We start from the raw sequence: 576,716 nt of genomic DNA, 5'->3' as shown, positions 1-576,716 counted from the left end.
TCTCGCCCCGGCTCTCTGCAGGCCCCGCCCCCCTCACGCAATCCACGCTCGCTCTGGCCCAACTGACACGGAGCTCCGATTCCCAGGTGAGTACACACACACATCACACTCACTCTCACACTCACTCTCACACACACCTCACACATCACAACATGCTGGGATATCGCTTGCTTCTACACCGGCTCCGTCAGGATCCCGGCAGCGCCACACATAACCTTGCGATGCTGGGATCTTCACGGAGGCCGTGAAAGCTGGTAACCATTATACACATCGGGTAACTAAGGTCCCTTAGTTACCCGATGTGTATCATAGTTACCAGTGTACACCGGCTCACACTCACTCTCACACACACCTCACACACACATCACATCGCATCCACACATCAAGGTCCTGCAGCTGCGGAACATACAGACACATAACAGCACACACACACACACATACACACACAAATCAGATCACACTCACACACACCTCACACATCACATCGCATCCAAATACTCACAACATCCTGGGATATCGCTTGCTTCTCGGCCTCGATACTGTGCTGTTGTGATCTTCCAGGACCTGCCGGAGGATCACATGGCCAGAAGCATGTGATATCCCCGGATGTTGTGAGTATAAGCGCGTATGTGCGATATCGTCAGTGTCTGTGTGTGTGAGTGGATGCGATCGGGTGTGTGTGAGTGGATGCGATCGGGTGTGTGTGAGTGGATGCGATCGGGTGTGTGTGAGTGGATGCGATCGGGTGTGTGTGAGTGGATGCGATCGGGTGTGTGAGTGTCGGCAGAGGAGCACGGCGTGCTGGAGGAGGCTGGGAGGCTGATCATGGGGAAGGCTGGGAGGAGAGAGGCTGATGCTGGGGGAGGCTGGGAGGGGGAGGCTGGGACGAGGGAGGCTGATGCTGGTGGAGGCTGATGCTTGGGGAGGCTGATGCTGGGGGAGGCTGGAAGGAGAGAGGCTAATGCTGGTGGAGGCTGATGCTTGGGGAGGCTGATGCTGGGGAAGACTGGGAGAGGAAGGCTGATGCTGAGGGAGGCTGGGAGGAAGGAGGCTGGGAGGAGAGAGGCTGATCCTGAGGAAGGCTGGGAACGGGAGGCTGATGCTGAGGGAGGCTGATGCTGAGGGAGGCTGGGAGGGGAAAGCTGATGCTGGAGAAGGCTGGGAGGACGGAGGCTGGGAGGAGAGAGGCTGATCCTGGGGAAGGCTGGGAACGGGAGGCTGATGCTGGGGAAGGCTGATGCTGAGGGAGGCTGGGAGGGGAAAGCTAATGCTGGGGAAGGCTGGGAGGACGGAGGCTGGGAGGAGAGAGGCTGATCCTGGGGAAGGCTGGGAGAGGGAGGCTGATTCTGGAGGAGGCTGGAAGGAGAGAGGCTGATGCTGGCGGAGGCTGATGCTGGGGAGGCTGGGAGAGGGAGGCTGATGCTGAGGGAGGCTGGGAGGAGGGAGGCTGGGAGAGGTAGGCTGAGAGAAGAGAGGCTGATGCACACACACACACACACACACACACACACGCGCGCGCGCACTGCACAACACACCACACACACACACACACACTGGGAACCACAAACAACTGCCCTGCACAGACACCAACACACACAGACAACGCTGCACACACACAACACCCAACACACAAACACCGCGGCACACACAAATATACGCACATACCGCACAACACACACATTACACAAAACATACCTCCCCCCAAAACACACCACACACACACAAACTGCGCAACACACACACAACGCTACAGACACACAGCGCTCCACAAACAACGCAACACACGCAACACACATACAACACCGCTCTCACCCCCCGTCACACCCACAGACAACACCCAGAACATGTACAGCGCCCTACACAAACACTTGGTAACTACAGACAACAACATCTCTCTCTCTCTATATATATATATATATAGAACAACAATCATACATGAACTACACAATACGTAAATTCTAGAATACCCGATGCGTAGAATCGGGCCACCTTCTAGTTAATTATATTTCAGCCCAATCTAAATTACAAGGAAATAATTGTGCGACTATTGTTCTTTGTATGTGACCACGTCCTCAGCTCAAGTAATTTCTGACAATAGATAACAGAGTGGAGAACAAGTACAGCATCTTCGCACGGTACGGGATCCAGCCTGCGCCATATTCCTGTGTACGATTTGCTTCCAAACATATTGTTCCCTTCTGAAACCCCCGTAAAGCATTCACACATAATCAGTTGAACCCAGACCTCAATTTGTACACTGACGTTTCATTTTTCAAGTACTTTGAAGAAGGAAAGTAAACGATAAGAACGTGTTTTCTTTGTGGCTGGTTAATTAAATCTGTATCGTACATCAAAATAAACATTTCCGCTGCTGATTTCTAACCTTTTATATTTTTCTTCCCCAATCTATTTTACATAATGAGCCGATAGATGTATAGAATCATTTGCATCCCGCTGAAATGTTGACATTCCGAAGCTGTTGTTGCTATGGCAACCTAAATGCGCTCTCTATATTTTGTATCATGCAATGACCGGATTTACCCAATGAATAGACATTTAGTCCTACAGACACTTTTCCGTTGTCCAATTATGGCTACTAAAAACCTTATGGTGACTTGTGTGGCGTGAGTCGCTGTAATAGTCGGATCCACTTTTGAAGTTATGTTAGGTCAACTTTTTTCTCATTTTTCCTTATTCCTTTGGAAAGAAAGAAAATGGAGAGTAAGATATCCATTATATGATATCAATAGTACTGTACTATACACCTTAATGATAGTACCATAACATTGCCACATGATACTTCTAGTAAACACATAGTAGTGCCAAACAGCGCCAAAATACAAGTGCTATATGACACACTTAAGTAATGCCTCTATACATTGTCTAAATAGCAGTTTATATAGTACTCAAATAATACCTCTACAAATGGTCTAAATAGCAGATCCATATAGTACTCAAATAACACCTTTATACATTGCCTTTATAACAGTTTATAGTACTCAATTAATACCACTATACAATGCCTAAATAGTAGTGCTAACAACTATTGCAATATAACCTTTTTACAAGTCCTCAATAGCAGCACTATACAGTCATGGCCAAAAGTTTTGAGAATGACACCAAAATTATATTTTCACATGATCTGTTGCCCTCTGGTTTTTATTTGTGTTTGTCTGATGTTTACATCACATACAGAAATATAATTGCAATCATATTATGAGACCAAAAGGTTATATTGACAGTTAGAATGAGTTAATGCAGCAAGTCAATATTTGCAGTGTTAACAATAACGAATAACGTTTGGAACACCATTCTAAGTCTGAACTGGGTGCAAAAAACCTAAAAAAACATCACTATGGGGAGATAAGGTATGCACACCAGTGACTATGTAAGGGGAATACATGGAATAGCAGAAACTGCTGTGTGAATACTGACTTGAAAAATCCAATAGCTATATGTAAGGGTGAAAATGTGAAAAATGGAATCTGCATTACTGCCATGAACATATGAATCAAGAGAAATTTAGCTACTGAATTGATCAATGCAATAGAGCCCCAACACTACGCCAAAGTATTTCTCTACGTTGGGGTCCCTAGCTTGTGTGTGTCCTCTCATGCAGTTAAAAAACTTACCGTGTATGGGAAGCTGAGACCCAGGCTATTTATGCGTATTATATGGATTGGCAATAGGTGTGGTGGGGAGGGTTCACAAACGAAAAACTACTGATTAATCATTGATCAATTCAGTAGCTAAATTTCTCTTGATTCATATGTTCATGGCAGTAATGCAGATTCCATTTTTCACATTTTCACCCTTACATATAGCTATTGGATTTTTCAAGTCAGTATTCACACAGCAGTTTCTGCTATTCCATGTATTCCCCTTCCATAGTCACTGGTGTGCATACCTTATCTCCCCATAGTGATGTTTTTTTAGGTTTTTTGCACCCAGTTCAGACTTAGAATGGTGTTCCAAACGTTATTCGTTATTGTTAGTAGTTTTTCGTTTGTGAACCCTCCCCACCACACCTATTGCCAATCCATATAATACGCATATATAGCCTGGGTCTCAGCTTCCCATACACGGTAAGTTTTTTAACTGCATGAGAGGACACACACAAGCTAGGGACCCCAACGTAGAGAAATACTTTGGCGTAGTGTTGGGGCTCTATTGCATTGATCAATTCAGTAGCTAAATTTCTCTTGATTCATATGTTCATGGCAGTAATGCAGATTCCATTTTTCACATTTTCACCCTTACATATAGCTATTGGATTTTTCAAGTCAGTATTCACACAGCAGTTTCTGCTATTCCAAATATTTGCAGTGTTGACCCTTCTTCAGGACATCTGCAATTCTCCCTGGCATGCTCTCAATCATCTTCTGGAGCAAATCCTGACTGGTAGCTGTCCATTCTTGCATAAGCAATGCTTGGATTTTGCCAGAATTTGTTGGTTTTGTTTGTCCACCCGTCTCTTGATGATTGCCCACAAGTTCTCAATGGGATTAAGATCTGGGGAGTTTCCAGGCCATGGACCCAAAATCTCTATGTTTTGTTCCATGAGCCATTTAGTGATCACCTTTGCTTTATGGCTGTGTGCTCCATCATGCTGTAAAAGGCATTGTTGGGCGCCAAACTGCTCTTGGACAGTTGGGAGAAGTTGCTCTTGGAGGACATTCTGGTACCATTCTTTATTCATGGCTGTGTTTTTAGGCAAGACTGTGAGTGAGCCGATTCCCTTGGCTGAGAAGCAACCCCACACAAGAATGGTTTCAGGATGCTTAACAGTTGGCATGAGACAAGACTGGTACTAGCGCTCACCTCTTCTCCTAATAAGCTGTTTTCCAGATTTCCCAAACAATCGAAAAGGGGATTCATCTGAGAAAATGACTTTACCCCAGTCCTCAGCAGTCCACTCCCTGTACCTTTTGCAGAATATCAGTCGGTCCCTGATGTTTTTTCTGGAGAGAAGTGGCTTCTTTGCTGCCCTCCTTGAAACCAGGCCTTGCTCAAGCAGTCTCCGCCTCACAGTGCATGCAGAAGCACTCACACCAGCCTGCTGCCATTGCTGAGCTAGCTCGCCACTGCTGGTAGTCCGATCCCGCAGCTGAAACAGTTTTAAGATACGGTCCTGGCGTTTGCTGGTCCTTCTTGGGGTGCCCTGGAGCCTTTTTGGCAACAATGGAAGCTCTCTCCTTGAAGTTCTTGATGATGCGATAGATTGTTGACTGAGGTGCAATCTTTGTAGCTGCGATACTCTTCCCTGTTAGGCCATTTTTGTGCAGAGCAATGATGGCTGCACGTGTTTCTTTAGAGATAACCATGGTTAACTGAAGAGAAACAATGATACCAAGCACCAGCCTCCTTTTAAAGTGTCCAGTGGTGTCATTCTTTCTTAATCATGACTGATTGATCGCCAGCCCTGTCCTCATCAACACCCACACCTGTGTTAATGGAACAATCACTAAAACAATGTTAGCTGCTCCTTTTAAGGCAGGAATGCAATGGTGTTGAAATGTGTTTTGGGGGTTAAAGTTCATTTTCTTAGCCAATATTGACTTTGCAAGTAATTGCTGTTAAGCGGATCACTCTTTATGACATTCTGGAGTATATGCAAATTGCCATTAGAAAAACTTAAGCAGTAGACTTTGTAAAAATTAATATTTGTATCATTCTCAAAACTTTTGGCCATGACTGTACAGTACTCAGATAGCACCTCTGTATAATACCTAAAGAGCACTATTATATATTAATCATATATCACTGCTATATAGCACCTGAATAGTAGTGCTATATTGTGCTCAAATAATACACTTACTACTTTACATTGTATCAAAGTGTCATATCTCCTATAATGTCCCATGAAAAGATATATTTACAAAAATGTGAGGGGTGTACTAATTTTTGTGATTTACTGTATATAAGGCCTAAATAAAGATGCTATATAGTACTCAAATAATATTTCCATACAGTACCGAATTAACAGTACTATATAGTACTCAAATAATACCTCTATATAGTGCCTGACTAGTAAAGCTATATAGTAGTCAATTAATACCTCCATATAGTGCCTAAATAGCAGTGCTATATAGTATTCAAATATTATCTTTATATACTGCCTAAATAGTAGTGCTATATAGTACCAAATAATACCTCTATATAATGAATGACTGAATAGTAAGGCTATATAGTACTGAAATACCGTAATACCTTTATACTGTATAGTGTTTGACTAGTAGTTCAGTGTTTGACTAGTAGTTCAATGTTTGACTAGTAGTTGAATATAATACTCCGATAATACCTCCATATAGTGCCTAAATAGCAGCGCTATATAGTACTCAAATAATACATCTATATAGTGCCTGACTAGTAGTGCTATATAGTACTCAAATAATACATCTATATAGTATTTGACTAGTAGTTCCATATAGTACTCAGATAATATCTCTATATAGTGCCTAAATAGAAGTGCTATATAGTGCTCAAATAATACATCTATATAGTGCCATGCTAGTAGTGCTATATAGTACTCAGATAATACCTCCATATAGTGCCTTAGTAGCAGTGCTATATTGTACTCAAATAATACATCTATTTAGTAGCAGTGCTATATTGTACTCAAATAATACATCTATATAGTGCCTGACTAGTAGTGCTATATAGTATTCAACTAATACCTCCATATAGTGCCTAAAATGCAGTGCTATATAGTAACATAATACCTGTATACTGTATAGTGCCTGACTAGTAATGCTATATAGTACTTAAATAATACTTCTATATAGTGCTTGACTAGTAGTTCTGTATAGTACTCAAATAATACCTCCATATAATGCTAAAATAGCAGTGCTACACAATGCTTAAATAATATCTATTCTCTATACGGTGTAAAAATAACAGCGCTATATAGTACTTAAACCTATATACCATGCAAAAAGAATATCATGAGCTGTGCCGGCTGCAAGCTACCAGGAAATCGAGTGCAAGACACACATAGTAGGGAATCACCGTAAAGAAACATAAAAACTAATACAAAAAAATGGTACCAATAAAAACTACAGCTCACTACATAAGAAAATAAGCCCTAGAACAGCTCCATCAATAGAGAAACAAAAAAAAGTCGCATGTTGCAGAAACAGGTGACACAAACCAAGTTTTTATTATAAAGTTCCAATTTTTGACGCAAAAAAAAGCCTCAATAAAAACTTATGGCTCTTTAGAACAAAGTAAAGGAAAAAAACTAAAGCACAAAAAAAAAAGGAAAAATCAATAACAGTAAAAAAAAAAGTCTCAGTCATGAAAGGGTTAAAATATTCTTCCTGCATGTAAAGCGATCGGTGATGGCCTTCGTAATAAGACGGGCGCTTTTCAGAACAGATTAGAGATTAATAGGAGCTTCACTGAAGGGCGCACGAGTGAGACACGAGTACGATGGTACTGCGCACACTGACATACATTGCCTTTGTCCTCGTTTGCCCCCCCCACATTCCGCGCTGAGTTACACGTCGTTCTCTATTTTTATAAATAAAGTTGACATCTTTATTTTTCATCTCAGTTCAGAATATAAATGCATAAAGCAGAGCCGAAAATGACCGAATGCGAAGGACACATTTATCTTTCATGGTGCGGTCTGCGGGGTATTGATTTCAGGTCAATTATTTATCACACGTGGTCCTTAGCTGTGTTTGAAGATAATCATCGGCCTGTACAATGTATGGCAGAGTAACGGAGCCCAGGTCTGCAACAAAAATTCAGATGATATACGCACACATACACACACATAGGCACACACACATGTAGCGCCCCTGAGACCCTCAGGGGACTACAGGGAACTGCATCCTCTTGAGGATGCAGGACCTACCCCCTGGGATCTGGAGTATTAGTGCAAATACCACCAAAGCACTACCAAAATCCTAGTTCTCCACTCCACACCGGGCATAGAGGGTTAACCATGTAAGGGGATGGTCGCCATGGAAAGGAATAAGTCCCTGGGATTAGCCAGTCTGGTGCGAGGGGTCAGCAGTCAGTCAGTAGAAAGTCTAGAGAGAGTGTGGCGCCCCTGACATGGTCAGGCACCACTGAGTACTGCACCCATGCTGGGTGAGTACAAACAGGTAATCCCAAAGGCTGAGTAGGGTGGGTACGCACAGGCACATTGTAACCAGGTCTCACACACACATTAGAGGGGACCCCTGGGCAGACCCAGGAGGGGGCATGGCCTCCACATCTCAGCTAGTGGTGCTGTGGAGAAGCTGGAAACGAGAGTTACAGTGGCAGTCGAAGGAGTAGGTGTGGAGCAGCCGAGTCTGAAGTGTAGACGCAGAAGAGCGGGAACACTAGTCAGATCCTGCACGTGTAGTGGCTGCTGGCGAGGGAGTATATTGCCACACAGTCAGTCTGAAAGACACCTGAAGAGAGAGAGAGCAGTAAGGAGTTGAGAACGAGGACTCCTGGTAATGATGCACGTACGGGGCACAGGTCCCTAGAGCCAGACATCCATTTAGTGGTCTGCTAAATCCTGCAGGTGGTGGGATTAGAGGTTCCACACCAACCATCACAGAGCCCGAGCATCAGCAGCAACGAGGGGGCCCAAAAGGAGGATCGAGCCTGGAGCCATCTTTTCCTTGGTCCACGCTGCCAGCAAACGGGCTAGAAAGGGGAGAAAAGGCAGATGCGACTTCCCTGGATGAATCCCACTGTACTTTGTCAGGGGTTGTCCGAAACAAGAAGTGCTAGGAAGGTGAGTCAGCAGTCACCCCTATACCAGCCTGAAGGATACCTGGTTCTCTCTGGTCTATCTCAGTATCGCTCGGGTTACCTCACAAAACAAGCTGAACGTGAGTAAACAAGTTAAAAGACTTTCTGGACTGTGACTGAGTTATTCTGCGACCTGTGGTTCCACAAACATATACCCGAGCCCCTGGGGCTAGCCTCACTCTCGGGAGGCCATACCACCAGACTGCAGACACCATCAGCCCCAGATGCTCGTTAAACTGCAGTGGCGGTCCCCCATCACCGTGACTGCAAAACCGAGAGTGGCGTCACGACTCCTATGAAATTGAACCTGACATACCTGTTGCCAGAAGGGTCCCTACAGAGAAGTCCCTGCAGTGTCCCGCAGGCGACCGCTGCAGCGCTGTGGTGGGCGACTCATCTGGCGCCACAAACAGGATAAGGACTATACCTGTTAAGACAGGTGACCGTGCGCCTTTGGAGGTCCGATTGAAAATTTTGAAACACCGCCATATTGCCACCGCAGAAAGCGTGCCAAAGAAACAACAGCAGCCCGCGCAAAAAGAAGTAACCGCCTACGAAGAGGTGTGGCTATCCTAGAACCTCTGGAGCGCTCTGGCCCCGTGAGAGAGGAAGATGGGGGCGGATCTGACCCTGAACGCCAGGAATCTCGCAATCGGGTGCAGGAAACGAAACTGAGCGGAGTGTGTAAGGAGAACCTGGTGAACAGCGAGCAAGACAAGATGGAGTCTGCAAGTGGAGACCAGGAAAGGCCGGGATGGTCCAGGCCGATGACCGACGCTGAGCTGGAGGCTGAAGTCGGGAGAATGGCCGACAGGATGAAGGAGCAGAGCAGGCGGGAGATCACAGTGTGGAGGAAGGAGATGGTACTGGCCATAAGGAATCTGCAGATGCTGCTGCAGCGAGGCCCGCGTGGAGGTGCCGCCCACGCCCACGCCCATCCGGAGTCCACACCAGCAATGGCGACCCTGCTGCAGGGCATCTCCGGCCTAGCCCTGGATGAGTCCCACACTGCCCCATCGGGTGTGCTGACTCCGCCGGCGTTACTACCAGAGGCCGTTGCGACGCCCGCTGCGATGCCTGCTGCGATCCCAGGTGCGATCCAAGCTGCGATTCCTGCTGTGACCCCTGCTGCGACGTCAAGAACTGTGCCGACGGCCAGACCCAACCAGGCCGCAACGCCTTCTGCCCCTACCTGCAGACCAGAAGAGGTCACAGTGCCCAGTCTTTGACTGGGGATGCCGCCCTTGCGTTCCTGCAGGAAGCGGTCGAAGAAGCGGCTCGACTAGAAAGAGACTTAAAAACTCGGTTTCCGGCGCACCTGGTGGACAAGTACCTGGTCCCCAGGCTGCCATCCAGACCTGCAGTGGTCCCAGCACCCTCCATGTCAGAGAGGGGTCCACCACCCTGGCCAGCTGATGAAAGCTCATCCCTGGAGCAGCTGGAGGAGGACGCGGCACCCTTTGCATGTAAGGGAGGCCCTGAGGTCGTGCTGTCATCCCCCTAACGCTGGGAGGAGGTTACAACACCCCCTGCCGAGGAAGAGTTAACAGCCTACATGCCTAGTATGTACGTGACCTGGGAGCCGGCTGAAGACCAAGTGATGGTGATGAGGCGGCCAGCCCGCAGAGGACAGCAGTGTGTGAGGGCAAGAAACCCCCTTATGCAGCCTACCCCTGAGAAGGAGCGAGTGGAGGCCAGGGATTTGCAAGAGAAGAAGTCCGTACAGCAGACCGGGTTCCATGCCTGAGGTCCCCTCCACCGTGGGGTAGTAGAAGAGTTCAACCTGCACACAGGTTATGGCTTTATTGTTCAGGTCGGAGTTAAAAAAGGCATCTTTGTCTCCAGGAGAGATGTGCAGTCGCACCTGCCAAGAGGTCACCCTGGTCGTGACTTACACATAGGGGATGTGGTCGAATTCACCAGGCACAAAGGTGAAAGATTTTGGTTTGCCCTAGATGTGGTGCCCTGCCCAAAGAGCTCAAGCCACAGCCCTGCAGCTTCCACCAGGTCCCCAATGTCACCACCACCAGATGACACACAAGATAAAACTCAAGATGACACACAAGATGAAACCCAAAATGACACACAAGATGACACACAAGATGAAACCCAAGATGACACACAAGCTGACACTCAAGATATAGCACAAAGCACTCAAGACACCACTTCCCAGGAGCAGAGCACTGCAGTGCCAAGCACCAGTGAGAGAAGGAAGTCCGTCTAAGTTCTTCAGTAAAAAGAGTTTCCAGAAAATGTTTTGAAGTTAAGCAATGTTTACCTGTTTAAGAATGCGCCCACAAAGACTTTTGTGAGAACTGTTTTTGATACCCACCTGTTTACGCACCTGGTTTTTGTGCACTTTAGACAAAACGGACCATAAGGTTATGAACTGGCTATAACCACAAACTCTCGCAGTGTATAAAGTTACCCCAGTGGTACCAACAACAGAGCATGCCTGTTTTTGGGGCCTGGCTCTGCACCAACAGGAAGCACACCTGTTGATGGCGCCTGCTGTCCAAAAGCCAAGAACACGCTTGTTTATGGGGCCTGGCTCGCCACAATGCGGAAGCGGGTACGCCTGTTTATGGGGCCTACATTTAATCACCATCCTCAGGAAAGGAAGATTGGAGGAACGGTCTGGGATAGAGCTGCCCAGACCTTGTTATCAAAAGGACCGGTGACCTGCCTCCTGAAAGGTTTTTGGGTGGGTTACGGACTTGTGGGTGGTGGGTGGTGAAGAATGGTACCTGGTATAATGTTTTAAATGTTTTTATGTGACTGCCTTCCCTATGTGGGAACTGTTGTATTAAAAAGTAAATTTTTCATTGTCTTTGCAGCCCGAGGAGGTGCTGTTGATAACTAAGGGGGAATGTGGCGCTCCTGACATGGTCAAGCACCACTGAGTACTGCACCCATGCTGGGTGAGTAAAAACAGATAATCCCAAAGGCTGAGTAGGGTGTATACGCACATGCCCATTGTAACCAGGTCTCACACACACATTAGAGGGGACCCCTGGGCAGACCAAGGAGGGGGCGTGGCCTCCACATCTCAGCTAGTGGTGCGGTGGAGAAGCTGGAAACAAGAGTTGCAGTGGCAGTTGAAGGAGTAGGAGTGGAGCAGCCGAGTCTGAAGTGTAGACGCAGAAGAGTGGGAACACTAGTTAGACCCTGCACGTGTAGTGGCTGCTGGCGGGGGAGTACATTGCCACACAGTCAGTCTGAAAGACACCTGAAGAGAGAGAGCATTAAGGAGTCGAGTACGAGGACTCCTGGTAATGATGCACGCACGGGGCACAGGTCCCTAGAGCCAGACATCCATTTAGTGGTCTGCTAAATCCTGCAGGTGGTGGGACTAGAGGTTCCACACCAACCATCACAGAGCCCGAGCATCAGCAGCAGCGAGGGGGCCCAAAAGGAGGATCGAGCCTGGAGCCATCTTTTCCTTGGTCCACGCTGCCAGCAAACGGGCCAGGAAGGGGAGAAAAGGCAGATGCGACTTCCCTGGATGAATCCCACGGTACTTTAAGTCAGGGGTTGTCCGAAACAAGAAGTGCTAGGAAGGCGAGTCAGCAGTCACCCCTATACCAGCCTGAAGGATACCTGGTTCTCTCTGGTCTATCTCAGTATCGCCCGAGTTACCTCACAAAACCAGCTGAACGTGAGTAAACAAGTTAAAAGACTTTCTGGACTGCGACTGAGTTATTCTGCGACCTGTGGTTCCACAAACATATACCCGAGCCCCTGGGGCTAGCCTCACTCTCGGGAGGCCATACCACCAGACTGCAGACACCATCAGACCCAGACGCTCGTTAAACTGCAGAGGCGGTCCCCCATCACCGTGACCGCAAAACCGAGAGTGGCGTCATGACTCCTATGAAAGTGAACCTGACATACCTGTTGCCAGAAGGGTCCCTACAGAGAAGTCCCCGCAGTGTCCCGCAGGCGACCGCTGCAGCGCTGTGGTGGGCAACTCAAGTGCAGCACACAGGGGAGGTGTGTGGATGTGCCTGAGCTGGATCCGTGCAGCGGTGACCCAGGGGCACAGGAGAGAGGTCGCCAGGTCGTGTACCAGAGATACTGCTTGGACCGGAGCACGCACAGGGTATAGGGCCCTAGAACAGGCGCCAGTTCTACACGGCTTGATAAATATCTGCCAGGTGAGAAAATTTACACAGAGTTCACCGAACCAAAAAATCCGTGGGCATCCGCAGTAAACTAGGATCGGGGTTTGGACACTTACCTCCCCACAGAGTCTGCACTGCCCGCCGTACAGAGGAGACTGTACCCTAAAAGGGACAGTCGGGCCCCAAACGCTCCACGCTACGGGGACCCAACCAACAGAGAGTGCCGAGGACAGAGCAACCTGGGTCACTACATTGGCACTGATACTCCAAGGAACCTGGACCAGTCATCCAAGAGCCTGAGTGAGTAGAGACTGTTAAAGATAACCTGGTGTGGTCTCCGTTATATTACCCCTCATTATCTCCCAGGCATGGCCATACCTGCGGAGGGCCTAACACCATTGCTGCAATCACCACCAGCTTTGGGAGTACCCACATTTAGCAGCGGCGGTTCTCCATACTTAACCACAACCCGCAGGTGGCGTCACATGACATTAACTATTATCTCCCCTGTAAATACTTCCCCCTTAAAAAAGGGGCCCCAGGGCACGGAACCGGGCAACGGCCATCAAAGTGACATCCCTAACGGTATACTCTGCCCAGGACAGAGTACCCCATTCCCTGGGTGCTACACACACACACACACACACACACACATCGAATATATAAAGCTAAGTGTATGTGTGTGTGTATGTATGTGTGTATGTGTGTGTGTGTGTATATCCGCTAAAGGAATCCGCACCGTCACATTTACAATCACGAACTTTTGCACAGACACTCCATGTGACTCAGGGAATGTCACAGACTATGTTTGGACGGAAAAATGTAACCCCGCGCTTTACAGTTACTCTACAAAAATCCTGCCTCCGTTAAAGTCAATGGAGCTGCAAGCTATTAGGTTATTAATAGGCTAGGAGCTGTGAGTGGTTACTATAGGAACAAAATAAATTATTAGTATAAGAAGCTTATGTGTGAGGTAATAAAATGTTGGTGGGGAGACGGATAGAGACAGAAAGAGACAGAGACATACAGTCAAAAAGACAGACAGAGGCAGACAGACACAGACAGACAGAGGCAGAAAGACACAGACAGACAGAGGCAGAAAGACACAGACAGACAGGGAAAGACAGATGCAGACAGGGAAAGAGAGACAGAGAGATACAGAGACAGAGAGATACAGAGACAGACAGGGAAAGAGACAGACAGGGAAAGAGACAGACAGGGAAAGAGACAGACAGGGAAAGAGACAGACAGGGAAAGAGACAGCCAGACAGGGAAAGATAGAGCCAGAGAGACAGACAGAGAAAGAGACAGACAGAGAGACAGACAAAGACAGACAGAGAGACAGACAGAGACAGACAGGGAAAGAGACAGGCAGACAGGGAAAGAGACAGAGAGACAGACAGAGACAGACAGGGAAAGAGACAGCCAGACAGGGAAAGACACAGGCAGAGAGACAGACAGACAGACAGGGAAAGACACAGGGAGACAGGGAAAGAGACAGACGGAGAGACAGACAGAAACAATGAAAGAGACAGGGAAAGAGAGACTTGGAAAGAGACAGACGGGGAAAGAGACAGAGACAATGAAAGAGACAGTGACAGATGGGGAACGAGACAGACCTGGAACGAGACAGACCTGGAACGAGACAGACCTGGAACGAGACAGACCTGGAACGAGACAGACCTGGAACGAGACAGACCTGGAACGAGACAGACCTGGAGCGAGACAGACCTGGAGCGAGACAGACCTGGAGCGAGACTGACAAGACAGATAGCGAGAGACAGACAGAGACAGAGATAGAGAGAGAGACACAGACATAGGGAGAGACTGATACAGAGACAGAGAGACTGATACAGACAGACAGACCGAGATAGACAGAAACTCGAACAGAGACAGAGAGACAGTTACTACCTCACCAGCAGGGGCACCCATCTTTTTCGTGAAAAAGAAAGAGGGGACTCTGAGACCCTGTATTGACTACCGGGAACTGAATAAAATAACTATCCGGAACCGGTATCCGTTACCGTTGATTCCTGAGCTATTGGAGAGGGTCCAACAGGCAAAAATATTCACCAAATTGGATCTCCGTGGGGCATACAATCTACTCCGTATACGTCCCGGAGACGAGTGGAAGACCGCGTTCCGATGTCGGTATGGACATTTTGAGTACCTAGTGATGCCTTTTGGACTTTGTAACGCTCCCGCGACTTTCCAACATCTAGTTAACGATATTTTTAGGGATATCATGGACCAATTCATGGTGATTTATCTGGACGATATCCTAATCTTTTCTGATTCCCTACAGGAACACCAGGAACACGTCAAGACCGTACTTACCCGGCTGAGGGAAAACCACCTGTACATCAAACTGGAGAAATGCGAATTCCATTGCTCACAAATACAATTCTTAGGTTATGTCATCTCTCCTCAGGGACTGAACATGGAGTCTGGCAAGATACAAGCAATTCTAGACTGGCCGGAACCGGGGAACATCAAAGAAGTACAACGCTTTGTCGGTTTTGCCAACTTTTACCGACGTTTTATCCGTAATTTTTCAGAGATCGTTCGTCCCATCACTCTGTTAACCAAGAAAGGACAGAAGTTTGTGTGGTCCGCCCAGGCCCAGGAAGCTTTCCATCGTCTCAAGGTTTGTTTTACCTCAGCGCCTATATTGGTACATCCGAATCCCGCACTTCCCTTTATCGTGGAAGTCGACGCTTCCGACTACGCATTAGGGGCCATCCTTTCTCAAAGGACTGGGGACAAGAGTCTCTTACATCCGTGTGCTTTCTTTTCCCGCCGGTTGTCCCCTGCAGAAAGGAACTATGACATTGCGGACAAGGAATTGTTAGCGATTATTTCCGCTTTCAAGGAATGGAGACACCACTTACAGGGAGCCGCGCAGCAAGTGATAGTACTCACAGATCATCGTAATCTGGAATTTCTTAAATCTGCCAGGTGCCTGTCTCCACGGCAAGCCCGTTGGAGCCTATTCCTTAACCAGTTCAATTTTGTCGTTACATACCGTCCAGGTTCACGTAATGGGAAAGCCGATGCCTTGTCCCGAATCCACGCCGTGGACTCCGTGCCTGGAACCCCGTCTCAGACCGTGTTATCGGATGCCAATTTCGTTGGAGTAATCCAGGACCAGGACTTGTGGAAGGACATCAAGCTGGCCTATGATGGTGACGTATTTCTTGCTGCCCCCCGAATGGTGTAACTCTTGTTCTTCGGAATGGTGTGTGGTTGAGAGAGCGACGCATTTATGTCCCGGAGGCCGTAAGACTTCGGGTTCTCAAGTTGGTCCATGACTCCGTGTTGGCTGGTCATAGGGGGGTACAGAAGACGCAGGAATTTCTGAACCGTTTTTTCTGGTGGCCTACCTGTTTAAAGGACGTAAAGGACTATGTCCACTCATGTGTGGTTTGTGCCCGGTGCAAGGTCCCTCGTGTGGCTCCTACAGGACTCCTCCAACCGTTACCCGTGCCATCTCGCCCTTGGGGGTCTATCTCAATGGATTTTATTGTGGAGTTGCCCGTCTCAGACGGTCACAATACCATTTTAGTGGTGGTGGATCGGTTGACTAAAGCTGCTCACTTTATTCCGTGTGCCGGTCTTCCCTCAGCCGCAGAGACAGTGGATCTGGTTATCCAGAACGTATTCCGATTGCATGGGGTACCAGACGAGATCATCTCTGACCGGGGCGTGCAGTTCACGTCTAGGTTCTGGAAGGGGTTTTGTACGGCACTCCAGATTGATGTCTGTTTGTCTTCTGCATACCATCCTCAGACAAATGGGCAAACCGAACGGACCAATCAAACCCTGGAACAATACCTTCGCTGTTATGTCAGCCATCTGCAGGACGATTGGTTGAAGATGCTTCCGTTGGCGGAGTTCTCGTATAACAACACTCAGAGCAGCTCCACTAAGGTAACGCCCTTCTTTGCTAACTTGGGTTACCATCCGACTATTTTGCCTAGGTCACCGGTTGCGGTCTCAGTGCCTGCGGTGGAGGACAGATTGACAGAGCTACGACAAAATCTGGAGGTTCTGAAGGACACTGTGGCTACAGCTCAGGAGCGTTACAAGAGGTCGGCAGACGTTCACCGGAAACCGGCACCCATGTATAAGGTAGGGGACTCTGTATGGTTGTCCACCAAGAACCTGAGATTGGGTGTCCCTTCGCAGAAGCTGGGACAAAAATTCATCGGTCCGTTCAAGATCACCGGGATCGTGAGCCCTGTGGCCTGTCGGCTGCGGTTACCGCACCATCTAAAGGTACACCCGGTCTTTCATGTTTCTCTCCTCAAATCCGTCTCTCCCAATACGTTTCATGGTCGTGTCGTGCCTCCTCCTCCGCCTGTGATGGTCGACGGCGAGGAGCAGTTCGTGGTTGAGGACATTATTGACTCCTGGCTCCATCGTCGTCGGCTTCAGTATCTGGTACGTTGGCAGGGGTACGCCCCCGAGGACGATTCCTGGGAACCGGTGGGTAACATTCGAGCACCCCGGAAGATCGCTCAGTTTCATCGACGGTACCCGGACAAGCCGGGCCCTGACCCGTCCTGAGGCCGTTTCTGGGGGGGGGGAGTAATGTCAGGTTTCCGGGTTTTCCAGTCCTCTTTGGAAAGAGCTTGCCCTCGGTTAACATGGAGTTTTATGTTCTGTTGCCCTACTTCCTGTCCAGCTGCTTAAAAGGCCGCCTCTAAGCCTAGTCCAGTGCCTGAGTATACTGCTTGCTGTGTGCTCCTGCTTTGCTGCTGCTGCTACTTGATTACCTTTGGATCCTCCTGAAAATCTACCGACCGACTCTGGACCATACCCGGTTTCTTCAAACTGTGCCCAGACTCCGTCTGCCGTCTTTGGTCAGTACGTCTGCCCGGTTTCTTCCGGTTCATAACCATTCTGGACTTTCATCCCGTACGGACACTTCTGGACTTTACCGCTTGCCCCTTGTGTCCCGGCTGCGGCGCATTTAGGCCTTCCGGGGTTGATTGCCGGACAGTCCCTGTATAGGGGTTCGCTCTGGTGGTCTCCCTGGGGGAGTCCGGTGCGTGGCCCCGGGAATTCCCTTCGCTCCGTTTCGGAAAGGTATTTTCATGTGTTTGTTATACTGTGTATTTCCGTTGTGTATTTACCGTGGTTACATATCATAAACATCTTGTACCACAAACTCGTCTCTGGCTGTCATTGCCCTAACGCTATCGAAATCCTCAAAACATACAATAGTATTACAGGTTCCAGGAGTGAGGGGTCCGCCTGTCAGTGCTCAGACCATATACCGCACATTGCAGAGGTTACAGGGGTGGGGGGTCCGTCTGTCAGTGCTCAGACCATACACCGCACAGTGCAGAGGTTACAGGGGTGGAGGATCTGCCTGTCAGTGCTCAGACCATACGCAACATACTGCAGAGGCTACAGGGGTGGGGGTTTCCGCCTGTCAGTGTTCAGACCATACTCCACACACTGCATCACAGTGCTCTGCATGGCTGTTGTCCCAGAAGGAAGCCTCTTCTAAAGATGATGCACAAGAAAGCCGCAGTTTGTTGAAGACAAGCAGACTAAGGACATGGATTACAGGAACCACGTTCTGAGATCTGATGAGACTAAGATACATTTATTTGGTTCAGATGGTGTCAAGCGTGTGTGGCGGCTCTAGGTGAGGAGGACAAAGACAAGTGTGTCCTGCCTACAGTCAGATATGGTGGAGGGTCATGGTTTGGGGCTGTGGGGGCTACAAATTATTGAGGGAACCATGAATGCCAACATGTACTGTGACAAACTGAAGCAGAGAATGATCCCCCCCCTCCAGAAACTGGGCTGCAGGATATTTTGAAATTGCTACATGAATTTGGGCCATCATGAAAGCTTATTCTGAACAGTCTCCAGAAACGACAGGTATACTATACGTTAAACATACCACAGTGGCATGAAAGGTTGGCACTTTGTAGGTCAGGTATAGGGGACCACAAAACCTTAGGTACTGGGTGTCCAGAACCTACATAGGCACTCTTTTCAAAAAGGTTCTCAATTGTTACTAATATGGCGGGGAATTGACCAGGGATCATAAAAAGAGGGCGTAGAAGGGGAAACAAATAACAAGTATCCCTAATTTTACAATGGGTCATATAATCACACATATGGATGCCCACCAATAGCACAGTTGGGCTAGTAGGCACCAGGGCCATATGGTTTGGTTATTTTGGCTGATTACCCCACCTATTATGCCAGTAGTAGGCGTCTCTTTCATCCTTTTCCAGTTTGGAGGAATTACAGTGGAATCCATCCTTCACACTGAGGTCCATATCACTCAGCAGTACACAATATAAAATGTAATTGGAAAATAAAAGAGCAAAACTGAAAAATATCAGCATGAATGTATTTTTAGTGATTTCTTTCTAGCACCAGTACTTGCCACCATTCATTTCTAAAAACCGTGGGAAGTAAAAGTCGTTCTGACTGCTAACGAAAATGCAATCCAGCTCCCTCCCAATGGCTGGATGTAGCGGGAATTATTTTTCATGCTGAAGATGACAGTTCTCCTTCTGTTTTAATATTCCGTGGGCCAGTCACACGGAGTAGAACTATGAAACCTAGTAATAACAATATGCTAGTCTATGGTGGACAGAGGCAACTGCAGAAGTATTCTGATAATTGAAAGGGGTATTCTGACCATAGGCATTTAACATAAATAATAATTGTCTGATAGGTGGTGCTCTCACCTATGCAGGCTGCAGCGGAAATCCGACATCCTCCACTGGGTCAAGCAATATGGCCGACGATGGATAAGAAAGGAAGGTGATGACGGAGAGATCTATGTGGAAAATTTATATAAGAAAAAATTAGGATCATGGCTGACTGGTCCTGTGGTCTTTAGCACTTTGGGGCAGTCCCAAAAAATTGAACTATTTATATAAATATCCTGTTTGCTGTGGTCTCCAGGAAAGTACACAGTGCAATAATAAGTATTAGGAGATGTAAGGAGGTGGACTCTTTGTCATGTTCCCCCATGAAAACACTGATCACATTATTGTCATGTGAAGTATAATGTGTATTATGTCCTGTGTATTGTTGGTGCCCCCTGGGGATGTTGGTTTTCTCACCTGCCTGGCCGTCTTGCTTTGGCTGGCCCATCCGCGGTCCATGCTGCTGTCTGCCAGAGCCTGTGTACACCTCACAGGCTTCCTAGTACTGCCTAAAGGGTGGATGTGGCCACTGACATTTTCTTAAAGAGCCAGCGCACTCTGACTTGGAAGTGCATCTCAGGTCAGCTGAGGGGTTTCAGGTATTTAAGGCATCTTCCCCTTAAGAGAGGTGCCTGGGCAATGAGTTCCTAATGTTGCTAGTTCTCAGGTCCCATTGTGCTGCTGCTGTCATTGTGTAGAGTTCTGCTGCTGACTCGTATCTGTATTTCAGTGCTTTACCAGTTTGCTAACCTGCAGCTGCTGCTGCCATCCATACCAGCCAGCTACCACGATACCCGCCACTGCAAGTATCCACGTCATTCACTGCTCCATCCATCTATCCATCCGGAATTGATCCACAACTCCTCCTGCTGTTGCGGTCATTACTACCAGAGAATGTATTGTATTAGTAGCGCCAGCTGCCAAGGTACCGCAGATCCCCTAGTTTGCTCTTCCAGGCAAGTGAACGTTCTTTCAGTCCAGTGGACCCACTAATACCGTGCTCACACCATGAGCATAACAATTGTGAAGGTAATGTAATGTGAATTGTGATGTATTGGAATGTTTACCTGTATAATGTTTTCACTGTACTGTGAGGAAGAGGAGTTCTGCCCAGCAGCAGACAGTGAGCAGGGTCAGAGATAGTTAACAGTTGGGATTAGCACATAGTGGGATGGGTTAGCATATAAGGAAAGACACAGGTTCCTCCTAGAAAGACGACAGATAAGACTCAGCCTATGGCAGTAGCAAATCTAAGATCTGGTCAGTGGTGAGACACCATGCAGTGGGTGACCTGTGGCAGATAGGAGTAAGGAGACTGCAAAAAGGATAGCGTGATCCAAAGGTACTGACCAAGATACAAGAAAGGGATTTGTCAGGTCCAGGGACCAAACTTCGAATCAAAGTGACCTAATTAGAAAATTCTGGATAGAAAGACATCTAGCAGTGAGGCCTCAAATGGCTTATAGCTTGTAATGTTAACAAGACAAACTGACCGGCTGGGGTGAGAGTTCCCTAAGCATTTGAAAGCTTGAAACTTGACTCTGGCCATATTGACCAATCTGCTCCTCTAGGAGGAGAATCAGTTGCGGAACCCCAGGGAAGAAAGAATGGTTTCCACAGACTTAACTGTGGAGCTAAGGAAGGTTGTGCTGAAATTATCCATCCCTATGAGAGCAGGAACCTCCCAAATGTGATTGAAAATGGTGTGTTTAAGGATACTCTCTATTACTGAAACATATGAGAAGTTTTATACCTACTACCTGGTGTTTATATCTGTCATCAAAGACTGTTAGGTAAAATTATGTTGGTTTTAAAAAACTGATGGTCTCCTTTTCTGAATAAATCATCATATGGTCCTGTCCAGGCTAAGCCATCAGCATCATGCGGCCTACACGGTCATACCCCCCCTATGACACACCCATCCAGGATTTCAACTTTCATGTGCCAGGGCGTCAGAAAGCAACATCTTGTCATCGACTACCGTCCCGTGCCATGTTGCACAGACACACACGACTGACAAGCTGGTCAATTTGTCCTGAACCAGCCAGGAGGTCGGAATGACCTGGGGGCTGTGGCTAAGCAATGGGTGCCAATCTGAGAAAGCAGGAATATGTCTAAGGAGGGGAATGAGAAACTGACAAGCACTGGGACTGTGGATTAACAGTCCAGGAGGAACCACATAGAGAGGTGGGTGAACGAGCAATATAGCAGCATATTCTAGAAAGACTTTATACCTAACCCTTGCTTTGTAAAGTGAAGAGGTGCCACTGAACAACATGAAAATTATTCTTTGCTTGCCAAAGTTGCTTGCTCTTTGATTAACTACAACTAATACTTCAAAAAAAGAGCCAAGACAAATGATATGTGCACACACAGAATGTGGTGAGCCTTCCTCATAAAGATGGCTGCAGCCGAGGTGCAAGATGCTGATGTCACAGCCACTCAACCTCTACACTAGAGGGGAGGGGCGGCTGCTTAGCATAAGACATGCACACTAATAAGGCTTGCACTGGGAGCCCATCATATAATGAGTGGAATGCAGTGTCTGAACTGTGACCTATAAATGACGCCAGAAACCCAGGTCAGGCGGGCTTAACAGCACTATATAGGTGCATCTCGCACGGATACACGAGACGCACAGTGTCTGAATAATGGCCTATAAATGACGCACAACACCAGGTCCAGGCGGGTCAGTTAGCACTATGAGTACATAACACATGACAGGCTCACCATTTAATCACCTGAATTCAAAAGGTCCACACACATCCTGCAAAAATGGATAAAAATGTGCCATACCTCAAATAGTGAGATATTAGTTTATATTTTGGCCCAAAATATGTAAGCTCGCAATCCGTTCGTCAAGGATTCTCACACTTGCGAGTCCCTACACTGAATTAGTTAGAAAAACCACAAAGAACTATATCAAAAAAACACCACAAAAAAAGAGCCAAGATAAATGATATGTGCACACACAGAATGTGGTGAGCCTTCCTCATAAAGATGGCTGCAGCCGAGGTGCAAGATGCTGATGTCACAGCCACTCAACCTCTACACTAGAGGGGAGGGGCGGCTGCTTAGCATAAGACATGCACACTAATAAGGCTTGCACTAGGAGCCCATCATATAATGAGTGAAATGCACAGTGTCTGAACTGTGACCTATAAATGACGCCAGAAACCCAGGTCAGGCGGGCTTAATAGCACTATATAGGTGCATCTCGCACGGATACACGAGACGCACAGTGTCTGAATTAAGGCCTATAAATGACGCACAACACCAGGTCCAGGCAGGTTAGTTAGCACTATGAGTACATAACACATGACAGGCTCACCATTTAACCACCTGAATTCAAAAGGTTGTGTGTGGACCTTTTGAATTGAATTCAGGTGGTTAAATGGTGAGCCTGTCATGTGTTATGTACTCATAGTGCTAACTAACCCGCCTGGACCTGGTGTTGTGCGTCATTTATAGGCCTTAATTCAGACACTGTGCGTCTCGTGTATCCGTGCGAGATGCACCTATATAGTGCTGTTAAGCCCGCCTGACCTGGGTTTCTGGCGTCATTTATAGGTCACAGTTCAGACACTGCATTCCACTCATTATATGATGGGCTCCCAGTGCAAGCCTTATTAGTGTGCATGTCTTATGCTAAGCAGCCGCCCCTCCCCTCTAGTGTGGAGGTTGAGTGGCTGTGACATCAGCATCTTGCACCTCGGCTGCAGCCATCTTTATGAGGAAGGCTCACCACATTCTGTGTGTGCACATATCATTTATCTTGGCTCTTTTTTTGTGGTGTTTTTTTGATATAGTTCTTTGTGGTTTTTTTACAACTAATACTTGCCAACTTTTTGAGCTTTCCAGGGTAATAAGTGAACACCTCCTCTTTAAAATATTTTGCCTCCTTAAAGAGGACCTTTCATGAAATATTTTAATTTAGCTTGGGTATCTCCTCCATGTTGTTACTGCTACCCGGAGTCTGGGACTTTTTTTCTTTTTCTTCTGTGCCCCTCTATTTAAAAGTAATAAAGGTGCAAAGTTTTCTGTCAAACAACTAAGCATACACTACAAAACCTCTCTGTGGGTGTGGTCAGATTTTGATTGGCCAGCGCCAGAATAGAAAACGCAAACACCCACATATAAGTTCTATGGTTTGTTGAAGGGACAATTTGCACCAGTAATACTGTGCGGCATAACTTTGGTACAAAAGGTCACAGAAGAAAAAGAAAACCGGTTCCAGAATCAGTGAAGAAGCATCAACTGGATCGGGTAGTCAGATTAAATAGAAAAAAAAATCCAATGAAAAGCCATTTTTAAAACACAGTCTTGCCATATCCTCTTTTGGTCTAGAACTACTTTTAATCAGGAAGCTTTTTGACTGTTGGTGCCTCTCCCATTTCTACTTACTAGCAGGGGCGGAATGATAGCGGTCGCAGGGAATGTGACATCGGCCGGGCCCAGGGGTGCAGCCCCTGCTTCAGCTGGATGTGCATCCGAGGCTGCACATTCAGCTGAAATGCATCAGGGTGCAGAGACCTGTCGGGTCCCTGCATTGCGATACATGCTGCTGGCCAAACAGTGGCTGGCTGGCAGCTAATATCGTCGTCCCTGAGGCAGTGTATGACAATGACGTCATGCGTTGCCATAGCATGGATGAAAGCTACCAGCCACTGGCTGAAGAGGAGGATGTTGCGCGACGTGGGAGCTGTAAAGGGTGAGTATAGTCTATACCAGGAGTGTGACAGTAAATACCGGGGGGGCCCAGGAGGGGGACAGTATATAGCAGGAAGGGTCCAGGAGCATAACATATATACCAGGAAGGGTGCAGGAGAGGAACATATGTCGCAGGAAGGCAGCCCGAGGCGCTCGGATTCGGGATCGTGGCTGGGGCTCGAGTGGCAGCCGGATTCGGGGCTCGTGCAGCGGCGCATCGCCCACAATAAAAAAGGTTCTTTACAGGGGAAGAGTTTGTCAGTGACGCCACCCGTGGGTTGTGGTGAGGGTTGGTGACTCCACTGCTGCCTTGATAGGGGACGCCCGGGGCTGATGGAGCTGGGCAGCAAAGTGGAATCCCCTCCACGGGTAGGGGAGGTGTAGTCCCGGGGCCCTCAGTATGGTGCGGGATTGCAGTGAGCAGTCTTTACAAATGGACCGGATGGTACCGGTGTACTCACTGGGGTAATAAATCACACAAAGTCCATGTGGTAAACCAAGGCCGGATGCTGGGAGCCTCTGGAGGGGTGTTCTTGGTCCTGCACATGGGCTGACAGGACAGGGGCCCTTCCTCCTGCAATTGTAGTTTCTTGTGTGTTGACTTAACCCACATAAAACGGGAGAAATCTGCTCCCCAGTGTTTTGTGTACTGTGAAAGTCGTTGCCCGCAAAATCTGACCCTTGGGATCTCTGTAGGTTCTGGCGGACACCCTATCCCCTGCGTTGGGCTTCCGTTTCGCTCTCTGGGCTACTTGTGGGACAAAGTCTGGAACCTTGTCCCCTGCTGGCTAATCGACAAGGGGCTTGAAGCTGTCCTCGCCCTGGGGTCCAGGCACCCCGACTGTGCACGGCCTCCAGACCGGATTCCCGCTGTCGGCACCGGTGGGCTACAACCCTGCCCCGGTCCACTTTAGGTCTCCCGCAACCGGATCTCCGTCGCCTGTGGCCCTGCTCTGCCGTCTGCCACCTAGTCAGCTCAGGTAGTCCGGTAGTCCAGGGGCTCCAACCCCTGATCACCACTTCACACTCCACTCCACTGCACTGTCTCAGCTTAACTGACGTGTTCCCTCCCCTGACACCTCAGGACCCCTAGGTGGGCGCTCCCATCTGCCTGGTCCCGCCCACTGGTGTGTCTTTATTGTCCCGCGGGGGTGACTAGGCTTTTGTGGCTGGTGTTACCTTTGTGTGGGGTGGTGGTGGAATCCCAAGGAGAAGGTTATTCCTGCACCCAGGAGGGGGTACAGTCATCTGTGACTACCTGGTTTTGCCAGGGCGTCACACATATATACCAGGTGGGAGACAGTATATACCAGGAAAGGGACAGTATATACCGGGAGGGGCCCAAGAAAAGAACATATATACTAGGAGGGGTCAGTATATACCAGGAGGGGCCTAGAAGGGGGATAGTATATACAAAGAGGGGGACATATGTACTAGGATGGGGGAAATATCAGGATTGGGGGCATATACCCCAGGATGGGGTAACATATTTACCATGAAAGAGCACGGGATGGAGTACATTACTACATAATGGGGGGAGGACATCTTGTATGTCTTTATAGGATTTAGAACGCTAAATGTATAAATACATCTGACCAATATTCAGGGATGGGGGGGCCAAGTCTAAATTTTGCAGCGGGGCCCATCTAACAGTAGTTACACCACTGCTTCCAGTTTAGTAAAAGTTGTTGAATTTCACTTCCGAGTTTTACCCCCCCGTATTGACCTCATCCTGTGGATCCGTTTTGCATTTTACAGGTGTAATACCCCTTTAATGATATAAGCCAAGCATTTGAAGTAGTATGGTAATTACTAAGACAATTTCGGAAGCATTTTTTCGCACTTTCACTATAGATCATATTTCCATTTGCAGAGAGCCTATTAGAAGTGAGATCAATTTCCTAATTTACACATGCTACTAAAGATAAAGTTTCGTGGCAATTTCCTTGCAAAGTCTATTAAAACTACTGATGGATCACTTAAGTGCTGCAAAAAAAAAAAGATTTTTCCTATGTCGTTTTCTGCAACTATAGAGACGGGTTACCATGACAAAACACTGGAAGAAAAAGCGAATAAAACTAATATTAGTGCAGTGAGTGATTCAATGTCCTCTAATCCGGTGTATTAGGTGAGTAGTATCTTAGCGTGATAATTCCTTGTACCGCCATGATCAAGATATGCGAGAGGTCAGATCTCTCTTGAAATGTTCGCGACTCGCACCGTTCATAGAGTTTATATTATCTCCCGAGCACACAACATTCGGGAATTAATATTTATGGCTGGATCTCCCGTTAACGCAGCTTTGGCAGTGACTAATTTTTCTAGTGGGCTAAATTTCAACGTAAAACCAATTTCCCTAATAGGCTCTTGTTTGAGACTCATGGTCAAAGTTTGTCAAAGAGAGTAATGACTTAGTGGTCAGCTGTGTATTGCTCTTAAGAACATTTATTTCGTGCACAATATTGGTAGACAATAGAAAAATGGCTTCAATTTTCCCTCCAGAGCTGGAATCAAACATTGCCGCCAACCCATATGTATCTTTGTCAAGTGTTCCTTTATTCTCTGGTACAGAGAAGTTGCCAAAAAGCAAAATGAAAGCTCTGCCAGTGTCCCCTTGAAATCTTTCCATTGTTTCTCGAATACATTTGCACAGCATCCAAAAGCAAATGTGAGCATCAAGCACTCGAATGCAGTTTAATTACCGTGGATGAGCACATGAGTTTAGAATTTCTAATTGCTCGTCGTAATTAGTATTTATCCTGTACGGAGTTCTGTTTTCATGTGGGTCCTTCAAAATATTTTGGAAATAAAATGAAAAAGCTGGAGAGATATTTAAAGCCATGATGAAATGAGCATCTTAAGCTCATTGTGGTGCTCTGAAGTCTAACAGTGAAGGGAATGATCAAGTGTAATGTAGACAAGGCGTTAACAAACAGGCCAATAAGGATCAAGGCGTCAAAATTGATAATGTCACGGTGAGTGGGGAGAAATCAGGGGACAGGGGCTCCTAGACTGGCCCTCAGGCTAGGAACCATAGCTATCCTTGATTACAGAATTACCTCTGAAGGTGAGGATGTCTGAGCTGCCTTCCTGGCCCTGCTATTGAGCAGCCCTGATCTTATACCCCCTCCCCTGAACCCCAGGGGAGGGTCGGGGCAGGAGTGATAAAGCCAACAGAAATAGACAAACAAGGGAAACCAAAACTCTATCTCATGGAGAAAACATTGATAATGTCACAGTGAGTGTGGAGAAAGCAGAGGACAGGGGTTCCTAGACTGGTCCTCAGGCTAGTAACCATAGCTATCCCTGATTACAGAGTTACCTCTGAAGGTGAGGATGTCTGAGCCACCTTCCTGGCCCTGATCCTGACCAGCCATGATCTTATACCCCTCCCCTGAACCCCAGGGAAGGGGTCGGGGCAGGAGTGATAAAGCCAACAGAAACAGACAAACAAGGGGAACCAAAACTCTACGTCATGGAGTAAACATTGATAATGTCACGGTGAGTGTGGAGAAAGCAGAGGAACAGGGGTTCCTAGACTGGCCCTCAGGCTAGGAACCATAGCTATACCTGATTACAGAATTACCTCTGAAGGTGAGCATGTCTGAGCTGCCTTCCTTGCCCTGATCCTGACCAGCCCTGATCTTATACCCCCTCCCCTGAAACCCAGGGGAGGGTCGGGGCAGGAGTGATAAAGCCAACAGAAATAGACAAACAAGGGAAACCAAAACTCTATCTGATGGAGTAAACATTGATAATGTCACGGTGAGTGTGGAGAAAGCAGAGGACAGGGGTTCCTAGACTGGCCCTCAGGCTAGTAACCATAGCTATACCTGATTACAGAGTTACCTCTGAAGGTGAGGATGTCTGAGCTGCCTTCCTGGCCCTGATCTTGACCACACATCTCTTGGCACACACACAGAGGTATAAGACAATGAGAGCTCAGGACGAAAATAAGAGCAGGGAGGAAACAACTCCTCAGCAACTCCAAGCTCAAAGAAATACAATCACCAGTAGAGAGATGAGCGGATCCATTGAGGCTCGGTTTGCTGGCAGCAAATAAGCCTAGCTCCACAGGCTCAATCGTGACCCGATTCCTGGATCCAGTCACTGATTGGCAGTTTGAGTCCCCACCCACATACAGCCAGGCATAAGCAGATCGCTTCCGGGGGAGGGTGGCCAGGCTTTTTCAAACTTTTTTTGGGTTGCATACTAAATCTAAGCACGCTATTGTTACTCCCAGTGTGCGCCATTCAAACACTGCAAGCGACTTGCAGAGGGCGGAGCACCGAGCGTACCTGAGCACTGCGTTGCTCGCACAAGCTTTGTTCGCACAGAAAGCATCCGATCCCCAAACCTGAACCTTGATTTTTAAATTTGGAGTTCAATTTGAAAAACAAACCTCAGGTTCGCTCATCTCTAATCACCATCAGGACTGGGACAACAACACGCAGACCAACACAGCAATAAACTATAGTCGGCATGAGAGGACAGATTCCACCATCTTAAATAGGAAGGGAGCAAATCAGATAGGCTTCCAACAACATGTAATCCAAAAAGTAACAAACAGGCTAGTAAAGGTTAACTCATGCTTGACTGATCATGAATGAGCCCACAGCTGGTCGACCTCCGAGCCTGCCTATGTGGATCAGAAGCACCAGAGAAACCACAGGATGAAGTGTCAGGATCTTTAATGTAAACAGCGTATTATGCTGCTATGACAATCGTTGAGTTTTTGGCAAAACTCTGAGTGACAGACAATAAGCAATGAAAAAAGGGACTAGAGCTACTGGGGATCCTAAAAACCTAGCGTTCTCAAGGTGAGACTGAAGAGACTACTTACTTTTCCATTGACAAATATTGAGAGATATATGTCACTACATTGTCATAATGATGTCACTAAGCCAAACCTAGTTGTCCATAGACCTCAGCCTACTACTATCGGACTTATAGTCATGCATACTAAAGAATGTGCTCCACCAAGGTAAGAGGTTTATTATTTATTTTTATAATGTCATAGAAGGCTTCTTCACTGGTCCCTGTACATTCAGACAACTTCATCTCATTTACTAGATATGGTGATAAATGGAAACTATTGATATCACTTTAATAATTATGTTTTTTTTATTTTTTAAAAAGTCACTGCAGAGTGCTGCCCACTAGGTGTCGCATTTCCTTCTAATTTGCAGTCAATAGACAAGATAAGTTGCAGGAAGTGGAAATGAGTTTTTGTCACTCTACAGGAAGTGGGATGGGGCTTTGACAGACCCACAGGAAACGTAGGCAAGTCCTTTACAAGGTACAGGAAGTGGCAACAGGTCTGTGGCATTCTAAAGAATGTGGAGATAGGTCTTTGATAATTTACAAGAAGTGGTGAAAGGTCTTTGACACTTTACAGTAAGTGGAAGGGTCTTTGACACTCTACAAAAAGTGGGGCGGAGCTTTGACAGCCCATAGGAAATGTAGGTTGATCTTTTACAATCTACAGAGAGTGGCAATCGGTCTTTGGCACTTTACAGAAAGTGGTGAAAAGTCTTTGACACTCTGCAGCAAGTGGCAATGGGTCTTTGATACTCTTTAGGAAGTGGCAACAGGTCTTTGACACTCTACAGAGAGTGAACACAGGTTTTTGACAGTCTACAGGAAGAGGCAAATACTCCTTGACACTCTACAGGAAGTGGCAGCAGGTTTTTGACACACTACAGGTAATGGCAATGGGTCTTAGACAGTCTACAGAAAGTGGAAACAAGTCTTTGACAGTCTACAGGAAGTGACAACGAGTCTTTGGCACCCTACAGGAAGTGGCAACAGGTTTCTGACAGTCTTTAGGAAGTGGCAACGAATCTTTGACAGTCCACAAAAAGTGACAATGAGTCTTTGATAGTCTTCACCCTGTGCAGAATTATTAGGCAAGTTGTATTTTAGATGATTTTTTTTATTATTGATCAACAACTATGTTCTCAATCAACCCAAAAGACTCATAAATATCAAAGCTTAATATTTTTGCAAGTTGGAGTGTTTTTTTTTTTAAGATTTGGCTATCTTAGGAGGATATTTGTTTGTGCAGATAACTATTACTGTGCAGAATTATTAGACAACTTAATAAAAACCAAATATATTCCCATCTCACTTGTTTATTTTCACCAGGTAAACCAATATAACTGCACAAAATTTAGAAATAAAGATTTCTGACGTGCAAAAACAAAACCCCAAAAAATTAGTGAACAATATAGCCACCTTTCTTTATGATGACACTCAACAGCCGACCATCCATAGATTCTGTCATTGCTTGATCTGTTTACGATCAACATTTCGTGCAGCAGCCACCACAGCCTCCAGACACTGTTCCCAGAGGTGCACTGTTTTCCCTCCCTGTAGATCTCACATTTTATGAGGGACCACAGGTTCTCTATGGGGTTCAGATCAGGTGAACAAGGGGGCCATGTCATTATTTTTTCATCTTTTAGATCTTTACTGGCCAGCCACGCTGTGGAGTAATTGGATGCATGTGATGGAGCATTGTCCTGCATGAAAATCATGTTTTTCATGAATGATACTGACTTCTTCCTGTACCACTGCTTCAAGAAGTTGTCTTCCAGAAACTGGCAGTAGGTCTGGGAGTTGAGCTTCACTCCACCCTCAACCCGAAAAGGTCCCATCAGTTCATCTTTGATGATACCAGCCCATACCAGTGCCCACCTCCACCTTGCTGGCGTCTGAGTCGGAGTGGAGCTCTCTGCCCTTTACTGATCCAGCCTCTGGCCCATCCATCTGGCCCATCAAGAGTCAGTCTCATTTCATCAGTCCATAAATCCTTTGAAAAAAAAATCTTAAGATATTTCTTGGCCCCGTCTTGACGTTTTATCTTATGTTTCTTGTTCAGAGGTGGTGGTTTTTCAGCCTTCCTTACCTTGGCCAAGTCCCTGAGTATGGCAAACCTTGTGCTTTTTGATACTTCAGTAACGTTGCAGCTCTGAAATATGGCCAAACTAGTGGCAAATGGCATTTTGGCAGCTTCACGCTTGATTTTCCTCAATTCATGAGCAGTTATTTTGTGCCTTTTTTGCTCAACACGTTTCTTGCGACCCTGTTGGCTATTTGCCATGAAACGCTTGATTGTTCAGTGATCACGCTTCATAAGTTTGACAATTTCAAGTCTGCTGCATCCTTCTGCAAGACATGTCACAATTTTGGATTTTTCAGAGCCCGTCAAATCTCTCTTCTGACCCATTTTGCCAAAGGAAAGGAAGATGTCTAATAATTAAGCACACCTTATATAGGGTGTTGATGTCATTACACCACACCCCTCCTCATTACAGAGATGCACATCACCTGATTTACTTAATTGGCAGATGGCTCTCAGCCTATACAGCTTGGAGTAGGACAACATGTATAAAAAGCATCATGTGATCAAAATACTCATTTGCTTAATAATTCTGCACGCAGTGTACAGGAAGTGATAATGAGTCTTTGGCACTCTACAGGAAGTGACCAGTCTTTGACATTCAACAGTAAGGGCCAATTGGTCTTTCATACTCTTTAGGAAGTGGCAACGGGGCTTTGACACTCTACAGAGTGTGGCAATGGGTTTTAGATACTCTACAAAAAGTGTCAACGGGTTTTTGACACTATACAGGAAGTGGATTTCTATCTTTGACTCTCTACAGAAAGTTTTTCTCTCTGCTCCTTCTCTTCTGTCTAAAATTAACAAAACGTAAAAGGCAAGCTTTCAGTTTGGGACACGCAAACCATATGACAGCGCAACGCATGCTGAGAAGTGCAGGAAATAAAGTTCCTGCACCTATAATGCTGGCAGAATTCTAATTAAGGGAAAACACCGATACAAAAAGAGTGAATGGAAAATTACAGAGCATGACAGTTCCTTGGCATATTAGAGTAGCAACATTTGATAGCCTTCACAATATTAATACCATTGAATAACAATATAATCATTCTCTCCTTAAGAAAACAGATGAGAAAACAGCTTTAAAGTGACATTAAACATTATTTTGCTTTAGAAAATCCTATTAAAATGAAATTATAACAAAAACTAGTACTGTGAAGCCCCACAGGTGTTGTGTCGGTGCATTACCTTCAGGGACTCCACTCAGCTGGATCTGGTCACAGGTAGGAGATCTTCTTCTTGTCGTGACGCCACTCTCAGTATTGCGGCCAGTAGGGACCGCCACTGCAGGTTGAGGGACGCCTGGGGCTGATGGTGTGTGCAGTTAGTTGGAATAGCCTCCTGAGAGTGAGGCAAGCCCCAGGGCCCGGTGTAGATGCGTAGTACCACAAGGCGCAGAATGACTCAACACAGGCAGGATGTCTTTCAGGGTTTTTACTCACAGTTGATGGCAGGGTGAGTGACCCGGGCGTAGCTGGGATGAACCAAGTGGGAACCAGGTGTCCTTCAGGCTGACTTGTGAGGGTGACTACTAACTCGCCTTCCTTAGCCCTTGGTGGTTTGGGGTAACCCCGACTTTGAGTCCCTATGGGGGTCACCCAGGGAAGATGCTGCAGCCTCTCTCCCCTTCGTTTGCCGTTTGCTTGTCGCCTGGACCAGGCCACTCCAGCTGCTTGCCTCCTGTGACCTATGGGCCCTAACTGTGGCTACGTGGCTGCGGCTTTTGTGGTGTTGTGGCATGGGCTTGGAGAGCCCCACACCGGCAGGTTTAGCAAAAGAAAGCTGGATCTATCTCCGCTTCGGGATCTGCCGCCCGTTTGGGCCTGGTTCTCCCTAGCAGTCTCCTTACTTCCCACTCTGTGCTCTCTCTCTAGCTGGAGATGGGTTTCGGGTAGCCCTCCTAGGTGACCGTTCTCCCCCGTCGGTAGCCACTGCGCGGACGCTGTCAGACTACAGCAGCCCAGGGGAAGGGGTCAGCTCTCCTCGGAGCTCCCTGGACTCTGCTCTGAACCGGCTCACATCTGGGACCTTCACTGCTGCTCCTGTCTGAGCTTCACTTTCCTGCTCCTCACTCCTCCACACTCTGCTTCAGACTCTAGACTGTTTACTCCTCCTTCTCTTTTCACTTTTGTGCCTGCCTACGCCACCTAGCAACCAGACTCTCTTACCACACCCCTTGAGAGGAGATGGAGGCTTTTGGCCCCCTCCACTATTCCAGTGAAGGTGAAGGCTTTTCCCCCTCCTGGGATCCCCAGGGGTCCTCTCATGGGTACATGTGTGAGGCCTGATCACTATGCGCCTGTGTTCCACACCCCGGTCAGCCTTCTGGATTACCTGTATTGTACTGCCCCCAGCATGGGTGCAGTACTCAGTGGTGCCTGACCAGGTCAGGGGCGCCACATTCCCCCTTAGTTATCACCAGCACGTCCTCGGGCTGCAAGACAACATTTTAAAATGCATAAAACATTAAAACATGTAAAACATTTAAAAGCACCAGGTACCATACATCACCACCCTCCACCCACAAGTCCGTTAACCCACCCAAAACCCTTTCACGTTGGCCGCGACTTCAGCCACTTCTGGCAGGATGTAGAGGCGGCTTTCATGGTCTGGTGGTCTCAGGGTATACCTGGCCTGGTGGATCCGCGCCTTCAGCCTCTTCTGGCAGGATGTAGAGGCGGCCTCCACAGTTGGTGCTGACCAGGTACCCTCTTTGTGGTGGAGAGCCAGGCCCCATAAACAGGCATGCTCTCTGGTCGCAGGCGAGCCAAGGCCCTATATACGGACGGGCTCCTCCTGGTTGCAGACGAGCCAAGCCCCTAAACAGGCTGACTCTGGTGGTGGTGGTGCCCTTTTGGTGTAACTATTTACACTGCGAGAGTTTGTGGCTATAGCCAGTTCATAGCCTTAAGGTTTATTTCTCACAATAGTTTATGTGGGCACATTGCTTAAACTTGTAAAACGTTGCAAAACAAACTTTTTCAAACTGGTAACTTGCTTTACTTTTACATGAACTTTATGCAGATTCCTCCTCACCAGGGCTTGGGCCTGTAGGGCTGCGGCACCTGTTGCTTTCTTGACCTTTTTCCTCATCTGTAGTTGTCTCATCATTAGGTTCTTTGTCTTTTCTTTCCTTATGGCTGTCTTTCCTTTCTTCTTTGGGACATGGTACTACATCTAGCGCGTACCAGCCTCTTTCGCCTTGATGCAGGGTAAACTGTACGGAGTCTCCCATTTTTAAGTTTCTGCCAGGGTGTCCTCTGGGCAGATGAGCTCTCACATCTCTTCTATTGACGAAGATACCTTCTTTGATACCAGGTGCAACAATGAACCCGTATCCTGACTTTAGGCTGAAGTCCTCCACTACTCCTTTACAAAGGGGTCCTCTGACCTGGGCTTTGGCTCTTCTCAGGAACCTTTTCTCCTGTAGGTCTCTGGCTGTGACTTCTCTCTGCTCTGGAGACTGTGGTGCAGGGGACAGCGTTGTTCTGTTGCGACGCCTGGTCTTGCGGGCTGGGTTCTGCTGGGCTGTTACCTCAATGCCTGCAGGGCCCCAGGTGAGGTTTCTGGGCTGGTCTTCATCAGCAGACAGTGTCAAGTCCTCCTCATCCCAACGGGAATAGGGTAACATCTCCGGCTCTGAGTATTGCTCCACTGCCGGTGGCTCCGGAGTCAGCTCCTCAGCTTCCTGGCCTCCTCTCCCCCTTAGTTCTTCTTGGCACTCCTTTGGTGGCAGTGCTGGGGATGGGCTTTCTTCAGCAGGCTCAGGCAGGGGACTCTTTGGCGTGGTTGCTGCAGGGATTGCTGGAATCCTCTTGGGGGTGTGCGGAGGGAGCATGTACCGGTCCACCAACCATTGTGGAAACTTGGCCTCCATGTCAGCCTTCAGCCGCCAGTATTCGGGGTCCTCCCCCAGCGTGGGCTTTCCAGCAGGGACCTCTTTGGACTGGGGAGCGGTGTCTGCTCTGGCCTTGCAGGCCGGGGTAAATGGTGATGCAATCTCTTGGCGGGCCGCGCCTGGCATGGTGGCGGCCTGGTCTTGGCGGGCCGCGCCCTGTATGGCGGCGGCCTGGTCTTGGCGGGCCGCGCCCGGCATGGCGGCGGCCTGGTCTTGGCGGGCCGCGCTCGGCATGGCGGCGGCCTGGTCTTGGCGGGCCGCGCCCTGTATGGCGGCGGCCTGGATCTGCGTCGCTGTTGCGGCCAGTTCTTGGCGGGCCGCGCCCTGTATGGCGGCGGCCTGGATCGGCGTCGCAGCTGCGATGGGATCTGTGCAGGCTGGGCTGGGCGTCGCTGCAGGGACCGGGTCTTGGTGGGCCGAGCAGGGCATCGCTGCGGCGGCCGGGGCTTGGCGGGCCGAGCAGGGCATCGCTGCGGCGGCCTGGGCTTGGCGGGCCGCACCTGGCGTGGCTGCGGCCTGGCTTAGCGTCGCCGCGCCGGGCGCCTCTTCTGGGACCGCGGTCGTAGCAGCAGGGGTTGGAGCACTTGCGCTGGCCGGGGCAACTCTGGACTCACCCATCAGTGGCACCATCGGGATCTGAGTCGTCGCCGCTCGATCTGGCAGGCGTCGCGCGGCTCCCTCCTCGTAGGTCCGAACCGCCGCAGCCATCTCCAGAAGCTCCATGCGTTCCTCTCTGAGCTGTCGCATAATCCTGGCCTCCAGCTGATCGCAGAAGATAGCAAGCTCCCGGCACCACCAGGCAGCAGAGCCTGGTTCTGGGTATCCACGTCCGGACTCCATCTCTTCTCTCTGCAGCAGCAGGCTTGTGGCTCTCTTTCCTTCCCGCCGTCTCTGGACGCTTCCGCTCTCTTCACTGGCGAGGTCAGAACTCTGCAGGGGATCTCTGGGTAGCCACACCTCTTCGTGGGCGGTAACTTCTTCCAGCGCGGGCTGCTGTTGTTTTTCAGCGCGCTTTTCATGGTGGCAATATGGCGGCGCTTCCAATTTTTCAAGCGGACCGCCCAGGCACATGGTCACCTGTCTGAACAGGTCTAGTCCTTATCCTGTTCGTGACGCCAGATGTGAAGCCCCACAGGTGTTGTGTCGGTGCATTACCTTCAGGGACTCCACTCAGCTGGATCTGGTCACAGGTAGGAGATCTTCTTCTTGTCGTGACGCCACTCTCAGTATTGCGGCCAGTAGGGACCGCCACTGCAGGTTGAGGGACGCCTGGGGCTGATGGTGTGTGCAGTTAGTTGGAATAGCCTCCTGAGAGTGAGGCAAGCCCCAGGGCCCGGTGTAGATGCGTAGTACCACAAGGCGCAGAATGACTCAACACAGGCAGGATGTCTTTCAGGGTTTTTACTCACAGTTGATGGCAGGGTGAGTGACCCGGGCGTAGCTGGGATGAACCAAGTGGGAACCAGGTGTCCTTCAGGCTGACTTGTGAGGGTGACTACTAACTCGCCTTCCTTAGCCCTTGGTGGTTTGGGGTAACCCCGACTTTGAGTCCCTATGGGGGTCACCCAGGGAAGATGCTGCAGCCTCTCTCCCCTTCGTTTGCCGTTTGCTTGTCGCCTGGACCAGGCCACTCCAGCTGCTTGCCTCCTGTGACCTATGGGCCCTAACTGTGGCTACGTGGCTGCGGCTTTTGTGGTGTTGTGGCGTGGGCTTGGAGAGCCCCACACCGGCAGGTTTAGCAAAAGAAAGCTGGATCTATCTCCGCTTCGGGATCTGCCGCCCGTTTGGGCCTGGTTCTCCCTAGCAGTCTCCTTACTTCCCACTCTGTGCTCTCTCTCTAGCTGGAGATGGGTTTCGGGTAGCCCTCCTAGGTGACCGTTCTCCCCCGTCGGTAGCCACTGCGCGGACGCTGTCAGACTACAGCAGCCCAGGGGAAGGGGTCAGCTCTCCTCGGAGCTCCCTGGACTCTGCTCTGAACCGGCTCACATCTGGGACCTTCACTGCTGCTCCTGTCTGAGCTTCACTTTCCTGCTCCTCACTCCTCCACACTCTGCTTCAGACTCTAGACTGTTTACTCCTCCTTCTCTTTTCACTTTTGTGCCTGCCTACGCCACCTAGCAACCAGACTCTCTTACCACACCCCTTGAGAGGAGATGGAGGCTTTTGGCCCCCTCCACTATTCCAGTGAAGGTGAAGGCTTTTCCCCCTCCTGGGATCCCCAGGGGTCCTCTCATGGGTACATGTGTGAGGCCTGATCACTATGCGCCTGTGTTCCACACCCCGGTCAGCCTTCTGGATTACCTGTATTGTACTGCCCCCAGCATGGGTGCAGTACTCAGTGGTGCCTGACCAGGTCAGGGGCGCCACATTCCCCCTTAGTTATCACCAGCACGTCCTCGGGCTGCAAGACAACATTTTAAAATGCATAAAACATTAAAACATGTAAAACATTTAAAAGCACCAGGTACCATACATCACCACCCTCCACCCACAAGTCCGTTAACCCACCCAAAACCCTTTCACGTTGGCCGCGACTTCAGCCACTTCTGGCAGGATGTAGAGGCGGCTTTCATGGTCTGGTGGTCTCAGGGTATACCTGGCCTGGTGGATCCGCGCCTTCAGCCTCTTCTGGCAGGATGTAGAGGCGGCCTCCACAGTTGGTGCTGACCAGGTACCCTCTTTGTGGTGGAGAGCCAGGCCCCATAAACAGGCATGCTCTCTGGTCGCAGGCGAGCCAAGGCCCTATATACGGACGGGCTCCTCCTGGTTGCAGACGAGCCAAGCCCCTAAACAGGCTGACTCTGGTGGTGGTGGTGCCCTTTTGGTGTAACTATTTACACTGCGAGAGTTTGTGGCTATAGCCAGTTCATAGCCTTAAGGTTTATTTCTCACAATAGTTTATGTGGGCACATTGCTTAAACTTGTAAAACGTTGCAAAACAAACTTTTTCAAACTGGTAACTTGCTTTACTTTTACATGAACTTTATGCAGATTCCTCCTCACCAGGGCTTGGGCCTGTAGGGCTGCGGCACCTGTTGCTTTCTTGACCTTTTTCCTCATCTGTAGTTGTCTCATCATTAGGTTCTTTGTCTTTTCTTTCCTTATGGCTGTCTTTCCTTTCTTCTTTGGGACATGGTACTACATCTAGCGCGTACCAGCCTCTTTCGCCTTGATGCAGGGTAAACTGTACGGAGTCTCCCATTTTTAAGTTTCTGCCAGGGTGTCCTCTGGGCAGATGAGCTCTCACATCTCTTCTATTGACGAAGATACCTTCTTTGATACCAGGTGCAACAATGAACCCGTATCCTGACTTTAGGCTGAAGTCCTCCACTACTCCTTTACAAAGGGGTCCTCTGACCTGGGCTTTGGCTCTTCTCAGGAACCTTTTCTCCTGTAGGTCTCTGGCTGTGACTTCTCTCTGCTCTGGAGACTGTGGTGCAGGGGACAGCGTTGTTCTGTTGCGACGCCTGGTCTTGCGGGCTGGGTTCTGCTGGGCTGTTACCTCAATGCCTGCAGGGCCCCAGGTGAGGTTTCTGGGCTGGTCTTCATCAGCAGACGGTGTCAAGTCCTCCTCATCCCAACGGGAATAGGGTAACATCTCCGGCTCTGAGTATTGCTCCACTGCCGGTGGCTCCGGAGTCAGCTCCTCAGCTTCCTGGCCTCCTCTCCCCCTTAGTTCTTCTTGGCACTCCTTTGGTGGCAGTGCTGGGGATGGGCTTTCTTCAGCAGGCTCAGGCAGGGGACTCTTTGGCGTGGTTGCTGCAGGGATTGCTGGAATCCTCTTGGGGGTGTGCGGAGGGAGCATGTACCGGTCCACCAACCATTGTGGAAACTTGGCCTCCATGTCAGCCTTCAGCCGCCAGTATTCGGGGTCCTCCCCCAGCGTGGGCTTTCCAGCAGGGACCTCTTTGGACTGGGGAGCGGTGTCTGCTCTGGCCTTGCAGGCCGGGGTAAATGGTGATGCAATCTCTTGGCGGGCCGCGCCTGGCATGGTGGCGGCCTGGTCTTGGCGGGCCGCGCCCTGTATGGCGGCGGCCTGGTCTTGGCGGGCCGCGCCCGGCATGGCGGCGGCCTGGTCTTGGCGGGCCGCGCTCGGCATGGCGGCGGCCTGGTCTTGGCGGGCCGCGCCCTGTATGGCGGCGGCCTGGATCTGCGTCGCTGTTGCGGCCAGTTCTTGGCGGGCCGCGCCCTGTATGGCGGCGGCCTGGATCGGCGTCGCAGCTGCGATGGGATCTGTGCAGGCTGGGCTGGGCGTCGCTGCAGGGACCGGGTCTTGGTGGGCCGAGCAGGGCATCGCTGCGGCGGCCGGGGCTTGGCGGGCCGAGCAGGGCATCGCTGCGGCGGCCTGGGCTTGGCGGGCCGCACCTGGCGTGGCTGCGGCCTGGCTTAGCGTCGCCGCGCCGGGCGCCTCTTCTGGGACCGCGGTCGTAGCAGCAGGGGTTGGAGCACTTGCGCTGGCCGGGGCAACTCTGGACTCACCCATCAGTGGCACCATCGGGATCTGAGTCGTCGCCGCTCGATCTGGCAGGCGTCGCGCGGCTCCCTCCTCGTAGGTCCGAACCGCCGCAGCCATCTCCAGAAGCTCCATGCGTTCCTCTCTGAGCTGTCGCATAATCCTGGCCTCCAGCTGATCGCAGAAGATAGCAAGCTCCCGGCACCACCAGGCAGCAGAGCCTGGTTCTGGGTATCCACGTCCGGACTCCATCTCTTCTCTCTGCAGCAGCAGGCTTGTGGCTCTCTTTCCTTCCCGCCGTCTCTGGACGCTTCCGCTCTCTTCACTGGCGAGGTCAGAACTCTGCAGGGGATCTCTGGGTAGCCACACCTCTTCGTGGGCGGTAACTTCTTCCAGCGCGGGCTGCTGTTGTTTTTCAGCGCGCTTTTCATGGTGGCAATATGGCGGCGCTTCCAATTTTTCAAGCGGACCGCCCAGGCACATGGTCACCTGTCTGAACAGGTCTAGTCCTTATCCTGTTCGTGACGCCAGATGTGAAGCCCCACAGGTGTTGTGTCGGTGCATTACCTTCAGGGACTCCACTCAGCTGGATCTGGTCACAGGTAGGAGATCTTCTTCTTGTCGTGACGCCACTCTCAGTATTGCGGCCAGTAGGGACCGCCACTGCAGGTTGAGGGACGCCTGGGGCTGATGGTGTGTGCAGTTAGTTGGAATAGCCTCCTGAGAGTGAGGCAAGCCCCAGGGCCCGGTGTAGATGCGTAGTACCACAAGGCGCAGAATGACTCAACACAGGCAGGATGTCTTTCAGGGTTTTTACTCACAGTTGATGGCAGGGTGAGTGACCCGGGCGTAGCTGGGATGAACCAAGTGGGAACCAGGTGTCCTTCAGGCTGACTTGTGAGGGTGACTACTAACTCGCCTTCCTTAGCCCTTGGTGGTTTGGGGTAACCCCGACTTTGAGTCCCTATGGGGGTCACCCAGGGAAGATGCTGCAGCCTCTCTCCCCTTCGTTTGCCGTTTGCTTGTCGCCTGGACCAGGCCACTCCAGCTGCTTGCCTCCTGTGACCTATGGGCCCTAACTGTGGCTACGTGGCTGCGGCTTTTGTGGTGTTGTGGCGTGGGCTTGGAGAGCCCCACACCGGCAGGTTTAGCAAAAGAAAGCTGGATCTATCTCCGCTTCGGGATCTGCCGCCCGTTTGGGCCTGGTTCTCCCTAGCAGTCTCCTTACTTCCCACTCTGTGCTCTCTCTCTAGCTGGAGATGGGTTTCGGGTAGCCCTCCTAGGTGACCGTTCTCCCCCGTCGGTAGCCACTGCGCGGACGCTGTCAGACTACAGCAGCCCAGGGGAAGGGGTCAGCTCTCCTCGGAGCTCCCTGGACTCTGCTCTGAACCGGCTCACATCTGGGACCTTCACTGCTGCTCCTGTCTGAGCTTCACTTTCCTGCTCCTCACTCCTCCACACTCTGCTTCAGACTCTAGACTGTTTACTCCTCCTTCTCTTTTCCCTTTTGTGCCTGCCTACGCCACCTAGCAACCAGACTCTCTTACCACACCCCTTGAGAGGAGATGGAGGCTTTTGGCCCCCTCCACTATTCCAGTGAAGGTGAAGGCTTTTCCCCCTCCTGGGATCCCCAGGGGTCCTCTCATGGGTACATGTGTGAGGCCTGATCACTATGCGCCTGTGTTCCACACCCCGGTCAGCCTTCTGGATTACCTGTATTGTACTGCCCCCAGCATGGGTGCAGTACTCAGTGGTGCCTGACCAGGTCAGGGGCGCCACAGTACAAATAAGCATAACGCGAACAACACAAGAGAGGAGATGGGTAGATAAATAGCCAAGGTTAAAATGACAACTACTATCCTAATTGCTACCATGTGTGCGACGTGTGTGGATGAACTTCTGAGACCTTGTGATTATCTGATCTTGGACATTATACTTTATAAGGGATGATAAAACAGCATTAGATGGGTTTGATGACTCCCGGAAGAGGACGTGGTCCAGACCTTCGCACACCAGGTTGGTGGACGGACACTATGCTTGACATCTGTGCCTAGGACGCATGATTAACTTACAGCTGGCACAAAATAGCTCAGCATAAAAGAAAAGTTTTCAGATTCGAGATCTCGGAAGAGTGCGAGTGGACTAAGTGCAAGATATTCCCATTATTGTAAAATTCATTAATATTTATTTTAAACAAAATTTTTTTATAAAAAAAAATCTAAAAACAATTGTGCCTATTTGTTGCCAAATGAGATGCGTGATTGTGCCTATCTCCTGTTTAACCTCAGACAACTCTAAAGGCCCCGTCACACTAAGCAACATCGCTAGCAACATCGCTGCTAACGAACAACTTTTGTGACGTTGCTAGCGATGTTGCTGTGTGTGACATCCAGCAACAACCTGGCCCCTGCTGTGAGGTCATTGGTTGTTGCTGAATGTCCTGGGCCATTTTTTAGTTGTTGCTGTCCCGCTGTGAAGCACAGATCGCTGTGTGTGACAGCGACAGAGCAACAACTGAATGTGCAGGCAGCAGGAGCCGGCTTCTGCGGAGGCTGGTAACCAATGTAAATATCGGGTAACCAAGAAGCCCTGTCCTTGGTTACCCGATATTTACCTTTGTTACTAGCCTCCGCCGCTCTCACTGTCAGTGCCGGCTCCTGCTCTGTGCACATGTAGCTGCAGGACACATCGGGTTAATTAACCCGATGTGTGCTGTAACTAGGAGAGCAGGGAGCCAGCGCTAAGCAGTGTGCGCTGCTCCCTGCTCTGTGCACATTTAGCTGCAGCACACATCGGGTAATTAACCCGATGTGTGCTGTAACTATGAGAGCAGGGAGCCAGCGCTAAGCGGTGTGCGCTGCTCCCTGCTCTCTGCACGTGTAGCTGCGTGCGCTGGTAACCAAGGTAAATATCGGGTTGGTTACCCGATATTTACCTTAGTTACCAAGCTCAGCATCTTCCACGCGGCGCTGGGGGCTGGTCACTGGTTGCTGGTGAGCTCACCAGCAACTCGTGTAGCGACGCTCCAGCGATCCCTGCCAGGTCAGGTTGCTGGTGGGATCACTGGAGCGTCGCAGTGTGACATCTCACCAGCAACCTCCTAGCAACTTACCAGCGATCCCTATCGTTGTTGGGATCGCTGGTAAGTTGTTTAGTGTGACTGGACCTTAAGTAAATAGTCATTTATCAGTCTATTCCTTTACTCACAGGGTTTTCTAAAGACCCTAAATGGGTAAAATTGCTTTTTTTTTTTTTTTTTTTATGTACCATGTCCACTATATGGTAAAACAGATCTGGCATTATGATTCCCCAGGTTGGTCCGAGTTTGTAGATACCAAACATGTATAGTTTGCTTTTATTTAAGTGGTGAAAAAAAATTACGAAATTTGTAAAAAAAAAAAAAAGAATTGCGCTTTTGTCACTATTTTCCAAGACCCGTAGCGTTCTCATTTTTGGGATCTGGGGCTCAGTGATGGATTATTTTTTTAATCCTGAGCTGACGTTTTCAATTTTATCATTTTTGGTTAGATGTGATGATTTGATCGCCAGTTATTGTATTTTATTGCAATGTTGCGGCGACCAAAAAAAACTAATTCTGCGTTTCAATTTCTTTCTCGTTACACCCTTTACCGATCAGATTAATTTATTTTATATTTTGATAGAATGGGCATTTTTAAACTCGGCGATTCCAAAAATGTGTATTTTTATTTTTTCAATTGTTTTATTTTCAATGCGCAAAAGGGGAGTGATTTGAACTTGTGTTTTATTCATATTTTTTTAAAACCTTTTTATACTTTTTATTGTTTTTAGTAGTTCCGTTAGGGGACTTGACGTTCATGTATTGCGATCACTTCTACTGTACAGAGCCGTGCTTTATCCCCGCCCTGTACAGCAGAAATGCTGATCTCCTGTGAATGCTGGCACTCTGCATTCACAGGAACTACATCTTGACAGTGACAGGGTCATCAACTGCCCCCCGGCTGTCAGGACAACCCACTAGCACACCGTGATGACGTCATGGGGCAGAGAATGGTAGCGGTAAATGTCAGAGATTGACAGCGTGATTTAACTAGTTAACAGGCGAAGGTGGATCCCCGATCCACCTGCACATGTTACCTGCACATGTCGGCTGATCAGATCAACCAACATATGTGGGGAAACATACAGTCTCACGGTGCAAGCCTGCATTAAATGGACAGACACGTCCTATGACATACTAGTATGTCATAAGTCATGAAGAGTTTAAAAAACACACTGCGTTTCGGCGGCATTCAGCCTTCCTCATGTGGAGGTGTTCCTTAATAAAAAAGCATTTTATTTTCTATATACATTTTTGATTTTTTCTTAATTCTATTGGTTTTATTCATCCTCTTATGCCAACACAGGAGCGCCCATCACCTTTCTTTTCTACTTTTCCAAGCCCTGCTGAAACTCCCTATGCAGGGAATTCCTATAGTACACCAGTTTGGCTGCATGTTACAGAGTGTGAAGGGATAATCCGGGACAGGACTCCTAAACTAGTCCTCAGGCTTGGGAGCCCCCAGCTGTCATTGATTCCAGAAATGCGCCTGATGATGACAATGTCTAGGCCGCCTTCCTAGCCCTGCTCCTGTACAGCCCTGATCTAATATCCCCCTCTCCCTCTCACCCCAGGAGAGGGCTGGGACAGGAGTTGTAAAACTCACAGATATGGACAAACGGGGAAGCCAAAACTCGTTCACTTAGGACACTCACTCAGAGGTATTAGACAACAAGTGATAAGGAGGAAAATAAGAGCAGGGAAGAAATAACTAGAGAACTCCACTCACAAAGCACTACAATGACTAGCAGGTCTGGGATACAACAGCACACAGACTGGTGTGGCAAAAGCAATCGGCGGCATGGGAAGACAGATTGTTCCATCTTAAAATGGCGGGGAATAGCGGTAATAGCTCTTCCCACAACATGTGATAACAGAGGCCAGCAGCAGGCCAGTAGAAATTATTTCCTGCCGGCCTGATCACAAATGAACACACAGCTGGTTGACGCCCGAGCCTGCCTGTGTAACTCAGACAAACCACAGTGTGGAGTGTTAGTCTGTCGTGTGAACAGCATCTGATCTCACTGTCGCGGGTGGAGGAGGGGACGCCGCGCTCTCCCACTGCTCGGGTCCGGCTGCCGCTGCGGCTGCTGCGGCCTGCTGCTGCTGCTCGGTGGCTCGAGCGACGGGCCGGATCCCGGGGATTCGAGCGGCGCTCCTCGCCCGTGAGTGAAAAGGGGAATTGGTGTTTTGGGATAGTTTATTGTCCGTGACGCCACCCACGGTTGTGGTGATTGTGTGGACACCACCGCTGCTCTGTATGGGGATCCTGGGAGCGGTGACAGGGAGCAGCAAAGTTCTCAGTTCTCCCCTCCGTGGGTAGGGGGTGGTTGTCCCGGGGCCCAGTGATGGCGTGGGTGATGCAGGGCTTGGTGGGGTGCAGGGACGCGAGGGCAGCTCTGTGCCTTGCGGCACTGTGGTACTCACTCAGCCTGAGACGATGACACAGATCTCGGTAAAACACACGGCTGGAAAGACGGTTCCCACGGACGGCTGCACTTGCTTTCCCCAGTAGTTGACGGTGACGGTCCCTTTTTCCTGCACCTAAGATGATGATGGTTGCGATGGGTTCCCACTGGTAACCCGCTCCCTGGCTTGGATATGGGCCGGAGGAGCCCTACTTTGCCCGCAGGCGCTGTCCCTGAGAAACTGGTGCCCTGGCGGTGGCGGTGTCTCTCTGTTACGGTTGGACTGTTGCCTTCAATCGGGACTTGGTTGTTGGGAGACAGTCGTCCCCTTCACTGACGGATTTGGCAAATTATGGCGACTCCTAGCCTTGCCGGGATCCGAAAGGCCCCTGCCCTGGTGCTGACTGCTCTTCGTATACCGCTCCAAATCGCCGGGCCACCACCCGTCTGCGGTCCTTCCAGCAACCTCCAAGCAGTCACCCCTGCGGACTATCACCGCCGTCTGCTGACCTTGCTGTCTCTCAGTCCGGGGCACACACCCGGACCAGCTTCAGGCTTTCTTAACTGTCACCTTTACTCCCTCACTCAAGCTCTGCCTGAGCTCACTTCACCTCCTTCTACTTCCTCCTCCTAAACTCATCTTCTCCTCTCCCTTTCACTTCCCTCACTTCACTCTGTTCTTCTTCCTGTCCAAACTCTATCTGCCTGGTTCTCCCGCCTCCAGGTCTATGAACTCCTCAGTGGGCGGAGCTAACCGCTTGGCCCACCCCCTGGTGTGGACATCAGCCCCTGGAGGAAGGCAACAAGGATTTTTGGTTAGCCTAGGTGTTCCTAACTGGGGTGTAGGGTGTGGTGGTGTTATGACCTGTGACCCCTGGCTTGCCCAGGGCGTCACATTCCCCCTTAGCAAAATGCAGACCGTCCGCGGGCTGCCCGTCCAACACCGGTTTTATTTTCTGAAGCTGGGGGCTGTAGTGCTTTAATGGCCCGTTCCTTTAACACAGCAAAGTCCACATCAGGGTGTTCTAGGGCCCACAGCCGGAGTTGTTTGCGATCCTCAGAGGATCTCATCCCTTGCACAAATTGCTCTACTAACATCTTGTTGCTGTCCGCCTCATTGATAGGATTCACCCGCTTTAGCGTGCGGAGGGCGGTTTGCAGACGTAAAGCATAGTCCCGAATGCTATCCACAGCCCGTTGCCAGCACTGGTAAAACTGCATCCTCAGCTCAGCTTCAGTCCGGGTCTCAAAGGCAGTCTGTAGCTTCTCAAAGATGGTGGCTACAGAGAGCCGGTCCCCCTCGGCCCAGGTCTCCGCCTCCTGCTCAGCCGCACCGGTTAACTGGCCCAGCACTATCGCCGCACGTTGCTTATCGGTCAGGGGGTACAGTTCTAGCAACGGGTTAAGCTTTTTCCGGAAGACCTGTAAAGCACCAGGTTTCCCGTCATACTGCGGTAGCCAGGTAGCTCCGGGCGCATAGGGCAAGGAGAACGGCATCACCTGAGCAAGCGCGGGGGCCGCGGCACCTCCCGCCAGCGCGGCCGTGACCTGGGCAGGCCCATTCCCATCCGTGGGTGCCACTGCGGCTGCGACCACTGCTCCTCCAGCGGCTCCGTCGGGCGCAGACATCTTGTTTCCGTCCCCCTTAGCCTCTTTTCGGCCCCTCCTCTATCGGGGCGGGGTTTTGGCCTTCGCGCCTCTGCTACTCGAGAAGACGCTCGAGCGGGAACTTTTCGCGCCAAAGATGGCGACTTCTGAAATTTTCCGGCCGGATACCTCTGGCGGTCACAAGGCGCACCTCTACCCAACGGCAGAGCGGTAAGATCCTGTTCGTGACGCCAAATTGTCGCGGGCGGAGGAGGGGACGCCGCGCTCTCCCACTGCTCGGGTCCGGTTGCCGCTGCGGCTGCTGCGGCCTGCTGCTGCTGCTCGGTGGCTCGAGCGATGGGCCGGATCCCGGGGACTCGAGCGGCGCTCCTCGCCCGTGAGTGAAAAGGGGAATTGGTGTTTTGGGATAGTTTATTGTCCGTGACGCCACCCACGGTTGTGGTGATTGTGTGGACACCACCGCTGCTCTGTATGGGGATCCCGGGAGCGGTGACAGGGAGCAGCAAAGTTGTCAGTTCTCCCCTCCGTGGGTAGGGGGTGGTTGTCCCGGGGCCCAGTGATGGCGTGGGTGATGCAGGGCTTGGTGGGGTGCAGGGACGTGAGGGCAGCTCTGTGCCTTGCGGCACTGTGGTACTCACTCAGCCTGAGACGATGACACAGATCTCGGTAAAACACACGGCTGGAAAGACGGTTCCCACGGACGGCTGCACTTGCTTTCCCCAGTAGTTGACGGTGACGGTCCCTTTTTCCTGCACCTAAGATGATGATGGTTGCGATGGGTTCCCACCGGTAACCCACTCCCCGGCTTGGATATGGGCCGGAGGAGCCCTACTTTGCCCGCAGGCGCTGGCCCTGAGAAACTGGTGCCCTGGCGGTGGCGGTGTCTCTCTGTTACGGTTGGACTGTTGCCTTCAATCGGGACTTGGTTGTTGGGAGACAGTCGTCCCCTTCACTGACGGATTTGGCAAATTATGGCGACTCCTAGCCTTGCCGGGATCCGAAAGGCCCCTGCCCTGGTGCTGACTGCTCTTCGTATACCGCTCCAAACCGCCGGGCCACCACCCGTCCGCGGTCCTTCCAGCAACCTCCAAGCAGTCACCCCTGCAGACTATCACCGCCGTCTGCTGACCTTGCTGTCTCTCAGTCCGGGGCACACACCCGGACCAGCTTCAGGCTTTCTTAACTGTCACCTTTACTTCCTCACTCAAGCTCTGCCTGAGCTCACTTCACCTCCTTCTACTTCCTCCTCCTAAACTCATCTTCTCCTCTCACTTTCACTTCCCTCACTTCACTCTGTTCTTCTTCCTGTCCAAACTCTATCTGCCTGGTTCTCCCGCCTCCAGGGCTGTGAACTCCTCGGTGGGCGGAGCCAACCGCCTGGCCCACCCCCTGGTGTGGACATCAGCCCCTGGAGGAAGGCAACAAGGATTTTTGGTTAGCCTAGGTGTTCCTAACTGGGGTGTAGGGTGTGGTGGTGTTATGACCTGTGACCCCTGGCTTGCCCAGGGCGTCACACCACCATGACAGCCGGTGAGTTATGAACCAAGTCCTGTTTGACACTGCATCAGTTGGATTTCGTTATCCTTTACTTTGGACTTCTGCCTCTTGCCAGGTGAGAATATTCTCTTCATTTGGTTTTGATCTTCCCACTACCTTCTCTCCTTTTTGGTATATCGAGCCATAACGGTAATGAATTACTGATTACCGACCCCTACGAATCAATGAATGTAGCTCTGAAATACCCAATTGGAATGAGAAAATGATGTCACATAGGCACCATTAGTCCATCCATATTTCCATATCTCTAGGGTCGCCCAACTGTTGTCCTGTCTGTGGTCAATGGACAATGGATACGTGGCCGGGTCACATGCACAGCCTCATCTGGTCCTTTGGTGCTGATCGATGCTAAAGGTCCTATTGCCGCACACGACTATCCCAATATCATAAATGGTACTTGGTAGGAGGGGACCCAACAGCTTCAGCCCTGCTCCGGACACCTTGAGACAATAATTCATTCTTGTCCTTGAACTCCAAATCAAACTCATTCTTGACAACCAAAATATTACATTAGGTTTCTTGAAAAGGCCATGGCTTCCTAAGCGATAAACCAGCTATTAGCCAGTAAAAATTAATTAGGTGGTGAGAACTGTGGCTACATATGTAATATTCATCAGCCGACACATATCTATTTATTAAGCAAATCTTAACTTTAGGTATCTCCAGTTCATATTTAATTGCATTTTCCATCTTTAAGGTTTGCGTTAAATTAGCTAGAAAGAAATATCGCACACTTCACAGGCGAGATTATTTTATTGGAGATCACGTAATAAAAAAATGTATCTTACAGACATTTGAACTAATTGGACCTGACCGGAGAAGAGTTCATTTTCTTTTCGGTGGCAGACAAGATCATTAAATACAATTTTACAGCGGATCAAAGTACCGATTCTAGGAGAAGACAAGTAGGATATTATAATAATTAGAATTCATTGTTAGGGTGAATATATTTTTTTGTACGCTTAATGTCTAGCTCTAAAAAAAAAGAAAAAAGTTACGAATTTGACATTTTTTAGATTTTTATTCATTTTTTTTTTTTTTAAATTGGAAATAATAAAATACAAGTTTTTTTGTAAAAAAAAAAATGGAAGAGCAAAAAAAATATGGGATTCATTTTATAATCTGGTGGTGTCTTACCAGGGAGGTGGGGCGGCAGTGGTGGTGGGCTGGGGTCACAGGAGGCAGGGTTGGTGCTGGAGTACTGTGATGCTGTGAGTGGTGCAGAGCAGGGCCGCCTGCCGCACAGAGCCACACAGAGCTGGGCCGCCGCCACACAGAGCAGCACCAAAGAGAGCACACAGCGCACAGCATTACCCTACCTCCTGTGACCCCTCTCCACCAGCCCCCGGTAAGCTACATTCGGATTTTAAGACGCACCCCTCCTTTTCCTCTCACATTTTTGGGACGAAAAGTGCGCCTTATAATCCAAAAAATGTGGTATATAATAGTATACTAGTTGCATTGTCTCATCAAAAGGTTTTTTATTATTTTTTTATGGAAGCCTGCCCATCTATTGACAACGTTGAGATAAAATGGTACTAAATTACAACACCGCACACAACCTGTGGACAGAAATAGTGCCATTTTTAAAAAAATAAAATAAAAATCAGACATATTTATTGTAATTCTGAGCAACCCTCTTAATATTCAGAAAAACTGTCAAAATTGACTTTTGTCTTAATGAAAATGACAGAGAAGTTGCAAAGAGTGTCCTGTTTTTGTGCATAATGTTGCTCTTTTACTTTATCTAGGTCCCAAGCAGTACAATAGAGCTTTTTCCTCCTAAAATCTAATGATAGAGACGAGATGACTCTGTCGACCCTGTCAAAGTTAACACAGTAAAGCTGAATGTAATCTCTTCTACCATCTAATGATAGAGACAAGATGACTCTGTTGACCCTGTCAAAGTTAACACAGTAAACTTGAAAGTAATTTCTCCTAACATCTAATGATATCTAATGATAGGGTGATGACTCTGTTGACCCATCCAAAGTTAACACAGTAAAGCTGAAAGTGAGCTTCAGAAAGCAGGAGATAGCAGTATCATTTACTTTAGTGATAACTGTAAACGTTGAGCATTTTTGTATATGGGTGGGGTTATAAGTCCATCAAGTGAGGTGACCTCTCAAATTTGCAGGTGAAGATGAACAACACGGACTAAAGGTGATAACAAAGCGGGCAGGGCTTGCCTTATGGCACATGGAACAGCAAGGACCAGGACAGGAGGCACACAAATGGAGCAGAAAACACCAAAAAACACCGAACCAGGAATATAAACATACACAGGAATTGAAGATGTACAGACTGTTTAGGAGTTGCAGCAGTGTTCATAATGTGAACAACACCAGTGAAGAGTTTGATATTCTTACAGCAGATGAAGAGTTAATCAGCAAACAAATGGATAGCTCCTAGAAGCAGTAAAGAACAGGCTAACATGTTTGTAGCAAAGATGCAGCCTGTTGTGGTAGCAATTGTAGTGTGAACAAGTCAAGAGAAGAGATTGCTATGCTAACAGCAGACGAAGGGTTAGTTGCAAGTCTGAGCCAGTAAGTAAATGCAGATTGCAAAAACAAAACAGGAGTTTTCTGAGAAGATTGCAAGCTCGGAGATCTGGCGAGACGTACCCCAAAGCATAAGGTAACTGAACACAAAGCTCACTTAGTACTCAGATACACATGGGTGTCAGAGGCTCCCTTCAAAGGCTTTGGGTGATGATGTCACTGGAGTTTACCGGGCAACTTGGAAAACCTGGCATGGACTATAGAAAAGGGCAGAGTCCATGGAAAGAAAAAGCGGGGCTGGAGCGGAGACTGGCGAGTAACAGTTTAAAATGAGCCACCACCAAAAAACAAATATTAATAAAATGTCTTATTTTGTTGGTGAAACATTATCTTTGACCCCTTAAGGACCAGGCAATTTTTTGTTTCTGCATTTTATTTTTTTCCTCCGCTCATCCCAAGAGCCATAGCTTTCTTATTTTCCCATTGATGTACCCATGTGAGGTCTTGTATTTTGCAGGATAGGTTGTACTTTTGAATGACACCATTCATTTTATTATACATGAATAAGTGGGGAAAACATTTAAAAAACTGAAATTTTGCAATTGATTTTTGTTTTGTGTTTATTTACAGAGTTCATTTTATCATAACATTGACCTGGCATTATGATTCTCCAGGTCAGTACGATTACATAGATACCAAACATGTCTAGTTTTTGTTTTATTTAAGTGATAAATAAAAATCAGAAATTTTGAAAAAAAAAATCTTGCTTGTGTCAAGACTTTCCAAGAACTGTGGGGAGATAAGGTATGCACACCAGTGACTATGGAAGGGGAATACATGGAACAGCAGAAACTGCTGTGTGAATACTGACATGAAAAATTCAATAGCTATTTGTAAGAATGAAATGTGAAAAATGGAACCTGCATTACTGCCATGAATATATGAATAACGAGAAATTTAGCTACTGAATTGATCAATGCAGAAGAGCCCCAACACTACGCCAAAGTATTTCTCTACGTTGGGGTCCCTAGCTTGTGTGTGTCCTCTCATGCAGTTAAAAAACTTACCGTGTATGGGACGCTGAGACCCAGGCTATATATGCGTATAATGTGGATTGGCAATAGGTGTGTATGGGGAGGGTTCACAAACGAAAAAACTACTAACATTAAGGAATAACGTTTGGAACTCCATTCTATGTCTGAACTGGGTGCAAAAAACCTAAAAAACATCACTATGGGGAGATAAGGTATGCACACCAGTGACTATGGAAGGGGAATACATGGAACAGCAGAAACTGCTGTGTGAATACTGACATGAAAAATTCAATAGCTATTTGTAAGAATGAAATGTGAAAAATGGAACCTGCATTACTGCCATGAATATATGAATAAAGAGAAATTTAGCTACTGAATTGATCAATGCAGAAGAGCCCCAACACTACGCCAAAGTATTTCTCTACGTTGGGGTCCCTAGCTTGTGTGTGTCCTCTCATGCAGTTAAAAAACTTACCGTGTATGGGACGCTGAGACCCAGGCTATATATGCGTATAATGTGTATTGGCAATAGGTGTGTATGGGGAGGGTTCACAAACGAAAAACTACTAACATTAAGGAATAACGTTTGGAACTCCATTCTATGTCTGAACTGGGTGCAAAAAACCTAAAAAACATCACTATGGGGAGATAAGGTATGCACACCAGTGACTATGGAAGGGGAATACATGGAACAGCAGAAACTGCTGTGTGAATACTGACATGAAAAATTCAATAGCTATTTGTAAGAATGAAATGTGAAAAATGGAACCTGCATTACTGCCATGAATATATGAATAAAGAGAAATTTAGCTACTGAATTGATCAATGCAGAAGAGCCCCAACACTACGCCAAAGTATTTCTCTACGTTGGGGTCCCTAGCTTGTGTGTGTCCTCTCATGCAGTTAAAAAACTTACCGTGTATGGGACGCTGAGACCCAGGCTATATATGCGTATAATGTGGATTGGCAATAGGTGTGTATGGGGAGGGTTCACAAACGAAAAACTACTAACATTAAGGAATAACGTTTGGAACTCCATTCTATGTCTGAACTGGGTGCAAAAAACCTAAAAAACATCACTATGGGGAGATAAGGTATGCACACCAGTGACTATGGAAGGGGAATACATGGAACAGCAGAAACTGCTGTGTGAATACTGACATGAAAAATTCAATAGCTATTTGTAAGAATGAAATGTGAAAAATGGAACCTGCATTACTGCCATGAATATATGAATAAAGAGAAATTTAGCTACTGAATTGATCAATGCAGAAGAGCCCCAACACTACGCCAAAGTATTTCTCTACGTTGGGGTCCCTAGCTTGTGTGTGTCCTCTCATGCAGTTAAAAAACTTACCGTGTATGGGACGCTGAGACCCAGGCTATTTGCACCCAGTTCAGACATAGAATGGAGTTCCAAACGTTATTCCTTAATGTTAGTAGTTTTTTCGTTTGTGAACCCTCCCCATACACACCTATTGCCAATCCACATTATACGCATATATAGCCTGGGTCTCAGCGTCCCATACACGGTAAGTTTTTTAACTGCATGAGAGGACACACACAAGCTAGGGACCCCAACGTAGAGAAATACTTTGGCGTAGTGTTGGGGCTCTTCTGCATTGATCAATTCAGTAGCTAAATTTCTCTTTATTCATATATTCATGGCAGTAATGCAGGTTCCATTTTTCACATTTCATTCTTACAAATAGCTATTGAATTTTTCATGTCAGTATTCACACAGCAGTTTCTGCTGTTCCATGTATTCCCCTTCCATAGTCACTGGTGTGCATACCTTATCTCCCCATAGTGATGTTTTTTAGGTTTTTTGCACCCAGTTCAGACATAGAATGGAGTTCCAAACGTTATTCCTTAATGTTAGTAGTTTTTTCGTTTGTGAACCCTCCCCATACACACCTATTGCCAATCCACATTATACGCATATATAGCCTGGGTCTCAGCGTCCCATACACGGTAAGTTTTTTAACTGCATGAGAGGACACACACAAGCTAGGGACCCCAACGTAGAGAAATACTTTGGCGTAGTGTTGGGGCTCTTCTGCATTGATCAATTCAGTAGCTAAATTTCTCTTTATTCATATATTCATGGCAGTAATGCAGGTTCCATTTTTCACATTTCATTCTTACAAATAGCTATTGAATTTTTCATGTCAGTATTCACACAGCAGTTTCTACTGTTCCATGTATTCCCCTTCCATAGTCACTGGTGTGCATACCTTATCTCCCCATAGTGATGTTTTTTAGGTTTTTTGCACCCAGTTCAGACATAGAATGGAGTTCCAAACGTTATTCCTTAATGTTTCCAAGAACTGTGACGCTCTAAATTTTTGGGATATGGAGCTGTATGAGGGTTTTTGTTTGTGCCCGAAGCTGATGTTTTTATTGATATCATTTTGGAAGATATACAATGTTTTGATTGCCTGTTATTATATTTTTTTTTCTTGTGGAGGACAAAAACTGCATTTCTGGATGCTTGATATTTTTATTTGTTACGCTGTTTACTGATCAGATTAATTTATTTTATATTTTGTTAGATCGGACTTTTATAAACGCAGCGACACCAAATATGTGTATTTTTATTTTTTAATTTTTAATGTGGTAAAAGGGGGTTGATTTGACCTTTTTATTTTTTCATCATTTTTTTCTACTTTATACTGTATTTAATAGTCCATTTAGGGACTGGAACCTGCAATAGTTTGATCATATATTCTATATACAGCAATGCCAAAGTGCATTGCTGTATATAGAAGAAATATATTCTTCTATATACAGCAATTCCAAAATGCATTGCTGTATATAGAAGAAATCACAGTCTCTTATGAACGCCGGCTGGTTTTCACAGGACTACTGACACGAAAGATTAGCTGACCCCTGGCTCTCATTAAAACACATGAGCGTCCAGGCACGGGTCAGAACAGTGCACCCCCCAGGGCATATTAAATGCTGCTGTCAGTGATTGACAGCAGAATTTAACAGGTTGTCAGCCTGCGGCTGATAGAGGCAGATGAAGGCTGATTAAATCAGCCTTCATCTGCATTGAAAGATGTGGGCTCAGTGTGTGTTACGGGGGGCTGTCTGATAACCTAAAGGAGTATCAGACAGTCAGGGTCCACCGTGCAAAGACTCTGCTGCAGACTATGGCAGAGTGCAATACCTCTGTTAACTCACAGAAGGATATAATAAGTAAGTAAAGCAATTCCTCCCTTACTTGGAGGGTGTGTGGAATGATCTCTGTTAATAATCAGAGAGACAAAGGCAATGTGTGCGAAATGGCACCTACCTAGGTCCGCTCTTCTAGTGGTGCAAAAGAGACGAACAGCAGCGTAAGCCGCACAAAGCTCCTACCTGCGTTCGCTCCACTAGTGTGCGAGGACACGAACCACTAGATATGGCACCTGCCTAGGTCCGCTCTTCTAGTGGTGCAAAAGAGACGAACAGCAGCATAAGCCGCACAAAGCTCCTACCTCTGTTCGCTCCCCTAGTGTGCGAGGATACGAACAACTGCCAGACGCAGTATAAGGAACGTTACCCTAGCGGCAACGTCCACCTACGAGTCGAACCACAAGGCCCAGCCAGACCATGTGCCTCAGGCACCTGCCTATGTCCGCTCCCCTAAGAGGTAAGGATACGGACAGCAGCCGAAGCTGTAAGGTATAAGAACGCTACCCTGCCGGTAGCGCTCACCTAGCATAGACAGAGGAATGCCTAGAGGAACGCGCACAGAGCGTCTACTCTTATGCATGAACCAAGAGGACTGAGTGCCATGCGGCGTGTGTCAGGGTCTTATATAGACTCTGTGCCTCATCCAAGATGGAGGACACCAGAGCCAATCCGCTGCCAGAACGACAGGAGTGACGTCATGCTGGCCTATCACCGAGCAAGGCATCACAAGCACATGACCAGCGACCAATCGGCATAGAAGGTGTCAGAGACATGTGACCTCGTGTCAGCGATGATGTCACCCGCACATGTGCAATGGCTCCAAGATAGGACTTAGTCTCCGGCGCTCGCACATGTGCAGTAGCAAGAAATCTGGACTTAGTCTCCAGTGCTCGCAGCAACCGTAACAGTGTGTGAGCCTGCACCAAAGGCAGGGAGATGCCTCATGACTTGCTAGCATGCCATTAGTCGTAAAGGGGTTAAAGAAGAATTTTATTCTAATTCACAAAATTAATGAAACAGTTCATGTGGTCTGATTTTTTATTTCAGAGGATTCAAGACCTAAAATTACAGACCTGGACATGACATGTTTTTAGGTTGGACTTAATCGACTTATCTTGTCTACAGCCTGCACAATTGGTTTTGAAGCCATTGTTATTGTGTTTCAGTTATTATCCCATCTGACTTTTCTACGCTTGAGACGACTGCAGCAGGATTTTGACTGAATTTTAGCTATAATACTCAACAGCCGTGATTTTCTCACTGCCTTTTTTATTTGTTTTGTAGACAACTGACCATTCCATACATTTTGAATTCTGCTAAAAATTTCTTAAAGGGATCCTGTCAGCTGATACATGCTACCTAAATGGTGATCAGCATGTATTATCCAATGGCTGTATGATCACAGCCAGGTATTTTGACTCTGAAGCATTGCGGCGTTTTAGAGAAGAAACTACTCTTAATACTCTTCATACAGGTGCATCACCGGTAGCTTCTCCCTACCCACTCATACAGGTGGATCACCGGGGGCTTCTCCCCACCCACTGGTACAGGTGGATCACTGGTAGCTTCTCCCTACCCACTCGTACAGGTGGATCACCGGTGGCTTCTCCCCACCCACTCGTACAGATGGATCACCGATGGCTTTTCCCCACCCACTCGTACAGGTGGATCATCGGAGGCTTCTCCCAAGCCACCACGGAATGCACTAGAGAAGAAGGAAAAACGGTCAATCGCTTGCTCTCCCTAACCTATGGATACTTTAACAATAAAACAGATTAGATACACTATTAGGGTAGGGTGAAATCTGTTCCACACTGTTCTATCTACTTGGGATTTGCTGCCAAAAATAGCAAATCGACTCGTTTTGAAAAATTCACAACAGTTCGATCATCTTTATTACGCTCCGGTCCTAGGTCTGCCCCTCACCTGTTTTGCTGCTGTACCTCACCACTCGGTCCTCTGCTCACTTCAGATCAGTCTTCTGAATGGCCTTTGGTCTTGATCTTCTACCGCTGAACAAGCCTCACATAGTCACAAATGGCGCAACAGACTTCAGTGCCATAAAGCTTACTCATTGTTGGAAGATCCATACCAAAGAGCGAAAAGTGAAGGCCAAGACTGATGTGAAGCTAGTGGAGGATCGAGCTGGAGCTGTGGCAGCAGGACAGGTGAAAGGTATCCTAGGACAAATGGATAAAATATTCTTGGCCCTATGATTATTATGCTTTGGAGTCTACAGAGACCTCAGAGTATAATAAATTTCTCTTTGGAGAAAATTCAGTTTGGACTGGATTTTCTCCCCAACTGAATCCAATTGGCGCATCGACTCCATCTCATGACCATGTGAGGTCAAATTAGCTCCTGAAATTCCAGACCAAAAAGTAAACGCTAAAGACTTTGTTAGAGGAGGACTGGATGAAAGGTTGCGGTGGCAAGACTGGTGATGGATGTGCCTAGGACGGGCGAGGATAACGTTTAGCATTTTAACCCCTTTGTTTATTATGCTTTGGAGTCTGAAGAGACCATAGTACATAATAAACATCTTTTCAAGAAAGTGTAATTTCAGCTAAATTTTACAATTTTTATCGTATTTGCCGGTGAATTTGGATAAATCTGCCCAATACTCTATAGCCAATCATAATAGATAACTTTTTAATGGGGCTAAATACTTTTTATTTGAAATAACAGGGATATAATTTTGCTTAATATATTTAATGTCTTTTACTTCCCACTTCTTATAGTCATTCCCACTGACACTGTTTTACTAGAAATCACAAGAATCGATTCAGGAAAAATTTCGATTCAGCCGAATCCAAATTTTTGGGGAAATTTTTAGTTAATTTGATTTGTTAGGTTTATAATCGCTCATCTTTAGTGATGACTTACTATTTGCTAGGTGTCCATCCATTTAGCCCACCAATAATCTGGAGGACATGGTTCAGCAGAGCCCCATCTTAATGTAGCAGAGGCCCAGCAGGCGAATCAGTGCTTCACTCAGTGTTAGAGATAGCTAAGTAGAGCTCCATGTTAATGTAGTTTAAGGTCAAGCATGTGCACCAACGCTCCATTCACTTTGATTTGTTACTTTTATAATCCCTCATCTTTGTGATTACTTATTAATTGCTGGGTGTCCGTCCATTGAGCCCACCAACAATCTGAAGGGCAGGTCTCTGCAGAGCCCCATCTTAATGTAGCATCTTAAGGTCAAGCATGCGCATTAGCGTTCCACTCACTGTTAGAGATAACTAAGTCAAGCATTGGGATTTGTCAGTGGAAGACTCACTGTTATTAATTACCAACTATGTGTCACAGACATTGCAGGAGAATGGGGACCGGGGCTTCTAGACTTGCCCTCAGACTGGGGGGGACCCTGGCAAGCCCTTATCTCAGAATTACCTCTAATGGTAAGGATGTCTGAGCTACCAGCCTGACCCTACTCTAGACCAGCCCTGATCTAATACCCACTCCCTCCCTATCCCATGTAAGGGGCCCAGACAGTGATAGACCAACAGGGGAAAAGCAAATTATATCACACAGAACGCTCACACAGTGTAATCAAACAACAAATTATAAGGAGAAAAACAAAGAGCAGGGAGGAAATAACCACATGATAGGAAAAATTCCATAGCACACCAAGCAACATGCAGTAAATCACCACTTACTATAACACAACAGCACACGAACTGGTTTAGCAAAAAAGCTTTAGTCGGCATGAGGAGACAATACCTCCAACTTAAAAAGTAACTGTGATAGGTATCCCACAATATGTAATCCTAAAGGTAATCAGCAGGGTAGCAGAAATTAACTTTTGCTAGCCTGACCATAAATGAGCGCACAGCAGGTCGACGCCCGAGCCTGCCTGTGCAACTCAGTAGCACCAGAGAAAGTACAGTGAGGAGTGTCAGTCTGAAGAGCGTCTGATGCCGACATGACACTCGGCGAGTTTAGAGCCAAACACCGTGTGACACTATGCATACATAACACCTTCTACTACTTATGTGTTTTTAACCAGCTTAGTAATTATGTTCTTTCACAATCATAAAAAATTTGTAAATTGCCCTTTTAACCCCTGACCATGTAGCGTTATTAAAAGTAAAGCTACGAAGTCAAAAACTAGAAGAAAATGTAATACTAAAATTGTCAGAAGTAGTGGAGTCTTACCGCTCAGATCCTGGGTTCATCTTTTAATCATAAGGAGGAGAGCTATCACGTAAGTCATCTGGCAGAAAACTTCTCAAAAAGTGATGTTTTCCTTTAAAAAATTGATGCCATCAGTTTCATTCCAGAGTTCTGCATCTAGGACAAATCTTGCAAAAACCGTGCCAACGACTCTGGGATAGTTTGGATGGAACGAGCCGTTGTAATATTCTACCATTTGGTCCACGCATGCTTCACTAGCTTTACTGTTTATCCATGAAACCTTTATCATAAGTGTCATTTGGCTTTAACATCGCAATAAGGTAATTATTGAGCTACGCTCATTAAAAGCAATCTCCGTTGCCGAAGACAGTGACGGATGACACTCGCGGATACGACGACAGCCGAGTTTCATAAAATGCGCTAAGGAAGTTATATAAAGATTGTTGTTTATTCCTTGTCAGCTACAAAGAGCACGGCAAATACCACATTATAAAAGATGTCCAAAAATAACATAGAACCGAAATGGACCTATCAATTATTTTCCTCGATCGTGCTGCATTACGGTTTACTGGGGCTTCCAGAATATTTGCTAACATTTCCTTGCTTGGTGTAATAATGATGTTTATTAATGACTCAAAAAGGCGTGAGGACATAAATGAGGGTAATAAACGCTTAAATATAGATCATGCAATGTCTTCCAAGATATTACTTTACTGTATTATGAGTTTATTTTTATTTATTGTATTTTATACCATTTTTCCATATTGTTATTTGATAAATTTCCTGGGACACTAATCCCTTCCTGTAATGTATGTATATATATATATATATATATATATATATATATATATATATATATATATATATATATATATACACAAAGTACAGACTAAAAGTTTGGACACACCTTCTCATTCAAAGAGTTTTATTTATTTTCATGACTGAAAATTGTAGGTTCACATTGAAGGCATCAAAACTATGAATTAACACATGCGGAATGAAATACTTAAAAAAGTGTGAAACAGCTGAAAATATGTCTTATATTCTAGGTTCTTCAAAGTAGCCACCTTTTGCTTTGATTACTGCTTTGCACACTCTTGGCATTCTCTTGAGCTTCAAGAGGTAGTCACCGGAAATGGTTTTCACGTTACAGGTGTGCCCTGTCAAGTTTTATAAGGGGATTTCTTGCCTTATAAGTGGGGTTGGGACCATCAGTCGTGTAGTGCAGAAGTCTGGTGGATACACAGCTGATAGTCCTACTGAATAGACTGTTAGAATTTGTATTATGGCAAGAAAAAAGCAGCTAAGTAAAGGAAAACAAGTGGCCATCATTACTTTAAGAAATGAAGGTCACTCAGTCCGAAAAATTGGGAAAACTTTGAAAGTGTCCCCAAGTGCAGTGGCAAAAACCATCAAACATTACAAAGAAACTGGCTCACATGAGGACTGCCGCAGGAAAGGAAGACCAAGAGTCACCTCTGCTGCGGAGGATAAGTTTATCCGAGTCACCAGCCTCAGAAATCGCAGGTTAACAGCAGCTCAGATTAAAGTCCAGTTCAATGCCACACAGAGTTCTAGCAGCAGACACATCTCTAGAACAGCTGTTAAGAGGAGACTTTGTGCAGTAGGCCTTCATGGTAAAATAGCTGCTAGGAAACCACTGCTAAGGACAGGCAACAAGCAGAAGAGACTTGTTTGGGCTAAAGAACACAAGGAATGGACATTAGACCAGTGGAAATCTGTGCTTTGATTGTACTGATGAGTGTAAATTTGAGAACTTTGGATCCAATTACCGAGTCGTTGTGCGTTGCAGAAAAGGTGACCAGATGGACTCTACATGCCTGGTTCCCACCTTGAAGCATGGAGGAGGTGAGATGGTGTGGGGGTGCTTTGCTGGTGACACTGTTGGGGATTTATTCAAAATTGAATTGAAGGTATACTGAACCAGCATGGCTACCACAGCATCTTGCAGCAGCATGCTATTCCATCCGGTTTGCATTTAGTTGGACCATCATTTATTTTTCAACAGGACAATGACCCCAAACACACCTCCAGGCTGTGTAGGGCTATTTGACTAGGTAGGAGAGTGATGGGGTGCTACGCCCAGATGATCTAACCTCCACAGTCACCAGATCTGAACCCAATCGAGATGGTTTGGGGTGAGCTGGATCGCAGAGTGAAGGCAAAAGGGCCAACAAGTGCTAAGCATGTCTGGAAACTCATTCAAGACTGTTGGAAGACCATTTCCGGTGACTACCTCTTGAAGCTCATCAAGAGAATACCAAGAGTGTGCAAAGCAGTAATCAAAGCAAAAGGTGGCTACTTTGAAGAACCTAGAATATAAGACATTTTCAGTTGTTTCACACTTTTTAGTTAAGTATTTCATTCCACATGTGTTAATTCAGAGTTTTGATGCCTTCAATGTGAATCTACAATTTTCAGCGTCATGAAAGTAAAGAAAACTTTTTGAATGAGAAGGTGTGTCCAAACATTTGGTCTGTACTGTGTGTGTATATATAAAGAAAGAGAGACACTACAGAGTGTGTGCTTTATGCTTTATGGCAGCTGCAATGAACTGGAGTTAATGATTTAAAAAAAGTCTATAGATTAAAATAATTTCAGGGAAGAAATTAACTACAGCCCCTCACCCAGAGACGAGGGAACAGTTAGAAAGCTAGTATCGGCATATATATAGTGTATCAGGTTACTGAGTCTGTCATTAAATCACTGTCATGATAATAATGAAGTGACTGAGAATCGGAACTCCTAGATTGTCCCTTATCCCAGAGGTAAACCTGATGGTGGTGAGGTCTGGACCGCCAACGTAACCCTAACTCCTGAGAAGCCCTGATCTTATACTCCCTCAACCCCACCATGGCAGTAGTCAGGACTGGAGTGATAAATCCCCACACAAATAGACAGACAGGTAGGAACTAAAACTCACACTCACAGCAGTCACACACAGAAGTAAAGAAAATATATGCACGGGGGGAAATAAAGAAAAGGAGAGAAATACACATTTAGAAGGAAATCTACACAACTGAGATCTACCCCTCTGGTCCAGATGTCACATCTCTGCTGTCCAGAATCACAGAGTGTCTATCGGCCATATGCTCCTCCTCCTCCTCTAGCTTCCTAAAGCTCAATGTGGCCAAAACTGAACTAATCATATTTCCTCCATCTCACCTACACTCTCTACCTGATCTATCTATTACAATAAATAACATCACGCTCTCCCCAGTATCCAACATTCGGAGTGACCCTCAACTCTGCCTTGTCCTTCATACCACACATCCAATCCCTCACCACCTCCTGCCGTCTTCAACTCAAAAACATTTCCAGAATCCGTCCCTTCCTCAATTCGCAATCTACAAAAATGCTAAGGCATGCCCTCATAATCTCCCGCCTGGATTACTTCAACATCCTCCTTTGTGGCCTCCCTGCTAACACGCTTGCCCCTCTCCAGTCCATCCTTAACTCTGCTGCCCGACTGATCCATCTCTCTCCTCAATACCAACCCACTTCTCCCCTCTGCAAATTCCTTCATTGGCTCCCAATCTTCCACCTTATCCAATTCAAACTACTAACACTGACCTACAAAGCCATCCATAATCTGTCTCCTCTGTATATCTCAACTAATTTCCCGCTACACTCCAAAACGTAATCTCCGGTCCTCTCAAAATCTCTCCTTCTCTCCTCCACTCTCATTCGCTCCTCATGCAACCGCCTCCAAGACTTCCCCCGAGCATCCCCTGTTTTCTGGAATTTGCTGCCTCACTACATCAGATTATCTGCTACACTTGCAAGCTTCAAACAGAACTTGAAAACTCATGTGTTCAGGAATGCCTATAATCTTCAATGACCCCACTTCTTCACCACCCCCACAGCTACTGCCCCACCACCGTGCGGAGCCGCCGCCACCTCACCACCGTGCGGAGTTGCTGCCCAACCAACACCCCACCTACTGTCTCCTCCCCAAAATCCTATAGAATGTAAGCTTGCAAGGGCAGGGTCCTCTTCCTTCTGTACCAGTCTGTCTGTTGTAACTTGGATATGTATTCTGTATGTAACCCCTTTTCATGTACAGCACTATGGAATTAATGGTACTCTATAAATTAATAATAATAATAATTATAATAATAACATACCAAGATAGCATAAAACAGTGTTTCGTAAGTTGAATCACCATGCACCAAGACCGGTATCGCTTCCACTATATTCGTCATAGGGGGACAGGTTCCACCATCTTTTAAAGGGTGGTCATAGGTCTTCAGTAACCTGTGATCCCAGCAGCAACTCACAGGCTAGCAGCAATTAACTCCTACCAAACCGGTCACCAGTGAGTGCAAAACTGGCCAAGGCACGTCTCTGAATAAGAAACACAGAAGCACCAGGTGGCATGTCAGACTCTGTAGTGTGAGCAGCACACCGCATGACAATCACCTGACATTTTGCCAAATTAAAATGAGATAAATCTGCTGACTCAGTCCAAGTCTGTTCTGCAAAGCTGAACAATGAGCTGCTGAAAACAGCAAATGCCACGCAAGTGAAACTTTTTTGGCCAGTGTGCGTTCTAGAACATGTTACAAAAAAACACCAAAACGCTGATACAAATGGAAACAATGTTTACGATTACAAGCATCATTCAAATAATATTTAGTTTTACAGCTTTGTTGTGTAGACTTGGACAGAGTCTACTGTATATTAATCGATTTAATTTTTTTCTACATTAAAGAGGACCTGTGTTACGGGGGGCTGTCTGATAATAACCGAAAGGAGTATCAGACAGTCAGGGTCCACCGTGCAAAGACTTTGCTGCAGACTATGGCAGAGTGCAATACCTCTGTTAACTCACAGAAGGATATAATAAGTAAGTAAAGCAATTCCTCCCTTACTTGGAGGGTGTGTGGAATGATCTCTGTTAATAATCACAGAGACAAAGGCAATGTGTGCGAAATGGCACCTACCTAGGTCCGCTCTTCTAGTGGTGCAAAAGAGACGAACAGCAGCGTAAGCCGCACAAAGTTCCTACCTGCGTTCGCTCCACTAGTGTGCGAGGACACGAACCACTAGATATGGCACCTGCCTAGGTCCGCTCTTCTAGTGGTGCAAAAGAGACGAACAGCAGCGTAAGCCGCACAAAGCTCCTACCTCTGTTCGCTCCCCTAGTGTGCGAGGATACGAACAACTGCCAGACGCAGTATAAGGAACGTTACCCTAGCGGCAACGTCCACCTACGAGTAGAATCACAAGGCCCAGCCAGACCATGTGCCTCAGGCACCTGCCTATGTCCGCTCCCCTAAGAGGTAAGGATACGGACAGCAGCCGAAGCTGTAAGGTATTAGAACGCTACCCTGCCGGTAGCGCTCACCTAGCATAGACAGAGGAATGCCTAGAGGAACGCGCACAGAGCGTCTACTCATATGCATGAACCAAGAGGACTTAGCACCATGCGGCGTGTGTCAGGGTCTTATATAGACTCTGTGCCTCATCCAAGATGGAGGACACCAGAGCCAATCCGCTGCCAGAATGACAGGAGTGACGTCATGCTGGCCTATCACCGAGCAAGACGTCACAAGCACATGACCAGCGACCAATCGGCATAGAAGGTGTCAGAGACATGTGACCTCGTGTCAGCGATGATGTCACCCGCACATGTGCAATGGCTCCAAGATTGGACTTAGTCTCCAGCGCTCGCACATGTGCAGTAGCAAGAAATCTGGACTTAGTCTCCAGCGCTCGCACATGTGCAGTAGCAAGAAATCTGGACTTAGTCTCCAGCGCTCGCACATGTGCAGTAGCAAGAAATCTGGACATAGTCTCCAGTGCTCGCAGCAACCGTAACAGTACCTCCCCCTCAAGGGCCCCCCTCCCGGCGACGCAGGTAATCGGCAACTAAGTCGGGAGCATGGACAGCCTCCTCAGGCTCCCAAGAGCGATGTTCCAGGCCATAGCCCTCCCAATCTATCAAGAAGAACCTGCGCCCTCTAACCATCTTAGAACCAACTATGGCTCGTACCTCATAGCTAGAGCGAGAGGAATCAGAGGCAGGAGAGTGCACTTCACAAGCGTGAGGTAAAATAGCCGGCTTTAGCAGTGAGACATGGAATTTGTCATGAATCCTAAGATGGACAGGTAACTTCAATTGATAGACTACAGGATTTACCTGTCGAAGAACCTCATAAGGACCCAGGAAGCGAGGAGCAAATTTGACAGAGCTCACTCTAAGTCTCACGTGTTTTGCAGAGAGCCACACAAAGTCCCCTGGAGAAAAGACAGGAGCCGGGCGACGAAACCGATCGGACACCGTCTTCATACGGTCCTTAGCTGCTTGGATCGACTCTTGAGTCCGATCCCAAACCTCTCTGGCATTAGTTGCCCAGTCGGCCACAAGAGGAGGAGGTGCAGCAGTGGGAAATGGTACCGGTACCCTAGGGTGTTGCCCATTATTGAGTACGAACGGTGTCTGCCCAGTGGCCTCAGCCAGCGAATTGTTAAGGGCAAATTCTGCCCAGGGTAGGAGGGAGGACCAGTTATCATGGTTCTCAGCAACAAAGTGTCGAAGGTATATAATCATAGATTGATTGGTACGTTCAACCAAACCATTAGTCTCCGGATGGTATGCCGAAGAGAGATTCAACTCAATTTGCAGAAGGCTACAAAGATCTCGCCAGAAACGGGAAGCAAATTGCGGGCCTCTATCACAAATGATACGATCTGGCATCCCGTGAAGCCTAAAGACATGCTTGAGGAATAGTTTGGCTAGTACCCTGGAAGATGGGATTCTCGATAACGGTACGAGATGAACCATCCGGGAGAAATGGTCCGTAATGACCCACACAAATCTATGTCCCTGTGAACATGGAAGATCACCTACAAAGTCCATGCCTACCACCTCCCATGGTCTATCTGGCACTGGTAAAGGATGCAAGAGCCCAGCCGGTCTCTGCCGTAATGGACGGTTGCGAGCACACGAGTAGCAGGAACCGACATATCTCTTGACGTGGCTGGCTAAGTGTGGCCACCAATACCACCTCTCCAGTAACTCTCGTGTCCGCCTAATACCAAAATGCCCACCCACCTTTGAGGTGTGGGCCCATGACAGTATATCATTCTGTCGATCAGGCGGAACAAAGGTCTTGCCCGGTGGGATTTGGTCTAACGTCACAGGGGAGAGTGTATGAAAAACCCTGGAGGGAAGGATAAGACGAGGTTCGTCAATCTCTTCCTGGGTAGAAAGCATAGAGCGAGACAGGGCGTCTGCCTTGTTATTCTTACTCCCAGACAGATAGTTGATGGAGAAGTGAAAGCGGGAGAAAAACAAGGACCAGCGGGCTTGGCGAGGATTCAGACGCTGAGCGGTTTGTAAGTACGTCAGATTCTTATGGTCTGTATAGACCTGGAAAGGATGTTTCGCTCCTTCCAGCAAGTGACGCCACTCCTCCAAGGCTAATCTCAAGGCGAGCAGTTCCCTATCCCCAATGGTATAGTTTCTCTCTGCCGGTGAAAAGGTTTTAGCAAAGAAGAAACACGGCCTTTTTCTACCTGCACCGTTCTTTTGATACAAGACCGCACCAGCACCCACTGAAGAGGCATCAACCTCTAAGAGGAAGGGCTTATTCTCATCGGGTCTTTGAAGAACGGGAGCAGTTGAAAAGTGTCTTTTTACTGCCTCAAAAGCCTGAGATGTCTCAGTAGACCAGGCTTTGGGATTAGCACCTTTCTTAGTCAAGGCCACCAAAGGGGCCACCAAAGTAGAAAAATGGGGTATGAACTGCCTGTAATAATTTATGAATCCTAAGAAGCGTTGCACCGCCTTCAAGGAATGAGGTTCGGACCATTGCAGGACAGCAGAGAGCTTCGCAGGATCCATAGCCAGACCCTCTTGTGAGATAATGTAACCCAAAAAAGGCAATGAGGACTGCTCGAATACACATTTCTCGAGTTTAGCAAACAATGAGTGCTCCCTTAAACGGGAAAGGACACGAACGACATCCTGACGATGAGTCTCCAGATCAGGAGAAAAAATCAGGATGTCGTCCAGATACACCACTACTGAGAATAACAGTAAATCCCTGAACACATCGTTTACGAAGTCCTGAAATACTGCGGGTGCATTACATAACCCAAAAGGCATGACGAGGTATTCATAGTGACCGTCTCGGGTGTTAAAAGCGGTCTTCCATTCGTCACCCTTTCGAATTCGTACCAAGTTATATGCACCCCGCAGATCCAACTTCGTAAAAACTTGAGCTCCTCTCAGTCTGTCAAAGAGCTCCGAAATTAAAGGTAATGGGTATTTGTTCTTTATTGTGATTGCGTTGAGACCCCTGTAATCTATGCAGGGACGCAAATAAGCCTCTTTCTTCCGAACAAAGAAAAACCCAGCTCCCGCGGGAGAGACAGACTTACGAATGAACCCCTTCTCTAAACTCTCTCTTATATAGGTCGACATGACCTCCGACTCAGGTATTGACAGAGGGTAAACCCTGCCCTTAGGTGGAACCGAACCTGGGATAAGGTCTATGGCGCAGTCATACGGCCTATGGGGTGGAAGAACCTCAGCACCCTGTTTGGAGAACACGTCAGCGAAATCCAAATAGGGTGTAGGTATGGGAGAGAGATCAGTTGATGCAACCGCAACGACCTTAGGTGGTAAGGGAAGACATCGGGACTGACATTTCGAACCCCAACTAATAATGCTGTCAGACTCCCAGTCAATGTGAGGAGCATGAGTCCGAAGCCATGGAAGACCCAGAAGGACGTCGTCTATACCCTCAGGCAAAACAAGAAAAGAAATCTCCTCTATGTGACCCTGAGACAGGGAAAGGCGCAAGAGAACTGTCCTCAATGTAATGGAGTCAGACAACATAGTTCCATTAACAACACGGACAGGAATAGGCGCCTCTAACATGATAGAGGGAATATTGTGTCCCTTTACAAATCCTGAGGACACAAAAATCCCGTCAGCTCCGGAATCCACAAAAGCCATAATAGGCCATGTATTCTCAGATAACGAGAGCTGACCTGGGATACAACACTTAGAGGGTGCAGAAGACGTCTCTAGTAACCCCCCTCTAATGGTTACTAGGCCAGGGAGTTTCCCTGACGACTAGTACACTTGTTGGCATAGTGCCCAGCCTGACGACATACGTAACATATAGGAGGACCAGACTTGCGTAGTCTGGAGAACGTATGACCTAACTCCATAGGAGTGGGAGATGTTTCAGATGCTGAGGAAGATGGTAGTGGACCCTCAACAACTGGAATAGCCCGATGCTTAGGGCGTGAGGAAGAGACCTCGAGTCTACGTTCCTTATGGCGTACATCGATCCTCGTTGCTACTGTGATCAAGTCCTCCAGAGAAGCAGGGACCTCACGAGTAGCAAGGGCATCCTTGACATAGCCTGCCAACCCTCTCCAGAAGATAGGAATCAACACCTTCTCTGGCCAATCTAGTTCTGCCACCAGAGTTCTAAAAGCAATGGCATAAGAACTAGTGGATAACGAACCCTGAGATAGATCTAACAGTCTCAGGGCCGCATCATGGGTAACCTGCGGACCCATGAATACTGCCTTAAGAGCATCAAGAAAGTCTTGATGTCTCAGAGTAACCACATCAGAGCGCTCCCATAGGGGAGTCGCCCATTCTAAGGCTTTGTCCTGAAGTAAGGAGATGATAAAGCCTACTCTGGACCTCTCCGTAGAGAAGCGAGAAGAGTTGACCTCTAGGTGTATCTGACACTGACTAATGAAACCACGACATGATCTGGCATCGCCAGAATATCTGTTTGGCAGAGCAAGTCGAGGATCATGTGCAGATGTCACCATGGTCTGAGGTTTATCCTCTATACTCTTGAGCCGTGACTCAAGTACTTGTATGTAACGGTGTAACTGCTGATATTCTGCCATAACTGCCAGACCCTTGGCTCAGTCCTAATGTTACGAGGGGCTGTCTGATAATAACCGAAAGGAGTATCAGACAGTCAGGGTCCACCGTGCAAAGACTTTGCTGCAGACTATGGCAGAGTGCAATACCTCTGTTAACTCACAGAAGGATATAATAAGTAAGTAAAGCAATTCCTCCCTTACTTGGAGGGTGTGTGGAATGATCTCTGTTAATAATCACAGAGACAAAGGCAATGTGTGCGAAATGGCACCTACCTAGGTCCGCTCTTCTAGTGGTGCAAAAGAGACGAACAGCAGCGTAAGCCGCACAAAGCTCCTACCTGCGTTCGCTCCACTAGTGTGCGAGGACACGAACCACTAGATATGGCACCTGCCTAGGTCCGCTCTTCTAGTGGTGCAAAAGAGACGAACAGCAGCGTAAGCCGCACAAAGCTCCTACCTCTGTTCGCTCCCCTAGTGTGCGAGGATACGAACAACTGCCAGACGCAGTATAAGGAACGTTACCCTAGCGGCAACGTCCACCTACGAGTAGAATCACAAGGCCCAGCCAGACCATGTGCCTCAGGCACCTGCCTATGTCCGCTCCCCTAAGAGGTAAGGATACGGACAGCAGCCGAAGCTGTAAGGTATAAGAACGCTACCCTGCCGGTAGCGCTCACCTAGAATAGACAGAGGAATGCCTAGAGGAACGCGCACAGAGCGTCTACTCATATGCATGAACCAAGAGGACTTAGCACCATGCGGCGTGTGTCAGGGTCTTATATAGACTCTGTGCCTCATCCAAGATGGAGGACACCAGAGCCAATCCGCTGCCAGAACGACAGGAGTGACGTCATGCTGGCCTATCACCGAGCAAGACGTCACAAGCACATGACCAGCGACCAATCGGCATAGAAGGTGTCAGAGACATGTGACCTCGTGTCAGCGATGATGTCACCCGCACATGTGCAATGGCTCCAAGATTGGACTTAGTCTCCAGCGCTCGCACATGTGCAGTAGCAAGAAATCTGGACTTAGTCTCCAGCGCTCGCACATGTGCAGTAGCAAGAAATCTGGACTTAGTCTCCAGCGCTCGCACATGTGCAGTAGCAAGAAATCTGGACATAGTCTCCAGTGCTCGCAGCAACCGTAACAACCTGTCACTAAGTCAAATGTGGAGAATTTTTGCACTTGTTTTATTACCTTTGCTTTTTTTTCAAATCCCCCATACAGTTCCCAAGATATGGGTTATTTAATTTGGTGCTAATTAATGTGGTCTTTACTACTAGGACATGACTCCCGGGATCCTCTGGGGCGTGTCTTTAAGTGGCATTGTTTACTGTGTCTAACGCCTCCTTTGGTAAACACTATAAAAATGAATGCTAAATACAAAGACGCATATCTCTGAAGGTGAATGGTGGATTTAAAAACAATTAAACAAAAAAATAAAAACAGAATAATCAGGGGAGCAATGAGAATAAAGTAAAACTTGTCACTTTTGACCTCATGAGAGGTCTTCTTTAAATCTTATTGACCAAAATTACCATAAAGTATGAATTCTACTTCAGAAAAGTCGTACAAACTAATAAAAAGTAATAGAAAGGGTATAAATCGACAATATTTAAACGATGTACAGAATGAACTAATTTTTTCCTGAAAATCAAAAAATAATAAAACTAAATACATTGATGACTGCAAAGAGGTTACAAACTTTCTAGTGAAATATGTATTCCAATCCTGCCATTGTAATTAAAGATACATGGCGGCTGTCTTTAAAAAATTAGCGCCACACAGGTTATTTGTGGCAGGGGCAGAATAATCAGGATCACAGGGATCGCAAACACGACTGGGCCCGGGAGTGCAGGGGGCAAGCCAGCCCAGCCCCTGCTTCTGCTGGATGTGCGTCCAAGGCTGCACATCCAGCTGAAATGCATTGTGGCGCAAAGGCCCGTCGGGTCCCTGTACTGCGATACACGCTATCGGCCAAACAGAATCCGACAGCTTTCATCTCCATGCCAGTGACTGAGGGTGTCATGCGTTGTGATGTCATGCATTGCCATAGCACAGACATCAATGAAAGCTGCCGGCCACTGTGGGCTGACTACACAGAAGGACACTGCGCGACATGGGAGCCAGGGAGGGTGAGTACAATGTTTTTGTTCTTTGCATTAAACAGAATGAAAACATATTTACCAGGATGGGAACATATATAACAGAACGGGGACAGTAGATACCAGGAGGGGATAGTATATACCAGGAGGAGCCCAGCATTTGCACAGTATATGTGACGCCCTGGACTAGCCAGGTAGTCACAGACATAACATCACACACACCCCCTCCCCTGGATAGTTTACACCAGTCAAACAAAACCCTTGTTGCCTCCCTCCAGGGTCTGATGTCCACACCAGGTGGGGCGGAGCTAGGCAATTGGCCCCACCCACCCAGGAGTTCACAGGCCTGGAGGCGGGAAAAAGCAGACAGTTCAGTTTGGAGTTCAGTGGAAGTGGAGTGAGGAGTTAAGTTTGGAGTGGAGGAACTGCTAGTGTCTGGGTAGGAGCCCAGGCACTGTCAGCAAGGTCGGCAGACGGTGGTGGCCGTCTGCAGGAGATGGTGCAAGTCAGTGGAACCGTAGGACCGGGGACGGGTGGTGGCCCGCCGGTACCGAACAGATTTGTACCAAGCACAAAGGCAGGGCCATCGGACCCCGACTAGGCTATGAGCCGCCGACAACGGTCAAATCCGAGAGTGACCGGAACCCCAGGGGTTTCCTAACACCCAAGACCCGACAGAAGGCAACAGTCCACACAGTGAGGATAGAAAGCCACCGCCATAGGCTAGAGATCCAAGGGCCAGCGACTGCGGGCAAAACGGGCTCCTTCGGTACATACACGCCAGGGAGCGGACTACCGTTGGGCAACCATCGGAGTCAACACATTCTACAAAGGTGCAGGGAAAGACAGCCACCAACCTGTCCGGGGAGAGCAAAGACACTGCAGCCGGCTGCGGGACCCGTCCATCCAGCCGTTTGGTTTACCAGAGACTCTGTGAATCTGTGCCTGAGTGAGTACAACAGTGCCACCCGAGCGTAGCGAGCGCGGCCCCTCCGCCCGCAACATATACACCAGAAAGGCTGCAGGAGGGGGACAGTTGTAGCGCTCCTGAAGCCCTCAGGGTGCTACAAGGTTCTGCATCCTCACCAGGATGCAGGGCCTACCCCCTTAGGGACCCAGAACCCCACTGTCGGTAACACCAAAAACTCAGGTAATCCCAGTTTTCCCCAACAATCCCCCATACAATGGTAACCAGCTAGGGTAGGGCCATGGATGGCCGCCTAGTGGTGGAGCCACTCCAATCCACTAGTTGACCAGGTGGGAGGGGCAGACTGTGGAGAGTAGTCGGTAACACAGAAAGTGAGAAGGAAGTCTTCAGTGAAATGGAGCAGATACAGAGAGTTCAAAGTTGACTGTGGAAGTGTAAAGGTGGAAGTGAAGTGACTTCCTGACTCGGGTTGACGGTGACCTTGTACCCAGGAGAGTTGGTTGCCGGTGGAGTACGGTGGTGTACTCCCAGAACTACGCACCGATGGGGTACAGGACCCTAGGACAGGAAAGAGCTTAAAGCCGACCTGTTAACACCTGCACAGCAAAGAGGACCATCAAGGACCTTGCTGACCCTAAAGAATCCGATGACTGAGTAGCAAAGAGAGGGCCGGGGACAGGAAGAGCCGGGGACAGGACCAGAGACTCCATCCCCATAGGGTTCACGCTACTGTCAGTCGGACAGAGGTGGACAAACCACAAATTGGGGACCCCCAGTGTTCCATACCACGGGGACCCACTTACCAGAGACAGGTGCAGGGGAAGAAGGTACCAGGGAACCAGGCTGGCACTGGGATGAAGGGGACCTGTAGGCGAAACCAGCCGGCCTCGGGCAACCAGTTAACACCCGAAAAGTGAGTAAACCAGTTGCAATGAATACCTGTCTGGACTCCTCCTTCCGACGCCCACCGCACCATACACCCGCTGAGGCAATACCCTACTTGTGGAGGAACTACCATACAAGCTGCAATACCATCAGCTCCAGTAGAGACACTACAGCGGCGGCTCCCTACCTTTAGCCACAACACCGCAAGTGGCATCACGAATAACTTTATTCACAAATCCCCTGTAAATATCTCCATTACAAAAAGGACCAAGGTTACGGAACCGGGTAATGGCCACCATCGTGACATTCCCAATAGAGTCACTGCCCAGAACAGAGTACCCCATATACCTGGGTGCTACACAGTATATACCAGGAGGGCCCCAGGTAGGGACAGTATATACCAGGAGAGCCTCTGGGGGGGACAGTATATACCAGGAGGGGCCCAGGATGGGGATATATATACCAGGATGAGGGACATTTTTTACCAGAATGGGGTTATATATATACCAAGATGTGAGCTAGAATGGGGAATATATATACTCGGATGGGGGACATCTATCAAGATGGGGGACCTACAGTCATATAAAAAAGTTTGGGCACCCCTATTAATGTTAACCTTTTTTCTTTATAACAATTTTGGTTTTTGCAACAGCTATTTCAGTTTCATATATCTAATAACTGATAGACTGAGTAATATTTCTGGATTGAAATGAGGTTTATTGTACTAACAGAAAATGTGCAATCCGCATTTAAACAAAATTTGACCGATGCAAAAGTATGGGCACCTCAACATAAAAGTGACATTAATATTTTTTAGATCCTCCTTTTGCAAAAATAACAGCCTCTAGTCGCTTCCTGTAGCTTTTAATGATTTTTTGGATGCTGGATGAAGGTATATTTGACCATTCCTGTTTACAAAACAATTCCAGTTCAGTTAAGTTTGATGGTCGCCGAGCATGGACAGCCCGCTTCAAATCATCCCACAGATTTTCAATGATATTCAGGTCTGGGGACTGGGATGGCCATTCCAGGACATTGTAATTGTTCCTCTGCATGAACGCCTGATTAGATTTGGAGCGGTGTTTTGGATCATTGTCTTGCTGAAATATCCATCCCCTGCGTAACTTCAACTTCGTCACTGATTCTTGCACATTATTGTCAAGAATCTGCTGATACTCAGTTGAATCCATGCGACCCTCAACTTTAACAAGATTCCCAGTGCCGGCATTGGCCACACAGCCCCAAAGCATGATGGAATCTCCACCAAATTTTACTGTGGGTAGCAAGTGCTTTTCTTGGAATGCCGTGTTTTTTTGCCTCCATGCATAACACCTTTTTGTATGACCAAACAACTCAATCTGTGTTTCATCAGTCCACAGGACCTTCTTCCAAAATGTAACTGGCTTGTCCAAATGTGCTTTTGCATACCTCAGGCGACTCTGATCGTGGCGTGCTTGCAGAAACGGCTTCTTTCACATCACTCTCCCATACAGCTTCTCCTTGTGCAACGTGCGCTGTATTGTTGACCGATGCACATTGACACCATCTGCAGCAAGATGAAGCTGCAGGTCTTTGGAGGTGGTCTGTGGATTGTCCTTGACTGTTCTCACCATTCTTCTTCTCTGCCTTTCTGATATTTTTCTTGGCCTGCCACTTCTGGGCTTAACAAGAACTGTACCTGTGTTCTTCCATTTCCTTACTATGTTCCTCACAGTGGAAACTAACAGTTTAAATCTCTGAGACAACTTTTTGTAACCTTCACCTGAACAACTATGTTGAATAATTATTGTTTTCAGATAATTTGAGAGTTGTTTTGAGGAGCCCATGATGCCACTCTTCATAGGAGATTCAAATAGGAGAACAACTTGCAAGTGGCCACCTTAAATACCTTTTCTCATGATTGGATACACCTGCCTATGAAGTTCAAAGCTCAATGAGGTTACAAAACCAATTTAGTGCTTTAGTATGTCAGTAAAAAGTAGTTAGGAGTGTTCAAATCAAGAAATTGATAAGGGTGCCCATACTTTTGCACCGGTCAAATTTTGTTTAAATGCGGATTGCACATTTTCTGTTAGTACAATAAACCTCATTTCAATCCAGAAATATTACTCAGTCCATCAGTTATTACATATATGAAACAGAAATAGCTGTTGCAAAAACCCAGATTGTTATAAAGAAAAAAGGTTAACATTAATAGGGGTGCCCAAACTTTTTCATATGACTGTATATACCAGAATAGGGGGCGTATATACCAGGAAGGAGCTCAGGATGTGGGTCATTAGAACAGGTGGTGACATTACTATGTAATGGGCGGGAACTTGTATGTCTTTATAGGATTTAGAATGCTAAATGTATACATACATGTACATATGTCTGACCAACATAAGGGGGAGGCGGGGCAGGTTCAAATTTTGCACCAGGGCCCATCAAACTCTAGTTACGCCCTGATTTCTGGTATTGGAACTCAAGTACGATCAAATGACCTAAGATGTAACATCAAACAGAAACCGTGAACAGGTGAAGCACTGATCTGGAAAAAAAAGGCAGCCATGTTTTCCTAATCCATAACATCCTCTGCCACTGACTAGTACCATTGAAATAAAAAAGAATCTCTTTAGAGTCAAATTGATCACTCTGAACATGAGGGTCTTGGTCTTTATCAATCAATTGGTTATAAGATAAGCTGAAGTTGTAGTAAAAATGAACCCTAGAAGATGATTGGCTGTGTTGTTTGAGGGTAAAGGGTTAGGCTCTTGTCATACGGTGTTCAGAGTTGCACTCGTTGGGTGTCACGGCAGCGTCGGACCCTGTTCACACTGCAGAGTCTGACAGCCTGTCATGGGAGTCGGCTGGTTCTCTTTTTAATGCTCTCCAGTACAGCAGGAGTTAATTCCTGCTGGCTTGTGATCATCTGCTGGGAGCTCAGGCTGCTGATCTCCACCAGCTGCCCTCACCCTTTATAAGCTTCCAGACTCTGGGGCTGAGTGCCGGATATATCTTCTGCTTCATCGGTTCCTGTGGTTGTCCAGTTGTATGGTGATATTCTAGCTGTGGTTCAGAATGGTGTGTGAGTTCTCCAGTTGTGTATTTATCTCCTACCTCTTTTGTGTTACTCCCCAGTTCACATACTGTCCCTCTATTGTGTTTGAGTGTAGTGTGCATTCATTTTTGTTTACCCTTGTCTGTGATTATTTGTTGGGTTTTAGTAACTGGGTTTCCGGTCTGCTCACTGGGTGAGGGGAAGTAGTATCAGGGCTTGGACAGGAGACAGGGCCATGTTTGAGGCTAAAACCTGGATACCATCAAGTCTACCTTCGAGATAAGGGACAGTGCAGAGGCCCCAGTTTTATGGTCAGCCTAGGACCCCCTGTTCCACCCGTACACCCCCAAGACACCTCTATGGAACCTTTTAGATGCCGAATTGACCAATTTCCGGTCTTATTTGCAAATGTATATGTAGCACCCAGAGGGTAGTCAGGCACGGGTCTCGTACCTGCTTTACTCGTCACTGAGCCGGTGTGGTGGTATGGGATGTCGCGGTGGCCTGCCTGGCTTCATGCCCCAAGGTGTACACCAATAAGGAGGGAGGATGATGGGAGTTGTAGTAAGATGATTGTCGTGATGCCACCTGTGGTACGTGGCCAGAGAGTAGCCACCGCTGCTGTCGCTGTCCTCCGGGGCAGATGGTAATAGCAGCTGAAGATGGTATCGCTCCCAACAGGTGGAGCGGGCACAGGGAGAGATGATGAGGGGAGTAGTGATTGTGAAGGCCTTTGCTGCAGAGGCGCGGGGCGGCGGCGCTGGTAATAAGAGTCTCAGTCAGATGCTGCAGTTTCAGGTGTCTTTACTCACTCTTTGTGCCGCTCGCCCGGGTGGTACTGGTCACTCGCTCTGATGTGCCCCGTCGACCTCGGATAAGTTAGAAGAAATCACCGGTATTTGAAAGAAGAAAGTCCATTTTCAGAGTTGCCCTTCCAGCCGTGAGGTACCTGGGCTGAGCGCTCCGCTCCAAGCCGCAGGCCCTGTGAAGAGAAGAGAAGAAAGTGGTGAGGGTGTCGTGTCCAAGAACTGGTGTCCTGGGTAGACTGACTGAAGATTGTATGAGTTGCTCCTACTTCTACCCCAAGTGAAACCCGCCTCCCAGGTGCCTGGCTTCAGTGACTGGGGAAGTCCCATGCCTCGTGATGGCCACCCCCCCCTGCCTACCCTGCTCCATATCCCCCTGTGAGATGGCTCCTGAGCTATATATAAAGTGTGAATGTGGAACACTGGTGATTAACCCCCTTCTTACCCGAGGTGCAATACTCTGTGTCGACTGGAGCCTCAGGGGTGCCACATACACTGTGTGCAGAATTATTAGGCAAGTTGTATTTTAGATTTTTTTTATTATTGATCAACAATTATGTTCTCAATCAACCCAAAAGACTCATAAATATCAAAGCTTAATATTTTTGTAAGTTGGAATGGGGTATTTTTAGATTTGGCTATCTTAGAAGGATATCTGTTTGTGGAGGTAACTAGTACTGTGCAGAATTATTAGGCAACTTAATAAAAAACAAATATATTCCCATCCCACTTGTTTATTTTCACCAGGTAAAGCAATATAGCTGCACAAAATTTAGAAATAAACATTTCTGACATGCAAAAACAAAACCCCCAAAAATTAGTGACCAATATAGCCCCTTTTCTTTATGATGACACTCAACAGCCTACATCCATAGATTCTGTCAGTTGCTTGATCTGTTTACAATCAACATTGCGTGCAGCAGCCACCACAACCTCCAGACACTGTTCCGAGAGGTGCACTGTTTTCCCTCCCTGTAGATCTTACATTTTATGAGGGACCACAGGTTCTCTATGGGGTTCATATCAGGTGAACAAGGGGGCCATTTCATTATTTATTCATCTTTTAGACCTTTACTGGCCAGCCACGCTGTGGAGTAGTTGGATGCATGTGATGGAGCATTGTCCTGCATGAAAATCATACTTTTCTTGAACGATACCGACTTCTTCCTGTACCACTGCCTGAAGAAGTTGTCTTCAAGAAACTGGCAGTAGGTCTAGGAGTTGAGCTTCACTCCATCCTGAACCCAAAAAGGTCCCGCAAGTTCATCTTTGATGATACCAGCCCATACCAGTACCCCACCTCCACCTCGCTGCCGTCTGAGTTGGAGTGGAGCTCTCTGCCCTTTACTGATCCAGCCTCTGGCCCATCCATCTGGCCCATCAAGAGTCACTCTCATTTCATCAGTCCATAAAACCTTTGAAAAATCAGTCTTAAGATATTTCTTGGCCCAGTCTTGACGTTTTATCTTATATTTCTTGTTCAGAGGTGGTGGTTTTTCAGCCTTCCTTACCTTGGCCATGTCCCTGAGTATGGCACACCTTGTGCTTTTTGATACTCCAGTAACATTGCATCTATGAAATATGGCCAAACTGGTGGCAAATGGCATCTTCACGCTTGATTTTCCTCAATTCATGGGCAGTTATTTTGCACCTTTTTTTGCTCAACACGCTTCTTGCGACCCTGTTGGCTATTTGCCATGAAACGCTTGATTGTTCGGTGATCACGCTTCAAAAGTTTGGCAATTTCAAGACTGCTGCATCCCTCTGAAAGACAACTCACAATTTTGGACTTTTCAGAGCCCTTCAAATCCCCCTTTTGACCCATTTTGCCAAAAGAAAGGAAGTTGCCTAACAATTAAGCACACCTTATATAGGGTGTTGATGTCATTACACCGCACTCCTCCTCATTACAGAGATGCACATCACCTGATTTACTTCTTAATTGGTAGTTGGCTCTCAGCCTATACAGCTTGGAGTAGGACGACATGTATAAAAAGTATCATGTGATCAAAATACTCATTTGCCTAATAATTCTGCACACAGTGCATACACCATAGGAATAGGCACAGTTAGTACCAGTTCTTCATGAACTTTTCCTTATGAGAAAGATATCTTAATGACTTGTAGACATCTTCAAACACTTTTAGGACTTGATCATTTTTCCAAGGTTTGCCCTATACCGCGATCCATCCAGAAGAGCTTCAGTGACAACTACTCGCTAATTGACCCGGCATCTTCCACACAATACAGACAACTTTGTTTCATCAATGTGATTTGCTGACATGCTGCCAGATAATCATTGACTAAGACTAGGAACAAGTCAAATCGCTAAATGATGTCATAGGAAGTGGATGAGAAGGATATTGGGTGTTCTTGTCCCGGAATGTCAAGCCTGAGAAACCTTTTTATTTAAAATGTAGTTATACTTCTCGAATATTCCGCTGCTCTCTTGTCCCTCTACTATGAATTAAGCATGAATGACAGCCAATCTTTCTTAGCGCATCAGTAATTGGGGCACACAGTGTTCAACGTGGAAGTTTCGCAAGTCCTACTGTCATTTAGAATTTTTTTTCCAGGCAACTTGTGGTGCGTAACACTTGAATTATTATAACTGTAGTCTCAAAATATGACCCATTCAGCCACAAGCCCGCATCACAGTGAATATTTTTTATACCATAATTCTCAATGGTCATTAATAGCCTTTTAATGGTAGCAATCAAGAAAGCCATAGAAAATGTACAAGTTGCAGTTACCGGCCCGGTGAGTTTTACATTTATGTTTAAATGGAAAATACTTGAGATGAGAAGGCTCCTAGGGAAACTGATTGCAGAGTGTTGCTCTATGGCCAGTACAGGTCAATGGTACCCACAGCAAGCACTGCCAAACAAAGCACAAGACATAAGGCACAGAGATCTACTGCCATGGGTTTCTTATACATAAAATATTACCGATATGTTTTTAGTTAAAGAATTGTCCAGAATAAGAAAAAAAAAATATTTTTCCCAAAAAACAATGCCAATCTCATCCATAAACTATTTCTGGGATTGCCTCCAAGTACTATTTACTTGAATAGGCTTGCTAGTTCATATTATAATTGCAACGTTTCGCTCTCCTATTAGTATACGGCTAGTCATTGAACCTAGGTTTCAGTAATTGCAAGACATTATTACAGTGTCCAGGCTGCTGTAATTAGAGGACTTTATGAAAGTGACCAGGCTGCTGTAATTACAGGACTCTATGATTGTGCCTAGTCTGCTCTAATTACAGGACTTTATAACAGTGCCTAGTCTGCTGTAATCACAGGAATTTGACAGTATCCAGGCTGCTGTAATCAGGGGACCTTTTGACAGTGCCTAGTCTGCTCTAATTACAGGACTCTATGACAGTGCCTGGTCTGCTCTAATTACAGGACTCTATGACAGTGCCTAGTCTGCTCTAATTACAGGACTCTATGACAGTGCCTGGTCTGCTCTAATTACAGGACTCTATGACAGTGCCTAGTCTGCTCTAATTACAGGACTCTATGACTGTGCCTAGTCTGCTGTAATCACAGGACTTTATAACAATGCCTAGTCTGCTGTAATCAGGGGACCTTTTGACAGTGCCTAGTCTGCTCTAATTACAGGACTCTATGACAGTGCCTAGTCTGCTCTAATTACAGGACTCTATGACAGTGCCTAGTCTGCTCTAATTACAGGACTCTATGACAGTGCCTAGTCTGCTCTAATTACAGGACTCTATGACAGTGCCTAGTCTGCTGTAATCACAGGACTTTATGACAGTATCCAGGCTGCTATAATCACAGGACTTTATGACAGTATCCAGGCTGTTGTAATCAAAAAAACTTTATGACACTGCCTAGCCTGCTGTAATTACATTACTTTATGACAGTATCCAGGCTGCTGTAATCAAAGGACTTTATGACAGTACCAAGTCTGCTGTAATTACATTACTTTATGACTAGAGATGAGCGAACCGGTCCCGGTTCGGCTCGAGGTCGATTCGCCGAACGGAGGTCCCGTTCGAGTTCGGCTCGTCGAACGTTCGACGAACCGAACTCGAACTGCATAGGAAACAATGGCAGGCAATCACAAACACATAAAAACACCTAGAAAACACCCTCAAAGGTGTCCAAAAGGTGACAAACAACTCACAACACAAACACATGGGAAAGTGACAAGGACATATACTCATGCGAAAACAAAAGAGCAGGACAAGGAAAAATAGGAGGAGACACAGATATAGGCATGGCACGCCCTTCTAAAATCATGTAAAACACCGCAAGGTGACTCCAAGCGGAGTCTCCCTTTTTTCCTAAAATTGGGCCACACAGACACCCACCCCTTCAGTGGCAGCACTTGTGCCCCAGTTGTACACTTCACAGCTAAATTTGCATCAAGCACAATCAAAAATACGCCATACTTAACCGTTCCCAGGATGACCCCGGGTTAGGTAGCAAAGTCTTTGCTGAACCATGACTTGTTCATCTTGGCTCCTTTTAAAAAACACAGCAAGCAAGGGTTACTCCAAGCGGAGTCTCCCTTTTTTTCAAAAAATTGGGCCCCACACACACCCACCCATTCAGTGGCAGCAGTTGTGCCCCATTTGTACACTTCACAGCTAGATTTGCATCAAGCACATTCAAAAATGCGCCATTCTTATCCGTCCCCAGAATGACACCGGGGTAGGTAGCTAAGTCTTTCCTGATCCCAGCTCTGTTCATCTTGGCTTCTTTTAAAAACACATCAAGCAAGGGTTACTCCAAGCGGAGCCTCCCTTTTTTCCAAAAATTGTGCCCCACACACACCCACCCATTCAGTGGCAGTACTTGTGCCCTAGTTGTACACTTCACAGCTAGATTTGCATCAAGCACATTCCAAAATACGCCATTCTTATCCGTCCCCAGGATGACACCGGGATAGGTAGCAAAGTCTTTGCTGATCCCAGCTCTGTTCATCTTGGATCATTTTTAAAAAACACAGCAAGCAAGGGTTACTCCAAGCGGAGTCTCCCTTTTTTCCAAAAATTGGGCACACAGACACCCCATCAGTGGCAGCACTTGTGCCCTAATTGCAAACAGGATGTTTTGATTTGCATCAAGCACATTCAAAAATACACCATAATTAACCGTCCCCAGCATGACACCGGGGTAGGTAGATAAAGTCTTTGCTGAACCATGACTTGTTCATCTTGGCTCCTTTTAAAAACAATGTAAGCAAGGGTTACTCCAAGCGGAGCCTCCCTTTTTTCCAAAAATTGTGCCCCACACACACCCACCCATTCAGTGGCAGCAGTTGTGCCCTAGTTGTACACTTCACAGCTAGATTTGCATCAAGCACATTCCAAATCCACAAGCATTTACTCTCCCCAGGATGACACAGGGGTTGTAAATTCCTTCTGGATCCATGACTTGTTCATTTTAATGAACGTCAGTCTGTCCACATTGTCACTGGACAGACGCGTGCGCTTATCTGTCAGCACACACCCAGCAGCACTGAAGACACGTTCAGAGACAACGCTGGCAGCTGGACACGACAAAATCTCCAAGGCGTAACTGGAGAGCTCTGGCCATTTTTCTAGATTTGAAGCCCAAAATGAGCAAGGCTCCATTTGCAAAGTCATGGCATCGATGTTCATTTGGAGATACTCCTGTATCATCCTCTCCAGCCGTTGACTATGTGTCAGACTTGTTGTCTCTGGTGGCCTTGCAAAGGAGGGTCTAAAAAAATTATGAAAAGATTCCATAAAATTGCTGTTACCAGCACCAGATACGGTCCTACTGGTACGTGTAGACTGTTGAAGATGACGAGACCGTCCCATGTTTGTCAAGTTACAACTGGGAGATTCACTCCCTGCACCTGCACGGTTGTTTGGTGGAAAAGCGGATCTAAGATCGAGTAACAGCTTCTGCTGATACTCCTGCATACGTGCGTCCCTTTCTATGGCTGGAATTATGTCACAAAATTTGGACTTGTACCGGGGATCTAATAGTGTGGCAAGCCAGTAGTCATCATCACTTCTAATTTTGACAATACGAGGGTCATGTTGGAGGTAGTGCAACAAGAAGGCACTCATGTGTCTTGCGCAGCCATGCGGACCAAGTCCACGCTGTGTTTGTGGCATAGAGGTGCTAACCGTTCTTTCTTCCTCTGACATCTCCCCCCAACCTCTTTCAACTGAAATTTGACCAAGGTCTCCCTCATCTGCTGAGTCTTCCATGTCCATGGACAGTTCGTCCTCCATTTCTTTATGTCCTCCTGCACCTTCCTCAACATCTCGCCTGCTACCATGCGCCCTTGTTGATCCCTGTCCCCCATGGTCCCATGCCTGGCGCCTTGGTGATGATGAACGTCTGGACCTTGGTGATGTTGTTGTGTCTTGCGCATATGAATCCTCCTGTAGTTCATCCCCTTCCTGTTGTCCCACCCCCTGACTCCGAATAGTGTTTAGCGTGTGCTCCAGCATGTAAATGACTGGAATCGTCATGCTGATAATGGCATTGTCAGCGCTAAACATATTCGTCGCCATGTCGAAACTGTGCAGAAGGGTGCATAGGTCCTTGATCTGAGACCACTCCATCAGGGTGATCTGCCCCACCTCTGCATCTCGTTGGCCCAGGCTATACGTCATGACGTATTGCACCAGGGCACGGCGGTGCTGCCACAGTCGCTGTAACATGTGGAGAGTTGAATTCCAGCGTGTCGCCACATCGCATTTCAGGCGATGAACCGGCAGGCCGAAAGACTTCTGGAGCGATGCAAGTCGCTCAGCTGCGGCGCTTGAACGGCGGAAGTGAGCAGACAGTTTTCGTGCCCTGTTCAGAAGGCCATCTAGGCCGGGATAGTGTGTTAAAAATTGCTGCACGACAAGGTTCAACACGTGAGCCATACAAGGTACGTGTGTCACCTTGCCCAGGCGAAGGGCCGCACCCAGGTTTGCAGCATTGTCGCACACGGCCTTACCAGGCTGCAGGTTGAGTGGAGACAACCATTTATTAAACTCGGACCGCAGAGCTGACCAGAACTCCTCAGCTGTGTGACTCTTATTCCCAAGACATGTCAAGCTAAAGACCGCCTGATGCCGTTGTGCTCTGCTGCCAGCATAGTAATGAGGGGTGCGTGATTCCTTCTGCGCAGTGAGAACGCTGGTGGCCTGACCAGGCAGGCTTGGGGCGGAGGTGGAGGACCCAGATGAGGTGGAGGATGCAGAAGCAGTGGTGGAACTTGGACAGACAGAGGATTGACACACAAGTCGTGGGGACGGCAAGACTTGTGCAGCAGACCCTTCACCATCTATCACCATAGTTACCCAGTGCCCAGTGAGCGACATGTAACGTCCCTGTCCATGCTTACTGGTCCAAGTATCGGTGGTGAAATGCACCCGTTCACACACAGAGTTTCTCAATGAAGCGGTGATGTTGTGTGCGACATGCTGGTGTAGCGCGGGCACACCTTTCTTAGAGAAGTAGTGGCGACTAGGCATCTGGTACTGGGGCACAGCGACAGACATAAGGTCTCTAAAATCCTGTGTGTCCACTAGGCGGAAAGGCAGCATTTCGGTAGCCAACAGCTTACAGAGGGATAGAGTCAACCTCTTAGCTTTGTCATGGGTCGCAGGAAGTGGCCTTTTATTTGACCACATCTGAGGGACAGAGATCTGGCTGCTGTGTGTAGACGGTGTTGAGTAGGGTGTCCCTGGAAAAATGCAGGTTTGTGAGGAAAGTGCAGGCGGAGACATGATGTTGCCTTCATCCAACGTTGGTGCTATCGATGTCTGAGAGAGCTGTACACACTCACTTGTTTCCCCTTCCAAACCAACTGACGACCTACCAAGCAAACTGCCTGTTGCGGTTACAGTGGTAGAAGTTGTGGGTGGAAAAACAGGTGTGACAGCTGTTCCCACAGTCCTAGAAGATGACGAGCGCGCGGATGCACTGGAAGGGGCAGGCGGTGGATGGTTCGCTCCGCTAGGCCGCATTGCAGCACGGTGAGCTTCCCACCGGGCCATATGATATTTATTCATGTGACGATTCATGGAAGAAGTTGTCAAACTGCTGAGGTTTTGACCTCTACTAAGAGAACCATGACAAATTTTACAGATCACATAATTTGGGCGATCTTTTTCTATGTCAAAAAAGGACCAGGCTAGGCAAGGCTTAGAGGCCATGCGACCTTTTGATCCACCCCGAATAATGCTCAGAGGCAGAGTGGTGGCTGAGGATGCAGTTGTAGACGTGCTACCAGTACTCCGACTCTGTCCAGGAAGGCGCAAGGTAACTTCGACTTCGTCATCAGTTGCATCCTCCTCCACCACCTCTGTTGACCTCCTCGAGTGCCTGACTGTGGGTTGACAGTAGGTGGGATCTAGAACTTCATCATCAATTGTTGTGTTTGCACTCCCCTCCCCCTCAGACCGAGCCTCTTCTTGCCCTGACCGAACATTTAAGTTGTCATCCCAATCGGGTATCTGCGTCTCATCTTCATCAGTATGTTCCTCATTGTCTATAACCACAGGTGTTACAGTTTGTGACAAAGGGTCAACATTATGCTCAGAAACTTGGTCCTCACGGCCTGAATCAGAGTCACAAAGGTTCTGGGCATCACTGCAGACCATTTCCTGTTCTGTACTCACTGTAGCTTGGGAGCAGACCTCTGATTCCCAGGCTATAGTGTGACTGAACAGCTCTGCAGACTCAGCCATCTCAGTTCCACCATACTGTGCAGGGCTGATGGAGACTTCAGAGCTGGGAGAAAGCAAGTTTGATTGGGATGACAACTCAGAGGACTGGTGTTTTTTGGATGCGGTACTTGAAGTGGCTGAGAGGGCACTTGTTGGACCACTTGAGATCCATTCAAGAATTTTCCTTTTTTGGCCATCATCTACCTTTGTTCCTGTTGTTCGTGTCCGTAAAAAAGGGAGCACATCGGATTGTCCACGGTAAGTAGTAGACATCTTACTTTTGCTGGTAGATGGTCTATCTTCAGCAGATGATAATGGAGCTTTGCCACCTTCCCCACGGACAAAACCTTTTTTGCCTTTTCCACCACGCCTCTTCCCCTTTCCACCAGCATCTGTCATTTTGCCATTCATGTTGATTGCGACAAGATTGTGCACTGAAAATGTGGTAGTAAAAATTGAGAGGTGGTGTAGATTGCAGTGGTGGTCTAGCTTTATTAACAGCAGAATAATAAAGAATAAATATCCATGACAATGCAACTACGGCCCTTAAACTGGCAGCAAAAATTGCTAGTATAATGGCTTAGTTATAATGAGTTGGAGTGTGCAATGCAGGCAGAGGTGCTGCAAATGTCTTTGCACTAGTGTGACTAGACAAATGTCCAATAGCCACGTTTAGGATGCCACTAGGTACACTGAGTGTTTGCTAGTATAATGGCTTAGTTATAATGAGTTGGAGTGTGCAATGCAGGCAGAGGTGCTGCAAATGTCTTTGCACTAGTGGGACTATAGCAAAGTCCAATTGCCACGTTTAGGATGCCACTAGGTACACTGAGTGTTTGCTAGTATAATGGCTTAGTTATAATGAATTGGAGTGTGCAATGCAGGCAGACGTGCTGCAAATGTCTTTGCACTAGTGTGACTAGACAAATGTCCAATAGCCACGTTTAGGATGCCACTAGGTACACTGAGTGTTTGCTAGTATAATGGCTTAGTTATAATGAGTTGGAGTGTGCAGAGGACAGGAGGGTACAGTGCCAGGATTGTGGGGCTCTGGGTAGAGGAAAGGAAGCCTGCCTTTCTATTCCCTCCTAATAGGGAAATGCAGGGAGGAAATCCCTGACCTTGGCTACACAGACGCTGTCGCTGTTTTCAGGACCTGTCACCTATGGCTCTGACCCTGCCGGTTTGAGCCCTTAAAAGGACTGATAGAAAGTGCTCTCCCTAAGCTGTCCAGCGCTGTGTATGGAGCGCATACAGCTGTATCGGCGATAGGACTCAGGACGGAGCTGCGACAGTGATGTCTGACACCAAAGACGCAGAAGAGATAATGGCGTCCTGGAGGAAAATGTCCGGTTTTATAATGCAGGGACATGTGACATGGACATCCTATCACACATGCCGTTGCTTCTCTGGCTAAAAGTCCACTTAGCTGTGTGTGTGTCTGGGATTGGCTGACATGCTGGCCCGCCCCACAAGACGCGCGCGCTTAGGGAAGGAAGACAAGGAAAAAAAAAAAAATGGCGATCGCCATTATACAAACAGCAGTGATCTGAAGGCGCTGTTCACGCACACTATACACTGAAATGTCATAATAGTGTGAGTCACAGAGTGACTTACACTATTACAGCGGAAAGCCAGCTAGGAATTAGCTGTTTTTTTGCTGCTAGAACCGTTCTCGAACGTTTCTAGAACTATCGAGCTTTTGCAAAAAGCTCGAGTTCTAGTTCGATCTAGAACCGGCCCCAAAATCACTCAAGCCTAGAACTGGAGAACCTCGAACCGCGAACCGCGCTCAACTCTATTTATGACAGTGTCTAGTCTGCTCTAATTACAGGACTCTATGACAGTAACACACTGGGAGCTGGTGTAGGTGAGTTAGGGTACCTTCACACTTAGCGATGCAGCAGCGATCCGACCAGCGATCTGACCTGGTCAGGATCGCTGCTGCATCGATACATGGTCGCTGGTGAGCTGTCAAACAGGCAGATCTCACCAGCGACCAGTGAACAGCCCCCAGCCAGCAGCGACGTGCAAGCGACGCTGCGCTTGCACGGAGCCGCCGTCTGGAAGCTGCGGAGACTGGTAACTAAAGTAAACATCGGGTATGGTTACCCGATGTTTACATTAGTTACCAGCGCACACCGCTTAGCTGTGTGTGCAGGGAGCCGCGCACACTGAGCGCTGGCTCCTTGCTCTCCTAGCTACAGTACACATCGGGTTAATTAACCCGATGTGTAATGCAGCTGCATGTGCAGAGAGCAGGGAGCCGCGCACACTGCTTAGCGCTGGCTCCTTGCTCTCCTAGCTGCTGTACACATCGGGTTAATTAACCCGATGTGTACAGCAGCTACATGTGCAGAGAGCCAGAGCCGGCAGCACAGGCAGCGTGAGAGCGGCGGAGGCTGGTAACTAAGGTAAATATCAGGTAACCACCTTGGTTACCCGATGTTTATCTTGGTTACAGCTTACCGCAGCTGCCAGACGCCGGCTCCTGCTCCCTGCTTGCTTCATTCGTCGCTCTCTCGCTGTCACACACAGCGATCTGTGTGTCACAGTGGGAGAGTGCCTTTGAAGAAAACGAACCAGGGCTGTGTGTAACGAGCAGCGATCTCGCAGCAGGGGCCAGATCGCTGCTCAGTGTCACACACAGCGAGATCGCTAATGAGGTCACTGCTGCGTCACAAAAAGCGTGACTCAGCAGCGATCTCGGCAGCGAGCTCGCTGTGTGTGAAGCACCCCTTAATCTGCTCCCTTTACAGGGTGTTTGTGCAGTGTGGTGGCCATTGTTGCAGGGATTTTGTGTCTGTGGGGCGGTGTAACCTGGAGTCATGGGGACTCAGCCTTGCTGGGTGCTGTGAGACATCAGGTCACCTGCCCTACTGGTGCATTGTCGCTGTGGGGATGGTTGGCAAACGGTTCTGCACTATTAAGAGTTAGAGACCCACTCGGAGGTTTGCAGTGACATGGCAGCGGCTTCATACAGTCTGATCAGAATGTTAAACCAAGAACCTCATGTTCAGGTATTTAGTTTTTTGCCTAGTGGAATTAGATCAACTTATGGATTTTGGATGTGCGGCCATTCTTTTTTTCTACTACATTGGACTCCATTACAGTGTTTAGTCTGCTGTAATCACAGAACTTTATGACAGTGTCCAGGCTGCTGTATTCACAGCACTTTATAATAGTTCCCAGGCTGCTGTAATCACAGGACTTTATAATAGTTCCCAGGCTGCTGTAATCACAGGACTTTATGACAGTGTTCAGGCTCCTGTAATCACAGGACTTTATGACAGTGTCCAGTGTTGTGAATGTCATCTTAGTGTGTGCTGGTGTGGAGCTCCCTCTGGTGGCCAGGAATGGTAATGAAGTTGAGTCTGAATCTGTGATTCAGACAGGTGATGGAATTAATTGGGAATCCAGGAAATCCTATTGCAGATCAGCCTAGTTTATTTAGGAGAACATTTTGTGCCTGACGGTCGCTGGTGATAAATGTTCCTGCCTGCTTCTGAAGATGGCTGGGAGTTTTCCCTTCTGTTTTTCCCATTTATCTGGTGCCTGAATATACTCCAGATAAGTTTACTGTTTCTGTGCTTAATTGCTGGATTTGCACTTGAGTGTTTCTGCATATTCCATTTGGTTCTGTGTTTGGTTTCTTGTATGTGAGGATCTGTCCTTCTGCTTTTGTGAGCAGGGCAGTTCCTCCAGCAAGAAAGGGAGCTTGCTCTCTGTTCATGTTTGGATTATTTGCACTTTAGAATATTATTTGTTCTGTGATTTTGTTTCTTCCCATTATATCTGCAGTTCTGTTTAAAGTGTCTAGCACAAGAGTACCTGATATAGTGGGGGTGAGTCTGTGTGGTCTCAGTATTTTTTATTATCAGGAGATTGGTATTTTTTGCAGGTTTTTTTGCTGGCCGCAATCAGTTATCTGTCCTGTCCTGTTCTATCTAGTAAGTCAGGCCTCACCTTTGTGGATCTATATTTTCTGTGTATTGTGTTTTCTTACATCACCATTGTTGCATGTTGGGGGCTTGCTATTTCTTTGGGGACTGCTCCAAGGCAAGTTAGGACTCCTCATTTCTATCTTTGAGGTGTAGCAAGTTTCTCAGACAGTGACGAGGTGTCTAGGTGTGTTAGGAACATCCCACTGCTACTTCTAGTGTTGTCTGATAGATAGGGGATTGCGGTCAGCTCAGTTTCCAACTACTCTTGTGGTTTTGTTTTTTCCTTATTAATGGGATTTTTCATGATCGTCCACGGTTACCAGATCATAACAGTCCAGGCTGCTGTAATCACAGGACTTTATGACCGTGCCAAGGCTGCTGTAATTACAGGACTTTATGACAGTGCCCAGGCTGCTGTAATTACAGGACTTTATGACAGTGCCCAGGCTGCTGTAATCACGGGAGTATGACAGTGCCCAGGCTGCTGTAATCACAGGACTTTATAACAGTGTCCAGGTTGCTGTAATCACAGGACTTTATAACAGTGCCCAGGCTGCTGTAATTACAGGACTTTATGACAGTGCCCAGGCTGCTGTAATTACAGGACTTTATGACAGTGCCCAGGCTGCTGTAATCACAGGAGTTTGACAGTGGCCAGGCTGCTGTAATCACAGGACTTTATGACCGTGCCAAGGCTGCTGTAATCACAGGACTTTATGACCGTGCCCAGGCTGCTGTAATCACAGGACTTTATGACAGTGCCCAGGCTGCTGTAAAAACAGGACTTTATGACAGTGCCCAGGCTGCTGTAATCATAGGACTTTACAATAGTTCCCAGGCTTCATTAGTTACAGAATTCTAAAGGAATTAATTGTAATTAAAGAAGTTTGCTTGAAATTTAAACATAATAGATGGCAAACTAGTAAATGAAGATAATAAACCTTTTACAAAATTAGAAACATTAATTTTTTTAGGCTATCAGAGATTGTTATCCCAGACCTGACGCAATATTGGACCTATGTCCAGTAGCCAATGACCTAAGTCCTTGTGATTAAGGACTGTGACCTATGTTGTCGTATTTTAGCTGCTCCTTATTAATAATTCCATTATGTTCAAAATCAGTAATTTCCTTTAAAAGATAAGCAAAAAAATAATGTCTTACAACACATCAGAAAGAAGCTCAAGAGCCACAAGAATAAATAAGAATAGTTTGTTGGTTTTTTTTTTATCAGGAATGGGAATATAAACACTTGATAATAAAGAAAAATAAGGAACATTGGGTCCCAAGTCATTAGCTGAACAATAACAGAACTTGTTGAGTCGGATCATCCATTCCTCTGACACTTGGCCGACAGGAATATCAATTTACCACCTACATGAGCAACCACACAGTCTCTGCACCAAGTGTCCTCAGAATACAAAATCCTCTTACTGTAGCAATAATGTTGTAATAACTAGAATCGCCGAGACTCATAAATGACAAAATCCACGTAAAAAGAATATATATTGGACTTAATGGTTATATTAAATTATCATCATTAATTTCAATAGTATTATTCACACTCAATTCATTAAATTCAAATTATCAAGGTCTTAAGTAGTATACAATGACGACACTGTTAATTGACTCCATTATGTTACTGGTAGTATAATAGTATAAATGACCAGGAGGAATTTGGACCTCATCATATGTGTTGTCATTCGCTGTCAATGGTCGCCTGACAGCTTACAATGGCAATGAAAGAGCACAAGTATCTCTGTTTACCAGATTCCAGGGGTTCCTCTGGCCTTCACCCCTTAACCGATGCACAGGGATCTTGATTTGTACAGGGACCCTTAGTTGGGACCACGGAGTCAGCTGTTGGCTGATGGTGCAGGATCAGAACTAGGAGGGCAGTCAAGGTACAAAATTACAAAGGAAAGGAATGGTCAGGAAACGAGCAGTGATCAGAAATACGTCACGGATGTGTCACAGGTGACAGAGAGTCATGTGGTGTCTGCCCATAGAAGATCACAGCGTTTGGCTGCGCAGAATGCTTCCTGACTTTCCATTGTTCCTGCTGTCGGTCTCTATTTACTGATATAGGTAGTTTTCCTGCTGGATTCATCTCTCTCTGTTTTGTACCCAGCAGGAGCTCGGCTTCCACCCAGCTGCTGATCATCAGCATTCTCTTGGTGTTTAAATACCCCTTCCTTCCTTTGGACTGGTACTATTAACATTTTTCAGTTCATTTAAGCCCTGGGTTCAAGCAGGTGGCTTGTACTCCTCTGTGGTATTATTGCTGAAAACGTTGCTGAACTTTTACCTGAGTCATCTGTAGATAAGTAGTTCATGCATTTATCCCTGTGTATCCTCCTTGTGTTGTCTAGAGTGTTTATTTGGATTGACTAGGGAGCTCATCCCATCCGTTCCCTATTTAGGGTCCAGCACTAGGGATACTTGGGTCAGGTACCCTACTCGGCGCATAGGTGAGGAACCTATCTAGGGTGATGAAGTTATTGGTTTACTTTCCCCCTGTTTGTGCTCCCTGTGTCTTTTTTGGAGCTTAGTGGGGTTGACTAAGTGCTCATCCCATCCGCTCCTTACCTAGGGCCTACTTCAGGGTCACCTAGGGTCAGATATCCGTCTCGGCACATAGGTGTCAAACCTATCTAGGGTGATGAGGGACCCCAGGGACCAGCAGTAGGTGTGGTCAGGGGTCACCTTCTTCCCTTTCTCTATACACAGGGTTTCCCTTGTCTTTCGCTGTTCACTTGATACTTTCCCATACCCAACATGACAATACCAGTAAGCGAAGCAGAAGCTGAAAGCACAAGATGGAACCAGAAAAGATAAACCTTTAACTGTCAGTGGGAGTCACAAATTCAGGAGCTTAAATAGAAGACAGCCCCTCCCAGGACTCACAGAAAGGAGAAATCTAAACAGCCATGAATTAACCCCATAGATCCCTGACTGAGCAGCAAAAAAATTCCCAGGAATTAAGCAGGATGGCTATATTGCTGCTCTACAGCCAAAGTGGAAACAAAGGGGATTGGCACTGGCCTGGATGTTACAATACGTTTGGGTCGTCCTGCTACACCTGTGCTCCCCTTTGTTCCACTACTGAACATCCTGTCAAATAACATTGTATTGGTGTCCGTAAAATAAAATATGCCACACTTATTGTTCAATGAGAAATTCTACTTTTACTTATTTGACACATACAGATTTGAGTTAAATTATCTTCCTATTTCGGTGCCCTTTGTCTTATTGTCAAAGGTATCATTGAATAATGTAATTTGATGGTGACCTCCTTTAGATCCAGGTCTTGTCCTCCATCATCACTCATGGTCATGGCTCTCATGGAGAGTGCTTTCATGATTCTTATAGCACCTGATATCACACTTAGTTTTAGTCAGTGATTCTACTGTCTGGTTGTCAGACATCTTCTTCTTCTGATATATGGTGATATCTCCTTGGTTTACTTCCTATTTTTATACTTCCCCATTTGTGTTTGTGGCTCCTTTGACACCATATTTTATCCATCCATTGAAGGTATACCTCAGGTGGCTACCAGGTGAGAAATTTTGGGTGTCTGAAGGGTAAAGTTTCTTCTTGTGGAGAGTGCAAAGTTGGTGTAGGCCTTGTAATGTTCCCCTGAGAAATTAAAAATTTGTAACGCTTGCGGGTGCAAGTGGGGAGTGGACTCATGGGACCACAGCACCAATCTTTGACCTGGAGGAGCGTACTTGAATGGCCACCAAGATTTCACCAAACCACAGGAGGTGGGGATAGGCAAGGCAGGGTCAGCGTGAAAGACCAACTGGGGACTCTGCCGAGGCTGGGGGTAGTAGTGGTCGTGGTACCCCCGACCGGCTTGCTTCATGAAAAAGGGAAGAGTGTTGCAGGGGTGGCAAAAGAATGTCAGCCCCCAGGGGTGCTGAGGAGTTTACCTCTGGGTTTGTATACAGTTCTGATAAAGGAGAGGCAGACTCTGGATTCTCATTCAACATCTTCGCTTTATTTAGTTGATAGACATCTTCTTCCTCTGAGATAATCCGCTTCTTCTTTCCCAGACACATCCATTTTCTTGCTATTCTCACTATCCTGGCTGTCAGAGTTTTCCATCGGCCTCTTGGTTTACCGATCCCTTTCCCTGCGAATACGGGTGCTCTGGTCATGCTGACCCCCCTCTAACCGGGGAAACTCAGCAATATTCTTTCCTGCCAGTCCTCAAACAACAAGGCGACCTTCTATCTTCAGGATCCAACTCACTTCCACTTCGTGTTAAGGGGGCTTTACACGCTGCAACATCGCTAATGCGGAGTCGTTGGGGTCACGGAATTGGTGACGCACATCCGGCCGCATTAGCGATGCCGTTGCGTGTGACACCGATAAGCGATTTTGCATCGTTGCAAAAACGTGCAAAATCGCTAATCGGCGACATGGGGGTCCATTCTTAAAAATCGTTACTACAGCAGTAACGAAGTTGTTCCTCGTTCCTGCGGCAGCACACATCGCTGCGTGTGACGCCGCAGGAACAAGGAAGCTCCCCTTACCTGCCTCCCGGCTGCTATGCAGAAGGAAGGAGGTGGGCGGGATGTTACGTCCCGCTCAGCTCCGCCCCTCCGCTGCTATTGGGCGGCGGTTCAGTGACGCTTCAGTGACGTCGCTGTGACGCCGCACGGACCGCCCCCTTAGAAAGGAGGCGGTTCGCCGGTCACATCGACGTCGCCGGACAGGTAAGTATGTGACGGCTCTGGGCGATGTTGTGCGGCACGGGCAGCGATTTGCCCGTGTCGCGCAACAGATGGGGGCGGGTACCCACACTAGCGATATCGGGACCGATATCGCAGTGTGTAAAGTAGCCTTTACTCTGCAGCCTCCTTCTTCCTACTCTGCTTCACTCTTCCTGATCTCCTTCCTACCCCCTCTCCCCTGTGCTTTCCCCTAACGTTTCTAAACTCTCTCCTGCAACAAACTATGGGGACCCTGTGCCCTCTAGTGGTGGTAAACTGAGTACTCCACTCCAACCCACCTTTCAATCTGGCTCCTGTCACCCCCTTACAAGAGCTAGGGGGTCTCAGGACCTCGGCAGCTGGTGCCTGAAAAACGAACAGTGATAGTCTCTGTAATTGCAGATGCACCGGGAAGGCTGATGCAGCAGGCACAGCCGATATGGAGGAGTACAGCAATGGGTTCAGCAGATACAGCTGGTATGGCTAGTTGCAGCAGTGGGGTTGGCAGTTGGTAAGGATAGAGAAAAAGGTGTTCCCAAAGGAAAAAAATATGAGAATATTACCAAATAAAATATTTCTTTTTATTCAGACATGGTTAAAACCAGCCATCTCGGCTTGTGAAAGCCATTCCTCTGACATGTTTCTGGTGCCTCTTGCACCCTTAATTATAGATAGCTGGTATGGATAGTTGCAGCTGGAGATTCGGCAGATACTGAAACACAGCAATACAGCAGCATTGGCAGCACAAGGGACTTGACAACTAGCAATGTATAGAACACATTGTCCAGGTACCTCCCTTAAGAGAAGGGTGTCTTAAATACCTAGTGCCTCTCAGCCATAGGTAGAAAGACACTTTTGGGTTACGGTGTACTGGCCCTTTAAGAAAAAATGCGCGTACACTTGTGCACCCTAGAAGAGTTCCCGGGAGGTCTGTGTGGTGTGTGTAGGCTCTGGGAGTTGGCAACAGGGGCCATGGACAGAGCAGTCACCGCTAAGCGGCCGGGTAGGTAAGAATGTCAGCAAACCCACCCAGAGAGGGGTCACGACAAAGCGGGGACGACTGTGTCTTTTTTACAAAATGTCCATATCATCATTACAAAGGAAAGGGACAGAAACTCTACAGCACAAAGAGTAGAAGGAAAAACTTTACACCTTAGACCCCTCTGTCAAAGCTTATTACCCAGTCAACCATTCCTCCTGCTTTGCACTTGTGCCACCCCCACGCCTGTAGCAGCCGGGCTGCTCGGATCCGGATCAGCTGTGTGGCTCAAGGGATCCTCCGGACCCGGGGATCACGCGGACACGCCAAATGAAAAGGGGGACATAGTTGTACGGCCTTGGCCGTATTCAGTTCGTTATGCCACCCACGGTGTGTGGTGAAGTGGGACACCACCGCTGCTGTTGTGGGTTGCCCCGGGACCCAGTGTCTCTGTGCAGGGTATGGCGATGCCAGGGGCTTGCACGCCCGGACGTACCAGGGGATGTTTGGTAACTCACAATTAAATGAATCACACAAGTCTTTTGGTAAACCAAGGTGGCCGGTTGTACTCTGGTCCCCCACCCGGGCTGGTGGTCGCCGTCTTTTCCCTCTGCACTGTGTTTGCTTGTGTTGGACTTCCCGGTATGGAACACGGGAGTCCGCTCCTGGCTTCTTGTGTACCTGAGAAGCCGTGCCCGCTGACGCTGACCCGTGGGGTCTATGGGCCCTGGCGGTTGCCCTATCCCTCTCTGTGGGTTGTTGTCTGCTTTTGGGACTTTGGTTGGGACAGGACCTATAATCCTGCCCTCAATCGGTTGATTAGCTAGGCCATTGGTTCCGATCCTGGCTTCAGGGTCCCTCTGTGCACGGTTTCTGGGTCGGGTCTCTGGTGTCGGTACCGTTGGGCTCCAACCCTGTCCCTGTCCACCTCGGATCTCCGGCTGCCGTCTTCCCGTCTCTTGCTGACGGAGACCACCGTCTGCCACCTAGCCAAGGTACCAGGGCTCCAACCCTGGCACCGTTGAACTTGAGCTACACCTCTGCTGGAGCTACACTTAGCTCCAGCCTCCACTCATCTCAACTTGAACTACAAACTCAATCTCGACTGCTTGTTTTCCTGCCCCAGGCTGTCTAGACCCCTAGGTGGGCATTCCTAACCACCTGGTCCCGCCCACTGGTGTGCCTGTCTAGCCCTGAAGGTGGGTAACTAGGGTTTCAGATCAGCTGTATGTAACCCTGTGGGGGATGGTGTTATGCAAGGGCCTATTGTGTGACTACCTAGTTTTGCCAGGGCGTCACACACTGATAAGGAGCAAAACCTCCAAACACAAGTCTACAAATGAATGCTCTGTTTTGACTGTATATTCCAAGTCAGGTGGCAAGATTATTTAAAGTGGCAATATTAACTTTTAGAATTGATATTTCCAACAAGTGGAAACAGAGTCCCTACTCTCCTCCTCTGTAAGAGGCTATTTGCATGTTAGAAAATATACGTCATCCTTATGGGATTGAAATGCGTAATGGACTGTGTTTTTCAATACAGTTTTATAAAAGAATTTAAAAATGTTCACCGATGTTTACCCCCTGGCAGATGCCACTCTTTTGGCATTTATTGGGCACAATGGGGCCTATGGATAGACTAATAAATGTAGAGTATAAATGCAATGCCAATAAAGCCTTATGTGCACACCTCTTATACGCTTTTGCAGGTAGATTTTTCTCGGAAGCTCCTTGGGTTTCTTGCACTAGCATGACCATTTATAATCATGGAGACGTCTGTGAGTCACAACCTTGAAACAAATATCCACCAAAGCTATTTCCTCTTCTCTCGTTAGGACTGCGGAGACCCCGGGTTCAACAGACTCCTCTCATCAGTTCAGCACATATCAATGTAATTACCGTGCAGAATCCACCAATCTAGTATTGTAGCATTATCTCTTGAGTGGTAGATGAGAATGTGGAGATTGTCAATGATTTGATATTTTTTCTTCCTAATTAGAATTCTTTTTAGCTCCTCGCAGAGCTTTATATTTAGAATTTATATTTCAATTTCTACAAATATGCTGATTTTTCCGTAGTCCCATGAATAGCATTCTGGTAAGTAGATTTCTATGTCTTGACCCCTAAGGTTATTTTTTTCCAGTAACATTCCCCTACCTCTCTAACTCACTATGGTTTCAATGATTTCCATAAAATAAATGAAGAATATATTGATTTAACCCATATATATGTCTATGGCCAATTAAAGGGAACCTGTCAGGTCCAATATGCACCCAGAACCACGAGCATTTCTGGGTGCATACTGCTAATCCCTGCCTAACCGTCCCTGTATACACTAGCATAGATAAAGGGATCTTTAGAAAAAGTATTTCTAAAGATACTTTATGATATGCTAATGAGGCTAGCGACTAGTCACAAGGGCGTTGTTTCCCTTGGTAGTCGGCCCCATTAGCATGTTAGCATGTCCCTGTGGACATGCTATCATGCTAATGAATGCGCAGTGTCAGAAGATGACCTCACTCACCTCTCTGCTGCCCTCGCCGCCCGACACTGGATTTCGGCTCAGTGCACCTAGGTATCCCTAGTGCTGGGCCCTAAATAGGGAATGGGTGGGATAAGCTCTTTGTCAACCTCACTAAATGCCTAAGGAAGACACAAGGGAACAATACAGGGGAAACATGGCTGCAGTCACCAGAGCCCTAGAAAATAGCAAAAGACAAACGCTTATCTGAGCAGCAGCAAACACAGAAGTCTCAGAAGCACCAGAAGATGACATCTCTACAGCTCAGCCAAAAAGAAACTATAAACAACACCCAAACCACCCCAGGGTGAGGTTAATAAAGGAAGTCAGAGGTTATCAAATGCTATGAAGGACTGACAGTTTCTCAGGGTCCTAGAGTCCACTGGCTTCGGAAACAGACAACTGTCAGATGACAACACATACCGCTAATCTCTGTGATCTTCTAGCACTCGCTGCCACTGGATTGTCAGCCGACAGTGACACATCAGTGACACCTACTCTTGAGATGTACTGTATGTGTCTACTGTATAGCCTTCATGACCAAACATTAGACTATGGTTCCAAATAATTATCTTACCCAATAATGAGGAAGGAAGGCTAATGTGATAAATGGAGGACTAAAACCCTCAACTGTTTGCATGCGTGACTTATCACCCAAGCTTGTCTAGTTGGGTCATGCAAGTGTAATCGTAATATGAAATTAAAGGGGTTATCCTAATATCTCAACCAAGGCCTATTGCATTGAGTGTTAAAAGTAATCAATATTTTTCATTACAATTGTTTTTCAAAAATGAAGAAGGAAAAAGACTTTACTCCGTTGCATCATTGTCCAGTTCAGTTGCTTTTACGCTCTATGTACGTGAACACATGTATCAAGTGCCCAAGAGAGAATAAGCTGCACATTTGAAAACTAGTGTACTACAGTGCATAAGTGCTCTAAGATGCAGTACTGCTCTTTAGCGCCTGTGACTAATAGCAAATATGGTGCTATCTACAACCCCTCTAAATTGGGCAGTATCCTTTCATTTGACTGAGACGAGATTTTCACTAGACTGTGGAGGTCACAATTATGACTTTAAGAAATGTAATGGTGACAATAACTATGTGGCACGAGGCCTGGATTGGCAATCTGCAACACTGGGCAGATTTCTGGTGGGCTGCAGTGCTAAAACAAATATTGGGCTGCTGGCTATGTTTTCTCAACTACCAACTGTCACGCTAGGTACAAGGAAGTACCAAGCAAATGGTGAAAGGAAGGGGAAGGAAGACCCTAGGGAAGGAGGAGATGGTGACCTCTGTCCAAACCTACTGCTGGGCCCTGGCTTCCGTCACAACCCTAGATAGGTTCTACACCTATGCACCGAGTCGGATACCTCACCATGTAATAGGCCCTAGGTAGAGAACGGATGGGTTGTGTGCTTAGTCAACCCCATTAAGCGCTAAAGAAGATACAGGGAGCACACACGGGGAGAGAATGAATAACATCTCCAGATGACTCAAGGAGAGGAACTGCAACAAATACAAAGTTTCTCCAGATGAATCCAAGCCAACTGCTTGAACTGAAGACTTGTCAAGGATATTAGACCTATCACCAACACAGACCAAAAGGGAATGAGGGTTTTTAAGGACACAAAGGGAAGTGCTGATGAAAACAGCTGACAGGGTGAGGAACTACGCAGGGTTCTAAAGGGAAATGAATAAACCCCAAGCAGAGGAGATACATAAGATACTACATACACCAAGCAGGAATAAGGTCAGGGACCAGTTTGCGCAGCCAAACGTTGCTACCTTCTATAGCCGCATACCACAGGACTGTTTGTCACCAGTGACGTACCTGCGACACCAACCCTTTAATTATTCTTGTCAGTTACAGTGAACGCGAGTGCAGACTACCATTAGGAGGCCACAGAGTGTGAGAGAGCACTCACACTACCATAGAATGCAAGTGCACACACATGCAACAATCAAGACAACAGGCAGGCAACATCTCAGGGAGAGTTGGATTGGGTTATATCCAGCATAGAGGATCACTGTTCTCAAATCCCAGCAACTAGGTTTTGTGCTTTTAGAGCTTTTCAATAGACCTGGATAGCGAGGAAGGGAAAGCCCATGGATTTTGGCAATACATAGCAAATGTGAAAAACATTTATACAGTTGGGATGTTTTATTAGGATTAACATGTTTCAAATACCCTATCATGTATTGAAGACTGACTTTGGAGGACTCAACACATTCATTATTTGAATATTATTTTGAAGATTCATGTAATTCCTAATTTCTCCTCTGGAGGCGCTGCAGGAAAAAGATGTGAGAGAATACAAGACATTTTGCATTGTATAGAAACCATCTTGTCTTATAACTGAATAATGTCATAGGGCTCAGATAACACTGATGGGCGGGGAAGTTTCACATTTCTGCACACATCCCTGTGGCTTTTATTGGTGCAAGGTAATTTCTTTGTGTGAGGTACTATATAAGCTGGTTACATGATGTAATAAAGCAGAAACTCTCAGTACACCATAGATGGTGTGTGCTGCATTGATTTCTCCAAGCGCTTGTAAAACAAACCTTATTAATTTGGAGTTCCAAGGGCATAAAAGCAGAGTATTTAACTTGCTGCTGGGTTTTCCCATAGATTACAGGGATTTCATCAGCGGGACACCCAATGATCAGCTTACCTTATTATCAAATATTAAAAAGAGATTGTGAAATGTAGACAAAGCTTCTTTAGAGGATACCTTTCCATTGCAAAGTACTGCAAAACTGGTCCTCAGATTACTTGACTTTTCACATTTCCTGGTAATTTAACAATATGCAAATTCTCCAAGAACGATTTGGGAATATTGGCTAAACAAAGCGCAATACGAGTCCGCGAATCATTTGCAACCATTTTAATCATTCAATTAATCGCGGGTGTCAGACAAAATAAAGCTCTCAATGCAGAGCTACATTAATCAACTCTATATTGAGAAAAATAGATATTCTGGGTAAACAAAGTGATAAAGCAGGAAGCACTTAGTTCTGTAAAGCGCTTTTTTTTTTGTTGGCTCAACACACAAGTTCAAAGATAAAGTTAAACTTCTTTTTTTTTATCATAAATTGACTATAAAATACCAAGAGGAACAAGTGTATTTGTGCTCTATTACCATGGCTGCCGGGTTACCTGCGCGCCAAGTACCTTGAAGCTATCAAATGTAAGCAATTTACAAGAATAATTGTCGCCTATTGTTCCATATCATCAAAAGGATGGGAAAATGAGAATTAATTATAACATTTATGTTCTAAACTTTTTCTTTACATTCGAAGAAAACATTTTGTATGATTTATTTGAAATAAAAACTAACGTAATAGATCATTCTATTAATTCAAGGGTATCGAGCAAAAGGAAAAATAAACAATAAAAAGGGAAACAATACAAACAACAATGGTAGAGCAGAAGTAGCAACAACCCTGGCCACAAGAGTCTATAATCCAGGCACGAAGAAGACAGTAGCTTTGGTTAGAAGCTTGTCATATAGCAGTGTGGGTTACTGTATGTCATACGTTGTCCGGATCCACACACGCACATTACAACTATGGCATCGGATTCTGTCCACATTGCAGAGTCCGACAAGCAACCTGGTCTCTCTTAAGCGCTCTGTTTTGATGGGCTTCGGCTGAGTTATTTCTCTGCTCCCAGCCGTGCAGGAGTTAATCCTTTTTGGAGAAGTGTGCAACTCTTCTGAGAGTCAGGTCACTGATTACCTTCCACAGCTGGTCTTTTCCTATTTAAGGCTGGGGAGCGTGGGAGGAGATTGCCAAATATAGCTTCAGCGTAGCTCCAGCGATCCCAGTCTCAGTGGTTATCCAGTTCATGGTGAACTACAGTTGCTTTTCTGCATGGTGTGAAAGTTTCCCTATTGTTTTTTTATTTCCTACCCTTTTCTTTATTCACTTGTGCACATATGGTCTCTCCTTTGTGTTTAAGTGCAGTTTGTACGAGTTTTCGTTCTCCCTTGTCCATATCATTTCTGTGGGGTTTTGTTATTGAGTTTCCGGCCCATCCTCAGAGTGGATGAAGCATGATCAGAGGTCGAACAGGAGTCAGGGTCATGTTGGGGGCTCGGACCTGGATACCATCAAGCTTACCTCTGAGATAAGGGACAGCGCAGGTTCACGAGTCTGAGGGCTAGCTTAGGAGCCCCTGTTCAGTCAGTTTATGCCCTGTGACAGTAGGTTTTAGACTTTTTTGAAGGAGTGAATTTTCAGGTTGCTCTTGAAGGTGGGACAATCTAATTTTTTGAAGAAGTTTCAGACTATGGGGGGAGGCTCATAAAACTTCTTGGAGATGGTGACCTAAGAAGCAGAGTAATGAAGAAAGAGTTCTCATAAGGACCGGAGACTACTTGTCAGGATTTTTCAGTAAAGTAGATCAGAAATTTATGGAGCTGAAAGGATATGGACTGGAAATTATATGTAAGGAAATATTGGAAAATTAGGTCAAAACTAAATGTAAAGGATAGTTCATGGACCAGAGATTAATTTGTGAAGAGATATCGAGAGATTAGATCAGTGATGTCTGAAGGGGATAGGATGTACTGTGGAGATTATAGGGCAGGCAATATTGGGAAGTTGTGTAAGGATGATTGGAGGTATCTAGAGTTTCAGATGAACTGTAAATTATAAGTGGGGAGGTATCGAGAAATTCTCTCAGAGATGTATGGAAGGGATAGGTTTTGGACTGGAGATTATGTGTAGGGGGGAATCGGTAGATAACGTCAGGATGTTTGGAAGGGATCAAGAATGAACTGGAAATCTTGTGTTGGGAGAAGAGGTCATAAATGTATGAAGGGGACAAAATCAAGATATGGTTTGGACATTACATGTGAGAAGCTATAAGTAGGTAAGTTATTTTTCGTGATTTTCTGGCTCAATTTTGGGCAGGAGAGTGACTTATAGTGACTTTTGTTAATAGAGGATCTTTAAAAAATCACCAATCTGGAACTGCCCACTCTTATTAACTAAAAAGGGCAGGCCTAAATTGGACTTTTTCAATTTAAAGAATACAGAAAATATTTGTAGAGCCTCAATGCTTAAAGGGGTTGTGCACTACTAGGACAAACCCTTCAGATACCACATGTTTCCCTCAGGTATGATAAAAAAAAAGCCTATATTCACCTCCACATTCAGTGTGTTTGCCATGGTGTTGGTAATTGCGTTCCCGTTCTCACCTGACATTGTGACGTCATGCGAGTCTGGCGTCCAGTCAGCACCAGCTTTTGTCTACCCACCTTCGAATACAGGAGCAATCAACAGGAAGTGAGTGGCAGCCATAACATTGGAACAACAATTGATACAAATGGCACCAGGGTTCAGGATAATAAATAATAACTTGGCATGGACCTTGATTGATGCGAATAATATAAATTTTATTATACATGGGGTGAAAAAACACTCACATTTAAAATCATTTAAAAACAAACATAGAAAATACTGTTTCCTGCATGGTTCAAAACTGGCACATATTCAATAATTCTGGGAAAACACACAATCCAAGATCAAGAGTAGACTCTGTCCCCCAAGGGAACTCTAAATACTCTATACATGCATCCCATATACATTCAAGTGTGCCTGCATTGCACCTACTGGTTAAGGGAAGCCCTAAGACTACCACCGGAGCAATCAACAGGAAGTGAGTGGTAACCGTAACACTCACTTCCTGTTGCTTAACTCAGTTGTCCAAAGGTGGGGAGACAGAAGCCAGTGCTGTTTAGATGCGGGGCTCGCATGACTTCACAATGTCAGGTGAGAACTGGGAATGCAATTACCAACACCACGGAAACCGCATCAGTTGCAGAGGTGAATTTAGGCTTTTTTTTTTATTATACCTGGGGAAACAGGTGGAATCAGAATGGTTTGCCCAAATTGTAGTATCTCATTCTGTTTTGTAGTGTTGTAGCTCTTTGTAGGGAGCATTTAGCTGGCAATTGAATGTTAATTGGAATACAGTTATGTAAATTAGCTTCTTCCAAGAAAAGGTTAAATATTTCTCTAGAGCAACTTATCGGAAGTAGCTACCTTAAAAGTCAGTGTAAACCCCATGAAAAGCCTTGGCTCATGATTTGGGATTTTCAGTCAAACTAGCGTTATCTTGAAAAGCAAAAGACCTCAATCTATTGACAGTTGTTTTGGGGTTCTTAACCTTCGTCAGTGCAGAGTTGGGTGGCTTAAGAAGTTTTTGCTTGATCTCTTGGATAAAACTTTGCTCTTTGTGCAAAGTGCCAAAACTGCCATTGGAAGACTTAAAGGCCAGATATTGCTTCTGTCACGCTAGGAGCGGGGAAGTATCAAGTGAACAGTGAAAGCGAAGGGAAGGCAAACCCTGTGTCTAGGGAAGGAGCAGGTGGTGGCCCCTGACCAAGCCTACCACTGGGCCCTGGCTTCCCTCACCCCCCTAGATAGGTTCGACACCTATGCACCGAGCTGGATATCTGACGCTGATGTAGGCCCTAGATAGGGAATGGATGGGATGAGCACTTAGTCAACCCCACTAAGCGCTAAAGAAGACACAGGGAGCACAAACAGGGGGCAAGTAAACCAATAACTTTTCTTAAGATGACTCATTGAGAGGAACTGCAACAACATCAAAGTTTCTCCAGATGAATACAAGCCAACTGCTTGCACTGAAGACTTGATAATGGTATTAGACCCATCACCAGCCCAGAGTAAGGGGAAATTAGGGTAAATGAAGACACCAAGGGAAGTGCTGATGAAAAACAGCTGAAAGGATGAGGCACTCCACAGTGTGCTAAAGTGAAAGGGGTGAAAACCAAGCAGAAGAGATACAGAGGACACCAAGCAGGAATAATAGAAGGTCAGGGAGGAGTTTGGACATCCAAACACTGTGACCTTCTATAGCCAGACACCACAGTCACTATAGCCAGACACCACAGTCACTTCTATAGCCAGACATCACAGTCAAGTCTGTCACCCATGACACCTACTCTCCAAACAAGCAAAAAAAAAATAAAAGCCTCTAAGAAGCAAAAATCTACTCTCTAGTGCTATCTATAAAGTAGGAAGCTGGTGAAAAAAGGGAACCAGGCAACAGAAGATAGTACCAAAGGGCAAAGGAAGTTAGATGTCGAAACAACAGATCAAAGTGGAACCTGAGTGTCAAGCTAGGTATGGGTAAGTACCAAGTGCATGTTGAAAGGGAAGGGAAACCCTGTGTCTAGGGAAAGGAAAGATGATTACCGCTGACCAAACCTACTGCTGGTCGCTGGGGTCCCTCACCACCCTAGATAGATTCCACACCTATGCGCTGAGCAGGATACCTGACCCTAGGTATCCCTAGTGCTGGGTCCTAAGTAGGGAACAGATGGGATGAGCTCTTCATCAACCCCAATAAATAACTATAGAAGACACAAGGGGGAAAAGCATGAACTACTTATCATTAGATGACTCAGGTAGAAGTTCAGCAGTTCTTTTAGCAAAGATACCACGGAGGAGTACAAGCCACCTGCTTGGAACCTTGGCTTGAAGCAACTGAAAATATCAACAGCACCAGTCTAAGAAAGAAAGGAGTATTTAACAAGGGAATACTGACAATAAACAGCTGGGTGGAAGGCGAGAGACATTAATCCAGCAGCAAAGCTACCTATACCAATGAATACTGACAGCAGGAACAATGGAACAATGGAAAGTCAGGGAGCAGTCTGTGCAGCCAAACTCTGTGACCTTCTATGGCCAGAAACCACATGACTGTCTGTCACATGTGACACACCCGTGACACAGAACCAGACAACCTGGCGTGTAGACCCCACAGACCAGGCTGGAGACATTCAGAAGACTAGACGCTCGGGCAGTCAGTAACTCGCCAACCACCTTTCAGTTTTGAGCAGGTTGTTAATATTTAGTAAAACTACAATAATATAAATCTAATCTTGTAAGTTGGTAATTGAAACGTTCTCGAACACCTTCAGAAAACCTCTGCTAATCACAAGAATGATGGCTCGTTGTAAATTACCTCTGACATATTAAAAAGCGTTACTTTCTAATTTATAAAATGTTCGAAAACCGGCAAGACACACAAGGCGTATGCATTTACATGAAATATTGTTCTTTTTGGGCAGGGATTTTTATTGCTTAATTAATATGAAAATTATTCTCCGTTCTTTCTCAGCAATGTGTCCCCATAAAAATGAAAAACGACTTGTTGGGATTATTAGGCTGTACAAGTGCAATCATCACAGAAAGGAGCGCGCTTACATATTAAGAAGGGGAACAGGGAATCTAATGTGTCGGTCTCGTAATTTAGGGATGTATTTGTTTTTCTAATATTACATGTGATTATGGTTAGTACGTTGAATGAGACATCATTTGTAAAACTTTCCGATTTGTAATAAGAATCTGTTTGTTGTGTTTCATGTTCATTATTCCTGTAATCCATGTTTGTGCGTCTTATTGGTATTTTCTGAATTTCAAGATACTTATGGTTTATATTAATAAGTCTGGATATAAATAGTCCTGAGCAATTCCAGGCTTTCAGTTTTCGGCAGGCAATACATTGGAAAGCTGCAGGAGCAATGCATATTGAGAAGTGAGAGAAAGGAAGTACTTGCGCCTATAGTGCTGGTAGAATGCTAATGGGGAGGAAATGCTCACTGAAAAAAGTATGTGGAATCATGGAGGGTTTTTTATGCAAAGAGAGGCATTATAGTAGGCAGGGACGAAACAATAAGAGGTCGCCTTGGCTGTTGGTGTCACATAAAACCGGCCATTTTTGTGTGCCAGGTATCTTATGTTTTACACATTTTACACAGCAGTAATGCATGTCTATATTCCTATATACATTGTTCCACATATCTGAGCGCTACAAAGTGTAACTGTCTCCTTTTTGTTACTATGTTTCACGCTCAGTATGCTCCTGTTCACATTAGGAAGTGCCATCAGTCTTTTTCTTAGATTAAAGAATGGATGGGAGCAGTTAAGTTGACCATAAGGTCTTCCACTATTTGGCATAAACTAATGGTGTCTGGTGTCAGATGGAGTTTTGCACAAAACTCACTGACTCTCATGATGGCATTAGGCTCTGTTCACATTGCAGATTCTGACACTCCACCCAGTGGTTTCTCTGGTGTCTCTGATCAACTCAGGCAGACCCGGGCGTCAACCTGCTGTCTGCTTATAGACAGGCTAGCAAGAGGTAACCTCTTGTAGCTTGCTTGTTAGGCTTCTTTGATCACATTTTGTAAGGAAGCCTATCACATCTGCTCATCTCATATTTATGCTGGAGGAAATCATCTATCTATGCCAACTATAGTTTATGCTGTGTCGGTCTGTGTGTTGTGGTATCCCAAACTTGCTCGAGAAAGAGTTCCTTTGTGCTTGGAGTTGTTGTGGCGTTTATCGTCGTCTTGTTATTTCCACCCTGCTCTTGTTTTCCTCCTAATCTCTTATTGTGTGTGCTTGCTGTGTGACAGAGTTTTGGTTCCATGTCTGTCTATTTCTGTGGGTTAAATCACACTTCTAAAGCCAGCAAATAGAAAAACAACGGCACATACCAACGAAGATCCAGATATTAACGTTCTTTATTTCATCCAACGGTGCAGGTAAAAAGCGGGAGGAGAGCTGGGTGCGGGTCCCAAATCACACTTCTGTCTCTGCCCCCTGGGCAAGGAGGAGGAGATACTGTTATGAACTGGTAACCGTGGATGATCACAAAAAATCCCATTAATCAGGCAGAAACAAATCACAAGAGTAGTTGAAAACTAAGCTGACCGCAATCCTCTATCTATTGGACAACACTAGAAGTAGCAGTGGGATGTTCCTAACACACCTAGACACCTCGTCACTGTCTGAGAAACTTGCTACACCTCAAAGATAGAAATGAGGAATCTTAACTTGCCTTGGAGCAGTCCCCAAAGAAATAGCAATCCCCCAATATGCAACAACGGTGATTTAAGAAATCAATATACACAGATAAAAAATATAGATTAGCAAAGGTGAGGCCCAACTTACTAGATACAACAGGACAGGACAGGTAACTGATTGTGGCCAGCAAAAAATACCAAACTCCTGATAGAAAAAAGTTCTAAGACCACATGGTCTCTCCCCCACTATATCAGGTACTCTTGTGCCAGACACTTTAAACAGAACTGCAGATATAATGGGAAGAAACAAAATCAGAGAACAAATAATATTCTAAAGTGCAAATAATCCAACATGAAAAGGGAGCAAGCTCCCTTTCTTGCTGGAGGAACTGCCCTGCTTACAGAAGCAGAAAGACAGATTGTCACAAACAAAAAAACAAAACACAGAACAAAATGAAATAAGCAGAAACAACCTTAAGTGCAATTCCAGCAATTAAGCAGAGAAACTAGTAAACTTATCTGAAGTAGATTCAGGCACAGAATAAATGGGAGAAACTGAAAGGAAAACTCCCAGCCATCTTCAGAAGCAGCAGGAAACATCCATCACCGGCCGCCAGGCAGAAACTGCTCTCCAAAACACATTAGGATGACCTGCAATAGGACTTCCTGGATTCCTAATTAATTCCATCACCTGTTTGAGTCACAGATTCAGACTCAGCTTCATTACCATTCCTGGCCACCAGAGGGAGCTCCCCACCAGCACCCACTCGGATGACATTCACAACAGGATATAATATCAGGGCTGGTCAGGAGCAGGGCAAGGGAGGAGACTCAGGCATCCCCACCTTTAGGAGTATTCCTGAGATCAGGGATAGCTTAGGAGCCCCAGTTTACTTAGACCTGGTACGTGTAAGTTCAAAAGTGAACCCAACCCAACTGGCATCACAATTGGCCAACAGCTGTAACCTGCTTGTGTTTTGCAATGTACAATACCTTTTATTATTGAGCTTATGGGTTTTTTTTAAAGCCATTTTTGAGCACGTTGCTTTCAAATTCTCATTCCCTTCATTTTACATATGACCATTTAATTAAACATATTTTGTCGCCCTGAGCTGTAGATTCTGTGCTGTTGTTTAATGACCTCCATAAAAAGAAATCCTTTATGTAAGCAGCTAATTTGCTCTTTCCTTAGTGAGACTGACTGTCGAAACAGATGGCATCACAACGCATTTTGGCTTCAAATACTCGGCCATCTTTTATTGTTCTTTGCGAACTTCTGTCGCCGGGCATGAGCATCAGTAGGAACACATACCCCGTCATCACATACTAAATCCTCCGCTCTCAGCCGCTGCCATGCATTAAAAACTTAGCAAATAAGTTATTAAATTTTTACAGAGCAAATATTAATCAGTTAACAGCAAGGGTGAATGCAAAATCATAAAATAAATATTAGCACCATTACTGATTTTAATCAGCGCTGATAGTAAATACAAGGGACCTTAATTTTTAATAACTTACAAATGGGAAAGTAGAATGTCGTTTAGCAATGCTAAGATGACCCGCAGTGCTTAGCGAGTTATCTATCAAATAACATTTGCTTGATTAGGGCTAAATGAAATACTCCATGAATAACTTGATTGTTAAGAGACTGGAATGGCTCAGAATAACTTCATCTGTGGAACGGAGAGATGAAAGGCATACACGCGGAGAGGCAGTCATCGGAGATGGGGTCCCTGATTGCATTTTGTTTGTTGTACACAAGGGTAAAAAACGTTTTTAAGGAATTCCCTTGGCATAGTGCAGGGGCGTGCATAGAAATCATGGGGATAGCAGAAGTTCTAATTGGGTTCCCCCCTCCAAAAGAAAAAAAAAAATCTGCAGGATCACAGAAGAGTATATCTTTACAGCCCTTGCAAGGTAATTTTCCACGTATTCAAGCTCCTAGATTTCCCTTTCATTGCACCTATAAAGTATGATGCCAACTGTAGTGCCTATAGCTGAGCGGTACTATGTATTTAAGGCACCCTCCCATTAGGGGAGGTGCCTGAGCAATAACTTTAGTTAGTCACTATACCAATTATGAGAAAAATTCTCAAATACAAGTGTAGCACCCAGTGGGGCAGGGGGATTCAGGCACGGGGTGTCTCGTACCTGAGTTACTCGGCACTGGGCTGGTGTGATGATCTGAGATGTCACGGTGGCCTGCCCGACTTTGTGCCCCGAGGTGTACACCAATAAGGAGGCACGATGATGGGGGTAGTATGTTGTGATGCCACCTGTGTACGTGGCCAGGGATTAGTCGCCACTGCTGTCGCTGTCCTCCGGGGTGGATGGTAATAGCAGCAGAGATGGTATAGCTCCCCACAGGTGGTGTGGGCCTCGGGGAGGATGATGAGGGGAGTAGTGATGGCGATGGCCTTTGGCGCCGAGGCACAGGGTGGCACCGGTAATAAGAGTCCGAGTCAGATGCTGCGGTTCCAGATGTCTTTACTCACTCTTTGTGCTGCTCGCCCAGATAGTATCAGTGACCCACTGTGAAGTGCCCTGTTGACCTTAGATAAGTTAGAAGCAGTTACCGATGTTTGAAAGAACTAAGTCCTTTGTCAGAGTTAACCTTCCAGCCGTGGGGAATTCGTCTGTGCGCTCCGCTCCAAGCTGCAGGCCCCGTGAAGAGAAGAGAAGTGGTGATGGTGTTGTGTCCCAGAACTGGCGTCATGGGTAGACTGACTGAAGATTGTGTATTTGCTCCTACTTCTACCCCAAGTGGAACCCGCCCCCCAGGTGGTTGGCTTCAGTGACCGGGGAAGTTCCATGCCTCGTGATGGCCACCCCCCACCCCCCTGCCTACCCTGAGCCATACGCCCCGTGGGAAGGCTCCAAAGCTATATATAAGGTGTGATTGTGGAACACCGGTGATTAACCCCCTCCTTACCAGAGGTGGATATCGCACCTAAAATAAGGTGCAATACTCTGTGGCGAACAATATTTATTAATTTAATTGGATCACAAACAGATTACACATAAAATAACCGCATCTTAAAAACAAGAATGAAATGGGGATAGGATGGTAGATGAGTAACAAGTAAGTGTACCTGACACATGGGTATATATTGATTGCACAAAAGGGAACTAATGCAAATTTTAAAAAATGGAGGCACAAGTGGAGCAGAGACACGTGTTATCAACCCCCCCGAGTTCCTCTGTCTCTTATTAATAAGGAGAGAGGATGGAACATATAAAAAATAAGAAAATGTAACACTAATATATGCCCAAAAATATATTATAGCAAATCTTACAGTTATTAATACAAATCCCTCAAAGTGCAAGTAATTATGAAAGAGCAAAGGGACAGGATCCACATTACCTAAAGTGCTGAATCCAGGGTAAATCCTGCACCATCACATACCCCCAGGAACAGACCTAGAGACCCCAACGCACGTTTCGCTAGGGTGTTCTTGCTTCATTAGGGAGGAATTTAAGGCACCCTCCTATTAGGGGAGGTGCCTGAGCAATGGCTTTAATTAGTCACTATACCAGTCTGCTAGCTAATTGTCAGGTTTTTGTGCTCCTGTCCCGTTATTCCTGTGTCCATCACCTGTACCTGCTTTACCATACCTTTCTGTCCCTGCCGTGTCCATCATATCTATCCGTATCCACCTGCCTGTCTGCCTTGGTCATCCTGACTGTACATGCCCATACCAGTGTCTGTCACCTGCTCTGGGGGTCAGCTTTCACAGTCACAGTCTCGGTCACTGCCCTGGTGCCCTGGGAGTGGCACCTGGCATTCACCTGAACAGGGCAGATCAAAGTACTGTAGTGCACCTGTGCGGTACCTCAATGATAACTAGAGTGGATGATGTAGGATGTGTCATGCACCCCGGCTTCAGAAGAAGGAGGACAAAGATGGCCGAAAGAGGAGGCGCCGGTACCAGAGAATGGAGACACCGATCCGAGCTGTCTGCACTGCACTGGCCCTTAGGTGAGTATTATAAAGTGATTTTTAAGTTCTACACAGCGGCCTAGGCTCTTATATACAGCATTCTAACATGCTGTATATAAGAGCCCACTGGTGGTGGCCGCAGCTTATAGTCACCAAATCTGGTGACAGGTTTCTTTTAAAGTGCAGACTCTCAGCTTCAATTTGAGGGTGGTCACATCCTAACTAGAGGACGGGTTTAGAAATTACAGCTCTTAAAAAAATTTAACTACTAGGGATGAGCAAATCCGAACTGTAAGGTTCGGGGTCCAGTGCTTGGAACCGAACATGGACTTTTCACGGAATTTCGTGGTCGAGTTTGGATGCTGTTTGTATGGTGAATAAAGATTGATTTATTCCCCCCCTACATATAGCACATTTGCACCCTTTTGTGCCTTTAGCCTTGTTTAACTAATTAATAAACCTTTTTTTTTAAAATGGCATGGCCCCCCCACCCTCTCAATTTTTGATAACCAGCCAAGGTAAAGCAGACAGCTGTAGGTTGGTATTAACAGGCTGGGAAGGCCTATGGTTATTTGGCCCCTCCCAGCATACAAATAGCAGCACGCAGCTGCCCCAGAAATACTATTCACTCTGAAATACCATTAAAATTTGTCCTTTTTCAAGATAAATCAGGATGCCAGCTCACTGAATGATTAGATTACCGCAGCATGTGAAAGTGAATTAGAACAAAGACAGTCAAAAATGGACAAGACTCTATTGCTGCTTTCTAGTAAGTGTTTTTATCTCACTCCAGAGCCAAAATCCCAGCTACACATCTCATTACTGCAACATAACATCCTTAATGTTCCTGCTGATTCAAATAATGGGCTACATAAAGACAGGAGAACAGGAATCCTTCAGCTCTGTGTGTGCTGTGAATAGGAGACATCATAGCAGCTAGTCTCTACCCACCAGCTCAGAGACAACTGAAAAATAGAGATAGAGGCTGCAAAGGGGAAAACTGGTGAAAAATGCAGGTTAGAAATCATGTAATGGTCAGAAATAGTGTTATTCCGCACGCACACAGTCACTTGACTATTTTTTTGCAAGACATTTTATGAAGACTTAGTAAGAAGATTTGTTTTATGCATTTGTTCCTAGGTATCTTTTCGCTTTAAAGCCTTCTCAGTCCACATTATGCTAAATAGGTTTCCGGGGGTCAGGAGTATAGATCTGGCGTGCTGCCATCATGAATTGAGTTTGGAATCACTTGAGAAGGTAGGGTCCTTTGTATACACGTTAATGCACACCCAGTCACTCTCCTGATTACTGATATTGATCTCCTATTTCCTTAATACAGTTTGCCTGTAATGAAGGTTGTAGGATAGCCAATTTGTTTCTCCTCTGTTTAAAATGAGGAGACATGTGGCATTAATCATGGTTTACATCCTAACTAGAGCACCAGACTCTGGGAATGACTGATAACTTTGATGAGCGCAGTTCATTATTTTCTCATTTTAGTCGCACAATAAATAAAGTAGAAAATGAGAATAGCTAAAGAGGAACCTTGGGACCAGTATAAAACCAGAGATTTTATAATTGCTGTCTGCGAGAAGGGATGGGGTTGAGAACATTAAGTAATGTTTTTACAGATATCTTGTGTCTCTGCTTTACAATAAAGTCTTACAAACTTGCCATTCGAATGCATAAATTGCTGTATCCTATTATGGCGCTTATTTTAAGGTTGTGCACTAAAATAGTAAAATTATTTTTGCCTCCACTAGGCACTAGGTGGAGCTATATCTAACTTTACTATAGAATTAATGGTAGGAAAAACATGACTAAGAACCAATGTTCCTGTCTTGGATGTGTCATGGCCTGTCACGGAGGTGTTACAGCCAGCTGGCAATTCAGTGGCAGCAAGTGCTGCAAAATCTCAGAGATAGGCAGCACGTGTTGTTATCTGACAGTTCCCTGTTTCTGCAGCAGCGGACTCTATGACCCTTGCAAACAGTCAGTTTTTCCTCTCAGTTGCCAGCCTCTGACTTCCTTTATAAATCTCACCCGGGGGTGGTTTGGGTGCAATTTATATTTGTTCCTGGCTTTTTTTGCAGAGTTTGTCTTCTGTTGCTTCAAAGACTTCTGCGGTAGCTGCTCCTAAAATAAGTGTTTACTTTTGCTATCAACCTGGGCTCAGGTGGTAGCATTTGTGTTTCTCCTGTATTATTTCCTTTTGCCTCCCTTAGCGTTAGTGGTGTTGACAAGCGCTCATATCCACCATCCTTACTTAGGGCCCAGATCAGGGTTTGCTTAGGGTGAGGTATCCAGCATGGCGACAGGTGCGGAGGCTGTATAGGGTTGGTGAGGGCAGTGAGGGTGAGCTGCAGGTTGTTTTTAGGGGTCACCACTTCCCCTTTCCCTAGCAATAGGGCATGCCTTTCCCCTTCCCTTTGTATTTTACTATATGGCCAGTATAAGCTTCTATCCCCAGCTGTGACAGTTTCACTATTCAGTACTCTTGTGCTCTGATGGTTCCTCTAATGTCTACTTAACTGCAGCAATCCTGTGCATCATGTGAAAGTTGCAATAATTTTCTCTGCTTATGGCATGCATGCAAAAATGATGACTTTGACAAGATACTGATTGCAGTGGTTTCGTGATGTTATAGCATGTGATCACTGCAATGACATATGTAAAGATCATCAATGAACATTTTAAAATTGGTGCTGGAGCAGTTGGAGATTGAACCAGTCAGTATTGTGTTTCTTATTATGTTAACATATTTACTATTCTTAGCCCATTTTGTATGAATCCTGGACAATCCTTCAAATAGGACCTATATAAGTCTAAATGCTGTGTGCCCTCTTAGTGGTGGCTAAATACATCTCAATGCAGTAATCTCCCTCTAAAGCTGGCTGTATAAATCTGTATTTAGTGAGCTCCCTCTACTGGTGGCTGTATAAATCCCAATGCACCAAGCTCCCTTTAGTAGTGGCTGTATAAACTGAATGTATTGAGCTCTATCCAGTGGTGGCTGTATAAATCTGTAGATAATGAGTTCCCCCTAGTGGTCTGCATAAATTTGTATGTAATGAACTCCCTCTAGTGGTGAGTGTATAATTCTGTGTGTAGGGAGCTCCCTCTAGTGGTGGCTACAAAAATCTCAATGCACTGAACTCCCTCTAGAGGTGGCTACATAAATCTCAATGCACTGAACTCCCTCTAGAAGTGACTGTATAAATTTCTATGTAGTGAGCTCCCTCTAGTGGTGGATACATAAATCCCAATGGACTGAGCTCCCTCTAGCGGTGCATGAATAAATCTGTATGCACTAAGCTCCCTCTACTGCTAACTGTATAACGATGTATGTAGTGAGATTCCTCTGGTGGCGGCGTATAAATCTATGTGTAGGGAGCACCCTCTAGAGGTGGTTACATAAATCCCAATGCACTGAGCGTCTGCTGGTGGGAACTGTAGAAATCTATATATAGTGAGTTCATTCTAAGTGGGACTGTATAAATCTGTATGTAGTGAGCTCCCTCTAGTGGTGACTCTACCAATCTGTATTATGTAGGGAGCTCCCTCTAGTGGTGGCTACATAAATCCCATAAAACTGAGCTCCCTCTAGTCGTGGCTGTATAAACCTGTGTGCACTGAGCTCCCTCTAGTGGTGGCTGTATAAATCTGTATGGAGTGAGCTCCCCCCCAAGATGGCTATATGAAGCCCATTGTACTGAGCTCTCTCTAGTAGTGATTGCGTAAATCCTAATGAACTGAGCCCTTCCTGATCCCTCTAGTAGCAGCTGTATAAATCCCAAGCAGTAGAATTTTCCTAGTAGTAGCTGTAAAAATCCCAATGCAGTAAGCTATCTCTAGTGGCATTTGTATAAATCCCATACAGTGAGCTCCTCCTAGTGGTGACTGATGGGTAACATAATTTTCTCAATGGTTATATGAAAGGAAACCGTTTTAGATCTCCGTATCAGAAAATGTAGCCTTCGCCTCCAGATAAGATTTCCAATCTATTTAGATTACATAGAATTACATTCTACATATAATTCCTTCACTAAACTGCCTCCTTTAATATTAAACCACTATGAATAAAAGTAACAATAATTTCTAAAAAAAATCTGTAACAAGGGAGAACAAGATTTTGCCATTTGCATTAAAATCCTGTTTGCTTTTTTTTTTTTTTTTACCACAGTCTAATTGTCACAATTGTGTCACGGGTGACAGACACCCGTCATGTGGTTTCTGGCAATAGAAGGTCACAGCATTTGGCTACGCAAAATGCTCCCTGACTTTCTATTGTTCCTGCTGTTAGTTTTCATTCTACTAGGTGGCTTTCTTGCTGGATTTTCATATATTCATCTTTAGGACCCAGCGGAGCCCTACTTCCATCCAGCTGTTAATCACCAGTATTCCCCTTGTGCTTAAATATTCCTATCTTCTGTGGACTGGTGATATTATTCAGTTCATCCAAGCTCTGGTTGCAAGCAGGTGGCTTGGACTCCTCTGTGGTATTGTTGCTGAAACTTTGCTGAACTTCTACCTGAGTAATCTGTGAATAAATATTTATGTATTTTTCCCTGTGTGTCCCCCTTGTGTCTTCTTTAGTGTTTAGTGGGTTCAACGAAGAGCTCATCCCACCACTATTTAGGGTCCAGCACTAGGGATACATAGGGTCAGATATCCGGCTTAGAGCATAGGTCCAGAACCTATCTAGGGTGGTGAGGGATCTCGGGGACCAAAGGTAGGTTTGGTCATGGGTCACATCTCCTCCTTCCCTAGATGCAAGGTTCCCCTTCTCTTTTGCCATTCACTTGGTACTTCCCCGTATCTAGCATGACTCTGCCTCATCATACCTAGAATACATTGTGGTCCTTCCTGATCCCACTGGTGTAGAATTTTAGCTATGGCCAGGGTTAGATCCAGATGCTTCCAGTGGAGATGGATGACCCAATGAGAAACCTAAGGGTGTTGGGAGCTACATCGCTTACAGTCAACAAGCAGATGGTGGAGTAGTCAGGATGTCCAATGTGACATTGAGGTCCAAGTTCCCACAAATGCATTGAACTTGTACTGAAAACTCTCCTGGAATCTCTGGGAACCTTTCCAACTTAAGAAGAACCCCCATGGACTTTCACAAGAGTCAACAAATGTTCTATTCCTGCCACATCTGCCCAAAACCTGAGAAGAAGAGGAGCACAAGGCATGGAGAATGGATGTGTTGAGTGGCATGGCCTAAGGAACAGGGAATTATGATGGACCAATTTGGGCTTTACATGCTCCAATAGTCATTCTTCCAGCATGCTTGCCTTCAAAACATGGCATGGATCTGATAATTAAAAAACTTGTCCTGTTAATAGAAGTATTTTTTTCTATGATTATTCCAGATTTTGGAGTGAGTTCTGTTTTTTCCCCGATTCCTTAGAAAAACTCTGTCGTCTCAACTCTACGAAACTCAGTTTGAAAACAAGTAAATGTTTCATCTTCAGTCAGGACAGACACTAAATTTAGCCTAATTTCTTTCTACAGGGGAACCTAAGTAGAGATTTTGCACCGCGTGTCAACACCGAATGAAAATTCTAGCAGATTCCCGGAGATGTCACCTGTCCAGCTGTGGCGCACATATCATTCCCATGCTTACATCGAGAACATTTGTTCCACCCCCCGAGACACCAATTTGCAAGAATATTCACAGATTCCCGGCGAACGCTTTTCAACTGATGAACGAGCCATGGGGTCACTGGAGAAGAGATCAAAAATTGAAATGAAATTTTTTTTCCCCACGTAGACAACATGTAACTTGAATTTCTTGAAAGGTCTTTTAAATCAAAGGGAAAGTCCGTGATATTCACTCAGCGGCACAGAATATATTGTTTTATAGGCTGTGATTTACTACCGGGAGGTGATATGATACCTATACCGAATAATGTGCTTTGTGTGTGCAAGTAGAAGTGCCAATAATGCTCGTAAGACAGCGAGGATCGGATATTTTGGGGGCCCTATTTACACCTGATTGTCAAAGGAAACATGGAAATGTGTCACTGCACTGAGGTCAATGGGGTGTCATCAGTTTTTTCATAGAAACAAAACAGATTTGTAACATTGCCTGGTAGGACAATCCTGGTTGTAACTTTGTAGGACGATGCCGGTTGTAACACTGTAGGACGATGCCGGTTGAAACACTTGTAGGACGATGCCGGTTGTAACACTTGTAGGACGATGCCGGTTGTAACACTGTAGGACGATGCCGATTGTAACATTGTAGGATGATGCCGGTTGTAACATTGTAAGACGATGCCGGTTGTAACACTGTAGGACGATGCCGGTTGTAACACTCTAGGACGATGCCGGTTGTAACACTGCAGGACGATGTTGGTTGTAACATTGTAAGACGATGCTGGTTGTAACACTGCAGGACGATGTTCGTTGTAACATTGTAAGACGATGCCGGTTGTAACATTGTAGGATGATGCCGATTGTAACATTGTAGGACGATGTCGGTTGTAACATTGTAGGACGATGCCGGTTGTAACATTGTAGGACGATGCTGGTTGTAACACTGTAGGACGATGCCGGTTGTAACACTCTAGGACGATGCCGGTTGTAACACTGCAGGACGATGCCGGTTGTAACATTGTAGGACGATGCTGGTTGTAACATTGTAGGACGATGCCGGTTGTAACATTGTAGGACGATGCCAGTTGCAACATTGTGGGACGATGCCGGTTGTTTTTTGGATAGTTCAGTAACTAAGCTGGTGGAAACAGGGTAAAAATGGCTGAAATGAAAACTTTGAGTTTCTGAAAAGAAAGCATGGCGGAGACAAGTGATGGAGACAAATTACATATTTATAGGCTACGATGCTTTACCGTTCTAAAGGGAATGTCCATTGTTTTCAATATCATTGTTTACGGGAGGACTACCCAGTTTCCACATCACCAAAGTTGTAGGAGCCTGGTTCGGTCTCCAGGTTAATACTACATGGCAGCTGGAACAGGGTACTGCTAATTTCCTCAGCCATCACTCAAATGCTGGGAGCCAGGACAAGCATCTTTGTAATATATCTCCTCAGAGAAATCTGTTTCTTTCTCCTCCTGGACTGATGTTTCACTCTCAATTCAGGGATTAAAATCTATAAAATCCATATTCAGTGACAACAGATTTCCCTATTAATGAGATACTCAGTGCTTAAAAATTATATGGAGAGGGGAAGAGCTAGAGGCAAAACCAGACATTTTGCTGCAAGTTCTCCTAAAATGACAGTAACAGTTCTTCATCTTCCATCTCAGTAATAGGAAAGCTTGAAAATCACTCAAGGCAAATTTTATTTTTATTAAGATAGGAGATGACAATCAGTGCTTTAAAAATTCTATGGATAGGGGAAGAGCTAGGGGCAAAACCAGAAAGTCTGCTGCAAGTTCTCCTAAAATGACATTCAAAGTTCTTCATCTTTTATCTCAGTAATAAAAAAGCTTGAAAATCATTGAAGGAAAATTTTCTCGTTACTGAGATAGAAGATGGCATTTGGTGCTTATAAAAATCTACATATGGGGAAGGGAGGATCTATATGGAGACATGGAAGTTTTGCTGCAAGTTCTCCTGAAATTACAGGTATAGTTTTCTATGGTACTTTGTGAGCACCAAATATCATCTCCCATCTTATTAATTGGAATCTTTTATTAACTATAGACACATTTTAACATAGTGACATAAGAGATGACAGTTGGTGCTTTAAAAATTCAATGGAAAGGTGAGGAGCTTTGAGGCAAAACCAGACATTCTGCTGGAAGTTCTCCTAAAACAACAGTCACAGTTCTTTATCTTCCATCTCAGTAATTGCAAAGCTTGTAAATCACTGAAGGCAAGTTTCTCATTACTGAAATAGGAGAAAACAGTTGGTGCTTTTAAAAATCTATGGATATGGAAAGGAAGATCTATATGCAGACACAGACATTCTGCTGCAAGTTCTCCTGAAACGACAGTTATAGTTTTCCATCGTGCTTTATGAGAACCAAATATAATCTCTTATCTCAGTTATGGGAAAACCTTTATTAACCAAAGACACATATTCCCATTAGTGAGATAAAAGATGAAAGTTGGTGTTTTAAAAATACCATGGAAGGAGGAGGGGTAGAAGCAGACACAGACATTCTGCTGCAAGTTCTCCTGAAACAACAGTCATAGCTTTTCGAGGTACTTTATGAGCACCAACTATCATTTCCTAACTCAGTAATAGCAAAACCTTTATTAACTAAAGACACATGTTCCCATTACTGAGATAAAAGATGACAGTTAGTAAATTATGATACTATGGAGGGAGGAGGGGCTAGAAGCAGATGCAGACATTCTGCTGCAAGTTCTCCTGAAACAACAGATAGTTAATGCTCATAAAGTACCTTGAAAAACTATCGTTTCCTATCTTAGTAATGGGAAAACCTTTATTAACTAAAGACACATGTTCCCATTACTGAGATAAAAGATGATAGTAAATTAGGATACTATGGACGGAGGAGGGGCTAGAACAAGACAGAAATATTCTGCTGCAAGTTCTCCTGAAACAATAGATAGTTTTTCGAGGTACTTTATGAGCATAAACTATCATTTCCTATCTCAGTAAGGGGAAAAACCTTTACTAACTAAAGACACATTTTTCGTTACTGAGTTAAGAGATGACAGTTGGTACTTTTACGATTCTATGGAGGGAGGTGGGGCTAGAAGCAGATGAAGAAATTCTGCTGCAAGTTCTCCTTTAAAGACCGTTACAGTTCTAATTATAATCTACAATCTCAGTTATAGGAAAGTGTGCTCATTGAATACACATTTTTTCCCTTGCATTGATAATTTTGAGTAGGAATAATAACACTACTATATAGTACCAATATGTATAAATCAGTATGGACTACTCAATCGGTTTTATATACATAAAACAACAAACAAAGTAGATTCTCCCCCTCCCTGGGTTCAATGTCTGTAATCTGCCACTGCTCCGGTTTCTGTGTTTCGACTGTCACATTGGCAGTACACATCACCACTGAGCTTGGCAATTTGAAGTGCTGAGCTCAGTGATTGGCTGCAGCGCTAATTTGCATTGTAGTTTGGATGTCACCGCCAAAGCCAAAACACACGGACCCCTTTATTCCTCCAGCACACTACTAATCCAAGACTCGAAACGTACGGTTCACCCAGACATTAAATAAGGAGAAGTAAAACATATCGGTGAATCTTTTCTACCAAAATGAAGGAGACTGAAAGGACGCGAGCTGCTGACATTTCAGCTCCTTCCTAACGATTGATTGACGGGACGCATCTAATACATTTCCATGTCAATAGGACTTCTCGCTCGCAACGATCCGCACGGAAGCGAATGAGACAAGGCGGGATCGGAAACAGATTGTACACTCTGAAGAGCACACATATTCTGTTCTGCTCTGATTACCATTCTTATTAATTCCATTAAGTTTGTATCAGGTGGCGACAATATTCCTTTGTCTCGTTCCTTTATTCGTTGCGCACAAAGTGCCTTTCAGAAGTATTAACCACTTTATACGGGGCTGGGTTTTTTGGGATGCCAAAAAAAAAAGAAAAGAAATCACGTCTTGTAATTATCCTACTGGAAATATTTTAATTAACCAGATCAGCATGACTTGATAAATGAAGGGTAATTTTAGATTCTTTGGCTTCTGCCGAGGAGCGTTGGGTATTTTATTGCCTTTTTCCCCCATTTACTTGAGTATTTTTTCCTAATAGAAGCTTTTTATGTGCGAGCAATAAATGAATGTGAGTCGGATACAGTATTTTGGTGTATGCTTATCCCTGTAACGAGCTAACACGGTGTATCAATCAGGCTTACTAAATTAACATTTCACTCATACTGATGCACAAAGCCTTTTAATAAGGACTTTCAAGCCTCCAGCTCCGGATTTCTGGCTGCCTGTTTCTAGGCAACTGAGGAATTGGCATAAAACATTTTAATGCACTTTTTTAAAGAACTGTCGGTGGCATGGAGAAAAGGTGGAAAAAGTTGGTAGAGAGTCCAAAAATATACATCCCATTGTTGGACCTTAAGGTAAATGTCTGTTTTTGAAAGCTATTTTGGTTTTCTAGTCTATTTATAATGCTTGTCCTAAAGAGGACCGGTCAATGTCATGCTAGGTATGGGGAAACACCAAGTGAAGGGCCAAAATGAAGGGAAGGGAATAGAGAAACCCTGTGTCTATGGAAGGGGAAGATGGTGACCCTGGCTTCCCTGACCACCCTAGATAGGTTCCGAACCTATGCGCTGAGCAGGATACATGGCCCTGGCTGACTCTGAACTATACCTTAGCTAAGGAATGGATGAGATGAGCGCTTAGTCAACCCCACTAAGTTCTAAAGAAGATACAGGGAACACACACAGGGGAAGTAAACAAACAACTTGTCTCTGTAATCATACCTCCCAACCGTCCCGGATACAGCGGGACTCTCACGCTTTTGAGCCTTTGATCCCGAGTCCCGCCCGTGGGCCTGAGTATCCCGTGGCTCCACCCACCCACTGTAGCCCCGCCTCGCTGTTTCTCCCTTCTATTCATTACAGAGTCGAGCGCGCACCTTGAAACTCCTGTGACTGCTGCTGAGGTATGAATCACCCCCTGCAGCAGAGCCGACATCCCCAGCCCCGGAGCGGATCCCCTGCACCAGAGCCGACCCCCCCAGCACCAGAGCGGACATCTCCAGCCCCGGAGCCTGCGCTTTTCTGCAGCTGTTCTCTCTGATTCCCCGTATGTGGCTTCTCACTGCTGCAGACACACGGGGATCAGGAAGCTGAGGAGAAAGTGCGACCAACACTTCTCTCTCCTGCAGATAGCACTGGCAATAGCAATAACCTATGCAGAGTTACATCTGCAGACTTCTATTAGCTTACCGATCAGTGGTCTCCTGCCTGTGGAGCTGCTGGGTCCTAGCTGTCCAACAGGTTCAGCTCTGCTTTATCCTGGCTCCCCTACCAGTTAAAGGGAACCTGTCAGCAGAAATTTCGCAATAAAACTAAAAGATTCCCCCTCTGCAGCTCCTGGGCTGCATTCTAGAAAAGTTCCTGTTGCTATTGTGCCCCCTTTGAAACCTAAAAAAGTACTTTATAAAGCCCTACCTTTTTGTATGCAAATTTTTTTTATGGTCACGGGGGCGGGCTGTCTGGCATCCGTTATTCCCCCTCCTGCCGCTTTACGCAGTCCCTCATTGCTCATTTCCATACATGAGGACGCCTCCCTCATGTAACTGTCCTCCCGAAGTTTTGCGCATGCCCAGTGGCACTCTCACGGGACTGAGCACTGTGCAAAGTGTGAACGCTTTTGAGGTGATTGCGCAGGCGCGAGATTATGGGCGGCACTGTGATTGTCATCAGCAGCGTTATCCAAGTATCCGCCCATAATCTCGCGCCCGCACTTTTCCCTCTGACTCCACTGTTATGCGCAAGCGCTGGTTATATGAACCATGTTACCTATTACCACTTGCACGAGATTATGGGCGGGTACTTGGATGACTTTGCTGATGACAATCACAGCGCCGCCCATAATCTCGTGCCCACGGTAATAGGTAACATGGTTCATATGGCCAGTGCTTGCGCATAACGGTGGAGGCAGAGTGAGAAGCGCGGGCACGAGATTATGGGTGGGTACTTGGATGACGCTGCTGATGACAATCACAGCGCCGCCCATAATCTGGCGCCTGCGCAATCACCTCAAAAGCGTTCACACTTTTAACAGTGCTCAGTCCCGCGGGAGTGGCACTGGGCATGCACAAAACTTCGGGAGGACAGTTACATGAGGAAGGCGTCCTCATGTATGGAAATGAGCAATGGGGGACGGCGTACAACGGCAGGAGGGGGAATAACGGACGCCACGCAGCCCGCCCCCATGACCATAAAAACAGATTTGCATACAAAAAGGTAAGACTTCATAAAGTATTTTTTTAGGTCTCAAAGGGGGCACAATAGCAACAGGAACCTTTCCAGAATGCAGCCCAGGAGCTGCAGAGGGGGAATCTTTTATTTTTTTTTTGCTAAATTTCTGCTGACAGGTTCCCTTTAAAGGGAACCTGTCAGGTGCAATATGCACTCAGAGCCAGGAGCAGTTCTGGGTGTATATTGCTATTCCCTGCCTAACTGTCCCTGTATACACTAGCATAGATAAAGAGATCCATAGAAAAAGTATTTTTAAAGAGCTTATATCTTATGCTAATTAGCTCGGGGACTAGTCCCAAGGGCGTTACTTCACTTGGCTAGTCAGCTCACATAGCGTGTTAGTACTCACACAGGGGCGTAATAACATGCTAACATGCTATGCGAGCCGACTAGCCAAGTGAAGTAACGCCCTTGTGACTAGTCCCCCGCTCATTAGCATAAGATATAAGATCTTTAAAAATATTTGTTCTAATGATCTCTTTATCTATGCTAGTGTATACAGGGACAGTTAGGCAGGGATTAGCAATATGTACCCAGAACTGCTCCTGGCTCTGAGTGCATATTGCACCTCACAGGTTCACTTTAAAGGGAACCTGTCACCAGATTTGGGGCCTATAAGCTGCGGCCACCACCAGTGGACTCTTATATACACATTCTAACATGCTGTATACATAGCTCCCAACCGTCCCGGATACAGCGGGACTGTACCGGATTTCAGCGGGTGTCCCGGTGTCACGATCGCGAGGCTTTTGTCCCGTGGCTCCGCCCACCCGCTCTCTCCCCATCTGACTTTCTCCCCCTCCTAATGCACATGAGCAGAGCCGAGCGCTGCTTCACTGCTCTGTCTCTGTGGTGCCGCTATTATGAGTGGGCGGCAGCAGCAGCATTTCCCTGGCTGCCGGCGCTTTAAATCGGCACCTGCAGCTCAGCGTGCACTCACTGCTCTCAGTTGAGCTGCTTGTCTACGGACATTCCTCTGTGGGTGGAGCTACCGAGCAACATGCTGAGCTCTTTCCATAGATGAAGAGACTGGAGGAAGAGGAGCTGCAATACCAAGAAACGCTGTATGTGACCCCCCCCTCACCAGATCTGTATGCCCCTTAGCCCCCACACCAGATTTGTATGCCCCCCAGCCCCCCCACCAGATCTATATGCCCCCCAGCTCTGTATGCCTCCAGGCCCCTCCCACCAGATATGTATCCCAGCCCCCCCTCACCAGATCTGTATGCCCCAGCAGCCCCCTCCTCACCAGAGCTATATGCCTCCAGCCACCCCCCCCACCAGATCTGTGTGCCCCCCAGCCCCCACACCAAATTTGTATGCCCCCATCCCCCCCATCGGAGCTGTATGTGCCCCCAGAGCTGTATAAGCCCCAACACCAGAGCTATATGCCCCTTAGTAATATCTATGCTACCAGTAATTTGTATGCCCCACAGTAAAGTTTATTTCCCCCAGTAATGTGTATACCCCTTAGTAACATGTATGCCCCTCAGTGAAAAACACAGACGCTCTTCACTGACGTGTTAAACACGCATATAGTCCTTCATACTCCGTGATTCACGGTACACAGTGGTTGTCCATGTGCAATCCGTGATATGTGATCCATACGCCGTGATTGCACATGGACATATACTCACCTGCCCCCGCTCTCTCACCTCTGCAGCTACTTCCGGGCCAGCTCTGGCTGCATAAATGAATATGCATGCTATAATGAACCGGCCAGGAAGAAGCAGAGAGCAGCTGCCGAACTCAGCATCGCTGGAGAAGGTGAGTTGAAAAAGCTTTTTATTTTAAATGTCCATGTTTTTCTGGTACGTGTTTCACGGATCACACCATAGTGTGGTCTGTGGGACATCAGTGATGCCAGAAAAAAACTGGACATGTTTCTGTGCGGCATTCACGGATATGCATGTACGCCGCACGGAGACACGGTCAGTGAAAAATCACTGATGTGTGTGCAGACCCATTGATTATGATGGGTCTGCATAGGTCAGTGATTCTCGTACGTATAAAAACTAGCACATACCAGAATCACTGACATCTGAAACAGGCCTAATATGGATGCCCCTCAAGTACTGTCTATGCCCCCAGCCCCTCCTGTGCTGTATATACTGTAGCCCCCAGCCCCTCCTGTGCTGTATATACTGTAGCCCCAGCCCCTCCTGTGCTGTATATACTGTAGCCCCCAGCCCCTCCTGTGCTGTATATACTGTATCCCCCAGCCCCTCCTGTGCTGTATATACTGTAGCCTCCAGCCCCTCCTGTGCTGTATATACTGTATAGATATACAGTGTATATATATATGCTATGTATGTATCACAAGAGCGGATGGGGGTTTTATATATTAGTATATAAACCCCCATCCTCCCTTGTGATACATACACTGTGCGTGGCTAGGTCTGTTAAAGTGATGCCAAGTGATCACATGCCGAGGAGGAGCTGGATAGAGACAAGCGGGGTAGGTGAGTGCGGCTGCTGCCGTCTTCCCCATATTATTACCTCCAATGTGTGTATATGTATGATGTATATATCTGTGTATGTCAGTGTAGATGACTGTGTATAGATTTGTCTGTTTATATGTATTTTATGGAATTTGTCTTCAAATATGTACCGTATATGTGCGTATGCCTGTGCCCACGATCAGGACTCACTGTGTCCTGGAGGCAGCAGGTCCTGACCTGCGGGGCTGCACGTCTCCTCCGCAGGACACCACAGCTGCCTGTGCCCACGATCAGGGTTCAGTGCGCTGTGGTCTCCTGCTGTGTTCTCCCTACGGAGGACGCATGCAACTGCAGCAAACAATTGATATGCTGCAGTCTGGAAAGACGCTCCGCAGGTCAGTGTCTGCTGCAGAAAAAACAAGCACAGTTGGCACGAGATTTCTAGAAACCCTCAACGGTGCTTGTACTTTCCAATGCAGCGTTTTAAACACAGCAAAAACACGCTACATCCAAAATGCTGCAAACACTGATCGTGGGCACGCAGCCTTAAACAATGTGATCAGCAGTGCTGAAAAGGATTGGATGTGGGCGTGACAGATTGCAAAATGGGTGTGGTTAGGGGGCGTGGCTTACGCGCGCCGCATACTTTGTCCCTCTTTCTCATCTTTAAATGTTGGGAGGTATGCTGTAATGCTTGTAACTACCTTATGGGGTCGCATGAACAGAAGGGTATTCAGGAGAGCCGGGGTCTGGTAACAGGAGGTCACGTAGAATCATAAGGGGTAAACAGAGACATAGTCAGGGCACAATCTGGGGATCACAATACCAGAAGAGCACGCAGTAATAAAAGGGAGCAAGGAAATATTTAGTCAGATAACGGTCCGGGTTCCAACATGGGAATGCACGTCAGAAATAGGGAGCGGGCAGAAGGGAGTCCAATAACAGTCCAGGGTCAGAATACCAAAATCAGAAAACTAGTAGACACACAAACAATGGCAACTCAGCAAAGCCTGAGAATACAACTGGCAGAGTTCTCGAGGTGCATGCTCAGTAAAGAAGCCTGAGCAGTTGACCGGAAGATGGAACAGATGAGTAACTAGCTCCTTCCAGAACCAACCTGGACTCCAGTATAGTAACCAAGCTACTAATTCATTAACAAGGACAGTGCTGCAGAGCATCTCCAAAGGCAAGATGCTCTGCACAAAGGAATAGGGACACTGCCAGATCTGTAAGTGTCGCACAGCATCTCGAGGTCCATGAGATGCTCTACACAGGGAATCGTGACAATCTCCACGATATCTCAGGGAGAGGTACAGCAACATACAATAATGTTTCTCCAGGTCATTACATGCTGGCTTGCTCTCAACACTGTATAGTAATGCAACTTTATCACCAGCAAACACCAAGGAGAGATGGAAGTATTTAAGGAGATAAGGGGCAGTGATGAGAAATAACAGCAGAGTGGATATCTGCAGGCTCCTAAAAGGAAAATAATTAACCCCAAACAGAGAAGATACATAGGTTTTTATTTACACCACAGCAGGAAGAATAGAAAGCCAGGGAGCAGTTTGTATAGCCAAATGCAGTGACCTTCTATAGCCGGACACCACAGAACTGTCTGTCAACCGTGATACACCTGTGACAGTCATTCACCATTAATATATAGTTTTTACTGTCTGTAAACTCTGCTGTTCTCTTGAATCTGGCGCTGTTTTTCTTTTGTTCCAGTGCCTCTCTTTTCCTGAGATATAGCCCCCTCTTCTTGAGATATAGCCCCCTCTTCCCTGTATGTAATTCTAGTCTTGTAAGCCAAAAAAGCATGCTCCTCAGAATCCATGCCCTAAGAAGAGTTCAGGTCCACGCCCACTTGGCTAACAATGCTGGATTCAGGAGAAAAGTGGCAATTATACCAGGTAAAAATGTAGATATAGCAGGTGACAGGTACCCTTTAATATAGATGAATGGGAATCAGTTCTCCATTTTTCCCGTACAATGCTCCATATTCCCGGTTGCAGCTTAGTAGATTATTGCATACTTTTATACATTGAACTCATTAACGCTAGTAATGACTTATACTAGACCACAGTCTCTTTATGATGGCCTATTCTACCCCATTCCCATGAAAGCATTTATATACCACTGTCACATTCACAATAGTTACATAGGGAGGGGCCCCCTTATAAAAGCTTACATGGGCCCCCATGATGTGATCACATTATGCAATGGGTTTCCATGACAGCTGCCATTTTGCAAATAATTTAATACCCAGCTAGAGGCCCTCTTGCTCGCTGATAGTTTTACACCGATACGTAGAGCAGTGTTTTATGCCTGAAGAGTCATCCCGTATGAATGATAAATGTCATAAAAAATTCCCAATTTAAGGAGATTCACTTTATGGAAAAAAGTCTAAAAAAGTCCAAGAAAGAAAGAAATGTTACACTGGAAGACCCAAACTATAGAAAAGAAAGAAAGAGAAAAAGGAGGAGAAAAAAAAGGAGGAGAAGAAAAAGGAGGAGAAAGAAAAGGAGGAGAAAAAAAAAAGAGATGAAGAAAGAAAGAACAAATAAAGAAATACAAAAAGAAAGAAATTAAGTGGTTTGGGATTAGATGGTGGGGTTTATAGATAATTCTGAATGCATACAAGTGCATCTCAATAAAATTAGAATACCATAAAAAGTTAATTTATGTAAGTAATTCCGTAGAAAAAGTGAAACACATTATATAGAGTCATTACACAGAGAGGGATCTATTTCTACAGTTAGGTCCAGAAATATTTGGACAGTGACACAATTTTCGCGAGTTGGGCTCTGCATGCCACCACATTGGATTTGAAATGAAACCTCTACAACAGAATTCAAGTGCAGATTGTAACGTTTAATTTGAAGGTTTGAACAAAAATATCTGATAGAAATTGTAGGAATTGTACACATTTCTTTACAAACACTCCACATTTTAGGAGGTCAAAAGTAATTGGACAAATAAACCAAACCCAAACAAAATATTTTTATTTTCAATATTTTGTTGCGAATCCTTTGGAGGCAATCACTGCCTTAAGTCTGGAACCCATGGACATCACCAAACGCTGGGTTTCCTCCTTCTTAATGCTTTGCCAGGCCTTTACAGCCGCAGCCTTCAGGTCTTGCTTGTTTGTGGGTCTTTCCGTCTTAAGTCTGGATTTGAGCAAGTGAAATGCATGCTCAATTGGGTTAAGATCTGGTGATTGACTTGGCCATTGCAGAATGTTCCACTTTTTTGCACTCATGAACTCCTGGGTAGCTTTGGCTGTATGCTTGGGGTCATTGTCCATCTGTACTATGAAGCGCCGTCCGATCAGCTTTGCGGCATTTGGCTGAATCTGGGCTGAAAGTATATCCCGGTACACTTCAGAATTCATCTGGCTACTCTTGTCTGCTGTTATGTCATCAATAAACACAAGTGACCCAGTGCCATTGAAAGCCATGCATGCCCATGCCATCAGGTTGCCTCCACCATGTTTTACAGAGGATGTGGTGTGCCTTGGATCATGTGCCGTTCCCTTTCTTCTCCAAACTTTTTTCTTCCCATCATTCTGGTACAGGTTGATCTTGGTCTTATCTGTCCATAGAATACTTTTCCAGAACTGAGCTGGCTTCATGAGGTGTTTTTCAGCAAATTTAACTCTGGCCTGTATATTTTTGGAATTGATGAATGGTTTGCATCTAGATGTGAACCCTTTGTATTTACTTTCATGGAGTCTTCTCTTTACTGTTGACTTAGAGACAGATACACCTACTTCACTGAGAGTGTTCTGGACTTCAGTTGATGTTGTGAACGGGTTCTTCTTCACCAAAGAAAGTATGCGGCGATCATCCACCACTGTTGTCATCCGTGGACGCCCAGGCCTTTTTGAGTTCCCAAGCTCACCAATCAATTCCTTTTTTCTCAGAATGTACCCGACTGTTGATTTTGCTACTCCAAGCATGTCTGCTATCTCTCTGATGGATTTTTTCTTTTTTTTCAGCCTCAGGATGTTCTGCTTCACCTCAATTGAGAGTTCCTTAGACTGCATGTTGTCTGGTCACAGCAACAGCTTCCAAATGCAAAACCACACACCTGTAATCAACCCCAGACCTTTTAACTACTTCATTGATTACAGGTTAACGAGGGAGACGCCTTCAGAGTTAATTGCAGCCCTTAGAGTCCCTTGTCCAATTACTTTTGGTCCCTTGAAAAAGAGGAGGCTATGCATTACAGAGCTATGATTCCTAAACCCTTTCTCCGATTTGGATGTGAAAACTCTCATATTGCAGCTGGGAGTGTGCACTTTCAGCCCATATTATATATATAATTGTATTTCTGAACATGTTTTTGTAAACAGCTAAAATAACAAAACTTGTGTCACTGTCCAAATATTTCTGGCCCTGACTGTATATATTATATAGAGTCATTACACACAGAGGGATCTATTCCTATATATTATATACAGTCATTACACACAGAGGAATCTATTCCTATAGATTATATAGAGTCATTACACACAGAGGGATCTATTCCTATATATTATGTAGAGTCATTACACACAGAGGGATCTATTCCTATATATTATGTAGAGTCATTACACACAGAGGGATCTATTCCTAGAAATTAATTTAGAGTCGATACACACAGAGGGATCTATTCCTATATATTATATAGAGTCACTACACACAGAGGGATCTATTTCCATATATTATATAGAGTCATTACACACAGGGGGATCTATTCCAAGTGTTTATTTCTGTTAATGTTCATGATTATTGCTTACAGCCAATGAAAACCCAAAAGTCATTATCTCAGAAAATTAGAATATTATATAAGACCAACTGAAATAATGATTTTACACTCAGAAATGTTGGTGCTTACTGAAAAGCCTGTACAGTAAATGCCTCAATACTTGGTCGGGGCTCCTTTGGCATGAATTACTGCATCAATCCGGTGAGGCATGGAGGCGATCAGCCTGTGGCACTGCTGAGGTGTTATGGAAGCCCAGGTTGCTTTGATAGCCGCCTTCAGCTCATCTGCATTGTTGGCTCTGGTGTCTCTCATAGATTCTCTATGAGGTTTAGGTCAGGCGAGTTTGCTGGCTAATCAAGCACAGTGATACTGTGGTTATTAAACCAGGTATTGATACTTTTGCAGTGTGGACAGGTGCCAAGTCCTGCTGGAAAATGACATTTCCATCTCCAAAAGCTAATCGGCAGAGGGAAGCATGAAGTGCTGTAAAATGTCCTGGTAGACGGCTGCGCTGACTTTGGTCTTGATAAAACACAGTGGACCTTACACCAGCAGATGACATGGCTCCCCAAACCATCACTGATTGTGGAAACCTCACACTAGACCTCAGCAGCTTGGATTGTGGCCTCTCCACTCTTCCTCCAGACTCTGGGACCGCGATTTCCAAATGAAATGCAAAATTTACTTTAACCCCTTCAGCCCCCGGGCACTTTCCGTTTTTGCGTTTTTGTTTTTTGCTCCTTTTCTTCCAAGAGCTGTAACTTTTTTATTATTCCGTCAATCTTGCCATATGAGGGCTTGTTTTTTGCGGGACGAGTTGTACTTTTAAATGAAATCATAAGTTTTACCATATAGTGTACTGGAAAACGGCAAAAAAATTCCAAGTGCGGAAAAATTGCAAAAAAAGTGGGATTGTACAATAGTTTTTGGGATATTTTATTCACGGTGTTCACTATATGGTAAAACTGATGTCTGGGTGTGATGCCTCAGGTCGGTGCGAGTTTGTAGACACCAAACATGTATAGGTTTACTTGTATCTAAGGGGTTAAAAAAAATTCACAAGTTTGTCCAATAAAAGTGGCGCACGTTTTGCGCCATTTTCCGAAACACGTAGAGTTCTTATTTTTTGGGATCAATGGCTCAGTGATGGCTTATTTTTTGCGTCTCGAGCTGACGTTTATAATGGTACCATTTTTGCGCAGATGCTACGTTTTGATCGCCTGTTATTGCATTTTGCGCAAAACTTGCGGCGACCAAAAAACGTAATTTTGGCGTTTGGATTTTTTTTGCCGCTACGCCGTTTACCAATCAGAATAATTGATTTTATATTTTGATAGATCGGGCATTTCTGAACGCGGCGATACCAAATATGTGTATATTTATTTATTTTTTAACCCTTTAATTTTCAATGGGGGGAAAGGGGGGTGATTTGAACTTTTAGGTTTTTTTTTTTTTTTTTTATTTTTTAAAACTTTTTTTTTTACTTTTTTTTTTTATTTTACTAGTCCCCCTAGGGGGCTATAGCAATCAGCAATCCGATCGCTGATCGCTATCTGCTGATCACAGCAATACCGCTGTAATCAGCAGATTCAGTCACTTTGGTTTTCCCTCTGCTCTCGGCCGAGGGAAAATGAAAGTGAAAGATCATAGCAGCAGGCGTCATCACATGACCCTGTGCTACGATGGCAACCACCGATAGTCACGTGATAACACACGTGACTTCCGGTGGGGGCGGCGGTGAGTAACAAACATGGCCGCGCGCATTTAAATCTTGCTGCCAGACTTTGGCAGCAAGATTTAAGGGGTTAATGGCCGCGGGTGGAAGCGATTCCACCCGCGGCTAGCAGGCACACATGTCAGCTGTTGAAAACAGCTGATATGTGTGCCGATCCACGCCGCCTGCCCGCGGCAGGGGGCGGGGCTTAACGGGACACGATCTATGACGGATAGATCCGTCCAAGGTCGTGAAGGGGTTAATCTGAAAACAACACCTTGGACACTGAGCAACAGTCCATTTCTTTTTCTCCTTGGCCCAGGTAAGACGCTTCTAGCGTTGTCTATTAGTCATGAGTGGCTTGACACAAGGAAATGTGACACTTGTAGCCCATGTCCTGGACATGTCTGTGTGTGGTGGATCTTGAAGCGTCCACTCCTTGTGAATCTACCCCAAATTTTGAATGGCCTTTTCTTAACGATCCTATCCACTTACTTTTTTTCTTGAAAAATCATTGAAATCTGGTCAATTTGCATTTCAGTTTATCTCTAATAAATATATAACAAATAAATATTTGTGTGCATCATGTCATGGATAAAAAAAAAGTAAAAGTGAAAGAAAAAAAAGAAAAGAAGGAAAGAAAGAATGAATAAAAGTAAGAAGGAGAGAGACAAGTGAAGAAACAGAGGTATGAGCTAGCTAACTAGTCAGAATGACAGATGATTGATAGATTAATAGATCCACAGATATATTAGTTAAGAGGGGCTGGCCAGTGAAAACAAGTTATCACTAATACTATGTTTCTCGGAAAATAAGCCCTACCCTGAAAATAAGCCCTACCCTGAAAATAAGCCCTACCCTGAAAATAAACCCCACTCTGAAAATAAACCCTACCTTGAAAATAAGCCCTACCCTGAAAATAAGCCATATCCTGAAAATAAGCCCCACCCTGAAAATCAGCCCTACCTTGAAAATAAGCCCTACTCTGAAAATAAGCCCTACCTTGCAAATAAGCCCTACCCTGAAAATAAGCCCTATCTAGAAAATAAGCCCTACCCTGAAAATAAGCCCTACCCTGAAAATAAGCCCCACCCTGAAAATAAGCCCTACCTTGAAAATAAGCCCTACCCTGAAAATAAGCCCTACCTTGAAAATAAGCCCTACCCTGAAAATAAGCCCTATCTAGAAAATAAGCCCTACCCTGAAAATAAGCCCTACCCTGAAAATAAGCCCAACCCTGAAAATAAGCCCTACCTTGAAAATAAGCCCTATCCTGAAAATAAGCCCTACCCTGAAAATATGCCCCACCCTGAAAATAAGCCCCACCTTGAAAATAAGCCCTACCCTGAAAATAAGCCCTGCCTTGAAAATAATCCCTATCCTGAAAATAAGCCCTACCCTGAAAATAATCCCCACCCTGAAAATAAGCCCTACCCTGAAAATAAGCCCTATCAGGCATTTTCAGCCTCTTTGAAGTATGGCCCCTTCACCCCCGGGCGATTTTCCATTTTTTTTTTTGTTTTTGCTTTCTGTTCCCCTTCTTGCGAGAGCCGCACCTTTTTTTTATTTTTCTGTCAATCTTGCCACCATATGAGGGCTTGTTTTTTGCGGGATGAGTTGTATTTTTAAATTAAATCAAATGTTTTATCATATAGTGTGCTAGAAAACAGCAAAAAAATTCCAAATCCCGAAAATTAAAAAAACAAATTTCCATTACATGATTATTTTGGGCATATTTTATTCACTGTGTTCACTGTATGGTAAAAGTGATGTGTGGGTGTGATGCCTCAGGTCGGTACAAGTTCGTAGACACCAAACATGTATAGGTTTACTTTTATCTCAGGGGCTAAAAAAATTCAGAAGTTTGTCCAAAAAAATGTGCGCCATTATCTGCGAGCTTTAGAGCTCTCATTTTTCAGGATATGGGGCTCAGTGATTGCTTATATTTTGTGTCTTTAGCTTTTGTTTTTAATTATACAATTTTTTGCGCAGATGCTACGTCTTGATCGCCTGTTATTGCATTTTACCAAAAAATGTAATTTTGGAGTTTGGAATTTTTTTGCTGCTATGCCGTTTACCCATCAGGTTAATTGATTTTATATTTTGATACATCGAACATTTCTTATCTCGGCGATACCAAATGTGTGTATATTTTTTTAACACTTTAATTGTCAATGGGGCGAATCAGGGGTGATTTAAACTTTTAGGTTTTTTTAATTTTTTTATTTTTTTAAAACTTTTATTTTTACTTTTTTCTTTTATTTTACTAGTTCCTCTAGGGGGCTATAAGGATCAGCAGTCTGATCACGAGTGCATTTCTGTTGATCAGAGCTACATAGCTCAGAACAGGAGAATTGCTGCGTTCCTGTTACAGCCGTTTCTCTGCCAGCTGTAACAGGAACTATGTCATGATAGCGACAGGAGTCATCACATGACCCATAGCTACCATGCCAACCATTGGCTCCCTGTGATTGTTTCATGGGGCCTCCGATGTCGGCGTAAAAGGCGATTTCCTTGCTGTAGCTATTTAAATTGTGCTGTCACATTTTGACAGCGCGATCTAAGGAGTTAACAGGCGCAGTTGGATCTCAGATTCACCTGCACCTGATAGCCACACATGTCTGCTATTCAAATCAACAGACATGTGCAGGGATCAGCACCGGCTCACCACAGCAGCCGGCAGTGATCACCCCTTCATAATTTTTGACATACAGGTACGTCCTCGGTCGTAAAGGGGTTAATTGAAATATAAGCCCAACTCCAAAAATATGCCTTAGTTGCAGTTTACTAATGAAGTTAAAGAATACAGCAGGACTTTTCATTAAAGAAAGCAAACAACCCAAAAAGAAAAAAGACACCCAAAAGAAAGAAGACAGCCCTCCCAAAAAAAAATCGCACTCATCCAACCCTGAACAACTACAGCTGACAAGTGGCAGTGGTGGATGGGCTCTCCCACAGAGATCTGTGCCGCTGTCAGGTCCCTCGCTGTTCTGCTCAGACACACATCGGGTCATAGTATCACTTTGCTCTCACTAATTCTGTGAGAGTAATACTGCTTTTGACCAGTAGGGGTAACAACCACTGTGGAAGGCAGGGTGGCCTGACAATGATGCAGACCTGTATATGAGAGCCCATTCACTTGCCAACTCTACAGGTTTGGGGTCTGGTAAGGGCAATTTTACTCGGGGATGTCGGCCTTCTTTTGGGGGAAACTGAACAGTACATAGGGAATAATGTTTACCTGAAAATAAGCTCTAGAGCATTTTTCATAGCAAAAAATAATATAAGCCCCTGTCTTATTTTCGGGTTAGCACAGCAGGGTAGATGGTAACTTGTTAATTGGAGATGGTCTGACTGCCGGGACCGGCACCAATCAGCTGTACGAGAAACGTTAATCCACTTTAGAAAGTATCACCAGTGCACATGATCGATCGTCGCTCCATTCATTTCCTATGGGGCTGCTGAGTGTTGCTCTTGGCATTTTCCAGCAGAACCATAGAGAATGATCGGAGCAGCAGTAGGACATCCAATCGGCCCTTCCACTTATCTACGAAGAAGGATTAAAGTGCCGTTGGAGATAACAATTCCTCGTTCTGCCGATCGGGGCAGGTCCCAATGTTCGGACCCCAATGGCTGAGCAAGTTATCGCAAATCCTCCGGATAGGAAATATATTGTTTTCACCGGAGAACCCATTTAATCTCATTATATATGAGACGCATTTACTGATGATTACTGTAATTTCGTTCTACGACTGCTAAATACACAAACTGCATAAAGAAGCAAATCTAGCACAATTATACAATTTACATTTACAGCCTACTATCTAGTAATGTTTTTCACTTATTTTTAAGTGTAATATATTCTAGAAAATCAGTTTAATGGCGACAATGATGATATCTGTAAAACAAGATAATTTATACAATTGCAAATTGTAAAATTTAATTTAGGTTATTTTGGTTTATGTCAGTGATGTACGAATGAGTGTGTGATAGATGAAGGGGAAGGAAATATGTACCGCCCCGTGCTCAGCAGCCGAGCCGCTCAGATCCGGACCTTCAGTGGGTGGCTCGAGGGTCACCGGACCTGGGGGTCTCGCGGTCACTTCAACTGAAAGGGGGGTTGTGGTTTGGGGACGTAGGTGTACGGCCGGAGCCGTGGTAAGTTTGTGACGCCACCCACGGAATGTGGTGAAGGTGGACACCACCGCTGCAGTTACGGGGCACCCGGGGGAGATGTTTGGCAGCAAGTTGTTAATCCCTCCGTGGGCCGGGATGGTGGCCCCGGGACCCGTTGGGAGTGTTTTGCGGTGCACGGAGATGGGCGACCGGAGGGTGCTGTTGTACTCACTATTAGTAAACACACGAGTCTCTGGTAAAGCAAGGTGATGGTGGTCGGTGCCCGCAGCCGGCTGCAGTCTGGTCCCCCACCCGGCTGGTGGTCTCTGTCTTTCTCCTGCACCTGTGTTGGATGGTGGACTGCCTGTGCTTGCAACTTCAGGTGTCCGCTCCCGGCTTGTGGTCGCCTAAGGAGCCCCTTGCCCACAGACGCTGGCCCGTGGGATCTCTGAGCCGTGGCAGTGGGTACTTATCCCCCTCGTTGGGCTGTTGCCTTCAGTCGGGACCTTGAGTGGGACAGGACCTTTAGTCCTGGCCACAATCAGTTAATTAGCTAGCCCACAGTAGCTTCTGGACCTACCTTCAGGGTCTGAGTAACCCCCTTTGTGTTCCGGTTTCTGAGTCGGTTCCCCGGGTCGGTACCAGTGGGCCACTATCCTGTCCCGGTCCACCTCGGTTCCACCGAGCCGTCTTCCCGGCTCCTGCAGACGGAGACTGCCGTCTGCCTCCTAGCCAAAGGCACCAGGGCTCCTACCCTGGCACCTGTTCAAATTGGTTTCTCTCCTCTGCTGGAGCTTCACACAGCTCCAGCCCACAGAACTCTCTAACTTGAACTCTAGACTTGTTCTCCTTACTTTCCCGCCTCAGGCTGTCTGAGACTCCTTGGTGGGCGTCTTCCAACCGCCTGGTTCCATCCCCTGGTGTGTCCATCAAGCCCTGAGGGGGGTGACTAGGGTTTAAAGTGTTTGGCTGTATGTTACCTATGAGGGACAGGTGTAATGCGGGGCCCTATTTGTGACTACCTGGCCCGGCCAGGGCGTCACAAATACAAAACGTTATTCCCAAAAAAACAAAGTGTATTATAATGATCCAGTCTTGAGTCCCCTATAACAGCAGTCTGGATGTGTAGTCTGGAGCCCCCCTATAACAGCAGTCTGGATGTGTAGTCTGGAGCCTCCCTATAACAGCAGTCTGGATGTGTAGTCTGGAGCCCCCCTATAACAGCAGTCTGGATGTGTAGTCTGGAGCCCCCCTATAACAGCAGTCTGGATGTGTAGTCTGGAGCCTCCCTATAACAACAGTCTGGATGTGTAGTCTGGAGCCCCCTATAACAACAGTCTGGATGTGTAGTCTGGAGCCCCCCTATAACAACAGTCTGGATGTGTAGTCTGGAGCCCCCCTATAATAGCAGTCTGGATGTGTAGTCTGGAGCCTCCCTATAACAGCAGTCTGGATGTGTAGTCTGGAGCCCCCCTATAACAGCAGTCTGGATGTGTAGTCTGGAGCCTACCTATAACAGCAGTCTGGATGTGTAGTCTGGGGCCCCCCTATAACAGCAGTCTGGATGTGTAGTCTGGGGTGCCCCTATAACAACAGTCTGGATGTGTAGTCTGGAGCCCCCCTATAACAGCAGTCTGGATGTGTAGTCTGGAGCCCCCCTATAACAGCAGTCTGGATGTGTAGTCTGGAGCCCCCCTATAACAGCAGTCTGGATGTGTAGTCTGGAGCCCCCATATAACAGCAGTCCTGATGTGTAGTCTGGAGCCCCCCTATAACAGCAGTCTGGATGTGTAGTCTGGAGCCCCCCTATAACAGCAGTCTGGATGTGTAGTCTGGAGCCCCCCTATAACAGCAGTCTGGATGTGTAGTCTGGGGCCCCCCTATAACAACAGTCTGGATGTGTAGTCTGGAGCCCCCCTATAACAACAGTCTGGATGTGTAGTCTGGAGCCCCCCTATAACAATAGTCTGGATGTGTAGTCTGGAGCCCCCTATAACAACAGTCTGGATGTGTAGTCTGGAGCCCCCCTATAACAACAGTCTGGATGTGTAGTCTGGAGCCCCCCTATAACAGCAGTCTGGATGTGTAGTCGAGTCCTTAATAACAGCAGTCTGCATGTGTAGTCTGGACCCCCCCTAAAACAGCAGTCTGCATGTGTAGTCTGGAGACCCCTATAACAGCAGTCTGGATGTGTACTCTGGAGACCCCTATAACAGCACTCTAGGTATGTAAGATACCCGGCGGCATACAGAGACAAGCGTCACTCCTGCATATGATGTAGCAGGTCTCTGCCCTCCATTGGGTATTCTGACACCGCTCAGTTAGCAGCTTTTTACTGCTGATCTGAGCCAACAATACAGAGTGCACTGCCATTGTGCACATCACACAGAGCACAGCATGCTGGGACCAGTCCAGCCCTTGAGATGAGCATCCTTGATGATGCTTTGTTTTAGTTAGGGGACGGCGGCTGTGACAGTGACCGTTGCCTCCTGATGACGCTTTGTTTGAGTATCCCAGCATGCAAGGGGATTCTCAAATGAAGCATCATCAAAAAGGAAGTAGGCAAAAAATATACAATAGCAGTTAGTGGAGTTAGGAAACAGTAGAGAATTTTTAATTCAAGCATATAAGAAAATTTGGTTTATGGCAGTAAATAGATAGGAATTTAAAGGGAAATTTGCTTCGGCCTTTGGATCACTCCTTTAATTTCTATTTGATAACACCAGATCATAAAAGATCAGTCTACTTATATAATATATAATGTGTTTATTTCTTCCATTGCTGCCTGGGTTAAATGGAATATACCATCCTAAAGGCGATAATTTATTTTTTTAATAGATGTCACACTTTTTTATCGTTCTCCATGTTAACGTTCTATCAACCGCAGCCTGAGATTTGCCTCTGTCATTTTAATCTCTGGAACCGGTACGTTCCCATGAGTGCGGAATATTGCCTGGAAAGTATCTAGGTCAGATAGGAGGCCGAGCATATCCCTTATCCTACAATAATATTCAGGCAGCATACATGAGCGTAGCCAGAGAAATGATTGAGGTGTGCTGGCCTGAATCTAAAGCAATGTGCTATGAATTACTGATAACATGCAGATCCTTTCAAGCTGCAAAAGTTGGGCTCGACGGAAAGTCTGGAGCATTGTGCAATGGAGGATGCGGTAATTGTAGAGGATTTGCCCATAGTATTCTGAGTGATATTCAGCGTAATCACTCGGGTGGATAAGATACTGTACAAGTATCCGGTGAAGTGCAGCTTTAAAAATTACTAATGTTTCTCTTTATATAAATGCCACTGAGCATTTCATGCTGTAAATTAATGTCACCAGGGGGGGAAGAAATAAATACTCGAAGTGTAGAATTATTAGGCAAGTGAGTATTTTGAGCCACGGTTGAGTTTTGGATTTCCCCGTCTGTTTATTTGAGTGGGATTAATCACTCCTGTCCCGGCCCTCTCCTGGGTGGGAGGTAGGGGGACCATTAGACCAAGGTTATTCAGTATCTAGGGTAAGGAAGGTGGCCCAAACATCATCACTTTCAAGCGTATCTTTGGGATCAGGGTCATCGAGGGTTCCTCCTAGCCTGAGAGCCAGTTCTGGCTCCCCTTTTACTGGTGATCCCATCATACTTTGTGACATTATGATCATTTTTATGCAGATTTGCCAATTCCAAGGTATATAAACTTGATGCTTATTGGATGACGCAGATCAGGTGATGTATATTTGTGTAATGAGGGGGTGTGACCTAAGGATAGAACGCTCTTCTCAAGGTGTGCAGAATTATTAGGCAGCTTGGTTTTCTCAAGCAAAATAGCCTAAAAAGAGATTTAACTGACTCTGAAAAGTCATAATTTATTACAAGCGCAGCTGTAAGCAAGTGGAAGCGCTGCCCACACCCCCTTGAAGACAGTGTGATAGTAATTCCCTGTTTTAAATGTGTTTGATGGTTGATATGTATTTAGTCCAGCAAGGATAGAGTTAATCGTGATAAGAGACTATGTTAGATAGTAAAATCTGAAAACTGGGGAGAGAAAGGTGAAAGATTACAGAGAAAGATAGAAGGTTCGAAAGACTAGAACTCGAACCTGGAAGGCCAAGTGAACAAAATTGAGGGAGACCAAGGGGGAGCACAGAAACCAAAGAGCCCCAGAGCAGAACTTCTAATGGTTCCCCTCCCAAAAAAAATAAATTTGGCTGCGTCACATATTAGCATATGTCAGCTTTTCATCCCTTTCAAAATAATTATCCTATTGAAGCCCCTAGAGTTCCCTTTCATTGCACCCATAAAGTATGATGCCAACAAAAGTGCCCCTTAAGCTCTGTATAATACCCACACAGTGAATTCCTCCATAATACACTTCACGTGATCTCCTTCATCCAATAAGCAATCAAGAATATACAGCTCGGATGCTGAAAATCTGCATACAAATTATGATATGGTCAAAATACCGATTTACCTAATAATTTTGCACATAGTGTGGATACATGATGGACACAAGCCCTGTGCAATGTACGATAACAGCTCCACCCCTGCTTAGAAGAGAAGGTTTATGAGAGAAGAGCCATTCCACCTTTATCTGAAGATATAGAAAAGCCACTTTCGACCTGGCTATTATGTGAGGTCTCCAACTCCATTACATCAACATGGATTCTTACTGATGCACCTCATCCTAAAAGGGGTCTGGATTTATAGCAACCTCGCCTGATATTAAGGGGTCAAAATTGATGATTCTTCTCAACTATCAAAACATAACCTAATAAATTATAAACCTTATTGTAGCGCTGATGTCCCTGTAGGGACGCCAACTTATTCACCACCCCGGCTGAGTCCCTTTCTCTCCTGCTGCCGTGCGGCCTTACATGTGTTCTCCTGCCTTCCTCACCTCCCGGGCCCTGTACATGGTGGACAGGATACTCAGGAGTGCTCCCAAGATGTGCGCACGCATACTGGCCCTCCCCATTAGGGGAGGTGCCTCTGCAACGTTCCCAGTTAGTCAGTGTTCTGTTTGGTCCCATTATCCCTCTGTCAGTAACCCTGTATCTGCCTTCCCATACTAATCTGTCCTTGCAATGCACACTATATCTGTCTGTACCCGCATGCCTGTCTCCTTCAAACATCCTGCCTGTACCTGTGTGCACCTGTGCCTATACCAAAGTCCGCCATCCGTCCTGGAGGTCAGCTGCCACAGTCCCGGTGCTGTGGGAGTGATACCTGGCGTCCGGTTTGCGGTGGGTGCTTAGTTAAGCACATCCCATTAAAAGGTAACCAGAGTCACCATTGTAGTCCAGCTGGTCCACTAATTCCGCTCGATGCCCCTACACCGGCCGCGAGCGTACACTTATCTGTAACCTCAACCTGACCTATTAGAGAATCAATTAATGGAGCTCCTCCATAGACTGAACCTCAACTAAGAGGGTCCCAATTGATGGATCTTAACAGTAGGTTCCAATCAACGTACTTAATCCATAACCTGAACCTGACTCAAGAGGGTCCCAATAAATGCATCACCTCTTGACCTAAAAGATGGCTCCAACTGATCACCACTACTTTAACCTCAAAATGACCAATTAATGGACCTCTATAACCTCAAACGTACCAAACTGAGGAATCTAATTAATGGTTTTATTCTCTAACCTCAACCTGGCTTAATAGAGTGTCCCAATTGATAGACATCATCTGTGACCTCAACTTGACTTAATAGATGGTTCTAAGTGAAGGACATCCTCAGCCTGACTTAAGAGGGAGCCTCAATTGATGAAGCTTCAATCTGACCAAACTTAGGATCCAACTTAATAAACTCAAGTATACCTAATAAAGTGTCCAATTTATTGGACCTCCTGTGTAACCTCAACCTGATTTAAGAAAAATTGCCAATTGTTCGACGTCCGACAATATGACCTAATAGGGACAACAACTCTTTTCAGTGGAGCTCATGTAATTGACTACAGATAGGAAAGTTGATGTTGAACCACCAGAGATATCAATAGCGCATGATGTTACGTGACTAGATAAGTATTTTTAACAAGATTGAAACAAGAACCTAAACAGATGAATTTTTGATCATGTTGGCTGATAAAATGGATAGAACACAGCTCCATTTCCAGACGTAAGTGCTTTTCCTATTAATATCCCCAGACAGCTCGCTATCGGCAGATGTGTTCCAGTAAATGTAATAGGATAAAAACAAAAAAATATGGTTCGTACAATTTAAAGGATTTGGAAAAAGTGAAATACGCCTGGAGGTGTAAGGTTCCGCCATATTTAAATGTGACTTAAAGATTCCACTGAACACAATGAGAGATCAGCCGATTATAGTGACACAAGTCAAGAGTATAGGGATTAGATAGATACCTTATATATCTCTACTCGGGACCGCGAGGACATAATGATAGCTAATCCAGCAGGTTATTATTGGTCTGTTTGTGGAATGAAGCTATTAAGGATTATCATGATCCAATATAGGCTTCAGCTCCATAGAATTCTTTATGACGACATCTATAGGTAACGTCTGCGGCTGCGGGATCAGCAATATAGGCTTGGAATAGTTATATATCACGCCTTGTATATGTGACAGGGTAGCACACCACGCAAGATCTTTATAAGCATGTATTTAGGAAATGAAATTCATTGATCTGGAAATCCCTTTTGAAAGAACTCAACGCAATTGATTTCTTGGTCTTCCGTATGGGAACATGCTAGGTGATGACGAGATATGGAAGTCATTATGGTGACCATTGGAATTTCTTCATTTTCAATTTACAGACCCTGATTGGCATGCCTGCCTGTGGGACATCAATCACTCCAATTCACAAGTTCTACTTTTTAACTAGTTGAATCAGAATAAACAGTGATTTACTGTAAGTTCTACCGGTCTATGGATAGTTCTAATTGTCCTATTTATTGGCGCATAGTACTAAATGCACAATAATGATACAGATCCTACCATTGCTGGAAGATAGGGCTTGAGATCCCATCCACTGTAATTGAAAATGGATACAGGTTTCACCTATTGTTGGATCATAGTGCTAAAGGGGCAATAGCATCCATGGTTGGAGATATTGCTGTAGTTTATAATTATTTATTTCTTTATTTTACTTACTGATATTACTCCATTAATTTCACAGAACGTCAGATAACATTACCATAATTACAATCTGCTTTCATGGAACATTGCTACAGGTTTTACCCAGAAGAGAGTCTAATGCATCCTGACTCCTAATGCAAATTTTGGTAATCTTCAGATTTGATGATGCCTTGAACATAATCAAGGCACCAAAACAACGCCAAAACATCTTTGAGCCTCCACCATCTCTGACTGTAGGTCTTATGTTCTTTTCTTTGTAAGCCTCATTCCATTTTTGGTAAACAGTAGAATGATGTGCTTTGGCAAACTGTAGTCTAGATTTTTATGTCTCTGTGTCAGCAGTGGTCTCCTCCATTGCATTTAATTTAATTCAGATGTGGATGGATAGTTTATGCTGAGACTTATGCGCCCAAGTCTGCAGGACAGCTTGAATTTATTTGCTGGTGAATCTTTGCCCAGCTCCTCAATGATCCTACCCCCATACTATGGGGGAAGCTCTGCCCACCAAGCCTGATTGACAGCTCCTCAGTGTCTCTCCTCTCCTGCTTCTCCTTAATCTCACCCTGCTCAGTACAAGCTGCAGCTGCCAATCAGGCAAGGTGAGTGGAGACTGAATACATTGGACTCATGAGCTGTCTTACTCTTTAGCTGGACTCCTAAAAAGCTCATTTAAATATCATAATTATAGGACAATTTTAACACGGATTGTCAAAGTAAGTAAACCAGCTTCATCAGATCCAAATATCTATTAATGTATGCAGCTTGTATTGTGAAATCTGGCAACAGATCCGTCTTGAAGGATTTAATGAATGATAAAGGGGCACAAGTTCTGTAAATCTCACCATATGTTCTATTAAAGAACAGTTTGTTTTGGGAGTCATTGAGAAAAACAGGCTGAAAAAGCAAATGTGATAAATTTTGAGCAAAAGAAGAGTAATATCCACTTACTTTAAGAGATCATTTCTTGTTGTTTTTTTTGGGGGGCTTCATTGATATTATTTTTGCATTGTCTGAAGGACTCACCAGCTGGCGCTTTCTCACGCTCATCCATCTTCACACACGAGTAGATAAATACAGTGGGATAAGTGATCTGTAAGTAGATTATCTTGTCTTAAATAACCACAAAAATACAAATATTAGGCCATACAATACATGGACTTGCATTAGCACAATTTTCTCATTAAGTTCCAATTTAGAAATGCAAATGTACTTAAACTGCTGCCTTGGTAATGGGGCAGCCGTCTCCTTGGATGATATATCTTTACTTTGTGCCTCTAGAATGTATAATATGATTACTACTGATTTCCAGACAAAAGACAAGAAGTGAGAAGCTCTGAATGAAGGAAATTTCATTATCTCGTCAACTAGAGGATTAGAGTTATTTTGGCTGTGACCTCTGTAGATGCCTTTTTCAAAAAGTATATCTAAACGCAACAGTAGAAGCAGCAGTCCGGACAGAACATGGTGACACGGCACGGTTCAAAGTAGAGCGAGGCGTCAGACAAGGCGGCATCCGGTCACCATTTCTCTTCAATTTATATGCATGAAGTATTTTCAGGAAGGATGAACATGCCAAAAAAGAAAAATGAATCAAAATTGCGGGATGAATCATCAACATCTTCAAAAATTGTTTAAAAGAACTGAGAGTCCTCAGTGGTTGATACCTTTTAATGGCCAACATCTTCAATACGCAGATGATACAACATCAATAGCAACAAGCGTAGATGGAATGAAGGACTTATTGCGGAGAGTCAAGATGGAAAGCTCAAACATGGGATGCCATTGCCTACTCAACACAAAGAAGATAAAGATATTGACAACTGACAGGTACCACCAGGACACATTTGAGGTGGACGGCGACAAACTGGAAGTTGTAAAGGACTTCAGCCTATTTGGATCAATGATCACTCAAGATGCAGCGATGACACCAGACGTCAATGGGACAATAGCTATGGGCAAATCAAGATTGAAGTCACAGCACAAGATCCTCAAATTGAGGAACATCACTGGAGATGAAGACACGGCTCGTACATAGTCTGGTGTTTTCTGTAGTCACATATAGATGCAAAACAAAGAAACAAATGAGAAGAATCAACGCCTTTGAAATGTGGAGCTGGAGAAGGAAGTTTTTCAATACCATGGATGGCAAGAAGAGCAAACAAGTCAAGCCAGACATATCACTCGAAGCAAGGATCACCGAGCTACAACTTGCCTACTTTGGACACATCATACGAAGAGAAAAATCACCGGAGAAGGACATCATGGTCAGTAGAATAGAAGGAACAGGGCGAAAAGGAAGATCAGTAACCCGATGGCTTGATACAATCAAGATAAAAGGTGGAGAAAACTCTGGTGGACTTATCTAGGCTGAAAAAGATCCATCTTCCTACAAAGCGTTCATCCATCAAGTCGTCATGGCTTGATATCGAGCTGAAGGCCATTAAAAGTAGAAAGAATATCTAGTAGGATAATACTGATTTTAAGGGTCATGCTGCTAAACTTGAGGAATTCCTAGCTGAATGCTACTTTTCTTTATTGATTATATGGCTAGCATTAAAACTAACGAGTGTCCATTGATTTCAATAGATTCTTCCTATATGGAGCACATTGAATTTCAGTGACCAGTCTTTTCTTCTCATGAGTTATAAGTCTTTTGTCTATGTCTGAGAGCATTTTATACCTGTTTTTATTCAGTACTCACGCATATTCAGCTGAAACCTAGGAGCTTACTTGTGTATTGGAGGTCAGATAGACAACCATTAATCTACATCAATGGTTGAAAGTTCCAGATATCCTTATAAAAGAGCTATGAAGGGATTTGGCACTATGTATCTAAAGTTTCAATTACAATTATCCACCCCCCCTGCAAAGTAGGCTTATTAACAGGATTTACAAACTTTTGCACTATGTATAAAGCTCAGCAAAACTAGCAATCCAAGTGGCTTCTCCAAAATCATTAAAAAACAACATCATCTTTGTGAGAGAATACAATCCATTTTGTTCTTACAGAAACCACCTTGCCTTATAACTAAATTATGTCATAGGGCTCAGTTAACACTGATTTGCAGGGACATTTCACATTTCTATACACACCCCTGCGGCCCTTATTGGTACATAGTTATGAAGAATTATTTCTTTGTTTGAGGTACTATAGAAACTGGTCACATGATGTAATAAAGCGGAAACTTTCAGTCTATCACAAAGCGTGTTTGAAGCAATGATTTTCCGAGAGCTCATAAAACAAATCTTACTAATTTGGAGTTCCAATGGAAGAGAAGGAGTGTATTTTTCTCACACCTTTTTACTGACTACTGCAGTTTCAGAATGAATCTCCCTCTCTGTGACAATTGTATAAAAATCTTAGAGGAACCCCTCTCAATGTAAACATGATGCATGGCCAGACACCAGCTTCTGGCAGCTTTCCTTGGGAATTTTAGCTCATTCCTCATGTACAAGCACCTTCAGGTTACTCATATTCTTGGGTTTGAGTGTTGCACCCGCCTTATACATGTACTACGAAATATTCTCTATGGGTTTCAAGTCAAGCCACTGTGATGGCCACTCCAGAATATTCCAGAACTACTTCTGAACTCTTGGTAAAAATTCAGGCTTGGTATCATTGTCCTGTTCAAAGGTTCAGAGATACCCAAACTTCAATTTCCTCATGGAAGGCATAACAATTTCTCCTAAAACTTGATTAACTCTTTAATGCCATCCACACACTGAAGGTTTCCAGTGCTTCACTGTAGGCATTATTGACCTCCTGCAATGCTTCATTGTAGGCATCACCAAACCACCGCCATGCTTAATTATCAGCATCTTTGAGCCTCTCCCATACTTCACTGTAGACATCACCAAGCTCCATCATGCTTTACTGTAGCATCACTGAGACCCTCCATACTTCACTGTAGTATAATAATCAATGAGCTACTGCCATGCTTCACTATAAGCATCACCAAGATTTTCACTGTGGTCATCACTGATCCCTCTATGCTTCACTGTGGTCATCAACAAGCTACCACCATGCTTTACTGTAATCATCACAGAAGCCCTTCATTCTTCACTGTATTCATCAATGAACCATGCTTCAGTGTACTCAATGAGATCCTGCCATACTTCTCTGTAGTCATCATCATCAAGCCACCACCATGCTTCACTGTAGGCAGAGTGTTCTTTTCAGCATATACTACATTCTTACTCATCAAGACATACTGCTGATCTGAAGGCCCAAAAAGTTCCAGTTTTGTTTCATCACAGAATAGATTCCCAATATTTCTGTAACTTTTTGTGTTATTTTGAGTATACTAGAGCACATGTTTCTTGTGCTTATAGGTCAGCAGACATCTTGAAATTCGGCATGGAAACCTTAATCATTTAGTATGCACCATACTGTACAAACTGGAACCTCAGTGCCCATTGTGCTTAATGTAGGTCTTTGGAAGTAACTCGAGGGTTTTGGAACATCCGTATTTTCTGGTGACAGCTTCCTCTTTCTGCCACATCAGGGATTGTAGCCAGTGTTCCTATATATGTGAATTTGAGAACTCTAATTCCAACTGTGTCTCTAGGAACAGTCAATGACTTTGTATCTTTTGTATTCTTTTCCTTGTTGATGCATCTCTTTTCTAAAGTTTTTGAGTCACTCTCTTGACTTAGTGGCCTTTACACAAATGCATTCTCCCATTTGTGCAGTGGTAACATCAGGCTTACATCTGAACCCCCGCAAACAGGATTTGGACATATGCATGGACGGGACCATTGACAATAATGGTGCAGATAGAGTCACCATGTGCTCTTTTGTACATAATTTTTGGCCTTATACACCTACTGGTGGCTGACACTCAGATGTCGGATGTAAGTCCCGATGTGACCACTGAACATGATGAAGAACACATTGTGAAAAAGGGCCCTTAGTGATACATGTTTTAATGAGATGTGACGAGATCACTAGGAACAGGGGAGCCCAAACTGGCCTTCAGGCTAGGGGAACCCTTGCTGACCCAGACTCCAAGGATACGTCTGAAGGTGATGATGTTTAAGCCGCCTTCCTTGCTCTAACTCCTGAACAACCTTGGTCTAGTGACTCCCCCTCCCTCTACCCAGGAGAGGGCCAGGACAGGAGTAATTAATCCCACACAAATAAACAGATAGGGGAAAACCAAAACTCAAACTCACAAAGGTATAGACAATTCATGATCTCGAGTAAACTAAAAGAAGGGGGAAATAATCATACAAGAGTATTTCCACAATACTCCAAACAGCACATAGACGTTCATGAGCGAGTGTGTAAGAAAGCACAAAGGCTGGGATCTCATTAGCTATCATCGGCATGGGAGACCAGGCTCCACCATCTTACAAAGGGCAGAGGCGACTGTGATAGGTCTCCTGCAATATGTGACTCAAGCTGTAATCCACAGGCTAGCAGAAATTAATTATTAACAAGAGCACTAGTGATGAGCGAGCATGCTTGTAACTACTCGGTACTCGCACGAGTATCGCTGTACTCGGGCTGCTCGGCGGGGACCGAGTAATCTCGCGATACTCGTGCTGTACTCGTGGTCTTCATTTCTGCATGTTGGCGCTCTTTTGAGAGCCAGCCCTCATGCAGGGATTGGCTGGCAGACCACTGCAATGCCACAGCCCTGTTAGTTGTGGAATTGCAGTGATTGGCCAGCCTGCACAGCGTGACCGAGCCTTTATACCGGCCGGCGCGCTGTGCTCTGCTCACAGCTATCCAGACAGTCAGTGCAGGGAGAGTGTCGCTGATTCAGGGAAAGCTTTGCGGCCCTTTATAGCTTTTTCAGTTGCAGGGCTGCAAACAGTGTGACCAAAAGTCCTTCTCAGGACTATTCTAGTTGTATACAGGCAGGCAGGGTATGGCCAGGTCGGAGTACAGTAGCAGAGTCCTTCTCAGGACTATTGTTGCTATATACAGGCAGGGTATAGCCAGGTCTGAATACAGGCTAGTGACCAGAAGAGTCCTTGTCAGGACTATTGTACCAGTATACAGGCAGGCAGGCAGGCAGGGTAGTGGTGACCGTATACCAGCCTTCATCATATCTGGGGCTGGTGTACACAGTGTAAAACAGTCCAGATAGTGTCTGACTTGTCTGTTATTGTCGCTCCCCAGAAAAACCTGTTAGGTTCTTAGTGCGTCCGTGCTTGGTTTTTAAAACCGCACGTGTGTGCCTGTCGGTGGCAGCGTACAGGTGCACTTGTGTGCAATTTCCACAAACTTTGATATAACGCACAAGTAGTGAATATACACGTCAGCAGTGCACAGCATTGCAAAATGCGCAAGGGCATTGGCAAGGAACAAGGAAGTGGACGTGATGGTGGTGCAGGCAGAGGCCGAGGTCGTGGGCAAGCTCTAATTTCGCCACAACAAAGGGCCACATCTAGTCGCTCGCACGTCCTGTCCCAAATTCTTGGGGACCGCAGCAGTACACCGCTCTTGAACCAAGACCAGTGTCAACAGGTTGTTAGTTGGATAGCAGATAATGCTTCCAGTCAGATTGGCACCACCACAAACACTCTGTCTTCCACACGGTCAAGTGTCAGTAGCCGTGATACTGCACCGCACATTTCTGAACCTGATCCTCCTTCCTACCACCAGGCTGAGTACACGTCCTCCTCGGACATTAATGATCCCACACTTGGACACTCGGAAGAGCTGTTGACGTTTCCATTCACACATTCTGGCCTCTCGCCAGCTCATATTGAAGTGGGTCATGAGGAGATCGTCTGTACAGATGGCCAAATATTTGAGCAGCCACGTTCTCACGAAGTTGGCAACGTGTCTCAACAAGTGGTGGACGATGATGAGACACAATTGTCAGGAAGTCAGGAGGAGGAGCAGGGTGCGGAAGAGGAAGACGACGTGGTGGATGATCCAGTAACTGACCCAACCTGGCAGGAGGATATGCAGAGCGAGGACAGCAGTGCACAGGGGGAGGGAGGCGTAGCATCACAACAGGCAGTAAGAAGCAGGGTGGGTGGTGGCCCCAGGCAGAAGTCAGGCAACCGTTCCCCGGAACAACACGACGACACAAGGTGCCTGTACAAATGTTAGGTCTTCCCGAGTCTGGCAGTTTTTTAAGTTGGATCCAGATGATTCAAAAAAGGCCATTTGCAACACCTGCCGTGCCAGCATCAGCAGGGGTACCAAAACTAGCAGCCTGACCACCACCAGCATGATCAGGCACATGTCAGCCAAGCACCTGACTTTGTGGGAAGTACAACAGAGTCGAGGAGCAGTGCTTGCTGATGTCACTGCTACGTCTTCGCTGGTTGTGCATGCGAGCCAATCCCCTGTCCATGCTGCCTGCGAACAAGCCTCCTCCACTCCTGCACCTGCAGTTGCCTACGCAGAAAGAACACCATCATCAAGCACGTCCTTGTCCCAGCGCAGCGTTCAGTTATCCATTCAGCAAACCTTTGAACGCAGGCGCAAATACACTGCCAACACCCCACATGCCACAGTTCTAAATGCTAACATTTCGCGACTGCTTGCGCTGGAAATGTTGCCTTTTAGGCTGGTGGAGACAGAAGCATTCCGCGACCTGATGGCGGCAGCTGTCCCACGTTACTCGGTCCCCAGCCGCCACTATTTCTCCCGGTGTGCCGTCCCCGCGTTGCATAACCACGTGTCACAAAACATCACACGTGCCCTGAACAACGCTGTTTCACCCAAGGTCCACCTAACCACAGACACGTGGACAAGTGCTTGTGGGCAAGGCCGCTACATCTCGTTGACGGCACACTGGGTTAATATTGTGGAAGCTGGGACCCAGTCTGAGCGAGGGACGGAACACGTCCTTCCCACACCAAGGTTTGCAGGCCCTACCTCAGTCAGTGTTTCACCCACACTCTACAGCTCCGGAATGTCATGCTCTTCAGCCTCCTCCTCTTCCTGCGCATCCTCATCCACTGTACCCTCCACACCAGTCACAAGCTGGAAGCACTGCAGCACTGCCTCGGCGAAGCGGCAACAGGCTGTGCTGAAGCTAATCTGCATAGGTGACAAACCCCACAATGCAGAAGAGCTGTGGACAGCTCTGAAACAGCAGGCAGATCACTGACTCACACCTCTGAACCTAAAGCCAGGAAAGGTCGTGTGTGACAATGGCCGGAACCTGGTGGCGGCTTTGAGGCGAGGCCAGCTGACACATGTTCCATGCGTGGCCCATGTGCTCAACCTCGTGGTTCAGCGGTTTCTAAAGTCATACCCAGAGCTGTCTGATCTGCTGGTAAAAGTTCGCCGCCTGTCTGCACATTTTCGAAAGTCACCTACTGCTTCAGCCGGCCTTGCCGGCTTTCAGCGCAGTTTGCATCTTCCGGCTCACAGACTGGTGTGTGATGTCCCCACGCGTTGGAATTCAACTCTGCACATGTTGGTCAGGATATGTGAGCAAAAGAGGGCAGTTGTTGAGTACCTGCATCACCTAAGCCGTCGGGAAATGGGTCAAACTCCACACATAACACCTGAGGAGTGGAGATGGATGTCAGACCTATGTACCATCCTCCAAAACTTTGAGGACTCCACCAAGATGGTGAGTGGTGATGACGCCATTATTAGCGTCACCATACCGCTACTCTGCCTTCTAAAACGGTCTCTGCTGAAAAACAAACATGATGCATTGCAGGCGGAGCGCGATGAGTTGCAGCAAGAAACAGTAGTGGGTGTGGGTGATGATAACACACAGCCCAGCCTCGTCTCATCACAACGTGCAGTGGAGGACTATGACGAGGAGGAGGATGAAGACATGGAGCAACTCTCCGGCCAAATTGAGGATATGACATGCACACCAGTCATATCCTCGGTTCAGCGTGGCTGGCCAGAGGACAGGGTAGATGAGGAGGAGGAGGAGGAGGAGAACAGCATGTTCAGTCATCTTGTTGGTCAGGCTACTGAAGTCCTGGCTGTTAAGAGTCTGGCGCACATGGCTGACTTTATGGTAAGCTGCCTGTCTCGTGACCCTCGCGTTAAGAACATCTTGGCCGACAATCATTACTGGTTGGTAACACTGTTAGACCCACGCTACAAGGAGAACTTTTTGTCTCTTATTCCCGTGGAGGAGAGGTCAACCAAAATGCAGCAGTTCCGGAAGGCCATAGTCACGGAAGTAGGCAAAGCATTCCCCTCACAAAACGCTAGCGGCATAGGTCAGGAATCAGTGGACAACCGAGGTGTACAGCCGAGAGAGGCACAAGTCCAATCCGCCAGAGGTAGGGGAACAGTCTTTAAGATGTGGGACAGTTTTCTCAGCCCCTCACGTACCACAGCCCCTGAGGTGCGGGGTAGTGCCACAAGAAATCCTAAGTTTGCCCAGATGCTGAAGGAGTACCTTGCAGATCGAACAACTGTACTCCGACATTCCTCTGTGCCTTACAATTATTGGGTATCCAAGCTGGACACGTGGCATGAATTGGCTCTCTACGCCTTGGAAGTCCTGGCCTGCCCTGCCGCTAGCGTTTTGTCAGAGCGTGTTTTTAGTGCCGCAGGTGGAATCATTACAGATAAACGCACCCGCCTGTCAACTGAAAATGCTGACAGGCTGACTCTGATCAAGATGAACAAGGGTTGGATTGGGCCAGACTTCACCACACCACCAGCAAATGAGAGCGGAATTTAAAGTTTGCCATGTACCTCCACTCACCCATGGGTACACACTTCTGGACTTTGGATAATCGCTGGACTGCTCCTCCTTCTCCTCATGCGCCACCATGATGATGACCATTACAAATTGCAATACTTAGGCCTTTGTTTCAGGTATACCCCCAGTGGTAAATTTTTTCGCCCATTCTTTGCAGAATGGACATTACAACGACAGGAGACCCGCTCCTTTGCAATGGGAACAATGTTTTGAGGCCCTCATGCACGTCTCTACCCAGGGACAACGTGGAGCCTCCCAATTTTTGGCTGCCCTGCCAAAGGGCTATACTATAATACACCCACTTCCTGACAATGGACACTTAATGTTTTGAGGCCCTCATGCACGTCTCTACCCAGGGACAACGTGGAGCCTCCCAATTTTTGGCTGCCCTGCCAAAGGGCTATACTATAATACACCCACTTCCTTCCAATGGGCACTTCAGGTTTACAGGCCCTCATGCACGTCTCTACCCAGGGACAACGTGGAGCCTCCCAATTTTTGGCTGCCCTGCCAAAGGGCTATACTATAATACACCCACTTCCTTCCAATGGGCACTTCAGGTTTACAGGCCCTCATGCACGTCTCTATGCAGGGGCATTGGTGAACCTCACAATTTTGGACTGCCCTGGCAAAGGAAAATACTACAAAGACTCACTTCCTCAAAATGGGCACATTAGACTCAAGAGGCCTTCATGTACGTCTCTTCTCAGGGACATCGGAGTGCCACACAATTATTTCACGTAAAATCTTTCATGTATTAATCTCAAAAAGTAACATACACCAGCTCTATCTCACTATTGGGTATGTGCCCTTAACATTTCTGCCATGAAAAATCATTTTGGGGTCATTTTGGAAGGTTTTCTGGTGAGTCCGTAAAAATGGCGTGAAACGCGGACAAAATTGTTCACAGCTGTGACTTTTGAGTGATAAATGCTTCAAGGGGTCTTCCCCATGCTGTTGCCATGTCATTTGAGCACTCTTCTGAGACTTTTGTGACATTTTTAGGGTTTCTCCATGCTGCCGGGGGGTCATTTCACAAAAATACTCGGGTCTCCCATAGGATAACATTGGGCTCGTTGCTCGGGCCGAGTACACGAGTATCTTGGGAGGCTCGGCCCGAGCTTCGAGCACCCGAGCTTTTTAGTACTCGCTCATCACTAAAGAGCACAACTTGTTGACACCAGCGCCTGTCTGTGCTACTCAGAAGCACCATCGTGTGAAGTGTGTGTGTGTGAACAGGGTCAGAAGTAGTCCTGACACTTGGCGAGTTTTGAGGCAGACACTGTGTGACAACATGTCTATCCATCCTGTAATTTCCATAATTTCATAACTTTTTCTCCTTGGAGTTGCACAAAAGCACAAGGACTTTGTATAAAGGTATCATTGGCATAGGAGAAAAGGCTCAACCTTCTTAAAAAGGGTGGAGGTGACTGTGATAGGTTGCCTGCAACATGTGACTTAAGCAGTAATCCACAGGCTAGCAGAAATGAACTCTTGCAAGCCTGATTACTAACAAGAACACAGTTGTTTGATGCATGAGCCTGACTGTGCAACTCAAAAGCAGTATCATGTGGTGTGTCTAACTCTGCTGTGTGTACAGTGTCAGATGTAGTCCTGACACTCGGCTAGTTTTGAGTCAAGCACTGTGTGATATATATATACATGCAAAGATCATAGTCAAACGCCCTAGCCAGTCTAGGTATTTGATGTTTTTTTTGTTTTTTTTTTAATTAAATACAACAGCAGAAAGTTTGCAAATTAGTTTGCAAATTTTGCTAATGAGCATAATTTACTATGGAGGGTGGAATAATTTTGATAACTACCAAATTGTCAAATGATTTGGAATTGATCATAGTCTATCCTATTAAAGCCGGCTTATCGTAATAACATGATATTTATTTCTTTTCTTTCTGAAATTTTATTTTGTCCAACAATTAATAAAAAAATATTTTCCCTAGACTAAATGTTTGTGTAGTTTGCAAAACTTTTTGCTTACTTGGTAGAAATTAAATCAGAAAAAAAAGTTGAGCAGAGTATAGACGATAATTTATTAAGCACCAGCTCCTTGTTAATAACATATTAAAATGCTCGGGGAGAAGCAGTCATCCATTTTTCATTATTCTCTAAGGCAGGCATTACAAAACCCCTGTGTACAGTCAAGAAAAGGTCTTTCAGTGATCCTGCCAAAATGTTGCTTCTAATGCTTGCTCTTGCCAGCCAAACCTGGCTTGGCAAGCAATACATTATTGCACCAATGTATGCTTAATATGATTTATCACTATTGGCTGACCCGTGGATGATACATTAATACATCAACAGATCAACAGCTATCCGCTCACGAGTGTCCCGTGATGTGATGTATTTGTTTATATGAACTGAGAAGGTCGTTCGGCTGATGAGTTTATAACTCATCATTGTCGTCTCCCAAAACTATCTCCGAAATCAAAATGCAAAGTGTACATGGAACCAAATGCAATGAGATATTTGTGTGATTTGCTAATTTTTTTTTAAAAAAGTTTCCAGTTGATATAGGACACTGACCCAAATCTCTGTCAGATGTGTACATGAAAAGTAACCCTATTTCTGACCATGATATGACTTGTATTCTGCATTTTCTACCAGTTTTACCATCTAATTTTTGGATGTCTCTGAGTCAATGGGTTAAGCCTAGTGTCACAGGGTATGTAATGACGGAACAGGGGCACCTAGGCTGGCCCTCAGACTCGAGACCCTGTGCTGTCCCTTATCTCAGAGGTAGGCTTGATGGTAGCCAGGTCCGAGCCCCCAGTGTGACCCTGACTCCTGTCTGAGCTTTGATCTTACTCCCCCTCCCCCATACCCTCGGGGAGAGCCGGAAAACACAATAACAAAACCCCACAAATTAACATGGACAAGGGAGAACGGAAACTTGGACACACTGCACTGAAAACACACAGGAGACTCAATATGTGTACAGGAAAAAAAACAAAAAAGGAAAAAAGTAATACATCACTCAAAATCGCAAAACAGATCACCATAAACAGGATAACCACCAAGACCGGAATCGCTGGAGCTAAGCTGAAGCTATCATCGGCACATACTGGAAGAAAGCCATGCCTTAAATAGGGAGGAGTCAGCTGCATGTGGTTATAGCAAACTGTGATCTTAGGTTCTGTTCACCAGTCTGCAGGAATTAACTCCTGCAGAGCTGAAGACCAGTGAACCTGAATCAGCCGATGCTCTGGCTGAAGAATCCAGAAGCCTCAGGCTGCTTGTCAGGTTTTGTGGTGTGAACAGAGTCTGACAATGCTGAACATCGAATGACACCTAGCTGCTATGATGTCTCCCATACACAGCACACACAGAGAAATGGATTTCTGCTTTTTTTTCTCTGTAGCACCCAGACAAAAGCAATAGCATGAAATATATGATAAGTAGGGAGCACTGTTGCTGTGAATCCAGCACTGAAGTGAATAAAGTACATTTGCTGAAACTTGCAATGCATGAAACTTCCAGCATGCATCTCACTGTACTGAGTGCTCCTCGCTCCTCATTCCCCTTCTCCATACAGCTTAGTAAGAGCGTTATCCTGACACCTTATTGCTCTGGCAGTCTATGTACAGTTTCCCTACAGCAACTCTTCAGGAAAAGTAAAGTATTACACAGTGCCAATCAGTGTCAATATCAATGAAATGCCTATTTAATGCAGAACAGGAAAGTAGAGATGAGCAATTCAATTTGCCGTAACATTGTAAAGCATAAAAAGCACCAGTGGCATCCAGGATAGTGGGCTGCATTGATATAAAACTGTACATTTTTGGAGTACAGATGATGGCAGTGAAAGGGTTTGCATCTGTCTCCTCTTCTGAGTTTTGTGCTTATCAGAATAATCTCTTGCATTAGTTTATCCCCAAAACATTAGTGAGACACAAGAGCTGAGATGACCTATCACTGCTATCATCTGTACTCCATTTGAGCAAGGCCTAATATCAATGCAGCTGAAGGCCGGCAAAAAGATAAGGGAAAAATGAGGGTATGGAAGTCACTTTATTCACTTTATTCCTGGAATGAAGACAACTCTCTTAATAAGGTAATTTATACATTTTTATAACTTTCCAAAATTATGCAAAAAAATGAAAGTTTAGAACCTGTCACTATCTCCTAAATATTAAATCTTTGCAAAAAAAAATCCCTGATTCTCCTGCTCTTTTCCACTTTGTGCTAACTTGCTAAACTGCAAAGATATTCGAATTTGAAGCGCAGCATGTGAAATCTCTGCTTGTAGTGCAACTGGATGTTTCTCCATAGCATTCTGTATGGGCGTGCCTCTAGACCCCTTCCTCCTAGACACTGCCAATCATAGTTCGGCAATTGATCTACAGGGTTTCTCCGAAAATAAGCCCTAGTAGGAATTTTCAGCCTTTTCAGAGTAAGGCTTAAATATAAGATCTACCCCAAAAATAAGCCCTAGTTGCGGTTTAATGATTAAGTGTCCTTGCAGCTAACAAAGTTAAAGAATACTGCAGGATCCTTCATTATAGAAAGAAGACACCTCCAAAAGAGAGAAGACAGACCCAACAATCATACTTACCAGACTATGAACGGGAGGCTGTGGAATATGAGGACCTGTGGTGGAATGCCTCCAGGACCTGTGATAGAATGCATCGAGGACCTGTGGTGGAACACATTGAGGACCTGTGCTGGAATATATACACACCCGATGATACCATCCTGCTTTGGGAGCCTGGGACTCAGTGGCTCATGAGGACCTGTGGTGGGAAGCATCGAGGACCTGTGGTGGAACACACACACCTGATGATACCATACTGCTCCGGGAACCTGGGACTCAGTGCCCGTGAGGACATGTGGTGGAGCACATAGTTGTGTTCCACTCAAGGTCCTCTATGCGTTCCACTGCAGGTCCTCCCGTTCCACGGCTCTGTCGGCTGGAAGCAGTATGGTACCACTTGATGTTTCTCTGCTTGTCTGTATGGGTATTATGTTCCTGCCATCTGATGTGTGTGTGTGTGTGTGTGCGTTCTGTGGCGCCCTGGACTAGCCAGGTCGTCACAGGTACTGCAAAAACACACCCCACACCCCAAGATAGGCACATCAGCCAGACACCAAATCCTTGTTGCCTCCCTCCAGGGGCTGATGTCCACACCAAGCGGGGTGGAGCCAGGCGGTTGGCCCCACCCATTGAGGAGTTCACAGTCCTGGAGGCGGGAAAGGAAGTCAGTGGAGTTAGGGAAGTAGTAGTGAAGGAGCAAGAACTGACCGTGTCCGGGTACGTGGCCCGGGCACCAAGAGCAAGGTTGGCAGACGGTGGTGGCCATCTGCAGGAGAGGCAGATCGACATGGAATCGTAGGACTGGGAACGGGCAGTGGCCCGCCGGTACCGAACCGGGGAGCGAAGAGAAGCCAGCACAAACCGGCAGGGCCTGCGGACCCCGACCAGGCTTGGAGTCGCCCTTAAACAGGTCAAATCCGTTAGTGACCGGAACCCCAGGGGTTTCCAAATAGCCAAGACCCGACTGAAGGCAACCGTCCAAACAGCAACAGGGAAATACAGCTACCGCCACAGCTAGAATTCCCAGGGCCAGAGCCTGCGGGCAAAAGGGCTCCTCTGGCTTATATCCACGCTGGGGAGCGGGTTACCGGTGGGAAGCCATCGGGACCGAAGTTACACAAAAGGTGCAGGGAAAGGCAGCCACCACCAACCGTCTGGGAGAAACCACAGCAGCCGGCTGCGGGACCCGTCCATCCAGCCGTTTGTTTTACCGGAGACTCTGCATCTGTTCTTGGCTGAGTGAGTACCACCGTGCCAATCGGCACCGCGCTGCCCCCGCGACCCTGCACCTCACCAAACGTATCTCCCCGTCACACCTTACCGGGCCCCGGGACAACCAACTCCTGCCCACAGAGGAGGAAACAACATCCCAGCTGATCCCTGCCATCGCTCCCGGGATCCCCGTCACCAGCAGCGGTGGTGCCCCAACCTCACCACAAACCGTGGGTGGCGTCACGGACCAAATCCCCAAACCACACAACCCCCCTTTTCACTCACGGGCGAGGAGCGCCGCTCGAGTCCCCGAATCCGGCCCACCGCTCGAACCACTGAGCAGCAGCAGCGCCGGACCCAAGCGTGGTGAGCGCAGCGCGCCCTCCCCGCCCGCGACAAATTTGCGTCACGAACAGGATCTTACCGTTCTGCTGGCTGGTAGAAGTGCACCTTGTGTCCCGCCGGCGGCGTCCGGACTAAAAATTTCAGAAGCCGCCATCTTGGGCGCGAAGACTTTCCCGCTCGAGCGTCTTCCCGAGCAGTGGAGGCGCGAAAGCCGAAGCTCCGCCCCTGAAGAGGAGGTGCTGAGAAAAGAACCAAGGGGGGCGGAAACAAGATGTCCACGCCCGACGAGGCCGCTGGAGGAGCCGCGGTCACAGCCATAGCGGCGCCCGCGAATGAGAATGGGCCAGGCCGTGCTCCGGACGCACGAGCAAGGGAGGCCACGGCCCCCGCCATTGCCCAGGTGATGCCGTTCTCCTTGCCCTATGTGCCCGGAGCTATCTGGCTTCCGCAGTACGACGGGAAACCTGACGCTTTGCAGGTCTTCCGGAAGAAGCTTAACCCGGTCCTAGAACTGTATCCCCTGACCGTTAAGCAACGTGCAGCGGTAGTGCTGGGGCAGCTAACCGGCGCGGCTGAGCAGGAGACGGAGACCTGGACCGAGGGGGACCAGTCCTCTGTGGCCACCATCTTTGAAAAGCTACAGATTGCCTTCGAGACCCGCACCGAAGCCGAGCTGCGGATGCAGTTTTACCAATGCCGACAGCGACCTGCAGATAGTATTAGAGACTATGATTTGCGCCTGCAAACTTCCCTCCGCACACTGAAGCAGGTGGATGCCATTAATGATGCAGACAGCAACAAAATGTTGGTCGAGCAGTTCGTGCAGGGGATGGGATCCCCGGATGACCGCAAGCAGCTCTGGCTGTGGGCCCTAGAACACCCTAATGTGGACTTTGCCGTGCTGAAAGAACGGGCCATCAAAGCTCTGCAACCCCCAGCATCCGACGTCCCAGAGGCGGCACCATGGCCAGCTGAGACGGCCCCCATCGTGGTAGCCCCTTCTCTCCCAGCTCCCTCGGCGCCTGCAGCCCCTGGAGGAATGATGGAGGAGCTGGCTGCCCAGTTCCGTCGCATGGATGGAGACCTCGCCAAGATCTTCGCCGCACTCCAGCCTCCGACGAGACCCAAGCCCTCGGGAAGGATGTGTGACGCCCTGGGCAAGCCAGGGGTCACAGGTCACAACACCAACATGCACCCCACATTCCCTGCAGATACGCCAAGGTCAGAACACAAATCCTTGTTGCCTTCCTCCAGGGGCTGATGTCCACACCAGGGGGTGGGCCAGGCGGTTGGCTCCACCCACCGAGGAGTTCACAGCCCTGGAGGCGGGAAAACCAGGCAGATTAAGTGGAGAGTTCAAAGTGAGAGGAAGGAGAAGGAGGACAGTGAGAGTAGTGACAGAGAAAGTGACAGTTGAAAAGCCTGAAGTTAGTCCGGGTGTGTGCCCCGGACTGAGACAGCAAGGTTGGCAGACGGCGGTGACCGTCTGCAGGAGAGGCTGATCGGAGGTTGCCGAAAGGACCGTGGACGGGTGGTGGCATGGCGGTACCGGAGCGGTATACGAAGAGAAGCCAGCGCCATTGGCAGGGGCCTTTCGGATCCCGGCAAGGCTAGGAGTCGCCATAAATTTGCCAAATCCGTCAGTGAAGGGGACCTCTGGGTCTCCCAACAACCAAGTCCCGATTGAAGGCAACAGTCCGACCGTTAGAGAGAGACACCGCCACCGCCAGGGCACAGGTTTCTCAGGGCCAGCGCCTGCGGGCAAGAGAGGGGCTCCTCCGGCTCATATCCAAGCTGGGGAGCGGGTTACCGGTGGGAATCCATCGCTACCAAAGAACCATACTTAGGTGCAGGGAATTGACCGTCACCGCTAACTGCAGGGAACATCAGCACCGTAGCCGTCCGAGGGACCCGTCCAACCAGCCGTTTGTTTACCGTGAACTGTGTCATCATCCTTGGGCTGCACAGCGCTACCCCTGCGTCCCTGCACCTCCACAGGCCCCATAACCCGCCTGTCCACCATCCCAACCCCATCACTGGGCCCCGGGACCACCAAACCCCCTACCCACGGAGGGGCCAATCAACAACTAGCTACTCCATACCACCACTCCCGGGATCCCCAGACAGAGCAGCGGTGGTGTCCACACAATCACCACAACCGTGGGTGGCGTCACGGACAATTAATTATCCCAAAAACCAAACCCCTTTCACTCACGGGCGAGGAGCGCCGCTCGAGTCCCCGGGATCCGGCCCATCGCTCGAGCCACCGAGCAGCAGCAGGCCGCAGCAGCAGCGGCAGCCGGACCCGAGCAGTGGGAGAGCGCAGCGTCCCCTCCTCCACCCACGACAGATGCAGCTCGCCGACAGCCCAGAGGACGTCCCCTGGATGCAACGGAGAAGGGCCAATGACTCACGGTATGGACCTCCAATTTGTTACAGGTGCAGCAAGCCCGGCCACTACTCCCGACGGTGTCCGTTAAACGAACAACCCCCTGGCCAGGGGCCAATCCTCAGGAGTAGAACCCCGTGGCCCCCCCAACTGGCAGGACCGGTACATTGGAGCCCGGCCCATCATCCCTCTGGCAGTGGACGGCATCCCGCTGATGGCACTCCTGGACACTGGATCCCAGGTAAGCACGATACCTTACACACTGTATCAGCGGTATTGGGGAAATGATGAACTTGCCCCTCCAGACGGTAGCATGACACTGGTCGCAGCCGATGGACTCCCCTTGACCCAAGTGGGGTACAAACAAGTAGCCATGACCGTGGGATGGGCTGAACTGCAGCACCTGGGAATGAGTGTGATAATGAATGAACCCAGTGACCATAACCCGAAGGTAGTTCTAGGGACTAATGTGATGGAGCACTGCATGAGTGAGGTGTTGACCCTACTGCGGCAGTTAGCCACCACAGCAGCGGGAGGCCGACAGAGGGCTGTGCAGCGTGAGATCCGGGCCTTGATGTATCGGCAACAAGTGAACTCCACAGGAGGAGAGATTGGGGGAGTGAGAGTGATGGATGCGGCCCCGTTGATTGTGCCTTCCAGGAGTGAGATGATGATCTGGTGCAGGGCAGCGGTAGGTCCCCAGGGACGGGATTACTCAGCCATGGTAGAGCCTATACCCTCCGAGCACTGGCCCACAGTAATGGCCGCCCGAGGGGTGGTAGACGTCAAGAAAGGTAGAGTGCCCGTAAGGGTGTTAAACTGCGGGGAGGAGGAGGTTAGGCTTCCCTGGTACGCTACCCTCGCCAAGCTGCTTACTCTAGACCCCCACACTATCCAAGAGGCCGTTCCCCCCGACCGCACTGCCTCCTGCCAGTCACCACCCATCCCCGGTGCGGTTAGATGAGTGGTGTCAAGAATTACACGTAGGCACTGATGATACCCCCCACACATCCCAAAGAAGGGGTATACAGGGTGGTACAGGAGTACAAGCAGGTTTTCAGCAAGCATTCATTAGATTTTGGGCGGATTAAAGGGGTCCAACACCATATCCCCACCGGTGAGCATCCTCCCATTAAAGAGAGATACAGACCTATTCCCCCTGCACACTACCAATGCGCCAAAGACATGTTGAGGAACATGAAGGAGGCGGGGGTTATTCGGAACAGTTGCAGTCCCTGGGCCGCCCCGCTGGTGCTGGTAAAAAAGAAGGATGGCACCATGAGGATGTGTGTGGATTACTGGAAGATCAACCAGATAGATAACGCATAAAGATGCCTATCCTCTGCCCTGTATAGAAGAGTCCCTGGCCGCGCTGAGAACCGCTAATTATTTCTCTACCCTTGACCTCACCAGTGGGTACTGGCAGCTGGACGTTGTGTCCGAAGACCGTGAGAAGACCGCCTTCGCTACCCCCATGGGACTCTGTGAGTTCAACAGCATACCGTTTGGGCTGTGCAACGCCCCTGGAACCTTCCAACGGCTAATGGAATGCTGTCTGGTGCATGTGAATTTTGAGACCGTCTTGTTGTACCTGGACGATGTAATTGTATACTCACAGACGTATGAAGCCCACCTGGAGCACCTAGCTGAGGTGTTCGCGTCCCTTGCCAAGTATGGGATGAAATTGAAGCCCTCCAAGTGTCATCTGTTGAAGCCCAGGGTGCAGTACCTCGGACATGTGGTGGGCACGGAAGGCGTCGCCCCGGATCCCGAGAAGATCACTGCCATTCAAGACTGGCCGAGGCCGACCACGGTGAGAGAGGTGAGACAGTTCCTGGGTCTGGTGGGCTACTATCGCCGCTTCATTAAGGGGTACACGAAAATGGCTGCCCCCATGCAAGACCTCCTCGTGGGACAGACCAAGGGTGGTAGACCCCTTGGAACCCAGTTGGCGTGGGAAGAAAAGCATGAAGAATCCTTCCGACAGCTGAAGACGGCCTTGACCGGGGAAGAAATCCTAGCGTACCCCGACTACAGCCTCACATTCATCCTCTACACCGATGCCAGCAATGTGGGCTTGGGGGCAGTCTTATCCCAGGTCCAAGACGGAAGGGAGAAGTCGATCGCTTACGCTAGCCGAAAACTCCGACCTACGGAAAGGAACCCTGAGAACTACAGCTCTTTCAAGCTCGAGCTCTTAGCACTGGTGTGGGCTATCACCGAGCGATTCCGCCATTACCTAGCGGCAGCCAAGTTCACCGCTTATACGGACAATAACCCGCTAACCCATCTGGATACAGCTAAGCTGGGTGCATTGGAGCAGCGGTGGCTGGCCAGGCTAGCCAATTACGACATCACCAACAAGTACCGGGCCGGCCGTACAAATGCTAATGCCGATGCACTCTCCCGGATGCCCCACCTGTCGGAAGAGGGGATGGATGATGATGACCTCGAAGAAATCGAGTTGCCTGCGTTTCACCGGCCGCTGGCTGAGAAGTTGCATGTCCATCAACAACAGGTGAACCTAGATCCGCTGCCCAGTCAGGGGTAGCAAAAAGCCCAGGACCAGGCCCCTGCTGTCCGCTTGGTCAAGACCCTGGTGGAACAAGGCTCTGCTGGGATAGACCCTGCCGCCCCTGCCGAGGCCCAACGCCTGTGGTGGGAACGAACCCGGCTGTACCTGCACCAAGGAAAGCTGTATCGGGAATTGATCAACCCAAAGACCCACGAGAAGGTCCGCCAGCTGGTGATTCCCCAGGCTAATGTGCCCACTGTCCTACAGGCATACCATGACGGTGCCGGGCACTTTGGGTGGAAGAAGCTGGAGATGCTGTTGAGGGAGCAGTTCTATTGGAGTGGGATGCGGGAGTCTGTGGAGGCCTGGGGCCGAGAATGCGGTCCCTGTGCACTGAGAAGGAGGGACGAGGCTAGCCAGAAGGCCCCTCTACGCCCAATCATTACGCATCAGCCGCTGGAGCTGGTCGCCCTCGACCACGTGAAGCTCACCCCTAGCCGAAGTGGGTATACCTACGCTCTGACCATTGTAGACCACTATTCAAGATTCATGGTGGTTGTCCCAGTCAAGGACCTGACCGGCCGTACCGCCGCTAGAGCATTCCAGGCCTATTTCTGTCGACCACACGGGTACCCGGAGAGGGTGCTTACCGACCGAGGCCTGGCCTTTGAAGCGGAGGTGTTCCAAGAATTCTGCCAGTTGTATGGCTGCAAGAAAATTCGGACCATGCCTTACCATGCCCAGACCAATGGCATGTGTGAAAAGATGAACCACCTGGTCCTGGGCCTCCTCAAGACGTTACCGCTGGAAGAGTGGAACCTGTGGCCGAAAAAGCTACCTGACCTGGTCGATATGTACAACATCCCTTCCAGCTCTACGAAATGCACACCGGCGTACCTGATGAGAGCTTGGCCTGGTCGGCTGCCAGTGGACCTGGAAATGGGTTTGGAAGCCCCAGAAGCACTCCCTTCGACTGCTGGATGGGACACTCGGCAAAGGGCGCAGTACCGGCAGGTCCAAGAGTACGTAGAAAAGAACTTGTGCCAGAGTCGGGGACAGCAGGAGCAGTGCTTCAACAGGAAGGCGCCTGCAGGTCCCTTCCAGCCTGGGGATGTAGTACTGAAGCGAAACAGAAGAACCCATAAGCTGGATGATCAATGGGAGAAGACCCCGTATGTTATACAACCCACCAAATGGGAGGATGGGAAGGCCTACCAGGTCAGTCGTGACCAGGGGAAGACTTTGGCCACGGTTTCCAGGGACCACCTGAAGAGGTGCCCACCACCATTGCGGGTGGCAACTGAAGCTCCGGTTCCCAGACCGGTTGGGGAGAAGGAAAAGGGGGTAATCCACACCATGATGGGCGATTTCCCGGCAGATTGGCCTACGCAGAACGGCGCAGTGATTCTTCCAGTGATACTGTTCCCACAACCCGTGGATGAGAAAGTGATGGAAGTAGTCGACGATGAGCCAGTGCCCGGGGATGCACCTGTACCCAGCTCCCTTATGCTTCTGCCTGCCCCACATAATAGACGGGAAGAGGAACCAGTTGTTCCCTCTGTCCCACTGCCTGTCACCACTGACATTGGGCCCCGAAGGTCCACACGTCCCAACCTAGGTCGACCCCCGCTTAGGTACAGGGAAACTACCATCTAGGGGTGTGATACGTTGAGTGTGTGAATAAGTAGATGAATGAAAGTAATCAACCGAAGATGTTACCTGATTGTCGACTGTGATTGATCCGGCCGTTGCCGGCAAGTAGTCCCCGTAGGGACCCTTTGCACCGTGCATAAGAAACTGCTTATGGACATGCCTGAGAACTAGCAGGGCAACCACAAACTTGTGGAAATGTAAATATGTTGGCATGATTCCGTTACCGCCTCCGGAGAGGCTGATTTGGAGGAAGGGCCTGGAGGAAAGAGATGGCCCAGGCCCGCCACTACCGTAACCGGTGGCAATCCTCCGGGGGTCAGGGGTCCCCCATGGACGTGGTGTCCCCTGAAGTGACCATAGGGTGCGAAACACCGTACCCATTCCCGCTCGGGCAGCCTGGATCTGGACTGGGGTCAAGGGGTGCTGCCCACTTGTTAGGGGCAGTATCAGGGCCAGGTTGTTTGGGTGGGAGAGCGGAAGCCGTCTGTTTAATAAAAAAAATTGACTACCGTTAGTAACGTTAAAGTACCGTGCCTCCCGTTAAGGGAAGATTAAAAAAAAAAATGCTTGTTGTATGTTTTTATAACTTTTTCAGTTGTGAAAATACAACCGGTGATGGACGGGCAGCCCGCGGACGGTCTGCATTTAACCAAGGGGGAATGTGGCGCCCTGGACTAGCCAGGTCGTCACAGGTACTGCAACAACACACCCCACACCCCGAGATAGGCACATCAGCCAGACACCAAATCCTTGTTGCCTCCCTCCAGGGGCTGATGTCCACACCAGGTGGGGTGGAGCCAGGCGGTTGGCCCCACCCACTGAGGAGTTCACAGTCCTGGGGGCGGGAAAGGAAGTCAGTGGAGTTAGGGAAGTAGTAGTGAAGGAGCAAGAACTGACCGTGTCCGGGTACGTGGCCCGGGCACCAAGAGCAAGGTTGGCAGACGGTGGTGGCCGTCTGCAGGAGAGGCAGATCGACGCGGAACCGTAGGACCGGGGACGGGCGGTGGCCCGCCGGTACCGAACCGGGGAGCGAAGAGAAGCCAGCAGAAACCGACAGGGCCTGCGGACCCCGACCAGGCTTGGAGTCGCCGTTAAACAGGTCAAATCCGTTAGTGACCGGAACCCCAGGGGTTTCCAAACAGCCAAGACCCGACTGAAGGCAACCGTCCAAACAGCAACAGGGAAATACAGCTACCACCACAGCTAGAATTCCCAGGGCCAGAGCCTGCGGGCAAAAGGGCTCCTCCAGCTTATATCCACGCTGGGGAGCGGGTTACCGGTGGGAAGCCATCGGGACCGAAGTTACACAAAAGGTGCAGGGAAAGGCAGCCACCACCAACCGTTCGGGAGAAACCACAGTAGCCGGCTGCGGGACCCGTCCATCCAACCGTTTGTTTTACCGGAGACTCTGCATCTGTTCTTTGCTGAGTGAGTACCACCGTGCCATCCTCCGGCACTGCGCTGCCCCCGCGACCCTGCACCTCACCAAACGTACCTCCCAGTCACACCTTACCAGGCCCCGGGACAACCATCCCCTGCCCACAGAGGGGGAAATAACATCCCAGCTGCTCCCTGCCATCGCTCCCGGGATCCCCGTCACCAGCGGCGGTGGTGCCCCAACCTCACCACAAACCGTGGGTGGCGTCACGGACCAAATCCCCAAACCACACAACCCCCCTTTTCACTCACGGGAGTCCCCGAATCCAGCCCACTGCTCGAGCCACCGAGCAGCAGCAGCGCCGGACCCGAGCGTGGTGAGTGCATCGCGCCCTCCCCGCCCGCGACAAAACCACCGCAGGTCCTCGATGAATGCTGGCCGGAAACAAGGGAGGACAGCTGTGGAGCACACAAGGACCTACTGGGAGCAGCCTCTGGTGAGCGCAGGAGGATCATAGGAGGATCGCAAGATGTCCAGGGTCTGGTAAGTATGATTCTCCTGGGGGGTGTCTGCCTTTTTTGGGAGGTAAACTTAACCCCAATCCCTGTTTCCCCAGAAATAAGCCCTACCCTGAAAATAAGCCCTAGCACATTTTTGGGGGTCAAAAAAATAATATAAGAACCTGTCTTATTTTTGAGGAAATGTGGTAGCAGTTACACAAGGTGTGATTGGCAGCCTTTGGGTGGCAGGGGTGAAAGTGCCCTCCCCCGGTAAAGAAAGGGCAAGTTGGTTTACAAGCAGAGATTTCACAAATGGTGCCCCAAAGTTCACAAATGTGACTATCTCTGCAACAGAATCAGGAGGGCTTAGGGATTAGGAACTAGGCATTTATCTCAGTTTTTGAGCAAGTAACAGGTGCTCATTAAGGAATACAAAAATGGAATAAAAAGTTAAAATTCTCAAAATTCGGAATCCATTATTGACTTGAAATACACGTCTTTGTATAAGAAGTCATGCACGCAGTAAGACGGTGTGTATTACTGCAGCTAAGTACATCCTCGGCATTCCTTGGCCGGGTCTCTTTCTCTAGGAAGTGTCTTGAACTCTGAAGCGGATGAGATCAAGCGGACGGCAGCAAAGCCATTCCCCCCCGAGGACTCCTGACAGCTAGATCGCATCCCTCATGGAAGATCAGCGCTCACATCCACTTTGCCTTCTATAAATGGATCTGTCTGTTATGTAATGTGCGGCTAATAAACAGATAATCGGCTTCTGCATACACCGCATCCAAGTTGTCCTTTCAAATTCATTTCTATTTGCACCGGCGAATTGCGCAGTAATTGTGATTATGGGATTATTGAATTGTATCATCACAATTAAAGGGCTCTCATATATTTTTTTCTATTGTTATTTTATTGTGCCCCTCCAGGAATGTGAGACACCCCCTTCACTGTGTCCATATATTTAATTGTTTCCAGACACAGACCCTAATATTAGCATTTATTTATGTTAAAGGGAATCAGACAGCAGGTTTTTGCTATATAATCTGAGAACAGCATGATATAGGGGAGAGTTGCTGATTCTAGCGATCTGTCACTTAAAATCAGTGTTTTATCAGTAGGAGATTATCAGTACAGGACTAGGTGTTTCGTGCCTCCTAGTCCTGCTCTTCTGTGTAGCCCCGCCTCTAGCAATGAGTAGCAGTTTTCTGTCCATATACAGTGTACACAGGAAGCTATCAATCAGTGGTGTGGGAGCATTTGAGCTCCTCTAGATCTGTAGCAGAGAAAACTATGATTCTATCACATCCGCTGAAACCACTAAACTAGGTGATACATCATTGGAGTCAGTGTCTCTGTCCCAACATCATGCTGCTGTCAGATTACATAACAAAAACCTACTTCTTATGCTTACTAATAAATGCAAGTGAAAAGACTGATGGCACTTACTAAAATGCAAGTGTAAACAGGTGCATACTGAACGTGAGATATATTATAACAAACAAAGAGACAGTTGCACTCTGAACTGAAAAGATATGATAAAAATGAATACAGGAATATGAACATGGATTACTGCTAAATATACTGATAAATAGAGATATTTAGCCTATAAGAATCCAGTTTTATGTGAGCCCAACAGCCGTTGTTAAGGCGTATCTCTTCATGTTGGGTGATAGGAAGTGCCATCAGTCTTTTCCCTTACATTATGGAGTCATGCCTTCTGATTGAGCATTCCTTCATATTAGCCTTAGGCAATTTTAATTGTTTATTAGCAGGTTCCTATCCGCCCATAAATTAGAGTTTTAACCCAAAGAGAGGCATTAGATTAGATAGGGACCATACATTAAGAGATACGTCTTGATGTTAGCTGGTGGGCTCACATTGAACTGGCCTTTTTTATATGCCAGGTGTCTCAATTTTTATATGTATTTTCTTAGCAGTGATGCACATTCATATTTCTATATTCAGTCTTAACATATATTAGCATTTCAGACTGTAACGCTCTCTATTTGTTATAATATGGCAAGTGGACACGTTTCTAAGTCAGGAGCTACTGTCCCTTTCTGTACCCAGGACTGTGAGTCTAGTTCAATTGTCTTTATTTATTTTGTATTTATTTATTTCGTTATACTCACTTGTATAGTATACGGGGGGACTGGCAGATTAGGATAAAGGTGGTGTATATCCCAGTCGCCATTCGGGGTCCACCGTGCTCCAAGGGGTCCTGGGGTACACTGTCTGTGTGCGTAGGGGGCACACCGGGACAGTCTGGCACAGCAGCCGCAGTCCAGATAACTCCACTTGGCTGCTACAACAGGACTGGAGTGATAGGAGGGGAAGAGCGGCGTCTGACCCTAACATGCAGAGCCACGAATCTTAGCATGACAGGCACCGGACGCCTAACCCTACCTACCGCTTCCAGAACTAGTGGGTGTAGCTCGCAATGTGGCTCTAACCATGCGTATGTGCATCTGAAGACTGTGCACCATGGTGCGGTCTCCAGGCCCTTTTAACACCTAGGGTCTGCCTCAAACCCAGTGTGAGCCACAATGGCGCCTCCAGGGGCCAATAGTGGAGTGCCACATCATCAGTGACATCACCAGTGGCCTATCTGGAACTGCCATGTCACTGATGACACAATGGCAGCACCGCCCAAAACACCCTACCAGTCATCGTCTGATGACCAATGGTGAGGTGCCAGGTCATAGGGGCGGGCCTCCGTAAGCCAGTCCAGAGTGGCCACATCATCAGGACACCTGCCTCTGACCAGCCTATCAGGGCAGGCCACCTCACGGACATGCCCAGTGAGGTCCTTACCGGACCTAGCCTTTGATGCACTAAGTGCCTGAGCATGCTCAGTAGCCTGAACAAGTCTCAGAAATCAGACTATCTGCCTGAGCATGCTCAGTAGGCACAACACAGGACAGACACAGAGCGGAGTTCAAGTGTCTGAGCAAAGAGGCTTTTCGCACTAAGTGTAGGAGCATGATCAGTAGCATGAACCGAGGACAGCCTCAGAAATGGCACTATCAGGCTGAGCATGCTCACCAGGCAAAACACTGGACTTAGACTCTGGCTGGGGAAAATCGGCGCTTGCATGCGCAATAGTTGCTTCTCCACACTTAAGACGTGGAGGAAGAAGCAGCCAGCTGGACAACCCAAGGCGCCAAAAATGGCAGCCGGTGCCTGGGCATAGCAGGAACCGCAGCAGGCTGCTTGCGGCTACAGTTGCGCTGATTTGCAACATATAGCGCCATTAACTCCACAGCACGTTAGAAACATAATCATCACTGTCTCCATCGGGGCTCACAATCTATATTCCCTAAGAGTCTGTCTTTAGAGTGTGGGAGTAAACCGGAGAACAAAGAGGAAACCCACGCAAACACGGGGAGAACATAAACTTCTGTGAGATGTTGTCCTTGGTGGGATTTGAATCCAGGACCTGTTACAGGGTGACTGGTGGATTAGGATAAGGTGGTGTATTCCCAGTCGCCAGTCAGGGTCCACTGTTCTCCCAGTTGGAAAAGGAGCTGCTGGCAACACGAAGGTTAGGCGGAGAATACAGAACCACGAAGTACAGGGGTGTAGGCTAGACCCCTAACCGTGAGGCACCCCTGTTAACTGCACAGGAGACCTGGGAACCAGTCATGTGTGTAGGGACACGTCAGGCGACAACCCAGTTAGCGTTTCGGTCTACCTGTGGCGCTACACCAACCACGTGTGCAGGGAACACGTCAGGCCGGGTGGTGACCAGGTAGCATTGACCGGAAGACTGCCGCGAAGCGCCCTGTCGGCCACGTGTGTAGGACACGTCAGACCGAGCAGTCCCCCGATTAGCGTTTCTGGACACCAGGGCTCTCAACTGGCCACATGTGTACAGGACACGTGAGGCCAGGTGGTCACACTGGTCGCGTTGACTGGGAAGGCAATACGAAGAGGACAGGTTTCGCAGCAGCCACAGCCCAGTTAACTCCACTGGGCTGCACTAGCAGGACTGGACAGTAGGAGGGAAGCGCGACGCCTGACCCTATCGTGCCCAGCACCGGGTGTCTTGACATGGCTGGCACCAGACACCTTTCCCTACCTACCACTTCCAATCTAAAGGCTTATGCTGCAATGAGGCTCTAAACATGGAGGTGTGCTGTGTCAGAGCACATGCAAAGACTGCGCACCTCCATGTTGTCACCAGCCCCTTTTATAACCTAGGTCCGCCCAAAACCCAGGGTGGACCACAATGGAATCTCCAGAAGCCAATAGTAGAGTGCCATGTCATCAGTGACATCACCAGGGGCCTATCCGGAACCGCCACGTCACTGATGACCTCATGGCAGCCACGCCCCAAACACCAATGATGAGGTGACGACCAATGATGAGGTGCCAAGTCATAGGGGCATGCCTCTACAAGCCATTCCGGAGTGAACACATCATTAGGACACCTGACGCGTGCCGGCCTATCAGGGTCTGCCACCTCACAGACATGCCCAGTGAAGTCCTTACTGGGACCTAGCCTCTGATGCACTAAGCGCCTGAGCATGCTCAGTAGCCTGAACAACAGTCTCAGAAATCAGACTGAGCCTGAGCATGCTCAGTAGGCACAACACAGGACAGAGTCCAAGTGTCTGAGCAAAGAGGCTTTTTGCACTAAGTGTAGGAGCATGCTCAGCAGCCTGAACTGAGGACTTAGCCTCAGAAATGGCACTATCAGGCTGAGCATGTTCACCAGGCAAAACACTGGACTTAGGGGCACTTTGCACACTGCGACATCGCAGGTGCGATGTCGGTGGGATCAAATTGAAAGTGACGCACATCCGGCATCGCATGCGATATCGTACTGTGTAAAGCCTAGATGATACGATTAACGAGCGCAAAAGCGTCGTAATCGTATCATCGGTACAGCGTCGGCGTAATCCATAATTACGCTGACGCAATGGTCCGATGTTGTTCCTCGCTCCTGCGGCAGCACACATCGCTGTGTGTGAAGTCGCAGGAGCGAGGAACATCTCCTACCGGCCTCACTGCGGCTTCCGTAGGATATGCGGAAGGAAGGAGGTGGGCAGGATGTTTACATCCTGCTCATCTCCGCCCCTCCGCTCTGATTGGCCGCCTACCGTGTGACGTCGCAGTGACGCCACACGACCCGCCCCCTTAACAAGGAGGCGGGTCGCCGGCCACAGGGACGTCGCACGGCAGGTGAGTGTGTGTGTGAAGCTGGCGTAGCGATAACTTTCGCTACGCCAGCTATCACCACATATCGCTGCTGCGACGGGGGCGGGGACTATCGCACTCGACATCGCAGCATCGGCCTGCGATGTCGTAGTGTGCAAAGCCCGCCTTAGACTCTGGCTGGGGAAAATCGGCGCTCGCATGCGCCCTAGTCGCTTCTCCACACTTAAGACGTGGAAGAAGAAGCAGCCAGCTGGACAACCCAAGGCGCCAAAAATGGCGGCCGGTGCTTGGGCATAGCAGGAACCGCATGCTTGCGGCTACAGCTGCGCTGATTTGCAACATATAGTGCCATTAACTCCACAGCATGTTCCAAACATAATCATCACTGTCTCCATCGAGGCTCACAATCTATATTCCCTAACAGTATGTCTTTAGAGTGTGGGAGTAAACCGGAGAACAAAGAGGAAACCCACAAAACACGAGGAGAACAGATAAACGTCCAAATACCTGAGCAAAGAGGCTTTTCGCACTAAGTGTAGGAGCATGCTCAGAAGCCCGAACTGAGGACTTAGTCTCAGAAATAACACAATCAGGCTGAGCATGCTCACTAGGCGAAACACTGGACATAGGCTCTGGCTGGGTTAAATCGGCACGCGCATGCGCCCTAGCCGCCTCTCCACACTTAAACGTGGAGGAGGAAGCAGCCAGCTGGATGACCCGAGGCACGGACAAAAACGGCAGCCGGCGCCTGGGCGCAACTGGAACCACAGCAGGCTGCTTGCAGCCATGGCGGCGCAAATTCGTAAGAGGACCCCAGTGCTGCAAGACTACAATGCAAATCACCGAGCCACCGTACAGAGCTAACCACTGAGCCACCGTGCATAGGAGAAGAAAATGCCTAGACAAGGAAAGCTGTAACCAAGAGGAAGACACCAAAGACTACAGAGGATCATATGAGCCTCAATACTCCAACATCATGTCCTCCCTCTATCTTAAATGAAACCTGTCAATAACTGAACTTTTCCCGTTTCCTCCCTCTCCTAACTTTCCTAAATCCAACAATACCATTTCTGTGTGTGGCTCTACCATTACACCCCAGCAGCACACCCGCTGTCTTGGGGCTATATTTGACTCCGATCTCTCCTTCGCGCCCCACATTCGTTCACTTGCTTGCTCAAGTCATCTCCACCTCAAAAATATCTCTAGAATTTGACCTTTTCTTATCGTTGACTCTGCAAAAACTATTACTATGGCTGTAATTCAATCTTGTCTGGACTGTTGCAATTCTATAGTAATTGGTCTGCCTTTTACTAAACTCTCCGCTCTCCAATTCATCCTGAATGCCGCAGCCAGGAAAATTTTCCTCTCCAACCCCTACACTGATGTCTCCACACTGTGCCAGTCCTTGCACTGGTTGCCCATCTGCTACAGAGTACAATATAAAGTTATCACTCTTACAAAGCGCTCCACAGTCCTGCACCATCCTACATCACCCCACCGGTGCCCTCCGTTCCATTAGTGATCTAAGGCGGGCTTTGCACGTTGCAACATCGGTAACAATGTGTTACCGATGCTGCAGCGATAGTCCCGCCCCCGTCGCACGTTCGATATCTAGTGAAAGCTGCCGTAGCGATTATTATCGCTACGGCAGCTTTACACGCACATACCTGCCGTGCGACGTCCCTCTGGCCGGCGACCCGCCTCCTTCCTTAGGGGGCGGGTCGTGCGGCGTCACAGTGACGTCACACGGCAGGCGGCCAATTGAAGCGGAGGGGCGGAGATGAGCAGGATGTAAACATCCCGCCCACCTCCGTCCTTCTCATTGCAGCCGGCGGCAGGTAAGGTGAAGTTCCTTGCTCCTGCGGCTTCACACACAGCGATGTATGCTGCCGCAGGAACGAGGAACAACATCGCACCTGTCGCTGCACCGGCATTATGGAAATGTCGGAGGCTGCAGCGATGATACGATAACGACGCTTTTGCGCTCGTTCATCGTATCAAAAAGGTTTTACACGTTGCGATATCGACTGCGACGCCGGATGTGCGTCACTTTCGATTTGACCCCACCGACATCGCACGTGCAATATCGCAACGTGCAAAGCCGCCCTAAGACTGACATCCTCTATCCGAACCTCCCACTCCTCCCACCAGCCGCTGTGTATACTGAACAGGTACAGAGGGCTATTAATTGCATAGATGGTGTAAACAGATGATAGGACCAGATTTGGAAGAAAATATTGTAAGGGCAAAACAGGAATAGTTAGATAAGGGAGGTGAGGTGATAGGCCAGTCTAAAGAAATGCGTTTTTAGGGCACGCTAAAAACTGTGAATTAAGCAAATTGTCCTGGGTAATTCATTTCAGAGAATTGGTGCAGCTCGTGAGAAGTCTTGGAGACGGCTCCAAGACTTCTCACGAGCTGCACCAATTCTCTGAAATGAATTACCCAGGACAATTTGCTTAATTCACAGTTTTTAGCGTGCCCTAAAAACGCATTTCTTTAGACTGGCCTATCACCTCACCTCCCTTATCTAACTATTCCTGTTTTGCCCTTACAATATTTTCTTCCAAATCTGGTCCTATCATCTGTTTACACCATCTATGCAATTAATAGCCCTCTGTACCTGTACAGTACACACAGCGGCTGGTGATCGATTCATGCAGCGATATATTAATCCCCTATTTATTATATTGATGGTTGGACCAGACAATACAAGCACTTTTACCATTTACCGTTTGTGCCCCCTATTCCCTCATAGACTGTAATCTTATAAGCAGGGTCCTCACTCCTCTTGGTTTCTGTTGAATTGTGTTATTCTGTAATGTCTCATATTGTCTGTACATGTCCCCTCTGAATTGTAAAGTGATGCAGAATATGTTGGCATTATATAAATAAAAATGCACTAAGTGCAATACTAATAACGGCCACTACACAGTGTATTGAATTCTGCTGTTCCAGCTTGATACACTATTTACATCTGGATGCTGTGAGATTTGCAAATTGTCGCAATCTGTTAATGATTATGTCACATGGAGATTTTCAAAAACTTTGCCGACTCTCATGGTAGAGTCAGGTTCTGTTCAGATTGCAGGTTCTGACACTCTGCCTGAGAAATTCTCTGTTGTCTGGCATCAAAGCAGACAGATTTGGACGTTGACCTGCTGTGTGCTGATTCATCGGCAGGCTAAGAAGAGTTAATCTGTGCTAGTCTGCTTGTTAGTCTCCTTTGATCACATGTTGTGGGGAAGCTAATCACATCTGCTCCCTTCCTATTTATGTTGGTGGAATTCTTCCACCTATGCCACCTATAGTTTATCTTACTTGGACCGGTGCCTTGATGTGATCCAGACTATCTGGTGGTTGTTGTGCTTACTGGTTTGTGCAGTTGTGGAGTTTACCCTTTTTGTCTTTTATAGTTTCCGTCCTGCTCTTGTTTTCCTCCTGAATCTCTTCTTCTTGAATCCTGTGACAGAGTTTTGGTTTTCCCTTGTCTGTCTTTATCTGTGATTAACATCACACTCATGCCCCATCCTTCCATGGTGGGAGGGGGGTATCAGATTAGGGCCGGGAATGGGACTTAGGCGTCTCCACTATTAGGAGTATCCCTCAGGTTAGGATAGTTTAGGGTCCCCTAGTGTGAGGGACAGCATAGGAGCTCCTGTCCCTTGTTATCCAGCAGTCATATCGTTACTAGTGATGGGCGAACGCAGACTGTAAAAGTCCAGATCTGCGTGATTTCAAAAGTATCCAGGTGCTGGAGGGATCTCCGGCTAATGATCCGGCTCCGGCACTCAGATAATACAAAAAAATAAAGGAAAAATAATAAAACAAGCAGCGCTATACTTTTTGAACCTCTGGCACGGCTGTAACTGCTCCCGTGGACACCAATTCACTTCCGGGGCCGTGCATTAAGGCCACTTTACACGCTACGATATATCAAACGATATGTCGTCGGGGTCACGTCGTAAGTGACGCACATCCGGCATCGTTTGACATATCGTAGCGTGTGACAGCTATGAGCGAGTGTGAACGAGCAAAAATACTCACCTTATCGTTTCTCGTTGACACGTCACTCATTTTCAAAAATATCCTTCTGCGTGCCGGTTGTTCATTGTTCCCAAGGCAGCACACATCACTCCATGTGACACCCCGGGAGCGATGAACTGCAGCTTACCTGCGTCCCGCCGGCAATGCGGAAGGAAGGAGGTGGGCGGGATGTTTACGTCCCGCTCATCTCAGCCGATCCGCTTCTATTGGTCGGCCGCTGTGTGACGTCGCTGTGACGCCGAACGTCCCTCCTCCTTCAGGAAGTGGATGTTCGCCGCCCACAGCGAGGTCATTCAGGAGGTATGTGCGTGTGACGGGGGTTACTGACTTTGGGCGACACGGGCAACAAATTGCCTGTGCCGCACAAACGATGTGGGCGGGTGCGATCGCACGAGATATCGACACGTGTAAAGCAGGCTTTAGGCTCATGCACAGTCATTGTTTTCCCCACCCATCGGCGTCTGTGATTGGTTGCACTCCCCGCGAATGAGCGGCCTCAAAAGTGAATGGGCGGCCATGAGAGCAGTTACAGCCGCGCGGTAAGTACAGTGTGCCTGCTCCTATCCCTCTATCCTGTCTACCACCATTTTTAATCACTGGATTCTGGTCTGCATAGACTTATATTGGGACTGGCGTTCGGCCAGATATCCAGGATCAATTCCGGGAAGGATCAGATTTTTTTTTTTTTTAAAGTCCTGTTAGTCCTGCCGATTCCAGATGTCTGTGAATTCGCCCATCACTAATCATGACAGATTACATTGATGGCTCAAGAATAGGGATAATCGAATACTTCGATTATTCGGCTTCTCGAATATTTTCCGAATACCTCACCGCTTTTCAACGTACAATGTAAGTTTATGGGAAGCCCGAATAGTTCCGAATAGTTGTTATTCGGGTTTCCCATAGACTTACATTGCGCATCGAATATTCGCGAATAGTCGAATAACGGCGAGGTATTCGGAAAATATTCGCGAAGCCAAATAATCGAAGCATTCGATCATCCCTAATCAAGAACACTAAAGTAACACCCATGAGACATTTCCTTTAAGAGACCGAAAAAAAAATGCCATCACTAACGGAGGTCCCCGGCATTTTGCAAAACCAGCCTTTATTACAGTTTCTGATAAACGTACAGTACAGGGCACTAATGCAAATGCATAATCGCTGGCTTTTTATTCTCCATGGCTGTGCAGAAGTTCATTAGCCTAAATGGTGTCAGTGAATTAGCTGTCTGGTTATCACCGACTCATTGATAAAAGAGTTAACGTGAGTGACACTGATGACTCTGTTCAGTTAAGGGTTCACATTCACATTTTCCAGAACAGGTTGACAGCCAATTAATGCATCGGCAAGACCGGTGCCCATAGAGTCCTAATACCAAACTGCAATGTAATTAAGATTTTTAGACACTAGATGGCAAAGTTGCAATAGTAACTCTGTATGAAGCTCTGGAAACCAAAAAAAAAAGTTTTTTGGGTAGTGGTGGGCATCTCAGCCTTGAGGGGTCAAGCGATATAGATGACTGGCAGCAGCTAGGCGTGGACACCCAGCCAAGCTCATATAATTGCTAGAATAATCTGTACGTGACAACTAGACTCATTCCGTATCTGCAGCGGCCTCTTCCCCGGGAGTGCGGTGTGTGTTGTGTCTGAAGTCAGCACAATTTGCAGAGACGCAACGAGCAAAAAGAGCAGAAAGCACAAAAAACCGGCCTCCCTGATCAAAGTATATTAGCAGCTAGCAAGGATTTCAAAGCAATGGGGGATAAGTGTCGAAAACATTAAAGGACTACGCAATTGTCTAAATGAGGTGAGGTCTTGGAGGGTTTTCTCTACTTGGAAATGGAAAGGTAATTTTGTTTTTTCGTCTTCTCTCCTCGGAATGCAGCACATTTCAGTATTTTCTGTATAACTATGGCAATGCCGCAAATACAAAGAAGGTACAAAGTACAGGACCAAATCTGTATGAGTAGGAAAAATGTTCAAAACACCTAAAGCCTGCTTTACACGAGACGATAGATTGTGCGATAGCACAATCGATCGTACCCGCCCCCGTCGTTTTTGCGTCACGAGCAATTCGTTGCCCATGGCGCACAAACTTGTTTACCCCCCGTCACACGTACTTACCTTCCGGACGACCTCGCTGTAGGCGAAGAACGTCCACTTCCTGGAGTGGGCGGGACGTTCGGCGTCACAGCGACGTCACATGGCAGGCGGCCAATAGAAGCGGAGGGGCGGAGATGAGTGGGATGTAAACATCCCGCCCACCTCCTTCCTTCCATTAAGCCGTCGGGTGCCGCGGGAGGCAGGTAAAGCTGCTGTTCATCGTTCCCGTGGTGTCACACGGAGCAACGTGTGATGCCACGTCAACGATGAACAACCTCCGCCATTTTAATTAAACAATTTTATGAAACCTAGCGACAAGTACACGACTCACGATTTGTGAGCGTTACTGCGTCGCTAGGAGGTGTCACACGAGACGACGTTGTGCAGTATGCCGGATGTGCGTCACGAAAACCGTGACCCCCGACGACATATCATACAATCTATCGCCTCGTGTAAAGCCCACTTTAGAGGATAGCTGCTACACATACATTGTATGTACTACACTAATACACTGTATAACAGTATAGCTCCATGTGTCAATATTATTTTACCTTTTATAGAATTCAGGTTTTATATTTTTGGTGTCTTCATGTGAGTTGTGAGTTATTCTAGAATATTTCAGTTTTTCACATTGGAAATAAGCTGACATTGCCTTTTTTCTGGAGATCACTTTTTAGCTTTGCAGTGTAGACTGGGGCATAGTCATCAGAGTCTTCTCATTATCATTGGATAGTGATGGATTTAAAGGGTTGATCTCAGTCATTCATGAATAAACCACCAACAACATATGCATATAACAAAAGATTTTTATTGAATAAAATGTTTTTTTTTAAATAACAAATATAACGGGACCCCCACAAAAAGGGTAGATGTAAAATTATGTTAGGAACACCAAGTCAAAAAGACCCCCTATATCGTATTGATCACAACAAACAAAATTAATAATGGGAATAATATGATACAATAATACCTGATATAACGATCAAATAAGATATATAAACACAAGTGTGTTATTAAAGTAATAAAGAAAACCAGGTAAACATAAAATATCCCATAGTCACATATAGTATACCTATAAAGAGGTCAGTAGACAAAGCGTAATGGCGTCCCACACACCCCACGCACGTTTCACACTTGTGGTGCTTCTTCCATGAGTCACTTATGGCTAGAGTGGGAATTCTGCTAACTTTTCAATAAGCTCTTTCTGAGAGGATAGCGCATTGTACTGTCACAACCAATTTTTTAATATATATACAGTATATATATATACAGTGCCTACAAGTAGTATTCAACCCCCTGCAGATTTAGCAGGTTTACACATTCGGAATTAACTTGGCATTGTGACATTTGGACTGTAGATCAGCCTGGAAGTGTGAAATACACTGCAGCAAAAAAGAATGTTATTTCTTTTTTTATTTTTTTTTTAAATTGTGAAAAGTTTATTCAGAGGGTCATTTATTATTCAACCCCTCAAACCACAAGAATTCTGTTTGGTTCCCCTAAAGTATTAAGAAGTATTTCAGGCACAAAGAACAATGAGCTTCACATGTTTGGATTAATTATCTCTTTTTCCAGCCTTTTCTGACTAATTAAGACCCTCCCCAAACTTGTGAACAGCACTAATACTTGGTCAACATGGGAAAGACAAAGGAGCATTCCAAGACCATCAGAGACAAGATCGTGGAGGGTCACAAGGCTGGCAAGGGGTACAAAACCCTTTCCAAGGAGTTGGGCCTACCTGTCTCCACTGTTGGGAGCATCATCCGGAAGTGGAAGGCTTATGGAACTACTGTTAGCCTTCCACGGCCTGGACAGCCTTTGAAAGTTTCCACCCGTGCCAAGGCCAGGCTTGTCCGAAGAGTCAAGGCTAACCCAAGGACAACAAGGAAGGAGCTCCGGGAAGATCTCATGGCAGTGGGGACATTGGTTTCAGTCAGTACCATAAGTAACGTACTCCACCGCAATGGTCTCCGTTCCAGACGAGCCCGTAAGGTACCTTTACTTTCAAAGCGTAATGTCAAGGCTCGTCTACAGTTTGCTCATGATCACTTGGAGGACTCTGAGACAGACTGGTTCAAGGTTCTCTGGTCTGATGAGACCAAGATCGAGATCTTTGGTGCCAACCACACACGTGACACTTGGAGACTGGATGGCACTGCATACGACCCCAAGAATACCATCCCTACAGTCAAGCATGGTGGTGGCAGCATCATGCTGTGGGGCTGTTTCTCAGCCAAGGGGCCTGGCCATCTGGTCCGCATCCATGGGAAGATGGATAGCACGGCCTACCTGGAGATTTTGGCCAAGAACCTCCACTCCTCCATCAAGGATCTTAAGATGGGTCGTCATTTCATCTTCCAACAAGACAACGACCCAAAGTACACAGCCAAGAAAACCAAGGCCTGGTTCAAGAGGGAAAAAATCAAGGTGTTGCAGTGGCCTAGTCAGTCTCCTGACCTTAACCCAATTGAAAACTTGTGGAAGGAGCTCAAGATTAAAGTCCACATGAGACACCCAAGGAACTTAGATAACTTGGAGAAGATCTGCATGGAGGAGTGAGCCAAGATAACTCCAGAGACCTGTGCCGGCCTGATCAGGTCTTATAAAAGACGATTATTAGCTGTAATTACAAACAAGGGTTATTCCACAAAATATTAAACCTAGGGGTTGAATAATAATTGACCCACACTTTTATGTTGAAAATTTATTAGAATTTAACTGAGCAACATAACTTGTTGGTTTGTAAGATTTATGCATCTGTTAATAAATCCTGCTCTTGTTTGAAGTTTGCAGGCTCTAACTTATTTGCATCTTATCAAACCTGCTAAATCTGCAGGAGCTTGAATACTACTTGTAGGCACTGTATATACTGTATATAAAAAAAAGTATATATATATATATTAGTTTATTATATGTATATATATATATACAGTTAGGTCCAGAAATATTTGGACAGTGACACAATTTTCGCGAGTTGGGCTCTGCATGCCACCACATTGGATTTGAAATGAAATCTCTACAACAGAATTCAAGTGCAGATTGTAACGTTTAATTTGAAGGTTTGAACAAAAATATCTGATAGAAATTGTAGGAACTGTACACATTTTTTTACAAACACTCCACATTTTAGGAGGTCAAAAGTAATTGGACAAATAAACCAAACCCAAACAAAATATTTTTATTTTCAATATTTTATTGCGAATCCTTTGGAGGCAATCACTGCCTTAAGTCTGGAACCCATGGACATCACCAAACGCAGGGTTTCCTCCTTCTTAATGCTTTGCCAGGCCTTTACAGCCGCAGCCTTCAAATCTTGCTTGTTTGTGGGTCTTTCCGTCTTAAGTCTGGATTTGAGCAAGTGAAATTCATGCTCAATTGGGTTAAGATCTGGTGATTGACTTGGCCATTGCAGAATGTTCCACTTTTTTGCACTCATGAACTCCTGGGTAGCTTTGGCTGTATGCTTGGGGTCATTGTCCATCTGTACTATGAAGCGCCGTCCGATCAACTTTGCGGCATTTGGCTGAATCTGGGCTGAAAGTATATCCCGGTACACTTCAGAATTCATCCGGCTACTCTTGTCTGCTGTTATGTCATCAATAAACACAAGTGACCCAGTGCCATTGAAAGCCATGCATGCCCATGCCATCACGTTGCCTCCACCATGTTTTACAGAGGATGTGGTGTGCCTTGGATCATGTGCCGTTCCCTTTCTCCTCCAAACTTTTTTCTTCCCATCATTCTGGTACAGGTTGATCTTGATCTCATCTGTCCATAGAATACTTTTCCAGAACTGAGCTGGCTTCATGAGGTGTTTTTCAGCAAATTTAACTCTGGCCTGTCTATTTTTGGAATTGATGAATGGTTTGCATCTAGATGTGAACCCTTTGTATTTACTTTCATGGAGTCTTCTCTTTACTGTTGACTTAGAGACAGATACACCTACTTCACTGAGAGTGTTCTGGACTTCAGTTGATGTTGTGAATGGGTTCTTCTTCACCAAAGAAAGTATGCGGCGATCATCCACCACTGTTGTCATCCGTGGACGCCCAGGCCTTTTTGAGTTCACAAGCTCACCAGTCAATTCCTTTTTTCTCAGAATGTACCCGACTGTTGATTTTGCTACTCCAAGCATGTCTGCTATCTCTCTGATGGATTTTTTCTTTTTTTTCAGCCTCAGGATGTTCTGCTTCACCTCAATTGAGAGTTCCTTAGACCGCATGTTGTCTGGTCACAGCAACAGCTTCCAAATGCAAAACCACACACCTGTAATCAACCCCAGACCTTTTAACTACTTCATTGATTACAGGTTAACGAGGGAGATGCCTTCAGAGTTAATTGCAGCCCTTAGAGTCCCTTGTCCAATTACTTTTGGTCCCTTGAAAAAGAGGAGGCCATGCATTACAGAGCTATGATTCCTAAACCCTTTCTCCGATTTGGATGTGAAAACTCTCATATTGCAGCTGGGAGTGTGCACTTTCAGCCCATATTATATATATAATTGTATTTCTGAACATGTTTTTGTAAACAGCTAAAATAACAAAACTTGTGTCACAGTCCAAATATTTCTGGACCTAACTGTATATATATATATATATATATATATATATATATATATATTGGGTTTTTTTTTCTTTTCTTCCAGGCTTTATATTTTTTAGTAAGACATATTACACAATATTCTAGATGCTAAAGAACAAATAATAAGCTGAAATTTCCAATTCTCTGTAGTTCCATCATTTTTTTTTTTTTTAGCTTTGCTGTGTAGACTGGGGTAGAGTCCTCGGACTTATCAAGCCAACATTAGGGGTGGAATAGGAGGTTGACAGATTAAAAAGGGGTATTGCCATGTCAGCAAATAAGGCTAATTTGGGAATACCTGTCTAGATATATCCCCAAGAGTTGGCCACAATTACAGTAATGCAGTGAGAGACTACAGAAACAGAGAGTCAAAGTCTGTTTAGCTGTTTTCCAAATTCTGAGATAAGATAGGAAAACCCCTTTAATGTTGATGAGATGATAAAGTGTTTGGATAAGTATTGTTCATACAATAAGGCTATGTATGTGCTTCCTAGTGATGTTTCGGTCGCAAACGATCCGACACACAGATTCACAGATTCAGCTCCCTGCTGTGACTGACAGGAGCCGGTTTCCCAGTGACAGCCACTAAAATCTCTTAAAGGCTCTCACTGAGTGTAACATTTTTGTGTGTGGTGGACGACACCCCACCCACCTGAACAAAACCACGCCCACTCAGCAATTTAATGGGCCCATTGTGAGCGGGTGGGGTTTAGCTACGGGTGGGCGTGATTTAGGCGGTGTTAACACAAGCTTACCTTGCGGTGAATACAAATTTAATAGAGAGCCATGAACGATCTGAAAGAGCTGGCTTTTCCCAATGTGACCACTGAACATGGGGAAGAACACAGTGTGAAAGAGCCCATAGTTATATATGTTGTCATGAGGTGTGATGGGATCACTAGGAACATGGGAGCTTAAACTGGCCCTCAGGCTAGGGGAACCCTCGCTGACCCTGGTCCCAAAGATATGCCTGAAGGTGATGATGCTTGGGTTGCCTTCTTTGCCCTCGCTCCTGAACAGCCCTGGTCTAGTGGTCCCCTCCCTCCACCCAAGAGAGGACCGGGACAGGAGTGCTTAATCCCACACAAATAAACAGATAGGGGAAAACCAAAGCTCAAACTCACAGCAATCACTCACAGAGGTATAGACAATATGTGATCAGGAGTAAACTAAAGGAAAGGAAGAAATAAACAGACAACAACAGTATTTCCACAACACATCAAACAGCCCACAGACGTTCACCAGCAACTGGATCACAAAGCACAAGGACCGGGATCACATAAAGCTATCATCGGCATTGGACAACAGGCTCCACCATCTTAAAAAGGGTGGAGGTGACCGTGATTGGTTTCCTGTAACATGTGATTTAAGTAGTAATCCACAGGCTAGCACAAATGAATTACTAACAGAGCACAAGTGGTCAATCCCTGAGCCTATCTGTGCAACTCAGAAGCAGCATCGTGTGAAGTGTGTGTGAGAACAGGGTCAGAAGTAGTCCTAACACTCAGCGAGTTTTGAGCCAGACACGATGTGACAACATGTTTATCCATCCTGTGATTTCCATAATTCCATTACTTTTTCTTCTTGGTGTTGCAATTTCACTATTGAGGACTATATATAAATGTGAGATATATAGTTAGGTATATAAATAGATAGCATTCACTTACTTAATGGAGCCATGAACCGTACGCCTTTGATCCCCTGGCTTGTAGAGATGTTCTATAGTCACCTATGAGTCAGAGATAAAGTTTTATAGCTATTAATAAAGTGTCGGAGCGCTCCATGCTGTGATCCCCCATCATCTCCATGACACGTCAAAAACTCTTCATCCTGAAACACTTCTAATACATAAAGGAGAAGATGGTGTCACCGTTTATGGAAATCATACCGAACATTGTACCTGCTAGCTCGCTGCCTCCTGGCTGGATTATATGACTTTAATCCCCCCCTCCCCGGCATGGAGCCGGTCTTACTCAATGTAGATAGCATGCTGTGCATGGAGATTATGCATGAATCATCCGTGATGTCGAGAATTAAAGCCATGTTGCTCGATCTAATAAAGTGTAATGAAATATGATTGGATCAAGCAGTGTTAATTATGCGCGGTTTGTGTTTACACGTTGGTGACTGGTGCCGGGGTCTGCCAGGACGGCGTGCCACTGAATATTACTGTGGGGAAACTGGCTCCGTTTCATTTCATTATAAATGGATCATGCATTTTAAAAAGAATTAGCATAGACTTAGGAAGATCTACACGATCTGGCAGCGCTCGACTTTAGGATGACTTTGCCAAAAACAACTCAAGTAAAAAAAAATAATTCTAAATATAACAACAATGGAGCATGCAGCCTCCATAGAGAGAAGTGATAAGGATATATTGTATTCAGCATTAAATCCTCCTGAAAATGTACTTATTGTTTTAGGTGACTTTTCAGAATAAGCTTTCACGCATAATACAGGAGGAATAAAACTATTTCTGGTGATTATATACATTTTTCATCAGGTTTCACCTCTGCAAACTATCTGAAATTTTCAGTTGTCTCTGAGCTAGTGGGTGTAAACTATATGCTATAATTGATGTCTTCAAGCATGAGAAATTCCTTGTTTCCTGTCTCTATGCAGCACATGTTTAGGAGCAGCAGCATAGAGAACATTGTATAGTAGTACTGAACAGTGTATCTATGAATCCAGATAAAAACTGTCTAGAAAGTAGCAGGATGGAGGGCATTATACAACAGTACTGAGCAGTGTAGCTGTGAATCCAGCACTGGAGTAAGATAAACAAACACTGTATAGAAAGCAGCAGCATGGAGGACATTATACAGTAGTACTGAACAGTGTATCTATGACTCCAGCACTGGAGTAAGATAAAGAAACACTGTCTAGAAAGCAGCAGCATGGAGGACATTATACAACAATACTGAACACAGTGTAGCTGTGAATCCAGCACTGGAGTAAGATAAACAAACACTGTATAGAAAGCAGCAGCATGGAGGACATTATACAGTAGTACTGAACAGTGTATCTATGACTCCAGCACTGGAGTAAGATAAAGAAACACTGTCTAGAAAGCAGCAGCATGGAGGACATTATACAACAATACTGAACACAGTGTAGCTGTGAATCCAGCACTGGAGTAAGATAAACAAACACTGTATAGAAAGCAGCAGCATGGAGGACATTAGACAGTAGTACTGAACAGTGTATCTATGACTCCAGCACTGGAGTAAGATAAAGAAACACTGTCTAGAAAGCAGCAGCATGGAGGACATTATACAACAATACTGAACACAGTGTAGCTGTGAATCCAGCACTGGAGTTAGATAAAGAAACACTGTCTAGAAAGCAGAAGCATGGAGGTCCTTATACAACAGTACTGAACAGTGTATCTATGAAGCCAGCAATGGAGTAAGATATAGAAACACTGTCTAGAATACAGAAGCATCGAGGACATTATACAACAGTACTGAACAGTGTATCTATGAATCCAGCACTGGAGTAAGATAAAGAAACACTGTGTAGAAAGCAGAGGCATGGAGGACATTATACAACAGTACTGAACAGTGTATCTATGAATCCAGCACTGGAGTAAGATAAAGAAACACTGTCTAGAAAGCAGAAGCATGGAAGACATTATACAACAGTACTGATCGGTGTATCTATGCATCCAGCACTGGAGTAAGATAAAGAAACACTGTCTAGAAAGTAGCAGCATGGAGGACATTATACAACAATAGTGAACACTGTGTAGCAGTGAATCCTGCACTGGAGTAAGATAAACAATCACTGTATAGAAAGCAGCAGCATGTAGGACATTATACAGTAGTACTGAACATTGTAGCTGTGAATTCTGCTCTAGGGTGAGATAAACACTGTCTAGAAGGCAGCAGCATGGAGGACATTATACAGCATTATTGAACGTTGTAGCTGTGAATCCTGCACTAGGGTGAGATAAACACTGTAAACAAAGCAGCAACATGGAGGCTCTTATAAAGTAGTAATGAACAGTGTAGCTGTGGAATCCAGCACTGGGGGAGATAAACAAACACTATATAAAACAAAGCAGCTTGGAGGACATTACAGTCCCTGACAGAAGTTCTGTCGCTTATCCATGTTATGTAAATAAAAGCTTATAACCTGACTTTAAATTCATCCATTGGTTTTATAAATTACTCTTTTGAAAGCTGAAACTCTCCCAAATTTGGTTTAGGTTATGAAAATAAAGTTGCTGCAAAGCTGAAACATTGATTATTTAATGAACACAGAAAAGTCAGATATTGGCAAGACAAAAGTTTTGTCGCCCACAGAAAGTAATGTGAAATTCAAACAAATAATTAACTTTTAAAAGAAAGATATGTTGCATAACATTGGTGAATGAAGTTGTGGTGCTATTAGAGCCATATTTAATATTTTGTGTGACTTCCATGAGCTTGAAGGACTGCATCCATGCAGTTCAACAATGATTCATACAATTTATTGATAAGTCATCAGGAATAGCAAAGAATGCAGTCTTACATGCCTCCCAGAGTTCATCTAGATTATTTGGTTTTGTCTTCCAAGCTTCCTCTTTCATCCTACCCCAAACATGCTCAATGATGTTCATGTCTGGTGACTGGGCTGGCCAGTCCTTGAGCACCTTGATCTTCTTTGCCAGGAGGAACCTTGTTGTAGAGATGGATGTATGAGATGAAGCACCATCCTGCTGCAGAATTTGACACCTTTTATGATTGGGAATGTAAGAGGTAGCTAATATGTCTTGATATTTTAGGCTATTGATATTGCCTTCCACCTTGCAAATGTTTCACACACCTCATACTGAATGTAAACCCAGACCATGATCTTTCCACCACCAAACTTAACTGTTTTCTGGATCCATATGGGCTCCAGTAGGTCTCCTGCAGTATTTGCGGTCTCTGTGGTGTAATTCACCTTCTGCCACTTTTCCAGCGTCCATCTCTTTAGCAGGCTGTGGGACTTGGCAAATGCCACACGTTTTTTTAATTGCCTTTTGTTTAGTTCTGGCTTCTGGGCACTGATTCGACCATGGAGACCATTTTGAGACAGAATCCTACAAACTGTTCTAGTTGACACATGGGCTTGAGGTGAACAGGCCTGTTGGAGCTCTGCTGCAGTGGAAGAAGGGCTGTCTTTGGATTTTCTAACCAACAAACGTTGTTCCTGAGCAGTTGTCTTGCGGGGTCTGCCGGACCTGGGCTTGTCAAAAACATCTCCAGTCTCTTCAAATCTTTTTTTAATTCTTTATACTTGACGATGAGACACATTAAAGGTGCCAGCCACCTCTGCAGTGGATCTGGTCTTCAGCCTCTTGATAATCAAGGCTTTGGTTGCAGGGTGGATTTTTGGCATGTTGTCAGAGGTCAAGTTGCAGTTCAACTGAAGGTCTGGGATGCTGGGTTTCTTTTTATACACACCCACTAATTACAGTAACCGATCATTTAGTGAGCACAGGTGAGGATGTAAACTAGGATTGGGTGCATTATACTGTATGACAAGGTGACAAAACCTTTGTCTTGCCAAAATCTGACCTTTCTGTGTTCATTAAATGATCAATATTTCAGCTTTGCAGCAACTTTATTCTCGAGTCATAACCTAACCCAAATTTGGGAGGGTTTCAGCTTTCAAAAGAGTAATTTATGAAACCAATGGATGAATTTAAAGTCAGGTTATAAGCTTTTATTTACATAACATGGATAAGCGACAGAACTTCTGTCAGGGACTGTAGACAGTAGTACTGATCAGTGTTGATGTAAATTCAGCACTGGGGAAGATAAATATACGCTGTCTGGAAAGCAGCAGCAAGGAGGACATTATACAGTAGTGGTGAACAGTATAGTTGTGAATCCAGCACTGGGGTGAGATAAACACTATAGAAAGCAGCAGCATGGAGGCTATCATACAGCAGTAATGAACAGTATAGCTGTGAATTCAGCACTGGGGAAGATAAGCAAATGTCGCGGGCGGAGGAGGGGACGCCGCGCTCTCCGACTGCTCGGGTCCGGCTGCCACTGCGGCTGCTGCGGCCTGCTGCTGCTGCTCGGTGGCTCGAGCGATGGGCCGGATCCCGGGGACCCGAGCGGCGCTCCTCGCCCGTGAGTGAAAGGGGATTGGTTTTGGGATAGTTTATTGTCCGTGACGCCACCCACGGTTGTGGTGATTTGTTGACACCACCGCTGCTCTGTATGGGAATCCCGAGAGTGATGGTATGGAGCAGCTAGATGTTAGTCCTCCCCTCCGTGGGTAGGGGGTTGGTTGTCCCGGGGCCCAGTGATGAAGTGGGTGATGCAGGGCTTGGTGGGGTGCAGGGACGCGGGGGCAGCGCTGTGCCTTGCGGCACTGTGGTACTCACTCAGCCTGAGACGGTGACACAGTTCTCGGTAAAACACACGGCTAGAAAGACGGTTCTCACGGACGGCTGCACTTGCTTTCCCCAGTAGTTGACGGTGACGGTCCCTTTTTCCTGCACCTAAGATGATGATGGTTTCGATGGGTTCCCACCGGTAACCCGCACCCCGGCTTGGATATGGGCCGGAGGAGCCCTACTTTGCCCGCAGGCGCTGGCCCTGAGAAACTGGTGCCCTGGCGGTGGCGGTTTCTCTCTGTAACGGTTGGACTGTTGCCTTCAATCGGGACTTGCTTTTTGGGAGACCCAGAGGTCCCCTTCACTAACGGATTTGGCAAATTCACGGCGACTCCTTGCCTTGCCGGGATCCGAAAGGCCCCTGCTACTGGTGCTGACTGCTCTTCGTATACCGCTCCGGTACCGCCGAGCCACCACCCGTCCGCGGTCCTTCCAGCAACCTCCAAGCAGTCACCCCTGCAGACAGTCACCGCCGTCTGCTGACCTTGCTGTCTCTGTCCGGGGCACACACCCGGACCAGCTTCAGGCTTTACAAACTGTTCCTTTGCACTGTCTCTACTCTTACTGTCCTCCTTTTCCACTTCCTTCTACTTCACTCCCCTAAACTGTTCTGCCTGGTTCTCCCGCCTCCAGGGCTGTGAACTCCTCGGTGGGCGGAGCCAACCGCCTGGCCCACCCCCTGGTGTGGACATCAGCCCTTGGAGGAAGGCAACAAGGATTTTTGGTTAGCCTTGGTGTTCCTAACTGGGGTGTAGGGTGTGGTGGTGTCATGACCCGTGACCCCTGGCTTGCCCAGGGCGTCACATTCCCCCTTAGCAAAATGCAGACCGTCCGCGGGCTGCCCGTCCAACACCGGTTTTATTTTCTGTAAATATATAAAAGGGTAAAACGGTAAACATAACAATTTATGACATCATCCCACATCGGGAGGTTCGGTACTTAAACGTTGCATAACATTAAAACGGTTGCGGCTGCCGCTCTCTCCCACCCAAGTAACCTGGCCCTGATGCTGCCCCTAAAACCCAGGCAGCACCCCTTGACCCCAGTCCAGCACAAGTTACCCGAGCGGGATCTGTCCTTCCCCTCCAGAGGGTAGCCACCGGTCCCTGTGGTGGCTGGGCCCCAGCCTGCTCCACTGCGGGCCCTCCCTCCAACCTGCCTCTCCGGAGGCGGTAACGGTAGCTGCACAACATCATTTTTATTTACAACCCACTTAACGTTTGTGGTTGCCCTGCAAGTTCACAGGCTTGTCCATAGGAGTTCCTATGCAAATTTTTCAAACGGTCCCCACGGGGACAACGGTGCCGGCAACGGTCGGTTTCCAAATCACGGTGCAATCAGGTGACTGTTCGGTAATCAAGTCTTCATTTTTGCAACTTTTTCAACTTGTAAACATACTCAGACTGGTGGTCCCAACGGGGACGGTGCAACGGTGCTCCGCTGCCTTACTCAGATTCTTCTGCTGAGGCGGACCCATCCTCCGCCACCAGCATATCAAACATGCACTGACATGCCTGCTGTGACAGGGGTACCCGGTACCCATTTCCACCGGTACGCGGGGTACGGAAAACCACGGGGTCTCCTACATATCGGGAACACTCACTTGCCTCTTCAAACTCAGCAGCGGACCCGGGGCCTGGGCCGGAGTCATCATCTCTTGTTCCTGCATCAGGCGGGTTACCTCCAGCTGCCGCAGCCTCCTGGCCTCCAGCATCTAGCACTTCAGACCCTTCTGCGGTAGCACGGAGCAACAGATTAGGCGAGTTCACACTGAGGCGCCCCATAAGTAATGGCAAGGGTGATGCATAGGCCGAGACTAGGCCAGGCCCCTCAGCCGCAGCGGCCGGTCCTGGTAGGACATAGGGACGTGGGTCACCAGTCGACTCGGTTACATCTATTCCCCCCCCGTACATTGGGGCAGTTGCAATCAGCATCTCCACCTCGTTGGTCCACTGCTCCATCATCCTGAAGATCTGATCCTGCTGACGTTGGTGGAATTGAATCACCCGGGCTTTCATCCATGCCACGGTCCCGGGCTCGGGGTCTGGCACAATCACTGCCATAGCTTCTGGCACATTTTCTTTACAGGGCCGCGGTTCCAGCGGTTCCCCCGGGAACGATTCGGGAACGTCCTGCGTGTCTGCAGCCGGTTGGTCCGCCGGGGCGGATTGGCAGGGTATCGCTACCGGTTGGGCAGGTAGCGGGCCTAGTGGTGGGGCGGCAGCAGCTAACGCGGGTAGCGGGGCGAGAGGCAGGGTGAGCGGAGGCAGGCCGGGCCCCTCAGCTTCAATGGCCGATCCCTCGGGAATACAGGGGCGTGGGTCTCTTACCCGCTCCTCCAAATCCTCTTCCACCTCACGTCTCCGCATAGCAGCCACCACGTCCGCCATGTCGGTCTCCCACTCCTCCAGGAGGAGTTGCATGTGGGCCTGCAGACGGTTACTCAGCGGAACGGTCCGGTCCCTCAACCACTTCGCCGTGCCGGGCACGGGGGCCTCCTCGTTGGGAGTTGGGTTGTACATCTTGGCAATCGTGCCTTCTAGGAACCCAGTATTGCTGCAGAGTCCTGGCGTCTCTGCTTTTATAGCCGCGGCTACATGCGGCCAGCCGCCATTCTGTCTCCCTTAGCCTCTTTTCGGCCCCTCCTCTATCGGGGCGGGGTTTTGGCCTTCGCGCCTCTACTACTCGAGAAGACGCTCGAGCGGGAACTTTTCGCGCCAAAGATGGCGACTTCTGAAATTTTCCGGCCGGATACCTCCGGCGGTCACAAGGCGCACCTCTACCCAACGGCAGAGTGGTAAGATCCTGTTCGTGACGCCAAGTTGTCACGGGCGGAGGAGGGGACGCCGCGCTCTCCCACTGCTCGGGTCCGGCTGCCGCTGCGGCTGCTGTGGCCTGCTGCTGCTGCTCGGTGGCTCGAGCGATGGGCCAGATCCCGGGGACCCGAGCGGCGCTCCTCGCCCGTGAGTGAAAGGGGATTGGTTTTTGGGATAGTTTATTGTCCGTGACGCCACCCACGGTTGTGGTGATTTGTTGACACCACCGCTGCTCTGTATGGGAATCCTGGGAGTGATGGTATGGAGCAGCTAGATGTTAGTCCTCCCCTCCGTGGGTAGGGGGTTGGTTGTCCCGGGGCCCAGTGATGAAGTGGGTGATGCAGGGCTTCGTGGGGTGCAGGGACACGGGGGCAGCGCTGTGCCTTGCGGCACTGTGGTACTCACTCAGCCTGAGACGGTGACACAGTTCTCGGTAAAACACACGGCTAGAAAGACGGTTCCCACGGACGGCTGCACTTGCTTTCTCCAGTAGTTGACGGTGACGGTCCCTTTTTCCTGCACCTAAGTTGATGATGGTTTTGATGGGTTCCCACCGGTAACCCGCTCCCCGGCTTGGATATGGGCCGGAGGAGCCCTACTTTGCCCGCAGGCGCTGGCCCTGAGAAACTGGTGCCCTGGCAGTGGCGGTGTCTCTCTGTAACGGTTAGACTGTTGCCTTCAATCGGAACTTGCTTGTTGGGAGACCCAGAGGTCCCCTTCACTAACGGATTTGGCAAATTCACGGCGACTCCTAGCCTTGCCGGGATCCGAAAGGCCCCTGCCACTGGTGCTGACTGCTCTTCGTATACCGCTCCGGTACCGCCGGGCCACCACCCGTCCGCGGTCCTTCCAGCAACCTCCAAGCAGTCACCCCTGCAGACAACTGAATAGGATAACTGAAGTGAGCACTAATATATATATATGAGTGCAAGCCAAAAATACATACTATATATAAGAATAAGGCTGCACATCAAACTTAGATAATGGTATAATGCCTCAAGCATATGGAAAAATATTGGAATATACAATGAAAAATGCTACTTGCTAATTTGAACATGTGAATAATGAATTGCATACCTGCTATGAATATTAGGAAAAAGGAGATATTTAGCAATCGCATTGATCAATGTAACTGAGCTCCAAAACCTCGTCAAGGTATATCTCTATATTGGGGTCCCTAGCTCTGTGACCCTAACTGTGTGTCATCTCATTGCAATTAAAAACTGCTATGGGTGGAGAGGGGTAACTAAGGACTTTCTTATATAGGAGATGGAAAAAACATGGCCGAAAGGGGCGGAGCTGTGTTCACATTCAGAAAAAAAACTACATATAACTGAATAGGATAACTGAAGTGAGCACTAATATATATATATGAGTGCAAGCCAAAAATACATACTATATATAAGAATAAGGCTGCACATCAAACTTAGATAATGGTATAATGCCTCAAGCATATGGAAAAATATTGGAATATACAATGAAAAATGCTACTTGCTAATTTGAACATGTGAATAATGAATTGCATACCTGCTATGAATATTAGGAAAAAGGAGATATTTAGCAATCGCATTGATCAATGTAACTGAGCCCCAAAACCTCGTCAAGGTATATCTCTATATTGGGGTCCCTAGCTCTGTGACCCTAACTGTGTGTCATCTCATTGCAATTAAAAACTGCTATGGGTGGAGAGGGGTAACTAAGGACTTTCTTATATAGGAGATGGAAAAAACATGGCCGAAAGGGGCGGAGCTGTGTTCACATTCAGAAAAAAAACTACATATAACTGAATAGGATAACTGAAGTGAGCACTAATATATATATATGAGTGCAAGCCAAAAATACATACTATATATAAGAATAAGGCTGCACATCAAACTTAGATAATGGTATAATGCCTCAAGCATATGGAAAAATATTGGAATATACAATGAAAAATGCTACTTGCTAATTTGAACATGTGAATAATGAATTGCATACCTGCTATGAATATTAGGAAAAAGGAGATATTTAGCAATCGCATTGATCAATGTAACTGAGCCCCAAAACCTCGTCAAGGTATATCTCTATATTGGGGTCCCTAGCTCTGTGACCCTGTGTGTCATCTCATTGCAATTAAAAACTGCTATGGGTGGAGAGGGGTAACTAAGGACTTTCTTATATAGGAGATGGAAAAAACATGGCCGAAAGGGGCGGAGCTGTGTTCACATTCAGAAAAAAAACTACATATAACTGAATAGGATAACTGAAGTGAGCACTAATATATATATATGAGTGCAAGCCAAAAATACATACTATATATAAGAATAAGGCTGCACATCAAACTTAGATAATGGTATAATGCCTCAAGCATATGGAAAAATATTGGAATATACAATGAAAAATGCTACTTGCTAATTTGAACATGTGAATAATGAATTGCATACCTGCTATGAATATTAGGAAAAAGGAGATATTTAGCAATCGCATTGATCAATGTAACTGAGCCCCAAAACCTCGTCAAGGTATATCTCTATATTGGGGTCCCTAGCTCTGTGACCCTAACTGTGTGTCATCTCATTGCAATTAAAAACTGCTATGGGTGGAGAGGGGTAACTAAGGACTTTCTTATATAGGAGATGGAAAAAACATGGCCGAAAGGGGCGGAGCTGTGTTCACATTCAGAAAAAAAAACTACATATAACTGAATAGGATAACTGAAGTGAGCACTAATATATATATATGAGTGCAAGCCAAAAATACATACTATATATAAGAATAAGGCTGCACATCAAACTTAGATAATGGTATAATGCCTCAAGCATATGGAAAAATATTGGAATATACAATGAAAAATGCTACTTGCTAATTTGAACATGTGAATAATGAATTGCATACCTGCTATGAATATTAGGAAAAAGGAGATATTTAGCAATCGCATTGATCAATGTAACTGAGCCCCAAAACCTCGTCAAGGTATATCTCTATATTGGGGTCCCTAGCTCTGTGACCCTAACTGTGTGTCATCTCATTGCAATTAAAAACTGCTATGGGTGGAGAGGGGTAACTAAGGACTTTCTTATATAGGAGATGGAAAAAACATGGCCGAAAGGGGCGGAGCTGTGTTCACATTCAGAAAAAAAACTACATATAACTGAATAGGATAACTGAAGTGAGCACTAATATATATATATGAGTGCAAGCCAAAAATACATACTATATATAAGAATAAGGCTGCACATCAAACTTAGATAATGGTATAATGCCTCAAGCATATGGAAAAATATTGGAATATACAATGAAAAATGCTACTTGCTAATTTGAACATGTGAATAATGAATTGCATACCTGCTATGAATATTAGGAAAAAGGAGATATTTAGCAATCGCATTGATCAATGTAACTGAGCCCCAAAACCTCGTCAAGGTATATCTCTATATTGGGGTCCCTAGCTCTGTGACCCTAACTGTGTGTCATCTCATTGCAATTAAAAACTGCTATGGGTGGAGAGGGGTAACTAAGGACTTTCTTATATAGGAGATGGAAAAAACATGGCCAAAAGGGGCGGAGCTGTGTTCACATTCAGAAAAAAAACTACATATAACTGAATAGGATAACTGAAGTGAGCACTAATATATATATATATATATGAGTGCAAGCCAAAAATACATACTATATACATACTATATATAAGAGTATATATAGCATTTTTCATTGTATATTCCAATATTTTTCCATATGCTTGAGGCATTATACCATTATCTAAGTTTGATGTGCAGCCTTATTCTTATATACCCCTGCAGACAGTCACCGCCATCTGCTGACCTTGCTGTCTCTGTCCGGGGCACACACCCGGACCAGCTTCAGGCTTTACAAACTGTTCCTTTGCACTGTCTCTACTCTTACTGTCCTCCTTTTCCACTTCCTTCTACTTCACTCCCCTAAACTGTTCTGCCTGGTTCTCTCGCCTCCAGGGCTGTGAACTCCTCGGTGGGCGGAGCCAACTGCCTGGCCCACCCCCTGGTGTGGACATCAGCCCTTGGAGGAAGGCAACAAGGATTTTTGGTTAGCCTTGGTGTTCCTAACTGGGGTATAGGGTGTGGTGGTGTCATGACCCGTGACCCCTGGCTTGCCCAGGGCGTCACATTCCCCCTTAGCAAAATGCAGACCGTCCGCACGCTGCCCGTCCAACACCGGTTTTATTTTCTGTAAATATATAAAAGGGTAAAACGGTAAACATAACAATTTATGACATCATGCCACATCGGGAGGTTCGGTACTTAAACGTTGCATAACATTAAAACGGTTGCAGCTGCCGCTCTCTCCCACCCAAGTAACCTGGCCCTGATGCTGCCCCTAAAACCCAGGCAGCACCCCTTGACCCCAGTCCAGCACAAGTTACCCGAGCGGGTTCTGTCCTTCCCCTCCAGAGGGTAGCCACCGGTCCCTGTGGTGGCTGGGCCCCAGCCTGCTCCACTGCGGGCCCTCCCTCCAACCTGCCTCTCCGGAGGCGGTAACGGTAGCTGCACAACATCATTTTTATTTACAACCCACTTAACGTTTGTGGTTGGACCACACCCGGACCAGCTTCAGGCTTTACAAACTGTTCCTTTGCACTGTCTCTACTCTTACTGTCCTCCTTTTCCACTTCCTTCTACTTCACTCCCCTAAACTGTTCTGCCTGGTTCTCCCTCCTCCAGGGCTGTGAACTCCTCGGTGGGCGGAGCCAACCACCTGGCCCACCCCCTGGTGTGGACATCAGCCCTTGGAGGAAGGCAACAAGGATTTTTGGTTAGCCTTGGTGTTCCTAACTGGGGTGTAGGGTGTGGTGGTGTCATGACCCGTGACCCCTGGCTTGCCCAGGGCGTTACACAAACATCATTTAGAAAGCAGCAGCATGGAGTTCATTATACAGTAGTGCTGAACAGTGTAGCTGTGAATTCAGCACTGGGGGAGATTAACAAACACTATACAGAAAGCACATGTAATGCTATAAAAAATATTTCAGAATTGCTGTTTTTGTTCATGAACCAAACAATGCAAAATTTTTAAGGAAACCTATTGACAAAAATATTTTTTTCACTCCAGGGGCAGGTCAAGCGAGTGCCTAGACAAGTGACGGCGTGCAGGGGAAGGACCAGTCTACGGAAGTTAGGGGGTTCAGGGATTAGACTTAGCACTAGAAGTCCCAGAAATGTCGAGCTCCCCCCTAAGTCCCGAAAGAGGGTCAAATGAACTGAATAGAACTGAATAGAACTAACTAGAAAGTAAATGGTAAACTCAATGGAAAACAACAACCTCCTGTGGTGCGACAGTAATGGCCTTAGTTACAGAACAAAAGACGATGATTATAGGATGTTAGCTAAAATCCTTCAGGTCATTCCACCCGTCTCTGGGTTCCAAAGGTAGAAATGTTAAATGACCCCTCTCTGGGACTTCTAGTGTTAGGTGATGTCACCGGGTATGTACCGAAGGAACAGGAGCTCCTAGGCTGACCCTAAGACTGGCACCCCTGCGCTGTCCCTTATTTAGAAGGTAGGCACCTTATCTAGGTTCGAGGTCCCAGCCTGACCCTGTCTCCTATCCGAGCTTTGATACTACTCCCTCCCCGCCCAGGGAGAAGGCCGGAAATCCAGAAATAAAACCCCCACAAATAAGCACAGACAGGGATAAAAGAAAAACTTGTGCACACTGCACTCAAACACAAAAGAGGGACTGTATGTGACCTGGGGAGTAACGCAAAAGGGGTAGGAAATAAATGCACAACTGGAGAACTCACACACCACACAGAACTGCAACTTGTAGATCACCATATAACAGGATAACCACAAGAACCGAGGAAGCAGAAACTATATCCGGCACTCAGCCCCAGAGTCCAGAACCTTGTAAAGGGTGAAAGCAGCTGATAATGGTAATCAGCAGCCTGAGATCCCAGCAAATGATCACAAGCCAGCAGAAATTAACTCCTGCAGTACTGGGGAGCAGTGAAACCAGAACCAGACGACGCTCATGACAGGCTATGCAACTAAGAGAACACAGGCTATTTGTCGGACTCTACAGTGTGGACAGAGTCTGACGCCGCCATAACACACAGCGACTGCAACGCACGGGAGGTGAGTGTTAGAAGGTGACTCGCTCCCCTCTCCTTAGCGCCAGGGCCTTCCGTTGTATTGCTACCCTGGTGTTCCCTCCGTGTTTCTCTGCTCACCGGCAGTACCTGCGTGACCCCTAGAGTCACATTGTTACATATTTTAAGAGAACATTATTTTAGAGTTTAAAGGTGTTTAGATGTGTAAATGAAGATGGGATAATCGCCATTGGTGGAAAGCAAATAAATCTTATGCTAAAAAAAGACTAAAGTACTGTGAAAATTGAACTTTTAGAGTGTTGCCTGCTAATGAGGCTGAACGATGCAGGAATGGAGGAACGAGCATTTTGGTTACCAACTTTGTGCCTTTCTTTGTGAGTTTCTAAACAGGTTTTTCCTCTCATGTTCACCTTTCATTGAAGAACATGTAATGCCAGCTCCATGCATGCAGATAACACTTTCCTTATTACATAGATACCGCGTATTATTACTTCTGCAAAAACAATGCAAGAAAACTATTCCCCGGTGGAGCCGCGTTTCTATCAGCACATCAGTCACTTGGCGGGGACAGCACCTTCTCTGAATTCAAAAACAAGTCTGACTAGTAGAAAGCGCCAGTCACATCAGTGCCGCGCGCTCCGTGTAGGTCTCGCGAGGATACTGATATCATATGTTCTACTGAAGTTTTCTCTTGACTCCATTATTTTTATACCAAGTGTTCCCTTTGGTGTCAGCCTTGGTTTTGGAAAACCCACTATTGTAATTTTCATGAATCAATTTTTGGAAGAAAATTTGGCAAATTTGAATTTCAAATGTTCGTCTCGACCCATGATCAAATAACTATTAGTTAATAGAGGGAGAACCCAATCTACTAGAGAAGAAAAACCACTATCTATTTCAAGGACAGCCCTTTTCTTTCAATTTTTGCAAGGAAAGTAACATGTCATCAGTAAATGATCTATGTTTGCATCAGATTGTTTAGTATTAAATTGATTTATTTTTATTTTTCTTGGCAATATTATTTCCATATCAGTATTTTTATTAAAAATCTAAGTGAGATGTCTTGCAATTTTCACATTGGCCACTGGGGCTTGAAATGATGGCCTCCATTTTTCTGTATAGTTGTCACAAAGTGACTACCAGAGTCCCACCAGGTATAAGGGAACTCTCAGTAACTGCCGCAACACACAAGCTACACAGGGAACACAATACAACAGTGAACCCTGGTACTAGGGAGAGGGGAGTGCGGTCACCTTCACCACTCACCTTAGGCTGGTTCCTGCACATCCTAATGTCCCTATAAAAGGTTCTTCCCCCTGTCATCAATCACGTGCCTAGTTCTTCACTTGCCCTGAACTCACCCTGGCTAATGAGAAGGCTGGCAAGAGCAATAGTCTCCCCACTGCAATAATACAGCACAAAGGAAGGGAGACAGACAGGGGAAAATAGACACAAAAGGAAAACACTCCAAGGTTCTCCAATGCAGCTAAACACCACAGCTGCAACTGTCATGACTCCTCAGCTTCTTCCAGAGACTGGCTCCTTACAAAGTGATCAGTATAAGAATGAAGATTTTATCACCGATATCAGATGTCAACAAACGTGACTTTTTATTGTGAAGGGGAATGGTCACAAAAGAGCTGCACCAGGGATTTAAGCTACAAAGGACAGCCAGATAGGATTGAGTCCTTAACTCCTACAGCACTAACAGCAAGTAGATTTCACACAAATACAAGCAGTGGATCTGTGAGAAATGAGGCAATGTGATCTTCTGATTTCAGACTTGCCAGAGGTCTTCCCGGAGTGGTTCACACTCATGACAAACGTGTTCTAAACACACAATGATTTTGTGTTTGAATTTCTAAAAGGTACATTTCCTGCACACACTGACCTTCAAGCTATCTCTGATGGAACATAGTCTCCAAGACTCTTGTCTATGGCCTTGAAGCTTCCTGCTGAGAAAGCATATACTGTCCAGTTCTCATAGGTAAGGTTTGTGGTACACAAGATATTAATTTAAAACTAATGTGTTTATAGGATACATCTCAAGCCTTTGATTAACATAGTGGGGGCATACTGCCATGGGGTTAGCAGTATGCCCATACTATGTTAATCAAAGGCTTGAGATGTAACCTATAAACACAATAGTTTTAAATTAATATCCAATTATGTACAAAATTGAAATATGACCAATCAGTAGTAAGATGCTAATGGAACCAATAAGATGCTAAGATGCTTACGTTTTCTCCCCAAAAAAGATACTGTATAAATATGTATTAACTTCCTCTAATAAACAGGAAATTTTGTTGTACTTAGAACTCTACTGGTGTGTGTGTGACCTTATTCCCTCCGTTGACAGTATTGAACTGTGACATGAGGCTGATTCTTGTATGGTGCTGTTCCCCATAGCAGACCGTGACACGCTATTTTAGACTATACCTTCCTATTGTTTCAGGAAATGCACACCCACATTAGCAGTAATGAGCAGAATATGACCCTATCACTTGTATTATAGCATTGTAACACCTGCCTTGATCCACAGACTCAGACGGGCTGTAATGGACAGGCTATAGGGAAGCCACTAACCAAGCAGGACTCCTAGTACCCTGAAACCCTTTAACCCCTATACAGGGATTTGGAATTACACAGGGCCCTGGAGATCACTACCTGTGGTAGGCTGCAGTCCGATGAGAGTAGTAGTCAAGCAGGGTTGAATCGGGAAATGCAAAACAGGGACATAATAGTCAGGCAAGGACGTAATCAGAAAACAAAGCAGAGGTCAAATCTGGATCGGGCAGTGAGGTACATAAACAGCAGGCAGGAGGGTAGTCAGGAAATAAGCAGAGGTCAGAATACCATGGAACCAGGAACCAGGAATACAGAACTATCTCTGGCAGAGGTCATCAGACAGGGAAATAAGAAGGGTGTGGTGTCGTCTCATTGGTTGTAGCTGAATGATGGTAACTTCAGCTGGAAGACACCTACAGTCAGCCAGTGGTACTGCAGATCCCAACGAAACCCAGCTCAGTGGATGAGCAGAGCCTGCACCCACCAGAGCCGCTGGTATCGACTCCTCTCTCATCACCAGCACTATTAACAGCAGGAACACGGAGTCGCCTGGTGATCAAAGTAGAAGTCGTTGCAGCGGACTCCGGTGGGGACGTAACAAGCATCTAATGAGCATATGCAAAGGTTATTGTGAAGGAGGAAGTGTCACAGTTCCGATGTGCGGAGCATCTTGTGCTCTGCTATGGTCTGCCATGCTCTCCTGCAGAGCCGGTACTTGCCTTTCCGTCGCGCAAAGCGTTTTTCAGGTTTAGATGCTCTGTTGTTTGTCTTGAGCTCCTGTGGATGGGTTGTTTCTCAGCACTGGGTCCTACGCTGGTGCTGGGAGGGGCTTTCTCAGATGCTCCTCATTCCAGGTGATTGCTCTGCTTCATTAGGGAGCGTGCTCACCTGGAATGTCACCAGTCGTATTTCCTGGTTCCGCAGTAAGAGCTCTTGTCTTCTGTTGTGTACAGTTATCTGATCTTGGCTTATCGAACCTGGACTATAGTTGATTCTGCTCTGCCTGCCCCCTGACTTTGTCGTTACCTCCTGGTTTCTGACCTCGGACCTCCTCCTGACCACGTCTCCTCCTGCTCCCTGTATCCTATTCATACTCTCCTGGTATCCTGACTCTCGGCCTGTACCTTGATCTTATCTCTGCCTGCTCCCTGTGTCCTCTCGTGTCCTCCTGGTTCCTGATCCCGGCTTGTTTGACTACTTCTACATTCACACTGCACGCAAGTAGTATCTAGTGCCACCTAGTGACTAGCATCATACTACACCACATAGTATTGAGTATCACAGGAGGGGGCAGAGTGAGGTGTGACATCGCCTGTTGTAATTGGTGGATTCTATCCCCTACCCTTGCAAACTTCAAACGGAACCTGAAAACTCATCTGTTCAGAAATGCCTACAATCTACAATGAACTCGCTGCCGCCCGACCACCGTGCGGAGCTGCCGCCCGACCACCGTGCGGAGCTGCCGCCCGACCACCGTGCGGAGCTGCCGCCCGACCACCGTGCGGAGCTGCCGCCCGACCACCGTGCGGAGCCGCCGCCTGACCTACACCCCACCTATTGTCTCCTCCCCATAATCCTATAGAATGTAAGCCCGCAAGGGTAGGGCCCTCTTCCCTCTGTACTAGTCTGTCTACTGTAACTTGTATACGTATTTTGTATGTAACCCCCTTCTCATGTACAGCACCATGGAATTAATGGTGCTCTATAAATAAATAATAATAATAATAATAATTCTGAGTTACCAGCTGTGCACATACTTACTCATGGATTATCTGTTACTCATTCGGCAGCCAGCGATATTCAGAAATGCAAAAAGTCTGTAAAAGCTAAATGGTGTAAAATTTATAATGAAATCCAATTGCAAAAGTTATTTTAAGCCCAAAATACAAGCAATTATGTAAAAAAAATATGGCATTTAATGTGTCCATATTTTTAAACGATCCTTCAGCAGGTCAATGCATTACATCTAAATAAAGTATATGTTATAAATAACAAAAATAATGTATTAGCATTATTTATACAATGCATATTTCAAAAGAATAATTTTTTTTTTTTAATGCATGATATGAAAATTATTGAAATTGCTGATCAAAATTCCTTTTTATTCAGCCGTCAGCGAGCTTAGTACGAACGGCTAAGCCTGAATGAACTTGTTACGCCAGCCTTATAAAGATCATTACAGCGAGAAGGCTCTTAAGTACGGGAAATGGTCATGATTCATTAGCCGAGTCAAATATATTTTATTTTATGAAAAAAAAAATATAACGAAGGAACAGAGGAGAGCGTTTGTCAGGGGAAGGTTGTCTTTCATTACAAAATTCATTAGATTTACAAATAAACTGAGCTGCGAAGAAAAAAAAAAGAATACGGTACACGCGCTACGGAGAATTCTCTGCATAAATGATTACTGTGTTCAATGCAATTCTCCAAAGAAATTCTCCATGGCATCCCTAGGATATTATATTTTGCTGCTGGTTTGTTTATTTGTAAAGCAAAATATTATTAGAATTGTGTTACATTTCTTTTTTTAATTGGATGTGTCAACATTGGACAGTTCCTTTTTGATAAATCTTCTGACTGTAATACCGTAGCCCATACACTGGCCTGCCTCCTCCGACCTGCGGGGATGCCTGCGCACTCACCTTCATAGCCGCTCTTTGGTCCCTGTCACTGCCTCCTGCTCCCAGGGCTTTTGCACACAATGCAGGTCTCCCAGGAGACCAAATACCCCGAAACAGCTGTCTGTGGATGGATACCATGTTTTGGCATAGGTGGTTTCCTTGCCTGGAGACTGCCCTTCCTGTGGTTTTTCCTTCCCGGTGAAAGACCTGGCTAGTTTCCTGCCAGCGTTGAGAAACATGTGATGGAGTCTCCGCGGCTTCCTTGTTTTGCATATTTCCCAGGGGGCATTGCTCTAGAATCACTGCGTTGAGAAAACACGTGATGGTGCTCCGCGGTGCTGGATGTTGATCTCCCTAAGGTCAATCATCCTTACTTATATAGTCTTCTACTAGGCATTGCTCCCACTAGCCAGTTTCCTACTCCACACTGATGAGGGGCAAATACCCCGAAACAGCTGTCTGTGGATGGATACCATGTTTTGGCATAGGCGGTTTCCTTGCCTGGAGACTGCCCTTCCCGTGGTTTTTCCTTTCCGGTGAAAGACCTGGCTAGTTTCCTGCCAGCGTTGAGAAACATGTGATGGTGTCTCCGCGGCTTCCTTGTTTTGCATAATTGATATACAAGCAAATTACCTCTCATGAAAATATTCTGTCGTAACTGATAAACATGGATATGACCACTCATGAGAACCTTTTGCCATAATTGACAGACATGGACATGACCACTGATGAGAACCTTCTCTCTTAATTGACAGACATGGAGATTACCACTCATGAGAACCTTCTGTCATAATTGACAACTAAATGTGGGGCTGCAGCAGCTATGTTGCATGCCAGTATAGTGGTTGTGAATGTCACAATGAGTCAAGGTGATCCTCTCTCAGCGTTTTAACCACTCTCTCTCACCCAGATAAGACCCTCTTTACGCCTCTTTGTCTTCCAGCCTTTTTAACAGATAATTGACAACCAAGCAGATGACCACTCATGAGAACCTTCTGCCATTATTGATAATTGACAAATATGGAAATGACAACTTATGAGAGCCTTCTGCCATAATTGGATAATTGGTAGAGATGGAGATGACCACGCATGATAACCTTCTGCAATAAATGATAGACATGGAGAAGACCACTCATGAGAACCTTCTCTTTTATTTGATAGACATGGAGATGACCACTCATAATCACTTTTTTCCACAATTGATTACCAAGGAGATGAATACTCATGAGACCCTACTGCCGTATTACATTGACATAGTGATGACCACTCATGAGACCCTTCAACCATATTTGAATGAGAGGGATGATGACCACTCAAAAAGATCCATCTAGTATTTCTGACATATCAGACTGCCTTGTGGATTTGACCAGCTACGTAACCCTTCCTACATTTCTGACTGCTTTAGAGTCATTATCCCCCATGCAATTCTTCTGATATATCTGAATGAGATGCAGATGTGATCATTCGTGTGACCGTTTGACAGTTCATGAGACTCTGATTGACGTGGAGAGTAGACCACTCAAGTCATCCTTCTGAGATATATCGGAAACAATGTATTTCTAGCTGCTACTATTTTATCACAGGAAGATACAAACCATTTGACATCACATTGAGCTGTTTCTTCTTTTAATACAAATCGACAACTTAAAAAATCATCTTTTCACTGCAAATAATAAAAATCATCTTCCGCTTCGCAGTCATGATTACCATCATATGGTGCCTCATTTGGAGATACTCCAGAAATTCTTCAGTTGGATGATAACAGAAGATCTTATGTAAGTGCTTATGATGAAACCTCTCACTGTTTCTATCACTGATGACACAAGATACTTATTCTACACACTTGCACCTTCAAGACTGGAGGCCACTTGACCATCATGGCCCCATTCTGACCCCATTCTCCATAGACTCAATTTCCACCAAAAAAATTTGTGAATGCTAATATTATTTTTCATTTTTCTTTGCTGTTCACCTCTCCTGCTATTAGATCTATTTTCCTCCTGTAAGCCAATGAAAGCTACACTGCGAGCACAATTATTAGGCAAGTGCTTATTTTGACCGTATCATCATTTTTATACATATTTTCCAACTCCAAGCTTTATAAAGTTGAATACCTTTTAGCTTGGGCTGGTATTATTAAAGATGAGGTAGTTGGACCTTTTCATGTTGAAGATGGACTCAAAATCAGCTCTCAGACCTACTGACAACTTTTAGAAAACCCTTTCTTCAAAAAGTTGGGAAGAAAAAAGTCAGCATCTTTCAAGGAACCAATAATTTTTATGCAATACTGCCAGTAAAGACCTTAAAGGTGAAAGAATTATTACATGGCGCCTTCCTCACCAATCTCGATGTGTGTTTCAAGTTGTTGTGCTGCTATGTTGTCCTTTTCATACTCATAGTACTTGAGAGTACGAAGTAACGTGTCTTGTCAGATCCTCACATATAGCTCAGCATTGAGACCACCATCCATCCTGGTCAAGTATCCAACGCCTTTGGCTGTGAAACACCCCCATATCATCAGGCTTCATCCATCGAACTTGACAGTTCCTTCAGTTTCTCGATCCATTAGACCCTTTTTCCCTTCTTTCTTCCAGACCCATTTGCATCCCTCAGAGACGTCTATTGACTTTTGTCTCATCTATCCAAATCACGCGTTCCCAATCTTCCATTTTTCGTACTTTTTTGCAAATTCGAGACAACACTTATTATGATGATATTGAAGTTGAGGCTTCTTCACCTTTTTTCGGGCCACCATTCCAGACTTGTGTAATGTGCATCGCTTGGTTCTTGCATGGACATCTGTGATCTCACTATTATGGAGCAGACGAGCCGCCTTCATTGCCGGGTTTGTCGCCCCAGAACTGATAGACCTTGTGGTGAACCGACTTGTTGATATATTGCCTGGACGTCACCTCTTGGCTTTTGAATGGATAGACTTCATTTCATATTCTTCAAACCGTCATGGTCTCACAGGATGCAGTTTGGCATCTTTTTTGGCCGAGAGACCGCTATCGATGAGCTGGATGATGCGGTTTCTCTTTTCTTGGTGGCTCTTTGATTTGAAACAGTGACCTCTTTCTTGGGAATCAACCTAGTAACACACTGAACTGTTAGCGAATGTGATAAAATGTTATAATTTGTAGTATATAGGAAGAAAAAGATTTTTCCACCACCAGGAGCAAAACAGTAACAATGCAGTGACATGACGAGAATCTGCATGACTAATCATATGCTTGTAAGGGCCCAGATGTTCCCTGCTATCCACCCCCACACAGTATCCACAGCTGATGGACAGTCCACAGACACGGTCTTGGGGATAACAGTTGCTTTAATATAGCAGGAACAAAGCAAATCAATACGGAATATATGTTTCACAGTCTCTCGTGGGTAGGCCACGGCAAATACAGCTTGGAGTTGAATGCTGAAGTGCAATTAGGGTACTGGAGCTTTAAGTGCATGATTTGTTTCAGAATTAATACTGGTATGCTTTAGGTTCAGAGTCTCTTGAGTTTATAGGGTAGATATGATAAGATTGTACAGACCTGGAGTCCTGGGGTTAATTTCACTGCTAGTTCAGACACGTGCAGTACTTGTAAGCAAATGAAGACAGTTGCCCAGCATGCTACGGGGAGCGGACGGCTGGTGCGTGGACAATGGCATGAAAGCTACTAATATTGCAGTGGGGCGGGAGACCCTCAAACTTCCCCAATCTGCGCGCAGTAGGGTCTGGTATATAGTCAGTATGCCCTACTGTCTGAAGAGATGCACAATGTCAGGATAGGAAGCCTTCAGCATATTGGCTGTAAAAATCAGGAAATGATGAAATTCTAGGCCTCGGGCCTAGGAGGAGTCTTGTGGTGAAGAGATTCTCCACATAATGTCTTCCCTCAGAGGAGACTCAGCCAGAACCAGCTCATTCCAGTTGTTTCTAGACAGAGGCTGGAGAATAGCTCCACCTATTGAGCCATGTGACCAAGAACTAGCCAATAGGATAACACCCAATGAACACTTCAGATTCTTGCAGTTTTCACCAGTAGATGGTGCTAGAACACAACAAATGAAAAATGCTTTACTTATAACATATAGCATAATATTACATATAAGTAAATGTACTTAAAGAAACAGACACAATCTGGACCGGGCCACTACATGCTGAATAGCAAGTGAGATTTATGTATGAGATAGCCAAAATGATTGTCTATAAAATGAAGGACAGCTCTCTCTCAAAGCTGTAGTGGATGTTGAGATATGGAGCAGGAAAGGCAAAAGTTGAAAATATTGTTACAATTTTGCTCGTCAGTGTATGTTGAGGTCACTTTGGCATTTCTAAAGCTTTGTTTGTGTTAAACAGCATGAAAGTATTTGGATTCAGACCTAGGAGACCTCAAAGTGCTACCCGTTGTCATGATTCTGATTACAAAATGGTGCTCTGCTCTCCTGCAGAGCCTATACAGGGCCTCATATCTTCCTCCGGTGAACTCTTTATTCCCGGTGGTATGGGAGGGGTCTTTTCTTCTGAGCCTCTTTCTGGATGATTGCTTTGCTTTATCTGGGAGCTATTTCACAGAGAACGCCACCAGTGATAGTTCCCGTTTAGCAGTGTACATCTCTGGTTCCCGTAAGTGACTGACCTGATCTTGTCCCGCTACCTCCCCTGCTCTCATTCCCCGTCCAGTCTCTTCCCCTACTCTGACTTGACTCCCTGCCTCCCTGACCTTCATCTTGTTTCCTGACCCCGGCTCCGCTCTCCCATATACCCGATGTGTCCCCTTGGCCACCGACCTCGGCTCGTACCCCGACCCCAGCTCTACTCTCTTCCTGGTACTTCATGCGATTTCCTGGTTAACAGACACTTGGCTTGCACATTGACTTCAGCTTTTCTCTTTCCCTCTGATACTGACGTGATCTCCCGACTCCTGACCCTTGGCTTGTTCAACTACCCCGCAGATCTCCTCCACTAGGGTATCTAGTGACTCCTAGTGGTTTAGCGTCTCAATACACCTACCATCACACCCATCTTTTCAGGGCAATTGGAGGCTTTGCAGCCCTTTAGCTTCATGGTGAATAACGTTTTTTGGGAAAATTTGTTGACACTGTCGAATTCAACAATCAAAGAATTCTCTCATCTCTATTATACATACTATTATTTTTTATAATGCAAATACATTAAGCATTACGGATAATAAAGCGGATGATAATGGGTATTCAGGGGTGAAGAGGACCCCCCGGGAATAAGTTGTATCAAAGTCCAGTGGTCTCTTCCTCCAATTAAAATTGCTCCATCTAGAATATTACTCTGCATTACGGTCCATCCATTGTTAATGACTCCTATAATGACCTTTTTATGACACGCTCTTCAGCTGAGCCAGAATTAAAATTGAGGAATTAGTGCATCAGCATGTGATTGTTTATCACCTAATTGAACTTCTCCGTAATTACAGGTAAAACACAGTCATCCATTTCTATGTACACTGGGGACGCGGAGCCTTAGCCGAGGCTGCCTTGAGCTTCGCGCAAACAGCAGACACAGCAAAGCAAATTAACTATACTATGATTGATCAGATCCGTACGGATCGATGTCCCTCACCTGATTACATTCCTTACTGCGTGTAATTAGGAAATGGTGAGAATGAAGAAAGACTAGCCAATTAGATCTAAACGCAACCAATTAACCTTACATATGATCAAGAATGAACCGCCGTCTTCCTCATCCATATTGTGGAGTGACACTTTAACAGTAAACTTTGTCCGCAACCAATTGCTCAAGACGAACTTTATGCCACGATCGTTTAATAAGCCTTGATTGCATGCGGTTCCCGTCGTGTCTCGTTTAATAGGCACTCCTTCATTCATAATGTACGCTAGTCGTAGAAATATGAAGCGCAGTCATAATAATGGTAGCTGGAAATCAGGACAGGATGTTTTTGGCGTGGTCTATATAATCAGTGGCCGTCACACTAGGTCCGGGGAAGTACTAAGTGCATGAGAAAAGGGGAGGGAAGATGATGACCCCTAACTGAACCTACTGCTTGTCTCTGGGGATCCTCACCACCCTAGATAGGTTCCGTACCTATGCATTGAGCAGGATACCTGACCCTAGGTATCCCTAGTGCTGGACGCTAAATAGGGAATGGGTGGAATGAGCCCTTCGCCAATCTCTCTAAACAACTATAGAAGACACAAGGGGGAAAAGCATGAACTACTTATCATTAGATGACTCAGGTATACGTTTGGCAGAGCTTTCTGCAATGATATCACAGAGGAGTACAAGCCACCTGTTTGCAACCATGGCTTGCATGAACTGAATAATATTACCAGCACCAGTTCAAGGAAGGAAAGGGCATTTAAGCACCACCTATTACAATGAAGACAAACAGCAGGAATAATGGAAAGTCAGGGAGCATTCTGCGCTGCTAAACGCTGTTACCTTCTGTAGCCAGAAACCACATGACTATCTGCTACCCATGATACTGATTGGCCGGAAAGCAGAAGTTATATCACAAGGTCTCAATGCATCTCAAGTGGGCTTGGTCATCATCAAGACACCCATAGAAAATATTTGAGTACCATGCCCACTTGACTAAATTGATTACCATTAGGTACAGGGAAGAAGGCTGGCTGCATGTGGGTGGAGACACAACACTTCTATTGAGGTTTAGCTCAAGTCTGGCTCCCAAATCGAACCTTATCAAAAGTACGGCTGAAGCCGCCGAACCGAACTTCCACGGGTCCGCTCATCTCTACTCCATCCTGATGAACGCTGATCTACGAAATAAAGGGTGAAACGTGTCCCAAAGTCAGAGCTGAGGAATCAGCAGCAACATTATGCCTGCATTATCATTGAACAAGCTACGTGCTATAAAGGCTCAGATCAGCCGACAAAGGGATAGACACGACCTTGGATGTACCGGTACGTCATAGGTCGTGATGGAGGTTAATGGCTGTGTGGAGTTATTTAAAGGGCACCAAATTTACCCTGTTATACAAGCTGCACACTGACACTGTACATTGTATCACAGGGTCAGATCTGCAGTGTTTGTTCCATGAAAAGATATAAAAAAAATTGTCATGTCCCCACCGGAGTCGACTCCTGTGATATCTGCTTCGGTCACCAGGTGCCGTCGGATTCATGCCGTGGGCATAGCTGGTGATAGGAGAGGAGTCTGTACCAGTGGCTCTGTTGGGTGCAGGCTCCTCTCATCCACTAAGCTGGGTTTCCCTGGCACCTGCAGTACCACTGGCTGACTGTAGGTGGCATGTGTCTTCCAGCTGAAGTTACCAACTTTCAGCTACGGCCAATGGGAAGACACCACACCCTTCTAATTCCCCCTCATGTCTGCTGGTGACTGCAAGATATAGCTTTGTATTCCTGCTTTCTGGTTCCTGCTCTGTATATTGATTCCTGAGTTTTGACCCCTGCCTGTTCTCTGACTACTCTCCTACCTGCCGTGTTCTGTACTTCGCTGCCATCTCCGGCTTGACCTCTGCCTGATTTCCTGACTACGTCCTTTTCTAACGATTTTGCCCCTTTGTATCTCCTGGTTTGGACCCTGCCTGAAGACTACTCTCCTCTGCATTGCAGCCTTCCACAGATAGTGATCTCCGGGGGCCCTGTTGTAATTTCAAATCCCTTTATAGGGGGTTAAAGGGTTTCAGGGTTCTTGGGATCCGGCTGAGTGGGCGGCTTGCCTCTAGTCTGTCCGTGACACTCATCCTGAGTCTGTGGTTCTAGGCAGACATTACAAAAATTTACAAAATGTCAGGGGTGTATAGGGGTATACACCATCTATACGTTTTCCAGTCAATTAGATAGATATTAGATACATAGATTGATGCATAATATATAGCTATATATAACATATTTGTATAACATTAGATTATTCCAATCACTAAATAGTTAACCATTGAGCCGCGATGAAATGAGAAGCAATCTATTACCAGTATCTCATTCCATTTCATGCTGTGATCCCTTTCATTGCTGGAATCAGCGATTTACCATGCGAATCAACAATCAGAAAGTTTTCTTCTACAACTGCAAAATGAGAAAAAAAACTTGGGCGACTTATTATTATTTTTTTTTTCTTTTTTTCCTTCCGATTGATATCTCATTGTAAACCACCGAGGCAGACCCCAATCACTTCACACACATCAATCCTCGGCAAGACGCTCGTGTGGCCCCAGAACAAGCCCGAGTTTAAGTTATTCATGGCCAAATTAATAATTTCTCAAAATAACGTTTTCTGAGCCACTGGAAATATTGAATATTCAGCTATACAGAGATGGGAAGAAATCAACGGGGCCTTTATATTCAATTTTTAGGGAATATATGAATGATTCCGGATATGGGAGCACCTTTTTAATGTATCTATACAGAACTGTGCCTTCTTCTTTATACAATACAGATGATTGGGACGATTCTGCATTATGCTGCATTGAATATCTGAGAAAAGATGATCCTTGGTTAGTTGTGAGTTAGAAATCCAGTCTCGTTCTTTACGCCTTTTTTCTTCACCCTGCTAAAAAATATACTCTATTCCTTATTTAAAAAAACATTTTTTTTTCCCTAAAACTCAGCTTTATTATATACTTCTGTTATTCTTCCTGGAAATGAATAAATATAATGACAATGACAAGAGTATTCTGAACAGGAGAAATAACAGAAGGATACTACATATTTTTGAACACAGTACCAGGAGAAATAACAGAAGGATGACACATTTGGTGAAGTTTTAAAAAAAGTTTGATTCAAAAATATAATTTGATAAATATGTATTAATGAAATCAAATATATCTGACACATGTTATTTCTCACATATGGAGACTCCAGACATCATAGATATTCAAGAAAAATTGAGTCATATTCCAAAAATACATATAAATTTTATTAGACATAGTTAATATTTCATACATTAAATAATCAAGAACAGGGGAAGGCAAAAGGGGGGAAGGAGAAGAATAAAGTGCAAGGGTAGGGCAGCAATCACCACAGATCAAGGTTCATGGCAAGCACTATGTCAAATTTCATTGTGGACAACAGCATGCATACAGAATAACAGCGTTTAAGCAGACCGCACGGGGTACAAAACCGCAGCTAGTGTAAATCGCGGGCACGGGAGACAACCCAGCAGGAGTGATGTAAATTAAAGGCCCATGGGAACTATGGTCAAGATGCACAAGCAGTTGGGAGCACTCACTGTGTTATCACATGTAATTTAAAGTGCCACATATACATGGTGCTCACAATCATAGCGTGTGCTGCATACCATTATAGGGAAACGTATTCCCATTCCCTTCAAGGGCTAACAGGACGTATAAAAATGTGAGGAGCTACTCCAAATTGCGGGTTAGCTCCCGTCCCAGCGGTGAGAATCCAGCATTACGGTTATAACAAGGCCCACTGTACAATCAAGACCATGCTGTGGTCCTACATAGAAAAAGATAGAGGGTTAATTGTGCTTACCCATATATGACTTAGTAGTGAGAGCTGTCCAGGGGGCCCCGACGCAGCATTTCGCATCGGGCTTCCTCGGGGGGAAGGAAGAGGAAGGAGGAAGCCCAATGCGAAACGCTGCGTCGGGGCCCCCTGGACAGCTCTCACTACTAAGTCATATATGGGTAAGCACAATTAACCCTCTATCTTTTTCTATGTAGGACCACAGCATGGTCTTGATTGTACAGCGGGCCTTGTTATAACCGTAATGCTGGATTCTCACCGCTGGGACGGGAGCTAACCCGCAATTTGGAGTAGCTCCTCACATTTTTATACGTCCTGTTAGCCCTTGAAGGGAATGGGAATACGTTTCCCTATAATGGTATGCAGCACACGCTATGATTGTGAGCACCATTTATATGTGGCACTTTAAATTACATGTGATAACACAGTGAGTGCTCCCAACTGCCTGTGCATCTTGACCATAGTTCCCATGGGCCTTTAATTTACATCACTCCTGCTGGGTTGTCTCCCGTGCCCGCGATTTACACTAGCTGCGGTTTTGTACCTCGTGCGGTCTGCTTAAACGCTGTCGTTCTGTGTGCATGCTGTTGTCCACAATGAAATTTGACATAGTCCTTGCCATGAACCTTGATCTGTGGTGATTGCAGCCCTACCCTTGCACTTTATTCTTCTCCCCCCCCCTTTTGCCTTCCCCTGTTCTTGATTATTTAATGTATGAAATATTAACTATGTCTAATAAAATTTATATGTATTTTTGGAATATGACTCAATTTTTCTTGAATTTCTAAATATGTATTAAATAGTGGCAAACCTGGACTGTAAAAGTCCGGATCCGTGCAGGTTACCTATTACCAGTGCACCGACCCTAGGCCCAAAGTTCTCAGGGAATTCAGGGTAATTACCTAGATCCGGCCATCTGAATAATTAAAAAAAAAAGAAAAAAAGAATACAGCAGAAGCATTATACTTACGAGTCTCCCGCGCAACTGTAATGCCAAGGTCACTCACTATCCTCATGCACTGTTTCCTCTGCCCACCGACAGTCCCTGCGCCTGTGATTGCTTGCACTCAGACCTTGCCTCCACCCTGTGTGACAGCGAGTCTAACTGCTTGGAATCACACGCAGACTGCATATCTATAGTGTTAAAATAAATAAAAAAAAATGGCATGGAGCCCCCCATATTATGATATAGTGAAAATAAAGCATATGGCTACAGGCTGCAGCCCCCAGCCATGTGATTATCTTGGCTATGTATTAAAATAAGAGGAAACACATGCGGCTTTTTAAAATTATTTAAATAAATAATTTAAAAAAATGGTGTGTGGTCACCCTCAATTTTGATACCAAGCCATAATAAAGCCATCAGCTTGGGGCTGGTATTCTCAGGCTGGGGAGACCCACGTTATTGGAAGCCCCCAGTTGAAAAATAACCTGCAGTTGCTAAGAATTGTCACAGCCATTGAATGTGACAATCCTGGCACTTTACTCAGCTCATCACGATTGCTCTGGTGCGGTGGCAATAAGGGTAATAAAGGGTTAATGCCACAGCCCACAGCTGCCACTAAGCCTTAGATTAGATTTATTCGATGTTTGTGTTTATTTCTTTTCACTTACAGATTAGTAAAGGGGGGGGGTCTCATAGACGCTTTCCATTACTAATATAGGGCTTAGTGACATCTGTGAGCTGTCATAAACTCCTTATTACCCCAATTGCCACCGCACCAGGGCAATTAGGATGAGCCGTGTAAAGTGCCGGTATTCTGTGTGGCTGCAGGCTGCCATTGTTAGGCTGTAGGGGTGCAATAACCATGGACTTCCCCAGCCTGTGAATATCAGCCCCCTGATGTCAGCTTTATCATGATTGGGTATCAAAATTGAGAGGGGTCACAATCCGTTTTTTAAAATTATTTATTTAAATAATTTTAAAAAGCAGCACACAGTTCCTCTTATTTTGATAGACAGCCAAGGTAAGCATACGGCTGGGCGCTGCAGCCTGTTATGATCCGGTAACAGTAGAAGATAAAAAAAAAAAGACTCCCATTAGTGAAAAAAACACCAAGAAACAGGAGTAGTTGGAACCTAGGCTGACCTCAATCCCCTAACTATCAGACCACACTAGAAGTAGCCGTGGAGCGTTCCTAAAAACCTAGACGCCACGTCACAGCCTGAGAAACTAGCTACGCCTCACAGAATGAAATGAGGAAATCTACCTTGCCTCAGAGTAGTCCCCAAAGGAGTAGGTAGCCCCCCACATACAAAGATTATGGTGATATAGGAAAACACAATACTCAGATAGGAAAAATAGAATTAGCAAAGGCGAGGCCCAACTAACTTGATACAAAGAACAGGAAAGGAACTGATTGTGGTCAGTACAAAATCCCTGTAGAAAAATACCAAGCTCATGACAGTAAAAATGGTCTTGGAGGTCATACGACCTCACTCCCACTATATCAGGTACTTCTGTAAATAATGGGAGAACAAAATACCAAAAAAGAGCACAAAATTACAGAAAAACAAATAATCAAATCAGACAGGGATAAAATCCCTTTTCCTGCAGGAGAGATAGCACAGGGGAAACCCCCATGCTCACAACACAAGAGAAACAGAACTTCACCTGCAAGAAAACAGACACAAATCAAAACAAGGAAAAACAACACCCTAAGGCAGTGATGGCGAACCTATGGCACGCGTACCACCAGGGGCACGCTGAGCCCATTCTGCTGGCACGCGTGCTGTCGCCCGATCCTGCAGCTTTGGTCTGCCAGTGCAGTCGCGCTGGCAGATCAAATCTGTGTTGGAGCAGAGGAGACATTTCTCCTCCACTCTGACACTCCTCCTCCCCAGGCTGCAGGTGTGTTGCCTAGGAGACGGAGGAGCGGCGCCGGTGCCGTCTGCTGGCCGCGTGGGAACTGAGGACCCAGCAGCGTGCAGCGGGGGAGCGTGTGCAGGTAAGTTGTGTGTTGCTTTTTTTTTTTAATAACTCGTGTGCGGCTGTGCCAAGGTGGGGATGGGGAGGCAGCGCCAGCATGGGGTGGGGGAATGCACTTGGCAGCGTGGGAAGGCGGTGGGGGAATGCACATGCCAGCTTGGGGTGGGGGAGGGGGAACGCACATGGCAGCGTGGGGTGGGGGGAATGCACATGGCAGCGTGGGGTGGGGGGAATGCACTTGGCAGCGTGGGGTGGAGGTGGGGGAACGCACATGCCAGCTTGGGGTGGGGGAGGGGGAACGCACATGGCAGCGTGGGGTGGGGGTGAACGCACATGGCAGCGTCGGGTGGGGGTGAACGCACATGGCAGCGTGGGGTGGGGGGGAACGCACTTGGCAGCATGGGGTGGTGGTGGGGGAACGCACATGCCAGCATGGGGTGGGGGAGGGGGAACGCACATGCCAGCATGGGGTGGGGGAGGGGGAACGCACATGCCAGCATGGGGTGGGGACATGCATGCCAGGATGGGGAACAATGCATGCCAGGATGGAGGAAACATACATGCCAGGATGGAGGAAACATACATGCCAGGATGGAGGAAACATGCATGCCAGGATGGAGGAAACATGCATGCCAGGATGGAGGAAACATGCATGCCAGGATGCAGGAAACATGCATGCCAGGATGGAGGAAACATGCATGCCAGGATGGAGGAAACATGCATGCCAGGATGGAGGAAACATGCATGCCAGGATGGGGAAAACATGCATGCCAGGATGGGGAAAACATGCATGGCAGGATGGAGGAAACATGCATGGCAGGATGGAGGAAACATGCATGGCAGGATGGAGGAGACATGCATGCCAAGATGGAGGAAACATACATGCCAGGATGGAGGAAACATGCATACCAGGATGGAGGAAACATACATGGCAGGATGGAGGAGACATGCATGCCAGGATGGAGGAAACATGCCACGATAGGGTACATTTACCAGGAAGGGGTACATTTACCTGGATGGGGGTAAATTAACCAGGATTGGGAACATTTACCAGGATGGAGGACATTTACCAGGAATGGGGTACATGCCGGGATGGGGGAACATTTACAAGGATGGGCAATATGTCAGGATGAGGTACATTTACCAGGATAGAGGACATTTACCAGGATGGGGCCGTGATGGGGACAAATATACCAGAATGTAGGAAATATATATCAGGATGGAGGACATCTTTACCAGGAAGTGGCCGAGGAAGGGGACAGAACTACACAATGATGGGGAGGGGAGCCACTCGTACGTCTTTATGGGATTTCAAGATGTTCAGACTTTGAAATGTAGATGTGGATTACAGGGTGACCTCTGATTGCATTCCAGGCTAAAATCTCTGTCTAATATGCTGCAATTTTTTTCCAGAAAGATCAATCCAACTGCTGTGTCTGGAAAGGGCAGGGGCTCAGCTTCAATGTGTGGTAAGCATGCATGAGCGTGATGCCCCCTGCTGAAGAGAAGACGGCAAAGGTAAGGTTACAATCAACTATTTACATAATAGGATTGGTTGGCACTTCGGAAAAAAAATTGGGTTTAGGGCTAGAGTTTGGGCACTCGGCCTGTAAAAGGTTCGCCATGACTGCCCTAAGGTATAAACCAGGAAGCAAGGAAAAAACTGAAAACTTATCTGCAGAGGTCTTGCTCAGGGATACAGGGAAGGACAAAGCTCCAGGCCAGGAACAGAGACTGAGAAAAATACAATTATAATCGGCGCCCACAGGGCACAATGTGCTCTCCTACATAGATCAGACATGTCTGAAATAGGACTTCCCCAATTAACACCGACACCTGTCTGAGTCACAGGCTCAGATTCAGCTCCACTACAATTCCTGGCCACCAAAGGGAGCTTCAGAACAGCACCCACGCAGACGACGTTCACAACAGCAGCATGTAGCTGTAGGCTTTATCTGTGCTTGGTATCATAATATGGGGGACTCTACACCAATTTATTTATTTTATTTTTACACTACAAATTTGCAGACAACGTTTGATTCCAAGCAGTCAAACGCTGTCACACAGGGTGGGGGCGCGGTCTGCCTGCAACCAATCACAGGCAACAGGATAGCCGGTGGGCGGGGGCAGTAGTGCATATGCATGAGGGTAATGAGCATCCCCGGAAGTATAATGTGCCTGCTCTACTCCACCTAGCCCTACCATCATTTTAAAGTGCATGATTCGGGTCTCCATAGACTTATATGGGGATCGGCATTCAGGCAGATTTCCGGAATCAATTCCAAGCCTGAACCCGGGTTTGTTTTTTTAATCCGGTTTGACCCGCTGATCCCGGATATTTGCGAGTTCGCCCATCATTAGTAGTAAATTATTCTCTTTAACTGCAGGAAGATCAGGATGTTAGGAAACTGGAAGGGACGTACTGTTCTCCTAACAAACTTTTTTTATGCAAACTTTAATATTAGGCATAAAGTGAAAAGAATTAAAAACTTATTTTTTATATTTTTTCCCTATCCATACCATCAAGAAAATCTGAAGATGCTCGGAAGCTCGGGATGAAAATTATGTACAAGGATTCCTATTTCTCGTTGGAAAAAAAAGAATGTTTCTTCCCAATGTTGGTGATGCCGTTGGCACAGTGGGGGCAGAAGAGTGGGATGGAAATGACGAGATTTCTACCCGCCACAACCTCCGGAGCTGCAGGTGTCACTACCTTGCTTGGAGCAAACAAGTCCATCCAAGTATCATGCAGTAATTGCCTATTTTATGTGAATTGCATTCCTGGGGATAAGACAAACTCCGAGCGGCTTTAAAAAGTGTAAGCGCCTCTGTTATTTTATATTGATGTTGGAACTTTGGCGCAGACACATCTGACATGTATTCGCTTTATAGTAGTTTGGCACTTAGATAGGATTTTGAAGGTCCGAGGCCTTTGTACTTGGGCTCAAACTGTGGAAAAAGAAGTCTTGGAGTATTTGAAGTCTCTCTGTGCTGTTTTAAAAGGTGCAGGTTCTGGATTTCACCGCGTGACAATTGCAGACTATTCCATCAACTTACAATTATTGTCCTCTCTGTGTATTGTCTTACAACAGGAAAAAATACAAGATGCATGGAGTAGCATATAATTAAGAGGAGCGATAAGAAAAGGGCAGGGAAGGCTCTCATTTCTGAATAAGGCTATGTGTGCACGATGCGGATTTTACCGCGGATTTGCCGCGGATTTGCTGCAGAAAATATTTCTGACATTTCTGCCGTCATTCTACAGCAAACCCTATGGGTATAAAAATTGCTGTTCACACACTGCGTTTTTTTATCCCTGCGGATTTACCCGTGGAATTTCCTCTGCGGAATTAATGTGCGTGTCATTTCTTTTCCGCAGATACCTGCGTTTTTTACCATAGACAACCTGCAGGAAAAAACGCAGCAAATCCACACCAAAACCACACTAAACTGCGGCAAAACCGCATGCGGATTTCGTTGCGTTTTTTACCGCAGGTGGGGGATTCTTTCAGAGGGCCCAGATTTTCCCTAAGAAAAAGTCAATTTCTAGTGCGCACATGGCTTAATATTTTTTTATTAATAATGATAATTATTACTTTGCTATTGGTCTTGCTAATATATTTATACTATAGCTATAATAATGGCAATAATAATAACTATTCTATTATTACTCTATGTTAATGTATTTTATATATATATATATATATATATATATATATATATATACACATATATACGGTATATATATACAGTTAGGTCCAGAAATATTTGGACAGTGACACAATTTTTGCGAGTTGGGCTCTGCATGCCACCACATTAGATTTGAAATGAAACCTCTACAACAGAATTCAAGTGCAGATTGTAACGATTAATTTGAAGGTTTGAACAAAAATATCTGATAGAAATTGTAGGAATTGTACACATTTCTTTACAAACACTCCACATTTTAGGAGGTCAAAAGTAATTGGACAAATAAACCAAACCCAAACAAAATATTTTTATTTTCAATATTTTGTTGCGAATCCTTTGGAGGCAATCACTGCCTTAAGTCTGGAACCCATGGACATCACCAAACACTGGGTTTCCTCCTTCTTAATGCTTTGCCAGGCCTTTACAGCCGCAGCCTTCAGGTCTTGCTTGTTTGTGGGTCTTTCCGTCTTAAGTCTGGATTTGAGCAAGTGAAATGCATGCTCAATTGGGTTAAGATCTGGTGATTGACTTGGCCATTGCAGAATGTTCCACTTTTTTGCACTCATGAACTCCTGGGTAGCTTTGGCTGTATGCTTGGGGTCATTGTCCATCTGTACTATGAAGCGCCGTCCGATCAACTTTGCGGTATTTGCCTGAATCTGGGCTGAAAGTATATCCCGGTACACTTCAGAATTCATCCGGCTACTCTTGTCTGCTGTTATGTCATCAATAAACACAAGTGACCCAGTGCCATTGAAAGCCATGCATGCCCATGCCATCACGTTGCCTCCACCATGTTTTACAGAGGATGTGGTGTGCCTTGGATCATGTGCCGTTCCCTTTCTTCTCCAAACTTTTTTCTTCCCATCATTCTGGTACAGGTTGATTTTTGTCTCATCTGTCCATAGAATACTTTTCCAGAACTGAGCTGGCTTCATGAGGTGTTTTTCAGCAAATTTAACTCTGGCCTGTCTATTTTTGGAATTGATGAATGGTTTGCATCTAGATGTGAACCCTTTGTATTTACTTTCATGGAGTCTTCTCTTTACAGTTGACTTAAGGCTACTTTACACACTGCGATATCGGTCCCGATATCGCTAGTGTGGGTACCCGCCCCCATCTGTTGCGCGACACGGGCATATCGCTGCCCGTGCCGCACAACATCGCCCAGAGCCGTCACACATACTCACCTGTCCGGCAACGTCGCTGTGACCGGCGAACCGCCTCCTTTCTAAGGGGGCGGTCCGTGCGGTGTCACAGCGACGTCACTGAAACGTCACTGAACCGCCGCCCAATAGCAGCGGAGGGGCGGAGATGAGCGGGACGTAACATCCCGCCCACCTCCTTCCTTCCGCATAGCGGCCGGGAGGCAGGTAAGGGGAGCTTCCTCGTTCCTGCGGCGTCACACGCAGCGATGTGTGCTGCCGCAGGAACGAGGAACAACCTCGTTACTGCTGCAGTAACGAGATTTGAGAATGGACCCCCGTGTCGCCGATTAGCGATTTTGCATGTTTTTGCAACGATGCAAAATCGCTTATCGGTGTCACACGCAACGGCATCGCTAATGCGGCCGGATGTGCGTCACGAATTCCGTGACCCCAACGACTCCGCATTAGCGATGTCGTAGCGTGTAAAGCCCGCTTTAGAGACAGATACACCTACTTCACTGAGAGTGTTCTGGACTTCAGTTGATGTTGTGAACGGGTTCTTCTTCACCAAAGAAAGTATGCGGCGATCATCCACCACTGTTGTCATCCGTGGACGCCCAGGCCTTTTTCAGTTCCCAAGCTCACCAGTCAATTCCTTTTTTTTCAGAATGTACCCGACTGTTGATTTTGCTACTCCAAGCATGTCTGCTATCTCTCTGATGGATTTTTTCTTTTTTTTCAGCCTCAGGATGTTCTGCTTCACCTCAATTGAGAGTTCCTTAGACCGCATGTTGTCTGGTCACAGCAACAGCTTCCAAATGCAAAACCACACACCTGTAATCAACCCCAGACCTTTTAACTACTTCATTGATTACAGGTTAACGAGGGAGACGCCTTCAGAGTTAATTGCAGCCCTTAGAGTCCCTTGTCCAATTACTTTTGGTCCCTTGAAAAAGAGGAGGCTATGCATTACAGAGCTATGATTCCTAAACCCTTTCTCCGATTTGGATGGGAAAACTCTCATATTGCAGCTGGGAGTGTGCACTTTCAGCCCATATTATATATATAATTGTATTTCTGAACATGTTTTTGTAAACAGCTAAAATAACAAAACTTGTGTCACTGTCCAAATATTTCTGGCCCTGACTGTATATATATATATATATATATATATATATATATATATATTATATATATATATATATATATATATATATATATATATATATATATATATATATATATACATATATATATATAATATGAGACATTTTCAGTTTCAGATGTATTGTTGTTAGATATATATATATATCTATATATATACTGTATATACTATATATATATGTATATATATATATATATATATATATATATATATATATATATATATATATATATATATATGTATATATATATATACATATATATATATATATATATATATATATATATATTTATACAGTACAGACCAAACGTTTGGACACACCTTCTCATTCAGAGAGTTTTCTTTATTTTCCGGACTCTGAAAATTGTAGATTCACATTTAAGGCATTAAAACTATGAATTAAAACATGTGGAATGAAATACTTAAAGTGTGAAACAACTGAAAATATGTCTTATATTCTAGGTTCTTCAAAGTAGCCACCTTTTGCTTTCATTACTGCTTTGCACACTCTTGGCATTCTCTTGATGAGCCTCAAGGGGTAGTCACCGGAAATGGTCTTCTAACAGTCTTGAAGGAGTTCCTGGAGAAGCTTAGCACTTGTTGGCCCTTTTGCCTTCACTCTACGGTCCAGCTCACCCCAAACCATCTCGATTGGGTTCAGGTCTGGTGACTGTGGAGGCCAGGTCATCTGGCGTAGCACCCCATCACTCTCCTTCTTAGTCAAATAGCCCTTACACAGCCTGGAGGTGTTTGGGGTCATTGTCGTGTTGAAAAATAAATGATGGTCCAACTAAACGCCAACTGGATGGAATAGCATGCCGCTGTGGTAGCCATGCTGGTTCAGTATGCCTTCAATTTTGAATAAATCTCCAACAGTGTCACCAGCAAAGCACCCCCACACCATCACACCTCCTCCTCCATGCTTCACGGTGGGAACCAGGCATGTAGAGTCCATCCGTTCACCTTTTCTGCATCGCACAAAGACACGGTGGATGGATCCAAAGATCTCAAATTTGGAATCATCAGAACAAAGCACAGATTTCCACTGGTCTAATGTCCATTCCTGATGTTACCAGCGTACGCCAGCTCAAGCACACATGTGCCGGGAGCCACGGGTAAGGTGGTAACTATGGTACACATTGGGTAACTAACGAAAGTGCTTTCCATAGTTACAGGATTGTGTACCATTTGTTACCACCGTACGTCGGTAAGCTGATAACCATGGTACACATTGGGTAACTATGCAAAGCAACAGTGCTGGTTTATTTTTTGCTTGTTGGTCTCCTGCTGTGCAGCACTCATCGGCATGTTTGACAGTGGGAGACAAACGATCTGAATGGGCAGGGAGCCGGGGTAAGCAAGTAACCATGGTACACATCGGGTAACTATGCAAAGTGGTTTCCATAGTTACCCAATGTGTACACTGGTTAATAGCGTACGCCGGCTCCGGCACACGTGTGCCGAGAGTCAAGGTAAGCTAGTAACCATGTTACACATTGGGTAACTAAGCAAAGCGGTTTCTATAGTTACCCGATGTGTACCATGGTTACCAGCGTACGCCGGAGCCGGGGTTAGCTAGTGGTTTCACACATCCGGCTTTTCTCGACTTTGTCGGATCCTGCGCGCTCCTGTAGGCTGGTTTCAGACGTCCGTGTTTTAGGTACGTGTGACATGCGTTTTGTAATACGGATGTCACACGTACCCATGTTATTCTATGATGTGCCTCACACGTCCATGTTTGCACACGGACCGTGTGACTTTTCATGACCCCGCACGCACACACGCAGGTATCTTCGGCAGCACGGATGTCACACAGATCGCACACTGATGTGATTCGTGCGACATCAGTGTAAAACATACCAGAGAAAATATGGGTCTTTTTAATAAAAATATTTTCTATATTTACTTCTACAGCGATGTTGTCTCCGGCTCTGCTGCCTCCCGCTCCTTATCGCCGCTCATTATACTCACTGAATATTCAGTGCCCTGAGGAGCTAGAAGCAGGAAAAGCGCTGGGGACTTCAGTGCCGGGGACTGCATCGCTGGGTGTACAGCAGAGTATGTGTGTGTGTACATGCATGTGCGCTATGTGTGTATGCGCTCGGTGTATCTATGTGTGTCTGCTATGTGTGTATATGTGCTCAGTGTTTTTGTGTGTATATACATGCATGTGCGCTGTGTGTATGCGCCCGGTGTATCCATATGTGTCTGCTATGTGTGTATATACATGCATGTGTGCTATGTGTGTATGCTTCGGTGTATCCATGTGTGTCTGCTATGTGTGTGTGTGTATATATATACAGTACAGACCAAAAGTTTGGACACACCTTCTCATCTCTAGAACAACTGTTAAGAGGAGACTTTGTGCAGCAGGCCTTCATGGTAAAATAGCTGCTAGGAAACCACTGCTAACGACAGGCAACAAGCAAAAGAGACTTGTTTGGGCTAAAGAACACAAGGAATGGACATTAGACCAGTGGAAATCTGTGTTTTGGTCTGATAAGTCCAAATTTGAGATCTTTGGATCCAACCACCGTGTCTTTGTAGAAAAGGTGAACGGATGGACTCTACATGGCTGGTTCCCACCGTGAAGCATGGAGGAGGAGGTGTGATTGTGTGGGGGGGCTTTGTTGGTGACACTGTTGGGGATTTATTCAAAATTGAAGGCATACTGAACCAGCATGGCTACCACAGCATCTTGCAGCGGCATGCTATTCCATCCGGTTTGCGTTTAGTTGGACCATCATTTATTTTTCAACAGGACAATGACCCCAAACACACCTCCAGGCTGTTTAAGGGCTATTGACTAAGAAGGAGAGTGATAGGGTGCTACGCCAGATGACCTGGTCTCCACAGTCACCAGACCTGAACCCAATCGAGATGGTTTGGGGTTAGCTGGACCGCAGAGTGAAGGCAAAAGGGCCAACAAGTGCTAAGCATCTCTGGGAACTCCTTCAAGACTGTTGGAAAACCATTTCCGGTGACTACCTCTTGAAGCTCATCAAGAGAATGCCAAGAGTGTGCAAAGTAGTAATGAAAGCAAAAGGTGGCTACTTTGAAGAACCTAGAAAATAACACATATTTTCAGCTGTTTCACACTTTTTTAAGTATTTCATTCCACATGTTTTAATTCATAGTTTTGATGCCTTCAATGGGAATCTACAATTTTCAGAGTCCTGAAAATAAAGAAAACTCTTTGAATGAGAAGGTGTGTCCAAACTTTTGGTCTGTACTGTACATGCATGTGTGCTATGTGTGACACTGACGTCTGAAGGCAGCCGTACACTGTGTACAGGACATTGGCTGCGCCGCAACTTCCTGGTCACATGACAACACGTGATCGGAGCTTGACGCGCGGCAACTGTAGTGTACACAGGCAATACCGGATTACCTGAGGCCCAGATTGGTAGAGACCAGCCGGGTTGTAGCTACTCCAAGCCAGTGAGTAAAGCACAAGTTAAACCGCAGCCCCTGTGTTGTCTGAATTCTTCCTGTACGTCTGCATCACCGCACTATAACCATCATCATCCTCCCCTGGGGCCTAGCTCTACTTGCGGAGAGTCATAACATCCAGGCTGCCCAATACAATCAGTCCCAGCAGTGAGAGACTTCGCAGCGGCGGCTTTCCCCACATAGCCGCATGCTGCAAGTGGTGTCACGAAAAACACTTTATTTCTATTTTCCCCTTTTATTTTCCCCTTTTTAAGCAACCCCCAGGGTCACGGAACCGGGCGATGGCCACCTGTGATACGTCCCTATGAAACAAGGCCCAGGACCGAGTACCCCAAGGCCCTGGGGTGCGTCATATACATATATACTGTATTTGCACATTATTATTATATTATTATTATTACTAATATTAATCAAATTTTAATATTATGTAATATCATTTTATATATATATATATATATATATATATGCACATTATTATTATTTTTATTATTATTGCAACGTATTCAAATTATATTAATTATATTACTGATATTAATCAAATTATATACTGTATATGTATATATATCACCCTCCAAAGTGGTCAATTTAGAATGAATCTATAACTGGCATCATATGATGGAACATGTGACTATTTAAAAAGGAAGGGAATGGTCTCAAACTGGCTGCATCTGATAAGACTAACCAGGAACTACCGGCAAAGAAAGAATCCTTAACCCTTGTGGCACCAAAAGAAAGCAAATACGTCAAATATCCAAAGTCTCACAAGGCAATGTAAGACTTAGATCCCAAACCTGTCACTCATCTCCCAAGGATCGGAGACCCTTGTGACACCTCTCCAGTGGTGTTCGGCGCATCTGCAATGAGAAGATACAGTTGATTTCAGTTCACCTTCCTTCCTCGTAAAGGAGGCGACTGCATTAGCGGTTTTATGTCGACATATTGATTCTAGAGGAGACTAGGACAAACCCTTCAACTCTTTCCAGGTAGCTCTATACTTTATACAGTATATATATATTTTTTTTAATTTTATGTTTTAAGGCTCATTTCATAAGGAGTCCTCTTTAGTGATCTATCCTGTATAACGCTCTTGACAGTGCTTTATCTTGGAATATTTGATGTAAAATTTCCTTTACATATTAATATTTTAAAGTTTGCTTTGAAATAAAGTTTTTCTTTCTACATAAAAGTAATTTGGAGCTAAAAAGTTTTTCAATTAATTTTTTTAAATCTTACAAGTTTACAATTATTGAGCAGAACACTTGACCAGCAATTAGAAACCTAAAAGGTAAAGTAAAAGTAGTTTTCTCTAAATCTTTTACCCCCTTTTAAATTGTCTATTAATCTCCGCTTCACTGTCATGCGCTATTGAAGTGCAGAATAAGCAGAAGCAATATTAACACGAATCAGCCATTAATCAGGTCACTCTCTGATTGTACTACACATGGCTCTCGCTTTAAGGCTACTAATTACTAATGTTTGAAGACTTCATGAAAGCAGAATACTAATTAAGACTGAAAAGATCCAAGCTCCAGAGATTCTCATCTACAAACAACATTCAGGATCCGGTATGAAGACGGTGGCTATTTTCATTCAGTAACTTTTACATAAAGTATCAACACCGGATCGGGCATGATGTATAGAGCCGTCCTTACCATCATATCTTGGACGAGGACTCTCAAGATTTTTAGATCTCCCATCTTTTTTTTTCTTGAACTGTAGGTAAGAAGAATAGATTCATTAACAATAAACTCAACTCTAATCTTATCTCACCATCCAATACACCTTCAGCTTTTAACGCAAGACGATCTTCATTTTATAGACAATCATCTCGGCTATCTCATACATAAATTTGACTTGCAGCTATTTAGCATATGATTAGTTATGCAGATTCTTGTCGTCAAGTCACTGCATTGTTACTGTTTTGCTTCTTTTGATAGAAAAATCTTTTTCTTCCTGTATACTACAAATTACAACTTGTTATTACATTTTGCAATAGCTCAGTGTGTTATTAGGTTGATTTCCAAGTGAAAGGTCACTGGTTCCAATCGAAAAGCAGCCAAGAAGATTTAGTATGAAAAGAGGAACAGCATCATCCAGCTCATCGATTGTGGTCTCTCTTCTCAAAAACTTGCCAAAATGCATCAAGTGAGGCCAAGATCGTAGCAATAATATGAAATGAAGTCCATTCATCCATTCAAAAGCCAAGAGGTGACGTCCAGGCAAAATATTGGAGTCAACAAGTCTGCTCATCACAAGGTCTATCAATTCTGGTGACACCCGGCAGTGGAAGCGGCTCATATGCTTCATAATAGTGAGATCACAGACAGCCATGCAGGCACTGAGTGACGCATGTTACATAAGTCTGGAATGGTGGCCCGAAAAAGGTGAAGAAGCCTCAACTGCAATATCGTCATAAGACATGTCGGCTCGAGTTTGCAAAAAAGTACAAAATAATCTAAAGTAGAAAATTGGAAACGGGTGATTTGGAGCGATGAGACGAAAGGCAATAGACGGCTCTGATGAGGGCAAATGAGTCTGGAAGAAACAAGGGAAAAAGGGGCCAACGGATCAAGAAATTGGAGGAACTGTCAAGTTCTGTGGAAGAAGCCTGATGATTCGGGGGTGTTTCACAGTCAAAGGCGTTAGATACTTGACCAGGATGGATGGTGGTCTCAATGCTGAGCTATATGTGAGTGTCCTACAAGATGAGTTCCTTTAAACACTCGAGTACTATGGGTCTGAAAAGGACGACATAGTGTTCCAGCAGGAGAACGACCAGAAGCATATGGCGAGATTGGAGAAGAAATGGCTCAGTGACAATAAAGTAGAGGAGCTGGATTGTCCCCACAGTCCCCAGACCCCAACCCAATACAACACTTGTGGGTGAAGAAAAAGCTGTATACATCCCCATGAAAGCGACCAATATACACCAACACTGGGAACGTGTAGAAGAGACCTGGGATCAGATTTTGGTCCAGAAATGCTTAATCCTTACCATGAGCCCAGAAGTTAGATTTACAAAATACTAACAAAATATTAAAAATTAAAATTTAGATTTTCAGGAGCAAAACAGTAACAATGCAGTGACATGACAAGAGTCTCCATAACTAATCAAATGCTAAATAGTTACAAGTCACATTTATGTATGAGATAGCCAAGATGATTGTCTATAAAATGAAGGTCGTCTCACGCTCATTTGCAAACTTCAAAACTTTTTTTTAACATTCTAACACAATGGAAAGCAGGGCGTTTCAAAATATCAGTCTATCGATCACTCTATCCATCCATCCATCTATCTATCACTCTATCCATCCATCTATCTATCAATCTATCTATCCCTCTATCTATCTATCTATCTATCTATCTATCCATCTATCTATCTATCCCTCTATCTATCTATCCCTCTATCTATCTATCCCTCTATCTATCTATCTATCCCTCTATCTATCTATCTATCTATCCATCCATCTATCTATCAATCTATCTATCCCTCTATCTATCTATCTATCTATCTATCCCTCTATCTATCTATCTATCTATCTATCTATCTATCTATCTATCTATCCCTCTATCTATCTATCTATCTATCTATCACTCTATCCATCTATCTATGTATCTATTACAACGAAATATGGGATATACATCAGGGTGCTGCAGGGAACTGCGTCCTCCCTAACAAGGGTGCAGGGCCCACCCCCTGTGGTTCCAGGAACTAGAAACAGGTGTCATTCCATCTGCACTACAAATCCCAATATGCACCTCACACTAGTACTGTCAGGCACGTCAGTGGGATGGTCTAGTGGGAAAGGGCCACCCACCTAGGAGTCAGGCAGACTGGTGGGAGGGAGGAAGTGGAGAGCAGAGCTTAGAGTCAGTGTAGAGAGAGCTCCCAAAGTGAGAGGAGGGTGGGAGTTGTAGCTCCCGGGGAGCCAGACAGAGTTGGGTCACAAGCGATGACCCAGGGCCAGAGGAGTCGGTGACCGGGCTCAGAAAGTGACCAGATTGACCAATACTGAGCACGGCAGGGTGCCAGGACCCTAGATTGGTGAGAAGCTTTAAGCCACCCAATAATTGACCTGCAGTGCGAGGGGGCCTTCAGGGACCTTCCCATGCGCTCAGAGGTTGAGAGCACCAGCATACCGAGGGGGACAGGGTTTCCCAAATACACAACTCACGGAGGTCCCAAATGCCCGCTCCCAGGAGCCAAAGACTTCACTAAAGAAAGGCTGAGACAGTTCCTGACAGTTTCACACTCCAGGAACACCAACAGACAACACTGTGCACGGAGGCAGGCTTTGGATCACCAATGACACCTGGAGCACGGAACCTGGACGTGCTCCCTGCTGTTGCAGACACTCACAGAGACTTGGTTAAGCACCTTGTGTGTTTCCTTTACTCCGCCATATCGTGCAACGGACACCGCAGTGAGTAAACCTGCCCCTGCACCCAGCCTGTCATCCTAGCCACTCCATCCGAGTACCGGGGCCTCCCTACCTGCAGAGGGACTTGCCATCCAGCTGCTCCACACCATCTGCCCCGGTCCTCCATCCAGCAGCGGCGGTACTCTCCTTTACCGCAACCCGCAGGTGGCGTCACAAACTCTCCTTGTAAATATCCCCTTTACATCAAAGTGGCAGCTGAGCCCCAGGTCTGGGGACCCTCGAGCCACAGCAAAACCCCCGCATCCGAGCAGTCCGACTGCTGCAGGGGCGGCACATACATACATGTGCAGCATAAAATCATCATTATTAAATCATATATTATAAGCCATCGATAACAGACAATGAATGAGATAATGTGCAATGGGGATAAATTAATCAAACCTGCTCTATGTTTATGTATCGATGAAAATAAAGTGCAAATAGACAAACAAAAGAAATCTTGAAGTTGATAAAGCGCCAATCCCTGCTGGGAAATGTAACATAGAGCCGTAGAAATACAATGTGCATGAGCACTGAACACCCCAGATCCTGCACGCTTTCCTTACAAGTTATATGAAGACATAAGAAAAAAAAAACAAGATCCAGTTTTGATTATTTTCATCTTAAACTCCGGCGACTCATCTAGACCGGGCAATCAAAGACGAAAATTGAAAATGTCTGAAGTTTAGATTAAAAAGCAATGATGCAAAAAAAGTCACAGAACAAAAATGTTTTTGTCTTTTCTATACCTTCAGTTTATCACTGATCACCGGTTTATACATTTCCATTCCTTCTAGATATCTTGACGGGTAACACACAACACATTATCTCATTTCATGGTTTATCCAACAGATCAGTGTGACAAATTAGTACTACAAGGATTCCCCGTCCCCACCATAGAAAATAATGCGCTCCATCTATATGCACAAATCACGGTGTGTAAATGTAATATATATTTGTAATCTAGATTTAAAAACTATTGTTCCTAGTATCAATTTTTAGTTCAGATATTTCAATATAGGGTTGAGCATAAGTGGATTTGAATTACTGCAGTACTTTACTCTATGTCCATGTCATTGGCAGGAGCAGATTGATAAAGTAGTAAAGAGCCCTTAAGCCCTTAGTAGGAAACAACCACTTCCCAGTTAGTAGGTTTCCCTCTTCACTTATACTCACTTCCGGTACTGACACTGTTCCAGTGGTATCGACACTGGCTCTCTCGTGACCACTTTGCTGCCCCCTCATTTGACATTATTGACATCCAGAGGAAGCTGCCGCTCTTCTCTTAATTCCTCTGGATGTCTGTCACAAGGAGGTTTTTTGAAATCAACGGAGACTGTCATGGCGGTATCATTATTTCTGGAAACTACAGATTCTGGCACTCTGCCTATTGGATTCTCTGATGACTGTGATCAGCAAAGAGAGACACAAGCATTGTCCCACAGACTTGTAGGTCATAGCCAGGCTAATAAGAGTTAATCTCTCGGGGCGGCACGGTGGCTCAGTGGTTAGCACTGCAGCCTTGCAGCGCTGGGGTCCTGGGTTCAAATCCCACCAAGGACACCATCTGCAAGGAGTTTGTATGTTCTCCCCGTGTTTGCGTGGGTTTCCTCCGGGTACTCCGGTTTCCTCCCACACTCCAAAGACATACAGATAGGGACTCTAGATTGTGAGCCCCAATGGGGACAGTGTTGCAAATGTATGTAAAGCGCTGTGGAATTAATAGCGCTATATAAATGAATAAAATTATTATTATTATTATTATTATTATCTCTGCTGCTCTGCTTGCTAGTCTCCTTTGATCACATGCTATGGGAGAGACAGTCATATTCTCTCCCCTCCTATAAATACTAGCTTTCACTTTAATAAGTGCCAGCTATAGTTTATCTATACTGGTCTGGAGAAATAGTTTGATCCAGACCTACTGGTGGTTGTTGTGCATTATTGCTTTGAGGTATTGTGTTGTTAACCATTGTTGTTGTTTTGCTTCTGCCTTACTTGTTTTGCTTATCTCCTTACTTTCTTATTGTTTGTTCCTGGGAGTTTATAGTGTGCCTGAGCTTCTGTTTTCCCATCTGTGTACATATGTGTTTCCATCACACTCCTGCCCCTTCCTTCCCTGGTGGGGGACAGATTAGCTCTGGTCAGGAGAATAGCAAGGCACGAGACTCAGGCCTCTTCGCCATTAGGGGTAATCTGAGGAGAGGGATAGCCTAGGGTCCCCCAGCGTTAGGAACAGTATAGGAGTCCCTTGTCACTCATTATCCTGAAGTCACTGCCTGACAATTTGTCCAAAGAAGAGGGCAGAGAAGCCAGCTCTAATTGGTCGCAGGGATTGCGTGTCATGACAATGTGACGTGAGCCCCTGGAGAGCAGGTGCCAACACCAATGGAACGGCGCTGTCACCGGAGTTGAGTATAGGTGCTATCATTTGACAAGGAGAATACATGCTGATTGAGAAGGGGTTGTCCGAGTAGTGGACACCCCTTTAACTAGTAGACTTCTATGGATAATGACTGTGACCGGGTTGCAGCTCTGATATTCTTGAATCATAGTAGTCTATGATAGCCAATTTTGTTAGTGAATTTGGTAAGGAGTGAAAGACAAGAGGGTGAAGTGTAATGGGAAATGTTCCAAACAAGCTTCCCTTCAGAAGGATTACTTGACAATATACTTTTTAGTAGTAGTTCCCCCCCCCCACCTGATGCTTTGGAGACACAGCTTATACTTCTTCTTACCATACATTTTTTTGATTTTTGAGACCCAAATCATTTTCTTTCCTCCCTTCACAGTACAGTGATGATCCTTTTTATTTCATAAATATTTTTTTCATCTATCGCCCCCTAGGTGCTTTTAAAATCATGTTTAATCTTTATGAACATAAAAACAAGGCAGTACAGAAAAAAAAATAATTTATTCTGCCTCCCTTGGATGTGCTTCTTGGGGAGCGCAATTTAATGAGTCAGTTTTGCTACTGGGTTATATTACCGTCATGGAAATGTGGTTTTATAACTGCTTGGGTGAAGCAGATGGATCATTCCAAAATAAATGTGGTTTGTGAAAGTCATTTCCACTCTTAATATCATAAGTGCGCCCCTTCCTACAGGTTGTGGGTTTAGGACGTGGCCATATTTAAATTGCCACTGGTCTCTTCTGGGATCTCTACCTTTACACATTGCTTTTTCTACATATTAGGCTGAATTTTCATCCTGGTAGCAATATTTTATAATTATTTGTAATAGAAGAAATGCAATAATAATGCCTCCTTTGTTCTCTATTTTTTATGCCAGGCAACGAACAGCCACAGGACATTTTCTAAACCTACTTCTCACAACTGCTTTTTCAGGTTTGTGTCAGTCTGGAGCGCAGTCAACTCTTTGTGATAATATGTTTTTTAAATCATATACATCAAATAGGAGATACTGCGACAACTATATATACCTGACAGGACGGTCTGGGGGCATATATATCACACAAGGTGGTGGGGCATATATATATATATCACATGAGGGTCTGGGCGCACACACATCACAGGAGGGGCTGGGGGCATACACATCACAGGAGAGATGGGGGATATATATCACAGGAGGGCCTGAGGCATATATATCACAGGAGGGGGTAGAGACATATACATTACAGATGGTGCTGGGGACATACTGTATACATCACAGAAAGGGCTGGGAGCATACACATCACAGGAGGGACTAGGAGCATACATATCACAGGATGGGCTGGGGGCATACACATCACAGGATGGGCTGGGGGCATACACATCACAGGATGGGCTGGGGGCATACACATCACAGGATGGGCTGGGGGCATACACATCACAGGATGGGCTGGGGGCCTACACATCACAGGATGGGCTGGGGGCATACACATCACAGGAGGGGCTGGGTGTTACGGGGGCTGTCTGATTATAAAAACCAAAGGGATATCAGACAGTCAGGGTCCACCATGCAAAGTCTCTGCTGCAGACTATGGCAGAGGATAAGGGGTATCCTGTACTACGGAAGCAGTACTGACACTGATACGTCTAAGTGACACTAGAGCCAATCACGGCGTGTACTGTTAAATTCACAGCGACTACCGTATTTAGCATTAACGTAAAAGGGATAGGTTAATGAGTGAGGAAGAGTATATAAGTGTGCCGCTGTAAATAGTAGTAGCACAAGTGCAGAGTGCAATACCTCTGTTAAACTCACAGAGGCATATAGTTAGAAAATAAAGCAATTCCTCCCTTACTCGGAGGGTGTGTGGTATGGTCTCTGTTAATGATCACAGAGACAAAAGCAGTGAGTGTGAAATGGCACCTACCTAGGTCCGTTCCTCTAGTGATGCCAGGAGACGGACAGCAGCGTAAGCCGCACAAAGCTCCTACCTGCGTTCGCTCCACTAGTGTGCGAGAACACGAACCACTAGATATGGCACCTGCCTAGGTCCGCTCCACTAGTGTGCGAGGACACGAACCACTAGATATGGCACCTGCCTAGGTCCGCTCTTCTAGTGGTGCAAAAGAGACGGACAGCAGCACAAGCCGCACAAAGCTCCTACCCATGTTCGCTCCCCTAGTGTGCGAGGATACGAACAACTGCCAGACGCAGTATAAGGAACGTTACCCTAGCGGCAATGTCCACCTACGAGTAGAATCACAAGGCCCAGCCAGACCATGTGCCTCAGGCACCTGCCTATGTCCGCTCCACTAAGGATACGGACTGCAGCCGAAGCTGTAAGGTACAAGAACGCTACCCTGCTGGTAGCACTCACCTAGCATAGACAGAGAGATACCTAGAGGGACGTGCACAGAGCATCTACTCTCATGCATGAACCAAGAGGACTGAGCGCCGGGCGGCATGCATCAGGGTCTTATATAGACTCTGTGCCTCATCCAAGATGGAGGACACCAGAGCCAATCCGCTGCAAGAACGACAGCAATGACGTCACGCTGGCCTATCACCGAGCAAAGCGTCACAAGCACATGACCAGCGACCAATCGGCATAGAAGGTGTCAGAGACATGTAACCACGTGTCACAAGCACATGACCAGCGGCCAATCAGCTTAGAAGGTGTCAGAGACATGTGACCTCGTGTCAGCGATGATGTTGTCGCGGGCGGGGAGGAGGGTGTCGGCACACCGCGCTCACCCCTTCTGCTCGGGTCCGGCAGCTGCTCAGTGGTGGCTCGAGCTGTGGGCCGGATCCCAGGGTTTTTCTCGAGCGACACTCCTCGCCCGTGAGTGAAAGGGGGGTTTTGTGGTTGGGTGTGGGGGATTGTTATAGTTCGTGACGCCACCCACGGTTGTGGTGATTTCACCACCGCTGCTCAATTCGGGGGTCCCGGGGATGGTGATGCGGAGCAGCCAGGTGTTGTGTTGCCCCTCCGTGGGTAGGGGTTGGTGATCCCGGGGCCCGGTGGTGGAGAAGGAGGTGCGGGGCCTGGTGGGCGCAGGGACGCGGGGGCAGCACTGTGCCTTGCGGCACTGTGGTACTCACTCAGCCTGAGACGTGGACACAGTTTGTACGGTAAACCAACGGCTGGTAGGACGGTCCCACAGACGGCTGCACCTGCACTCCCGGTAGGTGACGGTGATGTCCCTCTTCCTTGCACCTATGTTTGACTGATGGTAGCGGTGGATTCCCTCCGGTTACCCGCTCCCCGACTGCAATCTGGGCCGGAGGAGCTCTACACTTTGCCCGCAGGCGCTGGCCCTGGGGAAACTGGTGCCCTGGCGGTGGCGGTGTCTCCCCTGTAATGGTTGAGCTGTTGCCTTCAATCGGGACTTGGTTGTTGGGAGATCTACGTCCCCTTCACTGACGGATTCGGCAAATTTGGCGACTCCTAGCCTTGCCGGGGTCCGAGAGGCCCCTGCCCTGGTGCTGACTGTCCTTCGGAACACTGCTCCAGACCACCGGGCACACAGCCAACGGGGTCCTTCCAGGAACTTCCAAACGGTCCCCCTCCAGACAGTCACCGCCGTCGCTGACCTTGCTGATCTGGCCCTCCACAAAGCTGGACCCTTCAGGCTTTCTTTCTTTACTCTCACTTCACTTGTTTTCCTCCTTTACTACCTTCTTACTTTCTCTTAGCTGTTTACTTTCTCACTAGCTCCTCACACTTGCCCTGCCTGGGCTAATCTGCCTGGTTTCTCCCGACTCCAGAGCTGTGACCTCCTTGGTGGGCGGAGCCAACCGCCTGGCCCACCCCCTGGTGTGCATCATCAGACTCTGGAGGAAGGCAACAAGGATTTCTGGTTAGCATAGGTGTGCCTACCTGGAGTGTGGGGGTGTGGTGGTGTTGTGACCTGTGTCCCCTGGCTTGCCCAGGGCGACACATTCCCCCTTAGCAAAATGCAGACCGTCCGCGGGCTGCCGTCCTACACCGGTTTTATTTTTCTGTAAAAAGGGGATAACAGGGTTAAGCAAAACATGAATACATTTTTAATCAAAACTCTTCCCAAAACGGGAGGCACATTTTCTTAGACGTTGCAACGGTTTACGGCTACGGTTTCCGCTCTCTCCCACACAAGCAACCTGCCTGGCCCTGATGCTGCCCCTAAAGCCCAGGCAGCACCCCTTGACCCACAGTCCAGCACAAGTTACCCGAGCGGGATCTGTCCTTCCCCTCCAGAGGGTAGCCACCGGTTCCTTTGGTGGCTGGGCCCCAGCCTGCTCTGCTCAGGGCCCTCCCTCCAACCTGCCTCTCCGGAGGCGCCATTGCGGAAACGGTAACGGTAACCAACATATTTACAAGCCACTTAACGTTTGTGGTGCCCTGCAAGTTCACGGGCTTGTCCATGGATAGTTCCCATGCAAAACTTTAAACGGTCCCCACGGGGACAACAGTGCCGGCTCCTGCCGGTTGCAAATCACAAGCAAATCAGGTGAAAAACTCGGTATAATCATTTTCTTCTTATCATTTCAAACTTTTCAAACTTTTAAACAAACAAACAACTAACAACCACTCCTGCACTTTACGGACCCCTTTTACTCATAGAACGGTCTCCCTGTACCTAAGCGGGGGTCTACCTAGGTTGGAACGGGTGGACCTTCGGGGCCCAGTGTCAGTGTTGCTAGACAGTGGGGTAGAGGGAACAATCGGTTCCTCCTCCCTGCTATAGTGTGGAGCAGGCGGAGGTGTAGGGGGACTGGGTACAGGTTCGTCCCTGGGCACTGGCACTGGTTCTGGCTCACGGTTAACCGCTTCCACTACTTCTTCATCCACGGGTTGTGGGAACAGTATCACTGGAAGTATCACCGCGCCGTTCTGTGTAGGCCAGTTTGCTGGGAAGTCACCCATCACAGTGTGGATTACCTCTGCTGCCTTTTCCACTGGTGGAGGAACCGGTACTTCAGCCTCTGTCTTCAACGCTGGGGGGCATTTTTTTAGATGGTCCCGAGAAACTGTGGCCAGGGTGCCCCCTTGGTCACGACTGATCTGGTAGGTCTTCCCATCGTCCCACTCTGTGGGTTGTACGACGTAAGGGACTTGCTCCCACTGGTCATCCAGTTTGTGGGCTTTTCTCTTCCGTTTCAGCACCACATCTCCTGGCTGGAAAGGACCCGCGGGCGCCTTCTGATTGAACCGGTGCTCTTGCTGTTCTCGACTCCGACTGAGGTTTTTCTCCACATACTCCTGGATTTGCCGGTACTGGGCCCTCCTCCGACTTTCCCACCCTGCCGTTGAAGGGAGTGCCTCCGGGGCCTCCAACCCCATCTCCAGATCTACCGGCAGGCGGCCAGGACGAGCCCTCATCAGATACGCTGGGGTGCACTTCGTCGAGCTGGACGGGATATTATTGTACATGTCGACCAAGTCGGGTAACTTTTCCGGCCACATGTTCCGTTCTTCCAGCGGTAGCGTCTTGAGGAGCCCCAGGACCAAGTGGTTCATTTTCTCGCACATGCCGTTGGTTTGGGCGTGGTACGGAGTGGTCCGGATCTTCTTGCAGCCGTACAACTGGCAGAATTCGTGAAACACTTCTGCTTCAAAAGCCGGGCCTTGGTCAGTCAGCACCTTCTCGGGGTACCCATGGGGCCGGCAAAATAGGCCTGGAACGCTCGAGCAGCGGTTCGACCAGTCAGGTCCTTAACGGGGACTACCACCATAAATCTTGAGTAGTGGTCTACCATGGTCAATGCGTAGGTGTACCCACTTCGGCTAGGGGTGAGCTTGACATGGTCTAGGGCGACCAGCTCCAGCGGCTGATGGGTGACTATGGGATGTAACGGTGCCCTCTGGCTAGTCTCGTCCTTTCTTCTCAGCGTACAAGGACCGCACTCTCGGCACCAGGCTTCCACCGATTCACGCATCCCACTCCAATAGAACCGCTCCCTCAACAGCATCTCCAGCTTCTTCCACCCGAAGTGGCCAGCACCATCATGGTATGCCTGTAGTACAGTAGCGACATCAGCTTGAGGAACGATTAACTGGCATATTTTCTCATGGGTCTTCGGGTTGATCAGCTCACGGTACAGCCTCCCTTGGTGTAGGTAAAGCCGTTTCCGTTCTTTCCACAAGCGTTGGGCTTCGGCTGGAGCGGCAGGGTCTATTCCCATAGCACCTTGTTCCACCAGGGTCTTGACAAGGCGGACAGCCGGCGCTTGGTCCTGGGCGTCCTGCCACTCTTGACTGGGCCGCGGGTCCAAATCCACCCTTTGCTGACATACTTGTACCCTCTCAGTAGGCGGCTGGTGAAACGCAGGCAACTCAATCTCCTCGAGGTAGTCATCCTCGCACCCCTCTTCTGACAAATGGAGCATCCGGGAGAGTGCATCTGCATTGATGTTGACACGACCAGCTCGGTACTTTATGGTGAAATCATAGTTGGCTAACCGGGCTACCCACCGCTGCTCCAGCGCGCCCAACTTGGCCGTGTTCAGGTGAGTCAGCGGATTGTTGTCCGTGAATGCGGTGAATTTTGCTGCCGCCAAATAGTGACGGAACCGCTCCGTGATAGCCCACACCAACGCCAGTAGCTCGAGCTTGAAGGAGCTATAGTTCTCAGGGTTCCTTTCGGTTGGCCGGAGTTTTCGGCTGGCGTAGGCAATCACCTTCTCCTTTCCATCCTGGACCTGGGATAGGACTGCTCCTAGCCCCACGTTACTGGCGTCCGTGTGGAGGATGAATGGGCGCCCATAGTCAGGGTACGCCAGGACCTCTTCTCCGGTCAGGGCCGCCTTCAACTGGCCAAAGGACTCCTCATGCTTGTCCTCCCACGACAGTGGGGCTCCAATGGGTCTACCACCTTTGGTCTGTCCCACGAGGAGATCTTGCATGGGGGCAGCCATCTTCGTGTATCCCTTTATAAAGCGCCGATAGTACCCCACCAGACCCAGAAACTGCCTTACCTCCCTCACTGTAGTTGGTCTCGGCCAGCTCTGGATGGCAGTGATCTTCTCAGGGTCAGGGGCGACACCATCCGCACTCACCACATGCCCTAGATACTGCACCCTGGGTTTCAGCAGGTGGCATTTTGAGGGCTTCAGCTTCATCCCGTACTTGGCAAGGGACGCGAACACCTCGGCCAGGTGCTCCAGATGGACTTCATACGTCTGGGAATAAACAATCACATCATCCAAATACAGCAGGACGGTCTCGAAGTTTAAATGTCCCAGACAGCACTCCATCAACCGTTGGAAGGTCCCAGGGGCATTGCACAGCCCAAACGGCATGCTATTGAATTCGCAGAGCCCCATCGGGGTGGTGAAGGCGGTCTTCTCCCGGTCCTCTGGAGCCACGGCCACTTGCCAGTACCCGCTGGTGAGGTCAAGGGTCGAGAAGTAGTTTGCCGTCCTCAGTGCGGCCAAGGACTCTTCAATACGAGGTAATGGATAGGCATCTTTATGGGTTATCTGGTTGATCTTCCGGTAGTCCACACACATCCGCATGGTACCATCCTTCTTCTTAACCAGTACCAACGGAGCGGCCCAGGGACTACAGCTGTCCCGAATAACCCCCGCCTCCTTCATATTCCTCAACATATCCTTGGCACACTGGTAATGTGCAGGGGGAATAGGTCTGTACCTCTCTTTGACAGGGGGATGTTCACCTGTGGGAATGTGGTGTTGGACCCCCTTGATCCGCCCGAAGTCTAGGGGGTGCTTACTGAAAACCTGTTCGTACTCCTGCACCACCCTGTGTACCCCTGCCCTGTAATGTGTAGGGGTATCATCAGTGCCTAAATGTAGCTGTTGGTGCCACTCTTTTATGTCCCCCTGGGGTGGGGGAGTGTTGGTGGCAGGGTGGAGTGTGGATGGACTGGCTTCATGTATAGTGTGAGGGTCCAGGGTAAGCAGCTTGGCAATGGTGGCATACCGGGGAAGCCTGACTTCTTCCTCCCCACAGTTTAACACTCTCACAGGCACTCTCCCTTTCTTCACATCCACCACCCCTCGGGCGGCCATTACGGTGGGCCAGTGCTCGGAAGGCATGGGCTCCATCATCGCGGGGTAGTCACGCCCCTGAGGCCCTACTGCTGCCCTACACCAGATCATCATCTCACTCCTAGGGGGCACAGTCAATGGAGCAACATCCATCACTCTCACTCCACCAATCTCCCCTCCTGTTGAGCTTACATGCTGGCGGTACATCAGGGCACAGATTTCACGCTGCACAGCCCTCTGCCGGCTCCCCGCCGCTGTGGCGGCCAGCTGTTGCAATAGGGTCAACACATCAGCCATGCAGTGTTCCATCACATTGGTTCCCAGCACTATCTTCGGGTTATGATCACTGGGTTCATTCATGATCACAATCATACCCTGGTGTTGTAGTTCAGCTTGCCCCACTGTCATAGCCACTTGTTTATACCCCACCTGGGTCAATGGAAGTCCATTAGCGGCTATCAACGTTATGCTATTGTCTGGGGGCGCCAGCTCGTCTACGGCCCAATACCGCTGGTACAACTTGTACGGTATAGTAGTTACCTGTGATCCAGTGTCCAAGAGAGCCATCACTGGTATGCCGTCCACAGCCACGGGGATGATAGGGCGGGCCCCGATATATCGGTCTCGCCAGTCCGGGGGGCCACGATGTTCTACTCCTGAGGATTGGCCCGGGGCCACAGGGGTTGCTCGTTTAACGGGCACTGTCGGTAGTAATGGCCCGGCTTACGGCACTTGTAGCAGATTGGAGGTCTGCTCCGCGGGTTGTTAGCACTTCTCTGCTGCATCCAGGGGATATCCTCGGGGCTGTCAGCAAGCTGTATCTGCGCTGGAGGCTGAGATCTGGTCAAAGGTTGCAGTGCAGCCAGGATTTTGGCAAGGTCTCCATCCATGCGACGGACCTGGGCTGCCAACTCTTCGACTGTGCTGCTTGGGGCTGCAGGCATTACAGAGGTTGGTTTGGCTGAGGCCGCCACAACAGGAGCTGTCTCGACGGGCCACGGGACGGGTTCCAGAACTTCAGCAGCTGGGGGCTGGAGTGCTTTGATAGCCCGCTCTTTTAACACAGCAAAGTCCACATCAGGGTGTTCCAGGGCCCACAGCCGGAGTTGTTTACGATCCTCAGGGGACCTCATCCCCTGCGCAAATTGCTCCACTAACATCTTGTTGCTATCCGCCTCATTAATAGGGTTCACACGCTTCAGCGTGCGGAGGGCGGTCTGCAGACGTAGAGCATAGTCCCGAATGCTATCCCCAGCTCGTTGCCGGCACTGGTAAAACTGCATCCTCAGCTCAGCTTCAGTCCGGGTCTCGAAGGCAGTCTGTAGCTTCTCAAAGATGGTGGCTACAGAGAGCCGGTCCCCCTCGGCCCAGGTCTCCGCTTCCTGCTCCGCCGCACCGGTTAGCTGGCCTAGCACTATCGCCGCTCGTTGCTTATCAGTCAGGGGGTACAGCTCCAGCAACGGGTTAAGCTTTTTCCGGAAGGCCTGTAGGGCATCCGGTTTCCCATCATACTGCGGTAGCCAGGCAGCTCCGGGCGCATAGGGCAAGGAGAACGGCATGACCTGAGCGAGCGCGGGGGCCGCGGCACCTCCCGCTGGTACAACCGGGACTTGGGCAGGCCCATTCCCATCCGCGGGTGCCGCTGCGGCTGCGACCACCGCTCCTCCAGCGGCTCCGGGCGCAGACATCTTGTTTTCGTCCCCCTTAGCTCTTTCCGGCCCCTCCTCTCTCGGGGCGGGGTTTTGGCCTTCGCGCCTCTACTGCTCGAGAAGACGCTCGAGCGGGAACTCTTCGCGCCAAAGATGGCGGCTTCTGAAATTTTTCTGCCGGATACCTCCGGCGGTAACAAGGCGCACCTCTACCAGACGGCAGAGCGGTAAGATCCTGTTCGTGACGCCAAGTTGTCGCGGGCGGGGAGGAGGGTGTCGGCACACCGCGCTCACCCCTTCTGCTCAGGTCCGGCAGCTGCTCAGTGGTGGCTCGAGCTGTGGGCCGGATCCCGGGGTTTTTCTCGAGCGACACTCCTCGCCCGTGAGTGAAAGGGGGGTTTTGTGGTTGGGTGTGGGGGATTGTTATAGTTCGTGACGCCACCCACGGTTGTGGTGATTTCACCACCGCTGCTCAATTCGGGGGTCCCGGGGATGGTGATGCGGAGCAGCCAGGTGTTGTGTTGCCCCTCCGTGGGTAGGGGTTGGTGATCCCGGGGCCCGGTGGTGGAGAAGGAGGTGCGGGGCCTGGTGGGCGCAGGGACGCGGGGGCAGCGCTGTGCCTTGCGGCACTGTGGTACTCACTCAGCCTGAGACGTGGACACAGTTTGTACGGTAAACCAACGGCTGGTAGGTCGGTCCCACAGACGGCTGCACCTGCACTCCCGGTAGGTGACGGTGATGTCCCTCTTCCTTGCACCTATGTTTGACTGATGGTAGCGGTGGATTCCCTCCGGTTACCCGCTCCCCGACTGCAATCTGGGCCGGAGGAGCTCTACACTTTGCCCGCAGGCGCTGGCCCTGGGGAAACTGGTGCCCTGGCGGTGGCGGTGTCTCCCCTGTAATGGTTGAGCTGTTGCCTTCAATCGGGACTTAGTTGTTGGGGGATCTACGTCCCCTTCACTGACGGATTCGGCAAATTTGGCGACTCCTAGCCTTTCCGGGGTCCGAGAGGCCCCTGCCCTGGTGCTGACTGTCCTTCGGAACACTGCTCCAGACCACCAGGCACACAGCCAACGGGGTCCTTCCAGGAACTTCCAAACGGTCCCCCTTCAGACAGTCACCGCCGTCGCTGACCTTGCTGATCTGGCCCTCCACAAAGCTGGACCCTTCAGGCTTTCTTTCTTTACTCTCACTTCACTTGTTTTCCTTCTTTACTACCTTCTTACTTTCTCTTAGCTGTTTACTTTCTCACTAGCTCCTCACACTTGCCCTGCCTGGGCTAATCTGCCTGGTTTCTCCCGCCTCCAGAGCTGTGACCTCCTTGGTGGGCGGAGCCAACCGCCTGGCCCACCCCCTGGTGTGCATCATCAGACTCTGGAGGAAGGCAACAAGGATTTCTGGTTAGCATAAATGTGCCTACCTGGAGTGTGGGGGTGTGGTGGTGTTGTGACCTGTGTCCCCTGGCTTGCCCAGGGCGACACAATGTCACCCGCACATGTGCAATGGCTCCAAGATAGGACTTAGTCTCCAGCGCTTGCACATGTGCAGTAGCAAGAAATCCAAACATAGTCTCCAGTTCTCGCACATGTGCAGTAGCAAGAAATCCGAACATAGTCTCCAGTGCCACAGCAACCGTAACAGTACCTCCCCCTCAAGGGCCCCCCTCCCGGTGACGCAGGTAATCGGCAACTAAGTCGGGAGCATGGACAGCCTCCTCAGGCTCCCAAGAGCGATGTTCCGGGCAGTAGCCCTCCCAATGTATCTAGAAGAACCTGCACCCTCGAACCATCTTAGAACCAACTATGGCTCGTACGTCATAGCTAGAGCGAGAGGAATCAGAGGCAGGAGAGTGCACTTCATGAGCGTGAGGTAAAATAGCCGGCTTTAACAGTGAGACATGGAATTTGACATGGATCCTAAGATGGACGGGTAACTTCAATTGGTAGACTACAGGATTTACCTGTCGAAGAACCTCATAAGGACCCAGGAAGCGAGGAGCAAATTTGACAGAGCTCACTCTAAGTTTCACGTGTTTTGCAGAGAGCCACACAAAGTCCCCCGGAGAAAAGACAGGAGCCGGGCGACGAAACCGATCGGACACCGCCTTCATACGGTCCTTAGCTGCTTGGATCGACTCTTGAGTCCGATCCCAAACCTCTCTGGCATTAGTTGCCCAGTCGGCCACAAGAGGAGGAGGTGCAACAGTGGGAAACGGTACCGGTACCCTAGGGTGTTGCCCATTATTGAGTATGAACGGTGTCTGCCCAGTGGCCTCAGCCAGCAAATTGTTAAGGGCAAATTCTGCCCAGGGTAGGAGGGAGGACCAGTTATCGTGGTTCTCAGAAACAAAGTGTCGAAGGTATATAATCATGGATTGATTGGTACGCTCAACCAAACCATTGGTCTCCGGATGGTATGCCGAAGAGAGATTCAACTCAATTTGCAGAAGGCTACAAAGATCTCGCCAGAAACGGGAAGCAAATTGAGGGCCTCTATCACAAATGATACGATCTGGCATCCCGTGAAGCCTAAAGACATGCTTGAGGAATAGTTTGGCTAGTACCCTGGAAGATGGGATTCTGGATAACGGTACGAGATGAACCATCTGGGAGAAATGGTCCGTAATGAGCCACACAAATCTATGTCCCTTTGAACACGGAAGATCACCCACAAAGTCCATGCCTACCACTTCCCATGGTCGATCTGGCACTGGTAAAGGATGCAAGAGCCCAGCCGGTCTCTGCCGTAATGGATGGTTGCGAGCACACGAGTAGCAGGAACCGACATATCTCTTGACGTGGTGTTACGGGGGGCTGTCTGATAATAAAACCTAAAGGAATGTCAGACAGTCAGGGTCCACCGTGCAAAGACTCTGCTGCAGACTATGGCAGAGGATAAGGGGTATATAAGTGTGCCACTGTAAAAAATAATAGCACAAGTGCAGAGTGCAATACCTCTGTTAAACTCACAGAGGAATATAATTAGAAAATAAAGCAATTCCTCCCTTACTTGGAGGGTGTGTGGAATGGTCTCTGTTAAAGATCACAGAGACAAAAGCAGTGAGTGGGAAATGGCACCTACCTAGGTCCGTTCCTCTAGTGGTGCCAGGAGACGGACAGCAGCGTAAGCCGCACAAAGCTCCTACCTGCGTTCGCTCCACTAGTGTGCGAGGACACGAACCACTAGATATGGCACCTGCCTAGGTCCGCTCTTCTAGTGGTGCAAAAGAGACGGACAGCAGCGTAAGCCGCACAAAGCTCCTACCTCTGTTCGCTCCCCTAGTGTGCGAGAATACGAACAACTGCCAGACGCAGTATAAGGAACGTTACCATAGCGGCAACGTCCACCTACGAGTAGAATCACAAGGCCCAGCCGGACCATGTGCCTCAGGCACCTGCCTATGTCCGCTCCACTAAGAGGTAAGGATACGGACTGCAGCCGAAGCTGTAAGGTATAAGAACTGAGCGCCGGGCGGCGTGCGTCAGGGTCTTATATAGACTTTGTGCCTCATCCAAGATGGAGGACACCAGAGCCAATCCGCTGCCAGAATGACAGCAATGACGTCACGCTGGCCTATCACCGAGCAAAGCGTCACAAGCACATGACCAGCGACTAATCAGCATAGAAGGTGTCAGAGACATGTGACCACGTGTCACAAGCACATGACCAGTGGCCAATCAGCTTAGAAGGTGTCAGAGACATGTGACCTCGTGTCAGCGATGATGTCACCTGCACATGTGCAATGGTTCCAAGATAGGACTTAGGGCGGCTTTGCACACTACGACATCGCAGGTGCGATGTCGGTGGGCTCAAATTGAAAGTGACGCACATCCGGCATCGCATGCGATATCGTAGTGTGTAAAGCCTTGATGATCCGATTAACGAACGCAAAATCGTCGTAATCGTATCATCGTTGCAGCGTCGGCGTAATTCATAATTACGCTGACGCGACGGTCCGATGTTGTTCCTCGTTCCTGCGGTAGCACACATCGCTGTGTGTGAAGCCGCAGGAGCGAGGAACATCTCCTACCGGCGTCACTGCGGCTTCCGTAGGATATGCGGAAGGAAGGAGATGGGCAGGATGTTTACATCCTGCTCATCTCCGCCCCTCCGCTCCTATTGGCCGCCTGCCATGTGACGTCACTGTGACGCCGCACGACCCGCCCCCTTAGGAAGGAGGCAGGTCGCTGGCCAGAGCGACGGTCGCAGGGCAGGTGAGTGCGTGTGAAGCTGGCGTAGCGATAGTTTTCGCTACGCCAGCTATCACACAATATCGTACCTGCGACGGGGGCGGGCACAATCGCGTGCGACATCGCAGCATCGGCTGGCGATGTCGCAACATTCAAAGCCCGCCTTAGTCTCCAGCGCTTGCACATATGCAGTAGCAAGAAATCCGGACATAGTCTCCAGAGCCACAGCAACCGTAACAGTACCTCCCCCTCAAGGGCCCCCCTCCCGGCGACGCAGGTAATCGGCAACTAAGTCGGGAGCATGGACAGCCTCCTCAGGCTCCCAAGAGCGATGTTCCCGGCCATAGCCCTCCCACTCTATCAAGAAGAACCTGTGCCCTCTAACCATCTTAGAACCAACTATGTCTCGTACCTCATAGCTAGAGCGAGAGGAATCAGAGGCAGGAGAGTGCACTTCACGAGCGTGAGGTAAAATAGCCGGCTTTAGTAGTGAAACATGGAATTTGTCATGGATCCTAAGATGGACGGGTAACTTCAATTGGTAGACTACAGGATTTACCTGTCGAAGAACCTCATAAGGACCCAGGAAGCGAGGAGCAAATTTGACAGAGCTCACTCTAAGTCTCACGTGTTTTGCAGAGAGCCACACAAAATCCCCTGGAGAAAAGACAGGAGCCAGGCGATGAAACTGATCGGACACCGTCTTCATACGGTCCTTAGCTGCTTGGATCGACTCTTGAGTCCGATCCCAAACCTCTCTGGCATTAGTTGCCCAGTCGGCCACAAGAGGAGAAAGTGCAGCAGCGGGAAACGGTACCGGTACCCTAGGGTGTTGCCCATTATTGAGTACGAACGGTGTCTGCCCAGTGGCCTCAGCCAGCGAATTGTTAAGGGCAAATTCTGCCCAGGGTAGGAGGGAGGACCAGTTATCGTGGTTCTCAGCAACAAAGTGTCGAAGGTATATAATCATGGATTGATTGGTACGCTCAACCAAACCATTGGTCTCCGGATGGTATGCCGAAGAGAGATTCAACTCAATTTGCAGAAGGCTACAAAGATCTCGCCAGAAACGGGAAGCAAATTGCGGGCCTCTATCACAAATGATACGATCTGGCATCCTGTGAAGCCTAAAGACATGCTTGAGGAATAGTTTGGCTAGTACCCTGGAAGACGGGATTCTCGATAACGGTACGAGATGAACCATCCGGGAGAAATGGTCCGTAATGACCCACACAAATCTATGTCCCTATGAACATGGAAGATCACCCACAAAGTCCATTCCTACCACCTCCCATGGTCTATCTGGCACTGGTAAAGGATGCAAGAGCCTAGCCGGTCTCTGCCGTAATGGACGGTTGCGAGCACACGAGTAGAAGGAACCGACATATCTCTTGACGTGGCTGGCTAAGTGTGGCCACCAATACCACCTCTCCAGTAACTCTCGTGTCCGCCTAATACCAAAATGCCCACCCACCTTTGAGGTGTGGGCCCACGACAGTATATCATTCTGTCGATCAGGCGGCACATAGGTCTTGCCCGGTGGGATTTGGTCTAACGTCACAGGGGAGAGCGTATGAAAAACCCTGGAGGGAAGGATAAGACGAGGTTCGTCAATCTCTTCCTGGGTAGAAACCATAGAGCGAGACAGGGCGTCTGCCTTGTTATTCTTACTCCCAGACAGATAGTTGATGGAGAAGTGAAAGCGAAAGAAAAACAAGGACCAGCGGGCTTGGCGAGGATTCAGACGCTGAGCGGTTTGTAAGTACGTCAGATTCTTATGGTCTGTATAGACCTGGAAAGGATGTTTCGCTCCTTCCAGCAAGTGACGCCACTCCTCCAAGGCTAATCTCAGGGCGAGCAGTTCCCTATCCCCAATGGTATAGTTTCTCTCTGCCGGTGAAAAGGTTTTAGCAAAGAAGAAACACGGCCTTTTTCTACCTGCACCGTTCTTTTGATACAAGACAGCACCAGCACCCACTGAAGAGGCATCAACCTCCAAGAGGAAGGGCTTATTCTCATCGGGTCTTTGAAGAACGGGAGCAGTTGAAAAGTGTCTTTTTACTGCCTCAAAAGCCTGGGATGTCTCAGTAGACCAGACTTTTGGATTAGCACCTTTCTTAGTCAAGGCCACCAAAGGGGCCACCAAAGTAGAGAAATGGGGTATGAACTGCCTGTAATAGTTTATGAATCCTAAGAAGCATTGCACCGCCTTCAAGGAATGAGGTTCGGACCATTCCAGGACAGCAGAGAGCTTCGCAGGATCCATAGCCAGACCCTCTTGTGAGATAATGTAGCCCAAAAAAGGCAAGGATGACTGCTCGAATACACATTTTTCGAGTTTAGCAAACAAAGAGTGCTCCCTTAAACGGGAAAGGACACGAACGACATCCTGACGATGAGTCTCCAGATCAGGAGAAAAAATCAGGATGTCGTCCAGATACACCACGATGGAGGATAACAGTAAATCCCTGAACACATCGTTTACGAAGTCCTGAAATACTGCGGGTGCATTACATAAACCAAAAGGCATGACGAGGTATTCATAGTGACCGTCTCGGGTGTTAAAAGCGGTCTTCCATTCGTCACCCTCTCGAATTCGTACCAAGTTATACGCACCCCGCAGATCCAACTTCGTAAAAACCTGAGCTCCCCTCAGTCTGTCAAAGAGCTCCGAAATTAAATGTAATGGGTATTTGTTCTTTATTGTGATTGCGTTGAGACCCCTGTAATCTATGCAGGGACGCAAATCACCCTCTTTCTTCCGAACAAAGAAAAACCCAGCTCCCACGGGAGAGACAGACTTACGAATGAACCCCTTCTCTAAACTCTCTCTTATATAGGTCGACATGGGCTCCGACTCAGGTATCGACAGGGGGTAAACCATGCCCTTAGGTGGAACCGAACCTGGGATAAGGTCTATGGCACAGTCATACGGCCTATGGGGTGGAAGAACCTCAGCACCCTGTTTGGAGAACACGTCAGCGAAATCCAAATAGGGTGTAGGTATGGGAGAGAGATCAGTTGATGCAACCGCAATGACCTTAGATGGTAAGGGAAGACATCGGGACTCACATTTGAAACCCCAACTAATAATGCTGTCGGACTCCCAGTCAATGTGAGGAGCATGAGTCCGAAGCCATGGGAGACCCAGAAGGACGTCGTCTATACCCTCAGGCAAAACAAGAAAAGAAATCTCCTCTATGTGACCCTGAGGCAGGGAAAGGTGCAAGGGAACTGTCCTCAATGTAATGGAGTCAGACAACATAGTCCCATTAACAACACGGACAGGAATAGGCGCCTCTAACATGATAGAGGGAATATTGTGTCTCTTTACAAATCCTGAGGACACAAAAGTCCCATCAGCTCCGTAATCCACAAAAGCCATAATAGGCCATGTATTCTCAGAGAATGAGAGCTGACCTGGGATACTACACTTAGAGGGTGCAGAAAACGTCTCTACTAACCCCCCTCTAATGGTTACTAGGCCTGGGAGTTTCCCTGACGACTAGAACACTTGTTGGCATAGTGCCCAGCCTGACGACATACGTAACATATAGGAGGACCAGACTTGCGTAGTCTGGAGGACGTATGACCTAACTCCATAGGAGTGGGAGATGTTTCAGATGCTGAGGAAGATGGTAGTGGACCCTCAACAACTGGAATAGCCCGATGCTTAGGGCGTGAGGAAGAGACCTCGAGTCTACGTTCCCTATGGCGTACGTCGATCCTCGTTGCTACTGTGATCAAGCCTTCCAGAGAAGCAGGGACCTCACGAGTAGCAAGAGCATCCTTGACATAGCCTGCCAACCCTCTCCAGAAGATAGGAATCAACACCTTCTCTGGCCAATCTAGTTCTGCCACCAGAGTTCTAAAAGCAATGGCATAAGAACTAGTGGATAACGAACCCTGAGATAGATCTAAGAGTCTCAGGGCCGCATCATGGGTAACCTGCGGACCCATGAATACCGCTTTAAGAGCATCAATAAAGTCTTGATGTCTCAGAGTAACCACATCAGAGCACTCCCATAAGGGAGTCGCCCATTCTAAGGCTTTGTCCTGAAATAAGGAGATGATAAAGCCTACTCTGGACCTCTCCGTAGAGAAGCGAGAAGAGTTGACCTCTAGGTGTATCTGACACTGACTAATGAAACCACGATATGATCTGGCATCGCCAGAATATGTTTGGCAGAGCAAGTCGAGGATCATGTGCAGATGTCACCATGGTCTGAGGTTTATCCTCTATACTCTTCAGCCGCGACTCAAGTACTTGTATGTAATGGTGTAACTGCTGATATTCTGCCATAACTGCCAGACCCTTGGCTCAGTCCTAATGTTACGGGGGGCTGTCTGATAATAAAACCTAAAGGAATGTCAGACAGTCAGGGTCCACCGTGCAAAGACTCTGCTGCAGACTATGGCAGAGGATAAGGGGTATATAAGTGTGCCACTGTAAAAAATAATAGCACAAGTTCAGAGTGCAATACCTCTGTTAAACTCACAGAGGAATATAATTAGAAAATAAAGCAATTCCTCCCTTACTTGGAGGGTGTGTGGAATGGTCTCTGTTAAAGATCACAGAGACAAAAGCAGTGAGTGGGAAATGGCACCTACCTAGGTCCGTTCCTCTAGTGGTGCCAGGAGACGGACAGCAGCGTAAGCCGCACAAAGCTCCTACCTGCGTTCGCTCCACTAGTGTGCGAGGACACGAACCACTAGATATGGCACCTGCCTAGGTCCGCTCTTCTAGTGGTGCAAAAGAGACGGACAGCAGCGTAAGCCGCACAAAGCTCCTACCTGCGTTCGCTCCACTAGTGTGCGAGGACACGAACCACTAGATATGGCACCTGCCTAGGTCCGCTCTTCTAGTGATGCAAAAGAGACGGACAGCAGCATAAGCCGCACAAAGCTCCTACCTCTGTTCGCTCCCCTAGTGTGCGAGGATATGAACAACTGCCAGACGCAGTATAAGGAACGTTACCCTAGCGGCAACGTCCACCTACGAGTAGAATCACAAGGCCCAGCCGGACCATGTGCCTCAGGCACCTGCCTATGTCCGCTCCACTAAGAGGTAAGGATACGGACTGCAGCCGAAGCTGTAAGGTAGAAGAACGCTACCCTGCCGGTAGCGCTCACCTAACATAGACAGAGAGATGCCTAGAGGCACGTGCACAGGGCGTCTACCCTCATGCATGAACCAAGAGGACTGAGCGCCGGGCGGCGTGCGTCAGGGTCTTATATAGACTCTGTGCCTCATCCAAGATGGAGGACACCAGAGCCAATCCGCTGCCAGAATGACAGCAATGACGTCACGCTGGCCTATCACCGAGCAAAGCATCACAAGCACATGACCAGCGACCAATCGGCATAGAAGGTGTCAGAGACATGTGACCACGTGTCACAAGCACATGACCAGTGGCCAATCAGCTTAGAAGGTGTCAGAGACATGTGACCTCGTGTCAGCGATGATGTCACCCGCACATGTGCAATGGCTCCAAGATAGGACTTAGTCTCCAGCGCTTGCACATGTGCAGTAGCAAGAAATCCGGACATAGTCTCCAGAGCCACAGCAACCGTAACACGTGGCTGGTTAAGTGTGGCCACCAATACTACCTCTCGAGTAACTCTCGTATCCGTCTAATACCAAAATGCCCACCCACCTTTGAGGTGTGGGCCCACGACAGTATATCATTCTGTCGATCAGGCGGAACAAAGGTCTTGCTCGGTGGGATTTGGTCTAACGTCACAGGGGAGAGCGTATGAAAAACCCTGGAAGGAAGAGGGTTCGTCAATCTCTTCCTGGGTAGAAACCATAGAGCGAGACAGGGCGTCTGCCTTGTTATTCTTACTCCCAGACAGATAGTTGATGGAGAAGTGAAAGCGGGAGTAAAACAAGGACCAGCGGGCTTGGCGAGGATTCAGACACTGAGCGGTTTGTAAGTACGTCAGATTCTTATGGTCTGTATAGACCTGGAAAGGATGTTTCACTCCTTCTAGCAAGTGACGCCACTCCTCCAAGGCTAATCTCAGGGCGAGCAGTTCCCTATCCCCAATGGTATAGTTTCTCTCAGCCGGTGAAAAGGTTTTAGCAAAGAAGAAACACGGCCTTTTTCTACCTACACCGTTCTTTTGATACATGACCACACCAGCACCCACTGAAGAGGCATCAACCTCCAAGAGGAAGGGCTTATTCTCATCGGGTCTATGAAGAACGGGAGCAGTTGAAAAGTGTCTTTTTACTGCCTCAAAAGCCTGGGATGTCTCAGTAGACCAGACTTTTGGATTAGCACCTTTCTTAGTCAAGGCCACCAAAGGGGCCACCAAAGTAGAGAAATGGGGTATGAACTGCCTGTAATAATTTATGAATCCTAAGAAGCGTTGCACCGCCTTCAAGGAATGAGGTTCGGACCATTCCAGGACAGCAGAGAGCTTCGCAGGATCCATAGCCAGACCCTCTTGTGAGATAATGTAACCCAAAAAAGGCAAGGATGACTGCTCGAATTCACACTTTTCGAGTTTAGCAAACAATGAGTGCTCCCTTAAATGGGAAAGGACACGAACGACATCCTGACGATGAGTCTCCAGATCAGGAGAAAAAATCAGGATGTCGTCCATGTTACGGGTGAACCGGCAGATTAGTACCAGGGGGTATATATCCCAATCGACAGTCGGGACCCACCGTGCTCCAGATGGCAATGGAGCTGCTGGCACCCTGTGGGTTAGGCGGAGACTATAGAGCTGGACGGCTCTGAGATAACCCAGGGACACGGTCACGTGTTTTGGGGCACGTCAGACCGGACGACAACCCAGTTAACGTTTCGGTGGAGCAGACTAATCTGACCACGTGTGTAGGGAACATGTCAGGCCGGATGGTGACCAGTTAGCGTTGACCGAGAAGACCGCTGCGACAGCGCCCTGTCGGCCACATGTGTAAGACACGTCAGGCCAAGCGGTCTTCCGATTAGCGTTTCTGCCCACCAATCGACTGGCCACGTGTGTAAAGGACACGTCAGACCAGGTAGTCACACCAGTAGCATTTGACTGGGAAGCCGAGGAGGATAATAGGGTTCACACACCCAATCCAGGAACACCCTGTTAACTTCACAGGGGTTCTGGGGTGCGCTGTCCGTGCGTGTAGGGGGCACAACCGGACAGGTGGCGCAACAGGTGCGTTGTCCGTGTGCGTAGAGGGCACTCTCGGACAGGTGACACAGCAGGTATGCTGTCCGTGTGCGTAGGAGGCACAACCGGACAGATGACACAGCAGCCGCAGCCCAATTAACGCCACTGGACTGCTATAGCACAACAGGAACGGTAGCAAGGAAGCACGGCGCCTGACCCTCATAAGCTGAGCCACGAATCTTGGCGTGACAGGCACCGTTCGCCTAGCCCTACCTACCGTTTCCAACAAGACTTATGCCACCATGAACACTAAATGAAGACTGCGCACCTCCATGTTGTGTCCATCCCCTTTTATAACCTGGGTCCGCCCCAAACCCAGGGTGGAACCACCAAGGTCCAATAGCAGAGTGCCATGTCATCAGTGACGTCACATGCGACATCTGGAACCGCCACGTCATTGATGACCTCATGGCAGCCACGCCCCAAACACTTCACCAGTCATCGTCTGACGACCAATGGTGAGGTGCCAGATCATAGGGGCGGGCCTCTGCGAGCCAGTCCGGAGTTGCCACATCATCAGGACACCTGACACCCTCTGCCCTATCAGGGCCTGCCACCTCACGGACATGCTCAGTGAGATCCTTACCGGACCTAGCCTCTGATGCACTAAGTGCCTGAGCATGCTCAGTAGCCTGAGCAACAGGCTCAGAAAGCAGACTATCAGTTTGAGCATGCTCAGTAGGCACATCCTAGAACTTAGACACAGCACGAAGTCCAAGTACCTGTGCAAAGAGGCTGTTAGGGTTAATTGTGGGAGCATGCTCAGTAGCCTGAACTGAGGACTTAGTCTCAGACATAACACAATCAGGCTGAGTATGCTCACTAGGCAAAACACCGGGCTTAGACTCTGGCTGGGGTAAATCGGCGCACGCATGCGCACTAGCCGCCTCTCCACACTTAGACGTGGTGGAAGGAGCAGCCAACTAGACGACCCGAGGCACGGCCAAGAACGGCAGCCGGCGCCTGGGCGCAACAGGAACCGCAGCAGGCTGCTTGCGGCTATGGCGGCGCCGGTTCGTAACAGTCCAGATACACCACGACGGAGGATAACAGTAAATCCTTGAACACATCGTTTACGAAGTCCTGAAATACTGCGGGTGCATTATATAAACCAAAAAGGCATGACGAGGTATTCATAGTGACCGTCTCGGGTGTTAAAAGCGGTCTTCCATTCGTCACCCTCTCGAATTTGTACCAAGTTATACGCACCCCGCAGATCCAACTTCGTAAAAACCTGAGCTCCCCTCAGTCTGTCAAAGAGCTCCGAAATTAAAGGTAACGGGTATTTGTTCTTTATTGTGATTTCGTTGAGACCCCTGTAATATTTGCAAATCACCCTCTTTCTTCCGAACAAAGAAAAACCCAGCTCCCGCGGGAGAGATAGACTTACGAATGAACCCCTTCTCTAAACTTTCTCTTATATAGGTCGACATGGCCTCCGACTCAGGCATTGACAGGAGGGTAAACCCTGCCCTTAGGTGGAACTGAACCTGGGATAAGGTCTATGGCGCAGTCATACGGCCTATGGGGTGGAAGAACCTCAGCACCCTGTTTGGATAACATGTCAGCGAAATCCAAATAGGGTGTAGGTATGGGAGAGAGATCAGTTGATGCAACCGCAATGACCTTAGATGGTAAGGGAAGGCATCGGGACTGACATTTCGAACCCCAACTAATAATGCTGTCGGACTCCCAGTCAATTAGAGGAGCATGAGTCCGAAGCCATGGGAGACCCAGAAGGACATCGTCTATACCCTCAGGCAAAACAAGAAAAGAAATCTCCTCTATGTGACCCTGAGACAGGGAAACGCGCAAGGGAACTGTCCTCAATGTAATGGAGTCAGACAACATAGTCCCATTAACAACACGGACAGGAATAGGCGCCTCTAACATGATAGAAGGAATATTGTGTCTCTTTACAAATCCTGAGGACACAAAAGTCCCGTCAGCTCCGGAATCCACAAAAGCCATAAAAGGCCATGTATTCTCAGAGAATGAGAGCTGACCTGGGATACTACACTTAGAGGGTGCAGAAGACGTCTCTAGTAACCCCCCTCTAATGGTTACTAGGCCTGGGAGTTTCCCTGATGGCTAGGACACTTGTTGGCATAGTGCCCAGCCTGACGACATACGTAACATATAGGAGGACCAGACTTGCGTAGTCTGGAGGACGTATGACCTAACTCCATAGGAGTGGGAGATGTTTCAGATGCTGAGGAAGATGGTGGTGGACCCTCAACAACTGGAATAGCCCGATGCTTAGGGCGTGAGGAAGAGACCTCGAGTCTACGTTCCCTATGGCGTACGTCGATCCTCGTTGCTACTGTGATCAAGTTCTCCAGAGAAGCAGGGACCTCACGAGTAGCAAGGGCATCCTTGACATAGCCTGCCAACCCTCTCCAGAAGATAGGAATCAACACCTTTTCTGGCCAGTCTAGTTCTGCCACCAGAGTTCTAAAAGCAATGGCATAAGAACTAGTGGATAACGAACCTTGATATAGATCTAACAGTCTCAGGGCCGCATTGTGGGTAACCTGCGGACCCATGAATACCGCTTTAAGAGCATCAAGAAAGTCTTGATGTCTCAGAGTAACCACATCAGAGAGCTTCCATAGGGGAGTCGCCCATTCTAAGGCTTTATCCTGAAGTAAGGAGATGATAAAGCCTACTCTGGACCTCTCTGTAGAGAAGCGAGAAGAGTTGACCTCTAGGTGTATCTGACACTGACTAATGAAACCACGACATGATCTGGCATCGCCAAAATATCTGTTTGGCAGAGCAAGTCGAGGATCATGTGCAGATGTCACCATGGTCTGAGGTTTATCCTCTATACTCTTGAGCCGCAACTCAAGTACTTGTATGTAATGGTGTAACTGCTGATATTCTGCCATAACTGCCAGACCCTTGGCACAGTCCTAATGTTACGGGGGCTGTCTGATTATAAAAACCAAAGGGATATCAGACAGTCAGGGTCCACCATGCAAAGTCTCTGCTGCAGACTATAGCAGAGGATAAGGGGTATCTTGTACCACGGAAGCAGTACTGACACTGATACGTCTCAGTGACACTAGAGCCAATCACGGCGTGTACTGTTAAAGTCACAGCGACTACCGTATTTAGCATTAACGTAAAAGGGATAGGTTAATGAGTGAGGAAGAGTATATAAGTGTGCCGCTGTAAATAGTAGTAGCACAAGTGCAGAGTGCAATACCTCTGTTAAACTCACAGAGGAATATAATTAGAAAATAAAGCAATTCCTCCCTTACTTGGAGGGTGTGTGGAATGGTCTCTTTTAATGGTCACAGAGACAAAAGCAGTGAGTGTGAAATGGCACCTACCTAGGTCCGTTCCTCTAGTGGTGCCAGGAGACGGACAGCAGCGTAAGCCGCACAAAGCTCCTACCTGCGTTCGCTCCACTAGTGTGCGAGGACACGAACCACTAGATATGGCACCTACCTAGGTCCACTCCACTAGTGGTGCAAAAGAGACGGACAGCAGCACAAGCCGCACAAAGCTCCTACCTATGTTCGCTCCCCTAGTGATCGAGGATATGAACAACTACCAGACGCAGTATAAGGAACGTTACCCTAGCGGTAACGTTCACCTACGAGTAGAATCACAAGGCCTAGCCGGACCATGTGCCTCAGGCACCTGCCTATGTCCGCTCCACTAAGAGATAAGGATACAGACTGCAGCCGAAGCTGTAAGGTATAAGAACGCTACCCTGCCGGTAGCGCTCACCTAACATAGACAGAGAGATGCCTAGAGGGACGTGCACAGAGCATCTACTCTCATGCATGAACCAAGAGGACTGAGCGCCGGGCGGCGTGCGTCAGGGTCTTATATAGACTCTGTGCCTCATCCAAGATGGAGGACACCAGAGCCAATCCACTGCCAGAACGACAGCAATGACTTCACGCTGGCCTATCACCGAGCAAAGCGTCACAAGCACATGACCAGCGACCAATCGGCATAGAAGGTGTCAGAGACATGTGACCACGTGTCACAAAGCACTTGACCAGCGGCCAATCAGCTTAGAAGGTGTCAGAGACATGTGACCTCGTGTCAGCGATGATGTCACCCGCACATGTGCAATGGCTCCAAGATAGGACTAAAGGGGGCTTTACACGCTACGATATCGTTAATGTTTGGTCGTCGGGGTCCAGTTGTTAGTGACGCACATCCGGCGTCATTAACGATATCGCAGCGTGTGACACTGACCAGCAACCTTAAGCGACCTCAAAAATGGTGAAAATCGTTCACCATGGAGAGGTCGTCCCAAACTCAAAAATCGGTAAGGGTTGTTTATCCAGGTGGTTCATCGCTCATGCGGCAGCACACATCGCTATGTGTGACACCGCATGAGCGAGGAACGTCTCCTTACCTGCCGCCGGCCACAATGCGGAAGGAAGGAGGTGGGCGGGATGTTACGTCCTGCTCATCTCCGCCCCTCCGCTTTGATTGGCCGGCCGCTTAGTGACGTTGCGGTGACGTCGCTGTGATGCCGAACGTCCCTCCCCCTTGAAGGAGGGATTGTTCGGCAGTCACAGCGACGACGCCGACCAGGTAAGTATGTGTGACGCTGCCGTAGCGATAATGTTCGCTACGGCAGCGATCACAAACAATTGCATGCACGACGGGGGCGGGTACTTACATGCTCGCTATCGCTACAAATTGCTAGCGATATCGCTACCGTGCAAAGCCCCCTTTAGTCTCTAGCGCTTGCACATGTGCAGTAGCAAGAAATCCGAACATAGTCTCCAGTGCCACAGCAACCGTAACACTGGGGATATACATATCGCAGGAGAAGCTGGGAACATACACATCACAGGAGGTGTGGGTGGCATATACATCACAAGAGATGCTGGGTCATATATATATATATATATATATATATATATATATATATATATATATATATATATAGTACAGACCAAAAGTTTGGACACACCTTCTCATCTCTAGAACAACTGTTAAGAGGAGACTTTGTGCCGCAGGCCTTCATGGTAAAATAGCTGCTAGGAAACCACTGCTAAGGACAGGCAACAAGCAGAAGAGGCTTGTTTTGGCTAAAGAACACAAGGAATGGACATTAGACCCGTGGAAATCTGTGCTTTGGTCTGATGAGTCCAAATTTGAGATCTTTGGATCCAACCACCGTGTCTTTGTAGAAAAGGTGAACGGATGGACTCTACATGGCTGGTTCCCACCCGGAAGCATGGAAGAGGTGTGATGGTGTGGGAATGCTTTGCTTGTGACACTGTTGGAGATTTATTCAAAATTGAAGGCATACAGAACCAGCATGGCTACCACAGCATCTTGCAGCGGCATGCTATTCCATCCAATTTGCGTTTAGTTGGACCATCATTTATTTTTCAACAAGACAATGACCCCAAACACACCTCCAGGATGTGTAAGGGCTATTTGACTAAGAAGGAGAGTGATGGGGTGCTATGCCAGATGACCTGGCCTCCACAGTCACCAGACCTGAACCCAATCGAGATGGCTTGGGGTGAGCTGGACCGCAGAGTGAAGGCAAAAGGGAAAAACAAGTGCTAAGCATCTCTGGGAACTCCTTCAAGACTGTTGGAAAACCATTTCCGGTGACTACCTCTTGTAGCTCATCAAGAGAATGCCAAGAGCGTTCAAAGCAGTAATCAATGCAAAAGGTGGCTACTTTGAAGAACCTAGAATATAAGACATATTTTCAGTTGTGTCACACTTTTTTGTTAAGTATTGCATTCCACATGTGTTAATCCATAGTTTTGATGTCTTCAATGTGAATCTACAATTTTCAGAGTCATAAAAATAAAGAAAACACATTGAATGAGAGGGTGTGGTCTGTAATATATTATATATATATATATATATATATATATATATATATATATATATATATATATATATATATATATATATATATATATATATATATATAAACAAGCAGCCAAACACAGATTAACTCTTGATAACCTGCCTATGAACTACACGTCTGTGGGTCGCCACCCGAATCTCCATGCGTTGATCGCAGACATCAGAGAAGTTATCAGGCAGAGTGCAGGAGTCTGTAGTCTCCACAGATCCTGACTCCACCAAATTGCCTTAAATCCATGAATTTTGGGAAATACTAAACAGATTATTTTAGACTTGAATTGCTCCTCTGTAATAGATAGGAAGATGTCTAATAGTTGAATACAGATTGTCATGGCTTTATTAATTCTCCATGTCCCGAGTTTGTTTGTGAGATGCGTGTATCTTATTTCAGAGGTGGTGCAGTGAACACCGTGACATTACAATCCAGCAGCACAGAAGACATCTAAATTAGAAGTGATCTGCAGCCTCCTTTCAGCATCTGTTCTTGCTGCAGAGTCCGTGTCTGCAGGGGAGCCTGAAGCAAAGTTGACTCAAATTGCAGAGCTGTCATAGAAAATTTAACAAGTGCACTTTTTTCCCCAACTCTAATGTTAGTATAAATGATGAATATTCTGACTTTTTTTAGAGGTTATTTAATTTAATGTGAGCAATGTTGGTCCTCTCTCATTATCCTGTGCAATTAGCTCTGCAAAACTTTTATACAATTAACTCGAATATTAAAGAGAACATCACATATTTGGAAAGTTACAAAGAGGAACATGAAAAATATCCTCATCTACAAAGTGTCGCCAATAAAATCTTGTATCCGAATACTCTACCAGCATGGAGAAAGAAAGGATAGGTGGCTCGCTGCTCACTTATGTGATAGTTATAGGCGTCTTGTACATAGTCGTGTTGCCCACATATCATGGGTGTGTCACAGGTGAGAAACAGTCATGTGGTTTCTGGCCATAGAAGGTCACAGCGTTTGGCTGCGCAGAAAACTCCCTGACTTTCCATTGTTCCTGCTGTCAGTATTCATTGGTATAGGTAGCTTTCCTGTTGGATTTTCATCTATCCCCTTTTGGACCCAGCAGGAGCTCGCCTTCCACCCAGCTGCTGATCATCAGTATTTCCTTGGTGCTTAAATACGCCTTCCTTCCTTTGGACGGTGCTGGTGATATTTTCAGTTTCTTCAAGCCTTGGTTAGAAGCAAGCGGCTTGTACTCCTCTGTGGTGTTGTTGCTGAAAGTTCTGCTGAACTTCTACCTGAGTCATCTGTGGATAGGTAGTTCATGCTGTCCCCCCATGTGTCCTCCTTGTGTCTTCTATAGTTGTTTAGTTGGGTTGACAAAGAGCTCATTCCATCCATTCCCTATTTATGGTCCAGCACTAGGGATACATAGGGTCAGGCATCCGGTTCGACGTATAGATGCAGAAACTATCTAGGGTGGTGAAGGACCAGCATTAGGTTCGGTCAGGAATGATTCTCTTCTCTCTCTCTAGACGTAGGGGTCCCTTCCGTTTCGCCGTTTGCTTGGTACTTCCTGTACCTAGTGTTGCGGGCGGGGGAAAGACCATGGCAGGGGGGCTGCTCGAGACGCTCGGATCCGGGGTCGTAGCAGTGGCTTGAGGGGAAGTCAGACCCGGGCCTGAGCACCCGTCTGTCGCCTGCAAGTGAAAAGGGGGATTAATTACAGGGGAAAGTTTGTCAGTGACGCCACCCGTGGGTTGCGGTGATTGTTGGTGACACCTCCGCTGCCTTGGTTTTGGGTGCCCGGGGCTGATGGAGCGGGGCAGCAGGATGGTATCCCCTCCATGGGTAGGGGAGGTGTTGTCCCGGGGCCCAGGTGTCGGTGTGATAGAGTGATCGGGTGCAGTCTGCGGGGATGGACCGGATGGTACCGGTGTACTCTCTGTTTTGAATAAAGTCACACAGAGTCCAGATAGTAAACCAACTGCTGGTAACAGGTAGCCTCCGGAGGGGTGTGCTCGGGTCCCGCACACCGGTGGACAGAACAGGGTCCCTTCCTCCTGCACTTTAGGTTGCTGTCTTGTGTGTTGACTAGTCCGCATGAAACAGGGAAGTCCACTCCTGGTGACTTTTCTGTAGGAGCTGTGGCCCGCGAGAACTGACTCGTGGGATTTTAGCAGGCACTTGCAGACACCCTATCCCCCTCGTTGGGCTTCCGTCTCGCTCTATCTGGGCTGTTGGTATGACAAGACTTGGAATCTTGTCCCCTGCTGGTTAATTGGAAAGGTGCTTGCAGCTGTCCTCGCCCTAGGGTCCAGGTACCCCGACTGTGCACGGCCTCCAGACCGGATTCTCGCTGTCGGCACCGGTGGGCTAGAACCCTGCCTCGGTCCACTTAAGGTCTCCCGCAACAGGATCTCCGTCGCATGTGGCCCTGCTCTGCCGTCTGCCACCTAGTCAGCTCAAGTGGTCCAGTAGTCTGAGAGCTACAACCCCCGACTACCACTTCACTCCTCTCGCTTCCACTGTCTCCTCTCAACTCCTCTTCTCGACTCTCTTGTTCCCTCCCCTTGACACCTCAGAACCCCTAGGTTGGCGTCACCATCTGCCTGGCCCTGCCCACTGGTGTGTCCCTATTGTCCTGGGGGGGTGACTAGGCTTTTGTGGCTGGTGTTATGTACCTGTGTGGGGTTGTATTGGAAGGCCAAGGAGGAAAGAATCCTGCACCTGGAAGATGGATGCAGTTTTCTGTGACAACCTGATATTGTCAGGGCGTCACACTAGCGTGACACCACAAGCCTAGACTGTGATACACAACTTCCTCCAATAGCAACAATCATAAAATATCATACACATTACTAGATTCTTAAACAATAATGAGCAAATGCCCTCAAACATATGTTTTGCCCCTCCAGTTGTCCAATTACATGTTTTATCTTCTCTTATCCGGTTCAGACCATCATGACAACTTCTGCATCATCTATGACTTTCTCTGCACAAAAACCTCTGTGGCTACCCAAAAAAAGTGACCCCCTTTATGACTCACTCATTACCAGTGGCCACTTTTGTGCCGCACAGTGTTACATCTCTACCTCTCTTTACTCCAGAAATATCTGCTTTTGTCAGCGGCGTACCGTGAGTGCTGCAGACATTAACAGATACCGGGAGAAGAAGCGGAGACTCAACGTTGGATCCAGGGAGTATTAGTTAGGAACTTTAAAAAAAACAAACAAACAAAAAAAAACCCTGTAGGCAGGAGACTGGTATTTTCCATAATTAGAACCCTTTGGGAATGGCCAGACTAGGGAGAGAACATTAATAATTTTTATGACTATGTTGTATGAAGCTAAAACATTTAAAGATTAACATTAGGGTTAGGATATAAGGGGTAGCGCTTCTCCTTGTGGAGAGTGAAATGCTTGGGTGAGGAGGCTTATAAGCCGCGCAAAGCTCCACTGTGAAATTAAATATGCACATTTTCTCCTAAGAAAGGAAGAGGGCTTGAAATGGTAAGTCGAGGCTCATGGCAAGGTTCGTTAAAGGGTCGATATTGAGTCTTAGGATTGCTACTTACTACAGGTGCCACTAGAGTTCAAGTCCTCTTCCTCTCCTGCGACATCTGCTTCTATCATCAGGCGCCACCATATTCACTCTGTAGGTGGTGCTGGTGATAGAGGACAAATCAGAGCCAGAGCCTCTGCACAGAATAGGCTCTGCCCATCCACTAAGGTTAGAGTGGCTGGGACCTGTAGTACTTTCCAGTTTGACAAAGTGGGTGTGTGTGCTGTCCAGCTGAAGTAGTCAGTTCCTTGCTTCTGCCTATTAGAAGGCACCACACCCTATTTAAGCTTCCAGCTTTCTGCCGGAAGCTGCCAGATATAGTTGTGCTTCCCTGGTTAGATCTAGTAGTTCTGCTCTGTTTGGAATTTTCCTGTTGGACCACAGTCTGTTTTTAGACTCTTCTTCTGCCTGTTGATTTTGTTTGTTGCTGTCATCCTTGCTCCCTGACTTCTATAATGGATCCTAATTTTGTTCTTTTTGAGACTCCCTGGCTTTGACCCTGCTTGGAGGCCATTCCTGCCTCTGATTCACACCTCTTTATGGCAGCCCATCTGTAAGCAACAATCTCTTAAACACTGTTATAAATCCAGGACCCTGTAGAAAAGTTTTTAAGGTGTTAGGGTTTCTCGGAATTCTGCCAATTGGAATGGCTTGTGCCTAGTCTGTCCGAGATAGCCATATTGAGCCAGTGACCTCAGACAGACGACACAACAGGCTAATATATGTATACATATTGTCTCTCTTTTGTTTGAGTGCAGTACATACGAGTTTTCATTCCCCCTTGTCCGTGTCATTTCTGTGGGGTTTTATTACTGAGTTTCTGGCCCGCTTCCAGGGTGGGTGGCGTAAAATCAAGGCTCAGACAGGAGTCAGGGTCATGCTGGGGGCTCGGACAGGAGTCAGGGTCACGCTGGGGGCTCGGACAGGAGTCAGGGTCACGCTGGGGGCTCGGACAGGAGTCAGGGTCATGCTGGGAGCTCAGATCTGGCTACCATCAAACCTACCTCCGAGATAAGGGACAGCGCAGGGTCTCGAGTCTGAGGGCCAGCCTTGGATCCTCTGTTCAGTCAGTACATGCCCCATGACAATGGCCTGATGCATGCACAGGAACCTCCCTTCTCTGGGAAAAGGCATTAATGATGTTTTGAGCATGTGCCATCCATATGTTCACGCATGTGCAAATTTCATGGACAGTACCCTCAACTTATCAGACATGCCAAGTAAGGCAAGAAATATATGCTGAAACTTGTCTTTTCATAGCAATGTTACCTACTTTTTTAACCCTATACATATTGCCTTTAATCCAATAACCTTAAAGAATAGCTGTTGATTCTTCTTCAATACCATCCTATACTTTTGGTCATTGTCTATACGCCCACTCCATGCGCTTCCTTCGCTATTTACAATATATTTTCCCAAAGAAAGACATAGGACTAGAACATCAGCTACTATAGAAAAAAATAGCATAAATACATAAAATCTAATACAAGGTTAGCTGTACGTTTAGTACTTTTATTTTACATTCTCCTGACCATTTTGTATCATCTGCGGCAGCTTTAAAGCTTCGAGCTCCCACACAGCGAAACCTGAATGCGGTTTGTACGGCTTCACATAGGAGTCCATTGTTAAACTACTTAGAAAGGGTGATAAAAGGGGATGAGACAGCCATTTTTATTATTTAATTTCAATCATTCTGCTTTCCCTGTTAGCAAAAGAATTTTCATTACTTTGAAGAGCCATTTTCCTCAGGAATTTTGCACAATACCAAAGCTGCCATTGTTTGTAAAGGACGGAGTAGATAAAACATGGCAGAACATGCATTATCGGAAGACTTCAGCGCATCGCAGATAACATGGACGTGAATGAAAGCTTACCAATGAGTCGGATTATTCACTGGAATATCAATAAACAGATGAGAACCTATAGGATTTTATGTAGAAAGTACGAGTGAATAGCGGTCGAGAGAGTGAAGCAAAATGGGCTTGAAGAGCATGCTTTTCTGCCATATGTGATCGTATAGAGGAGGTAAGCACAGATGTTTGTGCACTTAACAGCTTCCAACGCCAACAATGCTACCTCTTATGGGGCTGTTTAGTCCGAACTAGGTCACTTGGTTGACTTTAGCTACCTGTCACGGGATGTGAGGGGCTACCAGGGGACTAGGGCTCCTGGACTAGCCCTCAGGCTAGGGGGCCCTAGCTGTCCCTAATATCAGAGATACCTTTAATGGTGAAGATGTTTGGGCCGTTTTCCTTGCCCTGCTCCTGGTAAGATGTGATCTTATACCCCCACTCCCCCGCCCCAGAAAAGAGTCTGGACAGAAGTGGCTGAACTCATACATATAGACAAATGGGAAACCCAAAAACCGTATTAACGGAGGCTATAGTCAGCATGAGAAGGCAAATTCCTCCATCTTAAAAAGCCTTGGTGTACCAGTGATAGGTCTCCCACAACATGTGATCCATAAGGTAATCAGCAGGCTTACAGAAATTAACTCCTATTAGTGCATCACTAATGTTCGCTCAGCTGGTCAACACAAGAGTCTGCCTGTGCCACTCAGAAGCACCTGAGAAGAATATATGTGATAAGGGGGAAATAAAGAACAGGGAGAAAATAACCAGATGACGAGAGGATTACCACAGCACACCGAGTAGCATGCAATAAATCACTAGCAACTGAAACACAACAGCACATTGACCGGTTTAGCTAAAGCTATAATCAGCATAGGAAGACAGCCTCCACCATCTTAAAAAAGCGGGAAGTAACTGTGATAGGTCTTCCACAATATGTAATCCAAGAGGCAGCCAGCAGGCCAGCAGAAATTAACTCCTGCAAGGCTGGTCGCTAATGAGCACACAGCTGGTTGACGCCCGAGCCTGTCTGTGCAACTCAGAAACACCAGAGGAAGCATAGTGGGTAGTGTCAGATTCTGCAGTGTTAACATCATCAGATGCCGCCATGATACTCGGCAAATTTAGAGCCAAACACCGTGCGACACTTCCTCAAAGGGCAGCAGAGTTAAGAGTGGATTAGAAGGACCAAAAAGAATTAGGGTAGGTCACAGAGAAATATATGGCAGAAATCTAGGTGAGCAATGATGTCTTATGGATAAGTAAGAACCAGAACAGCACGGTATGTAGGACGGCAGAGCAGGCAGCACAGATGAAGCAGAGCCATCTGTGTGATTACACACTGGGCCAGTAGCAAAATATAAAACTGGTAGTTTCCAGAAGGGAAGCAGTTAAAAACAGGAACATAGTCATATTGTTTGGTAGGGCAATAGTTAAATGCAGGAGTAGCCAAGTAGAAAATGTAGTCTGGTATCTTACAGTAGTCAGTGGTTAATAGCAACGATGTAATAGATAAATTAATGCAGTGTAGTATATGGCAACAAAGAAAAACCAAAAACGTGAGCCAGAGTATAAGTTGTTATACATGCATTTCAAAGGAGCATGTTCACACTCTGTCCATTTAACAGGCACAACCTAAGATAGAAACAAAATGAGCACATACCCTGCTGTAAAAAAAAAAGTAAAAGCAATCTAACATATCAATACTTCTCTGCCCCATCTAAATTGATGTAATTTGGTGCAAGGTGAGGTTTTAATATTAGATTAGGGACGGTCCCGTCTTGTGGACACCTGGTCGTGGTGGGATGGCTTTATGCCGTTTTTTATTATAAGAAACAGTGTATACAAAATACATTATTTATAGGATACCTCATGTGCAGGGCGTTGCAGCTTAGACATCCATGGTTACATCCACAAATATAGTCACATTTAGTTACTTGTGGTCGTAATCATGGATACCTAAGCTGCAATGCCCTGCACATGAGGTAAGAGACATCGCTATATCAAGAAAACTATACTACAGTTCTAATTGAGGATATTTGCTATTATTATTACACCTACTACATATTGGGATAGGATCTTGGAGATGAGAGTTGTCCTTTAAGTTAGTAAAAACAGAAAATTTCACATGGTGTTTGGCTCTAAACTGGCCGAGTGTCATGCTGCCATCAGACACTGTTCAGACTCCACACAATGCTTTCTTCTGAGTTGCACAGGCAGGTTCGGGCGTCAACCAGCTGTATGTTCATTAGTGATAGGGCTAGCAGGAGTTAATTTTTGCAAGCCTGCTGGTTACCTTTTGGATCACATATTGTGGGAGACCTATCACAGTTACGCCACACTTTTTAAAGATGGAGGAATTTGCCTTTCTGTGCCGACTATAGCATTCACTAACTTGGTCTGTGTGCTGTTGAGTTCCTGTTGCTGGTTATTTACCGTGTGCTACTTGTTGTGCTGTGGAAATCGTCTCATTGTCTGGTTATTTCCTCCCTGCTCTTTATTTCCCCCTGACCGCGTATTGTCTTATATCTCCATGTGTGTTAGCTTTGTGATAGAGTTTTGGTTTCCCTGTTTGTCCATATATCTGGGTTCACAACTCCTGTCCTGGTCCTTCCCTGAGATGGAGGGGGAGGAGGTATTAGATCAGGGCTGGCCATGAGCAGGGTAAGGAAGGCGGCTCAGACATCATCACCACTAGATGTATCTCTAGGAGTAGGGACAGCTAAGGTCCCCGTAGCCTGAGGGCCAGTCTAAGAGTCCCCTGTTATCCTCTGTCACCCGATGAAAGAAAATCCCTTTAAAATGGTTGGTTCCATGAAGACAACCACTATTTATGTGCATTTTTAGGGAATATGGAAATCGTAAAGGAGTTCCCCATTCTAGGCAAAGTAGTCTATTGGTGAAAGATTATGGCCAGCCACAGTTTCCATCATTGATAGTGTGACGCCCTGGCAAAACCAGGTTGTCACAAAAGTGTCTACCCTCCTTGATACCACCAAAAACCCACACCCAGGTACAACACACAGCCATTAAAGCCTAGCCACCCCCTCATGATAATAAGGACACACCAGTGGGCAGGATCAGGCGGATGAGAACACCCACCTAGGGGTCCTGAGGTGTCAGGGGCGGGAACCAGACAAACAAGTTGGAGAGTTTAAGTTGAGTAGTCAAATGCTGACTGCAGTGGAGTCAGAGGTAGGGGCCCCTGGACTACCCGGCTAGGTGGCAGACAGTGAACAGGGCCACAGGCGACGGAGATCTGGTTCGCGGGAGACCTGAAGTGGACCGGGGCAGGGTTGTAGCCCACCGATGCCGACAGCGGTAATCCAGTCCGGAGGACGTGCACAGACGGGGTGCCTGGACCCTAGGACGAGGAAGGTTGCATGCCCCTTGTTAATCAACCAGCAGAGGACGAGGTTTCAGGCCTTGTTCTCCAGAAGCCAGAGAGCGAAATGGAAGCCCAACACGGGGGATAGGGTGTCCGTCAGAACCCACAGAAATCCCAAGGGTCAGATTTGCGAGCCATAGCTCCCAAACATACACAGTACCGGGAGTGGACTTCCCCGTTCCATGCGGAGTTGTCCCACAGAAGAGACAAATACAGAGTGCAGGAGGAAGTGACACCTGTTTGCTACACCCGGGTGTGGGACCCGAATACACCCCCCAACGTCGACCGGTCACTGGCAACTTGGTTTACCACTGGACTTCTGTGTGATTACTGAACTGTGAGTACACCATTGATCCCCGGGTCCAACCTGGCACGCCACCTCCAGAAACCATTACTCCCGTGTACCGACAACGGGCCACGAGACTACACCTCCCCTACCCGTGGAGGGGATCCCATCTTGCTGCCCCCGCACCATCAGCCCCGGGCGCCCCCATCACCAGTATATATTAACCGAAAACGAGTTCTGCAAGTATAACCAATTCAATAATTTGTCAAACACTAATGTGGTAAACAAAATTCCTCATATTTTATTACATCACATATTAATCACAGTTTTTTATAGTGCTGGTACTCACAAATTTAAAAAAAGCTCCGGGCGCCCCCATCACCAAGCAGCGGCTGTGTCACCATCCCTCACTGCAACCCACTGGTGGTGTCACCGACACAACAAATCCCCTGTAAATATCCCCACTTCCCACGGTTGTGAGGATGGACGGCGGTGCAAGCCCGGGTCCAGTCACCACTCGAGCCACAGCAGCAAACCCCGTATCCGAGCGGCCCCAGAAGCGTCAGCGGCCCCCGCCCGCAACAATAGCAGCTGATCTCCAGAGGTTTCTCAAATGGATCCCGTAATGATCACTCCAAGGATCAAGGTATTATCAAGATGAAATAACACCATTTCGAAAAAAGTGATTTCATGTATTATTTTGCTTCATTTTACCCTTCGCCTTGAATATTTTGTTCTTGCAGTCGCCTACTGTGCCTTTATTGACTCTTCACTGCTTCTAATGGGTTTATTTTCCCAGCTTGGCGTATTCTTTCTTACGCTAATCATACCACTGCAATTCTCCTTTTTAATTCATGGGTGAAGTGCCAGGATATTAGGTGGCTGGATGCCGTCACCGAGAATGAACAGGTGTAATTGCAAACAGTGAGGACCAGTTGGCTTCTACCTGGTTGACTGCAAGTGAAACATTTGTCAAGGCTGTCACCTCTCCCTAATGCCTAGTTTCTGCTTTGTTTATTTACTGAGTGGAAACCCTTCCAAGATACCGTGAGTAAAGGAACAATACATCACTCTGTTCATCCGAGAGCCCTTCCATTGACTCTCTCGGTTCTGTGTCCTGCGGATGGAAATAGCGAGTGATTTTGCTGACGCTGCCGGAGACAAAGTTTAATTAAATGCTCTCCGGATAAATAATCATCTCTTTCTAAGCTGGAATCCTGTGAAAACCGTCCATATTTTCATCTCCTCTATTTGATTCTATGGATGAATTGTATCAGGTTATTGTAAACATGATTAGAATTATAAAGCCGGGTTTGTCGCGGAATGAATGGGATCTTTGGGGACATGGCTGTTCTTTTATGGGTCTAGATTGTCATTCTTGGAATAATGAGTTTTTATCAGACATGTAAAATGATACGGTGTATTTCTCCACAATGCTTTAATGTCCATAAAAAATTCAAAGCTTTTTTTATGATGCTTTTTTTTTTTTGGATTACGCTTTACAGTAATAAAATAACATCAATGCCACTGTTCTCGCTGAAGATCTCCGCAGAGAAGAAGTTTCGTGAAGCTATAAAGTCATAGAACAATGGGTCAATTGGTTATCTAGGGTAGAAAACTAATAAATTAGTTAGGCAAGATAAGGTATTGAAGAAGGCCTTTAATTCTGCTGACCAAAATTAATGAACTGTTCCCATTTTACAGATTTGTCATTGCAATAAGCTCAATCTTTACGACTGCTATCGATTAAGACGACAAAGGCAAATCACAGCAGCCTTCGAGTTCTATCCCTTCCTTCGTTTTCACTGTACAGTTGTGTCACGGGTGATAGACAGTCATGTGGTTTCTGGTAATAGAAGGTCACAGCGTCTGGCTGCACAGAATGCTCCCTGACTTTACATTGTTCCTGCTGTCAGTATTCATTGGTATTGGTAGCTTTCCTGCTGGATTTTCATGTCTCCCCGTTTTTGACCCATCAAGAGCTCTCCTTCTGTTCACTTGCTGATTATCAGTATTCCTTTGGTGCTTAAATACTCCCTTCTTCCCTAGATAGGTGCTGGTGATATTATTCAGTTCATCCTGGCTCTGGTTGTAAGCAGGTGGCTTGCTCTCATCTGTAGTATCGTTGTTGAAACTTGTTGAACTCATGCCTGATCATCTGAGGATAAGTAGTTCATGCTTATCCCCCATGTGTCCTCCTTGTGACTTCCTTTAGTGTTTAGTGGGTGTGATGGGGTCTTTCACCGATATCACAGAATCAACAGAGCGAGAGATGAGTAAAAAATCCAAAGAATATTTATTCTATACAATCCAGAATGTCCATCAAATAATCCACCACACCAAGGGTAAAAAAGTCCAGTAATGGCATAAAAGTCCATAGGATGAGTCACAAACCTCCAGCAGTCCTTCTTCAGGAAATTCAAGGTTTCTCACAGTCTCTCTGGGGTGTCAACTTTTCCCTTAGTGGATCAATCTTGCTATTTCTCTCTTGTCTTTCTCACCCAGAATGAATGACTAATCCCTCAGGTAAGCAGAGAGTTTAGGTGGATTCTAGGCCCCCTCTCTCACACCTAGGGACAGAAGCACTGCAAGGAGTTATAACCCTGCAGACAGGATAAACAATACATCGAATAGACAGACCACCATACCCATAACATGAACCCACACAAAATGGTACATAACCCACAAAATCATACCATCAAAGTGGGGTTTACAAAGAGTTCATCCCATCCGTTCCCTATTTAGGATCCAGCATTAGGAATTCCTAGGATCAAATATCCGGCTCAGTGCATAAGTGTGAAACCTATCTAAGGTGGTGAGGAACCCCAGGGACCAGCTGTAGATTTGGTCAGGTGTCACCATCTCCCCCTTCCCTAGCCACAGAGGTCCCTTTTCCTTTTGCCACTCACTTGGTACTTACCCGTACCTAGCATGACAACAGGATCCTCATACAAAGGTTGTCTGAGATTTGAGTTCCCAATTTATAAGATTTGCTACTCGTGAGTGAGCCTGTCCACTCCCGTGTTAGGTTGGGACTATAGATAATAGAGTCACCAGCATTGAGTTAAATCATTTTGAAATTTACCTTAGAAGTCATATATATTGGTATATTGTAAATGTTTGTTGGGCTGTCCACTTTTGGCAAATCCTTTTTTAGAAGTGATTTAACCAACCCAATGCCAGTGACTCTACGTATAATCAAAAGCAATGAATTCTGACAGCAGGAACAACAGAAGGTCAGGGAGCATTTTGTGCAGCCAAACCCGGTGACCTTCTATGGCCAGAAACCACATGACTGTCTGTCACCAGTGACACCTGTATAGGGTCAAACCAGGGGAAGAAATTTAGTCTAAACTGGTCCTTCTCTTCTTAATGGCCCAATAGCGGAGACATTCATGTCTCTACTCACATCCAATAGAAGACTAACAGATGTTGATGAGAGGAAATTAGTTTTTTCCCCGTGTAGTAAAGGAAATATCCTATTACGAGGCTGTGATACGTTCAGACTATAAAATTACAGGACAATAATAACACATTACCCTTGGATGGTTTGTGTTGTGTTGGGCAATTTTGATAAACCTCAACAATCATTTTTGAGCCAAAACAACGTAAACAGCATCGGGTAATATTCGCCAGAAGCTGAAAAATCAAGTAAAGTTGAGTTTAAAGGTCAACCTAATGAGAAGGAACCCTGAAGGCCTTCATGTACAATCTCATATATTTCCAGGGAATATGTAATCTCAGGTTCTATTTCTAATTTCCACAGAATAAAAGCAAGAGCGGTGGCAGGTAATGTCTACTTGAAGATAGTGTGACATATTTTAGATTTAGAATGTCAACTCTTCAGACATTCCGAACATAATGACATGACTACAATGTTAACAACGTCCACCCTTCACACTTTATAGTAATATATCGGCTGAGAGCTGGTATAACATGGGTATCTTGTTATCGGATGTTGCTCATGCAGAAGTCTCGTAATTACTTTCTTAAGCCAAATCACATGCTGGCTGCCTTTATAGGCTCATTACTTTGTGAAAGTTCCATCTTTTCTAATGGAAACCTTTACAGGTTGACAAGGAAGGGTCCACTAACTCGGTTGACTTTATTAGAAGATTATAGCTTTCTGAAGGTGTCACTATCTTTCAGCGAAATGTATTGCCTTTCCCTCCAAGAATCAGCAGGGCCTCTATTTTGTACTTACAACATCATTATAGATTTCGACAGAAAAACAATGGTTGGGGATTAAAAACCTCCCCTGAATTCCTTGAAAAATTCTATCAATTGTAAGGCGTAGTGATGAGCAGGAAAGCCGACAGTGGGGACTTCATTTTTGAGTCATTAAAGTCTTCTTACTTCTTAATCTGATCTACAAACCATTCATATTTTTGACCGATAGGATGATTTGAAGCTATTTTTCTTCTTCTCCACATTGAGTTAATACTTGCTATTTCTTCACTTTATGAAGAGGAGTCAAATGGGCTCTATTGCCAAAAATGAAAAATTCTGGGATATGCCCTAAGTATTGTTGGGACAACTTCATTCACAAGACCTGATGGGGAAATCAGCTTATTGAGGCTTATCTTTCGGCAATTGACTCTTATCTTTTGGCATCCACAGCTTCTCTTTTGGTTAGGCGGCCTGCCGTGATGTTATGTGCCACCCTCGTGCCAGCAGCCGGCACTGCTCGGATCCGGATCCACGGTACAGCTCGAGGGATCCTGCCGGACCCGGGGGTTGCGCGGACACTCCAACTAAAAGGTGACGTATTTGTACGAGGATGGTAGTAAACTGTCTGTGACTCCACCCACGGTGTGTGGTGAGGTGTGGCACCACCGCTGCTGTTGTGGGACACCCAGGGCGATGGGATGGCAGCTTGTTGTTAACCCCTCCGTGGGTAGGGATGGTGGCCCTGGGACCCGGTGACTTGGTGCAGGGGATGGTGATGGCAGGGGCCGGTGCGGCTGCTCAGACCAGGGAGTCTCAGATTACTCACGATGAAAGAAGTCATACAAGTCCTTTGGTTAATCAAGGTGATGGTGGCCGGCCACCACGGCCGGATGTATTCTGGTCCCTCACCCGGGCTGGTGGTCCGTCTCTCTTCCCTCTGCACTGTTCTTTAGTGTTGTGGACTTCCCAGTCTGGAACTCGGGAGTCTGCTCCCGGTAATACTGTTGGGAGCCATGCCCGTTGATGCTGACCCGTGGGATCTACAGGCTCTGACGGATGCCCTATCCCTCTCTGTGGTTGGTTGTCTCTTTTTGGGACTTAGGTTGGGACAGGACCTATAATCCTGCCCTCAATCGGTTAATTAGCTAGGCCATTGGTTTCAGTCCTGGCTTCAGGGTCCGAGTACCCACTCTGTGCACGGTTTCCGGTCGGGTCTCTGGTGTCGGTACTGGCGGGCTCCAACCATGCCCTGGTCCACCTCGGATCTGCCGAGCCGTCTTCCCGTCTCCTGCTAGCTACGGGCCCACCGTCTGCCACCTAGCCAATGTGTCCAGGCTCCGACCCTGACGCCTGTCAGTTCAGCCTCAGGCCTATAGCAGAGGCCTGGACTTCACCCCTTACTCCTCTTGGGAACACTCTCTACTTTTTCCTGTCCCGGGCTCTCCAAACCCCTAGGTGGGCGTTTCCTTCTGTCTGGTCCCGCCCACTGGTGTGCCTGTCTTTCCCTGGGGGAGGTGACTAGGGTTTTCTGGTTGGCTGTGTGTTACCTAGGTGAGGGAAGGTATTATACGGGGGGCTTATGTGTGACTACCTGACCTGTCAGGGCGTCACAGTTACATGTGTGTCTATTACAATGATGACATTGTGCCATGCCAACCAAAAGAACAGACAGCTAGACTACTACAAGGTATGAAGGCCTCCCATATGATGAGAGGAATAGAGGCCGCCCGTATGATGAGAGGAATGGAGGCCGCCCGTATGATGACAGGTTGAAAAAGTTAGACATGTTTAGCTTAGAAAAAAGACGTCTCAGAGGAGATCTCATTTCTATGTATAAATACATGTGTGGTCAATATAAAGGACTGGCACATGACTTATTTCTTCCAAAGACAATACTAAGGACCAGGGGGCACTCACTGCGAGTGGAAGAAAAGAGATTCCGACAGCTAAATAGGAAAGGGTTCTTTACAGTTAGAGCAGTCAGACTGTGGAATGCTGACCACAAGAGGTAGTAATGGCAGATACTATAACAGCTTTTATATCAGGGCTGGATGATTTCCTCAGTACACAAAACATTGTTGGTTATAAATGACTTAGTGACCAAATGTAGAACTGGTGGAGGAAGGTTGAACTAGATGGACCTAGGTCTTTTTTCAACCTTAGTAACTATGTAACTATGTAACTATGTAACAGGCAGGAGATGGTCAGGTAATCACGCTAAGGTCAAACCGGAGATGGTAGCGTAGTACAAAATCGGAGAGTGGTCAGAGAACAGACGGAGGTCAAAACTCGGGAATCAATAGTGCAAAGCAGGATGTCACACAGGGAGCAGCAGTAACAACAAGACTAAATCTGGCAGCTACCATCAGACTAGGAGGAATAAAAGGGTGTGGTGTCTTTCCATTGGCCCTGGTTGAAAGGTGGTTACTTCAGCTGAAGGCCAAACACCACCACAGTCAGCCAGTGATACTACAGGTCCTAGTGAAACCCAACTTAGTGGATGAGTGGAGCCTGCACCCACCAGAGTCACTGGCACGGGCTCCTCTCCTATCATCACTACTGTCCACAGAGGGAATACGGCGCCGTCTGGTGATCGAAGCAGAAGTCAAAGGAGTGAACTTTAGTGGAGACGTGACAAGTCAGTTCTCATGGCTCCCGTTCAGCATCCACACAATAATTACCTGGCCACTGAAATCCATTGGCACCAACTCAAGCCCTAAGGGAACAAAAACACCCACCTGCCCAAAAAGGTGAAACAGGGAAAAGGAAAAAAATCAAAACTAGAAAAATCCAGCATCTGCAAATTGAATGAAGTAGTTAAAACTTGACTGTAATGAAATTTCATAAAACTAGGGGTGATAGAAATGTTATAAAAACATGGAACAGTAGACAACGGTTTCAAGCAGACAATCCTGCTCTTAATCATGACCAATAGATATATGATACCAAAATGACTAATACATTTCAATATGAGACCTACCACCACCCATCCAAAATCAGTCAATATCCTTACTGAGGTCTGTTCCCAAGACATGTGAGAACTCTGTCACAATTAATTTTTTAAATTAAAGAGGTACCATATTAAAATGCCATATTTTCAGGTGCGCATACACATCAGATCCATTTTAGCCAAACTCAACAATTTTGGGATGGGCGGCCTATCATTTATTATATCTGATGGCCTCCTCACACTCCTCCAACAGATGATGTAGAGGAAAGAATAAGACGTTGCAGAATTCTAAAGCCTAATTGATTTGTTCCCCTGGGAGATATACACAATAGCGTGTCTTCAATGGAGGTAAACCACTCAGTAAAAATGGGGTCCATCAGTTGGAAAAAGAGTCAAGGCTCCCCTGACTTCTTCCTAGCATCCATCCATATCTATAAGCCTGGTCCTCACTCCTGTTCAGTTACTCGTCCAAACTCTCTGATGTGGGGGAAACAATAAAAAGTGTTGTTATGAGGCCCCATGATTTCTATGTACCCCCTTTTTTCCACTACTGGTGCCTGACACTGACTTACTCCACCCTCACTTTAGAAAATGTGTATCCCTGGATCAACTGCATATGTATGAGGAGTTGTTTCAAAAAAACTGAAGGTTAAAAAAGAGACTCTAATTGAAAGTTTATGGCCATAAAAAATATATATAAAGCCATGTGCTTATTGAATTGATCAGCTTTAAAGAAAATCTGTCAGTAGTATCAACCTTCCTACGCTGTATATGTGGGCATAAAAGACATAAAAAGTTGGATATCTGTGATCTAATGCCTTATTGCAAAAAATCCACATTTCTCTTAATAACTGAGCTTTTAAGATCTATGGGAAGGTCACAGAGCTGCCTCCAGAGCGTATTGTAAATGAAAGATGGAGTTACCAGCGTGAGACATGTAATGACTGACAGTCTGCTCTCCTGATTTACATGTCTCACACTGGTAACACCTCCTTTCACTTAAAATAAAGCTCTGTAGGCAGATTTAGGGAGATCTATATGTCCAGCCCATAGATCTTAAGACCTTTTTTTTTAGATATTAACCCTTTCACGACCGGCCGATTTTTCACTTTCCGTTTTTTTTTTTCGCCATTCTTTTTCTGAGAGACGTAACTTTTTTATTTTTCAGTCAATATGGTCATGTGAGGGCTCATTTTTTGCGGAACGAGCTGTACTTTTAAATGAAACCATCAGTTTTACCATATTGTGTACTAGAAAATGGCAAAAAAATTCCAAATGCTGAAAAATTGCAAAAAAAGTGCGATAGCACTATGGTTTTTGAGATATTTTATTCACTGTGTTCACTATATGGTAAAACTGATGTGTGGGTGTGATGCCTCAGGTCAGTGCGAGTTCGTAGACACCAAACATGTATAGGTTTACTTTTATATAAGGGGTTAAAAAAAAATCGGAAGTTTGTCCGAAAAAAGTGGCGCACGTTTTACGCCATATTCCGTGACCCGTAGCGTTCTCATTTTTCGGGATCTTAGGCTCAATGACGGCTTATTTTTTGCGTCTCGAGCTGACGTTTTTAACGGTACCATTTTTGCGCAGATGCTACGTTTTGATCGCCTCTTATTGCATTTTGCGCAAAAGTTGTGGCGACAAAAAAACGTCGTTTTGGCGTTTGGAATTTTTTTGCCGCTACGCCGTTTACTGATCAGATTAATTGATTTTATATTTTGATAGATCGGGCGTTTCTGAACGCGGCGATACCAAATGTGTGTATATTTTTTATTTTTTTAACCCTTTAATTTTCAATGGGGCGAATGGGGGGTGATTTGAACTTTTAGGTTTTTTTGTTTTTTTTTAATTTTTTAAAACTTATTTTTTTACTTTTTTTTTTTATTTTACTAGTCCCCCTAGGGGGCTATTGCGATCAGCAATCCGATCGCTCTGCAGTATCTGCTGATCACAGCTGGAAGGCTGTAAACAGCAGATACGCTGTCTTTCTCTTTTGCTGTGCCCCGGGCACAGCGAAAGTGAAACCAATTCATGTGTAGTACAGGAGTCATCACATGACCCTGTACTACCATGACAACTATCGGGAGTCACGTGATCGCGTCACGTGACTTCCGGTTTCGGCGGTAAGTAAAAACTTTACCGCGATTGCGCTTATAATGGCGCTGTCATGTATTGACAGCGCCATATAAGGGGTTAATCGGCACGAGCAGATAACGATTCTGCTCGTGCCTAGCAGGCACACATCTCAGCTGTGAAAATCAGCTGAGATGTGTGCCGATCGCAGCATGCTGCCGCCGGAGGACCGCGGGCAGTAACATTATGTCATTTAGGACGTAATTTTACTGCCCGCGGTCGTTAAGGGGTTAAGTAAAACAGGATTTCTCTGGACTAAGACACCAGATAACAAGGTATCATTTTGTTCAACTTTCTATGATCTACATGCCCACATAGATGGCTAAGGAGGGTTAAGCCTACTAACAAATTTCCTTTAAGCATTACATAGTGCTCATTCATATTATTGGGATGGACAAGACAAGTGTCGCTCTAGGTATGGGGAAGTACAAAGTGCATGGCAAAAGGGAATGTCTAGGGAAAGGGAAAACAGTGAACCCTGACCAAACCTAGAGCTGGCCTTTGGTGTCCCTCACCACCCTAGATAGGTTTTGCATTTATGTGGCAACCTGGATACCTAGCTATCCCTAGTGCTGGGCACTAAATAGGGAACAGATGGGATGAGCTCTTTGTCAAGTCAAGTAAACAACTCTAGAAGACACCAGGATGACAAACGGGGGAAACGGATGAACTATTTATCCACAGATGACTCAGGTAGAGGTTCAGCAAAGCCTTCCGCAATGATACCAAAGACGAGTACAAGCCTCCTGCTTGCAACCTCGTCTTGAAGGAACAGAAAATATCACCAGCACCAGTCCCAGGAAGGACGTGGTATTTAAGCACCAAGATAATGCTGATGATCAGCAACTGGATGGAAGGCGAGCTCCTGATAGGCCCAAAGGGGAGAGAGATGAATCCAGCGGAAAGCTACCTATACCAATGAACACTGACAGCAGGAACGTCAGGGAGCATTCTGTGCAGCCAAATGCTGTGACCTTCTATGGCCAGAAACCATATATGACTGTCTATCACCCGTGACAACAAGTCCTCTAAAGTGTGAAAAGCGCTTTGTAACCAAGAGAGGTGGATCTTGAACAGAGGACTCAAAATTCTAAAACAAGGTAAGTGAAAGTGGGTTTTCTAATTTAGATAAACTGTTTAATTAACAAAAAAGCACTATGGACCCCCAGGACTCAGATGCATTTGCAACCCCTACGGTGGCGCCAGTGATCCCTCCGGCATTTCTTACAGACTAGATCAAAGTAAGGCATTAGCCGCTGACATATACCAGGTGGTTGGGACCATAGTGTCATTTTCCGCTTACTGACTTTTAAAGAAAAATAAATCTGTCACGCCAGCCGCTGCAAGAAGACATGTCAAAAAGATGAAATTCTACTTTTTCATGCTGGATTGCTCACAAGACCCAAGAAAGACATTGTTTGATTATTGTTTTGTAGCAAGTAGATGTAGAAGGTAATGTTAGGTCTCCAACACTTGCAATCAGGAAAAGACGTGTCCCTCACTGTCAGATGCCGGGAACAACCTCTCATTATACAGTGTCACAACTGCCCTTGGTCGACTACTCTATTTATAAGAGATGTGACAGGCAGGCTTACCTGTTTAGGAGAAAAACGAAAACACGTCGACCATTCTCCGCTCTTACACTGCAGTCATTTTATAGGTTTTCAGTTTTTACAAGAACAGCAAAATTCTAAAAGCCGCGGGATCGATAATAATGGCTTAGAGTGTAATAGAAACATATTATCGACTGCAGTAAGTGAGCAATAATTGGAGCGAAAATTGTTAAGGTTCACATGTCATGGGATGCTTAGCGTGTTAGGATCCATATTTATTGGCAAAATCTGAGACCAAGCTATTTTTGCTGAGGCAAACTATATACATGTTACAATTTGTTCCAACATTTATACTAGGGAAGAAAATACTAGGGCAGGCAGCTTTATTTTCCAAGCTAGACTACTTGTATAATACTTTCTTTTTAAAAGATTGGCACCAGTTTATGCTGTAAAACATATTTAGCTCTCCCCTCTGTACCCCTAATACCAAATGTTAGGGCCACCGTTTGAGATGGATTCACTAAACTGCAGATCAGGGTGAACACACAAACCAAGGGTAATGGCATAGTGGACTGCCCCTGCCGGATGACAAGTGGTAAAGCAAAGACCTGGACAACTGGACAAAGACCTGGACAGTAGGACACATTGAAAGCCAAAGAACCAGGTTTCCAGACAAATAGAAGCTGAAGATGTAAACTAGACAAGAAATTGCTGTAGCTAATGTGAACAAGTCAAGGAATAGATCATTATACTTATAGTAGATGAATAGTTAAACAACAGGTCTGAACCAGAATATAGATGCAGGTTGTAGAAATGACAGGAATTAATTGCAACACGATGTGAACAGTCTTGAGACAACAGTTTGCAATGATGATAGTTTAATCAGCTGGTCTGAGGGTACAGGCTGAAGAATCCACAGGAGTTTGCAGAGATGATTGCAGCTGAAAAAATTGGTTGGTTACAAACTCCAAAACAAAGACCTGAAGAAGAGGACACACTAGAAGCCGAAGAACCAGGATTACAGACAAATAGAAGCTGAAGATGTAAACTAGACCATAAATTGCTGCAGTACAATATGAACAAGTCCAGGTAACACTTCGTTATACTTGCAGCAGATGAATAGTAAACAACAGGTCTGAACCAGAATATAGATGCAGGTTGTAGAAGTGACAGGAGTTTATTGTGGCATGATGTGAACAGTTTCGAGACAACAGTTCACATTGATGATTGTTTAATCAGCAGGTCTGAGGGTGCAGGCTGAAGAAAAACAGCAGTTTGCAGAGATTATTGCAGCTGAAAAAAACTGGTCGGAAGACCTGAAGAAGATGACACACTAGAAGCCGAAGAACCAGGATTACAGAAAAATAGAAGCTGAAGATGTAAACTAGACCAGAAATTAGTGCAGCATAATGTAAACAGGTCCAGGAATAGTTCATTATACTTACAGTAGAAGAATGGTTAAACAGCAGGTCTGAACCAGAATATAGATGCAGGTTGTAGAAATGACAGGAATTAATTGCAACACGATGTGAACAGTCTCGAGACAATGGTTCACATTGATGATAGAAGAAGCATGATTACAGACAAAATAGAAGCTGAAGATGTAAACTAGACCAAGAATTGCTGCAGCATGGTGTGAAAATTTCCAGGTAACCGTTCACTATACTTATGTGGCGCCCTGGACAAGCCAGGTCGTCACAGGTACTATACCAACACACCCCACACCCCGGTTAGGCACACCAAAGCTAAACACAAATCCTTGTTGCCTTCATCCAGGGGCTGATGTCCACACCAGGGGGTGGGCCAGGCAGTTGGTCCCGCCCACCGAGGAGTTCACAGTTCTGGAGGCGGGAAAAGCAGTTAGAGATTAGTTGAGGAGTGAAGAGTGAAGTGGAGTAGAGGAGACTGACGGCGTCCGGGTGTGTGGCCCGGACGGTACAGCAAGGTTGGCAAACGGTGGTGACCATCTGCAGGAGAGGCCTATTGGAGCAAACCGTAAGGACCGTGGACAGGCGGTGTGGCCCGGCGGTACTGGACCGGTAAACAAAGAGAAGCCAGCACCATCCGGCAGGGCTTACGGACCCCGACCAGGCTAGGAGTCGCCGTAAAACTGGTCAAATCCGTTAGCGAAGGGAACCTCCGGGGTTTCCCAGCAGTCAAGACCCGATTGAAGGCAACAGCTCAAACCATACAGGGGAAACACAGTCACCGCCAAGGCTACAGTTCCCAAGGCCAGAGCCTGCGGGCAAAAGGGGCTCCTTCAGCACCCATCCAAGCTGGGGAGCGGGTTACCGGTAGGAACCCATTGGAACCGTACACACTACACAGGTGCAGGGAAAGGCAGTCACCATCAACCTGCCGGGAGGAGAAACACCGCAGCCGTCTGTGGGACCCGTCCATCCAGCCGTTTGTTTCACCGGAGACTTTGCATTCGTCATTGGCTGAGTGAGTACCACCGTGCCGTGCGGCACAGCGCTGCCCCCGCGACCCTGCACCTCACCAGGCCCCGTAGCCCGCCTGCCCTACATGCATATCATTCACCGGGCCCCGGGACAACCAAACCCCTACCCACGGAGGGAAGAACCAACATCCAAGCTGCTCCCCGTCATCGCTCCTGGAATCCCCGTCCAGAGCAGCGGTGGTGTCACAACCTCACCACAACCGTGGGTGGCGTCACGAACAATATCCCTAAACCACACCAAACCACCCCCCTTTCACTCATGGGCGAGGAACGCCGCTCGAGTCCCTGGGATCCGGCCCACCGCTCGAGCCACCACCGAGCAGCAGCAGCCGGACCCGAGCAGTAGGTGAGCGCAGCGTCCCCTACTCCGCCCGTGACAACTTGGCGTCACGAACAGGATCTTACCGCTCTGCCGTCTGGTAGAGGTGCGCCTTGTGACCGCCGGAGGTGTCCGGCCGAAAATTTTGAGAAGCCGCCATTTTGGGCGCAAAAAGTCCCCGCTCGAGCGTCTTCCCGAGCAGTGGAGGCGCGAAAATCAAAGCCCCGCCCCTGTAGAGGAGGAGCCGGAAAAAGACTAAGGGGGACGGATGGCGTCTGGGCGCATGTAGCCCGCAGCTATAAAAGCAGGGACGCCAGGACCCTGCGGCCATCTTTTTGTTGATTCCTGGAAGAGGCCGCCGCAGCAATGTACCAGCCGTCCCGCAGCACCGTAGCCCCCGCGCCTGGAACCGCGGCGTGGGTGGAGGTCCGGACCGCCCAGCTCCAACAGCGGCTGCAGATCAAGATGCAACTCCTCTTGGAGGAGTGGGAGGCCGACATGGCGGAAGTGGTGGCGGCCGTACGGAGACGCGAGGTGGAGGGAGTCTTGGAAGGGAGGGTAAGTGACCCATGCCCCTGTACCCCTAGTGGGTCGGTCATCGCGGCCGAGGGACCCGGTCCATACCCGCTTGCCCTGCTACCTTCCCCGCTACCCGTGTTGGCTGCTGCTGCCCCGCCACTAGGCCCGCTACCACCACCACTGGTAGCGGTACCCCACCAATCCGCCCAGGCGGACCGACCTGCAGCCGGGGCCCGTGACCGCCCGGAGATGCTCCCGTGGAAGGTGCCGAAGTCCGAGGCCGTCGGAAGAGAGATACCGGAGGCACCTGTGGAGACTTCCCCCGAACCGGTGCCGACAGACCGCTCCATGCAGGAGGTCCAGCGGGAGACGACCACTGTGCCCATCCCCCACGCATCGGCTGAGGCCGCGCCGGGTTGTCGCTGCAGGGCAACACCCAAGGCCATGACACCGCGGGACCTTCCCCCCAGAATGCCAGTCCTGGGCAGCGTGAAGGAGGTCTCGCGGGGCCCGACCCGTGCGCCGGAGCTTGCAATGGCCCCTTACTGGGACAGAGGACAGACCCCGCTGGGCCAGGAAATTGCGAGGGAGCGAAGGAAGGCGGAGATGGTGGCCCGTACGATCCGGGAGAAGGAAAGCCTCCGCCAAGCAACCTTCCATGTCCGGGGCCCGCTCTATGAAGGGCAAGTAAGGAGGTTTGACGTCCGTCGGGGCTATGGGTCTATATACAGTTAGGTCCAGAAATATTTGGACAGTGACACAATTTTCGCGAGTTGGGCTCTGCATGCCACCACATTGGATTTGAAATGAAATCTCTACAACAGAATTCAAGTGCAGATTGTAACGTTTAATTTGAAGGTTTGAACAAAAATATCTGATAGAAATTGTAGGAATTGTACACATTTCTTTACAAACACTCCACATTTTAGGAGGTCAAAAGTAATTGGACAAATAAACCAAACCCAAACAAAATATTTTTATTTTCAATATTTTGTTGCGAATCCTTTGGAGGCAATCACTGCCTTAAGTCTGGAACCCATGGACATCACCAAACGCTGGGTTTCCTCCTTCTTAATGCTTTGCCAGGCCTTTACAGCCGCAGCCTTCAGGTCTTGCTTGTTTGTGGGTCTTTCCGTCTTAAGTCTGGATTTAAGCAAGTGAAATGCATGCTCAATTGGGTTAAGATCTGGTGATTGACTTGGCCATTGCAGAATGTTCCACTTTTTTGCACTCATGAACTCCTGGGTAGCTTTGGCTGTATGCTTGGGGTCATTGTCCATCTGTACTATGAAGCGCCGTCCGATCAACTTTGCGGCATTTGGCTGAATCTGGGCTGAAAGTATATCCCGGTACACTTCAGAATTCATCCGGCTACTCTTGTCTGCTGTTATGTCATCAATAAACACAAGTGACCCAGTGCCATTGAAAGCCATGCATGCCCATGCCATCACGTTGCCTCCACCATGTTTTACAGAGGATGTGGTGTGCCTTGGATCATGTGCCGTTCCCTTTCTTCTCCAAACTTTTTTCTTCCCATCATTCTGGTACAGGTTGATCTTTGTCTCATCTGTCCATAGAATACTTTTCCAGAACTGAGCTGGCTTCATGAGGTGTTTTTCAGCAAATTTAACTCTGGCCTGTCTATTTTTGGAATTGATGAATGGTTTGCATCTAGATGTGAACCCTTTGTATTTACTTTCATGGAGTCTTCTCTTTACTGTTGACTTAGAGACAGATACACCTACTTCACTGAGAGTGTTCTGGACTTCAGTTGATGTTGTGAACGGGTTCTTCTTCACCAAAGAAAGTATGCGGCGATCATCCACCACTGTTGTCATCCGTGGACGCCGAGGCCTTTTTGAGTTCCCAAGCTCACCAGTCAATTCCTTTTTTCTCAGTATGTACCCGACTGTTGATTTTGCTACTCCAAGCATGTCTGCTATCTCTCTGATGGATTTTTTTTTTTTCAGCCTCAAGATGTTCTGCTTCACCTCAATTGAGAGTTCCTTAGACCGCATGTTGTCTGGTCACAGCAACAACTTCCAAATGCAAAACCACACACCTGTAATCAACCCCAGACCTTTTAACTACTTCATTGATTACAGGTTAACGAGGGAGACGCCTTCAGAGTTAATTGCAGCCCTTAGAGTCCCTTGTCCAATTACTTTTGGTCCCTTGAAAAAGAGGAGGCTATGCATTACAGAGCTATGATTCCTAAACCCTTTCTCCGATTTGGATGTGAAAACTCTCATATTGCAGCTGGGAGTGTGCACTTTCAGCCCATATTATATATATAATTGTATTTCTGAACATGTTTTTGTAAACAGCTAAAATAACAAAACTTGTGTCACTGTCCAAATATTTCTGGCCCTGACTGTATGAACCGGGCCTGGAGGCCGAAGTCTTTGTGGCCCGATGGGATGTCAATGCTCACCTACCGGAAGACCACCCGGGCTGCAACCTGATGCCGGGAGACTTGGTACAGTACACCAGGCACTGCGGGGAGAGGGGTTGGTTTGCGCTGGATGCGAAGCTGAGGGGCAGTCAAGAGGCCCGAGTATCCGCCCAGCCCCCTCCCCTGGCCGACACCGTGGATCCGGAGTAAGTTGGTGGTCCCCCGCCAAAAAGTTGTCCCCGTTGGGACCACCAGTACAGTTTGAAAGTTTTGTGAATGATAAGTGATCAACCGAAGATGTGATCTGATTTACAACCGTGAATGAACCGGCCGTTGCCGTCAGCTGTTGTCCCCGTGGGGACTGTTTGTAACCCTTGCGTAAGGGACTCCTTACGGGAAAGCCCGAGAACTTGCAGGGCAACCACGAACTTGTGGTATGTAAATAAAAATGTTTTTAGGGCTTAAAACAGTTACCGCCTCCGGAGAGGCTGATTTGGAGGATGGGCCTGGAGGAAAGGGATGGCCCAGGCCCGCCACTACCGAAACCGGTGGCGATCCTCCGGGGGTTCAGGGGTTCCCCATGGACGTGGGTCCCCTGAAAGAGACAGAACCCGCTCGGCCAACTTGGTGCTGGACTGGGGTCAAGGGGTGCTGCCCAGTTGCTTAGGGGCAGCATCAGCGCCAGGTAGCTTGGGACAACCAAACCCCTACCCACGGAGGGAAGAACCAACATCCAAGCTGCTCCCCGTCATCGCTCATCGTCATCCCCGTCCAGAGCAGCGGTGGTGTCACAACCTCACCACAACCGTGGGTGGCATCACGAACAATATCCCTAAACCACACCAAACCACCCCCCTTTCACTCATGGGCGAGGAACGCCGCTCGAGTCCCCGGGATCCGGCCCACCGCTCGAGCCACCACCGAGCAGCAGCAGCAGCCGGACCCGAGCAGTGGGTGAGCGCAGCGTCCCCTCCTCCGCCCGCGAAACTTACAGCAGATGAAGCGTTAAACAACAGGTCTGAACCAGAATATAGATGCAGGTGTAGAAATGACAGGAATTAAATGCAACATGATGTGAACAGTCTCGAGACAACAGTTTGCATTGATGACAGTTTAATCAGCAGGTCTGAGGGTGCAGGCTATAGAAACACAGGAGTTTGCAGAAATGATTGCAGCTGAATAAAACTTGTTAGTTCCAAACTCCAAAACAAAGACCTGAAGAGCAGGACACACTAGAAGCCGAAGAACCAGGATTACGACAAAAAAGAAGCTGAAGATGTAAACTAGACCAGCAATTGCTGCAGCTTTGTAATGCCTGATAGGAGCCACAGATTCAGACTGGCTGTAAGGGGAATCTAGTGAAAAGCCGCTCACAAAGCAGGACCCTAAGAACTCTGCAACCCTTTAACCCCTGTACAGGGATTTAGAATTACACAGAGCCTCAGAGATCGCTACCTGTGGTAGACTGTTGTCCGTGGTCGTCAGGCAGGGTCAAAATCCAAAAGATGCAAAACAGGAACAGAATCGGCAGGCAAGGGCATAGTAAGGAGACAAAGCAGGGGTCAAATCCGGAACTGGCAGCAAGGTACAAAAACGACAGGCAGGAGGGTAGTCAAACACAAACAAGGTCAGCGCACAGGACTCACAATACAAACAGCACATGAGACAGGAGAACAGAACTATCACTGGCAGTGATCATGTGACAGGAGAGGGAATAAGAAGGATGTGGTGTCTTCCCATAGGCTGCAGGTGAATGTCGGCAACTTCAGCCGGGAGACACACGCCACCAAAAGTCAGCCAGTGGTACTGCAGGTTCCAGGGAAACCCAGCCTTGTGGATGAGCGGAGCCTGTGCTCCGCAGAGCCACGGGCACCGACTCCTCTCCCATCACCAGCACTATCCATGGTGGGAACATGGCGTCGTCTGGCGATCAGAGCAGAAGTCGCAGGACTGGACTCCGGTGGGGACGTGACACTGTGCTCCGCAGAACCACGGGCACTGACTCCTCCCCCATCACCAGCACTATCCATGGTGGGAACATGGCGTCGTCTGGCGATCGGAGCAGAAGTCGCAAGAGCGGACTCCGATGGGGACGTGACAGTACCCCCCCTCCACGAGGGGCCACCGGACCCTCAAAACCTGGCTTGTCAGGGAACTGGAGGTGAAATCGCCTGACAAGACCGTTAGCGTGGACCTCACTTGCTGGGACCCATGATCGCTCCTCTGGGCCATACCCCTTCCAATGTACAAGATACTGCACCGCCCCTCTAACAATATGGGAGTCAAGGATCCTCTGTACTTCATACTCCAGGTTACCCTTAACCAAAACAGAAGGAGGGCCCGACTGGGTGAATGGGAACACGATACAACTTGAGAATGGATTTATGGAACACGTTCGATATTTTGAAGGACTGAGGGAGGTTCAGGTGGAAAGCTGTTGGATTGATGACCTCAACTATATCGTAAGGTCCAATAAATCTGGGACCCAGCTTAGCAGAAGGGACCTTGAATTTAATATGACGGGTGGACAACCATACCTTATCCCCAACTCCAAGGCTTGGGCCCTTGGAACGCCTCTTACTAGCAGCTGAGGCTTGACCACCCTGTGCCCTCTTCAAGTTTTCTTTCACCTCAGACCAGATAGCCTTCAGTTTGTTCACAGTGCTTTCAGCCTCAGGAGTATCCACCATAGCGGAAGAAAAGGAGCCAAAACGTGGATGCAACCCGAAATTGCAGAAAAAAGGGGTAGTCTGAATAGACTCCTGATACTGGTTATTAATGGCAAACTCAGCTAGTGGTAGATATTCCACCCAGTTAGACTGATGATCAGACACATAACACCGGAGATATTGTTCTAAGATTTGATTAGAACGTTCAGTCTGACCATTGGTCTCTGGATGATAGGCGGAAGAAAAAGATAACTCTATATTAATCTTTTTACAAAAAGCCCTCCAGAATTTCGAGACGAACTGCGTTCCTCTGTCAGAAACAATATTTTCAGGAACTCCGTGTAACCACACAATATGCCTAATGAACAACCTGCTAAGCGTTTCAGAATTAGGTAAACCAGACAACGGAACAAAATGGCACTGTTTACTAAATCTATCCACTACTACCCAGATACAAGTCTTCCCTTCTGAGGGTGGAAGGTCAGTGATGAAGTCCATGGAGAGGTGGGTCCAAGGACTTTCTGGAATAGGTAGGGACTGGAGAAATCCAGCGGGACGGGTACGGGGTGTCTTGGCTCGAGCACAAGTTTCACAGGCGAGGACGTATTTCTTACAGTCCTTTGCTATGGTTGGCCACCAAAAGCTCCTAGTTACAAGTCGGAGGGTATTGCCTATACCAGGGTGACCTGCAAGGACTGAATTATGGGACTCCTGAAGTACCCGTAGACGAAGTGGGGGAGCGACAAACAGTTTACGGTCAGGAGTGGTTTCAGGGGCCTGGTCTTGGGCATCACGGATTTGTGCTATCAAATCTATGGATACCGATGATACCACAATGCCCTTACCTAAAATAGGGACTGGTTCGATGTTGTCTGACTGAGAGGGACAGAAGCTACGGGAAAGTGCATCAGGTCTTGTGTTCTTGGTACCGGGCCGAAACGTCACCACGAAATCAAATCTGGAGAAGAACAATGCCCACCTAGCTTGCCTAGGATTGAGTCTCTTAGCGGATTCCAGTTAGGTGAGGTTCTTGTGGTCTGTGAGAACTGTGACCTTATGTTTGGCACCCTCGAGGAAGTGGCACCATTCCTCGAAGGCCCATTTAATGGCCAACAGCTCATGATTACCAATATCATAGTTTGTCTCGGTGGGGGAAATTTTGCGGGAAAAGAAGGCACAAGGACGAAGTTGAGTAAGAGACGGAGTACCTCGTGATAGCACCGCCCACACTCCAACTTCGGATGCATCAATTTCTACAATAAATGGAAGGATGAGGTCAGGCTGAACTAGAATCGGGTCTGAGGAAAAACATTCTTTTAATGTAGAGATGGCATGGATCGCCTCTGGCTTCCAATTTACCACATCAGCCCACTTTTTAGTCAAATCAGTGAGGGGTTTGGCAATCTTGGAAAAATCCCTAATAAATTTGCGATAGTAATTTGCAAACCCAAGGAAACGCTGTAAGGCTTTCAGAGACTTGGGTTGCACCCACTCCCTAATCGACTGTAGCTTAGAGGGATCCATGCGGAAGCTTCCTGCAGACAATATATAACCCAGGAAATTAACCTTATCAACAAAAAAAACAAACAAACACATTTTTCATACTTAGCAAATAGGGAGTTCTCCCTGAGTCTCTGGAGTACAGTGCGGACATGTTTGACATGTGACTTAGCATCAGGAGAATAAATCAGGATGTCATCCAGATAGACCACCACATATTGACCACAGATATCCCTGAAAATGTCATTGACAAAGGCCTGAAAGACCGCTGGCGCATTACTTAACCCAAACGGCATTACCAAGTATTCATAGTGTCCCTCTGGAGTGTTAAATGCAGTTTTCCATTCATCCCCTTCTCTGATGCGGATTAGGTTATATGCACCCCTGAGATCCAGCTTAGTGAAGTATTGGGCTCCTGTGAGCTGGTTAAAGAGATCGGGGATCAGTGGCAGAGGGTACTGATTCTTTACGGTAATGGCATTAAGTTCACGGTAGTCAATACACGGTCTGAGGCCACCATCTTTTATCTCCACAAAAAAGAATCCAGCGCCGACTGGTGACCTGGATGGTCTAATAAACCCTCTCTGCAGACTGTCTGCTATATAATCTTTCATGGCCTGTTGTTCTGGACCAGAAAGATTATAAATCCTACCCTTGGGGAGTCGGGAATTGGGGACCAAATCTATGGGGCAGTCACATTCTCTGTGTGGAGGAAATTTTTCAGAGTCAGAAACAGAGAACACGTCAGCAAAATCTCTGAATGCATGAGGTATAAGGACAGATTAAGCTTTAGTCAGGTTAACAGATAAAGACATACACGTCTCCTGACACTCAGGGCTCCAGCGCACAATCTCACCCTGGTGCCAGTCTATGACAGGGTTATGCTTGCGCAGCCAAGGCATACCCAATACCACTGCTGACATCAGATTCTCAAGAACAAAAAATGACACTGATTCTACATGCAGAGCCCCCACAAGCATGGAGATCTCTGGAGTTACAAAAGTAACCCCACCCTGAGTGAGAGGGGTATTATCAATTGCAGAGATTTTAATGGGAGAGTTCAGTCTCAGCAAAGGCATACCCAGCTCTCTTACTACATCACAGTTTATGAAATTAGCCGCAGACCCACAATCAATAAAAGCCTGTAGCCACACAGCTTTTCCCTGGTGAGACAATGAGACAGGTAACATTAACTTCATAGGGTCTGCAGGGAGTACCTGGGCACCTGATTGAGTATCCTGGGGCTCAATCAGGTGCGGTTGCTGCTCTGGAGGTGATTGTCTCTGAAATCCAGGCTTTCCATGATGGTCTCCCCAACGTGATCTGCTCCCTTGATGTCGACGGGACTCTGGACATGATGAGGAACGTGCTGCAGAAGCTTGGACTTGGGCAGACTGGAGCTCTTGCACCTGCTGTGCAAGTCCTTGCACCAAGCCAGACAGGGTCAGCACCTGGTCCATCACAGCTTGGAGAGGTTCCATTTTTTTTGTCTGTTAGTGGGCCAGTGATAATGTAATGCCTGATTGGAGCCACAGACTCATACTGGCTGTAAGGGGAATCTAGTGAAAAGCCGCTCACAAATCAGGACCCCAAGAACTCTGCAACCCTTTAACCCCTGTACAGGGATTTGGAATTACACAGAGCCTCAGAGATCGCTACCTGTGGTAGACTGTAGTCCGTGGTCGTCAGGCATGGTCAAAATCCAGGAGATGCAAAACAGGAACAGAATCGGCAGGCAAGGGCGTAGTAAGGAGACAAAGCAGGGGTCAAATCCGGAACTGGCAGCAAGGTACAAAAACGACAGGCAGGAGGGTAGTCAAACACAAGCAAGGTCAGCGCACAGGACTCACAATACAAACAGCACATGAGCCAGGAGAACAGAACTATCACTGGCAGTAATCATGTGACAGGAGAGGGAATAAGAAGGGTGTGGTGTCTTCCCATAGGCTGCAGGTGAATGGTGGCCACTTCAGCCGGGAGACACACGCCACCTACAGCCAGCCAGTGGTACTGCAGGTTCCAGGGAAACCCAGCCTAGTGGATGAGCGGAGCCTGTGCTCCGCAGAGCCACGGGCACCGACTTCTCTCCCATCACCAGCACTATCCATGGTGGGAACATGGCGTCGTCTGGCGATCGGAGCAGAAGTCACAGGAGCGGACTCCGGTGGGGACGTGACACTGTGCTCCGCAGAACCACGGGCACCGACTCCTCTACCATCTCCAGCACTATCCATGGTGGGAACATGGCGTCGTCTGGCGATCGGAGCAGAAGTCGCAGGAGCGGACTCCGATGGGGACGTGACAAGTATGATGTGAACATTTCCAGGTAACAGTTTGTTATACTTGCAGCAGATGAATAGTAAACAACAGGTCTGAACCAGAATATAGATGCAGGTTGTAGAACAACAGGAGTTTATTGCAGCACAATCTGAACAGTCTCGAGACAACAGTTTGCATTGATTATAGTTTAATCAGCAGGTCTAGGGGTGCAGGCTGTAGAAACCACAGGAGTTTGCAGAGATGATTGCAGCTGAAAAATCTGGTTGGTTACAAACTCCAAAACAAAGACCTGAAGAAGAGGACACACTAGAAGCCGAAGAACCAGGATTATGGACAAAATAGAAGCTGAAGATGTAAAATAGGTCAGGAATTGCTGCAGCATAATGTGAACAAGTCCAGGTAACAGTTCATTATACTTACAGCAGATGAAGGGTTAAACAGCAGGTCTGAACCAAAATATAGATGCAGGATGCAGAAACGACAGGAGATTATTGTGGCATGATGTGAGGTGTGTCTTGAGACAACAGTTCGTATTGATGATAGTTTAATCAGCAGGTCTGAGGGTGCAGGCTGAAGAAACACATGAGTTTCCAGAGATGATCGCAGCTGAAAAAACTGCTGGTTGCAAACTCCAACTCAAATGGCAACTGAACATAACATTTACTGAATACTCATATATTCGATCTTAGAAAGCCTTGAGTGATAAATATATCAGAGAAGAGACGTCCATCCATGAGCAGAGAGGAAGGGGAGGGAAATGGACCCAAGCCCGGAATCAAGAATGGTAGGTAACACCATACTTACCAAGACTGTAAATGTTATATTCAAGTAAAACGCCTAAGACCAGTGACTCGCCCACCCCAGGGCTATGGGACACCCGGTGCCGGGCCGGACTAGTCCGAGGGTCGTCAGTGCTGGCGGGGCCCGGCTCCGTGGCCCTGGTGGGTGTCAGTTAAATATGGCTAGTGAATAAAGTTTGTGTTCGTGACGCCACCTGTGGTATGCGGCTATAAAGCCGCCGCTGCTGTATGAGGCCTCCGGGGTGATGATATGGCAGCAATGGTGGTACTGCTCCCCACAGGTGGAGCGGTGCCCCGGGGCACAGTTGGTGCTCGGGAGAGTCTATGGTGTAGTGGAAGTCTAAGCAGACGGAATAACAGAGGCAACTCCAAGGGTGCAGTTTCAAGTTCTTTACTCACACGTCCTGGTAGGAGCTCACTGGTGCCCTCAGACGACTGGAACCCACTGTCAGGGACCTCCGCCATTTCTGGGTGATTCCTGGAGTGAAAACCGGTACCCTTCTCTCTAAGGTGTCTCTGTCTTCCGCTGTCTTCCTAAGCCTAGCTCTTTTAGGATGAACCTGCTCGGCCTCCACTACAGCCTCCAGGCTGGGGGGTCACCTGTCGGATGATTGTCCCCTTTCTAGAGGTTCTGCGGTGGGCTGTGGCCCGGGGAGTTTGCAACTTTCCCTGGGCCTCGGTTTTTACTGTTTGGAGATGATTTTGCACTCCTCCGGTTTCTAGGGACCGTCCCCTGTTGCAGCTTGATCCCTCCACCGATGTTCCTGTGGAACAGGCCACCACAGCTCAACAGCTATCCGTGGCCCTGGAATCCCTTCTTCTCTCTGCTTGGTGTCACCTGGACCCTCTGAGTCCCAGGATCTTCACCAGGAAGCGTCTCTTTCTGTCCTCAGCTCCTGACTGACTAGAGCCTTTCCTTCTTCTTCTCCTTCTCGTCTGCCTCACGCAGACTTCCTCCTCCTCCTTCCCTCTCTCTCAGACTACTCAAACTTGACCTTCCTTTCTCTGACTGCTCTCTGGTGGCTCCTCCCACCTCCCCAGTTGCTCTGATCTACCCTATAGGAGCAGGGATGGGTCTTACGGCCCCTCCCAGCATGCAGCATGAGAGGGTAGCTGCCACTATCCCTGGTCCCAGTGTGTTCCTAACAATGGGTGTAGTGTAGATTTGCCAGGGGACCGGCGTTCACTCCTTTCCTCACCCAGAATGGGGCATCACACCGCTGGATGGGGTGCAATGTCCTGTGGCGACGGAAGCCTCAGGGGCGCCACACCAGTATGGACACTCCTTTTAAAGCTGAGATTTTGGTATTCTCCTCTCAAAATATCCACTAGGTTGGTAGGTATGTGCCCACCACCCAAGTCAATTTATCCACTGATTGTTCATTACATATATATAAAAAATCAAATTCAAAATCCTCATTCTAACCTGCAAAATTGAATATAGTTTTCCCTTGTCCATTGTTTCTCTCAATTTCAGTCACCAATCCTGCATGCAACGTCAATACCATCAATAATAACTTCTTCTCTACCACTAGAAGCACTTCTTCACATGTTCACCTTCATTACTTTTCTTGTGCTTTCTTCTCTTTTCCGGAACTTTGTTGGGTGTGCAGGTGCAGTCACATCTGAACCCTTGTGGCTTCAAAGGTTGAAAGGATTATTACTCAAAAAAATCAAGTAAAGGGTACTTTACACACTACAACATCGCTAGCGATCTCATTAGCGATGTGAAATTCTAGAGCGCAAGTGCGACCTTTTGAGATCACACACATAGGTCATTTTACGCATGTGCGATCTCAAAAGATCGCACTTGCGATCTAGAATTTCACATCGCTAATGAGACCGCTAGCGATGTCGCAGTGTGTAAAGTACCCTTTACCCCTTATCAATAAAATAGTTGATAAGTTACCGATCACTGGAGGTCTTATTTCTGAGGGCTCTGAAACCACATTGCACAGGATTCTACATAACCATCTTTCATGGGAAGAGGTGTCCATACTCAGCCTCCACTCGATTCATCATCTCTTGGACTGCAAGTACAGTATTCAGCTTTGTCGGTCAATGAAAAGAGTGGAGGTCAAGCATGGACACCTCTATCAATTCATGATAATGCAGCAGAGCCCCGTTCTTGGAGTTCCAGGTCCCTGATCTCAGAATCACTGGGGCTCCTAGTGGTTAATCCTCAAGCAATCCGCAAATTATTCCATAACTTGATTTTTTGGAAATAACTCTTTAAAGGTTCCTGTTACATAATGGGGGTCTGGTTACAAATTTTTCATTGAAACCCAAGAGATTCTAGTTACTTATTTGAGCAATTACCTCATCTGATAAGAACACAACTTGACCTTAAGAGACACTTACCATTGCTAGTGGTGTCAGTGCAGATTTTACAATCACGCCAAAGTCCCAAAGCCCCAATGGTGTCTAAGGTCCCCTTCAACACAGCAGTAGTTGCCAACATTTTAAATAACCATGGTAGGTGGGGAAAAGTGGGACATCGGTGCAGATATTGTACTAAAGGGTACTTTACATGCTACGACATCGCTAGCGATCTCATTAGCGATGTGAAATTCCAGATTGCAAATGCGATCTTTCGAGATCGCACATAGATTAATTTACGCATGTGCAATCTCGAAAGATCGCACTTGCGATCTAAAATTTCACATCGCTAATGAGATCGCTAGCGATGTCGCAGCATGTAAAGTAGCCTTAAGGCCCAAGAGATACACCTTTTTCTACTACTAGCGGATTAAAAGAATGTCACATTTTTGGGTTTGCATACGCACAATATACTGTCTTCTTCTTTGTATAACCAGTCATAATTTATCATCATTCAGAAACCCAATGTTCTCATGACAAATTCAATAAAATCTCATGTGAGAGAGACGTGTGTAAAGGATACACAGGAGAATTATATTCACGTACGGCTGGCTCTTCCTTTTCTTCCAAGCTGTGATGGCGCTGTTTGATATTAGCACTGTATAGACAGCTTTACTCCAATAGGCTAGAATATTCGTAAGAAAATATTACAAGGATTCATCTTTGTAATCACATCCAGCCACATGCAGAGCCGAATCGTTGGGGGAGAGAAAAACAGTGAAAATCCCTTTCGGTTCTTAAGTGGGAGAAGAATGTTCTTTCATTTGATCGTCCAATCCTACATATCAGCAAAATTGCCTTAATAATTGAAAAAAGAACCAAAATTTCAAAATATTTTATCGCTTTCCCAAGTGATCAGAGATTGATTTTACAAGATGCCCATGAGGAGAGCTTTTGCATCTTTGTTCTTGCTTCTGCTGTGGAGACTCAATTTTACTTTTGGGTCAATTAATACTATTGTAAAGGGGTGGACAAGTTGTCACCTTCCCCTGAAGACACCAATCGTGTATGTTCTGTGTACTGTGAAGGTAATGTAAAGTGAATTGTGATGTAATGTGTAATGTGTAACAATGTGGTGTGTGGTTATGTTTGCATTAGGGCAAGAAATAGTTAACAGTTGGGACTATCCCATAGTGGGAGGGGTTAGTATTAGGGATGATGGAATACCTCAAATATACGGTTTCGCGAATATCCGACGAATAGGTCGCCGCTATGCGAATATTCGATGCACAATGTAAGTCTATAGGAAGGCAAAATACTTCCGAATAGTTGTTATTCGGGTTTCCCATAGACTTACATTGCGCATTTGTGACGCCCTGGGCAAGCCAGGGGTCACAGGTCACAACACTACACGCACCCCACATTCCCTGCAGGTACACACTAGGTCAAAACTTAAATCCTTGTTGCCTTCCTCCAGGAGCTGGTGTCCACACCAGGGGGTGGGCCAGGCGGTTGGCTCCACCCACCGAGGAGTTCACAGCTCTGGAGGCGGGAAAACCAGGCAGTTAGCTCAGGGAAGAGCTTGAGTGAGGAGATCAGTTAGGGAAGTGAAGGAGTAAACAGTGAAGTGGAAGGAAGTGGTAAAGGAGCAAGAGAAAGTGACAGCAAGAAGCCTGAAGTTAGTCCGGGTGTGTGCTCCGGACTGAGACAGCAAGGTTGGCAGACGGCAGTGACTGTCTGCAGGCGAGACTGATTGGAGGTTGCCGAAAGGACCGTGGACGGGTGGTGACCCGGCGGAACCGGAGCGGTATACGAAGATTAGTCAGCACCAGGGCAGGGGCTTTTCGGATCCCGGCAAGGCTAGGAGTCGCCATAATTTGCCAAATCCGTCAGTGAAGGGGACGACTGTCTCCCAACAACCAAGTCCCGTTTGAAGGCAACAGTCCAACTGTTAAGGGGAGACATCGCCACCGCCAAGGCACCAGTTTCCGAGGGCCAGCGCCTGCGGGCAAGAGTGGAGCTCCTCCGGCTCATATCCAAGTCGGGGAGCGGGTTACCGGTGGGAACCCATCGCAACCAAACAACAACACATAGGTGCAGGGAAGAGACCGTCACCGTCAACTGCAGGGGATATCAGCAGCGCAACCGTCTGAGGGACCCGTCCAACCAGCCGTTTGTTTACCGAGAACTGTGTCGTGTTTACTGGCTGAGTGAGTACCTCCGTGCCGTGCGGCACAGCGCTGCCCCTGCGCCCCAGCACCTCCACAGGCCCCCTAGCCCGCCTGTCCACCATCCCAACTCCATCACTGGGCCCCGGGATCACCAACCCCTACCCACGGAGGGGCAACACAACAACTGGCTGCTCCATACCATCACTCCCGGGATCCCCAGCCAGAGCAGCGGTGGTGTACACTCAATCACCACAACCGTGGATGGCGTCACGGACAATAAACAATCCCCACACTCAACAACCCCCTTTCACTCACGGGCGAGGAGCGCCGCTAGAGTCCCCGGGATCCGGCCCATCGCTCGAGCCACCGAGCAGCAGCAGGCCGCGGCAGCCGCGGCAGCCGGACCCGAGCAGTGGGAGAGCGCGGCGTCCCCTCCTCCGCCCGCGACAACTTGGCGTCACGAACAGGATCTTACCGCTCTGCCGTCTGGTAGAGGTGCGCCTTGTTACCGCCGGAGGTGTCCGGCCAGAAAATTTCAGAAGCCGCCATCTTTGGCGCGAAAAGTCCCCGCTCGAGCGTCTTCTCGAGTAGTGGAGGCGCGAAGGCCAAAACCCCGCCCCGATAGAGGAGGGGCCGAAAAGAAGCTAAGGGGGACGCGATGGCGGCTGGCTGCATATGAGCGCAGCTATAAAAGCAGGGACGCCAGGACTCTGCAGTCACCCTGTTCCTGGAAGAAGTCGCCAGCAGCATGTGGATGCCGTCCCAAAGCACCGTAGCCCCCGCGCCGGGAACCGCGGCGTGGGTGGAGATTCGGACCGCGCAGCTCTATCAAAGGCTGCAGGTCAAGATGCAGCTCCTCATGGAGGAGTGGGAGGCCGACATGGCGGACGTGATAGCAACCGTGCGGAGACGCGAGGAGGAAGCCGAGGAAGGGAGGGTGAGTGACCCACGCCCCGATGCCCTTGAAGAGCCGGTCATCGCGGCTGCGGGACCCGGTCCAAGCCCTCTCGCTCTGTTATCTCCCTTGCCACCCGTCTCGGAAGCTGTGACCCCGCCACTAGGCCCGCTGCCACCGCAACCGGTAGCGATACCCAGCATGCCCGCCCCGGCGGGCCGACCTGTAGCCGGAGCCCGTAGCAAGTCGGAGGTGCTGCCATGGAAGGCCCCGAAGTCTGCACCGGAGGCAGCCCCTGAGGAGTTCCCCGAGCCGAAGCTGATAACCCGTTCCGAGCCTAAGGCCCAGCAGCGGAAAGCCCCTGTGCCCATCCCCCACACCTCGGCTGAGGTTGCGCCGGGTTGTCGCTGCAAGGCGGCGCCCAAGGCCAAGACACCGCAGGACCTGCCGCCCAGATCCCTGACAGTGGGTAGCGTCCAGAATGTCCCGCGGGGCCTGACCCGTGCGCCGGAGCTCGCAGCAGCGCCGTATTGGGACAGGGAGCCGGTACCGTTGGGCCCGGAGATCGGTGAAAGGGAGAAGAAGAAAGCAGAATTGGTGGCACGGGCAATCCGGGAGAAGGAGAACCTCCGCCAGGCGACGTTCCGTGTCCGGGGACCGCTGTATGAAGGACAGGTGAGGCGGTTTGATGTCCGCCGGGGCTATGGGTTTATCTATGAACCGGGCCTGGAGGCCGAAGTGTTTATAGCCCGGCGGGACGTGAATGCCCACCTGCCCGAGGAGCACCCCAGCCGTAACCTGATGCCAGGTGACATCGTACAGTATACCCGGCACTGTGGAGAGAGGGGGTAGTTCGCCCTAGATGCGAAACTGAGGGGCAGCCAGGAGAGCCGAGTGAGTTCTGCACCCCCTCCCTCAGATGAAGCCGAATACTCAGAGTAATGGCAGCGGAGCACCGTTGTCCAGTCCCCGTTGGGACCACCACTGAGTTTTGTTTGCAAGTTTTTGAAAAGTTTTGAAAAAGATGATGATAAGCAAAAATGATTACAGAAAAGTAACCAGATTGTAACCGTGATTGAGAAAACCGGCCGTTGCCGGCACCGTTGTCCCCGTGGGGACCATTTAAAAAGTTTGCATGGAGAACTTTCCATGGACAAGCCCGTGAACTTGCAGGGCAACCACAAACTTTAAGTGGCATGTAAATAAGTTGTTTTACCGTTACCGTTTCCGCAGTTGCCACCTCCGGAGAGGCAGGTTGGAGGGAGGGCCCGCAGTAGAGCCGGCTGGGGCCCAGCCACCACAGGAACCGGTGGCTACCCTCTGGAGGGGAAGGACAGATCCCGCTCGGGTGACTTGGTGCAGGACTTGGGTCAAGGGGTGCTGCCTGGGTTTTAGGGGCAGCATCAGGGCCAGGTTACTTGGGTGGGAGAGCGCGGAGACCGTAAACCGTTTGCAACGTTTAAGTACAGAACCTCCCGATGTGGGATGATGCCATAAATTGTAAATATGTTACCGTTTTTCTACTTTTTCACAGAAAACAAAAAGGAAAATAAAACCGGTGTTGGACGGGCAGCCCGAGGACGGTCTGCGTTTTGCTAAGGGGGAATGTGACGCCCTGGGCAAGCCAGGGGTCACAGGTCACAACACCACACGCACCCCACATTCCCTGCAGGTGCACACTAGGTCAAAACTTAAATCCTTGTTGCCTTCCTCCAGGAGCTGGTGTCCACACCAGGGGGTGGGCCAGGCAGTTGGCTCCACCCACCGAGGAGTTCACAGCTCTGGAGGCGGGAAAACCAGGCGGTTAGCTCAGGGAAGAGCTTGAGTGAGGAGATCAGTTAGGGAAGTGAAGGAGTAAACAGTGAAGTGGAAGGAAGTGGTAAAGGAGCAAGAGAAAGTGACAGCAAGAAGCCTGAAGTTAGTCCGGGTGTGTGCTCCGGACTGAGACAGCAAGGTTGGCAGACGGCGGTGACCGTCTGCAGGCGAGACTGATTGGAGGTTGCCGAAAGGACCGTGGACGGGTGGTGACCCGGCGGTACCGGAGCGGTATACGAAGATTAGTCAGCACCAGGGCAGGGGCTTTTCGGATCCCGGCAAGGCTAGGAGTCGCCATAATTTGCCAAATCCGTCAGTGAAGGGGACGACTGTCTCCCAACAACCAAGTCCCGTTTGAAGGCAACAGTCCAACCGTTAAGGGGAGACATCGCCACCGCCAAGGCACCAGTTTCCCAGGGCCAGCGCCTGTGGGCAAGAGTGGAGCTCCTCCGGCTCATATCCAAGTCGGGGAGCGGGTTACCGGTGGGAACCCATCGCAACCAAACAACAACACATAGGTGCAGGGAAGAGACCGTCACCGTCAACTGCAGGGGATATCAGCAGCGCAACCGTCTGAGGGACCCGTCCAACCAGCCGTTTGTTTACCGAGAACTGTGTCGTGTTTACTGGCTGAGTGAGTACCTCCGTGCCGTGCGGCACAGCGCTGCCCCTGCGCCCCAGCACCTCCACAGGCCCCCTAGCCCGCCTGTCCACCATCCCAACCCCATCACTGGGCCCCGGGATCACCAACTCCTACCCACGGAGGGGCAACACAACAACTGGCTGCTCCATACATCACTCCCGGGATCCCCAGCCAGAGCAGCGGTGGTGTACACTCAATCACCACAACCGTGGGTGGCGTCACGGACAATAAACAATCCCCACACCCAAACCCCCTTTCACTCACGGGCGAGGAGCGCCTCTAGAGTCCCCGGGATCCGGCCCATCGCTCGAGCCACCGAGCAGCAGCAGGCCGCAGCAGCCGCGGCAGCCGGACCCGAGCAGTGGGAGAGCGCGGCGTCCCCTCCTCCGCCCGCGACACACTGAATATTCACGAATAGTCGAATAGTGGCGACCTATTCGGCAAATATTCGCGAAGCCGAATATTTGAGGTATTCGATCATCCCTAGTTAGTATGTAGGGAAAAAGACAGTTTCCTTCCAGAGAGTAAGTCAGAGCCCAGCGTGTGACTTTAGCAGACCTATGGTCTAAATGGTCATCAAGGCCGCATACAGTGGGCGAACTTTGGCAGACAGGAGTGATAAGTCTGGAACCAGGATAGCGTGATCTCAAGTAATCAACTGAGATACAGAGTATGGGACTGCATCAGGTCCAGGGACCAATGTTCAAATCAGAGTGACATAATTAGAAGGGTCTTGATATGGCCTGAAACAGCTTCTAAAGGTATTGGGTCAAAATGAAAAAACACGTGAAACAAGACTGTGCTGAGGGAGAGTTTCCTAAGCTTCTGAAAGCTTGAAGCTTGAATCTCGCCATATTGGGTTGAGGTGGAGAGTGAAAGTCCGAACTTTGCAGAGTGGCAGCAGAAAATGCGTGGAGACCTGGAAGAAACAGGATGGTGAGCCGGAAGAGACCCCACCCAATGCAAGGTGGAGCTTTGACGCAATACGCCCAAGGATGAGGGGAACAGCACCATTTTGTGAATGCAATTGAAAAAAATGTGCAGCTGTAGGATGGCAGAGTGGAAGTTGCCGGTGGCCAGCGGAGACCGGGTGGTCAACAAGTCGTTCTGTGGGACCATAGGATGCGTGCAGTTATGGCGATTGATGATGAAAGAACCGGTAAGGCTAGGTGGCTTGGTAAAGTCACATGGTCCCCCAAAAGAGAGCATGATCCTGCTGCCCAAAGAATGGAGGGTGATGTAGAAGATCCAGAACTGACTAGTCCTATGGAAGAAGCATGGTCTTACTCCTGTGGTACCGTATGAGACATTCCCACCCACGTATAAGGTTGTAAAAGAGCATGGTTCCACCCTGTGGGCTTCCTAAGGATCGAGAGCCAGAATCTGTCAGTTCTTTAGTGATCCAAGATTTCAGGGTTGGACGGTTCCGAAAAGAAGGCAGGCTAATGCTCGAGCAAGTAAGATGTTAGTGGGCCCCATTGAAAGGAAAATGGAATTGGATGCCTGAGATCCAATTGTGATAATTACATCTGATCAGCAGGATAGTTCAAGATCCGGGAGAACCATGAATTTATGAGTCTATTATGCAAATATCCAAGACTCCCTGTGATTGACAGTGGCAATTAACTGGTTAACAGCTGCGGATGAATCTTGTTTGAATCTGCAACCGTTAGAAGCACTTGATGGCCGATTAAATCAGTCATCAAATGCAGGGAAAGATGCAGACTCAGCGTGTCAGCCCGCATCAAAGGCAAGGACTCGGCTGATGACATAAATATGCCTCATCCATCCTGAAAGGTTTAAGATATTTCTATTCCAATTTATTTGTTTTTGACAACCTAAAACGGATCCAATAACGGAGAGAACTACGGTATTGAACATGTGAACAGAGCCTCATGATGTTGCCAACTAATATCTTCTCTGACCATCTGTTCGTTTTCTAAAAAAGGATATCTGAAGTCACTAGTCACTAAGCTGTAATAGCACAACAACTGTATCCTATATCTTAAATCTCAAATTACATAAGATGGGGATAAGTTAAAAATATATTTTGTCATGAGTGTATCTGGGGAATCTGGTGTCAGAAGGTCACAGCGCCTCGCTGCTGGCAGGTTCACTACTGTTGTTTGATAACATCTCCTTCCATGTAATGCTGTAAGGGTTAAACCTTTCCTGCCTGGCTGCTGGCTGTAGCTTCCAATCTCAGGTGTAGCTCTTTGGGATCACTTCCCTTCCCTATTTAAGTCATGTGATCTAAACACATAATGCCAGTGATAGAAACTGAATCCTCACTTCTATGTTGTGGTCCACTCTGGAAGGAGCCTGCTCTGGAAGAAGTTTGTTGTGTTGTGTGCAGCAGTGGTGTTTACTGCACCGAAGCTGCCCGGAGTGTTTATCCTTTGCATGTTAATTTCCTCTGTTTGTATTCCTTCCCTTGTGTTTCTGCATTGTAGTGGCAAGACTAGCGATCCCATCGGCCTGCTCACTAGCCAGGGTGAGTGGAGGGCTAGCTGAGGGCCTAAGGTATCCGGCTTGGCGACAGGTTGCAAGAACCTGTATGGGGATGCTAGGGAGCTCAGGTAACAGCTTGAGGTGAGTTTAGAAGGTGTCCCCTCATCCCTCTCCCTAGTGGCAGGGTCCTCCATTGTATCGTGACCCCTTTGTGTTGTAAACATCTTCTAGAGTTTACCTGGAACCAGGTAAACCCTGCTAGTCATGTGCGTGACATATTTTTTATCTTTTTAAATCACAAAAAACAGCATCGACGTAACATAAGAAAAGACTGCGTGATGTGAACCCAGTGGATTTTCCATCCTGGATGGTCAGGAGAGTGTTGATGTCAAGCAGCTCATGAAAGGGGACCCAGATTTTGTTTTTGCCGTGGGACCTCCTGCCCTCCAAATAATCCCCTTTCATCCTAAATTGGTATTGTTGTATTTTCTTCAAATTTTCCTTGAACACTTTCCTTTTATCTCTCCAGATATACCTAGTTAACTACGATCTTTGTTTCCAAACTCTCTGGAGGAGAAACTACAACATGAATTAATCATGACTTAATTGACTGAGCTAATTCAAGTTCTCTTCATCCCGATGCACAGCAATATTCTGGCTTTCCCCGTGCTGCAGATAAATGGTACAGTGCATTGGACTCAGAACGGTTATTTTCTTTAAAAACCACAGAAAAAGAATTATTCCTCTAAGTTTCAATTTGCCTTAAGTTAAACTTGCAAAATACTTTCTCCTTTTCGATTCTGCTCGCTCCTCGCCAGTTTTGTGCCGAGTCCGTCTTCTCGAGCTCGCCATACATAATTCACAATTTTTATTTGGTGTAGAATGAAATGCAAAGTAAACGGTTTAAAAGCAATAAAAAGGTGTTTTATTTTTTACTTGGAGCAACACTATGATTCTATGTATACTGGAGACAGAGATGAGACGCTGGCCAATGATTCCTGAGAACAGCAAAATGTGACAAGGAAAAACTAGACGAGATGGTCTTCAGATAGTAGGCAAGCAAGACTCACACAAATGTACAAGCTGTGACACGCACCCAAATATCAAGTCTGATATATACACAAATTGTAATAAACAAGCACAAAACACTTATACGAGCTGTAATACACATACACAAGCTATTACACACATACTCGCTGTTACACACATACCCAAGCTGTAATACACTTACACAAGCTATTACACATATACTGAAGCTGTTACATACATACCCAAGCTGTGATACATATACACAAGATATTATACATACACACGGTGTTACACACATACTCAAGCTGCAATACACATATACAAGCTATTACACACATACTCACTGTTACACACATACCCAAGCTGTAATACACATACACAAGCTGTTACACACATACCCAAGCTGTAATACACATACACAAGCTGCTACACACATACCCAAGATGTAATACACATACACAAGATATTACACATACACACGGTGTTACACACATACTCAAGCTGTGATACACATACACAAGATATTACACACAGTGTTACACACATACTCAAGCTGTAATACACATACACAAGATATTACACATATACTCAAGCTGTTACACACATACCCAGTGAAAAATCTGTATATATGTATATACATATATGAGAAACGGGTTTTTAGCCGCGCTAAAAACCACTGTTACCACGGTGTTGATTAAAGATCTCTTTTTTATTACAGTATTCCAACGCGTTTCAGAGACATAAGCCGTCTCCTTCCTCAGGGAAAAAGAGGAAAAAAAAAAAAAAAAACTTCTCCAGCAGTTTTCTACACACATACCCAAGCTGTAATACACATACACAAGATATTACACATACACACGGTGTTACACACATACTCAAACTGTAATACACATACACAAGCTATTACACATATACTCAAGCTGTTACATACATACGCAAGCTGTAAAACACATACACAAGATATTACACATACAGTTAGGTCCAGAAATATTTGGACAGTGACACAAGTTTTGTTATTTTAGCTGTTTACAAAAACATGTTCAGAAATACAATTATATATATAATATGGGCTGAAAGTGCACACTCCCAGCTGCAATATGAGAGTTTTCACATCCAAATCGGAGAAAGGGTTTAGGAATCATAGCTCTGTAATGCATAGCCTCCTCTTTTTCAAGGGACCAAAAGTAATTGGACAAGGGACTCTAAGGGCTGCAATTAACTCTGAAGGCGTCTCCCTCGTTAACCTGCAATCAATGAAGTAGTTAAAAGGTCTGGGGTTGATTACAGGTGTGTGGTTTTGCATTTGGAAGCTGTTGCTGTGACCAGACAACATGCGGTCTAAGGGACTCTCAATTGAGGTGAAGCAGAACATCCTGAGGCTGAAAAAAAAGAAAAAATCCATCAGAGAGATAGCAGACATGCTTGGAGTAGCAAAATCAACAGTCGGGTACATTCTGAGAAAAAAGGAATTGACTGGTGAGCTTGGGAACTCAAAAAGGCCTGGGCGTCCACGGATGACAACAGTGGTGGATGATCGCCGCATACTTTCTTTGGTGAAGAAGAACCCGTTCACAACATCAACTGAAGTCCAGAACACTCTCAGTGAAGTAGGTGTATCTGTCTCTAAGTCAACAGTAAAGAGAAGACTCCATGAAAGTAAATACAAAGGGTTCACATCTAGATGCAAACCATTCATCAATTCCAAAAATAGACAGGCCAGAGTTAAATTTGCTGAAAAACACCTCATGACGCCAGCTCAGTTCCGGAAAAGTATTCTATGGACAGATGAGACAAAGATCAACCTGTACCAGAATGATGGGAAGAAAAAAGTTTGGAGAAGAAAGGGAACGGCACATGATCCAAGGCACACCACATCCTCTGTAAAACATGGTGGAGGCAACGTGAGGGCATGGGCATGCATGGCTTTCAATGGCACTGGGTCACTTGTGTTTATTGATGACATAACAGCAGACAAGAGTAGCCGGATGAATTCTGAAGTGTACAGGGATATACTTTCAGCCCAGATTCAGCCAAATGCCGCAAAGTTGATCGGACGGCGCTTCATAGTACAGATGGACAATGACCCCAAGCATACAGCCAAAGCTACCCAGGAGTTCATGAGTGCAAAAAAGTGGAACATTCTGCAATGGCCAAGTCAATCACCAGATCTTAACCCAATTGATCATGCATTTCACTTGCCCAAATCCAGACTTAAGACGTCAAGACCCACAAACAAGCAAGACCTGAAGGCTGCGGCTGTAAAGGCCTGGCAAAGCATTAAGAAGGAGGAAACCCAGCGTTTGGTGATGTCCATGGGTTCCAGACTTAAGGCAGTGATTGCCTCCAAAGGATTCGCAACAAAATATTGAAAATAAAAATATTTTGTTTGGGTTTGGTTTATTTGTCCAATTACTTTTGACCTCCTAAAATGTGGAGTGTTTGTAAAGAAATGTGTACAATTCCTACAATTTCTATCAGATATTTTTTTTCAAACCTTCAAATTAAACGTTACAATCTGCACTTGAATTCTGTTGTAGAGGTTTCATTTCAAATCCAATGTGGTGGCATGCAGAGCCCAACTCGCGAAAATTGTGTCACTGTCCAAAGATTTCTGGACCTAACTGTACACACAGTGTTACACACATACTCAAGCTGTTACACACATATGCACAATATAATACACATACACAAGCTGTAATACACATACACAAGATATTACACATACACACGGTGTTACACACATAATCAAGCTGTGATACACATAGACAAGATATTACACATACACACGGTGTTACACATATACTCAAGCTGTGATACACATACACAAGATATTACACATACACACAGTGTTACACACATACTCAAGCTGTAATACACATGCACAAGATATTACACATACACACGCTGTTATACAAATACTCAAGCTGTAATACACATACACAAACTATTACACACATACTCACTGTTACACACATACCCAAGCTGTAATACACATACACAAGCTGTACTACACATACACAAGCTATTACACATACACACGGTGTTACACACATACTCAAACTGTAATACACATACACAAGCTATTACACATATACTCAAGCTGTTACATACATACGCAAGCTGTAACACACATACACAAGATATTACACATACACACAGTGTTACACACATACTCAAGCTGTTACACACATATGCACGATATAATACACATACACAAGCTGTTACACACATACCCAAGCTGTAATACACATACACAAGCTATTACACATATACTCAAGCTGTTACACACATACCCAAGCTGTAATACACATACACAAGATATTACACATACACACGGTGTTACACACATAATCAAGCTGTGATACACATAGACAAGATATTACACATACACACGGTGTTACACACATACTCAAGCTGTGATACACATACACAAGATATTACACATACACACGCTGTTATACAAATACTCAAGCTGTAATACACATACACAAGCTATTACACACATACTCGCTGTTACACACATACCCAAGCTGTAATACACATACACAAGCTATTACACATATACTCAAGCTGTTACACACATACCCAAGCTGTAATACACATACACAAGCTATTACACATATACTCAAGCTGTTACACACATACCCAAGCTGTAATACACATACACAAGATATTACACATACACACGGTGTTACACACATACTCAAACTGTAATACACATACACAAGCTATTACACATATACTCAAGCTGTTACATACATACGCAAGCTGTAAAACACATACACAAGATATTACACATACACACAGTGTTACACACATACTCAAGCTGTTACACACATATGCAAGATATAATACACATACACAAGCTGTTACACAGATACCCAAGCTGTAATACACATACACAAGCTGTAATACACATACACAAGTTATTACACAGATACTCTCTGTTACACACATACCCAAGATGTAATACACATACCCAAGATGTAATACACATACCCAAGATGTAATACACATACACAAGTTAAGTTATTACACACATACTCGCTGTTACACACATACACAAGTTGTAATACACATACACAAGCTATTAAACATACAAAAGGTGTTATACACAAGCTGTTACACACATACAAAAGCTGTTACACACATACAAACTATAACATATATACACATATACAAATTGTGACATACATACACACAAACATATACAAGCTGTGACACACATATACAAGCTACAATACGTACATAAATATACAGTACAAACTATGACACATACACACATATATACAAGCTATAACACACACATATACAATCTATAACACATATATACATATATACAAGTTGTGACATACACACAAACATATACAAGCTGTGATACACATGTACAAGCTGTGACATACATACACAAATATATAAGCTGTGACACATGCACACATATACAAACACTGACCCACATATACATAAAAAAGCTATGACACACATGCACACATATACAAACGGTGACACATATACACACACATATAGACAAGTTATGACACACAAATACCTAAAAACACAAAGAATATGTCACACAAACATACACACTGTCACAGGGTGTGAGGGAATAACAAGTGACCGGGGCTCCTATACCGGCCCCCAGGCTAGGGAACCCTAGCTGTCCCTAATCCCCTAGATACTTCTAGTGGCTGAGCTGCCTTCCTTACTCTGTTCCTTGCCAGCCCTGATCTAATACCCCTCTCCCCCACCCCAGGGGAGGACTGTGGCAGGAGTGGTTGAACCACAGATACAGACAAATGGGGAAAACAAAAACTCTATAACACAGCTAACACACATGGAGATATAAGACAATATGTGATAATGAGGAAATAAAGAGCAGGGAGGAAATAATCAGACGATGGGAGGATTTCCACAGCACACCAAGCAATATGCAATAAATCATTAGCAACTGGAATAAAACAGCACATGGCCTGGATTAGCACAATATATAATTGGCATGAGAAGACAGGATCCACCATCTTAAAAAGGTGGTAAGTAACTGTGATAGGTCTCCCACAACATGTGATCCAAGAGGTGCCTAGCAGGCTAGCAGAGGTTAACTCATGCAAGCCCGATCACTAATGAGCACTCAGCAGGTCAATGCCCGAGCCTACCTGTGCAGCTCAGAAGCCCCAGAGAAGGCAAAGAGTGGAGTTAATTCCTGTTGATTAACTCATTTAGTCTGAATGCAGGGAGTCAGTAGTGGACAACCCCTTCAATTATACAGCAATATTGCTATGATTATTGCCAGGTCATTGAAAAGGGTTGTTTTGGCTTGGGAAAAAATCATTTTTAGATGCCTTAATAGGGTATACAGAGTTCATAGAGGGATCCTCAATCTAGAAACCTCATCGGGCAGTCAGTGAGGACTGTGGCAACTGAGGAAGACCAAGGCTATGACCATCATGTGATTATATTTTACCTTTTCTTTTTCCCTATAGTGTTGTTTCTGGTAATTGAAACCCTTGCTGCTATGGTAGTGTCACGCTAGATATGGGAAAGTATCAAGTGCATAGCGAAAGGAAAGGCAAACTATGTGTCTATAGAGATGGTGACCCCCCGACCAAACCTAGTGCTGGTCTCGGGGTTCCCTCATCACCCTAGGTAGGTTTCTCAACTATGCGCCAAGCAGGATACCTGGCCTTAAGTATCCCTAGTGCTGGGCCCTAAATAGGGAACGGATGGGATAAGCTCTTGGTCAGCTCTACTAAACACTAGTGAAGACACAAGGAGGACACACAGGGGGGAAAAAAATGAACTACTTATCATTAGATGACTCAGGTAGAAGTTCAGCAGAACTTTCAGGAACGATACCACAGAGGAGTACAAGCCACCTGCTTGCAACCAGAGCTTGAAGGAACCAAAGGATCTCACCAGCACAAGTTCATGGAAGGGGTAGTTAAACACCAAGAGAATACTGAGGATCAAAAGCTGGGTAGAAGGCGAGCTCCTGCTGGGTCCAAAAGGGGGAGAGATGAATCCAACAGGAAAGCTACCTATACCAGTGAATACTGATCCCCACACCCACTAAACACTAAAGGAAGTCACAAGGAGGACACAGGGGGAAAGGCATGAACTACTTATCCTCAGATGATCAGGCATGAGTTCAACAAGTTTCAGCAACGATACTACAAATGAGAGCAAGCCACCTGCTTACAACCAGAGCCAGAATGAACTGAATAATATCACTAGCACCAGTCCAGGGAAGAAGGGAGTATTTAAACACCAAAGGAATACTGATAATCAGCAAGTGAACAGAAGGAGAGCTCCTGCTGGGTCAAAAAGGGGGAAACAGGAAAGCTACCTATACCAATGAATACTGATAGCAGGAACAAGGGAAAGTCAGGGAGCATTCTGCGCAGCCAAACACTGTGACCTTCTATGGCCAGAAACCACTTGACTGTCTTTCACACCCGTGACATGTTGATTCCCAAAAGCTGGATTATGGGAAATTCCAGCAGTGAGAGACCATTGTATAACCTAATAATCAGGCTACCCTTCTAATAAATAAGACTTTAAAAGGCTGATAACCCTTTCATTAATCCACATTCTAGCTCCATCTATCCTCTCATCATTGTTCCACGATATTTGACTTTTTGCTAATTTTTCCGCTATAAAGTAAAAAATTTCTTGAAAGCTCTACAGCGCCACCCTTGTCCGCAGGCCACATTTGGTATTACATGTAGCTGATATTGAATGTCTGAGGTGCAATTCCGCGCATTACCTATCAACAAGAGTTGATGCTTATCCCATAAATCATATGTAACGGTAGCTTAATGGCTTGTCCATATTTACAAAATACACGGCTTCTTTGTTCCACAATATTGAGGCTGACCTGTCTGCATTACCATATCCAACCTATGGAGAAGGGTGGCGCTGTTTTCAGAAAAAAAACTCAAAAAACATTAGTTCTCATCTTCATTACTCCAAACACATGTATCAATTACCGGACGTTGCGATTTCTTTGCAGACTCTATAATCCTGTGCTATATACTGTAGATCATCATTCACTGGATACGTTTGCAAACAACTGACCCCCAAATTCTAAATTGCTATTTTCTTTAGGAGCTAATATACATATTTGTATAAAATCCTGGCTAGTCTATCATGTGTAACTAATTTTGCATTATATATTGCTGCATTTCATTGCAATAATGGCTGGCTTAAATATGATAATACAATTATGCAAATGTATCCAATGTGCCATTAGTTCAGATATGAAATCCTTTTCTCCCTCAGAAACTACAATAATTAGTTTCATTAGTTTCCATCATTTTCATGCTTTGTAGAATCCCCCTTTTTCCCCAGCTTTTCCATTTAGCGACTCTTTATAGCGATGCTAGTGGCCAATTAGCTTTTTGGATCCTACGAGTTTTAATGTTTTCTACTTTTACGTTCCGATTTGTCTTCCGAGAACGAATAGATACAATTACACGACCGTTGGCTTGTGTTCAGACCGCTTTATACCATTCGGGCTAAAGGATTTTTTAAAAGATTTTTTAAAAGATTGAGAATAGTGTTGGTGTATATACAAATCAGCTTAAATGGTGGAAAAAGTGTCAACTTTTTTCTGATCTAAAATTATACTCAGTGGTTGTCACTTCTATCTATCTCGCCAAGGCAATAAAACAACATGAGGAAGGTAGACAAATGGGTGAGGAAATGTATAACAAAAAGCACTCCTAAGTTTCTTTGGTAGAAATCTTTCCAGCTGCAATAGCAATGACACCACAGCTATGCAGTGATGAGCAACTATAACATGGACAGCATAGGTATGAGCTATAGCCGGCATAGGGAAGAGTGAGCAGAGGATATTTATAGCAGAAGGGAGTTTACCTCTGGTAGGAGCTTGTCCAGCTCCATAATCTCCGCTAGGAGGAGCTCATAGATTTCAATATTACTTGTATATATCTAAATGCAGTTATCACCCCCTTATTGGTGACTACATACTCGCCAGAGTAAGTTGTCATGCCCCCCCCGAAAGCGACATGCCACAAAGGTTACACAGAGAAAACTGTACAGCAGTAGGCACTGGCGTTAGGGAGAGGGTAGCGAGGTCACCTCATCACATAACTTAACATCCCTAGATAGGTCCTTCCCCCGTGCGCCGTCACGTGTCTATGCCCTTGTTGACCCTAAACTCACACTGACTAATGAAGGCCATAAAACAACACGAGGAAGGTAAGATAAAAGGGTGGGGAAATACAGAATAAAAAGCACTCGGGTTTCTTCAGTAGAAAACTTTGCAGCTGCAATAGCAACGACACCACAGCTATGCAGTGACGAGCTACTATAACATGGACAGCATAGATATGAGCTATAGCCGACATAGGGAAGAGGGAGGAGAGGATATTTATAGAAAAAGGGAGTTTACCTCTGGTAGGAGCTTGTCCGGCTCCATATTCTGCACTAGGAGGAGTTCATAGTATTCAATATTACTTTTATATATCTAAATGCAGTTAGCACTCCCTTATTGGTGGCTACATACTCCCAAAAGTAAGTTGTCACGCCCCCGGCAAGCGACATACCACAAAAGGTACACCGAGAAAACTGTACAACGGTAGGCCCTGGCGTTAGGGAGAGGGGGGCGAGGTCACCTCATCACACTCCTTAACATCCCTAGATAGGTCTTTCCCCCCGTGCGCCGATACGTGCCTAGGCCCTCGTTAACCCTAAACTCACACTGACTAATGAAGGCCAGTGAGATGCTAGTCTCGCTAAGGCAATAAAACAACACAAGGAAGGTAGACAAATGGGTGAGGAAAGATATAACAAAAAGCACTCCTAAGTTTCTTTGGTAGATAACTTTGCAACTGCAATAGCACCGACACCACAGCTATACAGCGAAGAGCTACTTCAACATGGACAGCATAGGTATGATCTATAGCCGGCATAGGGAAGAGTGAGCAGAGGATATTTATAGCAGAATGGAGTTTACCTCTGGTAGGAGCTTGTCCAGCGCCATAATCTCCACTAGGAGGAGCTCATAGATTTCAATATTACTTGTATATATCTAAATACAGTTATCACCCCCTTATTGGTGGCTACATACTCCCCAAAGTAAGTTGTCACGCCCCCGGCAATCGACATATCACAAAGGGTACGCCGAGAAAACTGTACAACGGTAGGCCCTGGCGTTAGGGAGAGGGGAGCAAGGTCACCTCATCACACTCCCTAACATCCCTAGATAGGTCCTTCCCCCGTGCACCGTCACGTGCCTAGGCCCTCGTTGACCCTAAACTCACAGTGACTAATGAAGGCCAGTGAGATGCTAGTCTCACCAAGGCAATGAAGCAACACGAGGAAGGTAAGACAAAAGGGTGGGGAAATACAGAATAAAAACCACTCCTGGGTTTCTTCAGTAGAAAACTTTGCAGCTGCAATAGCAATGGCACCACAGATATACAGCGACGAGCTACATCAACATGGACAGCATAGGTATGAGCTATAGCCGGCATAGGGAAGAGTGAGGAGAGGATATTTATAGAAAAAGGGAGTTTACCTCTGGTAGAAGCTTGTCCAGCTCCATAATCTGCACTAGGAGGAGTTCATAGTAGTCAATATTACTTGTATATATCTAAATGCAGTTAGCACCCCCTTATTGGTGGCTACATACTCCCCAAAGTAAGTTGTCACGCCCCCGGCAAGCGATATACCACAAAGGGTACACCGAGAAAACTGTACAATGGTAGGCCCTGGTGTTAAGGAGAGGGGAGCGAGGTCACCTCATCACACTCCATAACATCCCTCGATAGGTCCTTCCCCTGTGCGCCTTCTCGTGCCTATGCCCTCGTTGACCCTAAACTGACACTAACTAATGAAGGCAATAAAACAATACGAGGAAGGTAAGACCCATATGATGACAGGTTGAAAAAGTTAGATATGTTTAGCTTAGAAAAAAGACGTCTCAGAGGAGATCTCATTTATATGTATAAATACATGTGTGGTCAATATAAAGGACTGGCACATGACTTATTTCTTCCAAAGATAATACTAAGGACCAGGGGGCATTCACTGCGAGTGGAAGAAAAGCGATTCCGACAGCTAAATAGGAAAGGGGTCTTTACAGTTAGAGCGGTCAGACTGTGGAATGCCGACCACAAGAGGTAGTAATGGCAGATACTATATGTCACGAACCACCGGGGGGGTCACTCAGAAATCCCCCGCGCTGGCTACCAGTACGTCACAATCGGGGGGTAACAAGTGGGGGTCACCCCTCCTTTATACCTCCCGACCGACAGACAGAGCACGTGACGCGCTCTCTAGCGCCCCTCTTATAGTCAGGCCAATTATGGAATTGCCCGACAATAAGCAAGGAGGCCGCTATACTACTTATGCCGATTATTGAAGGGTCCCCGGTGAGAGTAGGGTATATATTCCCCCGACCTCCGCGGGCGGAATATATAAAACCTCCCCGAATCTCACTGGCCTCCCCACAATAATCCTTGGCACAACTCGCTGCCACCAACCGCTTCACGGTAACTATTAGCCGAACACACAGACGTGGGATTCAAGATCGAGATAACAGAACAGCCCAAGATTAATTATATAATTTAATCGGCCTAAAGCCACACTAGAAACTACAATATATACAATAGGAGATCTACAGAATATACATATGTCAGAGTACAGTTACAATCAAAGCATGGGTTACAAACAGGCATACACAGTTCCAGCAGTTACCTTGTGCGTCTGGCCACAGGGGGGCGCTGTAGACCAGGTTTCCAGGAACTCCCTCACAGGTCTTTCCCAACCAGGCCCCCGAGCAAAAGAACACTGGAAAATGGCCGAAGTAGGGTTATCAACCTGGGCAAATCCAGGTCCCCTCCTACCTTAGTGACCTCAGAGGGAGCACTGCTCCACCCCTGGCTGGAGTTATGGACAAAATCCACAACATGGAATATGGCCATAACTTGGCCTGGGAGCGTCGTAGGCGGACGCCGACGCTCTCATTGTGACAGCTATGAATTTAGCTACAGAACGAGAGGACTCATGACTTGTCTACTAGTTCCCCATTGGCTGATATCACGCCTGGGGTATTTCCCCAGGTCCTGCTCCCATAAAAAGGGTGTGCCAGCATCGTCCGCAGGCGGAGACACCATTTTTATGGTTGCCATATTTATCGGAAATATGGCTTGCGAGATATGAACCATTTTTTACTGGAGTCGTCCTGTCTGGATACTTCCAAGCTTGCTAACTAGATAGCAGCCCCTACTACAGGGTCACGGCAGGGAGTCATCCTGTGTCCATTGTTCCCACATCACCTAATCTCCATATCACAGGAGATGGCCATGGGATGTGTTGCTAGGATGTGACACCTTCACAGATGCTGGACATCTGAGAACAAGAAGGGAGGGGGCACTGCCATGGAGTGATGAGAGCGATTATGACTGGAAGTCATAATTCATCTTCATATCCCAGGGTTTGCCTCACACCTCCCCCCTTTTGAGGGCGCTAGGGTGCAGCACACTCCGGTGTTCCCCCGTGCGCCCGTCCGCGACCTCTCCTTGTCGGGACAGCCCGTCTGCGTTACCGTGGTCCCGGCCCCTTTTGTGGCGAATGGTGAAGTTGTATTGCTGGAGCGCAAGGCTCCATCGCAACAATCGCCCATTCGTCCCAGAGACAGTGTGTAACCAGCTGAGGGGATTGTGGTCCATCTCCCCGATGAAGTGGCGCCCGTATAGATAGGGTTGCAGACGCTGCAGGGCCCACACTATGGCCAGGCACTCCTTTTCCATCGTGGAATAGGCCACTTCCCGTGGTAACAGCTTCCTGCTCAGGTACAAGACTGGGTGCTCTTGGCTCGCAGAGTCCACCTGGCTGAGCACCGCACCGAGGCCGAAGTCACTGGCGTCGGTCTGTACTACAAACGGCCGCGTGAAGTCGGCTGCCTGTAGCACGGGCGGGCTGGACAGGGCGTCCTTTAGGGCCCGGAAGGCTGTCTCGCAGTCCATTGTCCAATCGACTGCAGAGGGCAGCTTCTTCTTGGTGAGGTCCGTCAAGGGCTTTGCCAGGCTACTATAGCATGGAACAAACCTCCTATAGTACCCAGCGGTCCCCAAGAAGGACATCACCTGCTTCTTGGTCCTGGGGGTGGGCCAGGATGCGATGGCCTCCACTTTCTCAGGCTCGGGCTTCAGTGTTCTCCCGCCTACCCGGTGACCGAGGTACTGGACCTCGCTCATGGCCAGCTGACACTTTCCCGGCTTGATGGTCAAACCTGCCTGGTGGATCCGCCTGAGCACCTGTGCTAGATGCTCTAGGTGATCTTCCCAGGTGGGACTGAAGACGGCAATGTCATCCAGGTACGCGGCCGCGTACCCTTCAAGTCCCTTGAGCAGGGTGTTGACCATCCGCTGGAAAGTGGCAGGGGCATTCCTCATCCCGAATGGCATCACCGTGGACTCGTACAGTCCAAATGGGGTAATAAAGGCAGAGCGTTCCCTGGCCTTGCGAGTCAGGGGGATCTGCCAATATCCCCGGCTCAGATCCATGATGGTCAGGTACTGAGCCCCGGCCAACTGATCGAGCAGGTCATCGATGCGTGGCATTGGGTACGCATCGGCGACCGTGACAGCATTGAGCCCCCTGTAGTCCACGCAGAACCGAGTGGTTCGGTCCTTCTTAGGGACGAGGACTACAGGCGAGGCCCAAGCGCTGTTGGATGCCTGGATCACCCCCAGCTTCAGCATCTCGTCAATCTCCTGGCGCATGTGTTGCTGCACCTCCAGGGAGACCCGATATGCTGAACGCCGGATCGGGGGATGATCCCCAGTGTCCACGTGATGGACAGCCAAGTTAGTCCTTCCAGGCTGGTTGGTAAACAACCCCCGGAAGGGGTGTAGGGTGGCCCACAGCTGGGACCGTTGGTCCTCCAAGAGCTGGTGGCCAACCTCCACATCCTCAATGGATCCGCCTGCCCTAACCTGGGCTAGCATATCCAAGAGGGTTTCCGCTTCTCCCTCCTCGGGCAGGTTGCACACGGGGAGCGCACATGCCTCCCGCTCATGATGTGCCTTCATCATGTTCACATGGAAGGGCTTCCGCCTTCCACGGGCAGGGTCCAGGGTGACCAGGTACGTCACAGGGTTGAGCTGCTGGTACACGAGGTATGGGCCTTCCCAGGCTGCCTGAAGCTTGTCCTGTGGTACGGGGACCAGTACCCACACCTTTTGACCCACTTGGTAGGTCCTCTCACAAGCGTTCTGGTCGTACCAACGCTTCTGATCGGCCTGGGCTTGAGCCATATTGTCGTGTACCAGTTGCGTCAAGGCCTGCATTTTGTCCCGGAAGCGCATGACATACTCGATAACCGACACTCCAGGGGTGGCCAAATCCCCTTCCCAAGCCTCTTTCACCAGAGCCAGGGGGCCCCGCACACGTCGCCCGTACAGGAGCTCAAACGGTGAGAATCCTGTTGAGGCCTGTGGAACCTCCCGGTAAGCAAATAACAGGTGTGGGAGATACCGCTCCCAGTCACGCCCATGGGAGTCGACCAACATCTTAAGCATCTGCTTTAAGGTGCCATTAAACCGCTCGCACAGGCCATTAGTCTGTGGATGGTACGGGCTGGCCACCAGATGTCGCACCTGGACTTGCTTACAGAGGGCCTCCATCAGCTGGGACATGAATTGGGTCCCCCGGTCAGTGAGCATTTCCTGGGGAAAACCCACTCGGGAGAAAATCTCCAGCAATGCGGTGGCCACCTTGTCAGCCCGAATGGACGACAAGGCCACTGCTTCTGGGTACCGGGTGGCATAGTCCACTACCGTCAGTATGAAGCGTTTCCCGGAGCTGCTGGGGATAGCCAGCGGGCCGACCAGATCCACAGCCACCCTCCTGAAAGGCTCATCGATGATTGGCAGAGATACTAGTGGGGCTTTGGGGTGTGGCCCCGCCTTCCCCACTCTCTGACAGGTTTCACACGAACGGCAGTAGGCAGCCACATCGGCCCCCATTTTTGGCCAGTAGAAATGCTGGTTTAACCTGGCCTTGGTCTTAGCGATCCCTAGGTGTCCGGCCATCGGAATCTCATGTGCGATCCGCAACAACTCCGTCCGGAACGGATAGGGTACCACCAACTGTCGGTCCCTGGGCCACGCCTCCGGTGAACCCTGCTGGACCGTGGCCCGGTACAGCCGTCCTTGGTCCCAGACCACTCGCTCCGGGTCCGAGTCCGAGGGAGGCTGTGCCGCCTGCTCCTTAAGAGCTTTCAGGCTGTCGTCAGCTTCTAACGCTGCCTGAAACCCCTGACTAGATGTGGCCAGAATCGACGAGACTGTCACATCTTCAGTCAGTACCCCGGGACCTGTGTCCTGGCCTCCGCCTGACTCGGCTGCCACTTGGTCAGAAGGGGAAGAGCTATCGGACCTCCGGGAGGCCCCTTGGCTTCCAGCACTCCCACTGCGGGTGACAGCGGCCACAGCCGCTGCGACCGTGGGTCATGCCTGCTCCTCCTCCGTTCCTGACCAAGTCGCCGGTTCAGGCAGACCTACCTGGCTTCCTGACACCCCGGTTGTGGGGGAACCATGCACCGAGATCTTACCTGGGAGCACTTCCGCTCCTGGACCGGCCCCAATCTCACCTGCCTGTTCCCCTCCTGCAGCAACAGAACCCCGCTGTGAAATCTCTGGGGACCCCACATTTGCTGTGGTAGCCCCCACCCCACACACTGGTCCTCCCCCTGCAGCACCCTGCTCTCTGCTTATCCCTGCAGAGGTAGTCATAGAAAAATCCCCAATTGTGAAAATATTAAATTTTATTCAAATAGAAAATTACCACCAATATGTGCACTTAGATATACAACTCAATTGTCTTACGCCAATTAGATGGCAACCCCTGATCTTGAATATCAAGACCAGGGTTTACAAATAACCAAAAAAGACAAATTGATACAATTTAAAATGCATAACCATGATGTTGGTTCACAGCAGGACACATTGCAATAACCAAACTTAACTTGGTGTCTCCTAATGGAACTATGTTGGCACAGCGTGCTTATCTGTAGTCCCAATCAAAGATTTTCATCCAGGAGTATCCATATGACGTTTGGAAAGTTAGTCCTTAAGCAGGTACAGTGAACCGCCAGCTATATAATAATCAAGACGTCTCCACCTCGACGCGTTTCCCCACGCTAGGACACGTGGTTCATCAGGAGGCTGGGAAAATAGGTACGATCTTATCAGCTTTATGACAAACATACATAGACCACCAAACATAGATTTAACAGCACATGTACAAGGTAAAAGATGACAACAGCAATAGATAAATAACTCACTTGTCAGATAATATAGTTTCAGGTATGCAGGTCCATGGCGCCAGATAGCAGATCAGCAGCATAGCAGTAAACACTGTCTTGATAGCATGCTCCCGTCCTCCAGGCGTCATGGAGCTGCATACAATCCACCACCTTAAATAGCCCTCTCCTGATTTAGACAGCTGTGGGGAATCCCTGACTTCCCCCACACAGCGTCACTGCAGCAGCAACTGCGCAGGCGCTGGCCCATATCACCACTGCGCATGTCCGGGCAGTATGACACGGAGGAAGAAAGCCTCCTCTCCTCGCATCGAGCAGGGCCCTCCTCCCCATGAGCTCACGCGGTCACATGATCGGAGGTAAATACCCGCCCAGCAAGGAAGCTCTCACACTGCCCGGTAACGCCCATCTCATGACTCATAAGGTCACATGATCGGAGATAAGTGCCCGCCCAGCAAGGAAGCTCTTACACTGCACGGAAACGCCCATTCTCATGACTCATAAGGTCACATGATCGGAGATATCGGACGTCACCGCAATAAGAGATTCAATCTGCCATTACTTTAGAAATAATAAAAGCAATTGTACAGCAGTCATAATCGCCCCCAATTAGGTGCACAGCAGCCACAATAGATTCAGTGAGACCATAGCATCCAAGATGACATAAGGGCCTTAAAAAGGCAGCATAAAACAGGGCAATTTGATCATATGGCAAAGTTCATTACACAATACATATATCTGACCATTATACTATGTCATTCGCATATAGTCGGTCCCGGTCCATACTGACAGAGTACACACCATAGGAATATAGTTAATAGGTCCAATATTGGCAGAAAGCCATATACCATAGTATTTTAAACCAGATCAATTCATTGACTCAGATTATCAGAAACTACACGACACTTGAGAAAAGATACTTCAGATAGTTCCATAAATATGGATAGTCCCCAAAAGGGGATACAGGCTCCCAGAAACATGGCACCTATTGTCTAAACTACAGGGACCTCTCAAGCTTTTTGCACATTATGTGGGGAGGAAACAATTAAAGGAGAGCTGCTCATTGAGCCCCCCCGGAGTAAGTGATCCTAGTCTGAAAATCCAAGCCGATTCCCTTTGTAACAGCACTCTGTCGAAATCACCACCCCTCGGACTATGTTTGACGAGCTCCAATGCTGAGAAACACACAAGTTTTGTGTCACCTTGGTGCACACCATTCATGTGTCGAGCAATCGGTGTATCGCGTTTATTTCGTATGTCCGACAGGTGCTCTCCCACACGTCTCCGAAGCTCCCGCACGGTTTTCCCCACGTAGTCAAAAGGACACGTGCAGGTGGCCCTATACACAACACCCGTTGTCTTACAGTTAAAGAAATCCCGTAAATAGAAAACCTTCCCATTAGCTGAGCTTTTCACAATCTTGCAGCGTTCCATCGATTCGCAGAAACTGCAGTTCCCGCATCGATACATACCTACCACCTGTCTATCTAGCCAGGTGCCTTCTGGGCGTGGCCCCTGATACATACTGTGTACAAGTTTATCCCCTATAGACCGACCTCTCCTATAGGTGATACATGGGGTCTTGGGGATAAACTTGGCCAGACCAGGGTCCGCCCTTAGCACCCCCCAGTGTTTTTTGATTACTCCAAAGACACGTTCGGCCTGAAGATCGTAAGTACCGATAATGCGTAAGATGTTCTCATCCTCTTTTCTATTTCGTGGTCTCATCAAAGAGTGTCTATTAGTGTTTTTAGCAAAGGCATAGGATTGCTGCAACACCTGTCTAGGGTATCCTCTATCCAGAAACCTCCCAAACATGTCCGACGCCTGCACCCTAAAATCAGATTCCCTAGAGCAGTTCCTGCGAATACGCAGAAACTGCCCTTTGGGAATCCCTCTCCTAAGGGGAAGGGGATGGTGACTCTCCCATTTTAGCAGGGAATTAGTTGCCGTCGGTTTCCTATAGGCAGCAGTCTGTATCTTGCCATTTTCATCCTTCGATATAGTCAGATCAAGGAAGGTGATACAGTTCTGATCACAGGTATAGGTAAACCTTAACCCCAAAGCATTCTTATTAAGAGACCCAACAAAAAGCTCAAAATCATAAGCTGATCCAGTCCAGAGGATGAGGATATCATCAATGTACCGGACCCATAGTCCGATACATTGATGAAATTCCCCATCCTCCCCCCCAAAAACCACCGTTTCCTCCCACCAGCCCAGGAATAAATTTGCATAACTGGGGGCACAAGGGCTCCCCATTGCAGTACCCCTGAGCTGGTGGAAGTACTTGGTGTTAAACAAAAAATAATTATGGCGGAGGGTGAAAGACAACAGCTCTATAATAAGAGCATTGTGCCTCATACACTCAATGGATCTTGTCTTCAAAAAGAAATTAACTGCCTGGATCCCTAAATCATGGGGAATAGAACTGTACAACGCCTCGACATCAATGGAGGCCAGAATTGTATCTGGCCCCACACTGATGTCCTCCAAGATCTGAAGTAGGTGCGGGGTATCTCGTACATACGAGGGTAAAGATGTAACAAAGGGCCTAAGTACCCTATCAATATATATACCGACATTCTGAGACAATGAATCAATGCCTGCTACAATTGGTCTGCCTTTTAAAGGGTCTAGGCCCTTATGCACCTTTGGTAGGGCGTAAAAAACAGGTATAACAGGAAATTGAGGAGTCAAAAATTCCAGTTCATTGGATGATATCAAATTATTTTGCTTAGCACACTCCAAAATAGACACAAGAATATCAGTAAATATTTTGGTTGGATCAGAGGGAATCTGTTCATAAGTGTTCCGATCACAGAGAAGGGCCTGGCACATACTCAAATATCTAGAATGGTTCAGAATAACAAGGTTCCCCCCCTTGTCGGATTTTTTGATAACCAAATTGGTATTTTTAGATAGAGAATCCAAGGCCTTCAATTCTTCTTTAGTCAGATTATGATTATAATCATAATGGCCTTGAAATCCTTGCGGAATCTTTACAAGATCGTCTTGCACCAATTTCAAAAAGATATCTACACTAGTACAACTCTGTATTGGGGGGGATCTTTTACTCGGTCTTTTTAAAGTAGTAAAAGGTCCCTCCCCTCTCTTTTTTGAGCTATCCTTCAACAAATCCGTCAAGGTTTGGAAACATTCATAATCCTCCTCTGCAATACCAAGAGCCCTACGTTGTTCCTGGCTATTGTGTTCAAAGAACAATTTCCATCTCAATCTTCTCCCAAACAATTCAAGATCTCTGATCCAACCAAAACAATCAAAATGATTCGAGGGTATGAAATTAAGTCCCTTAGACAGAACCGCATAGTCAAGGTCAGTAAGTGCATAGTCAGATAAATTCAAAATCCTCCCCTGGCCTGATGTGCCCTCGTATGTGGATACACTCCCCCTGTTTGTCTCTGCTCCAAAAAAGACCCAGAGGGACCAGAAGATGAAAAAAGCGATGATCCCTGATGCCCAAAGTGTCCCCCTCTCCTCTTTCGCTGTTTTTTTGGGGGGATCCATGTATGTGGTACACGCCCAGTGGCCTCTGTAGGAATACTACCAGTTGTTCTAGGTCTTTCTGAGTCGGAGGTGTCTATATCTGATGAAGATACCGCAGATTGTTGTCTATTAGTATATTGGGGTAGATAAGCCTTATCTTCCTTAAATTCTGCAAGATCTCGTACAAACTGTGAGTGCTTTCTTTCTTTTAAATTACTCTGAAAGCGCTCAACAGACGTCTGTAACAGATTTTCGCGTCTAGCAAAGTCGGGGTCGCTTTTGAGACGCAAAATATTATCTATTCCCGTATTCAACACCCCTGTAGACTCTGCAAAGATTTTTTTCTCTTCTTCAAGTAACAAATTCATCAACCTCAAGGAGGAAGCAATAGACTCCTTCCGCCAGAGACCAAGAAATTGTTCAGACGATGTTCTTGGAGATGGAACGATATTAATTCTCAAGCCTCTTGGCACTATTTGATGCTTGATATAATTTTCGAGTCCCTTTATTTCCCACCAGGACCGAATATTATTTTTATAATTGGCCAACAGTTCCTTAAAAGATTCTTTTAGGTTAATTCCACTACTCCCTATATAAGGTTCATTAGTGGAAAACACCTGATTTGCCTCCTCCACCCAACCTGAGGTATTAATGGGCCCCGTAAGAAAACCCGCCATGCCAGGGAATTACGTATTAGGTTTAAATATTACCTCTAAAGGTCCAGGGGATATTACTCTGATTTAGTCATAGAAAAATCCCCAATTGTGAAAATATTAAATTTTATTCAAATAGAAAATTACCACCAATATGTGCACTTAGATATACAACTCAATTGTCTTACGCCAATTAGATGGCAACCCCTGATCTTGAATATCAAGACCAGGGTTTACAAATAACCAAAAAAGACAAATTGATACAATTTAAAATGCATAACCATGATGTTGGTTCACAGCAGGACACATTGCAATAACCAAACTTAACTTGGTGTCTCCTAATGGAACTATGTTGGCACAGCGTGCTTATCTGTAGTCCCAATCAAAGATTTTCATCCAGGAGTATCCATATGACGTTTGGAAAGTTAGTCCTTAAGCAGGTATAGTGAACCGCCAGCTATATAATAATCAAGACGTCTCCACCTCGACGCGTTTCCCCACGCTAGGACACGTGGTTCATCAGGAGGCTGGGAAAATAGGTACGATCTTATCAGCTTTATGACAAACATACATAGACCACCAAACATAGATTTAACAGCACATGTACAAGGTAAAAGATGACAACAGCAATAGATAAATAACTCACTTGTCAGATAATATAGTTTCAGGTATGCAGGTCCATGGCGCCAGATAGCAGATCAGCAGCATAGCAGTAAACACTGTCTTGATAGCATGCTCCCGTCCTCCAGGCGTCATGGAGCTGCATACAATCCACCACCTTAAATAGCCCTCTCCTGATTTAGACAGCTGTGGGGAATCCCTGACTTCCCCCACACAGCGTCACTGCAGCAGCAACTGCGCAGGCGCTGGCCCATATCACCACTGCGCATGTCCGGGCAGTATGACACGGAGGAAGAAAGCCTCCTCTCCTCGCATCGAGCAGGGCCCTCCTCCCCATGAGCTCACGCGGTCACATGATCGGAGGTAAATACCCGCCCAGCAAGGAAGCTCTCACACTGCCCGGTAACGCCCATCTCATGACTCATAAGGTCACATGATCGGAGATAAGTGCCCGCCCAGCAAGGAAGCTCTTACACTGCACGGAAACGCCCATTCTCATGACTCATAAGGTCACATGATCGGAGATATCGGACGTCACCGCAATAAGAGATTCAATCTGCCATTACTTTAGAAATAATAAAAGCAATTGTACAGCAGTCATAATCGCCCCCAATTAGGTGCACAGCAGCCACAATAGATTCAGTGAGACCATAGCATCCAAGATGACATAAGGGCCTTAAAAAGGCAGCATAAAACAGGGCAATTTGATCATATGGCAAAGTTCATTACACAATACATATATCTGACCATTATACTATGTCATTCGCATATAGTCGGTCCCGGTCCATACTGACAGAGTACACACCATAGGAATATAGTTAATAGGTCCAATATTGGCAGAAAGCCATATACCATAGTATTTTAAACCAGATCAATTCATTGACTCAGATTATCAGAAACTACACGACACTTGAGAAAAGATACTTCAGATAGTTCCATAAATATGGATAGTCCCCAAAAGGGGATACAGGCTCCCAGAAACATGGCACCTATTGTCTAAACTACAGGGACCTCTCAAGCTTTTTGCACATTATGTTATGAGTCATGAGATGGGCGTTACCGGGCAGTGTGAGAGCTTCCTTGCTGGGCGGGTATTTACCTCCGATCATGTGACCGCGTGAGCTCATGGGGAGGAGGGCCCTGCTCGATGCGAGGAGAGGAGGCTTTCTTCCTCCGTGTCATACTGCCCGGACATGCGCAGTGGTGATATGGGCCAGCGCCTGCGCAGTTGCTGCTGCAGTGACGCTGTGTGGGGGAAGTCAGGGATTCCCCACAGCTGTCTAAATCAGGAGAGGGCTATTTAAGGTGGTGGATTGTATGCAGCTCCATGACGCCTGGAGGACGGGAGCATGCTATCAAGACAGTGTTTACTGCTATGCTGCTGATCTGCTATCTGGCGCCATGGACCTGCATACCTGAAACTATATTATCTGACAAGTGAGTTATTTATCTATTGCTGTTGTCATCTTTTACCTTGTACATGTGCTGTTAAATCTATGTTTGGTGGTCTATGTATGTTTGTCATAAAGCTGATAAGATCGTACCTATTTTCCCAGCCTCCTGATGAACCACGTGTCCTAGCGTGGGGAAACGCGTCGAGGTGGAGACGTCTTGATTATTATATAGCTGGCGGTTCACTATACCTGCTTAAGGACTAACTTTCCAAACGTCATATGGATACTCCTGGATGAAAATCTTTGATTGGGACTACAGATAAGCACGCTGTGCCAACATAGTTCCATTAGGAGACACCAAGTTAAGTTTGGTTATTGCAATGTGTCCTGCTGTGAACCAACATCATGGTTATGCATTTTAAATTGTATCAATTTGTCTTTTTTGGTTATTTGTAAACCCTGGTCTTGATATTCAAGATCAGGGGTTGCCATCTAATTGGCGTAAGACAATTGAGTTGTATATCTAAGTGCACATATTGGTGGTAATTTTCTATTTGAATAAAATTTAATATTTTCACAATTGGGGATTTTTCTATGACTAAATCAGAGTAATATCCCCTGGACCTTTAGAGGTAATATTTAAACCTAATACGTAATTCCCTGGCATGGCGGGTTTTCTTACGGGGCCCATTAATACCTCAGGTTGGGTGGAGGAGGCAAATCAGGTGTTTTCCACTAATGAACCTTATATAGGGAGTAGTGGAATTAACCTAAAAGAATCTTTTAAGGAACTGTTGGCCAATTATAAAAATAATATTCGGTCCTGGTGGGAAATAAAGGGACTCGAAAATTATATCAAGCATCAAATAGTGCCAAGAGGCTTGAGAATTAATATCGTTCCATCTCCAAGAACATCGTCTGAACAATTTCTTGGTCTCTGGCGGAAGGAGTCTATTGCTTCCTCCTTGAGGTTGATGAATTTGTTACTTGAAGAAGAGAAAAAAATCTTTGCAGAGTCTACAGGGGTGTTGAATACGGGAATAGATAATATTTTGCGTCTCAAAAGCGACCCCGACTTTGCTAGACGCGAAAATCTGTTACAGACGTCTGTTGAGCGCTTTCAGAGTAATTTAAAAGAAAGAAAGCACTCACAGTTTGTACGAGATCTTGCAGAATTTAAGGAAGATAAGGCTTATCTACCCCAATATACTAATAGACAACAATCTGCGGTATCTTCATCAGATATAGACACCTCCGACTCAGAAAGACCTAGAACAACTGGTAGTATTCCTACAGAGGCCACTGGGCGTGTACCACATACATGGATCCCCCCAAAAAAACAGCGAAAGAGGAGAGGGGGACACTTTGGGCATCAGGGATCATCGCTTTTTTCATCTTCTGGTCCCTCTGGGTCTTTTTTGGAGCAGAGACAAACAGGGGGAGTGTATCCACATACGAGGGCACATCAGGCCAGGGGAGGATTTTGAATTTATCTGACTATGCACTTACTGACCTTGACTATGCGGTTCTGTCTAAGGGACTTAATTTCATACCCTCGAATCATTTTGATTGTTTTGGTTGGATCAGAGATCTTGAATTGTTTGGGAGAAGATTGAGATGGAAATTGTTCTTTGAACACAATAGCCAGGAACAACGTAGGGCTCTTGGTATTGCAGAGGAGGATTATGAATGTTTCCAAACCTTGACGGATTTGTTGAAGGATAGCTCAAAAAAGAGAGGGGAGGGACCTTTTACTACTTTAAAAAGACCGAGTAAAAGATCCCCCCCAATACAGAGTTGTACTAGTGTAGATATCTTTTTGAAATTGGTGCAAGACGATCTTGTAAAGATTCCGCAAGGATTTCAAGGCCATTATGATTATAATCATAATCTGACTAAAGAAGAATTGAAGGCCTTGGATTCTCTATCTAAAAATACCAATTTGGTTATCAAAAAATCCGACAAGGGGGGGAACCTTGTTATTCTGAACCATTCTAGATATTTGAGAATGTGCCAGGCCCTTCTCTGTGATCGGAACACTTATGAACAGATTCCCTCTGATCCAACCAAAATATTTACTGATATTCTTGTGTCTATTTTGGAGTGTGCTAAGCAAAATAATTTGATATCATCCAATGAACTGGAATTTTTGACTCCTCAATTTCCTGTTATACCTGTTTTTTACGCCCTACCAAAGGTGCATAAGGGCCTAGACCCTTTAAAAGGCAGACCAATTGTAGCAGGCATTGATTCATTGTCTCAGAATGTCGGTATATATATTGATAGGGTACTTAGGCCCTTTGTTACATCTTTACCCTCGTATGTACGAGATACCCCGCACCTACTTCAGATCTTGGAGGACATCAGTGTGGGGCCAGATACAATTCTGGCCTCCATTGATGTCGAGGCGTTGTACAGTTCTATTCCCCATGATTTAGGGATCCAGGCAGTTAATTTCTTTTTGAAGACAAGATCCATTGAGTGTATGAGGCACAATGCTCTTATTATAGAGCTGTTGTCTTTCACCCTCCGCCATAATTATTTTTTGTTTAACACCAAGTACTTCCACCAGCTCAGGGGTACTGCAATGGGGAGCCCTTGTGCCCCCAGTTATGCAAATTTATTCCTGGGCTGGTGGGAGGAAACGGTGGTTTTTGGGGGGGAGGATGGGGAATTTCATCAATGTATCGGACTATGGGTCCGGTACATTGATGATATCCTCATCCTCTGGACTGGATCAGCTTATGATTTTGAGCTTTTTGTTGGGTCTCTTAATAAGAATGCTTTGGGGTTAAGGTTTACCTATACCTGTGATCAGAACTGTATCACCTTCCTTGATCTGACTATATCGAAGGATGAAAATGGCAAGATACAGACTGCTGCCTATAGGAAACCGACGGCAACTAATTCCCTGCTAAAATGGGAGAGTCACCATCCCCTTCCCCTTAGGAGAGGGATTCCCAAAGGGCAGTTTCTGCGTATTCGCAGGAACTGCTCTAGGGAATCTGATTTTAGGGTGCAGGCGTCGGACATGTTTGGGAGGTTTCTGGATAGAGGATACCCTAGACAGGTGTTGCAGCAATCCTATGCCTTTGCTAAAAACACTAATAGACACTCTTTGATGAGACCACGAAATAGAAAAGAGGATGAGAACATCTTACGCATTATCGGTACTTACGATCTTCAGGCCGAACGTGTCTTTGGAGTAATCAAAAAACACTGGGGGGTGCTAAGGGCGGACCCTGGTCTGGCCAAGTTTATCCCCAAGACCCCATGTATCACCTATAGGAGAGGTCGGTCTATAGGGGATAAACTTGTACACAGTATGTATCAGGGGCCACGCCCAGAAGGCACCTGGCTAGATAGACAGGTGGTAGGTATGTATCGATGCGGGAACTGCAGTTTCTGCGAATCGATGGAACGCTGCAAGATTGTGAAAAGCTCAGCTAATGGGAAGGTTTTCTATTTACGGGATTTCTTTAACTGTAAGACAACGGGTGTTGTGTATAGGGCCACCTGCACGTGTCCTTTTGACTACGTGGGGAAAACCGTGCGGGAGCTTCGGAGACGTGTGGGAGAGCACCTGTCGGACATACGAAATAAACGCGATACACCGATTGCTCGACACATGAATGGTGTGCACCAAGGTGACACAAAACTTGTGTGTTTCTCAGCATTGGAGCTCGTCAAACATAGTCCGAGGGGTGGTGATTTCGACAGAGTGCTGTTACAAAGGGAATCGGCTTGGATTTTCAGACTAGGATCACTTACTCCGGGGGGGCTCAATGAGCAGCTCTCCTTTAATTGTTTCCTCCCCACATAATGTGCAAAAAGCTTGAGAGGTCCCTGTAGTTTAGACAATAGGTGCCATGTTTCTGGGAGCCTGTATCCCCTTTTGGGGACTATCCATATTTATGGAACTATCTGAAGTATCTTTTCTCAAGTGTCGTGTAGTTTCTGATAATCTGAGTCAATGAATTGATCTGGTTTAAAATACTATGGTATATGGCTTTCTGCCAATATTGGACCTATTAACTATATTCCTATGGTGTGTACTCTGTCAGTATGGACCGGGACCGACTATATGCGAATGACATAGTATAATGGTCAGATATATGTATTGTGTAATGAACTTTGCCATATGATCAAATTGCCCTGTTTTATGCTGCCTTTTTAAGGCCCTTATGTCATCTTGGATGCTATGGTCTCACTGAATCTATTGTGGCTGCTGTGCACCTAATTGGGGGCGATTATGACTGCTGTACAATTGCTTTTATTATTTCTAAAGTAATGGCAGATTGAATCTCTTATTGCGGTGACGTCCGATATCTCCGATCATGTGACCTTATGAGTCATGAGAATGGGCGTTTCCGTGCAGTGTAAGAGCTTCCTTGCTGGGCGGGCACTTATCTCCGATCATGTGACCTTATGAGTCATGAGATGGGCGTTACCGGGCAGTGTGAGAGCTTCCTTGCTGGGCGGGTATTTACCTCCGATCATGTGACCGCGTGAGCTCATGGGGAGGAGGGCCCTGCTCGATGCGAGGAGAGGAGGCTTTCTTCCTCCGTGTCATACTGCCCGGACATGCGCAGTGGTGATATGGGCCAGCGCCTGCGCAGTTGCTGCTGCAGTGACGCTGTGTGGGGGAAGTCAGGGATTCCCCACAGCTGTCTAAATCAGGAGAGGGCTATTTAAGGTGGTGGATTGTATGCAGCTCCATGACGCCTGGAGGACGGGAGCATGCTATCAAGACAGTGTTTACTGCTATGCTGCTGATCTGCTATCTGGCGCCATGGACCTGCATACCTGAAACTATATTATCTGACAAGTGAGTTATTTATCTATTGCTGTTGTCATCTTTTACCTTGTACATGTGCTGTTAAATCTATGTTTGGTGGTCTATGTATGTTTGTCATAAAGCTGATAAGATCGTACCTATTTTCCCAGCCTCCTGATGAACCACGTGTCCTAGCGTGGGGAAACGCGTCGAGGTGGAGACGTCTTGATTATTATATAGCTGGCGGTTCACTGTACCTGCTTAAGGACTAACTTTCCAAACGTCATATGGATACTCCTGGATGAAAATCTTTGATTGGGACTACAGATAAGCACGCTGTGCCAACATAGTTCCATTAGGAGACACCAAGTTAAGTTTGGTTATTGCAATGTGTCCTGCTGTGAACCAACATCATGGTTATGCATTTTAAATTGTATCAATTTGTCTTTTTTGGTTATTTGTAAACCCTGGTCTTGATATTCAAGATCAGGGGTTGCCATCTAATTGGCGTAAGACAATTGAGTTGTATATCTAAGTGCACATATTGGTGGTAATTTTCTATTTGAATAAAATTTAATATTTTCACAATTGGGGATTTTTCTATGACTAAATCAGAGTAATATCCCCTGGACCTTTAGAGGTAATATTTAAACCTTATCCCTGCAGAGGGCAACAGATCCCAGCTCACTGGCTGGTTACTTGTAGAGGCATTGTCACACCTTTCTCTGACCCCCTACCCTGTCACAGCTGCAGCTGAGTGTGTGTCTATGGTGTCTATGCAAGCAGAAATATCAGAGTTCACTCCCTCCTCCCTTACATCATTCATAGATAACACATTAACATTGTTAGGAGTCATGTCAGTACGGGCTGAAGGTTCAGCCCTTGGGGGGGGCCCAAACTGGGAGGTTATCTGCCCCAAATCTGTCCCAAGTAGCACGTTTGCAGGGATCCGATCAGTTACCCCCACCTCCCTCACCCCTCGCCCTGCGCCCCAGTCCACATAAATGTCAGCAACAGGCAGCGCCGGGTCAATGCCTCCAATCCCGGAGACAGCGAGGGTTTTTCCCGGGATCAAGTCTTGGGGGGACACCATGTCAGGCCGCACCAGAGTCACCTCCGAGGCGCTGTCTCGCAGTCCTATGGTCACAGACCGGCCGACGGTGACAGGTTGGAAGCTGTCCAGGGACCTACCACCACCCCCACCCACACAATACACCTTGGGCGGCCCTTGGGACGGAGCCGGGGCCTTGGGACGCTGAGGGCACATGGCCTTGAAGTGTCCAGGTAGGTTGCACTGGTGGCACCGTCTTGGTTCTGCCACGGGCCTGGAGAGGGGAGTTGAGGGGGACACCCCCTGCAGTCTAGGGGCAGGTGGGGCAGTCGTAGAATTCATCTTACCCCCTCTCCAGGTGCTGCTGGTGGCTGCTCTCCTGGCCTCAGGAGCCCGATTGTTGGTGTAGTCATCGGCCAGGGCAGCTGTAGCCGTGGACCCCTTTGGCTTCTGGTCTCGGATGAACTGGCGGAGATCCTCAGGGCAGTTCCACAAGAGTTGCTCCGTGATGAACAAGTCCAGGATCTCCGGTCCGGTGGAAAGCTGCAGGCCTTGGGTCCAGTGGTCGGCAGCTCGGGCAAGTGCCCGCCGGTGGTCAGCCCAGGAGTCCTTTGGTCCCTTCTGTAGGCTCCGGAACTTCTTGCGGTAGGACTCTGGAGTGAGGTTGTACTGTTGGATCAGGGCCCGCTTGATGGTGTCGTAGCCCTGATCTGCCTCAGCAGGCAAGTCCCCAAGGATATCCAGGGCCTTACCCCTTAAACGGGGGGTCAGGTATTTGGCCCACTGGTCCTTGTCCAGATGGTGCTGCAGGCAAGTCCGTTCAAAAGCAGTCAAGAAAGAGTCCAAGTCTCCATCCTTCTCCAGCACTGGGAAGTCCTCAACACGGACCTTTGGAAGTTTGGTGTCTTGAAGGTCACGTGTGGCTGATGAGGGTCGGAGCTGAGCTAGCTGCAGCTGGTGGTCACGGTCTGCCTGTTGCCGTCGCTCCGCAGCCTCACGCTCTGCCTGGCGCTCTTCACGCGCTGCCTGCCGCTCTGCCCTGCGCTCTGCCAGGAGTTCCTTGTAGCCCTCCTGGTCTCCAGCCTGGAGAAGGGCCATAGCCATTTGAAGAAGGCTATCCGAGCCTCCCAGGCTCGGTGGAATGGCACGTGGTGATCTGCGGCCCGCTGCGGAGCCTGGTGATTCACTGTCCATTGCAGAGCGGAGGGCTGGCATCTGGCTCGTTGAGGACCCTTGGGTGAGCTGCTCCTCATCTTGTCCATAATTGCCAGGTTGTGCGCTGTCCTCTGCAGAACGGTTTTCTGGCGTCGAGCTCCTGGAGGACTCGTGGGCAACCTCCTCATTACTGTCCACAGCACCGTCCTCCCTCTCTTCGGCTCCTGCTTTAGCATTGGCCAGTTGCATAGCTCTGCTCCTGGTGCCATCAGCCATTCTTGCAGACTTTTGGTCACTGACACAGAACTGACACCTGATGCACCCACACACCTTACAGTATCTGCACTCTGACACTCTAGTGTTGAGCTAGTCTGAAGACCCCAGCAGCCACAGCTGCTGCAGGCAGTCTTTAGTGTCTGGGAGTATGGGTCTCACACTCACACACACTATTATCTCGATCCCACCGCTTGCCACCAATATGTCACGAACCACCGGGGGGGTCACTCAGAAATCCCCCGCGCTGGCTACCAGTACGTCACAATCGGGGGGTAACAAGTGGGGGTCACCCCTCCTTTATACCTCCCGACCGACAGACAGAGCACGTGACGCGCTCTCTAGCGCCCCTCTTATAGTCAGGCCAATTATGGAATTGCCCGACAATAAGCAAGGAGGCCGCTATACTACTTATGCCGATTATTGAAGGGTCCCCGGTGAGAGTAGGGTATATATTCCCCCGACCTCCGCGGGCGGAATATATAAAACCTCCCCGAATCTCACTGGCCTCCCCACAATAATCCTTGGCACAACTCGCTGCCACCAACCGCTTCACGGTAACTATTAGCCGAACACACAGACGTGGGATTCAAGATCGAGATAACAGAACAGCCCAAGATTAATTATATAATTTAATCGGCCTAAAGCCACACTAGAAACTACAATATATACAATAGGAGATCTACAGAATATACATATGTCAGAGTACAGTTACAATCAAAGCATGGGTTACAAACAGGCATACACAGTTCCAGCAGTTACCTTGTGCGTCTGGCCACAGGGGGGCGCTGTAGACCAGGTTTCCAGGAACTCCCTCACAGGTCTTTCCCAACCAGGCCCCCGAGCAAAAGAACACTGGAAAATGGCCGAAGTAGGGTTATCAACCTGGGCAAATCCAGGTCCCCTCCTACCTTAGTGACCTCAGAGGGAGCACTGCTCCACCCCTGGCTGGAGTTATGGACAAAATCCACAACATGGAATATGGCCATAACTTGGCCTGGGAGCGTCGTAGGCGGACGCCGACGCTCTCATTGTGACAGCTATGAATTTAGCTACAGAACGAGAGGACTCATGACTTGTCTACTAGTTCCCCATTGGCTGATATCACGCCTGGGGTATTTACCCAGGTCCTGCTCCCATAAAAAGGGTGTGCCAGCATCGTCCGCAGGCGGAGACACCATTTTTATGGTTGCCATATTTATCGGAAATATGGCTTGCGAGATATGAACCATTTTTTACTGGAGTCGTCCTGTCTGGATACTTCCAAGCTTGCTAACTAGATAGCAGCCCCTACTACAGGGTCACGGCAGGGAGTCATCCTGTGTCCATTGTTCCCACATCACCTAATCTCCATATCACAGGAGATGGCCATGGGATGTGTTGCTAGGATGTGACACCTTCACAGATGCTGGACATCTGAGAACAAGAAGGGAGGGGGCACTGCCATGGAGTGATGAGAGCGATTATGACTGGAAGTCATAATTCATCTTCATATCCCAGGGTTTGCCTCACACTATAACAGCTTTTATATCAGGGCTGGATGATTTCCTCAGTACACAAAACATTGTTGGTTATAAATGACTTAGTGACTAAATGTAGAACTGGTGGAGGAAGGTTGAACTAGATGGACCTAGGTCTTTTTTCAACCTAAGTAACTATGTAACTATGTAACAAAAGGGTGGGGAAATACAGAATAAAAAGCACTCGGGTTTCTTCAGTAGAAAACTTTGCAGCTGCAATAGCAATGGCACCACAGCTATACAGCGATGAGCTGCTTCAACATGGACAGCATAGGTATGAGCTATAGCCGGCATAGGGAAGATCGAAGAGAGGATATTTATAACCAAAGGAAGTTTACCTCTGGTAGGAACTTGTCCAGCGCCTTAATCTCCACTAGGAGGAGTTCATAGAATTCAATATTATTTGTACATATCTAAATGCAGTTAGCGCCCCCCATTGGTGGCTACATACTCCCAAAAGTAAGTTGTCACGCCCCGGCGAGCGACGCAGCACAAAGGGTACACCGAGAAAACTATACAACGGTAGGATCTGGCACTAGGGAGAGGGGAGCGAGGTCACCTCCTAACACTTCCTAACATCCCTGCATGGGTCCATCCCCTGTGCGCCGTGTTATGCCTAGTCCCTCACTGACCATAAACTTACCCTGACTAGTGAAGGTCAGCGAGATTCTAGTCTTGCCACTGCAATAAGACAACACAAGGAGGGTAAGACAAACGGGTGAAGATAGACAACAAAAAGCCCTTCTAGGTTTCTTCAGTACAAAACTTTGCAGCTGCAATAGAAACGACACCACAGCTACTTCAATATGGACAGCATAGGTATGAGCTATAGCCAGCATAGGTAGGAGTGAGGAACGGATACCATTACTTATTAGATCACTGCAGGACAGAAATAAACCTTAACCACTTCAGTCCTGTATGGAACTAAATACTCTCCAACTCAGGGTAGATAATAAGTGGGCAATAAAGCAGATCTGTGATCAACAATATGCTGTAACTTTCTGATCCTAGATCCTCCAAGATCACATCAGACCGTGACACACTCGTGACATAAGTATACTTTTTTAAATGGATTATGTAATTTATTAACAACTAGCAGAATGCCCATAGGCTTTAAAATTCTATACAATCCGCGTTCTCCTCTTCAGTGACATATGCAAAACATCACTGTACAGTAGAGCAGCTGTAGGAGTGGGGATCCAGCTTTCAGACACAGCCAGACTCCCTATAAAGAAGGCAGGAACAGTTTATTACCGTCTCTGCCTTCTCGATGTAGAAGCACTGTGCATGCAGTAAAAGGAAGCAATAATGAATCATTCTTCTCTGAACCCGGCAATCATGGGATCATTGCATGTAGAGGACTTTCTGGGTTTTAGGCGGGCTTTGCACACTACGACATCGCAGGTGCGATGTCGGTAAGGTCAAATTGAAAGTGACACACATCCGGCATCGCATGCGACATCGTAGTGTGTAAAGCCTAGATGATACGATTAACGAGCGCAAAATCGTCATAATCGTATCATCGGTGCAGCGTCAACGTAATCCATAATTACGCCGACGCGACAGTCCGATGTTGTTCCTCGCTCCTGCAGCAGCACACATCGCTGTGTGTGAAGTCGCAGGAGCGAGGAACATCTCCTACCGGCGTCACCACGGCTTCCGTAGGATATGCGGAAGGAAGGAGGTGGGCGGGATGTTTACATCCTGCTCATCTCCGCCCCTCTGCCGCTATTGGCCGCTTGCCGTGTGACGTCGCTATGATGCCGCATGACCCGCCCCCTTAGGAAGAAGGCGGGTCGCCGGCCAGAGCGACGGTCGCAGGGCAGGTGAGTGCATGTGAAGCTGGCGTGGAGATAATTTTCGCTACACCAGCTATCACACGATATCGTACCTGCGACGGGGACTATCGCGTGCGACATCGCAGCATCGGCCGGCGATGTCGCAACATGCAAAGCCTGCCTTAGGATACTCCGTCAGCTTTACTATGCAACCAGGAGTCTCCATTTCTACTTTAACTGGGGCTAATATAACAATCCCAGTTACAGGTGGAATTAAATTATACCAAAGTAGTTAAATATTTAAATTTTCCCATAAATCTTTTATGAACTTATGGGGAGCACAATATGTGAAATAAATTAAACATAAATGCATAAATAATAAAAATAATAATAATAATAATACAAACAGGTAAAATATTGAATAAATAAAAAGACTCAATATAAAAAGGTGTTACTGGCTTTGCCTTTTTAGAAAAAAAAAAATGTCTTATACAATATATAAAAATAATTGTTGCAGAATGGGGAACACATTTTATAATTATTTTAATGGTCCTTCATGGTCATAAAAAAATAAAAATAATATGAAAAAAAGAAACATTTTCTTCATTTCCCCATCAGTATAACCTGATATTGGCAAAAAAAGATAAAAAAATAGGCCTCAAGTATGAGGAAAAGAAAAAAAGATGCAAAAATCATTTGAATATCCAAACAAGAAAATTTTGCACAGCTTTTTAAACACCCATGTATGAAAAACCCCAAAATGTGCCTGGTCAGGGGTAAACGCCGCATTCTGAACTGGTCGAAAAAGAGACCTAAAAGAAACGTTTCCATAGATCGTATTAGAGGAATTTGGGCTCATTGAGGAGGTCCCAATTCTGGGCGCTCACACCTTAGAGAACAGGTACAAAGAGCGTCGTCTCTCAGTCTGGAGGACTTGTCCTTCATTACCCAGACTACACAATGATTTCAATGGACAGTGTAATGCCTAATTTCTCCTTTGGTGGCGCTATAGGGAAATGGACACTTACGGGGTGATTTCACCAACAATAACACCTGATTAACAAAGGTCCCAGCATCCTGATGTTATATGATTATAACATAATCTAATATAATAATATAAGGTGAGTGTCCCTAGTGATCCTCAGAAAAAAGAGGAACTGAAAACTTGAGAAGGTGAGCTGTGACATCAACTATTGTGATTGGTAGATCGATCTTCTGTCATCTATTGTATATAGAGGTGTTATCAGTCACTGTACAGGAGGAGGAGGAGGTGAGCTGTGACATTAACTATTGTGAATGGTAGATCAATCCTCATTATCTATTGTATATAGAGGTGTTATCAGTTACTGTATAGGAGGAGGAGGTGAGCTGTGACATCACCTATTGTTAATGATAGATCAATCCTCTGTTATCTATTGTATATGGAGGTGTTATCAGTCACTGTATAGGAGGAGGAGGGAAACTGTGACATTAGCTATTGTGAATGGTGTATCCTGTGTTATCTACTATACATAGAGGTGTTATAAGACATTGTACAGGAGGGGGAGAAGGTTGTTATGTACTCTATATAGAGGTGTTATCAGTTATTTTACAGGATGTGGAGGAGGTGAGCTGTTACATAGTCTATTGTGAATGGTAGATCTCATGTTATCTGCTGTATATAGAGGTGTTATCAGTCATTGAACAGGAGGAGGAAGAGGTGACCTGTGATGTTATTTATTGCAAATGATGGATCCTGTGTTATCTACTGTATATACAGGGGATATCAGTCATTGTACAGGAGGAGGAGGTGAGCTGTGACATCTATTGTGAATTGTGTATTCTGTTTTATCAGTCATTGTGCTGGAGGAGGAGGTGAGCTGTAACATCAACTATTGTGAATGGTGGATCATGTGTTATCTACTGTATATAAAGGTGTTATCAGTTATTGTACAGAAGAGGGATGAGGTGAGCTGTGCCATCACCTATTGTGAATGGTGGATCCTATGTTATCAGTTATTGTACAGGAGGAGGGGGTGAGCTGGGACATCAACTATTGTGAATGGTGGATCATGTGTTATCTACTGTATACAGTATAGAGGTGTTTCCAGTCATATTACAGGAGGAGGTGAGCTGTGATATTATCTATTGTGAATAGTGGATCCTGTGTTATCTACTATATATATGTATATAGAGGTGTTATTAGTCATTGTACAGAAAGATGAGGAGGTGAGCTGTGACATCACCTATTGTGAATGGTGGATCCTGTGTTATCTGCTCTATATAGATGTGTTATCAGTCATTGCACAGGAGGGGGAGGAGGTGAGCTGTGACATCACCTGAATGGTAGATCCTGTCTTATCAGTTATTGTAATACTCATTGTAATAAGATGTGATATCTGTAGATAATGCTTTGTGGTCAATTTAAAAATTGCAAGATTTTGGACTTTTTTTTCTTTTTAATTTATTTTTTAATTTATAGTTCTATTGAATATTGAAAACTGTCACAGTTTCGCCTCCCTGTCCACATGGCTAGGGGGCGGAGCCTTCTCCCTGGCCTCACTTTCGAAGCTTGGATGCTTTAAAAACTGACATCTCCAGTGATCCAGCGCCGGCTATAAGCTTAGCACTGCTTTGCCTGTGATTGCTGGTCCTGTAAGTGTTATCCTGATCCGTCTGTGCCTGTGCCCCCGTGCCCTGTCTGTGTTCCATCCCCTAGTCGTCCCTCCATTCCTCTCTCTCCTCTCCTACCTCCCCACTCGGTTGCTTCCTCTGGTACTGACCTCGACTCCGCTTCTGCCCGTTTCTCCGGTCCTCCTTCTGCCCGTACTGTGCTTGACCCGGCCTGTCTGACCATTCCTCGCACGCCTTGCAGCTCTGCTCCCCTGCTGTGCTGTGAGGCAGTGCACGAGAACACATTGTTTATCTACTTTCTGGTTCTTGTTACTCTGTGTAGTGTCTTCTGCTTCAGAACTCCGGCTCCCCCTGGTGGCAGCTTGACAAAAAACCCTTAAACAACTATTTTAAACAACAGATCATGCACTGATAGAAGCCTGTTAAGAATATGTACAGCAGCATTGAAGTTGCTCTCCAGCGGGACTGACATTACTGTCTACCTGACAATAGTCGCTGATGAATGCCGCAATGACATTTTATGAATAACTGCACGGAAGAGACGCTTCGCTTTCCGTAACGCCATAAATATCCATTCAGCATATGTAGATGACAAATAAAAACCCCCTTAGTACAAATAATATTTTCCTCCCATCTGTTTGTGGATTGCAGTGGATGTAGCTTTAGTTTGTGACCCCCTGGCTATAATTTGAAGTAACAGAAACAAATAAATAAGAGACATAAAAGGGATTTTGTGAAGCCTTGAGATGCAGCAGGTAATTTACAGGCTGGAAATTCTGGTTGTCCCATTCTTCTAGGGGAATAGCAGCCCGGCATATGGCGAGCCCTCGCAATAATATATTGTCTGACATCGAGAATAAATCTCGTTACAGCACCATTGCCCATTGTCTGGAATAAGAAAGGAACATAAACCCATGTATTGAAGGTTTCTATTCAGAGCGTCCATATAGAGCCTGGCTCCTATAAATCCTGACCCAAGATATGTAACGCAAGAGAAATATGGATCCATCAGTAGGATTTCATTCACTCTAGGAAAAGATTTAGTATTTCCCCCAATGATATATCTTAAAAAAAATACCATGACTGAAGTAGAGAGGTTTTCTGATGCCCCATTCTGGCTGTCAACACTAAAGTCACATTCAGAGCCCACCTTCTCCGTCTAGATCATAGTATTAAACCTGTCACTTTCCATAAATATGTATTTTTTTTTTACCTGGTGTAATTGCTGCTTTTCTCCTGAATTCAGCGATATTTTTATTTTATTCCTGCGCCTTTCTGTTACTGAGACATGGCCCCCTCTTCCCTGCACATAAGACTAGCCTTTTTAGCCAACTGGGTGTGGTCATCAAGAACAAGCCCACATAGAAGAGTTGAAGATTATTCCCACTTGGCAAAAAAAGACTAAATTGCCATGCAATGTTTAAAAATTAGATATGTAGCTTATATATTGGACAATCCATGTCAGCCCGACAGCCAATAACAAGGCGTATGTCTTTACCATTACCCTATGCTAATTTGCCTTTATCCGGTTTAAAAACCAATATACAAACATTGAATATATTAATTTTGGTACTGCATTACTGCTATTAGCACTATGTTTAGAAAAAAGAGATACTTAGCTTATAAATTGGCCAATGTATGTGAGCCCAACAGCCAATAACAAGGCGTATCTCTTTACCATTACCCTATCCTAATTTGTCTTTATCCGGGTAAAGCCCAACTACCAATATCTCTTTGCCGTTCCCCTATCCTAATATGCCTTTATCTGGGTTAAAATACAATATACAAACATTGAATAAATTAAGTTTGCTACTGCATTACTGCTATTAGAACTATATTTAAAAAATGAGATACTTAGCTTATAAATTGGCCAATCCATGTGAGCCCGACAGCCAACAACAAGGCGTATCTCTTTGCCATTACCCTATCCTAATTTGCATTTATCTGGGTTAAAAACCCTATATATATAGTACAAACATTGAATATATTAATTTTAGTAGTACATTACTGCTATTAGAACTATATTTAAAAATTGAGATATGTAGCTTATAAATTGGCTAATCTATGTGAGCCCCACAGCCAACAACAAGGCGTATCTCTTTGTCGTTACCCTATCTTAATTTGCCTTTACCCACGTTAATACACCTACAAGTTATGGGCAGGTAGGATCTAGCTAAAATGAAAATGGAAACACCCTGGCTGAAGGGCGGAGTGCTCAGTCAGACAGGAGTGGAATATAAATATAAAAGACTGACCAGCAAATCCAATAGGTGTGAATAGATGCAAGCTGAAATTTCAAATATAGTTACAAAAGTATACAGCTTCACTCTGAAAAGCTAAAATATGCAAACAATGACTATAGGAATTTTGGTTCTGTATTACTCGTATTGGAACTATGTTTAAAAATGAGATACTTAGCTAATAAATTGGAAAATCCATGTGAGCCTGACAACCAACAGCAAGGCATATCTCTTTGCCAGCACCCTATCCTAATATGCCTCTATCCGGGTTAAAATACCTACAAGTTATGGGTAGGTAGGATCCATCTAAAATTAAAATGGAAACGCCCTGGCTGAAGGGCAGAGTGCTCAGTCAGAAAGGAATGGAGTACAAATATATAGGATGATGAAAACATTCAATAGGTGTGAACAGGTGCAAGCTGAAATTTAAAAATAATTATAAAAGTATACAGCAGAACTCTGAAAAGCTAAAATACTCAAACATTGAATGTAGGGATTTTGGTACTGCATTACTGCTATTAGAACTGTGTTTAAAAATGAGATACTTAGCTTAAAAATTGGCCAATCCATGTGAGCCTGACAGCCAATGATAAAGGCTAACATGGATTTACCAATTTATGCATATTTTAGCTTTTCAGAGTTTGGCTGTTAACCAAGAAATAGTGATTTTATGTTTTTACAGCATATTTTGGATGATCCTGAAATTGTTAGGGCAGGTTTACACTACTCGACTTGGGACAAAAAATGATCATCGATCAATCGGAAGGCAATTAATAGCCTATTTAGACAGGTAGACAGTATTTCCTATGCACACAGAATGCACAGTAAGTAGGGGGAAGGAGCAGCATAGCTAATTGCCTAAAGCACAAAGATTTTTTAGATTTAATTGTAATAAGAGATAAAATATTGTCAAAGAAAATAAGATTAAAATTAATCTGTCAGGTCTTTCTAGTACAAAAATAATGGTGTCCTGGAAGAGGGCTTCCTCAGCCCTTTCAGGATCAGTAAGTTTTATTGCTTTATCATATCCTGTTATCTTGCTGAAAGCCCTGGAGAATTCAGTGTTGCATGCCAGCTAATCAAATCCAAACTGCTCCCCAAGCCCACTCCTTGGCTGTGATAGTAAATGACAGTGAAAAGTTTTACTATCACTGATGTCAGCATAGGAGAGGTGGGCATGGGGAGCAGTGCATAATCAGTTTGGATTTACATATGCTCCACTAGCTGGCCTGTGACACTGATTTCTCCTGGCTTACAGCAAGATACTAGGATATGGTAGAGCAATAAAAGTTACTCATCCAGAAAAAACTGCCAAAGCCTTATTCCAGGATATCATTGGATTTACATACTCAATTTGGATTTACATATGCTTGACTAGCTAGTGCCCAACACTTACTTCTTTAGGGCTAACAGCAAGATAACAGAATAAGGTAGAGCAATAAAATTACTGATCCTGAAAGGACTGCCGAAGCCCTATACCAGGATACCATTGGATTTACATTATCAATTTGGATTTACATTTGCTTGACTAGCTGGCGCACAACACTTAATTCTTTGAGGCTTTACAGCAAGATAACAGGATAATGTAGAGCAATAAAACTTACTGATCCATATAGGGCTCACCAAGCCCTATTCCAGAATACCATTAGTTTTGTACTTGAAAATCCCCTGACAGATTCCCTTTAAGAAAGACTTGTGTGGCGCCCTGGACAAGCCAGGGGCCACAGGAAACAACACCCCCCCACCCCCACCCCCAGCAGTTCACAGCAGTCATCCCCAGTGAGACCTGATTTTTTCCCTCGGGTTCAGACAGACACACCAGGTGGGCAGAGTCAAGCAGATAGGCACGCCCACCGAGGAGTCTAGCTGGCCTGAGGCAAAACCCAGCTCAGACAAGTTCAGGCAGAAGAAGAGAGAGGAGGTCTGCAGAGAGGCAGACGCAGACTGGGGCCTAGGTTGGAGCCTAGGTCCCTCGTGTAGCCAGTGAGGCAGACGGTAGTGGCCGTCTGCAGGAGCCGGGAAGACAGTCTTGGTGGAATCGTAGGTAGCCGGGACAGGGTAGTGGCCCGTCCGGTACCGAACCAGGGAGCCAGCTGGAAACCGGAGCACAGGAGGAGCGTACACGAAGGTGAAGGAAAGGACTTACACTACCAACCTGGGGTCAGGGAAAAAACACCGCAGCCGCCTGTGGGACCCGTCCATCCAGCCGTTTGTTTGACCAGAGACTCCGTGTAAATTACTGGCTGAGTGAGTACCACCGTGCCGTGCGGCACCGCGCTGCCCCCGCACCTCACCAGGCGCTGTAACCCGCCTGCCATCCATCCCTACCCCTCACCGGGCCCCGAGACAACCAACCCCCCTACCCACGGAGGGGAGAAAACAACATCCAAGCTGCTCCCTGTCACCGCTCCCGGGATCCCCGTCCAGAGCAGCGGTGGTGTCACAACCTCACCACAACCGTGGGTGGTGTCACGGACAATATCCCTAAACCCAACCACCCCTTTTCACTCACGGGCGAGGAACGCCACTCGAGTCCCCGGGACCCGGCCCACCGCTCGAGCTACCACCGAGCAGCAGCAGCAGCAGTAGCCGGACCCGAGCAGTGGGTGAGCGCAGCGTCCCCTCCTCCGTCCGTGACACTTGTCACCAAGTCAAAAGTGGTCATTTTATCTGCAATATGCTTCCACAAATATGGGCCTTTTTGTTTTTTTACTATTTTTTATGATATTTAGCAAGAAGGCAGTTCTCGTAGTGTAATAAGGTAAAGCAGCCTAAATACATGCCCCCAGGGAATCCTGTAAGCTACATCCCCTTGGTTAAGACCGTCAAAATTTGCGCTAAATCAAAAATCCCATATATCTGGAACCATATGGCAGATTAAAAAACAAAAAACAAAACAAAACGAGAGCACTGGGAATAAAAAAGGAGAAGGAAATGGTCACTTTTTACATGGTGACAGATTATATATATATATATATATATATATATATATATATATACAGTGCCTACAAGTAGTATTCAACCCCCTGCAGATTTAGCAGGTTTGATAAGATGCAAATAAGTTAGAGCCTGCAAACTTCAAACAAGAGCAGGATTTATTAACAGATGCATAAATCTTACAAACCAACAAGTTATGTTGCTCAGTTAAATTTTAATAAATTTTCAACATAAAAGTGTGGGTCAATTATTATTCAACCCCTAGGTTTAATATTTTGTGGAATAACCCTTGTTTGCAATTACAGCTAATAATCGTCTTTTATAAGACCTGATCAGGCCGGCACAGGTCTCTGGAGTTATCTTGGCCCACTCCTCCATGCAGATCTTCACCAAGTTATCTAGGTTCTTTGGGTGTCTCATGTGGACTTTAATCTTGAGCTCCTTCCACAAGTTTTCAATTGGGTTAAGGTCAGGAGACTGACTAGGCCACTGCAACACCTTGATTTTTTCCCTCTTGAACCAGGTCTTGGTTTTCTTGGCTGTGTGCTTTGGGTCGTTGTCTTGTTGGAAGATGAAATGACGACCCATCTTAAGATCCTTGATGGAGGAACGGAGGTTCTTGGCCAAAATCTCCAGGTAGGCCGTGCTATCCATCTTCCCATGGATGCGGACCAGATGGCCAGGCCCCTTGGCTGAGAAACAGCCCCACAGCATGATGCTGCCACCACCATGCTTGACTGTAGGGATGGTATTCTTGGGGTCGTATGCAGTGCCATCCAGTCTACAAACGTCACGTGTGTGGTTGGCACCAAAGATCTCGATCTTGGTCTCATCAGACCAGAGAACCTTGAACCAGTTTGTCTCAGAGTCCTCCAAGTGATCATGAGCAAACTGTAGACGAGCCTTGACATGACGCTTTGAAAGTAAAGGTACCTTACGGGCTCGTCTGGAATGGAGACCATTGCGGTGGAGTACGTTACTTATGGTATTGACTGAAACCAATGTCCCCACTGCCATGAGATCTTCCCGGAGCTCCTTCCTTGTTGTCCTTGGGTTAGCCTTGACTCTTCGGACAAGCCTGGCCTCGGCACGGGTGGAAACTTTCAAAGGCTGTCCAGGCCATGGAAGGCTAACAGTAGTTCCATAAGCCTTCCACTTCCGGATGATGCTCCCAACAGTGGAGACAGGTAGGCCCAACTCCTTGGAAAGGGTTTTGTACCCCTTGCCAGCCTTGTGACCCTCCACAATCTTGTCTCTGATGGCCTTGGAATGCTCCTTTGTCTTTCCCATATTGACCAAGTATGAGTGCTGTTCACAAGTTTGGGGAGGGTCTTAATTAGTCAGAAAAGGCTGGAAAAAGAGATAATTAATCCAAACATGTGAAGCTCATTGTTCTTTGTGCCTGAAATACTTCTTAATACTTTAGGGGAACCAAACAGAATTCTGGTGGTTTGAGGGGTTGAATAATAAATGACCCTCTGAATAAACTTTTCACAATTTAAAAAAAAAAAAAAAGAAATAACATTCTTTTTTGCTGCAGTGCATTTCACACTTCCAGGCTGATCTACAGTCCAAATGTCACAATGCCAAGTTAATTCCGAATGTGTAAACCTGCTAAATCTGCAGGGGGTTGAATACTACCTGTAGGCAATGTACATATATAAATATAAATAAATATATATATATATATATAAATATATATATAAATATTAAATGCATATATATATATATATATATATATATATATACATACACAGTATATATATATATATATATATATATATATATATATATATATATATATATATAAAAGCTCACAAAATAAAATACACTCGCCTCTCCATACACATTATACCTCTTTTGAAACTGTGGTTTTATGAAAGACCTGAGAATGACTGAAGTTAAGTTAGTTACTCACTAATCTTCTCTGCAGGGTAAAATAGCCTCATTCACTTCTCAACAACAGAAGAACGCAAGCTGTGTCTAGCCATTTTAATAAGTTCCTACATCAAAGTCTAGTCAGTAAGAGTTTGGATTCACTGGAATAAAGAAGGATAAAATGTCTTCATCTTAAAAAAGTCTCAAGGATTACAATTAGATAAGCACAAACCAACAGAAGGGGACCTCCAGGACAAAAAGAAGCCTTACCAAGATGATCGCAAATCAATAATATTTTGATAAACTTTTCTAATAGCTGAATAGTATATCTACAAAGTTTAATCTCCTTCACCTATTTAAATAATCATGTGCTATAATGATTGGGTGAAATAAGTAGTACAGAGAAACATGAAAACTTAAGTGCAAAATAGATAAGGTCCTCGGGGGTGGAGCATGATAAAGATCACCAATGAGAGAATGCCTGTGTAATGCTGCACCCCCACAAGCACTGTAATAGAAATAACCCAGTGTATTAGTTTTTTTTCAACTGTTCCTCTAAGTAAATTGGTGTTTTTTCATGGACATATTAATTCTTGTTACTTGAGCACAAATTATATGATCTAACAGGAAATAAGTTAATCCAAATATACACATTGCGAATCTAAGATACTATACTACTGATAAATTACTATACCTTTGAGGATATGGCTTATTGAAAGAGTAGCGGGACCACTAGGGGGATGATAAGTGCTGACTTTATGAATTTAATATATAGTTTGCACTAAGCTTTTTAGTTGCCTCTAGTGATCGTGACAGACATCTAGAATTTTATCATTGAACTTTTTGTCTATGCAGAGATCAGTCTCACACAGAGTTTTGCACAAACTTCATCGACTGTTATGGCAGCCTTGGGCTTTGTTTAAATTGCAGAGTCTGACACTCCTCCCAATGATTTCTTTGGTGTCTGGGATCAACATGGGCTGATTCATAGGCAGGCTAGCAAGAGGTAATCTCTACTGATCTGCTTGCTCCTATGATCATATTTTATGGTGAGGCTTATCACATCTGCTCCCCTCCTATTTATGCTGGTTGAAACATTCCACCCTTGCTAGCTTTAGTTTGTATTTGATGGTCTGTGAGGTGTGGTGTCCCAGACTTTCTGGTGAAAGTTGTGCTCTTTGCTTGGTGCGGTTGTGGAGTTTACCCCTGTTGTTTTGTAGCTTCCTTCTTGCTCTTCTTTTTTCCACCTGAATCTCTTATTATCTTAACCTTTGTGTGTGCTCTTTGACAGAATTTTGGTTTTCCCTAGTCTGTCTTTATCTGTGGGTTTCATCACACTCCTATCCCGTTCCTCCCTATGGGGAGGGGGAATCGGATCAGGACTGATCAGGAACAGGGCCAGTAAGTAGACTCAGGCATCTCCACCATCAGGAGTATCCCTGAGTTTAGGGATAACATAAGGCCCCCTAGCTTGAGGGGCAGGTTAGGAGCCCTGTTTCTCCATTATCCCATAGTCATCATAACAATCTGGAGTTCGAGAAATAATATGGAACTATTCGGCACATACTGTAGTTTTATGAATGTGTGTCTAAAACAAATAGTAATAAAAAATAGTTACACATAGTAGTATAGAAAATAATTATTCTGTTTAATGGCTACCACATGTTTTAGAGCATTATTATTATTTTTATTATTTATTATTATAGTGCCATTTATTCCATGATGATTTACAAGTGAAAAGGGGCATACATAGACAAGTACAACAATCATGAACATTACAAAAACAGACAGGTACAAGAGGAGAGAGAACCCTGCCTGCGAGGGCTCACAGTCTACAAGGGATGGGTGAAGATACAGTAGGTGAAAGTAGAGCTGGTTGCGCAGTGGTGTGCTGGTTGTAGGCTTGTCGGAGGAGGTGGTTCTTCAGGTTCCTCTTGAAGCTTTCCACAGTAGGCGAGAGTCTGATATATGGAGTAGAGCAATCCACAGTATGGGGGAGGCTCGGGAGAAATCTTGTATACGATTGTGGGAAGAGGAGATAAGAAAGGAGTAGAGAAGGAGATCTTGTGAGGATCTGAGGTTGCGTGCAGGTAGGTACCAGGAGACTAGGTCATATATGTAAGGAGGAGACAGGTTGGGGATGGCTCTGCATGTGATGGTTAGTGTTCTGAACTGGAGTCTTTGGGCAATGGGAAGCCAGTAAAGGGATTTGCAGAGTGGTGAGGCCAGGGATTAACGAGGGGAAAGGTGGATTATTCGGGCTGAAGAGTTTGGGATAGATTGGAGGGGTGCAAAGGTGCTGGAAGGGAGGTGTGCCGCCCCTTGCTCGGCTGCAACTGAGCCGCTCGGGTCCGGACCTTCAGTGGGTGGCTCGAGGGTCTCCGGACATGTGGGTCCTGCGGTCACTCCGACCAAAAAGGAGTTGGCAGTTTGGGGGACGTAGGTGTACGACCAGAGCCGTGTTTTAAGTTCGTGACGCCACCCACGGGATGTGGTGAAGGTGGACACCACCGCTGCAGTTACAGGGCACCCAGGGGAGATGGTATGCAGCAAGTTGTTAACCCCTCCGTGGGCAGTGATGGTGGCCCCGGGACCCGTTGGGGGTGTTTTGGCGGTGCAGGGAGATGGGCGGCCGGAGGTCACTGGTGTACTCACTATTAGAATGAAACACTCTAGTCTCTGGTAAACCAAGATGATGGTGGTCGGTGCCCGCAGCCGGCTGCAGTCGGATTCCCCCACCCGGTTGGTGGTCTCTGCCTTTCTCCTACACCTGTTTGAGTTGTTGGACTACCTGCGCTTGCAGGGTCAGGAGTCCGCTCCCCGGCTTGTGGATGTCGGAAGAGCCCGTTTGCCCACAGACGCTGGCCCGTGGGATCCCTGAGCCTTGGCGTTGGCTTTCTATCCCCCTCGTTGGGCTGTTGTCTTCTATGAGGGACTTTGGGTGGGAAAGTACCTAAAGTCCAGACCGCAATCAGTTAATAAACTCAGTCCAGTAGTTTCTAGACCTCGTTTCAGGGTCTGAGTACCCCCTCTTGTGCTCCGGTTTCCGAGTCTGTTCCCCGGGTCGGTACCGGCGGGCCACTACCCTGTCCCGGTCCACCACGGTTCCACCGAGCCGTCTTCCTGGCTCCTGCAGACAGAGGCCTCCGTATGCCTCCTAGCCAAAGGTGCCCGGGCTCCAACCCTGGCACCTGTCACTCTGTCACAGGCCTGTCTCACAGGCCTGACCTCCTCCATTCAACTCTTTCTGAACTGACTGCCCTGTGTTTTCCTGCCTCAGGCTCTCTGAACTCCTCGGTGGGCGTGCCAACTGCCTGGCTCCACCCCCTGGTGTGTCCATCCAGCCCTGAGGGAGGTGACTAGGGTGTTATGTGGTTGGCTGGTGTTACCTAGTGAGGGGACTGGTGTTGTGCGGGGCCTATCTGTGACTACCTGGCTTGTCCAGGGTGTCACAGAGGCCACAGAGCAGGAGGTTGCAATAGTCGAGGCAGGAGATGATGAGGGCATGCACTAGTGTTTTTGCTGATTCTTGGTTAAGGAAAGCACAAATCCGGGAGATATTTTTGAGATGTAGTTGGCATGAGGTGAAAAGGGCTTGGATGTGTGGCTTGAAGGATAGAGCAGAGTCGAGGGTTATTCTGAGACAACGAGCTTGTGAGACTGGGGAGAGGGAGCAACCATCAACTTTGATGCATCTGTGTCGCCCAGGGTTATGGGGTACTCGGTCCCAGGCGGTGTATAACTGGGGAATGTCTCTTTGGTGGCCGTTGCCAGGTCTCGTGCCCTGGGTGCTTTTTGAAAAGGGGATTAAAATAGTGTTCACACGTGACGCCACTTGCAGTGTTGCAGCTATGGAGATGGAGCCACCGCTGCACAATGTTCACTACTGGGGCTGGTGTTAATGGCAGCCTGGATGTTAGGCCCTCCGCAAGGAGGTCCAGGCCCCAGAGGATAGATGATGTGACAGGTGTCGGAAGAAGGTAAGGCCACAGAAGAGGGTTTCAGTGAAACTGGTTGTTTACTCACTTTCTGGTGGTAACTGGTCACCCGAGGCCAGCTGGTTTCACCTGCAGGTCCCCTTAGTCCTAGTGCCAGTTTAGTAATCTGGTGTTTTCTTCCCCTGCACCTGTCTCTGGTTGGTGGGTCCCTGTGGCATAGAGCAGCTGGGGGTTCCCTCCTGGTGGTTTTCCACTGCAATCCGTATGACGGTAGCGTGAACTCTGTGGGGTTGGAGTCTCTGGTCCTGTCCCCAGTTCTCCCTTTGCTACTGAGTCCCGAACTTCAAGGTCAGTAAGGTCCTTGATGGTCCCCTCATTGCACAGGTGTTATCAGGCCTGCCTGGAGCTTCTGCCTGACCTAGGGTCCTGTACCCCATTGGTGCGTAGTTCCAGGAGTACTCCACCGGCAACTAACTGCCTGGGCACTCAGGTTACTGTTCACTCCTGGTCAGTGCATCTGCTCACTTCCACTACCTCCTCACACTGTCTGACTGTCCACTGTCTGCCCCCCCACCTGGTCAACTAGTGAACTGGAGTGGCTCCACCTCTAGGCCGCCATCCATTTGTCCAACCGTAGCCTTATACCATTCTCTGGGGGATTGTTGGGGAAAACTGGGATTATCTGGAGTGTTTGGTTGTTACCGGCACTGGTCTTCTGGGTCCCTAGGGGGTAGGCCCTACATCCCGGTGGGAATGCAGTACCTTGTAGCTCCCCGATGGCTTCAGGGGCGCTACAAATCCATTGCTTTAACTAAGAATTAACCAAGATTCCACTTATGGCTGGTGAAAAAAATGAAATGACAGCTTGTTATTTCCATCAATCTCCAAGGCTTGTTGGAGTGTTCATTTATTTTATACCCGTCATGAATACATAAATGTTGGCAATTCATGCATCATAGCAAATAACAGAATTTATAGCATCATAATAAGTAAAAAAAATCACTCCCTATGCTGACCCTGCTTAGAAAATATTAACTCCTTCCTACCTCTAAAAGCATGTCTAAGGCAGCCTCGGATATGATGGCTTCTTTCTTCTTCCCGGCCTTGTTTCTCGGGCATGCCGTAATGATACATTACTTGTAAATGAAATACTTAACAGCTTCTTCCTAGCATCTTATTAACTGAGATTAGGATAAAAAATATTTCCCCGAAGCACAATAGAAAAAATGATTACTTTCGAATTTAGTACCTTAGCAAATGAATAGTTATAATACTGATCTAATCATATAATCCCTTTAAGACAAACTAAAAATTGATTGTCTGGAAAAAAAAAGGAAAAAAAGACTAGCGAAGACCTAGAAAAAGTCCTCTTTAAGTAACGTATCAAAGCGGGCCCTCCAGTCATAATTTGTTTCCAATACAGCTGCTTGCTAGAACAAAATAAATTGATTTGTAAGCTGACTTTCTCAAACTTTTAGACGGATAACACAAAACCGAAAACTTGAAAAGGATGTCTTGTTATTTCTGAACAAGCCGGAAAAAGCTGAGGATTTGGACAAAATTGATAGATTTCTTGATGTGTTTTTTGGACAATGTAGTAACCCATGGTCAGTAAGTCAAGGGAACTATGGAGTATCAAAGGGGGTGTCTTATAGAGAAATCTCCTATCTACACTGTGTGCAGAATTATTAGGCAAATGAGTATTTGATCACATGATACTTTTTATACATGTTGTCCTACTCCAAGCTGTATAGACTTGAGAGCCAACTACCAATTAAGTAAATCAGGTGATGCATCTGTCGCGGGCGGGGAGGAGGGTGTCAGCACACCGCGCTCACCCCTTCTGCTCGGGTCCGGCAGTTGCTCCTGGTGGCTCGAGCCGTGGGCCGGATCCCGGGGTGTCTCGAGCGACACTCCTCGCCCGTGAGTGAAAGGGGGTGTTTGTTGGGTGTGGGGATTGTTATAGTTCGTGACGCCACCCACGGTTGTGGTGATTGCACCACCGCTGCTCAGTGTGGGGGTCCCGGGGATGGTGATGCGGAGCAGCCAGGTGTTGTGTTGCCCCTCCGTGGGTAGGGGTTGGTGATCCCGGGGCCCGGTGATGAGATGTGAAGTGTAGGGCCTGGAGGGCGCAGGGGCGCGGGGGCAGCGCTGTGCCTTGCGGCACTATGGTACTCACTCAGCCTGACACACGGACACAGTTTGTACGGTAAACCAACGGCTGGTAGGACGGTCCCACAGACGGCTGCACCTGCACTCCCGGTAGGTAACGGTGACGTTTCTCTTCCTTGCACCTATGTTGTCTGATGGTAGCGGTGGATTCCCTCCGGTTACCCGCTCCCCGACTGCAATCTGGGCCGGAGGAGCTCTACACTTTGCCCGCAGGCGCTGGCCCTGGGGAAACTTGTGCCTTGGCGGTGGCGGTGTCTCCCCGGTAATGGTCGGGCTGTTGCCGTCAATCGGGACTTGGTTGCTGGGGGATCTGCGTCCCCGTCACTGACGGATTTGGCAAATCTGGCGACTCCTAGCCTTGCCGGGGTCCGAGAGGCCCCTGCCCTGGTGCTGACTGTCCTTCGGAACACTGCTCCAGACCACCGGGCACACAGCCAACGGGGTCCTTCCAGGAACTTCCAAACGGTCCCCCTCCAAACAGTCACCGCCGTCGCTGACCTTGCTGTTCTAGCCCTACACACAGCTGGGCTCTCAGGCTTTGCACACTCTCTGCGCTGTCACCACTTCTTGCTTTCCTCCTTTACTCCTTTTCTTTCCTCCACTTTCACTTCTTGGTTGTTTACTCTAGCCCCTGCCTGGGCTACTCCTCACTCCTTCCACTTCCTCCTCCCTGACAGTTCTGCCTGAAACTTCCTGCCTCCAGTGTTGTGAGCTCCTCGGTGGGCGGAGCCAACCGCCTGGCCCACCCCCTGGTGTGCATCATCAACCTCTGGAGGAAGGCAACAAGGATTTCTGGTTAGCAGGTGTGCCTACCTGGAGTGTGGGGTGTGGTGGTGTTGTGACCTGTGTCCCCTGGCTTGCCCAGGGCGACACATTCCCCCTTAGCAAAATGCAGACCGTCCGCGGGCTGCCGTCCTACACCGGTTTTATTTTTCTGTAAAAGGGGATAACAAGGGTTAATCAAACATCAACAACATTTTTAATCAAAACTCTTCCCAAGACGGGAGGCACATTTACTTAAACGTTGCAACGGTATACGGTCACGGTTTCCGCTCTCTCCCACCCAAGCAACCTGGCCCTGATGCTGCCCCTAAAGCCCAGGCAGCACCCCTTGACCCACAGTCCAGCACAAGTTACCCGAGCGGGATCTGTCCTCCCCCTCCAGAGGGTAGCCACCGGTTCCTTTGGTGGCTGGGCGCTGGCCTGCTCTGCTCAGGGCCCTCCCTCCAACCTGCCTCTCCGGAGGCGGTATTGCGGAAACGGTAACGGTACCCAACATATTTACAAGCCACTTAACGTTTGTGGTGCCCTGCAGAGTTCACGGGCTTGTCCATGGATAGTTCCCATGCAAATAAACTTAAACGGTCCCTACGGGGACAACGGTGCCGGCTCCAGCCGGTTGCAAATCACACGGTGAATCAGGTGAAGTACTCGGTCATTTTCATTTTCATCATTTAGAACTTTCAAACTTAACAAACAAACAGCAAACTTCTGGTGGTCCCCACGGGGACGGTGCAACGGGCATCCGCTGCCCTACTCCGGTCCGTCTGCGGCTTCTTCCGAGGGAGGGGGTGCAGAGCTCACCTTGCTCTCCGGGCTGCCCCTCAGCTTCACATCCAGGGCAAACCACCCCCTCTCTCCGCAGTGCCGAGTATACCGCACCATGTCTCCCGGTATCAAATTGCGGCCAGGATGCTCTTCGGGCAGGTGAGCATGTACATCCCGCCGGGCTACAAACACCTCGGCCTCCAGGCCCGGTTCGTATATGAACCCGTAGCCCCGGCGGATATCGAATCGCCTCACCTGCCCCTCGTAGAACGGGCCCCGGACACGGAAGGTCGCTTGCCGCAGGTTTTCCTTCTCCCTTATGGCTCGGGCCACCAGCTCGGCTTTCCTTCGCTCCCTCTCCGCGATCTCCAGGCCCAGCTTGGTCGGCTCCCTGTCCCAGTATGGCTCCGGCGCACGGGTTGAGCCCCGCGGGACATCCAGCACGTTACCCACTGTCAGGAAGGTGGGTAGCGTATCCCGCGGTGTCATGGCCTTGGGCGCTGCCTTGCAGCGACAACCCGGCGCCACCTCAGCCGAGGTGTGGGGGATGGGCACAGGGGCTTTCCGCAGTTGGGCCCTCGGCTCGGAGCGGGTCATCGGCTCCGGCTCGGGAAGCTGCTCGGGGACTGTCTCTGGCACAATCTTTGGGGCCTTCCAAGGCAATACCTCCGGTTTGCTACGGGCTCCGGCTACAGGTCGGTCCGCTAGGGCGGACGGGCTGGGTATCGCTACCGGTTGCGGTGGTAGCGGGCCTAGTGGTGGGGTCACGGCCTCCGAGACGGGTGGCGAGGGAGGCAACGGGGGGAGAGGGCTTGGACCGGGTCCCTCAGCCGCAGCGACCGGTCCCTCCGGGACATAGGGGCGTGGGTCACTCACCCTCCCTTCCTCCGCTTCCTCCTCGCGTCTCCGCACGGCTGCCAAAACGTCCGCCATGTCGGTCTCCCACTCCTCCAGGAGGAGCTGCATTTTGACCTGCAGCCTTAGATGGAGCTGCGCGGTCCGGATCTCCACCCACGCTGCGGTTCCCGGCGCGGGGGCCACGGTGTTTCGGGACGGCATCCACATGGCGTCTTTGCTGTTTGCTTCCAGGAACGGTTTTTTGGCAAGGTCCTGGCGTCCTTGCTTTTATAGCCGCGGCTACATGCGGCCAGCCGCCATCGCGTCCCCCTCAGCTCTTTCCGGCCCCTCCTCTCTCGGGGCGGGGTTTTGGCCTTCGCGCTTCTACTGCTCGAGAAGACGCTCGAGCGGGAACTTTTCGCGCCAAAGATGGCGGCTTCCGAAATTTTTCTGCCGGATGCCTCCGGCGGTAACAAGGCGCACCTCTACCTGACGGCAGAGTGGTAAGATCCTGTTCGTGACGCCAAGTTGTCGCGGGCGGGGAGGAGGGTGTCAGCACACCGCGCTCACCCCTTCTGCTCGGGTCCGGCAGTTGCTCCTGGTGGCTCGAGCCGTGGGCCGGATCCCGGGGTGTCTCGAGCGACACTCCTCGCCCGTGAGTGAAAGGGGGTGTTTGTTGGGTGTGGGGATTGTTATAGTTCGTGACGCCACCCACGGTTGTGGTGATTGCACCACCGCTGCTCAGTGTGGGGGTCCCGGGGATGGTGATGCGGAGCAGCCAGGTGTTGTGTTGCCCCTCCGTGGGTAGGGGTTGGTGATCCCGGGGCCCGGTGATGAGATGTGAAGTGTAGGGCCTGGAGGGCGCAGGGGCGCGGGGGCAGCGCTGTGCCTTGCGGCACTATGGTACTCACTCAGCCTGACACACGGACACAGTTTGTACGGTAAACCAACGGCTGGTAGGACGGTCCCACAGACGGCTGCACCTGCACTCCCGGTAGGTAACGGTGACGTTTCTCTTCCTTGCACCTATGTTGTCTGATGGTAGCGGTGGATTCCCTCCGGTTACCCGCTCACCCAACTGCAATCTGGGCCGGAGGAGCTCTACACTTTGCCCGCAGGCGCTGGCCCTGGGGAAACTTGTGCCTTGGCGGTGGCGGTGTCTCCCCGGTAATGGTCGGGCTGTTGCCGTCAATCGGGACTTGGTTGCTGGGGGATCTGCGTCCCCGTCACTGACGGATTTGGCAAATCTGGCGACTCCTAGCCTTGCCGGGGTCCGAGAGGCCCCTGCCCTGGTGCTGACTGTCCTTCGGAACACTGCTCCAGACCACCGGGCACACAGCCAACGGGGTCCTTCCAGGAACTTCCAAACGGTCCCCCTCCAAACAGTCACCGCCGTCGCTGACCTTGCTGTTCTAGCCCTACACACAGCTGGGCTCTCAGGCTTTGCACACTCTCTGCGCTGTCACCACTTCTTGCTTTCCTCCTTTACTCCTTTTCTTTCCTCCACTTTCACTTCTTGGTTGTTTACTCTAGCCCCTGCCTGGGCTACTCCTCACTCCTTCCACTTCCTCCTCCCTGACAGTTCTGCCTGAAACTTCCTGCCTCCAGTGTTGTGAGCTCCTCGGTGGGCGGAGCCAACCGCCTGGCCCACCCCCTGGTGTGCATCATCAACCTCTGGAGGAAGGCAACAAGGATTTCTGGTTAGCAGGGGTGCCTACCTGGAGTGTGGGGTGTGGTGGTGTTGTGACCTGTGTCCCCTGGCTTGCCCAGGGCGACACACATCTCTGTAATGAGGAGGGGTGTGGTGTAATGACATCAACACCCTATATAAGGTGTGCTTAATTATTAGGCAGCTTCCTTTTCCTTTGGCAAAATGGGTCAGAAGAGAGATTTGACGGGCTCTGAAAAGTCCAAAATTTGTGAAATGTCTTGCAGAGGGATGCAGCAGACTTGAAATTGCTAAACTTTTGAAGCCTGATCACCGAACAATCAAACGTTTCATGGCAAATAGCCAGCAGGGTCGCAAAAAGCATATTGGGCAAAAAAGGCGCAAAATAACTGTCCATAAATTTCAGGAAAATCAATCGTAAAGCTGCCAAAATGCCATTTGCCACCAGTTTGGCCACATTTCAGAGCTGCAACGTTACTGGAGTATCAAAAAGCACAAGGTGTGCCATACTCAGGGACATGGCCAAGGTAAGGAAGGCTGAAAAACTACCACCTCTGAACAAGAAACATAAGATAAAACGTCAAGACTGGGCCAAGAAATATCTTAAGACTGATTTTTCAAAGGTTTTATGGACTGATGAAATGAGAGTGACTCTTGATGGGCCAGATGGATGGGCCAGAGGCTGGATCAGTAAAGGGCAGAGAGCTCCACTCCGACTCAGACGCCAGCAAGGTGGAGGTGGGGTACTGGTATGGGCTGGTATCATCAAAGATGAACTTGTGGGACCTTTTCGGATTGAGGATGGAGTGAAGCTCAATTCCCAGACCTACTGCCAGTTTCTGGAAGACAACTTCTTCAGGCAGTGGTACAGGAAGAAGTCGGTATCGTTCAATAAAAACATGATTTTCATGCAGGACAATGCTCCATCAGATGCATCTAACTACTCCACAGCGTGGCTGGCCAGTAAGGGTCTAAAAGATGAAAAAATAATGACATGACCCCCTTGTTCACCTGATCTGAACCCATAGAGAACCTGTGGTCCCTCATAAAATATGAGATCTACAGGGAGGGAAAACAGTACACCTCTCGGAACAGTGTCTGGAGGCTGTGGTGGCTGCTGCTTGCAATGTTGATCGTAAATAGATCAAGCAACTGACAGAATCTATGGATGGTAGGCTGTTGAGTGTCATCATAAAGAAAGGTGGCTATATTGGTCACTAATTTTTTGGGGTTTTGTTTTTGCATGTCAGAAATGTTTATTTCTAAATTTTGTGCAGTTATATTGGTTTACCTGGGGAAAATAAACAAGTGAGAGGGGAATATATTTAGTTTTTAAGTTGCCTAATAATTCTGCACAGTAATAGTTACCTGCACAAACAGATATCCTCCTAAAATAGCCAAATCTAAAAAAAAACCACTCCAACTTCCAAAAATAATAAGCTTTGATATTTATGAGTCTTTTGGGTTCATTGAGAACATAGTTGTTGATCAATAATAAAAAAAATCCTCTAAAATACAATTTGCCTAATAATTCCGCACGTGGTGTATATGAGTGGCTCCGATTGTGCCACACAGTCACAAGAAGATTTTTACAGGCATCACCAACTGTCATAGCGGCATCAGGATCTGTGGACTCTGACTGCTAACTTCTCTAATGTCTGTGTTCAGCGCAGGCAGACTTAGGCATCGATCCACAGACATAGGCAGGCTAACGAGTTAATCTCTGCTGGGCTGCTTGTTAATCTCCTTTGATCACATGCTGTGGGGGAGTCAGTAACATTCGCTCCCCTCCTATATATGCTGGCTGGACTGTTCAATTAATACCAGCTATAGTTTATCTATACTGGTCTGGTGAAGTGTTGTGATGCAGACTTACCAGTAGAGATGAGCAGTTCGGTCGAGACTCGGTTCGCCGACAATAAACGAGGCTAGCACCACAGGCTTTAGCTTGACCTAAACCCCGGAACAAGTCACTGATTTACAGTTTGAGACTCCGCCCACATACAGCCAGCTATAAGCAGATTACTTTTGGGGGATGGTAAGCGGACTTTTTCAAACTTTTTGTTTGCACTCTATATGTCATCACACTGTTGTTACCTCCAGTGAGTACTGTTCAAACACTGTAAGCGGCTCACACAGGGCTGAGCACCAAGCGTACCTGAGCACAGCTTTGCTTGTGTGAGCTTTGCTTGCACATAAAGCATCCGAACCCCAAACCCGAACCTTGATTTTTAAATTTGGCATTCGGTTTGAAAACCGAACCTCAGGTTCGCTAATCTATAGCTACTAGTAGTTGTTGTGCATTATTGCTGTGAGTGGTTATGGTCTTAACCCTTGTTGTCTTTTTATTGCTGCCTTCCTGCTCTTGCTTTTCTCCTTAGTCTCTTACTGTTTGTTCCTATGAGTTTGCAGTGTGTCTGAGTTTTGGTTTTCACCTGTCCATCTTAATCTGTGTTGCCATCACACTCCTGCCTCTTTCTTCCTGAGTTGGACAACAGATTAGATCTGGTCAGGAGAATTACTAGGCACGGGACTCCGGCATCTCTACCATTCGGGGTAACCCTGAGGTTAGGGATAGCTTAGGGTCCTCTAGAACGAGGGACAGTACAGTAGCCCGCTGTCCCTTGCTATCCTGCAGTCACATCTTGACACAAACTGGAGTTTTCCATAAATTCCATCCACTTTTATGAATTACTACACTGCCAAAGTGGCAGCTCATATTTTAAGGCACTTTGGTAAATTAGGCAATCCTGTTACACCCCTTTTTTAAACTTTTTAAAGTTTCATAAGAAAAAAATTACCACCTATGAAAATTGATGAAAGACTTTTAACATGTGTCTTCAGGATTGATTGTCCTTTTCTCTAATCAGGAGATATTAAAGGGGCTCATCAACTAGTATCAAATTCCTAGTTTTATACAAATAATATTAAAAGTTGTTAAAACTTGATCTTACAGTTTGGTTGATATGTAAGCCCTTGTGTTGAGCCATGAAGCTGTGCCACATTTACTCACGGCTAAGTTTTAATGATGGACCACATGACTTTTTTAGGAGACACCGGAGTTCATCGAGCTTCACGTATTTTTAGATGGCCATCGAAAATATTGGAAATTATAAGAGAATCCCAAAAGAGACTTCTAAACGTCTGGTCTTCGCAGTCAGCCAACAATCAACTATCTTCTTTAAGCACCATGTGTAAATGCTGTGGCATCCAAGAAAGTAGAGGTAGTCGAGAAGAGTTGTCAAAAAGTAGTCAACCCCTAAATACACCGTGTCAATTAATTCTGGTTTAGACATGCTGTATTTCTTGTAGCATTGAAAATATTTTTCTGTAAATGTTTATCCAGTTATCCATGGCCAATTTCGATGAGCTCGTTGATGGGAACACTGAAGGATAGGCTTCATTGTTTGAATAGTTATCCCATCAAAAACCTGATCTATTCAACCTATTGTAAAATTCCAATCAACCTGAAAACCGACGTAATTACAGACTCAGGGGGAAGACAAAGAGGAAAAAAGAAATAGCATTCTCGAGGTGCACCGCCCCGTGCTCGGCAGCCGAGCCGCTCGGATCCGTTCCTTCAGTGGGTGCCTCGAGGGTCTCCGGACCCGGGGGTCCTGCGGTCACGTCAATCAAAAAGGGGTTTGCGGTTTGGGGACGTATGTGTACGGCCGGAGCCGTGTTTAAGTTCATGACGCCACCCACGGGATGTGGTGAAGATGGACACCACAGCTGCAGTTACGGGGCACCCGGGGGAGATGTTAACCCCTCTGTGGGCAGGGATGGGGGCCCCGGGACCCATTGGGGGTATTTGGCGGTGCAGGGAGATGGGCGGCCGGAGGGCACTGATGTACTCACGATTAGTAAACACACGAGTCTCTGATAAACCAAGGTGATGGTGGTCGGTTCCCGCAGCCAGCTGCAGTCTGGTCCCCCACCCGGTTGGTGGTCTCTGTCTTTCTCCTGCACCTGTTTGTGATGGTGGACTACCTGCTCTTGCAACTTTAGGAGTCTGCTCCCAGCTTTTGGTTGCCTGAAGAGCCCTTTGCCCGCAGACACTGGCCCATGGGATCTCTGTGCCGTGGCGGTGCCTTTCTATCCCCCTCATTGGGCTGTTGCCTTCAGTCGGCACTTTGGGTGGGACAGGACCTCTAGTCCTGGCCTCAATCAGTTAATTAGCTAGCCCCCAGTAGCTTCTGGATCTAGCTTCAGGGTCTGAGTACCCCCCTTTGTGCTCCGGTTTCCGAGTTGGTTCCCCGGGTTGGTACTGGCGGACCACAACCCTGTCCCGGTCCACCTCGGTTCCACCGAGCCATCTTCCCGGCTCCTGCAGACGGAGACCGCCGTCTGCCTCCTAGCCAGCAGTACCAGGGCTCCTACTTTGTCACTGGTTCAGTTTGGGTCTTTCCTTTGCTGGAGCTGCACACAGCTCCAGCCACACACCTCTCCTCTTGACCTCTAGCCTTGAACTTCTCGACTAGACTAAAATTTCCTGCCCCGGGCTGTCTGAGACTTCTTGGTGGGTGTCTTCCAACCACCTGGTTCCGCCCCCTGGTGTGTCCATCAAGCACTGAGGGGGGTGACTAGGGTTTTATATGTTTGGCTGCTGTCACCTTGTTAGGGAACGATGTAATGCGGGGACCTATCTGTGACTACCTGGCTGGACTGGGCATCACATAAGCATATTAAATTAGCGAAACAGCACCGGTTGTAAAATAAGAATAATGGCGAATGTCTCACCTTGAGGTGTGATGCAAATCATGGGCACAACGTCATATAGTGCATTGGGAACAAAAAATGGAAACTTCAAACCTTGCCGGATGATAAGGACTATCTGCCATGCTAGGTATGGGAAAGTACCAAGTGAGCGTCAAAAGGGAAGGGAAAACCTGTGTCTAGGGAAGCAGGAGATGACTCTTGACCAAGCCTACCGCTGGGCCCTGGCTTCCCTCACCACCCTAGATAGTTCTGCATCTATGCGCCGAGCTGGATACCTGGCCCTGGCTGACCCAGAAGTAGGCTGCGGATGGGATCAGAATTTAGTCAATCCCACTAAGCTCTAAAGAAGGCACAGGGAGCACAAACAGGGGAAAGTATACAAATTTCTTATCTCCTGACAGTTTCTCCAGATTAATACAAGCCAATTGCTTGTGCTGAAGACTTGTTAAGGTACCTTCACACATAGCGAGCTCGCTAGCGAGATCGCTGCTGAGTCACAGATTATGTGATGCAACAACTACCTCGCCAGCGATCTCGCTACGTTTGACACATAGCAGCGACCAGGCCCCTGCTGTAAGATCGCTGGTCGTGTCGGAATGGCCTGGACCATTTTTTGATCGTCGAGGTCCTGCTGGGCAGGATGCATCGGTGTGTTTGACACCTTACCAATGACCTCGTTGATGACTCAGAGCTCAGACACGTACCACCGAGATCGTTATACAGGTCGTTACGGTTGCTGTATCGTTGCTGCGTAATTGGGAAGATCTGACTGTCTCACCAGCGACCACGTAGCGACTTACCAACGATCCTTAACAGGTCGTATCGTTGTCGGGATCGCTGGAAAGTCTTTAAATGTGATGGGGGCTTTAAAATCATTAGACCTATCATCAGCACAGAGTAAGGGGAAATGAGGTATATAAAGATACCAAGGGAAGTGCTGATGAAAAACAGATGAAAGGGTGAGGAAGTCAGCAAGGTCCTAAGGGGAAAGGGATGAAAACTAAGCAGAGGAAATACATAGGATACCAAATACACCAAGCAGGAATAATAAAAGGTCAGGGATCAATTTGTGCAGCCAAACGGACTTTCTAAAGGTTCACAACATAGAACTGTCTGTCACCCATGACACACCCGTGACACTATCCTCAAAGTGCATCATGAATTTCTTATAGTACAGAAATTATTATATCAGTAATTGTTTAACCAGTTAATAGGGATGAGATAATTTATTCAAAGTGAAATTGAATTCTACAAAAATCTCCAGAATATGGATTTTACATAATTCGCTTCTCGAGAATTCAGTAAAATGGTGGCCAGCTCTGCGGCCATTAATTTCTTAAATTTTAGAGGGCCAGGTTAACGATTAAATAAAAAAATAATATTCACTTACCTCTTCCCTGTCTAGACAACCATGAGTACATAGTGCTATCCATTCTCCCACACCTCTTCTTTTCTCATTTGTCCATTTTCCCAGTGTCTTCACTTCAGTATGGGTTTTTTGGGTCAGCTAGACCACGGTGGCTACTGAGAGCCATGACGCAAGTCATGAAGTCACAATATTACAACAGATGGAGCCATAGTGACAGCACTGCACACAGTGACCTCTGAGACTTGGTCAACCCTGAAGACAAAACACCAGAAAAAATAGGTTACACAGCCAAACGGGAAGATAAGATGTCAAGGGTGACAGACAGTCATATGGTTTCTGGCAATAGAAGGTCACAGCGTTTGGCTGCGCAAAATGCTCCATGACTTTCTATTGTTCCTGCTGTCAGTATTCTTTGCAATAGGTAGCTTTCCTGTTGGGTTTTCATCTCTCCCCCTTTAGGACCCAGTGTAACTCTCCTTCCACCCAGCTGCTGATTATCAGTATTCTCCATGTGCTTAAATTCTCCCTTCTTCCCTGGACTTGTGCTGGTGATATTACTCAGTTCTTTTGAACCCTGATTGTAACCAGGTGGTTTGTTGTCACCTGTAGTGTCGTTGCTTATACTTCGCTGAACTTCTGCCTGAGTCATCTGTGGATAAGTACTGAGTCATCTGTGGATAAGTAGTTCATGCTTTCCCCCTGTGTGTCCTCCTTGTGTCTTCTCTAGTGTTTAGTGGGGTAGATGAAGAACTCATCAGACCTATTCCCTATTTAGGGCCCAGCACTAGGGTCAGGTATCCGGCTCGGTGAATTGGTGAGGAAACTATCTAGGGTGGTGAGGGACCCCAGGGACCAGCTGTAAATTTGGTCAGGGGTCACCATCTCCCCCTTCCCTAGACACAGGGTTTCCCTTCCCTTTCACCATTCGCTTGGTACTTCCCCATACCTAGCGTGACATAAGAGGTGCGGAGAACTGGATGGCGGGATGGAGGGATGGTGGGACAGGAGAGCAGTGAAGTGAATATTATCAACATTATTATTAATTTTATTTGTTTAACATCTTACATTTATTATGCTCTTCTTCAGTATAATAGACCCCAGGCCATAATACGGAACATTCAACTTGGAGGAATAACTTTTTGGTGAATCGCAATTCCCGGTAAAATTTGGCAACTTTGAATTTTGTCAGACCAGTCATCTCTACCGTTTATCAATGACCAATTCCAATGAGCATGCAGATGGATGGGCTTCAAAGAGGCCCATCCAAAATCGGAAGGATTTATACTTATACGGTTATAAAATTTTACATTTTGGCGTGAATAACCGCACAGTAGTAATGTCGCCCTCGGCACTCGCGTACATGCATCTTGTAGTTCGGCACAATATCTCTCCTTTTTGTATTTCACACCCTTCTTTTTATTGCTCTCTTGCTCTAAATACAGTCTTGCTGTTTTGTCTTGTTGATCTACTAGGCATTGCTCCCACCTAGACAGAATCCTACTTCACACTGATGAGGGACAACACCCCGAAACAGTTGTCTGTGGATGGATACCTGGCCTTGGTATTTCCCTTGTCATATCTTTAAACTCGTCAAAGAGTTGGATATTGACTAAATGGGCCACTTAATATGGTGGTTATGGTGGTCTCTTAAAAAGAGCCACTCCTTGGCTAGGTCCTTCACGGAAGGATATCTGGCTATTTTCTGTGCCGAGTCTCCTAACAGAGGCTCCACTGACCTTTTTTTTTTTTATTTGCTCTAAATACGGTCCATTAATGAATCGCGATGATTCAGAATGAAACGCAACAATCCAATACATATAATCGCCCAAGTAATGGATTCCGTTTTCCAGTCCTATATGAATATGGATGAGTTTGACTATGCGTCTGTAGCATTAGCGCAAGACGCCGTTATCCCCCCTTCCCGCTCTTCATCCTTATTTATACAGCGAGCCGCGGTTACTCAGCAGCTCCAGCCGTGGAATTTCTTGCTCTCGGAATCTGTGATGTTCTTTGGCAGAAACTACATCATAGCAAAATTTTCTTTGGGGACAGCTGTGAAAATGCAAGAGACGTTTTCAATCCAACGGAGATTTAATGAAATGCAAATCACTCAACGGAAAATACAGACAAGATGAAAAAAAAAAGTTTTTTTCTTTTGTGACTTTTTTTTGTACTGTTTATCTATAGAAATAGCCACATTTATCTCGGGTTTATGTAAGTTACTTGATACGGCTTTTGAAGATGGAAAATTAGAGGTTTCTTTGAAAGGCCACAACATCTGAATGTTTTATTTGCATAATCTAATGCAGTTCTTAGATACTGTTGCATTAAGGCATCCGAGAGCCAATTTAATTAACAAGCCTATTTTGAAGACAAGCGGTTTTAATATAAATTTAACAGTATAATACATTACATGCAGCAATCTCAATTTTAATAAAACTGTGTTAGGGAAAGTGAGCGGAGAAGTTCCCCGCGCCTGATTTATGAGCCGTTCTCGGTACAGAGGTAATGAGGTATAATCAATAACATTTATGAAGCGAAATTCTCCGATTCTCCTGCAGTGCTGACTAAACAAGTTGGATTTTTTCCGAATGCAAATAAAGTGCATCTTTTTTCATCTGTCATCCCTGATGGATTTTAATAAATTTCCTATGTAGGAGATTAAAGTATTAAGGTGTATATGTCAGATTTTTTTTTTCCCAGTCAATTAAACAGATCATATTGAATGCATAAGTAAATTTCTTGACATTTAAAATTAATCTCAATAAAGTTAACGGGTTGATGGGGATATAATTTGTATCGAGATGGCAGAAGAGGATCTGGAGCCAATTGGGAATATAACTTCAATAAGAAGTCTGAATACTGTGTATATAACTGGAAAGATTCTAGAGATATATGATGGCTAGCTAGCTAGATTCTACAGCTATTAGTCAATAATTAAATAAAGAAAAAAAAATGACCTGGGGTCCCCCATATTTTTGGGAAGCAGGCATCTGGGGGCTGATATTATCAGGCTGGGAAGATCCATCGTTATTGGGGCCTTCCCAGCCTAAAAATAGCAGCCTGCAGCTTCCCCAGAGGTGGTGCATTCATTATGCTCTGATTCTTGTGCTTTTCCCTGCTCTTTCCAATTGCCCTGTTGCTGTCATTCAGTGGGTGGTCCTCTATCTGTCTTGCAGGTATATATATACCGTATTTTTCGATTTATAAGACGCACCTGATTATAAGACACACCCCCAAATTTGGTGAAGGAAAAGAGAATTTTTATTTTAATGTTAAATGGGGTTCATCTTATAATGCCAGTGTCCGTCTAACAAATCATATAGGGTATATGTCCCTCATAGCCTCCCATCCTAAAATTGGCCCCCTTATATTGAATATAGCCCCCTTGTGCTGGCACACGTTCCCCTGTGCTGCCTATGATCCCCTATGGATTGCATACGGTCCCCTGTGCTGCCTATGGTCCCCTATGGATAGCATACATTCCCCTGTGCTGCCTATGGTCCCCTATGGATTGCATACATTCCCATGTGCTGCCTATGGTCCCCTATGGATTGCATATGTTCCCCTGTGCTGCCTATGGCCCCCTATGGATTGCACACGTTTCCCTGTGTTAGATATCGCCCCCAGGCTGCTGCCCATAGTAAAATAAAACACTCTTTCCTTACCTCCTCCAGCGCTGATCTCCCTCCTGTCTCCCTCCGTGCTTCTGTTCCTCCACTTCTTGGTGCCGGTCATGTGATCGGCACAGTAAAGTGACTTCATCTCTGCGTGCCTGATCACAGTGGAAGCAGGGACACCGGGAGACACGCTGGAGGGGGTAAGTAAAGCTTTTTTATTTCAGAATGAGCAGCAGCCTGGGGGCCATATCTAACACAGGGAGAGCATGTGCGATCACAGTGGGACGCAGGCTCATATAATATGCACCGCTGCCCCAGCCCGTCACTGCGCTGGACTTCAGCACCATGGTGGTGGACAGCGGCTGTGCATATTATATGAGCAGGAGCATGAGATCAAAGGCTGCAGCCCGCAGCTTCACCTGCCCCCAGCAGCGCTCCAGAGTGGACCCTGCAGTGTATATATATATATATACCCCCTCCCACCCCGTATATTCGGCTTATAAGATGCACCCCCTACTTTCCCCCAAAATTTGGGGGAACAAAAGTGCGTCTTATAAAGCGAAAAATACGGTATCTGTATTCATGGACACTCTTTGTTGATTTTCTTGGTCCTGAGGTAGGGCACTTGATCCCAGAAATGCGTTAACCTAAAGAATAAAAGTATTACAATTAATCAACAATTCTTTTCATTGGCGGTAGCGTGGCATGATAACCTATCTTCTCTCCAGCACCTAACATTTAACCTACGTGGGGCTGCAGCAGCCGCCATCATTTCTTATGTGTTTTATAGGGGTTGTGCCTTCCACAACCCTGCCAGGTGAGTGACACTCCTAACATATTTTAATTGTTATCCTGGTAAAACCCTATTGTGCTCTCTAATTTTACAGTTTACTCAGTGACTACCATGAATAAGGAAACCCCTAGCAAGTGCAGCAACAAACAGGGAACACTGGGAAGACAATGTAATGGTGGGCACTGGCGCTAGGGAAAGGGGAGCGGGGTCACCTCCTACCCTCACCTGAAGCTGATTCCTGAACTCCCTAATGTCCCCATATGAATCCTTCCCATCGTCGCCGATCACGTGCCTAGGCCCTGACTTGTCATAAACTCTTCCTGGCTAGTGAGAAGGACGGCGAGAGCACTAGTCTCACCACTAGAATAATCCATCACAAGTGTAGAAAGACAGACGGGGAAATAGACACAAAACGGAAAACACTCCAAGTAACTCCAATACAGCTAACACCACAGTTGTATTTGTCATTCAACTTCAGCTTCTTACAAAGACAGGCTCCTTCCAAAGTGGTCAGCATGTAAAGGATGAGATTCTATAACAGGGAATAGATGTTACAATTAATCTGTCAATGGGCTTTTGCCACCTAATTTGAGAACATCATAATGTAGGGGCAGACATTCTGATTCCAGCAGTGTTTTCTTACTGGGCTGACTAGTGTAGTTTTGATTAAATCACTGTTTAATCAGCAAGTGATTATAGTTAAAGGACTACTTGGCCAGCTGCCAGGTAGTCCAGCATATGCATGAGCTCTGTATATCTGCTAGATCTGCAGCTGAGAAAACATTGATTTGACCAAAATGACTGCAAACAGCTCAGTAAGTGACACATCTAAGGAATCAGGGTCTCTGCTCCTATGTTATGCTGCTTTCAGATGGTGACAAATTCCCTTTAATACACCTGACTCTGTGTAGCGAAGAGGAGCTGTCACAAAGAGCAGCACCTGAGATTAAGGCTCCAAAGGACAGCCAGATAGGAAAGAGTTCTTAACCCATAAATCACCTAAAAAACAAAGTAAATACATACTGCTTATTACTGTGAAGAGCAGTAACGTTACTGACATCACCGCTTATCACAACCATGGAGTAGCCGCTGCTCAAAGCATATTGAGCCTCATTTCGAGGCCTTAATGTGAAGCTCCATAATCTTTGATCGTCGCAAGCGAGGAACGTTGTGGGAACCGCTGGACTACATCAGAGCTGGGAATTTTGCTTTCTAATAAATTTGTCAACAAGGGACAGTCTTTTGCTTTTATTTCTCGTTTTTCAGGTTTCCATTTGTGGACTACATTTGACTCCCTGCGCCAAATCTGATTCTCTGGCCTACAGCGCACTTGCTTGTTTTTTTTTCTTTTTTTTTTATAAACTAGTGAATGAGGATAGTGTCTTAATTATAATGAAAACTACTTTTAGACACCTCTCCATTACTAACACCAGGGGTTGATGCCAGCTGACATTACACATCTGACATCAACCCCAACATTATACTCCAATTGCCAATGCATCAGGGCAATCGGAAAGAGCTTAGAAGAAGCTCTCCCCATCTCCCCATAGTGATGTTTTTTTAGGTTTTTGCACCCAGTTCAGACTTAGAATGGAGTTCCAAACGTTATTCCTTATTGTTAGTAGTTTTTCGTTTGTGAACCCTCCCCAACCACACCTATTGCCAATCCATATCATACGCATATATAGCCTGGGTCTCAGCGTCCCATACACGGTAAGTTTTTTAACTGCATGAGAGGACACACACAAGCTAGGGACCCCAACGTAGAGAAATACTTTGGCGTAGTGTTGGGGCTCTATTGCATTGATCAATTCAGTAGCTAAATTTCTCTTGATTCATATGTTCATGGCAGTAATGCAGATTCCATTTTTCACATTTTCACTCTTACAAATAGCTATTGAATTTTTCAAGTCAGTATTCACACAGCAGTTTCTGCTATTTCATGTATTCCCCTTACATAGTCACTGGTGTGCATACCTTATCTCCCCATAGTGATGTTTTTTTAGGTTTTTGCACCCAGTTCAGACTTAGAATGGTGTTCCAAACGTTATTCCTTATTGTTAGTAGTTTTTCGTTTGTGAACCCTCCCCAACCACACCTATTGCCAATCCATATCATACGCATAAATAGCCTGGGTCTCAGCTTCCCATACACGGTAAGTTTTTTAACTGCATGAGAGGACACACACAAGCTAGGGACCCCAACGTAGAGAAATACTTTGGCGTAGTGTTGGGGCTCTATTGCATTGATCAATTCAGTAGCTAAATTTCTCTTGATTCATATGTTCATGGCAGTAATGCAGATTCCATTTTTCATATTTTCACTCTTACATATAGCTATTGGATTTTTCAAGTCAGTATTCACACAGCAGTTTCTGCTATTTCATGTATTCCCCTTACATAGTCACTGGTGTGCATACCTTATCTCCCCATAGTGATGTTTTTTTTAGGTTTTTGCACCCAGTTCAGACTTAGAATGGTGTTCCAAACGTTATTCCTTATTATTCTTTCCCTATCTGTCTCTGACTGTCTCTTTCTCCGTCTGTCTCAATCTCTTTCCCTGTCTGTCTATCTATCTCTTTCCCTGTCTGTCACTTTCCCTGTCTGTCACTTTCCCTGTCTGTCACTTTCCCTGTCTGTCACTTTCCCTGTCTGTCTCTTTCCCTGTCTGTCTCTTTCCCTGTCTATGTCTGTTTCTTTCCCTGTCTGTGTCTGTCTCTTTCCCTGGCTGCATTGTGACACGCCAACATTCCATATAAGGGTGTGGCTGCGCATTCTTCTGAAGTTCTGGCTGCACTGTGGCTCCCAGCTCCATTCGCTTTAATGGAGGCAGGTTTTTTGGCGAATAACTGTAAAGAGCGGGGTTAAAATTTCCCCTCGAAACATAGCCTATGACGCTCTCGGGGTCCAGAAGTGTGAGTGTGCAAAATTTTATGGCTGTAGCTGCGACGGTGCCGATGCCAATCCCGGACATACACACATACACACACACACACATTCAGCTTTATATATTAGATATATACATATAATCTACCGGACTGTATACGGCCTGACTGTATTTATTCACCTGACTGTACACAACCAGACTGTATATATACACCTGACTGCATATATATATATATATATATACCTGACTGTATGATTACACTAACAGGACATCGATCTGCCATACTTAAAGTCCCTGACAGATGTTCTGTCGCTTATCCATGTTATGTAAATAAAAGCTTATAACCTGACTTTAAATTCATCCATTGGTTTTATAAATTACTCTTTTGAAAGCTGAAACCCTCCCAAATTTGGTTTAGGTTATGAAAATAAAGTTGCTGCAAAGCTGAAATATTGATCATTTAATGAACACAGAAAAATCAGATTTCGGCAAGACAAAAGTTTTGTCGACTTGTCATATAATGCACCCAATCCTAGTTTCCATGCTCACCTGTGCTCACTAAATGATTGGTTACTGTAATTAGTGGGTGTATAAAAAGAAACCCAGCGCCCCAGACCTTCAGCTGAACTGAAACTTGACCTCTGACAAAATGCCAAAAATCCACCCTGTGGCCAAAGCCTTGATTATCAAGAGGCTGAAGACCAGATCCACTGCAGAGGTGGCTGGCACCTTTAATGTGTCTCAGCATCAAGTAAAAAGAATTAAAAAAAGATTTGAAGAGACTTGAGATGTTTTTGACAAGCCCAGGTCCGGCAGACCCCACAAGACAACTGCTCAGGAGCAACGTTTGTTGGGTAGAAAATCCAAAGCCAGCCCCTCTTCCACTGCAGCAGAGCTCCAACAGGCCTGGTCACCTCAAGTCCCTGTGTCAACTAGAACAGTTTATAGGATTCTGTCTTCAAATGGCCTCCATGGTCGAATCAGTGCCCAGAAGCCAGCACTAAACAAAAGGCAATTAAAAAAACGTGTGGCATTTGCCAAGTCCCACAGCCTGCTAAAAAGATGGACGCTAGAAAAGTGGCAGAGGGTGGATTTCTCTGATGAATCTTCAGTTGAATTACACCACAGCCGCCGCAAATACTGCAGGAGACCTACTGGAGCCTGTATGGATCCAGAAAACAGTTAAGTTTGGTGGTGGAAAGATCATGGTCTGGGGTTACATTCAGTATGGGGTGTGCGAAACATTTGCAAGGTGGAAGGCAATATCAATAACCTAAAATATCAAGAAGTATTAGCTACCTCTTACATTCCCAATCATAAAAGGGGTCAAATTCTGCAGCAGGATGGTGCTTCATCTCATACATCCATCTCCACAACAAAGCTCCTCCTGGCAAAGAAGATCAAGGTGCTCAAGGACTGGCCAGCCCAGTCACCAGACATGAACATCATTGAGCATGTTTGGGGTAGGATGAAAGAAGAGGCTTGGAAGACAAAACCAAAGAATCTAGATGAACTCTGGGAGGCATGTAAGACTGCATTCTTTGCTATTCCTGATGACTTCATCAATAAATTGTATGAATCATTTTTGAACCACATGGATGCAGTCCTTCAAGCTCATGGAAGTCACACAAAATATTAAATATGGCTCTAATAGCACCACAACTTCATTAACCAATCTTATGCAACATATCTTTTTATTAGAAGTTAATTACTTGTTTGAATTTCACATTACTTTCTGTAGGCGACAAAACTTTTGTCTTGTCAAAATCTGACCTTTCTGTGTTCATTAAATGATCCATATTTCAGCTTTGAAGCAACTTTATTTTCATAACCTAAACCAAATTTGGGTGGGTTTCAGCTTTCAAAAGAGTAATTTATGAAACCAATGGATGAATTCAAAGTCAGGTTATAAGCTTTTATTTACATAACATGGATAAGCGACAGAACTTTTGTCAGGGACTGTACTTTTGAACAAAAGATTAAGAACAAGGAGAATCAGGAAGGAAAGAAGATTTGGGGTGAAGAAATAATTCAGACCACAGCGGCACAACATTTATTTGTAGCAGGTGATGCTGTATGTGATGTTAGGTGGATGATAGCTGAGGACGTGTGTGGTAGATACCCAGCAGATTGGAGCCCATTTATTACATCAGGAATCGAGTTGGATATTTAACCCCTTCAGCCCCCAGCCTGTTTTCACCTTAAAGACCCGGCCATTTTTTGCAATTTTGACCAGTGTCACTTTGACGGGTTATAACTCTGGAACACTTCAACGGATCCTGGCGATTCTGAGATTGTTTTTTCGTGACATATTGTACTTCATGTCAGTGGTAAATTTAGGCAGATATGTTTTGCGTTTATTTGTGAAAATTTCGGAAATTTGGCGAAAATTTTGAAAATTTTGCAATTTTCAAAATTTGAAATTTTATGCCCATAAATCTGAGAGATATGTCACACAAAAAAGTTACTAAATAACATTTCCCACTTGTCTACTTTACATCAGCGCAATTTTTGAAAAAAAAAAAATTCCGTTAGGAAGTTAGAAGGGTTCAAAGTTCATCACCAATTTCTCATTTTTCCAACAAAATTTACAAAAAAAAATTTTTTAGGTACCACATCACATTTGGAGTGATTTGAGAAACCTAGGCGACAGAAAATACCCAAAAGTGACCCAATTCTAAAATCTGCACCCCTCACTCTGCTCAAAACCACATCCAAGAAGTTTATTAACCCTTTAGGAGCTTCACAGCAACCAAAGCAATGTAGACGAAAAAATGAAAATTTTACTTTTTTAACACAAAAATGTTACTTTAGCCATAAAAATTAGTATTTTCACAAGGGTATCAGGAAAAATGCATCATAAAATGTATCGTGCATTTTCTCCTGAGTACGCAGATACCCCATATGTGGTGGAAATCAAATGTTTGGGCACACAGCAGGACTCAGAAGGCAAGGAGCGCCATTTGAATTTTTGAGTGCAAAATTAGCTGCACTCATTAGCGGACGCCATGTCGGGTTTGAAGACTCCCCGAGGTGCCTAAACAATGGAGCTCCCCCATAAGTGACCCCATTTTGGAAACTAGAGCCCTCAAATATTTTTTCTAGATGTTTTATGTGCACTTTGAACCCCTGGGGGCTTCACAGAAGTTTATAACGTTGAGCCGTGAAAAGAAAAAAAATTTTTTTTACCACAAAACTGTTGCTTCAACCAGGTAGCTTTTTTTATCACAAGGGTATCAGGAAAAAATGCACCATAAAATGTATTGTGCATTTTCTCCTGAGTACGCAGATACCCCATATGTGGTGGAAATCAAATGTTTGGGCGCACGGCAGGACTCGGAAGGCAAGGAGCGCCATTTCACAGCAAAATTGGTTGGAATTATTAGCGGACGCTATGTTGCGTTTGGAGACCCCCTGAAGTGCCTAAACAATGGAGCTCCCCCACAATTGACCCCATTTTGGAAACTAGACCCCTCATGGAATTTATCTAGCTGTTTAGGGAGCACTTTGAACCCCTGGAGGCTTCACAAACGTTTGTAATGTTGAGCCGTGAAAATATTTTATTTTTTTTACCACAAAATTGTTTTTTCAAACAGGTAGCTTTTTTTCCACAAGGGTATCAGGAAAAAATGCACCATAAAATGTATTGTGCAATTTCTCCTGAGTACGACGATACCTCATATGTGGTGGAAATCAATTGTTTGGGCGTACGGCGGGGCTCAGAAGAGAAGGAGCGCCATTTCACAGAAAAATTGATTGGAATTATTAGCAGACGCCATGTTTCATTTGGAGACCCCCTGAGGTGCCTAAACAATGGAGCTCCCCCACATGTGATCCCATTTTGGAAACTAGACCCCCCCCCCATACAAAAAAAATTAGTTTGGCGAAATAAAAAATACAGACATCAGTAGAAACAAAAAAAAAAATGAGCGCCTGCCAAGACCAGTGCCAAACGTGAGAGCAATGCACGAGTCTCGCATCGCATCATCCACTGCAGTCTGGAAGCGAGCAACTGCGCTGGATAATGCGATGCGAGAGGGCGGGGCGGCAGATGAGAAAGGGCGCAGCGGATGGAAGATGGGAAAGGGCGCAGCGGATGGAGGAGCGGCAGAGGATGGGAAAGGGCGCAGCGGATGGATGATGGGAAATGGCGCAGCGGATGGAGGAGCGGCAGAGGATGGGGGGGGGGTGAGATGGGGATACCTACCTTACAGGATGGATCTAGGCAGCAGGATCACAGCAGACAGAAGAGGCAGCAGATGAAGGAGGCAACAGATCGAGGAGGGTGAGAGGGGGCAGTAGATGGAAAATGGGAGAGAGCAGGCAGCAGATCGGGGAGGGGGGCAGAGTCTGATGGGAGAGAGAGATGGCACATGTAGGGGAAGGGAGGGGGGCTTGCAGCACATGTAGGGGGAGGGAGGGGGGCTTGCAGCACATGTAGGGGGAGGGAGGGGGGCTTGCAGCACATGTAGGGGGAGGGAGGGGGGCTTGCAGCACATGTAGGGGAAGGGAGGGGGGCTTGCAGCACATGTAGGGGGAGGGAGGGGGGCTTGCAGCACATGTAGGGGGAGGGAGGGGGGCTTGCAGCACATGTAGGGGGAGGGAGGGGGGCTTGCAGCACATGTGGGGGGAGGGAGGGGGGCTTGCAGCACATGTAGGGGGAGGGAGGGGGGCTTGCAGCACATGTAGGGGGAGGGGGGAGGGAGGGGGGCTTGCAGCACATGTAGGGGGAGGGAGGGGGGCTTGCAGCACATGTAGGGGGAGGGAGGGGGGCTTGCAGCACATGTAGGGGGAGGGTGGCTGGCTTGCAGCACATGTAGGGGGAGGGTGGCTTGCAGCACATGTAGGGGGAGGGTGGCTTGCAGCACATGTGCTGCAAGCCAGCCATCCTCCCCCCACATGTGCTGCAAGCCAGCCAGCCACCCTCCCCCCACATGTGCTGCAAGCCAGCCAGCCACCCTCCCCCCACATGTGCTGCAAGCCAGCCACCCTCCCCCCACATGTGCTGCAAGCCAGCCACCCTCCCCCCACATGTGCTGCAAGCCAGCCACCCTCCCCCCACGTGGGGGGAGGGTGGCTTGCAGCACATGGAGGGATAGGTGGTGTGGTGATGGAGAAGGGGCAGCCGATGAAGGAGGCGGCGGCCGCCGCCGATCGGGGGCAGCAGCGGCTGAAAAAGGTGGGTGCGACGGCGGCGGGGACAGTGGCAAGCATGGCGGCGGGGACGGCGGTGGATCGGGAGCGGCGGCGGGGACGGCGGTGGATCGGGAGTATGGCGGCGGGGACGGCGGTGGATCGGGAGCGGCGGCGGAGACAGCGGTGCAGCGGGAGCATGGCGGCGGGGACGGCGGTGGATCGGGAGCGGCGGCGGAGACAGCGGTGCAGCGGGAGCATGGCGGCGGGGACGGCGGTGGATCGGGAGCGGCGGCGGAGACAGCGGTGCAGCGGGAGCATGGCGGCGGGGACGGCGGTGCAGCAGGAGCATGGCGGCGGGGACGGCGGTGCAGCGGGAGCATGGCGGCGGGGACGGCGGTGGATCGGGAGCGGCGGCGGAGACAGCGGTGCAGCGGGAGCATGGCGGCGGGGACGGCGGTGGATCGGGAGCGGCGGTGGAGACAGCGGTGCAGCGGGAGCATGGCGGCGGGGACGGCGGTGCAGCGGGAGCATGGCGGCGGGGACGGCGGTGCAGCGGGAGCATGGCGGCGGGGACGGCGGAGCAGCGGGAGCATGGCGGCGGGGACGGCGGTGGATCGGGAGCGGCGGCGGAGACAGCGGTGCAGCGGGAGCATGGCGGCGGGGACGGCGGTGGATCGGGAGCTGCGGCGGAGACAGCGGTGCAGCGGGAGCATGGCGGCGGAGACAGCGGTGGAGCGGGAGCATGGCGGCGGAGACAGCGGTGCATCGGGAGCATGGCGGCGGGGACAGCGGTGAAGCGGCAGCAGCGGCGGGGCGATCGGAGACAGCGGCAGCAGCGGCGGGGCGATCGGAGACAGCGGCGGGGACAGCGGTGAAGCGGGAGCAGCGGCGGGGCGATCGGAGACAGCGGCGGTGAAGCGGGAGCAGCGGCGGGGCGATCGGAGACAGCGGCGGTGAAGCGGGAGCAGCGGCGGGGACAGCGGTGAAGCGGGAGCAGCGGCGGGGCGATCGGGGACAGGGGCGGGCGGCGGGGCGATCGGGGACAGGGGCGGGCGGCGGGGACAACAACTTACCGCTCTCCTCGGCTTCCAGGGACGATCACAGGCCGCAGATCCACATTGATTGGAGAGAGCGGTCACAAGACCGGTCTCTCCAATCAGAGCTGGGGGCGGGTGAAGCATCGATCACCCAGCTCCAGCCAATGGCCAGTGCTACAGCAGCACTGATCAGGGCTGAATTTCAATGTTCCAGCCATTTTCAATGGCTGGAACATTACAGTGGCTGTAATTGGCTGAGCGGCGTTCGTCAGCCAATCACAGCCTCTGTAGGTTCGGGGAGGAGGCACCACCCCTCCTGAGGTCAGGCAGAGGTCCCCTCCTTCCCGAATCCACCGTTTAAGTAAATAAATTTCACTCCCCGGGGCTCCGGGACCGCGATTTCGCCAGGACGTACTGAGTACGTCATGGGTCCTTTAGCACCATGTCACCATGACGTACTCAGTACGTCCAAGGTCGTTAAGGGGTTAAGCTGAATATTCTGAATCCAAAAAGTGTAAGTGGTGTGAATGCAGATATTTTTATATAGAGGGCATTTTACTAACACTCTTATTTTTAAGGGTTCCGTGTCGGGATGTGCTGCAGAAGACGGGAGAAGATGGAAATCTGCAGAGACAAGCTGTGGATGTGAAAAGACATCATGGTGTGTGGACAAAAAGGAGGTGAAATGAAAGAGAACGACTCCAATCAGAAAAAACATCAACTACAAAGTAACTGGATGTAAATCTTTATTTTTCATAGTACATCTCATCATCAGGGGTATACATAGAAATCATGAGTGTGGTAGATCCACTCACTCAGCTGCAGTATGAGGTAGACACAGGAATGCTTCTTGGTTTAAATTTCAGCTGCTTTATTAGCTCCATAAACCAGCCTAAACAAAATAAAACAAAACAGCCTTACCGGCATAAAAGAAAACAAAACCTCATGTATTAAGTCCATACACTGCGAGTTCAGCCCACTAAAGTTTGGGGTTCCACACCGTTCACAGAGAGGAGGAACTGCTTCCTCCAACACAGAACACACAGTACAGTGATTGTGTCCAGAGGCCTGGCTGTTACTTCTTGGACCACACCCCGAGGTGGAGGTATGGTGAACAGCCGTCCCACCCATCTTTTTAGCTGTTCACAAAAACCCGGCCCAGTTAAATGCAATTTAACCCTCTCAGCACCTAGTATGCTGGAGCATTACATCCAGGTTCACATCACTGATTTTAATAGTCTCAGTGACACATACCTCCCCCTCTTGCACTTTACCAACGATCATATCACATGGGGATGGGGGTCATCCTCATATGGATACAATGAGATCGTCGTACAAGCCAAGGTCAGAGCCAGGAGGTAACGTAGTACAAGGGAGCAGATGGAATCAGAGTCAAGTGAGAGCCGAAGGTCAGAAGCCAGGAGGTGTCGTCAGAAGCCAGAGGAGAACAGAGCCGATGTCAAATAACAAGCCGAAGACAGATACCGGGAGAGCAAGTCAGTAGGGGGAGGGTATGGAGACAAAACAACAAATCAGGGAGCAGGAGAGGGAGACAGGGAGGTCGGACAAAAGGGAGAGGATGAGGACTGGGTAGCAGTTCATCTGCTCAATAGTATACAAGGGTTCGCCATTCGCCATGGTCATATACACGTACCGGAGGATAAAAGCGCATGTTGGGGTCATCCGTTAGCACTTCAATATCACCAATGCCTTCTAAATATGCAGAGACCAGATATTTAGCCGTGGTGTTCATGTGCCTGCACCAAGGACATGTGATGTTGTACTGAAGCCATTGTCCTATGCATGGTAGTTGAAAAAAGTGGCCGCACTCCATATAGCTGATGGCATCTCCAGTGACAAGGTCTTCCAAGCAGATGTGGAAGGATTCCAGGGGATCCTCCGCCGATCGTATGGCTGTAGGCAGTGTGAGTCTTGACGGATTGATGACTTCAGGATAGGTGTTATTTTGGAATGGGTTCCACAGCCGATACCTCTCCGGTGATGGTGGTGGTGAAGGTGGTGGTGGAGGGGATGGTGGTGGTGGAGGTGATGGTGGTGGTGGTTGTGGGAGCCTCCTATTTCTCCGCCTCCTAGGTGTAATTGGGGCAATATCCACTCTTCTTTGTCTTGCAAACCTGACTCTCGTCCTGTGCGCAATCGGGGAGTCCTCCCTGCTGCGCTGCGATGTTCCTGTGTGAAAAAGAGAAACAGCACACATATAAACACTTTAATCTGGCGAATATTATACTCTATGAGGAACACATATTTTACACACCTGTACATAGACATATTAGGGGCTTTTTATGCCCTTCCTCGTCTTACCTGATATAGAAGAACGAGCAGGTCCATGTGATGATGGTTCATCTCGAACATGGTAATGATGATAATTGCCCTGAGAATCTATATTGGGCCAAGATGAAGGAGATCCTTCGGCCTCGAGAAAACTTCAGGACTTCAAGCTAAGGTTCTGGTCAATATAAATACTCTGATTTTGTCAAATAAACAACTAAATCAAAGATAGCACTCACTAAAGAAAATTCTCCTACGTGAGTGCACCGATCAACGGAACAGCAGCCCCTATAATAATGGAGGCCATTATGATGTTATAACATCACATTACATCACAGTCCATGCTCCGTGCTCCATCATGTGTCCTAATGTCACTACCTCACTGCCGACCTTATAATGCAGCGCCGGACCACAGACTGTAGCTATATATAATGCTGTGTATTTATGGGATATATGAAATTATTAATAATTTCTACAAAACAAAAAAATAAATATTTTAATATCAACCCCTTTAGGATCTGGTGTTTGTCCTGAGATCCATAACTTCTTTTATTTTTCGTTCATATAGCCACATGAGGGTTTGTCCTTTGTGGGACAAGTTATAGGTTTGGCCGACACCAGCGCTTTGTATAGTAAAAAGTATGGAAAGCGAGAAAAAATAGTGTGATAAAATTGTAAAACCCCCCACACACAATTCCACCACCATTTCTTAGCATTCATTATTTGGAAAAATTGACCGGGCAACACGATTCTCCAGCTTCCAAACTTGTCCTGTTTTATTTATATTTTTTTTTTTAATTTTTATTTTTGTTGAAAAAAAATCAGAAATTAAAAAAAAAAGTTTGTGGCGCCATTTTCTGAGCCCTGTAACTTATCGAGCTGCGTGAGGGTTTGTTTTTGTTTTGTTTTTTTGCAATCTGAGTAGCGGGAATTTATCGACACCATTCACATTTTGATATGTCATTTTTCATTAAAGAGCAGCGGCTAAGCATTGCTAATTCTAGTGTTATAATTGTTTTTTTCTTTTCGAAGTTAAAAGTATGGGGTAAATATATTTATTTTTTAATACATCAGACTTTTTCAGATACAATAAATAAATAGATACACTTTTATACAATTTAGATACAATAAATTAAAAAAAAAGTATATATTTTTTTTATTTATGAATGGGAAATGGCAGATGATTTAAGCTTTTATTTATTGTTTATTTTTTTATATAAATTTTTCTTTGTATTTTTCCTTTAATTTTTAATCTACCGAAGGACATAAGTCTCTTAACTTCTTTTCAGCATCAAGGAAAACACATTTGATGAATACTGCCCCATATAAAGGTGGTGTCACCATTCCTCTGTGCAGAGCATCTTGTACACTAGAAGCTGCTCTCCTGTGTTTTCCTGGGCTTCTGGCTGGCAGGTTGATTGACAGCGCTGGCTTCCAGGCTGGTTCTGGGAGGTGATGATTGCTCAGGTGTTTCGTCTTCTGGGTAATGGCTCTATTTCTTTAGTGAGCATGCTCTTCCAGAACCTTGCCAGTCATCCATTCTGGTCCAATTGTTGTGCTGTTGGCCTGAGTGCCTGCCTATGTTCTAATCTTGGTTTCCTGGCCACAAACTCTTGTTTGACTCCTGTAATCTCACTCCCTGTTCCTGTTAGCAAAAACTGTGGAAAGAAAGCGCACATAGGGTTTTAACCGATAGATATAGGTGCAGGGAATAGGACAGGTACTCACCTGCTTCAGTTGTGACAGGCACAACTCCTTGTCAGCATGGAATAAATGAATACAAAAGTGGTCAGCTGCAGCCCCGATATTGCAACAGGATGGGGGATGATCAAAAGAAATCGGGTTAAATGCTGCGCTAAAAACCACAATCCAAAGATATATCGTGAATTCCTTTTCTTTATTTTCACAGGTCAACGCGTTTCAAAGGCATCTCCACCTTCTTCATCAGGACAAAAGTCAGAAAGGAACAGCATAACACATGCTGCATGCAGAGGATATATATATATATACAACTGAAGTAGTCACGTTTACAGAGATGACGTCAGCTGGCTGATGACTAAGAGTCACATTGGCCTTCCCCATGCGACTCTTAGTCATCAGCCAGCTGACGTCATCTCTGTAAACGTGGCTACTTCAGTTGTATATATATATATATATCCTCTGCATGCAGCATGTGTTATGCTGTTCCTTTCTGACTTTTGTCCTGATGAAGAAGGTGGAGATGCCTTTGAAACGCGTTGACCTGTGAAAATAAAGAAAAGGAATTCACGATATATCTTTGGATTGTGGTTTTTAGCGCAGCATTTAACCCGATTTCTTTTGATCATCCCCCCTCCCTGTTCCTGTTGTGACCTCCCGGCTTTTGACCTCGGACCGTTACCTGATCACGTCTCAGTTTACTCCCTGAATCCATTACGTGTCTTCTTGGAATTCTGAGCCTCAGATAGTGACCTTACTATGCCTCTGTGTCCATACGTGTCCTCTTGGTACCAGACCCCGACTTTTCCTGACTACCTACCATTTGTACTACTCGTAAGTAGTGAGTAGCATCACAGGTGGATCATCTAATGATAACCTGTTTCCCCGAAAATAAGCCCTAGTGTGATTTGGGTGGCTTTTTTGAGTATATTTAAAATATAAGTCCTACTCCAAAAATAAGCCCTAGTTGCAGTTCCATAATGAAGTGTCCAAGCAGCTAAAAAAGTTAAAGAATACGGCAGGACTCTTCATTGAAGAAAACAGACAATCCCAAAAGAAAGCAGACACCCCTCCCACCCACCCCACCCCAAAAAAAATCACACTCACCAGATCCCAACCAGTTACATTTGTCAAGTGCCAGTGGTGGATGAACTCTCACACATAGCTCTGCATCACTCTCAGGTCCCTCGCTGTTCCAGCTCCATTGCACTGCAGCTTTCACAAACAAATTGGGTACCAGTATCAGTGATACTGCTTCCAGTCACCAGGGGGAGGCAACTACTGTAGAACTCAAGGGGAACTGCCAGATCTGCATGTGAGAGCCTATTCACTTGCCAACAACAATTGTTTGCGGTGTGGTAAGTGGGATTCTTTTAGGGGTGTCTGCTTTCTTTTGGAGGTAAACTTATCAGTACATAGAGAATAATATAATAATAATAATAATAATATAAATAATAAAGACCCTGTTTTATTGTCGGGGGAGAACGGTAATTGATCTGATAGCAAACAGAGAGGAAACCATTGAAAGGAAGAATAATATAAAACAAATATTACAGTGCATATAGGAAACACAAGCTGTAGGGAGAGGTGAGGGTGATAAATAGGTAATGGTGTTGTAGCGATTATGTCAAGAATGGGTTAAATGTTTATTAAGAGGATAATATACCAGACATAGAAGTCACTGACAATACATTTCAGCACAGTTCTCGAGGTCCTAATAGTTATCCATTGTCCCTATTTCTGTTCCTATACCCCGGGCCACTGCCTTTTAAAATAATAAAGCCTCTTCTGCTGATTATTATCTTGATTATTTGCTGAATTTGATCTACTTGATGTGATCCCTATTTAAGACCTATCTGACCATCTCATCACTAGATCCCTGAGGAAGCCAGAAGTGTGGCGATACGCGTGGGGTGATATTGCCCCTCTCCTTCTGCCTGTTCATCTTTAGACCAGGTTATGTGCACGCAGCGCTCATCTTTTGCCTTTATCAGTGGTTGATTCCCACTTATTTCATCTGCTTATTGTTTCCTTCATTAATTCGGATATGCTTTTGGTCAGTTTTGTTTAGGTGTAGCACTTGCATTTTATTATATAACTTTTCATCATGACACATTTATGACTTACTGTATGTTTTATTTCATAAAAGCATCAAATTATAAGATGCACCCTAAATTTAGAGATAAAAAGGGGTCCATTTTACAATCTGGTGATCTCTTACCGGGAGGATATGGCAGCGGTGGTGGTTCGGGGTCACAGGAGGCAGGGGTGGTGGAGCAGGTAGGCAACTTCCAGAAACTGTTGGTGGTGCGGGCTTCAAAGAAACGGGACCTGGAGTCGGCGCGTGGGGAGATTGTGCTATCGGCTCACTGACAAGCTAAGATCTCATCTGCGCATGCACCACCTCCAGGCGCCATTTTCCTTAAGTCCACTGCTGGAAGATCAATGGGCTGGAGGCGGCGTGTGCGCAGATGAGACCTTGAGCTGAGATCTCCATCTGCGTACGCACCGACTCCGGGCGCCATTATTTGAAGTCCGCACCGCCAACATTTTCAGGATGAATTGGTGAAAATTCCTACACATACCTCCAAAATCTTGTAGAAATCTTTCACAGATGAGAGGAAGCCTTTATAGCTTCAAAGAGAGACCAACTCCATATTAATGTCTATGGCTGTAGAATGGGAGATCATAAATGCCCTTGTAGGTGGAATGTGGATGTGTCCTAATAGTTCAGTTCATATACAGTTATGGCTGAAAGTGTTGACACCCTTGAAATTGTCCCAGAAAATGAAGTATTTCTGCCAGAAAATTATTGCAATTACATGTTTTGTTATGTACATGTATATTTCCTTTGTGTGTATTGGAACAACACAAAAAGACGGAGGGAAAAACAAGGGCAAATTTAACCTAATTTCACCCAAAACCCCCAAAATGGACCAGACAAAATTGTTGGTACCTTTCCAAAATTGTGGATAAACAACTTTGTTTCAAGCCTGTGATGCTCAATCATACTCAACTGTGTCAAGTAACAGGTGTGGGCAATATCAAAATCACACCTGAAACCAGATAAATAATGGAGAAGTTGACTCAATCTTTGCATTGTGTGTCTGTGGGTGCCACACTAAGCATGGAGAACAGAAAGAGGAGAGGAGAACGGTTTGAGTAAAATATCAACAATCTCAAGGTTACAGAATAATCTCCAGAGATCATGATGCTCCTTTGTCCACAATCTGCAACATACTCAAGAGGTTTACAACCCCTGCCACTGTACTATATACAGTATCTATCTATATATATATATATATATATATATATATATATATATATATATATATATACACATACATACATTTATACATTATACCTGCAGTGGAAAGCAGCTTAGAGAACAGGTCTTGGGGATCCTGCTATCAGTCATGGTAAGAGCTCCAGTAGACATGAGACATATGTATATATATATATATACTAGAAGGTGGCCCGATTCTACGCATCGGGTATTCTAGAATTTACGTATTGTGTAGTTCATGTATGATTTTTGTTATATATATATATATATATATATATATATATATATATAGATGTTGTTGTGTGTAGTTACCAAGTGTTTGTGTAGGGCGCTGTACATGTTCTGAGTGTCGCGGGGGGTGAGAGCGGTGTTGTATGTGTGTTGCGTGTGTTGCGTTGTTTGTGGAGCGCTGTGTGTCTGTAGCGTTGTGTGTGTGTGTGTGTTGTGCGGTTTGTGTGTGTGTGGTGTGTTTTGGTGGGAGGTATGTTTTGAGCAATGTGTGTGTTGTGCAGCATGTGCGTATATTTGTGTGTGCAGCGTTGTCTGTGTGTGTGGGTGTCTGTGTAGGGCGTTGTTTGTGATTCCTAGTGTGTGTGTGTTGTGCAGTGCGCGTGTGTGTGTGTGTTGGGGGGAGGTGTGCACCTCCCATCGTGCTCCATCCCCCATGCTGCGCACCCCCCATCGTGCTGCATCCCCCATGCTGCGCACTCCCAAACGTGCTCCATCCGCCATGCTGCGCACTCCCAAACGTGGTCCATCCGCCATGCTGCGCACTCCCAAACGTGCTCCATCCGCCATGCTGCGCACTCCCAAACGTGCTCCATCCGCCATGCTGCGCACTCCCAAACGTGCTCCATCCGCCATGCTGCGCACTCCCAAACGTGGTCCATCCGCCATGCTGCGCACTCCCAAACGTGCTCCATCCGCCATGCTGCGCACTCCCAAACGTGCTCCATCCGCCATACTGCGCACTCCCAAACGTGCTCCATCCGCCATACTGCGCACTCCCCATCGTGCACCATCCGGCATGCTGCGCACTCCCAAACGTGCTCCATCCGTCATGCTGCGCACTCCCAAACGTGCTCCATCCGTCATGCTGCGCACTCCCAAACGTGCTCCATCCGCCATGCTGCGCACTCCCAAACGTGGTCCATCCGCCATGCTGCGCACTCCCAAACGTGCTCCATCCGGCATGCTGCGCACTCCCAAACGTGCTCCATCCGCCATGCTGCGCACTCCCAAACGTGCTCCATCCGCCATGCTGCGCACTCCCAAACGTGCTCCATCCGCCATGCTGCGCACTCCCAAACGTGCTCCATCCGCCATGCTGCGCACTCCCAAACGTGGTCCATCCGCCATGCTGCGCACTCCCAAACGTGCTCCATCCGCCATGCTGCGCACTCCCAAACGTGCTCCATCCGCCATACTGCGCACTCCCAAACGTGCTCCATCCGCCATACTGCGCACTCCCCATCGTGCACCATCCGGCATGCTGCGCACTCCCAAACGTGCTCCATCCGTCATGCTGCGCACTCCCAAACGTGCTCCATCCGTCATGCTGCGCACTCCCAAACGTGCTCCATCCGCCATGCTGCGCACTCCCAAACGTGCTCCATCCGCCATGCTGCGCACCCCCCATCATGCTCCATCCGCTTGGGAGTGCGCAGCATGCCGGATGGTGCACGATGGGGAGTGCGCAGTATGGCGGATGGAGCACGTTTGGGAGTGCGCAGTATGGCGGATGGAGCACGTTTGGGAGTGCGCAGCATGGCGGATGGACCACGTTTGGGAGTGCGCAGCATGGCGGATGGACCACGTTTGGGAGTGCGCAGCATGGCGGATGGACCACGTTTGGGAGTGCGCAGCATGGCGGATGGAGCACGTTTGGGAGTGCGCAGCATGGCGGATGGAGCACGTTTGGGAGTGCGCAGCATGGCGGATGGAGCATGATGGGGGGTGCGCAGCATGGCGGATGGAGCACGTTTGGGAGTGCGCAGCATGGCGGATGGAGCACTTTTGGGAGTGTGCAGCATGGCGGATAGAGCACGATGGGGAGTGCGCAGCATGGCGGATGGAGCACGTTTGGGAGTGCGCAGCATGGGGGATGGAGCACGTTTGGGAGTGTGCAGCATGGCGGATAGAGCACGATGGGGAGTGCGCAGTATGGCGGATGGAGCACGTTTGGGAGTGCGCAGCATGGCGGATGGAGCACGTTTGGGAGTGTGCAGCATGGCGGATAGAGCACGATGGGGAGTGCGCAGCATGGCGGATGGAGCACGTTTGGGAGTGCGCAGCATGGGGGATGCAGCACGATGGGGAGTGCGCAGTATGGCGGATGGAGCACGTTTGCTCAGCCTCTCTCCTTCCAGCCTCCCTCAGCATCAGCCTCCCCCTCCCAGCCTTCCCCAAGATCAGCCTCTCTGCTCCCAGCCTCCTCCAGCACGCCGTGCTCCTCTGCCGACACTCACCCACACAACCGATCGCATCCACTCACCCACACAACCGATCGCATCCACTCACCCACACAACCGATCGCATCCACTCACACACACAACCGATCGCATCCACTCACACACACAACCGATTGCATGCACTCACACACACAACCGATCGCATCCACTCACACACACAACCGATCGCATCCACTCACACACACAACCGATCGCATCCACTCACACACACCCGATCGCATACACTCACACACACAGACACTGACGATATTGCACATACGCGCTGATACTCACAACATCCGGGGATATCACATGCTTCTGGCCATGTGATCCTCCGTCAGGTCCTGGAAGCTCACAGCACAATATCGCCGCCGAGAAGCAAGCGATATCCCAGGATGTTGTGAGTATTTGGATGCGATGTGATGTGTGAGGTATGTGTGAGTGTGATCTGATTTGTGTGTGTGTGTGTGCTGTTATGTGTGTGCTGTTATGTGTCTGTATTTTCCGCAGCTGCAGGACCTTGATGTGTGGATGCGATGTGATGTGTGTGTGAGGTGTGTATGAGAGTGAGTGTGAGCCGGTGTACACTGGTAACTATGATACACATCGGGTAACTAAGGGACCTTAGTTACCCGATGTGTATAATGGTTACCAGCTTTCACGGCCTCCGTTAAGATCCCAGCATCGCAAGGTTATGTCTGGCGCTGCCGGGATCCTGACGGAGCCGGTGTAGAAGCAAGCGATATCCCAGCATGTTGTGATGTGTGGATGTGATGTGTGAGGTGAGTGTGAGAGTGAGTGTGATCTGATGTGTGTGTGTACTCACCTGGGAATCGGAGCCCCGTGTCAGTTAGGCCAGAGCGAGCGTGCATTGCGTGAGGGGGGCGGGGCCTGCAGAGAGCCGGGGCGAGAGGCCAATCCGTGTGGGGGGGCGGGGCCATGGCGAGCCCAGCGGCCAATCAGCTTTGTGTCACCGTAAGGACACAATTTCGGAGCATGACAGACAGACAGATAGACAGACAGATAGACAGACAGACAGACAGACAGACAGACAGACAGAATAAGGCAATTATATATATAGATGTTGTTGTGTGTAGTTACCAAGTGTTTGTGTAGGGCGCTGTACATGTTCTGAGTGTCGCGGGGGGTGAGAGCGGTGTTGTATGTGTGTTGCGTGTGTTGCGTTGTTTGTGGAGCGCTGTGTGTCTGTAGCGTTGTGTGTGTGTGTGTGTGTGTGTTGTGCGGTTTGTGTGTGTGTGGTGTGTTTTGGGGGGAGGTATGTTTTGAGCAATGTGTGTGTTGTGCAGCATGTGCGTATATTTGTGTGTGCAGCGTTGTCTGTGTGTGGGTGTCTGTGTAGGGCGTTGTTTGTGATTCCTAGTGTGTGTGTGTTGTGCAGTGCACGTGTGTGTGTGTGTTGGGGGGAGGTGTGCACCTCCCATCGTGCTCCATCCCCCATGCTGCGCACCCCCCATCGTGCTGCATCCCCCATGCTGCGCACTCCCAAACGTGCTCCATCCGCCATGCTGCGCACTCCCAAACGTGGTCCATCCGCCATGCTGCGCACTCCCAAACGTGCTCCATCCGCCATGCTGCGCACTCCCAAACGTGCTCCATCTGCCATGCTGCGCACTCCCAAACGTGCTCCATCCGCCATGCTGCGCACTCCCAAACGTGGTCCATCCGCCATGCTGCGCACTCCCAAACGTGCTCCATCCGCCATGCTGCGCACTCCCAAACGTGCTCCATCCGCCATACTGCGCACTCCCAAACGTGCTCCATCCGCCATACTGCGCACTCCCCATCGTGCACCATCCGGCATGCTGCGCACTCCCAAACGTGCTCCATCCGTCATGCTGCGCACTCCCAAACGTGCTCCATCCGTCATGCTGCGCACTCCCAAACGTGCTCCATCCGCCATGCTGCGCACTCCCAAACGTGCTCCATCCGCCATGCTGCGCACCCCCCATCATGCTCCATCCGCTTGGGAGTGCGCAGCATGCCGGATGGTGCACGATGGGGAGTGCGCAGTATGGCGGATGGAGCACGTTTGGGAGTGCGCAGTATGGCGGATGGAGCACGTTTGGGAGTGCGCAGCATGGCGGATGGACCACGTTTGGGAGTGCGCAGCATGGCGGATGGACCACGTTTGGGAGTGCGCAGCATGGCGGATGGACCACGTTTGGGAGTGCGCAGCATGGCGGATGGAGCACGTTTGGGAGTGCGCAGCATGGCGGATGGAGCACGTTTGGGAGTGCGCAGCATGGCGGATGGAGCATGATGGGGGGTGCGCAGCATGGCGGATGGAGCACGTTTGGGAGTGCGCAGCATGGCGGATGGAGCACTTTTGGGAGTGTGCAGCATGGCGGATAGAGCACGATGGGGAGTGCGCAGCATGGCGGATGGAGCACGTTTGGGAGTGCGCAGCATGGGGGATGGAGCACGTTTGGGAGTGTGCAGCATGGCGGATAGAGCACGATGGGGAGTGCGCAGTATGGCGGATGGAGCACGTTTGGGAGTGCGCAGCATGGCGGATGGAGCACGTTTGGGAGTGTGCAGCATGGCGGATAGAGCACGATGGGGAGTGCGCAGCATGGCGGATGGAGCACGTTTGGGAGTGCGCAGCATGGGGGATGCAGCACGATGGGGAGTGCGCAGTATGGCGGATGGAGCACGTTTGCTCAGCCTCTCTCCTTCCAGCCTCCCTCAGCATCAGCCTCCCCCTCCCAGCCTTCCCCAAGATCAGCCTCTCTGCTCCCAGCCTCCTCCAGCACGCCGTGCTCCTCTGCCGACACTCACCCACACAACCGATCGCATCCACTCACCCACACAACCGATCGCATCCACTCACCCACACAACCGATCGCATCCACTCACACACACAACCGATCGCATCCACTCACACACACAACCGATCGCATGCACTCACACACACAACCGATCGCATCCACTCACACACACAACCGATCGCATCCACTCACACACACAACCGATCGCATCCACTCACACACACCCGATCGCATACACTCACACACACAGACACTGACGATATTGCACATACGCGCTGATACTCACAACATCCGGGGATATCACATGCTTCTGGCCATGTGATCCTCCGTCAGGTCCTGGAAGCTCACAGCACAATATCGCCGCCGAGAAGCAAGCGATATCCCAGGATGTTGTGAGTATTTGGATGCGATGTGATGTGTGAGGTATGTGTGAGTGTGATCTGATTTGTGTGTGTGTGTGTGCTGTTATGTGTGTGCTGTTATGTGTCTGTATTTTCCGCAGCTGCAGGACCTTGATGTGTGGATGCGATGTGATGTGTGTGTGAGGTGTGTATGAGAGTGAGTGTGAGCCGGTGTACACTGGTAACTATGATACACATCGGGTAACTAAGGGACCTTAGTTACCCGATGTGTATAATGGTTACCAGCTTTCACGGCCTCCGTTAAGATCCCAGCATCGCAAGGTTATGTCTGGCGCTGCCGGGATCCTGACGGAGCCGGTGTAGAAGCAAGCGATATCCCAGCATGTTGTGATGTGTGGATGTGATGTGTGAGGTGAGTGTGAGAGTGAGTGTGATCTGATGTGTGTGTGTACTCACCTGGGAATCGGAGCCCCGTGTCAGTTAGGCCAGAGCGAGCGTGCATTGCGTGAGGGGGGCGGGGCCTGCAGAGAGCCGGGGCGAGAGGCCAATCCGTGTGGGGGGGCGGGGCCATGGCGAGCCCAGCGGCCAATCAGCTTTGTGTCACCGTAAGGACACAATTTCGGAGCATGACAGACAGACAGATAGACAGACAGATAGACAGACAGACAGACAGACAGACAGACAGACAGAATAAGGCAATTATATATATAGATATATATATATATATATACTGTATATACAATATGTTACCATTTTGCAAATGCTACCATTGCAACTAGACTCCATCCATGAGGATATTGTGTATTTTACGCCATTTCCACCCAATAATGTTGCTATAAAATGGACATTAAAACATTGGATCTTCACATCACATGCATTATGCACAGATGGGATGTTTTAATGTTTAATGGAAAACAAGACGGACTCTTCGTCGCATCGTTGTGCGTATGTAATCACGTCCTTCACGCGGTGTATATGTATATGTATATATTGTGATGTTCACATGTGTGTTGCCCAGGGATAGGGGGTACTCAGAGCCGGGCCAATGGGGTCGCTTCTAGAGGTATCACAGTGGCGTGACCCGGTCTGTGATCCCAGGCTCCACAACAAAAAAAAAGGGGAATATGTACAGGGGAGATTGTCTGTGACGCCACCCGTGGGTTGCGGTGATGAGATGGTGGCACCGCCGCTGCCTCTGTGGACCGTGCCCGGGACTGATGGTGCGGGGCAGCAAGGTGGAATCCCCTCCACGGGTAGGGGAGTTGTAGTCCCGGGGCCCAATTGGGAGTTGTGGTGGTGGCAGGGATTGCAGGGATCAGGAAACTCACAGTTCGGTTGTCCTGGTGTTGGATGAGGCTGCTTTCATGTGTAGGGTCAGGAAGCACAGAGTCCAGTACTTAACCAGAAATTGCTGGTGTCCGTAGGCCTTTGGTACTCGAGTGTTCGGATCCCACACCCGGTACACGAAGCAGGGTCCTCTCTCCTCTGCACTCCAGCTAAGAGTCACCTTCTCTGTTTCGGACGGGGAAAGTCACCTCTTTGCACAAGTCCGGGGTCCCGTGCACACTACTGGCGGGCCACTACCCTGCCCCGGTGCGTACAGACTGGATGTGTGGGGTGCCATCTTCTGGATTTTTTCCTTCGATTCTGTATAAGCTCTAATAAAAGATCCATCCTCGTTGAAGTGAATGTTTTCCATCGCTGTACTGGACGAGGCTATCCACACTGTCCAAGGTTTTAATATCTAGGCTTAGTGAGTCCATGCTGCCACTTGCTGCCTTCTTATCACTGGAACTAAGGGAAAACAATGAGATTAAAGGCTGAAGTTGGTATAACAAGAGGCATAATACATTTACTAAAAATTATCTCCATGGGAGAGCTGATAAACTCTACAATAGTGTGGATCGGACCGCGGAGATCCCTATAGAGCGCCATCAAGCTGCTCCATTACTGGTGTTGCAGTACTCAGCAGTCTGATACCTTCCTATCTACCGTAGTAGTTGTCATGTTTACTCGGATGGGTGCTTTCTTGGAGAAAGCCATGGCAAAACGTGTAAGGGTGTTTCATTGGTAAGGATTTTCAGCATTTGCATCGGTTTCCTATCAGTTACAATGTATGTGGTAGATTTATTTCTGTACATTTTTTTCTTGATATATTTATCATCTCTTCCTTTTTCAGTCACCGTTATATTATCTGGTTACTCTTGTGGGTACTATTTATCACTAAGGTTGATTGTTATATCATACTAGCTCTAGTACCCGGCGTTACCTGGGATAGTAACTGTCTCTCTCAGTCTCTGTCTGTCTGTGTTTTTCTGTCTGTGTCTGTCTGTCTCTGTCTGTCTCTTTCTGCCTGTCTCTTTCTGTCTGAGTCTGTTTGTCTGTCTGTCTGTCTGTCTCTGTCAGTGTGTCTGTCCCTGTCAGTCTGTTTCTGTCTGTCTGTCTCTCTCTATCTCTGTGTCTGTCTGTGTCTTTCTGTCTCTATCTTGTGTCTTTCTATCTCTGTGTCTGTCTGTCACTCTATCTGTGTCTGTCTGTCTGTCTCTTTCCCCGTCTGTCTCTTTCCCCGTCTATCTCTTTCCCCGTCTATCTCTGTCTCTCTCTTTCCCCGTCTTTCTCTTTCCCTGTCTCTGGCTCTTTTCCTGTCTCTGGCTCTTTCCCTGTCTGTCTCTCTCTCTGTCTGTCTCTTTCCCTGTCTGTATCTCTCTGTCTGTCTGTCTCTTTCCCTGTTTGTCTGCCTCTCTCTGTCTCTTTGACTGTCTGTCTCTCTCTGTCTCTTTCCCTGTCTGCCTCTTACTCTGTCTGTGCCTATGTCTGCCTGTCTCTGTCTGTCTCTGTCTGTGCCTATGTCTGTCTGTCTCTTTCGGTCTCTCTCTATCCATCTCCCCACCAACCTCTTATTGCCTTACACATAAGCTGCTTATACTAACAATTTATTTTGTTCCTATAGCAACCAATCACAGCTGCTATTGTTGAGGATAAGAATTAAATAACCAAATATACTTAATTCAGCCATTTCATAGACTCAGGGATATAGCTTAATAGATGTAAACTAACACACATAGTTCTGAATGCTTTTGTTCCTTACTAACACAATATATATATATATATATATATATATATACTGCATATTTAGTGATTTTCCTTACTACAGTATATACCAGCATATGTAACAAAGATGGCTGCTGCATCCTGGACAACTCCCAAAGAAGATGATGAGCAAAGGAATTTCTAAAGTTTGGACTGACCAATCCAGCAGAGACTATGCAAATTCCTTTATGTCCTGAGCCCCGACCTGCGATACTTGATTGGACTATACTTTGTCTACACCCTTTACTTCTCCTGAACTGTAAAAAGCTTTGGGAACAATAAACGGGCAGTAGCTCTAGCGTCCGTCATGGAGAAGGTTCATAACTGATTCAGTGTCCGTTATTGTTCTTTCTTACGTGCACACATGACTATCAATTGGACACGGAAGTCAGACCTTAAGAGACCCCTTGTAGTGTCATCCTCAACACTATTAATAACCTGTAGCTCCCAGCTCCATTGACTTTAATGGAGGCAGGTTTTTTGGAGCGTAACTGTAAAGTGCGGGGTTAAATTTTCCCGTGAAAACATAGTCTATGACGTTCCCTGAGTCACATGGGGTGTCTGTGCAAAATTTCGTGATTGTAAATGCAACGGTGCTGATTCCTTTAGCGAACATACATACATACACACACACACACACACACACACACACACACACACACACACATATACATACACACATACATACACACATACATACACACACATACAGTGGTGTAACTAGAGTTTGATGGGTCCTGGTGCAAAATTTGGACCGGGGCCCCCCCTCCACGTACACCGACACTTAGGGTACGGGAAAATGACACTGACACTCAGGGTACAGGATAATGACGCTGATACTTGGCTTTTACCCACAGCAACCAGGTTTCCCATGATCTGAAATCCCTCTATCAGCCCCCAGCTTTGCTATGCTCTTCTATACATCTTTCCCTCAGCACCCAGCTTTCCCATATCAGAGCATGGGAAAGCTGGGTGCTGAGAGAGATGTACAGCAGAGCATGGAAAAGCTGGGTGCTGAGAGAAGAGCCTTTTTCCCTCAGCACAAAACATTCCCATCCCATGCTTGTATCTTTTTCCCCCTCGTATATAATTCTCCAAATACTATAATGGCCCCCAGATAGCCTTCCATATAGTATAAAGGGTTCCACATAACCCTTCATATATTAGAATGGACCTCTGTAGTCCTCCATGTATTATAATGCATTTCCCATAGTTCACCATGTATTATAATTCACCCCATAGTACTCAATATATAATACTGCACCACATAGTCCTTCATATATTATAATTCACCCCATAGTTCACCATATATTATACTGCACAACATAGTCCTCCATATATTATACTGCACAACATAGTCCTCCATATATTATACTGCACCACATAGTCCTCCATATATTATAATGCACCTCATAGTCCTCCATGTATAAAGTAGCCCTCATAGCCCTCCAATTATTATAATGAATTTCCCATAATTCTCCATGTACAGTATTATAAATCACCCCATAGTTCTCCATATATTATACTGCACCACATAGTCCTCCATGTTTTATAACGCACCCCCATAGTTCATGTATAAGGTAGGCTCCATAGTCCTCCATATATTATAATGTAGCCCCCATAGTCCTATATGTATTATAATGCAGCCCCATAAATTTTCATTTTGTACTATGCAGCCCCATACTCCTTTATGTATAATGCACACCTACAGTCCATGTATAAGGTGTCCTTCATGTTTATTATGCAGCCCCATAGACCTCATGTATAATGCATTAATGCAGCCCCATAGACCTCCATGTATCTTGCAGCCCCATAGATCTCCATGTATCATGCAGCCAGCGCCCACAGGCCTCCATGTATCATGCAGCCAGCCCCCCCAGGGCCTTCATGTATCATGCAGCCAGCCCCCCTAGGGCCTCCATGTATCATGCAGCCAGGCCCCCCGTGCCTCCATGTATTATGTAGCCAGGCCCCCCAGGGCCTCCATGTGTCATGCAGCCATCCCCCCCAGGGCATCCATGTGTTATGCAGCCAGCCCCCCCAGGGCCTCCATGTGTCATGCAGCCAGCCCCCCCAGGGCATCCATGTGTTATGCAGCCAGCCCCCCCAGGGCCTCCATGTGTCATGCAGCCAGCCCCCCCAGGGCCTCTATGTGTCATGCAGCCAGCCCCCCCAGGGCCTCCATGTGTCATGCAGCCAGCCCCCCCAGGGCCTCCATGTGTCATGCAGCCAGCCCCCCAGGGCCTCCATGTGTCATGCAGCCAGCCCCCCCAGGGCCTCCATGTGTCATGCAGCCAGCCCCCCCAGGGCCTCCATGTGTCATGCAGCCAGGCCCCCCCACCAAGGCTTCCATGTGTCCTGCAGCTAGCTTCCCCATGTACTCATTGATTGATGAAAAAAAACAAAAAAAAAATAAACAAATACTCACCTGTCTTCTTCCACCGCTGCTCTGTCCTCACCTCTACTTGTTTCACTGCTGCTCGTCCTCACCTCTGTCCTCGTTCCCCCATGGCTCCGGTCGGCGTCCTCCCATCCTGCGCTCTGTGCACTCAGCACAGCAGTCGCACAGGAGTGATATCACCGCGCAGGCACGGGGGAAGAATGATGATGCAAAGAGCAGCGTCGGCCACTCTATGCAATATCATAGCAGTGTGCGATGCCAGGAGCCTGGTGCCGCTGCCGCTGACACCAGGCAGGGGGGCCTGTTGTCAGCGGCGGCTACCAGGTTATATAGCGGCCACGTGGTCTGCGGCAGAACAGCGCAGCACCTCACAGAAAGGAGCTGGCTGCTGATCTGCCAGGTGGCCGCGGGCCCCTAACCTCCCGGGCCCGGTCACAATGATGACCGCTGCAACCGCTGTAGTTACGCCCCTGCTCACATACATACATATACACACACACACACACATACATACACACACTAGCAGTGGTTTCCTAGCAGCTATTTTACCATGAAGTCCGGCTGCACAAAGTCTCCTCTTAACAGTTGTTCTAGAGATGAGAAGGTGTGTCCAAACTTCTGGTCTGTACTGTATATATACAGTATATATCTATAGATTTAGATTTTTTTTTTATCTTTCCAATTGTCTGCCATTACTTTTACAAATGCACAAAATTTAAAAAGCGATTTGGAGACCAGGGAACAGTTTCTATGTGATCGGAAGTTTTATTCCGAAGGCTGGCATTTTAATTTATTTTAGTTTATCGTGATCATTCTGCTGTGGATGAAAGATGCAGTTTATATTCTGAGATGAAAACCTGACCTAAAGAAAATCTGCAAAATTTGCACTTTACTTAAGATGTGTGTGTTTCACAGAAATAGGCAGAAAACATCAAACAGTATTTTAATATAAAGCCTACACTGGGCTCTTTCAGTGCAGAAAGCAATTTGCACAAATTGAAGGGAACGTCACTAGCTGCTTTTCTAATGCATTTTATATGACATGTCTGCTGTATCTTTATGATCAGCAGCGGCACATAGGCTTGGGAAAGTATATTTGTAGAAGCTGGATGAAATAATCCCATGTTTAGCAGTGGACATTAGAGCCCTTTAGTTGCTGGATCAATAGCTTTATCAACAGTTGTATGTTCATGAAGAATGTGGTCAATCTGGTTGCTGGGACAAAGGTGGGGGGCGAATCCTCGAAATCTTCGGTCGAGAAAAGCCGTTGTTATGTAGCATGGCCAGTTGATGATGGTGCAGTCGGGTTGTCTAGTTGTAATAATAGAAGCTTTTATGATAGAATGCGAATATCACGCCATTGGTGCTCCCAGCCCAAGAGCGCCGACATCACCCCCGGCTCACCACTGCGGCCCCATTGCCTTCTTCCCGGTCCCGTAGCCTCCAAGTCTCCCTGCACTCCCGTTGGCGCACCCCTGCGGTCCCCCTCGCTGAAGTGCTGACAGCCTGCTATGTCCTCCTCAATGTTTCCTCCTCCGATGTCTGCATCCCGTGCTCCACGCATGCGCACTAGGGCGCGTTCGTGCTCTCTCCCCTATTTTTAAAAGGGTCAGAGTCACCCGACCCGGATATTCCTCCTATGACCCTTGCAGGTACTGGGTATTTAAGGCATTCTCCCTCATTGGGAGTTGCCTGTTCAACGTGTCCCCATAGCTAGTCTGCCCGTGTTAGTTTTCAGGTTCCCCATGCTATCCTGCACTCCGTATTATTTTGTGACTTTGTTTCTGCTTCTGTCCAGTAATGCCCATGTTCCCGCTTGTGTCCATGTGCCTACCTCCATTTCCTGCAAGCATCTTTGACCTGCCCATCACCACCAGTACCAGCCAGTCCCAGACCGCACCAGACTCTGCCTCATCTGTCCCTATTTCTGGTCTACAACCTGCGGAGCCAGCTGCTGATGTATTGGGAAGTGCCACTGTCAAACTCTGATGGCTGCATTAACAGTGAGCCAGCAGAAGGGAGGGACGGAAGGAAGGAGGGAAGGAAGGAGGGAGGGAGGGAAGGAAGGAGGGAGGGAAGGAAGGAAGGAAGGAGGGAGGGAAGGAAGGAAGGAGGGAGGGATGGAAGGAGGGAGGGAAGGAAGGAGGGAGGGAAGGAAGGAAGGAAGGAAGGAGGGAGGGAAGGAAGGAAGGAGGGAAGGAGGGAAGGAGGGAAGGAAGGAAGGGAGGGAAGGAAGGAGGGAGGGAAGGAAGGGAGGGAAGGAAGGAGGGAGGGAAGGAAGGAAGGAAGGAAGGAGGGAGGGAAGGAAGGAAGGAAGGAGGGAGGGAGGGAAGGAAGGAGGGAGGGAAGGAAGGAAAGAAGGAGGGAAGGAAGGAAAGAAGGAGGGAAGGAAGGAAGGAAGGAAGGAGGGAGGGAGGGAAGGAGGGAGGGAGGAAGGAAGGAAGGGAGGAAAGGAAGGAAGGAAGGAAGGGAAGGAAGGAAGGGAATGAAGGGAGGAAGGGAATTGTGTTTGTGGATAGCACAAGATGTAAAAATGGTTTAAGATAATAAGAAGGGAAGGATGTAAAATGGGAAGGAAATAAATGGCTAAGGAAATGGGGCAATAAGGAAGGGGATTGAGATGGAAAAGAAGGAGAGATAGATGAAGGAAGTCCCCAGAGTGGTTTCCATGATCAGACAATGTTTTCTCTTTTCACGGTATAATTTTCAGTTTGCTTAGAGACACAGTAACTTGATAAAATAAAATTGAGGGAGTTTGGCAAAAGGAGGAAAGACATCAAATCTAATACTGAAGGAAAATGCATGAAATCTGCATAATCACAAAGATGTGGAACAAAGTGGAAAATGAAATGACACTGTACTAGATGTGATAACATGCATTGTCTCATCTACAGGAAGAATACTGAGCAAGTCATGTGCAAATGTAACAAACCCAAATGCACTGCTCTGTAATCAGTTACTCTGCTGTCATGGCGTTTCCTTGTATATTTCCTCAGTAATCAAATGGGTTTTAATTGATCACTGTATTACCAAACTTTGCACAAATATATAGTGCAAGCAAGAAACTGTCATATATCATATTAGAAAAATGTGCATCTTTCTCCACTCATGAGCCCCTTCTTCTCTCCCCACTCAAACTCATCATTTATTCTAAAAAACAGTTTTGGTCAAAAGAGTTCAATGAGTAATTGGATTTCAGCTGCCATTTACAGCAAATGGAGACAGGATGAAGGAGTAGGTAAATAGAGAGAGACACACACAGATCATGCGGCTGGTTTCTAGTAAGTGTTTTTTTCATCCCAGAGCTGGATTCACAGCTACATTGCTCAGCACTACTAGATAATGTCCTCTATTCAGCTTATGCTTTTGAATATATCATACATACATACAAGAGAGTAGGAATCCTTTATATCACTTTAAAAGGGGTCCTGGAGAACCACAAGTACTTTGTGAGCCATGAAATGAAAGGGTGGTAGAACTATACTAGCACTGTGTCCCTCAATGTTTTCCCCTGCACACCTGGCTGTGAATAGGACCAATATCCCTTTCCGGCACAGGTGGTATGACACCAGAGTGTATAGAAGCTAAGCATGCAGTGCAACACAAGGGTAACAATGGAAATCGTATAAAAGAAAGGCCCTGGTGATAGGGAGAAGGGAGAGGGGACACCTCCTGCAACTTACCTGAGTCTGTACCCTTTGCTTCCTAAGGTCCCCATACAGGTCCTTCCACCCATCACCGTCAAGTGCCTAGGCCCTCGATTGCTCTCACGTAACCCTGGCTAGTGAGAAGGCCAGTGAGAACACCACTGCAATAATACAACACAAGGTAATGGAGACAGACAGAAGGAAAATAGACAAAAAAAGGAAAACACTCTAAGCTCCTCCAATGCAGCTAAACACCACAGCTGCAATAGTCCAGACTTCTCAGCTTCTTCCAGAGACAGGCTCCTTCCAAAGTGGACAGCATAGAATGAGAATGTACAAACGGTGTCAGAAGGTAAGAGACATGACTTTTTATAGCAAAGGGGAGTGGCACAAAAGAGCCGCACCTGAGATTAACGAGAAAGTAAATTCACTCAAATACAAGTTGTAGATATGCAAACAACAAGGTGTTGTGACCTTCTAGTCCCAGACTTGCAAGATGTTTCCCCAGAGTGGGATACACTCATGACAGGTGGGTGGTAATTTGCTATCATGCTGCAAAATCCAAGACTGGGGTGCAGTATTAAACCAGCCCTGTAGCTTTTCCATTCCAAGGATCGTAGACCCCCACTAAACATAGCATGTTGGAATATCCAGGAATGTATCACTTTACAAAACTTCAACATTAATTAATTAACTTTCTTGTGTTGACTCCCATAAGGGTGAGGGATTATCAAATATTTATTTTCTATCCAGTTTTATTAAATAGTCTAAATTGTAACAATACTATAAGCCGTTGCTGATAATGAACCCTCTAATATGCTACTTACAAACCTGATACAAAGTTCCAAACCCCTTTCATACCCTTATGTAATAAAATTATGTCTGTCTGCAGCCACCACTAGGGGGAGCTTAAGAGCTAACTGCATACTGTGGTATTATTGAATTCAATGTATATTAAGTCTGCAGTGAACTCCCCCTAGTGGTGGATTACAGAACTCAAAATTCCATCATGAATATATAGAGATGTGATGCTTGTTATGGGAAAAAAATATTATATATTTATCCACTATAAAGATTTATCAATCAGCAATATATAAGTAGATATCTCTGTTCTGCATCAGTAATAACACTATTACATTGCCCAGGGAAGTTTTGGAGACATGAACAGTTCTTGGTGTCAGGTACTGTGCTAGTGGCTAAGCTGCAAATACTATATATAAATAAATATATTTTTATATATATATATATATATATATATATATATATATATATACAGCTTCCATATTGTAACCCATAAGCCAATAGTAATGTCTACTATTGATTTTACCTATTTCACATGAAGTGGCTTGTCATTAATTTGCGTCCTCAGGGTACTGATATGTTTGATATATGTTTAGACTGATTGGGCACGTCTAATAAAATTACATTGATTTACTTGTGACATTTCTACAGCTATAAATTATGGCCCGTAACAAACTTTATGTCTTCCTCATTGAGGCGTCTATAGCAATTTAGCGGTAAAGTGTGTAATATGTAACTATAAGTGTTTACAGGTGCAATGCATCATCCTGCCGGTGATTAACTGCTTAGCTTTTGACCGACACGGAGGAGAAAATAGGAGTCCTTTTTTGTAGGATTTAATTCAGTTACTTACGAATGGATTTTTTTCGATGTCTATAAGAATAGGATAAAGAGATAACATACACGATATGATATATACCAAGAGTCTACATGTGTAAAATTGACCATAAACACACCGATAATACCGCCACGATGACCATTAAGTAACTATCACTTTTAGGCCTAAGCCACACGGCATGAAAATCGGAGCAAGTGGAATGCGATAAAAGATCACATTCCACTCGGACCAATATTAGCCTATGTGTTAGCACCAATGAGCGATTATTTTCTCAACCCTAATCGGACCGAGAAAACAATCTCAGCATGCTGCGGGTGCAATGAGATCCTAGATTTTCTCGCATCCATTCAAGTCTATGGGGCGAGAGAAAAATCGCATTGCGCTTGCGGTACACTGGTGTACCGCGAGTGCAGGGTGAGAATGGTAATAGCCGTCAACAGAGGAGAGAGGGAGATAAATCCCTCCCTCCCCTCCTCAGTGCCAGCCTTCCCCTCCTCAGTGCCGGCCCTCCCCTCCTCAGTGCCGGCCCTCCCCTCCTCAGTGCCGGCCCTCCCCTCCTCAGAGCCGGCCTTCCCCTCCTCAGTGCCGGCCCTCCCCTCCTCAGTGCCGGCCCTCCCCTCCTCAGAGCCGGCCTTCCCCTCCTCAGCGCCGGCCCTCCCCTCCTCAGAGCCGGCCCCCCCTTCCTCAGTGCCGGTCGCCCCCCGCAGCTGTGGTCCGATCGCACGATCGGACCTCAGTTGCAGTGACATGCGCATGACACTCGGGTCCCACTGTGCTGCCAGGGTGATCCGAGTGTCATGCGAGGATCGCAGTAGTGCCCCGTGTGGCCCCGGCCTTAATACAACTTACTTTTTCCTGCTTGTATGTGAGTTATTGTCCTGATATTTACCGAATTTTCCGGTTTGTTAAACGCAGTTTTTCCCCCAAGTCTTGGGGGTAAAATTGGGTCCGTCTTATGAAACGGATATTCAAAAATAACAGTTGCACTTAAGTAAAGCCCCTTTCACATATTAGTTTTTTGCCATCAGTCGCAAACTGTCGAATTAATAATAATACAAGTCATCGACTGATGGCCTCATGTTTCATCCGTCGTGTGACGGATCCATGAAAAATTGTGTGTGCGGCTGACGGAAACTACGGCCAAAGGAACGTTTTTAGTCAACGTCGAAAAAACGGATGGCGACGGATCCGTCACCATCCGTCGTTTCGAAGAATGGAAGCATATGGGCACAGGATCCATCAAATCTCTCTCCCTCTCCTCTCTCCCTCCCCCTGCCCCTCCCTCTTTCTCTCTCTCCACAATGTATATAACATTTGGGCTGAAAAACTAATGCTACAGATCCAATCTTCCGACCGATTCGTCGCATCACCTTTTCTACAATCTGCGACGGATCCATCAATCAGTCAACCCAATGGATTGTGACTGATGCTAAAAAACTGACGTGTCAAAAGGGCCTAAAGGGAAGGAGAAAAAAAACAAGAATGTAGATGGTGAACATTAGAATATGAATACACATTACTGCCGAGGAAACATGAAAAACTTTCTTTGAAAAATATGAGTAAGGCTATGGGCGCACGCTGCGTTTTTGCGCATTTTTCGGGTGTGTTTTTGGTCTAAAAACTGCATGACTTTGCTTCCCCAGCGAAGTCTATGAGTTTGTATTTTTGCTGTCCGCACAGTGTAGTTTTGGTTTAGGTGAGTTTTTGTGGTGACCACAAAGATGCAACATGTCAATTATTTTTGCCTTCTTGCCAGCGTTTTTCACCCATGAAATGCATAGGAAAAAATGCAGCAACAAAAATGCAGCAAAAAATGCACAAAAATGTGCAAAAAGCAGGCGTTTTTTGGATGCGTTTTTACCGTGAGTGCGTTTTTTTGCGTTTTTTTGCGGCCAAAAATTCACAAAAACGCTGCATCTTTGTGGTCACAAAAAGAGGCAATATGCACATGTATCCTTAGCAAATAAAGGTGGCCAAATTTACTTGTGCCCAGATACCACGTCAAGGTGTAACTCTCATCTGGGTCCTACTCTAATTGATATGATATAGAACTTGCAAAAGGAAAATTAAAAACACCTGAACTAAATGGGATGAGTGCACAGACAAACGACATGACTCCATAATAAAATCTAGAAGATTGGACACCACCATACACATTGCCTAATTGACCATTTTTATTCCAATTTGATCTTTAAAATAACATGTTCTTAAATTTTTTTACATGAAGTTACATCATATGCAATGGACACTACACTCCTGTTGATTAATTTCATCTGTGGCTGAAGCCCTGCCGCATTGGGCAGGAAGGAGGGGCTTAGTGATTTTGCACTGGATGGGGGAAAGAAGAATTAGGTAGGATGAGTTACAGAGCCTGATTCTTTTTTCATAGGGAAATAAGGTGCGTGTCAGCTGCTTACTCCCTTCTACCCATTGAACACTGTTAGGCTCACATGGTGAGGTGGCTCCTTGAAGCTTAGGGTCTGGTGGGCACACAGGCGATGGGCGTTGGTACAGCAGGCAGGTGAGGCACTGTCAAGAGTGTGTTGCTTCCTGATGAGACCTTGGGGGGATTTGGGATCAGAAGGTCACAGTGTTTAGTTAATCACAGATCCTATTTTTGTTTATCCTGAGTAGGAGTTTATTTAATTCCATTCAGTGCTGAAGGGTTAAAGGTTCCTTTTCTATCCTGCTGTGATTAACATGTAGTTGTAATCTCAGCTGCTGCTACTCCCTTCCACTATATAAACCCACTTATTACTCTCTCCTATGCCAGCTAGAAGACCATAACCAACAAAACCAAACAATAAAAGCTTGCTTTGCCGTTGGCTGTTAGGCTCCCATAAAACTGCCCATTTTTGTGTGCTAAGTATCTAAAATTTTGTTTTTCATAGCAGTAATGAATGTCTATATTCCCATATTCATTGTTCCACATATCTTAGCGATACAGAGTGCAACTGTCTCCTTTTTGCTACTATACCAGCTTCAGTTCAGTCTATGTTGACCTGTGAAGGAGTTGGCTCTGGAGAAAGCTGTAGTTATCTTTCCAGCGGATGCGGTGGAGTCCCTCTCTGGAGAAAAATTGGAATTCTTTTTTTGTATTTGTCTCTCTTGATTATCTTCCCTCCCTCGTGTTGTTTTTATATTACTAGTAAGACTAGTGTCTTGCTGGCCTGCTCACTAGTTAGGGCTAAAACAGGGTCAGCCAGGGCTTAGGCACATGATCATGCATGGGGGAAGGCCCTATATAGGGATGTTAGGGAACACTGAGATCAGACATAGGTGAGTGGGAGGTGGTGATCTTTCTAGCCGACTGGGGTGAGAGAAGCAATGCCCGGATTCAGGACAAGTCTGTAACAGTAACACATGCACGCTCAGCCAACTTAAACATGCATTTATTTGCTGAGGTCATAAGGAAAAGCTGTTTGCTGAATGAGCATTTGGAGGACAGCTATTGAATATGTATGGTCACATTAAAAAGTACAGCCTATTTTAACAGTTTAGCAAAAAGATCTCTAAGTTCGTGGTCAAGTGGCCACGCCAATAGTCCTTCGCCATATAGGAGGTGGTTGTGCTGCCCCCCACTTCTACTATATTTTGTACTATGCTATTTTATGTGGAATGTGTTGTATATATCTTGCATCTTACAGAGAATGTGCTAGAAGTGCTGCTACTAGACAATGCGGTGTATCGATGTTGCAGAGCCGGAACTGTGTGGTGACCGGTGCCACCTAGCAGCTGAGAATCCAAACTAGAAATCTTTTATTGCATAATTTATACTGTATTAATGTTATATGTATATATCTTAGCCAAGCAAGCCGAGCGTTTAGGTTTATAGATGCAATAGTGGTAGACACCTCCTGGTTGGAAAGGAGCTTAGAGCAAGGCAGGAGGAGTTACAGATGGCCAGTGGGTTTGTTAGCGAGATGAGCCTTATGGGGACCCAGTTCTGCGGAGTGGTTCCTGGAGTGAAGACGTGGTCTTTTAACTTGGGCCATTGGGGAACACGGAGGTATCCTCCAAGGGTCCGGAGGCTAAGGCTCACTTCTGGATGGGCTTTGACGAGTCCAGGGACTAGACGGCCATCAGGGCAGAGAGAACCTTGGATGGGCCAAAGGAAATTAAGAGACTAGAAGCCGTCCAAGGCAGTGAGAGGATCACAAGTAGCCAAAAAGAAAAGAGGGGGAAGCGTGGTATAGGCCCGGCAGCTGAAGCACTAGGTCCTAGTTAGCAGCATAGGCCAGACAGAGTACCCCGGGAGAAAGCGACGGCAGGATCGTAGGCATGTGGTTATGTCAAATAAACCATTTTCTGCTGTTTTGAAAATAGAACTCTGGTGTCATGTGTATCTGCTTCATCTACGACGGTGACCAGCTGTGGGGTGGTGGATGCTGCCCGGAAGAGAACTCTAAGTGTCTCACCACCTGCCGAAGCGGTTTACAAACACTGAGTACCTCTGGAGCCATCACAGCCCGGCGCCCACACCTTCCTTCAACTGCTGAACCAGGGCCATTATCGGCATCCCTGGTGCCTTTTCTGCTTAGTATACTCAACGTCAAAGATGCCAGCAGGTATTTGGAGTTTTGCTGGACTCTGGTTCTGAGTCCTGTAAATATTTTTGTTCCAATCTACTAATTTTCCTTGGCCAATGCAGGCCATAGATACAGTATGGGATATTTCTCTGAAAATCCAGCTCAATCTGGTGAGATCTGCTAAGAATCTGATGTGGCAAAGTAGATGGTACGGGTGACAGGCAGTTATGTGGTTTCTGGCCATAGAAGGTCACAGCGTTTGAAAAATGCTCCCTGACTTTCTATTGTTCCTGCTGTTAGTATTCATTGGTATAGGTAGCTTTCCTGCAGGGTTTTCATCTCTTCCCCCTTTAGAACCAGTAGAGCCCTCCTTCCACCCAGTTGCTGATTATCAGTATTCCCCTTATGCTTAAATGCTCATAACTTCCCTGGTCTGGTGCTGAGGACATTATTCAGTTCATATAAGGTGGCTTGCACTCATCTGTGGTATCGTTGCTGAAGTTTTACTGAACTTCTACCCAAGTCATTAGTGGATAAGTAGTTCATGCACTTTCCCCCAGAGTGTCCTCCTTGCGCTTCTTTAGTGTTTAGTGGGGTTGAAAAAGAGCTCATCCTACCAGCTCCCTAATTAGGGCCCAGCAATAGGGATACCTAAGGTCAGGTATCCGGCTCGGTGCATAGGTGCAGAACCTTCTAGGGTGGTGAGGGACCCCAGTGAGTAGGTTTGGTCAAGGGTTACCATCTTCCCTCTACCTAGACACAGGCTTTCTCTTCCCTTTCACCATTCGCTTGATACTTCCCTATACCTAGCGTGACAAGTACTCTATGTCCGCGGGTCCTAAAGTCTACAACTTGCTGGAGATACTTTTCGTGAAGCTTGGTGGGCGATCACTTATTGGAAAGTGATTGCCCCTTCCACAAATACTGATTACATCTCTTGTTTTCAATCAACGTTCATCCTCTCGACAAGTCAAAGTTGTGCTACCGGAGTTGGACAAGCGAGTCCCTCGCGTCTTCCCATGATTGAAACTTTCTTCCAGGAACGTACAAGAAACTCATTAGAAAGATTTTAAACTCATCTTTTTTTTAAAGGCCACATATTTCTATCTGACTAAACGTGGCTCCTTTCATCATAAACAACAGGTGTTAAATGCAGATACATAATCCCCAAAATCAAGAAACATATGTCTTATTATTTACAAGTACATTTACCAGGAAAGGAGGCAGGGTGCAAATTAACTGTAAACCGGCGAAGACATCAAAGGAAATATTTAAAGGCACAGCTCACAGCCTACAAATGAATGATCAAATGAAATACTCAGTAATCTGAAGCATTTTCTGTATGATCCAGAAATACGTTTGTGTTGAAGAAAGCCTTGCAGAGAAAAAGAGAAAAGAGGGGTTAACGGTGAAAGAATTGTGTTTTATTTCGGGGTTGGGGGTTATTTCACCGGCCCCCTTAGAAATGCAATAAAAAGAGATCTAAACAAAGTTTTGTATCTACCCCCCGAAATATTGGTAAGAACAACAGTATGCCATTTAATAAAAAATCCTGCATACAAGTCCATCAATGAAAAAAAAATAAAATTATATGGATCAAAGTTTTTTTCATGTTTTTTTCTTAGAAAATTCAAAATGTTTGTTTACTACTTGAATAATAAAAAAAAACAACTTTGCTATTGTGTTTCCCTGAATATAAGCCCTAGCAGGTATTTTATCCCTTTCCGGAGTAAGGCTTAAACCCGTCACAACCAATAACGTACTATTACGTCATAGGTTGTGTCCCCCTGGTTACCACAGGATCCCATGGCAAGCTTGCGATAACATCATACCTCAGCAAACATGTGCATGTAACAGGCATGGGTGGATCGGAGATCCAGCCATGCCTGTTAACCCCTTAGATTAGCTGTCAAACACTGCGATTTAAAGCACCGTCGTGGGGATTGCGCTGATCCCTGCCACCATCGGCGACCTCATCACTCGATCACAGGGCGCCGATGGTGGCAGGTAACGGTGCAATCCCCACCATGGTGTTTTAAATCGCAGTGTTTGACAGCATGATCTAAGGGGTTTACAGGCATGGCTGGATCTCCGATCCACCCAAGCCAGTTACATGCACATGTTTGCTGAGGTGTGTTATTACCGCAAGCTCGCCGTGGGAGCCTGTGGTAACCAGGAGAACACAACCTATGACGTAATAGTACATTATTGGTGGTTACCTTGATAGCGCGAGGTCAGATGATGACCCTTGTCTCTGCCATGACATGTTTCCTCAATGCCAGAATAGAGAAACCAAGTGTATTCCGCACTGTCACCAGAAAGTCCAAATGTTGATTAATATAAAGTTCTTTTATTCAGGTCAACGCGTTTCAGGGAGGTCAGTGTCCATCAGGACCAAGAAAGAAATCAACAATCTAATACAGAGGAAACTATATACAGTATGTTACAGGGGGACTGGCAGAGAAGGATAAGGTGGTAAATATCCCAATCGCCAGTTGGGGCCCATCGTGCTCCAGATGAAAAAGGAGCTGCTGGCAACCCGAAGGTGAGGCGGAGAATACAGAGCTGGGGCTCAGAAATAATACTGGAGACCTGGGAACCGGTCACATGTGTAGGGACACATCAGACCGGACAACAACCCAGTTAGCGTTTTGGTGTGCCTGACGCTACACCGACCACGTGTGCAGGGAACACGTCAGACCGGGTGGTGACCAGGTAGCATTGACCGAAAGACCGCCGCGAAAGCGCCCTGTCGGCCACGTGTCTAGGACACGTCAGACCAAGCGGTCCCCCGATTAGCGTTTCTGGTCACTGGGGCTCTCTACTGGCCACGTGTGTGCAGGACATGTCAGGCTAGGTGATCACACCGGTAGCGTTGACTGGGAAGCCAATATGAAAAAAACAGGTTCCACACACCCAGCCCAGGAACTCCCTGTTAACGCCACAGAGGTCCTGGGATACGCTGTCCATGCGTGTAGGAGGCACAACAGGACAGGTGGCGCAGCAGCCGCAGCCCAGTTAACTCCACTGGGCTGCACTAGCAGAACTGGATAGTAGGAGGGAAGAGCGTCGCCTGACCCTATCGTGCTCAGCCACGGGTGTTTTGACGTGGCTGGCACTGGACGCTTATCCCTACCTACTGCTGCCAATCTAAGAGGCTAATGCCGCAATGAGGCTCTAACATAGAGGTGTGCTCTATCTGAGAATAGGTGAAGACTGCGCCCCTCCATGTTGTCTCCAGCCCCTTTTATAACCTGGGTCCGCCCCAACCCCAGGGTGGACCACAATGGCACCTCCAGAGTCCAATAGCGGAGTGCCACGTCATCAGCGACATCACCAGTGGCCTATCTGGAACTGCCACGTCGCTGATGACCTTATGGCTGCCACGCCCCCAAACACCTCACCAGTCATCGTCTGATAACCAATGGTGAGGTGCCATGTCATAGGGGCGGGCCTCCGCGAGCCAGTCCGGAGTGGCCAATCATCAGGACACCAGATGTGTGCCGGCCCATCAGGGCCTGCCACCTCACAGACATGCCCAGTGAGGTCCTTAACAGACCTAGCCTCTGATGCACTAAGTGCCTGAGCATGCTCAGTAGCCTGAACAACAGTCTCAGAAATCAGACTATCTGCCTAAGCTTGCTCAGTAGGCACAACACAGGACTTACACAAGGCACGAAGTCCAAGTACTTGTGCAAAGAGGCTTTCCGCACTAAGTGTAGGAGCATGCTCAGTAGCCTGAACCGAGGACTTAGTCTCAGAAATGGTACTATCAGGCTGAGCATGCTCACTAGGCGAAACACTGGACTAAAGGCCCCGTCACACTAAGCAACATCGCTAGCAACATCGCTGCTAACGAACAACTTTTGTGACGTTGCTAGCGATGTTGCTGTGTGTGACATCCAGCAACAACCTGGCCCCTGCTGTGAGGTCGTTGGTTGTTGCTGAATGTCCTGGGCCATTTTTTAGTTGTTGCTGTCCCGCTGTGAAGCACAGATCGCTGTGTGTGACAGCGAGACAGCAACAACTAAATGTGCAGGCAGCAGGAGCCGGCTTCTGCGGAGGCTGGTAACCACGGTAAACATCGGGTAACCAAGAAGCCCTGTCCTTGGTTACCCGATATTTACCTTTGATACCAGCCTCCTCCGCTCTCACTGTCAGTGCCGGCTCCTGCTCTGTGCACATGTAGCTGCAGGACACATCGGGTTAATTAACCCCATGTGTGCTGTAACTAGGAGAGCAGGGAGCCAGCGTTAACCAGTGTGCGCTGCTCCCTGCTCTGTGCACATTTAGCTGCAGCACACATCGGGTTAATTAACCCCATGTGTGCTGTAACTAGGAGAGCAAGGAGCCAGCGCTAAGCAGTGTGCGCTGCTCCCTGCTCTGTGCACATTTAGCTGCAGCACACATCGGGTTAATTAACCCGATGTGTGCTGTAACTAGGAGAGCAAGGAGCCAGCGCTAAGCATTGTGCGCTGCTCCCTGCTCTGTGCACATGTAGCTGCAGCACACATCCTGTAATTAACCTGTGTGCTGTAACTAGGAGAGCAGGGAGCCAGCGCTCAGTGTTCGCTGCTCCCTGCTCTCTGCACTTGTAGCTCCGTGCGGTGGTAACCAAGGTAAATATCGGGTTGGTTACCCGATATTTACCTTAGTTACCAAGCGCAGCATCTTCCACGCGGCGCTTGGGGCTGGTCACTGGTTGCTGGTGAGCTCACCAGCAACTTGTGTAGCCACGCTCCAGCGATCCCTGCCAGGTCAGGTTGCTGGTGGGATCGCTGGAGCGTTGCTTAGTGTGACATCTCACCAGCAACCTCCTAGCAACTTACCAGCGATCCCTATCGTTGTTGGGATCGCTGGTAAGTTGCTTAGTGTGACTGGACCTTTAGGCTCTGGCTGGGGTAAATAGGCATGCACATGCGCACTAGCTGCCTCTCCACACTTACACGTGGAGGAGGAAGCAGCCAGCTGGATAACCTGAGGCACGGCCAAAAACGGCGGCCGGCGTCTGGGCATAACTGGAACCGCAACAGGCTGCTTGCGGCTATGGCGGCACCGTTTCGTAACACAGTATATATATATACTAGCTGTACTACCCGGCTTCGCTCAGGTTAATAACTGTTGTTAACAAAATAGAATGTATTAACAAAAATTTATTCTGCACACAATATCCGCAGCCCAGGATAGTAACTGTCTCTGTTTCTCTCCCATTCTCTGTCTGTCTCCCCCTCTGTATATATCTCTCTGTCTCTCTCTCTATCTCTTTCCCTGTCTATCTATCTCTTTCCCTGTCTGTCTATCTATCTCTGTCTCTGTCCCTCTCTTCCCCTGTCTGTCTCTTTCCCTCTCTTTCCCTGTGTCTGGCTCTTTCCCTGTGTCTGGCTCTTTGCCTGTCTGTGTCTGGCTCTTTTTGTCTGTCTGTGTCTGGCTCTTTGTGTCTGTCTCTTTCCCTGGCTGCATTGTGACACGCCAACATTCCATATAAGGGCGTGGCTGCGCATTCTTCTGAAGTTCTGGCTGCACTGTGGATCCCAGCTCCATTCGCTTTAATGGAGGCAGGTTTTTTGGTGAATAACTGTAAAGCGTGGGGTTAAAATTTCCCCTCAAAACATAGCCTATGACACTCTCGGGGTCCAGACATGTGAGTGTGCAAAATTTTGTGGCTGTAGCTGTGACGGTGCAGATGCCAATCCCGGACATACACACACACACACACACACATTCAGCTTTATATATTAGATATATATATATATATATATATATATATATACACACAAGCATGTCTGAGACCCGCCTACTGTATTTCAAAAAAAGGCGAGCAATTAATCAACTCTGTAACAGAGAAGGATAAATTAATGCATATGAAAAATACATAATAAAATCCTAGATAATACATCATATTCACATTTTTCTTAAATGTCCTGATGAAGAGGACTGAGTTCTCTGAAACGCATTGATCTGAATAAGAGAACTTTCTGGTGACAGCGCGGTATACTCCCGGTTTCTCTACTCTGGCTTTGATTTATACATACCCAGGGTTGCGCGCCCACCATTTTTGAAGCAAAAATAGGAGTTGTGACTGGCACAACCCTAATAGGTGAGTTTATTTGCCTTGATCTCTTCTCTCCCTTTCCTCCTATTTGAAATATATCTCATGTGTCTGTCTGTGCATGTATGATGTGTTTATCTATATATGTATCAGTGTATATGACTGTGCATACATTTATGTCTATTTTTTTTTTTTTAATTTCCCTTTGAATATGTGTACGTATTCCTGTATGTGTACGTATCTGTTTGTGTGTGTGTCTACGTGTGAATAGGGCCCACTGAGAGTCTTTCGCCTGCGGCCCACAAAAATCTAGTGCCGGCCCTACCCAAGAGAGTCAGTGTGTGTTTATGACTTCGGGCGGGGTGTGCGGCACTTACTATTTTCTTTGGGTTAATGTCCATCACCCACCAGCCAGTCTATGTCGCAGACGCAGTAAACAAACACCTGACACCATAGTACTGTTGGCAAACCAAAACTTGAACAGTTTATTCTTTCCATACTATGACAGACATGGCCTCATTCCTGACGGTTCTGTGGTTAGGTTTTTTTGGAGTACTCTCACTAAACCTATACCTGCTATCTTGGATTTCGTCTGCACCTGTGTCACCATTCCTCCACGCTTGTTCTCCGTGCTTGTCGCTTCTGGGCCCCAATGGCTGTCTAGTGACATGACTTGCCTAAGCCCGCCAGGGTGAGTCGTAGGCTACAGACCTTTAAGAGGTTACCTCAGGGTTCTCGTACTGGCTCCTGACACTGTGCCACGTCTTTACTCTTCGAACCTTTCTGAAAATCTCCTCTCACAAGGCCCATCTCTCTAACCAACCCACTGGCCATCTGTCACTCCTCCCCTATCTTATCTAACATGTAATCCATCCGCTGCTCTTGCCTGATCGCTCGGTGGAGCCAACCGCTACACGGTCCTGGCTCTGTAACATTGAGGACCCGCACTTTACTAGCAGCAGTGGTCATTTTATCAATAACAATAACAGCGTACTTGGTACCTAAAACACATTATCTTCACAATACAGACAAATAGCATAAAACAGTAGTTCTACTGTAGGTCTTTTATGTGTTCCACCGCAGGTCCTCATGCTCTGCTGCACTGCGTCCCAGGATACTCTGCCTGCCGGAAGCAATAGGTATTGCCGGATGTGGTTAGTGTGTTTTGTGCACGATCTGATGTATGTGAGTGTCGGCCAGAAGCAGGGGAGGACCACATGGAGCATACATGCTGGAGGCGCCAACCGGACATGACAGGAGGACCTGGGAGCCACGCAGACGTCCAGGGTGTGGTAAGTATGATTCTTCTAGGAAGTGGGATCTGCATTTTTAAGGGGGTACATTTTCTCCCAACTGTGTTTCCCCAAGAATAGGCCCTACCCCAAAAATAAGCCCTATTGCATTTTTCGGGGCAAAAAAAAATAATATAAGACAGTGTCTTATTTCCGGGGAAACACGATAGATACAGTTACCGTTCTTAAGTCTGTAGTCGATAATTTGAGTTCTAGATGAGACTAATTTAAGAGGATGCAAAAAAAAAAATTAATGGTTGAGTGTATTTTCTGCATTCTAGTCGTGATTTCAAGGTTATCCCTCACTTTTCACTCGATTGTAGCTTGGTAGGACGGTTGATTATCATAACTGGCACCACAAATGTTTGTTTAGCACAAATTATTGATGGCGGCGAAGCACTTGCTGACACATTGATAGTTAGGGAAATGGCTGTTCCCGAGCTATTGGCAGGGAACCGGTACAGAGAAGAATTCAATTGTGTATATTCCGAGTAAACTCTGAGCACTTTGGATGAGTATCTCGTAAATCTATGGGCATAATCTGAATTACACATTTTTGTGTTGGATTCTATTTTTACTGCGCGCAGCAGCAGCGGCTCTCATCTCCTCGCTGCGGGTTTCTTTGTTCACTAGCTCAGTGCTTTCTACAACTATCTTGGATATGAATTGATAGTGGTAATTAATTTGCAGGAGTCAGAGCAACAAGCTGATTGCTGCAGGTCTGGGACTCTCGTGAGCAGCTGATTTTAGAAGCCTTTTCTGGTTAGACCCATGGCCGTAGGTGAAATGTAGTATTACATTCAGATACATGGCTGTCCATATAGTACATGGACGACTCAAGTCTGCCAGAACGGCTCTTGTTCACTGTGGTTTACCGCGCAGTACAAGCACATGGGTCAGATCCTAGGTGTCACAGGTGGTGCCCATGCTGTCGCGCTAGGTATGGGGAAGTACCCAGCTCATGGCGCAAAAGAAGGGAAACCCTGTTTCTAGTGAGAGAAAAGATGGTGATCCCTGACCGAACCTACCGCTGGTCCCTGAGGTCTCTCACCACACTAGATAGGTTCCGCACCTATGCGCCAAGCTGGACACTTGACCCAAGGTATCCCTACTTCTGGTCCCTAGGGTCCCTCACCACCCTAGATAGGTTCCGCACCTATGTGCCAAGCAGGATATTTGACCCTGGGTATCCCTACTGCTGGTCACTGGGGTCCCTCACCACCCTAGATAGGTTCCGCACCTATGTGCCGAGCAGGATACTTCACCCTAGGTGTCCCTATTGCTGGTCCCCGGGGTCCCTCACCACCCTAGATAGGTTCTGCACCTATGCGCCGAGCTGGATACTTCACCTTAGGTATCCCTAGTACTGGGCCCTAAATAAGGAACGGATGGGGTGAGCTCTTCTTCAACCCCACTAACCACTAAAGAAGACCCAAGGGAGACACATGGAGGGAAAAGCATGAACTACTTATCATCAGGTGACTCAGGTAGAAATTCTGCAGAGTTTTCTTCAAAGATACCAGACAGGATTAAAAGACATCTGATTGCAACCAAGGATTGAAGGAACTAAAAATATCACTCACAGCAAGTTGGGCTGCAGTGTGTACATCGCCCTGGCCAAAAACTGATGCTCTAGCAGGATACAGCTAAACCCCCACTAAGTGAAGGCATCACAGGTGCAGGAGAAGCAGATCACACACACACCTTCATGGAATGGAGGGGAGGTGACTGCTAGATGATAAAACTGCACACAAGTGGCTTGCATAGAGCGCTGTTCACAAGTGGGGGTTTAGCTGTATCCTGCTAGAGCATCAGTTTTTGGCCAGGGCGATGTACACACTGCAGCCCAACTTGCTGTGAGTAACACTTGATTTTTGGAGGACATTATCCTCTTATTGTTGCTTTTTTTATATTTAGTGTAGGGACCTACAGACATGAGGTCCCTTGACGAGGGTGTAGGCTTACGTTTTAAGGCCATAAATACCAACAAAAACCTCATATTTTTTTGTTTGTACAGGATACAGCCAGGCCCCTTTCTGTTGGGCCTTGCATTGTAGAGTGTCTGTCCGTGCATGATATACAGTGGAGTACGGCTTGGCAGCCCGCCTGATCTAATAGAAGGGCGTTACCTAATAGGCTGCGGGTTTGTGACTGTGTCATCTGCATGTGAACAGCGCTCTATGCAAGCCACTTGTGTGCAGTTTTATCATCTAGCAGTCACCTCCCCTCCATTCCATGAAGGTGTGTGTGTGATCTGCTTCTCCTGCACCTGTGATGCCTCCACTTAGTGGGGGTTTAGCTGTATCCTGCTAGAGCATCAGTTTTTGGCCAGGGCGATGTACACACTGCAGCCCAACTTGCTGTGAGTAATACTTGATTTTTGGAGGACATTATCCTCTTATTGTTGCTTTTTTTATATTTAGTGTAGGGACCTACAGACATGAGGTCCCTTGACGAGGGTGTAGGCTTACGTTTTATGGCCATAAATACCAACAAAAACCTCATATTTTTTTGTTTGTACAGGATACAGCCAGGCCCCTTTCTGTTGGGCCTTGCATTGTAGAGTGTCTGTCCGTGCATGATACACAGTGGAGTACGGCTTGGCAGCCCGCCTGATCTAATAGAAGGGCGTTACCTAATAGGCTGCGGGTTTGTGACTGTGTCATCTGCATGTGAACAGCGCTCTATGCAAGCCACTTGTGTGCAGTTTTATCATCTAGCAGTCACCTCCCCTCCATTCCATGAAGGTGTGTGTGTGATCTGCTTCTCCTGCACCTGTGATGCCTTCACTTAGTGGGGGTTTAGCTGTATCCTGCTAGAGCATCAGTTTTTGGCCAGGGCGATGTACACACTGCAGCCCAACTTGCTGTGAGTAATACTTGATTTTTGGAGGACATTATCCTCTTATTGTTGCTTTTTTTAACTAAAAATATCACCAGCACCAGTTTAAAGGAAGGGTTATTTTAGCACCGAGATAAAGCTGCTGATCAGCAGCTGGGTGGAAGGCAAGCTGGGTCCAAAAGGGAGAGAATATAAATCCAGCAATGAATACTGACAGCAGGAATAGTGGAAAGTCAGGGAACATTCTGTGCAGCCAAAAGCTGTGACCTTCTATGGCCAGAAACCACATGACTGTCTGTCACCCATGACACACCCGGGATACATGTCTTGCGCTTTTGAAGCAATGGCAGGCACATAGGAATATGCCCCCTGCATGACTGTTTGATGAAGTGGTGTACCCCATGATGGCAAGAAAAGAGGCAAGAAGTTGTAGCTGCAACAGAAACTCACTTTTTGTCTGAATAAAGGAAAGAAAAAAAGAAGAGAACAACGGGGCGCCAAATCTAAGTGTAGATGTATGTAAACACACTGATGAAGGCTTTTGTTAGCTGAAACGCGTTGTCCGTAATTGTCCGTTTTTTATTGAACCCTTAATAAACCCTTGTTCTTGAAGTTGTTGCAAACTTGCACTGATAATCCATTTATCCTCCGGAAGCGCCGAAAGGGATTTTGTCTTCACTTTTTGTCTGGTTATGGATGGTGGTACGCAAGCTTCATCAGGAGCACACTGCTTCCTGCTTTGCCAGGTGGTGGTGCAATCCTGATGATTGACAGTTCGGACCAACACGGTCGCACAGCTTGCTTTTTCTGAATGCTCTACCATGTTGCTAAATGAAGTAGCTGTGCCTCTGCAGGAGGGCTAGGGAGCAGTAGAGGGAGTCTGAGCTGGCCGGATCTGTCAGCTTAGCTAAAGTCCGGCTGAACCTGCCGAACCGAACTTCCAAGGGTCCGCTCAGCTATATTCAGGAGAAATGTGGGAAGAACAAGTTGTGCAGCACTTGGTACACTAAAGACATCCTTAACGCAAGTGCATTTCGCGCAGTGACAGCGCATGCGCGGTTTTCTCTATTCCCTTTGATGCGGAGTGCAAAAATAACCAAGATACTGTTGTTTATTTCACCTGCAGTAATGATTATACAAGACGAGTCATAACACACAACATGCAAACTCCATTTGCTAAAAGAAGAAATTAATTACTAAGAAGTTAACAGATACATTTTCACATCATTAACATTCAATTTATATCAAGGATTCATTTACAAATTCGATTAGATGGCCAATTTGAATCAGAACATGACTATGTCTCCGACCCATCAGGGCGAACCGTGTAGAGTATTACATGCAAGGCTTCTGTTGGAGAGAAATAGCCGGAAAAGTTATGTCTCTTTCACTTGCACATATCACAGTCAGAAAAGTGATTCGTTTAGATTTCCAGTTGGAAGGAAAAGTTTATTGCAAAGCATTCTGGACAATATTATGCAAATCAGATACATTTTAAAGATAATCAATTTTAACAGCTCTTAAACTCGCCAACAGGTCTATTCTTAGTGCCTGGCAGCTCATTATGATTGTTGTGCCATGCAACAGCTTGACAAGTGAGTGAAGGGTAAAAACTTATATATAAAAAAAATACAAGAAATTCTGTACATTTTCTGGATCAAAATGTATACACAGATTAATTTCGTAGTTATTGTAAAATAATGGGTTATCGCTAATGATGGGTGAATAGTAACTATTCATGATCAGGTTGTTCGTAATGAATCCCAAAGTACTATTCCAGGATTTGTCTCGAATAACAAACCAAATTTCAACTCCCATACCGTTGTCACTGCACTGTTCTGCTCCCTTCCCCCGGCTGGAACGTTGGCACTCTCACCTTCCAGGCCATAATGTGTTGGCTGCCTCATCCTCAGTTCATGATGCTGTCTCCCAGGGCCTGCACACACCACACAGGCCTCCTGGGAGTGCCCGTAGGGTGTGCGTGGCCATGCCCCTTCTTGAAGGGCCAGTGCACCCTGACCTGGAAGTGCATCTCAAGTCATCTGAGAAGTTTCAGGTATTTAAGGGACCTTTCCCTTTAGGTAGGTGCCTGGGCAAACAGTTTCTAACATTGCTAGTTCTCATGGCCCATTGACCTGCTGCTGTCATTGTGCTGTTTTCTGGTGTTGATTCGTATCTGTGTTTCAGTGCATTGCCAGTCTGTGGCTGCAAGTATCCATGCCGGCAGGCTACCATGATATCTGCTGCTGCAAGTATCCTTGCCGGCCACCTACCACGGTACTCGCTGATGCAAATATCCTCATTGGCCGCTGCTATCGCATGCATCTATCCATCAATCCATAGCAGCCGAACCCACGCCACTGGCTGCTGCTCTTGCTATCTCCAGAGACTGTCTGTATCTGTACCCCTGGGGCTAGCCATCACAGCATCAGTCTTCCCAAGAGGCACCTGGTCTCACACCTGCAGTGCAACACCCACACCACTAGAGGTTCTGGGGAAAACCAGGTGTGGTTCCGTAGTCAAGCCCCTCTGGGTTTTCTATGTGCTGTGGCCCAGTGGGTCTGTTAATCCCTTGCTCGCTTTGTGAACATAACGCCAAATGCAAATCATTGGAGAACCTGAGCATTTTTCTTGTTGTTATGAATACTGGAATAGTACTTGGTATTCGGTAAGCATTATCTGAAAACGAATAGTTACTATTCGCTCATCTGTAGTTATCACCCTCATTGTGCAGTAAATTTTGAGGATTGTTGCCTAATCACCCATTGAGATTGTGCCATGGTTAAGATTTTGCCATAAAATATCATTAAAAGTTGAAGAGAGTTGATTTCTCCATTGAGCTCTATAATTCATGCAAAATATGGTAGTCTTTGAGTCTTTGAAGTCCTCACTAATGAGAACTTCTCATATATACATTCACTGGTTTTACCCTTTCACATTGCACTTTCACAATTTTGAGGCATAAGAATCAGTTATATCAATTAGTCTGCCACATTATGTTGGTTATGCTCAAATAGCAGAGGAAATGGTCAATAGACCCTCCCCTGAAGAGCCATTGAACTTAATTTTCTTCCATTTTGAAAGCAATTATGATTATACTGTATTGCCATGTATGTAGCTGTTGACTTTGATAATGAGTCAAAAGCAAAAACTTGTGGAATTTTTTTTTTTTTAAATGTTTTTGGCCAAGAGATTAGTAGAGCTGCATTTGTAATTGAGTCAGCCTAAGCCTCCAAGATTATATGGTTACTAGTAAGCAGTGATACAAGAATAGTAACTATATGGGTTCGGATTATTAGTAACGAGTATCAAAGTACTAGTGGGTATTCATCATGAATAACGAACCTAATGCAAGTTAATGGGGAACCCAAGCATTTTTCTTGAAGATTTCCCAGAAAAATGCTCGTGATCCCCGTTGACTTGCATTAGGTTTGCTATTCATGATGAATACCGGAATAGAACTTTGGGATTCAATACAAATAATCCGCACCCAAATATTTAGTATTCGCCCTTCACTACTAGTGAGTAATGGGTTATCATGCTCATTGTGCAACCTCAGTGTTGGTCTGTGGGGAAAAGTCATACCGTAACATATCAAGGAGATAGGAATTCTTGTGATTGATGCCCAGTCATCCATTAAAATTGTGCCATAATTGAGATTTTGCCATAAAATGTAACAAAGTTTTGGCTTCAGTAGGAAACTCTACCAAAGAGAACTGATCTTTTTATAGAGCTCTTTAATAGTGACTGGTAGACCGGACTGTTAAAGTCCGGACCCACGTGGGTTCAAAGGTACCTGAGTGCCGGACCTGGAATTCTTAGGGAATTCTGGGTATTGATACGGATCCAGCACTCGGGTAATATAAATGAAAAGAAAAAAAAATAAAGCAAGCGCGCTATACTCACCGAGTCTCGTGCGCAGCTGTAACTGCTCCCGCGGCCACTCATTTACTTCCGGGGCTGCTCATTACCTTCATTGTATATGCACTTCTTTCCCCACCCACTGGCGTCTGTGATTGGTTGCAGTCAGATGCGCCCCACCCTGTGTAATATCGTGTCTGACTCTTCGAATCACAGAGCCTGTTTAGGTGTCTATATCATACTGTAAAAATAAATAAAAAAATAATATAGGGTTCCCGCATATTATGAAATCAGCATAGATAAAGCATATGACTACAGGCTGCAGCCCCCGGCCGTGTGCGTATCTTGACTGTGTATCAAAATAAGAGGAACCGCATGCGGCTTTTTTTTTTTAAATTTAAATAATTAAAAAAAAAACGGCTTGTGATTCCCCCAAGTTTGATACCCAGCCAAGATAAAATCCTACAGCTGGGGGATGGTATTCTCTGGCTGTGGAGACCCTTGCTTATAGTTCCCCCAGCCTAAAAATAGCAGCCTGCAGCTGCCCAGAATTGTCACATTCATTAGCGGCGACAATCCCAGCACTTTACCAGGCTCTCACGATTGCCCTGGTACGTTGGCAATTGGGGGTAATAAGGGGTTAATCGCAGCTCACAAGTGCCACTAAGATCAACATTAGTAGTGGAAGTTATCTATGAGACCCCCCCCCCATTACTAATCTGTAGGTGAAAGTAAATAAACACAAACACCGAAAAAATGCAAGTTCCCATTATGTGAAAATGTCTCTTAGGTGAAGAATTTAAAACTTTCCACAGGTTTCCATAATCACTTATGAAAATTATTAACGAATTGACCCTTTCATATTGCCATTTCACAATTTCAAAGCATAAGATTCACTAATAGCACTCATTTTAACAATTTTGTTGCTAAACTTCAGACAGTAGAAAAAGAGACGGGTCTAATACTAGGCCCGCCCATGAGGAGCCATTCAGCATATTTTTTCTACTATTTGGAATGCAATTTTTAATTTGATTCACAGAATCAATAATAATATAAAATTATCCAAAGGAAATAATTGAAAATAGAATGAATGACTAAAATGTTAAATTTTTCTCTCGCTTGGAATAGAAAACAGATGGAAGAATAGTAAAAAGGGTAGAGGTTAATTATTAAACTGAAATGTGCCAAGCAATAAAATTTGGAGAAGATATGAAGAAAATGTTAATTTGATGAAATAAGCATCACGGCTCTTTTGTATATTGTGTAAGAACAAAGAATCATTGTGTGACTAATTATGATTCATTGTGTAGGTGCTTGTGTGATAAGAATTTGTATCAAGGTTAATGATAGAAAAGGATTTTCTTGGGGATTATTGGAAGTATTGTGCCTCTAATTGACTCAGGTAAGTAGTTTTTTTTTTACATCTTTCATAAGAAGGAATATATTTCTGCAAATGTAGGAGGCCAAAAAATTATTAAGCCGGCAATAGACATGAGATTGCTGATAACCAAATGATGTTCAGGCCGATCATTCGGCCAACAGTCATCCCAGCCGCATCTCCCATACACAGGAGCACTCAATTGGCCAAATGTTCCTGCGTTCTCAATGTAAAGCCACCAACTTAGAGGTCGGCTGGCGGCTCATCTCCAGTGATCTCCAGTAGTGAAGTACGAGCGTGTTCACAACTGCTCAATACTCAATTGAGCATCGGGGTGCTTAGGCACTCGTCGGAGTGTTTTAATGCCATGCTCGAGTCCCTGCATGTTTTTCGGCTGTTAGCCAATCAACAAGCGGGGATTGCCTGCCAAACACAATAATGCTGTAGCCATGTTGGCTACTGGCATTACTGTGATTGGCTGGCTGCATTGTGTCATTGGGTCTTATATGAGACCCGGGGACATGATGCTCGGCACAGGGAGAGTTGATTTTGGTGGGAGAGCTTAGATTAGAGAAGGGTTTGTACACTAGCACCTTTTAGCGCTATTCATTGGGCACTAAAGGATGTTTTAAGCCTTGTTTACCTAACAAATAATTTAGTAAAAAAAATGACGTGGGATCCCCCCATTTTTGATAACTAGCCAAAGTAAAGAAGACTGCTGGGGGCTGATATTGTCAGGCTGGGAAGGCCCATGGTTATTTGGCCTTTAGCAGCCTGCAGCTGCCCCAGAAGTGGCGCATCACACTATAGTAGATGTTCCAATTCAGTCGCTTTGCCCGGATCTTCCGATTTCTCTGGTGCAGTGGCAATGGGGCAAACATTTTTGGGGGTTGATGTTAGCTGTGTAATGTCAGCTGGCATCAAGTCCAGTGATTAGTAATGGAGAGACTATCAGACACCACCATTACTAACCCAATAATCCCCCCCAAAAAAACACACACATAGGGTAAAATAGTTTGATAAAGACTCCCTCACACTATCCCTTTTTCACCCATTTATTATCAAAAATGTTCCTATGAAGATCCATTGTAATCCACGTTCCTCGAATGCAGCTCCGATGACTGTTAAAAGCAGGAAAGTCCAGCTATTCACAGGCGCCGAGTAGTGACGACAACGCTCACCAGAGCTGCTGCCTTAACGCTGCGCTCAGCGAGACCCGGAGATGCTGATGAGAGTTGTAGTTAATAGCCGGCACCTGTGAGTAGCTGCCGGAGCTGCATTCGGGGAACGTAGACCACGAATGGGTGAACAAAGGATAGTGTGGGAGAGTCTTTATCAAATAAACTTGTCTGATGTGTTTTTTGGGGAGATTACTGAGTTAGTAATGGGGGTGTCTCACTTCCTAACACCAGGGCTTGATTCCAATTGACATTACGCAGCTGACAACAACCCCAAAAATAATACCCTGAATGTCACCGCACCAGCACCGAATAAGAGTATGTTGAACTTTCGGACGGCAGTGACCTCTCCGTGCGTGTGTTTATGGTATTTATTTAGAGCTGGGATATACAGGGTGGTCCAAAAGTAGGTGGACAGTATGTGTAATAGGGTTATCAAACATTGTGTAAAGTGAAACTGACTCAGTTGCCCTTAGCAACCAATCAGATTCCACTTTTCATTCTTCACAGACACTTTGGAAAATGAAAGGTGGAATCTGATTGGTTGCTAAGGGGAACTGAGTCAGTTCACTATACACCATATTTGATGACCCTATTACACATACTGTCCACCTACTTTTGGACCAACCTGTATATACAGTATAACTGAGCAGAGTCATAAAAGTGGCAGAAGGGAAATATGCTGTTGACACTCAGATTAGGAACTATGATGGTGTTATGGACATGATTATATGAAGATATCCAAAATGCCAGTAGTCAAAATGGCACTTGCACTGTGCACCGCACCCATATCTGCACTCAAACATCATAAGACATTCTGGAACTTTCCTTTGATTTAAAGATGATTCAGCTTATTAGAGAATATATCTGTATACGTTTCTTCACTGCAGTTACACCTATAGTAAAAGAATATGCAGCTTTGGATATCATCGAAGAAATTTGCTATAAGTATCTGAAGTTCCTCACATAAAGTCAGTCTTGTTCCTCTTTGATCAAAAAGCATTTTGGTCTCTCTGGATACTTTGCATACATATATCAGACTCATAATTTGGACGTACAGATAATTAAAAGGGTATGTGCATGATAAGTGTGCACGGCTAAATCAATGGAATGGAACTTATGATCACAGCAGTAGAAGAAGAATATGTTGATTTTGTGGTAGGCAGTGACTTGGCATTTGATGTGTACATATGTTTTTGTGGAAAGGACAAGTATTCAGGCAAGAGTCATAAATTGTCAGGATAATACTCTGCTGCTCTTCAGGTAACAGGTCTGATGACAGCAGCAGAAAGAGAGAACTGAGCTGATTTTGAGGGAGGCAGTGACCAAATCTTGTGCTTATGTTATTGAGGGCAGGAATGTAGAGCAGAGTCACGTAATGCCAAAAGATGAATACTTTGTTGTCACTCAAATAATGGTAGCATAAGGAGACAAGTTTGCTGATTTTGTGGGAGGCAGTGACTTTATATTCATTTATGTGATTATATATGGTGAGGAAAGTATTGCATAGTGACTGAGTCATGAAATGAAAAATGGGAGGTCACAAATTAATGAAGCAAAACATGAAACAAATAAGGTAAACTGGTGAAAATAGGTGCAATATCCATGATTCAAGAAAGAAACACTCATACTTTCACAAAGGACTATGAGGATAGCAGGAAACCGGGGTCCCTAGCTGTCCCTCAAACTAGGGGGGGCCTGTATTATCCCTATTCTCAGAGATACTCCTAATTGTGGGGATGTCTGAGTCTCCTTCATGGCCCATTTTTGACTAACCCTGATATTATACCACTTCCCACATGGGGGTCAGGACAGGAATGTGATTTAAGCAACAAAAATAGGCAAGCAGGGGAAACCAAAACTCTGTCACACAGCACACTCACACGAGGTATAAAACAATAAGAGATTAGGAGGAAAACAAGAACAGGGTGGAAACAATAAGATTATGGATAAACTCTACGACAACACCAAGCACAGGCTGCTCTCTCTGCAGCAAATCTGGGACATCACAGCATACAGACCAACACAGCAGAAACTATAGTTGGCATGGGTGGAAGGTCACCTCCAACCAGGGCCGGACTGGAACTAAAATTCAGCCCTGGCATTTGGGGGTGCACAGGCCCACTTGTCACGTGGTGAATGTGTAATATCTTTGTGCACTTGTAGATTGTATAATCACCAGCAGCGTATAGCCTGGTGATTACATGGTGGCATGGGCCCCCTGACAGTATGTTTATAGGTGTTTCAAGTTTAAGTTGTGGCATTCAGCGGTGCCAAATTCAGTATGGGGAATGAAGGGTTAATTCCCTTCATGTGGTAACACGAGCAGGCTGCTGTGATTGGTCAGCCTGCTGCGTGGTGGTAATGGAAGTTGTTATGATGGGAATTTATGGGGTTAATCTGCCCCCTGTGAGTAACGCGAGCAGGCTGTGTGATTGGTCAGCCTGCTGCGCGCCAATTTTAAAGTCTGTCATTGGTGGACAGAGGTAAATATGCAGGAGACTTGCCTTTATAAGGAGTCAGCTGTGAGCCAGCTGTGTCAGTTTCCAGCTGTGAAGAAAGAAGAATCCAGATGGAGTCCCTCCTGGAGAAGATGATGGCTCGGGTCGGCGCAGCGGACGGCGAGGAGTGGCTGAAGAGGTGCCTGGCGCCGGTGAACGAAGCCGCCGAAGTGGTCCTGGATCCAGCTCCGGATCCCGCCGGCGTTCCTGCGCGGAGGGAAGAGCTTCTGCGGCCCGGAGATGGAGAAGATGTCCGGAGATCCCTGCGGATGAAGAGGAAGAAGAGCGACGTCGACTCACCGCCTGCATCCTGTTCCCAGCGGTCCGGCGGAGGGAGGAAGAGGTCGGCATCTGCTCGCGGTCGGCGCGGCGCGGAGAGGAAGGCGTCGGAGACATCGCGAGAGGCGGGAGTTCCAGCGAGAGGAGGGACCGGAGCATCGCGAGACCGCTCAAGAAGCCGACGGGATTTGGCCGCGTCATCAGGACGCGACTCCCAGAATGCCTGGCGGGCGATTATTCCGGAAGTCGCCGCCAGGGGTTCCGCTCCGGCTGCTGTGGCCGGTCACAGCAGAGATCCTGGGTCGCTTACAGGCCTGTACGCGCCGCCGGCCCCATTGCAAAAGAGCTCAGCTGGGGCTTTGGCGGCGGCGACGCAGGCCTGGAGCTCGACTGAAGAATCTGAAGAGGACGTCGCGGCAACATCCGTTCAACGCGATGGAAGGACCCTGGAGCGAGGACATGGTGAGAGCCCCCTTGCTGGAGCACCCAATGTTAGGGATAACGGTAAAGGACATTGTCATTAGGACTCTGTCTGAGCTACTTGGGGGCTATGTAGTGCTACCCCAGGCACCTGCTGCTGAAGTTTCTATTCAGGACAGGTTCCCTGGGGTGGCGGAACCTCATTTAAAGGAAGCACTGACATGTGATGTTTCCCCTTTGGGTTTTCATCTCAGTGCTTCCACTAAGGAAAAGATTTGGAGACAGGAGTATGTAGATATCTTTTCTCTGTTACCGGTTGCTAGGGAGCTGCAGCATAAAGTGGAGAAACCTGATGGAAAACAAGAGGTTGAGTCAGAGTGAAGGAAAAATTTAAATCATTTTATTCATGGTTACAGGCTTTCTCCATTTATGCTGCAGTTCTTGGGGAAAAGTTTCCTAAATTTTGTAGTGGTTTGTTTCAACACCAAGATTGTATTCTGGAGGCTTATCGTAGTTTCGGTGGCTTAGCGTGGCTGAATTACGATGAGTCTTTCAGACAGAAATTGGCGGTTCACCCTGCTGTCAAGTGGGGTGTTAAAGATGTCGGGTTATGGCTGAATTTAATGCTGCATCAGCGACAGAACCCTCACAGACAGCAGGTGGATGTCAATTCAAAACAGGGGGGTGTGCTTTGCATTCAATGAGTCCTCATGCAGGTGGCAGGGTAACTGTCGCTTTCGACATGGGTGCTCGTTTTGTGGCGGGGCTCACCCCTTGCTTAAATGTTTTAAAAAGCATGGTCAGTCCACGGTACAGCCATCTGGTGTTAGGGAGCAGTTTTTCATAGGCTCAGACTCCAGTGAGCTTGGAAGGAATGCTCCCGTGGCTAGATCGTTTTCCAGACAGGCCGAAGGCGGCTCTGGTTCTTAGTGGGTTTCAGGCAGGTTTTCCTGTACCTTCTTTTGAAGGTATAGGTTGTAATGTAACTAAGAATTTACAATCAGTTGATAGCCATAAGGAGGTAGTCAGGTCACATATTGAACAAGAACGGTTGTTGGGCAGGGTGTCTGGTCCTTTTGAATTTCCTCCGTTTACAAATCTTGGGATATCACCTTTGGGGGTTGTCCCCAAGAAGGAGGTTAATTCTTTTAGGATCATACATCCCCTGTCTTATCCAACAGGTAGCTCACTGAATGATGCTATTGATCCTAATGCATCTTCGGTGAGTTACACATCTTTTGATGAGGCAGTGGATTTTGTTACGGAAGTTTGGCCCGGTTTGTTCCTGGCCAAATCAGATATTCAGTCTGCCTTCCGGCTTCTGCCAATTAACCCCTTGGGTTTTAATTCTTTGGGTTTTTGTTTTGAGGGTTCTTTTTATTTTGGCAGGTGCCTCCCTATGGGTTTTTTCTTTATCATGTTATTATTTTGAGTCATTTTCCACGTTTTTGCATTGGGCAGTTCAAGAGGGGTTTTTCAGAGGGGGGTATGTTCCATTTTTTGGACGATTTCTTATTTGTTGGTAGGTCAGGACGTTGTTTGCAATTACTAAATAAATTTTTGGGTTTGATGAAGTTTTTTGGGGTTCCGTTAGCTCATGATAAAACAGTTTCCCCTTGTACAGAGCTCGAGTTTTTAGGGATTGTTTTGGATTTGCAAAAAATGGAATTGAGACTCCCTGGCCAGAAGATTATGAAGTTAAAAGGCTGTATTGCGAGTTTTTTGTAGTGAAGAAAAAGTGTACCCTGCGAGAGCTCCAATCTCTGCTGGGTGGTTTGAACTTTGCATTAAGAATTTTGCCAATGGGGAGAGTGTTTTCAAGACGTTTTGTATGATGCAACTAAGGGTGTTAGGTGTTCAGGTTCACACATTAGAATTTCGTGGGAGATGAGGAAGGATTTAACAATTTGGTATGAATTTTTAGAAAGTTTTCACGGAATTAGCTGCGTTCAGCAGGATTTTATGTTGTCTCAGGATCTACTTTGGTTTACAGGGGTGTCTAAGGAAGTGGGGTTCGGTACGATTTTTCGTACACACTGGTGCTTTTCTTCATGGCCTTCATCTTGGTTGTCGGAAGGTTTGCTGGAGAAACAGGTGTTATTGGAGTTTTTTCCGGTTTTTGTTTCAGTGCATATTTGGGGTAAGGAATTGGCGAATAGGAGGATTATACTCATATCACATTGTCAAGGTTTGGTTTTTGCTTTGAACACCTTGGTGGTGAAGTGTAGGTTTCTAGGTGGTATATTGCGAAAATTGGTCCTTTTGTGTTTGAGGTGGAATATTTGGTTGAAGGCTCGTTTTGCTTCTGAATGCACTAATGCTTCCGTTTTTTACCTCTCTTCTCCGCGGTTAGAGGAATTCAGGGAGAGTTCAGGAAAGATGGACCCCCTTTTGAATGCATGCCCGTCCCAGCTATGGAAGGCAATTTTTGGATTAGTAGCAGCTTCCATTAAAAATTCTATTGCACCAAGGACATGGAAAGCATACTCGGCTGCTTGGTTGGCTTGGAATCAATTTTGTGATTCCAGGAATCTGTTTCCCCACAAGTGTGATGTGTCTACAGCACTTGGTTTTTTGAATTTTTATGTTGGTTTAGGTTATCGTTATACCTTTTTGTATAAAACATTTTGTGGAATCTCTTTTTTCTTAAAATTATATGGTGAGGAGTCTCTATTAAGCTTATTTGCGGTTCGGCAGGCACTAAAGGGTTGTAAAAAAGGTTGTGTGGTGCCTGATCGCCGCAGGCCTATAGCCGTGAATCTATTAGAAAGGTTATGGTTTATGTTGAGTGAAGTTTGTTTTAATAATTTTGAGTTATGTTTATTTCGTGCTGCTTTTGTGATTTGTTTCTTCGCAGCACACAAGATAAGTGAGTTGTTGTCACATAGTCGGGTTTATTTAGGAAGGATGTTAATGTATCTGACTCTGGTGCTGTGTTATTTATTAGTAGGTCAAAATTGGACCACCTTGGTAAAGGGTGTTCTGTGAAGTTGCGCCCTTTACGGGGTTCATGTATATGCCCCGTCACCAATTTATGTCAATGGCTTACTGTACGGGGGGATACCCCGGGTTTGTTGTTTTTACATGTAGATGGTTCTCCTGCCACTAAGTTTCATTTTAATGCAATATTAAAAAATGTATGGTTAAGTTGCAGCTAGATAGCTCCAACTTCTCATCACATTCTTTTCGGATCGGGGCGGCAACCGAGGCGGCAAGAGCTGGCCTCAGAGGAAAAAGAATTGGTAAAATTGGTAGATGGGCGTCAAAACGCTATCAGTTATATATACGCCCTAAGTTATTATAATTAATTTATTCTGTCTCTCTCCAATTCTAGGCCCAATGGTGATTTGGCTTGTAGGCCATTCGTTTATACACTGGGCGCAGAGGAGAGCGTCTTGTAGACGTTACACAGAGAACTTATCTTTTCAGTATGATCTGATAAATGTTTTTTGGTACGGTATAAGAGGGCTAAAATTTTCTAATTTAGTTGGCACCTTAAAAGGTATGCTGTTGACTCACCCGTATCCTGACCTTATTATTTTACACATTGGAGGGAATGACTTGGGTAAAATAAAGACATTGGACTTGTTATCTAATTTCCGCAGAGATTTTGCGCTCATAAAGAATCTTTTTCCTTATTCAGCATTGATTTTTTCTGAAATTGTACCGAGACTGGTCTGGAATGGCCAGCTTGCCTTTTTGGAAAAAATAAGGAATCGTGTCAATCGCGACATGGCAATATTTTTTGTTGGTTTGGGCGACTTCTCGTATCGCCATAGTGATCTGGAAGGTTTTACGGTTGGCCTGTACAGGCAGATGGAGTACATCTCTCTGACGTTGGTCTGGACATTTTTAATGTGGGTATCCAGAATATGATAGAAAAATGGCTGCGGTGTTTGGGGGGGGCCTCGTATTGTTAATACTCGGCCGTTTGGGGAAAAATCGCCCAACTATGTTGGGTGGATTGTTGGTTTTATAAGTGGTTAATGGTACTTTATGGTGGTATTTATGGAATTTTATGGTTATTTAATTTTAATAATATGGTGAATTTAATTTATCAAGTTACCAATAATAAAACACCACGGCCATTTTTATCCAAATGTCATGTGTCTGAGTATTTATTCGTTATTAATGGTAAGTTAATTGGTTATAGTGGGCTTTATGCTACCATGTGTAACACGACCATATAACATGTAGTCACGGCTGCGTCCAGTATTACAGCTCGGGCCTATTTATTGCTCTTCGTAGCAGGACCTGGTGAAGCCGCTATTTCCCTACAGTGCTGGCTCTCGCAGATAATGAAGAGGATGCTGCTCTCCACATAATGCTGCGTCATCGTCATATAGCTGATGGGCTGGGATACAAAATCAGATCCCCCTGAACTAATAATGATGACCTATTCTACAGGTACTGTAGGTGATCAGGGAAGCTGTTGTTGTCACTGGTGATCATTTTGGACACATACCACTTAGGGAATATGCAATGACATTTTTGGGGGGCAGATCCCACCATGGAAACTACTATGAATAATACTGGAATGACCATGCGCCTCTCCTCGCTGTGCACAGGATCAGGCTTTTGAGCATATTTTACCCACTTCAGGTTTCTAAAACCACCAAGTGGTTAAAAGAAGTGACCGCTCCATTCTTCTGGTGTTTTCCACTCGGAAAATGCTCTGTATTTTACACTGCAGATCAATGGGAAGGCTCGGAAGATGCCGGAATCTACAACTCCCAGCTTGTCCTTAACAATGGTAAGGAGATGCTGAGAGTTGTTGTTATCAGACTGCGGACCATACGGGAACCATAATACTGATAAGACGCAGGCAATATCACAAATAATCATTTACATCCAGGTACCTTTATAGGTGACATCTTCTCAGTCATTCCCATCCCTTTTGTCTCCACGCAGTACTGACGCCATGATGAGGTTTCATGCCCACGGCTAGTCTCTGAAGACCTCCATCTTTATTCTTCAGCAGCACTTCCCCACACAGCACCTTTAAAAATAAAAGTATCATTGTAGTGTCCCATTAATATAAATATCTCCTATGCTGTGCCCCTGAATAAATAATTGATGTGCTTCCTTCACAAAATATTCACTGCCCTTATCCAAAATACCTCCCACACTGCCTCTCTCCTTAATATATCCCAACGTTACCTCTTTACATAATGTCCCCATGCACAGCTTCTCTCCATAATGTCCACTCCACACTGCTCTCTTTATAATATACCCCCACACTGCCTCTCTCCATAATATCCCCCCATATTGCCCCTTTTTTATTATTATTATTATTATTATTATTTATTTATATATTCCCCCCAAACGGCTCTTTTGTAATCCCCCCCACACACACAATACAATGCACCCTCCATTATCCCTCCCCCCACACAAAATATAATGCACCACCATTACACCTACACACACACACACACACACACACATAATACATTACACCCCCCATTACCCCATGCACCCCCCACACACAATACAATGCACCCTCCATTACCCCATGCACCCCCCCACACACATACAATGCACCCTCCATTACCCCTCCCCCCCACACACTCCCACACACACACACACACACACACACACACAATCACAATACAATGCACCACTCATCACCCCCCCCACACACACACAATACAATGCACCCTCCATTACCACTCCCCACACACACACACACACACACACACAATACAATGCACTCTCCATGACCCCCTACACACACACACAAATATAATGCACCCCCTATCACCCCCTCCCATACACACACACACAATCACACACAATAAAATGCACCCCTCATCACCCCCTACTGATACACTCATACAATACAATGCACCCCCCATCACCCCCTACACACACACACACACACACACACAAATTACACTACCCCATCACTACACACTCCTGCCTCCCCCCTCCCTCGGAATACAGTAACCACCCCTGCCTGTCACAAAGCTGTGTTCCTTTCCAAATGTTCCCCATTATGTGTCCTCAGTGTCTCCCCACTCATCCCCATTAATTAAACCTTTCATTTTTGACTCCTCCATGGAGCGCTTACCGCTGCTTGATGTATCCTGTGTGGCACCTGCAGCACTGTGATGACGTCAGCAAGGTGCTGATCTCATCACGTTGCTGCACATTGGGCCGGGGCCCAGTCCCGGCGCGCAGTTCAAATGTATTTACGTCTGAAAGACGCAAATAGATTTGAATAGGAATAAGGAAGCTGCGGGCACCGGTACTACCACCGGCGCGCTCCTCAGCGGTGTGTGCATGCCGGGCACACTATTACACAGCAGGGCCGGCACAGCACAGCACGCTACCTCTTGGTCCTGCTGCAGCTAGTGTGCGCACGGCAAATAATGCTGCCCGGCCTTCACACTGCTGAGCAGAGCGGCGGTGACTGCAGATAGAGCGACCCACTACAGGCACCAGCCCATCTGGCATTTGCCAGAATTGCCCTATGGTCAGTTCGGGCCTGCCTCCAACCTAAGTATGAGAGATGCAGATGTGATAGGCTTCCTTACAACATGTGATCCCAGAGCCCTAACAAGCAAGCTAGCAGAAGTTAACTCTTGCTAGCCTGTCTATGAATGCACACAGCTGGTCAATGCCCGAGTCATCCTGTGTTGCTCGGAAACAGTAGTGAAATCATCAGGTGGAGTGTCAGAATCTGCAATGTGAACAGGGTATGATGCCACCATGTAAAAAGAAAATACGCTTTTTAAGGCCCGTTTCACACGTCAGTGAAAAACACAGACGTTCTTCACTGACGTGTAAAACACGCACATATCCCTCCGTGTGCCGTGATTCACGGCACACGTGGGTTGTCTAAGTGTAATCCGGGCTCCGTTCTCCGTGGCTCGTGATTGCACATAGAGATTAACTCACCTGTGCCCCTTCCCGCTCTCCATGGTGCTGAACGCTCCCGCGGTGCAGCATCCGGCCGGTGCTGACCTCCGCAGCAGCTGCTTCCGGGTCGGCTGTGTCGTGCATCATTAATATGCACGACAGTAATGAGCTCAGAAGCAGCAGGCTTTTTTTCTGCCACATGTCTCACGGACCACACCACTGCGTGGCCCGTGGGACATCAGTGATGCCAGAAAAAAATGGACATGTCTCCGTGTGGCAATAACGGATACGGGGGTACGCCGCACGGAGACACGTGCAGTGAAAAATCACTGATGTGTGAGCAGACCCATTCATTAGAATGGGTCTGCGTATGTCAGTGATTCTGGTACGTTTAAAAAAAAGCACAAACATACCAGAATCACTGACGTGTGAAACAGGCCTTATGGTTCAAGCCTGGTATTGGCATTCTGCTTCATCCAGAATAGAAATAGGCTGTAATACCAGACATGACCATAGACAAGGGTAGCAATGTTCCTAAAAAAAAAAAATCAATTTTTTTTTCCTAAATACGTATACATGGCCTTCTATGCATATATTTAGTTTACGCATATGCATACATTTGCATTTTTCAAGCAATTCTGATTGCAATATTAGCCAAGAGCCTCAATTACAGCGAGCCTTATAACTGCTAAATGTATAGCTAAATAAAGGAGAACATGACATCTCATTATAAAGGTGGCTTAACCTTTAAGGGATTACTTTGGTTACTGTAATACCATTAACTACAAAGCGTATTCCGCCCGCGCTCGGTGGCTAATAATCCCAGATGAATAGATTTTGATTACAATCTAGGAGTGAAAGTCAATTGTACCCAACGTTGAAGTCCCAGCGCCATTGGTGATTAATGTGTTCATCATGTTGCGCTTGCTTTGAGTGTTTGACCAGGAACCCGTCTGCAAACAGCAAATGTCAATGTATATGGTAAATGCTATAGGCGCCCCCGGGGAGATCTCAAATAAATGTATTGTTGGATTGAAGTTGGCTACTAATGTTGTTAAGCCTGATGGAGATCTTTCTTCATAATTAAATCTATGCCTTACCGACATTTAATCTATATTATTTAAATACAGTTACCTTATTACAAGGTACAAAGAACGTCGGAAAACTAACAAAAAACAGTCATTTTGGACATATATGAGCAAATGACAAAACTTCATATTACAGCTCCTCATTTGAGTGTTGTAACGCTGTAGATGGTAAAGCAGTGATCAGGAGTGGATCCACTGGACCACAAGGGAACCTCGGGTTTACCCCTTAGTGGAAGAGGCTTGAGTAAGTGCCCGCCGCGAGGAGAACACCAGGTGCCACTCCCAGGGCAGTGACCGTAACTAAGGCAGTTGATTCCCAGGGCAGGGTGGACACTGGGACAAATGGGCAGAGACTCTAGTGCATCAAGGGCCAACGGGGTAGCTAAAACAGGTGGCAAGACCAGGGTGGATTGACACAGTCGCTAGTAAAGGTTGAACCACCGGGATAGCTGAGGCAGGAGGCACAGCCAGGGTGGATGGACACAGTCGCTAATAAAGCTGGGACCAATAGGGTAGCTGAGGTGGAAGACTTGAACAGGGTAGACAGACACCGAGGTACCAATGGGACCGGGAAACAGGCAAGGAAACTGTACACTGTAACAGAGACACACAGCGGACAAGGGGAATTGACAACTAGCTGGCTAGGGATCGAACCACTAACTAACTAATAACATTGATCAGGCACCTCCCCTAGTGGGAGAGTGCCTTAAGTACCCAGTGCCTGTAAGCAATAGGCTGAGAAGCAGTTCCAAGAAATGGTACTCTGGCCCTTTAAGAGAAGGGTAGTGGTGCGCACGCACGCCCTAGGAGCACTCCAATGTGCACAAGTAGTGGGGAAGAGAGACAGTAAACACTCATGTGAAGGACCACACGGAAGCTGTGCAACATTGGGCGGTGCGGATACAGCTGTGAGTTATTGGGCATCCCTGTAGGGATGAGGGCGAGCGGTGCAGGGACGCCGGTGCTACAATTGTAGATATGTGGGCACCTCCTAATTACTCAGCTCTGGTGCTACATTAATATCGAAGTAAAACCTATTTAGAAGCAAATGTTTTAATGTATAGCAAAGTAACTACCGTATGTCAATGAATACACAGCAAACACCAAACCTAAGGAAAAAGTATCCAAAATCGGGAACCAAATAATTTGTATGACTAAATAAATCACAAATCAATTAACCTTATTCCAAAATCCAAATTGACCACAATTAAAAAAACACAAATCACACAAGACACAATACATTTTTAAGCATAGAGGAACAGACAGAGCCATAAATGTACATGTGGAAAAAGTTCTCAGTTTTATGTTATGGCCCATTGAGCCCATCAAAACAAATATTAGCAATGTCAATCTGATGCTCGTCCGTTTCACGCCACCAACTCCAGTGGATGTTTCGCTTAAGCTTCTTCATGGAGTATAACGCTCTCTGAAAAGCTAAAGCAAAACGTGCGTTTAGATGAGGTTTGGGAAACAGATGGACATAACAATGCATATTAATTTCTGGCCTTAATTTATTATATTTCCTTTTTTTTCTTAACCCCTTAACAAACGCTAATATGCCTTTTAACGGTGGCATTTAAGGGGCCATATTCCTGAGTGTAGGGTCTGACACCCAGCACCACCACCAATCAGCCGTTATCATCTCTGGCAGTGGTCAAACCAAAAGCAAAGTATGGAGTGGAACACCACAGTTCCATCACACAGTTTAGTAGTTAAAATAGTTCAAAGTCCTTATCTGCCATACCCAGGAATGGCCAATAGAAGGTTTATAGAGTTGTGAGGATCCACTCTGTATACTGTTTATATCTGGTCACTGCTGAACCTGGTAAAGCTGATAGGAGAGGCTCCTAGTTTTTGGCTCCCCCAACAATCTGATACCCTAACAATACGTCATTAATATCCTAGTAGTGGAAAAACCTTCTACATAGGCTGAACCCATCAATGATAGCAGGACCAGCTAAACATCAATGTGTATGGGGGTCTCCTAACACATGATGTCAGAGTGTTGGGGAAGAGAGAAAAAAATTGGAAATGTGAAGTTACGTGCTGGATACTTTTCTTCTGAGGAGAGATATGCTGCTGGCACCGGTGTCTGATATCGACTTACTCCCCTTTCCCCACTGAAAACACATGAAAACTTGGCCAAGTTGACCAATCAGATGTATGGAGGACTCAGTAGAGACATTTGTTGGCTGAATGATAATTCGATTGATGGTTATCTATGGTAATTAGGCACTAAAGTTGGTGCTAATTGATTTCCAGTATTCTGAAGCTGATGGATGGGATCCCTGTGAAAAGTCACGGGAGTGACAAAAAAAATGGGGTGACTGGAAGGAGCCCCTGTGCTGGCCCTTAGACTAAGTGTACCCTAGACTATCCCTCAATCTAGAGGTAAGCTTAAAGGTAGCAAGGTCTGAGCCCCCAGTGTCTCCCTATCTCCTGTCCTTGATCCTGACGGTAAGACCCAACCACAACCCACCAACCAGGGGAAGGGCAAAGCCAGAAGACAAAAATCCCACCAATAAACACTGACAGACGGTGGTAACAATAAAAACTCATGCACACCTTAAAGCAACACTAAGGAATTACAAAAGGTATACAGGGAAGGGTAACAAAGGAAAGGGGAATGTAACAAAGCAGGTTACTTTCACACATCACAGCAGACAGCAACAGCGAAACCCCAGTCCTAAGAGCTCCAGGCCGAGCTCCAGAATGATCTGAATAACCGACACCCACTGCTGGAACCAGAGGGTTTGTTTTCCCATACCGGAAGTGGTAATCAGAGAAAACACATCGGCAGAGTTAATGAGCTTGCTGCTAGCAAGGAGAACTGACATTAACCCTGCAGTTGCCAAAAGAAAAACACATTTTTAATGGGCATGGCCTCAGATGACAAACGAGAGTCCAACCTTGAGCCTGGCACTAATCTCAAAAAGGGAAGAGCATGTCAGAACGACCCTCTATTTCCTGGTATCAAAGATTCTTCTTTTGATTAGCCAATCTGGAGTGAGATCACCATTGTGTTGTGATGCACATGTGATGTCATTCCAGGACAGCTAATCAAAAGTAGAGCCATGGATACCAGGGGTTAGGAGGCAATTCTAAGGGCTCCCATCTGACTGCCACAGATTACTTCCGTGGCCAATGTACTGCGTTCCGTGAATCAATTTAGACCGCACCTTTAAATCTTTGGTTAAATCTTCCAGGAGTACATATTATATACATATACTTGCTTTAAAGGACATAGTTCCCTGTATACACTGGGATTATGGACCTTTGGGAAATTTCATTAAATGTTTACAAGCAAATTAAGAAGCCTTTTAAGATATTTTTTTTTTTCGTTATAGGTATCAGAAGTATTTTTCAAAGTGAAGCGACTAAACTTATTTTTATCATCAAGAAAAATTCTGTTCTCCATTTCTGATAAAAAAAAACAAACACAGCAGGAAAGCCTAGCCAAGCCCGATCCGCTGGTGATAGATAAAAAATGCAGGAAAAGGGAATTTCACAGAAAAGTAGATTCTTGTTCTGTAAGTGGAAAGATAACCTAAAACCAATTTGTGAAATTTCATTAAGTATTTGCTCAGGTTCCATTCATATATTTAAAAAAATGTAACCGAGCCAAACTAAAATCCTTTCCCCGGTAGGGATTTTTCCTCCATTAAATACCATTTTGCTGATTTCAAGAAGGCTAAGAAAGGGTGACATTTAATTTTCAAAACCTCCCCTTTGCAACTCTGTCCCGCTACCATTGCTTCCAGTCCAGAGCTAACAGTGGCCTATTCTTTACTACCCCACTGTACAAGATGTCTGTCACGCTCTGCTTGTGGGGGGGCACAGAAGCAAGTTGGAGAGGTAACTCCAAAATACAGTTAGCAAAAAACCCGCAAGAGGGCGATGTACATGAAAGAATAGTCACAAAGTCTAATACCAGGATGTGTTCTCAGTACCGGGGAGAAAGCAAGCCGTTAACAGGTGGAAGCAAGGGGTTGAAAGCCAGGAAGTAATGTCAGAGTTAGAAGGGCAAAACAAAGCCAAAGTCGGGGATCGCAACCAAGGTCAGTAGCCGGGAGATCCAAGTACGTACAGAGGAGGTGGAGACAAGAGACGGGACTGGGGGTCAGACAGGACTAAGGAGACAAAGGACGGAACTGGGGTCAGGAGGACGAGAAGGACAAGCGGTACAGGGAGGAAACAGGTCAGGAAGAGGTAGCCGGGTGATGGGATGGATCAGAGTCAGACTTACGGGAACCAGCGTGCAGAGCAGTAACTATTACTGGCGGCGTCCGGAGGTAGTAGCACCAAGATATGGCAGCACGACCTCCAGAATGAGGCAGGATGGAACAAGCCCCTCCCATGAGACCTAAAACCCCAAGGGAGAGGATGCATGCACCAGCTCAGCGGCGGCAGAGCCATGCATGAACTATCACAATGTGCTCTTCTTCCACCTTGACTTTGCCCCAGGACTTCTAGTGCCAAGAACGGTTTGAACATAACTGACTAGTAGAAATGAGCCAACCTATTTGGTTTGCGTCCGCCAATTTCAGATTTCGTACTGTTACGGGGGGACTGGCGGATTAGGATAAAGGTGGTGAATATCCCAATTGCCAGTCGGGGTCCACCATGCTCCAAGATGGTAAAGCAGCTGCTGGCAACCCGTAAATCAGGCGGATTATACAGAGCTAGGTGGCTCCAAATTAACATGTGGCCACATCATCAGGACACCTGACGCTATCCAGCCTATAAGGGCTTTCCACCTCACGGACATGCTCAGTGAAGTCCTTACTGGACTTAGACTCTGATGCACTAAGTGCCTGAGCATACTCAGTAGCCTGAACAACAGACCTAGTCTCAGAAATCAGACTATCAGTCTGAGCATTCTCAGTAGGCCCAACACAGGACTTTGACACAGAACGAAGTCCACGTACCTGAGCAAAGAGGCTTTTCACACTAAGTGTAGGAGCATGCTCAGTAGATTGAACTGAAGACTTAACCTCAGAAATGGTACTAACAGGCTGAGCATGCTCACTAGACGAAACACTGGACTTGGGCTCTGGTTAGGGCAAATCGGCACACGCATGTGCCTTAGCCGCTTCTCCACACTTAGACGTGGAGGAAGAAGCAGCCAGCTGGACAACCCGAGGCACGGCCAAAAATGGTGGAGCAGAAATCCCAGCAAGCTACTTGTGGGTACGGCAGCACCGATTTGTAATGGGTACAACCTTGGCCAGTCCATTCGGGCTTGACTTACTGAGCATTTTGCTCAAAAGTTGGCAATGTTCGATAAATGTTCATTTGCAGAAAACCCACTCTTGGCTCCATCACAGCCATGTCAAATATTGGCATGGCTGTGATTGGCCAGGAAAATCACTGTAAAAAAAAAGGAAGCAAAAGGGTTAAAGCACAACATGCTTACCAAGTCTCCCCATGGCTGTAACTGCTCCCGCAGCTGTACTTCCGGAGCTACTGAATATCCCTCATACATTCACTGCTTTCCCCGCCCACCAGTGTCTGTGATTGGCTGCAGTCAGACCCCGTCCCCAGAGGATGTCTGCTTCAGCGTCTATGATTGGCTGCAGTCTGCTTTAGATTACTGTGTTTCAAAACTTAGCAAAAGTAGGTGAAAATTCCCTGGTAAGGGTCTTAAAGCCACAACAGAATAGCTACAAAGAGAGTTTCTCTGTTTGGACGACTTATAGTCTTTTGATTTAATTAGAAACGGTGTAATACTTTTTTTCCCCTGCGGAGGCATTGTAGGGAAATTCAACACTTACTTCTGATCTGTCAGGGTCCTAGAAATAGAAAATCTTGCAATTAGCTAATAATTTGGAGGAGAATGGTAGCTATCAGCAAAGATGAGGGGCTATTCCTTACTTTGGGCCTCAGCTTGTGTTTGATATATTAAAAGATACAAAAAAGCATTTTTGTTCTAGAGATAAACCATGTTTAAAAATTCTGCAGTTCAGCGGATGGAGAGGCGTACTTAAGATTTCAAAGTAAAAGCACTTCTTTTGTAAAGTCACCAGGAATTAACAGGACAAGACAAGATTTTCCCTCTTTCACAAGCAATTCGCTCCCTCGTTTCAATGGTGCTGATCCTGGTACTCTGCAAGAGGAATGTTTGTGAAATATTAAAAATTCATCAGCCGCTGAACTATTTCTTTTAACATATAATCACAGGGGTTAAGAGCTTAAGCTGCTTCATTGCTAGTGTTTGCTCAATCTAATTCTCTTGAACCAAATACTGATCGATTTTTGCTACAAAATTATTTTTTTGCTGATTTTTCTTTATTTTCCTTTTCTTTCTTACTTAATTAGGTAATGGAGCGCTGAAACATGATGGCTGGATAGAATTTAAGTTGCTCTGCACATAAGTATTCCAACACGGGTAAAAGGGGACACAAAGATTATCTCAATGCAGCCGCTCCTACACCCTACTGGGTCCTGTACAGACTAGTATCCCTAGCTGCACAGCCCCAATGGCTCCGGCACAGGCTGTAATATCTCTAGCTGAAACACTAGAAAGCCAGAACTGTGACCTGTCGTCCTAAAAGGCAGTCGAGATGTTTCTCGTACCTCCTGAAGACCAGAGAAGAGGTTGCCTTGCATAGTGCAAGAAAGGAAAAGTGTGAAGAGATAGGCAGGAACCTAAAATGAGAAAACATAAAACATGTAAACAAGTGGAAAAGGTGAAATAGCAAATGCAAGCTAGGGTAACCTCCTAAAATCTTAACAGAAAACAGGGGAAAGGTGTGAGTAAGATAAATGATAAAGCACAGAGCAAATATCAAATTGACCTATGTCTAAGAGGAAAAAAAATCCCTATCAGCAAGAAATTTAGCCAGCAGAGAACGCTGGAATCAGGAAACTATAAATAGCCCCGCCCGGGATGTGGTAGGCCAAAGACAATAAGCAAGAGAGAACACCTGATAGGAGCAAACCAAAGGAAGAGAAGAAGAGGTAAAATAATAATAGTAATAATCAGCATTTGGACAAAGACCGACCAGGCTGTGGTTCAGCAGGGAAGGAAACCCACCACAGAGCAAGAGGCTACAAGATCGAGTCTCAAGACTGAGGCATAAAATAAGTATTATGTTCTTAAGACCCAGAGTTAAAGTGTCAGCAAAAAATGACTGTGCAAACCAAGTATATTAAATCGATGCAACCTTGGTGTGGTCGAGCAGTTTAGTCTATCTTCCTACATGCTTCATTTCCATTGACCCATATCTCCTGTAAAATCAAAGCTATCAATTGAAGAAAAGGATGGAAATAGATGGAAAACGAGTAGAAGTGAGGAATTTAGCCAGCAAAGAATGCTGGAATTAGAAGACTATAAATAGCCCCACCCGGGATTTGATAGGCCAGAGACAATAAGCAAGTGAGAACACCTGATAAGCACAAACCAAAGGAAGAGAAGAAAAGGTAAAATAATAATCAGCATGTTGTTAAAGCCCGACCAGGCTGTGGCTCAGCAAGGAAGGAAACCCACCACAGAGCAAGAGGATTGAGTCTTGAGACCGAGGAAAGACATACGTTTTCTGTAATTAAGACCCAGAGTTAAAGTGTCAGCAAAAAATGACTGTGCAAACCAAGCATATTAAATCGATGCAACCTTGGTGTGGTCGAGCAGTTTAGTCTATCTTCCTACATGCTTCATTTCCATTGACCCATATGTTACATCTCGTGGCTCTCCTGAGGCAAGGACTGAGGCAGTCTCCCATTCCTTGCCTGCCACGAGCACTCCTGCTCAGCAGCGCCGAAGGTCTGCCAGACTGCGCAGTGTGCAGGAGATACCTTCTCAGAGAGGCAGCAGAAGGGTGACACCTAGTGGTTCTCCTGTTACAAGGAGTGAAGCGGTCTCCCATTCCTGGCCTGCCGCAGACTCTCCTGCTCAGCGGCCCCGAAGGTCTGCGAGGCTGCGCAATGTGCAGAGGTTTACTGCTCAGGGAAGCAGTGAGATTCCCGTTATCTCTGCACATTGTGAGACCGAGGATCCCGCCTCTATTTCCCAGAGGCAGGAGGGTGAGCATGTGCAATGCGTGGTGGGTCCTGATTCGCTCACTGACGTCACACGGCTTGATGACAAGGCTGGTGACATGGTGAATCCTGACTGGCCAGGCTGGGACGTCGTGGACCCTGATTGGGTCAAGTCCGTCATCTCCGCCTCACGCCCGCCCTCGGGTGGAGCTGCACCTCCTTAAAAGCTCCACCTGCCATCATGGCGGCGCGCGACCGTCCTTCTATGTTTGGATGTCTGGCAGCGTGCTGCCACGCCACTGCTCAGGCATTACTGTCTCTTGTGGGCTTGGCCCTTGCTGCTCCGGCAGTACCTCGTTTGCAGGCCGTGTTCCTGCCTTGCTGCTCCGGCAGTACCCCCGTCAACAGGCCGTGTTCCTGTCCCAGGTGAGCTCCTCAAGTCTCCATTGGACTCACCTGGTTATTGAAAGCACACGTGCGTGGGCACCTCTGTGCTACCCTCGTGCCATATTCTCGTGACTTCCACTGGCACACGTGCGTGGGCACCTCTGTGCTTCCCCGTGCAACAGGTACACCGAGCCGTGAGATCTGTGCCATACAACTCTCACGGGTTAGGGCAGATCGGTGTACATAGATCGTCTGTGACATTCCAGACGATCGCTAGCAGCAACCCGCTCACTCTTCACCCACCATAGCGGCGGTCCCTTACACCGCACAGTGGACCTTGACCGGCGGAAGCAGTCCATTTCCCATCTTGGCACGCTTCCCCGGGTCCCCCTCGTAACATTACGGTCGCGCCAAAGGTCTGGCTATGGCTGAAGAGCAGCAGCAGTTGCTGCGTTATGTGCAGCAGTTGGAGTCACGATTGGCAGCAGTGGAGCAGTCTTCCTCCGATAAGACTACTCTGACGACAGTCGCCACCCAGGCGGCTACCCAGGCTGTGCTATTGGGCGGAAGGTCTCCTCACCTTGCGCTTCCAGAGCGCTTTAGCGGCAACAGCTCTGAGTGCCGTGGGTTTATAAACCAGGTTACCACCTACTTAGAGCTGTCCGCGACTCTTTACGCTACCGAGAAGGCGAAGGTAGCCTTCGTCCAGTCCCTGCTCACAGGGAGAGCGCTGAAGTGGTCCACGCCGTTGTGGGAGCGCGGAGATCGTGTGGTGAATAACTTAGCAGCTTATCTTGGGGCCATGAGAATGGTGTTCCTCGGGCCTCAAGTCACCCACGATTCCGGGGACTTTGCTGTACACTTTAGGACACTGGCCGCAGAGCTGGATTGGCCGGATAAGGTCCTTGTCCCTGTGTTTTGGGAGGGCCTGGCAGGGTTTGTCAAAGACGCACTGGCCACACAAGAGGTGCCTGCCACTTTAGAGTCCTTGATTCAGGTTGCCTCTCGCATAGACATCCGCCAGGCGGAGCGAAGGCTCGAGGTCTCTTCAGCACCCACGTCTTCTCGGCCTAAAAAGCGTCTGACTCCCGTCTTCCATCAGACAGGTCCCCCAGCCAGTCCTGTAGGCGACTCCGTGGAGTCAATGGAGGTGTCCAAGGTGGTCTCCTCTGCCCCAGGTTCTCGGTCTTGTGTCATCTGCTTTTCCTGTGGGCAGAGGGGACACATAGCAACCCTATGTCCCAAACCGTCGGGAAAAGACAGCGTCTAGTTTCTATCAGAGGGGGGACTCTAGACGCTACTTCTCCCTCTAGGTTGACTATCAGCGCCCAGTTGCAGTTCGGCACTACTCTCTTCTCTGCCCTGGCTTGCTTGGACTCAGGCGCTGAAGGCAATTTCATCTCGACCTCCCTGGCAACCCGATACTCAGTTCCCCTGGTTCTGTTGCCCAAGCCACTCAGGGTCCGGGTAGTCGACGGGTCCATACTACTCGATCCTATCACCCAGATCACCATCCCTCTCAGGATGGCTGTACCACCGGGACACCATGAGCAGGTGTCCTTCCTGGTGCTTCCAGGGGGGACGGATGAGATCCTACTGGGCCTTCCCTGGTTGAAACAGCATGCTCCTATACTCAACTGGGCAACAGGGGAGATCTCATCCTGGGCAGGATCCTGTAGAGAGCACCTCGTGACTACCGAACCACCCGCTACCATTAGGTCGGTTGGGTCCTCAGGGAATACTGAGGGGCCGGGTTTACCGACACCTTATGAGGCCTACAGGGATGTCTTTTCCAAAAGGGCCGCAGATACTCTTCCTCCCCACCGGCCATATGATTGCCGAATAGACCTGAAGCCAGGCTCCGAGCCCCCTAGGGGCAGAGTGTATCCACTCTCTGCTCCAGAGACGGAGGCTATGTCCAAATATATTCAGGACAGCCTGGCGAAGTGGTTCATTCGCAAGTCTATTTCACCGGCTGGTGCAGGGTTCTTTTTTGTGCAGAAGAAGGAAGGGGATCTGCGCCCCTGTATCGATTACAGGGGATTAAATGCAATCACAATCAAGAACAAATACCCTTTGCCCCTCATTACTGAGCTATTTGATCGATTCCGCGGGGCAAAGGTCTTCACAAAGCTGGATCTACGCGGGGCGTATAATCTAGTGCGAGTCCGAGAGGGCGATGAGTGGAAGACCGCCTTTAACACCAGGGACGGTCACTACGAGTATCTAAAAAAATTGTTTAAAAGAACAGAGAGTCCTCAGTGGTTGATACCTTTTAATGGCTAACTGAAAAGATGGTAATAATTGCAAGCTTTCGAGACTACTCAGGTCTCTTCATCAGGCATGGTATAACACAAAATCTGAAGAGTCACGTATTTATACACAACAGGACTTAGAATAGTGCAGTAAAAAAAAAAAAAAAAAAAGAAAAAAAAAAAAAGAACAAGTTATATGAAACAGAACTATCTCTATGGCAGGGGGACAAGCTGTTCTAATATTGTTGTTGTGTATAAATACGTGACTCTTCAGATTTTGTGTTATACCATGCCTGATGAAGAGACCTGAGTAGTCTCGAAAGCTTGCAATTATTACCATCTTTTCAGTTAGCCATTAAAAGGTATCAACCACTGAGGACTCTCTGTTCTTTTAAACAATTTTTTTATCTCTACTGGCTAACACGGTACAAAGATATATTTTACTTGTACGAGTATCTAGTAATGCCCTTCGGACTCTGCAATGCCCCCGCCGTATTTCAAGACTTTGTGAATGACATTTTCCGGGATTTGTATCTTTCCGTGGTTGCATACCTGGATGACATTCTTATCTTCTCCCCCGATCTTACCACCCATCGGAGGGATGTCATCCGAGTACTTAAGAGGCTCCGCACCCATTCGTTATATGCGAAGCTGGAAAAGTGCGTTTTTGAACAGGAATCCTTGCCGTTCCTGGGGTACATAGTGTCCAGTCAGGGGTTAGCAATGGATCCGGGGAAGTTGGAGACAGTGATGAACTGGCCTGAGCCCCGCTCGCTGAAGGCGATCCAGCGATTCTTGGGGTTTATCAATTATTATCGCCAGTTCATTCCCAACTTCTCGACGGTGGCAGCACCCATCATTGCCCTTACCCGCAAGGGCGCTAATCCCAAAGCATGGACACGGGAAACGGTAGAGGCATTTCACACTCTCAAAACTCACTTCTCCAGAGCTCCCATCCTTCATCGTCCAGACATCTGCAAACCCTTCCTACTGGAGGTAGACGCCTCTTCGGTCGGTGCAGGTGCAGTCCTGTACCAGAAAAACGAACGAGGAAGGAAACATCCGTGTTTCTTTTTCTCCAAGACCTTTTCTCCGGCCGAGAGGAACTACTCCATAGGGGATAGGGAGTTACTGGCGATGAAACTAGCATTCCAGGAATGGCGGCATCTCCTGGAGGGTGCGAAGCATCCATTTGAGTTTTTTTCTGACCACAAAAACCTCACATACCTCCAGACAGCACAACGCCTGAACCCAAGGCAGGCCCGTTGGTCTTTATTCTTCTCCCGGTTCCGCTTTATTATCCGCCACCTGGCCGGTGAGAAGAACGTACGGGCCGATGCCTTGTCACGTTGTATGGTTGTGTTGGAGGAGGACGAGGAGGAGCCTCGGCTTATACTACCCCCGGACAGCTTGAGGATGGTCACTCCCACTTCTTTGGACCAGGTGCCACCTGGCAAAACCCTCGTTCCCCCTGAACTACGGAACGAGGTGCTATCGTGGGCCCATGCCTCCAAGGTCGGGGGTCACTTCGGGGTCAAAAGGACCAGAGACCTGGTGACCAGGCATTATTGGTGGCCGAGACTACCCCAGGACATACAGGAATATGTGGGAGCCTGTATGTCGTGTGCTCGGAATAAGCCGTCCCGGCAGAGACCGGCAGGTCTTCTTCACCCACTGCCAGTGCCGGATCGTCCCTGGGAAGTGGTAGGGATGGACTTCCTGGGAGATCTGCCCAAGTCAGCAGGGCACAGGGTCGTATGGGTCATCACGGACCAGTTCTCTAAAATGGTCCACTTGGTGCCTCTCCCACGACTCCCGACGTCACGTGCTCTCGCCACCTTGTTCATTCGGCATGTATTTAGGTTGCATGGCATGCCTGACAAGGTGGTGAGCGACCGGGGTCCCCAGTTCGCGTCTCGCTTCTGGAGAGAGCTCTGTAAACTCCTGCAGATAGAGCTGAACATCTCCTCCGCATACCATCCCGAGACCAATGGACTAGTGGAGAGGACTAATCAGACCTTGGTAAACTACCTCCGCCATTTTATATCCGCGCACCACGACAACTGGGCTAACCTCCTTCCTTGGGCCGAATTTGCCATTAACAATTCGGTCCATGAATCCTCTGGCCAGACTCCGTTCCTACTCAATAACGGACAACAGCCCAGAATCCCGGTTCCGATGCCCATTACGTCACCCGATATTAGAGTGGAGGATTGGGCGACCAAGGCCCAGGAGATCTGGGATGACACCCAAGAGGCTCTTAAAAGGGCTAAAGACCGGATGGTGACAACGGCTGATGTTCGCCGCCGCCCTGCACCATCCTTCGCCCCTGGTGACCTAGTATGGCTGTCCTCTAAGAATGTTAACCTACGGGTACAGGCAGCCAAATTCGCCCCTAGGTATCTGGGTCCATTTAAAGTACTACAGCAGGTAAACCCAGTGGCATATCGACTCCAGCTCCCTCCACGCTGGGCTATAGCCAACACCTTTCACGTGTCCCTCCTGAAACCCGTACGACTTAATAAATTCTCGGGGTCCCTGCCGGCTCAAACCGACTCCCCGTCCGACGACCCTGAGGTGGCAAAACTTGTGGAGACAAAAGTCATACAGGGCAAGAGGTACTACCTCGTGGAGTGGGCCGGCCGTGGTCCGGAGCATAGATCCTGGGAGTTGGAGGATCATATCCGCGCCCCCGGGTTTGATAGCGGCCTTCGAGCACGGACAGGGGGGGGGGCCTAGACGGGGGGGTAATGTTACATCTCGTGGCTCTCCTGAGGCAAGGACTGAGGCAGTCTCCCATTCCTTGCCTGCCACGAGCACTCCTGCTCAGCAGCGCCGAAGGTCTGCCAGACTGCGCAGTGTGCAGGAGATACCTTCTCAGAGAGGCAGCAGAAGGGTGACACCTAGTGGTTCTCCTGTTACAAGGAGTGAAGCGGTCTCCCATTCCTGGCCTGCCGCAGACTCTCCTGCTCAGCGGCCCCGAAGGTCTGCGAGGCTGCGCAATGTGCAGAGGTTTACTGCTCAGGGAAGCAGTGAGATTCCCGTTATCTCTGCACATTGTGAGACCGAGGATCCCGCCTCTATTTCCCAGAGGCAGGAGGGTGAGCATGTGCAATGCGTGGTGGGTCCTGATTTGCTCACTGACGTCACACGGCTTGATGACAAGGCTGGTGACGTGGTGAATCCTGACTGGCCAGGCTGGGACGTCGTGGACCCTGATTGGGTCAAGTCCGTCATCTCCGCCTCACGCCCGCCCTCGGGTGGAGCTGCACCTCCTTAAAAGCTCCCCCTGCCATCATGGCGGTGCGCGACCGTCCTTCTATGTTTGGATGTCTGGCAGCGTGCTGCCACGCCACTGCTCAGGCATTACTGTCTCTTGTGGGCTTGGCCCTTGCTGCTCCGGCAGTACCTCGTTTGCAGGCCGTGTTCCTGCCTTGCTGCTCCGGCAGTACCCCCGTCAACAGGCCGTGTTCCTGTCCCAGGTGAGCTCCTCAAGTCTCCATTGGACTCACCTGGTTATTGAAAGCACACGTGCGTGGGCACCTCTGTGCTACCCTCGTGCCATATTCTCGTGACTTCCACTGGCACACGTGCGTGGACACCTCTGTGCTTCCCCGTGCAACAGGTACACCGAGCCGTGAGATCTGTGCCATACAACTCTCACGGGTTAGGGCAGATCGGAGTACATAGATCGTCTGTGACATTCCAGACGATCGCTAGCAGCAACCCGCTCACTCTTCACCCACCATAGCGGCGGTCCCTTACACCGCACAGTGGACCTTGACCGGCGGAAGCAGTCCATTTCCCATCTTGGCACGCTTCCCCGGGTCCCCCTCGTAACACCATATCTCCTGTAAAATCAAAGCTATCAATTAAAGCAAAGGATGGAAATAGATGGAAAACAAGTAGCAGCGAGGAATTTAGCCAGCAAAAAATGCTGGAATCAGAAGACGATAAATAGCCCCACCCGGGGTGTGATAGGCCAGAGACAATAAGCAAGTGAGAACACCTGATAAGTGCAAACCAAAGGTAGAGAAAAAAAAGTTAAATAATAATCAGCATTTGGACAAAGACTGACCAGGCTGTGGCTCAGCAGGGAAAGAAACAGACCACAGATCAAGGGGACACAAGATCGAGTCTCGAGACTGAGGCTTAACATAAGAATTATGTACTTAAGACCCAGAGTTAAAGTGTCAGCACAAAATGACTGTCCAAAACAAGCATATTCAATCAGTACAACCTTGGTGTGGCCAAGCAGTTCAGTCCACCTTCCTACCTACTTGATTTCCATTGACCCATGTCTCCTGTAAAGTGAAAGCTATCAATTGCATAAAAGGATATAAATAGATGGAAAACAAGTAGCAGCCAGGTTTTTAGCCAGCAAAAAATGCTGGAATCAGAAGACGATAAATAGCTCCACCCGGGATGTGATAGGCCAGAGACAATAAGCAAATGAGAACAAACTAAAAGAAGAGAAGAAAAGGTAAAATAATAATGAGCATTTGGACAAAGACTGACCAGGCTGTGGCTCAGCAGGGAAGGAAACTGACCACAGAGCATGAGGCCACAAGATTGAGTCTTGAGACCGAGGTGTTGTGAATATCATCAGAGATGGTGCTGTTGCCGGGAGTGTTTCTGGGTTGCCTCTGGTGGCTAGTGCTGGTAGTGAGTCTGATTCTGCATCTGTCACTCAGACAGGTGTTGGAAATGATTGCTGTTTCAGGAAGCCTATGGAGTCTATCCTGGGGGGATATTGGAAGGCAGTCTCTGTCTAACCTTTGCCGGTGATAATTGTTTCTGCTCCATGTTAAGATATCCTGAATTTGTCCTGCAGCCTTTAGGCTTTTGCCTTTCCCTGTAAGTTTTGTTTTGTCTTTTTTAGCACCTTTTTGGATATTCCAGAAATGATTTCCACAGCGGTTTTTCGTTCCTTTGCATCGTTTTTTTTCCCGTGTCATCCTGAGTCTGCAGCTATGCCTGCTAAGTATTTTACTCTCTTAATCTAGGCTTGGATAGAGGCTGAATTTGCACTGAATTTGCACTGAAGGGTGTTTCTGCTTAATTTATGTCTTTTTCTAAATCTGTGTTTGAGAATATTCCCTTTTTGTTTCTTGCAAGTGAATTAGTGCTCTTCCTGCAATATTTTTGTAGGGCGATTTATTCCCAGCAAGAAAGGGAGTTTTTAATCCCTGTTTGATCAGGAGTTTTTTATTTTTATATCTCATGTGTTTTGTAGTTAAGATCTTTTCTATTATATTTGCATTTTCTATTTAAATGTATTTGCACAAGAGTTCCTGATATAGTGGGAGGAGAGATCGTGTGAGGGAATTTTTGATTATCAGGTGTTGGTATTATTCAGGGTTTTTACTGGCTGCAACAAGCAATCTATCCTATACTTTTTTATTTAGCTAGCAAGGCCTCATTTTGCTTAATTCTATATCTACCGTCTGTGTGTTGTTTTTTCTTACATCACCATCCTTATATGTTGAGGGCTTTGATTTTCCTTTGAGGCTGCTCTGAGGCAAGTCAGGATTCCTCATTGCATCTTTGAGGTTAGTTAGGTCTCCGGCGGTGACGAGGCATCTAGGTTTGTTAGGAACGCTGCACCGCTACTTCTAGTTGTGTTTGTGTAGTCAGTGCATTGCAGCCAGCTAACTTTCCAACTACTCTTGTATATTATCTTCTACCATTTTTTATGGGATTTTTGCAAGATCTTTTGTGGTTTCCTGACCAAAACACTGAAGCATGATATAAGGTTTATGTCATTAAGACCCAGAGTTAAAGTGTCAGCACAAAATGACTGTGCAAAGCAGACAAATTAAATCGGTACAACCTTGGTATGGCCAAGCGGTTCAGTCCATCTAGCTACCTGCTTGATTTCCATTGACCCATGTATCCTGTAAAGTCAAAGATATCAATTGAAGAAGAGAATGGAAACAGACAAAAACAAGTAGCAGCGAGGAATTTAGCCAGCAAAGAATGCTGGAATCAGAACACTATCAATAGCCCCATTTGGGATGTGATAGACCAGAGACAATAAGCAAGTGAGAACACCTGATGAGCGCAAACCAATGGAAGCGAAGAGAACTAATAAAAAAATACAACAGCAAGGAATGGGTGAATAAAATAATATTAAAATAATGTGTAATCATCTGCTTTGATCCTCTTGCACCAGTGGAGTGGTGTCAGATAGCAAAAAGTCACGAGTCTTTGTTCTTTGATAACCTGACTTCTGAGACAATGTTTGACCAAAGGTATAGCTGGGTCAAACACAGAAGCAAGGAAGATAGGCATGAAAGCATAAAAAAGTTATGTCTTGAAAAAGGTTGACAAATCAAAATTTAGTTTTTACAAAGTTTGGAATATTTACCATAATTAGTTGATTATGCGCCGTGCAGAGGGAGCGTGCTTAAAAACAAAGGGGAGCGGAGAGAGGTAACTGCATACTACTTCTTTTTAGTCTTCATTTACATAATGACTAAAAAATTTACAAAATCAACTGGTAGTCAATAACTAGTCAACTGGTTTTATGAGATAATCCAGCAACTATGATCCATATTTATCTACACAGCATTATTGACGTAAATGTCAATCGTTACGGCTTTATCGTAAAAATGCAAATTTCTATTTTCCTTTTGACGGGAGCATTTCAAGTTCATGGAGCTATAAAGAACAGAATGTCAGTGATACAACGCCTGGCACTGTCTGTCATCAATGTGAAGACATAATAAATTTTACAGAAAGCGCGGAGTGATGGTATCATCCGCAGAGACTAATAACGCCACAAGCCAGACTGTAAGTAAATAACTATGTTCTAGATCAAGACGACGCGGTTACTGCTTCTTTCCGTGCCAGTTTTTAAGTGCCCACATACATCGTAAATACAATTTATAGCATTGAGGGTTAGAATTCACTGCCAATTTGAACATAAAACGCCGCAAAACCCATCTTCTTTCCATTTTATTATCTCGCCGCATACATTTTAAACATTTTTATATTTAACATTGGGCATTACCATGGTATCATAAATTATGATGAACAAGGATGAGTGAAAAGACATTTAACAAATTAAATGTATTTCAAATTTCCCAAAAATCATGGAATTTTAGCAATCCCAAATTTTGGGAATTCGAGTTTCCCCAACAGAGTAAAATGACGGGCAACTGGGTATCATTTTGCTAGTGTCACAAGGTGTCTTGCTAAATTCTACTAAAAAGGGGGCTGAAAGCCCGTACTTACGAAGCGCTCACTGATATCCTAATCAGGCACGAATACTAATATTCTTTATAGCAAGATACTATTTATTTTAATAGCACATGAATATAATCAATGGTACATAGGCATTTAGAATCTTATAGTCATAGAAACTTATACAATAACAGAAATATGCATCAACATTACCGTTATGTTGTAGCAATCCTTTCACATCGGAGGGAACTCGAGTTAAGATAAGGAATCAACATGGCATCTTGGCATGGCATCACAGGAACAGTGCGTACGTACACTTCAATGTCCTGGAAGGTATTTCCCTACCTTAAGCGAGTTCGGTGTATATTTTATAGGAAAATATTGTAGGTTGTGTCTAAATGGTCACCAGCATATGACAGCTGAGTCATGTTCATGTAACTTGACCACAAAATGTTGTAGGTAACGGCAGCTTCCTGCACATTTCCAGCACATCCTGTCAGTTAACAACTGGCTGACCACAGTTTAGTGAAATATTGCAATGAGCCGTAAATTTCATCCTTAAAACTGTCTTTAAGCTAACCACAAGTTTCCTGTAAGTGGAACTGTAAATGTTACTTCCTTTATCTTCAACTGCTTCAAGACATGTATTCCCTGGTCATTATTTTGGCCCTCCAAAGGACATCTTCTTTGATACTGAATTATTGATGGATCAAATAATATCTGGGATCACTCCTATCTTATGATTATGATTCCTATCTAATCACACATACTTCAGTCATATCACATTGGTATCACAATCGGTCCTTGATCCCAGGGATTATTTTCCATCATCAGTATTCCACTAGAAGAAGATCACTCGGAATATACCATACCATGACCAAGAAATATTGTTTGCCACAAATTTTGTTTTCTTGGTTTGTTTAGATAAACGTTGAATCACAAATATAATCACTTTCACTACTTTTGTACAGTATATTAAAACTAAAAGCAATATTATCTGAAAAGCTCCCTTGAATATCATGTGTTTTGGCATTTGCTCGATATTCAAAGGAATCATTACACATTACATTTCCCGATATGTTACTAGAAGTTTCACTAGTCCGATTTATGAACATATTGGCATAAGGCCATAACATATCATGAATTGTCCTTTCCACTAAGCTGGGTTTAAAAGCATCTACAGTCCATAGAGATGAATCCCAGGTTAGTCAGTCCAGTCTTATTTCTTAGTACCCAAATTCCTCCCTTAAAAGCCAGATATTGCAAATTGGTGACTGTTGCATTCAAATTGCCTTGCCACCATGGAAGATTGATCCATCCCACTATGGAAATGGGTACTGTAGTATTCTATAGACGAACACTTAGAGTGTCTTTATCAGCAAGATGATCAGAACAACTTTTCTACTTTAAGATTTCCTCCATCGATACCGGGACATCCAGATAAGGGATACTGGTGGCTGTAACCGAAGAATGTGTACAGATCCAGCAATCTGTGTGTTGAGATCCAGCAATCTGTGTGTTGAGATCCAGCAATCTGTGTGTTGAAAATGTGATGGTGCATCAGAAATTCATTCGCCACAGGTTCCTCCTGATGTAGACTTGTCCATCCAACGACCAGAGAGGCAAACATCAAACACAGGAATTTCTCCATCTCATCACTGTCGAGCTCTTCCCAGTAACCGATACCATGGATTCCGCTCATTTACAACACCTTCTGCAAATAAAGATACACTATTATTCCTGTAAATAACATTTTTCTTGTGGGACATATTCCCACTTCTCCACTCCTGGTCTCATCAGGAGAGTACAATCTTTTCCGACCGCTATTACCTCTGCCTCTGAGGGCGGTCCTTGGAGGTTTTGAATCCATATTTTTGCTCCTACATTTGTAATATTAGAGGATCCAAAACCTTTAGTACCCCGTATTGTTAATTCTGCCGGGGCAGTTCCTTCTCTTATTTCAGACAAGTTTATTGGAATTATCAACATCTGAGCCACCTTCTGGTGCTTCATCAATATCAAAGGTTCATTTCCCAAATTTAGCATCAGTACCTTGATTTCTCCCTGATAATCTGCATCTATTACCCCTCCCACCGCTATGGCTCCTTTTAACACTAAACTAGCAGTGGCTATTTGACCATAATGATCCGTTGGTATCTGGCAACCCAATCCTGTTGAAATTGGTTTTACCTTACCTGGGGGTACCACGACAGTTTCCAATGTACTGAGGTCTAAACCTGCTGAATAAGGCGTCGCTCTTTCTGGTGTGCCCAAACAGCTGTACCTTGCCTTGTCAACTGTTGGACTGATTTGTCTGATGGCTGCTGCTTTATCTGCTTCTGAATTACACAAACGTTCAAGTGAGTTAGTAGGGACATGAGCATCGACATGAAATACAGTGGTCTTGGTAGATTGAATAATCCCTTCAATGTCTTGCCACACTTCCCTGACCATCTCAAACACATTTTGCTGTTCCTCTCCCCATTGGAACTCATATTTTTTCCTCGTTACGTTGTACAAATGAGCCAACATTTGTCCCAAATGAGGGATATGTTGTCTCCAAAAATCAAACAATCCAATATAAGACTGAGTCTCCTGTTTGGATTTAGGGACCAGAAAATTAATAATTTTCTGTCTGGCATTGGGCAAGATCTCTCTGTGCCCCTTGTTCCACTGAATCCCTAGACATGTTACCACCTGAGACGGTCCTTGAACCTTGGCATCATTGATTTCCCATCCTTTACTCCTCATATGAGCAACCAGTTTTGTCAATTGATCTTTCACACTTTGCTCATCTTGTCCTTGTATCATTATATCATTGATATAATGTGAGATCTGCATTCCCTTATGACAAGACATAACCCCAAAGGAGAATTTTCCTTCGGTTAGATTAAGAGTCATCCATTTTAGGATATCAATTCCCAAAATATATTCTGGTATAGGAACTACCAGCACCGTATACTTCTTGATAGGTAAATTACCTATCTTCAAAGCTACCTGTGTCTGAACCCCGGTGATCACTTGACCACCTAGTCCAGCAATTTTTACTCGAGGTCTTTTTATTTTTTCTGGGTTTCCATGAATTAAAGTAGCCTCCGCCCCCGTGTCAATCAAAGCTGGGACTCTTTGAACATGTATGCTAAGATTGACGTAGGGACGTTCGTCCCTTTTTATCAATAGGGGGGCTTGGCTGGCTACCTATGGTAAATCACTTCCTTCTGAACTTTCATTTACACGGACTTCAGTCTGTGCATTAGCCCTTCCTTCCGTGACCTTTGTGGCCATGGCTGCAGCCAGTTCTTCCCATGGATAAACTGACTGAATATCTTCCCAAGACACATTCTTTGGGGTTTTTTCCCCTTTTCCCTCTGATTTCTTTACCTTGGGGGTTTTTGAACCCCCTTCCACATTTGTAGTGGTCACTTTCTTTGTGGATAGAACTTTCTGTTTGTACAACTTCCATAATTCTCCTATCTCCTTTCCATCAATCCTTTCCTTATTGATCCCGGCTTTAAGCAAAGCCTGGAACATGTTCCAATCAGGATTGTTTGGCTTACTGTTACCAACATGGCCTCCAGGGGATGGTTTATCCCACTGTCCCATATCCTGTAACTCCCTCATCCTCCCTAGAACTACACCGATTGATTCTCCAGTCAGCGCTACAGTTAAGGTTAAAATAACTGTGTTGTATGCTGGAGGAGCATGTTTAAGCAGCCTATTTCTTATGCTGGCTGTCAATGGGTACTGGAGATAATCATCATCCAGTCCCAAAAGAGGAAGAGCATTCCTCATTGCTTCTTCCTTCAGCCTTTCCATACCATCTTTTAAGGTATACCAAGGTTTATCATTGATAGGAAAGTCTGCTTCTGATGGATATTTGTCCAGAAAAGCATGGGCTAAGATCATGATTAAGTTTTGAGTACCATGCTCATTATGATCAACAAAATAATTTTTTATTGATCTCTGAATTTCTGGGTCACGAGACATGGTGACAAATTTTGCCACGTCTCCGGCATCAAAGTGCACTTCACCTCCTCCGAGATCGTGCACCCTGACCAACCAGGGAATTTCTCCTTCTCCTGGTTTTTGTCTAAACTGTGTTAAAATGCTATCAACTTCTCCCTGAGAGTAATCTTCAATGGTTACTCGATTTTTTACATGAGGAATCGTTTTCTCATTTGTGATGGCATTACCATCTTCGTCATATTGCAGATTCCCCTGACCATCCCGGACATGTTCCCGGATGATCTCATTCTCTGTCCTCTCTAGGCGCCTCCTTACTGGATTAGCCTGAATCTTCCCTTTATGGTAATCCTCCTCATCAGATGATGAAGATGAATCCCACACATCCCCATCCCAAGTATCGGGATCCCAGTTTATAGAAGCTGAGGCGATACTTTTATGCACTTTGGTTTTATTTACTTTTCCTCTTCTTCTTTTCTTGTACTTATTTTGAGCAATTTTTATGGCAGCTTTTTGTGCCACATTCTGATAATGTTCCAATTTATCCTTCAACAGTCGGGTATTACATTCCATAACTGTTTTCAGGCAACCTAATTCTATCATCTTTTGTTCCACCTGGGAACTTTTCTTCTGCATCTTTAGCTTACGCTCATGCATTACACTATATGCACTTGCCAAAATCCAGATGCGCCGTCCTAAAGACACTACATCACCTGTTTTCACAGGGACACTACCGAATACATTCACAACATCAGTAGCTTCACTACCCATAAGCTTGTCCTGCCATTGTTTGTGCCGTGCTAAAGACACTACATCACCTGTTTTCACAGGGACACTACCGAATACATTCACAACATCAGTAGCTTCACTACCCATAAGCTTGTCCTGCCATTGTTTGTGCCGTGCTAAAGACACTACATCACCTGTTTTCACAGGGACACTACCGAATACATTCACATCAGTAGCTTCACTACCCATAAGCTTGTCCTGCCATTGTTCTGCCAATTCACAAGACACTACATCACCTGTTTTCACAGGGGCACCACTGAGTACATTCACAACATCAGTAGCTTCACAACCCTTAAGCTTGTCCTGCCATCGTTTGTGCCGTGCTAAAGACACTACATCACCTGTTTTCACAGGGACACTACCGAATACATTCACATCAGTAGCTTCACTACCCATAAGCTTGTCCTGCCATTGTTCTGCCAATCCACAATTGACCAATTCATGTGCTATAAGATTGTAGGGAGCCTCAGTCCAGCTGGGGATCTCCACAACAACCTCCTTAACATTATCCTTACGTTTTCTGAACATTTTGACACTATGCAAAAAGATTGAAAAATATCTGGAAATTTGCCAAATATATGTTTTTAACTTCTAAATTACAAAAATTAGTTTAATTACTTCTTATAGAAGTAATCCTGCCGACTACGCCAATTTATGTCTTGCTAAATTCTACTAAAAAGGGGGCTGAAAGCCCGTACTTACGAAGCGCTCACTGATATCCTAATCAGGCACGAATACTAATATTCTTTATAGCAAGATACTATTTATTTTAATAGCACATGAATATAATCAATGGTACATAGGCATTTAGAATCTTATAGTCATAGAAACTTATACAATAACAGAAATATGCATCAACATTACCGTTATGTTGTAGCAATCCTTTCACATCGGAGGGAACTCGAGTTAAGATAAGGAATCAACATGGCATCTTGGCATGGCATCACAGGAACAGTGCGTACGTACACTTCAATGTCCTGGAAGGTATTTCCCTACCTTAAGCGAGTTCGGTGTATATTTTATAGGAAAATATTGTAGGTTGTGTCTAAATGGTCACCAGCATATGACAGCTGAGTCATGTTCATGTAACTTGACCACAAAATGTTGTAGGTAACGGCAGCTTCCTGCACATTTCCAGCACATCCTGTCAGTTAACAACTGGCTGACCACAGTTTAGTGAAATATTGCAATGAGCCGTAAATTTCATCCTTAAAACTGTCTTTAAGCTAACCACAAGTTTCCTGTAAGTGGAACTGTAAATGTTACTTCCTTTATCTTCAACTGCTTCAAGACATGTATTCCCTGGTCATTATTTTGGCCCTCCAAAGGACATCTTCTTTGATACTGAATTATTGATGGATCAAATAATATCTGGGATCACTCCTATCTTATGATTATGATTCCTATCTAATCACACATACTTCAGTCATATCACATTGGTATCACACAAGGGTACCATGACAGAGAGTGTTCCCTCTGATTTCTGGTGTCAGGAGGTCACAGCGCAGGGCTTTATACACATTTGCTCAGGTTTCTACTGCTGGTTGTGCAGAAATATCCTCTGGTCTCCTGAACTCTGAATGAAAGCTATAGCCAGCTGTTCTCTATTACTAATTAGCCTTGCTATAAAGACTACCCTTCCTTAGTCATTTTGGGTTTTTCCCCTCTGATCCATTCCTCTTTATTACCTTTTGTTGTTTGAACTGCTTTATATGATTGCTGTTTATTTTACCTGTCTGTCTAATCCTCTCTGTGTCTTTAATCTACAGCGGGACTAGCGTTCCCACTGCCCTGCGCACTAGACAGGGCTGAGTCTATGGAAATACAGGGATAGGCACCTGATCAGAAACAAAGTGAAAGGGAGTGCAGGGATCAGCCTCGGGTGAGTTTAGGATGTGACCCTTTTCCCTTCCCTTAGCGCCAGGGCCCACCATTGTATTGTCTACCCTCTGTGCTGCAGCACTCTCCAGGGGTTCCCATGTATCTGGCAGAACCTGGTAGTCACTGCGTGACAGCTGGACTCAAAGACTTAGAAGGGGTTAAAAAAAAATCACATTCAGCTAACCTTTAATTTGTCCCTGCCATTGCAGCTCAATACAACTACCGAAGTCTACACCCTGGTCTCTTCTTTACTCTTCAATGATGCTTCTGGTGCCAGCTAGTCCTCTATGCACAATATGAGCTCTTGAGGTAATGAGTAATAATCTGTGCTGTTTTACATGACTACATGGGAAGATGCACGTTCAGACATCATGACATGAGAGCATGTAAAAAAGTACCGGCGAAGAATGAAGGGGGAGACTGGAGGTTCAGGAAGTCAGCGGAGCACCATCGGGGACCTGTGGCGGCAGGCACATGTAAAGGGCTTAGGGAGTCTGATATTTTCCTTTTCCTTTTTTTAACCCCTTTGGGCCTATTTGATTGCTTTGAGGTCAGTAGACTTCAAAGTTCAATAACAGGCTTTTTTAAATGCCATTTTGGACTCCTTCAGTTTGCAACAAGGCAAACTGAATTCCCCAGCCAATTTTGTGATTTCAGTTTCAAAAGGATTTGCTCATCCTTCGTGTTGGGGTGCCCCATGACAAGGACTTAAAGATGTTGTCCATTTCTAGTACAACCTGTAACAGCAGTCCGGGACCACAGACACAGACTGGATAACCCAAAGCAACTAGAGCAAGCCGCCCACTAAGCAGGATCCCAAGGTACTCTGCAACCCTTTAACCCCTGTACAGGGATCTGGATTTACTCCAAGGTCTAGGAGTTCGCTGTCTATGGGAAAGCTGCAGTCCAGAGATGGGAAGTTGCCAGGCAGGGTCAAAACCATGATGCCCGCAAGGTAAAAAAGTCAGAAGGCAGGAAGAATGTCCATTAAACAGGCCGAGGTCAAAACCGAGATGTCAGGCAAGGTGCAGAGTCAGAAGGCAAGAGGAATATAAGGAAAACAGGCTGAGGTCAAAACCGATGGAACTAAGCACAAAACTAGCAAGGGGGGACCAGAGATACAGCAGTAAGAGTACACTTAACTATATCTAGCAAAGACCAGCAAATCACTGAAAATATAAAAAGGGTGTGGTGCCTTCCAATAGGCTGGAGTGGGAGTTGATAATTTCAGCTGGAAGGCAACCACCACCACAGTCAGATAGTGGTACTGCCAGTCCCAGACATACCATGCAAGACTGCACTCACCAGAGCTACTAGTACTGACTCCTCCTCTATCACTAGCATCACCTAACGTTGAAATATGGCAGTGCTTGCTGATCGGAGCAGTTGTCGCAGGAGCAGACTCGGTTGGAGACGTGACACAAGTTCTTCTCATTCCCCATGTTTAGCCCCATTAAAATAAGAACGCTAATACTCACCTCCATTCCACCTGTGTCGGCACTCATGTTCCCGGGGCTGATGTCAGGTTGTGACATCACTCGAGCTTTGCACCCAATCAATGTGGGATTCTCTCTCTCCACTCTTGGATGTATAAGTAATCAAGAGGAAGTGAGAGCTGCGACGGCCACTGACTTCCTGCTGAGTACTCAAATGTCTGAAGGTATAGAGAGAGAAGTTGGCGGTGATTGGGCGTAAGGCTGATATGACGTAACAACCTGATATGCGCCCCGGTCATGCAAGTGCCGATACCGCCTGAACGACAGTAGCAGCGGAGGTGAGTATAAGGTTTTTTTTATCTTAATGGGGTAAGACAAGAGAAGTGAGAAGGGGTTGTCATAGTAGTAAACAACCCCTTTAAAGCTTAATTCAAGAGTTTTTTTATTTTTCAGCTCTGGAGTGGTGCTTTCAATGTAAGCCCCCTGGCCCATGTCTTATACTTGTGCCGCCCCCGTGTCAGCAGCCGAGCTGCTCGGATCCGGATCAACGGGGCTCCGCGGCCACTCGAATGAAGGGGGGTATTTAAAGGGGGTATGGTATATTGAGAGTTTGTGATGCCACACGTGGTGTGTGGGAAGATGGAGTACCACTGCTGCCGCTAGGAGTACCCGGTGGCGATGGAGTGGGCAGCCAGGTGTTTAACCCCTCCACGGGTAGGGGGGATGCCCCGGGCCTTGGTGATGGGGACAGGGAGGTGCTGTTGGGGAGGTAAGGGTCACTTGCGTACTCACTCAGTCCAATAACACTGACACCGACAACTTTAGTAAACCAAAGTTCTGGACACAGCTGCCACTGAGGGGGAGCATGTTTGGGTCCCATTTCTGTTGGTGTTGCCTGTTGATCTGTGATCTTTTTCCATGGCACCTTGTTTCTTTCTGGTTGGTCCCTGTAACCTAAAACTAGTCGGGTCCCGCTCCCCAGTATGGATAACTGAGGGAGCTTGCTCTCAGGGTTCACGCTTGGGATTCTTGGACCGTATTTGTGGAAAGTCCTATCCCTCTCGTTGCGCTAGTACCCCAATTTTGGAGCTGGTGGAGAGCGGATCTTGAAGGCTTCATTCTCGTCGGGCGAATTGTCAGGTTGCCTGAAGCTACTCTCTGACCTAGGGTCCACGTACCCCGTCGTGCCCTGGTCCCAGCTCGGTGATGGTACAAGGCCGCCGGCTGTCCTCCACGACAATGCCGTTCCCCTTGTCACGATCCCCTGCGACTGGGGCTCCAGCTCCTACCAGGCCAAGACCAACGTCTGCTACATAGTAGTTCCAAGGAGCCCAGCTCCTGACCTCCTCTCACTTTCACCTCCAACTCTACACTCTCCCTTTCTCTGACTGACTCCTGACACTCCTGACCTCCCCTTAACCAACCCTCCCAAGTGGGCGACCCTATTCCACTCAGGCCGTCCACTGGTGTGTCTGGTGGGTGTGGTGCAGAGTGTTCCTAGGATTTTGATTAGCTGGTTTTGGCAACACCATTTGTTAAGGACCCGTCACCAAGGACGAGGTGGATATTGCACAGAAGGGCAAATTGCACAATACCCTGTGAGGACCTGATAAGCCAGGGCATCACATACTCACCTTCTGGCTCCTTCACCTTTTACCAACGCCAAACTGGTCGTGCAGTGTCATCTTATGACAGTAACATCTGATTGGCTGGAAGTCAGAAATTACATCACAAGTTCCCAATACATCTCTATGAGTGCCAGAACGAGTCTCTCATAGGCTTGTATTCGGTTATTACCTCCGGTGCGCTCCATAGAGCACTCGAGCTTCCGTCAGGTCACAAATCACCAGAAACCGACCAAAGCATCGGTAATAGAAGATGAAGCCGCCGAAAGATGAGCATCAGAAAGGGGGAGGGGGACTTAGATTTAAAGCACCACTCCAGAGGTACAATTAAAAAGTAGAGTGGTGCTTTAAATATTCAGTTGGATATTGGCGCTGATAAAGGGGCCATTTTTTAACTTCTATAAAATATACAGAAGTGTTAGAAATTATAAGTCATGGAAGGTCATGGAGCCAACGTTTCCAAAAAATCACAATGGATGCATTATGATTTAATTATATTTTATGGAAAAATACACTAGTAAAGTAAATAAAATAAGAAAAAAAATAATGATTATTAATCATGAAACTGCAATTAACCACAAAGGTGCCAGTGACTGCCTCCAGCCTGCGTTGTGTTTTCCGCTCCGAGTTTGGGCAGTAATAATACTTGTTTTATCTGTCACAGTGTCATTTACAATCCAACACGGACATCTTGACAGTTTGATGCCCCAGAGAGATTATTCTGCAAAAAATATATATTTTTGGCGACTCAGATACTAGATAAAGACAGAAGATTGACAATTATTGAACGTTAGAACCATTATCCCATCTCTATTGCAACTTGTCTGACAGATGGAAGGCATTTTTTGGTTCTGTCATTTTTTTTATTTCAGAATTGCTGAAGAATTCTATCTCAGAAAGTAAAGTCACGTAAGAGATAATGCTTTCTGGAGGCTTTCCGTGGATTTTGGTATATAGAACATACCGTGCGCGAAAAATAGTGTTAATATACGGAAGTTGGTAAAGTTTCTAATGTCCCTTCTGCAGTAATTCAGTCCCACAAGAGATAGTAATTTCCAATTTTTTGTGCTTTTGATTTTTCCTCCCCTTTTTCCAAGAGCCATAACTTTTTTTATATTTCTTTCAACATGGCCGAATGATGGGTTTTACTTTTGAATGACGCCATTCAATGCTAGAAAATAATAAGAAAATTCTGTGCTTCTAAATTGAAAAAATTACTAAATTCCGTAATTGCTTTTTTTTTTTTTTTTACACCATTTATTATGTGAAAACAATAACCCAAAAATAGGACTTTCCAGGTCAGTACAATTCTTAAAAAAAAAAAAAAAATTGCTGTCGCAATTTTTAGAGACCCGTTTTGTTTGCATTTTTCGGTCAATGGAGTTATGTGAGGGCTTGGTTTTTTGCAAATCGAATGGACATGTTTATTGATGGCATTTTGGGATAGTTGTATTTCAATTGCTTCTTAATGCATTGTTTTGTGAGTTACAGCATTATAAATTTCCCCTGAAAAATAATAGTGCTATACTATATTGGTATATACTGTAAAGTTCCAAGCTGTCACGCTGTACAAAGGGCTAGTAAGATGTACTACAGAGTATTCCCCACTAGGTGGCAACATAGTAGTGAAGGAGAGACAAAGTAACACTGTAACAGAAAGGCAGCTGAAGCACAGTAGAGAAAATTCAGCAGGCAGTTCACAGGCGAACCACTAGGGTGCAATAGAGTATTCAAGCAGTCGGGGTCTAGCCAGGAAAGTCAAGTCACTGCAAAGGGAGGATCAAAATCAAGTCAGAAAACAGAACCGAGTCAGAGGCCGGGAGATCAGGTATGCAGAGGAAGATACAAACAACAGTCAGGAGCGGGAAGTCAGGGACTGGGACAGACGGACGAACAGGGGAGGGTACAGGTCAGGGCACGGTAACAAGGAGTCAGATCATATAGGAAATCTCACCAGAGCCAATCTCAGGTTGCAGAGCAAAACTATAACCAGCACAGGAATGCAGATTAAGGGATCAGATATAGTGTCTCCTGAAACCAGAACGAGGCTGATGGGAGTAAAACCCTCTCGTGACCAGGCCAGGTCTGGAAAACTCTGGAACGGAGAATAGGGGTCCTGGATCATGACACAAGCTATGTTTATTTATACTTCCAAACAGAGCCAAAATAATACCACTTTACAATGCACAACTAGTAGAGCATTACACTTCCTAAATAGCTGTCACGCCAGGGAGAAGGAATGCCAGGTGAGTGGCAAAACACAAAGGGAAAACCAGGGAAGATGTAAAGGAAAGCTCTGGTGATAGGGAGAGGGGTCACTCCCCTAACACTCACCTGTGGCTGATCCTTGCACTCCCTAATGTCTCTAGATGGGTTCATTCTCCTGTGCGCCATCATTTTCCTAGGATTTCGTTGACCCTGAACTTACCCTGACTAGGGAGTTGGCCAGCACAACATTAGTCCAACTACCACAATAACACGAAAAAAGTAAGACAAACAGGTGGGGAAAGATACAACAAAAAGCTCTCCTTGGTTTCATCATTAGGAAACTTCACAGCTGCAACTGAAATGACACCTCAGCTTTTCCAGAGCCAGACTCCTTCAAAGGCCTCGGTTCCCTTTTATACAAATAATCACTCATATACTCATCCTGAAAAGTGGAACAAGTGTCCTGCATATGGTCTTGCATATGTCATGGCACTGTACATTTTTTTTGTCACCTAGCATCCATATGACATGCAAGTGTCATGCGAGTGTGCACGTTTTTCCTACCTAGTGCAAGTAATAAAGTAATTGTTCAGCTCACCAGTCTATGTGTTGCTCAGCAGCTCCTAGTCCAGTCCTCGGATACAATGGTTTGGCATCCACATGTGTAACTACACATGTATCCATGTTTTAATTGTTGGAATAAACAAGTATTTTTTATATCGGTGATGGATTTTTCCTCCCCTTCCCTCCTTCACTGGATTGAATTTTCCTACCTAGCACCTGTGTGACATGTGTATGTAATGCCGTGCAATATTTTTCTCGCACCCATGCATTGGCAAGTGTTGTGCAATCAACTCAGCGATACACAGCGTGTTGCGATTTTAGCCTTAGCAGGATTAGAGCTGAGGCAAAAATAGCAGATGGACACTGCCTGCTTGATTAACACTGGTGCAAGTGCAATCCGATGTTTTATCAGATTGCAAAAAAAAAGGTCAGTACAGAAGATCTATCAACGGCATGAAGTAAAGCCAGGAGTGGGTATATAAAGCAGAAGGGTATGATGATAAAATCCTGCACCTGTGATTAAGTTCATGAATAATCTTAGCCAGAATGAAAATAGCCTTTAACCTTTTCTGAATCAAATGAAAGTAAATACACTCCAATACAATATGTAACATGTGGACACGACACACTCATGACAATACACTGTGTGCAGAATTATTAGGCAAATGAGTATTTTGATCACATGATATTTTTAATACATGTTGTCCTACTCCAAGCTGTATAGGCTGAGAGCCAACTACCAATTAAGTAAATCAGGTGATGTGCATCTCTGTAATGAGAAGGGGTGTGGTGTAATGACATCAACACCCTATATAAGGTGTGCTTAATTATTAGGCAACTTCCTTTCCTTTGGCAAAATGGGTCAGAAGAGAGATTTGACAGGCTCTGAAAAGTCCAAAATTGTGAGATGTCTTGCAGAGGGATGGAGCAGTCTTGAAATTGCCAAACGTTTGAAGCGTGATAACCGAACAATCAAGCGTTTCATGGCAAATAGCCAACAGGGTCGCAAGAAGCGTGTTGGGCAAAAAAGGTGCAAAATAACTGCCCATGAATTGAGGAAAATCAAGCATGAAGCTGCCAAGATGCCATTTGCCACCAGTTTGGCCATATTTCAGAGCTGCAACGTTACTGGAGTATCAAAAACTACAAGGTGTGCCATACTCAGGGACATGGCCAAGGTAAGGAAGGCTGAAAAACCACCACCTCTGAACAAGAAATATACGATAAAACGTCAAGACTGGGCCAAGAAATATCTTAAGACTGATTTTTCAAAGGTTTTATGGACTGATGAAATGAGAGTGACTCTTGATGGACCAGATGGATGGGCCAGAGGCTGGATCAGACGCCAGCAAGGTGGAGGTGGGGTACTGGTAGGGGCTGGTATCATCAAAGATAAACTTGTGGGACCTTTTTGGGTTGAGGATGGAGTGAAGCTCAACTCCCAGACCTACTGCCAGTTTCTGGAAGACAACTTCTTCAAGCAGTGGTACAGGAAGAAGTCGGTATCGTTCAAGAAAAACATGATTTTCATGCAGGACAAGGCTCCATCACATGCATCCAACTACTCCACAGCGTGGCTGGCCAGTAAAGGTCTAAAAGATGAAAAAATAATGATATGGCCCCCTTGTTCACCTGATCTGAACCCCATAGAGAACCTGTGGTCCCTCATAAAATGTGAGATCTACAGGGAGGGAAAACAGTACACCTCTCGGAACAGTGTCTGGAGGCTGTGGTGGCTGCTGCACGCAATGTTGATCGTAAACAGATCAAGCAATGACAGAATCTATGGATGGTTGGCTGTTGAGTGTCATCAGAAAGAAAGGTGGCTATATTGGTCACTAATTTTCTTGGGTTTTGTTTTTGCATGTCAGAAATGTTTATTTCTAAATTTTGTGCAGTTATATTGGTTTACCTGGGAAAATGAACAAGTGAGATGGGAATATATTTGGTTTTTATTAAGTTGCCTAATAATTCTGCTTAGTAATAGTTACCTGCACAAACAGATATCCTCCTAAGATAGCCAAATCTAAAAAAAAAACCACTCCAACTTCCAAAATGATTAAGCTGTGATATTTATGAGCCTTTTGGGTTGATTGAGAACATAGTTGTTGATCAATAATAAAAAAAATCCTCTAAAATACAACTTGCCTAATAATTCTACACACAGTGTAATACTGCCATCCTGTGCTTAAACTATACTGAAATATATTTTAATTAATGCTTAGCTGCTTACACACTCCAATAGAGTTTGAATGCAACAGTGTGCACGCTCTCCTGCCACTCCATTCAACCTTCACCTTGTCATAGTTGAGTGGCTTGTGGGAAGGTAACCCATCCCACTAGGAACAAAATGATCAAATAATATTTCCAAACAGCATGAAAATAGTACTGCCATACTGTGATGGTGGATTGCTGTTGATGGAGCAGAATCTGCAGGGACCATTGAGGCACTAGCTGAGTATAAAGTTTTTTAACTCCTTGTAACGTTTTCTGCCACAGATGGTGCTGCAGCAAGTTGAAGTGGACTCTCTGAACCACAGGGGAACCCCGGGCTTACCCTTCCATGGGGTAAGGACTGGGACTGTGGCAGCTGACCCCCAGGGTAGGGGTGGATACAGGAGCAGACAGCACAGGCAGGACAGTAAGGCAGAGTGTCTAGCACCAACAGGACAGGACAGACAGGCATAGTCTATAGTACCAAGAGGGCAGGTAGGACAGGTTACAGGTACCAAAAGGATAGGATAGACTGGTAGCCAGATACAGGCAGAATGGACTGGCAGATTCACTAGCAAGGCAGTAGCCACCAGAGTGGCTGAGGCAGATAGTAAGCTCAGGACAGATACAATCAGTAGTACCAACAGAGCAGGATGGGCTGGTAGCCAGGTACGGACAGGACTGGAACCAGGTGCCAACAGAGCAGGATGGGCTGGTAACCAGGTATGGACAGGACAGGACTAGAACCAGGTGCCAACAGGACAGGCAGGTAGCCAGGTAGAGGTAGGACAGGACTGGAATGGACAGGACAGGACAAGCAAGACAAAATGGTACGGATGACCTGACAACTAGCTAGACAGAACTCAACTGACTAGGAACAGATAGGGTTGAACAGGCACCTCCCTTAGTGGGAGCATGCCTTAAAATCCAGTACCTCTCAGCGATATGCTGAGGCACTTCCTATGAGTGGTGCCCTGGCCTGTTAAGAAAGGGGCCGCGGAACGCGTGCACTCCCTAGGAATCCCTCGGAGGTACTGTGACGTGCACACAGACTATGGGAGAGGGAAGAAAGAGGAAACCACGTGGAGGAGCCCAGGAACGCCGGGCAGCATTTAAGGAGCCGACCGCGATGGTGAGTGACAGCGCATCCCTGCAGGAGAGGAGAGCATGGAGCACAGGGTCACAGCATTACACTCCTTTTTGGCCCATCCATTTTTTATGTTTTGTGGTTGGGTAACTTCAGAGCCTAAACAGTTTTTTTGTACTGTAAACAGGACTCATTTAATTGTCTTTAAAAACATTTGCTCCCAATCTAATATGCTGGCTGATTTGGATTTTTTGCCAGATTCCTTCATCTTTGGTAGATATTCCTTTAAATGAATTTTAGCATACAGAAAAAAAGAGCATTTATTTCACAATGGCGCCGGCAAGTTACCTGACATGAACGTTTCGGTGTAGTTCATTAATAATTAGAGTGGAAATGTACAGCGGTTAATGTGCACATTGTCTTTTTGTGCAAAGCAAAATGCAAACTGATCAAACGCTTAAACATGCAAAGCGAAATGAAGCAGCTGCCGCAGAATATAAATCACCGAGAGGAGACATATTGTACCAGACAAAACAAAGCTGCAGCTTCAGCAAATCATACACACTCCATGCTACCGCTACGATAACGAAATCATGGGAAATGCTAGTATTAGTGGCTTATTGGCAGGTGTAGATTTCCATTGTGTTACACCGGTTCTGCAGTAAATTATCGTAAAACTGCTCAACTGGATAATCTGATGACATCATGTCTCGACATACTCGATGATGTCATGTCTAAAATAAGGTGCCTCTTTCACTTTTTTTTTGGAGCTTGTGGGTTCCTTACTCTCAGGGGCTAGTTGCAGTCACTCTCCCTTCCAACTGTATTGCTTTATTGATTTCCCCCTCAGTCCTCATTTTGGCTGTAGGTATCGCATTGTTACTTTTGGATAGCAAGGGACAGGGGGCTCCTATGCTGTCTCCTACATTAGGGGTCCCTAGGCTGTCCCTCACCACTGGATTACTCCTAATGGTGGAGACGCCTGAGTCCTGTGCCTGTCTATACTCCTGAGTAATGCTACTCTAATACCACCATCCCCCAGGGAGAGACAGGGTAGGAGTGAGATGATAAACATATAAGATAAGATCTGGAGGAGACAAATTTGTGCAAATGGTGTATTATCCTAGTGGAGCAGCATAAAGGAGATTTGGAAAAACTCCCCTTCTGGAGTTGTGAGGGTCACAACTACCATAAGAGCATGATGTCAATCCACATCGGCTTCCGCGTACCCAGTGGATTCAAATAATAACCAGAGATAAGAAAGGGTTAATCACGCTGCCATGGATATGAGCAGGAGATGAATCCAAGGGTTAATCTTCGTGATTTTTATTATTCAATGCGTTTTAGAGTTCAAACGACTCCTTCATCAGGAATAAAGAAAACACTGATGTACAAGTCTTGTGCCTTTCTATACTCCTGAGAAATACTACTCTAATAACCCCATCCCCCAGGGAGAGACAAGGCTGGAGTGAGATGATAAAAATATAAGGACAGACAAAGGAAAGAAAAGCAAGATCAGGAGGGTAGCAATAAAAAGGAAACAAGAGTAAGCTACCCAACCACACAGAGCAACAGGTATCTATACACTATCTATGATTAAGGACCCGCTATTCTTAGGGTCTGAAATGTCTAAGATTTTAAATACGTGTGATTTTTAACTATCTTTAATAAAATGGAGTTTTAAAAAAACTTTTTTTAAATCAGACCACAGTGCTGGATTTTTTTCTACCTATCTACAATCACACCAGATAGCTGGTCTGGGGAGTTGTGATGACCCAGACAAAGATAGCTATTTATATAGCTGGCACTAATGGAAGTGTTCCACCAGCATAAATAGGAGGAGAGCAGATGTAATTGGCTCCCCCACAACATGTGATCAAAGATGACTCACAAGCAAAATAGCAGAGATTAACTCTTGCTAGCCTTCCTATGAGCTACTAATCTCGGTTGACTCCCGATTATATTATAATTATGACCTCAGAGAATTTATCAGGTAGAGTGTAAGAATCGGTAGTCTGAACAGAACCCGCCGCCGCCATGACAGTCGACGAAGTATGTGAAAATCTATAGTATGACAGCAGGCTTCTTGCTTATAAAGGCAGTGAAGCCTCATGATATTATATAGAACTTGTAGACACATAATTATGACAGTCATAATATCTGACCTGAGAAAAGTGCATGCAATGAAGGGACCACCAGCATTTTATGTATTTATTTTTTAAAGTTGAATATTTTTGCATTCGTTACCTCTGTTAAATCATTGTGACTTTTTGCCTATATTCTACATTCCTCGAGACTTTAGTTTACATTTATGGAGCATAACAAGAAGGGGCATGGCTGGTCATGGATCAGCTAATTTATAAATTGCCAGAAATTGATGTATATTGTAGTAGAAACCTTATACTGATTTATGGCACATTTTACCTTAGTGCCAATTGTGCCCCATATTATACTATCGACCATTCAGACAGATTGTGCCAATATCATGCCACCCAAGATAAGTAAAAAATTACATAAATAGACCAGCTCCTTTTTTGAAGCACAAACCAAATTCAATATAGATCCTCGGGGGCGGAACTTTTGATAAATGGCTACTCATCTTCCTTTGTAGATTTTGCTATCTCTCTTTGGTGACTTTTATTATTGATAACCCTTTGTGCCGCAGAGTGTATGATAAAAATGCCATGTATAGGAAAAATCTTGCAACAATCCTGCTCCTCTTGTCTAACCTGTACTGAGGGACACTTTTTTTCTGAAGGCATTGTAAAATGAGAAGCTAAGGTATGTCCAGGACCCTTTCAGTGGTTTTGTCACAATTTTGGGATTTTTTTACCTCCAGATGTAACAAGTGGATGTAGAAGAGAAGTAGAAAGAAAGGGAAGGGGGAGGGGGTGGTAGTGGAGTATTAAAGTGCAGATTTAAAGAGCTATTTCAAAATAAGTTAAGTTATTCCCTAACCACGAGGTGGGGAATATCTTGCAGATACTCAGAAACTCTTTAAATAAGGGATAACTTGATTATTTCAGAATAACCCATTAGCAAAATAGTGAGCAAAAATGAGTCGAAAGAAAAAAATCAGGCTAAAAAGGCCACATGCCTTATTAACAATGGTTCAAATTCCTCAGGGGAGGGACTTCTGAATGATAGCCATCAAGCTTTCTTTCTTACAACACTGTGCAAACTACATACCATTTTTATCTTGAAGGCTAGTTAACTGAGTAGCAAATCATATCTGGGTATTTATGTTGGAATATCAAATTTAAAGAAAACGGCACTGTCATAAGTGTGTCACAGCCTGATGTGATCTCATCAGTATCTGTATCACGGATGTATCATGGGCGGCTGACAATCCAGTAGCAGCGAGTGTTAGAAAATCCCAGACATTGGTAGCACATGTTGTTATCTAACAGTTCCCTGTTTCTGCAGCTGCAGACTCTAGGACCCTGAGAAACTGTCAGTTTTCCTCTCAGTTGCCAGACTCTGACTTCCTTTATAAACCTCACCCCGGGGTGGTTTGATTGTGGTTTATACTTGTTCCTGGCTGTGGTCTGCAGCGGTCATCTCCTCTTGTTGTTCCAGAGACTTCTGTGATAGCTGCTTCTAATATAAGTGTTTGACTTTTCCTATCTACCTTGGCTGAGTGGCTGAGGTGGTAGCATTTGTGTTTCCTCTGTATTGTTTCCTTTTGTCTCCCTTAGTGTTAGTGGTGTTGACAAGTGCTCATACCCGCCATCCTTACTTAGGGCCAAGATCTGGGTTTTCCTAGGGTGAGGTATCCAGCTCGGCGACAGGTGTAGAACCTGTATACGATTGGTAAGGGTAGTGAGGATGAGATGCAGGTTGTTGTCAGAGGTCACCACTTCCCCCTTTCCGTAGTAATAGGCATTCCTTTCCCCTTACCTTTGTATTGTACTATATGGCCGTTATGGCTTCTATCCCTGGCCGTGAAAATCTGGTATCAGAAGGTCACAGCATATTGTTTATCACAGATCCACTACAGTACTCGGTCATCGTTTACCCTGAGTAACTTAGAACATATTTAATTCCATTTAGTACGGAAGTGGTTAAGGACCATTTTTATCCTGCAGTGATACAATAGGTAGTTGTAACCTCAGCTACAGCCACTCCCTTCTGCTTTAAACATTCCCTCCTCACTCCTCTCTATGTTCGACTATAGCTCATACCCATGATGTCCACTTTGAAGGAGCCTGTCTCTGGAGAACCTGAGGTGTTGCTTCTGTTACAGCTGAGAAATTCCTGCTGGAGAAGCTGTGGAGTGTTATTAGTTGTGTCTTTCTCCTCCTGTTTGTCTTTCTTCCCTTGTGTTGTCTTATTGCAGTGGCGAGACTAGCGTTTTGCTGGCCTTCACTAGTCAGGATGAGTCCAGGGACAGTGAGGGCCTAGGCATGTGATGGTGTTCAGGGGGAAGGACCCGTCAAGGGACGCTAGGGAGTGCAGTGACCAGCCTGAAGTGAGTGTTAGTAGGTGGCCCCTCTTCTCTCTCCCTAGCGCCATTGCCTTCCGTTCTATTGGTACCCCGGTGTTCCTTCTGTGTTGTGCTGTTCGCCGGGAGTCCTCTCATACCTGACATGATATCTGAAATCCCATTATGACAGGCACATGTTGATTTTACATATATCCTTAAAAACAAGAACCCTTTATGTCTTTTGTATGCTTAAAAACACCACTTTTGGTGAAAAGTTTATGTCAAACCTTTTCTTTTACCTGCATGTTATCCAAGGACCTTTGATCCATCTATTTATGGAGCCACTATAATAAGAGAAGCTTCACTAGAGGACCTCCAGGACATTTTCACCCGGTGATTTCATATTTAGTAGTTGTAAATCGCGGATGCTACTCACGTGGTGACTCGTAACGAGATGGGGGATGAGAGGATAGATGCAGCTTTAATGTAAGACCATGCTGTGACCCCTGATATTCACTAAAATTGTGCTTGCAAATGGTGAAGTTGTTGAGAATTCTAAAACAATCATCCATGAATACAGCACAAGCACAAAGGAATACTTGCAAAGCGGATTGAATAGTTTTTTTTAAAGGATCTATTATAGCGACCCAACAATGCGCTAAACTAGTTGACCAGTTCATGAACATCGCCTACGAGCGACAGACATTGCATTGACAACTGTGATAATTCACTCTCCGGTAACTGACAACCTTCTGCAGACAATGTAAACATCCCCCCTCCCGAAAACGAACCTCTGATGCATTGTTCTGTGCCGATATCATCGCAACTGAAAACTTTGCGGTAGCAGCATTTGATGAATAGGCTCCGAGCTTGTCATGCAGAGTTATGGCACAGACTGTACACTTTAAAGTCAGTTTGTTTTTGAGATAAGAAAGACAATCATTTTCACAATTGTCCTCGATGCCGCTCCACGACAATAAATTCTCACGTATTTAACAGAAAGAAAAAAAAATATTCTCTCCATTTAGCTGACGTGTCAAGGTTAAAAAAGTACAATGATGGAGCCGAGTTTCTGAAATCATTTTTCAAGCTTTTAAATTTCGCAGTAAAGTAACATTACCGCCAAGCATCTGTTTTACGGTGGGCATGGGTCTAAAAATTACTCCTAAATGCCTTCTATTTAATTATGGATCATTATGTTGGGTCAGACCATGGTCACGGGATGTCACAGGGTATGTAATGATGGGACAGGTGCCCCTAGGCGGGCCCTCAAACTAAAGTCTCTGCGCAGTCCCTTATCTCGGAGCTAGGTTTGATGGTAACCAGGTCCGAGCCCTCAGCATGACCCTAACTCCTGTCTGAGCCCTGATCTTACTTCCTCTCTTTCACACCCTAAGGGGGGCCAGAAAACACAAAGACAAAACCCCACAAAATGACATGTACAAGGGAGAATGGAAACTCGTACATGCAGTACTCAATACACAGAGGAGAAATAACATGTGTACTGGGGAACAATGGAAAGGGGAGAAAGTAACGCACAACAGGGAAACACTCACACCACTCAGAAGCACAACATGGATCACCATAAACAGGAAAACCACAAACTTCTGGACCTAAAGCTGAAGCTATCACCGGCACATACAGGAAGGAAGCCATGCTCTGAATGAGGAGACAGCTGCACAAGGCAATTAGCAACCTGAGCTCTTAGGTCCTGCTCACCAGTCTGCAGGAATTACCTTCTGCAGAGTTGAAGACCAGTGAACCTGAATCAGCCGATGCCCGGCTGTACAATACAGAAGCCTCAGCACACTACGGTGTAAGTGCAATTTAATTTTGCTTCATGCAAACAGGTGGACCCGTGAAAGCACCCCTAGAGGTGCGAAACGGTACCGTCGTCCTACGTGCTCTCTCCTCCCCTTCCTTTCCCCCGATTGCCGTTGTCTCACCTGTTTGCATGAAGCAACATTAAATTGCACTTACACCACAGTGTGCTTCCTTTCCTTTCTTTGGATGGATGTATCTTCACTTTGGCAATAGCACCTCGGATCCTGCCAGTTCTCCTCTAGCTGGGCCAGTAAGGTGAAGACTCAGCAGGCACACAAGACCACGCTGCAGGACTGGATAAATTCAGGTGGCTCCCCTATACGGGACGTATTGGACTGAAAAGACACCGCAGATATTCACTGATGGTACGGTAAGCAGTGCCCAGCAATTTTCCTTCTATTTTCATTAAATACAGAAGCCTCAGGTTGCTTGTCAGGCTCAGGAGTGTGAACAAAGAAACAACAAAGAGCCAGCACCAATGTGCACTAAGGCATCAAATATTCCAAACTGCATTATAAAAATTTTTTTTTTTTTTTTTTTGAGATTTTTGGCAAAAAATTGCAATTTCTTGAGCTGCTTCGCCACGTCACGGCAAATCTCATTTGAAGCAGTCCTACACTAAAATATTTTTATAAAATGTGCCATGCGGCCTCACATATAAATAGCAGAACTGCTCTCAGCAGCACTCACCTGGTCTATTGCAGTCCCGTACCCATGACTGAGTCATGGCTGTGGGCGGGACAGGTCCAAGCAAATGCTGCATGAAGTATATATATAGCCTGTGGACAAAGCCTGATGACCCAATGTGAACAGTCACCAAACGCCAAAATCCATACAGATGGAATACATCCCAAATTGGGGTGCACAGCAAGGTGGAGGTCAACCACCGACCAATTCAACAAAGAAACAACAAAGAGCCAGCACCAATGTGCACTAAGGCATCAAATATTCCAAACTGCATTATAAAAATTTTTTTTTTTTTTTTTTTTTTTTTTTTTTTTTGAGATTTTTGGCAAAAAATTGCAATTTCTTGAGCTGCTTCGCCACGTCACGGCAAATCTCATTTGAAGCAGTCCTACACTAAAATATTTTTATAAAATGTGCCATGCGGCCTCACATATAAATAGCAGAACTGCTCTCAGCAGCACTCACCTGGTCTATTGCAGTCCCGTACCCATGACTGAGTCATGGCTGTGGGCGGGACAGGTCCAAGCAAATGCTGCATGAAGTATATATATAGCCTGTGGACAAAGCCTGATGACCCAATGTGAACAGTCACCAAACGCCAAAATCCATACAGATGGAATACATCCCAAATTGGGGTGCACAGCAAGGTGGAGGTCAACCACCGACCAATTCAACAAAGAAACAACAAAGAGCCAGCACCAATGTGCACTAAGGCATCAAATATTCCAAACTGCATTATAAAAATTTTTTTTTTTTTTTTTTTTTTTTTTTGAGATTTTTGGCAAAAAATTGCAATTTCTTGAGCTGTGGACAGTCTGATGACGCCACCGTGTCCGCAGGTGTGAGTAAAGCCGAACATTTCATGACAACCACATTACTGCTCTACGGCACAGAACTGCCCCATCTGCTTAACTGAATGCCACCAACTTCATACCGCCATTCAGTAAAAGTCAATGAAGGCAGCCTCTGTCCATATGGCATATTGACATCATATACAGAGGTTCACACTTGGGACCTTCCTATTTGTGAGAACTGATTCAGTGGAGTTAGCATACCCAAACCCTCCATCATTTAAATCCCTTTCATGTGATGCTGCATTTAGTGTATTGCAACATACTATACTGCAAAATGTCTTATTAGACCGATCCCAGGAGAATCCGGTAATGCTGAGATCAGATGAAGAAAACTCAAAAAGTAACCTCTCCTTACACGGCCACCTTTACCAATTGAAAACTTTGTGACGGCAACATTTTGAAATTAGGATGGGTAAGTGAAAAGCAATACAGAGGTTCAGAGAAAACAAATCAAATTACAGTTAGCATGCTTCATAGCTGCACTCGACCGATCAGGTACATGCAAATCATGTTATGAACAAATTCTCAACAATAACCCAATCCTGGTCCACCATTCAAGGGAACATCACTATTGCCTTTACTTTTAGTCAAAATACGTAACTAAACAAGTAAACTCATACCTTCATAAATCTAAAGACACTAGTTGTTCACTAACATGGCGCCGCTATGTTGAAAGGCGCTATACCGACAGTTAACTTTAGTAATTAGCTATTATCTCTCTCGCAATACCGTGCGGCAATGCAGGATAGAATGACGCAGCTCAGTTGGATGATGCTCAGGAGCAAATTCTTGTTTCTTAGTCTCTGGTTACCACATCCAGTCTTCAGTGTTTGATGGCATAATCAGATCAACTTCTGGTAACGATATTCAGTTTTTGGTCTTCAGGTTCCTCTGGCAACAATATTCTGTCTTCGAGTTCCACTGGAGACATTATTCTCTTTGGGTACCTCCTGTGATGATATTCGGCCTTCAGATTCCTCTGGTGACTGTATGCGGTCTTTGGGTGATGGTATGCAGTCTTCGGGTTCCTTTAGGGACAATGTTCAGTCTTCAGTTCCTCTGGCGATGTTAATGAGATTTTTGAGCTTCTCCGGCCATGGTATTCAGTCTTCTGGTTCCTTTGATGACAGTATTCGGTCTTCGGGTTCCTCTTGTGATATAATTCGGTCTTCGGGTTCCTCTGGCAATGGAAGTCAGTCTTTGAGTTCCACTGGCGACACTAGACAGTCTTCGGGTTCCTCTAGTAATGATGTTCGGTCTTCAGGTTCTTCTAGGGATGGTATTGGGTCTTTTGGGCTCCCCTGGTGATGGTATTCATTCTTGGGGTTTCTCTGGTGATGATATTTTGTCTTTGATTTCCCTTGACAATGGTATACAGTGTTTAGGTTCTTCTGGGCTCATCACATTTCAGATGATTCCACCGAAGACAACACAGGCCATACCTACTATGCATACATCTGCTCCGTTAATAATCTTGGCGCCAACTTCACCTTCTTGGTGATGGCCCAGCCTTTAATATCTTTTAACTGTTCCACAGTTGTCACATGAGTCGGCGTCCCTTTCTAACTCTTCCCTCAAGGGAACAACATGCTTCTTATAGATTGGTTCTTGGCTGCCCTGATCCTCTGGCAGATGGAGATGTTGTTTTACAGATGCCGTCTCTTCTTCTGGCCAGTCTCTTACAGAGCCCTCTTTATTCCCTTGCACAGTCGTATCCAAAATGTCGAAAGCTGAAATGATATGAGGTTCGTCGGAATTACAGCATTCTAGAAAATGCCTTTAACTCTACTTCTGTTTCTGTGTTTGTTTTGTTTGTTTGTTTTCACTTCTGCCTCATTAAATGATTCATCAACCGAAATGCTTCATTATATGTAAGTGTCAATATTTGTCTGCACAACAAAATGCAAAAATAATAACTGCACTGAAATACATGATTCCAGTAGGCTCTGTTCACGTCACAAACAAGCTTTCTACAGTGTGTCCACCCATATCCTGTCCACCGCCATTAACTTGAGATTGGCGGCAGCTATAGGCATAGAAGTGGTGTCTAGGTATAGTAAAGTATCCATGCGCTACACAATGAAACCACCTATAGCTCCACCTGGTGGAAAACAACGGAGTTAGCATTTTTATCTCGAAAACGGAACAAGATAGAGAAAAAAAGTGAATTAAAAAATTGTAGGGCATCATCAATGCAATTCGAATCAACACCTTGCATACAGAAATGCTATGATTAGAACGTGTAAAACTCACAAGGCTGCGGATGTGAAGCGATACCTCATGGAGACCTTCCTACAAGTCATTGGGTATGGTGGCTGTGTGGAGTGGCCTCCACGCTCACCTGACCTGACCCCATTGGACTTCTTTCGGTGAGGTCACATCAAACAGCAGGTGTATGCGACCCCTCCACCAACATTGCAGGACCTACGACGACGCATCACAGATGTTTGTGCAAATGTGTCACCTACCATGTTGCATAACATGCAGCAAGATACAGTATGCTGTCCAGAGTCCAGATGTGCATTGCAGCTGACGGGGGCCATTTTGAGCATCAAAGTTAAATGAGCGCCATATGCGTGACCAGCATTCAATGTTTTGGAGGGGTCATGGGTTTCATAGCATAGCATTTCTGTATGCAAGGTGTCGATTCGTATTGAATTGATGATGCCCTACAATTTTTTAATTCACTTTTTTTCTCTATCTCGTTTCGTTTTCGAGATAAAAATGCTAACTCCGTTGGTTTCCAACAGGTGGTGCTATAGGTGGTTTCATTGCGTACTACTACTATGACTACTTTACTATACCTGGACACCACTTTTATGCCTTTAGCTGCCGCGGTTCTCAAGTTAATGGTGGTGGACAGGATATGGGTGGACAAACTATATAGATATTGAGAGTATTTCCTTGTGCCTGTTAGAAGGCACTGACAAATGTTTACACAATAGCATACATAACTCATAGAGCCCACAATGTCCTACCTCCCCGCTGCTGCTGAATCTCTGTCCACCAAACCAGAATCTCAGTGTTCCTCTTCCCTGCTGCTGAAATCTCAAACTTCTCATTACAACCTGCAGATGTCTGTTGCTCAAGCAAGGAATCACCTGGCGTAACATAAAGGTACAATGGTGGATGGAAACCAGGGTAAGAAGGCCCTAATGGTAGGGAGAGGGTATATGTCACCACTTAACAGTATCCTGTGTCTGTACCCTTTGCTCATTAATGTCCCTAAGTGGGTCCTTCCCCCTGCTGTTGTCCAGTGCCTAGTCCCTCCACTCACCCTGGCTAGAGTAAAGGCCAGTAAGTGCACTAGATGTCTCACTCACATAATACGACACAGGGGAAGGAAGACCGACAGGGGAACATAAACAAAAAGGATATCTACAAACTTCCTCTATTGCAGGCATCTACAGGGTTGCTAACAACAGAACTTCTGCAATAGGACTCTAGAAGCAGATCACCAGCAGTTCCTAGAGACTTCCTATCTCCATAGTGGCTAGTTCAGACTGCAATCTATAACCGGCAACATGTGATGGATCATGTGACTATTTAAAGAAGATGGAAGTAGTCACAAACTGGCTGCAGCTGAAATAAATTAACCACAAGCCACTAGCAAGGCAAATGTCATTAACACTTGCTGCTCCAAGCAAAATCAATCACATTTAAAATCAAAGAGAAATGAAGCTCAAATCCCAGAGCTGTCAAAAGTCTCTCAAGGGCAGGAAACACATGTGATCTGTCAGTCAGATTGGGTGGGTGAAGACTACACTTGGTCTCATGAGTTCTGTCACCCTATAGCAGAACGTATGTTAATATCAGGATTATACAGCTATTCTGTCACAGATTTTCAAAGTAAGAATTACCCCTAAAGGTGGAGACGATGGAGTCCTGTGCCTTATTATTCTCCTGACCAGTTACCCCCCCAGGCAAGGAAGGGGCAGGAGTATAATGTAAACACATCTTAAGACAGACAGGGGAAAACGAAAACTCAGAAACATTGCAAAGACACAGGAATACACATTAAGAGACTAAGGAAAAAAGCAAGAGCAGAAAGGCAGTAACAAAAAAAGAAAAGGATTAATACCACAACCACCCACAGCAATAGAATCATAGAATGGTAGAGTTGGAGTTGGAAGAAACCTCAAGGGCAATTTGGTCCAACCCTCTGCAAGTGCAGGTTTTCCTACATCATCCCTGCTATATGTTCATCCATCTTCCACTTGAAGATTTCCATTCATCACAGTTCTTACTACCTCCCATGGTAGCCTGTTCCACTCTCTGACTGCCCTCACTGTCAAAAAGTTGTTCCTAGTGTCTAATCTGAATCTCCTTCTTTTTAGTTTCATCCCATTGCTTCTTGTACTTCCTTGTGCTAATGAGAATAGGGTAATTCCCTCTGCACTGTCACTACCTTTCAAATATTTGTAGACTGCTATTATAAAACAATAATTCACAACAACCACCAGTAAGTATGGACCTCAACACCTCAACAGTCCAGTATAGAAAAGTAGGGATACGCTGTAGCTGGCATTAATGGAATTTTCCAGCCAGCATATATAGGAGGGGAGTGAGTGTGATTGGCTCCCCCACAGCATGTGATCATAAAGACTAACAAGCAGCCCAGCAGAGATTAACTTTTGTTAACCTGCCTAATTCTGTGTCGATGCTGACCACAGTCATCAGAGAATTAACAGGCCGCAATTTGTAGTTTATACAGATGCTCAGGCCGCCATGACAGTTGGCAATGCCTGCAAAAATCTCTGCAAAAAACTTCATCATACAGTTTGAGAGGTCTATTTAATAATGCTTGCAGTTCATTTTGTACAATCTGGTGACAGATCAACCTTAAAAAGTGCAACCAGGTATTGGTCAACCCTGGGGACCATAACTTTGTGCCAATTTGGATTTTATTACACTTTTTTACGTTACCAGGTTTACTTTGTATTTGCACAGAATGAGGAATTCTGCATCTTATTACCATTATATTCCTTTTCTATCTAAAAATAACAAAGGGAAATGTTTATGAAAAGGAGGACTTGGAACTAATTAAACCGCCAGTTGAAATTACCATTAAGATAATGCTGAAATGGGATGGAAGGGCCCAGCTCACCTGTGGTGTTTTGCAGACTTTTTTGCAATCTTCTATTTAATCACTCTCGTTCCCATAAGGATCATTCTGATTAAAAAATGTCAGCTGCGGTTTCCACAAATTATTTACTGTCTGCAAGGGGCCAAAACATTTGCATCACTATCAATTAATTTTCTTTTGCTACATGGTAAGTCGGTGGGTGCCAGAACATGTAGCACTGCACAGATTTTATTTTTTCATTTTTTGATGGTGGGCTTACAAATGCTCATTTTGTGCCTCCAATATCCGCATCTAAAAACCACTTCTAAAATACATGGTTTTGGTGCATATTTGTAAGAACATCTAGTTTTTTACACTACTTTACTTTGAGAGACACAGAACCACCACCGCTTCCTCTAGAAACAAAAACTGACTCCCACTTCTTGTAGACTTAAAGATCCACCCACACTTCCTGTGTAGACAAGGACTCACTTTCATTTCCAGTAGACTAAAAAAGACCCACCACCACTTCCTGTGGAAATAAAAACCCACTCCCACCTCTTGTAGAAGCAAATACCCATCCCTACTTCCTTTAGAGAGACAAAGACCCGCCACCATGTAATGTAGAAATAAAGACCCACTCTGACTTCCAGTAGAGACAAAGACCCACTCCCACTTCCTGCAGAAACAAAGATCCACTCACGCTACTTTTAGAATAAAAGACTCACCCTCCCTCCTTGTAGAGACAAAGACCCGCCACCACTTCCTATAAAGATAAAGACCCTCTTTCACTTCCTGTAGACATAAAAAGACCCAGCTCCACTTCCTGTAGAAATAAAAACCCACTCCCACCTCTTGTAGAAACAAATACCCTTCCCTACTTCCTTTAGAGAGACAAAGACCCACCACCATGTCCTTTAGAAATAAAAACCCACTCTGACTTCTAGTAGAGATAAAAACCCACTGCCACTTCCTGCAGAAACAAAGACCCACTTACACTACCTTTAGAATAAAAGACTCACCCTCTCTTCTTGTAGAGACAAAGACCCTCTTTCACTTCCTGTAGACATAAAAAGCTCCACCACCACTTCCTGTAAAGATAAAGACCCTCTTTCACTTCCTGTAGAGAGAAAAAGACCCGTCACCACTTCCTGTAAAGATAAAGACCCTCTTTCATTTCCTGTAGACAGAAAAAGACCCACCTCCACTTCCTGTTGAAACAAAGACTCGCTCTCACTTCCTGTAGAAAGTGACAGACACACCACCACTTCCTATTGAAACAAAAACCTGCTCCCACTTCCTGTAGAGACAGACCCACCATTAATTCTTGTAGATACAAAAACTGACTCCATTTTACTGTACAAGTAAAATATATCTTTGTACCGTGTTAGCCAGTAGAGATAAAAAAATTGTTTAAAAGAACTGAGAGTCCTCAGTGGTTGATACCTTTTAATGGCAATTCAGAAGTGTCTTTAGTTCCATAAAGATGTGGCACATTCTGGTATCCTCCATTTTGATACAAGTAAAATATATCTTTGTACTGTGTTAGCCAGTAGAGACGTTTCAGAAGTGTCTTTAGTTCCATAAACATTTTACTGTAGAAACACAAACTCATCCTCACTCCCTATAGATACAAAAACCAACCACCACTTCCTGTAAACAAACAGCCACTCTCACTTCCTTTAGAGAGAGACAGACCCACCACCAATTACTGAAGAAACAAACACCCACTCTCATCTTTTATACAAAAACCCATCCCAATTTCCTGTAGAGAGACAAAGACCCACCTCCATATCCTGTAGAAAGAAAGATCCACTCTGACTTCCAGTACACACAAAGACCCACTCCCACTTCCTGCAGAAGCAAAGACCCACCCTCACTTCCTGTAGAGACAAAGACCCATCCCCACTTCCTGTAGAGGGATAAAGACCAGCCATAACTTTCTGTAGAAATAAAAACCCACTCTCACTTCCTGTAGAGAGACAGACCCACCACCACTTACTGTAGAAGCAAAGACCCACTTTCACCTTTTGTACAAAGATCTTCCCAACTTTCTGTACAGAGTGAAAGACCCGCGACCGTGTCCTATAGAAAAAATACCCACTCTAACTTCCAGTAAAGGCAAAGATCTATTCCCACATCCTGCAGAAGCAAAGACTCACCCTCACTTCCTGCAGAGACAAAGACCCATCCCCACTTCCTGTAGGAACAAAGACCCATCCCCACTTCCTGTAGAGGAACAAAGACCCACCACCACTTCCTGTAGAAACAAAGACCTACCTTCACTTTCTGTAGAGACAAATACCCAATCCCACTTCCAGTCAAAACAAAATCCACTTCCACTTCCTGCAGAAACAAATACCCACTCTCACTTCCAGTAGATGCAAATACCCACTCCCACTTCCCGCAAAAACAAAAACCCACTCCCACTTCCTGCAGAAAGAAATACCCACTCCCACTTCCAGTAGATACAAATACCCACTCCCACTTCCTGTAGAAAAGACTCATCCTCCCTTCCTGTCAAGAGACAAAGACCAACCCTCATTTCCTCTAGATAGACAGAGACCCACTCCACTTTCTGAGACAAGTAAAAAAACTGCTCTTCATGTAGAAAGACAAAGACCAGCCTCCACCCTGCTCAATACGGATTGCACTTGACAATAGGCAGTGACCAGTAAATTTCTCAGGAGAGAGACACCTTATGGTCAGAACTTGAGTGATTCTTAAGAGAGGAGGACAACATATGAAATTTTAATAAAGTGATTAGCAAATCGTCTATCAAATGAGATCAAGTTGGCTGACAGGCAACTTTCAAAAGGAATCTGTTAGTTTGCCTGAGACCTCAATCTACAACCAGTATTGTTAGGAGTCATATTTCTACATTATAATTAAGTGTGTGATGTTCCTAAGTTCTGCTGATATCAGAGGCAAAACATTTTTTTTATGACCACTCATGAAAATCGAATTAGCCAGAACAGGTTCAGCGGGACGTCTACTCTCCCACAACCGGTTTGGCCTCAGGAGCTGTAATCATGTCACCTCGGCATGACTGATGTCTCCTTCACGGTCACCTGCCATAACTTCAGCTTAGGATACTGCATGCCTGTGCAAAAATCTCGTGAACTAAAGCTATATCAGGGCAGGAGAAGATCCCTTTAACTAGTAATGAGAGAAGAAGCTATAAATATATTCACATTTAACACTGTAAATAAATTTCCTATTTAGAGTTGGAAAAAAATGATTGGCTTCAGCAACATAATACCATATATAAATTTATAAGGGAAAAACAACCCAATAAGGATCCTCACCATGCAAGAAATACCATGGTCGAATTATGTGCTGTCACTTCCAGTTTGTGCTGCCTATAACCGTTATTAAGTAATTAACGAGTACAATATATTTTATTAGCATCTGTGATAAATCTCTGAGATAGCCGGTGTCATGCGCGGAATACGGAATAGATGGATATTAAAATATCCCTTGTCAACTGTATCTTAATGAATGGCCATTAACCACTAAGCTCCAATGTGATTCTTAATGGACTGTATCTATTGGCTTTCATAATGATAATTCATATGTTCACATAAAAAAAGTTATTTTTCCTACACACATGAATGGAAATCAATATCAAGGACAGGAAAAAAAATGCAAAGTGGAGACGAAAGAGAGAGCGAAGATTCAGGCTCGGGATTATTAATTCTCTAGTAACTAACTCTCTATGAATCTATGTTCCTCCCAAGAGATAGGGAGCCTTTGAGCCACTGTGGGTTTGGGGCAAGTAAGATTAGGGTAGGAAATTTCCCAGTTCTTCAGTATTAAATATTTGAAGAAGCCTACAAATGTTCTAGCCATGGTTCTCAATTGATGGACCCAAGAATAATCACTGATTGGTGGCAGAAGGGAGTCCAAGGTCATCACATGGAGAGCTATAAGATGCAACAAACCAGAGGTTGAGACAAGAATATAGTCAGAAGATTGCCAAAGGCTCAAGAGTAAGGGCTCCCATACATATTAGACCAATGATGGCCAAACCCACTGATACAGCCAACAATTTAATGCATACAGGAGATCCGAACAGTTCACTGTCAGGAGAAGTTAAAGGGGGGGGGGTTCACTACTCTGCATTAGTGACCTTATGCCTGTAAAACTGATAGGGAAGGCTTTTACTAAATACCTTGATCAGCCAATTCTGCCTGTGAGCGGCGCTATTGTGGTCCACTAATTTCCATGAAGTAACCCCCTGGGCTCCATGACCTCTGGGATACGGTGAGGTCATGTCAACTTCCAGTTGACCTGACATCACCGCGGCTAGCCCCAGTCTTCCTGGGTGACTGGACTGTGGGCAGCATCTCACCGCTCATCACAGCCCAGCATCACAGAGCAGCATGTCGCACGCACTCTCCTTCACTGCAGAGCGCCAAATGCAGGAGTGATGTTGGGCTGTGAATAGTGGTGACACACTGCCCACAGCCCAGTCACTCTGGAAGACTGGGGCATGCCGTGGTGATGTTAGGTCAACTGAAAGTTGACTTGACATCACCAGATCCCAGAGGTCACGGAGCCCGGGGGGGGTCACTTCATGGAGATGAGCGGACCGCGATAGCACCGCTCACAGGCAGAATTGGCTGATCAAGGTATTTAGAAAAAGCCTTCCCGATCAGTTTTACAAGGATGTGGTCACTACTGCAGAGTAGTGAATCACCTCTTTAAGGAACTGGCATGTCATATCTCAGATTGTCAATCTTTTTGTTCTCCTGGAGATTGAGAACACAGGAGCTCTGGGCAGAACAAATGCTTCTATGTTTGGGAGAGAAGGCTAATATGGCTGTTCACCAAACCATTCTACAGTTGACAGTCATCTAATGTATATGGTGGGCTTACGAGTAGGAACAACAGCTGGTGAGTGGTGAGCCATCCCAAGGGCAAAGCAGAAGTGATATCTAAAAAATTGGCCAGGTCAAAATCAGGAGATGAGCTCAAGATCCCAATCCACAGGAATCAACTAAATGTTAGATCCATAATCTGAGTCCGTCAGGTGGACTGCCAGGTCTGATAACATTGGTGGGTGTTGGCTGTCCCATAAACATCATAACACCAACTTTGGAGAAGTAGAGGACAACAGATGAATCCAATAAAGCCATGACTAAAGATTGGAAGGAAGGAAAAATGTAGCCACTGGCGGTAGTCTCTCCAGGACTCATTACTACTGTAGAATCCGGAGAGGTGAGTATTGGTAACAATATATTTCAAATAAGCAAAAAGTAAAAAAGGGTCATATTCTAATTAAGTCGAATTTGGGCAACTATGTTTCTGTTGATGGGTCCTCAAGAACAGACTGATTGAGGTACTGCTGATCAAGCTAGTAAGTGATCATTCAAAGTATTGGGTCATCATCAAATTCAGTGTAGGTCTCCAGTGTGGATAAATTCTCTGGGACCGGACCAGCTCTCAGAGGAGGGTCACAGTTTTCTTAGACGGAATGGACACATTTTTCATGGAAAGACAGGTTTCTGAAATGAGTTTCCACAATTACAAAAACATGGTTTTTTTTTAATTAAAAAAATACAACAGGCTTGTCTTCACATTGTGATACTGCAGCTCAACCCAATATATACATTTTGCTGCACTACCACACATCAACTGTGAACAAGTGGGGTGCTGTTTCTTGAAAAAAGATCAGAGTACACAGTGTGACCACAGAGAAGCAGCTGAATCAACCTAAAACTCGAAGAAGGTGTACTTAAGAAGTTAAACGGGTGGTTCACTAGTTATCACAAGAAACATAGGAAAAATGGTAGGCACTCACCCAGCTGAGTAAAAACAGTCCTTAATTTCATCCGGACAAGACGAGAGGAGGAGGATACTGAGAGCTCAGACAATGGCTGCCGTTTCGTGCAGGAAATTGTGCTTCTACAGGTCTGGACCTGTAGATGCTCAATTTCTTGCGCAAAATGGGAGCCATCATCTGAGCTCTCAGCATCCTCCTCCTCACTTCTTGTCCTGATGAACTAAAGGACTGTTATTACTCATCTGGGTGTGTAGCTACCATTTTTCCTATGTTTTCTTGTGACAACTGTGACTGTACCCTTTTGGATTGAGCACACCCACACATCCTAGATATCCACCCCAGCATTCCTCTACACTGATATCATGGCCGCAAAGATTGAGTTTCTAGTGCTGGACATATTTTTTGCTTTGCTTAGTGATTCACTAGTTAGTATTCATAGGCACATCAGTATTATGTTGAGAAACAATGTTTCTCTCAAATACCTTGTGTTGCCAATAGTGCCTGTGAGCGGCGCTATTGTGGTCCGCTCACCCCCATCGCCTGACCTCCGGGCTCCGTGACCTCTCATGTCCGGTGATGTCACATCAACTTCCAGTTGACCTGACATCATCATGGACAGCTCCAGTCTTCCTGAGTCACTGGGCTGTGGGCGGCATTTCACCGCTCAGCATAGCCTGACGTCACAGCCCAGCATCTTCCTGCTCCCTCCTTCATTGTAGCACGCCGCAAGCAGAAGCGATGCTGGGATGTGTCTAGTGGTAAAACACTGTCCATAACAAAGTCACTCGGGGAGACTGGGACCAGTTGCGGTGATGTCAGGTCAACAGGAAGTTGGTGTGACATCACCGGACATCAAAGGCCATGGAGCCCAGGGGGTCACACGAAGGGGATGAGGGGACCACAATATCGCCACACACAGGCACTATAGGCAACACAAGGTATTTGAGAGAAGCCTTGTTTCTCAACATAATATCGATAAGCCTATGAAAACTAACTAGTGAACCACCTCTTAAACAACTAGACCAATTTTTGATTCATATTTTTTAGGCAGCTAAATCAGCAGCATATTACAGAAGTATTGTCGATTACATTTCCTAAGATCAACTAAACCCATTAGCCCACTTTTAAAAAAAAGAACCCATCATGTTGGAAAAGTTGAAAAAGTCATCTTGATATAGAAAATGAGAAGCTAACCAGATAGATCTAATCTGGGGATATCATATTTTAGAGTAGAATGAGCTGAGCACATTGATATATAGTTTTGTGAGAAAAGATTCAGTAGAACTAGAAATATATTGATTTGAAATTTTTCTCATTCTTGGAGTCCAGGAGGCGGGCCTAAAGAGAGTCCGCCCACTGGACTCTTAAGCCAAAGTTTTAAATGAATATATTACGAATTCCACTGAATCTTTTCCCACAAAGTTATATATCAATCTTCTCAGCTCATTCTACTCTATATCATGATGTCCTCAGATTAAATTGAAATTTTAATGCAACAGTTTCCCTTTTAGTAACTCGACTGTAGGAAATGATTACATGATTAATATTTATTGGTGCATTTTTTTTAAATTTCTATTCAAAATGTTTTTGTTTAACTCCAAAGGCCGACTGTTTTCCGCTTCAGAACGAAACAAACCTTCATTTGAAAATAAAAATTCTTGACAAGCATCTTGCTGCGTGCGCAAAAATAAAAAGACTGCTCCTTGACAATTTAAATGTATTTGTCACCGCTTAACTTCTTTAATTAGATGCAATTTCATCCACCGAGAGACTTTCAATCTGTCAGCTCCTAACAACCCATTCGGACAGGTTGACAGGCTTCAGCTTTAAAATAAAATCTAAACAGAAAATGAAGCATTTGTCCCAGTTTTTAAACCTGACATTTAATACGATTACAATGGGGTTAACCATGAAAAGATGTACATGTTTCAGAAATACGAGCCAACAATAACTCTGACTCAATATGTTAATGGAGGACGAAAACCATGAGTAATTTTCGCTATATATTACTGAAATCCTTATGACAGCCTATTATGGTTACTTCGATCATTATTAATGGAGCATCAAAGGGAATTTATGGTTTTGGGATTATTACAAAAGGTAGTACTTGGCTTACATAGTGCTGTAGAGTTAATGTGGGCATTGACTTATGGGAAGCCTTTATGAGAATGTGCAGTGCAAATACGTGAGATGATTTTTTAGATTTTCTTACATGATTTCATAAATATATACAGTATATGAGATGAAGTGTATACCTGGTATTATGGAAAAATACTCCTTGACTAATCAATCTCTATGGCTGGCTTCATACATCTGATTTTCATGTTCCGTTTACGGACAAAAATGGTTGAACTGGCCAGAGGTCTCCTGCCCCAAAATCAACTGCCTAGATTTGTATGAGGGGGTTGAGTTTGGGTCAGGAGACCCTTGTCTGGTCTAGACACTAGACATCCTGGCCCATAAATGCTCCATTAAATTTGGATATGTGCCTAGAGTTACTGCTATCACCAAAGGTGCTGCCAACTCCTTGAGGCTCCAAGAAAAAGGAGGACTTTACGGAATTCTGGAACAGTAAAGCGGGCTTTACACGCTATGATATCGTTAATGAATTATCGTCGGGGTCACGTAGTTAGTGACGCACATCCGGCGTCGTTAATGAGATCGCAGCATGTAACACTTAAGAGCGATCTTAAACGATCGCAAAAGAGGGCAAAATCGTTTGCCGTGGAGAGGTCGTCCTGAAACAAAATATTGTTTTCAGGATGTTAGTGATGTTGTTCGTCGTTCCTGCGGCAGCACACATCGCTGTGTGTGACACCACAGGAGCGAGGAACATCTCCTTACCTGCCTCCACCGGCTATGCGGAAGGAAGGAGATGGGCGGGATGTTTACGTCCCGCTCATCTCCGCCCCTCCGCTTCTATTGGACGGCAGCCGTGTGACATCGCTGTGACGCCGCACGACCCACCCCCTTAGGAAGGAGGCGGGTCGCCAGCTAGAGCGACGTCGCAGGGCAGGTAAGGGCGTGTGATGGGGGTAAGCGAGGTTGTGCGACACGGGCAGTGATATGCCCGTGTCGCACAACCGATGGGGGGCGGGTACGATCGCTTGCGATCTTGCTAGCGAGATCGCAGCTTGTAAAGCCCACTTTCGTGTTATAATGCAATGGTCAAATAGGAACACTCTATAAAGCCACATGGTTTCAGTATAACTTGTAAGGAAATAAGAGATAACACTACAAACTACGTCAGACCCCTGTTAAACTATGAACTTCTGGTGTGAAAGCTAATTGAAATGGGTTATCTGATGAAAAGAAGACACGGAGTCTGTACAAGATGCCTTCAGGTTGACACTTCTGCTTCCTGTGGAAACAACTCTTCCACTCTTGAATAAATTACTGCAAATATGGTAGGACTGGAGTACAGTTTTGAATATTGGAGGTTGACAGGTATAGATACTATTTTTATGGGAGATATATTTTCAACATTGTAATTCCAAGGGGAATGAAATGCATGTGCTTTCATGGTGGTGTGTTCCGCAAATCAGCGCCCAAAATTAATATCACCTAGGTGGACTGGGTTTTTATGCCAGGTTTGCTCTTTATGGAAAGCTACAATCATTATAGGAAACCTGGCATTAATAACTTTCCTGTGGGACCTCTGGGAGGGAGACATCCTGAAGATCAGGATCCCATATGTTTGGAACCTGAGCTATATTCCGTGGACCAACCTCTATCTGAGGTCACCAAGTGGAAGTATGTGGCAGTGACTGATATTGAATAAATACAGATTCTAAATTTTGGTCCTTCTTCAGTCTGGAAGATACAGTTTCCTGTAGGATTGTTCCCTTTTTGAATTGGAGAGCTTACCTCCTTAAAAAATTGTGCCATCTCTGTGACCACAAGTCTAGTACTTTTCTTTTCTTTATCTCTTTTATTTTATGTAATTGTATATACAGTATTGTTCTGTCCACTTATTAATATTATTTTTATAGTTTTATAAACATGCTTTCTTTATGAATTAAATATATAAAATTTATTACGAAAAGATAACAGATCCGGCACATGGTATACATTTTAAACATATAGGATGTGCCGGATTTGTTATCTTTTCGTGGTAATTCACGTCTTCCTTGGCGGACTGCATCTGAGCACTACAATGAATGATTAACATGATTCCATCATTCTGGAATGTCAGCAGCTACTTTTCGTTTGTTTTTTACTCTATAAAATGTATTAGCTTGGTTCCTCTTGCTCTATAAACCACATCTCTGAAGCCTTGTGAGGCCAAACGTTCCAAGTAATAGTTGTGTATAAAAAAGCAAAAAAGAAAATATCATTACTTACAGCAAGATGGAATTGCAGCTGTATATTGCTCAAGACAAAGTGTGAGTGTGAATGGCTCCACCTGCACCTGTGTTGCCTCCACCTAGTGGGGGTTTAGCTGTATCCTGCTGGAGAAGTAGTAGTCTTTTGGCTTGAGCAATATACAGCTGCAATTCCATCTTGCTGTAAGTAAGTAATAGTTGTGCAATCAACATGTATAAATGATAGGTGGTAGCTAGTTTTCTTGGGTTATTGCAGAGCATGGCAATGACCGTACTGAAGTAAATTTATATATTCCATACGTTGTCCTATGTTGTGTATATACTATAAGTTATACAATATTTTCACAATGTTATACAATGCAAAAGCGCCTAAACGGCTTAGTAATGAAAGCAGCTGTAGCCTCATCCATCAATTCTCAGTAAAGTATGTATTGTCCTGACAATTGAAGGCAGTGGGGTGCTGTTCCTGACAAATTGGTAATACAAACAGGAGCTGTGGAAATTAAGCGCAATAGGGTCTTACCCTTATAGGTACAGGGCACGGGTAGGGGGAGCAATATTACTCACCATGTGTAGTTGTGACAGTCACAACTACTATATTCGCATATAACAATGGATCCCGGCCGCGGCAACCCAAGCAGCTGATAACAGAGAGAGATTGTAGAAATCGGGTTTCTAAAGCCGCGTCAGTGATCACAACCAGGACATCAGATTATGTGACTTTACTTTGGAGGTGATCCAGAAGTAAACATCAATGGGAGACCAGCAACAAAGAGGGCAACCAGTCCAGTTAGCCCAGGCCAACACATCTAATGCACCACGCATTGTGGTGCATTAAATGTGTTGGCCTGGGCTAACTGGACTGGTTGCCCTCTTTGTTGCTGGTCTCCCATTGATGTTTACTTCTGGATCACCTCCACCAGTCATATCTTCCCACATCCGAACCAAGGTCCTCATATCTCTCCACACAGATGTTTTTTGAGTTGAAAAGAATGAATAAGTGCGACAGTAAGGGTTCTTGCAGTTTCGAAGTGAGCAGAGCTCATGAAACGCGTAGACCGATGCTGCAATAAAGTCACATAATCTGATGTCCTGGTTGTGATCACTGGCGCGGCTTTAGAAACCCGATTTCTACAATCTCTCCCTGACAAATTGGTGGCAGTGGTGGGATATCTGGGTGATTCCTGCAGTTTTTTACTTACAGCAAATCTATTGACAGTATCAAAACCTCCAAGAAACCTACTGAAAAGCCACACTGCCAATAGGTTTCTTGTGCACCCAAACACAAAATCAGGCGGTAGGAGACCAGATGGGGAACTGATGCAGTCTCTGAAAAGAGGGAGTGGCGATTAACAAAAACTTTAATTGGCTCAAGTTTATGTCTCCAGGAACAGATTGTACAGCCAGCGTCCCTGCAGGGATGCCGACTTACTCACCAACCCAGCTGGGTCCGCTTATTCCTTGCCTCTGCATGACCTTCTATGTGCTCTCCTGCTTCCTTCCCCTCCTGGGCCCTATACAGCCACACAGGGTTCTCAGGAGTGCACTTAAGACATGCGTGCACACCGGCCCTCCTCTTAAAGGGCCAGCGTACCACTTTCAGGAAATGCCTCTCAACCTATATATTTAAGGCACCCTCCCATTAGAGGAGGTGCCTGTGCAACATCCTGAGTTAGTCAGTCAGTCTGCTAACTAGTTAGTTCTCAGTTTCTGAGCTCCTGTCCCGTTATCCCTGTCTGCCACCTGTACCTGAGCCTGCCTTTTTATACCTATCTACCCCTGCTGTGCCTACCATATCTGTCTCTACACACCTGCGTATCTCCCTCAGACATCCCACCTATACTTGCTTGCACCTGTGCCTATACCTGAGTTCGTCACCTGTCCTGGGGTCAGCTGCCACAGTTCTGGTCACTGCCCTGGAAGTGGTACCTGGTGTCCACCTCATGGCAGACACTAAGTTAAGCCCCTCCCACTAAAGTGTAAGTCTGGATTCCCTCTGTGGTCCAGTAGGTCCACTAATCCCTACACCGGGCTCGAGCGTTACACAGATGCTGCAAACATTCGCACAATAATAGAGACGAAAGTATCAATCGCATGAGAATCAAATTGATGTTGAATATATAGAAATTTGCCGAACCTGGTGGAATTGAATAAAAAGATTTTCTCATCATTTCACTAGGTGCCTCCAGTCCCTAAATTCATGGCTTTAACCAGTGAATTGGATCAGAGGAGTATCTTGAATTGACCAATGGGTTCTCCCATTGACCATGTGGTATTTGTCACATATCCTATGCGGCAGGGCAGATCTTTAAAACGCATCAGAGCCCGGGAAAGAATGCAATGCCTCGGGAATTGTGCCTAAATATGCCACAGCTCGAGTCAATAATTGCTTAGTAACGTCAGAGGATTCCGCCTAAATGCCTAATAATAATAATAATAATAATAATAATAATAATAATAATAATAAATCAACCACAAATGGTACAATGTGAAGGCGAAATTGTCATTTATTTTTTAGGGTGTTTTACCGGTTTACATGGATAGTCGTATGTAAAAAAAAAAAAAAAAGAATATGACAATCAAATCTAAAAAAATACCTGTCAAAACGCCTGAAAATTGTAATTTGAAGCAAATACTTTTATACATTGATTGACTGGTACAAAATTACTTTGAAATTCAAATTATTTCATGTAGAGATAATGTCAAAAAGGATAATGGATCATGCATGACAATTACAGTAACAACAACAGGAAAAAAACATTTAATATAAGGGATAAATGCTGCAGGGAGGAAAAAAACGGAAGGTGAAATAAGGAGGAAATAACTATTTCATAAACAAGAACCAAATATAATATAAAGTCAGGAAAAAAACATGGAAATACAATATTGAAATTGTGAGTTTGCATGCTTTAGTATTAATATTTTATTTGTTTTTTATTATTATTTCAATTGGAGTACATAGTGGCTTATATCTTCATATTTGCCTTATAATAGACTTGTTTGCAAATTCCTCCGGATTTGATGGAACGACTAATGCTGGATTCAACTCAACGGACACCGCAACAGACACCTCCAAGGAATAAATTTTCACGCAAATATTCACTTTTTTGCTGTTTTAAGCTTTTTTTTTCACCCCCAATGATCCTGGCCAGCACCTTCATTTTTCCCTAAACCTCCTAATTGAGATTTTCTCTTTGATTTAACAGAAAAAATAATCATAAAATGAGCCATTGTTTAAATCAGGTTTTTGTGCTTATATATTTTTTAATATTTTGGCAATAATTTTCTTCTTCTATATCAGAATCAATAAATATAAAAATAATGCAATTTTTCCCACTAGCAACAGGAGCCTTTTTAGATTCCTTCCACTTTTTCTCCACAGGAAATTCACACATACATTAGCAGCATTGAACCGACACTAACCCTATGTTTTCTATTGAAGCATCTAATGAGCGTGTGAAAAGGTAATTGTGATGGGAAGGGGAGGTGGTGAGCTGTGACATCTCCTATTGTGATTGGTGGATCCTGTGTTATCTAATGTATATAGAGGTGTTACCAGTCATTGTACAGGAGGAGGTGAGCTGTGTCATCTCCTATTGTGATTGGTGGATTCTGTTTTTTCTACTGTATATAGATGTGTTATCAGTTATTGTACAGAAGGAGGAGGTGAGCTGTGATATCTCCTATTGTGATTGGTGGATTCGGTGTTATCTACTGTATATAGAGGTGTTATCAGTCATTGTACAGGAGGAGGAGGAGGGGAGCTGTGACATTTCATATTGTGATTGGTGGATTCTGTGTTATCAGCTGTGTATAGAAGTGTTATCAGTCATTGTACAGGAGAAGGAGGAGGTGAGCTGTGGCATCTCCTATTGTGGTGGGTGGATTCTATGCTATCTAATGTATATAGAGGTGTTATCAGTCATTGTACAGGAGGAGGTGAGCTGTGTCATCTCCTATTGTGATTGGTGGATTCTGTTTTTTCTACTGTATATAGAGGTGTTATCAGTTATTGTACAGAAGGAGGAGGTGAGCTGTGATATCTCCTATTGTGATTGGTGGATTCGGTGTTATCTACTGTATATAGAGGTGTTATCATTCATTGTGCAGGAGGAGGAGGAGGGGAGCTGTGACATTTCATATTGTGATTGGTGGATTCTGTGTTATCAGCTGTGTATAGAAGTGTTATCTGTCATTGTAACCATGCCTCTGATCACTGGCGCACACAAACAGCACAATATGTGGCCCTTTTGCAGTCCAATAACTCATAATAATGCATAATTTTACCTGTTTTAGAGGTAGAATTGAGCTCCTGAGCCCCTGGGTGGCTGCACAGGTTGCACCAATGATATGTCCGCCCCTGCCTCTGATGATAAGGAAACTGATGAAAAATCTTCCCGAAAGGACAAAAAGTAAGTGTCATGAAAAATCCAATAACCAGTATGAATGTTAAAATATTACTAGTTTCTTTTAATAAAGTTTTTTATATGAAAAAAATTGCATTTTTTTAAATAGACATGTAAAACAAAAAACATGATTTACACAGTACGTTATTTTCTGATGATAGCGTCAATTTAAAGGGGTTGTCCACTACTCAGACTGTTTGTTCTCAAAGAGAATGTTTCCCATTTTTAAAATAGTAAAATTTATACTCACCGCCAGTGTCATTCCAGCGATGTCAGGACTCGGTATCTGGGGATCGTGTATCAGTGTGATGTCATGTGATCCCTGTGGCCTATCAGTGGTTTCTTCACTCTCCCTGACTTCCCTCTCCCCACCTTACTCTCCCTGCCTTCACACTCCCCGACTTACTCTCCTTGCCTTTACTCTCCCTACCTTACTTCCCCTGCTCTTACTCTCCCTGCCCTCACTCTCACTGTTTTCACTCTCCCTGCTTTCACTTTCACTGCAATTACTCTCCCCGCCTTCACTTTCACTGCCTTTACTCTCCACACCTTCACTCTCCCCGACCTCACTCTCCCCATCTTACTCTCCCTGCTCTTACTCTCCCCACCTTCGCTCTCCCTGTCTTCACTCTCCCTGTCCTCACTCTCCTTGCCTTCGCTTTCCCTGCCTTCACTCCCCGTGCCTTCACTCTCCCCATCTTACTCTCCCTGCTCTTACTCTCCCTGCCTTTACTCTGCCCGCCTTACTCTCCCTGCCCTCAGTCTCTCCGGCTTCACTCCCCATGCCTTCACTTTCACTGCCCTTACTCTCCCCGCCTGCACTCTCCTCCTCGTCACTCTTATAGTAACAACTTTTCAGAAAAGGAACATTTTTTTAAGAAAGGCATTCATTTCCTATCCAGTTCAGAGATTTTATTACTATATCCTCCATGAATGGTTGGGTGAGATTACAGAATAGCGCCACACTTGATAACAGGATATGTGTGGTATTGCAACTCAACCCCACTTAGGTAAATGATGCAATTGATGCAATACCAGATCCAGCCACAAGAATGGCACCTTTCGCAAAAAAAGAAGCAGTTTTATCCCTTCAATTTCTAACTCTTTGATGGTGCATATGACTAGGGGAATGGATGATATAATTGTAACAGTTTTGCAATTTGAAATGACATTTTTTGTTGGCTCCTGATTATTGTTATGTTCAACATCGACCAGGGGGGTTGATAAACCCATCAATTACCATTAATTGGTTATTTTTCAATAGCGATAGAAAATATCAAGCACGTTGGATCACATCAATGAACGCCGAAGAGACGGATTCTTGGTAACGATTACTATCAGCCTTTAATATTATTGACGCGTTTCGGAGGTTTCAACACTGAGGCTCCTGTAGAGAAGAGCCTTTCCACTTTTATTTTCCAGTAAAGGATTAGTCAGATCATTTTCTTCCTATCATGTCTATGAGGCATAAGAAGCAGTATTGAATGAATTCTATTTTAGACTAAAAGCCCAAGTGTGCCGGGTGGTATTGATTCGTATGTGATGGAAAAATAGTGCACTCAGAAGGCCCCGAGGTACATCAAACACAGAAAGGATTCGGAGAGAGTTTAGAAAATCTGACAAGTTCTCACAAAATCCCACAACACCTCTTTTTTTTTGCCTCCTAGAGGACAATACGGAGTTGAAGCGATATTTTATGAATTGCTACAAAGGTCTTTACTACGGGAAGAAATGAATCTCATTCCTTTCGTGGTGATTTTATCATTCTCGGCAGGGATGAACACAAGTTAATTTTCGCACCCGAGAGCTGCTTTGAATTGCAATGAGATACAAGACTCTAATGCAATTTCCGTTGAACGTTGAGACGAGTGTTGGCTTCTGTCTCATGTTTTCAGGTTATTTCATGGGTAGGTCGTGTACATTGGCATGGATTTTGTATGGGACCACAATTGGGCTCCCAAAGAGAGGTCTACTATGAATCCATAGGTCCCCGATTTACTTAAAAGGTACATGGAGGGTTATTTTTGTTAGCGGTAATGTGGGAGCAGAGGAGGTGGCGGCTCTGAATCGGCATGAAGAGATTCAGGGTGAATGTGAACTATCTCACCAAAAGTTCTTTAAACAGGAGTTGATTGGTACCCCATTAAGTGGCCTCAATGTGCTACCTGGAGCCCCATTATTAAGAATGTCAACTTCAGGGACATTCCAGCTAAAGAGACACCCTATTACTGAGAGTACAAGCTAAAGGGACCCCATATGATTGAGGGTGGCAGCTAAAGAGACCCCCCAGTGACTGAGGGTGCCAGCTGAATGGACCCAATATAATTGACTGTGCTAGCTAAAGAAACCCCATATGAATGAGGGTGGCAGCTAAACAGACCCCCGGTGACTGAGGATGCCAGCCGAAGTGACCCAATATGATTGAGGGTGGCAGCTAAAATGACTTCAGTGACTGAGGGTGCCAGCTGAAGGAACCCAATATGATTGAGGGTGGCAGCTAAAGAGACCACTATGACTGAGGATGCCAGCTGATGGAACCCAATATAATTTAGGGTGGCAGCTAAAGCAACCCCCTAATACTGAGGGTGCCAGGTGATGTGACACAATATTAATTAGGGTGGTAGCTAAAGCAACCCCCTAATATTGAGGGTGTCAGGTGAAGGGACCCAATATGATTGAGGGTGGCAGGTAAAGAGACCCCTATCACTAAGGGTGCCAGCTGAAAAGACCCCATATGATTGAGGGTAGCAGCTCAAAAGACCTCTATAGCTGAGGGTGCCATCTGAAAGGACCCAATATGATTGAGGGTGCTAGCTGATGGAACCCCATGTGATTGAGGGTAGCAGCTAAACAGACCCTTAATATTGGAGGTGCCAGCTGAAGAAACGCCATATGATTGAGGGTTTTGTATCACACAGGTAGAAGAAAAGACCGGGTTTATGCCGAGCTGAAAACCACTGATGCGTGTAAATTAAAAGATTTCCTTTTTATTGGATAGTTCCTACGCGTTTCAGAGACATCCGTCTCCTTCCTCAGGAAAAGAAATCATTGATGATTTCTTTTCCTGAGGAAGGAGACGGATGTCTCTGAAACGCGTAGGAACTATCCAATAAAAAGGAAATCTTTTAATTTACACGCATCAGTGGTTTTCAGCGCGGCATAAACCCGGTCTTTTCTTCTACCTGTGTGATACAAAATTCCTCTCCCGGGGCTGCAGCTAAACCACCAGGCACTCACAGGCTATCATAAGGGGTTGTGACTGGCACAACCTCCCCAGGTGAGTGCTTCTTTGTCTTGTTTGTCCACCCTCATACCGGGTAAGACCCTATTGCGCTTTTTTCCCCTTTACAGTTTTACAAAATATGATTGAGGGTGGCAGCTAAACAGACCCCCAGTGACTGAGGGTGCCAGCTGAAGGGACCCAATATGATTGAGAGTGGCAGCTAAAGAAACCTCAAGTGGCTGATAGTGCCAGTTGAAAGAACCCCATATGATTGATGGTAGCAGCTCAGAAGACTCCTATAGCTGAGGGTGTCAGCTGAAAGGACCCAATATGATTGAGGGTGGCAGCTAAAGAGAACCCTATGACTGACGGTGCCAGCTGAAGGGACCTCATATGATTGAGGGTGTCAGCTAAAGAGAACCCTATGACTGACAGTGCCAGCTGAAGGGACCTCGTATGATTGAGGATGTCAGCTAAAGAGACCCAGTATGATTGAGGGTGGCAGCTAAAGAGACCACCTAAGACTGAGGAAGCCAGCTTTGGCTGGGATCAGTCACGGTCACTCAAGTTCAGGCATGATTTTTTTTTTAACTTGGTCACGCCACCAGCATTGCAATTGATTACGCCACAGGTCCTTCAACATCACTTCTCTGCTGAGCTCCACCCATTGTGGTCACACAATCATGATACCAGAACAGGTCCTTCACCACCAATTCTCCAATGCTGAGCCCCGAAACTCAACTTTGGAGAAATGGTGGTGAAAGAGCTGTGCTGCTGTCACATCCATGTGACCGTAATGGACGGAGCTCAGCAGAGAAGTGATGTTGAAGGACCTGTGGTGTAATCAATTACAATGCAGGGGTCATGAGAAGACTTTTGGCTGTCATGACATCCGATCGGCACCCCACAATCACGTCACGAGAGTTCCAATGGGGGCAAGATATGATGCCCTCCCAACAGTGCATCTAAATCCCGCTGTCCGAGATTGGCAGTGGGATTTAACTGGTTAACAGCCATGAGCGGATCTCCGATCCACCTGTGGATGTTAGAAGCACATGTTGACTATCAGATCCCCTGCATGAAAGGCAGGGAGATGACCCATAATGGACTAAGTCCATCATGGGTCGTTAAGAGGTTAATTTATTTTAGATTTTGATAGATTATATTTTTACCAACGCAGTGATACCAAACGTGTATTTTTTAAATTCCTTTATCTTTAATTGAGGGGAAAAAAAGGGCTAATTTAAACTTTTGTAATGTAGGATTTCTACAAGATTTTGGAGGTATCTGTGGGAATTTTTGCCCATTCATCCAGAAGTTCATGCATGTGAGGTAAGGCCATGATGTTGAGGAAATGTCGGGCTCACAATGTCTAGTTCATTCCTAAGGTGTTGGATGAGGTTGAGGCTCTGCGCAGCCGGTCAAGTTCTTCCACCAAACTCACACAACCATGGATTTATGGACCTTGAGCATTGGGTACTGTCATGGGGAACAGAAAAGGGCCTTAAGCAAACTATTACCACAAAGCTGGAAGTTTCAATTGCCCAAAATGTCTTGTGCTGAAGTCCATTGCATAATCCCTCCTCCAACAAATGTTAAAGTGGGCTCAAGTAAGTTAGAGGGTAATATTCTCCTGGCATTCACCAAACCCAGACTTGTCCATCAGACACCAGATAGAGAAGTGTGATCTGTCACTGCACAGAACACGTCTCCTCCAGAGTGCAGTTGTAGCTTCTTTACACAACTCCATCCGATGCTTGACATTGTGCTTGGTGATGTACGGCTCGGCATTGTGCTTGGTGATGTATGGCTCGGCATTGTGCTTGGTGATGCATGGCTCGGCATTGTGCTTGGTGATGCATGGCTCAGCATTGTGCTTAGTGATGTATGGCTCAGCATTGTGCTTGGTGATGCATGGCTCGGCATTGTGCTTGGTGATGTATGGCTCGGCATTGTGCTTGGTGATGTATGGCTCAGCATTTTGCTTGGTGATGTACGGCTCGGCATTGTGCTTGGTGATGTACAGCTCGGCATTGTGCTTGGTGACGTACGGCTCGGCATTGCTCTTGGTGATTTATGGCTCAGAATTGTGCTTGGTGATGTACAGCTCGGCATTGTGCTTGGTGATGTATGGCTCTGTATTGTGTTTGGTGATGTATGGGTCTGCATTGTGCTTGGTGATGTACGGCTCAGCATTGTGCTTGGTGATGTACGACTCGGCATTGTGCTTGGTGATGTACGGCTCGGCATTGTGCTTGGTGATGTACGGCTCAGCATTGTGCTTGGTGATGTACGCCTCAGCATTGTGCTCGGTGATGTACGGTTTAGCATTGTGCTTGGTGATATACGGTTCAGCATTGTGCTTGGTGATGTATGGCTCAGCATTGTGCTTGGTGATGTATGGCACGGCATTGTGCTTGGTGATATATGGCTTGGCATTGTGCTTGGTGATGTATGGCTCAGCATTGTGCTTGGTGATGTACGGCACAGCATTGTGCTTGGTGATGTATGGCTCGGCATTGTGCTTGGTGATGTACGCCTCAGCATTGTGCTTGGTGATGTACGGCTCAGCATTGTGCTTGGGGATGTACGGCTCAGCATTGTGCTTGGTGATGTATGGCTCAGCATTGTGCTTGGTGATGTATGGCACGGCATTGTGCTTGGTGATATATGGCTCGGCATTGTGCTTAGTGATGCATGGCTCAGCATTGTGCTTGGTGATGTACGGCTCAGCATTGTGCTTGGGGATGTACGGCTCAGCATTGTGCTTGGTGATGTACGGCTCGGCATTGTGCTTGGTGATGTACGGTTCGGCATTGTGCTTGGTGATATACGGTTCAGCATTGTGCTTGGTGATGTACGGCTCGGCATTGTGCTTGATGATGTACGGGCTCAGCATTGTGCTTGGTGATGTATGGCTCGGCATTGTGCTTGGTGTTGTATGGCTCGGCATTGTGCTTGGTGATGTACAGCTCGACATTGTGCTTGATGTATGGCTCGGTATTGTGCTTGGTGATGTACGGCTCGGCATTGTGCTTGGTGATGTATGGCTCAGCATTGTGCTTGGTGATGTATGGCTCGGCATTGTGCTTGGTGATGTACGGCTCGGCATTGTGCTTGGTGATGTATGGCTCAGCATTGTGCTTGGTGAAGTACGGCTCAGCATTGTGCTTGGGGATGTACAGCTCAGCATTGTGCTTGGTGATATACGGTTCAGCATTGTGCTTGGTGATGTATAGCTCGGCATTGTGCTTGGTGATGTACGGGCTCAGCATTGTGCTTGGTGATGTATGGCTTGGCATTGTGCTTGGTGATGTATGGCTCGGCATTGTGCTTGGTGATGTACAGCTCGGCATTGTGCTTGATGTATGGCTCGGCATTGTGCATGGTGATGTATGGCTCGGCATTGTGCTTGGTGATGTACAGCTCGGCATTGTGCTTGGTGATGTACAGCTCGGCATTGTGCTTGATGTATGGCTCAGCATTGTACTTGTGGATATACGGCCCAGCATTGTGCTTGGTGATGTATGGCTTGGCATTGTGCTTGATCATGTATGGCTCGGCATTGTGCTTGGTGATGTACGGCTCGGCATTGTGCTTGATCATGTATGGCTCGGCATTGTGCTTGGTGATGTACGGCTCGGCATTGTGCTTGATCATGTATGGCTCGACATTGTGCTTGGTGATGTACGGCTCGGCATTGTGCTTGGTGATGTTCGGCTTGGCAATGTGCTTGGTGATGTATGCCTCGGCAGTGTGCTTGGTGATGTACGGCTCGGCAGTGTGCTTGGTGATGTACGGCTGCAGCTGCTCAGCCATGAAGCTGTCGGTGGGCAACGTGTTTGTACTGATGTTACCAGAGGAGGTCTGGGCTCTGCAGTTATGGGGTCAGCAGAGCAGTGGGGACTTTTTTTGCACTGTTACTGTGATCTGACCAATAACTTACAATGTTACCATGTAAATCGAACGGTATGGTAAGATTGACCCGCATTTTTGTTCTGGTTCAGATCTTGAAGGATATTCGCAGCGGAATTGCCGTTTCTCCAGTCACAGAAAACATCTGAGGCGTAGTTCGGAATAGCTGTAAAATCAGCTGAAAACCAAAGTTTTCACAGTCAAATAAAGAATCTCCCACAGGTAGCTGTTAAGCAGGAAAACCAATATTGTAAGGATTTGCTAAGATTCTGCAGTTACTTAACACAGAAAGACAATTTCTTCAAGAAAATCCATCAAGTCAGCTTGAGCGCTTCTATGTTGAGCATTTGAATGAAGGGCTTATCAAAAGTGTGCCAGGAATGCATTGAGCAAGGTGAATGTGAATCTGTGCCAATAGCTTTATTTTTGCTTTTTGCATGTATTTACGGTGATGAGAGTCTCCAAGAAATGACTTACACTCAAAGTTGAAAAATAATCTATTTGAGGTCATTTTTTAAACATTTTCCTTAAATATTTTAGAAACGATTTTACCTTCTTCTGTCTTGATCTCAAATTACCATAAATCACGTCTAGAAGGAATTTTCCACTTATGTGAAGCTCCTGGGATTTAGTGCATAATGAAGGGTTTCGTCATCAAAAATGTAAATGATGCGCAACTCATGGAGTTGGTTGACATCAGTACAGTCACCCATCCTCGGGTATGAGGTCCCTTTCTTGTTCTACTCTTTCTTAGGTTATTCAGACTGTCACAGGGTCCTTTCCTCATATCACACAATCAACAGAGCGAGAGATGGATGAACAATCCAAAGATCCTTTATTCCAAGCAAATCAGACAGTCCATAAAATAATCCACCACACAGAGGGTAAAGTAGTCCAGGAACACAGATACAGTCCAGTAAGGGATAAATGTCCAGGTCTCTCTGGGGAGCCTCAGCTTCTCCCACAGAGGATAAATCAGTCACAATCCTCCAGCAGTCCTTTTCCAGGGAAATCGGGGTTTCTCAAGTTCTCTCTGGGGTGCTGCCTGTAGCTGCAGCTTCTCCCCCAGAGGATGAATCTTCCTGTTCTCTCTTGAAGTTCTTAGACAGACTGAATAATCTTCCAGGTAAGTAGAGAGTGTCGTGGATCCCAGGCCCCCTCCCCCAGACCTAGGGACAGAAACACTGTAACTAGGGGGAGTCCCAGTATTTGGAGAGCTGGGGAGTAAACAATGGACAGTCAAGAAACGGGGGTTAACAAAAAGAAAGCAAATGATAACTGAGCTATGTTAATTAACTTGAAGACAAGATAAGGAATACACAGAATTAATAAAGCAAGGATCCTAAAATATGAACCTACACAAAATGATACACAACCCCCCATATTCCACCATCACACAAACCAATTTTGCCCACAAGTAAAGGTGCCTGTAAATATTAAACAAACATTGGGTTAACGCACAGATATTATGAAAACTGGACATCAATGTAATGGATAATCAACTTATATGGTACTGTCATGATGACTATGGGATAGCGGGGAACCGGGGATGTCCCTTAAACTAGGTGGCCCTATGCTATCCCTAATCTCAGGGATACTCCTGATGTTTGAGAGACCTGAGTCTCCTTCCTGGCCCTGCTCCTGACCAGTCCTGATCTGAGTCTCTCTCCCCCCCCCCAGGGAGGGACGGGATAGGAATGTGCTGAAAAATCACAGACAAGGGAAAAACCAAAATACTGTCACACAACACGCACACACAAAGGTAAGGACAATAAGAGATTCAGAAGGAAAAACAAGAGGATAAAGGAAGTACAAAACAGCAGGGGTAAATTCACAACCGCGCCAAACAATAGGCACAACTTAAAGGGAACCTGTCACTAGATTTGGCCTCTATAACCTACGGCCACCACCAGTGGTCTCTTATATACTCCATTCTAGAATACGGTATATAAGAGCCCAGGCCGATGTCTAGAATGTAAAAATCACTTTATAATACTCACCTAAGGGGCGGTGTGGTGCAGACTGGTCGGATGGGTGTCTCCGTTCTCCAGTACCAGCGCCTCCTCTTTCGGCCACCTTTGTCCTCCTTCTTCTGAAGCCTGAGTGCATGATGCATCCTACGTCATCCACACTACCCGGCATTGAGGTCAACCAGTCAATCATATAATATGTTTAGGGGTTAACTACTTAACGTGTTGTTGGCAAATGTCTGGTGAATTTTTTTGGTAAGCTTGGTTTATAACATGCTGGATCTTTTTGACTAACATTCTGTCTTATTCCCCAATATTTTGTGTGCAAAGCCCATAAGGGAATGGATGTCATATGTCAAAAAGTTTATTGTAGCAATATATTTTTTTCCTTTTTGGTACAATTATTAATTTCTGCTTTATACCTACATTTTACTATTTTGAGGTTGTTTTTTTGTGTACTCAGAAGTATTTTAATTACATTTTACTTAACAAATGACTTCCAAAAACACGGCTGGTTTTTGGAACAATTATGTTTACTTTCTATTTTCTTAGGCGTTTTAATTATGTTTTCTTTGCGAGAATGAAAGTAGAGCATAAAGTGAGGAGTTTTGGAGAAGTAAGAGTATCAGGTGTATCTAATTTATTCTTACTTTAGGCTTCTTTTTGTTCTTGTAGCTCAGTCTTCGGCTGCCAGTGGCTCTCAAGCTGTTGTTGAAGTACAATTCCCAGCATGAGTGTTATAATGCCGGAGCAGCGGGAGTGGCGTACAGTAGGTTGCCTGCCTCCCGTTTTGGCCATGCTAACAAAATTGGAGAAAATAATTGGTAAAAAAAGTTAAAAAGTCAATGACTTGTTATACTGAGAAGTCTGATCCAGTTTTTGTTTGGATACCTTCCTTTTAAAAGTTAGGGCCCATCACTAAAATGGGGGAAGCTTCATGGCGCCACTTACCGATTGTCTCCACAGTCAGCTCTATATGGGTTTGTCTGCTCTTGGATTATCGAAGACCGCTGTCTCATAGCTTGACCCCCTTCACGTTTAGAATTGCCAAAATGTAGGAGCTATTAAAGCGCCAACCCCCAAATCCTCACCCTTCCCACCCAAGTATTGCCCCAATTCCCTTCTGCCAATGCCTTTATCCCACCCCAGAATGCCCAGATTTGGGTAAGTCTACATTAACCCTACTCTTATTGAATGAGCAGTGCTGAAAAATCAGGGACATTTTTCAAGTATTCTATCTTTGAATGTTTAGAAAAATTGTTTGAAATGTGGTTAAAGACTTAGGGCGGCTTTACACGTTGCAATATCGCATGTGCGATGTCGGCGGGGTCAAATCGAAAGTGACGCACATCCGGCGTCACTTTCGACATCGTAGTGTGTAAAGCCTAGATGATAAGATTAACGAGCGCAAAAGCGTCGTTATCGTATCATCGGTGTAGGCTCCGACTTTTTCAAAATTACGCTGCCGCGACAGGTACAATGTTGTTCCTTGTTCCTGCGGCAGCACACATCGCTGGCCAGGGCGACGTCGCAGGACAGGTGAGTGCATGTGAAGCTGGCGTAGCGATAATGTTCGCTATGCCAGGAATCACAAGATATCGCTGCTGCAACAGGGGCGGGGACTATCGCGTGCGACATCGCAGCATCGGCTTGCGATGTCGCAACGTGCAAAACCCGCCTTAATCCAGGGTAGGGTTGGAGCAATTTTAATCCTGACCTAGGCTTTTCCTCCTAGATGAGTTCTTCACCGGCTAACACTTGCCTGGCAAAATGGAAGTGACCATTTATAAAGATGTGGCCTCGTAAAATGGTATGATGACATTTCTTCAACCCCCCAATATTATTATCAGACCCCTTAAACTAATTATAGACCCCACACCAGACCCATAAATATATTCGGACTCCAGAACATCTCAATTAATATTAGATTCCTTATTACGGTATATTCAGATCCCAAACAAGACTCCCTAAATTAATTTTACTCCAGATCCTTATTTATTAGATTCTACCCATTATGGGGGGGGGGGGGGGAACCTTGTAATTGTCAGTTTCATCATAGGGGTTTCCATAGATGACACTCTCAGTATGGGGGATCCTTGCCAGTGATATTGTCAAAAATAAGGAGGCTCCTAAAGTTGGGACTCTCTGATAGAGGTCCCCTCAAGTGGCACCGGGTACTCATTCAGCTCAGTTTTCCAAACATATGGGGTCCCTTCCGTTGGCACCCTCAGTCATAGGGAGACTCTTAAGCTTCTACCCTCAATCATAAGGGGTCTCTTCAGCTGGCACCCTCAGTCTTAGGGGTCTGTTTAGCTGCCACCCTCAATTATATGTGGTCCCTTTAGCTGGCAAAATCAGTCATAGGGGGTCTGGCTCATAAAAAAGCACATTAAGGTCATGGAGTGGCCTAGTCAGTCTCCAGACCTTAATCCCATAGAAAACTTATGGAGGAGCTAAAGCTCTGAGTTGCCAAGCAATAGCCTCAAAATCTTGAAGGGAACCTGTCACCGGATGTTTATAATACTCACCTAATGGTCGATGCAGAGCAGACTGGTCGGATGGGCGTCTCCGTTCTTCGGGTCCGTGCCTCCTCTTTCAGCCATGTTTGTCCTCCTGAAGCTAGTGTGAATTACACGTTCTATGTCATACACACAAGCCGACATTGAGGTCCAACGCAGGTGCACCTTGATCTGCCCTGAGTAGGGCAGATTAAAGTATTGTAGTGCGCCTGTGCAGAACCTCAATGTCGGCTAGTATGACATAGAATGTGTTGTTCCCACTAGCTTCAGAAGGAGGACAAACATGGCCAAAAGAGGAGATGCGGGACCTTGAGAACGGAGACGCCCATCCGACCAGTCTGCTCTACACCGCCCCTTAGGTGAATATTATAAACATCCGGTGGCAGGTTCCCGTTAATGATTTAGAGATGATCTGCAAAGAGAAACGTCTGACTGCTGTGCTGCCAACAAGGGTTTTGCCACCAAGTATTAAGTCTTGTTTGCCAGAGGGATCAAATACTTATTTGTCTCTGAAAAATGCAAATACATTTATATAATTTATACAACTTGATTTTCTGGATTTTATTTTGGATATTCTATCCCTTAAAATTATAGACTATTCAGGTCTTTGTCAGTGGGCGAACTTACAAAATCAGAAAGGGATCAAATACTTATTTCCTTCATTGTTTGGCTACGTAGATAGAAAAATAAAAAAAAGTTATGGCTTTTGGAGGAAGGGAATTAAAAAGTGAAAGCTCAAAAACATAAAATCGCCCGGTTGTGATGGGGCTTCTGTCTATGGATGGAGGATGGGAGGTCATCAAAGCTCCTGGAGGTGGAATGTATACGTGTACCAATACCCTCCTCCATATCGTATTTTTATCTGCTGACATGTAGTGTAATATTTGTTTAATTCAGTACAATAGAATGATTATTTTCCCACTGAAGCCTTTTATTTCACTTTTCCCCACTATCAATCCTGTGCTCTTCCATCATGTAGTGCATATTGGAAGGGCCATTTAAATACACGTAATTAAAATATAATCATGTTGACGGTTCTCTGCTTAATGAGCTTAGATACAAATGCCCAGCAGCAGGATCCCTGTAATTTATTCTATATGGTTAAAAACAGGAAAAAAAAGAACAAAATTCCATCAAGTTCAATAATTTTTATGAGAACCCGCTGTGCCGATATTCAAAAGCAAAATATGATTCCAGCTAGGAGATTGCTAATTAATCTCACTGATCCCAGTCCTTCATACATTTAAACTAGGAGTCTGGATACAACTAGAAGTAGACCAGTTGATGGTAAATCCCAGCATGAACATTTTGCAATGGCTGGTTCTTGTCCAATATGTCTTTCACAATTATTGCAAATTAACATGTCTACTTTTTTGAGAAACTTAAAGACGTTTTCCACTGAGAATGTGATCCCCTTTCTTTTATCCTAACTCTTCCTAACGAACATTTCCCTAATATACTTCTACTATCTACTCTGCTCCTGTAAGCTGATCTCGAAGAAGGTCATAAATACCTTTACTGTTGTTGTAGCTTTGATCCTTCTGTCTACAAACTGGAATTGGACCAAGTAAGCAGTGTATGTCACTGTTGAGTGCAGGGCTGTCTCTCTGTGAGTGACAGCAGTCTGGGCACGCATACCCAGATCACACTTCACACTCCTCTCAGCCCTCATCAGTGACATTCCCTGCTCAGTTGGTCCGATTCTGGTCTGGTGCCGGAAGGATCAAAGTTACAACAACAGTAAAGGTATTTACAAGCTTCTTACGCTAAGGACACACGGCGAGTAAAACGGAGCAAGTAGAATGCAATATAAAATCGCATTCCACTTGGACCAATATTACTCTATGGGGTCATTCCCAAGAATGATTTTTTTCTCAGCCCTAATAGGACAGAGAAAACAATTGCAGAATGCTACAGGTGGAATCCGATTTGTTTTCTCTCGCACCCATACAAGTCTATGGGTGCAAGAGAAACATCGCATTGTACTCACATTACAGCGGAGTGCAGTGCGATATACACATCAGATGACAATGGAGGAGATAGGGAGATTAGTCCCTCCCTCTACTCCACAGTGCCTGCCTTCTCCTCTGCAGCTGTGCTGCGACCGCAGGATCTCATCACAGTGGCATGACACTCGGCTTACACTCGCAGCAGAGTGGGAGCCGAGTGTCATGCGATGCACTTGCATTAATGCTTGTGTGTCCCCAGCCTTAAATATAAGCTTACAGGAGCAGTGTAGATAGCAGACGTATATTAGAAAAGTGTTGGATAAAAGAAAAGGGATCACATTGGTAGCAAAAAAACCTCTTTAAGGTCCGTTTACACAGGCTGATCAGGGGCACTAACCTTGCCTATTTGCACAGGAAGACGATGCTTAACATGGACAATGAATGATCAGTTATAGAGTGTTGAGTGTGCCCAGACCTTTATTGTTCTTGACAGCATGAGTCCTATTTAGAGCAATAAACAGTTGTACAGACGAAAAATCATTTAATTTGTTTTAATCTCCCAAAAGAGGTGGAATGAAACCCCTTCTAAGACCAAGGAGCATTAGAGGATATACATACAGAGCCTTTCCTAACGCAACTTCTAGTAGACATCCTTTTGAAAATCTCTTACCATCTAATGATAATGAGACAACTTTGATTATCTTGTATCAATCTACACAGTGAAGCTGAAAAGCAGCTATAAAATCCAAGCCTATTGTGTATGCCAGATTAAAAGTTGAAATAGTTTAGGATCTTTTGAAGATTTTTTCCTACCAAAAGATGTTTTTTTTATTAAACTGGTTATGCAAAATGTCATTTTAGGTGAGGCATTGAATTATGAAATAGCTAAGCTCCACAAACAAACCTCGATGTGATATTTAGCATCTGGTTTACTTTTGTAGCATTATTGTCATGCCTCAGATTTTATTAGTCAGCCTCCTGCACTGTGGTGTCACGTCCCCACCGGAGTCCACTTCTGCGACTTCTGCTTCGGTCACCAGGCGCCACCGTATTCCTGCCGTGCTGGTAATAGTGGAGGAGTCGGTGCCAGGGATTCTGGTGGGTGCAGGCTCCACCCATCCACTGACCTGGGTTTCCCTGAGACCTGCGGTACCACTGGCTGACTGTAAGTGGCATATGTCTCCAGCTGAAGTTACTACCTTTCAGCTACAGGCAATGGGAAGACACCACACCCTTCTCATTCCTCCGCATGTCTGCTGGTCGCTGCCAGATATAGTTTTGTTGTTCACTGCTTGTCTCTGGTTATCACCGCTCTGTAAATTGATTGATTCCTGTGTTTTGACCTTTGCCTGCTCTCTGACTACTCTCCTGCCTGCCTTTTTTGTACCTTGCTGTCATCTCCGGTTTTGACCACTTCCTGATTTCCTGACTACGCTCTTGTCTTCTCTTTTCTGTATCTCCTTGTTTGACCCTGCCTGATGACTACTCTACCCTGGATTGCAGCCTTCCACAGGTAGAGATCTCCAGGGCCCTGTAGTAATTCCAGATCCCTGTATAGGGTTTAAAGGGTTTCAGGGTTCTCAGGATCCTGCTTAGTGAGTGGCTTGCCTGTAGCCTCCCCGTGACAGCCATCCTGAGACTGTGGTTCAAGACAGATATTACATGTGGTCCATTTCCCTTTTTGCTGAGCCATGGTCAGATTTGGTTGCCGTCTGGGTTCTAAACACTGTGTCTGTGTGGACACTTTTTGTGTTCATTGACTTTCTGACAACAAGTGTTTCTCATTATGTAATTCAGTCTGCCCTATGACTGACAATTGCAGCTATTTAAAGCTTCCCAGGATTTCCCAAGGCTTCCATTTCCCACTGGTGATATTTCTGAAGTGGACCCTGTTTTGATCTACAGCCTGTTTGTTTTCAGTTTCTCAGGGCAGATTATTATTACTTTGCTATACCTTATTTTACTCTGCATATTCCTAGAGATTCTTAAGGAAGTAAAAGGAACCCTCAATGTCTGCTTAGGAAGCAAACGGTCTCAGTGGTCATTAGCCATCCAGTTAGGGTTCTTTCAGTCTAAGCAGGGACCTTAGTAACTTCGCAGCTGGGACTTCGGGGTACTTTGCACGTTGCGACATCGCTACTGCGATATCGTCGGGGTCAAATAAAGTGACGTACCTCTGGCGCCGGTAACGACGTCGCAACGTGTAAAGCCTAGGAGAAAAGATGAACGAGCGTGAAACAGTAAAAAATCGGTGATCTGTGTCACGTCGTTCATTTTCATAATGTCGGTGCATCTGCAGGTACGATGTTGTTTGTCGTTCCTGCAGCTCCACACATTGCTGTGTGTAAAGCTCAGGAGCGACAAACATCTCCTTACCTGCGCCCGCCGTCCACCGGCAATGCAGAAGGAAGAAGGTGGGCGGGATGTTTACAACCCGCTCATCTCCGCCCCTCCGCTTCTATTGGCCGGCCGATTAGTGACGTTGCTGTGACGCCGAACACACCACCTCCTTGAAGGAGAGATTCTTCGGCAGGTCACAGCGACGTCGACGACCACGTAAGTGCGTGTGAAGCTGCCGTAGCGATAATGTTCGCTACGGCAGCTACCACAAGATATCGCATGTGCGACGGGGGCGGGGACTATCGCGCTCGGCATCACTATCATCGGCTAGCAATGTCGCAGCGTGCAAAGTACCCCTTCTAGTCTGTACAAGAATCGGGCGAGTAATTTGCAGTAGTTTTAAGACCTTATTTTACATCATTTACCATGTATGCACTTTTGTGTGCATAACCGTTATATACCCTTTACTTTGGGTTTAGCACATTTTGTACAAATTTCCTCTGAGCTACTTGCTATAGTTCCACTGCTCGCGCCTCTTCACACACTGCTGTCACCTCTCTGGCTCTAAGTATTTAAGTGTCCCATCTGCATCAAAATTACGAAGGCATATGTGATATCACAGCGCAGTATACAACTAGACCTTGTAGCCTTTGAAATCTGCTCTTTATGTATAATGAGGCCTCACGCTAAACACATAGTAAAAGTAGTCACGATCACTTTGATGACATTTGGCTGCAGGTACTAGAGAGGAGGATTGAGAGTACATTTGTGAAGATTTAACTACTTTTACTGAGTTTCCAACAGGGACATTTGTATAAACGCAGGTGCAAAGTCTTCATGGGGCCCTCTGCATTCAGTGATCATGAGGCTCGATGTCGAAAACCAAATATCATTTGTACTTAAAAAAAAAAGAAGTGCTTTTATGTTTTGCTGGCCGAGTCTATAACTTTGTTAATGAGCTAAAGAGACAATAGCATTAATCATTGTGGATTTAACAGAAAATTACATTTGATCAAGAAGCCTCAAAACGCGTTGCAACAAAGCTACAAAGTTACCTCTTACTTTCTAAAATTTACCGGTCACAAAAGTCTCTCTGCTATTAGAGTTTAGTGATAGATTCTGGTTCAGAGTCTCACTTTTCCTTGTGAGACCCTGCTATTTAAATATTATTCCTTTCTTTTGGGTAAGAGAGGGTTAATGTCAGTATTTCATACCAGCAAGCAGTCTCATTACGATCTCAGGTGTTTCCAGTTTGGACCATTTCCAGTCCCTTTATATACCCTCTGCTACCAGCAGAGGGTGCCGGTTATTCTCTTTGCCATTTACTGGTCCAGGAGGTAGAAGGAGCTGCTGAAACCCTCTCTTCAAGTTGCTCTGGTGGCTGCAGTCTTGGTGTTGACTGCAGCAGTTCATTGTAGTGTTTTCCCCCTGTCTGTCTTCCTTCCCTGGTGTGTTGTTTCAGTAAATCAGTGGGACTAGCATCCCTTACCTTCCCACTCCCTAGCCAGGGACTATTGTAGGGTTTCTCAGGGCTTTAGGTTCTTGCTCGGCAACAGGTGAGGAACCTGTATAGGGATTGGCTAGAAATGCAGGGTACTGTGGCAGGTAAGTGGAGGAGGTGTCTATCTTCCCCCTCACTAATCCTAGGGTTCTCTGTTGTTAAAGCATCCTCTATGTACCCTTTGTTTGTCATGGTGTATCCCTTGTTGTTGAGTGTTTTGATTATTGCCGGACCTTCCCCAGTCCGTGCTGTAACACTACCTTGCCTAAAAATAGAAACAAACAAGTAGCTCGAGTTTTTAAAAAAAATAAAATAAAATAAATAAATAAAACAAAAAACACCCCCTTGATTTTATGATGCTTTATAAGTAGATGGTTATTGTATAGTTGTCTATATTTTAGATGTTCTTTTATGCTATTGTTGTATAATGACACTGTGTATTACATATTCCTTTCTAATGATTAAGGTTACGACTGTGTGCAGCTAAAATATAGCAAGTAGCTCTGAGGAAATTTGCACAGTAGGTGCTAAATACAAAGCAAAAGGCATCCAATGCTACAAAAGTAGGGGTCTGGTTGTGTTCGGTTTGAGAGTTTAGGATTTATTAACGGATTGCATTGCCTAAGGATGGCATATATCAAAAATCTATCATGAACAGATTTAAAAAAAAAAAAAAAAAAAAAAGAATACTATAACTTTTTTTAATTTGCCTCTCATTTTAAGCTTTGCTGTGCAGATCAAGACAAGCTCATCAGAGTCATCTCAATATAAAGGTAGTGAGTAGAGATGAATGGACCCGTGGAGGTTTGTTTCTGCTGGATCAGCCAGACTTTAGATAAAGTTCTGCTTGGGACACAGACTTGACCAGAACCCCAGTAGAAGGCACTAATTGGGCAGTTCTGGTCTCCGCCCCCATTTAGCCATCCATAAACAGATCACTTCCAGGGGCAGGAGGGCAGAGTTTTTCCATTTTTTGGGGGGGAGGGGTGCACACTATATCTGATCATGCAGTGGTTAACCCCAGTATGAGACATTCAAACACTTCAAGAGGCTCACACTGGGCTGAGCACCGAGCGTACCCGAGCACAGCGATGCTCGCAAGAGTGGTCAGCATACGTAAAGCACCAAACGCCGAACCCAAACTTTATTTATATGGTCTGTTTGGTACGAACTCCGAACTTTAGGGTCGCTCATCTTAAGTAGTGAGAAATTTAATAGAGGATGAAAGCTACATCACTGAGAATATGATTCAAGTCTTCTCCTGAGAGGGTCTCACCTGTGTTTCCTAAAAGGGTTGTCTTATAAACAATATATATTACTTTTCCATAAAATAGATGAATAATGCATGATTGCTTCGGATCTGTCTACTATATCCCACACTGATTCTGAGAATAGGACATTCAAAGTACCCCGTGTGAACGAAGTGTTACTGAGCATGTGCGACCACTGCTCCATTAACTGTCTATGACATCTGTGGATAGTTCATGATGATCAGACATGCCCAATGAAGCTTTGTGTCACAGCTGTCTCTCAGTTACTAGAGACTTGTGACAGAATCTGGGCTAAAGTCTCTCTTTGACATCTGAGACTCTTCGCATTAAACATATTCCCTTTCCTTCAGTGCCGAAAGGGTTAATGTCAGTTTTGCTTTGCAGCAGCTTCTCACTTCTGGCCTCAGGTGTTTCCAGTTGGAGAACCCCATAGCCCTGGGCGATACAGTAGGACCATCAAAGCCCTCAAAAGATTGTTCAAATACATTGGTCTCGGACAGGCTGCAGTGCCATCTGTAAAACTGAAGAATTTTGGCCAAAGGATAGTTGAAAAATGTATGATCCCTGGTGGTCTGACTGCTTGCACCCCCACTTGTGAGAACGTGTTTAAAAAAATGGAGTATAAAAATAAGAATGGGGTACTCGGTCCCAGGCCGTATATCTACGGGGATGCTATGTCACGCCTGAATGATGGCAGTTGCCCGGTCCCGTGACCCTTGGAATACTTTTTAATGTGCAGTATTTACAGGGGAAATTAAAGTCATTAGTGTGACGCAACCTGTGGATTTCGGTTAAGATGATGGAACCGCCGCTGCTGAGTTGTTTACCCCCTAGGGCTGGTGGTAATGGCAGCTGTGGTGGTAGGCCCTCCGCAGGTAGGGCTGAGCCCCGGGAGATGTATGGTGGAGTCTTTTGCCGAGGAAGGGAGGCCACACCGTGGTTGTAAGTTAACAGTTTTTACTCACAGTTGAGCCCTTGGACAGTTGGCTCAGGTCCCTGTATTTCCAGTGCCAGTTTGAGGACTCGGTTGCTCTGTCCCCGGCAACCTCAGTGTGGTTGGGTTCCTGTAGCTTGGTGCTGGTTTGGGGCCCGACTGTCCTTTTAGCAGTCTCCTCGTCTGTATTGCGGGCAGTGTGGACCCTGCAGGGTCGGTCCGTGTCCCGAACCCTGATCCTCTCTTTACTGCGGGTGCTCCCGAATCTGTGGGTCAGTGATGTCCGTGAAGGTCTCCTCACTGTGCAGGTAATTGCCAAGCCGTATGACGCTGACGCCTGACCTAGGCCCCTTTGCCCTGTCGGTGCTTTGGTCCCAGTGGTACTCGGGTGTACCTACCCTGGCGACCACTCTCCTGTGTCCCCGGGTCACCGTTACATGACCAAGCTCTAGGCACGTCTCTCTCCTTGGCTTTCTACTCCTGACTAATCACTGTCCCTTCCCACCAGGCTGTCTAGTCCCCTGGACTGGCTCCGCCCTCTAGGTGGCCATCCCTTTTTTGTCTGACTAGCCAATTACCCCTGGTGTGGAGTGGGAACTGGGATTTTGGTGTGTGCAGATGGCACTGGCACTGGTGTTCCAGGTTCCTGAGCGTAGGCCCTGCATCCTGGTGAGGATGAAGTACCTAGTAGTGCCCTGAGTTGTTCAGGGGCACTACACTACCATTAGGATTTAGACTTCATAATCATTACTTGTAGGGGGATACCATGTCCCTATAACGTTCCTCTCACAGAGAAGTGAGAGATGCAGTAATTAGGCAGTACACTAGGTGGCAATGGGGATACTTAGAGACTGAGGGAAGTCAGGCAGGCTGGGGGCAGAACTGAGAGGGCATGAAGAGACACAGGGCACAAACAGGAGAGAGGTCATCAGACAAGCCGGAGGTTGGGTACCAGAATAACTATTAACACAAGGGGCAGGCAGAAGAGTAGTCAGGGAAGAAGGCCATGGTCAGGAGCCATATGTGTCGCCCACCTGCAGCGGTCGCCTCAGGGACTTCACTGCACCTTCAGGGATGCCACAGGGTCTCCACTTGATTATTTCTGGCAACAGGTATGGCGGATTTATATACAAATAGCAGTCGTGACGCCACTCACGGTTTGCGGTTAGAGTATGGGTGACCGCCACTGCAGGTTTAACAAGCGTCTGGGGCTGATGGAGTCTGCAGTTGGGTGGTGTGGCCTCCCGTGAGTGAGGCTCGCCCCAGGGTCTCGGGTGTGTAGAATAACTCAGTCTCAGTCCAGAAAGTCTTTCAACTTGTTTACTCACTTTTGGATGTTTTGTTGTGAGAAACCCGGGCGATGCTGAGATTCAACCAACTGGAACCAGGTATCATTTAGGCCGGTCTAAGGGTAACCATTAACTCGCCTTCCTAGCACTTCTTGTTTCGGATAACCCCTGACTTAAGGTACCGTGGGATTCATCCAGGGAAGTCGCTACTGCCTTTTCTCCCTTTTCTGGCCCGTTTGTCGGCAGCGTGGACCAAGTGAGTTGGCTCCAGGCTCGATCCCTCTTATGGGTCCCCTCATTGCTGCTGAGGCTTGGACTCTGTATGGTTGGTAAGGAACCTCTAGTCCCTCCACCTGCAGGTTTAGCATACCACTAAATGGATGTCCACTCTAGGGACCTGTTCCCCGTGCGTGCCTAGTCACCAGGAGTCCCCGTACTCGACCAGCTGACTCCTTCAGCGTTTTTCTGACTGACTTGCTGGCGACCGAACTCCCCCGCTAACGGCTACTTCACGTGCAGGGTCTGACTCTGTCGCGGGCGGAGGGGACGCGCTCGCCATGCTCGGGTCCGGGGCTTCTGCTGCTGCTCGGTGGCTCGAGCGGTGGGCCGGACCCGGGGACTCGAGCAGCGCTCCTCGTCCACGAGTGAAAAGGGGGTGGTTTGTTTAGGGAGATAGTTCGTGACGCCACCCACGGGTCATGGTGATTATTAGCACCACCGCTGCTGGTGATGGGGATCCCGTGAAGGATGGTAGGGAGCAGCTAGGATGTTGTCCCCTCCGTGGGTAGGGGTTGGTGATCCTGGGGCCCGGTGGTGATACGGGGGAGGCTGGATGGCTGGGGGTGCAGGGTTGCAGGGACAGCGCGGTGCGGTGCCGGATGGCACTGGTGTACTCACTCAGGCAGTCAATGACAGAGTCTCTGGTAAATCAAACGGCCGGATGGACAGGTCCCGCAGCCGGCTGCAGTGTTGTGCTCTCCCCGGACGGTTGATGGTGGCTGTCTTTCCCTGCATCTGTTAGAATGTTCTGACTCCTGTGTTTGCCCGCCGGTAGTCCGCTCCCCGGCGTATAGGTGCCGTAGGAGCCCATTTTGCCCGCAGGCGCTGGCCCTTGGATCTCTAGCCTATGGCGGTGGCTGTAAATCCTCTCGGTGTGGACTGTTGCCTTCTGTCGGGTCTTGGTTGTGGGGAAACCCCTGGAGTTCCTGTCACACTCGGATTTGACTATTGTCGGCAGCTCCAAGCCTGGTTGGGGTCCGATGGCCCTGCCTGTGTGCTTAGCTTCACTCCGCTCCCCGGTTCGGTACCGGCGGGCCAACGCCCGACCCCAGTCCAACGGCTCTGCAGAGATTCACTAACTCCTGCAGACGGCCACCACCGTCTGCCAACCTTGCTGTTTGTGTCTGGGCCCCTACCCAGACACCAACAGTTTCTGTCTTCTCACCTTCACCTCCAAAACTAATCTGTCTGTTTTCCCGCCTCCGGACCTGTTAACTCCTTGGTGGGTGGGGCCAACCGCCTGGCTACGCCCCACCTGGTGTGGACATCAGACCCTGGAGGGAGGCAACAAGGGTTTTTATTTGACTGGTGTAACTGCCTAGGGGAGGGTGTGTGTGTGTTGTTATGTCTGTGACTACCTGGCTAGTCCAGGGCGTCACAACTCTTCTGTGCGCGCTACTGCATCTCCTAGCAACCACGCTCACTATCAGACTGGCTCTCCTCCTCTCCTGTCAGCCGCTGCAACCTTAGTTTCCAGGCCCTTCACTACACCCCTTGCTGAGATGTGGAGGCAAGCACCCTCTTGGGCCTGCCCAAGGGTCCCCTCTCAAGGTGTGGGAGACCTGGTTGCTATGTGTCTGTGCGTACACACCCTATTCCAGCCTTCAGGAATACCTGAAAGTACTGTCCCAGCATGGGTGCAGTACTCAGTGGTGCCTGACCAGGTCAGGGGCGCCACACATACAGGAACAGAAAAGTCAGCGGGGGGTAGACAAAGGCAAGTCAGGGGTCAGTCCGGGGTCAAGTACCAAGATTAGTCACTATAGGAGACAGGTGCTTACCGCAACTTAGCCAGAGAATACGACTGGCGCCATTTCAGGCAGGAACTCCCCCAGATAAAGGAGAGCAGCTGCCTGGATGTTGCGCGTTTGAGTAAGACCCTCCCACAGCCGGCGAACAACCCGCTGCAGGGAATGGCCTGTCACAGGGCAGAGAATAACATGTGACTACACGCAGGAGAACCTAACAGAAGGTTCCAGCGCAGGAGCCACACCACAAATCAGGGCCGTGACAATCCCCTATTCTTATTACCATCATATCAAGAGAAAAATATGTTTACATCAAATGGTGGTCATTAACACTTCCTATACCTCTATGAGAGTTATGGAAATACCTGCTCTTTGCACCTTTATATGTACTACTATCTAGCTATACCTCCTGCATTATATAACCTTATGGTATCAGGAGATATAGTGACAATGCCTGAGTGAAAAAATACATTCAGCTCTGCTACATCTGCCTTTGTCTGTACATTTCATGTTTGCTCTACAATATGTCCTTGAATCTCTTTGTATGATTCGGTAAACTAAGCGACACACCGCAGGATTCCACTGTGTATAGGTGAATTGTTAAAAAGTCTGTCTGGGAAAGACAAAAACAACACATCTCAGATGCTGAATCAAAAAATTGACCCTGACATTAACAGGGGAAGGCAGAAAAGGAGAGGTTGAGACTTATGTAAATGAGATGATTACATAATGGTGAGAACTAAGGGATCGGAGGAAGAGAGACGCACAACAGGATGCCGGCGGAATATCTATCAGGAGACGCCAGGAAGACATCACAAAACAAATAACTCTACATCGGTGATTCTAAGGTGTAATTACACAGGTCTGCAAGGGTAGAATTGTTTGAAAAGTAAGAGGTGATTTTTATATACTAAACTCAGTAAAAATATTGAAAAAAAATTCCATCATCTACAGTTTTTTCACAAACACTGACTGCGTAGGCCCAACGAGCCACAACTTTTTTCCCAGCTTGAATGAAATGATTTAGTCGGGGACTTGGACCTGCCTAAACATTCTGCAGAACTTTTAGGCTCTAGACTAAAGGAAAAGAACCTGCTCACTCCTGGTATCTGGTTATTCTTGGTTCAACGAAGAATCCAAAAAATTCCAAGGCACCCAGAAGCTCCTCTCCGTTTACAAATCTTTATTTATTACAATTGTTATTGCTCTAAAAAGGCCGTTTGTCAGCTAAAAAGTTGTTTTTTTGCACTTTTTCCTTCTGCATGCTGGAACAAATAAAGATTTTTAAAGAGAGGACCTTCTCGGTGTCTTGGAATTTTTTGGATTCTTTACAAGTTGCAGCTGGTGGAGAGCTGCACCAAGTAGCACGAGTGGTGGAGTGGTGCATGGGATACTGTTGATTCAAGTAAGTTTTTTCTTGGTACAAAAGCAGAGAAACGAAATTTCTTCCATACTTTTCTCAAGAAGGTGCTCTGGTGTACCTCAGTGATGTTCCTGGGCTTGTGAATTTTTTTTACTTTGAGGACAATGTAAGCGAGTGGAGACTCTTTATTAATTTATCCCCAAAAAGTCTAAAATCTGCTACTGCACAATGGCAGCGAGTATGCTTCAGTTACTGTACAACATTCTGGGCACTTGACGGAAAGCTGTGAGAATTTAGACTTTATTCTCAAGAAAACGTAAGTAGGAGAATGAATATGAAAGTCAATATGTTGTGATCTCAAAGTTTCTTGGGCAGCAAGAAGGATACACAAAGTACTCATGTCTTGTATGTGAATGAAACAGCTAGGATAGGACTCATCACTGGAGACAAAAAAGTTGGCCAATGAGAACATTTGCATGATGGACTCAAGAACCTAGTTGTGGAAAGTTTAGTTGAGTTGAAGAATGGTCAATATTTGGTGATCTGAAAGCTCTCTCTTTGCTCCTTGGGCAGCATGAAGGATACACTAAGTATACATGCTTTTTGTGTGAATGGGACAGCCGGCATACGACTCATCACTGGAGCCAAAAAAGTTGGCCAATAAGAACATTCTTGCATTATGGACTCAAGAATATACAGTTGTTGTGTAAAGTTTAGTTGATCCCATTAATGTTCTCCTGCCACCACTCCACATTAAGCTTGGACTGATGAAGCAGTTTGTGGAAGCTCTACCGAAAGAAGGAGACACTTTAAAATATCAGTGTACCAAGTTTCAGGAACTGTCCAAAGCCAAGGTGAAGGAAAGCATTTTTGTGAGTCCAGATAATCGGAAACTCATGAAGGACGATGTATTCAAAACAAAAATGAAATCTGTTGAGAAAAGGATTTGAGATTGTTTTCGAGAAGTCATGAAGAAATTTCTAGGTAACAACAATGATCCAACATTTAAGTCCATGATGGAGAACATTTCAATACGTTGGGTTGACTAAAGAATTAGAAGTTACATTTTTTACATTCCCTTTTGGATGACTTTCCTGAAAACCTCAGTGCTGTTAGTGAAGAGCGAGGAGAAAGATTTCATCAGGATATCAAGGAAATGGAACGACAACACCAAGGAAGATGGAAGGTGAACATGATAGAGAACGACTGCTGGAGGCTTCACAGAGAAGATCCGCAGCCTTCTATAAGAGAAAAGGATCAAGAGAAAAGGAAAAGGAACGAGAAGTAATTTCCAATAAAGTTGCGGTATGAATTTTGAGTAAATTTGAATAAATATAATATTGTGCACATTTTAAAAAAAAAAATAGATTATGAAGTAGAAAAAAAAACACTGACAAGAATGTAACAAAGATGTAACAACAAAACTTGGATAGAAAATTCTCTTTAACCCATTTATCTGGGCAGATTCATTCTCGGTAAGTTATCTGGATTTTCGCTACTGGATTATAAATGACTTTCTCTATAAAGTGTAATATACTTTTTGTAATTTATAATGACCTGGCACATGGGATGAATAAGTCGCCATCACATAGAGCGGGCTCGATCCTCATTAAAAAGGACTCCTGCTATAAAAGGACTAATAGCTCTCTATCCGGCTTGCACCTCGCTGCAGAAAACCTCCTCGAACACATATTACTTAGTTCAGCTCCTTCGGAATGACTTGAGTCATAGACCGGTACATGACAGTGAATAGCTTCCATTTAGAGCCGGAGCCATTGATGAATTAGTTCTGGTTGGAAATTGGCATTCTGTCTGTAAATTGAAGGAAAGTCCTGCAAGTGCTGCAATTAGCGTTCCCTGCGGAGCCGGACCCCTAACAATAAGGCAGCGTGTGCACACACAGGATACACCGGAGCTGTTACTACAGCACGGCAATTACACTGCTCATCTCAATCCTGCCCATGTATATATATAGATACGTATATATATATATCCTTTCCCCTCCAACTGCACTCACAAATCCCTACACTCAAGCTCAGTGGACTCCGTTACATTAATGACAGTGATTTGCCCAATCAGGACCACGGACAGTAGAAGGGCACACATCATGATGAGGCTTTAGGATGCGCCTCCCAAACCTCGGTATGATAGTTATCAAGTATAATTTATTGAATGTATCCAGCCCCATTTTCCCTTTGATCCCTACATATTGAATCTACCCAGTCTCGACCTGTGGTGCTAAGGGCCCACCAGTAACACAGATTCTGGGGCTCATTGTCCAGTTACATGCAAATCAGACATTCCCCTCATTGAAGAATTTGCCTCTGCTTGTATAATAATACAACTGGGTAGATTGTAATATGGATGATGAGACGTTGCCTTTATCTGTACACAATGGGTCAGGTGTATTGTGCAGACTAGAGGCCGATGCTGCACGGGGGGCTACCGGGGGTTCACCTGTTACCCTTAGGACAGTCCCTGCCTGTTTCTACCCCTCTTTTACTTATCCTACCCAGTTTGCAGCTCATTTTTTAGCTCATATCTATCAGATTCTCTACTTTATAACTTTATATCCATCATTAATTCTTTCTTTTCTGCTGTTTAGAATATCCATACAGCATACCTTTCTTTCTTTCTTTCTTTCTTCTCTCTTAATCTTTCTATTTCCTTCTTTCTTTTTCATTATTCTCTTATCTCTTCCCTTTTCTCTTTCTTTCTCCTTCATTCATTCATTCATTCATTCATTCATAGCTCTTCTTTCTTTTTTGCTTTCTTTTTCATTCCTTCTTTTTTCTTTTATTCTCATTCTTTTTCATTACTTTTCTTTTTTCATTCTTTATTTTCTCTTTCTTTTTTCTTTTTCTTTCTTTTCTCTTCCTTTTCTCATTTTTTTCTATTCTCTTCATTTTTCTTTCTTGCCCCTTCCTTTTTTTCTTTCTCTCTTAATCTTTCTGTTTCTTTCTTTTTAAGCCCTTATTTCTTTCTTTTTCATTCTTTTTTCTTTCTTTTTCATTCCATATTTCTTTTCTCGTTCTTTCTTTCTTTCTTTTTTTTTCTTTCTTAGGTTTATCTATTGCTTTCCTTCCTTTTTATAATATCTGCTCTCTTAGCTATCTGGATTGTGGGAACTGGAAAGACAAAACGCACAGATAGGGTCTTACCCGGGTGGGGTTAAATAAAGTTAGAGCGAGTGTCGCTCAACTGGGGTAGTTGTGGGAGTCATGACTTCTATATGGTCATGAATGGAGAGATTTTGTCTGTAGCAGTCCCTATAGCAGATGAACAGGATCACTTATGGAAATGAAAGGGTTAACTGTGCTATCATCCAGGAACAAAACTTCAAAGGTTCATTGAAGATCAAAAGGGATTTTTATTCTACATATTTTGGAGCAGGAAGGCTTCTTCTTTCGAAATGTACATCTGTGATTTATCCTGAAGAAGGCGCTTTCCTGCTCCGAAACGCGTAGAATAAAAATCACTTTTTATCTTCAATGGACCTTTAAAGTTTTGTTCCTGGATGATATCACTCTGTTAACCCTTTCATTTCTACAATTAATCTTATTATCCATTTAAGATCTATCCATCTATATATTTTTTCATATCTTTCTGTCTATCTAATCGCACTATTCCTCATGCCTGTGTGCAGATATATGGGCTGTATAACCGCAATCACTATAAGCGTATACTCTATACAGTGGGCACGGAAAGTATTCAGACCTCTTTACATTTTTCACTCTTTGCTTCATTGCAACCATTTGGTAAATTCAAAAAAGTTCATTTTTTTTTCATTAATGTACAGTCTTCACCCCATCCCCCATCTTGACAGAAAAAAACCCCCAGAAAATGTAGAAACTTTTGAAAATGCATTAAACAAGAAAAACTAAAATATCACATGGTGATAATTATTCAGACCCTTTGCTCAGACACTCATATTTAAGTCGCATGATTTCCATTTCCTTGTGATCCTCCTTGAGATGGTTCTACTCCTTCATTGGAGTCCAGCCGTCTTTAATTAAACTGATAGGACTTGGTTTGGAAAGGAGCACACCTGTCTATATAAGACCTCACAGCTCACTGTGAACGTCAGACCAAATGAGAATCATGAGGTCAAAGGAACTGCCCAAAGAGCTCAGAGACAGAATTGTGGCAAGGCACAGATCTGGCCAAGGTTACTAAAGAATTTCTGCGGTATTCAAGGTTCCTAAGAGTACAATGGCCTCCATAATCCTTAAATGGAAGATGTTTGGGACCTCCAGAACTCTTCCTAGACCTGGCTGTCCAGCCAAACTGAGCAGTCATGGGAGAAGAGCCTTGGTGAGAAAGGTAAACAAGAACCCCAAGATCACTGTGGCTGAGCTCCAGAGATGCAGTAGGGAGATGGGAGAAAGTTCTACAAAGTCAGCTATCACTGCAGCACTCCACCAGTTGAGCCTTTATGGCAGAGTGACCCGACGGAAGCCTATCCTCAGTGCAAGACATTTGAAAGACCCACATAGAGTTTGAAAAAAAAAACACATGAAGGACTCTGAGACTATGAGAATTAATATTCTGTGGTCTGATGAGACAAAGATAGAACTTGTTGGTGATAATTCTAAGTGATATGTGTAGAGAAAACCAGGCACTACTCATTACCTGCCCAATACAATCCCCACAGTGAAACATGGTGGAGGCAGCATCATCCCTGGGGGTATTTTTCAGCTGCAGGGACAGGACAACTGGTTCTAATTGAAGGATAGATGAATGCGGCCAAGTACAGAGATATACTGGAATAAAACCTCTTCCAGAGTGCTCTGGACCTCAGACTTGGCCGAAGGTTCACCTTCCAACAAGACAATGACCCTAAGCACACAGCTAAAATAACAAAGGAGTGGCTTCAGAACAACTCTGTGACCATTCTTGACCGGCCCAGCCAGAGCCCTGACCTAAACCCAAGTGAGCATCTCTGGAGAGACCTGAAAATGGTGCCCACCAAAATTCACCATCCAACCTGACGGAACTGGAGAGGATCTGCAAGGAAGAATGGCAGAGGATCCCCAAATCTATGATCCCAAGAAGACTCATGGCTGTACTAGGTCAAAAGGGAGGGTGCTTCTACTCAATACTGAGCAAAGGATCTAAATACTCATGTCCATGTGATATTTCAGTTTTTCTTGTTTAATACATTTGCAAAAATATCTACATTTCTGTTTTTTTCTGTCAAGATGAGGGATGGGGTGCAGAGTGTACATTAATGAGAAAAAAATGAACTTTTTTGAATTTACCAAAGAGTGAAAAATGTAAAGGTGGTGTGAATACTTTCTGTACCCACTGTATATGACTATCAGGCATCATATGACATAAATGATCCTTGCCCCTCAGCCTGTGCTCACAAAAACACTTTTTCTTCCTCTCTTCTATCACCCTGATAAAACACTTAGGGATCTGTATCACCACTTATATACAAATTCATTATTCCCCAATATTATTGCCATTAAATTGCCTCTTCATTATGATCTAATGTCGTTCTCTATAATAAAAACATAATAATTAAAAAGGAGCCATAAAGTCCATTAGCCGAGCCCATACCACGAGCACCGTCCTCTCCGCTCTTCATTTCATGCTCTCCTGATATCTTAACATAGTAATTATACATTAAAGATTATTGGTATAATAATTTGGAATAACATATTTGCAAGTCATGAAATTCCTTGTCATATTCACGCTGATCTCTAACCCGCATTATTCCACATTTAATTATATCCATAAAAAGCTTCCGAGGCTTCGCTGTCTTCCTGGAGGAATCATTTTGTTTTATAGGGCTGTATCTAACAATGATGAGTATTGATATCTGGGGAAATAAGTTCATGTTGTCACAGATTAATGAATGTGATGCTTTCTTATGGGGACACGCGGTGCTCATCGGAGGGGAAATTCAGCCTCAATACATTAACCTTCCGCTCTCCTATTGAACTTTTGGTTTTAATCAGCCATTGAGATTCTACATATTATCCATTTTTCACATTAATTCAGTTTACAATTTGAGGGGACACAGAATCTAATATTAGAACACTTGGGAATACAACCGGTTGTAGCGGTAGCCGGGGACTCAGCCTACTCCGCTGCAGCCCCTTCCTGTGACAGTCTATTTCCATTGTCCCTTTTCCCTTTAACCCCGCCACCCAAAACACCTGAACCCCTGGTGCCACCGCTAGCCATGGTGTTACACCACCCCGCGTTCCTTGCAGTGTCCGTGGTGACAGGATTGAAGTCCTGATGGTTCAGGAGACAACTCTGGTAGGCACACTAGGTGCAGCTATTTACTATAAGCACAAGTTCGTGCTGGCTGCTGCCAGTCCTACAGCCAAGGTCCATTGTTAATACTAGGGGAAAGTTAAAACAGGGTCCATGAAACACGTGCAAGATTGTAAAACTCTCAAACCAGGTGACTTATTCGGGTTATTAGCATTGATTCAAACATTTTCAATTAGGCAGATTCTCAAGAAAAATAACAAACACAATTTAAAATAACAATAACTACTAAGGCAGCCGGGTTCCGCCACCATCACTCTTGTGGGTGAGCTGGGGCTGTTACGGGGGCTGGCACACCTGTTAACCTCTAGAGCATACCAGCCCCGCTCTCCGCAATGCCGGGAATATGAAAACATATCTCCTGGTTTCAGGTTTCGGTTGGGGTGTCCCTATGGGAGGTGTTCTGCGACATTCCTCCTGGAGACAAACACCCCAGCAGCAAAGCCCAGCTTTGAGATGAACCCCCACCCCTTGATGGGGGTCAAACCGCTTGACAGGGCCCCGGTACAGCGGCCCTCTGACCCAGAAGGTAGCCTTCCTCAAATGCTCCTTTTCTTTATGCATGCGGGCGACAACCTCTGCCTGCCGCTGCTCCCTGGCGGATATCTCCGCGAGCTGCTGCTGATGGTGCCTTTCCCAGTATGGAGTTTCGCGGGCGGAGGAGGTGACGCTGCGCTCTCCCACTGCTCGGGTCCGGCCGCTGCTGCTGCAGCTGCTGCTGCTCGGTGGTGGCTCGAGCGGTGGGCCGGATCCCGGGGACTCGAGCGGCGCTCCTCGCCCGTGAGTGAAAGGGGGGGAGTTGATTGTGGGGATTTGGTTATTGTCCGTGACGCCACCCACAGTTGTGGTGATATTGGTGACACCACCGCTGCTCTGGACGGGGATCCCAGGAGCGATGACAGGGAGCAGCCTGGATGTTAGTTCTCCCCTCCGTGGGTAGGGGGTTGGTTGTCCCGGGGCTTGGTGATGGGGTAGGGATGGATGGCAGGCGGGCCACGGGGCCTGGTGAGGTGCAGGGTCGCGGGGGCAGCGCTGTGCCGCACGGCACAGTGGTACTCACTCAGCCAATGATGAGGACACAGTTCTTGGTAAAACACACGGCTGGATGGACGGGTCCCACAGACGGCTGCGGTGTTTCTCCTCCCGGCAGGTTGATGGCGACTGCCTTTCCCTGCACCTGTGTAAAGTGTGTACGGTTCCAATGGGTTCCCACCGGTAAACTGCTCCCCCAGCTTGGATATGGGCGGAAGGAGCCCCTTTTGCCCACAGGCTCTGGCCCTGGGAACTTTAGCCTTGGCGGTGACTGTGTTTCCCTCTAACGGTTGGACGGTTGCCTTCTGTCGGGACTTGGCTGCTGGGAAACCCAGGAGGTTACCTTCGCTAACGGATTTGGCAAATTCACGGCGACTCCTAGCCTTGCCGGGGTCCGTAAGCCCCTGCCGGATGGTGCTGGCTTCTCTTTGCGTACCGGTCCGGTACCGTCGGGCCACCACCCGTCCACGGTCCTTACGGCTAGCTCCAATAGGCCACTCCTGCAGACGGTCACCACCGTCTGCCAACCTTGCTGATCCGTCCGGGCCACACACCCGGACCAACTTCAGGCTGCTCTTTTACCACTCTCCTCTCCTCACTCCTCAACTGATCTGCCTGGTTTTCCCGCCTCCAGGACTGTGAACTCCTCGGTGGGCGGGACCAACCGCCTGGCCCACCCCCTGGTGTAGACATCAGCCCCTGGAGGAAGGCAACAAGGGTTTTTGTCTGACTTAGGTGTGCCTGACCGGGAGTGTGGGGTGTGTTGGTGCAGTTACCTGTGGCCCCTGGCTTGTCCAGGGCGCCACAGGAGCATGGATCTCAGGCTCCACTTCCTCCAGAGGAACTTGCGGTATTCGGATTCCCGATTCCCCGCCTACTACCAGGGGGCCGCGCTGCAGTGGAACCAGCATGTCGGCAGATTCATCCCTTGCAGCTGCAACAAAACGAACCGGCTGTTACGCAGCCGGGGTAGAAGTGGCTGGGTGCTCTGTAATGAGGTACAGGCCTGGTGAGGCGGCCTGGTCTGGTCTGGCCGGGGATGGCACCGGAGACATTGCGGCCTGGTCTGGCCGATGGTAGGGCCGGAGGTGTTTCGGCCTGCTCATCTTTCGCGGGGGCTGGAGGCTCCACTGCCGGTGTCGGGGGCAGCGGCTCGGCTATAGCTTCAGCCGAGGGTAGAGTAGGTGACATGGCTGTCACGGTGGCCGGGGGCATACCGTGTTCCGCGGCCAGGTAGGCCGGATCAACCGGAACTGGGCTTCTGCTTACCCGCTCCACACACAGGGCTTCCACTTCACGGGCCCACACCGCTCCTCATATCGATCCTCCAGTCATCCAGCAGGAACAGGAACTGCGTCTGCATCCTCCTGCAGAGCCGCTCTGTCTCCTCTTTGATCCAGGAAGCTGTCCCGGGAACGGAACGCTCAGGCGACCAGTCTCTTGGCATCGACATCCTGCTGCTCTCTCTTCCAGGAACTTTTGTGCAGAGTCCTGGTGTCTCTGCGCCAATCTCCGCCTTCACATCCTGTTACCCCCACGGTGCGGGGCTTCAGCTTCGTGCCCTTTTGCTGGGGATGATGGCACAGTTGTTGTTATTAGGCGCCAAAATGGTGGGCAAGATAGCGGTAAAACGGCGGCAACTCAAACGGACAGCCACAGCACAGTTTGGGAACAGTTCTGCAAGGCGCACGTCACCCGGTTTAATGGGTCCAGTCCTTATCCTGTTCATGACGCCAGGTAAGATTCAAGGTGTACCACCCCGGTGTTGGTCGGGCTGCTCGGATCTGGGATCGTGGTGGCTCGAGAGGGCCCGGACCCGCGTTGGCGGACACTTGGACCCATGAAAAGGGGGGTATTTACAGGGGATAAGTCTGTGACGTCACCTGTGGGTTGCGGTAATGGGAGTACCGCCGCTGCTGTAAGGAGTACCGGGGCAGATGGAGTTAAGCAGCCTGATGTTAGTCCCTCTACAGGTAGGGATGGCCCCAAGCTCAGGGGTGTTGGTGTTTATTCGGGAGCGCAGGGTGCAGGGGAAGCAGGGTACTCACTGTGGGTAGTCGTGGTGCTGGATGAGAATTATAAAGTAGACACGCACGCTGCAAGTAAACCAAGTTCTCTGTGTGGCACAGTCACTACGGGGAGCCCGTCCAGGTGTCCGCTCCCACCGATGTCAATTGATAGTCCGGAGTCCACCTCCATACACAATTTAGTTGTCTGTCTGTGGCCCCTTGGCTGGAAGCTGTTAAGGCCCCGCTCACTTTGTGAAGTGTAGCTGTGCTATTGAGAGCTGGCCCTTGGGATTTTAGTGGTTTGCTTTTGGCTGGAAAACCTTTTCCCTCGCGTTGTGTTGATGCCCCCAATCTCTGAGCTCTCTGGAAAGGTCTCTGAAGGTCTCCTTTCTCGGCAGGTCCATTGTCAGGACATTGAATCGGCTCCTGATCTAGCGTCCTGTACCCCGTCGTGCTTGGTACCAGTCAGTTTCTTTTAGACTTGCTAGTGCCGAGAGTCCTCCTAGACTATGTCCGTTGCACCCTTTCCAATGTCACTGCCACTGGTCCCTGACTCCTCTGATCCCAGACCACCGTCTGCGACCCAACCACGGGCTAGCTCCCCGGGAGCTCACTCTCCCCAGCTCCTTTCTCCTTGAGGGCTCTCACTACTCTCTCCCTCCTCTACTGTACTCTACTGTCTCAGCTCCCTCCCACCAGTCTGCCTGACCTCTAGGTGGGTGGCCCTTTTCCAGCTAGACCAACCCACTGGTGTGTCTGACAAGTCATGATGTGAGGTGTTGATTGGGATTTGTAGTGCATTTCGTAGTGACACTGGTTTCTTAAGAACCTGGAACCATGGGGGGTAGGCCCTGCACCCTGGGTAAGGATGCAGTACCCTGTGGCACCCTGATGTACTCAGGGGCACCACAATTGCGTGATGTCACACTGGAACCCAATCCCGGGACAGACAGCGCCAACATCACCGGAACAGCCTCAGCACTGGAGCTGAGTATAGGTTTTATAATATCTAAAAAAAAAGAAAAAAAAAAAAAAAGCAAAAACACATTCATTGAGAAGAGCCTGTCCGAATATTGAACAATCATATTAGCATATTTTTTTTTTACACATCTTTCTTTAGTCCCTTCCTGGAGTTATGCTTCTGTATGAGTCTTCAATTTAGTGCATTCGGTGCTAAAAGGTGCAAAGACTGGTTAAAAAAAACATTTATTTCTGTACCAAATTATCATGCCTTGGATTTTATCCGGCTGCCTCCTGTGCTGTGATCCGTTTTCATCTCCACGGTACCACAGTTAGGTTTAGTCACTGTCCTAGTTCTGAACTATTTGTCTCTGCGTTTACACATTTTGTATTCATTGCCTTTCTGCTAACAAGTGTTTCCTTTGCTGTAATTTATACTGCCCTATTACCTGGCAGGTACAACTATTTAAAGCTTCTCCAGGCTTCCATCTACTCCTGGTGATATTTCTGAAGTGGACCCTGCTTGGAACTACAGCCTGTTTGTACAGTATTTCTTGTGGCAGATTCTTACTTTTGTTTTTACTTATTTTTACTCTGCACCTTCCCTAAATTCTTTTGGAGGTACATGGAACCCTTGATGGCCACGTAGGAAGCAAAGTTCCGAGTGGTCGTCTGAGTCATACAGTTAGGGTTTGTCATGCTGCTCTAGTAGGGGTACTGAGATTTACTGGGGAAACAGTCTCTGGATGCAGTTAACAGACAACCTACTAAAGGGCACAACACACAACAGAATAGTCAGCAGGCCGAGTCAGTACCAGGATGTCAGTAAGAAACCAGAGGGGAGAGGCAAAACATGGTCAGGTGCTAGCCGAAGGTCGGGAACCAGGAAGTCACCCCAAAATAAGGAGATAGAAGTGGAGTCAAAGTCAAGAACAAAGGAAGGTCAAAGGCCGAAAGATTAGAGCAACACACAGGGACGGGAGAGTCATGGGATGGGACTGGGGAGTCAGGATAGGCTGGCAAACAGACGGTATAGGGAGATGCAGGAACAGGAGTGACACAAGACGGGAGAGTCACGGAATGGGACAGGGAAGTCAAGAGGGTAAAAGACAGGCAGTGCGGGAAATGCACAGGTCAGAACGGTAGCTGGGAGATAGGATGGATCAGGGAACACTCACGGGAGCCAGACTCACATGAAACAATTACTGGCGGCGTTCCAGTAACAGCAACACAAAGATATAGCGTCCTGCCCACAGAAACAAGGCAGGTAGGATTAAGCCCCTCCCATGGCCATAACCCTGGAGAGAGATACATGTCATGGCTCAGCGGTGTCTGAGCTTGACACAGATCATGACAAGGTTGTTTAAGTCTGCGCAAGGTCCTTTGGGGACTGTGCAGCTGGGTCCTCTAGTCTGTGCAAGATCTGGGAAGGTTAGGCAGTAGCTTATCTAAGACCTTACCTTTTCGTTATTTACCAAGTGTACACTTTAGTTCGCATAACACAAATGTTTCAACCACGTCAGCCATTTTGCAGAATTTGACCCAAAAAATGTCAGTGAGTACCACCGGAGAAAAAATAGATGTGACTTTAATAAATCGTTAATGATGAATCGGGCCCATTATTTTTATCTTTGACTTGTGCAACTTTTTAGAGAAAAAAAGCTACATAGTTTGCAAAATAGTGCGATTTTTACTCAAAAATTACCATATAAAATCATCCCAGGGAGGACAGAGGGGATTGGAGAACATTTATGAGAAATTTTGCAACCGCTTAAAAAGTTGCATGTGCCCACAGTGATGAACACAGGAAAAAACAGGGGAATATATAAAAAACAGACCTAAAAAAGATTAATTAAAATAATTACACACAAATGTAAATATAGGTTGAAAATACCCAAAACGAGAGAAAATGAAGGTGCAAATAAATAATGAATTGGGACCAAATTCTTTTTTTTTTTTTATTTTTTAAATGGTCTGGTTTAAAAAAATTAAAGGGTTTGTCCACTACTTTGACATTGATGGCCACACTCCCGCCGAATTAGCTGTTCTCGGTCCTGGCGGTGTCAGCAGGCAGCCGGAAAGGTTCAGTTCCAGAGCTGTTCCATCTTATGATTGTGGCCGTGGCCGGGTACTGCACATTCTAATCAATAGAAGGCGGATGTGCAGTACCCGGCCGCGGCCACGATGAGAAGATGGAGTAGCTCCAGAACTGAGCATTTCCAGCCGCCTACCGCCACTGTGATCAAAAACAGCTGATTGGCGGTGGTGCGGGGTGTCGGACCTCAGCCAATCAGACATTGATGAGCTACCTGAAGGATAGGCCATAAATGTCAAAGTAGTGGTCAAACCCTTTAAGAAGAAACCTCAATTTGGACATATTTGCTAAAACTTGTGTCAATTGAATTCCTCATTTTTTTTTGTAAATTTCTAGCAAATTTGATTGTTAGGAATCATTTTTATCATCTTTAATTCCATCTAAGAGCCAATTTTGGGTGGGATTGCAGTAAGCTTTACCAAATTGTGTCCAAAACATGGGGACGGTGCTATCATTGCCCCTTGTATTCTCCAAATCTTCATTATAAATCATGATTAATCTATATATATAGTTGCCTTATTCTGTCTGTCTGTCTGTCTTGCTCCAAAATTCTGTCCTTACCGCGACAAGCGTCTCATTGGCCGCTCGCCTTGCCTCGGCTCCGCCCCCCCGCACGGATTGGCCGCTTGTGTCGCCTCGGCTCCGCCCCCCGCACGGATTGCCTGCTCGCCCAGGCTCCGCCCCCCACACGGATTGGCCTCTCGCCCCGGCCCCCTGCACGCATTGGCAACTCGGCCACGCCCCGCCCCCTCACGCATTGCACGCTCGCTCTGGCCCCGCCCCCCGCACGCATTCCCCGATTCGACACGGAGCCCCGACTCCCAGGTGAGTGGTGTACCCCCGGGAGCCCACATCAGCGTACGCCGGCAACCCAGCCGACACATACCCTCGCATTGCTGGGGTTGCCGGCGTACGCTGGTGTGGGCTCCCGTGCGAGCGGGGGGCGGGGTACGCTGGTAACCATGGTACACATCGAGTAATATTGTGTAGCATGGTTACCAGCGTACACCGGCTCCCAGGTGAGCGCATCAAGGTCCTGCAGCGGCGGAACACACACACACACGCACACACATAACAACAGACACACACACACACACACATCAGATCACACTCACTCTCACACACACCTCACACACACATCAGATCACACTCACTCTCACACACACCTCACACACACATCAGATCGCATCCACATCCTGCAGCGGCGGAACACACACACACACGCACACACATAACAACAGACACACACACACACATCAGATCACACTCACTCTCACACACACCTCACACACAAATCAGATCACATCCACATCCTTCAGTGGCGGAACACACACACACACGCACACACATAACAACAGACACACACACATCAGATCGCATCCACACACTCATAACTTCCAGTGATATCGCTTGCTTCTCGGCGGCGATACTGTGTGTGCAGTGACCTTCCAGGACCTGCCAGAAGATCACATGGCCAGAAGCATGTGGTATCTCCGGATGTTGTGAGTGTGAGCGCGTATGTGCAATATCGTCAATGTGTGTGTGCGTGTATGCGATCGGGTGTGTGCGTGTATGGGGATGGAGCACGATGGGGAATGCGCAGCATGGGGGATGGAGCACGATGGGGAGTGCGCAGCATGGGGAATGGAGCACGCGTGGGAGTGCGCAGCATGGGGGATGGAGCACGTTTGGGAGTGCGCAGCATGGGGGATGGAGCACAATGGGGAGTGCGCAGCATGGGGATGGAGCACGTTTGGGAGTGCGCAGCAAGGGGGATGGAGCACGATGGGGAATGCGCAGCATGGGGGATGGAGAACGATGGGGAGTGCGCAGCAAGGGGGATGGAGCACAATGGGGAGTGCGCAGCATGGGGGATGGAGCACGATGGGGGGTGCACAGCATGGGGGATGGAGCACGATGGGGGGTGCGCAGCATGGGGGATGGAGCACGATAGGGGGTGCGCAGCATGGGGGATGGAGCACGATGGGGGGTGCGCAGCATGGGGGATGGAGCACGATGGGGGGTGCGCAGCATGGGGGATGGAGCACGAGGGGGGGTGCACACCTCCCCCCAAAACACACACACACACCGCCACACACGCACTGCACAACACACCATACACACACTGGGAACCACAAACACCGCCCTACACAGACATCCACACACACAGACAATGCCGCACACACACAACACCCAACACACAAACACCGCGGCACACATAAATATATGCACATACCGCACAACACACACACTGCACAAAACATACCTCCCACCAAAACACACACACACCACACACACACAAACCGTGCAACACACACACACAACGCTACAGACACACAGCACTCCACAAACAACGGAACACACACAACGCAACACACAAACAACACCGCTCTCACCCCCCGCCACACCCAGACAACACCCAGAACATGTACAGCACCCTACACAAACACTTGGTAACTACACACAACAACATCTATATATATATATATATAACAAAAATCATACATTAACTACACAATACGTAAATTCTAGAATACCCGATGCGTAGAATCGGGCCACCTTCTAGTATTATTATAAAGTTATTATTTGTGTTTTAGATCCGGTATTCCTTTAGGTAAAGGATATAACCAGTCATTATAAGCAACATTCGTTCTAACCTTAATAGGATGCATCTATAAATAGGACACAATCACGGTACAAGTTGCTGCGTGCACACATTACACTTCTGTACATTTAAGGTGAGCGGAGCCGTCACACAGAACACTGTCGCGTTTTGCGTAATTGGTCAATTGTCTTAGCGTCAGCGGTGACTGTGATCAGCGGGACTCCTTTTACTGGATGGAATAACACATTAGAGACCTTTCTGATTGAGTAAAAAAAATAGCTGAAATGACGAGAAATAATTACCAGGGTGGCACTTTTCACTCAATTACAGTCTATTACCCTTTAGGCGCCCCCTCTTTAGAAATCTGTGTGAAATTACCGGCTATAGGTCAGTAGGTTTATTATTTTACAATTCAACATGAAAAAATTCTATGTTTTTTAAGCTGTAGTTTTCCAAAGTAGTTTTTTTAGGGTCCTCCAAAATTTAGGCCAGTTCATCGGCACCCCACGATCATTTTGGGCATGGGTAGGGGAGGACGTAAGTGCCCAGCTATGTGCGCACGTTGCGTACAAGCCCTGCAGAAATTTCTGCAGCGATCTGAAGAGCACATGTGCGCTTTAGATCGCTGCAGAAATGTCCGTAGTGAGCGCCGATTCCATGCGCTCTGCCTGCAGCTCCTGCCATAGACAGAGCAGGAGCTGCCGGCAAAGCGCAGGAAAGAAGTGACATGTCACTTCTTTTTGCGCAGCGCTTCGGCAGTAGCCGAAGCGCTGCGCTCTTAAACGCCACGTGCGCACGGCCCCTGCACAGTCTCCATAGACTGTGCAGGGGACGCAGGACGCATGCAGTTACGCTGCGCTACAAAGCGCAGCGTAACTGCATGTTTTTACGCGACGTGCGCACATAGCCTAAGGCAAGATCACGCTCCTAATATGCCTTCCTACTTGCTTCTATTATACAACAGGGTATGATGCAGACTCAGCTCCTTAGCCTGCTCGATACACCAATAGCTGACAGAAGATATACTGTTACATTTTATGTCAAGAAGAAGTTAAGACAGGGTAAGTGCAACAAGGGTGTGTAACGGATGGCCAGGGAACACGGGGAAACATAGGCAGACCCTAATGCTGGGGTCCCTGAGCTCAACCTCACACTCAGAGGTACCCTTGAAGGTAGGTTGGTCCAGGCCCTCAACCTGGCCCTAACGCCTGTCCTGGCCCTGATGAAAGTCCCCACCACATCCACCACCCAGGGGACTGACCAAGACGGAGATCCCAGAAACCCAACTAACAAGAAATAACAGAAAGGGGTAATTCAAAACTTATGCACACCTAAAACCTACATCAGGGAACAACCAAGGATGAACGGGTAAGGGATAAAAAGGGAGAGGAGGTAGTACAAAAACAAAACAACTAGCAACAAACCGCAGCAGACCACAACAGCAGCAACAACCACGTACTATCTGCTCCCAGGCTAGCTCCTAACTGAATAGAATAACCAACACTAAGTTCGAGAAGCAGAGGACTTAAATCCTGGCTGGAAGATGAGTAACTGCTGCCAGCTGAGCAAGTCTGCTGCTGCACCAGAGAAGGAATAAACTCTTAACGTGCACAAAGGAAAAACTACGTTTAAAGGGCACAGCCTGTTCCTATACACGTAATGGTAAGACATTGGTGAAATCTGTGATGCCAAATTGAGCCCAAGAGGTTAGGGGGTCCTATACCATCTCCAAACGATGATGAATTCTGAGTTTTGATGAGTTCTTAGAAGAGCCATTTACTATTTTTGTCTGTTTTCCTAAGTTAAGACTAACGTCTATGTGCTATTCTAAAAGTGAAAAGATGATTGGGAGGAATTATGCAAAATGTATTTAAAGTTCTTCTGCAGTTTAGGTAATTGGTGACTGTTCCAAAGAAAGAAAATAAAATCCACACCTCCTTTGAAATAGTGCAGATTTGCAGCAAAATTTTGCAAAAATCTTTTTAGCGTAAAGTGTTATAAATCTACTTAAAAGTTGTCACAAGTGTGCCACTTCCACAGGTTAGGTTACATCATGCATTGGAGTGGATTCACTTTAGTTTGATGCTGAAAGGGTCAAGGACTCTTTCGCTTCTGGTGGAGATTATTCATAACCTTAATCACAGCTGCATCATTGGGTCATCATGCCCTTCTGCTATATATACCCACTTCTGGTTTTACTCCATGCCTGTGATAGAATCTATACTGCCACTTTGAAGGAGCCTGACGCTAGAGAAGCTGAGGTATGTCAGTTACAGCTGTATAGTTTCTTGCTGAAGAAACCAAGGAGTGTTATTTGTTGTGTCTTTCCCCACCTGTTTGTCTCACCTTCCTTGTTTTGTTTAATAGTAGTAATGGGACTAGTGTGTAGCTGGCCCACATCCTAGTCAGATTAAGTTCAGGGTCAGTGAGAGCCTAGGCATGTGACAGCACATGCGAGGAAGGGCCAGTCTAGGGACATTAGGGAGTGGAGGAATCAGCCACAGGTGAGTGTGAGGTTGTGACCTTTCTCCCTATTGTTACGGCCTCCCTTATACATCACCCCTGGTCTTCCCTCTTAGTTAGATTATTAGACATGATTTAAGATCAACTGTGTTTCTCTGAAAATAAGATAGGGTCAATTTTTTTGCTCCAAAAATGGGTTAGGACTTATTTTCAGGGGGTGTCACAAAGGTCCTTAAGCAGTCTTACCATATCAGGTTACAAATGCTAGGGGCTCCATTAGATTGAGGGTCTTTTGAAATTGTCCACTTTGCTCTCCATTCCCCCTAATTTTAGTCCTGCATATCAGCCTGTCTCCAGTTCTTTTAGACTCCTGCAATTAAGAAACCTTTGGTGACAACAGTCACCTGACTTTTATGTCACAAAGGTCCTTAAGCAGTCTTACCATATCAGGATAGAAACGCTAGGGGCCCCAGGAGAATGGAGGCCCTTTGCAATTGCCCACTTTGCTCTACCTTCACCCTAATGCTAGTCCTGCATACCAGCCTGTCTCCTGTTCAGTTCTTTTAGACTCCTGCAATTAAGAAACCTTTGGTGACAACAGTCACCTGACAGTGATGTCACAAAGGTCCTTAAGCAGTGTTCCCATATCAAAATATAAATGTTGGGGGCTCTAGGAGAATGGAGGCCCTTTGAAACTGCCAAGTTTGCTCTACCTTACCCCTAATTGCAGTCCTGCATAGCAGCCTGTCTACTGTTCAGTCCTTTTAGACTCCTGCAATTAAGAAACCTTTGGTGACAACAGTCACCTGACTGTGATGGCACAAAGGTCCTTAAGCAGTTTCATCATCAGGATAGAAATTCTAGGGGCTCTAGGAGAATGGGGGCCCTTTGAAATTGCCCAGTTTGTTCTCCTTTCCCCCCTATTCCACTCCTGCATACCAGCCTATGTCCTGTTCAGTTCTTTTCGACTCCTGCAATTTAGAGACCTTTGGTCACATCATAGTCACATGGCTTATATTTCAAGCACTCCAAAAATCCTGTAAAATCACAATAGGGCTTATTTTCAGGGAAACATGGTATATAAATATTCCATACTTTTTAATACCCCTTTTCATCAGTCTAAAATATAGTAAAATAGTTAATCCCATTGTAGGTTGGGAGACCCCACAAATCTCTTTCTAATAGATCAATGAAGCTGTAGAAAAAAAATAATGCAGAACTGTATCCTTGTAGCTTTTCCCATCGGCGGCTCGGAGTTACAGTTTACACATTCCATCCATCACTTCTGTCAATGTCACCAATCTATCTCCGGTGGAGACCCATTGCTCATTCGGACAGGTCTTGCTGAGGTGGCACTATCCATGTTACCTGCCTCAGCTACGGGGAAATAATGCACTTGACAAGATCCACTAGCAGATATTATCTGATGCTCGTTGAGTTTTTATTTATTAAAGTTCCACATCGCTGGTTACTATGCAAAGTACTTGCTTTAATTCTCCAGTGGTTGGCATTGACAGACATGCTGGGCACAGCTGCCGCCACATCTGTGGTATACTGACACATGAGGACATGATACAGAGGCCTAGAGACCTATTATATGTCTTTCTGGAGAAATCCCACATGGAGAAGATGTAGCTGCTAAGTGGCATCTTTCTAAACATATGGTGCGATGATAATTTGACTGATATTATTCAATTTCGTACGAAAATCAAATTTCTATTGTATTTTTCTGTATTTTTTGCATTGTGTATACTGTATATATATTATTATTATTTATTTTTTATAAAACACTCCTATATTGTATCGTTTAATTTTAATACTAGTAAACATAAGTGATGAGCCAATTGGCTGACATTCGTTTTCGCAGATTTTCTCGAATTTGGCCTAGAGTTTGTGTCACGTGCCCAGTTGTTCAGCCCTTCTTCGCTCTGGTCTTCACACGTTTTCTCCAACTTAGGAATGAGGTTACTGATGGCAAGAGAAGGTGGAAGAGAAAGGAGCAGAGTGAGAGTGAGAGCTACAGACACTGAGCTAATTCTGGTAAGTGTTTTATCTCACCTCAGGGTTGGATTCACAGCTACACTGCTCAGTACTGCTTTTTAATGCCCTTCATATGCTACAAGGCCGGAGAGCATTAAGTTCTGTGTGTGCAATGTACCAATCGTAAAAACTAGGGGAGTAGTGCTTATAAGAGAACACCACAATAGCATGTACAGATAGCTTTGTATATCGGGGGCTGTGGGGGGAGTGTCACGTCCTCACGGGAGTCCGCTCCTGCGACTTCTGTTTTGGCTGTGTAAAATTCATTTCCCCCCGTGTGTCTTCCTTGTGTCGTCTATAGTTGTCTAGTGGGGTTGATGAAGAGCTCATCCCATCTGTTCCCTTTTTAGGGTCCAGCACAGGAGATACCTAGGGTCAGGTATCCAGCTTGGTGCAGAGGTGAGGAACCTATCTATGGTGGTGAGGGACCCCAGGGACCAGCAGTAGGTTTGCTCAAGGGTCACCATCTTCCTCTTCCTTCCATTGAAAATTGGAAATAGAAGTGGGAAAAACAGTGAAGAAATCAACATATGATGGCAAGAAATAATAGTATTCTTTGTGTATTAAAAAAAAAAAAGTGAAATCTGAGTGTGATGTGCAGCTGGTAAAGAATTTACAAGATTCAGATGTATAAAAATCAGGTGTAGTTTATTAACAACACGTTTCTAAAGGCCGCTTTACATGCGGCGATTTATCGTGCGATCGCATGTACGTTCGCACCCGTCCCCATCGTTTGTGCGTTACAGGCAATTTGTTGCCCGTGGCTCACAAAGTCGGTCACCCCTGTCTCACGTACTTACCTCCCGAACGACCTCGCTGTGGGCGGCGCACATCTTCTTCCTGAAGGGGGAGGGACGTTCGGCATCACAGCGACGTCACACAGCGGCCGGCCAATAGAAGCGGAGGGGAGGAGATGAGCGGGACGTAACATCCTGCCCACCTCCTTCCTCCCGCAATGCCGGTGGGACGCAGGTAAGCTGTGTTCATCGTTCCCGGAGTATCACACGGAGCGATGTGTGCTGCCTCGGGAACGATGAACAACCGGAGCACAGAAGGACGATCAATTTTTTGAAAATGAGTGACGTGTCAACGAGCAACGATAAGGTGAGTATTTTTGCTTGTTCACAGTTGCTTATAGCTGTCACACGCTACGATATGTCAAACGATGCCGGATGTGCGTCACTAACGACGTGACCCCGACGACATATCGTTAGATATATCGTAGCGTGTAACGGCCCCTTAAGTCACATGAACCTCTTCTTCAGGGAAAACCACAATAGAATATTCCTCATGTACACACCTGACAGTTCCTTCGCAAACGTCACTTAAAATAATAGGTACACTTTAAGGAACTATTGTTCTTTTCTCATATTTTCCACTACCATCATCTGTACTTCAAATAAGTACCTTCTGTTATCAATGCAAATGAAAGCAGACAAATTGACGGGGGAAAAAGCCGGCAACTGGGAGTCACTTACATTCAATTTTTTTTAAAGGAATTAAGAGCAATTCACTAATAAAGTGATTTGCGAAGTTCCAGAACTTTCCATGATTCATAATTAAGGGTGGAAACTCACCCGAAATGTGTAGATTGGAGTGCTATACATTTGCGCTATTTTTATCACAAACTTTGCAAACTGTCATGGCAGCAACAGGCTCTGTTCAGATTGCAGATTCTGACACTCCACCCGATGGATTCTCTAGTGTCTGGGATCAACACAAGCAGCCACGGACGTCAAATGGCTGTGTGCTGTTTCATAGGCAGGCTAGCAAAAGTTAATCTCGCTGGTCTGCTTGCTCCTTTAATCACATGTGGGGAGACCTATCACATCTGCTCTGTTCCTATTTATGCTGGTAGAATCCTTCTACACATGCCAGTTATAGCCTATTCTTTGTTGGCCAGTGAGGTGTGGTGTCCCAGACTTACTGGTGAAAGTTGTGCTTAAGTTGTGCCTCTTGCTTGGAGCAGTTGTGGAGTTTACCCCTGTTTCTTTGTACTTCCTTACTGCTCTTGTTTTTCTCCTGAATCTCTTATTGGCTTTACATTTGCTAGCAAGAGTTAATCTCTGCTGGTCTGCCTGCTCCTTTGAACACATGTTGTGGGGAGGACTATCACATCGGCTCCCCTCCTATTTATGCTGGTAGAATCTTTCCACCAATGCTAGCTATAGTTCATCTTTGTTGGTCTGTGAGGTGAGGTGTCCCAGACTTTCTGGTGAAAGCTGTGCGTATTGCTTGGAGCAGTTATGTAGTTTACCCCTGATGTTTTGTAGCTTCCTCCTTGCTTTTGTTTTTCATCCTCAATCTCTTATTGCCTTTACCTTGTGTATGTGCGCGCTGTGTGACAGAGTTTTGTCTGTCTTTTTCTGAGGTTTTCAACACACTCCTGTCCTGTCCCTCCCTGGGGAAAGGGGAGGGGGAATCATATCAAGACTGGTCAGGAGCAGGGCCAGGAAGGAGACTCAGGCATCTCCACCATGAGGAGTATCCCTGAGGTTAGGGATAGCAAAGGGCCCCCTAGGTTGAGGAACAGATTTGGAGCCCCAGTTTCCCGCTATACCATAGTCATTGTGACAATTTTATCTGTCCTTTAATTTCATGATTGTAACCTACATTTGAATAAAGAAGAATCTGTTCATCAAGCCGGACTTTCCATGCTTGACAACATGATATATACTGTATACAGTACAGACCAAAAGTTTGAACACACCTTCTCATTTCTAGAACAACTGTTAAGAGGAGACTTTGTGCAGCAGGACTTCATGGTAAAATAGCTGCTAGGAAACCACTGCTAAGGACAGGCAACAAGCAGAAGAGACTTCTTTGAGCTAAAGAACACAAGGAATGGACATTAGACCAGTGGAAATCTGTGCTTTGGTCTGATGAGTCCACATTTGAGATCTTTGGATCCAACCACCGTGTCTTTGTAGAAAAGGTGAACGGATGGACTCTACATGGCTGGTTCCCACCGTGAAGCATGGAGGAGGAGGTGTGATGGTGTGGGGGTGCTTTGCTGGTGACACTGTAGGGGATTTATTCAAAATTGAAGGCATACTGAACCAGCATGGCTACCACAGCAGCTTGCAGCAGCATGCTATTCCATCCAGTTTGTGTTTAGTTGGACCATCATTTATTTTTCAACTGGACAATGACCCCAAACACACCTCCAGGCTGTGTAGGGCTATTTGACTAAGAAGGAGAATGATGGGGTGCTACGCCAGATGACCTGGCCTCCACAGTCACCAGACCTGGACCCAATCGAGATGGTTTGGGGTGAGCTGGACCGCAGAGTGAAGGCAAAAGGGCCAACAAGTGCGAAGTATCTCTGGGAACTCCTTCAAGACTGTTGGAAAACCATTTCCGGTGACTACCTCTTGAAGCTCATCAAGAGAATGCCAGGAGTGTGCAAAGCAGTAATCAAAGCAAATGGTGGCTACTTTGCAGAACCTAGAATATAAGTCATATTTTCAGTTGTTTCACACTTTTTTGTTAAGTATTTCATTCCACATGTTTTAATTCATAGTTTCGATGCCTTCGATGTGAATCTACAATTTTTAGAGTCATGAAAATAAAGAAAACCCTTTGAATGAGAAAGTGTGTCCAAACTTTTGGTCTTTAAATAAAAAGTTTAGTTCTTTAAATAGGTAGTGCTTTGGAAAAGTTCTACTGTATTTCAATTTTTAAAACACTGATGAAAATTCCCAAGATGGTGAGCCGAAATGGATGTAAACGTATCCGTAAATAAATGTTTTTGTCTGACTATTTTGGAGGGCAGCCAACCCCTTTTTGCTATTTCGGGCCACATTCTGAGCCAGATCCCGTTTGCATTCGCCTCTTACTTTGCAATGGAAATGATGGACACCCAACACAAGAGACCCCATTAATTATCTCCACAGGGGTCTGTCAGGCTCTGCTGGTGTCGGCTGTGTAATGGATTTGGAACATACAGACCAAAAAGAATTAAGGTACTAAATGCAAAGTATAAAAATGATAAATACGTGATAAATATGCAGTTTTATAAACAAACAGGGAAAAATGGTAACTTTTTTGGATGACATTTGACAATTAATACAGATTTGTTGATTGTGGACATTTCCCGTGTGACATTTTATTAAACACATTGCCATGTTTTACCACTTGGTCCCATAAGGAACACATTGTTCCTCTGACTATCCTGGGCACACACTAGATAATGGAATAATTGTATCTCTGGTGCTTTATCTAATTACAATAACAATGAATTAGTGAGCTATGTCCATGTTATGATGGAAGTAATCTCAGCTAAATTTGTAGATGCCATTGATGTCAATGCTGTAATTTAAAGGGATGTTAATTTTTGGTTTGGTACGTTTGATGGATTTGTGCCCTGCAACTCTAAAGTTCAATTAAGTTTTATGATTAATAAAGCAAAAGAAAAAATGTAATGTTAATGGCTTTTTATGCATATTCATTACAGCCTGAGTTAAAGGGCTTGTTCCATGGGGAAGTATGGTTGTTTTAAAGTCTGATGTGCCCTGGTGCAAAATTTTGATTTGCACCCTTCCTTTTGCATGTACATTGGTCAGATATATGGACCCTTGTAGCATTCTAAATCCTATAAAGACATATGTCTTGCCCCCATGCCTTTTTATCATGTAGTAATGACCCCTATCCTATACTAATGTCCTCCATCCTTTGCCCCTTTTTAGTACATATGTCTCCCATCCTGAGCATTATCCTAATATATATGTCCACCATCTTGGACCCCTTCCTGGTATATATGTCCCCCATCCTGTTCTTCTTCCTGGTATATATGTCCCTCCCCCATAATGGGCCCCATCCTGGTATATATGTCCTCCATCCTAGTATATTTATCCCCCATCCTTGACCCCTTCCTAGTATATATGTCACCCATCCTGATTATATGTATATATATATATATATATATATATATATATATATATATATGTCCCCCATCATGGGCTCTTTCCTGGTATATGTCTCCATCCTGGGTCCCTTCCTGTTATTTATGTGCCCATCCTGTTATATATGTGAACAATCCTGAGGCCCCCCAAAGATTCCTCTCACATTCTCCTGCTTCCACATCACACAACATCATCTTATGTAGCTAGCACAGAGGCCAACAGATGAAATTGGTGTGCTTGCTATGGCGACGCATGATGTCATTGCCAATGTCTGGCATACCGACGTCAGCTGCCAGCATCTGATTGGCTGGGGGAGTGTTTTGTGGTGCAGAGATTAGGCAGGTCTCTGCAGCACAATACACTTCAGCTGAATATGGATGCTTGGGTTGGTGACACCCCCCCCCAAACAGCACAGGCCTGGTCATGGTCACGACCACTATATCTATATTGTGTGAAAGGAAACTAGAGCACTAGGCAGAGACCCACACAAACATGGGGAGAACATGCAAACTCCTTGCTGGTGGTGTCATGCTTGGTGGAATTTGAAACCAGGTCACCGACGCTGCAAATCAAAAGCCACCGTACTACCCTTAATTGCCCACGTGACAGATGTGAGTGGGGCTTAGCAGGGGTTTCACCCATCTTCCCTATGGCACTTTGCTTGGTGCGTAGATCTTATAGTATACAAGCAGCAATAAATAGAGGGTGGAACATACAATTTAGTTTTAGCCCTGGACATCAATAAGGGTGGTTAGGTGTTGGCCGCCATTGCTTTTTTTTGTGTGTAGGACTTGTGCTGTCTAAATTGAGATATAGGGCTTAAAATTCTAACCAAAGTCATTAATACAGTGTATTTAGTTGTTTTTTCCTGACCCCAATGTTCAGTGCAATAACTCTTACAATTCCACAGCCGCTTGCAATCTTGGGATGCTCGGTATTCGCTCACTATACCCTCAAGTGCCATAATTTTTCCTCAATATAGTCCAGTAAAAACCACAGGTCCTATAGCAAAGATAAAAATCATGGTGACTGGTGTCCCCAGACAATGTTATGACCCATCTTTTACTCAACTTTTCAACCCCGTGAATAAAGAATCAAGAAAGTCAGTTGACGGTAGTTAGTGCTTGGCCACTTCTCTTGATTCAAATTTCAGCCTCCGTGAATGTCACATGACTGTGCAGGTTTTCAGCACCCTCTAAAATTGGCAAGAGACCAAGCTGGAATGGATCACTTTACTTTAGATGACCCGTGGCTGATGACTGGTAAATATTAGCATGAAAGAAGATATGACCAAGAATCAAGACCTAGAGATCTTGTAATTGAACCTAAAGGTGGCTCGGAAGAGAAGACTACGATAATCCTAGTGTCACACTAGGTACAGGAAAGTACCAAGCAAGCGACGAAAGGTAAGGGACGGGGACCTCTGCGTCTAGGGATCGGGGAGATGGTGACCCATGACCAATCCTACAGCTGGTCCCTGGGTCCCTCACCAGCCTACATAGGTTCCTCACCTAAGAGCCAAGCTGGATACCTGACCCTAGGTATCACTAGTGCTGGACCCTAAATAGGGAACAGGTGAGATGAGCTCTTTGTTAACCCCAATAAACACTAAAGGAAGACACAAGGGGGAAACACAGGGGGGAAATGCATGAACTACTTATCCACAGGTGACACAGGTAGAAGTTCAGCAGAGTTTTCAGCAATGATACTACGGATGAGAGTAAGCCACCTGCTTGCAACCAGAGCTAGAATGAACTGAATAGTATCACCAGCACCAGTCCAGGGAAGAAGGAAGGGGTAGCACCAAGAGAATACTGATAAGCAACTGGGTGGAAGTCGAGCTACTGCTGGGTCCAAAAGGGGTAGAGATGAAAATCCAACAGGAAAGGTTCTTACACCAATGAATACTGACAGCAGGAACAATGGAAAGTCAGGGAGAATTCTGCGCAGCCAAACGCTGTGACCTTCTATTGCCAGAAACCACATGATTGTCTGTCACCCGTGACCAAGAAAGTGGAACTGACAAAGAACATCTAATAGTCCTTCTGAATATTCCTGGATGTGGAAAAATTAATGACATTCCTATATAGAACCGTAAGAACCAGAAACTGAAGCCAGCTAGTAAACCAATAAATATTAAATATAATATTATATCAAAAAATATTGCTTGGTAACTGGCTCTACCACTGGGTGAATGAAGGAGGAATGGAGTTGATGGCACTGGATGATGTTGAATTATGTGTGTCGCGGGCGGAGGAGGGGACGCTGCGCTCTCCCACTGCTCGGGTCCGGCTGCGCTGCTGCTGCGGCCTGCTGCTGCTCGGTGGCTCGAGCGATGCGCCGGATCCCGGGGACTCGAGCGGCGCTCCTCGCCCGTGAGTGAAAGGGGTTTGGTTTTTGGGATTGTTTATTGTCCGTGACGCCACCCACGGTTGTGGTGATTATGTGGACACCACCGCTGCTCTGTATGGGGATCCCGGGAGCGGTGACAGCGAGCAGCAAAGTTGTTAGTTCTCCCCTCCGTGGGTAGGGGGTGGTTGTCCCGGGGCCCAGTGATGAGGTGGGGAATGCTGGATGGCATGATTGATGGAGGCCAGGTGCAGGGCTTGGTGGGGTGCAGAGATGCGGGGGCAGCGCTGTGCCTCACGGCACTGTGGTACTCGCTCAGCCTGAGACGGTGACACAGTTCTCGGTAAAACACACGGCTGGAAAGACGGTTCCCACGGACGGCTGCTGTTGCTTTTCCCCGGTAGTTGACGGTGACGGTCTCTGTCCCTGCACCTAATGAAATGTTGGTAGCGATGGGTTCCCACCGGTAACCCGCTCCCTGGCTTGGATATGTGCCATAGGAGCCCCTCTTTGCCCGCAGGCGCTGGCCCTGAGAAACTGGTGCCTTGGCGGTGGCGGTGTCTCTCTCTAACGGTTGGACTGTTGCCTTCAATCGGGACTTGGTTGTTGGGAGACCCAGAGGTCCCCTTCACTGACGGATTTGGCAAATTCACGGCGACTCCTAGCCTTGCCGGGATCCGAAAGGCCCCTGCCAATGGTGCTGGCTTCTCTTCGTATACCGCTCCGGTACCGCCGGGCCACCACCCGTCCACGGTCCTTTTGGCAACCTCCAAGCAGCCTCTCCTGCAGACAGTCACTGCCGTCTGCTGACCTTGCTGTTCTCAGTCCGGGGCACACACCCGGACCAACTTCAGGCTTTCTCAACTGTCACTTTTACTGTCACTACTCTCACTTGCTCCTCTACCACTTCACTTCAACTCCTCAACTCCTCTCACTGTTCTGCCTGGTTTTCCCGTCTCCAGGGCTGTGAACTCCTCGGTGGGCGGAGCCAACCGCCTGGCCCACCCCCTGGTGTGGACATCAGCCCCTGGAGGAAGGCAACAAGGATTTCTGGTGTAGCTTTGGTGTACCTATCCGGGGTGTAGGGTGTGGTGGTGTCATGACCTGTGACCCCTGGCTTGCCCAGGGCGTCACATGTGACAACTTGTAAATGGAAACTAATTGGCTCTAGAGTTTGTCGACAGGAGTTGGGTTCTGTAGGAATGCTCATCCAAGTCAAGTCTTTCTGCGATGCCCTGGCAAAACCAGGTAGTCACACATAGGCCCTCGCATAACACCTTCCCTCACCTAGGTTACACACAGCCGACCTGAAACCCTAGTCACCCCCCCTTAGGGAAAAACAGGCACACCAGTCGGTGGAACCAGGCTGTTAGGGAACGCCCACCTAGATGTCTAGACAGCCCGGGGCGGGAAAACAAGCAGTTAAGTCTGTAGTTCGAGTTGAGAGGAGGTGACGACGGCCCCGACAGACCGCCGGGCCGCAGCCCCCGACCGGAACTCAGCACCGCCAGAGACGCTGACCGCTCCCAAGCTCCTGGCCTTGGCTGAGGCACAGCGGGGATGCATCTGCGGGGCAGCAGAGCGGGCCATGACACAGCGGGGCCCTCCATTGCCAGTGGTGCCAGTCGTAGCCGACATGGAGGTACTCTGGCTGGGCCCAGTCCCCGCGCAGGTGGAAGCCGAGCATGAAGCAAGTGCTCCATATTGAGAATGGCAGTGGCACCAGCTGAACAAGGAGATAGCGGCCCGGGAATAGAGAAAGGCGGAGGTACTGTCCCAGACGTACACGGAAAAGGACCATCTCCGAAATGCCACTTTCCGGGTGCGGGGCCCAACACATCAAGGCCAGGTCCCGCACTTCAACGCCCAGAGAGGCTGGGGTTTCATATATGAGCCGGGACTGGAGGCCGAGATCTTTGTATCCCGGAGGATTGTGTCCCCTCATCTGCCCATTGGCCAACCAGACCGAGACCTGGAGCCCACAGAGTTGGTCTCGTATACCCGGCACTGCGGAGAGAGGGGGTGGTTTGCCCTCGATGTGAAGAAGTGGGTGAAAATGGGCGCCCAGCTGCACACCCACCCCTCTCCGCCATCTTCACCTGATTGAATGTTAAGGTAGCGGTTCTCGGCTACCCCAGTTATGCAAGTCCCCGTTGGGACTGTTTATAGTTAAAGTCCCGCTTACAGTTCATGGACCATGGCTTTGATCTGGAAAGCCAACCCAAAAACTTTTGGGCTTTGTAAATAGTCCCTGACCAACCTTCTCACCTGCTGCAGTCTCAAGAGAGGCTGATTGGAGGAAGGGGCTGCGGTAGAGTCGGCCGAGGCCCAGTCACCACCAAAACCGGTGACTACCCTCCGGGTCAGGGGTCCCCTGGACATGGGGCCCTTGAAAAGGACTGCAGGGTAAGGAGTTTTTTACCCGGCCCGTACGGGCAACACCCGGACCTAACCTGGACTTGGGCAAGGGGTGCCAAACTGTGTTTTAGAGGTGGCATCAGGGCTAGGTTGTTTTGAGTGGGTGAGGTGAGAAGGACCCGGTCCGTCCCGTCCCGGTTTTAAATGTGCAATGTTTAAGAAAAGTGCCTCCCGGAAGGGAAGAATGAGAATATACTTCGATGTACATATGTTAATATAATTGTAATTGTGTTTTCTTCCTTTTTCTACAGTTCCTGTTAAATAAATGCTGGTGGTCGGACAGCCCGCGGACGGTCTGTATTAAACCAAGGAGGAATGTGACGCCCTGGCAAAATCAGGTAGTCACACATAGGTCCCCGCATAACACCTTCCCTCACCTAGGTGACATACAGCCGACCTGAAACCCTAGTTACCCCCCCTTAGGGCAAGACAGGCACACCAGTGGGCGCGACCAGGTGGTTAGGGAACGCCCACCTAGGGGTCTAGACAGCCCGGAGCAGGAAAACAAGCAGTTAAGTCTGTAGTTTGAGTTGAGAGGAGTGTGGGCTGGAACTAGGTGTAGCTCCAGCAGAGGAAGTTCAAGTTGAACGGTGCCAGGGTCGGAGCCCTGGTACCTTGGCTAGGTGGCAAATGGTGGTCTCCGTCAGCAGGAGACAGGAAGATGGCTCGGCAGATACGAGGAGATACCACCGGTACTAATGTGATGCCCAGGACTAGCCAGGTAGTCACAGATAGGCCCTTGCACAAACACCAGTCCCCTTAAAAGGTAACAGCAGCCAATCTAAAAACCCTGAGTCACCCCTCTCAGGTCTTGACGTTCACATCAGGGGGTGGAGCCAGGTGGTTGGCCACACCCACCGAGGAGTTTGGATAGCCTGAGGCGGGAAAACAGTCAGTTAACAGTTAATGGTGAGGAGGAGATCAGTTTTGGAGGTGAAAGAGAGTAGTTGAAAAGTGTCAACGTCTGTCAGGGATCTGGGTCGTAGCCCGGATACCCTGTGGCCAGGAGGCAGACGGTGGTTGCTGCCTGCAGGAGACGGGAAGACGACTGTGGGAACCGTAATGGACCGGGACAGGGTAGTGGCCCGCCGGTATTGAACCGGGGAACCGACTGTAAACCGGAGCACCAAGAGGGGTACTCAGACCCAGAACCAGGCCCAGAAACCACTGGACCAAGTCAAATTCACTGATTGGGGTCTGGACCTTAGGTTCTTTCCCACCCAAGTCCCGACTGAAGACAACAGCCCAACGAGAGGGATAGAAAGCCACCGCTCAGGCAGAGAGATCCCACGGGCCAGCCTCTGCGGGCAAACGGGCTCTCCTGGCACACACCGAGCCGGGGAGCGGACTACCGTCGCTGAAGCATAGGCAGTCAAAATCTACAAAACGAGGTACAGGAGAAAGGCGGGAACCACCAAACCGTGTGGGGGCATCCGGCTGTGGGCACCGACCACCATCCTGTTGGTTTACCAGAGACTCCGGTGCATCTGTCATAGTGAGTACAACAGGGCCCTCGGGCCGTGCACCGCCCCGCATCACGCCCGCACCTCACAACCACCGGGCCCCGGGACTATCACCCCCTGCCCACGGAGGGGTCAACACCAGGCTGCACAACACAGTCCCCGGGAGCCTAGTTAACGGCAGCGGTGGTGTCCACATTCACCACAACCCGTGGGTGGCGTCACGAACTTAAATCACTAAACACCACAGCCCCGGTTGTGAACCTCCCCACCGAAACCCCTCACGTAGCGCCAGCCTCCCTTCAGAGCGACGTGACCCCCGGGTCCGGAGGCGCTCGAGCCACTCACCGACGAGCCCGGACCCGAGTGGCTCGGCTGCCAGCCAAGCGCGGGGCGATACACTGACACCGGAGACCCGACCGGAAACCGTGCACAGAGGGGGTACTCAGACCCTGAAGCCAGGACCGAAACCAGCGGCCTATCTAATTAACCGATTGAGGGCAGGATTACAGGTCCTGTCCCAACCAAAGTCCCAAAAGCAGACAACCACCCACAGAGAGGGATAGGGCAACCGCCAGGGCCCATAGATCCCACGGGTCAGCGTCAGCGGGCACGGCTCCTTAGGCACACAGAAAACCGGGAGTGGACTCCTGAGTTCCAAAGCAGGCAGCCCACAACACACAAAACAGTGCAGAGGAAAGGACAGCGACCACCAGCCCGGGTGAGCGGACCAGAGTACAACCGGCTGCGGTGTCCGGCCACCAGCACCTTGGTTTAACAAAAGACTCGTGTGATTCATTCAATAATAAGTAACCAACTATCCCCTGGTCCATTTGGGCACGTAAGTTGCCGCCGTCGCCAAACCCTGCACAGAGACACTGGACCCCGGGGCAACCACCCCTACCCACAAAGGGGTTAACATCCGGCTGCCATTGCATCTCCCTCGGGTATACCACAACAGCAGCGGTGGTGTCCCACCTCACCACACACCATGGGTGGTGTCACAGACATTCTACAACCAATCCCGTACAAATACGTCCCCCTTTTATTCGGAGTGTCTGCGGAACCCCCGGGTCCGGGGAACCCCTCGAGCCGTACTGTAGGCCCCGGATCCGAGCAGCGCTGGCTGCTGGCACGGGGGCAGCACATTTGTATCAGCAAACAAGCCAAGCCTAAACAATGGTAAAAAAGTAAATGTATCCCCTAAAATGCTGATCGAAAAGTACAAAAGAAAACACGCGGCACATATCAATGACCTCTCATGGCCATTGATAGGACTTACAACCATTGTTCATTGCCCATGGACTTAGGGCAACTTAAGGTACTGTCACACATAACGAGATCGCTAGCGAGATCGCAACTGAGTCACCGTTTTGGTGACGCAGTAGCGATCCCGTTGCGATCTCGTTATGTGTGACATCTACCAGCGATCAGGCCCCTGCTGTGAGATCGCTAGTCGTTGCTGAATGGTCCAGGTCATTTTCTTCAAAGGCGATGTCTTGCTGGGCAGGACACATCGCTGTGTGTGACACTGTGTGACAGGGTCACAGTGACTGCTGAGATCGTTATACAGGTCGCTACTGCGACCTGTATTGTTCCTGCATCGTTGGTAAGCTCTGACTGTGTGACATCTCACCAGCGACCTCCCTGCGACTTACCAGCGATCCCTATCAGGTCGCATCGTTTTCGGGATCGCTGGTAAGTCGTTGTGTGTGACTGGGCCTTTAGATTCCATTTCTTATGGTCACTATAATCTCCAGCAATAATCACTCCGAAACGCTCATCCAATATATCGATTATACTTACAGCTATTTGTATATATATTAAAATGCAATAAAAACATTGATGCCCCTTTTGAGATGAGCGGGTCAGACATTGACGGGTAAATGGGTTATTGATTTCTTCCATAATCGTTGTTCCCTGCTGTATTCTCTCAGAGAATCAATCACTTTTAATACAATAAAGTTCAATATATCATTAGCTCAATCCCAATTGTCAAAAACAATGAGAGACTTAAGGTGGCTTTACACACTGCGACATTGCTAAAGTGATGTCGTTGAAGTCATGGAATTTGTGACGCACATCCGGCCGCTTTAGTGATGTTGTTGCATGTGACACCTATGAGCGATTTTAAATCGTCGCAAAAACATGCAAAATCGCTAATTGGTGACATTCCCCCCTATTCCCAATTATCGTTGCAGCTGCAGGTACGATGTTGTTCGTCGTTCCTGCGGCAGCACACATCGCTGTGTGTGACACCGCAGGAACGAGGAACCTCACCTTACCTGCGTCCACCGGCAATAAGGAAGGAAGGAGGTGGGCGGGATTTTCGTCCCGCTCATCTCCGCCCCTCCGCTTTGATTGGGCGGCCGCTTAGTGACGTCGATGTGACGCCGAACGAACCGCCCCCCTTAGAAAGGAGGCGGTTCGCCGGTCACAGCGACGTCGCTAGGCAGGTAAGTAGTGTGACGGGTCTGCGCGATGTTGTGCGCCACGGGCAGCGATTTGCCCGTGACGCACAAACGATGGGGGCGGGTACGCACGCTAGCAATCTTGCTAGCGAATTCGCAGCATGTAAAGCGGCCTTTAGAGGGGGCAATTTTGGGGGCATTTTTTTTTAGTTCTATGACTTTTTGCAAACCATAGCATAGGGGCTACTTTTCTTCCTACCCATCTCTCACAATTACTAGAGGATTTGTACAGGGCTGAAGGATTTTTTTAAGATACATGAATAGGGTGGTCTATGGAGAGCCCTCTGCCATATATATTATATATATATATATATATATATATATATATATATATATTGTTAAGCTCGTGGGGTGAGCACTGTATTAGTGGGCCCACTGAACCGAAGGTACCATTGACTTGCCTGTGGGAGCAAACTGGACCGGCCACAGAGTCGTCACTATTGCCACCGGGGGTGGCAGCAGATACACACGCTGGTAAGCAGCTGGCAAAGGGCAGCCTCAGGGCAACCGGCTTCACAGACACAGTATAGTCTCTGGTAGTAGCAACAGCAGGCAGAATAGTGGATCTATACAGGATGGATGGATGGAAGGATGGATGGGTGGATGGATACAGCAGCAGCGACTGGCGTTGAAACTTGCAGCAGCTGTTAACGTAGCAGACAGCTGGCATAGATGGTAGCGGCAGCAGCAGGTCAGCAAACTGACACAGCACTGAAATGCATATTAGTGTCAGCAGCAGGACTCAGCACAAAGACAGCAGCACAATGGGACCTGAGATTTAGCAAGGTAGGGAACTCGTTGCCCAGGCAGCTTCCTTAGGGAAAAGGTGCCTTAAGTAACTGCAACCTCTCAGCTGACTTGAGAGGCACTTTCGGGTTAAGGTGCGCTGGCCCTTTAAGAAAACGTGCATGGCTGCGCACACACCCCTCGGGCAGAAGCTAGAGACCTGTGAAGTGCACACAGTCTCTGGGAGACAGAAGCACGGACTAAAGGGGGCTTTACACGCTACGATATCGTTAATGTTTTATCATCGGGGTCACGTTGTTAGTGACGCACATCCGGCGTCATTAACGGTATCACAGCGTGTGACTTACCAGCGACCTTAAGCGACCTCAAAAATGGTGAAAATCGTTCACCATGGAGAGGTCGTCCCAAAACCAAAAATCGGTAATGGTTGATTATCGATGTGGTTCGTCGCTCCTGAAGCAGCACACATCGCTGTGTGTGACACCGCTGGAGCGAGGAACGTCTCCTTACCTGCCGCCGGCCACAATGCGAAAGGAAGAAGGTGGGCGGGATGTTACGTCCCGCTCATCTCCGCCCCTCCGCTTTGATTGGCCGGCCGCTTAGTGAGGTCGCGGTGACATCGTTGTGGTGCCAAACTTGTTCAGCAGTCACAGCGACGCCGCCGACCAGGTAAGTGCTTGTGAAGCTGCTGTAGCGATAATGTTTGCTGCGGCAGCGATCACACGAAATCGCATGCACGACGGGGGCGGGGGCTTTTCTATACGATATCGCTAGCAATTGCTAGCAATATCATAGCGTGTAAAGCCCGCTTACGGATGGGGCAGCCACTGCAGGATTTCTGGGCAGGTAAGGGAACTGAGGTGCTCGCTGGGGAAGGAGGCAGGACCGAGCGGGGATGACGGTATGGGCATTACGTAATATATATATGTGGCGCCCTGGACTAGCCAGGTCGTCACAGGTACTGCAACACACACCCCCACCCCGAGACAGGCACATCAGCCAGACACAAAATCCTTGTTGCCTCCCTCCAGGGGCTGATGTCCACACCAGGTGAGGTGGAGCCAGGCGGTTGGCCCCACCCACTGAGGAGTTCACAGTCCTGGAGGCGGGAAAAGGAAGTCAGTCAGTAGGAGTCAGGAGAAGAGTGAAGTAGTAGTGGAGGAGCAAACTGACAGTGTCCGGGTGTGTGGCCCGGGCACTAAGAGCAAGGTTGGCAGACAGTGGTGGCCGCCTGCAGGAGAGGCAAATCAACGCGGAACCGTAGGACCGGGGACGGGCGGTGGCCCACCGGTACCGAACCGGGGAGTGAAGTGAAGCCAGCACACTCAGGCAGGGCCTGCGGACCCCGACCAGGCTTGGAGCCGCTATTAGAGGTCAAATCCGTCAGTGACCGGAACCCCAGGGGTTTCCTAACAGCCAAGACCCGACTGAAGGCAACTGTCCAACCAGCAAAAGGAAATACAGCTACCGCCACAGCTAGAGTTCCAAGGGCCAGAACCTGAGGGCAAAAGGGCTCCTCCGGCACATATCTACGCTGGGGAGCGGGTTACCGGTGGGAATCCATCGGGACCGAACATACACAGAGGTGCAGGGAAAGGCAGTCACCACCAACCGTCCGGGAGAAACTGAAGCAGCCGGCTGCGGGACCCGTCCATCCAGCCGTTTGGTTTACCAGAGACTTTGCGTACATTTGTGGCTGAGTGAGTACAACCGTGCCATCCGGCACCGCGCTGCGCAGTCCAGGCGACCCTGCATCCTGCCAACCCTGTCTCCCCAGACACCTCACCGGGCCCCAGGACCACCAACCCCTACCCACGGAGGGGACGACATACTAGCTGCACCCTACCATCGCTCCCGGGATCCCCGTCACCAGCAGCGGTGGTGCCCAACCTCACTACAACCCGTGGGTGGCGTCACGGACCAAATCCCCAAACCAAACTACCCCCTTTCACTCACGGGCGAGGAGCGCCGCTCGAGTTCCCGGATCCGGCCCACCGCTCGAGCCACCGAGCAGCCGTCGCAGCAGCGCCGGACCCGAGCGTTAGCGAGCGCAGCGGCGCCCTCCCCGCCCGCGACATATATATATATATATATATATATATGCTTTGATTCTCGACATTATTCTGTTTATTGATAGTGACCGATCAGTGCCAATAGTGGATTTCTGCTATCCCTCTGTTTTAGTGGATTTTATATTTACACTGTTTTGTACTTGCAACTTTATACCACTTTTACGTAGGGACATCTTAGGGAGCAGGAGGGAAAGCCGATTTTGAGCGGGGGTGCCACTTGCATACTTTAGGGTGCCAGCAGCTTAGGTAGGGTGTTTCATTAGGGCTTTATAGATTGCAAATTGTGCATTGTATGCAACATATAGCTCACAAATGTACATTGTGTTGATACTCAACCTATAGCTCCTTCAGGTTGGTTCCCCTACTGGTTATCACTATACACCATTGACGAAGGCTGCAATGTTTGCATTTTTGTTTAATTTCAATGCATATCCATATACATTTTACCATAGGAATTTTTGGTAAATTTAAGTTTAGAGATTCCTTGACATTCAAATTTGTTAGCTGACTTGTGAAGGAGTTGTCTCTGTAGAAAGCTGTGGTTCTCTTTCTATTAGGATTCGGTGTAGTCTCTCTCATGAATTGAAGTTTCTGTTGTTGTTTCTGTTTTCCCTTGTTTGTTCCTCATTACTTGTGTTGCCTTTATATTAGTAGGACTAGTGTCTTGCTGGCCTGTGCACTAGCCATGGCTAGAGATGAGCGTACCCGTGGAAGTTCAGTGGGTTCAGGTGGACTTTAGATAAAGTTCAATTTGGCACCCGGACTTGACCTGAACCCCAATGGAAGTCACTAATTGGGCAGTTCGGGTCTCCGCTCATATGCAGCCAGTCATAAACAGATCACTTCAAAGGGCGGGTGGGCAAGGTTTTTCCATTTTTTTTTGTTTGGTGTACACTACATCCAATCATGCTGTTGTTATCCACAGTGCGAGCTGATCAAACACTGCAAGCGGCTCACAATGGGCTTAGCAACGAGCGTACCCGAGCACAGCGATGCTTGTTTGAGAGGTTTGCATACGTAAAGCACCCGAACTCCGAACCCTGTTTTTTTGTAAAGTCTGTGTTTGGTACGAACACTGAACCTCAGGTTCACTTATTTATAGTCAGGTCTAGTCCAGGGTCAACCAAGGCCTAGGCACGTGATACACACGGGGGGAAGGACCCATCTAAGGCTATGTGCGTACGTTGCGTTTTTTTCCGCGGAAACGCTGTGTTTTGAACTGCAGCATAACTGCATGCGTTCAGCTTCCCCAGCAAAGTCTAAAAGAAAGCCGAAAAATCAATGCGCACGCTGCGTTTGTAAACGCAGCGTTTTGGATGCCCAAAATCGCGGCAGAAAAAAAAGCAGCATGTCACTTCTTTTGTGCGTTGTAGCTGCGTTCTCCACCCATTGAAATCAATGATATGGGTCAGAACGCAACCAAAATGCACTTGGACTGCATTTTTGTTGCGTTCTGCATGCTTTTTTGACAAGCAAAACGCAGGTCTTTTCAGTCTCTGTCAATGTCGGTCAATTTCTGTCTGTGGATGTCGGTGAATCTCCCTCTGTCTGTCAGTCGGTCGGTCTCTTTCTCTGTCAGTTGGTCACTCTGTCTGTCTCTCTCTGTCGGTCAGTCTCTCTGTCTGTCTGTCCCTCTCTCTGTCCGTCGGTCAGTCTCTCCAGCTCTCTCATACTCACTGATCCCCGATCACCGGCGCGGCGCTGCACGGCATTCACACTGCTCCGGCAGCTTTTCCTCTTTTGAAAATGTCGGCTGCTCATTAATCAATCTCGTATTCCCTGCTTTCCCCGCCCACCAGCACCTATAATTGGTTGCAGTCAGACACGCCCCCACGCTGAGTGACAGCTGTCTCACTTCAACCAATCACAGCCGCAGGTGCGCAGGTCTATATCGTGCAGTAAAACAAATAAATAATTAAAATAAAACGACGTGCGATCCCCACCAATTTTGATACCAGCCAAGATAAAGCCACACGGCTGAAGGCTGGTATTCTCAGGATGGGGAGCGCCACGTTATGGGGAGCCCCCCAGCCTAACAATATCAGCCAGGAGTCGCCCGGAATTGCTGCATCCATTAGATGCGACAGTCCCGGGACTTTACCCGGCTCATTCCGAATCGTCCTGGTGTGGTGGCAATCGCGGTAATAAGGGGTTAATGGCAGCAGCCCATAGCTGCCACTAAGTCCTAAGTTAATCATGACAGGCATCTCCCCTAGATACCTTCCATAATTAACACGTAAGTTAAAGTAAATAAACACATAAAAAGGCAAAAAAACACCCCCTTTCACCACTTTATTAAAATCCCCAAATACCCCTCCAGGTCCGGCGTAATCCAGAGGTCCCGCGACACATCCAGCTCTGCTACATGAAGCTGACAGGAGCGGCAGTAGAACACCGCCATTCCTGTAAGCTCCACTCAGCAACTGAAGTGAATCGCGCTGTCAGCGGGGACGTCACTGAGGTAATGCCGGTGTCTGTGAGGTGATGATGAGGGCTGTAGTGTCGGGATGTGTGCGGGGATGTAAGCGGTAATGTCAGGAAGTGTGCGGTGATGTAGGCGGTAATGTCGGGATGTAGACGGTAATGTCGGGATTTGTGCGGGGATGTAGGCGGTAATGTCGGGATGTGTGCGGGGATGTCGGCGGTAATGTCGGGATGTAGGCGGTAATGTCGGGATGTGTGCAGGGATGTAGGTGGTAATGTCGGGATGTGTGCAGGGATGTCGGCGGTAATGTCGGGATGTAGGCGGGGATGTAGGTGGTAATGTCGGGATGTGTGCGGGGATGTAGGCGGTAATGTCGGGATGTGGGCGGTAATGTCGGGATGTGTGCGGGGATGTAGGCGGTAATGTTGGGATGTGTGCAGGGATATAGGCGGTAATGTCGGGATGTGTGCAGGGATGTAGGCGGTAATGTCGGGATGTGCGCAGGGATGTAGGTGGTAATGTCGGGATGTGTGCGGGGATGTAGGCGGTAATGTCGGGATGTAAGCGGTAATGTCGGGATGTGTGCAGGGATGTAGGCGGTAATGTCGGGATGTGTGCAGGGATGTAGGTGGTAATGTCGGGATGTGTGCAGGGATGTCGGCGGTAATGTCGGGATGTAGGCGGGGATGTAGGTGGTAATGTCGGGATGTGTGCGGGGATGTAGGCGGTAATGTCGGGATGTGGGCGGTAATGTCGGGATGTGTGTGGGGATGTAGGCGGTAATGTTGGGATGTGTGCAGGGATGTAGGCGGTAATGTCGGGATGTGTGCAGGGATGTAGGCGGTAATGTCGGGATGTGCGCAGGGATGTAGGTGGTAATGTCGGGATGTGTGCGGGGATGTAGGCGGTAATGTCGGGATGTAGGCGGTAATGTCGGGATGTGTGCAGGGATGTAGGCGGTAATGTCGGGATGTGTGCGGGGATGTAGGCGGTAATGTCGGGATGTGGGCGGTAATGTCGGGATGTGTGCGGGGATGTAGGCGGTAATGTTGGGATGTGTGCAGGGATGTAGGTGGTAATGTCGGGATGTGTGCAGGGATGTAGGCGGTAATGTCGGGATGTGCGCAGGGATGTAGGTGGTAATGTCAGGATGTGTGCGGGGATGTCGGCGGTAATGTCGGGATGTAGGTGGTAATGTCGGGATGTGTGCAGGGATGTCGGCGGTAATGTCGGGATGTAGGCGGGGATGTAGGTGGTAATGTCGGGATGTGTGCGGGGATGTAGGTGGTAATGTCGGGATGAGTGCAGGGATGTCGGCAGTAATGTCGGGATGTAGGCGGGGATGTAGGTGGCAATGTCGGGATGTGTGCAGGGATGTAGGCGGTAATGTCGGGATGTAGGCGGTAATGTCGGAATGTGTGCGGTGATGTAGGTGGTAATGTCGGGATGTGTGCGGTGATCTGGGCGGTAATTTCGGGATGTGTACGGGGATATCGGCAGCAATGTCGGGATGTGTGCGGTGATGTAGGCGGTAATGTCGGGATGTGTGCGGGGATATCGGCGGTAATGTCGGGATGTGTGCGGTGATGTAGGTGGTAATGTCGGGATGTGTGTGGGGATGTCGGCGGTAATGTCGGGATGTAGGCGGTAATGTCGGGATGTGTGCGGGGATGTAGGTGGTAATGTCGGGATGTGTGCAGGGATGTCGGCGGTAATGTCGGGATGTAGGCGGGGATGTAGGTGGTAATGTCGGGATGTGTGCGGGGATGTAGGCGGTAATGTCAGGATGTAGGCGGTAATGTCGGGATGTGTGCAGGGATGTCGGCGGTAATGTCGGGATGTGGGCGGTAATGTCGGGATGTGTGCGGGGATGTAGGCGGTAATGTCGGTATGTGTGCAGGAATGTAGGCGGTAATGTCGGGATGTGTGCGGGGATGTAGGCGGTAATGTCGGGATGTGGGCGGTAATGTCGGGATGTGTGCGGGGATGTAGGCGGTAATGTTGGCATGTGTGCAGGGATGTAGGTGGTAATGTCGGGATGTGTGCAGGGATGTAGGCGGTAATGTCGGGATGTGCGCAGGGATGTAGGTGGTAATGTCGGGATGTGTGCGGGAATGTCGGCGGTAATGTCGGGATGTAGGTGGTAATGTCGGGATGTGTGCAGGGATGTCGGCGGTAATGTCGGGATGTAGGCGGGGATGTAGGTGGTAATGTTGGGATGTGTGCGGGGATGTAGGTGGTAATGTCGGGATGAGTGCAGGGATGTCGGCAGTAATGTCGGGATGTAGGCGGGGATGTAGGTGGCAATGTCGGGATGTGTGCAGGGATGTAGGCGGTAATGTCGGGATGTAGGCGGTAATGTCGGAATGTGTGCGGTGATGTAGGTGGTAATGTCGGGATGTGTGCGGTGATCTGGGCGGTAATGTCGGGATGTGTACGGGGATATCGGCAGCAATGTCGGGATGTGTGTGGTGATGTAGGCGGTAATGTCGGGATGTGTGCGGGGATATCGGCGGTAATGTCGGGATGTGTGCGGTGATGTAGGTGGTAATGTCGGGATGTGTGTGGGGATGTCGGCGGTAATGTCGGGATGTAGGCGGTAATGTCGGGATGTGTGCGGGGATGTAGGTGGTAATGTCGGGATGTGTGCAGGGATGTCGGCGGTAATGTCGGGATGTAGGCGGGGATGTAGGTGGTAATGTCGGGATGTGTGCGGGGATGTAGGCGGTAATGTCAGGACGTAGGCAGTAATGTCGGGATGTGTGCAGGGATGTCGGCGGTAATGTCGGGATGTGGGCGGTAATGTCGGGATGTGTGCGGGGATGTAGGCGGTAATGTCGGGATGTGTGCAGGGATGTAGGCGGTAATGTCGGGATGTGTGCGGGAATGTCGGCGGTAATGTCGGGATGTAGGCGGTAATGTCGGGATGTGTGCGGGGATGTCGGCGGTAATGTCGGGATGTAGGTGGTAATGTCGGGATGTGTGCAGGGATGTCGGCGGTAATGTCGGGATGTAGGCGAGGATGTAGGTGGTAATGTCGGGATGTGTGCAGGGATGTAGGCGGTAATGTCGGGATGTGTGCGGGGATGTAGGCGGTAATGTCGGGATGTGTGCGGGTATGTAGGTGGTAATGTCGGGGTGTGTGCGGTGATGTAGGTGGTAATGTCGGGATGTGTGCGGTGATGTGGGCGGTAATGTCGGGATGTGTGCGGGGATATCGGCAGCAATGTCGGGATGTGTGCGGTGATGTAGGCGGTAATGTCGGGATGTGTGCGGGGATATCGGCGGTAATGTCGGGATGTGTGCGGTGATGTAGGTGGTAATGTCGGGATGTGTGCGGGGATGTCGGCGGTAATGTCGGGATGTAGGTGGTAATGTCGGGATGTGTGCAGGGATGTCGGCGGTAATGTCGGGATGTAGGCGGGGATGTAGGTGGTAATGTCGGGATGTGTGCGGGGATGTAGGCGGTAATGTTGGCATGTGTGCAGGGATGTAGGTGGTAATGTCGGGATGTGTGCAGGGATGTAGGCGGTAATGTCGGGATGTGCGCAGGGATGTAGGTGGTAATGTCGGGATGTGTGCGGGAATGTCGGCGGTAATGTCGGGATGTAGGTGGTAATGTCGGGATGTGTGCAGGGATGTCGGCGGTAATGTCGGGATGTAGGCGGGGATGTAGGTGGTAATGTCGGGATGTGTGCGGGGATGTAGGTGGTAATGTCGGGATGAGTGCAGGGATGTCGGCGGTAATGTCGGGATGTAGGCGGGGATGTAGGTGGTAATGTCGGGATGTGTGCAGGGATGTAGGCGGTAATGTCGGGATGTAGGCGGTAATGTCGGAATGTGTGCGGGGATGTAGGCGGTAATGTCGGGATGTGTGCGGGTATGTAGGTGGTAATGTCGGGGTGTGTGCGGTGATGTAGGTGGTAATGTCGGGATGTGTGCGGTGATGTGGGCGGTAATGTCGGGATGTGCGCAGGGATGTAGGTGGTAATGTCGGGATGTGTGCGGGGATGTAGGCGGTAATGTCGGGATGTAGGCGGTAATGTCGGGATGTGCGCAGGGATGTAGGCGGTAATGTCGGGATGTGTGCGGGGATGTAGGCGGTAATGTCGGGATGTGGGCGGTAATGGCGGGATGTGTGCGGGGATGTAGGCGGTAATGTTGGGATGTGTGCAGGGATGTAGGTGGTAATGTCAGGATGTGTGCAGGGATGTAGGCGGTAATGTCGGGATGTGCGCAGGGATGTAGGTGGTAATGTCGGGATGTGTGCGGGGATGTCGGCGGTAATGTCGGGATGTAGGCGGTAATGTCGGGATGTGTGCGGGGATGTAGGTGGTAATGTCGGGATGTGTGCGGGGATGTAGGCGGTAATGTCGGGATGTGTGCGGGGATGTCGGCGGTAATGTCGGGATGTAGGCGGTAATGTCGGGATGTGTGCGGGGATGTCGGCGGTAATGTCGGGATGTAGGTGGTAATGTCGGGATGTGTGCAGGGATGTCGGCGGTAATGTCGGGATGTAGGCGGGGATGTAGGTGGTAATGTCGGGATGTGTGCGGGGATGTAGGTGGTAATGTCGGGATGAGTGCAGGGATGTCGGCGGTAATGTCGGGATGTAGGTGGGGATGTAGGTGGTAATGTCGGGATGTGTGCAGGGATGTAGGCGGTAATGTCGGAATGTGTGCGGGGATGTAGGCGGTAATGTCGGGATGTGTGCGGGTATGTAGGTGGTAATGTCGGGGTGTGTGCGGTGATGTAGGTGGTAATGTCGGGATGTGTGCGGTGATGTGGGCGGTAATGTCGGGATGTGTGCGGGGATATCGGCAGCAATGTCGGGATGTGTGCGGTGATGTAGGCGGTAATGTCGGGATGTGTGCGGGGATATCGGCGGTAATGTCGGGATGTGTGCGGTGATGTAGGTGGTAATGTCGGGATGTGTGCGGGGATGTCGGCGGTAATGTCGGGATGTAGGTGGTAATGTCGGGATGTGTGCAGGGATGTCGGCGGTAATGTCGGGATGTAGGCGGGGATGTAGGTGGTAATGTCGGGATGTGTGCGGGGATGTAGGCGGTAATGTCAGGATGTAGGCGGTAATGTCGGGATGTGTGCAGGGATGTCGGCGGTAATGTCGGCATGTAGGCGGGGATGTAGGTGGTAATGTCGGGATGTGTGCGGGGATGTAGGCGGTAATGTCGGGATGTGGGCGGTAATGTCGGGATGTGTGCGGGGATGTAGGCGGTAATGTCGGGATGTGGGCGGTAATGTCGGGATGTGTGCGGGGATGTAGGTGGTAATGTCGGGATGTAGGCGGTAATGTCGGGATGTGTGCAGGGATGTAGGCGGTAATGTCGGGATGTGTGCGGGGATGTAGGCGGTAATGTCGGGATGTAGGCGGTAATGTCGGGATGTGGGCGGTAATGTCGGGATGTGTGCGGGGATGTAGGCGGTAATGTTGGGATGTGTGCAGGGATGTAGGTGGTAATGTCGGGATGTGTGCAGGGATGTAGGCGGTAATGTCGGGATGTGCGCAGGGATGTAGGTGGTAATGTCGGGATGTGTGCGGGGATGTCGGCGGTAATGTCGGGATGTAGGCGGTAATGTCGGGATGTGTGCGGGGATGTTAGGTGGTAATGTCGGGATGTGTGCGGGGATGTTAGGTGGTAATGTCGGGATGTGTGCGGGGATGTCGGCGGTAATGTCGGGATGTAGGCGGTAATGTCGGAATGTGTGCGGTGATGTAGGTGGTAATGTCGGGATGTGTGCGGTGATCTGGGCGGTAATGTCGGGATGTGTACGGGGATATCGGCAGCAATGTCGGGATGTGTGTGGTGATGTAGGCGGTAATGTCGGGATGTGTGCGGGGATATCGGCGGTAATGTCGGGATGTGTGCGGTGATGTAGGTGGTAATGTCGGGATGTGTGTGGGGATGTCGGCGGTAATGTCGGGATGTAGGCGGTAATGTCGGGATGTGTGCGGGGATGTAGGTGGTAATGTCGGGATGTGTGCAGGGATGTCGGCGGTAATGTCGGGATGTAGGCGGGGATGTAGGTGGTAATGTCGGGATGTGTGCGGGGATGTAGGCGGTAATGTCAGGACGTAGGCAGTACTGTCGGGATGTGTGCAGGGATGTCGGCGGTAATGTCGGGATGTGGGCGGTAATGTCGGGATGTGTGCGGGGATGTAGGCGGTAATGTCGGGATGTGTGCAGGGATGTAGGCGGTAATGTCGGGATGTGTGCGGGGATGTAGGCGGTAATGTCGGGATGTGGGCGGTAATGTCGGGATGTGTGCGGGGATGTAGGCGGTAATGTTGGCATGTGTGTAGGGATGTAGGTGGTAATGTCGGGATGTGTGCAGGGATATAGGCGGTAATGTCGGGATGTGCGCAGGGATGTAGGTGGTAATGTCGGGATGTGTGCGGGAATGTCGGCGGTAATGTCGGGATGTAGGTGGTAATGTCGGGATGTGTGCAGGGATGTCGGCGGTAATGTCGGGATGTAGGCGGGGATGTAGGTGGTAATGTCGGGATGTGTGCGGGGATGTAGGTGGTAATGTCGGGATGAGTGCAGGGATGTCGGCGGTAATGTCGGGATGTAGGCGGGGATGTAGGTGGTAATGTCGGGATGTGTGCAGGGATGTAGGCGGTAATGTCGGGATGTAGGCGGTAATGTCGGAATGTGTGCGGGGATGTAGGCGGTAATGTCGGGATGTGTGCGGGTATGTAGGTGGTAATGTCGGGGTGTGTGCGGTGATGTAGGTGGTAATGTCGGGATGTGTGCGGTGATGTGGGCGGTAATGTCGGGATGTGTGCGGGGATATCGGCAGCAATGTCGGGATGTGTGCGGTGATGTAGGCGGTAATGTCGGGATGTGTGCGGGGATATCGGCGGTAATGTCGGGATGTGTGCGGTGATGTAGGTGGTAATGTCGGGATGTGTGCAGGGATGTCGGCGGTAATGTCGGGATGTAGGTGGTAATGTCGGGATGTGTGCAGGGATGTCGGCGGTAATGTCGGGATGTAGGCGGGGATGTAGGTGGTAATGTCGGGATGTGTGCGGGGATGTAGGCGGTAATGTCAGGATGTAGGCGGTAATGTCGGGATGTGTGCAGGGATGTCGGCGGTAATGTCGGGATGTAGGCGGGGATGTAGGTGGTAATGTCGGGATGTGTGCGGGGATGTAGGCGGTAATGTCGGGATGTGGGCGGTAATGTCGGGATGTGTGCGGGGATGTAGGCGGTAATGTCGGGATGTGGGCGGTAATGTCGGGATGTGTGCGGGGATGTAGGTGGTAATGTCGGGATGTAGGCGGTAATGTCGGGATGTGTGCAGGGATGTAGGCGGTAATGTCGGGATGTGTGCGGGGATGTAGGCGGTAATGTCGGGATGTAGGCGGTAATGTCGGGATGTGGGCGGTAATGTCGGGATGTGTGCGGGGATGTAGGCGGTAATGTTGGGATGTGTGCAGGGATGTAGGTGGTAATGTCGGGATGTGTGCAGGGATGTAGGCGGTAATGTCGGGATGTGCGCAGGGATGTAGGTGGTAATGTCGGGATGTGTGCGGGGATGTCGGCGGTAATGTCGGGATGTAGGCGGTAATGTCGGGATGTGTGCGGGGATGTTAGGTGGTAATGTCGGGATGTGTGCGGGGATGTTAGGTGGTAATGTCGGGATGTGTGCGGGGATGTCGGCGGTAATGTCGGGATGTAGGCGGTAATGTCAGGATGTGCGCAGGGATGTAGGTGGTAATGTCGGGATGTGTGCGGGGATGTCGGCGGTAATGTCGGGATGTAGGTGGTAATGTCGGGATGTGTGCAGGGATGTCGGCGGTAATGTCGGGATGTAGGCGGGGATGTAGGTGGTAATGTCGGGATGTGTGCGGGGATGTAGGTGGTAATGTCGGGATGAGTGCAGGGATGTAGGCGGTAATGTCGGGATGTAGGCGGGGATGTAGGTGGTAATGTCGGGATGTGTGCGGGGATGTAGGCGGTAATGTCGGGATGAGTGCAGGGATGTAGGCGGTAATGTCGGGATGTAGGCGGGGATGTAGGTGGTAATGTCGGGATGTGTGCGGGGATGTTGGCGGTAATGTCGAGATGTAGGCGGTAATGTCGGGATGTGTGCAGGGATGTAGGCGGTAATGTCGGGATGTAGGCGGGGATGTAGGTGGTAATGTCGGGATGTGTGCGGGGATGTAGGCGGTAATGTCGGGATGTAGGCGGTAATGTCGGGATGTGTGCAGGGATGTAGGCGGTAATGTCGGGATGTAGGCGGTAATGTCGGGATGTGCGCAGGGATGTAGGTGGTAATGTCGGGATGTGTGCGGGGATGTCGGCGGTAATGTCGGGATGTAGGCGGTAATGTCGGGATGTGTGCGGGGATGTAGGTGGTAATGTCGGGATGTGTGCGGGGATGTAGGCGGTAATGTCGGGATGTGTGCGGGAATGTCGGCGGTAATGTCGGGATGTAGGCGGTAATGTCGGGATGTGTGCGGGGATGTCGGCGGTAATGTCGGGATGTAGGCGGTAATGTCAGGATGTGCGCAGGGATGTAGGTGGTAATGTCGGGATGTGTGCGGGGATGTCGGCGGTAATGTCGGGATGTAGGTGGTAATGTCGGGATGTGTGCAGGGATGTCGGCGGTAATGTCGGGATGTAGGCGGGGATGTAGGTGGTAATGTCGGGATGTGTGCGGGGATGTAGGTGGTAATGTCGGGATGAGTGCAGGGATGTCGGCGGTAATGTCGAGATGTAGGCGGTAATGTCGGGATGTGTGCAGGGATGTAGGCGGTAATGTCAGGACGTAGGCAGTACTGTCGGGATGTGTGCAGGGATGTCGGCGGTAATGTCGGGATGTGGGCGGTAATGTCGGGATGTGTGCGGGGATGTAGGTGGTAATGTCGGGATGTGTGCGGGGATGTAGGCGGTAATGTCAGGACGTAGGCAGTACTGTCGGGATGTGTGCAGGGATGTCGGCGGTAATGTCGGGATGTGGGCGGTAATGTCGGGATGTGTGCGGGGATGTAGGCGGTAATGTCGGGATGTGTGCAGGGATGTAGGCGGTAATGTCGGGATGTGTGCGGGGATGTAGGCGGTAATGTCGGGATGTGGGCGGTAATGTCGGGATGTGTGCGGGGATGTAGGCGGTAATGTTGGCATGTGTGCAGGGATGTAGGTGGTAATGTCGGGATGTGTGCAGGGATATAGGCGGTAATGTCGGGATGTGCGCAGGGATGTAGGTGGTAATGTCGGGATGTGTGCGGGAATGTCGGCGGTAATGTCGGGATGTAGGTGGTAATGTCGGGATGTGTGCAGGGATGTCGGCGGTAATGTCGGGATGTAGGCGGGGATGTAGGTGGTAATGTCGGGATGTGTGCGGGGATGTAGGTGGTAATGTCGGGATGAGTGCAGGGATGTCGGCGGTAATGTCGGGATGTAGGCGGGGATGTAGGTGGTAATGTCGGGATGTGTGCAGGGATGTAGGCGGTAATGTCGGGATGTAGGCGGTAATGTCGGAATGTGTGCGGGGATGTAGGCGGTAATGTCGGGATGTGTGCGGGTATGTAGGTGGTAATGTCGGGGTGTGTGCGGTGATGTAGGTGGTAATGTCGGGATGTGTGCGGTGATGTGGGCGGTAATGTCGGGATGTGTGCGGGGATATCGGCAGCAATGTCGGGATGTGTGCGGTGATGTAGGCGGTAATGTCAGGATGTGTGCGGGGATATCGGCGGTAATGTCGGGATGTGTGCGGTGATGTAGGTGGTAATGTCGGGATGTGTGCAGGGATGTCGGCGGTAATGTCGGGATGTAGGTGGTAATGTCGGGATGTGTGCAGGGATGTCGGCGGTAATGTCGGGATGTAGGCGGGGATGTAGGTGGTAATGTCGGGATGTGTGCGGGGATGTAGGCGGTAATGTCAGGATGTAGGCGGTAATGTCGGGATGTGTGCAGGGATGTCGGCGGTAATGTCGGGATGTAGGTGGGGATGTAGGTGGTAATGTCGGGATGTGTGCGGGGATGTAGGCGGTAATGTCGGGATGTGGGCGGTAATGTCGGGATGTGTGCGGGGATGTAGGCGGTAATGTCGGGATGTGGGCGGTAATGTCGGGATGTGTGCGGGGATGTAGGTGGTAATGTCGGGATGTAGGCGGTAATGTCGGGATGTGTGCAGGGATGTAGGCGGTAATGTCGGGATGTGTGCGGGGATGTAGGCGGTAATGTCGGGATGTAGGCGGTAATGTCGGGATGTGGGCGGTAATGTCGGGATGTGTGCGGGGATGTAGGCGGTAATGTTGGGATGTGTGCAGGGATGTAGGTGGTAATGTCGGGATGTGTGCAGGGATGTAGGCGGTAATGTCGGGATGTGCGCAGGGATGTAGGTGGTAATGTCGGGATGTGTGCGGGGATGTCGGCGGTAATGTCGGGATGTAGGCGGTAATGTCGGGATGTGTGCGGGGATGTTAGGTGGTAATGTCGGGATGTGTGCGGGGATGTTAGGTGGTAATGTCGGGATGTGTGCGGGGATGTCGGCGGTAATGTCGGGATGTAGGCGGTAATGTCAGGATGTGCGCAGGGATGTAGGTGGTAATGTCGGGATGTGTGCGGGGATGTCGGCGGTAATGTCGGGATGTAGGTGGTAATGTCGGGATGTGTGCAGGGATGTCGGCGGTAATGTCGGGATGTAGGCGGGGATGTAGGTGGTAATGTCGGGATGTGTGCGGGGATGTAGGTGGTAATGTCGGGATGAGTGCAGGGATGTAGGCGGTAATGTCGGGATGTAGGCGGGGATGTAGGTGGTAATGTCGGGATGTGTGCGGGGATGTAGGCGGTAATGTCGGGATGAGTGCAGGGATGTAGGCGGTAATGTCGGGATGTAGGCGGGGATGTAGGTGGTAATGTCGGGATGTGTGCGGGGATGTTGGCGGTAATGTCGAGATGTAGGCGGTAATGTCGGGATGTGTGCAGGGATGTAGGCGGTAATGTCGGGATGTAGGCGGGGATGTAGGTGGTAATGTCGGGATGTGTGCGGGGATGTAGGCGGTAATGTCGGGATGTAGGCGGTAATGTCGGGATGTGTGCAGGGATGTAGGCGGTAATGTCGGGATGTAGGCGGTAATGTCGGGATGTGCGCAGGGATGTAGGTGGTAATGTCGGGATGTGTGCGGGGATGTCGGCGGTAATGTCGGGATGTAGGCGGTAATGTCGGGATGTGTGCGGGGATGTAGGTGGTAATGTCGGGATGTGTGCGGGGATGTAGGCGGTAATGTCGGGATGTGTGCGGGAATGTCGGCGGTAATGTCGGGATGTAGGCGGTAATGTCGGGATGTGTGCGGGGATGTCGGCGGTAATGTCGGGATGTAGGCGGTAATGTCAGGATGTGCGCAGGGATGTAGGTGGTAATGTCGGGATGTGTGCGGGGATGTCGGCGGTAATGTCGGGATGTAGGTGGTAATGTCGGGATGTGTGCAGGGATGTCGGCGGTAATGTCGGGATGTAGGCGGGGATGTAGGTGGTAATGTCGGGATGTGTGCGGGGATGTAGGTGGTAATGTCGGGATGAGTGCAGGGATGTCGGCGGTAATGTCGAGATGTAGGCGGTAATGTCGGGATGTGTGCAGGGATGTAGGCGGTAATGTCGGGATGTAGGCGGGGATGTAGGTGGTAATGTCGGGATGTGTGCGGGGATGTAGGCGGTAATGTCGGGATGTAGGCGGTAATGTCGGGATGTGTGCAGGGATGTAGGCGGTAATGTCGGGATGTAGGCGGTAATGTCGGGATGTGCGCAGGGATGTAGGTGGTAATGTCGGGATGTGTGCGGGGATGTCGGCGGTAATGTCGGGATGTAGGCGGTAATGTCGGGATGTGTGCGGGGATGTAGGTGGTAATGTCGGGATGTGTGCGGGGATGTAGGCGGTAATGTCGGGATGTGTGCGGGAATGTCGGCGGTAATGTCGGGATGTAGGCGGTAATGTCGGGATGTGTGCGGGGATGTCGGCGGTAATGTCGGGATGTAGGCGGGGATGTAGGTGGTAATGTCGGGATGTGTGCGGGGATGTAGGTGGTAATGTCGGGATTAGTGCAGGGATGTCGGCGGTAATGTCGGGATGTAGGCGGGGATGTAGGTGGTAATGTCGGGATGTGTGCGGGGATGTAGGTGGTAATGTCGGGATGAGTGCAGGGATGTCGGCGGTAATGTCGAGATGTAGGCGGTAATGTCGGGATGTGTGCAGGGATGTAGGCGGTAATGTCGGGATGTAGGCGGGGATGTAGGTGGTAATGTCGGGATGTGTGCGGGGATGTAGGCGGTAATGTCGGGATGTAGGCGGTAATGTCGGGATGTGTGCAGGGATGTAGGCGGTAATGTCGGGATGTAGGCGGTAATGTCGGAATGTGTGCGGGGATGTAGGCGGTAATGTCGGGATGTGTGCGGGTATGTAGGTGGTAATGTCGGGGTGTGTGCGGTGATGTAGGTGGTAATGTCGGGATGTGTGCGGTGATGTGGGCGGGGATATCGGCAGTAATGTCGGGATGTGTGTGCGGTGATGTAGGCAGTAATGTCGGGATGTGTGCGGGGATATCGGCGGTAATGTTGGGATGTGTGCGGTGATGTAGGTGGTAGAGATGAGCGAACCGGTCGCGGTTCGGCTCGAGGTTGGTTCGCCGAACGGACCTCCCGTTCGAGTTCGGTTCGTCGAACGTTCGACGAACCGAACTCGAACTGCATAGGAAACAATGGCAGGCAATCACAAACACAGAAAAACACCTAGAAAACTCCCTCAAAGGTGTCCAAAAGGTCACAAACAACTCACAACACATGGGAAAGTGACAAGGACATATACTCATGCGAAAACAAAAGAGCTGGACAAGGAAAAAGAGTAGGAGACACAGATATATGAGTATATGCAAGGAAACATCGATTCCATTATTGTGCAACTTGAGCCCTGCTCATTTTAGGCTTCCAATGTTGATAAATTGCCTGAGCTCGCCACGTACGTCTTGGGGATCTTGTCGTGTCCTGCAGCCAGCGTTCTCTCGGAACCTGTCTTCAGTGCTGCTGTGGGTCTGCTGGCAGATAAGCACACGTGTCTGTCCACTGACAATGTGGACATGGCTCTCAGAGGACTTTTCTTCCCCTGGGTCAGCCAGGGGACGGGAAAGGCACGCGTATTTTTGAGAGTGCTTCATGCAAAGCATCTTTTTCTTTTTCAAAAGGGGGCTCAACCGATGCCAGTCAAGTGGGGTGTGTGTGGCCCAGTTAGTGGCAACGAGGGAGACTGTGGTTGGAGTCCCCTCGCTGTGTTTCTAAAAGAACCAAGATGAACAAGTCATGGCTCTCAGAGGACTTTTCTTCCCCTGGGTCAGCCAGGGGACAGGAAAGGCACGCGTATTTTTGAGAGTGCTTCATGCAAAGCATCTTTTTCTTTTTCAAAAGGGGGCTCAACCGATGCCAGTCAAGTGGGGTGTGTGTGGCCCAGTTAGTGGCAACGAGGGAGACTGTGGTTGGAGTCCCCTCGCTGTGTTTCTAAAAGAACCAAGATGAACAAGTCATGGCTCTCAGAGGACTTTTCTTCCCCTGGGTCAGCCAGGGGACGGGAAAGGCACGCGTATTTTTGAGAGTGCTTCATGCAAAGCATCTTTTTCTTTTTCAAAAGGGGGCTCAACCGATGCCAGTCAAGTGGGGTGTGTGTGGCCCAGTTAGTGGCAACGAGGGAGACTGTGGTTGGAGTCCCCTCGCTGTGTTTCTAAAAGAACCAAGATGAACAAGTCATGGCTCTCAGAGGACTTTTCTTCCCCTGGGTCAGCCTGGGGAACGGGAAAGGCACGCGTATTTTTGAGAGTGCTTCATGCAAAGCATCTTTTTCTTTTTCAAAAGGGGGCTCAACCGATGCCAGTCAAGTGGGGTGTGTGTGGCCCAGTTAGTGGCAACGAGGGAGACTGTGGTTGGAGTCCCCTCGCTGTGTTTCTAAAAGAACCAAGATGAACAAGTCATGGCTCTCAGAGGACTTTTCTTCCCCTGGGTCAGCCAGGGGACGGGAAAGGCACGCGTATTTTTGAGAGTGCTTCATGCAAAGCATCTTTTTCTTTTTCAAAAGGGGGCTCAACCGATGCCAGTCAAGTGGGGTGTGTGTGGCCCAGTTAGTGGCAATGAGGGAGACTGTGGTTGGAGTCCCCTCGCTGTGTTTCTAAAAGAACCAAGATGAACAAGTCATGGCTCTCAGAGGACTTTTCTTCCCCTGGGTCAGCCAGGGGACGGGAAAGGCACGCGTATTTTTGAGAGTGCTTCATGCAAAGCATCTTTTTCTTTTTCAAAAGGGGGCTCAACCGATGCCAGTCAAGTGGGGTGTGTGTGGCCCAGTTAGTGGCAACGAGGGAGACTGTGGTTGGAGTCCCCTCGCTGTGTTTCTAAAAGAACCAAGATGAACAAGTCATGGCTCTCAGAGGACTTTTCTTCCCCTGGGTCAGCCAGGGGACGGGAAAGGCACGCGTATTTTTGAGAGTGCTTCATGCAAAGCATCTTTTTCTTTTTCAAAAGGGGGCTCAACCGATGCCAGTCAAGTGGGGTGTGTGTGGCCCAGTTAGTGGCAACGAGGGAGACTGTGGTTGGAGTCCCCTCGCTGTGTTTCTAAAAGAACCAAGATGAACAAGTCATGGCTCTCAGAGGACTTTTCTTCCCCTGGGTCAGCCAGGGGACGGGAAAGGCACGCGTATTTTTGAGAGTGCTTCATGCAAAGCATCTTTTTCTTTTTCAAAAGGGGGCTCAACCGATGCCAGTCAAGTGGGGTGTGTGTGGCCCAGTTAGTGGCAACGAGGGAGACTGTGGTTGGAGTCCCCTCGCTGTGTTTCTAAAAGAACCAAGATGAACAAGTCATGGCTCTCAGAGGACTTTTCTTCCCCTGGGTCAGCCAGGGGACGGGAAAGGCACGCGTATTTTTGAGAGTGCTTCATGCAAAGCATCTTTTTCTTTTTCAAAAGGGGGCTCAACCGATGCCAGTCAAGTGGGGTGTGTGTGGCCCAGTTAGTGGCAACGAGGGAGACTGTGGTTGGAGTCCCCTCGCTGTGTTTCTAAAAGAACCAAGATGAACAAGTCATGGCTCTCAGAGGACTTTTCTTCCCCTGGGTCAGCCAGGGGACGGGAAAGGCACGCGTATTTTTGAGAGTGCTTCATGCAAAGCATCTTTTTCTTTTTCAAAAGGGGGCTCAACCGATGCCAGTCAAGTGGGGTGTGTGTGGCCCAGTTAGTGGCAACGAGGGAGACTGTGGTTGGAGTCCCCTCGCTGTGTTTCTAAAAGAACCAAGATGAACAAGTCATGGCTCTCAGAGGACTTTTCTCCCCCTGGGTCAGCCAGGGGACGGGAAAGGCACGCGTATTTTTGAGAGTGCTTCATGCAAAGCATCTTTTTCTTTTTCAAAAGGGGGCTCAACCGATGCCAGTCAAGTGGGGTGTGTGTGGCCCAGTTAGTGGCAACGAGGGAGACTGTGGTTGGAGTCCCCTCGCTGTGTTTCTAAAAGAACCAAGATGAACAAGTCATGGCTCTCAGAGGACTTTTCTTCCCCTGGGTCAGCCAGGGGACGGGAAAGGCACGCGTATTTTTGAGAGTGCTTCATGCAAAGCATCTTTTTCTTTTTCAAAAGGGGGCTCAACCGATGCCAGTCAAGTGGGGTGTGTGTGGCCCAGTTAGTGGCAACGAGGGAGACTGTGGTTGGAGTCCCCTCGCTGTGTTTCTAAAAGAACCAAGATGAACAAGTCATGGCTCTCAGAGGACTTTTCTTCCCCTGGGTCAGCCAGGGGACGGGAAAGGCACGCGTATTTTTGAGAGTGCTTCATGCAAAGCATCTTTTTCTTTTTCAAAAGGGGGCTCAACCGATGCCAGTCAAGTGGGGTGTGTGTGGCCCAGTTAGTGGCAACGAGGGAGACTGTGGTTGGAGTCCCCTCGCTGTGTTTCTAAAAGAACCAAGATGAACAAGTCATGGCTCTCAGAGGACTTTTTTTCCCCTGGGTCAGCCAGGGGACGGGAAAGGCACGCGTATTTTTGAGAGTGCTTCATGCAAAGCATCTTTTTCTTTTTCAAAAGGGGGCTCAACCGATGCCAGTCAAGTGGGGTGTGTGTGGCCCAGTTAGTGGCAACGAGGGAGACTGTGGTTGGAGTCCCCTCGCTGTGTTTCTAAAAGAACCAAGATGAACAAGTCATGGCTCTCAGAGGACTTTTCTTCCCCTGGGTCAGCCAGGGGACGGGAAAGGCACGCGTATTTTTGAGAGTGCTTCATGCAAAGCATCTTTTTCTTTTTCAAAAGGGGGCTCAACCGATGCCAGTCAAGTGGGGTGTGTGTGGCCCAGTTAGTGGCAACGAGGGAGACTGTGGTTGGAGTCCCCTCGCTGTGTTTCTAAAAGAACCAAGATGAACAAGTCATGGCTCTCAGAGGACTTTTCTTCCCCTGGGTCAGCCAGGGGACGGGAAAGGCACGCGTATTTTTGAGAGTGCTTCATGCAAAGCATCTTTTTCTTTTTCAAAAGGGGGCTCAACCGATGCCAGTCAAGTGGGGGGTGTGTGGCCCAGTTAGTGGCAACGAGGGAGACTGTGGTTGGAGTCCCCTCGCTGTGTTTCTAAAAGAACCAAGATGAACAAGTCATGGCTCTCAGAGGACTTTTCTTCCCCTGGGTCAGCCAGGGGACGGGAAAGGCACGCGTATTTTTGAGAGTGCTTCATGCAAAGCATCTTTTTCTTTTTCAAAAGGGGGCTCAACCGATGCCAGTCAAGTGGGGTGTGTGTGGCCCAGTTAGTGGCAACGAGGGAGACTGTGGTTGGAGTCCCCTCGCTGTGTTTCTAAAAGAACCAAGATGAACAAGTCATGGCTCTCAGAGGACTTTTCTTCCCCTGGGTCAGCCAGGGGACGGGAAAGGCACGCGTATTTTTGAGAGTGCTTCATGCAAAGCATCTTTTTCTTTTTCAAAAGGGGGCTCAACCGATGCCAGTCAAGTGGGGTGTGTGTGGCCCAGTTAGTGGCAACGAGGGAGACTGTGGTTGGAGTCCCCTCGCTGTATTTCTAAAAGAACCAAGATGAACAAGTCATGGCTCTCAGAGGACTTTTCTTCCCCTGGGTCAGCCAGGGGACGGGAAAGGCACGCGTATTTTTGAGAGTGCTTCATGCAAAGCATCTTTTTCTTTTTCAAAAGGGGGCTCAACCGATGCCAGTCAAGTGGGGTGTGTGTGGCCCAGTTAGTGGCAACGAGGGAGACTGTGGTTGGAGTCCCCTCGCTGTGTTTCTAAAAGAACCAAGATGAACAAGTCATGGCTCTCAGAGGACTTTTTTTCCCCTGGGTCAGCCAGGGGACGGGAAAGGCACGCGTATTTTTGAGAGTGCTTCATGCAAAGCATCTTTTTCTTTTTCAAAAGGGGGCTCAACCGATGCCAGTCAAGTGGGGTGTGTGTGGCCCAGTTAGTGGCAACGAGGGAGACTGTGGTTGGAGTCCCCTCGCTGTGTTTCTAAAAGAACCAAGATGAACAAGTCATGGCTCTCAGAGGACTTTTCTTCCCCTGGGTCAGCCAGGGGACGGGAAAGGCACGCGTATTTTTGAGAGTGCTTCATGCAAAGCATCTTTTTCTTTTTCAAAAGGGGGCTCAACCGATGCCAGTCAAGTGGGGTGTGTGTGGCCCAGTTAGTGGCAACGAGGGAGACTGTGGTTGGAGTCCCCTCGCTGTGTTTCTAAAAGAACCAAGATGAACAAGTCATGGCTCTCAGAGGACTTTTCTTCCCCTGGGTCAGCCAGGGGACGGGAAAGGCACGCGTATTTTTGAGAGTGCTTCATGCAAAGCATCTTTTTCTTTTTCAAAAGGGGGCTCAACCGATGCCAGTCAAGTGGGGTGTGTGTGGCCCAGTTAGTGGCAACGAGGGAGACTGTGGTTGGAGTCCCCTCGCTGTGTTTCTAAAAGAACCAAGATGAACAAGTCATGGCTCTCAGAGGACTTTTCTTCCCCTGGGTCAGCCAGGGGACGGGAAAGGCACGCGTATTTTTGAGAGTGCTTCATGCAAAGCATCTTTTTCTTTTTCAAAAGGGGGCTCAACCGATGCCAGTCAAGTGGGGTGTGTGTGGCCCAGTTAGTGGCAACGAGGGAGACTGTGGTTGGAGTCCCCTCGCTGTGTTTTACATGCTTTTAGAAGGGCATGACATGGCTTGGAGGTTGACTTTCATCATATGCAAACTGTTGGCTACCAAAATGCTGCCTTTCCAACAACTTTGGTTATAGGCAATGAGGAACATACTGATGAAGATGAGACGCAGATACCCGATTGGGATGACAACTTAAATATTCGGTCAGGGCAAGAAGAAACTCGGTCTGAGGGGGAGGGGAGTGCAAACACAACAATTGATGATGAAGTTCTAGATCCCACCTACTGTCAACCCACAGTCAGACACTCGAGGAGGTCAATAGAGGCGGTGGAGGAGGATGCAACCGACGTCGAAGTAACCTGGCGCCTTCCTGGACACAGTCGGAGCACTGGTAGCACGTCTACAACTGCATCCTCAGCCACCACTCTGCCTCTGAGCATTATTCGGGGTGGATCAACAGGTCGCATGGCCTCTAAGCCTTGCCTAGCCTGGTCCTTTTTTGACATAAAAAAAGATCGGCCAAATTATGTGATCTGTAACATTTGGCATGGTTATCTTAGTAGAGGTCAAAACCTCAGCAGTTTGACAACTTCTTCCATGAATCGTCACATGAATAAATATTAGTGATGAGCGAGCATGCTTGTAACTACTCGGTACTCGCACGAGTATCACTGTACTCGGGCTGCTCGGCGGGTACCGAGTAATTTTGCAATACTCGTGCTTTACTCGTGGTCTTCATCCCTGCATGTTGGCGCTCTTTTGAGAGCCAGCCCTCATGCAGGGATTGGCTGGCAGACCACTGCAATGCCACAGCCCTGTTAGTTGTGGAATTGCAGTGATTAGCCGGCCTGCACAGCGTGACCGAGCCTTTATACCGGCCGGCGCGCTGTGCTCTGTACACAGCCATCTCATATTCCCTGCTTTCCACGCCCACAGGCGCCTATGATTGGTTGCAGTGAGACACGCCCCCACGCTGAGTGACAGGTGTCACACTGCACCCAATCACAGCAGCCGGTGGGCGTGTCTATACTGTGCAGTAAAATAAATAAATAAATAATTAAAAAAACAGCGTGCGGTTCCCCCCAATTTTAATACCAGCCAGATAAAGCCATACAGCTGAAGGCTGGTATTCTCAGGATGGGGAGCCCCACGTTATGGGGAGCCCCCCACCCTAACAATATCAGTCAGCAGCTGGCCAGAATTGCCGCATACATTATATGCGACAATTCTGGGGCTGTACCCGGCTCTTCCCGATTTACCCTGGTGCGTTGGCAAATCGGGGTAATAAGGAGTTATTGGAAGCCCATAGCTGCCACTAAATCCTAGATTAATCATGTCAGGCGTCTATGAGACACCCTCCATGATTAATCTGTAAGTTACAGTAAATAAACACACACACCCGAAAAATCCTTTATTAGAAATAAAAAACACACACATATACCCTGGTTCACCACTTTAATCAGCCCGAAAAAGCCCTCCTTGTCCGGCGTAATCCAGGATGATCCAGCGTCGCATCCAGCGCTGCTGCATGGAGGTGACCGGAGCTGCAGAAGACTCCGCCGCTCCGGTCACCTCCACACAGCAAATGAACACAGCCGCGCGATCAGCTGCTGTCACTGAGGTTACCCGCGGCCACCGGTGGATGCAGCGGTGACAGCGGGTAACCTCAGTGACAGCAGCTGATCGCGCGGCTGTGTTCATTTGCTGTGTGGAGGTGACCGGAGCGGCTGTGTGTGCTGCGGCTCCGGTCACCTCCATGCAGCAGCGCTGGATGCGACGCTGGATCATCCTGGATTACGCCGGACATGGAGGGCTTTTTCGGGCTGATTAAAGTGGTGAACCAGGGTATATGTGTGTGTTTTTATTTCTAATAAAGGATTTTTTCTGGTGTGTGTGTGTTTATTTACTGTAACTTACAGATTAATCATGGAGGGTGTCTCATAGACGCCTGACATGATTAATCTAGGACTTATTGGCAGCTATGGGCTGCCAATAACTCCTTATTACCCCGATTTGCCAACGCACCAGGGCAAATCGGGAAGAGCCGGGTACAGCCCCAGAACTGTCGCATATAATGTATGCGGCAATTCTGGGCGGCTGCTGACTGATATTGTTAGGCTGGGGGGCTCCCCATAACGTGGAGCTCCCCATCCTGAGAATACCAGCCTTCAGCCGTATGGCTTTATCTGGCTGGCATTAAAATGGGGGGGACCGCACGCCGTTTTTTTTTAATTATTTATTAATTTATTTTACTGCACAGTATAGACACGCCCACCGGCTGCTGTGATTGGGTGCAGTGTGACACCTGTCACTCAGCGTGGGGGCGTGTCTCACTGCAACCAATCATAGGCACCGGTGGGCGGGGAAAGCAGGGAATAGGAGATTGTTTAATGAGCGGCCGGCTTTTTCAAAATAGTAAAAGCCGCCGGTCACCTCCACGCAGCTAATGAAGGGAATAGCGCGATCAGCTGCTGTCAGTCAGGTAACTCCCGGCCACCGCTGGATCCAGCGGTGCCGCGATTAACCTCAGTGACAGCAGCTGATCGCTCTACTCACCTCAGTTGGTGCATGGAGCTGACTGGAGCGGCGGTGAGTAGCGCGATCAGCTGAGCTGTCACTGAGGTTACCCGCGGCCACCGCTGCATCCACCGCTGGATCCAGGTAACCTCAGTGACAGCTCAGCTGATCGCTATACTCATCTCATTAGCTGCGTGGAGGTGACCGGAGCGGCGGTGTCTTCTGCAGCTCCTGTCACTTCCATGCAGCAGAGCTGGACGCGACGCTGGAGGACTGTGGAGTACGCCGGACATGGAGGGTTTGTCGGGGTTAATAAATTGGTAATGAGGGACTTTGTTAGTGTTTTTTATTTCTAATAAAGGATTTTTCGGGTGTGTGTGTTTTTTAACTGTAATTTACAGATTAATCATGGAAGGAATCTCGGGGAGACGCCTGACATGATTAATCTAGGATTTAGTGGCAGCTATGGGCTGCCATTAACTCCTTATTACCCCGATTTGCCAACGCACCAGGGTAAATCGGGAAGAGCCGGGTACAGCCCCAGAACTGTCGCATCTAATGTATGCGGCAATTCTGGGCGGCTGCTGACTGATATTGTTAGGGTGGGGGGCTCCCCATAACGTGGAGCTCCCCATCCTGAGAATACCAGCCTTCAGCCGTATGGCTTTATCTGGCTGGTATTAAAATTGGGGGGACCGCATGCCGTTTTTTTTAATTATTTAATTATTTATTTCACTGCACAGTATACACACACCGGCTGCTGTGATTGGTTGCAGTGAGACAGCTGTCACTCAGTGTGGGAGCGTGTCTCACTGCAACCAATCATAGGCGCCGAAAAGCAGGACAGCAGGGAATAGGAGATTGATTAATGAGCGGCCGGCTTTTTCAAAAGAGGAAAAGCCACCGGAGTTTGAACAGCTGTGCAGCGCCGCGGCAGTGATCGGGGAACGGTAAGTAAGAGAGAGGGGGGGGAACTGACCGACAGACTGTGAGAGGGGGACAGACAAGACAGAGAGAGACAGACCGACGGACTGAGGGAGATAGAATAAAAAAAAAAAAATGACCGACATCGCTAGTAAAAAGCACAAAACGTGCGTTTTGGACATCGGAGTGCCACACAAGGTTTTCATGTAAAATCTTTCATGTATTAATCTCAAAAAGTAACATACACCAGCTCTATCTCACTATTGGGTATGTGCCCTTAACATTTCCGCCATGAAAATTCATTTTGGTGTCATTTTGGAAGGTTTTCTGGTGAGTCCGTAAAAATGGCGTAAAACTCGGACAAAATTGTTCACATCTGTGACTTTTGAGTGATAAATGCTTCAAGGGGTCTTCCCCATGCTGATGCCATGTCATTTGAGCACTCTTCTGAGACTTTTGTGACATTTTTAGGGTTTCTCCATGCTGCCGGGGGGTCATTTCACAAAAATACTCGGGTCTCCCATAGGATAACATTGGGCTCGGTGCTCGGGCCGAGTACACGAGTATCTTGGGAGGCTCGGCCCGAGCTTCGAGCACCCGAGCTTTTTAGTACTCGCTCATCACTAATAAATATCATATGGCCTGGTGGGAAGCTCACCGTGCTGCAATGCGGC

The sequence above is a fragment of the Anomaloglossus baeobatrachus genome, chromosome 12 (assembly GCF_048569485.1).
Source record: "Anomaloglossus baeobatrachus isolate aAnoBae1 chromosome 12, aAnoBae1.hap1, whole genome shotgun sequence".
Classification (NCBI taxonomy): Eukaryota; Metazoa; Chordata; class Amphibia; order Anura; family Aromobatidae; genus Anomaloglossus; species Anomaloglossus baeobatrachus.
Note: the sequence above shows the minus strand (reverse complement) of the source record.